This window comes from Bacillus rossius, chromosome 13, assembly GCF_032445375.1.
Source record: "Bacillus rossius redtenbacheri isolate Brsri chromosome 13, Brsri_v3, whole genome shotgun sequence".
Classification (NCBI taxonomy): domain Eukaryota; kingdom Metazoa; phylum Arthropoda; class Insecta; order Phasmatodea; family Bacillidae; genus Bacillus; species Bacillus rossius.
The window spans coordinates 31,622,235-32,078,008 of record NC_086340.1 but is presented as its reverse complement, the minus strand read 5'-3'; the positions used below and the strand labels follow the sequence as shown (position 1 = coordinate 32,078,008).

The window sequence follows — 455,774 nt, the reverse complement described above, 5'->3', positions numbered from 1 at the left end:
GGCAATCTTATAAACATTTAGCCCTGCATAGACGTGCAACGACTACTTCTTAGCTCCAACAGCTCCAAATGCTACAAATGCTCCAAATGCCCCAAATGCTCCAACAGATCCAAATGCTCTAAAGGCTCCAAAAGCTCCAACAACTCCAAATGCTCCAACAGCTCCAAATGCTCCAATAGCTCCAACAGCTCCAACAGCTCCAAATGCTCCAACTGTCTTTTCTTTCAACAGCTCCAATGAAATTGGGCTACAATGCTACGAGTCTAAGAGACTACGAGGCTACAAGGCTACGAGTCTAAAAGGATCTAGCTGGTTACGAGTTATACATGGCTTCGAGACTGCATGACTAAAAGACAGCATGGCTACGAAACTACATGTCTATGAAGCTACAAGGAAACAAGTCTACTCGGCTCCAAAAGCTCAAACAGCTCCAACACGCAATGTACGAAATGTACGCGCAATACATGCAATTTACGCGCAATAAATGTAATGATTACAAAGTACACACAGAAAACGAAATGAAGAAATAGTACACACACAGGAAAAAACGGAATGTTCACACAGTACACACAGTAAACGGAACGAACACACAGGAAACGGAATGATCACACATACAGTAGCGGCAACTCAGGCTTAGTTGGAAATCAGAATACAAAAAATAAAAACATTAAATTTTTACTTTCAATGTTTATTTTATTTCTCAACATTACACAAATACAAGTAAAAGAAGCCATTATTGTATGTAGCCAGCTTTCCTCAGTTCTTTGAATATGAAGGATATTTCTTTGATGCACGAATAGTTTCCTGCACAAAGCTAGTTATGTAGAAGTCTTAACCGGTCAACCAATATGTTTGCATCTTTCCATGATGTGTAATAAATTTCTTCTACCACCATCTTATTTGCTTGTTTATTATACATACTTTTAATATCACAATCGTCCCAGTGATCATAATAAGCATTATCAGATTTATTTATTATAACACGTCGTTTCCATCGTTTCGGTTTCAGGACACCGCCACATTCTTCGATCTTGTCAGCTTTAGGTGCTTCATCACAGTCTTTGCCTTTGTCAACAGCCTCAGAGTCACTGTAACAATCACTGTAGAAGACTTCCTCTTCATCCAGATTAACGTATGAATTCGATATCGATGATGTCGAAGTGTCTTTATCGTCTTTTTGCTTCCTTTTTAGGAGTCCATCATTTTTTACAAAGAATGGAGGATCTACTGAATATAGGCTTGAATGTATTCTCACTTTTCACGCTGTTGATACTTCCATTAGTTTCAGTCTTCCCGAAGCCATCAGCATTCTTCAATTTATGTTCTTCGTCACGATCGGGTAAGCTAATACCATCACGCTCAGGACAAGGATAATTATTGCCGTAATGCAGATAACTCTTCTTTAGTCTAGTGGATCCATCGATGTCCTCTTTGCTGTAAGTAGGCTAGGCTTTACATGTTATATCATGTCTGTTTAAGCTGTCAATTTGTGTTAACAACCTGCTACACCAATTACAGCTTAACATTTTGCGTAGTGGGTTTTTAGCACAATCATTCCTCTCATGACGTCTAGCATTCCTTCTCATGACAAAATTCTTGCCACAGTATCTACAGCGGATTCCTTCCGATTCAGCTGCAGATAACAAACCATGATCCATGATAGCTTCTGTGACTAATGTTAGATACAAATTGACAGTTTTCCAATTGGAACCATTTTTTAAATAGAATTTTTTAAATATTTCATCAGCGGGAGTTAAGTTATCTAATGCAAAGCAAATTGATGCAAGTAGTTCTTCTTGTCAACAACAGATGTCGACAAATTTTAGCTTGCAGGTAAATATTATTTATTTTATGTGGTATGCGGGATGCTCACTAATGATCGCAAAAGAAGGATGGCTTCGCTAGACATCAAGGAGAAGGAAGTTTGTCCTTCGTGATAGTGTTTCTCTTCCGTCTTATCAGATATTTTTGGACTGAAAAATGTTTTTTATTTTTTCAAATCCACCTTATAAAAAAATGTTGTCAGTTCTGATTTAGTACCAGAAATTAACATTTGCATCACAGGATAAAATGACATATCTCATTAAGTTGTACTAGAACTCTTACTTTACACAACAATGAAAAGTTCACAAGCTAGCAGAATCCTATGTACTTTTTCGTTTTTATTTTTATTTATTTATTTATTTTTTTCTGTAAATTCATGTCTTAGAAAAACTTGAGGTGGTTTTCTCCGTGTGCTTCCGATTACTCTTGTCAATATTATGGTGGTTTTCTCTGTGTGCTCCTGATTATTGTTGACAATATTTTGATGGTTTTCTATGTGTGCTACTGATTATTCTTGTCAATATAATGGTGGTTTTTACCTTGTGCTTCCGATTACTCTTGTCAATATTATGGTCGTTTTCTCCGTGTGCTCCTGATTATTCCTGACTAGACCTCTGATGGTTTTCTCCGAGCGCTTCTGGTTACAGATGAGAAATTGATCTCCGCATGAAGGACTTTTTACCTAATGAGTTATGTCATTTTATCCTGTGATGAAAATGTCAATTTCTGGTACTAAATCAGAACTGACAACAATTTTTTTATAAGGTGGATTTGAAAAAATAAAAAACATTACTCAGTCCAAAAATATCTGATAAGACGGAAGAGAAACACAATCACGAAGGACGAACTTCCTTCTCCTTGATGTCTAGCAAAGCCATCCTTCTTTTGCGATCATTAGTGAGCATCCCGCATACCACATAAAATAAATAACATTTACCTGCAAGCAAAAATTTGTCGACATCTGTTGTTGACAAGAAGAACTACTTGCATCAATTTGCTTTGCATTAGATAACTTAACTCCCGCTGATGAAATATTTAAAAAATTCTATTTAAAAAATGGTTCCAATTGGAAAACTGTCAATTTGTATCTAACATTAGTCACAGAAGCTATCATGGATCATGGTTTGTTATCTGCAGCTGAATCGGAAGGAATCCGCTGTAGATACTGTGGCAAGGATTTTGTCATGAGAAGGAATGCTAGACGTCATGAGAGGAATGATTGTGCTAAAAACCCACTACGCAAAATGTTAAGCTGTAATTGGTGTAGCAGGTTGTTAACACGAATTGACAGCTTAAACAGACATGATAGAACATGTAAGGCCTAGTCTACTTACAGCATAGAGGACATCGATGGATCCACTAGACTAAAGAAGAGTTATCTGCATTACGGCAATAATTATCCTTGTCCTGAGCGTGATGGTATTAGCTCACCCGATCGTGACGCAGAACATAAATTGAAGGATGCTGATGGCATCCGGAAAACTGAAACTAATGGAAGTATCAACACCGTGAAAAGTGAGAATACATTCAAGCCTATATTCAGTAGATCCTCCATTCTTTGTAAAAAATGATGGACTCCTAAAAAGGAAGCAAGAAGACGATAAAGACACTTCGACATCATCGATATCAAATTCATACGGTAATCTGGGTGAAGAGGAAGTCTTCTACAGTGATTGTTACAGTGACTCTGAGGCTGTTGACAAAGGCATAGACTGTGATGAAGCACCTAAAGCTGACAAGATCGAAGAATGTGGCGGTGTCCTGAGACCGAAACGATGGAAACGACGTGTTATAATAAATAAATCTGATAATGCTTATTATGATCACTGGGACGATTGTGATATTAAAAGTATTTTTAATAAACAAGCAAGTAAGATGGTGGTAGAAGAGATTGATTACACATCATGGAAAAATCCAAACATATTGGTTGACCAGCTAAGACTTCTACATGGCTAGCTTTGTGCAGGAAACTATTAGTGCATCAAATAATATCCTTCATACTCAAAGAACTGAGGAAAGCTGGCTACATACAATAATTGCTTCTTTTACTTGTATTTGTGTATTGTTGAGAAATAAATTAAATATTGAAAGTAAAAATTTAATGTTTTTATTTATTGTATTCTGAATTCCAACTAAGCCTGTGTTTCCGCTACTGTATGTGTGATTATTCCGTTTCCTGTGTGTTCGTTCCGTTTACTGTGTGTACTGTGTGAACATTCCGTTTTTTCCTGTGTGTGTACTATTTCTTCATTTCGTTTCCTGTGTGTACTTTGTAATCATTACATTTATTGCGCGTAAATTGCATGTATTGCGCGTACATTTCGTACATTGCGTGTTGGAGCTGTTTGAGCTTTTGGAGCCGAGTAGACTTGTTTCCTTGTAGCTTCATAGACATGTAGTTTCGTAGCCATGCGGTCTTTTAGTCATGCAGTCTCGCAACCATGTTTAACTCGTAACCGGCTAGATCCTTTTAGACACATAGCCTTGTAGCCTCGTAGTCTCTTAGACTCGTAGCATTGTAGCCCAATATCATTGGAGCTGTTGCAAGAAAAGACAGTTGGAGCATTTGGAGCTGATGGAGCTGTTGGAGCTGTTGGAGCATTTGGAGCTGTTGGAGCATTTGGAGCTGTTGGAGCATTTGGAGCCTTTGGAGCATTTGGATCTGTTGGAGCATTTGGGGCATTTGGAGCATTTGTAGCATTTGGAGCTGTTGGAGCTAAGAAGTAGTCGTTGCACGTCTATGCAGGGCTAAATGTTTATAAGATTGCGGGCTTTCGCAAGTGATCCTGTAGTAGTAGGATAGAAATTGTGTAATAAATATTATGTTTGTGAAAGAACTTGTGTTGTTTTATTTCTTGAACCTTACACTTTTCTGGTATTTAAATTAAATTTCTTTTAGCTTCATCCAGGATCGTGCCAAGGACCTTAGTCGACCTAATTAATCAGTATATTGTTTGCACATTTATTTAATTAATTTTGAACTTTTTCCTGAATTTCGAGGTTAATTATTACTAATTTTCCAAGATGTTGGTGTTGATGGCTTATAGGATAATGGTAGTAGAGGATTTAAAGTCTTTTTAAGAATTTTGAACATGGTTTATTGAAGTTATTATTTTTTTACATAAAATTAAATTTATTACATCGATCGAGTATCGAACCAAGGACAGGAGCGGATCGAATTAATCTGTAGAATGATTACCAATTTTTAAAATTAATTTTGGAATTTTTCCCGCATTTGTAACAAAATAATTACATTTTTTCAAGATGGCACCCAAATAATTAAGATTATGGGCACCTCAGTAATAATAAATGATTACTGCACTCTAGCGGGTAAAACGTAGGCTAGCATGATGGTAAGACAAGTACACGTACAAGATGGTGTCCTCTCCAGACGAAAACAAGATGGTGGCAATGACCACTAGCATGTGTTAGCTCCTGGTAGCATGTACTGAATGCAAAATGTCGGATCCATGATGGTCGTCAAAGTCAAAGTCGTAGATCAAGGTCAAGGTCAAAGTTCAAGGTCAAGGTCAAAATTCAAGGTCAATGACAAATTTCAAGGTCATGGTCAAAATTCAAGGACAAGTCAAAGTTCAAGGTCTAAGTTCAATGTCAACAGTTGAGGACAAGGTATGGTGACCAGATAATTATACTAACATGGTATCGGCACACTCTAGCGGACGAAAACATGATGGTGGTCTCCAGCGGATGAAGACAAGATGGTGGACATTTCGTCATACCAGCTGATGATATATGTATCTTGGTATTGGTGGTGGTAGATCAGTCTAGGTAGCTTTCATGGAGGAAGGATCGACCGTTTACTCTCGCCGGGAATCTAACCAAGGACGTAAATCGATCTAATCAAACAGAATTCAAATAAGTTAATTTTTTGATGAATTTTGGAATTTTTTTCATTAAAATTGGATAATAAAGATTTTCAAGATGGTGACCAAATTTCAAGAGGGCCGACATGACGTCATGCTTACTGGCGATATATGCTTTGAAACAAGTGGTGGGAGTCAGTCTGCCTGCAGCCACCATGGGGAAAGGATCGGTCGCCATTTTTTTATTTTTGTACTCGTCGGGTTCGAACCGAGGACTACGAGTTCCGTGTCATTAATTTGTTTTTTTTTAAATATTTTTATTAAAATTTTATTAATTGAATTTATTATAAAATTTTAATTTTTTTCAATTAAAATGGGATAATAATTAAAGATATTAAAGATGGCGACCGTAACGATAATTGCAATGGTCACGTCATAATTCAAAATGTCGGAAAACAAAATGCCAGAATCTTCTAGAAAACAAAATGACATCATCCAAAATGGCGGATCCAAGATGGCGGATCCAAAATGACCGTCGGGGTCAATGTCAAGGTCACGGTATTACTTGTCCCGTTACGCACAGTGTCCCATTACGCACAGTGTCCCGTTACATTGTTTACCGTTACACGGCGTCCCGTTACGCTCATCCAAGATGGCCGCCGTGTTGTCACAATCTAAGTTGGCGGACCGGCTCTCGGCTCTACCGCCTGGAGCCTGATCTAGTAGCCCCAGGGCTGCTGAGAGAGAATTTGTGGGCCCCTGGGCAGCTATGGTAGTAGGCCCCCTTCCTTTTTTTTTTTGCATACCACTACTACGCACTACGTACTACGTATACCATAAATATATATGGTATCGTAAAATTGCACCCTTCATTTGAACATACATAACGATTTCCTAGTTACGCAAAAAAAAAGAGCATGTGCATGTATTATCTCAGTGCACTTTTACATTCTTAATCCCATAAAAATACAAATAATAATTAATTTTGATGAATATATTGCAAAAAAAAAATTCTGGAATGGTAATCAGAAATTGCATTATTACATGAGTGTTTAAAATACATAAGTATAATAATTTATTCTGAATATAAATATTATTAAAATAATTTAAAGTAATAATAAATTTTATTATTTCGAAAACATCAAACACATTGTACCACGTTCATTACATTGAAAAATTTGTAATACATATTAATAATTTATACAAATTAATTTAATACCCTTAGTTCGATGCATAATCATAAATGTTATGCATTTTAAATAACAATGATACATATTTTACATCCTACTAAAACACAACAATTCAAATGTCATATACTATATAAAATTGTCTAAATTTATTAGCACGTAAAAATGTGTTACAAAAGAACAGTCATTACTTCATATCGAATGACTACATTCAAAATAATCATACACTGTAGTATATTATTTAAAATTTTAAACATATAATGCATTTAAAAGGATTATGCTACTCAATAATATTGATTTACAAACAATTAAATAGTTCAGAAGTAATCACAAAAAATCTGTTTTCCGTGCCTTTTTCAAAGACAAATCGTTAATTACATCGTCGTAGTTCAATGACCGAGCGAGATCAGGCTCTAGGGCAAGCAAGGTGAGCCCACTAATCCTTTCCTTAGACATGGTTGAGCGATGTAAATTTTTTATTTCCTTCATTTTGCTGAAGGAACTTTAGGCTTCGGCAACTGTCACGGGAATTGTGCAGAACACTCGAACAGCGATACACAGGTTTGGAAATAAACTATCCAATTTTAATCTCCGTATTGTGTTTAAAAGCTGGATTGGTTTCAACAGGTTTGGACCAATATTTGAAACATGAATTGATTTGAGATGTTTCATTTCATCATATATCTCCATGACACCCCCTAAAGCCAGGGCCCATAACCGCATTCTTTACTTGAGAAGGGCGAGTCTAAATGGCATTGACCCCAAGTGGAGGGATGTACGGGATCAAGCAAACCTATTGTGCTCATACCTGGCGTTCCCATTTCTGCTACTACGCAAGTATTTTGGTGTGAACTGAATGTTACAAGTACTGCTCGGTTAGGTTATTGGTTATTGACTGTAGTTTTACGAACACACAAAACATATATAGTACAATATATTTTAATAGCAGGGGAAAAATGTTTTTCCAGCAATTTATTTTCCACTTCCCAGCCGGGCGATCGGGCCCCTAAGGCTACCGGGCCCCTGGGAATTTGCCCCTTTTGCCCCCCCCCCCCTCTCGGCGGCCCTGAGTAGCCCCATTTACATACTACACTTCTCCTTGGAGTCTAGCGAATCCATCCTTCCTTTGCGATCGTTAGTGAGCATCCCGCATCCTGCATAAAATAAATAAATATTATTTACCTGCAAGCAACATGTGGCGTCATCTGTTGTTAAAAAGTAGAACTACTTGCAACAAGTACCTTTGCATGAGATAAATTAACTCTCGCTGACGAAATATTTAAAAAATTCTATTTAAGTAATGGTTTCAATTTAAAACTCTTAGTTTGCATCTAACATTAGTCACAGACGCTACCATGAATCATGGTTTGTTCTCTGCAGCTGAATAGGAAGGCAGCCGCTGTAGATACTGTAGCAAGGATTATGTCATGAGAAGGAATGCTAGAAGTCATGAGAAGAATGATTGTGTTAAAAAACCACGACGAAAAATGTTAAGCTGTAATCGGTGTAGCAGGTTGTTAACGCGAATTGACAGCTTAAAAAGACATGGTAGAACATGTAAAGCCATGCCTACTTACGACATAGAGGACATCGATGGACCTCCTAGACTGAAGAAGAGTGATCTGCATTACGACAATAATTTACCTTGTCCTGAGCGTGATGGTATTAGCTCATCCGATCGTGACAAAGAACATAAATTGAAGGATTCTGATGGTTTCGGGAAGACTGAAACTAATGGAAGTATAAACACCGTGAAAAGTGAGAATACATTCAAGCTTATATTTAGTAGATCATCCATACTTTGTAAAAATGATGGACTCTTAAAAAGAAAGCAAGAAGACGATAACGACACTTCGACATCAACGATATCGAATTCTTACGGTAATCTGGGTGAATACGATGCATTCTACGGTGATTGCTACAGTGACTCTGCAGCTGGCTACGTGAAAGAAGACTGTGCTGAAGCACCTAAAGCAGGCAAGATCGAGGACTGTGATGGTGTCCTGAGATCAAAACAATGGAAAATACGTGTTATATTAAATAAATCTGATCAAGCTTGTGATGATCACTGGCTCAGTGATGAAAGTGTCCTTGTGGTTGATGTTAAAATAGAAGACACCATAGATCATAATATTTATTATAAACGTGCAAGGAATATGGTGGCAGAAGAGATTGATTACACATCATGGAAAGATCCAAACATATTGGTGGACCAGCTAAGACTTCTACATGGTTCGCTTTGTGCAGGAAACTATTCGAGCATCAAATAAATATCCTTCATACTCAAAGAACTGAAGGAGGCTGGCTACATACAATAATGATTTGTTTTACCTGCATTTGTATAATGTTGAGAAATAAAATTAATAAATTATATTATAAAAATTTAATGTTTTATTTATTGTATTCTGATTTCCAACTAAGCCCGTGTTTACGCTACTGCTGTGTGTGTTCGTACCGTTTCTTGTGTGTACTGTGAGTATTGTGAGTTCATTTCGTTTCCTGTGTGTACAGTTTGTACATTCTGTTTTTCCTGTGTGTATATTCCGTTTTCCTGCGTGTACAGTCAGTTTTTTCCTGTGTATACAGAGTGTACATTCCGTTTTTTTCCTGTGTGTACATTCCGTTTTCCCTGTGTGTACATTCCGTTTTCCTGTGTGTACATTCAGTTTTTTCCTGTGTGTACAGAGTGTAACTTCCGTTTTTTTACTGTGTGTAATGTGTGTACATTCCGTTTTCTTGTGTGTATTGTGTTCATGGTCTATATGTCTGACATTGTTCATGACCCGGTCTCACGGTCCGAAGACGCTTGGTGTATATGTATGGATGGTTTTGTACATGAACATTTTAAAGATTATTCTAAGTATCAAAAACTAGTCTTTAATGTAAGGCATAGCGGCAACGTATTTCATTCGTAGAACATTGACGTATATTGTCTTGAGTTGTCTTTCGTAGATTGAATGATTGATAAACTCCTAGAAAGGTAATGGAAACCAAAATATAAAATTTATTTAATTTTTAGTTACACCTGTCACTGGTCAAGAATCAAACCGAGGACACGAATCCATCGATTCAATATGTAAATTTATAAGTGCATTTTTTCGGTGACTTGAAATTTTTCCCGAATCTCTAGCTAAATAATTACATGATTTCAATATGGTGCCCAAATTGCATGATGTCGGGGCACCTCAGTAATAATAAATTATTACTGCTTTCTAGTGGGTAAGAATACAACTAGCATGATTGTAATGTAATCTATAAGACGAGTACACACACAAGATTGAGTCTTCCAGCAGGCGAAATTAAGATGGTGGCTATGTCCTCTAGCAGATGGTAGCTCCTGGTAGCATGTACTGAACATAAAATGTTGGATCCATGATGGTCGTCAAGGACAAAGTCAAATTTCTATGTCAAGGGCAAATATTCAAGGTGAAGGACAATTTTTAAGGTCAATGTCAAAGTTCAAAGTCAAATTTCAAGGTTTAGGTCATATTTCAAGGTCAAGGTCAAATTTCAATCCCAAAAGTCGAGGTCAAAGGAATGGTGAACAGAAAATCATACTAGCATGTTGCCAGCACACTCTAGCAGACGAAAACATGATGGCGGCCTCCAGCAGACGAAGACAAGATGGTGGACATGACGACATACCAGTTGACCTTATATATATACCTTGGTATTGGTGGTGTGAGGTACGTCTAGGTAGCTTTCGTGGAGAAAGTATCGGCCATTTAATGTCACCGAATATCATGCCAAGGACGGGAATCGACCTAATCAATCAGTATTCTAATAAGTTAATTATTTGATGAATTTTGAACTTTTTCATTAAAATCGGATAGTAAATAAAGATTTTCAAGTTGGCGGCCGTAACGAAAAATATAACATTAATAGGATCCAATATGGCGGTCCTAACATAAAGTGTAACGATGGCATCGTACTCAACCAAGATGGCGGGCGTAACGAAATGTGCTACATTTATATAATTCAAGATGTCGACCATAATTATAAGTGCAACAGTGGTTTTTAAGGAATATTTTACTAAATTTTTATTAATCAATTCGATTGATTAATTTTTGTATTAATTATAGATAATTTCCCTGATTTTATAGCATTAAAATTACGGATTTTCAAGATGGCGGACATGACATCATACTAGGTGACGATATATACACTTTGACATAAGTGGTGGGGGGAGTCAGTCTGCCAGCAGCTTCCTTGGAGGAAGGATCGGTCTACATTTTAATTTTTATGCCCTCACCGGGTTCGAACCGAGGACTCTGCGCTCCATGGCGTAAGTGTGCATTAATTTTTTTTAAATATTTTTTTATTAAATTTTTATTAATTAAATTTTTTATATATTTTTAAAAATTTCCCGATATTCTAACATAAAAATTATGTTTTTTCAAGATGGCGACCGTTACAGGAATTGGTATGTTGGTGTCATAATCCAAGATGGCGGTCATGGTATTCTTATTCCTAGAAATAGCTTATCGAAGGCTTTAGACATGGATGATTAAGCCATTTTCTGGATTTTGAGTTCTTTCTTAGGCAAAACGACTTTTGAGGTTTTTCGAAATCCGAATTTTTGAATTTTTGTGGAGGAAAACGAGAAATTTATCCTCAAACCGAGAATTTTTGAGTCATTTTGGAGGAATTTTGGAGTCAAATATGGCAGCCATGACATAAAAATTAGAGATATGGCTCGGCACAAGGCACCGGACCCTGGACCCTGTCCCCGGAGGAACCAAATTTTACTACTAGTGTGAATAAACACATCTTTAAACTTAGTGCCATTATAATTGACCATTTAATGACATCGAAACATATTACATTAAATATTAAATCATCCATGCTTTTTGTATTTAATGTAGGTAAATCGGCATACATAAAAATTTTACTTTCTTATAAATTTAACTTTGCATCTGACTAAAAATATTTATAATAAATACTCGAGTAACTTCTACAGTATTATAAATGTACACTGGCTAATTATACACTACATCATATAAATTATTCTCTCAAAGCTAGTGTAATTCTTGCAATCATGCATACAATGTTAATTAGCATAAATAATATCGATGGTGATGGTAGTGATGATAATGATGATAACGATGATGGCGATGAAGAAAGTGAAAGCTTCCCCAAAGCTAGTTTTCAGACCTGACCTAGACAATTTTGCACTATTGGTGAATCTTGACTCCTCCAAATGAACTACAGAAGATATCCTGTGGTGATTTCCCGTTTCCTTAAGCAGAATGATAAAAATGTTAATGATGGTGATGACTATGATGATGATGATGATGATTATTATAATGGTGATAATAACAAGACATAGCACCCAGTAATGAGTCTCTAAGTAAATTTTTCAAACTTGAAAAACTCCGAGCCAGCTTAACTATCTAGCTGGACAATCAGGTGTTGCAACCGATGGCAACGTCCTTTAGCGAAAATAAAAGCACAGGGAAATATATGGAAAACTAAATTTGCATAAAATGCAATACACTTGTGTATTGATGTCATCCTGAATGCCTCAGCTAATGTAACGATAGGTTTTGCCCAGACACCAACTAGCGGGAGGTTGCATGAGCTAGTACCTACCCGATATTCTCCTCAAGAGTGGTCTCTGGCCATGTGGCTCGAGGCAGCAGGACAATATGTATCACACACACAGCCCTCGTACATGGTGCTATAACCGTGCTTATTCTGCCTCGAGCTGAGACCCGAAGCTCATCCTGGCACACTATAAATCGCTGGCTAGTGATTAATTAGTCAGAGCCTTAGATGAAGTGGCGGTCGTTGAGTGAAGTGACGGTTTTCATAGGCGGAACTGTGAGTCGCTACAGAGTCTGTGGTGGTGTAACTGTGGTGTGATGTATGTCCTGATCACAAATACAAAAGAATAATAATTGATGAATGTGATGCCAATCGCGGAATGACTGTGGTATTACTTAAGCGCATACTAAAATTACACAACTTTGATGTTTGATTACATGTTCAGCCATGGGAATATGTTACAGTACATTTTTCACAGTTACAAAGAACACACTAATCGCTGAACGTACAGCGCTTAGAGTCATGAAGATTAATACTGTTACTGGGTGGAGGGACCATGAAACAAACGTGCCATGTGGGCCCAGTAAATAACCACTGGCCAAGCTTCTGGGCGAATTAAACGTAGACAATGTCAAAAGTGCATGTTTGGCCCGTAGAACTAGAACAGCTTTTGACCGAGTCTGCATCACATGAACCCTGGATCACTCCTCAAGGCCAGGCGACGAAAGAATTACTGAGTACATAAAAACGTCTGGTGGGAGAGAGATGAATAATTTTTTGTGGCTGGTGGGTTAGAGCCAGATCGATCGGGGCCAGCTGCGGAGCCGATGCGAAAAGATGATAAAGCTACTTTAGTGATGACAAAAGACTGGAAGACTCCGCAGTTCACGAAAGCGTGTAGCCCCGGTGCATGGTTAAAGCTGTCTGGACGAGCACCTTATGGCCACCGGGCATCAATGGGTTGTCTCCGTGCATGAAGTGTGTAAGGAACTTTAGTCGAGCTAGGCCATGTTTGAAAATGTAGTCGTATAGTATATTGAACAATGTTTATTAATTATTTATGTTTAAAAATGTATAGATGATGTTTTATAGTCAGTATGTGGCTGTTTATATGTATTTAAAACACAAGCCCTGATCGACACTCGCGTGGGACGACTGAGGTCCCGCCAGTAGCGCGGCTCGTTCTTGATGTCGCACTGCGCTGCTCTGCGCTGCACTGCGCTACTCTGCGCCCGTTAAGATCACGCACTCCCGCACACGCCTTGGTAGGAACGAAAATGGGACATAACGGCCTGTGAGAGCCGAGGCAGCTCTGACGGGTGTCGTCAGTGAAACTCTAAACATTTTGGTGAAATCTCACTTCTTCAGGTGCCTGGGAAAGGTAGGTGAAATGAACCAATATGAGCAAATTGACAGAAGAGTTTTCTTTCGAAAATAAAATTAATGTTTTTATATACGAAGCTTTGAAAACTCTTTCTGGCTAAATGGCCTTGCATCAGCGAAGAGGTCGAACAACTCACTCACTGAACACATCTTCGCCCTTATGATCTGAGAGCACAGACCTGTAGCTCTTAATATACAGCTCTTGAAATGGTTTACGACAGTGAACTTGCAAACTTGCGAACTATCTTTGTAATTGAAACAGTCCACCGAAGAGTCTTGTCATTTTACATTTCGCAGTTAGATCTTGATTTTTCATACTACACAATTTGAAAAGTCAACCTTTGGCATTTCTTAAAATTGTTAAACCTCAAGCCAAAAATAAATTCTATAGGGGAAAGGCGAAGAAAATGACAATAGGCACACTCACTTTTCTCAGAAACCAAAGACAAATAATTTCCGAAAATGACGTGTAGATGGCCGTTTAGTTATCTGTCGCAACCTGTACTGTCGGCAGTCGCGTCCGTTCGGCCGTGTGAGGTGGACTCTTGTTTGTTTGATTTTTGCAATAACGAATATTACTCAGATGGATATTGTTTCTCCGTAAAAGTTTGTTTGTTTTCATTGACTTGAGTTTATGGTAACCTTACTAAATAACTCCGAAAAAGTGTTTAAATCTAAAAATTTCATATAATATTTTAAGAGTAGTATGTATTAGGGGCTACTGAAACAGGCGCTGGCGCGTGGTGTCGGTGCCGGTGTCCGCCATCTTGTATTTGTGACGTCACAGCTGCAAATATTCCTCAAAATTCCTCAAAAATGACTGTAATGACTCATATATTCCCGTTTTAAAAAAAGATTCCCGTTTTCGAGGAAAAAATTCCCGCTTCGAGAGAAAATTTCCCGTTTTAGTCCTGAAAAATACCAGCAGCTAGAAATATCCATATGTAGGCTTAAGCATCCATGTCAACAGCCGCCGATAAACCTATGACGTCATCATGGATAATGACGTCACCGTTGCAGTTTCCGTTATACCCGCTATCTTTAAATTTATTATCCGATTTTAATGGAAAAAAATTAAAATATATAAAAAAAATTCAATTAATAAAAAATTAATAAAAATATTTCAAAAACAAACTTTTACGGCACGGAGTTTAGAGTCATCGGTTCGAACCCGGTGAGGGCAAAAAAAAAAATAAAAATGGCGAACGATCCTTCCTCCACAGAAGCCACCTACAGACTGACCTACCACCAATAACAAGATATATATCATCAACTTGTATGACGTCAAGTCCGCCATCTTGAAATTTAGAAGCCATCTTGAAAATCTTTATTTATTATCCGATTTAATGAAAAAAAAACCAAAATTCATCAAAAAATTAACTGATACGAATTCTGATAGATTAGATCGATTTCCGTCCTTGGTTCGAAACCGCTAAGAGTAAAAAAACCCATCAGATCCTTCCTCCACAGAAGCCACCTACAGACTGACCTACCACCAATATCAAGGTATATATCGTCAGCTGGTATGACGTCATCTCCGCGATCTTCTCTTCGTCCGCTGGAGATTGTCATCTTGTTTTCGTCTGCTAGAGTTTGCTAACGACATGTTAGTATAATTTTCTGCTCACCATACATTTAACCTCGTCTGTTGGCATTGAACTTTGACTTTGAACTTTGACCTTGACCTTGAACTTTGACCTTGAACTTGAACATTGACCTTGACCTTGAATATGACCTTGATCGTTGACTTTGACCTTGACGTCCATCCGTCATTTTATGTTCAGTACATGCGACCAGGAGCTACCACCTGCTAGTAGTCATTGCCACCATCATGTTTTCATCTGCTGGAGGACACAATCTTGTGTGTACTAATCATATCATCATGCAAGTTTTATTCTAACCTGCACAAGGCAGTAATAATTTATTATTACTGAGGTGCCTGACATCTTGAAATTTTGGCGCCATCTTGAAATCATGTAATTATTTAGCTATAAATACGGGAAAAATTCCAAAAGTCTCCGAAAAAATAATTATTAATTTACAAATCGAATCGATGGATTCCTGTCCACGGTTAGATTCTTGACCAGTGAGAGTTGTAACTAAATATTAAACATATTTAATATTTTTTTTCCATTACCTTTCGTGGAATTTATTAATCATTCACTCTACGAAAAACAACTCAAGACAATATACCTGACCATCTAAATAAATACAGTGCCAATTATCCTATTATGAAAGTCTAATTTTTTAATCATCTGAATAACCTATAAACCGTTCATGTACAAAGCCACACATATAGACCAATTGTCTTCAGTCCATGAGACCGAGTCATGTCATTATCAGACGTATAGGCTAGTCATTTCAGGTCCGCAATACCTTCGTCGTTAGCTAATTATATTCAATTAATCCATCTTGACATTTTTTATACATACTAAAGGAAAAATAGACCTTAAAAAATATTTTAGTAAAACCAAGAGGTTTTAAACTAGTAAATATTCAATAACTACATTTAGTACTACGCGCAACACCAAAAAAAAAAGCACCGACAACGAAAAGGCAGCACATTTGGAAGCATCGACAACGAAAAGGCAGCACACTTGGAAGCAACGACACGAAAAGGTAGTACCGCCAACGAAAAGACAGCCCATTTGGAAGAACCGACAACGAAAAAGCAGCACTGCCAACGAAAAGGCAGCACATTTGGAAGAACCGACAACGAAAAGGCAGCACCGTAAACCAAAAGGCAGCACATTTGGAAGCACCGACAACGATAAGGCAGCACCACCAACGAAAAGGCAGCTCATTTGGAAGCACCGACAACGAAAAGGCAGCACCGCCAACGAAAATGCACCACATTTGGAAGCACCGACCACGAAAAGGCAGCACTACCAAAGAAAAGGCAGGTCATTTGGAAGCACAGATAACGAAAAGGCAGCACCGCCAATGAAAAAGCAGCACATTTGGAAGCACCGACAACGAAAAGGCAGCACCGCCAACGAAAAGGCAGCACATTTGGAAGCACCAACATCGAAAGGCAGCACCGCCAACGAAAAGGCAGCACATTTGGAAGCACCGACACCGAAAAGGCAGCACCGCCAACAAAAAGGCAGCACATTGGGAAGCACCGACAACGAAAAGGCAGCACCTCCAACGAAAAGGCAGCACATTTGGAAGTATCAACAACGAATAGGCAGCACCAAAAAACGAAAAGGCAGCTTAAATGGAAGCACCGACAGCGGAATGGCAGCACAGCCAACGAAAAGGCAGCACATATGGAAGCACCGTCAAAGAAAAGGTAGCACCGCCAACGAAAAGGCAGCACATTTGGAAGCAACGACAACGAAAAGGCAGCACCGCTGACGAAAAGACAGCACATTTGGGAGAACCGACAACGAAAAGGCAGCAACGCCAACGAAAAGGGAGCATATTTGGAAGCACCAACAAAAAAAAGGCAGCACCGAAAACGAAAAGACAGCAAATTAGGAAGCACCGAAAACGAAAAGGCAGAACCACCAACGAGCAGGCAGCTCATTTGGAAGCACCGAGCAAGAAAAGGCAGCACCACCAACGAAAATGCGGTTCATTTAGTAGCACCGGCAACGAAAAGGCAGCACCGCCATCGATAAGGCAGCTCATTTGGAAGCACCGAAAACGAAAAGGCAGCACTGCCAACGATAAGGCAGCACATAAGGAAGCACCGTCAAAGAAAAGGCAGCACCGCCAACGAAAAAGCAGCACATTTGGAAGCAACGTCAACGAAAAGGCAGCACCACAATCGAAAAGGCAGAACATTTGGAAGCACCGACAACGAATTGGCAACACCACAAACTAAAAGGCAGCTCACTTGTAATCACCGACAACGAAATGGCAGCACCGCAAACGGAAAGGCAGCACATTTGGAAGCAACGACAACGAAAAGGCAGCACCGCAAACGTAAAGGCAGCACATTTGGAAGAACCGTAAACGAAAAGGCAGCACCTCCAACGAAAAGGCAGCATATTTGGAAGCACCGACAAGGAAAGGCAGCACCACAAACAAAAAGGCAGAACATTTGGAAGCACAGACAACGTAAAGGCAGCACCACCAACGAAAATGCAGCTCATTTGGAAGCACCGAAAACGAAAAGGCAGCACATCTGGAAGCACCGAACACGAAAAGGCAGCACCGCCAACGAAAAGGCAGCACATATGGAAGCATCGTCAAAGAAAAGGTAGCACCCCCAACGAAAAGACAGCTCGTTTAGCAGCACCGACAACGAAAAGGCAGCACCGCTAACGAAAAGGCAGCACCGCTAACGAAAAGGCAGTACATTTGGAAGCATCAACAACGAAGAGGCAGCACCACAAACAAAAAGGCAGCTCTTTTGGAATCACCGACAACGATATGGCAGAACCGCCAATGAAAAGGCAGCACATTTGGAAACACCGATAACGAAAATGCAGCACCGCCAATGAAAATGCGGCTCATTTAGTAGCACCTTCAATGAAAAGGCAGCACCGCCAACGAAAAGGCAGCTCATTTGGAAGCACCGAAAACGAAAAGGCAGCACCGCCAAAGAAAAGGCAGCACCGCCAACGTAAAGGCAGCACATTTGGAAGCACCGCCAACGAAAAGGCAGCACATTTGAAAGCAACGACAACGAAAAGACAGCACCGCTAACGAAAAGACAGCACATTTGGGAGAACCGACAACGAAAAGGCAGCAACGCCAAAGAAAAGGGAGCATATTTGGAAGCACCAACAACGAAAATGCAGCACCGCAAACGAAAAGACAGCAAATTAGGAAGCACCGAAAACGAAAAGGCAGCACCGCCAACGTAAAGGAAGCACATTTAGAAGAACCTTCAACGATAAGGCAGCAACGCCAACGAAAAGGCAGCACATTTGGAAGCCCCGACAACGAAAAGGCAGCACCACCAACGAAAATGCAGCTCATTTGGAAGCACCGACAACGAAAAGGCAGCACATTTGGAAGCACCGACAACGAAAAGGCAGCATCACCAACGAAAAGGCAGCACATTTGGAAGCACCGACACCGAAAACGCAGCACCGCCAACAAAAAGGCAGCTCACTTGGAATCACCGACAACGAAATGGCAGCACCGCCAACGAAAAGGCAGCACATTTGGAAACACCGATAACGAAAATGCAGCACCACCAATGAAAATGGGGCTCATTTAGTAAGTAGCACCTTCAACGAAAAGGCAGCACCGCCAACGAAAAGGCAGCTCATTTGGAAGCACCGAAAACGAAAAGGCAGCACCGCCAACGAAAAGGCATCACATTTGGAAGCACTGGCAACGATAATACTGCACCGCCAACGAAAAGGCAGCACATTTGGAAGCACCGACACCGTAAAGACAGCACCTCCAACGAAAAGCGGCACATTTGGAAGCATCAACAACGAATAGGCAGCACCACCAACGAAAAGGCAGCTCACTTAGAGTCCCGACAACGAAATGGCAGCACCACCAACGAAAAGGCAGCACATTTGGAAGCACCGACAACGAAAAGGCAGCACCGCCAACGTAAAGGAAGCACATTTAGAAGAACCTTCAACGAAAAGGCAGCACATTTGGAAGCCCCGACAACGAAAAGGCAGCACCACCAACGAAAATGCAGCACATTTGGAAGCACCGACAACGAAAAGGCAGCACATTTGGAAGCACCGACAACGAAAAGACAGCACCTCCCACGAAAAGCGGCACATTTGGAAGCATCAACAACGAATAGGCAGCACCACCAACGAAAACGCAGCTCACTTAGAGTCCCGACAACGAAATGGCAGCACCACCAACGAAAAGGCAGCACATTTGGAAGCACCGACAGCGAAAAGGCTGCACCGCCAACAAAAAGGCAGCACATTTGGAAGCAACGAAAACTCAAAATGACTCAAAAATTCCCGTTTTAAGAAAAAAATTCACGTTTTCGAGGGAAAAATTCCCGTTTCGAAGAAAAATTTCCCGTTTTAGTCCGAAAAAATCCCAGCGGTTAGAAATGTCCTTAAAGAGGCTTAAGCACCTTTAACTTAAGCCTCAGTTAAGCCTCTATCAGGACTTGACCTTGACCCCGACGGCAATTTTGGATCCGCCATCTTGGATCCACCATTTTGGATGACGTCATTATGTTTTCTCGAACATTCCGGAGTTGTGTTTTCCGACATTTTGAATTATGATGTCACCGTTGCAATTTTTGTTATGGCTGCCATCTTTAAATTTACTATCCGATTTTAATGAAAAAATTAAAAATTGATAAAAAAATTAAATAATAAAAATGTAATAAATTTTTTATAAAAAACAAACATTTTCGACACGGAGTTATGAGTCCTCAATACGAACCCGGCGAGGGCAAAAAAAAATTAAAAAACGGCGACCGTTCCTTCCCCCGCGGTGGCTGCAGGCATACTGATTACCACCATTTTTTTTTCAAAGCATATATATCGTCAGGTAGTATGACGTCATGTCCGCCATCTTGTCTTCGATGCTGGAAGCCATCAGCATTGTACTGTCGGAAGAGTGCGCTTACGCCATGTTATTTTAATTCTTATCCGCTAGAGTGCAGTAATCATTTATTATTGCTGTGACACCCGCCATCTTGTCATTTGGCCGCCATCTTGAAAATCCGTAATTTTTATGCCAGAAATTCGGGAAAAATTTCTAAATGTGTTAAATAAATTGGCAATAAATATACAGATTGATACGATCGATTCCCGTCCTTGGTTCGATACCCGATCGATGCAATTATGTTTAATTTTATGTAAAAAGAAATAATAATTTCAATAAACCATTTTAAACTTTCGTAAAGAGACTTTAAATCCTCTACTACCATCATCCTATCAGACATCAAGACCACCATAATGGAAATTCGTAATTGTAATGCTAGAAATTCGTGAAAAATTCCAAAATTCATTAAATAAATTTGTAATCTATATACTGATTGATTAGGTCGACTAAGATCCTTGGTTCGATCCCTGGCCGATACAAAAAAAATTAAATATAACATCAATTTAACATAATAGTAACAGGTTCGAGAAATTAAACACCGCCAGTTCTTTTACAAACATAATATTTATTACACAATATCTATTCTACTACAGGATCAGTTGCGAAAGCCAGCAATCTTACAATCATTTAGTTCCGCAGCGGTGTGAAATGACTAATTCTTAGCTCCAATCGGTTTATACTAGACAGAGTCCAGCCAGAACCTTTACAGACATAGTCCTCCTCTTCTTGACAGAGTTTCTTGATACCATGTTTAACAGTTTGTTTAACATCGTCAGAACTGTAAATTACTGCAGCCGAAGTCTTGAAAGCACACTTCTTCACTTTGTCATCTAACGGATACGGCTTTCCATATAGACAGTCCAACCACAAGTTATATTTTAATGAACCGTTTGTTGCTACGTCATCAGTAAGCTGATTGATTATGTCCTGTCTGATATCATCAAGAAAAGTACAAATGTCTTTCGACTCACCTAACGTATTTAAATAATAGTAGTCCTTCAATGTTCCACGAAATGCAGACTGCGCCAAGTAGAAGCCATTATCGTTCACTTGTAATGCTCCGAACACAGTCTTAGGTATATTTTCCTGTTCAGACGTCATACCAATCGGTTGCTGCACATCGGTTTTCTTGCTTGTACGCTCACGAGCCTTCAACCTAAACCGAGGAGTCGAAATTTCTGCAGGTAGTTTATCAGTAGGCACACGGACTTCACCTTTACAGTTTTTCTCATGTCGTCGCAAATTATCAATTCGAGTAAACCATTCATGACAATCATCACAGCGAAACTTCATGCGAGATGGATTCTTCTTGCATTTGCTCCTCTCATGTCTTCGTGCATCATGAGCAAATGCGAACGTCATATCACAGTAGCTGCAAGCATACCGGGGTGATGTAGACGAACCTTTCAGACCCGATCCAGATACTGACGTTGCAACAGTAGTACCATTTCCAGGCATACTCTTATGAACATCGATGCATCGCTGTTGCACCGAAACCTTTACTTTCTGCCGCACAGCAGGACCTTTACATGTCTTCATGTGCGTTTTCATATTATCTTTTCTGGCCAACTGCTTATGACATTTCTCACAAACAAACATTTTACGATATAGGTTCTTGGCACATTCTCTCTTCTCATGCCGTCGAGCATTGCTGCTGTTTGAGAAAATCTTGTCACAGTAACAGCACCGATGTTCGTTAGTTGTCGATTAGGCATCCATTGAAGTCTCCATCGAGGGCGAAACGAAGTTCGTCGAGTTTTCCTGCACAGCCAACACTACCGGCATTAAAGTCTCTTCTGCTGGTGGTATCGCGTCTGATGAAGTCTCCTCCAGTGTTGTCGCCGTGGTTGTCAACGAAATCTGCTCCTTCTCCGTCGTAGCTGTCGTCAAGGTTCCCGTAGACCATGGTACAACCTACATCGAGTTCGTCGTTAAAGTCGGTAAAGATGCCATTGAGTTCGCAAGAACAGGTAATTACGTGATTAATGCACCAGAAGAAACAAACTAGGTGATCCTTACACCGTCGACGTCAGTAACAAACTGAGCGTCCTGCTGTCTAGGACTCGCTTATATACATGCACCGTATGGATTAATACGCTAGTCAAATCATGAACCAATTACAATAATACTAGAGTCAAAAACACATTAAAAATAGAAGGACCATCAACGAAAAGGCAGCACATTTAGAAGCACCGACAACGAAAAGGCCTCACATTTGGAAGCACCGACAACTAAAAGACAGCACATTTGGAAGCACCGACAACGAAAAGGCAGCACATTTGGAAGCACCGACAACGAAAAGGCAGCACATTTGGAAGCACCGACAACGAAAAGGCAGCACATTTGGAAGCACCGACAACGAAAATGCAGCACATTTGGAAGCACCGACAACAAAAAGGCAGCACATTTGGAAGCACCGACAACGAAAAGGCAGCACATTTGGAAGCACCACCAAACAAAGGCAGCACATTTTGGATGCACCATCATAAAGGCAGCACATTTTGGAAGCACCATCGAATAAGGAAGCACATTTGGAAGCTCCATCAAAAAAAAGGCAAAAAGGAAGCACAAGTTACGAGATCTAAGTCTTAGTTAGAAATTAGTATATAAGAAATAAAAACATTAAATTCTAATAATTTAAATTATTTATTTTATTTATTTACATTATACAAATGCAAGTAAAACAAACCATTATTGTATGTAGCCAGCTTTCCTCAGTTCCATGGATCTACGAAGCTTCTAGAACATAAGTCAACGAGACTGCGAGAATACAGGACTACAAGTCTACACGAGTACTTGACTACTTCTTAGCTCCAACAGCTCCAAATGGCTCCAACAGCTCCAAATGGCTCCAAATGCTCCAAACGGCCTCCAAATGGCTCCAACAGCTCCAACAGCCTCCAAATGCTTAACACAGCTCCAAATGGCTCCAAATGCTCCAAACGGCCTCCAAATGCTTGACAGCTCCAAATGTCTCCAGCAGCTCCAAATGCTCCAAATGGCTCCAACAGCTCCAACAGCTCCAAATGGCTCCAACAGCTCCAAATGGCTCCAAATGCTCTAAACGGCCTCCAAATGGCTCCAACAGCTCCAAATCGCTCCAAATGCTCCAAACGGCCTCCAAATTTTTGACAGCTCCAAATGTCTCCAGCAGCTCCAAATGCTCCAAATGGCTCCAACAGTTCCAACAGCCTCCAAATGCTTAACATAGCTCCAAATGGCTCCAAATGCTCCAAACGGCCTCCAAATGGCTCCAACAGCTCCAATTGGCTCCAAATGCTCCAAACGGCCTCCAAATGCTTGACAGCTCCAAATGTCTCCAGCAGCTCCAAATTCTCCAAATGGCTCCAACAGCTACAACAGCTCCAAATGACTCCAACATCTCCAAATGGCTCCAAATGCTCCAAACGGCCTCCAAATTTCTCCAACAGCTCCAACAGCCTCCAAATGCTTAACACAGCTCCAAATGGCTCCAAATGCTCCAAACGGCCTCCAAATGCTTGACAGCTCCAAATGCTCCAAATGGCTCCAACAGCTCCAAAAGGCTCCAAATGCTTCAAAAGGCTCCAAATGCTCCAACAGCTCCAAATGACTCCAACATCTCCAAATGGCTCCAAATGCTCCAAAAGGCCTCCAAAAGGCTCCAACAGTTCCAACAGCCTCCAAATGCTTAACACAGCTCCAAATGGCTCCAAATTCTCCAAACGGCCTCCAAATGTTTGACAGCTCCAAATGCTCCAAATGGCTCCAACAGCTCCAAAAGGCTCCAAATGCTTCAAAAGGCTCCAAATGCTCCAACAGCTCCAAATGGCTCCAACAGCTCCAACAGCTCCAACAGCATAGTTACATTTAATTAGTGAATTTCTGCTAATAAATTAACACTTGCAATAATTTTACCAGGTGGAATTAAAGAAATAAACAACCATTACTCAGTCAAATAATATTCCATGAGACATCAGCGAAGCATTAACATGTAAGACGAACTTCCTTCTCCTTGGTGTCTAGCGAAGCCCTCCTTTTGCGATCGTTAGTGAGCATCCCGCATCCCACATAAAATAACTAATTTATATTTACCTGCAAGCAACACGTGGCTACATCTGTTGATGACAGCCAGAACTACTTGCATCAATTTGCTTTGCATTAGATAACCTAACTCTCACCACTGAGTGGTGCTATTGTAACCAGTTAGAGTCATGTTTTATCGTAGCCATGTAGCCTCGTGTCCTGGAATCTCGTAGACCTGTAGCTACGTAGCAAAGTATCCATGGAATCATATAACATAATGCTGTTGGAGCAGTGGGAGCAAAAGAGAAAATGCCGACGAAGTAGGATGCGATAATTGGAGCCTTTTGAAGCATTTGGAGCCTTTTGGAGCTGTTGGAGCTATTTGGAGCATTTGGAGCTGTCAAGCATTTGGAGGCCGTTTGGTGCATTTAGAGCCATTTGGAGCTATGTTAAGCATTTCGAGGCTGTTGGAGCCATTTGGAGGCCGTTTGGAGCATTTGGAGCCATTTGGAGCTGTTGGAACCATTTGGTGGCCGTTTGTAGCATTTGGAGCCATTTGGAGCTGTTGGAGCCATTTGGAGCTGTTGGAGCTGTTGAAGCCATTTGGAGCATTTGGAGCTGCTGGAGACATTTGGGGCTGTCAAGCATTTGGAGGCCGTTTGGAGCATTTAGAGCCATTTGGAACTGTGTTAAGCATTTGGAGGCTGTTGGAGCTGTTGGAGCCATTTGGAGGCCGTTTGGAGCATTTGGAGCCATTTGGAGCTGTTGGAGCCATTTGGAGCTGTTGGAGCTAAGAAGTAGTCAAGTACTCGTGGTGACTTGTAGTCCTGTATTCTCGCAGTCTCGTAAACTTATGTTCTAGAAGCTTCGTAGATCCACGGAACTGAGGAAAGCTGGCTACATACAATAATGTTTTGTTTTACTTGCATTTGTATAATGTAAAGAAATAAAATAAATAATTTAAATTATAAGAATTTAATGTTTTTTTTCTTGTATTCTGATTTCTAACTAAGACTTAGATCTCGTAACTTGTGCTTCCTTTTTGCCTTTTTTTTTGATGAAGCTTCCAAATGTGCTTCCTTATTCGATGGTGCTTCTAAAATGTGCTGCCTTTATGATGGTGCATCCAAAATGTGCTGCCTTTTCGTTGGTGGTGCTTCCAAATGTGCTGCCTTTTCGTTGTCGGTACTTCCAAATGTGCTGCCTTTTTGTTGTCGGTGCTTCCAATTGTGCTGCCTTTTCGTTGTCGGTGCTTCCAAATGTGCTGCCTTTTCGTTGTCGGTGCTTCCAAATGTGCTGCCTTTTCGTTGTCGGTGCTTCCAAATGTGCTGTCATTCGTTGTCGGTGCTTCCAAATGTGTTGCCTTTTCGTTGTCGGTGCTTCTAAATGTGCTGCCTTTTCGTTGATGGTCCTTCTATTTTTAATGTTGTTTTGACTCTAGTATTATTGTAATTGGTTCATGATTTGACTAGCGTATTATTCCATACGGTGCATGTATATAAGCGAGTCCTAGACAGCAGGACGCCCAGTTTGTTACTGACGTTGACGGTGTAAGGATCACCTAGTTTGTTTCTTCTGGTGCATTAATCACGTAATTACCTGTTCTTGTGTACTCAATGGCATCTTTACCGACTTTAACGACGAACTCGATGGAGGTTGTACCATCGTCTACGGGAACCTTGACGACAGCTACGACGGAGAAGGAGCAGATTCCGTTGACAACCACGGCGACAACACTGGAGGAGACTTCATCAGACGCGATACCACCAGCAGAAGAGACTTTAATGCCGGTAGTGTTGGCTGTGCAGGAAAACTCGACGAACTTCGTTTCGCCCTCGATGGAGACTTCAATGGATGCCTAATCGACAACTAACGAACATCGGTGCTGTTACTGTGACAAGATTTTCTCAAACAGCAGCAATGCTCGACGGCATGAGAAGAGAGAATGTGCCAAGAACCTATATCGTAAAATGTTTGTTTGTGAGAAATGTCATAAGCAGTTGGCCAGAAAAGATAATATGAAAACGCACATGAAGACATGTAAAGGTCCTGCTGTGCGGCAGAAAGTAAAGGTTTCGGTGCAACAGCGATGCATCGATGTTCATAAGAGTATGCCTGGAAATGGTACTACTGTTGCAACGTCAGTATCTGGATCGGGTCTGAAAGGTTCGTCTACATCACCCCGGTATGCTTGCAGCTACTGTGATATGACGTTCGCATTTGCTCATGATGCACGAAGACATGAGAGGAGCAAATGCAAGAAGAATCCATCTCGCATGATGTTTCGCTGTGATGATTGTCATGAATGGTTTACTCGAATTGATAATTTGCGACGACATGCGAAAAACTGTAAAGGTGAAGTCCGTGTGCCTACTGATGAACTACCTGCAGAAATTTCGACTCCTCGGTTTAGGTTGAAGGCTCGTGAGCGTACAAGCAAGAAAACCGATGTGCAGCAACCGATTGGTATGACGTCTGAACAGGAAAATATACCTAAGACTGTGTTCGGAGCATTACAAGTGAACGATAATGGCTTCTACTTGGCGCAGTCTGCATTTCGTGGAACATTGAAGGACTACTATTATTTAAATACGTTAGGTGAGTCGAAAGACATTTGTACTTTTCTTGATGATATCAGACAGGACATAATCAATCAGCTTACTGATGACGTAGCAACAAACGGTTCATTAAAATATAACTTGTGGTTGGACTGTCTATATGGAAAGCCGTATCCGTTAGATGACAAAGTGAAGAAGTGTGCTTTCAAGACTTCGGCTGCAGTAATTTACAGTTCTGACGATGTTAAACAAACTGTTAAACATGGTATCAAGAAACTCTGTCAAGAAGAGGAGGACTATGTCTGTAAAGGTTCTGGCTGGACTCTGTCTAGTATAAACCGATTGGAGCTAAGAATTAGTCATTTCACACCGCTGCGGAACTAAATGATTGTAAGATTGCTGGCTTTCGCAACTGATCCTGTAGTAGAATAGATATTGTGTAATAAATATTATGTTTGTAAAAGAACTGGCGGTGTTTAATTCCTCGAACCTGTTACTATTATGTTAAATTGATGTTATATTTAATTTTTTTTGTATCGGCCAGGGATCGAACCAAGGATCTTAGTCGACCTAATCAATCAGTATATAGATTACAAATTTATTTAATGAATTTTGGAATTTTTCACGAATTTCTAGCATTACAATTACGAATTTCCATTATGGTGGTCTTGATGTCTGATAGGATGATGGTAGTAGATGATTTAAAGTCTCTTTACAAGTGTTTAACATGGTTTATTGTAATTATTATTTCTTTTTACATAAAATTATACATAATTGCATCGATCGGGTATCGAACCAAGGACGGGAATCGATCGTATCAATCTGTATATTTATTGCCAATTTATTTAACACATTTAGAAATTTTTCCCGAATTTCTGGCATAAAAATTACGGATTTTCAAGATGGCGGCCAAATGACAAGATGGCGGGTGTCACAGCAATAATAACAGATTACTGCACTCTAGCAGATAAGAACTAAACTAACTTGGCGTCAGCGCACTCTCGCCGACGGTACAATGATGATGGCTTCCAGCATCGAAGACAAGATGGCGGACATGACGTCATACTACCTGACGATATATATGCTTTAAAAAAAAGTGGTGGGAGTCAGTATGCCTGCAGCCACCGCGGGGGAAGGAACGGTCGCCGTGTTTAATTTTTTTTGCCCTCACCGTGTTCGAACCGAGGACTCCGAACTCCGTGTCGTAAATGTTTGTTTTTTATAAAAAATTTATTACATTTTTATTATTTAATTTTTTTATAAATTTTAAATTTTTTTTTCATTAAAATCGGATAGTAAATTTAAAGATGGCAGCCATAACAAAAATTGCAACGTTGACGTCATAATTCAAAATGTCGGAAAACACAACTCCGGAATGTTCGAGAAAACATAATGACGTCATCCAAAATGGTGGATCCAAGATGGCTGATCCAAAATTGCCATCGGGGTCATGGTCAAGTCCTGATAGAGGCTTAACTGAGGCATGAGTTAAGGATGCTTAAGCATCTTTAAGGACATTTCTAGCCGCTGGGAAATTTACGGACTAAAACGGGAAATTTTCCCTCGAAACGGGAATTTTTCCCTCGAAAACGGGAAATTTTTTCTTAAAACGGGAATTTTTGAGTCATTTTGAGTCATTTTTGAGGAATTTTGAGGAATTTTTGCCGCCGTGACGTCACAAATCCAAGATGGCGGACACCGCCACCGGCACCACATCCTGCATCCTGTTTCCGGACATACATTCCTATACTACTGTGGGATGCTCTCTATCGATCGCATAATAAGGATGGCTTCGATAGTCTCCAAGGAGAAGGAAGTTCGTCCTTCCTGCTAGTGCTTCTCAGATTTCTTACTCTCCGCCATCTTGAATTGCAACATCACGGCGGCCATCTTGGATGGGTGTGACCTTGACCTTTAACCGAAACCGCAGGAATGATTGCAAGCACACGGATTAACCATCAAAATATTGATAAGAATAATCAGGAGCACACGGAGAAAACCATCATAATATTGGCAAGAATAATCAAGAGCACACGGAGAAAACCACCATAATATTGACATGAATAATCAGAAGCACACGGAAAAAAACGACAGACGTTTTCTTTGATATCATAAAATTACAGGGAAAAAAAAATTTAAAATTAATAAAAAATTAAAAAAAAAGTACATTAACAGTTCTGCTAGCTTGTACTAGAACTTTATCTTTGCTCAAGAATGATAATTTTTAAAGCTAGCAGCATCTGTTTATGCACTTTTTTATTTTTTAAATTTTTTTCGATGGTGGTACTTCCAAATGTGGTTCCTTTTTTTGGCGCTGCTCCCTTTTTCGATGTCGGTGCTTCCAAATGAGCTGCCTTTTCGTTGGCGGTGCTACCTTTTCTTTGACGGTGCTTCCATATGTGCTGCCTTTTCGTTGGCGGTGCTGCCATTTCGTTGTCGGTGCTTCCAACTGAGCTGCCTTTTCGTTGGTGGTGCTGCCTATTCGTTGTTGATGCTTCCAAATGTGCTGCCTTTTCGTTGGAGGTGCTGCCTTTTCGTTGTCGGTGCTTCCAAATGTGCTGCCTTTTTGTTGGCGGTGCTGCCTTTTCGGTGTCGGTGCTTCCAAATGTGCTGCTTTTCGTTGGCGGTGCTGCCTTTTCGATGTTGGTGCTTCCAAATGTGCTGCCTTTTCGTTGGCGGTGCTGCCTTTTCGTTGTCGGTGCTTCCAAATGTGCTGCCTTTTCGTTAGCGGTGCTGCCTTTTCGTTGTGGGTGCTTCCAAATGAGCTGCCTTTTCGTTGGTGGTGCTGCCTTTTCGTTGTCGGTGCTTCCAAATGTGCTGCCTTTACGTTTGCGGTGCTGCCATTTCGATGTCGGTGCTTCCAAATGTGCTGCCTTTTCGTTGTCGGTTCTTCCAAATGTGCTGTCTTTTCGTTGGCTGTACTGCTTTTTCGTTGTCGTTGCTTCCAAGTGTGCTGCCTTTTCGTTGGCGGTGCTTCCTTTTCTTTGACGGTGCTTCCATATGTGCTGCCTTTTCGTTGGCGGTGCTGCCTTTTCGTTGTCGGTGCTTCCAAATGTGCTGCCTTTTCGTTGGAGGTGCTGCCTTTTCGTTGTCGATGCTTCCAAATGTGCTGCATTTTTGTTGGCGGTGCTGCCTTTTCGGTGTCGGTGCTTCCAAATTTGCTGCCTTTTCGTTGGTGGTGCTGCCTTTTCGTTGTCGGTGCTTCCAAATGTGCTGCCTTTTCATTGTCGGTTCTTTTTTTTTGTTGTTGCGCGTAGTACAAAATGTAGTGATTGAATATTTACTAGTTTAAAACCTCTTGGTTTTACTAAAATATTTTTCAAGGTCACTTTTTCCTTTAGTATGTATAAAAAATGTCAAGATGGAATAATTGAATATAATTAGCTAACGACGAAGGTCATGCGGACCTGAAATGACTAGCCTATACGTCTGATAATGACATGACTCGGTCTCATGGACTGAAGACAATTGGTCTATATGTGTGGCTTTGTACATGAACGGTTTATAGGTTATTCAGATGATTAAAAAATTAGACTTTCATAATAGGCTAATTGGCACTATATTTATTTAGATGGTCAGGTATATTGTCTTGAGTTGTTTTTCGTAGAGTGAATGATTAATAAATTCCACGAAAGGTAATGGAAAACAAAATATTAAATATGTTTAATATTAAGTTACAACTCTCACTGGTCAAGAATCTAACCGTGGACAGGAATCCATCGATTCGATTTGTAAATTAATAATTGATTTTTTCGGAGACTTTTGGAATTTTTCCCGTATTTATAGCTAAATGATTTCAAGATGGCGCCAAAATTTCAAAATGTCAGGCACCTCAGTAATAATAAATTATTACTGCACTGTAGCAGGTTAGAATAAAACTAGCATGATGATATGACTAGTACACACAAGATTGTGTCCTCCAGCAGATGAAAACATGATGGTGGCAATGACTACTAGCAGGTGGTAGCTCCTGGTCGCATGTACTGAACATAAATTGACGAATCCATGAAGGACGTCAAGGTCATAGTCAAAGATCAAGGTCAAATTTCAAGGTCTAGTTAAAGTTAAAGTTCAAGGTAAAAGTTCAAGGTCAAGGTCAAAGTTCAAAGACAAAGTTCAATGCCAACAGACGAGGTTAAATGTATGGTGAACAGAAAATTATACTAACATGTCGCCAGCACACTCTAGCAGACGAAAACAAGATGTCGGTCGTCAGCGGACGAAGAGAAGATGGCGGACATGACGTCATAGCAGCTGACGATATATACCTTGATATTGGTGTTAGGTCAGTTTGTAGGTGGCTTCTGTGGAGGAAGGATCTGATGGTTTTTTTACTCATAGCGGTTTCGAACCAAGGACGGAAATCGATCTAATCTATCAGAATTCGTATTAGTTAATTTTTTGATGAATTTTAGAATTTTTTCATTAAATAAATAAAGATTTTCAAGATGGCGTCTAAATTTCAAGATGGCGGACTTGACGTCATACAAGTTGATGATATATACCTTGTTATTGGTGGTAAGTCAGTCTGTAGGTGGCTTCTGTGGAGGAAGGATCGTTCGCCATTTTTATTTTTTTTTTTTTGCCCTCACCGGGTTCGAACCGATGACTCCGAACTCCGTGCCGTAAAAGTTTGTTTTTGAAATATTTTTATTAAATTTTTATTAATTGAATTTTTTTTTATAAATTTTAAATTTTTTTCCATTAAAATCGGTTTTAAATTATAGATGACGGGCGTAACGGAAACTGCAACGGTGACGTCATTATCAATGATGACGTTAGAGGCTTATCGGAGGCTGTGGACATGGATGCTTAAGCCTACATATGGACATTTCTAGCTGCTGGTATTTTTCAGGACTAAAACGGGAAATTTTCCCTCGAAACGAGAATTTTTCCCTCGAAAACGGGATTTTTTTTCTTAAAACGGGAATTTTTGAGTTATTTTGATTCAATTTGGAGGAATTTTGAGGAATTTTTGCCGCCGTGACGTCACAAATCCAAGATGGCGGACTCCGGCACCGGCACCACGCGCATAGCCTGTTTCAGTAGCCCCTATTACATACTACTTTTAAGTGTTTAAAGTCCCACAATTGACTCTAGAAGTCATGCACTGGAACAAAATAAGATATCAGCTCCAACAACAAAAGGCATGGGTATCTGCCTACTTAATATTTTCTAGACTTTCGTGGCTTGTTAGCATGATAAAAGCGCATTAAATCGCGTACCTTATTGTTCTAGGCATGGGTAGGTACAAGAGTGTTTTCACATATGAGATGGAGCGAGAGCTCATTGAACATATTAAGCTACTGTACACAAGGTTGTTTGGATATACAGGGAATGATGTTTTGAATTTGCCTACCAATTTTCAGACGTGAATAATATTCCTAATCATTTTAATGAAGAAAATAAAATTGCAGGCAAAGAATGGTTGGCTGGATTTCGACGCAGACACCTGGACATATCTTTAAGAAAACCAGAAGATACTTCAGCTGCGAGAGCCCAAGTCGTCAACAAGACGCAAGTAATACTGTTTTTTTTTTAATAACTACCAAGACATGATTCAGAGCAATAGCATTTCTCCGCATAAGCTCTACAACGTCGATTAGTCTGTTTTATCAGCAGTTCAGAGACCCCAAAAAGTTTTTCTACTACTGGGCGTAAGAAGGTTGGGGCTTTAACTAATGCTGAAAAGGTATCTCATGTAAGTTGTTTGTTGCATAAGTGCAAATGGCCATTTTATCCCGCCGTGCTTAATTTATCCAAGAAAAATCATGAAACAGGAGTTGATAGATGAAGCTCCAACCGGTAGTTTGGGCACTGCACAGGAATCAGGTTGGATGACAACAGCTGTATTTTATTAATGGTTGGTGCACTTTAAGTCGCATGTGCAGATGTGCCAAAACCGGCGAAGATATTTATTTGTGAGCTCTGTATATCGAAATAATTCCAGTATTATTTCCAGTACAAATATGGTATGCCATTTTGTCTCCACCACGTATGTCATTTTACCCGCCTAGGGTGGATAAAATGATTTTATCCAAGTTTTGAAAAATTATTCATATTTATTTTAATACTGATATGTAGATTGATCTCTATAAATTTTATTAATCATGAACCAAAGTATATAAAGCCGCATAAAGTTTTCAATATTAATAGTAAATAAACATTTTATGACTGATTTTACAACTAGTATGGCATTTTATACGCCCTTCCCCTACATCTATGTATACATATTTTTATTTATTACCAAGAAAACCTGTGCAAGATATCACAATTTAGGCTACATTGTTGTTTAATTCTAAAATTTGAAGAGCCTGTACTGAGAAACTCGATAGGCTTTCTTACCTAATAAACATCTATAGTTTAGGCACTTCAGTTATGCCAAATAATATTGAATTTTAAAAGTCAATAAGAAAATAATGGATATTATTTACCTTTGACAGTAAATAGTTGTCAGTTTGAGCTCCAAGATTTGATGGCTTTCCGGCCGCACACACTGGACCACAAGGACCATAAAATTCACCGAACCCAAGTCTCACGCCCCAAGAATAAGCGATCATGCATCTTCGATACTTTTATCTCGGTAGTAAAATAATAATAATTACTAATAATTATATTATTATAATAATAACATGAATCATAATTAACATATTTATTGCAGAGAGATCGTAACTTAAATGAAAGATTTGTTAAGTTAAGCCAATGACATTTTAAGTACCTAGGTACTCTATACTCGTGAAAACGTATTAATTCTCACCAAATGGTGTCTCTCCCACGTACCCCCTGTGACGTTGCACGAGCGAGCAGCGAATCTCCACGGACGAGACTGATCGGGGCTCGGTGAATGTCAGGCTTCCCACGGACAGTGGACAGCTTGCAGCAAAGCTACAGAGATGCGTGTGCCTGAAGCGCTTCCGCGTGCAGCCTCCAGCAGTCGCCCCTGGCCAGTGGAAGGCGAGGAGGAAACAAGTGACTATCGAGTGAGGGTTGCAATGGCCATCGCACGGTTGTGGTGAGCTGAGCCGATGGCTATCCGTCGCCACGCCCCTCTCCGACAAGCAATCGCGCGACCGATCTCGTTATGACGTGTCCGCGCAACCGCCACCTCATCGTTTTCATTCCAGAATGATGCATTATTAATTACAGGCAGAAACATGAACTCGTTCTTGGTATTGCGGCTCAATGGGGAGAGATAGGAACCGAAAAATGACATCTAGATATCACATTTTTACGCCATATTTTTTTTTTTTAAATATTCTAATTATCTAAATTTGGATTTGTGAGAGCATAGTATACATATATATTTAATGCAATGAATGAAGTTCATAATGAATGGCTATTACAAATACAATCAAGTCATTGAAATTTAGTATTGAAATCATTTATTGCGAATGACAAATCTAATACATACATAATGTCGATAAACACACTTTTTAATATATATTTTTTGAAGAAAAAAAATGCGAGCGAGTCTTTAAATACTCGGCAGTGATGTGTAACCTTCTAACCTCATTCACGAGAAAATTAATGTCTTCTCATTTTGTTAATGTTGTCAAGACATTTTAAAACTTATATAACACTAAGAATACATATGTATATTTGTTTTTGCTTAAACAAATGAAATTAGCATTTAAATACATCGTACAAACAAATTACTATATTGAGGTGATCCAACATTATTATTGTAATGTTTATTTATTTCTTCACTATATTACTACTAAATACATCACTACTACAATCATACACATTCACATTACTCTTGCTGACCCACATCAGCATCCCAGTCCGCCATGTTCATCTTTTCCACTGTCGCCAACCTTTACTATCTACACTACAATTATATAGTATTTTTATATAAAAATGTTATTGAAAAGTAAAAGAATATACATTTTCCCCACTGATGAGATTTGAACCATGCTCCTTGAGTTTGCCAAGCGCACCCTCTAGGATTTCAAGGAGAATTTGTATTATAATCTTTGTAACACCAGATTTTTTTAGGCTTCTTAAAATGTGTTATTGCTTTTTACTATGATTTTTTTAGTTTACCAAATATATTCCGGGATAATTGCACTATCAAAAAGTTTCATTTGGCTCACCAATACATCAGATATGTCTCATAATGTTTACTTAAGTGACTATATACAGGTTTATATTGCTACACATGGGTCCGCCATCTTTGTGTCACATTTCCGTTCACCGACTTCACTTACATTGTCATGAAATTACTCCTACAAAATGCCGTATACAGAGAGCTAAGATGTTTCACAAAACCTGTTATGGCATAAAATCGGTTGAAACAAATATGGCGTCTTTCAGTTTTCATCCATACTCCTTATGGGGATTGGTGCAGGGTAAAAAAAATCATAGATCAGAATAAACTTAAATTTGGCTTATCTGTTTCATAATTTCTTGGTTATAGTTAGCCAGATCGTCTATAAGCAAGCAGGTCTGATATCACAAGTGAGTCCATAACTATGACATGTCGAGGCAGCTCCGAAAGTCCTGTGTTTTAGTTTCAAGCTTACCTTGGCAGACTCGAACTTATAAGTGAACGAAGACTTCTTGTTTTCTGCAGAGGACGATTCTGCCCTCACCAGCAATCCTGAGCTCCAGGACTTTTACGAGCAGCCACATCTCTCGTAAAATTGAAGGGATCAACCAAACTGCTGCGAGCAAGTGAAATGTGCGCAATTCCAGACAAATGCGACACGCGCTGAAGGTTAACGGCGTGTTCTCGTCCGGCCCTTCTGCAACCTACGACCACGAAAACACGCATATTCTGCGGGTTTTCGTGCGAAACTCCAGTACAATGCGACAACTAGAGGAACGCTGCGGCTCCTGGCTGCCCGAACACTGCACCACGAGGCAGCCAGGCTGCCAACACAGCCCCAGTAGACATCATAGAAAAGAGAGAGGTCGACATCTCCTTGCAGCTCTACCAGGCAGTGCTCGCCTGCGAAGTCACCGAGGACGCTGCAGATGTGACGCCGACACCGATGGAACATGTTTGGCTACTTCTAGTAGATGTTTTTAACTTACACTTGAAAACATTTTCAAGTTGGGTATTTGATACAAAAATTGACCAAGGCATAGAAGTGCAAGGTTTAAGTGGAAATACATTAATAAATATCAGAGCAAAGTGAAGCCAAAGACAGCCGATCCAGCACACAGTACTGCAGGTCTCTCCCTCAACATCTGCAGGTGTATGCGTGGGAACAGGGCTGCTCAGCTGGGAGTGAGATGAGGCGATATCCCTACCTGTCCGAGCCCGCCACCGAAGCCACAACCTGCCGCCCAGCTCGGACGATCGCGAACCACAATATGCACATGGGCGTCACCATCGACATGGAGGTGTACTGCGGTGACTGCCGCCTGCCAAACACTACCAGCCACATTGTCGGCGAGTACCTACATTAGTACTGCATGTTTAATGTCCTGCACGTAAAAGTTTAACTTAGCTCAAGAGCCCCGTCAAGGAGATTTTTTTAGCTAAACCACTTTCGTGATTTTTCCATCTTTACATGTGTATTTATCATAGTTCTTGTAATAATGTACGGTAGCCACCTGTAGACTTATTTTTCTCAGAACTGGAGCATTGCTAATATGATGACGTACTGCCCTGAAAATAATTAAAGCCAGAGTCTCAGACCTGGCTGCTGCACCTTGGGCTGTCAGAGCACCACTAGGGTCAGAGGATAAAGTTGTGGTGTGTCAAAGTGTTAGCATATTAAGGTTGCCGTCGCCCGGGTTCTCGTGTTTGAGATCCGGCGTAGTTCCTAGCGGGAAGGCTGGTTTATTACGTGAAACGTGTCCGGGAGGGCACCAGGCTAACTCGGTGGTTAACCACGAGGTGGGTCGTTGGGTACGAATGCCCCTGCGTGGCCCACTAGGAACGGCGGCGGTGGTCGTGATGTTAGGGATCCCTAATTACTGATGCACTACTGGCCCTACACAGCATAGCACGCTGATCTCTAACTGGATTGGGGAGGTTTCACAAATAACATACACGAATCTGTTTTGCACTGTCGCATACACGTCGCGCACAGAGTGTGCGGAGTGGATGTTTAATTAATGTTGGCAATTACACTGGCAGTTACAGTTACACTATTTTCCCTACACAATTACATTACGTTTACAATGGGCGCTCTGACGTGCCGTCACTAAAATTAAGCCCTCACGCCAGTCGAGGTTGAGGGGGAGAGTTCAATTGGAGTCGGCCAATCCCGTAAATGGCGAACGTCGACGCTTGGGTCCACCTGTGTAGACCGCGGCTAGCTATTAAATTATTTAAAAGTCTTTAACTATATGTGGCCGGTGCCTGTGCACTGCAGCAATTAATGAAAGTTATGTTGTGGCGGGAGTCGGCCCGCGCCGTATGCTGCACTGCCCCGCGTAAAGCATGGTGCAGGGAGTTTTACGTTTAATCGGCTGGGATAGGCCCTACACCGTAAAAGGACCGGGCGCACACGGGGAGTTAATTAAAAAAGGTTTTGGTGCGTGACTATATTTACCAGAATGAATTCAGTGTTGAATATTGTTGATGGCTCCCCGTGGGACGCACGTCCGTCCCGGTCCGCGAGTCGCTCGGTACTGGCGTCTGGCCCTGCCGCGTGGGGAGGGGTGAGCATCCTCTCGCGCCAAGGTTTCTAAAGTTCTGTTATTCGTAAAATATTTTATTAATAACAAAATGTAAGTGGTTCTAAATTCACACATTAAAAATTAAGAACTAACCTCATACATATACATGTTTTGGAAATTAGATTTAACAAGTTTAAATGAAATAGGTTTGAATAATCTGAGTCACACTGGATACTGTTCGTCACTTGATGACTGCTCCAGTGGCGAATAATACATGAAAATTTGGGGCGGTTTTAATTAAGTCACACTCTACGTTATTGAAATTAGGCTGAAGGCCGCAAGGGGAGCACTCACTACTGTATTACTAAAAAACCACAAGTGAGTGACCCGGGCACTCCTACGTCGCACTTCATTTGCACGGGGTTGTTAATTAAAAGTGATGTGATCATTAATGTGTGTTGAATTTAAAATGTACGGGACTCGGGTTGTCTGGTCGATTAAGTCATGGGCTTTGATTCTACCTTTGCTCCGCGGCACTCACCTGACTCGGGTGGGCCATGGCTAGGGGCGCGTTCCATTAGCAGGGTCGGATACTGGCGGTTGCAGGTCGGGCTTTAGGGTGGCCTTCGGTCGGACGACGTCAAGGTTATTTGATAAAGGAAGACAAATGGTGTTAGAAAGGTATAAAAACTATGTATGTGCAGGCCACCTCAAGATATACTAACAGAGATATTGTTAAATTGAGTTATGTTTGACATTACTTCCTGCCATGTGTGCAAAAGTGGCATCCCTGGAGCAACGACTCAGTCCAGATCTGGTCGCTGTCAGGGGTGGATGCAGTCCAGTGGAGTTTCTGCTTTCTTGTTACAATCAAAGATTATTTAATGTCAATAGTTTATTTTGTCCGTAGACCATTTTTCTTGAAGCTTCACGAGTGTGTCAACATCTGGAGGAGGGGGAGGAGAACCTAATTCTCCCTCTCATACCACAGCCTCGCACCAAGTGGCACATGGCCTGACGTTTTACAGGTGGTACTGGTCTACTCTGGTATATCTTCTCGTACAAATAATTTCAGTGTGGACAAACATTTAGCGTTGTGTCAGGTAAATGGTACTAAATTTTCAGAGCTTTCATTGGGGAACTTCCATGTAGCCCACTTTTCAGTGCACCACCACAACAATTAAACTTGCAACTCTACCAACCGAGTCTTTTAGTGTGATTCTCTTCCAGGTAATTGTTGCGAAAGACGAGCGTAGCGTGCAGTAAATATAGGGGTGTGCTCACAGACCAAGCACGTGACCCATCTAGCAATGTTCTTCATTTACTGCCATCACTGTTTTCTGTGTGAAGGCATTCTGCCGAGGAAGGCACGGACCGAACGGTTCACATACCCTCCTCGCCAAGGTGGGCTGCTCTCGCAGGTCTGGCACCAGGTAACTGAACAATTACCACCTTTCAACTGGACTCGTCCATGTAGCCACGTCAAATAAGATATGTTTTATAAGTGGGGAGGGTAAAGAGTCTGTGTTTATACGAACTGTATTTTAATATTTACTTACAATCTCAAAATTTTTGTTTTCATGTAACCTTACACTATATAAGATACACATATATAGAGCAGAGAACAGTGTAGTACAAAAATTTTTTTTCATGTAAACTTACATTATAAAAGATACCCATCTACAGAGAAGTGTACCTAGTAGAAATTGTATTTTATGTTTACTTTAACAAAGTTAAATAATTAAGGTTTTGGCACTAAAGCATATTTTTAATTACATAGAATATCTACATTTAAGAAATTTGGTGACTCTTAAACATTAATTTTGAAGTCTTTGAACAAAGTAATAATTACTAGAATATAATGGTTTGTGATAGCTTGAAAGTGTAAAAATTTAAATTTAATATCCAAATGACTACATAAGAGGTCTGCATAAAATATGACACACTTTCCAATGATAAATTACGAATAACCTCCTATACGCCTAATAGTTACGTGCAGAACAATAGAACACGTTTACACTTGATGTGCATGATGGTATCACCTCTATTGACGTGTTTCTGTCCAGGTTACAAACATAGGTTGACAGACCCTTCAAGCAAAGTGACAAAAATATTTCTTCTCACCAGATCAGTCCCATTCCAGGTCAAGTACACCATTAAATGTGTTCACATATTAAGAGGATATAACATTAAAAAATTATTATTTTTTACCTATTGCATAATTAGCTGTCAAAGAAGCAATTGCAACAATTATGTGCTGTACCAATAAGTACAATTAAATGGATTACAGAACAAAAACTTTTAGGTTTAAATGCAATGATACTTGTTACTTTAAGATACAGTTTAAATTTTTTTCAGAATAAATTTATTTATAAATTCATTGAGTAGGTTGACTTAGGACTAGAAAAGGAGTTTTCATATTGCACTACCAACTACATTTCATGATTAATAATAATGGACACATTGTTTTGCTGTGGCAATGGGGTTGGAAAGAGTTACGCCGTTGTGATTGTCTACCGTATATGGGCGCCACCACGTGGTTTAAGGGCACGTGGACCCGGCTATCCCCTCTCAGGGCCGTGACGTAGCCCAAGTGAGACGAGGCTCGCAACCCCCTATAATACAGCAAATCTAACCTGTCAGCCTGCTCTAAGCGTCGGGCACGCTGTAATCTTACCGCAGGATGGTTGTCTGGGCTCTCCAGGCAACCCACACGCCTCAGTATCGGCGTAGAGAAGAACAAGTGTCACAGTTTGCACAGGTTTTATTGTCTCTGCACCCTACACCTGAATCACACTCTCGTCTCGAAATATCACAGTTACAAAATGCAGACGGCAAATAAATCAGCTTAAGGCGGGCCAGGACACCACAGTCCTGGCCTAGCAGTTATAATCATCGTCCGGTTAGAAATGTCCCCCTAGGAACTTAAATGATTAATAAAACAGTCTACCTCCTGGAATAGGCCCCGAAGCAAAATAAAAGGTTCCAGAATTAAATGATACCAGACGGATGTTAACGGATCAGAGATGCAACAGTTGAAGTCCACGAGGTTTAGCGACTACGTCCTACTCCGGATGGCGATCGGGAGGGACAGGGCTTTTGCCAGGTGTCGTTGCGGCAGGAAGCTTCCTCTTTACCGTTAGTAGCAGAATAATGTGTAAGAGAACACGTAACAGAACAAATCCTTTACAACTAGTTACCTAAAAATTATACAGGATACCCTGATAAAAAATTAATTAAAAAACTGCTTAATGAGAGAGGCCATGCCTTTCCGTCCTTACTTAAGATAAAATAAAACAAAACACTAGGGGTTATAATTACATAAGTAAATTTACAAATTATATTAATTAAAATATTATTTTACTCGCCTCTTGCACGGCGGACAAACACATACACACACACACACACTGGTTCCTGATGGCGGGAGGTTCATAACAGGGAGAAGATGGGAGGGGAGGGGCCGGTCGAGACCTGGGGCACATTGGGCTTAGGGAGGGCGTTGTCTCGGTCGACGTCAGTTTATTAGATGTTAAATTTACCAATTGATAATTTTACAAAATAGTTGCACAAGAAAATGGTTTCCTCCTTCCTAGTAAGAAAAATATTTTTTAGTCGAGTTTCAGAACCCCACAATCCTTTGACTTGGTACGTAAATGTGTTAAATATCTCAACGATGCAAGAACACTGGAAAATACTTAGACATATTGCTTGGTACTGCCAGAACATTTTCCTATGACAATAACTCAGGATGCAAGTTGAAGCCATGATGGTAGGAACAGTCAACAGCAGTCGACCATACACCAAGCATTCCAAAGATGTACAAGCAATCTGAGGATCCCACTTGACCACCTTCAAGCCAGGCATGTCTCTGTACAGGCCACAACACACAACCAAAGTATCAGATACTAGCAGCAAGCAGAAATTAAAACCTTCCATCATCGCCATAATCGTGAACAGTTTAAGTATAAGCACAGGCCTATCTACTTGTGTGACTTTCAACAAATTGACAGTACATTGTTTCTAAACATGAAAGCCACCATTGTGATTAGCTCAGTTAAGTTTATGAAAAAAGGAATATGATTGTTCATGTTTGGTCAAGAGAAGATGACAAAGTGTGTCTTGTGCACTGACCAATGCTTTTATAGCAGGAACTATAATAAAGTCTAATTCCTGTGATATTTTGTGTAATATCACATACTCAATTTCCAGATCAAACAGAGCTCTACAAAAAACAATTCTGAAAACACCCAATTCCTGCACTCAGTGTGCACCACAAATACCATATATTGAAATTTATTCCAGTTGGCAATTTGACTCAGCTTCATTTTACCATGCCTTCGCAGTAAAACCATGTTATCATGAGCTGGTCATTCACGCGTACAAAGAATTATTTCCTCTGAAGTCATCAATTTAACAATGGTTGTAAGCGGATAGATACAACTGCTGAAATCGACTTGGTTTAAAAAAATAAATTGCTGCCAGCACTAACAAAATACATACTGCTGTTGGACACATTGAGAGTTAATAACTAGAGCCAAGATTTTATGGTGTTATAAAAACACCAATTTTGTCATTAAAAATAGTGGTTTGTCATTGAAAATTAAAACACATGTAATAATTTGTACATATGATATCAAGCATAATTACATCGATAAGCTGCTTTAAATGTGCACATTAAATAAGTACTAGTACACACATTGATGAGATTAAGTTAAAAAAAAAATCTGCAACAAAAACATTCAATCATAAATGCAATTTCAGAAGCCCAAAATCATTATATGTGTACATTTTCTTGTAATGTTTCTCTACAGGTCTTTACCCATGACTGTATGGTATAAGCTATAGACTACTTTTCATTACCGTACTGTGAAAAAAACCATAGATAGAAAATTAATAATTTTTTTACTTCGTAGATAACATTTTAGCTTTTTAAATAAAAATCTTAACTAAAGAGTTATGAAATGAATTGTATATTTTAATAGCCATACTGAGGTAATAAGGGTGAATTTCGCTACATTTCGGTGTCATTTAGTGTTATTGATTTCCATTTCAGTGTTTGGCGGTGTATTGACTAATTTCAGTTTTGTTTCGATTTTATCGGTATTCACCATATAATCTTGCCTGATTTAATAACTTACTAAACTGTATGCAAAAACCTGAGCCAACTTACCCGCTTAAATAAACCACAACAGACCACCAAGGATAACCACAACCTAGCTCACAGACTGTGACTGCCCGTGGCCAAGCCCACACAGGCCTCGTGAATGTCCCACTCCTAGACCCAGCCAGAACACAACTGCTCGTTACCACCTCCTTCGGCGAACTGCCCCAGAGACACAGTTCAGTAACACAAGTGACTTCTTCTCTGTACGCCTCGCAAGCCTGCACAAAACTCTCCCTAACTCCGTGCTTGACCAGCACTGCCTAACAGCTCAACTTACACAAGACAATGCTAGATGAAAAGCTAAAAAAATTCCAAACTCCACACGCAGTGGCCAACTTAACACAATAAAAAAAGCACCAAAAAACAGCAATAGAGGGGAGAGCATCTAAAGATAAAAAAAAAACTACCACAGAAAAAAGGACACTACTCATGAAGCATTAAAAAAATTAACTCTATCTTTGTCTATAATATATTATTTTATTAATTAGCCATTATTCATTAATATCAAGCGATAATATTAAATTTGTGAACCACATGAGATAAGTAATATTAAACATTAAACTTTATTTTCACCAACATGAGAAGTACATCAATAACTTTTTAACATTTTTGCAACAATGCCTGACTATCTACTGTGCTTATTCATATTGTCACGGTCTGAAAATTTCATTACTTTTTTTTCTTAAATTTTATTTCACTTTTGTTTCTCGTCAGGTTTACGTGTTGGTGTACGTGCACGTTTCCAGGCTCGGCCGGTTGATTTCGACACGCGGGTATTGGAATATAGGTTGCTGCGACATTAGTTTACAGGCACCGCGGGCTTTTGCGAGGCTGCGTGGTTAGCTAATTCTCGCGGGTTGCTGGCCAGGGCCCGCTGAGAGGTTGCAACACGCCGTTCCAGAAAAACCCGCTGCGCTACGCTTGTCTCTTGTTTGTCGCGCGAGGCTTTTGAGTACGCGTTTCGAGGACTCTGTCCTGATTAGTGATGCCATCTTGCGTCCGAGTTTGGAAACGTAGACGGAAAATTAACAATCGAGCAGCGCAAGAGGGAGAGGGGGAAACTCGTTCGCGCCTGCGCAGAAGGAATAGCTGTCTTCACTTGTTTTCCAATTTTTCCTTGTGGGAAGGGAGGGGACCGCGAGTTGCCCTGTGGATAAGTTTCCCCGGTGTTCGTGTTTTTTTTTTTTTTCCGGCTTGGCCCAGTTTTGTAGTTAAAACCTCCTTCCAGGGAGGGGCCGAGGCTTTTTTGCCTGGGGACCTCTCTGGAAGCCGAGTCCACGTCGGTTTGAAACAACTTTGCTTCGCCTCAAGTCCGTAGGGTAAGTGGTTGGCCATGGCTCGTTCGCAACGATCATTTCTTGGACGATCTTCGTCTTAATCTTTTAAGTAATAATGTAGTATTGTTCCACCTCTATTATTTATTATTTGGTTTTGGGAAAAATTGACGTCGGGTTATAAGTATGTATGTAGTGGTAACTGGGAAGTGTTCTGTTCCTCAGCGGAGAGGCGACGTCGGCCATGTTGTAGAGATAATTGTTTGCCGGCTGACTTCACTTTAATGTGTATTTAATGTATTTAATTATTCGTTAATCCCATCCCATTGTTAAATGATTTATTATTAATTTGTTAATCAAATATTTGTTTGATTATTATTATTATTTTTATTATCCTAGTGAATAAAATCTGTGCTTGAATGAACTAATCATGTTTCTTTTCAGTACATAAATTATACCCTACACTTCCTGTATAGGGAGAAGACTTGATCTCGAGTACCATGCTTACCAATAGCTACCAACCCCCAAATGTTATAGGTTATTTATTGTTATGTGTATAGGAGTACGCGGGACGTCTGACGGAGTCACGTCACAAGTGGTGGAGGCGCCGGGTAATAGTCTCTTGTAGGGTTGTTTGTGCTTTATTTATTTATTTTTTTTCTCTTCTCTTTTTCTTTTGAATTTAATCATGTTTTATTATAGAGCAGTGCAAGCAGGGTCTTGTGGGAGCACGCGGCGGACGTGTTGCGTTGTGCTTCACGTATTTTTGTTAGTAATGTTACTGTTGTTTTGTTTAAATTTAATGAATAAAAAGTTTTTGGTTTAGTTAACCCTTAGCCGGAGACGTGAAAATATTTGACATATCTGGTGACGTGGTGCCCCTCAGACCCCAAAATAATTTGTAGAAATTAACTGATAAGAAATTATTTTTGTTCCATGTAAAATTATTTAATGCATTTTTTATACTTATTAATTAAATTAAAAAATAAATTAGTAAATAATTATTTACCAATTATAAAATACAATTTTTTCCATTGGTGCTTGCTCAAATAAATCTAAAAATGCCTATTTGTAATAATTGCTTTAAAAAAAAAAATAAGCAGATGGTAGCCTAAAAGTTTTATTTGCTATTCAATATAGATATAGTGACAAAACAAAATATAGAAAACTTCTATGAATAATAAGACTTTTTCATAAAATCTACAACAGATAAATTTTCCCAAAAAAAGAAATTACTTTTTTCCCCCCCAAAATTTTTTCCTTACATAACCAATGCTTAAACCACAACAAAATATATAATCTAGCCAACTAGAAAGCACATGCATACTTACATATTTTGAAAATGGCATTTTTACATAAAATATGTTAGTCGAACATTGTTTGAAAAAATTAAATTTGTACGAAAAGTCACTGTTTGCTCTTAATCATCACACATTGCTTTTCCACACACACTTTGATCACTTAAGTCACTAAAAATATAAAATATCTTTCAACCACTTAGAAATAGTTTCGTCATAATCTGGATCGCCCACACGTACACATGTTCGTTTAGAAGCCATTTTATCACTTCTGAGATAGAAACATAACTGGTGACGTGGTGCCACTACGACCCCAAGTTATCTTTGCGACCTGATATCTAGCGCCAGACAGCGTAAACAAATCTGACACTGCAGGAGGAGACAATGTGATATCCAAGCGAAAGGTAGATGGTGCCACAAGCAAGTGCCTTGAACTGCACATAGATGGCAGCAAGTTAAAGTTTTGCTGGGGTCACGGAGACCCCACGTCTCCGGATAAGGGTTAAGTTAGTCACTCAGTCAGTCAGTTAGTCAGTCATGAGTTTCTTTTTTTTTTTTTTGATCAGGTCACCTATCAAGGTTTATTAATTTTAATTACGTAAAATTTTTGCCGGTTTAATGAGTATTTAATTAATTTTGAAAATTATCATAATTAAATTTTGGTTAAGAATCTAAGAGTTTGTGTGGAGTTTTGGTTTAGGAACAATGTTAAAACTTGTGTTAAGTAATGTTATAGACAGTGCTTGTTGCGGACGTGGAAAGTCATGTGTCGTGGAGCGGTGACAAGCGGCGCGACGGTCAGCTGTGCACTGACCTTGAGCGGTTTCCGGCCTGGCGCGACACGGCTCGGCACGGCGCGGTAATGCTCGTTCCGGCCCGGTGTTTACCAGCCGGCTGGTCTTCCAAGGATACAGATAAGAGTTTCACAGTTATTTTTTTTTAATGATTAATTTTATGTGCGTCATTGAATACACCGTTTTTTTTATGAGTTAATTTAATGTTGAGAGTAATAATTTTAAAGTATTTATTTATTTTTCATTATAATTATTTTTGTTTTAATAATAATTAATTTTTTTTTTATTTGAATTTCAAAATTGTAGGAGGTACACAGTAGAATGGATTAGCTATGAGAAAAGTGTGAGGTTTGTTTATTTGTGTATGTTAAGGGAATGAACTCCAGGGGAACAGTAAGGCATTATTGTGTTGTTTTTGAGATGAGAGGGTTGTTGTTATTGTCCAGCCAGTGGAGCTGAGCTGGGACAATTTGAGGTGTCCCTGGGAGAGGAGGGACTGTAGCAGACCCATAGGAGATGGGCTGGCTACTGGTTAAGGGTCGGGAGAACCCTGAGATGTTAGTAGTTTGGGGAAGGAGTTCCCCATGGTAGTACCGGAAGTGGCTATCCCGTATGGGATAAGGGTACCACTTCAATTAATTTTATTGGTGGGGTTAGAGTCCCCTGTGTAGTGAGCCTATAGGAGATAGGCACTACAGCGAAATTTTTGGTTGTCCTGGAGGTAAATTCCCTGGGTTAAGTTAAAGAATTGTTCTTAAAGTTAGGAAGTAGGGAAATGTAAATCATTGCTGGAGAGTGAGTTAGTGTACCTGCCTACGTATTAAATTAAATTTTATTGAATCAATTTATGAGAAAGTTTATTGTGTTAATGATAATGGAAGTAAGTTAATTTTTTTTTTAATTTGTTTTTGAACTAAAGTATTTTAAGTAATAAAGTTAAATAATAGAGTGAGTGGGGACAGTTATGATTGAGTATTTTTGAATTTTATTTTGTTTATCATACTTGGAATGTAATGTTTTAATTTGTTCTCTCAACATAATTAAAATTTAAATAATTTTTTTTAAATACAGTGCCCCTTATCCATTTGTTGATACAAGTAATAAAGTATTTTTATTTATTTACAAGTTTATTTTAATTACACAAAAATTTGGATTTGGCTTTGTGATACAGAGAAAATTTTTTTTATGAAGTTGTTTTGTTTGTGCTTGATTCTTATCGGTTTTGTGAAAGTCGTGTTACAGTATTCAGTTCAGTGGTGACCTGTGACTGACGACTAAGAAGACTGAGCATGGTGTTGCTGGCTGCACATCAGAGTGAATCTGATGGCACCACCAGTAGCTGTTGTTTCGAGGTGTTGCTGTTTTCACCCGACGAGACCAACCAGCTGCTTGCTGCCTACAGCATAACAGATGTTAAGGTGAAAGTATTTTTATTTTTCTTATCATGTTCATTAATTTTTGTTAAATTTTTGTCTAGGATGTTTAATGCAATTTTTATTTCAGCTTTCGTGGTTTATTAATTACAGGCAGATTCTAAGTGAATAAAGAAAAGTATTTTTTTTGAGCAGTTTAATTTTATGATTGTTGATTCTGGAGTTTATTTTTTTTTTCTAAGAGAGCAAGTTAAATAGTAAATAATGGTTAAAAGTACATTACATAATTTTTGTTGATTTTGGCTATGGCCCTGGTTCGATTGAGTAGTTACTGTGTTAACAAAATTTATTTGTTGAAGATGCCATTTTAGGAAGTTAATGGAGTAATGTTGTACAGACCCTGGAGGAATGGGCTGTAGCGTGAGGGCATGGAGGCCCTGGTTGTGACTGGGTTCGCAGGGTAGGCGACCCTTAGTAAATGAGAAATGAGCATGGGGAATGTTGTGCTCTTTTGAAGTAGCAGTGGCTACCAGTGTAAGAGGCACGGAGGTGTAGAAGTGGTGGGCCAGGGAATTGGCACCACAGGGATGATTGGTCGAGCCAATCCTGCCACTGAGAATTTTTTTTTGTTGTTGTTGGGTTAGAGTCCCACAATGTGTGTCCACAGGAGGTGGATGTTAGGCATCTATTGGCTTTTGTTGTTTTGAAAAAAAAGTTAGAAGCATGTTGATAGTCATTGATTTCAGGTCGGAGTCATTTTTGAACCAGGTGCCAGAGGTAAGATCGTCAGAATAATTTAAAATTTGATTGATGAGATTATTGGTAAAATAATTTAGTTTTGGTATTGAGGTTTGTACCTGTGGGTATGTTTAATATTTTTTTTTATAAGACTTTTCAAATAGTTAACCTGTACCCATCTTTGTTTAGAATTGTTTAACTATTAGTGTTGCCCAAGTACAAAAGTATTTTCATTTGCCTATTTGTCGCTGTCACATTTATCAGGAGAACTTGTATGTCAAACTTAAGATACCTATTGTTCATGTTAATTCCAATTGGAAACTATTTCAGTTTGTTGCGGTACCTTTCCGCTGGAAAAATAACACTTGCCACTTGGAGCACGAGCCAAACTTTTTAGCCGTAAATAATGAGCAACTGGTGACCATTCAGGGTAGAAATTTGTTGGATTGTCGTCCCTTCAAAGACAGTTTATGTTTTGTTCCCAGATTTTCAGGTGATGCCATGGGAAGTTCTCTATGTCCTAAAGCTTTATTTCAGGGAGTGACTGCAGAGAAACTTGGTGAACTGTGTGCTTACAGATGCCATTCGGGAACCCCCCTCATGATTACGCAAGCTGGTCCTGAACGGTATTTTCTAACTAACCCTGTTGGTAAACTAGAAGTACAGTGTCTAGTAAATAAGAACCAAACCTTGTATTTAGCTGCTGCGGATCGACCTGGCGCTGTGGACATTGAGGTCCCTTGCGATTGTCGCTTGTACATGAATGATGAACTTAAAATTAATGAACTTTATCCGTGTGATTTTCTTTCTAAAGCCAAATTTCAAATGATTCACGTGATTCCAGCTGCTTGGTCAAAATTAAAAAAATTAAAGATTTTACCTTTAACAGCATCTTCACACACAGTTTTTCCTTTATTAGAAGATTGTTTAGACGAGGATTGGCCTTCTGTTATTCCTCACTTGAATTTGGTCGTTTCACGTTCCTTTGCGAGGCCCGAAGAATTACAGCTGCGAGACCCGGTGGAAGTTGTAAGCTTTTTGTTAAAACATTTACAAAGTATTTCTTTATTTGTGATTGGTGGTACTTTATTACTAATTGTTGTAAGAAACCCTTATCTAGTGGGGATTGGTACCTTCCCCCGCGTATCAGCTTTTAGTGAAAATGTCATGTTAACAATGGAGATAAGCATAACTGTATTTATACTTGGTGTCATAATGTGTATGATTCTTTTTCTGCTATGGAAATGGTTGTCACTCAAGTGGAAATTACGGAAAACTGAGGAAATCTCACCTACTGTACAGACTGATGTTACAAATGTTACAACTACATGTGAAACCTTTAACTTACGTGAGAAATTTTCTGAGAACTGTCGATTAAAATCTAAGTTGGTTAGTGAGTCAGGTGAGGAATTTCATGTTTACCTCACCCTGTGTGATTAATTTTATAGAACTGATGTTTATGTTTGATTTGTTTTCCCCATCAAGGGCACATAGTTGTTAAACACTTTTGTGGTTAGGATTTATAATGTTTTTGTAATTAACTGTTCAGTTCAGAGGTTTTACTTTTTGTTTAAAGAATAAAAAAAAAAGAGACAACAATCGAGGATGAATCTAGGGGTCAAAGCAATTATTAATCTAGGGTTAATTTTTTTTAAATTATTTGTTTACGCTTGACTTTGATTTAACCTGGGTAGGGATACCTTGTTCCTGGTCTATCCCCTCCCCTGTCCAAACCGGTGTGCACTCGTGCCTCTGAAGACAGTGTAATTCATTTTCCACAGACTCAAGTGAGGCAGAGTTGTTAGCAACAAGTGTTTACGTTTTCTTTTTCTTTCATGAAGAAGAGACAGTGCATCGATGTACCACATCCAGAGACTTCAACGATTACGTTACGTAAGTTATGTGAAGAACTTTCCTTCGCCATGTATGTCCTCCTGACTGAGGACCATGTGTTGTGCAGCCATTGAACTTGTGGGGGAGATGGACTACTGTTTCCTCCCCTGTTGTGTGGTGGGCTGCTTATAACTCATGAGGAGTTATACTGTGGAAGCCCCTTCCCAAATCGGTTGCTGTGTGTATGTGAACTTTCTGTCTTAAAAGAATGAAGAAACGGATCAGCATGGGGCTCGTTTTCGTCGACTTGTGCCGAACGAAGAAATCAGTTACTCTCGGCCAACCAGTGACAATGCTATTTTTTTTTTTTTTCTGTTCTGTAGCTAGTAGCTGCAGAGGCGTGTTATGAAGACCTTGGACTTCACCTAACCCTATGGACATTTCAGGTTCCTTTCCTGATGTTTATCCTTTGTTTTCCTGACTTGTATAGTTCATTCCTTTTCTCTTGGAGGCCAAGCTCCCATTTTAATTTAGCTGTGTTTGTTTCATTTTATTGACATATTTATGATCATCCTTGTTGTTGTTGTTGGAGAATAACATGCCCCTGGACTCATCCTTGGTTAGTTATGCTGTTTATGGAACTGATAAAGATTAAATGTAGGATGGATCTTTTTGTGTTAATCAGTCACTTTATAAAATGTAAACATTGTTTGCTAATTATTCAATAGGGTCACTTCACAGTTTTACTTGATGGAATAATTAACTTTTTTTGTTATCAACCTTGTATTAACATAATGTTTTGATATGACGTTAAAAATACCCCCCCCCCTAATTAACTTGCTTAAATAGGCTTGACAGTGTCGTGTATGTTCTTTGGTGAGATTTTGATACTGGTGTTGAAATGTTTGTTCAGTTTCACTGGGGAGACATCCCCGATGACATGCTGCGAGGAAGGCAGGCTGAGGGCAGAACTGCTCTGAAGGCTGGATCCTGGGTGTGAGCTGCAGATCACACTTCAAGGACTCTTCTCTCCAGCTTCAACTAGGGCTGATCTGTCCACGGTTCATGCCTCTCCTAGTCGTATGTCGTACGAGTATTTTTACAATGTGCCAGCCACCATCGATTCTTACAGGAAAGAATTGTTTCCTGGGCTATTTACTAAAATTGTATCCGGTATTGGTTCAACTTTTTCAGTTTAGACTTTGAATTTAATTGTTGTGGTAAAACCTAACCTTCGTGCGCTGTCTTGTTCGAGTAGGCATTTAACTTATGAATTTTTGCCCCTTGGTTTTGTTCATTGTTAGGAATTTTTATGGCTTGTGGGGCACAAGCCCTTGCAGACCGGGGTAATGTCACGGTCTGAAAATTTCATTACTTTTTTTTCTTAAATTTTATTTTACTTTTGTTTCTCGTCAGGTTTACGTGTTGGTGTACGTGCACGTTTCCAGGCTCGGCCGGTTGATTTCGACACGCGGGTATTGGAATATAGGTTGCTGCGACATTAGTTTACAAGCACCGCGGGCTTTTGCGAGGCTGCGTGGTTAGCTAATTCTCGCGGGTTGCTGGCCAGGGCCCGCTGAGAGGTTGCAACACGCCGTTCCAGAAAAACCCGCTGCGCTACGCTTGTCTCTTGTTTGTCGCGCGAGGCTTTTGAGTACGCGTTTCGAGGACTCTGTCCTGATTAGTGATGCCATCTTGCGTCCGAGTTTGGAAACGTAGACGGAAAATTAACAATCGAGCAGCGCAAGAGGGAGAGGGGGAAACTCGTTCGCGCCTGCGCAGAAGGAATAGCTGTCTTCACTTGTTTTCCAATTTTTCCTTGTGGGAAGGGAGGGGACCGCGAGTTGCCCTGTGGATAAGTTTCCCCGGTGTTCGTGTTTTTTTTTTTTTCCGGCTTGGCCCAGTTTTGTAGTTAAAACCTCCTTCCAGGGAGGGGCCGAGGCTTTTTTGCCTGGGGACCTCTCTGGAAGCCGAGTCCACGTCGGTTTGAAACAACTTTGCTTCGCCTCAAGTCCGTAGGGTAAGTGGTTGGCCATGGCTCGTTCGCAACGATCATTTCTTGGACGATCTTCGTCTTAATATTTTAAGTAATAATGTAGTATTGTTCCACCTCTATTATTTATTATTTGGTTTTGGGAAAAATTGACGTCGGGTTATAAGTATGTATGTAGTGGTAACTGGGAAGTGTTCTGTTCCTCAGCGGAGAGGCGACGTCGGCCATGTTGTAGAGATAATTGTTTGCCGGCTGACTTCACTTTAATGTGTATTTAATGTATTTAATTATTCGTTAATCCCATCCCATTGTTAAATGATTTATTATTAATTTGTTAATCAAATATTTGTTTGATTATTATTATTATTTTTATTATCCTAGTGAATAAAATCTGTGCTTGAATGAACTAATCATGTTTCTTTTCAGTACATAAATTATACCCTACACTTCCTGTATAGGGAGAAGACTTGATCTCGAGTACCATGCTTACCAATAGCTACCACCCCCCAAATGTTATAGGTTATTTATTGTTATGTGTATAGGAGTACGCGGGACGTCTGACGGAGTCACGTCACAATATACTTTAACCGAACCAAATAAGAATACTGCTACGTAATCTCAAATTCAGTCTTGTAACACCAATTTAATTGAAAGAATGTATCCACAAAAAAATTGTGTAATAATTTGATTAATATGGGAAAATTTTGTCTCATAAGTCCTTTTAATTAGCTTACATTTTTATCTAAATACATTCTCGTTAATTATGAATTCAACCAATGATGCACTAATTATCATTAACTGATTTTAGTATATTTTGAATACAAAGATATATCCTATATCAGATTAAGAATTCAATTTCAACTATAGAATACATTACACGATTTATTATAATTAGTATTAGTAAACAAAACAGCTTCATAATAGGTATTACAAAACTGGAGCCTTTCACTGGAAATAAAATTAAACAGAAAAATATTCTGAAATTCTTATAATGTTCGTTTTTATTTTTTTAATTAATTTTGGTAAATAATTTTGTATTTTCAGCATAATTTTTTTTTTGTCAAAACTAAAGTAAATTAATATTGGTTGTTGTTTTTAACTTGTAAATGTGTATCCATCTGTGTGTTACATTGTTATGCATATTGTCAGCGCATGCATCTGAATTTTGAATGTCTATGTAAACAGTGTTTTTTATGTACCTAATTGTAAGTATATTATGTAATTGTATGTTTTGTGTTTTTTATTTGCATATATCATTCTGTAAATAGCTCTTGGCTGTTGGATGGCAAAGAAAAAATTATATACAAAAATTGGTTGTCTGTAAAGTTGGTTTACGGACGATAGTTTAACGTGACAACGTAAAATATTGATGAAATGATTGATCCAGAGGAAAAGGAAATATATTCGGCCTGAGACTGAGCCGTAATAGGTTTTTGCAACCAAACCAGTTAGGCATTAAAAATATTATATATTTTTTGAGGAAGAAATTATTTTTAACTTTTCTATCTTTTTTATGATAAAATCTACCTCTGCATACTTTTATGAATAAAATTGAATCACTTTTATTAAATTATCACTATTTTGTATGGATATAAAGGAGTGAAATAAAATGTACAATTTAATTAATAAATTTACTTTTATTTGTATTCATTAATTCAAATATATTTATTACTTTTGAAATGTTGCGTGCACCGTATTTATTTTTACAAGTACAAAACATTTTTTGCAACGGCCGAGAATCGAACCGACAACCTTCGGCTTGGATAAAATTACAATTAATAAGTTTTTATTTTTATTTTTTGTCATGGTACATGGTTTTGCAGGTTTGTACAAACATGCCAGCAGTTTCCTGCTCTTTTGTCAACTTTTTACATATGATCACTTAATTATTTACATTGCACTAGGAGTATTAACATATTATAAAAGGAAAATTTAAAAAACCTTTTGTTATTGTTTTTGGAGCCTTCGGCTCAATGTCTTTTGCTTTGGGTTTGTAAGCATTATTTCATTTAGCATTATTTACAGAAACTATATTAAAGAAATTAACTAATTATAATTACAAATAAGTATTGCAAGAAAACTAAATATAAAGGACTTAAAACTAAGTTAAACAAACAAACAATGCGCTATGGTTGGCGTCCATTTATGGCTTCACCTGTATGGCACTGTGGTTGGCGTCCATACTATGTACATATATACACTATAAGCACAGCACTGGCATTTTGGTTGGTGTCCTAGTGGAGATTTCAAGGCCACCCAGTCTGGGTGGTCTGCCGGGGTGGTAGTCTATAATGAGTTTGTGTGGATGAGGTCTGGTGATGTTGTGTTTACCAATGTTATGTATGAGTGTGGACGGGTGTTGTGCAGCTTTGTGGAAAAATTTGTCTGTGTATTGGGTGACTAGAGATCTCGGTGATTGAGTGTTTGCAAGGGCATGTAGCTGTATGTTGGTTACGTGTTTGTATTTCCCGAGTGTTGCTCTGAGTAGTTTATTGAAACACGTATTTAGTTGGTGGAAACGGATGTCGGGTACATGGGCAAATATTACTGATGCATACAGTAAGATGGGTACTATGTACGCCTTGAAGAGGCGCACACGGTCCTGAGCTGGCAGGGGGCTGTGGGGGCGGAGAATGGAGGATAGCGAGTTGAATGCGCGATAGGCCCGGGCAGTGGCAGACGAGAAGTGCGGTGAGAAGCGCAGTATGCGATCCAGTGTCACACCGAGGTATTTCACTGAATCGCTCCATTTGATCACTGCGCCTTCCACAAACAATGCTGGGGGGGGAGACGGGGGCGTCGTCTGGTAAAGAAAATGGCTTCAGTTTTGGAGGGGTTTGGGAGTATGCCCCAGGATGTAAAATAGGTTGTAACTGAGCGGATGGCCGAGGTCAGCTTGGCTTTGATTTGAATAGGGTCATGATATGTTACCATCAGCGCGGTATCATCCGCGTACATGACAATCGTGCATTCTGGGGGCATAGAAATGTCATGAGTGTAAAGGGAGAATAAGAGTGGGGAGAGCGTAGACCATTGTGGGACCCCTGCCGTGATGGTTCTATTAGATGAGATGGACCCTTCCACCCGCACGTGGAATGTGCGGGCTTCTAGGAAAGAGTGAAGGATGCAACGAAGGGCAGGGTTAAATCCCAGAAAGGCTAGCTTGAGGATAAGGGCTTGGTGATGGACAGTATCGAATGCACGACTAAGGTCTAGCAACACCATCCCGGTATGGGTTCTTTGGGTGAAGTTGAGGGTGATCTGGTCGGTGACATGAGCCAGGGCGTGCTGCGTTGACAGTTTGCGCCTGAAACCAAACTGGAACTCCGGCAGTGGTTGGAGGCGGTCCACTTCCGCCTCAAACCTGGCCAGGACTATGCGTTCCGCTACCTTAGATGTCACAGATAGCAGAGATATGGGGGGGTACGACGCCGGCCAGCTGGCGGTGCCCTTCCCCTTGAATATGGGGACGACCGTGGCCTCACGCCATGATTGTGGGTAATGACCTGTGATGAGGATGCTGTTGATGATGTTGGTGAGGTAGATGAGAGCTTTGCGGGAGATGGATTTGAGTAGGCATGGGGTGACTTCGTCTGGGCCAGGGGCAGCACTGCTGCGCACACGATCTAACTCCTTCCTCACCTGCCTGGGTGTGGCTAGCTTGAGGGAGCCAGGCAGGGGGGAAGGAGGAGGTGGGTAGTGGGTTGGTAGCTTTGACAGGTGAGGTGGTATGGGTGCTGGGGTGAATGAGTTGGCAAAATGGTCAGCCAGGCACTCAGCCCTGTCAGTCGCCGACTTCACTACTCCATCGTCCGCCTCTAGTGGCGGGATCGCTGGCCTGGTGGAGCGGAGCCCGCGAGCAAAGCGCCACACCGAGCCATTCGCGAATGACAGTGCCTGGAGCTTTTTGACCTCGCCCGCCATCATCCATTCAGCAACAGCCACTCTGCACTGCCTGAACAGCGCATTGTAGCCGTCCCTGTCCGGCTGCAGGCGGGTACGTAGCCATCGGCTCCTGGCCTTATTGAAATTAGTAACTCTGACCGCGCGGCCACGAGGCCATTCTTAATAAGTAATAGTTTTAGATGATATATATATTTATAAAATGTTTGTTCACGGTAGGGGAATAATATTATTTTGATTTTATAACACGATTTTATAACAAATACGCATCCCAAATACACCAAACTTATTTATAATGTGTTACAATATTTTTTAAAACATTGTGCAAACGATCCCGGGTGTAATTTGAATTATTATGTGTAACTGTAAAACACCATTGTTGGTTCAAAACGTATTTGAATATTCATCATTACTTTTAAATAACCGTACCGATTGTGCTGAAAATCGGTGGACGATCGTTAAATTACATAATATTAATAATTCAAACGACGAAAATATGATTTTAAAAAGTCAAATCGATGGTTGTTTTAATCGAGTAGAAGAGAGATGCCACGCATGCGTAGTTGCGTACAATGAGCATGAAGAGAGATGCCACGCATGCGTACAATTAGCGAACAGGACACATCCGTAGTGGGACATCCGTAGCGGGACACTTTTTTGTGCGTGCAACCGGCGTTCATCGATTTATTAAACGTTGTCATGTCAAAAATTAACAAATAGTTTTGTGGTTGTACTATTCCAAATTGCTTTTATTTGCTGTTTCAAGCGAAATAAATGGGGTCACTGATAAAATTAAATTTTAAAATAATATTTGTAAAGGTATTTTGCATGTTCATTATTTACAAACCATATAGGGCTTTATGTGATTCATTCAAAAGAACAAGAGAAGACTTTAAAATTCAAATAAAGCACTTTAATGTGGAATTATCGGCAGTGGCGGACCCAATCCTTGAATTCTGGGACTGGAGAGTTTTGGGTGAAGCAAAATATGTCCCATTTAAACAGGAATACCAAAAGCTACTCATTTTGTTATTTTAATGCATTTCTGAAGCCTTGTAAAGTGTAATAAAAAAAACAATCCTTTACAGTTCAGAAGAACTAAATATATATGTATAACTACATATTTTTTCAATAAAAAATTGAACTTAAAGCAAATTCAGTTGTTGTTTTGAGTATTTATTTTTGTTGTTAAAGTTCTAGCTAGATTTTAAATATTATAATTTTTTTGGTACAGGGAGGGGAATAATGGTTAGGAGTGGGGGGGGGGGGGGGGGCAATTGCACTAATCACCCTCCCATTTGACTACTAATAATTATCAGGATATCAGCAGTGTCTGATAAGCAATTTTGATAGTTTATTGAATGCCAATACCAAAGATTAGTAATATGCATAGAAAATATACAATTCAAAACAAGTGGTTGAAGAATAAGCTACTTTATGGTAAAATAAAATATAATTTAGAGTTAGGTACTGTTTTAAAATGTCTCTAATATCACATAAGTTTAAACAAAACCAACTTTCGCACATATATACCTGAAAAAAATTATAACTGGATTGCCTTCATTAATGTCAAAATATGCCTTAATGAAGAATGCGAGCATTTACAAACAAACAAACAAAGCATTTACTGTTATGTTATGTACTTTCTAGTTTACATTTACACCAGAGGGATGTTCTCTTACATTTATCTCTGTTGAATACTAAATTTTTTATTTACTAAATGACAAAACACAACATTCACACTTTGCATTCCTTTTTATATGTTTATTCAGATAATTTAAATTTCTGACTATATTATTTAATACACACTTGAAGCATTCCATAACTATGTCTTCTTCTATGCTTTAAACATATTTATGATTGACAAATAAAAGTTTTCACTGGTTTGTGTTCTGCCATGTCCTCCTCAGTCGGTTAGGTTAACCTTGTGGGGCGGACACAACAGGGAAGCTCCAGGACCTTAGGCTCAATGGCACTGCTTTGTATGTGTAGAGGTATACAAGTAGAGAGAATACGCAGACTGGCTCATCGCGTGGCTCTTACAACCAACAGAACGCCACAAATATTTATTAAATTAACTTACGAAAGGAACTGATTTTACATGAAATAATACCTTTTTTATTTCGGTTCAGGCTATTTATTCTTATTTAAATAATTTAAATAATATCATGCACATACCTAACATACAAAGATATGAGTATTCAGTTTCACAAAACATTAAATTATTAAAACTGCAAGCTTGGTGCCCTGTACTATTAGGTACAACACATTAAAAGACAATAAAGGCCCTGTCACACTGTCAAATATATTGTATCCAATAAATTGGACAACAAAATTTGAAGGGTGATTTTGGATGAAATACGTCTTCAAATATATTGTATTCAATATTATTTGACGAGCAATGTAAAATATATTTGAAGTCATTTCACACTATCAATTTTCTTTGAGTGAGCTCGTTTTACCAAACATTCTGTAGAGAACTGTAAATGACAGTATTTAGAATCAAAAACAAATTTTGGGTCAAGGAACGCGGGCTTTTTTAAGTAGGTTATATTATTCCAATTTAGGTATATTGTGATCATACACAGTTTAAAATTTACGTTTTCCAGGTGTTTGCAATGCCTGCATTAAGAGCATCAAAGTGTTTCAAAAGCTGTAGCTGTAATTGCAATTGTAGCAAGTCTCAGTAAACTAGAAGAGAAATCTAAGAAAAGGAAACGCAGATGGTGGACGAGACAGTGGATACTTTCCCGGCAAACAAATGGTGTTTTACCCCTTTTTGTCATGAACTTCGATACGAAGATGCCGATTCATTTCCGAACTATTTAATGGATTCTGAAAGTTTTGATCTTCTTCTTTCAATTGTGGAGTCTCGCATTGCAAAGAAGGATACTCATTTGTGCCAGTCTATACCAGCAAAGCAGAGGCTGGCAGTTACATTAAGATTTTTGGCGACAGGGGAATCATTTAAGTCCCTTATGTTCTCTACAAGTATTCCACACAACACCATCTCAAAATTTTTACCTGAAATTTGTAGTGCAATTTATAGTGCTCTTCAAAAACAATATTTAAAGGTATGTTTAGTAAGAATAAAACATATAATTAAATGTAAATCTGCAAGTAGGCATATCCCTTCTCATTCCCGCTTATTTTCTCACCCAACTAGCTGCTGTTGTATGGACACTTTCACTTGTATTTCATCAAAATTGTTCCTATACTTTAAAGTGAATGTGTTAATTTTTGCTGTGTTTAGAAATTGGCAATTTTGTTTTATTTTGAATTAAGTGTATTTACTGTTACAAACCTCAACCTGAGCCTTTAAGCTAACTTCACCTCAGTCACATTATCTCTTTAAAATAATTTTTTAACGAGATATTAGACCAGGTATGCTTGTTTCGTACAGCCTGGGAAGTATAGGCTTACTGACAAGGATCTGCTACACAAATATTTACATTCACGAAAAATGGTATTACTTTCAAAACTTAAATAATAATAATTGAACACGTAGGCAGAATTTATTCTCAGGAAATTATGAGTCTATATTCCAGACAATTCCAGTCAATACTTACAGAGTAGCAGCTATTGTGAAATAAGGAGAACAATGACTTATAAGAAAGATTGATTGGGTCAGCCAAAATAATTTTAGTTACATTAAGTCTCTGAATTGAAATATTTTAAAATTTATTTTAGGTGTTATTAATTTGGATTTGTAGGTAAAAGTTCCCAAATGCATATCCTAGTTTTGATACCTCATTCCTGATGGCACATTTTGTACGCAATGCTTGCTGATTTAATTTAGTGTATCAACAATACCTGAACATAAGCAAAACTGGTATAGCAATCAAATAATGATCGTAAGTTGAATAGAAGATGTTTTCTGGTTTAAGGACCATAATATTCCAAAACTACAGTAACTTCTTTTAGTCAAATATATTAACCTGCACTTCCGTACATACAGATTCAATTGGAGGAAAATATACAATAACAATTACATATTCCAGCAGGAAATAAAATAGTATTAATTCAATTACTGCATTTATTTCCCATTCGCCATTGCTGATATTTAAACTATTACACTTCGGAAACGGAAACAAAAGCGGCCGCTTTATTATAGATAACTCTGATTGGCTGATCCCATCCAACATCCAACATATTTTAGAACCAGTCCTATACGTAAAATATTTGAAGGAAACACTAGACATTCAATCTCTCAAATAAACATGGCTGCGATAGTGACGTTTAACGTGACGTCACAACCCTCAAAGATATTGGAACCAACATATTGGAAGGTGTTGGAAGCTAAAATTTGACAGTGTGACAGGGCCTTAAGCACATGGCTGGTTACACCAGTGGCAATTACAATAACAGAAAATATTTTTGAGGTTAATAAATAAAATGTACTTTATTCATTTAACAAAACGACGGAAAGTTCCTTTCACTGGATTATTTTTCTACGCGATTTATTTATTTATTTAATTAAATTTCTCTGTTGACCCCTATACATGTAGGTATGTCATACAATTGGGGTATAGAGAACGTCAATAATTGCACATATAAATAAATTATAACATAGATTACAAATAGATAAAAACAAATATGACATATAAACAAATTATAATAACGATACAAACATGATACAAAAAATACAACATACCACTCTATATTGAATAACAACTACCTAAATAAATTATAAATAAGTTTTAAAAGAACTACATGAGTTAACTTATTCATTGCCACTAAATTCTACAACATTTTCTAATGCCACACACATGAATGTGAGTACTTTCCTTGTGTAAATACTGTGCAATCTGTTCTTAAAAATGTGTATTTTCGCCATGTGCTCGTTTCACAACATGGCCGCCGCCTTCCCTGTCGCTAGACAGCAGTGTTAGTGGCAGGAACGCAATTAAGTGAAGCATCGCACTACCGACCTCGGGCGCCATGTTGGTTTCACTCGCGAATTAAATAATAACATTAAATAATTCCTGAACACAGTTTTTCTTTTTCGTGGTGCCTGTAAATTAGTTCTAATTTGTTCTAGAGTGTTTTTTCATATATAGTGCTTAATTAATAGTGTTCAGTCTATTATTACCAGTTCAATTACAGCAAAATTAATTTAATTTCATTTAACTTCTAATTTCCTTGGATCTTCTCAATTATTTTGGCTGTTTAATTTATTTATTCTGTCTGTTTAACTTAAATTCAGTTTAATTTAATTTCAGTTTAAATTAATTTCAAAAGTTTTATCAGTTTTTATATTGTAAATATTTTAGTTTGTGACTTAACCAACAATGGCGGACGTAATTCACTTAACAAATAAAATAATGTAATATATTGCAAACAATAATTTATAAGTGATGGACAGAAACGTCCTTGACTGGGAAACTTTCCCCTCACTGCCACAATTAATGAACACACACCCCAAAAAGACCTATGGACGGCCCAAGCCTGCCACAACCAGCAATGACAGACCAACTGAAGGAGAACAGCTACCGCAACACCAACTTGAGGACTGCTCGCGCCCACAAACACTAGTCAACGCCAATGCCAAGCCCCAAACCGCTTGTGTAAAAGTGTCAGAGCTGCGCCGCCTTGACGGGCTTATCCCGGCAACAAGCCTACCCACAACAGCCACCACCACTACCATCACGACCAGCTCATGTAGCGCACCAATGATGAGCCACACAGCCATCCCATCATTGTTTGACCTCCCCCGACCCTCCACTCCCCCTAGCAACCAGGGAACCCAACAAGCCGCACCCGGAACACAACCTTCAATCACCAAAACACCACCAACCACCACAACACCACCAACCACAACCACCATGCACCCACCCAGCACCAGGGCGGCCCCCAGCGCCGCCCCCACCGCCATGGACCTGTCCGACGGGTTCCAGCCCGTGCGGAAGAAGAATACCGTGAAATGCCGCCGCACCACCTCCACAGCATAGGACCACTCCATCATCACCACCAGCAACCGCTTCGCTTCCACCCTGACGCTTGACGACACGGACGATGACGACGCCACCCCGACACCACCGACGCAGACCAAGCCCAGACCCAAGAAAAATGGACAACTGTGCCGCTTGACCACCAGCAACCATCCACCTCCCGTGCACCCCCTCCCCCTCCAACCTCCACCACAACCACTCCCAAGATGCCCCCCATCTTCTGCATCGTCTCCTCCACCAACCAGCCCTTCCTGACAGCTGCAAAGCTGCAGAAATAACTCACTGGCCCCCTCACCATCTCCTCCATCAGAGACAAAACATCTTTTTACACTACAAATGCACGCGACCACGACTACCTCTTCCAGAAGCTCGCCGCAGGGGGCTTCCAACCATTCACCCGCCTCCGCCAAGAAGAACGACAAGACCGGGTGGTCATCAAGAGACTACCCCTATCGACGACACCGGACGAGCTACAAACACAACTACTACTTGATGGCTACCCGGTAGCATCTGTCCTCCCCCTGCGGATGCCCCCCGACGCTGACACCAGGCCGTTCCTGATGACGACAAACCACCTGGGCGAGGCACCACAATTTCTCAACATCAGGAACCTCGGCGGCTGGGTCGTCAAGGTCGAGCGGTACCACGGGTCCGGAAGGGTCCCGCAGTGCTACCGCTGCCAGACGCCCGGCCACCACTCCGTCAAGTGCAAATGTGCCCTCCGCTGCTTCAAGTGCGCGGGGGGCACTGGTCGCGAGACTGCACCGCCACCCCCGACAAGAGGAAGTGCTGTCTCTGTAAGAGCATCACCCACATTGCCACCTCACCTGAATGCCCAACCCTCATCGCATACCAACGCCGCCACCCCCCACACCAACCTGCCACCACACCCACCACCACCTCCGCCTCCTCACCACCTGATGTCACCTCCCAGCGCACCTTCCCTGCCATGAAGGGCAATACATGGGCCCAACCTCCCTCCATTATACACCCCACCCCCGCACCCAACCAGCCCAGCAAACCCACCCCACCATCCAACACCACCAACCCAACCCCTACTCGAGAACCTGAAACCGCCTCCCTTGCCGACACCATCCGTGACATCATCACTGCCTTCCGCACCTACGTCCCCCTTATCCAGCGCACCATGGCAGCGCTCTCCCGCGCCCGCACTTTAGCCGAGAAGATAGAGATCCTCATCCAATCTGTCCTGTCTCTCTTCGAATGAACCCACACCCTCCCCTGAAGATCCTCATCAGGAACTCCTTCTCCCTCCTTCCCAAGCTCCCTGACCTCCTCCACCTGATCCAAACTCACTCCCCCGATGCCGTGTTCCTCTCCGAAACCTGGCTAACCCCCAACGACCAACTCCACATCCCAGGATATGCCGCCCACCGTGCCGACCGCGATGGCAGGGGTGGTGGAGTGGCACTCCTGCTCCGCTCCTGCATCTCCCACCACCGCCGCAACGTCCAGCTCTCCCCTGCGACTGAGGCTGTTACCGTGAGGCTGCACGGTGGCCCCTACTCCCTCACTCTCGTCTCCCTATACCTCCCCCCACAAAATCCCTTCCCCACTGCCGACGTTGTGGCCCTCGGCCGGCTCGATGCTCACGTCGTGCTGGCTGGGGACTTCAACGCCACCCATCCATACTGGGGGTGCGCCACCGCCAACCGGCATGGTAGCTCCCTCCGCCAACTCCTCAGGACCTCCCATCTCACCCTCCATGCCCCCCACCCCCACTCTCTTCCTAGCTCAAAGGAACCGCCATCCCAGCATCATCGACTTCACCCTCTCCTCGCAACTCCCTGTCATCACCGACCTCCGAACCATCACCACGGGAACCTCTGACCACGTTCCCGTCATAGGCCACCTTCACTACCTCCCTCACACAAACCCCCACCCCCCCCGCTTCGACTTCCCTACAGCCGACTGGCATGCCTTCCAGGATGCCCTCTCTGACTCCCTGGACCTGTCCACTCACCTCCACTCCCCAGCAGACATCGATGCTCACACCACCATCCTCACTCAAGCCATCACTTTAGCTGCCCAAGCCCACATCCCCCTGACTGCCCCCCGCACTGCCATCACCCCCTTCCCCCAACCTCTACGTGATGCCCTTTCCCTGCGGAACCGCTTCCGAGCTCGCTGGCAGGCTGACCAGTCCCCGCTGCGCAGGAGAGTTTACCTTGTGCTGCGGGGCTGGTGCCGCCGGCTGGTGAGGGAGTAGAATGCCCAGCGGGAGACTCGGCGCCTCGCTTCCCTTTCTGCCAACACCGGATCACTCTGGTCCTACCTCCGCCGCCTCAAGTCTGCCCCCACCACAATTTCCCCAATCACAACTCCCAACGGAGTCGCGGAGACTGTCGCGGAGAGATCCGAGGCCGTGGCCGCGTACCTCCACTCCACCTTCGCCCCCGTTGCTAACACCACCCTATCCTCAGACTCCTCAGATGAGGAGGTCTCCTGCCCCTCCCTACATACCACACTACCCCTTCTCCCTCCCACACCCACATTCTCACTCGTCACACCCAAAGAAATCCGGTCCATCATCTCCCATCTCCGCATCTCGGCCGCTCCTGGCTCCGACTCCATCCCTGCGCCCCTACTTCTATACCTCCCCCGCAAAGCCATTGTCCTCCTCACCAAGATCCTCAACGCCATGCTCCTCCACTGCCACTTCCCCTCTCCCTGGAAGACAGCCATAGTCTGCCCCATCCCCAAGCCCGGAAAACCACCCACTCTCCCCTCATCCTATCGTCCCATCTCACTCCTGCCCATCATGTCCAAGATCGCTGAGCGCACCATCCTCCAGCGCCTCCTGCCATCAGTCATTACCCACAACCTGCTCCCCAATCACCAATTTGGATTCTGCCCACATCATTCCACTTCCCACGCCATCGCCCGTGTCGAGCTCCTGGTGGTCCAAGGATTCTCCAGGCGGCAACACACGGGGATGGTACTCCTCGATCTAGCCAGAGCATTTGATTCCGTCCTGCACGCCCAGCTCATTCACCGCCTCTCAGCCACCGACATCCCTCCCCACCTGATCCGCATCCTCTGCTCCTTCCTGGAGGACAGGTCCTTCCGGGTCAGAGTAGAGGGGACACTTTCCCAGCCCCGTCCCATCCTCGCTGGCGTCCCACAGGGCGCCATCCTCAGTTCCCTCCTATTCGCACTCCATATCGCCGACCTCACAGCACCCCCAGGCACCTACCTTGTCCAATACGCGGACGACACCTGCATCCTCGCCTCCTCAGTGTCCGAGCAGATGCTCGCGGGCCGCCTCAGTCGCGCACTCAACTCCTTCCAAACGCAATTCCTTGCACACTGCATCGCTATCAACCCAACCAAAACCTCCTCCGTCCTCTTCTTTCGGCACCACCCCACCCCAGATCACCCACCCAGAATCAGGAACCACATCATCCCATGGTCTCCTACCGTGCGCTACCTCGGCGTAACTCTTGACTCCAACTTCACTCTCCTTCCACACCTCGACTCCATCAAATCCAGAACCCGTGCTGTCATGGGGAAACTGGCCCCCATCCTCCGCCCAGCATCCGGCACCTCCCTACCCAACCGTATAACAGTATACCGGTCCCATGTCATGCCCCACTTCACCTACGCCTGCCCCACCTGGGCACACTCCTCCCTCTACAACCTCCGCCCCATCATCCGCACCTTCTTCCTCGGAACACGCCTTATCCTCGGCCTCCCACGTGCCACCCTCAGACAACACCTCCTCGACCTAACTGGACTCCCCACCATTCAAGACACCATATCCCACATCACCCAAAGGTTCCTCAAGAAATGCTCCACCAGTCTAAACCCCCTTATCAGACTCCTTGCAGAACCTCCCCCGGAATCTCCACAGCCCACCTCCTCCTGGGTGACGCCGTCAACGTAGATGCGGCCGCCGATGTCGGGGGAGCCAACGGATGACACCGGCGTCCAGCACCTCTACCAGTAGCACTGCGGACGTAATACCACCACCCGCCCACCAACCGGACCCGTACCGCCGACGACCTCAAACCCGGCCGCCGAACACCAGGCGGGGCCTAGCCAAGGGCTCCCCCTCACCATCAGCGCATCTGAACCTTCACCATCACGAAAACAACTTCACCACATAACACCACCAGCCTCCAAGGACTTTAATAGTTGGACGAGGCCTCCTCCGGGCAAACCAGTGTATGTAATGTATATAACTGTAAATGTTTTCCTAGTATGTATCAAGTGTCCCCCTCCATGTGTATATTTTACCAACTGCTCCTAATAAAGGACGGGAATTTTTTGGCAGGGTGGACCCCCTGGGGGGGGTCCCCCATTTAAAAAAAAAAAAAAAAAAACTTTATATTGGTTAGGTAAAGAATTAAAATTTTTTGCCAGAGACACAAAGGGACCTTTCAGAACAACTGATAATGATACCGAAGGTAAATGAATGATATCGATGGTTGAAAGCCAGATTGTTGTAAGCGCCACTTTGAGCTATTTTGTGTTTTTGTGCTTGTTCGATGACACACACTTGAATGCACATCCCAGCAGAATGTAGTATGTTTTCTATGGAAAATTCTTTTTCTATTTCAGAAAAAAGATTGTTGTATTCACCAACAGTTGTATATCTTGTAAGGCAGAATGTTGTATGTTTTTAGAAGTGCATGGCAAATTGTTGTAAGTGCCTATTGGCGGAAAAAAACATGAAATACAGATTGTTGTAAGTAACAAGGTGAGCTAAATATTCGTTTAGGATTTCTGGTTTTTTGACTGGGTTTGAGGCTTGTTAACAATTAATCGGCTATATTCAGCGTTTATAATGCATACGTAAATTGGAAAATATATTTCAGCAATTAGTTAAATTTTTTCATGTACTATTCCGGGACTGCCAAAAGTTGTGTAATGGTAGCTTCATTGTGCAGTTAGGTTGTTTACATAAGTAAACAATGTCTGAGCGGGCTAGGAGAATATTGGAGTTAGCCCTGACTAATAATACAGCACTAGATGAAGGAAGAAATGTTAACTGTGCACTGCTAAGGGATCAAAATAGGATTCCTAATGATTACAAAGAATCCTCGCCAGTGGATAGTACCATTTGTGCTACATTGCATCTTTCGAAAGATAGGGTTATTAGTGAAACAACAGGGCATATCTATGAAAATAATGTTCACATGATCACAGAGTGTTTGCACCAAGATATTGAAAATTGTTGTCAGTCTTTATCTACAGATACATTAACTACAGTGGAACTACAAAGTGATCTTCATTCCTGTAGTTCTCGAACCAACCCTGAAGTGTTGAAATCATATTTCGATGAAACTACAAATAATACTACAGAAGTTATACAAATAGCAGCAGAGAATGCCATCCCAAACATTGATTCTGAAATTGTGATTGTGAACACCAGTAATGAAATATTTTCTTGGGAAGACATATTCAGGGTGAATTGTAGTTCTGAGCAACCCAAACTACAACATGAACATAGTTTGATTGACACACCTATAGAATCTAGTGAAGCAGCAGTTGCATCATGTTTCACAGAATTGCAACAACCTTGTGGTGCACATCGGAAAGATTGTGTTAGAATCACTGATCATTGTGAGTGTGAATGTGACAGTGACAAAAAAGCAAAAATGTTACCAAGTACTGATGTTGTTTATGAAACTGGCCAAAATTCCAAGTATAGACTTGACTGTGATGTACAAACAGAAATTTTAGTAGGTACTGATGTTATTGGTGAAACAGACAAACATTCTAAGTGTGGACATAACAGTGATGTACAAACAGATGTTTTCGCAAGTACCAATGGTTTTGGTGAAAGCCATCAACCTTTCGAGTGTGGAAGAGACAATGATGCACAAGCAGGCACAAATGAATTTGCCGAAAGCAGTGTCGGAGATGGTGGATTAAGAAAGAAACGAGGAAGATCAAAAAAAGAAAATAGGAAGCTGGAGGTCAGGAAAGGGAAGAAAAAGAAGTTGAAGCCTAATCCATGTGTAGAAGGAAAATGCAAGAACAAATGCTTTTGTATCTCGGAAGCTGAACGTCTTGAACTATTTCAAAGTTATTGGGAAATTAAAACTAATGAAGAAAGAAAGAACTGGTTGCTGTCATGTGTAGAAGATGGCATTGTGAAAAGGAGGAGAGTACCAGGAGACAGTAAACGGACAAAGACATGTATATATTTCATAACAATGAACGAAGTAAAAAAAAGGTATGTCTACAATTCCTTCTGAAAACTTTAGACATTTCTCACCGCATGTTATCTTACACAAAGCAAAACTGCACAAACATTAATACAGCAAAGAGAGATAACCGTGGAAGACATGCTCCTGCCAACAAGACATCTCATGAAAAAAGAACAGCTGCCATAATGTTTATAAAAAAATTACCTGCAGTGCAGTCGCATTACTGTCGTCGTGACTCATCAAGAAGATATCTTCCATCAGAATTAAGAAACCTCTCTAATTTGTACAGAGTGTACAAATATGAAGTTGGCAAGGAACTCTGTGTAAAAGAGAGGGTTTTTCGTAACATCTTTAACAAAGAGTTTAATATTGGATTTCATGCGCCCAAAAAAGACAAGTGCATGTTATGTGAAAAGAATAAACTCAAAGGTATGAATAATCTGTCTCAAGAAGAAAGTATTCAATTTTCTGAACACTTGCAGTTGAAGGAGTCTGCGAAAACCACTTTTGACTCTGCTCAAAAGAGAGCAGCGATAGAGCCCACATACTTGTGCACGTCGTTTGATTTACAAAAGGTACTGAACATACCTAAATGAGAGAGTATGTTGCTGTATTATTCACGGAAATATTCAGTATATAACCTGACACTCTATGAAAGCAACACCAAAGAAGGATTTTGTTATGTATGGGGTGAAACGGATGGGCAGAGAGGAGCGAATGAAATATGTACCATCGTGCATAGATATCTGTCTATGGTTGACAGCAAGGGTCATATAAAAGAAATTGATTTGTTTTGCGACAGCTGCCCAGGGCAGAGTAAGAATAAGCACATGTTATCTATGGTTTATGTTTTCTTGCAAACATCACAAAATATAGAATCCATTAGAATAACATACCTACTTCCTGGGCATACATACATGCCAGTGGATTCTATGCATGGCACAATCGAGAACTTCACGAAGAAGAGACACATTTGGGCTCCATCTGAGTGGCCAACAACGATTGCCAACTCTCGTGTGAATCCAAAACCATACAACACCGAAGTAATGAAGCACCATGATTTTGTTGATTGGAAAGTGGTAACAAGTAAGGTTTTCCCACGTAACTTAACATGTTCTAGTGATGGTTCGAAAGTACACTTCAGTGCCATGAAAAGTTGCATGTTTCAAAAAGGGGAACGTGAAGTAATGCTCAGAGTAGTATGTGAATGTATGTCCGAGATCAGGCTTCAGGCTGTGGAGCCGAGAGCCGGCTCCGCCATCTTGGATTTGTGACGTCACGGCGGCAAAAATTCCTCAAAATTCCTCAAAAATGACTCAAAATGACTCAAAATTTCCCGTTTTAAGAAAAAATTTCCCGTTTTCGAGGGAAAAATTCCCGTTTCGAGGAAAAATTTCCCGATTTAGTCCTTAAAAATCCCAACAGCTAGAAATGTCCTGATAGAGGCTTAAGCATCCTTAACTCAAGCCTCAGTTAAGCCTCTATCAGGATGTGACCTTGACCTTTGACCTTGACCCCGACGGCCATCTTGGATCCACCATCTTGGATGACGTAATTTCGTTTTCTCGAACATTCCGGCATTGTGTTATCGGCCATTTTGAATTATGACGTCACCGTAGCAATTTACGTTACGGCCGCCATCTTTAAATTTATTATCCGATTTTAATAAAAAAAAATTAAAAATTATAAAAAAAAATTAAATAATAAAATTTTTAATAAAATATTTAAAAAACAAACATTTACAACACGGAGCTCGGAGTTCTCGGTTCAAACCCGACGAGTGCAAAAAAATAAAAATGGCGACCGATCCTTCCCCCGAGGTGGCTGCAGGCATACTGACTCCCTCCACTTTTTTTTCAAAGCACATATATATCGTCAGGTAGTATGACATCATGTCCGCCATCTTGTCTTCATCCACTGGAGACCACCATCTTGTTTTCGTCTGCTAGAGTGTGCCGATATCATGTAGTATAATTATCTGGTCACCACACCTTTGACCTTGACCTTGAACTTTGACCTAGACCTTGAAATTTGACCTTGACCTTGAACTTTGACCTTGACCTTGAAATTTGACCTTGACCTTGAAATTTGACCTTGACCTTGAAATTTGACCTTGACCTTGAAATTTGACCTTGACCTTGAACTTTGACCTTGACCTTGAAATATGACCTTGACCTAGAAATTTGACTTTGACCTTGAAATTTTACTTTGTCCTTGAAATTTGACTTTGTCCTTGATGTCCATCACGGATTCATCATTTTATGTTCAGTACATGCTACCAGGAGCGACCACCTGCTGGAGTACACCATCTTGTGCGTGTACTCGTATTACCATCATGCTAGTTTTATTCTAACATGCTACAGTGCAGTAATCATTTATTATTACTGAGGTACCCACCATCTTGAAATTTGACCGCCATCTTGAAATCATGTAATTATTTAGCTAGAAATGCGGGAAAAATTCCAATAGTTTCCGAAAAAATCATTTATTAATTTACAAATCGAATCTATTGATCCCTGTCCACGGTTCGATTCTTGACCAGAGACAGTTGTAACTAATTATTAAATAAATGTTAGGTTCTGTTTTCCATTACCTTTCGCGGAGTTTATTAATCATTCACTCTACGAAAATCAACTCAAGACAATATACCGGACCAACGAATTAAATCAGTGCCGATTAGCCTATAATGAAAGTCTAATTTTTCAATAATCTGAATAACATATAAGCCGTTCATGTACAAAGCCACACATATAGATCAATTGCCTTCAGTCCATGAGACCGAGTCATGTCATTATCAGACGTATAGGCTAGTCATTTCAGGACCACATGACCTTCATAAACCATCGTGACATTTTTATACATTCTAAAGGACCAAGTAACCTTGTAAAATATTGTAGTAACACCAAGAGGTGATAAACTAGTAAATATTCAATCACTACATTTTGTACTACGCGCAATCAACAAAAAAGGAAGCACCAACAACGAAAAGACAGCACCACCAACGAAAAGGCAGCACATTTGGAAGCACCGACTACGAAAAGGCAGCACATTTGGAAGCACCGACAACGAAAAGGCAGCACATTTGGAAGCACCGACAACGAAAAGGCAGCACATTTGGAAGCACCGACAACGAAAAGGCAGCACATTTGGTAGCACCGACTACGAAAAGGCAGCACATTTGGAAGCACCGACTACGAAAAGGCAGCACATTTGGAAGCACCGACAACGAAAAGGCAGCACATTTGGAAGCACCGACAACGAAAAGGCAGCACATTTGGAAGCACCGACAACGAAAAGGCAGCACATTTGGAAGCACCGACTACGAAAAGGCAGCACATTTGGAAGCACCGACTACGAAAAGGCAGTACATTTGGAAGCACCGACAACGAAAAGGCAGCACATTTGGGAGCACCGACAACGAAAAGGCAGCACATTTGGAAGCACCGACAACGAAAAGGCAGCACATTTGGAAGCACCGACTACGAAAAGGCAGCACATTTGGAAGCACCGACAACGAAAAGGCAGCACATTTGGAAGCACCGACAACGAAAAGGCAGCACATTTGGAAGCACCGACAACGAAAAGGCAGCACATTTGGAAGCACCGACAACGAAAAGGCAGCACATTTGGAAGCACCGACAACGAAAAGGCAGCACATTGGAAGCACCGAAAACGAAAAGGCAGCACATTTGGAAGCACCGACAACGAAAAGGCAGCACATTTGGAAGACCCGACAACGAAAAGGCAGCACATTTGGAAGCACCGTCATCGAAAAGGCAGCACATTTGGAAGCACCGACAACGAAAAGGGAGCACATTTGGAAGCACCGACAACGAAAAGGCAGCACATTTGGAAGCACCGACAACGAAAAGGCAGCACATTTGGAATCACCGACTACGAAAAGGCAACACATTTGGAAGCACTGACAACGAAAAGGCAGCACATTTGGAAGCACCGACAACGAAAAGGCAGCAAATTTGGAAGCACCGACAACGAAAAGGCAGCACATTTGGAAGCACCGACAACGAAAAGGCAGCACATTTGGAAGCACCGACAACGTAAAGGCAGCACATTGGAAGCACCGACAACGAAAAGGCAGCACATTTGGAAGCACCGCCAACGAAAAGGCAGCACATTTTGGATGCATCATCGAATAAGGAAGCACATTTGGAAGCTCCATCAACTAAAAAAGGCAAAAACGAAGCACAAGTTACGAGATCTAAGTTTTAGTAAGAAATCATAATACAAGAAATAAAAACATTACATTCTTATAATTTAAATTATTTATTTTATTGCTTTACATTATACAAATGCAAGTAAAACAAGTCAATATTGTATGTAGCCAGCATTCCTCAGTTCCTTGAGTATGAAGGATATTTCTTTGATGCACGAATAGTTTCCTGCACAAAGCGAACCATGTAGAAGTTTTAGCCGGTCAACCAATATGTTTGGATCTTTCCATGATGTGTAATCATTCTCTTCTACCACCATCTTCCTTGCACCTTTATAATAAATATTATGATCTCTGGTGTCTTCCGTTTTACCACCAACCTCAGAGTAACTTTCATGTTTGAGACGGTGATCATAACAAGCTTGATCAGATTTATTTAATATATCACGTCGTTTCCATCGTTTCGGTCTCAGGACACCGCCACATTCTTCGATCTTGGCAGCTTTAGGTGCTTCATCATAGTCTATGTCTTTGTCAACAGCCTCAGAGTCACTGTAACAATCACCGTAGAAGGAATCGTCTTCACCCAATTTACCGTAATAATTCAATGTTGATGATGTTGAAGTGTCTTCATAGTCTTCGTGCTTCCTTTTTAGGAGTCCATCATTTTTACAAAGTAGAAAAGATCTACTTGAATTCGGCTGGAATATATTCTCACTTTTCACGTTAAGGATTCTTCCATTGTCTTCATTATTCCGTAAATCATCAACCTTCTTCAATTTAAGTTCTTTGTCGAGATCGGAAGAGCCAAGAAAATTATTGTCGTAATGCAGATCACTCTTCCTTAGGCTAGTAGATTCATCGTTGTCCTCTAGCTTGTACGCAGGCTTGGCGCTACAAGTTCTGCCATGTCTTTTTAGGCTCTCTCTCCGAGTAAACGACTTGCTACATCGAACACAACTTATCATATTGCGCAGTGGATTTTTAACACAGTCATTCTTCTCGTGTTGTCTTTTATTCTTTCTCAAGATAAACTCTTTACTGCAAAACTTACACCTATGTTCTTTCGATACAGCGTCAGATCCCAAATCGGAATTCATATTAGTTACTGAGACTAATGCCAGATACCAATTGAGTGTTTTAAATTAGATTCAATACTTAAATAGAAATTTTTTCATATTTCATCAGCGAGAATTAATATATCTCATGCAAAAGTACTTTATGCATGTAGTTCTGCTTTTCAACAACAGATGTCGCCACATGTTGCTTGCAGGTAAATAATATTTAGTTATTTTATGCGGGATGCGGGATGCTCACTAACGATCGCAAAAGAAGGATGGCTTCGTTAGACTCCAAGGAAAAGGAAGTTCGTCTTGCATGTTGGTGCTCCACAGATGTCTCATGGCGTAATATTAATTTGACTGAGTAATGATATTTGTTAATTCCACCTGATAAAAATATTGCAAGTTTTGATTTAGTAGCATAAATTATCGAATTAAATGTAACTCCAAATAAAATGACATGTCTCATTAGAACAAAAAAAAATCCATGCAGAGAGCGGTTTCTCAGAATAGTCAGAAACACTTGAAGAAACCACAGGAATGATTGCAAGAACACGGGAAAAACCATCAAAATATTGTCAAGAATAATCAGGAGCACACTGAGAAAACCACTATAATATTAACAATAATAATCGGAAGCACACGGAGAAAACAATCATAATATTGACCAGATTAATCGGAAGCACACAGAGAAAACCACCACATGTTTTCTTTGATATCATAAAATTACAAGAAAAAATATTTAAAAATAAAAATAAATTAATAAAAAATTAAAAAAAATGCATAAATTTCTGGCTTGTACAAGAACTCTATCTTTGCTCAACAATGATAAGTTTACAAGCCAGAAATTTATGCATTTTTTTTATTAATTTATTTTTATTTTTAAATATTTAATCCTGTAATTTTATGATATCAAAGAAAACATGTGGTGGTTTTCTCCGAGTACTTCTGATTAATCTGGTCAATATTATGATGGTTTTCTCCGTGTGCTCCTGATTATTTTTGTTAATATTATAGTGGTTTTCTCCGTGTGCTCCTGATTATTCTTGTCAGTATTTTGATGGTTTTTCCCGTGTGCTCCTGATTATTCTTGTCAGTATTTTGATGGTTTTTCCCGTGTTCTTGCAATCATTCCTGTGGTTTCTTCAAGTGTTTCTGACTATTCTGAGAAACCGCTGTCTGCATGGATTTTTTTTTTGACTAATGAGACATGTCATTTTATTTGGAGTTACATTTAATTCGATAATTTCTGCTACTAAATCAAAACTTGCAATATTTTTATCAGGTGGAATTAAAAAATATCATTACTCAGTCAAATTAATATTACGCCATGAGACATCTGTGGAGCACCAACATGCAAGACGAACTTCCTTTTCCTTGGAGTCTAGCGAAGCCATCCTTCTTTTGCGATCGTTAGTGAGCATCCCGCATCCCGCATAAAAGAACTAAATATTATTTACCTGCAAGCAACATGTGGCGACATCTGTTGTTGAAAAGCAGAACTACATGCATAAAGTACTATTGCATGAGATATATTAATTCTCGCTGATGAAATATGAAAATATCTCTATTTAAGTATTGCATCTAATTTAAAACACTCAATTGGTATCTGGCATTAGTCTCAGTAACTAATATGAATTCCGATTTGGGATCTGACGCTGTATCGAAAGAACATAGGTGTAAGTTTGCAGTAAAGAGTTTATCTTGAGAAAGAATAAAAGACAACACGAGAAGAATGACTGTGTTAAAAATCCACTGTGCAATATGATAAGTTGTGTTCGATGTAGCAAGTCGTTTACGCGGAGAGAGAGCCTAAAAAGACATGGCAGAACTTGTAGCGCCAAGCCTGCGTACAAGTTAGAGGACAACGATGAATCTACTAGCCTAAGGAAGAGTGATCTGCATTACGACAATAATTTTCTTGGCTCTTCCGATCTCGACAAAGAACTTAAATTGAAGAAGGTTGATGATTTACGGAAGAATGAAGACAATGGAAGAATCCTTAACGTGAAAAGTGAGAATATATTCCAGCCGAATTCAAGTAGATCTTTTCTACTTTGTAAAAATGATGGACTCCTAAAAAGGAAGCACGAAGACGATGAAGACACTTCAACATCATCAACATTGAATTATTACGGTAAATTGGGTGAAGACGATTCCTTCTACGGTGATTGTTACAGTGACTCTGAGGCTGTTGACAAAGACATAGACTATGATGAAGCACCTAAAGCTGCCAAGATCGAAGAATGTGGCGGTGTCCTGAGACCGAAACGATGGAAACGACGTGATATATTAAATAAATCTGATCAAGCTTGTGATGATCACCGTCTCAAACATGAAAGTTACTCTGAGGTTGGTGGTAAAACGAAAGACACCAGAGATCATAATATTTATTATAAAGGTGCAAGGAAGATGGTAGTAGAAGAGAATGATTACACATCATGGAAAGATCCAAACATATTGGTTGACCGGCTAAGAATTCTACATGGTTCGCTTTGTGCAGGAAACTATTCGTGCATCAAAGAAATATCCTTCATACTCAAGGAACTGAGGAATGCTGGCTACATACAATATTGACTTGTTTTACTTGCATTTGTATAATGTAAAGCAATAAAATAAATAATTTAAATTATAAGAATGTAATGTTTTTATTTCTTGTATTATGATTTCTTACTAAGACTTAGATCTCGTAACTTGTGCTTCCTTTTTGCCTTTTTTAGTTGATGGAGCTTACAAATGTGCTTCCTTATTCGATGATGCATCCAAAATTTGCTGCCTTTTGGTTGGCGGTGCTTCCAAATGTGCTGCCTTTTCGTTGTCGGTGCTTCCAATGTGCTGCCTTTACATTGTCGGTGCTTCCAAATGTGCTGCCTTTTCGTTGTCGGTGCTTCCAAATGTGCTGCCTTTTCGTTGTCGGTGCTTCCAAATGTGCTGCCTTTTCGTTGTCGGTGCTTCCAAATGTGCTGCCTTTTCGTTGTCGGTGCTTCCAAATGTGCTGCCTTTTCGTAGTCGGTGCTTCCAAATGTGCTGCCTTTTCGTAGTCGGTGCTTCCAAATGTGCTGCCTTTTCGTTGTCGGTGCTTCCAAATGTGCTGCCTTTTCGTTGTCGGTGCTTCCAAATGTGCTGCCTTTTTGTTGTCGGTGCTTCCAAATGTGCTGCCTTTTCGTTGTCGGTGCTTCCAAATTTGCTGCCTTTTCGTTGTCGGTGCTTCCAAATGTGCTGCCTTTTCGTTGTCGGTGCTTCCAAATGTGCTGCATTTACGTTGTCGGTGCTTCCAAATGTGCTGCCTTTTCGTTGTCGGTGCTTCCAAATGTGCTGCCTTTTCGTAGTCGGTGATTCCAAATGTGCTGCCTTTTCGTTGTCGGTGCTTCCAAATGTGCTGCCTTTTCGTTGTCGGTGCTTCCAAATGTGCTGCCTTTTCGTTGTCGGTGCTTCCAAATGTGCTGCCTTTTCGATGACGGTGCTTCCAAATGTGCTGCCTTTTCGTAGTCGGTGCTTCCAAATGTGCTGCCTTTTCGTTTTCGGTGCTTCCAATGCGCTGCCTTTTCGTTGTCGGTGCTTCCAAATGTGCTGCCTTTTCGTTGTCGGTGCTTCCAAATGTGCTGCCTTTTCGTTGTCGGTGCTTCCAAATGTGCTGCCTTTTCGTTGTCGGTGCTTCCAAATGTGCTGCCTTTTCGTTGTCGGTGCTTCCAAATGTGCTGCTTTTTCGTAGTCGGTGCTTCCAAATGTGCTGCCTTTTCGTTGTCGGTGCTTCCAAATGTGCTGCCTTTTCGCTGTCGGTGCTTCCAAATGTGCTGCCTTTTCGTTGTCGGTGCTTCCAAATGTGCTGCCTTTTCGTTGTCGGTGCTTCCAAATGTGCTGCCTTTTCGTAGTCGGTGCTTCCAAATTTGCTGCCTTTTCGTTGTCGGTGCTTCCAAATGTGCTGCCTTTTCGTTTTCGGTGCTTCCAAATGTGCTGCCTTTTCGTTGTTGGTGCTTCCAAATGTGCTGCCTTTTCGTAGTCGGTGCTTCCAAATGTGCTGCCTTTTCGTAGTCGGTGCTTCCAAATGTGCTGCCTTTTCGTTGTCGGTGCTTCCAAATGTGCTGCCTTTTCGTTGTCGGTGCTTCCAAATGTGCTGCCTTTTCGTTGTCGGTGCTTCCAAATGTGCTGCCTTTTCGTAGTCGGTGCTTCCAAATGTGCTGCCTTTTCGTTGGTGGTGCTGTCTTTTCGTTGTTGGTGCTTCCTTTTTTGTTGATTGCGCGTAGTACAAAATGTAGTGATTAAATATTTACTAGTTTATCACCTCTTGGTGTTACTAAAATATTTTACAAGGTTACTTGGTCCTTTAGAATGTATAAAAATGTCACGATGGTTTACGAAGGTCATGTGGTCCTGAAATGACTAGCCTATACGTCTGATAATGACATGACTCGGTCTCATGGACTGAAGGCAATTGATCTATATGTGTGGCTTTGTACATGAACGGCTTATATGTTATTCAGATTATTGAAAAATTAGACTTTCATTATAGGCTAATCGGCACTGATTTAATTCGTTGGTCCGGTATATTGTCTTGAGTTGATTTTCGTAGAGTGAATGATTAATAAACTCCGCGAAAGGTAATGGAAAACAGAACCTAACATTTATTTAATAATTAGTTACAACTGTCTCTGGTCAAGAATCGAACCGTGGACAGGGATCCATCGATTCGATTTGTAAATTAATAAATGATTTTTTCGGAGACTATTGGAATTTTTCCCGTATTTATAGCTAAATAATTACATGATTTTAAGATGGCGGTTAAATTTCAAGATGGTGGGTACCTCAGTAATAATAAATGATTACTGCACTGTAGCATGTTAGAATAAAACTAGCATGATGGTAATACGAGTACACGCACAAGATGGTGTACTCCAGCAGGTGGTCGCTCCTGGTAGCATGTACTGAACATAAAATGATGGATCCGTGATGGACATCAAGGTCAAGGTCAAATTTCAAGGTCAAGGTCAAATTTCAAGGTCAAGGTCAAATTTCAAGGTCAAGGTCAAAGTTCAAGGTCAAGGTCAAAGGTGTGGTGACCAGATAATTATACTACATGATATCGGCACACTCTAGCAGACGAAAACAAGATGGTGGTCTCCAGTGGATGAAGACAAGATGGCGGACATGATGTCATACTACCTGACGATATATATATATGCTTTGAAAAAAAAGTGGAGGGAGTCAGTATGCCTGCAGCCACCTCGGGGGAAGGATCGGTCGCCATTTTTATTTTTTTGCACTCGTCGGGTTTGAACCGAGGACTCCGAGCTCCGTGTTGTAAATGTTTGTTTTTTAAATATTTTATTAAAAATTTTATTATTTAATTTTTTTTATAATTTTTAATTTTTTTTTTCATTAAAATCGGATAATAAATTTAAAGATGGCGGCCGTAACGTAAATTACAACGGTGACGTCATAATTCAAAATGGCCGATAACACAATGCCGGAATGTTAGAGAAAACGAAATGACGTCATCCAAGATGGTGGATCCAAGATGGCCGTCGGGGTCAAGGTCAAAGGTCAAGGTCACATCCTGATAGAGGCTTAACTGAGGCTTGAGTTAAGGATGCTTAAGCCTACGGGAAATTTTTTCTTAAAACGGGAAATTTTGAGTCATTTTGAGTCATTTTTGAGGAATTTTGAGGAATTTTTGCCGCCGTGACGTCACAAATCCAAGATGGCGGAGCCGGCTCTCGGCTCCACAGCCTGAAGCCTGATCTCGGACATACATTCACATACTACTGCTCAGGTATACCTATAACAGTGATAATGAAGAACCAACTGCATTAGCGTTTGTTAGAAGACCCTCAAACCGAAATGTGCACTTGTCAGAAGAGGCACTGTACCAAACACGACTACCAGTGACGCAAACAAAATATAGGGACCTGTGTAATCTTTGTACAAAAGGAGTAATACCTGCAAGGTTTCATCATGAGTATCAGCAATTACCTCATAAGGGAAATGGAGTGGAAAGATTGCCAGAAACTGATGACGAAGATGAATACGACTTGTGAACCACATGACATGATGCCAGAAACCTTCTACTGTGACTTTTATTTGCTTCAGTGTAATTTTTTAAAATACATTTTTACCTACAGTGTTAAAATCTTTACCTAGACATGAAGTAAAAGTAGGGAATATCGAAACCTAAACTTTAACTACACAAGTGGTGATGTCAAGAAAGACAGTGTTGTTTATACTTTCTTGCCCTAGTGCTGGTCCTAAATGCACTCATTTTCACCAGCAGTTTTGCAATATCACTTTAAAACATTTTAAAATAATGATACAATTAAAGTGAAAAATTAATTGTTTTTTTCTTATATTTATGAAACAAAATGTGACATCAGCCACAATTTCGAAAATGTGACTTGGTAAAATGTTGCAAGTGCCTTACCTATAATGAATGGGTAAGAATTATTAGTGCGTGTTGTAAGAGACATTCTCATGTCTTAAGTGACCACCAAAATGTTGTAAGAGCCAAATAAATATGATTAACACATTTTTTTACTCTTTTAAACATATGGCAGTGTTGTATGATGAAATTAATGATTAAGGAATAAACTTCATCGCTGTGGCTTCCTAAATATACAAAATATAGGTTTTTTGTCTCTCCTGAAAAATTTGGTTTGTGGCGCTTACAACAATCTGGCTTTCAACCATCGATATATTATCATTATATTATATCTTGTATTATATTTGTGCACTTCATGATTCTATATAAAGAACCCCATGTTATCAATTATGTATGATAAGGCATTTTAAATGTATTTATTAGTCAGAGAGAAAATTCTTTCACTCTCAAATAAACCTCTACAAGAGTCTCTGGATCTTTTATTAAACAAAATTCTTAAGGCTCTTTTCTGAAGAATAAATTCTTTCTTAGATTCAACTGAATCACCCCAAAGCACTATTCCATAGGACAAAATAGAATGAAAGTAAGCATAATAAATTGATTTCAACATATCCTTAGAAACAAACTGCGAAAGACATCTTAGTGAGTAACAAGAAGCACTAAGTTTTTTACAGATAACATTAATATGATTTTTCCAATTTAACTTATCATCAATTTCTAATCCTAAAAACTTAACTGCAGAAACCTGTCGAATATTTATATTTAGATGCCTAATTTGTATTTTTGGTATTTCTTTATTCTTTACATAGAACATAACAAAATTAGTTTTATCAAAATTAAGGACTAGTTTATTGATTTTAAACCAATCTTTTAAAATGATAAATACTTTATTTGCCTTTAATTCGAGTTCAGTTTGCGATTTTGCATTAATAAGAATACTCGTATCATCTGCAAACAAAACTGATGAAGTACTATCATCCAGATATGCTGGTAAGTCATCTATATAAACAAAAAAAGTAATGGACCAAGAATAGATCCCTGAGGCAGTCCTTGTTTGATATCGCCAGAATTTGACTCTCTACCAGTCTGTGGATCATATATTAGTACTTTCTGTTTACGATCCAATATATATGGTTTAATCAACAACAATAAATTATTCTCTATACCGTATAATTGCAATTTCTTTAATAAAATATCATGGTTAACACAGTCAAAGGCCTTTGTCAAGTCACAAAAGATAGCTAAGGCATACTCTTTATTATTTAATATGTTTAATATATTAGTTAATAAGTGGTATGCAGCATTTACAGTAAACAAACCTTTTCTTAAGCCAAATTGGGAAGGAGAAAATATATTATTTAGTTCCAAATCTTTAATCAATCTTACATAAATAGCTTCCTCAAAAATTTTACTGAAAACTGAGAGAAGAGAAAAAGGTCTATAATTAACTTCTCTCTCTCTCTATCCCCCTTCTTATACAAGGGTTTAACAATGGCAGTCTTTAATCTATCGAGAAATATACCAGTGGCTATCATACAATTGCAAATTTCACTCAAGGGAAGGCTAATTATGTCGGCAGAATTTTTTAATATAATACTAGAAATACCATCAATACCATGTGAATGTTTTGGCTTAAGAGATTCGATAATATTATCAATTTCATATTTTGAGGTAGGTATGGATTGTATATCTGAAAAATCTCTATTTACACTGTCAAGGCCGATGATGCCGAAAGCAGATTAAACTTCAGCCGAAACATGCCGGAAGCCGAAAGATAAATAAGTAATCTTTCCTTAATTAGTAGGTTGCATCCTGGTGCCAATAGCGGAGAAGAAAAGGCTCACTCCCGTCCCGTACTTAGTGGACTACATCAAGCATGGCCCGGATGTCTCACGCCACTCACAAGGACCACCATAAGGCGGTAAGCGGCAATCAATTCACCACATAATCCAGCGGATTAAAACAGATATTTGAATAAAGATGATGGCTGACCGATTAGGAAGAAGAGGGACATAAATCATCTCTTTAAGAAGATACAACATAGATGACACAAGATGTCAAAATTATCACTAATACATCTCAAGTAAATGAAAAAGATTAAGGTAATTAAATATTAGTGTTAAGAAAAATTTATATTTTATAAAGTCCTTTAAATTAATGTTTTTCCTTTTGTTATATGAATATCTTGAAGCACTTTAGATTATAAATAGGTTTCACTTTTCTCACAATTTACATTTAGAATTGATTAAAATACAAAACTTAAATAACAAAGTAATTATTTTCAAAATTCACAAAATTGAGCCTACATTATGTCCAGTTTGCACAAAAAAGGAAATTAAAAAAAATTATAACAGGTTGAGTACATGCAACGTTACGGAGTACAAAGGCACATTTGACATATTTAAGGTCATTGTGACCCAGTTTCAGTAATTATATGTTTCCATCTCATCCGTCAGTTTACCCTTCCATCTAATTAAAAGGCCCGACAAATTCCATCCGCCTATCCTTCCATAAAAGCTTCTGAAGCGTTTAATTGACAAACATATGAAATTATAACCTACAAAATGTTAGCTAGGTATTTCCGGCATCTTTTCCATCATAAATGTGTTTGAAGTTGTTTGTTTATTTGTTTAGCTAACAACTTCTATTAAATGTTTTTTTCTTATGTTTGAATAAATTTTAAAATTTGATTTTTGATACAAAAATTGACAGAGAAAAAGAAGTGTAACCAATTACACATGGTAAAACTGTAAATATATTAATAAATATCAATGTGAAAAAAAAATGAATTGAATTAATTGCAAGAAATATCTTTTATGATCGTCAATATTATCTAGTACCTATACAAGATAAAATTTCTGGAGTTGCGTAGCTTCTGAGTTGTAGCCATGTCAAAGGCGAAGATTTCACCGATGTTAAGTCGACCTTGCAGTAGGTAACTGCGACCATGATGATGGAGACTGCTAGGTCAACCAAAACGTCTGTGAAATCTTCGTCTTCGACACGGCTACAACCCAGAAGCCAAGGAACTCCAGACAATGGCCGCGATAGCCTACAAACTTTATTAAGAGAAATTTTCACCAATATTTTAAGCCTTCTAGTCTGTGGGCAACATCAAGGTGAATAAGTAATTAATGAATGTGCGGATCATTCTGAATTTCTAAGCTTGTAGATGGACGTACCTAAGTGATAGATTTTCTTTTAGCTCGGGCTGCCCAACTGTATAGCTCTCAGTAACTTAAAATGGAGATTGTAGGTTTTAATTAACACACGCTTTAACAAAACTTAATTCCAGTAAATTTTATAAATTTTTAATAGATACCATTCATTATAAATTAAAACATAAAATTTAACATTACAATATCAAATACCATCTGCACTTACAGCGCCCAACAATTTCTAAATATCTTCATGTATGCACTGTAATGTAACAATGGGATAAATTTCAGAGGAACTGAACAGACTCCTTAAACACTTTGCACAATAAGAAATCTTAACTGTATAAAAATGAATGTGTTTAGTCATTTAATTTGATGCCTTCACTTTAAACTTATGTTAATTGTATACAATTTTTTATGTGTTTAATAGTTTACGTCACAAAAGAATATTTACTCTTTCAGCTTTGTCCAAAAAAAAGTACGAAATTGCGACAAACAAAAATAGTTATTCAATAAAAAAATTGTCAAATAATTCAATTATTATTTCAATTACACAAGTTACTGTAAATTTTCTATCTTAAGTTAATAAAATAATTCTATTATAACTAAAACAATGATTAAATAATATCACAATGATTTAAAAATATATATTTTTGTCATTTTTAAGTTTATTAAACATCTGAAAATATTGTACTTTACCAATAATATAAGCTGAGTACAGTAAAACCCCGCTGTTACGACCCCATTTATTACGTCCATCTGTCAATTACAATTCCACCATGAAAACTTTGTGTTCAAATGTTGAAAATCTTAACAAATTGGCCAAAAATTCATTTGGTAGTGCATTGTGTGCTTCTCTTGGCAAGCACTATACTGCACATGGGGCCGTAGACATACCCAATCCTGTTGGATCTTCTTCATCCTACTGTCATGTAACAGTTCCATGGAGCAAGGCTATTCGCTAGGCACCATTGTGATAGTGATATTGCTTGATATTGGACAAGCTGCCCTCTGATTGCTTCTGTTATTAAAATTTGAATTTACACAATTTTTTATCTCTCTTGTATTTTTTAACATTTTTTTATGATTGTTACACATTTTGTCACTCTATAATTTAATAACATTTTAGGTTTTATTTGGTGAATGATTCTAGGTGGACCATGCATTTTTGGACTACGATTTTGTTAATTTTTTGGCTCAATTTTGTGAATAGTCGTTGACAACTTCATATAATTTTTTTAATAGTGTATGGACTTCTGATTTGTGTAAAATGAGTGCAAAGTATGTCTGTGTGGGATAAGCAAGAATTATTTACCGTCAACCAGAAAAAAAATTATTCCAAAATTTTCAGTATATTTTGTGCGTTATTCCTGTGGAGATTTATATTTTTCACTACATTCAGCGGCATAACTTGAGAGAAAACTAATACAGAAAAGACCTATTATACATATAGACTGACGTGAACCGGGCCTGCGCCCCAGAAGCCTGGTCAGCCTCCGCCACCTTTCCCCTCACCAACCGTCACACTACCCGTACTGGCAGCCACTCAGTCTTGAGTACGTAGTCGGGTGGTTGTGTTTGAATAGCGCGCCACGGAAGTCAAGAGGGCGCTGTAGCAGCAGTGCACCACACCCCTTTAACTAGAGATAAACATTGTAATTCTTTTTTGCTTATTTTTCTCCAAGTGGCGTGTGACGGCAGATCAGCCGGGAGTGTTTTATGTACTTTAAGTAATTAATATTTAGTTAAGGCATAAACAACGAAAAGACGTACCGAACATGCACGAGGCGAACCGAAGTCCACCGAAGCCGGACTGGTTATCGTTTATAATAAATTATTGTAGTTTTAGTTAGTAGTTTTTATCATGCATTAGGTGTAATATAATTATTAAGAGTGTTTCATGTTTTCCTTGTGTAGCTTCTTGTGGCACGTAATCGTAAATAGGTATAACGGTAATTGGTTCGGCGCGAAGACGCCATGTTAGGCGAGCAGAGCCCTGAGCTAACCCCAGTCCTTCGCCAGCACCGACCGAGAGTAGACGCATCAGCACGCCGGGGACCTCACCGCTTGCCTGCACTGCTAAGTATTTCTGTTAAATCTTATTAATCTTAAATCTTACGTTCGTAATTCCTCGGGGCTTCTCTCGGTCGGGGGTGACTGTTTAAATAATTGTATGAGTGACCACTATGGTCCTTTTTATGGTAATTACCTAATTGTAGAGTGTGACCACGTGGTCAGGTCGCACCACGTGAACCGATTCGTGCCGCAGGCGTTGTGAGATATAAATAAAGGTGTAGGCAAAGTAGCAACTAATAAACCAGGGCATACGATTTTATTTGTATTTGTTTATTTCAACATCGTGAGTGTGAAGGCGTGTGGGGCGCAGTAAGAGCCCACTGCGTAGGTGAAGAGCGGACCCGACGCTGAGAGCGGACCAGTGGCGAGTACTAGGATTGGCTTTAGGGGGGTTAAAATCACGCCTCACATGGGCGACGTCACGGCCCTGAAAAAGAGTCTCTCCCGGGTCCGTGCCCCTTGCACGGTGGCGCCCACCAATTAATCTCAGCGCATGTATCGACGCGAACCCCCGCTTAGCATGCCAGTTAGGCTGCGGCCATGTCAAGACAACATCTGTGTGAAAGGCGTACCAACAAGAGAGTTAATAATATATTAGAACTGTCAGAAAAGTTATTAAAGTTTTATACCTGTCTGTAAAACAGCGCAAAAACTGTGCCCCCAGAAGGTTAGTTTTTTTTTTTAAATCGGCCAAGAAAACTTGTATAAATCTGCTTGTAAACATCCGGCTATAAACGCAAGACATGGCAGGATTATCCTGTCATGCTGCAATATTTTTTTTTGAGTAGGTAACATACATGGTGACCTGTCCAAATGCACGTCCACCCCTGCCACCTAAGCATTCTAACTGCCACCGCCATGCTTATCTTGACAGCTCAAGCAATCATCTTTTCCCCGAGAGTTTACAAAAAAAAATATCACAGCACAAAAAAAGTTTGTCCTTTTTACCCAAGAATGGCACACACTGTACAGTTGGCTCCCGTACACTCTCTCTCCAGCATTTCCATCCCCCCACCATTCGTAACATTCCTCGTCTCTCCCACTCTAGCCAGCGAAAACAAAGCAATGTCACAGCAGGTAACTCTCATAACTAATTAAAAAATTTTAAATAAAAATTGCTTTAATTTTCCTTATAAAATCAGTGTTAAATAGACTTAGAGCTCATTAAAAGATACAGTTGCAATGTTGTAATGCTCGTTTTGGTGGAAGCAGGTGGTCAAATATGCATTTCTTGAGTAGGTATCTTTTCTTTTTGGAAGATGTCTGATATTTAAATAAATTTACATTTATTATTCAAGTTGAAAATTTTTTGCCAAAGGTGACTGAATATGGACTTGCAGCAAAAAAAAAAAAGGCATACATTTACATATAGGGGTCACAGGTGAGTCAGTCAATCAAATAAGTTTATTACAACCCTATTCCCTGGGACCAAGAGGAGACATAAAAATGGCATTTTACTGAGGCATGGTAGTCTTTGAAGATATAAGGGCCCTATTCCACCTCAATGAGTTGGTATAACTGAGCTTGAACTGATAGTACGAGTAGCATAGTGCTATTTAAAATTATCCATATGCGCAATGACTTACTACACTGTTTATATTTGAAAGGTCGTTCCTCAGTGGGACATTATAAATGGTCAATAATATTACAAACTACGAAATTCAGACTTAAAAAGGCACACTTCTCAATGAAACTGACTGTGTTTAGCTAAATAACTCTTAAGATAGAATGTTTTACTACAATTCAAGCTTAAAGGGATGCTCTCCTAAATGAGATAGCAAGTGTGCAACTAATGAACTCTTTTTCATGAAAGATTTACCACACATTTCACAACTGAATGGACGCTCTCCTGTGTGTGATAACATGTGTGAAACTAATGAACTATTTTTCAGGAAAGATTTACCACACATTTCACACTTAAAGTGATACTCCCCTTTGTGAGATATCCTGTGTGAAACTAATGAAAGATTGTAATTTGAACTTTTTACTACACAATTCACACTTAAAGGGATGCTCTCCTAAATGAGATAGCAAGTGTGCAACTAATGAACTCTTTTTCATGAAAGATTTACCACACATTTCACAACTGAATGGATGCTCTCCTGTGTGTGATAACATGTGTGAAACTAATGAACTGTTTTTCATGAAAGATTTGCCACACATTTCACAATTGAATGGATGCTCTCCTGTGTGTGATAACATGTGTGAAACTAATGAACTATTTTTCAGGAAAGATTTACCACACATTTCACACTTAAAGTGATACTCCCCTGTGTGAGATATCCTGTGTGAAACTAATGAAAGATTGTAATTTGAACTTTTTACTACACAATTCACACTTAAAGGGATGCTCTCCTAAATGAGATAGCAAGTGTGCAACTAATGAACTCTTTTTCATGAAAGATTTACCACACATTTCACAACTGAATGGATGCTCTCCTGTGTGTGATAACATGTCTGAAACTAATGAAATCTTTTTAATGAAAGATTTACCACACATTTCACAATTGAATGGATGCTCTCCTGTGTGTGATAACATGTCTGAAACTAATGAACGATTGTATTTGAACTTTTTACTACACAATTCACACTTAAAGGGATGCTCTCCTGAGTGAGATAGTAAGTGTGGAACTAATGAACTCTTTCTCATGAAAGATTTACCACACATTTCACAATTGAATGGACGCTCTCCTGTGTGTGATAACATGTGTGAAACTAATGAACAATTTTTCAGGAAAGATTTACCACACATTTCACACTTAAAGTGATACTCCCCTTTGTGAGATATCCTGTGTGAAACTAATGAACGATTGTATTTGAACTTTTTACTACACAATTCACACATAAAGAGATGCTCTCTTGAGTGAGTTAGCCTGTGGGCAACTAATGAACACTTTCTAATAAAATGTTTACAACAAATTTCACAATTGAATGGATGCTCTCCTGTGTGAGATAACATGTGTGAAACTAATGACCTCTTTTACATGAAAGATTTACCACACATTTCACACTTAAAGGGATACTCCCCTGTGTGAGATAGCCTGTGTGTAACTAATGAACATTTTTGTTTAAATGTTTTACAACAAATTTCACACTTGAATGGATGCTCTCCTGTGTGATATAGCATGTGTGAAACTAATGAATCCTTTCTAAGGAATGTTTTACAACAAATTTCACACTTGAAGGGACGCTCTCCTGTATGAGATATCATATGGTTAACTAATAGGTGTTTGAAACTAAAGGATTTACTACACATTTCACACTTAAATGGACAATCCCCTGTGTGAGATCTTATGTATCGAACAAGTAAATATTTGTTTTTAAATGATCTTCTCTACAGTTTGCACCTGATGGGACTATGTTTCCTTACATGAATCACCACCTGATTAATACTATTTTGTGCCATGCTACATTTAGGGGACTTACTCTTGTGATGCTGAAAAGTACTATCTTCTATAGTTAAAGAATCGCCAAACACTTTTCCAGAAAGAGGATGAAACTGCTCTTGGATCCTGATTTGTGTTGTGATATTATGTTTTGGTTCGCATGATGTTTTTTCTTATCACAATTATAATTATTGTTGTACTTCACTGATTCTGAAACATTCAATTCTAAATTTTGTTTTATACCACATGCATTTTTATTATTATGTTTAACTGATAGCCAAAGACGGTGATCATAATGAGTGCACTTATCTGTTGCCACAATGTGACTACTACTCTCTAATATACTTGCAGCCAAATTTGTGTTTGATGTATTATTATCTTCAACACAATGTTTGCTTTCAACAAAACCACTTTCTTCCAAATAACCATTATTAACTCTCGTTCTAGATGTTTCAACCCAAGAGCCAGGGTCTGTTACAGAATAACTGAATTCCTGAAATGAAAAAAAAAACAGATTATTATGTTTTCTTAATAAAGGTAATAAGTTAACATTTATGATCTTTAAAGGAAGGTAATACCTACCTAACTTAAAAGCCTAATCGTTTGGCAAGCCTCTGCCTAGTATTATTGTATATAGTTTTGCATTTTGTAATATTTTGTGCTGAGTTTAGTATGTGCATTTGTTTACCACTTTTTAGACTTTAAATGAAGTGTGCCAAGAACTTAAGCTTGCGCTCAATGTTTGTCGTACGTGAAAAATGTGCAAGTGTACCAACTTTTGATATTAATGCCCATTATTTTAGTGTGTTGTACCCTGCATGCGAGAGGTGCATACGCATGCGTGAGTAAGCCGAACTGGAGAGTGCGGCTGCGAGCTTGAGGGGTATTCCTAGTCTGACCTGGTTGGGACAAAACCTAGTGGAGCGGGGTGCTTGACTTCTATGGCAGCTTGGTTTGTCATACCCCCGGACTTTGACATCACGAATACGAGTTGCAAAAACAAGCACCACGATGCCCACTGCAAGATCCACAGATTTTCATGTAAAACAATTTTTTTTAACTATAAGCAAGAAGAAAGATGCGACTGTGCGACAGAGCCTGTGAGCTTTCTTTATCTTTGTTCCTATAACTCGTGGCAGTTGTGTGTGGAGTTTGCAAGATTAGCATTTTTTACCATAGAAAGTGTGCAAGCAATTTAGTGTTTTGAGCGCAAGTAACTTTTTTTAGTAAAGCATTTTGGGTAACTCGCATTTCAACTGTCTTTTGCATAAATTTTGCCCACTAACTTTTCGAGTTAGTTGGAGTTGAACTTTGCTCGTCGTTTCATGCAAGGTAACCAAGTATTGAGTGGTTTGCGATACAGGGGCCAGAGACAAGGGCGCAAGTATTAGACACTGTGTGCAAGGCTCCCAGGATGCAGCTCTTGTGTGTGCGAACTGTGGCTTTGCTCGCTGACAGCCTCTCAAGGGTCAAAAATAAAAAAAGTGTTTCAGTTTGCATTTGAAACTCTGACTTAATGGAAATTTAAAAATTGATTACCTACAGTCATTAAACAAATGGAAGGAAACAGGGTATAAATTTTAAATAGGTGTGTTCGTGAAGCTAGAACTTTGTGAATTTTTGCTACTACCTCGATTCTGACCTTAAGCCGCATGTCATACCTGTCATTTCTACTGGGCATGAAGTTTGTTTAGGCACCTACTAGCAAAGAAAATACCTTTTGTGAATATTGCTAGGGCTCGAGAAGAAGAAAACAAGCGGGACAGTGAGTAAGAAACATTTAACATGTTAGGTTTAGTGTTTAAGTTTGTTAACTAACATTTTTAATTTGTTTTGAGACTCAATTAATTTTCGTAATAGGGAAATGAACATCTTTGAAGTCAAAATAAACTTCAGTTAAAAATAAAGGATTGAGGATGAAGTCGTAGGAAGGCCACTGTCTAGGTGATATTAAAAAAAAAAAACTTTTGCTAACTAACATTTTTAATTTGTTTAGAGACTCCATTTTTTTCGTAATAGGGAAATGAACATCTTTAAAGTCAAAATAAATTTCAGTTAAAACAAAAGGATTCAGGATCAAGTCGTAGGAAGGCCACTGTCCAGGTGAGATTTCAAAAAACTATCCCCCATTCCCACCTTTTTATCAGATCTTTGACACTACACTTTGCATTCTAGATAAGAGGGGAAATTATTGTATATAATTGATTTCTAAAAAAAAAAAAAGTCGAGTCACTGTATACATGAAGTCAAGAAACACCCATATTTCCTTTCCTACTCCCTAAAAACTGAATTTTTGTACTTTTTGATAAAATTTACTATACTTTGCATTTAAATTAAAGAAGAAATTACTGCCTTCAACTGATTTAGAGAAAAATGTCATTAACCAACCCCCTTCCCCACCTAAAGGCAGAAGTTTGGTACTTATTGATGAAAATTTGCACATATGACAATCAAAATAAAAAGAAAATTAATGTTCAACACATGATTTATAAAAATTTGTTAAGTTCACTGACCACATGAGATTTTGCAAAACAACTCCATCCCTTTTTTTTATACCTTAAAGCTTAATGTTGGTACGTATATGCTAAATGAATTTAAACACAATTAATGTTAAAACAAGAAGAAATTTATGGATTTATCTGATTTCAAAATAGCCACCCCAATGTTACTGTCTTCACGAGATTTCAAAAAACACCCCGTCCCCTAAAACAAGATATTGTTATTTATTTATTTATTATAATTCTGCAAACTTGGCCTTAAAATTAAGAGAAAGATAAAAGTTTAACTTTCCCAACACTTGAGTATAGTACTGGTACAACTTGATAACATCCTACACACTTAATGTTCAAAAAAGGAGAAATGTTACTGTCTACATCTTGTGACCGTCTGTGGTCACGATATGGTGATTTATGACCCTGCACCATAAAACATTTAAGGACATGAAGAAGCTTACCTTCCACGTTGACGTGTAGGAATAAACTGACCTCTTGTGACGTCACGACTCATAGATAGGCTACGGCTGTGTGCGGCAGAAGACAGTGCACTTTCAAACAAAATACCATAGACAAAGTAGAGACTTCATTCCTACACAACATCGAATTCAGTATTACCAACTCCGGATTTAGCAAGAAGAAGAATAAATCCCGGAAATTGGTTGTTTAATGATTATGTGAACTGGTATGAAGATCTTTCTGGAACATTCGAAAATTATCTCTATTAATACGGAGATTGGTGGGGCAATAGGAGGGAAGGGGGGGGGGGGTGAGAAATGGGTATATAAGCCCGGGATTTTGACCAGTTAGGCATGGAGCAGCAGGACCATCACCAACATCATCATGAGGCACGAGAGAGAGAGAGAGAGAGAGAGAGAGAGAGAGAGAGATTGACAGAAGGCAAGGTGTTTTGGAGAGCTAAGTATGAGTGTTGTAATTATTTGTTATGATATGGCTAGTAGAATTTAAAGTTTTGATAATGATGAAAATAACTTTGAGTAGTAACCATTGGACTTGTGTTTTGTGCGAATATGATGCACCTGTTTAAGCTTAGTGTTGCTTTAGGTGTTCATAATGTGGATTGGCACTTGGTCAATTTTGTTGCACCTCCTGTGCATTTTGCTTGTTGTTGGCGGCCATATTTCTTTCAATAATTAATTGATTTTAGCTCTCCAAAGACCTTTTTCTTGCGAGTTGATTAATGGTTTGTTTATTTTTGGTTTAAAGTCATTAAGCATTTAAATGTACCTTGTAATAAATGTTGGCTCTTCTAGCCTAGAGTTTTGAAACCAAAGAAAGTATTAAAGTCAGGAATATTTATTGTGTGTAAATTATAAAATATTTGTTATTTATGAGAAATCTCTAGTCAATTATAAAATATTTGTGATATGTTTATGAGATCTAACTATTTTTGTACTATTTGTGAGATTTAAAGATTAACAATAAACTTTGAAAATATATTAGATGTGTTCGGTCAATGTTTTTGCCACCTTACATTTTTCAGCATAGGTTATGCAGGTTAGGCCCCATCTGGGCAAGTATTTACCTTGTGGAAAGTAACAGGGATTTGTGCTTGCAGTGGGAGTTGGGACTCTGATGGGGCCCGGCCTCAATCTGATTTTCATAAAAAAGGTTTATTGAATTCCTACATAATTTTTCAAAACATAACCCCATCCCCCTTTGCCACCTTTAAGGAGAATTTTTCACTCCCTTGATGAAATATTCCACAATTCATTGAAAATAAAAATAAAATTACTGTTAAACCTACTTTTTTTTTTTTTTTTTTTTGCTATATGAAGTTTAGAAATAACTACACCCATTCCACCTTGCTACCTCTTGAAGCAGATTTTTGTTTCTGCTTGGTGAGATTTTGAACAGTTCACGTACAAAAAAGGGGAATTTATCGTCAACATCCAATTTAAGAAAAAGAAGCTCACTGAAAACATGAGATTACACTAAATCACCCCCAATTCCCTTTCCTACCCCTTAAAGCAGTTATTTGGCCCTCCTAGATAAAATTTTGCACACCTGACATTAAAAATAAGAACAACACTTGTGACATGTCATGGCTATAATGACGGACAACTGTTCCTTGCACATACATAAACACTTGAAAAAATTATTTACGGTTCCAGGGGTCAAAATATCTGTCTACAAATATTAAATGAGTCGAATCCATTAATGGTTGATCTCCAATAAGAGCTGAAATGACTTTGTAATTTTATTTTTCTCATGATGAAAAAAGTTATGATCTTTACAAAATAGGTCCGATAGAAAACACTCACTTGCGGTTGAGCAGTGCGAGACAATGTGCATGCGGTCAAGAAGATGGGGCTTGGCGTGTAAGGGAAAGGGAAACTGCCTTCTGATTGGCCAGCAAGGCAGGCCAGGAGCAAGGTCTGTAGAAGAGGAGGTTAGCCGTTGCCCCTAGCAACCAGCGGGCATTTTCACTCGGGGTGGGGGTTGTACGTCACAGTAGGACCCTTAGCTCGCTCGCGGTCGCTTGAAAGCGCGGGAAACGATGTTCGCCACGTGTTTTGTTCGTAGTACGGACGTTTATTATATTGTGTTATAGACTATGAATTTATCTCTTTGCAGTGTTACATTTGTAGTTCAAGTTAGTGCACTTTCACAGGGCGAGCTTCGTCGGGGACCGGGAGACTTAGGGCCAGAGGGACAACACAACTTTTAAGGTATCTGGTTGTAGCAATGCAGGTTACTGCCCTTCCCACTTAAATAATAGTTTAATTTACAATTTATTAGGTTATTTGTAGTAAATGCTAAGGTTATTTCTCTTTTAAATAATTTAATTAACAGCTTGTTATTCTTTTTAAGAAGTAATTATATGGTTACCAGTTGTTTTATAATTAGAATATATATATCTGATAATTTATTTAAATATGAAAAAATCTTTGAACTGGATTTTTACTTAGTTAGGCCTACTTATTTGCGTTTTTAGATGCTTTCATATAATTCTTTAGTATGGTTTATTTGTCTTTGTTCGTAAAATGTGCGATAACGTAATTTTCCATTGTCAATTATGCAGCATGGCCAGTTCTTTATGCGAGGGCAAGATGTTGGCTGATGCAATAGTTTCATAAGTATAGTCATCATAGTAGGGATATACATGGAAGGTGTGGGAGAAGGACAGAGACATGTGATTGAGAGAGGGGCAGTCTATAAAGAAGGGTTGTACTAAATAGTTACTGTAAGAATAAATGTTGTAGCCAATGGTAAAACAATTTTTCGGGAAAGTCCCCAGCTAAGAAGATTTTTGTGCAAGCATGGTGATGCGCTGAGTTTCGTCAGTCGTTGTCTGTACAAGGTTCCAATAGGCCACGTGTTGGACAGTGGCTCACAAAGTATAAGATTATGCGAGTTTAGAGAATATTTCATGGCTGTGTTCTGGGCACCACTGTGTAAGATCAACCTGTTTCTATCATTTGGACTTTGTAATTAAAATTTTCGACCACAGTCGTTGGTAATCGCACAAAAATATGTTATCACGGCTTTGTTCCGAGGACGTAGTCCTGCGGCTTCGTACTGTGAGATTGTGTGTAACCATGGAACATTAGTGCGAACAGTCTTGTAATGCAGGGGCGAATATTCTACGTAAGCATTGTAAGCAGTGCTTACAGTTTGAAAATGTCCTACATATGTGGTAATGCTTTCTGAAGTGGCATCTATCAATTATAAACGCTTGAATAGCTAACACACAGTCTGTTATCATACCGCCTCATTGACGCCTCGCTGTTTGTAATTGTTAGACAGTGGAAACCCCTCCTTAACCGAACGTCATCACTACAGGCTGGCTGAAGCCGTCCGAGCTGCCTACTCATCCTCTCCCCTCTGCGGCAGCGCGAAAAATGGCTATTTTCCTCGTCATTGACACCCTTTTGTAAGCACTTCTCCTTCTGAATACAGGCAGCTGTGAGCTCTTATTGGCCAGACCGTCACCCCCTACCTCGAATGTGCGTGCCAGAGGGAGGGCGGAGGTCCGCTCAGCTGGGCATCCCGTTATCATCATCCACCTGTAAGTTGACAACCCAGCCGTGCACGCTGTAAGCAGATTGTTTCCTGCTTGCAGCCACTATCAGCCGACTGGAAATTCAGACACCACTTCGTTTATCGAAGCGGGGAAAGGGGAAAATCTCCTCCATGGCGATCTTAGCACATGATTGGCCTGACAACAGCTTTATTGTTTTAATCATGTAACGTACAGCGATTATCATAATAGTTGAAATGTGGTTAAAGTGCGAGATATTATAAATGCATAATTTTTTTTATTTTATGTGGTGTTAAACATGCATTGAATGGGTAGAACAGTTTCAGCAATATCTTGAGAAACTACATGACAGTTTCGATGATTTCTGGTGCAAAATTGAGAATCAATTTGATAGCTTGACAGAAGTTAGTCAGCCGAAAAAAAAAAAAAAAACAGATAGATAACATTTCGGATGGCAAGAAGACTTTTACAGACGATTATATTTTGAAATCATAGACATAACTAAAGAAAAAGTAAGTCAAAGATTTGGTGATATTGGCAGTCTCTTCTTCAATGGTTTCCTCAATTTAATTGAGTTTTCTGTTTATTCACGATCATTTCCCGAAAAACTATTCTGTTCCTTAAAATTTTCTCATGGACAATGCTTCGATTTGGCCAGACTGAGAAGCGAACTTTCCGTGGTTTATTCTTCAAAGAATTTTACAAGAACAGCGTGGCCGAGTTACATAAATATTTATACTTGAATGATTTGCACGAAACTCTTACCGAAGCATGGAAACTTATTTGTTTGGTGTTGATGATTCCGACCACTAGTTAATCTGCAGACGATCCTTCTCTGTCCTGAAGAGAATAAAAACATATTTTCGTAACTCTCAAGGAAAATCCCGGGTATCAGAATTGTCTTTGTTATCAATTAAAAAAAAAGGTGTTGCAAGAACTAACAAAAAAAAAATCGTTTTACGACGATGTGATCAACATGATTCCGAAGCAGGGCCGTCGAATTTAGCTTATGTATAAGTAGTGACTGAAGACTTGGGTAACAATTAGTATTTTGAGAAATAAAATTTTAGTGCACAGCTTTCCTTTCATGACACAGAGAATTAAGTTCATGAGCGTCGTCCATCTTGGCGGAGCGAGTCACCACCAGTACCAGGCTCATCAAATCTGAGGGAGAGTTTACATCTACTAAGACAGGGATTTACATCCACTTGTGATGAACTAGTAAATAAACATTATAAAGGTTTTACTAAAACAAAATTTTCTATTCCTTATGCAGATTAGTTTTCTGAACTGTCTCCTAGTAGTTAGTTCGTAATGTTTTAGAAATTTAAGTTGACACGAGCCCCGCTACCTCTATTTGAATTTAAGTGACTTAAGTATTGTTCGGAATCTCAGGGTAGGTTCGGCCTTGTGGCTAGAGGCAGTGTTTCGACACAGTAGGGCCCCCCGAGCTGTTTCGGCCACTCGGGACGCCTGAAAAGAACAAGAAAATACCGGCTGATTTCTTATTAATTTATTCCGGCACAGCCCTTTACATAGTGCTGCCCGTCCTGGCCGTAACGGTTGTCCCGAAACAAATCGACACACGCGCGACCACTCACTTAGTGGCGGCTCATGATTTTACTACCCGGTAAGGTCATTCACTTTGGACACGATGCGATGATTACATAAACAAACTCTAACATAACACACTAGAATCCTGAGCAAGATTACACTTCACAATTATAATTACGTAGTACACTGGGCTAAGAACGCGTAGGCCCGTAACTCCGGCGACGCTACATGAATCTTAGGACTGTCCCAGAAATTGACGCGTTAGTAAGATTGTGTGTTACGTGTTGCCTACCGGCTGCCCCGTGCGGGCTGAAACTAATTAGCCGACTGGCTAGGATATCGTGTGAAGCGCCGACGTATCATCTCGCAGTTCGTACATAGTACTTACGTATCACATCGAATGCTAATCTTAGAGCACTGATAATTAGGTTACATACCACTCGGTAAGTTGGGGCCGACCACGGTACTGGAATAAAAGGTTTACGGAATTATACAACTATTGAAAACTACATAACAGTGAAAATAAGAAATGCTGGTCCCGTGTTGCACGGAGGATGCCGGCCTCTGTGAGCTCCGGAAGGATACTGCCGCACTCACCGCGCGCGACCCCCCTCCCCGCCAGCCCTCCCGCGCAAAACTTCTGTTCTGGCAAACTGCTTATGACATTTCTCACAAACAAACATTTTACGATATAGGTTCTTGGCACATTCGCTCTTCTCGTGTCGTCGAGCATTACTGTTATTTGAGAAAATCTTGTTACAGTACCGATATCGATTCTCGTTAGTTGTTGTCAAAACAGCTTCCATTGAAGTCTCCATCGAGGTCGAATCGTCGATCGTCGTGGTTTCCTGCACAGCCAGCTCTGTAGTCATTAAGCTCTCTTCTGCTGGTGGTACCACGACTGATGAAGTCTCCTCCAATGTTGACGTCGTCGTTGCCAACGCGATCTGCTCCACCATCGTCGTCACTGACATCAAGGTTCCCGTAGACGATGGTACAATGTCCATCGAGTTCGTCGTTTAAGTCGGTAAAGATGCCATCGAGTTCGCAAGTACAGGTAATTGACACGAAATATGCACCAGATGAAACAAACTAGGTGATCCTTACACCGTCGATGTCAGTAACAACCTGAGCGACCTGATGTCTAGGACTCGCTTATATACATGCACCTGATGGAATAATATGCTAGTCAAATCAAGAACAATTTACTATAATACTAGAGTCAAAAAAACATTATAAATAGAAGCACCATCAAAAAGGCAGCACATTTTGGACGCACCGTCAATAAAAAGGAAGCACATTCTACAAAACGAAAGCTCACTTACATTCAACTCGGTAGGATGCGATCGTCAGTGTTAAGTTAAGATATAACGTCTCCATCAGTCAATGAATCCATCAGTTTGTAGTTTTATAAGTCATTGGATCCAATAGTCATTGGCTCCAATAGTCATTGGTTCCAATATTCATTGGCTCCAATATTCATTGGCTCCAATATTCATTGGCATCAATATTCATTGGCTCCAATAGTCATTGACACCAACATTCTTTTGGCTCCAATAGTCATTGGCGCCAACAGTCTTTTTGCTCCAATAGTCATTGGCTCCAACAGTCTTTTAGCTCCAACAGTCTTTTGGCTCCAATAGTCATTGGCTCCAATATTCATTGGCTCCAATATTCATTGGCTCCAATATTCATTGGCTCCAATAGTCATTGACACCAACAGTCTTTTGGCTCCAATAGTGATTGGCTCCAATATTTATTGGCTCAAATAGTCATTGGCTCCAATAGTGATTGGCTCCAATATTTATTGGCTCCAATAGTCATTGGCTCCAATATTCATTGGCTTCAATATTCATTGGCTCCAATATTCATTGGCTCCAATATTCATTGGCTCCAATAGTCATTGGCTCCAATAGTGATTGGCTCCAATATTTATTGGCTCCAATAGTCATTGGCTCCAATATTTATTGGCTCCAATAGTCATTGGCTCCAATATTCATTGGCTCCAATATTCATTGACTCCAATATTCATTGGCTCCAATATTCATTGGCTCCAATATTCATTGGCTCCAATAGTCATTGGCACCAATAGTGATTGGCTCCAATATTTATTGGCTCCAATAGTCATTGGCTCAAAATTCTCCAAAAGGCTCCAAAAGGCTTCAGATGGCTCCAAATGCTCCAAATGCTCCAAAATGTTCGAAAATGCTCCAAATGCTCCAAAATGCTCCAAAAGTCATTGGCTCCTACAGTCTTTTTGGCTCCAACTGCCTTTTTTCTCATCAGCTCTAAATATATTTGGCTAGAATGCTACGAGTCTAAGAGACTATGAGGCCACAAGGCCACGAGTCTAAAAGGATCTAGCTGGTTACGAGTTATACATGGTTGCGAGACTGCATGGCTAAAAGACCGCGTGGCTACGAAACTACACGTCTTTAAAGCTACAAGGATACAAGTCTACTCGGTTCCAAATGACTGCAAGGCGACATGGTTACAAGACCACTTGGATACAAAGCTTTAATTCTACGAGTCTACAAGACTCCATCAACTACTTTCGAGTGTATAAAGCTCCAACTACTCCAGCAGCATTATGTTATAAGATTACATGACAACTTGTTTACGTAGCTACAAGTCTACGAGGCGACTTGGCTATGTAGCTACAATTCTACGAGGTCCCAAGACATAATGACTACGCGACTACGAACCATGAGAATACGAGACTACGTGACTACGAATCTTCAAGTTTACGAGACTGCGAGGCTACAGAGCTACGAAGCTTCTAGAACACAAGTTTATGTGACTGCGAGGATACAGGACTACAAGTCCGCATGAGTACTTGACTACGAAGCTACTCGTCTACAAGGCTCCAATTGCCGCATCTGTCTTCGACGGAATTTTCTCTTTTGCTCCAACTGCTCCATCAGCATTATGTTATATGATTACAAGGCTACTTGCTTACGTAGCTTCAAGTCAACGAGGCTCCAATGCATCATGACTACGAGACTACGAGCCATGAGGTTACGAGACTATGCGATTGCGAGTCTTCAAGGTTACGTGATCGCGAGGCTATAGGACTACGAAGCTTCCAGAACGCATGTTTACGAGACTATGACTAAAAGGTCGCGTGGCTACGAAACTTCATGACTCTAACTGACTACAATAGCAATAGCTTAAGCCTTTTTTTAGGAATTTTCGTGGTTTCTAAGGCAAAACGACTTTTGAGGTTATTCGAAATCCTAATTTTTGAATTGTGAAATGTTTTGAGAATTTTAGGCGGAATTTGTTTCCAAAAAAAATGGAAATTTTGGGATTATTTTGGCTTATTTTGGCTTATTTTGGCTAATTTTGGCTAATTTTGGCTAATTTGAAGGTCAAAGGTCAAGGTTACACCCATCCAAGATGGCCGCTGTGACGTCACAATCCAAGATGGCGGACTGACAATCATAATACACCACCTGATGCCTGTGCCAGCTCCGGCTATTACATACTACTCAGGGGGCTCACCTTGTTTGGGCCTCAAGCACGACCACCAGTTGAATTGTCTAGACCTCCCTCGGATACTGGACCTACCCAAGACTCAGAGATCTACCTTGTGTCAGCTTGGCCGGACATGACTGCACCGGATCTCCCACCTGATGCAGGTGCTTTTGGACATGTGTCTCCATCTCCGAATTACAAGCCTCTGATCATGTACCATGGCCCAGTGTCTTAGCTTTCCCACTAGCATAAGCACCATCACTCTCCCCCCTGGCTCCTTCCAGCTAGGGCGGTTTTCTCGAAAGTCCTGAGAGGAACACCCCCCAACCCTCCCTTGGAGTACATGACCCATTAGGCCTCAAAACTCCTACAAATGCCATATATTGCCTTTCTGTCCATTTAAAATATATCGTTTCCTCTTCGGCTTCTTCGGAGGGCAGCACTCTTGCTTACCCTGAAGGCTCTCGCCACAATCTACGATACTGTTGCTTCGTCAATAGCTTGGCAGAGAGCAGCCCTGTTCAGGATATACCCACATAAGCCCCAGGTTAAACGAAATGCATATGCTCGCGCTCTTGTGACGACCCCTGTGACTGAGCCCAGCTAGTCCTTTTGCTGTCCGACTGGGCGCTTCGCAGTGACTCGAACTACTTCGTAGTGTCTCCCCCAAACCCCTAGAAGTTAGATGTTCGGCATTACTCCCATCGCCTTTTATATTTTGTGTTTATAAACTTCCCTTCTTTCCGCCTCGGCCAGCCAATCAGAGGCTAGTTACACCACCTACTATGCCAACAAGTCCTGAGCGCGAGTTTTTAACTACATGGCACTCAAAAATTCTGGTGATTCGTCCTTCTGTCTTCGCCGTGGTCAATTCCTGTCTCGCGCATATCGTCCGCGAATTCTTTTGCGACTTAGGAGCTTGGTGATTGTAAGAATCAGTAAAGAGGATGTAATCCCACTGAACCCGAGAGTGTTCCCTAAATTTATACTTCGATTAATTATATAGTTTTATCTTTTGTTGTTAATATTTTAGATGGCTCGTACGTCGCTTCCGTGAGATATTTTTTGTCTCCAGATGGAGTGATATTCAACCATCAACCCCCAGAATGGTTAGTGATAAATTCTTCTACTTTCGCATATAGTTTGACCTTTGGACTAAATGTTTGTTCTTTGATATGACGACCCCTGTTTCGGATTTTCTGGTTTTCCTTTTTTTACCACTGGGGCCTTTTCGTTTTGTTCCAGTGGGGTCGAAGAGCTTGGGTTGCCCCCAACTATTCAGCCCATTTTTAAATTAATCTGCTACACTTCAATCTGTTGGACCGCGAGCCGATTATTCGGCAGCCGTAGCTCTTGCGCGCACTATGGCCGACTCACCTTCCAGCTGGCGCCAGCGAACAGTAATAAGACAGCAGGTTTAACTAGATTTATGGACTAATAAATGTGTACCAGAACTAATGTCTGCAAGCATGAAACTGTAAAAGAAAAAAACTAAAATTTCAAAGGTCACGTGGTTCATAAAAGTTTTAAAATAAGATGTCCTTTAAATTTGTCAAAGGAAATGATGTAATGTCAAATCTATATTTGAATCTATTTAATGTTATATATGAAGTGAAGAGTTTGCACGGCCGGGGCCCCAGTAAAATCATTGCAGTGTAATTAGTAACTGTTTTATTTCTAGAATTTAATATTTAACTATTTCATGATAACAGAGTCAGTTAGAAGAATGCTTATAATAAATACTGTCAAACCAAGTATGAACATGTGACTACCAAAATTAAATCAAAGAAAAATAATGCTAACAATTGAATAAAAGGGTATAGGCTACTTAAAAAAACACAGTTTTTTATTATTTAATTTTAACTAAGTCACCACTTGATCCTCTTTGTTCTTCTCCTTTGTGAGTAAATAAGTTATTGCAATGTTCATCCTCGTGTTCATCTCTAGTTTATTGGTGTTGATGTTCTTCCAGCCTGAGCTGCTTCTTGGGCTCTTCAGGGACTATTTAAGTAAGTCCCTAAAATGAACACGAGGACTCTAACACTGGCACACCCTAGAAACAAACACCAGAAAACAAGGTGACTCCAGCAGATGCAAACCAGAAGGCAGCCTTCTGTGCCCCAGATGGCGACCAGGATAAAAGGTTAATGACCATCGGAGGAAAGGTCACTAATCAAGCTCAAGGTCATCCAATATGGTGTTCATACACCACAATCCAGTTCCTTCGCCAGCATGACCAAAACCATACTACCGTCAAGTGACTTAATAACAGGGATTATTTATTTTATATCAGGGATACAAGTCACAATTATTCCCTAATGTCAAGTTATGAAAGTGTTTTTTTTTTTTTTTTTTTTTTTTTTAAGTTATGATAGCAACCCACGGCAAGCACGGGGATATTACACGTATTTTTGTTGTGGTTGAAATTTTAGGATTTGACATGTATTTTTGAAAATCCAGTTTTTACAGTATGTTAAAAACAATGTATTCTTTCCGTCCCTCAGATTTCTGTCCTATTTTTGTTCGCACCTCGAACCTCCCGCCCCTCAAAAACAGACGCTCTGGGTAAATACCCGGCTGGCCCGTTTGTAAATCGGAGGCGGACTATACTTCTGATAGAAGCCACAGGAATGCTGACTGTGCAGTAGTCAGTTTCAGAAACAGCAGAAGAGAAATAAAATGGTAATGAGGATTTCCCAACCTTCTGTATGTTCCAAAGAAGAATATGGATTTATAATTTAAATATAGGCCAGTATTAAAATAAAATACATGTTGAAGTTAAATAAATACAATTTTATAAATTATAAACTATGAAATTTTTTGTTTATTAGCCAGAGCAAATCTCATTGTTCCTACTGCCGATATTCCTGACCAGAGTTCCATGACATTGATCCCCACTGGCTAATGATGTTCCCAAGTAGTTTACTTCCTAAATTTGGCGTTACAAGCAGAAAAAGAAATACAACCTTTATACAACTATTGCATAACTGTTCTCTTGTCGTATCTCTGAAGCAATGAAAGCATTTTAGAGGATTTTCTTTTTTTTCCTAGCTTCACGTCAAACTAGGTTTTGCCAGCCATTACGACGATCGCGGAGAAAAATAACTTTTAACAGAAATATAGTTGACATAAAATGACCACGAATTCACAGAGTGATATGACTTGTTCCAGACTGACTGGACAGGTTTGCGGGAGTTGACCTTGGTTCTTCCACCCTTCTTTTTCGATCTTGCCAGAGCCAATATTAAGTCCAGAAACTTTCCAAGCTTAAACCCACATATGAGTTATAAAAAGGAAAATGACACAATTAATGAAACTACCAACTCAATGTTTCAACAACCTAAAATACAATGAAGTTACGTCTTAAATAATTCACGATGATCTTTTATTTCTGTGAAGTAAATAATTATTTACAACAGCTGGCACAATTACTTGGAACGCGTGAAAAGCCATATAAAGCATGGCGCATATATTTAACTTCCAAAAAGATGTTTCTGGATGGTAAACCTACATGAGGAATTAACTCAAAAATCCATCATTCCAAAAATTTTCCGCGAAAAAAAAAATCCGATTTTAAGGTGCCTGTCATTACGGACGCAAGCTGCTTGCAAGCACAGCAGGGACTGGCGCATGGCTGCGCCCGCGTTACTGTGCGGACGAACGTTCAAGCGGTTAGTAACGTGTGAAGTGCTTGAAAAACAACAATATTTATAAATTAATCAAGGAACTGAAAAAAGCAGTTTCAGGAGTTTACTTTTTATTTTGAGTGGCACCCTTAATAGTAAATGTTTCCTTAATTCCAATTTATAGTCTACAAAATCAGCTACTAGGTCTACAAGAACTGGGGACAATACTTAGAATATTAGCATGGATATAATTTCTTACGAAGAAATGTAAATACACCGATGTACATTGAAATCTGTGCACTGATTTTTTTTGTTGTAAATGGAACATTAAAATTCATGTAAAATTGAAGTTATTTGTAAATTTCTACATTTATTATGGTGGGCTTCGACCCACTTGGTATTCATGAATTTGTTTTATGACCAAGTTTTGAGATCGAACATAGGACCCTCGCGGCATAAGCATGCAATTGTGCCACCAATTAGTATTTTTGGCACAATTCTAAATTTAAATTTTTGAAAAATTCTGTCGCCAGTTTTTTTCCTGCAAGAACTTAAACTTTTTCCTGTACACTCCCATTTAATCTTTGTTAGGCCAGTATCCTCAATCTTTCCCAGCATAAATATAATTTTGCCAACCATCTAATGACCCAGCAAGTGCTATCGTCTTATCCCCACCTTGGTGCATGTCCGTCGCCTGTAATTCTCCTCCGAGCCGTGACAAGAAGTGCTATGTCCTGCAAGCTATTAGAGCAGCGAGGTTCTGAGAGCCAGCCTTACGCGAGCGATTTCAGGCACGAGCACGTGTCATTTTTCTCGAGCCCCCGACACGTCGCAGGCATCAGCAGAGTGTGTTTCCCACTGGCAGCAGCACATTTCCCAGGAAACCAGGCCCAGTTCAACGGCCGGCCAACAGTCCCAGCCTGTCTCAAGGCCGTAACACCTGTCTCGGAATGTATCGCATCCGCACTCTCGTGGCAGAGTTGCGATTTATTTCCCCTGGGTGTTTGAACGCTTGCTAAACGCCTATCCCCTGGCGCCTCACGCAACAAACAGTGCCCCGTAGTTCATTTCCAAGCCACCAGAGTGCTGCACTAGTCCCCTCCATAAGCCCAATGCTTTAGCAGTCACCTCGTGTGAGTCGATCTCTCCTTGTTTCGGACACCCCTCAGTAGGTCGCGCTGACATCGGCCAGTATTTCTCTACCACTCACTCGGAAATCTTCGGAACCTTTCGGTCCAGAAGCCGAAGATTCCCCCCCTTCCTTTTTAAAATTGAATTTATCTTTTTATTACGAGTCGCTGCTGCCCCAAACAGACTTAGCGTCGCGACAGCAGACTGACCACACCGCATCGTCGGCGAGCCGCACATCAAGACTACACTCCGGTCGTTGTTTAAAGATGTGATCAGCTAGGCATGGGATGTGATCCCTACAACTTTAGTAATTAGTCAGTCTGCATACCGTGTAGAAGTAGTCATGCTTCGTTAATAATACTTAATAATATTTTCTATCTTTTGAATCATGGAAACGTCCGCGACAACTGCGTGTTCGCGAGCAACGCACCCTGTCTGACGCTAGAAGCCATCTCCCTGTATGGTGAATTTTTGACAAACCTTATTCCCCAACCACTATCATCTTTGTTAGTAGGCATTTTATGTCTATTTTTCTAACTGTCTGTGATCATGTTCTGATCATGTTTGATTCGGACCTGTTCACAGACAGGGTCCAAGGGCCGGATGCGGACCTAGCAACACCACCCTCGAGCCCTTCCTCCAGCAATCAGGACGACTGAGGCGCCCTGACGCCTCGTTAGCAGCTCAACTTCGGCCAACGAACGTCGAACCTCCAGTCTTTCAGTTTTTTTTTTATATCTTCAGAATAACATTAAATCCGACGATGAAAATATAGGAACACCAGAAATTTTTCTTTCAGGTCTTTAATCGCTCTAAGCATACTTGAATTGTAAAAAACTTGACCTGTTTATTGTTTCTGATTCTATTTTAATTAGGTAAAATGATTAATGGTAATTTTATAATTAGGGCCGGACCATTCTTTAGATAATGTTATTTTAAACCCATGTTAATATAATTGAATAATTTTGATATTTGGTATACAGGATGTATCAAAATTCATGTTACAACGCTTGAGGGTAGAAAGCTCTTATTATTTGCAACCATTTTTTCCAGTAAACATGTTGCCGGAAACGCGTAGATAAGCCCCTGTAACCCCAGAAAGAGTCAGCGTAGGCAACACGTTGGGCTTTGTGCGAGACAGACGATGCTGTGGTGAATTACGTGTTTACGACGCCGGGCAACGCTCGAGAGGACTGTACGATGTCGAATGCTGATCTCCGCCCCTTTTTACTTCCGTTGGTGGCGCTCTCACCTCTTTTCTTCCGTTCGTGCCGTGCCATAGCACTGCGCAGCGTGACATCGCAGTGTCGCAGTTTGTTTTTATATCACTGGTGGTCTGTCGTTGACTGTTCTGTCGTACAAGCAAACTCGTGGTGACATTTCTTTCGCTGTGGTTCTGAAAAGGACGACGTTTTAGTGGAGCTCAATGGAGTACACGTTTAGTGAGTACACGGACATACTGCTTGTTTACGGGGAAGCTTGACAAAATAGACGAGCCGCCCGTCGTCTGTACGAAGAACGATTTCCGGGTCGTAGGATTCCAGCTCACACCATGTTTGCAAGACTTACTCAATGAATGCGTGATACTGGTACATGTGCCGTCACAAGACCCAATGCTGGTGCTCCACGCAGGGTTCGTACTCTCAGTTTGGAAGAAGAAGTACTTCAGAGGTTTGAGGAGAGTCCGGAAACAAGCACAAGGGCAGAAAGTTCCGATATGGACGCTGACAAAATGGCTGTTTGGCGAGTTATTCATGAGCAACTCTTTAACCCGTACCACCTTCAAAAAGTGCAACACATGGGTCCGGCATACTATCCTCTTCACATGAACTTTTCTCGTTGGTACATTCGAAGAGTATTGAGGAACCCCGAGTTAGCGCACAAGTCATGTTTGGAATGATGTCAATCCGCATGCAACGTGTGTTACAGCTCGCCAGGAACGTTAATGTGTGGGCCGGTATTGTTGACGGCGTACTCATCGGGCCCTTTTTTCTTCCGCCACTACTTACCGGCTCGGCGCCGGATACCTCCACTTCCTTCAGAATGAACTACCAGGTCTTCTTGAATAGGTTCCATTGCATGTCCGACGTGTGATGTGGTACCAACATGACGGGGCACCACCTCATTTGTCCCTGCAAGTGCGAGAGTATTTAAACCAAACATTTCAAAACCGATGGATTGGACGAGCGGGCCCTGTCGCATGGCCGCCAAGGTCACCGGACCTAACCCCGTTAGATTTCTTTCTGTGGGGTTACGTAAAAGGGCTTATCTACGTTACGCCAGTAGAAATGGTAGAAGAGCTTACACAACGAATCATTGAAGCGTTCGAAATCATAAGGTCGACTCCACACATGCTCCAGCGTATCTGTGAAAACATGATTCGCCGTTGCCACCTCTGTGTGGCTCAATGTGGGAGTGTTTTTGAGCCGTTGCTTTAGGCTGTCACGTTGTTAAAACGTATGCAACAAATTCAATGTTGTGAAACAAAGCCGAAGCTGTGATTGATTTCAGAGTGAAATTAAAATCTGTGCCATGATTAAAAAGGTTATTCTCTACTCGAACGCCCGCACATCCACAACATAACACTCTACAATGGGTTGCCTACGCTGACTCTTTCTGGGGCTACAGGGGCTTAACTACGCATTTCCGGCAACATGTTTATTGGCAAAAATGGTTACAAATAATAAGAGCTTTCTACCTTTCAGCGTTGTAACAAGAATTTTGATACACTCGGTATATGCCAATCAGTTTATCACATGTATTATTATATGTGAAATTAATCAAAAGTTAAATAAACATTGAGGTACTTATATCTAGACGAAATCATTATTTTATCTTTTGAAACTAAAATATCCACCAGTTACACAAGTAATCAAGAGAGAGTGAAGTGTAACAAAATAATAGCAGAGTTTATGTTTACTGTTTATTCTGTTATTACTATGTGTAAAATCATGCTAGCGATAACAGCCACTTTGAGTTTTTGAAATTGTCGTATGGACATGGAAATAATGATGTGTAAAATATAATTAAAAAACTGCAGGTTTCTTACACATTCCTGAACAAAATGAAAGAACACAGTGCTTTGTTAAAAGAAAGAAAGCAAAACACTTGTTATGTGAAAAAGACTGAAACTTGTTTTTTTTAAATATTGCACATAAAAATCTAAACCGTTACTAAGAAAAACTCAAAGTCATAATAGCATCTGCTTGAAACTGAGATTTTCATAACACGAAGTTTGTGTGTACACGTGGGTGCCCAGTCCTTCCCCTCCTCCCCAATTTTGGTGGCACATTCCCACCTCTTAAACCAACAATTCCCCCCCCCCCCCCCCCCCAAAAAAAAAGATACCTACCTAGGACTGTGAACTTGATAGTGTCCAACCAGGTGGTCAGAGGGCTCTAACCGAGAAAATAATTTTTTGTAATTAGTTATTCAAAATCGTTTTTTAATGCAAATATAGCACTAAATTATTAAGCGAAATATTGCACTTTAGGAACAATTTAGTGTAGATTGATAAAGGTTTTTAGATTTAGTGTTTATTTATTTTTTATTTCTCCCTACGTGTTGGGAATCCTCCCCATAAATGGTTTTCAAGAGCGCAGCTCGCACCAGATACCCCCCTTGTGGGCGGTCGTGGCCCTGCAAGTGTAGGGGAGACCGGGGTCGAAAATAACGAGGGTCGATTGTAACATCCATAGAAATCGTCGCAGAGTTACTTCAGAAAAATACAGCTAGATGGCAGTGAGTACCTCTTCAAGAACACTAATGCGTCACACGCACTCGAAGACCTAGCGCTTGTGGTGTGTTTGCTATTCAGCGCGGAAGATTGTTGACCAGGTAAGTAAATTTTAATCGTTGCTTTATTAATTTTATATAATTACGTGGTCAAATTATAAAGTTGTCATTTATATTTAATTTTGAACAGAACAGGTTTTACCTGGGTCACTTTAGTTAGCTTTTAGGCTAGGCAATCAAAGAGAAGTCAATGGCGCCAATCGCAGCCATAGCTAGCCAATAAACCCCAAATAAGCACACGATGCACGCGCCCTTGTTTTGCATGGTTAATACCCTGCATGGTAGAGTGTATAGGCTTCGGCCTGAGATACACCTAGGTACTCCACTAACCCGGACACCCTCCTCCCCCCCCTTCTCTCTTAGATTAACTTAGGATAGGAAAAAAAATCATCATGGATGCGAATTGTAAATTTTATTTTGTTCTTAAATGGTTTGGGGACGTTTGTAACACGTACTTTAGGGACGGTTGTTACATGTTACAATCGTCCTCATCGTACGCATTGTCTCAATGTGTTTTATTAAGATTATTCCAGTGGGGTAAAAAATGTCACAGTGTTAGAGACTTTTCATACTGGAATAAATCAATATGTAGAACTTAAATAGACTATAGGAGAATACATGATAATTTATTGGCGTATTATTAGTTATTTACAATCTTCTGAGTAGTTGTACCATTGAACATTGAATATTTCACATAATTTATTTTTACCAAAAATTTTATCGCATCTCTTTTAATAGTTTTTTTATGTTACGTCCCGATATTAGGCTATATCATTTATGTAATTTTTTTCATACAAATTAGCCTTGACAAAATATGAAGTAAATGCTTAGACCTATGATTTATATTTTACCATGTTGCAGAATGCCAAGGGTTCAAATCAAGACAACTAACCGAGGTATTCCTTAGGCTGTGATGGATGCAGCCTCTCATGTAGTAATCGAAAAAGGAAAATCAGTCAAGTCAGAAGCAAAGCAATTTGACATTTTCCGTGTAAGCCTGTACATATTTGTAAAAAAATTACGCGCTGCTTCGGAGAAACAATTGCCTAGACCGATAACTGGGTATAAACCACACAATTAGGTATTCACAGGCGAGCAAGAACAAACACTAAACAAAAGATCAGCACCATTTCTTATATATTTAATATATAAGAAATGGTGCTGATCTGTATTTTGGACTTACTCCTAGAGAAGTTAGGAAGCTAGCATATTAATGTGCCGTTAAGCATGACTTGATAGTTCCATCTAGTTGGACAGAAACAGGGTTAGCTGGGGTGGATTGGTTCACTAGTTACCTCAAGCGTAACAAAGATTTGAATATTCGCAAACCAGAGGCAACCAGCTTGGCAAGGGCTATGAATTTTAATAAAGCCAATTTGAAGTCATTTATGGATAAATATGTAAGTGTTCTTCAGAAATACAAATTTGAAGCTCAGCATGATTATAATATTGATGAAACGGGAATCACCACAGTACAAGCTCCAAATAAAATTGTGTTTGCTAAGAGAAAGAAAAAAAATTGGAGCAATAACTTCTGCAGAACGGGGTAGCCTCGTTACAATGTGTTTTTGTGTAAATGGTACGGGAAATTCAGTCCCGCCAATGTTTATATTTCCTCGCCTTATTTATCATGAATATTTTGTCAGAGGTGGCCACTGGTTGCATATGAACCGCCAATAAGTCTGGATGGATGCAAGGAAGTGATTTTCTATTATTCATGAAACATTTTGCAAACCATGTTCGCCCTACCATTGAAAGAATAGTGCTAGTGTTATTAGACAATCATGAGTCACATTTGTCTCTTCCAGTGATAGACTTCTGCAGAGATAACGAGATCGTTTCACTCTCATTTCCTACCCACTGTTTCCACAAGCTACAACCATTAGACCGTAGTATTAAAGGTCCACTGAAGAAATATTTATCCCGAGCTATGGACTCTTTTCTGAATTCTCATCCTGGGAAAAGAATTACAATTTATGACATTCCTGAAGTAGTTTTCTCTGCACTCCCTGAAGCTACATTTCATTAAAAATATTATAAGTGGCTTTCATGTTTTTGGAATTTGGCCTTTCAACAGAAGTGCTTTTTAAGATTCAGACTTTTCCCCAGCATCTGTTACAGATAAAAATTTACTTGAAGATGTGTATATCCACAATGTTTTGGAAAGAGGAATTGGAACCCCACAATCTTCTGTGGACCACCCACAGGCAACCACTCCTGAGCGGGAATCCCCCACACCCGAGCCAGGAACATCAGGATTGGGAACGGCCAAATTTTCACCAGAGAGCGTCCGCCCCTATCCGAAGGCACAACAGAGGCAAAAGAGTTCATCTTCCTGTGGTAGAAAAAGAGGTAGAAGTTCTATTCTTACTGATACGCCAGAAAAGAACATACTAGAGGAGATAGCCAAAATAAAGAAGACCAATGTGCCTGTATTGCGTAGAAGAGGTGTAAACAAAGAGATCAAATCAAGGAAAACTAGGACATGTGAAGATGAAAGTCGTAGGCCTATCCTGACCCGTAATAAAATTGACGAAGATGATTGTCTCTGCTTGGTGTGTGTGGAAAAGTTCAGCTACAGTCGTCCACAGGAAGAATGGATTCAATGTACAAGCTGCCACCTGTGGGAACACGTCGCATGCACTGATGACAATTCACCATTTTACGTGTGTAATGACTGTTATAATTGACATTCACACGTTTCTTTAGTTTTATTTTCTCAAGAATATTAATATTTAAGTTTTTAAAGATATTTTCTGAGAAATCTGTACATATTGCCTGATTCCATACTGATATAGTGTTTGTAATGTTAAATGTGCCAGTGTTACAATTGACCCGAGCCCTGTTACAATTGACCATATTATGAGGTCAATAGTACCAATACGTTTTTCAACTTGTTTAGTGTTTAATAATTGTTTCATGTAAAGGAGTAAACCTTGTTATATATATTTTTCCAGGTAACATGATGTCCAAACTTTCATATTTAGTACATACATATCTTGTATATGGTAATGTGTGGTATAAAACAATGCAAATGTGAAAAATGTTACTTTCGACCCCAGTTTACCCTACACTGCAGACACGTGGATAAACTCTGAACGTATGCGCCCCGCTGGTCGCCCCACTTCCCGCGCGACCGTTGTGCTCTTATGCGCGGGAAATTCATATCTGCGCGGGAAATTCAAATCTGTGCGCTAATGCTCGCACCTGTTACTTTGCAGGGCTGTGTTCCTTAACATTTATTCTTGTTTCAGGCATTCCCTGCCAATCATTAAATTTATGCCCAGCATTTTTGAACTTTCTGTGTGTGTCTGTCTATAGTCTATGTGTATAATTTTTGTTTTTTAGGACAGTCAATTATGTTTTTTTTGCCCGAATTCATCACAACTATTTGTAACTTTAGGTAAATGAGCTGTACTTGAAGTCATCCAATTATTTCAAGTTTATCTTAAACGTTTTCATTTCATCGGACATTCCTCTTGTGCCACTTATCTCCTTATTACCTCGCTTAGCTTGATTAATGTTCATTGGAAACACACTTACAAGGCGGTGGAAATTATATTTTGTTAATTTTGGTGTCAAATCTAGTTATATTTGTAGATAAATAAACAGTACCTCAGAAAATGAAAAAAAATGTAATTTTCTTAAACCTTCTATATATTATTGCAATTATTTATGTTGTTATAAATTACGTTTTTACACATACCTTCATTTCTTTACTTAATATTTTTTAACAAGTGTAGAGTACTGCGCCGTAAAACGCAGTCTTATTGCTCCATTTTAATTAATCAACTTCTTGCTATAATTCTTGGCGTGACAAAACCTACGATTTAAGTAATATATTAACGTTGTTAGAGAGTGGTATTGATAAGCAGGCTGCAGTGTTTAAACGCTGGCAATAAATACCTGATTATTTTACGTGAGTGTCTGGAGTTGTAACCAGTGGCGTAGCCAGGATTTGTGTATGGGGGGTGTTATGAAGCATGCGCCCCCCCCCCCCCCCCCCCCGTAATAAAGCGGGTGGTCCGGGGGTCCTCCCCCGGGGAAATTTGGATTTTAAGGTGTAAAATAGTGCTATTTTAGCAGTTTTCGGTACTTAAACTTAAATATTGTAATGGTAAAAATCTTATTAATTTTAATATGAAATTTGTTTGAGTGATGAATAAGAAATTAATTAAAGATTTGGTGCTAAAGGGTGGGGGGGTTTGAACCCCTAATCCCCCCCCCTGGCTATGCCCTTGGTTGTGACAATTATTGCTACGTCACGAATATTAACTTCAACACGCGTTCAAAGCTAGTTCGTGTGGTTTTGTCGAGGCATGAAATGAAATTAAATATTAAATGCAATTGCAAGGCATCAAATATGTAAACAAAAAATGATAAAGGGTGGCTTGTAAACCCTCTTAAAAATCTGAGCATAAACGTGAAACGTAAACAGGTCTTAAGTGAGTTAACATTCGGGCAGTGTGCTTCTCATCTGCTGTTGCGCAATAACAGTCGACACGACCGCACTTTAGAGTTACGTTTATCGCTAGGGACTGTTTATCCTACTCACCACATATGATTGCACCAGTGACACACATTTGGAAGTAGACCACCCCAAGCGCTCGTGTCGGAAAATGGGGTTAAAGTAGAGAGATAACGGCCCACTGGTTGACAATTTAGCCCATCAATGAAGACGTCTATTAATTTTGCGAGTATGTTTATTTGACTCTTTGCTAGACTTTGATACTCTGTGTTAATATTTTTTAAACGCATTGTCATAACTTATAAACACACAATTTAGAAACACATTACTTATAAAAACACGATATGTATAACTGTTCTAAGTTGTGTTTTCGAAGTTATAATAGTTTTAAGTTGTGAGTTACTAAGTTTTGACGTTTATAATTTTTGTGGTTTGGCATTTTTTTCTTAGTTAGGTGTTTTAGGTATATTTTGAGGAAAAAATACCTATTTTAGGCGTTACGATGTTGCAACTTCCAGAAATTTTTGACGTGACGTCTAATAAATTTATGAACGCCTGCTGCACGCACGAAAAAGTGTCCCGTAACGCACATTGTCCCACTACGGATGTCCCACTACGGATGTGTCCTGTTATGCTCATTGTACGCATGCGTGTCATCTCTCTTCCACTCGATTGGAACAACCATCGATATGACTTTTCAATCATATTTGCGTCGTTTGAATTACTATTATTATGTAATTTAACGATCGTCCACCGATTTTCAGCTCAATCGGTACGGTTATTTAAAAGTAATGTTGAATATTCAAATACGTTTTTAACGAACAATGGTATTTTACAGTTACACATAATAATTCAAATTACACCCGAGATCTTTTGCACAATGTTTTAAAAAATGTTGTAACACATTATAAATAATTTTGGTGTATTTGGGATGCGTATTTGTTATAAAATCGTGTTATAAAAACGGGCGGACTACATACGTTTTTTAAACTTCCACAACACAAAACAAAATTTTTATAAATATATACATATACATATATATATAACATCTGAAACGACTGCTTTTAATATGGCCTCGTTGCTGAGCAGTTAGCGTCGTTGACTATCAAAAGTTGACGGATCGAGGCCCGGCCGCTGCAATACTTTTTTTTTGTACTTGTAAAAATAAATACGGCGTGCGCGACACTGCAAAAGTAATAAATATATTTGAATTAATGAATGCAAATAAAAGTAAATTTATAAATTAAATTGTAGATTTCATTTCACTCCTTCTTTGTATCCATACAAAATAAGGATAATTCAATAAAAATGATTCAATTTTATTCATAAAAGTATGCAGAGGTAGATTTCATCATACAAAAGATAGAAAAATTTAAAAAAAAATTCTTCATATAAGAATATAATATTTTTAATGCCTAAATGGTTTGGTTGCAAAAACCAATTACGGCTCAGTCTCAGGCCGAATATGATATTTCATTTTCTTCTGGATCAATCATTTCATCAATGTTTTTTTATGACGTTGTCACGTTAAACTATCGTCCGTAAACCGACTTTACAGACAACCAATTTTTTTATATGTCTTTCGTTTCATGGTCTTTATAGGTATCTAATAACCATCGTAAAATCAAATTGTATGTATATATGTATATATCACAATTTTATGGACACGGCAACTAGTGTTATTTTGTACAAAACACTTTCATACTGATACATAAAAATATAGTGATTGGAAAATCTTGATCGAGTTCGTAAATGAGTAAAATTCTACCAAAATGGTAAAAAAAATGAAAGTTTATTGAATAATAGAATGATCGCCTTAGATCCCATAATGTGACAAATATCGCATACGTTTGAACATATTATAATTTGTATGAGAAATAGAAAATTTGGTCTAAATAAATTTTTGATGCAACTAACCATAACTGTCAGATGTGGGAAAAACAAGGGTTGGAGAATACAAATAATACATACCTCCCTTAGTATGCACACCATCGTATTTGTTCAGATGTTTTTAAATCTTATAATTTTTTATCTGAATATAATAATTTCTTTAAGACGAACCATTGCAGATAAGGGGAGAAAAAGAGGGTAGAATTAAAACAAAATTTATATGTAATTTCCTTACCACGAGCACTATCAAATCCGTTCTTATTTAATGTAAACAAAAACTTTTTTTTAGTAGGTATTCTACTAAAACTGTTATAATTTACCGTCATTTCCTAAACATTATCTAAAACATTTGGCTGAACAATTTATTGATGAAACGAACTATTACCGTAGAAACAGGGGTTGAAATAATAACATAATAGGATTTATTTCAAACCATATTGTTATCATCTAAACTCTTGGTCCAACGCAAATATTTATACTACCACAAGTAAGAAAAACTAGTGTTTGAAAGCTAAAAAAAAATAATTCATAACTACCTAGTAAGAATATTATAAAATTCGTTTTAGGCTTTTCAATGCTAGATCAATTCAATTAAAAAAAATTTGTGAAATATTTTTGCTGTATGGAATATGAGAATGTTTGATCGATCATTTTGGAATGTTGGAGAACATATAGGATGCCGTGTACATTAATGTCTTAAAATGTTCCAGAAATTTACAGAAGTTTCGAAAACCTTTCAAGACATAAATAGGTACTTCGAAATATACATACGCCTGTAGGCTGTGCCGGAAGGGATTAATTATTTAAGTTATTACAGATCTAAGTTGTGTATTTCGGAGTTGCGGTTTTTCCATGTTACGGGTTAATAAGTTATCTTTCTAACTCATGACAGTTATAAGCTAGGTTATGCAAACTATTTTTTTTAGAGAATTCTAAGATATGGCTGTTCTAAGTTGTGTTTACTAAGTTAAAAGTGAATCCCAATTTTTTTTTACAAAGTTTAATTTACCTTTGTTCGTCGAGACCAACGAATACAACGATTACTGTAGCGCCCAACGTCCACGCCCGGCCAGGAACATTATTCTACCAACCAGAACAGCAGAGGCGGGGCTACATTCGTAACAGCACGAGCGCAGCTCATGTGCATGGAGGTTGAGTGTACACAGACAAATCACAGTAAAATCACACACGCACAGGAAAACAACACACGCGGCCAGAGCCATAGAGAGATGGGAAAAAGAAGTTAGGAAGAAGGGGGAGGAGGGTATAAAATACCCTCGGCCCAAAAACTAGTTAAAGGAGGGGGGAGGGCTTTGAGGTTAGAGTTTATTTAATGCTTATTTTTACCTTCAAAGAACGAAATTTACATGTCTTTCTCTTAAATCCCCGAAAGTGTTTCACCGATTGCTGTGAAATTTTGACACAACGTTGCATTCGTATACGCGCGTTTTTTTTTTTTTACATATCTATGTCACATCTGTGACAGGTAAAAATATACATAAAAATAACGATAGATAAAAAAATACCTAAATTAATATTTGTGTGTTCATATTCTGTTTTGTAAAGATAAAGATATCGAAGGAAGATATAGACATAGATATGAGATAGGTATAGAGAGCTAGAGCGAAGGAGTTATACAGATTTAGAAAGTTAGAGCGATATATATATATATACACAAAGAGATGTAGAGAGTTAGAGATAGGGAGATGTATTGAGATACAGATGGAAACAAAGACACATAGAAATATATAGATATATTTATAAATATATATGTGTATATATGTATATATATATATATATATATATATATATATATATATATATATATATATATATATATAGATAAATTTTCTGTACGCGTAGCCACGTACAGAGTCTTGCCTCAAACCAATATTTAATTTCTATAATTATGTATGTTTCAGATTTTATTCTTGTGTTACCTCAATGGACAATTATTTGATTACTCTTTGGACACTAAAGTTTATTTTTGTTCATGTTGGCTATATGTTAATTTAATTTTATTGCTGTGCATAATGTTTACTAATATTTTGTTTGAAGGTTAATGTGGCGGACAAGTATTTTCAGAATTTTTATATATAAATTTAGTCAGATTGATAAAATTTGGTTAGGTATTAACGTATTTTTCATCAGATACCAATGTATCAGTCAAGTTGATTAATCCCAGCCATATTGTTTTTTTTAGGCTAACAATCAATGTTTAAATTTTATAACAATTAGAGAGTTGAATTTCGTATGAATGCAGGGAAGGATATGGAAGGAAAAAGTTGGGAAAAGCCATTGTTTAAATATGGCTGGATCGTATATTGAGTTCCACGAAAATGTGTTGTAACTTCAGAAAATGGTCTTAATATATCAAGAGTGGTAATTGATAATAATCCTGTGAAGTTTGGCCACAAGTGGAAGTATCAATTGTATTAATCAGTTTTGATTTAGCTGAGTTTTGGTCATTCTCAGTATTTACAATGTCTCAGGATTGATTTTTTTCAAGAAGAATTTAGGTAAGCCTGAACGATCTGATTATTTTGAAGTATCGAAAAAAACATTATTCTTTGGCACAGATTAAACTGATATGTTTGAAATATTCACAAGTTAAACTTTGCCGACAAGCTCAGAGGTAGAGGTGAGAATTTCGTGTGGAAACGATTGAAGCTAGTTTTGGGAAAATACTATCTATTATATGATTTTACATCCAGACTGTATTATAGCTACATAATATTTTGTTTTGTTATCAGATATAACTATTCGAGTAAGGTTTTTCGTTTATTCAACACAAATGAGGCAATATCACATGTAAGAGAAGGTGTGATGGAAGTATGTAATTTTATGGTTTCAATGATACATGTTAATTCGTTGGAAGTTATTTTGTCACATGAGATTAAATTTAATATCCTAGATAAAACCATGCCTATGTTGAACCATATTGGATGATTATCAATAAAGTTGTTTGAAACACTACAATCAGGCTATATCCCAGTCACTGGATATATATATATATAAATGTTTGTTCCAGTTAAATGTTATTTTTTTATGGATAATACTAGGAACATGGCGCCCATTTAAGTAGAAGAAATTATATTCACAGTAGTGGTCACCACAACGTGGGGCCGTACACATCGAAGAAGAAGGAGGTTGAGTTCACAGAAGTGGCTACCACACAACTTGGTGCGGTAGACAACAGAGTAGAACTTCGGTGCAGTCGACAGAAGTTGCGCAGCAACGTGGGGCCCGAGAAGACAAGGTAAACTTGTTCTACATATTGTGTAATTTTGGTCTGTGTCAGAAAACGTGCTAACATGGAGACAAGAGGAAGTTCAAAATACCACACGAAGGATAGGAGCAGAAGTAAATCCAGGGAAGTGGAGAACAGGTTGGGAGAACCAACTCTAGATACACACACAGAGTTTGAGGAAAACGAAATGCCTAACGTTAGGGTCCCAACACTGAACGAGGAAAACCCAACAGACAGACCAGATATAGGTACACAAGAGGAGGATGCTGTCAGTGTCACCTATGTTTTAGGAGATTATAACGCCTCACCACAGGAAAGTCCTGTATCACCACCCACATTAGGAACCGTCAACCTAATGTAAATGATGCAAAGTTTGGGCAAAATGATAAAAGATGTTCAGGAGAATATGCAAGTTAATTTGAAACAAAGTCAAGAGAATATGCAAGACAGTATCCGTCAGGACTTGTGTAGCATGCAGCAGAGGTTAGATAAAGTACAGGAGAATACGCAAGATAGTTTGAAACAAAATCAGGAGAATATGCAAGTTTGTTTGAAACAAAATCAGGAGAATATGCAAGAGGATATGTCAGGTATGGAGAGTAGGTTATCAGAAACCATAGAGTCCCAAGGTAAAGTGCTCTCAGACTTAACCGACCATGTACAGTCCATAACACAGTGTATGGAGAATCTGGAACTTAACACCACAACACAGCTGTCACAGGTACGAGAAGAATGTAAGGAGGTTAGGGGAGATTGTGAGAGGGCTGTACTAGCAGTTAACGAGAATCTGTCTACTCAGTTAACTACTCTAGGTGAGAGAACATTTCAATTAGAGAGCAATGTAGAAAACATACAAGTCACATGCCGCACCATTGCATTAGACGTAGTAGACCACCATGCCAATAATATTTAGAGACAGGTGGATGAAAAATGCAATACTCTAGAGAAGAAACAGCTAGATTTACAATATAAACTGAAGTAATGGGTGAGAAATAAGCAGACACCATGTGTTAGAGAACAACTGCCATCGACTACTCCTAATGACTCAATTGTTGAGGTACACTCAGGGAATGTACAGGGTGGAATATCCACACCATCATCAACGGTTACCTGTCAAGACACAGAAACATCTGCTGGCAGAATTTTACACCGAGATCAGACACCCGTCCTTGATCCAATTACCACCATGCACCATCCACTGAGGCAATGGGCCGAATCGATGCCCAAATTCTCAGCCAATAGTCACGAAAACCCAATGCGCTTTTTAAAAAGGTTTGAGGAATATGTCCAAACATTCCATCTGTCAGAGACTGAGAAGTTAAAGTGTCTGAATAACGCATTGAGAGACCACTCGTATTACTGGTGGGAGATGCAACAAAATTTGATCCAGACTTACGACGAGTTCCAAAACCGATTCAAGAGCCAGTTCTGGAACATGAAAATACAAGGTAATCTGAGGGCGCAACTGCATACCGAGAAGTACGATGCAAAACGGGGAAGATCGCTTGAGGCACACATGTCTCAGATGTTTGAAAAGACACGGTACCTTGATTTAGAGATGAGCGACGAGGAGTTTGTGGCAATGGTGTTGTCACAACTGCCTATTAAGTACCAAGTACATCTCACCGGAAGATCATTCCAAAACTTGACAGACTTCAGAGAGCAAGTGTTGGCCTTTAATCGTTTGGACCGCATCAACAGGAATTCTCCTAAAGAAGAAAGCGACCGGCCAGCTAACCATAAAAATCCACCATTATATCCAGGTTGGCAGAGAAATAACCAGCAGGATAACAGACAAGCCAACGTAAACACCATGTCGTGGAAGTTCGACAAAGGGAGCGGCCAGCGAGGGAGAAGTCATTCAGACGGCTACCAGCACCCAAGTAACTATTCCAATCGGAAGAATTTCCGGTACCAACCACAGAAATCCAGGTCGTGGTGGGGAAAGCACCACCAATCAGAAAACGACGCGGAAGATAAGTCCGACTATTACAGCGAGCTGCACGCCAAGAAAAACCAGCGCAGGGAGTCACCACAAGAACGGCCTCCCAGGTCATCTCTACACTGCTGTGACCAGTCTTCGAGTCATCAGGTAGAGAACCGACTGCCATCATCCCACAATCCTGTTGGATACGAGACCAGTCAACAGGAGCAATTTAGCCAACTGAGTCTGCCCAACACCAACATTTCACCGCCATACTACAAATCATCGAATCACAACCATCCTGAAAGTTATTTCAGTAGGCAGCAACCGCTACTACCTACATTTAACCCCAAGCAGCAGGGGAACCATAACTCAGCAAGTCAATACAACTGGAGAACTGAGAAGGCTGGTTTGGCTGATCAAGCCAAAGTAAGCTACAATCCTTCAAACTAGAATGGATTGGTGGAGAGTCACCCGACCATCGTTCCACACTCCAGTAGAGGCATGCATGGTTTGACACCCTACGAAGCGTTAGTACTGGAGCGGTCGGAGGCGATACCACACAAATACATACCGATTTGTCCAAGTAGACCCGCAGATACAGAGGAAACTGTTGTAAGTGCAGAGGAGATAGAAGAGTTGGTGAAGGAGCATCTGACGTTGGAAGCGAGGATACGCCAGCGTAGAAAACCAGCATCCAAGATCCACCATTTCCAAGTAGGAGACCTTGTGCTTAAGAAAACTGTACCTACCAGCAAGAAGGGGAGAAGATCACCAGAAAATTATTCTAACTTTACTCAGGACCATACGTGATAGCAAAGCAACCACACCCGAATTGCTACACCTTAGCAGAATGTGAGACAGGCAAAATCATAGGCAATTATAATATAAATCAGTTACGTGCATATAGAGCACCAGTTCTGTAACTACAGCATAGATAAGGAGATAACCAAAGAAGCTAAAGTATATCTACAGAACAGAAGGTGATCAGGAGATCAGATATGGTATCTCAACTGAATTTTCAGATGGTATGTGACATATGAGCCAACCAATGTTCTGGTTGTAGGTCAGTAATGGGCCAGGAATATGAATTCTTTGTCAGCTGATGTCTTTTGATATGTAATATTGTTGAATCAGCTGATGTCTACACAATGTAAGTTGCTAAGCACATTTCTTAGTATTGGGATACAGTATTTATTGTCATTATGTACTTTGAGCTAAAGTGCTCCTGAGTTGTTATACTCATTTTACTAGGGTGGTGTCCTAGAAGTGTTTATGTGTTAATGTGTATGTTGTACTGTATGATCCCTTAATACTGTAGACGACGAATGGTTTTTGGTTTGACTGAATACCAACTAGAATTTTAAGCTCATGTCATGTTGAGAATGTTTTGTAAGTAGTCAAATTGCATATTCAAGAATGTGAAATGTCCTGATCTGATATAGTTCTGTTAAGCTTAATGATAAAGTTTGAATCTTAAATAATAAACATGCTGATGCCTATAATGTCTCTGAATGTTGTATGAAAAGGAAATGGTTGTAATATGGTACCTGTTTGCAAAATGAGAAAGTTTTAGTATAGGTATAATGCACAATCTTATATAATGGATCTAATGTACTTACAGTTTTGTTCTTCAATATTTTGATTGCCAGTACTCAATTAGGTTAATCCTAAGTATCTAAGGTGACTGAAGTTATAATGAGACCAATATGTGTAATCTTGAGTCTGATTGGTACTACAGCTCTCTGTTAATGCAAAGGAGTGGCATATTTCTCACACACTATTGTGAAAACTTTATGAATGCCCATATAATGCAAACTTTATTCAAAGTTTGAAATACTATTTTAATCATTTCGCATATGTGATAAGGGATATTTGAATTTTTAATTGAATGTGTTTCAGGTAATATATCTGTGTTGTTTATGAAGAGATTTGACATGTACATAAGATTTTATGTTATAATTTAATGAAAATTTGTAAGATTATTATGTATGTGTTGATTGATCTATGTGACATAATGGTAATATGATGTTTGTAAATAATTTGTTTTAAACCAGATAAGTAATTGTGTGAATTTTAAATAATTTAATTCTTGTTTATAGTGAACGAAAGGTGTGCTAACATGTATGTTTTATTTGGGAGATATTTCATTATAATTTATAGTGCACATACAGAGAAATTTTATTGTCTTTTTGCAAAAAGTTCAAAATGATAATAAGTTATTGAAATATTGTGGTACATGAAACATTTAAAGATATATTTGTATAAAATAAAAATAAAAACAAGTGATTTTAAGTATGAAAAAAAATACCATGATCACAACTACCGACATAGGCGTTTTTAACGGAAATTCTGCATGCTTGTTTGTTCGGCTGATTGTTTTTAAAAATAAATAGTTAATAATTATATGAAAGTGCATCTAACGGTGACATTAAATATATGTTTTCTTTAAATGACGGTAGTTCAGTATTAGGCTATTTTATATATATGTAATGTTATTTCCAAAACTCTTTCAGAGTTAGATATCATAATCAAATTGGCTGATAGCACCAGTGGAACTCAAAGTTTAGCTTGGTTGTTTTCTATGTTTCACAATGCCAACAGATAGAGTACCTACCTAATTATAATAATGGCATGACTAAACTCGGAAGTGGCTAAGCACTTTGTGGAAAACTAAAAGTCAAACCAGGTAAAGCAAGAATGGAACCAACCACCAAAATCTTATTGCAAAATACTGAATACTTTTTATGCGTAGTAGAACCAACCGCCACGTGAACCGTGGTTGGTAGTATGTAAAGAGGGCTCCGGCGCTATGATAAAAATTGTGGTGTCGTGATGTCGGCCCGCCATCTCGGATAGTGACGTCAAAAAGTAAAAACATTCCGCAAAATTATTTAAAAAAACTCAAAAATTCTCAAAAAGACTAAAAATGTCCTTACAACGAGCAAAAATTCCCATTTGAAAATTCCCCATATTCTTAATATAGGGGCTATTTTTCTCAAAGTAGGGCAATTTTCTTTAGAGGTCATCTGAGGTCATGTCCTTGACCTGAAACACCAACTTAAAACTTTTTAATTATGACCAAATAATTCAGAAACAAATCCCAAAAGTAATAAATATTTATTCCAAATATTTAATTACTTAATCAATTTCGGTCCTCGGTTCGATTCCCCGTGGATGCACTAATAAGCAAAATCCACGGGCCCTTCTTAATTGATGACCTCAATCAGACTGACCTCCCACCACTATTACAAAGGCATATATTATCTCCATCATTATGACTACAAGGCGGCCATCTTGGTCCACCTTTTAGATTTCGACTGCGAGAGTTCACTGATCCATATTGTTTTTTTTTTACCCACTTAAGTCCAGTAGTGTTAATTACCAGATCGGCAGCTGTCTTAGCATCCGCCATCTTGTCGGCCATTATGGCTACAATCTTAAAAAGCTCCAATTATTTTCCTAAAAATTTGTGAACAAATACAATTGATATAATGATTGAGTCACTCGACCACTCTCCTACGATCGATCATTGGTCGATTAAAAAATAAATATTTCAGCTTAAATGTTTTAACATTTAAGTAAATATAACTTCAATTAAAATATTTACCATAAAAGTGTGTGTTCTCGGTACAAGAAGTCAAAATAATACATTTTTTAAAATTATAATTATTATTTGAAATCTATTCTACTTCTACATACTAGAACAGACAAAAAATAATAAAAAATATTTTTTCAATGAGCAGAGTCAGCTTGTTCTCAGTTACAATCTATCCACATGGCTAAGTGTCTATCCGCTAACTTTTCCTGGCATTATTTCACTTCATGACAGATTGTTTCAATGATGTAGTTAAACTCTACCATGTTGCTGCTCGGATAAAGAGCAGTATTCGTTGACTAAAATGGGATATTTCCCCTCAAAACGGGAACTTTTCCCTCCAAGTAGAGAAATCTTTTATTTTCAAAACTTTTAGAGATTTTTTGATGAATTTATTTCCATAAAAACAGGAAATTTTAGCAGATTTTGGCGAATATTGGGCAAATGTGAGCGAAATTTGAAGGTCAAGGCCATGGTCAATGTCAACAGTCAAGGTCAAATGTCAATTTAAAGGTCAATGACAAGGTTCAAAGTTAAGGTCAAGGTCAAATTAAAAGGTCAAGGTCAAGGCCAACAGTCAAGGTCAAAGGTCTAGTGGACAAAAATTAAACTAAAATGGTGGTAGCGCTTTCTAGCAGACGAAAACAAGATGGTGGACATGACGTCATACTAGCTGTCGATATATTCCTTGACATTAGTGGTGGGAGGTCAGTCTGTCGGTGGCTTCTGTGGAGGATGGATCTGTGGTAATTTTTTTGCCTCACCTGGTTCGAGCTAAGGACAGGAACTAATCGAATCAATCTGTGTATTAATTGCAAATTTATTTAATTAATTTTGGAAATTTTCCCGCATTTATAGCTAAATAATTACGAATTTCCAAGATGGTGCCCAAATGTCAAGATGGCAATAAATAATAATAATAATAAATGATAATTGTACTCTAGTGGATAAAAATTAAAAATTAAACTAACATGTCGGCATGGTACTTTAGCGGACGAAAACCAGATGGTGACCTCCAGCATACGAAAACAAGATAGCGGACATGATGTCATACTATCTGACGATAAATATACCTTGGCATAAGTGGTAGGAGGTCAATCTGCCGGCGGCTTCTGTGGAGGAAGCATTTGCCACCTTTTTTTTTTTTATTATTTTTGTGCTCTTCGGATTTGAATCAAGGATGTAAGTGCGTGTTTTAAATAATATTTATATTGAAATTTGCTTAATGAAAATTTTTCTATAAATTTTTAATTTTTTTCGAATTTTTATCATTAAAATAACGGATTTTAAAGATAGCGGTTGTGATGTCATAATTAAAGATGACGGAGTGTTTTAGTATAAATTTTTATTAAATTTTTATAAATTTTAATTTTTTTCCGAATTTATAGCATAAAAATTACGGATTTTCAAGATGGTGGCCATAACGATAATTGCAACATTCTAAAACCAAGATGACGGGCGTAACGAAGTCATACACATCCAAAATGACAGGCATAACGAAACATGCAACGTTTCTAGAATCCAAGATTTTTTTAAAATATTTTTTATTAAAATTTTATTAAATTAAATTTTTCCCCAATTTATAGCATAAAAAATACGGATTTTTAAAATAGCGGCCGTAAAGAAATTTCAACATTAGGGAGTTGGGCATTCGATTCCAAGATGGCGGAAAGTTTGAGAAAAATAAAATTGCAAAATTCAAAATGGCGGAAAGTTTCAGAAAACTAAATGAGGGATCCAAGATGACGGATCCAAGGTGGCCGACGGAGCCAAGGTAAAAGGTAAGGTCAAGGTCAAGGTCATCCAATATGGCCACCATGATGCCACAATCCACAGACTGAATCCAGGCACCGGCAACTCAAGCCGAAGCCAGTCTTCGAACTTGTAAGCTTCAGGTACGTTATCACAGTCTTTGTACGTGTCAGCCTCAGATGTATCATCATAGTCTTCAATCTTGTCAGCTTCAGATGTATCATCGCAGTTTTAGATCTTGTAAGCTTCAGAATGTTTTCCGTTCGCATTCTCGTGGAGGTGACTAGAATTTTGTGTGAACATCTTTTAATTTCCCATGAAAGTGCTACTTTCTTCGTTAGTTAAAAATTTTAAATTACTATCTAGATTTAGGGTAGTATTTTTAGCATTAAAATATTTACATTCTACGTAATCATTATAGTCGTCTAATATTTTGAATTCGTTCCACTTCCTCGGTGTTGTTGACCAGTCCTCGTTATCTTTAGTCAGCTTAGTTGTACTGGTCTTGCAATGTTTATTCTAGAAATACCATTTACCAAAGGATTTATGACACTGACTGCAACTCAATGGTTTTGGCAAGTACCCAAAATACACTCGCTTCTCCCATGATGTTCAGTCTTGTTTCTCCTTACCGCAGTATCTACAGCGATGCCTTTTAGATACAGCTACAGGCAACGAACCAGGATACATGTTATCTTCTGCGTCTAATGCCAGATGCAAACTGAGAGTTTTAAATTGGAAAAATTACATAAATATAATTTTTATAAGTGAGAGTTATTTACCTTATACAAGAAACATGTTGCAAGTAGTTCTGCTTTTCAATGCCATGTTTTGCGTAGTGGTAAATATTATTCGTTTTATGTGGGATGCGGGATGCACTCTCAACTGGCACTTTTTATAATTTAATAAAATGAAAATAATTTTTCATAAAACAGTATTACGCCTAATAAATTATTTCCCCGAATATATTTCCAATAAATTAATTAACTTATTTACTAATTAATGATTAATTTAATGTTTAAGTTTGGTTTATTGAAAAAGAGATGAGAAAATATTAAGTTAAAAACAGTAAGTACTCTAAAAATATTTAAATATTTAACTGTAAGGCGCATGCGCATAGTGCTCTCGCGCTAATATTCCCTGCTGATAATTTTTGTGTTTGGGGGTTGTTGGGTCATTAAAATTTGTCTGACCAATGAAATATAACTTAATAACAGTTACCTTAATAACATATTCAAAAGTCAGACATGTAAAAATAAATAATGTTAATTTTTTTTTTTTGAATTTTAAAGCGTCTGACCAAAGTTTTGGTCCATGGAAAGTGTCTGACACTTATGATACTACTTTAAAATAATATTCTATAAAACATATACAAAAATCAGCCATACAAATTTAAGTTAAGTTACCCTTATTTTTAGTTACCTGTCTCACCTGGTACCTGGATAGGTGCGCCACGGCGAGCTCCATAAACTCACAGGTATTCAAAGCACATGAGACACTACTGAGAACCTAAGGTTTTATCTATTCGAAAATAAGTTATGTCTGATCGCTCTGGGATCTTGGACTATCTCGATCGAAAAAGAAGGAGGTCTTAGCTAGACATCATGGAGAAGGAAGTTCGTCTTGCATGATAGTGTTTCTCTGTTGTTTTAAGACATAGCTATTGTCTGGTAATGAATACCTATCTTTTGTTTGAATTCCACAAAATATAAAAAATATATTGTAAGTGCTGATTTGGTACCAAGGAAAAGAAACTATGAATAAAATTGCTTATCTCATTAGAAAAAATGAACGCTGAAATTAATTTTTCTCAGGAATAAATAGAAAAACTTGGAGAATATCAGCAGAAGTTGTTTTGTATCGGCCAGGGATCGAACCAAGGACCTTAGTCGATCTAATCAATCATTACATTTATTGACAATTTATTTAATGAATTTTGGAACTTTTCCCGAATCTATAGCATTAAAATTACGAATTTTCAAGATGGCGGCCAAATTTCAAGATGGCGGGCACCTTAGTAATAAATGATTACTGCACTCTAGCGGGTAAGAATTAAACTAACATGGCGTCAGCGCACTCTCGCCGACGATACAATGATGATGGCTTCCAACATCGAAGACAAGATGGCGGACATGACGTCATGCTCACTGGCGATATATGTGCTATGAAAAAAAAAACTGGTGGGGGTAAGTCAGTCTGCCTGCAGCCACCGCGGGGGAAGGAGCCTGTCGCCATTTTTAATTTTTTTTTTACCTCGTTGGGTTCGAACCGAGGACTCCGAGCTCCGTGTCGTAAAAGTATATTTTTTATAAAAAATTTCTTAAAATTTTATGAAGTGATTTTTTTCATAAATTTTAATTTTTTTCTGTTAAAATCGGATTATAAATAAAAAAGTTAAAGATGGCGACCGTAACGAAAATTGCAACGGTGACGTCATAATTCGAAATTTCGGTCATGGTAACCTTATTCCTAGAAATGGCTTATAAGCGGCTAACTCTTAGGAGTTTTAAGCCAGTTTTAGGATTTTTCAGCCGCTGGGATTTCTAAGGATTAAAAACGGGAAATTTTCCCTCGAAACGGGAAATTTTTCCCTCGAAAAGAGAAATTTTTAATTTGTGGAATTTTTTGAGATTTTTTGGCGGAATTTTTTTCCACAAAAATTGAAATTTTGGCGATTTTTTAGGAATTTTGGGCAATTTTTGCCCAATTTTGGCAAGTTTTGAGGATCAGATTCATATCAAGGTCAAAGGTCAAGGTCAAGGTCATCCAAGATGGCCGCCGTGACGTCACAATCCAAGATGGCGGACAGACAATCCCAATCCAATCCTGCATCCTGGCGCAGGAAATACATTCGTATACTACTATTGTCAGTACCTGACTTTATATAGAGACCAGTCCTTGACTATAACAAGGAATCCTTGCTCATTTTTCCAACATAAAGAGCATATATCTTTGAATTCCTGGAAAGTCATGCCTCTATTTACGAGATCGTAATAAGCGTGACATAAATTATGTTCATCAATGTGAAAAAGTATTATGATTTTCGCGTTGTTACCGTAGCAGATGGTTTGGTATACGAATGTAGGTCTGACACATGTAAATGCAGTCCTTTGGTGTGTCTGCCCATGGAAAAGTACTCTTGTTCTCGCATACGACGTCTTCGAAAACTGGCTGTTGAAATGTCTTGGAATAGAAGTACACGTTTTCGAACCGAAAACCATATGATTAATTCAACAAACTTATTAGAATACATGTTTTGCCACTGCTAAACGGGCCCGATATTATGCATCGTACAGTAGATGTCATTAACGAGCCATGTCAGGATTCACGCGTACTAGCTTCGTCGTCTTGCATACGGGCACACTTATTGCTTGACGACTTGCATAATACCTTCGAAATTGTACAAAAGCACATTTATACTTTCGGCTTATTTGCGTAAAATGCTTTGGAGAGGTAAGAACAAAAAACACATCAGCGTAGGACTCGTAAACTGGCTGATAAACAATCTGCCTTTTGAGCTACAAATTCCAGTCTTCAGATTTTGTGGTCCAGGAACGAAAATGGCCAAACGACCAATTCGAGGCGACATGGGAATTAATTCTCTTGACGAGATGTTCAAGCAACACGATATTGCCTGTTCCCTTGGCCAGGATCTGGAATCAAGGCACCGAGCCGACGAGATATTGGCCAAGGAACCGAATATAGAAGTAGATCGCCAGAAATAGGACTCGGAGAGAAATTCACTGCATGGTGTGTATCCAAAATCATGAAGGCCAAAATCAAATCAGGAGTGGGTGCTTGTGGAATCAGTACTCGTAAGACCAAGCGTAAGACTGATGAAGGAATGCAAAAAAGACAAGTAAAAAAGGCAGACACTCAACAAGAAGATTACTGGTGGATTTCTACTCCTATTTTTATCTGCATTGGGCGTCCTCAGCAGCCTCATTGGTGCTACGACTGGTATAGTGCGGGCAGTAAACACTTTGAAGAATGAGCGCTAGTAGTTAGAAGAAGCACGAACCCACTATGCCAGCATGGAAGCCATTGTCATGGGTAAAAAAAAAGCACAGGTCTCCACTTACGACCTCACAAATTAGGTTGAGGCATGAGAAAGAAACGAGCGAAAAAATCCTCAGTTCTCTGCCGATACATCCGCTCACCAATATAGATTTAATTATGTATGCTCGAAAACTGGAAATGCATAACTTCCAAGGCCAGTTTATGGGGGACTATTTACTTAGGAAGCCAAAGACTCACGAGAGTGCCTTTATTAATTAAGATGCGTTAACAGACCATGACATGCACTGAGTAGCATTCATAGGAGTCTGGAAGAAAGGTTAAGTACTTCGACAGTTGCAGTAATTTAAGACCTTCGCCAGAACTATGTCAGAACCTGCGTGGTATAACGCTGTGCTACAATTATGAAACCGAACAGTCATTAACCAAATAAACTGCAAAAAACTTGTTCCTTAGATTTTTGTAAGTAAAAAAAAAATATTTGATTATAAAATAACTGTACAGGCATGAAAATAAGTCAGTCATGTCGATTACACTTACATTGACAGGTCATAGTTGGGAGCTGCGGGAGTTCCTTTCTTCGCCCATAGAGTTGGAAGTTGAATTGTGTATTGGACTCGCTGATTTTTCAACATATATTATGCCATACCGAATATAGACGAAGATAACTGCAAGATTTATTTCCTGAAAAGCGATGGGACCGCTAAAGAAATAGTTATCTGTTGGACTTAACGAAATTGACCACATTGCAAATTACATCAATGAAAAGTTACCATAAAATATACACTTTCAACTGCGTGTAAATCCAAACACCCATTAAAGCATTCTAACATGCAGTGAAAATGTTGATTTTACGAAACCTGGGACCATAGGCACGATACTTGAATTCGTACCAAAGATTTACATTGTTGGAAAAACGTACGAAACTACGTGAGCGGAAAAAAAATTGTCCGTGAAAGTCATAAGAATAAAATCAATTTGACAAGCGGAATGTATCCCAACAGAAGAATATGCTACACGTGTTCTCGCCAATGGTCCCGCCAGGATATAAACTGGTTGAACTGCTGCAAAGTACCATTTACATTCCAGTCGTCGTGAAGTGCGCATACGAAGTCGTCGTCAGAATGGTTGACCAACGAGGACGCGTGGTGAATTTTCAAGGCGATTTAATTACATTATGTCTGCACTTGAAGCGATGGGTATAAAGTTTGTGACACCGAGCAGTTACAAAAGAAATCGCATTGGTGTGCGAAAGACCAGTTTTCTACCAGACGTCGGTGCATTAACACCTAATAACGTAAAGTTTTGTTCTCAGTATTGGACAAGTGCCGAATAAATATGGAAGACAAAATCCTCAACATGGAACACCTGGTAGATGACAGCATTACGAAAATGGAACTGCACAAGTACCAGCCTTTTCTGCTCGGGCTGTATGCGCTAAATTCCTAAGTATACATTGCTGTACAGCACTAAGATATCTGTACAATACCTTCGCAGTCAATTATTCTTATAAGAGGTGTGTTGACAAATGCAATTGGCACACATCCGATAACGACTACAGTATGAAGTAATGGTATTCTTCACCTAATCGAGTGCATTACATATGTACTAAATGACATCGAGGTAGACCAGATGAGAGAAGTAGGCATAACATCCACTATGCTGCTGCTGCTAAGATGGCTGGCTGGGGCCTCGAGGATAAATACAAACTACCTGTTTATGCCTAAAGAAAATTCTAAGTTTGATTTTGCTGAAGACTACAAGCATATAATCATTATTAAAAACAAGAGCTCGTTCTGCTTCTACTCAACACGCACATTAATGCAATTGTCACTTCTGCAGAAAATCCACAGGATTTCTCGCTAACACTACAGTCTATAGAGTGGATGCTGCCTCACGTCCAAGTCAGCACAATCGAACGTATGAAGATGCTGATGAACGTAGAAAATGGCAATAACATTGACGTTACATTCCGATTCCGGAGCCTGGAAACATATCCTGGCTTGCCTCAAAGTGAATGTAATAACTGGATAGTAAAGACTAGCTTCACTATGGCAAAACTAAGAAACATCATCGTCGGGGTTCAGACTGGAAGACAGCTCAATGCAGGAATGAGCCGCTCTGTGTTCGATAACTGCCAAATACTTAATGTAAAATTTTTTTTGAACAGCGAAAGCCATGAACATGGACTTTGAAAACTGAAGATTTTTTCTTGCATATCGAATGCATGCCAAGTTTCAGCAAGCACACTATGGTAGCGGTCAGTCACCGATACTGAGTCCTGACAGTTTCAAGAACAAGGCTCCGTTAATGGTGTTTGACGTTTCTAAACAGAATGATCGAATAAATTAAAACATCATCGATATATTTACGAGTGTAAATATTTCACCAAACATTAATTTTTTTATAATACTTCACGAATGACTTTCCTCGTACAACTTCCGAGGCAAGCTTGTGAAAATTCTCTCATAATTAACGATGCATTTTGCGAGATTAATTTAGTAACGGCCGAGCATTCCTGGCATTAAGATGTACTGCAATCTACAAGGTTTCCAGAGCTCTGGATTAGTCCTCAAGGAAATCTCCATCACCTATGAGGACGACGACAGGACTCGAACGTGCACTTGCTGGCCTCAGTATCCTTACAATTACTGGATGATAAAAGTAAACATTAGAATGAAAGGTCATGAAAATATTATCATACCCTGGATTGGGACGAAGGTAAAATTCCATACCACAAGTGAAAAACACTCTAGATGGTTTGCTAATGCAGAATCATTTATTTCGCCTGACCTGAGTAGAAGAAATGGCTGAGAAAGTTTTGCGATGGAGTCACCGAAATCATAGACCGGCAGACCGTCTATGGCTGTTCTTCCCTGTGCAAGGTTAGTGCAATGTATGGCAAACAAATTAATTATTCGAATGAGTGTGTGCCTGTACAAACTCACAGCTAATGTGAAAATAGCACTCGCAGTGTGAGTAGAGTCTACATATATATATACACACACACACACACACACATATATATATATATATATATATATATATATATATATATATATAAAAGGCATGCAACGGTTCTCACCTTCATTTGCCGTCCAGTCTGCAAGAAGATGTTTTCGTTTCATCATGCCAATGTGTACATGAGCGTAACTTCAGCAGTGTCGAGTACAGCTACTGGATGGCGGATATCTGCATACATGTACGGAAACCTGAGTTTGAGGTGCTCAACACTGACAGTTTTCGCACTTTCCTGTGCCATACGAACCGACTCAGCAGCTGCTGGACTGCTGCGAACCTGGAAACTGTGCCGTCTATCCCATGAGACCACACACGATCTTTCCAGCCATCATCGAAGAGGTAGTCGCTTCGTCTGCAGTTGTAACACCAAACTTGGACTTGTTGCAACATGTTGCGACCTGTGATGCATTTATGCAAACGCCCAAACGACATGCAGCTTGTCGTAGTTCAGTCAGTGATCCTGTCCCAACAAGGACTGAGTCAAACCAAGCCGTAGCCATGATGGCAGACGTCGTCATCCATGTCTCGCCCAAACAGTCGCCGCCGAAGAAGATGACCAACCGGTTATCTGTGTTCCTGTGGCCGAGACCAGCGAACCAGTTAGAACCGGAACCCAGAGTCGACGAGGCAGTCAATGCCGCATTAAAGACTTTGCTTACGAAAATACTTAATGCTACTCTGATATGAATTTGTGTATTTTTCAAATAAATTTGTACAACTTTATCTATGTGTATTTTTATTTCTAGAGAATTATGTTACCTGCAATTTAATATATTAAAAATTAATTTACAAAATGTCATTATTTTGTCTCACGTAGTATACCAGCAGCCACAGGTATATAAGTGAGATCCATCCGACAGGACTCTCAGTCCACCTCTAGCTGTGGTGCGGTGTGGTTCGGCTAGTTTGGCCATAAGTCCGATATTCTGGAGAACTTGATCACGTCATTACACACTTTAACGATGGCCTCGATGGAATATGTACCATCGACGGAGACCTCAATGACAGTGCCGCCAACGGCAGTAGAGACCTCGATGGCAGCGACGCTGAAGGCGTCGGAGATCCCGATCTCATCTGTGATACCAGCTGCAGACGATGTATCGACAGGTGCTGTTCCATCGACTGAAGTTTCGCCAGCAAATTCGGAGACTTCATAGAATGACGGGCGTTTATCGCATCTGTGCTGATACTATGGTGTGTCATTCACTAAACTATCAAATACTCGCCGGCATGAAAGAAATGGGTACTCGAATAATGTCCTGCAAAAAATAATGTTTCGGTGCATCAATTGTAGTAAATTAATTTCACGACTACATATCTTACATCGATATTCGACATTACGAAATCTGTATAGGGTCTATTAAACGTAAGCAAGAACCTGTTTGAAAATACTGTGGCACAATCCTTATGTTAGCACAGCATGATTGACGGAATGAAGACTGGAACTGTCCAATGAACTTGTTGTTAAATTATTCACAAAACGAATGGTGTGGTGTGTTTTACTGAGTTCGTGACAATTTGGCGGTTCATTTGAAATACTGTGAAGGTAGAAATGGAAATTTTTATTGATTACAAAGTGCTACATGACTGTTGCGTATAATAATATAACTAACTTGCCTTGGGTGTGACTCTCAGTTCGTCTTTGTGTGACACTCTTTTGAGTGTCACATTTTGTTTGCTTAGGTTTTGTGTGTGATCGAGGCGCGGGCGCAGTCGTGCTTGCTATCTGTGTGCGAGCGCGTGCGGCGGTCTGGTTAGTTGCTGTTTTTGTCGTGCGGCGCTGCGATCTGGTGTGTGTTTGACGCGCGAGCGCTAGTGTTAGTGCAGTTGGCACGCGAGGGAATTTAGCGCTGGGGAGATGGAATTGGTAGTAGTGGCCGTGCGTTAGGCTTTTGTGTGAGACAGCTGGCCTGGGGAGTTGATGTGAGTCGCCTCGGGGAGTAATGTCGTACCTACTGGAGAGAAGAGTTGGAGCAGGAGTTAAAACGGGTTAACTGTTATAAGCCTACGCAAGAAATGACTAGCCATTTTAAAATGAAAATTCAGCTTCGCGCCCGAGACAACAGTACAACGGAAGAGAGGTTCAACTTTCATCGATTAGCTAACGAGAGTTATTAATTCAATCAGCATTAGTTTCACGAGGGGTTGTGATTATGAGTAAGCAAGTGGAGAAAAAAATGAAGCCGAACTGCGGCGGAGTATTGGACTGATCACGAGAATAAAACGTTTTGCTCCTATAAATCTACACGTCGGGGTACGAGAAGTTGCAATAATATTATTTGCCGAGGACAAGAGGGAAATCTACTGCAGAGAGTTTTTCACGGGGAATGAAGATACGAAGAGTTCTGCTACGAGGATACCGCTTTCTACCTGCTTGGATATTCAAGTAGAAGGCGGAGTCTACGAATAGAAGTTGACGTGTCCCGGCAACAGCGTCGGGTGATGGAGTGACATGAGGTGGGGCGACAGGCCCACTGGTAGGTGGGCAGCTGCTCCTTGACTCACAGATATTGGTCTAACCTGCCCTTTTGCTGGGCCAGGGGTAGAGGAGGGGTAGAGTCAGGTATAGTGCGAGGAAGTGGTGTTAGATGGAGCCTTAGAGCGAGCACCCGAAGGCCGCTCCAAAGGGGGAGGGGATGTGGGGCTCCTAGAGCGAGCACCCAAGGGCCGCTTCAGGGGAGGAGATCTAGAGCGAGCACCCAAGGGCCGCTCCTGAAGGAAGGGGGGATTTCTAGAGCGAGCACCCAAGGGCCGCTTCAGGGGAGGAGATCTAGAGCGAGCACCCAAGGGCCGCTCCTGAAGGAAGGGGGGATTTCTAGAGCGAGCACCCAAGGGCCGCTTCAGGGGAGGAGATCTAGAGCGAGCACCCAAGGGCCGCTCCTGAAGGAAGGGGGGATTTCTAGAGCGAGCACCCAAGGGCCGCTTCAGGGGAGGAGATCTAGAGCGAGCACCCAAGGGCCGCTCCTGAAGGAAGGGGGGATTTCTAGAGCGAGCACCCAAGGGCCGCTTCAGGGGAGGAGATCTAGAGCGAGCACCCAAGGGCCGCTCCTGAAGGAAGGGGGGATTTCTAGAGCGAGCACCCAAGGGCCGCTTCAGGGGAGGAGATCTAGAGCGAGCACCCAAGGGCCGCTCCTGAAGGAAGGGGGGATTTCTAGAGCGAGCACCCAAGGGCCGCTTCAGGGGAGGAGATCTAGAGCGAGCACCCAAGGGCCGCTCCTGAAGGAAGGGGGGATTTCTAGAGCGAGCACCCAAGGGCCGCTTCAGGGGAGGAGATCTAGAGCGAGCACCCAAGGGCTGCTCCAGAGGAAGGAGGAGGGGAGAGGAGAGCAGAAAGCAATAACTCAATTTCCAACTATCTGCTTTATTTTCCCCAGATTTCTCTGGGTAGGGATCTCTGGCTAGGCCGCCGCCGCCGCCGCCGCCGATCCATCATATTGCCATCCGGGGCAGTTAGTGTGTGCGAGACCAGAAACCGAAGTTTCTATAACTCGCTTAGTGCATTGTAAATCAGGTGCACCCCACACTTTTGTAGAATCACTTGGATCAACGGGCGGGGCGCGTGTCTTGAGGGATAAGTTTGGCACACGGGCCTGTGTGTGCGCTGGTAGGTTGTGTAATGCTAGAAAAAATTACGTGTACCTAATTCGGCGGGGGAGAGAAGCTCCCCACCAGCTAGTTCGGCTAACTGGCGTGATGTAGTGTCGTGTTGGTGTGCAATAGAGGCTTGTCGGTGTGCTGTAATTTCAAGTGACCTAGTTAAATTCGGGTGTGGCGTGTAGTGTAAAGCTGTGCAAGCCGCTCCTACGAACCCCTGGGAACACAGAAACATGCTAGGGTAGTTAGCCCATTATTGCATGTAACAAGGTAGTTCAGGCCGTCACTTCACACAGGCATATCATCGTGTGGTCGTGTTGGTGATACGGTAAAAGAAATTACATAGATTAGTAAACACCTGGCCGCCTTAAGGACCGAACTATTGCGTTCCAATATAGTTCGGTCAAAGTTAGGCTAAACCAGTATTGCTGTAGCTAGCCCCCTGGCTGTTGTCTTCTAAACCTGAAAAATAGAAAGTGAAATTAATAAATGAAGGTCGTCCTATTCTATTATTGTTCGAGCAGAGAGATGCCCTCGTCCAGTATTTTTTTTTTTTTATTTATTTAATTTTTTTTTGTTTTTAATTTTTATATATATTTTTTATTTTATTTTATTATTTTATAATTTTTTTTATTTTTATTTTATTTTTTATTTTTAAATCTAGACTTAAAGCTACTGTACAAGCCCCCAGAGCCCTGCCCTGACAGGCATGCATGCCTCTCGGCCCGGATCCCCATCGAGGGCTGGGGCAGCTCCCTCTGCCAGTTCACCTGCATGATTCTGCCTTGACAAGGTGCTACGACGTGTGTGTGGCTTGTCGCGCGTGTTGTAGTGGTGTGACTGTAAAATGTTACGTACCCCGGGGAAGGGAAAATTAATTAGGTGATGATGGATTTACGGAACTAGCTTTTTTAATTCAAAATCCCATGCCTTTCCGAAACGCGGCCGGCACTGGAGGTGAAGCCTGCCAGGCGGGTCTCGCCCTTCAGACATAGGGAGTCAGCCCTAACAACACAGGCAGTGAATCTCCCGGGAGCCAAAACCTACACCTGCGTGCTTCGGACCATTTTGAATTAGCTAGGAGAGAGAAAAATGCAGAGAATGTAAGAAATTTAATTTGCTATTATTAAGTGGTGAGCTAGAAGTGTATTTTATTGTTATGATTCAAAATCCCCTGCCTTTCCGAAACGCGGCCGGCATTGGAGGTGAAACCTACCAGGCGGACCGCGCCCTTCAGACACAAGGAGTCAGCCCTAACATCACAGGCAGTGAACCCGAGGGGGCCGCACATACCTGCGTGCTTTGGACCATTTTGAATCGAAAGAAGTGGAGTTAATGATGCTGAAGTTATTTTGTAGCTTGTATTTATTTATTTTTATTGTTGTTATTATATATAGAAATTATAATTGTTTCACAATTCAAAATCCCATGCCTTTCCGAAACGCGGCCGGCACTGGAGGTGAAGCCTGCCAGGCGGGTCTCGCCCTTCAGGCATAGGGAGTCAGCCCTAACAACACAGGCAGTGAATCTCCCGGGAGCCAAAACCTACACCTGCGTGCTTCGGACCATTTTGAATTGTATAGGCCGTGTAAACTTTAAACTTTAAACTGTAGGCTCTGCGCGGTGTGAACACGCCCGGAGCTGGAATGCGACTGCCTTGGTGTCGGGAGAAAAAAACAGTTTTGTTTGGGGGCCCCCAGCGCCCCGACCAATCAGAGAGCTTCTAGGCCTGTGATTGGCCGGGGCCCCGAAAGCCCCCGCACGAGGTGTTCGGAGAGCTATTTTATGTAATTTAAAATTTATTGAAGACTTTTTTTAAAAACTGAATCCATGTCGCTTTCGTTTTGTAATAATTATTGTTTTAATTTAATCGAGGTTTTTTATGTTTTCGTTGCTCGGACGGGTCGTAAATCGCTATTGAATTTATCAGTGCGTTTTCGTGCTGTGGTAAATCTAGGTACATTTTATTATTATTCTTTGATATTATTTCGCGGATGTACGGAATTTTAAGTGCGTTGTGAATAGTTTCGTTACTCGTAAATCTGTTACAGTCTAAAATGGCCCTTAGGAAATTATTCTGTTTAACTTGTAGCCGATTTATATGGTGATTTGCAGCATAGCCCCAGACCTCGCAACCATATAGCAACTGCGGGCGTACAATTTGAGTGTAAAGTTGGAGTTTTTTCCTGCGTGGTAAATTAGGTGCTTTTAACATTGGGTACAGGCTTCTTAAGGATCCTGTTGCAATGTTTGTTGCTCGAGTAATGTGTTTGCTCCATAGTAATGTCCTGTCTAGCGTGAGTCCTAGATATTTTGCCTGTGAAACATTAGGAATAGGTTGGTGAAAAATTTCTAGTTCCCTGTCTGGTCTGCCTCTACGTTTTGAAATTACAAGCGTGGTTGATTTAGCTGCATTAATTTTAATTCGCCACCGAGTGTAGTATTGCTCAAGTGCAGTTAGCTGCCTTTGGACGCATACCATGGCATATCTTAGGTTACCAGATTGTTTAATTATGGCTGTATCATCCGCATACATCTGTACGTAGGCGTTTGCATGCGGTATGTCGGCTGTGTAAATATTATAGAAGAAAGGAGAGAGTGGGGAGCCTTGTGGCACTCCAGCTGTAAGTTCGCGAGTAGTCGATTTAGCCCCGTCCAGAGCAACATAAAAGTTACGACGCCATAGATAGTGGGCCACCAGGTATATATATATGTCTGGAAAATTGAAGTTTATTAATTTTTGAATAAGACCCGGAATCCAGACTTTGTCGAATGCTTTTTCTGCGTCGAGCATTGTCATTACTGTGTAGGCTTTAGATGGGTTATTAAATCCGTCGGTAGCATCTTCAACGATTTTAATTAAGGGGTGGATTGTTGAGTGACCTTTCCTGAAACCAAACTGAATGTCTGGAATCACGTCGTGTTCCTCTGCGTGTGTTTGAAGGCGCGAGAGTAAGGCTTTTTCAAAAATTTTACTCATACTGTTTAGAAGACTTATAGGTCGCCTGTTTTCTGGGATGGCTGGGTTTTTCCCTGGTTTAGGAATTGTGATTATTTTTGCTAGTTTCCAGGAATCGGGGTAAGTTTTGTGTGTTAGTATTGCGTTGAATATCGCCAGTAAATATTCGAGTGCCTCGAGAGGGAGTTTTTTAAGTGTTTCGTAATTTATTGCGTCCGTGCCGCCTGATTTGTTGTTCGGACTGGCTTTAATTAGCTTTAAAAGTTCCCTTAATGTTATTAGTTCAGGGACAGATTGCGTGCCTGTTTGTAGAAAGTTATTTACCGCCTGTGTTGTTGTTAAAGTGAAATTTCTATCATTTACGTCTGTGTTCGGGGAGAATTGTTTCTCCAGTAGGTCTGCGACTGCGTTGGCCTTGTCTTCTGCGATGTATTTAGCCCCGGTGGCTGTTATAATAGCTGGGGTTGAAATAAATTTTTTGTTACCGCGGAGCCTGCGAGATAGTTTCCACATTTCCTGCGGTTTTGTGGCTACTTCGTTTATTAAGTTTCCGAATTGATTTATTTTTTCCTGTTTTAATTTGCGCTGTACGAGATTATTCAGTCTGTTGTATTCGTTTTTGGCTTCTGGTGTGCGGAGTCTTTGTGCCCTGTTTCTGGCTTGCCGCCTAAGAGAAATGTAATAATCCAGATCGGGGTAGTGTGTTCGAGTGAACTGCCTTTTTGTTTCAAAGCGAGAGTGTTTTTTAATGGCATTTTTTACTGTGTCTGTGAAAAGTTTTACGTGTGGATTTATTTCCTCAGGTGAATTTATTTCGGGGGGCTGATTTAGGGTGTCTATAAGTTCCTCCTTAAACCCGTCCCAATCTGTAATCTTTAGGTTATTATTAAAGAGTTGTATGTTGGATGTAGCATTAAAAGTTATTTGTGTTAGCACCGGTAAGTGATCGGAGTTTAGTTCATCTAATGTTTCTGTATTTAGCTGAGCGTTTGGAATGTTGGTTAGGGCTATGTCTAAAATTTCTGGGGTGCCACCATTTACTGGATAGCATGTCGGGGAGTCAGGCGCAATAATGATGTAGTTTCCTGCAACCGCGTGGCCGTGTAGAATGTTCCCGTTGGCGTTTGTTTGGGTGCAGCCCCAGTCAGTGTGTTTGCTGTTTAAGTCTCCTGCTATAAAAAATTGATCTTCGACTTCCATTAATTTATTGAGGTCCTGTGGTGTGAGTGGGTCTTGTGGCGTCTTGTATACCGCGGACATGCAAACATGCGAATTATTATTACGGACGTTTATGCTGGTGGCCTCAATGTGTTGTAGTCCATTTATTGTTATCGGGTGGTGGTGAATTCCGTGTTTTATTAGTATGGCTGTACCGCCGCCGTGGAGTGCGGGGCGGTCTGTTCTGTATATTGTGTAGCCGCATATGTACGCTCGCATGTGTGGTTTTAGAAAAGTTTCAGAGATGAAAGCGACATCGATTCCGTATACAAAAAGTAACTGTTCCAGTTCATATATTTTATTTTGGAGGCCGTGTGCATTGAAAATTAGGACCTGTAAAAGCTTCCCCGGGTTCTGTGCCATTTTAAGGTGTAGCGAGATTCAGGATTGCGGATAGTAAGATCATCTGTCGCTTCGATGCGTCTGTTTCAGCTCGGATGGCGGCGTAGTGTGGCGAGAGTGTAGCAATGAGCTGTGAGAAATTGCAGAGTTTCAGAATCTCTGCCAGCTCGAATAGATCACCGACGGTGTTACCTTCTACTCTGTTCTGCGCTGGAGTGTGTGTGGTGCGTGGTTCCTTCACGGCTTGCGAATATTTACGCTCCGATCGTGTCAGCTCGGTGGTTGTTGTTTGCGGCTGTGTCTGTGGCTTGTTGACCACCTGGGCGCGCGGCTGTGCGTGAGCGGGGCGGGTGGGGGGGAACTCCACCTGGCTGTGCGTGGCTGGCGGTTGTTGTTTTGTCTGCGCCTGTGTCTGCACGGATTGTCGCTGTGACCTACTCGTGACCATTTTCAAAAATACTGGACACTGCTTCCATGCTGCAGTGTGTCCCCGCACTTTACAGTTAAAGCAGAATTTATCTGCGTCGTCAGCTTTCGGGCAGTCCTTTCGGGTGTGATTTTCGCCACACCTGACGCATCGCGGTGGCTTACTGCAGCGAGTGTGGGTGTGATCAAATTCACCACAGCGCTTGCACTGGGCGATGTCTTGTGGGCGGGCCTGGTATTTTTGAATAGTCACTGTCGTATAGTGAAGTGTACGAACGGCGAGAATGTTGACGTCAGAGGCCGCGACTGTCGCGCAGAAAGTTCCCGACCTAAATCGTTGTTGCTGCCCTGTGGCGTCTGACCGGGTGACTTCGAAATTACGCACGTCATGAACTACGAATCCCTTCTCTGTCAGTTCCGCGGCAATGTCGGCCTCGACGACCTCCGGGTACAATCCCTTAATAACGACCTTTGTGTTGCGCTCGTCGGGATACGCAAACGTGTGGTGGTAGATGTTGTGGCCTTTCAGGTATGAGAGAGCTTGAGAGTAGCCCTCTCTGTTCTCAAATGTCAGTCGCAGCTCTCTCCTGCGCGTGATCGTGTTCCTGAACGCGATTCTGTGTGTGTTCAGGAAAGTTGCGATCTCCTTGAGCTTCGCAACTTCCCTGACCATTATCGGTACACCCCTGTACCGTGTGCCGGCCGCGGTTGTGGTCTGTGGTTGTGCACTTGTCTGTGGTTGTGTGTCGGCAGGCAAATTTGCCAGCACGCCGTAGCTGTTCTGCAGCGGGATTGCGGATGTCGCTGCTGTGTGTTGTTGTGCGGAGCCGCGCCTCGAAATCCGCGCGTCCTCACTGTTCGCCAGTACCGTCTCCCGACGCCTACCGAGTGATGTGCTCCGGTTTCCCCTCAAGGCCTTTTTACCCGAGACCTGTTGGAAGTCGATCTCATCGTCAGCGCGTTCGCGTTTGGCGTTAGCCTGTTGGGTTTCCATGGCCTGTTCGTGTGTTGTTGTACTCGTACTCGCCATGATCCCTGTCCCTGTCGCGGTTCCTATTCGCGGGCTATCCGACCCGCCGGGTCGCCTAATACCTGAAGCAGTGGTGGCTGACAAACACTGATATGAACAGCGAAGCTAGGCCTTAGAGAGACTGTCCTCTCTGCACCACTGCCTGGCTAGGCACATTTCGACCTAGCTTAAATACAGCTCCTTCAGACATTGGTCACTGACAAAGCGACAATCTTTCCCCAATACAGAAAAACAGGCCATCCTGTGCCCTCCCCAGTAATTCACACACTAGGATATTATTTACTTATAACATATATAGCACTGACACACATTTTATATTATACAGTCCTTAATAAATCCATATGCACTGCTATAAACGTTCAAAAAGATGCGTGCTGCCATCTATGATATGTTTGCGGCACCACTCGTAGCCTGTATCCCACGGCTGGTGTAGAGAAGCCTGTTGGGATACAGCTTTTCTTGTGAAGCGGCCATGTTGGTTGCAGAGAGAGGAGGCCGAGGGCAAATATAGGACACAACAAGTTTTAGTGCAGTGCAGCTGTGATGACGTCAGCGCGGCGACTTCAAGGCACGTCAGCGGCTCGAGAGAATGGGGCCGCTTCTCCAACTTCTGTAAATTGCTGGGGGCAATTTAATTTTTCTTCCTAGTTCAGTCTTCCTTCAAACTGTAAGTGTTGGCATTTTATTTCTGTGGATCTATCGAAGATTTATTGCTCACTTAATCAGGAGTCTAGGTATGTGTAGGCTTCCTCAGAATTAATTTTTTGTCTCGTGGAGTTGTGCTCTGAATTAATGTTACGTTGAGTCGCTGTTTCGTTGTTGTATTTTTTGCTGGCGACTCAGAATTCGGCTGTAGGCTAAATCTGGCGATTAGGTAGTGTTAAGGCTTAGACAGTTTTGCCACACAAATAGGATGAGTAGTTAGTAAAAAATCGCCTTTCCTGCTAAAGTAAAGTTGATTATATTCTGTTATCTTAATAGGTTGGCATTTAAATTATATTTATTATATTTATTGGTGCTCACCCTTTTTGAACTTTATAAAGTAAATTCGTAAAAGGAAATAGTGAACTGAGGAAACATTTGTTTCTTGGTTAGGTATAATTATAATACTTGTCAGGTGATTATTAATTTTCTAAATGTTCTGTGGCATTATATTGTGATTACAAAGTACATAGTAGGTATAGACTATATTGCCAGTCCAGCTTGAGGGAATTTATTTAAATTGGTGTTTTATTATAATTTGTTTTAGAACAAGTGCAGGTACATTTTCAAATACTCAGTAACTCTCTATCTTTTGGTGCTAAAAATATATTTAATAATGTGGAAAAGCCAGTGACCTAATGTGTATGATATTAATGTGTTTAATAGTACCTGAACAGAGTAATTTAAATATTGTTATATAGATTTTTTACACATTATATTTTGTTATTTATATATTATTTTTTATGAGATTTTTTAATGGGGTTAAGTGGTGTGGTGTAACCGGTGCACCGGATGGGGGCAGGTAGTTCAATAATTTGTGAGGCAGGAGGTTTTGTATTGGAGGGGAACGGCCTGTATGCCCTCTTTGCTTGAGACCTTGACCCCCATTGGTTATCCTAACTATGTTATTATGTGCCTTTATATGATCTTAAGACTGTTGGAGTCTGTGAATGAATTAATGCCTTTTCCTGATGTGGAATATTTACTTTTTATATTTTTCTTGTTTACCTGAATATTATAAACTAATACCATCGCCTGGGTTTTATTATTGTAATCCATCCTTCTGCTTGGTCCCTATAAGTGTTTGCTGGCCCGGCCAGGCAAAAGAGGGGGTTACATTTGTTTGAGGAAGATTTAGGACAGACTCTCCTGGCAGTTACTCAATAGTGTTAGTCGTACTTGAAAGTTAAAGACTTCGATGGCATCTCTGCCATCTTTAGAGCAGAACTCGATGACATCTGTATCATTATGGTTTGGTGGTTCTTCAGCCCAGTCTGACCTATCACCTACAACGCCGGTAATATCAACTCCTTCACCCACATCGGAGCCCCTCGCTGCAGCAATGCTGATGACGACGCAGACCCCGATGACAATAGTACAGACCTTGAAGAATTCTGTGCCTGGTGTTTCGCCAGGGTTGCAATGGTTGTCAACAGTGCCAGTGACATCGATAAAGAAATCAGCAACTGATAGTGTTGCTTCACCCGACTGTACATACTGTAACAACATCAAAAATTTGAAAATTCGTGATTACGTAATACACTATTGTAATAATAACTCTGAAAAAAATATGTATCAGTGCAACAGGTGTTGTAGCCATTTTATACACTACAGAAACCTGAAAAGGCACATCAGGATTTGTGACGGACTCATTAAACATTCATCAGAATACAACTGTGTTTCCTGCGGCAAGACACTTGAATGCATAAAACATGCAAGACATCATGAAATATATCACTGTCCTTTTAACTAAATTGAGAACTCTTATGTGTGAAAAAATGTGATAGTCAATTATCATGTGAAAAGACATGTCAAGACATGCAAAGGACTCGCTACGTACTCTAAGATGACTGTTTATATCGTGAAACTCTTTCAGTTTTTTTGTACTTGTAGAATAACTTTAGTAAATTTTTTATTTGTGTTTTGGTGGGGTTTTTATTTCTCAAAAATTGTATTTTTGATAATTATAATTAAACTATAGATTTTTACTTAAAATTTAACTTTATTGTATAATTAAAGGACCGAAACAACCATTGTAATCGATCAATCATTCACTAAATTTAATGGGTGAATTTTTTGATGATTTTTGGAAATTTACCCGAATTTAGAGGTCAATAATTACATATTTTCAAGATGGCGGCCAAATTTCAAGTTGGTGGATGCCACAGTAATTAATTAATACTGCACTCTAACGGGTAAAAATTAAACTAATATGGTGGTAGTACCCTCTAGCAGAACGAAAACAAGATGGTCGCCTTTGATGGTCTGCCGGTGGCTTCTGTGGAGGAAAGACACATCGCCATTTTTGATCAAATGACCTCGCCGGATTCAAACTGAAGACACCATGGTGTAAATATATTTTTAATTCAAATTAATTAATGTAATTATTTTTGTAAATTTAAATTTTTTCCATTAAAATAGGATGAATACAGATTTTCCATATGGCGGACAACTTAAAAAAGGCATAGATTTTTTATATTAAAATTTTATTAATAATTTTATTTATTAATTTTAAAAATTTTCACAATTTTTCTAATTAAAAAATAGATTTTTTAGACGGCGACCGTAACGAAAAGTGCGATGCTAGGGAGTAGGGAATTCGATTCCAAGATGGCGGAATATTCTAGAAAACAATATTGCTGAAAAAAATAGCGGATACAAAATGGCCGCCACGGTAGAGGTTAAGGTCAGAATTCAAGATCAAGGTCATCCAATATGGCCGCCGTGATGGCGTAAATAGGCACCTCACTCAAACTCCTGTAGAAGGACCTACATTTATATACTACTTAGGACGAAAATTACACGTCTATTGCCAATGTATTTCATTTGAAACCTTATAAGTTATTAGATATGCGCAGATACCTTAACTTTTAGCATATTTATATTTTTTTCTCCAAAATATTTTGGGGTTTGAAAAGTTGTTGAAGTTGTAATGCTCTGTTCGCATCCACTAGATCTTTCTTCAAAGACGCCGAATTGCGTCTACGACTCCGATTCGGAACACTCCACTAGAAATCGCGTCGCGAAGCGTATCTGTTAGTCCGCTGTTGTTGTTTTTTTTCTTTTTGAACTCAGGCACGTTTCCGAGCACGAGCGTGCCGATAGAAGTCTGGCCGGCCGGAACCCCTAGAATGGAAGAAGCGCCTATCTCCACTTCCTGACGCAACTCGAACTGTTCGAATGTGTGGGCCAAACTGTTCAAGTCAAGAGCATGTAAAAAGATAATACGTCATCGCCCAATCTTGCAGATGTTTAGTTACTATTCACTTACTTGGGAAGTAGTGCGGCAAGGTGTGCTACAAACTTCTGTACATATTTTATTTATGTAAAAATTACAGATGTATATAAATTTGTAAATTTACATGAAAACAATCTTATCACTACAAAATAGTGTTCGCAATAATACTGGGTTTGGTTTCGTACCTGGACATTAATGCCTTGTGTTGTCTCAGAACCTCCCGTTCCAGGTCATTATTTTATACTTACGTTTCACATAGTAAAACTTTTTGACTTCTCGTGTGGCTGAACCCTCACAAAATTTTAAAAAGTTTTTATCACAGGGATAATGAGAATTAAATTAAATATAAAATTGAAACTTTTTATGTTTAAATACAATTTTACTGGCTACTATGTAATTGGTTTAATTTCTTTTAGAAAAAAAATAATATTTTTCCAGGCCTTTTAAAATTTAGTATCGGAAATATATTATTTTAAAAGCTAAATAAAAATAAAACATTTTTTGAAGGATTTTAAAGCCATTACACACATTAGCCACCAGCATTGCCTTTAAACACAAACAAATTCAGTTATTTATTATTTGGTTCTCTCTCTCTCTCTCTCTCTCTATATATATATATATATATATATATATATATATATATATATATATATACTGCACAATCAAAAGTTTAAAACATTCAAGTTTGCCAGATAATCATGCATCAAGTATGTGATATATACACACACATTTCATTTTGTGAAAGCCCAGCCACTCAAGAATTCGTAAAGTTTAAACCACGTGGAACAAAAAATATGAAATGATGACCTGGAAGGGGACATACACCCTTAAGGACCAACTGCTCGAATGTCCAACTGCCAGACTCTTTAACGGCGGCGGTGGCGGAAGTCTTGTTATAGCGAACCCCGGAAGGGGAGGCTGGAGGTGCGAATGGGAGGGGTTGGAGGGAGGGCAAGTACTTCCCCTCCTCAACCTTCCCCCAACGAGGCCAGTGACTCCACGCGGCTCGACCGGCGAGGAGGTTGTGTGTGTGTGTGTGACAGCCTCCTCCGCACTGTTGACACAGGACCGCCCCACGCGTGTGCGCGTTGCGCGCGGGTCGTCAGTCGACCGCGAGCCAGCGGACCAGTCGGAGCACGCCGCCTCCGTCCGTGGACATATCGCGTGAGTCCCGCATGTAGGTGCCCAGGGTTTCCCCTGTGTCTGTGCAGGTTCTACCCGGGCCCAACTTATCTTGTTTCTAGTCTAGAATAGCCAGTGAGGGCAGTTAGTCACGGCGCCAATCGCTGCCATGTCTGGCCAATCCCCCTCCTAGCACATGATGCATGCTACCTATCCCGCATGGCTTACCACCTGCATGATTATACCGTATAGGCTTTGACGTGAGACGCATTTAAAGTCTCTCCCTAACACAGGCCCATCCCAAAAACACTTAGTTTTTGACGTGATAACGTCTTATAAATCGATGAACGCCGGCTGCACGCACGAAAAATTGTCACAATCCTCCTGAGCCGAGCGTGCAAGAACCGACCAACCACCGTGCGAGAAAATCTTCTATAACATCAAACAGGTTAAGGCGGGCTTTTTAACTAATTGTTCGTTTTTATATTTAAAAAAATTATTTAAGTTAAATTTGCAAAAAAAACTGTAAATAATATTTGAAAATTAAAAAGTATGCAATTTTTCATCAATATTTTCTTATGACGTTATCACGTAAAATTATCTTCCGTAAACCGATTTTACAGACAAACCCCCTTTTTTTTTAGTTAGATTATGAAAAAAAAAAAAAATACGTGAGTCCCTGCAGTGCCTTGGCGCGGACCCGGAAACGTCGCGGATTATTTCGCTCGCCAGCATAGACTGCAAACATCCATGCCTTAGCGTTGCTTTGAAGATATGTTCACAATGGTTGTTCCGACACTCTCCAGTCAACTACCAGCCAGCCAGTGGAGAGACCAAATCACATCGACCCTCTCAAAATGAGGGGAGTTTTTTACACGAGAAATCAGCCAATAGAGAAGCAAATGTTGACAGAGCATAAATAGGAATATGAATTTTAGCTTAGCGCCAAATGAATCAGCGAAATTTCCGGATCTCTGTTTCTGGAATATAGAATATATATAATTTTTTTTTCTCAGGACAGAAATATGATTATTATTACTAAAAGGTCTTGTCTTTGGAGGTTGAACCGCGTCAAATTGGTAAATTGTAACGACCTTTCACTATGCATTGCTGAAAGCATCTTTAGGGTTAAGAAATGAATTTTAATAGCCTGCAATTACTATTATTAATATTATTAGGTATAATAAATTGTGAATGGTGGCGAAAATGTTTTACTTCAAGAAAGCCAGAATCCAATGTTATATATAAACTCTTTAAAATCGGATTTTTTTTCGAAGAGTATTTAATTTTAACGAATCATGGGTGTTCTGGGCTTAAACTGTTTATACTTGGAAGTATCTTTTCGTTTTTGTCCTTACTTGTTTTGAATTTTGAGTGTTATTACAGCACACACTACATTTGTGTGTATATCTTTACCACAAACCAAAAGTGCTTGTTTCAAGAACTAAACCCATTTACGGTATGACACCACTTAAAATTACATTAAATTGCCATAAATTAGAGTGATTTAATTGTTTAAGGAAATAAGGTTTTGTAAATGGTATATTAATATAACGATAGCAAAAATTGGAGCAAATGGTGTACAAACAATTTTAGGTCTAAAGGTGTCTCTCATGTCCAACGCCTCTTAGAAGCTGGAGTTTCTAAGAGATAAAATGGCAAACGCACCTTAGAATACCTTTGCGTCTGTATGCATGCAGCATGGACGTATGTGTCAATTTTGGATAAACGTTATCAACTAAAATATTCTGAAAAAACAAAAAACAAACAAGATGTGTTTATTTTAAATCATTTAATCCTTTGCTAACTTCACTACTTTATTTATTTTTCCAAAAGACGTGTATTTTTTGAAGTGTTCAGCAAACCGCTCTGGCTAAGTTCAAGTTCGCAGACACTGTCAAGGAAACCCGTCTATGCTCCAGAGAGTTCCCGGGAAACCGCGTTGTCTGCATAGCGAGATTCGAACCCGGCTCCACAACGAGTTGAGGTTAAGTTCGTATACCACTGCGCCACTTGCGTGGCTGAGGAAACAACGTAGTGGGACTACTGCTATTCGTTGATCTCGTATGTAATAAAAGAAGTAATTATAGCCTATATACACCAAAAAATATTTTTTTTTTGTTTTTTAGTATATTCTAATATTGAGCTGTTGTGGTCAATATATTGCGTTTATAACTCCACTGCCCCTTAAATCCTAAGAATCCATAACAAAATATATCATTCCCACCCAAAAAAAAAAAAATAATTTTAAAAACAAACCGCAGGAAAAGAAGTTCTATTTTCCAATTCCCTCCACCCCCCCCCCCCCCCCCCCTTCTCCCGAAATTCTGTGTACGTGCTTGGTGTTTAAGAATTTTTCCAGATCTTTTACTAACAAAGAACCATATTTACTAAAGTCTGTCACGGGTGTAAATTATTAAAAGGTCGTATTAGTTGGTGTTTGGGTATACGCAGCTCTCCTGAATACACGATTATAAGAAACACATTCCAAGCAGAGAAGTGAATATTTCGAAACCAGTCTAACTCAAATACTTCATTAAGTTGATAACAACTGCATACTTCACTAAGTAAGTGTGTCATGCAGGGCTGTAGTAATGCTACAGCCCCCCCCCCCCCCAATTAAAAAAATCCGCGTTGATGTTGAATGGGTGAATATTTCTGTGTTCCATTTACAAAAAAAAATGAAATAAAATACAGTGCAGTTAATTTCACTTCACTACCTACAATCGCTGAATCGCCGCTTGGAGAGTACTAATGGCAGACAGGCATAATCTCTGTCAGAATGTTTTATGCATCGCACAGCGTGCTAAGACACGCGCTGCGATCATTTCCTGTTTCTTGAGGACAAAAGCGTCGCGACTTCAGCACGCCTCTGAGACGCAACTGTAGCAATTCGTTGCTATGCCAAGAGCATCCCTTACACAATGTAATTTTGTTTTGTAAATGTAACAGAAATATTCATGTAGGTAAAATTACAGGTAGTTGTAAATTTTCACATTTACATGAAAATAACTGTAAAACTAAAAAATAGTGTTCGCACAAATACAGGCTTCAGATTCTTACCCGGGCTATTTATCTTGTGTTGTCTCAGTACCTCCAATTAGGGATGAAACGATACTCCGGAGGTATCGATACTTTTACTCGATACTGTATTGGTCGTAAAAAATCGATACCTACTCGATATCGTATGAAAAGTATCGAGACTTACTTGTATCGGAAATATCGGTTGTTTTTTCAAACAAAATAGTAACAGCAGTTTTAATATTTTGTTTATTAATGAATGCATAAAAACTGGACAAAGAAAAAAAACTCTGCTTTAGATGTACTTCCCAAAAATAATAATTTTTCAAGGTGTTTTCCTGTTAAACGGTTTTTCGATGCAGTGATTGTCGCACCAGCTTTGGAAAACAATCTCTCGCATTACAAGGACGTCGCCATCCGATGGCCGAGGGGGGGGGGGGGGGGGGGGGGGGGCAAGTTGTGGGTAAAAAAAAGTATGTATTTTTTTTTTTTTGCATTTGGCTACATTATTTTATATCTCTAAGGCTCTAGGGGGGGTAGGGGGGGGCAACTGCCCCCTATCCCCCCCCCCTGGCGACGCCATTGTCTCGCAAGGTACAGAGGTACCGACAATGTGCAGATACATTCGCGTCTGTCTGTATAGCTTTGGAAACACAGATTTTAATTCTTCCCATTCTTCAAATGGGTTGGCTCTTAATGAGCAAACAGAATTAGCCAAATATATTGACACCTCGTCGGTTTTTGAGTTGGCACGTCACTGCTTTGGGCCTACTGCTAGTTGTTTATGGTGCAACCAAAAGTCAAAATATTCAGTCGAAGTTTCTTCTTCAGATACACTAGTTGATGTTGCCTGCTGTGAATCTTATTTAACAATGTTTCTTAACTTTTGTATTGCCCTTCCACGTGAATTTTCATCTTGGAAATTAAGATTTTTGAAGCGTGGGTCTAAAATTGTAGATAACGTCACAAGCGTATTAAATTCAATAAGACCAAATCTTTTTTTTACACTCAGCCAATAGTTTGTTTTGTAACTGAGTGACACATTCTATTGATGAGGAAAATGTCTTTAGCTACGATGTGAGGCAATTTATCATGGGTATGATTAAGAATACGGTGATGTAATTCTGGCCGGAAGATTCTCTGGTAACAAATTAGAACGGTTGTAACAACTGAACTACCTACTTCAATATTTCGATTTCCTGGCCCGTCACCAATTCAGGACTATCTGTAACATCGAGTAAAAGTTGCGAAGCAATTTTCGACATTTCCAAAAATCTATCAAGCATATAGTATAATGAATTCCATCATGTTTTAACATCTAGAATAATTTTTTTTGTACATCCTTCAGAAATTCCACTGTCGATCTGGATTTTTCTTAATTTGTCTGACTGTATTACACTGTTTTTTTTTTTTTTTAACCATTTCACAATATCTCTAACTTTTTTTAATAATATCATTAACTTAAATAGAAGTATTGCTTATTGAAAAATCAACCACCAAATTTATTGTAAGCGCAAAACATGGAAAATGTTTTGAATCACCAAGTGTCTTTTTCATTGCAGCAACCATATTAACGCCATTGTCAGTAACTGCGCAAGTGATTTTAGACAGTGGAATATCCCAATATTTAGAATATCAATAAAAACATTAGAAATATATTCTGCTGTGTGATTTGCTTTGAGTTACTTGATTGCTATATTAACGCTGGTAATAGCTATTTTCTCTAGAAAATGTACTGTAATACCCAAAAAAACATTTCTCGTTCATAGTTTCGGTCCATATATCGACAGTTACACATAATTCAGTTGAATTCGATATTCTCGAAGCAAATTCCATCTTCACGATATAGTATTTGTCACCGAGTAACTTTTTGAAATGTGTTGACGAAGGCACTTTGTAATAAGGTGCCAATTCCTTCATTAATTTCAAAAACCCTTCTCCTTCAACAACATTGAAGGGTCGCATATATTTGCATATAAAATATAATATGCACATATTTATATTGCTACATTTTATGCCACCTTCTTTTTGCGAAGCAATTTTTTCGAAGGCAGCTTTCAATGGATGAAGATCCGAGTGAGAAATTTTAAGCGTTGACTTCGATGTCGATGTTGAGGCTTCGGAAGAATCAGAAGGTATTTCACTTTTTGATTGTTTTTTCGTGATCTCTTCAATAGAAAAAATGCAACTGCTTGTGCCATCACTTTCAGTCTCCTTTTTTTTTCTATTTGAAATCATGTCATTGTTGGGTGCAGTGTAGTCCGGGTGGTATTTCAAGTGTTTATGCAGATTAGATGTATTCCCACAAAATCTCACGATCTTGAAACTTTTTTGCAGCTTGCTGTTTTATCGTCTTTTCTTGTGAAGTATTGCCACACATTTCTCCTTTGTGGCCCCATTTTAAGTCAAGTATTAAATATTACACTCACATGAAATATTACAAAACATCATAACTTATTGTTTCGCAACATAAACATAGACACAGCCAAACAAACAATGCTGCCAACTGTGTAAAACTAGGAAAGGATGTGTTCAGAAATTTAGAAATATACGAAACTTACATCAGGATCAAACCTCAGTATAGGATCGTGGATAAAGTATACACGCCTAGAAAACCAATTGAGAAACGCGAAAGTGTACGATTACACAGCCTTTGTATAAAGTATGTTCAACTTCAATATCGTTTGTCTACTGTCATCGAATTAATGCATCGTGGAAAACATTTATTTGAGCAAGTGTACATCTGTTATCTAATTACTGTCAGCATAAGTTAAAAAAACACAATAAAATATTTACATGTTGATCGTTTTTGTTTCACTTTATACTTGTCTTCTGACCCGACTAAATAAATCTCAGTTATTTTTGTTGTTGTATACCGGCTATCGATACCTACTGTCCGATACAAGTACTTTTGACCGATACCTACTTGGTATTTTATGCCAAGGTATCGATACCAAAAGTACTTGGTATCGAAAGGAAAGTTTCGAGTATGTACTCATATTTAATAGTATCGTTTCATCCCTACCTCCAATAGTTAAAGTTATTTGTAAATCGTTCCCTGAATAACTTTCCAGTATTAACTGCGTACATTAATAAGAATAATAAGATTACCAAATAAAGTCCAATGAATGAATATTCGATTTTCTTTTTCCATACTTGAATTAAGAATCAACTAATATATATATATATAATTATGCATACATTTTCTAAGATATTATCTATTATGCCGAATTTTTTTCATATTTGCCAAAATAATCATACATAGCCATGTGTTGTACATCGCTACAATATATTTATTGTAGTATTGCAAAATATTTCTTTGCAACTGACTTTCAAAGAAATGTTTGTAAAAGTACAGACAATTTTCTTTTTCTGTGTACACAGTGGTGGCAACAAAAATTTATTTCGTAAGGGTATTTGAAAAAAAAAACTGTGATAAAAAACTTACGTCAACAACAAGGGGTTTAGACCGTTACATTATCATTCTCAAAATGTGATTCCAGGTGTTGGAACAGTTTCAACTTGCATCATTTAAAATAAAACACTACCTTTGTTTTATAAGTTCAGAGGGGATATACCCTCCCGTCCCTCTACGTTCAGAAATATTGCACATTTATGATAAAAGTTTATTTATTAAGTCATTAATTAATAAAATTTATTACATGATATTCATTTCACATTGACTATAAGTAGGGAAATGAAATATTCGCGCGTTCAATGACCTCCAGGATAGACTCCACAGTATTCTATCATGGCCCACACATCCGAATACGGCCCTGGACCCTGGAGACGGGGGCCCCTCTATTTTAAAGTGGCGTGCTACATTATAATTGCATGGTTATCTCTTACTCATACTGTAATTTAATCTTAAAATACATCGTAAAATTGTGGTAACTATTTTATAAGTCCAAACTAAACTTGATTTATAAAATTATTTTACTTAAAATTGACCTCAGCGATAATACACATACAAAACACGGAATGACAATAACTACCAGCAGCAATTTTATTAAACGTTTATCATAAATATATATTTTAAAATTTAAGCTATAAATAGCTGTATAATCTTCTAATATTTCATTGGTTAAAAAATATTCAAAAAATGATTTTCTAGTTTGTATTAAGTTATAATAATTACAAAATTAAAAAAAATGCTTAGGCCTACCCCTCCCCCAGACTTCCCACTCGTAAGGACCATGTCCTCTATACACATACGCAAATATCACATTCTCATTGCCTGCTCACTCGTGAGAACGTATCAACTCGGTAGCTTGTGATTAGTCAATCTATTGGTTGAGGGTTTCTGATTGGCCCAGAGACTTCCAGACGAACTGTGAGCCGGTTTGAGGAGCAGCATTAAGTCATGTACGTTTGTATTCTAGCCTATCGCGAAATGAATCCGCTAATTTTTCTTGTCTCTTACTGTAGGTAGCATTTGCACGCATGACGATGGTGCTCGATGTTTGTACTATAGAATAGCAGCGTGTCCCCTGGGCTGAGACAGCGAAATAAAGTGTTTTACACATCTGGTATTGTGGCACTGATGAAACAATGAGTAGTGGTACGGAAATATCGCTGATTCATTTTGTCGCAAGTTAAAATGCAAACTTTCATATTCTTGCGCCTCAGTTTATTTGGACACGCCCCTCTGAGACCGTGCACCAACAATGTTCAGCAAGGAAAGGAAAGCGAATCAGATAGTGCCTATTTACATAGAAATCAGCCTATGGGAAAGCAAACGTTAGTAGAGCACACACAAGGCTTTGAATCTTAGCCTGACACAGAACTAATTCACTAAATTTCTGGGTCTCCGACCATGGCATGAATATAGGAGGAAATTACCTTGTGAGATTAAAATAACTTTGAGGTGCTTATCACTGAAAGTAAATTTTTAATTATCTTTTGTGACTTACTCAATGTTTTCCTCCCATACTAATAGCGATAATATTTTCTTATAGCTCTACGCGCAATGACATATTTAATTGGACAATGCAGTGCCTTACACATTGTTCAAAAAATAGCGTATATATAGATAGTGTTACGAACGTGAGCAACGCCACGTCACGCGCACGTGCAGAGCTAGCTGGGCTGCATCACATGCCGCCGTAACATGAGATGTGCAGTGCGCACCTGGGTCGCCGCTTTATCTCCCTCCAGCCCTCCGCTCCCCCACGCGGCACTGTTAGTGTGACATCCGAAACCTGCCAGCTGCGGAGTTACGCGAGCCGCCGACACGTTTTTCGAGAGATTTCTGCCGTCGCGTCGTGTCGGCGCGGAATGATGCGACTGGTCTCAGCCGCGCTCGTGAGTTCCAGAAATGACGGCTGATATATAAAAAAAGGACGTCGGCCTCAGGAGAGTTCAGAGTGGAGTCGGGAGTTTACCCGCGGCGGAGTTTCCGGGCGATAGAGTGGCGAAGTCCCTGGACGAACGTTCCAGGGCGAAGAGTTCAGTTCCGGGCGATAGTGTCGCGGGCGCGGCGGAGTTCCGAGTAAAGTTTCGAGCGAGGCGTCGAGTGGGATCTCGGCGAAGGCGAGTGCGTCGGCGGTGGCGAAGATCCACGAGGGGTGCTGTGGTGAGAGTTTAGCCAGAGGTGCGGCCCAGCGAAGTGTGCGATTTTTGAAAACGAGTGACTGAGGAAGCAACATTTTTAAGTACAATTGATTAATTGGCATTTTTAGATTATTTTCTGGTAATTTAAATAGTGGCAATAAATAACACTGTGTGTGTAATAAAATCTTTAATTGGGCTATCCTTTACGAACCCCGCGATCGTAACAATAGTATGATGTATTATAGTCTCTGTAGTAATGATATACATGAAGTTACAGCATTCATTTTCTAAAACCCATAGTAACATGTTAGGATGAATTACTTTGGTAACTTAGTTTCAAAAGAATTTCTCTAAAAAAAAATACACATAATTTTTCATGGTATAGCGGCCTTATACTATTCGTTGCGTGAGTGAAACACATAGTTACAAATTACAAAAGTGTTTCCTAGATGAGTAGGTGGTTTTCTCTGCGACGCACTACAGAATTACATTACTACAAGATAAGCTTTAGATATCATCGCTTTATTCAACATTCTCCCAAAATTCACTTTTTTTTCGAGTAAAAGTATTGTCGGGGGTTGACATTGAGTAAGCATATATACGTACATATGTTTGTAATCAACAATTGCGGTTTACTTCGCAATCGACAACAAAACCACATTTACGCTCGCTTTGATCGCGTTTTGTTCTATAAGTTCCATGAGTAAGTCCTATGTTCTATGTGTGAGTTCCAAAAAAAACACAGCACTATAAATGTTTTATTTTTCCTTTCCATAAGTGTGTCACTGGGCAATGTCCCACTTCCATGTTTCTTCCAATCAACTGTTGACTAGTCGAGATAAGATAGCAATACCACACGCTAGTCGCTTTGAGATTATTTTCCCTCAAATAACTTTAATTTCGACAATTTTTTTTAAAATTCTTACTTCAAAGTTATCTTTTCTTTGGTAAAAATTTTTTCTGAGTGATATTAATTAATAGTTAATTAAATTAATAATCATTGATTAGTAAAAAATAATAATAACTATTAATTAAATTAATAAAAAGCAAAATATTTAAAAATATTAAAGAATAAGCTCTTTGCCCACGATTATAATTATAAACTAATATTAATTTGTTGCATCACGATAGATAGTAGTTTTTTAGTTGATTTACTGTTCAGTTGTTTTCATCATTTACAACAAGATTATGAACGATAAACAGGAAATGGAAATTTTCTTGGGTTACAAGACCTACAGGATAGATTCCACAGTCCTCTATACACTAACGCAAATATCACATGCTTATTGACTGCTCACATGAGAAAACGTTTAATATGAATAGCTTGTGATTCGTCAATCTATTGGTTGAGGGTTTCTTATTGGCCCAGAGACTTCCAGACGAACTGTGAGCCAATTGCAGGAGCAGCACAAAATGATATATGTTTGGATTCTAGCCTATTACGAAATGAATCCGCGAATTTTTTTATGGTCAATAACGATAAAATCTAATTTTTTTGAAGATTAAATTTTTTTATTAGTTTCATTTTTCATCCCTAGTTTACATAAATACATTTTGGTGAGTCCTACGGTTTAATTTCTCACCCTCACCTAGTTGATTGTCATTGGTATGTAAAGGTGTTTCCGTCGCCTGGTGCTGGTGCCGGTGCCTGGTGGTTGTGGCGGTGTCTGTTGCCTTGAAACCTACATTTTTGATAACATCACGGCTGCCATCTTAGACATAAAATTCCTCCAAATTCATCAAAAATACTAAATATTACTATAAATTTCCCTGTTTTGAGTGTGCGTACAGTGTGTTTCAGTGTGTGTACTTGTGTCCATTGTGTGTCCTGTATGTGTATTGTGTGTTCATTGGATGGACTTTGTGTGTAATGTGTGTCCATTGTGTGTGTATTGTGTGATATTTTCTTTTTTTAATGTGTGTCATTTCGTTAAATGTGCGTAGTCGAATATGTAGTAGCCCTGAATATTTACTAGTTCAAAACATCTTGGTCTGGATAAAACTTTTTTTTCAGGGATTATTGGTCCTTTATTAATCATAAAATCTTTTCCTTTGGTCTAATGATTTGTAATGGTTTAACGATCGTTAAGGTCTGAGAGTTCTGAGACTTTCTTGACTGCCTAAAATATGTTATATTTGTTTAACGACGAAGAAGGCCTTGTGGTCCGGAGACGTCTGCTCTATAGCCTGACATTGAACATGGCCTATACTCGTGGTCCAAAGACACTTGGTCTATACACCTAACATAGTACAAGACCTGGTTGAAATGTATTCCATGTATCGAAAAATTAGACTTCCATGGCACATCGACAACATGTTTATTTAGACGAACAATTATCTTGTATGGAGACGTTTATCGTAGGGAGAAAGATTAATAAACTCTACGAAAGTTAATTGGAAACAGAATTTAAAATTAATTTGAGCTTTAGTTTCTCTTGCCACTGGCCGAGAATCAAACCAAGGACGGAAATTCATCGGTCAATCATTATTTTAATAAGTTAATTTTTGGATGAATTTTGGAATTCTTTTTCCGAATTTCTAGGTAAATTAATACAAATTTTCAGTATGGCGGCCAATTTGTAATCGGCTTACAGGAGGCTGGTAGCTAGGAACCCAAGCTGTTTTTATTGTTATTTTTATGTAAAATTAATCTTTTCATCTATCAAGTATCGAACCAAGGACAGGAACTGATGAATTCAATCAGTATATTTATTAAAGATTTTTACAATGGATTTTTGTATTTTTCTAGAATTTTTTAGCTAAATAATTACAAATTTCAAAGCTATCACCAAATTTCAAGGTGGCGGGCACCACAGTAATAAAAGATTATTGCACTCTAGCAGGTAAAAATTAAACTAATATGGCAGCAGCATATTCTAGCAGATGAAAGCAGGATGGCTGCTTCCAGCATACGAAAACAATATGGCGACATCCTGCAGATGAAAATAGGATGGTGGCACCCTACAGATGAAAACAAAAAGGTGGTCTCCAGCAGAAGAGTACAAGACGGCGGGCGTGACGTCATGCTAGCCATCGATATATATTATCTTAGCATTAGTGGTGGGAGGTCAGTCTGTCAGTGGCTTCCGTGAAGGACCATTTTTATGTTTGCCTTCACCAGAACTGAAGACTCCATGTTGCAAGTGCATTTTTAAAATAAAATGATATTAAAATTTGATTAATTACATTTTTTATAAATTCTAAAATTCTTTCCCGAGTTTTTGGGATAATAATTTAGGATTGGCAACATGGTGGCCGTAGCTTCATAATCCAAGGTGCCGGAATATTTAAAATTTAAACTTTATTAAATATTTTTACTAATATTAACATTTTTCCTGATTTTATAGCATAAAAATACGGATTTTCAGGATAGCGGCCGTAAAGAAAATTGTAGCGATTACGTAACGATTCAAAATGGCGGCCATGACATCATATTGGTTTAGGTCAAATATTCTCAGAGGTTATTGAATACACGTAGATGAGGACTTTAAGTCTCTTTGAGAAAATTTCAAGTCGTCATTTTTTGGGCCTAAAAACGGGAAAATTTTCCTCAAAACGGAAAATTTTCACAAAAAATAGGGAAATTTCTAGTAATTTTGTGTCATTTTGAGTATTTTTGAGGAATTTTTGGGAATTTTGGGTATAAGATAGCTGCCGTGATGTCATAAAATATGTAGGTTTCAAGGCAACCGACACCGCCACCACCACCAGGCACCAGCACCAGGCGCCGGAAATACATTTACATATTACTATTGTCTACGTGTCGACCTTCGTAGTTCAGTTGGGCGCAAGATGACCTTCGCTGCAAGTGATTCTGTCTGCTATTCCCGTGCAAGGCATGGCTGCAAATGTGTAACGCCTATATTACTAACAAAAACATATCTGAAAGTCAGTTAAAGTGTTAAATCGAACAAATAGGTGTCTCGTCTCTCTGATGATGAACATTACACTGTTAATATTTTTTTTTTGCACTTTTACAAGATTTGTCCTTAGAAACTCAATTGCCAACGATATCACCTGTAAAATTGCAAGGCAGATCTTTGTACCATTTGCAATTTTACAATGTTCTGCCTTGCAGTTTTACAGGTGATGTTGGCAACTGAGTCTCCAACGTTATTCCCTATAAAAAGTATTTTTTTTACACTTTACTAACGAGACGAGTCCGGAAAAATTTGCTGTTTCATTTAACGATAGGCTACAATTCAAACATATATAACTTTTTGCTGCTTCTGCAATTGGCTCACATTTCGTCTGGAAGTCTCTGGGCCAATAAGAAACCCTCAACCAATAGATTGGTAAAACACAAGCTACCCAGATGGTACGTTCTCACATGTGAACAGCCAATGAGCATGTGATATTTTCTTAAGTATATAGAGGACTGTGAAATATATCCTGGAGGTCACTATACCAGCGAAGTTTTCAAGTCCCTACTAAACAGCTATAGGCGAACATCATTTTTACTTAAGAAAGTGGTCAGACCTCTTCCCTCCTATAAAGATGATCTGTGTTTATTTTCCGGTGAGGTCAGCTTCCGATTTTTCTTCTTTTTCGCTAGTGGGGGATATGATGGAAGTTGCCTTGCACCGATGGATTTCCATCAGGGTGCTTCCGTCTGCTCTACCTTACCGTTGTTTCTTCATATCACCTTTGTATTAATTCCCCCGTCTCTCGCAACCTAGACATTGACGAGAAAATCAAACCCTGATTCGATTTTTTTTCAGGTCCAAGCAAATAATAAAAAAATCTTACATGCTGAAAAAAAAAATGAACAGAGGAAGAAACTGACAACGGAACAGTTCTGACACAAGATCACCTGTTAACATTAAATAAACTCCAGAACTAGCACCGGAATGATCGGCATAAAGAACGTTCTCAACATTTTTTGTACCAGTTCCAAGTCAAAAAGTCCCATAAAGGGAAGTCCGAAAATGCTTCGGTTCATTACTCGATTCGTTTCCGTTAACAGATACGATAGTCTTCATTGGATTCCGGTTGTGTGGAATGCTATATTTTTTCTCGCGTGCACGGTACACAACACAATGCAAGTTTGAATAAATGTCTCTTTTGCCGAAATAACATTATACGTAATAGGGATCCAGTGTACATTCTTGTACGCGACAATGAATCTTGATTTGAAGAGAAGCAGTTCAAAGTTTTGCTTGACCTTTATACTCGTATATTAAGCGGGAGGAGTGGAAACCGAATGACGCCATGTTGGTTTCAACATCTCGTAGGCCACTACAATCTATCATTTCATATTCATCACTTTAATGGAATGCCTGGCGACCGGCTGCTAAAAATAAGTTCCCCTGTAAAGTCATAGGAGTTATTTATTTAATTATTGTTTGTGAAAGACTATAACTGAAATACTACTGTAAAAAGACAATATGTTACGGATTCCATAAATCTCGTGAAGTTTGAACTCTGCCTTTATGAAGGCAAAACTTTCAATATTAAACAATAAACATATTGTTATGACTAAAAATCTGTTGAATCCAACATGGCCTGGTTTGGTCTCAATTCTCTCTTTTGAGTCTTGGTCTCACACGTCACGTAAATTTTTTAGATTTTCTTTTTCATCACTTATGTAAAGGATACATCTAAAATTTTAACTTGGTACCACCACTGAAGTTTTTTGATGAGCCAAAACATTTTTCAACATGTAGGTATTTCCTTCGTGGATGTGAACAGCCGCGCTTGTGAAGAGTGGGAGTCATTTCGGAACGCGCCCACCGAGGAACATCGCGAACGCGTGACTCCCTCGGGATCCACACCTAAATTAGAAACAAAACTTATAACAGTAATAACTTATAATTCTTGAAAATATCCAGATATGTTAGTACTTTCATAAGTTAGAAACACGTAACTTAGAAAATCATAGCTTAGAAAAACACAATTGAGGACTGTCATAACTTCGAAACACGTAACTTAAAAAAAATAATAATAACGCCGAATCACGTAGCTTAGAAACATCATAACTTAGAAACACGCAAATTAGAAAGGCATAACTTGTAATGTGTGTTTCTAAGTGGTGTGTTCCTAAGTGACGACAGCACTCCGACTCTCCACCAGAGGCTGGAGCGCTGACCTAGGCGAGCAGATAAGCCCTGGGGCCGCTCACAGCGAGTTCCGCGTCGACGGCGACGGGCGACCGAAATCCCCGGGAAGTGGCCCAAGGACACGGCGGGCGAGGCAGACAGTTTAGCGGCTCTAAACGTCCACCATTAAGCCTTGTTTGACTTTATCAAATCAATTTTAGGAACGACTGTTATTTACGCGAGTCAATCCACAGCACTAATTTGTTGCACTGTATTTTTTTTTGTTTTGTTTTTTGGAAAAAAGGAACAGAAATATTCATGTAAAATAGCAGCTTCAAAATTTTTATTTAATTTTTCAAGGTTTGGCTTAGCATATCGAAACCGGAAAAGTTGGCTCACTGCTGCCTATAGTGTCTCTAACCCCTGGGGCCGAGGTGATGTGTTTAAACATGCACTAGATCAATTGATTTCTGAAATAATTTCATTCACTATTTTTTTTTTATGTTTTAAATATTTACGAAATACGCATGCTTAGTTGTTAATATAGCAGCTGGACTAAGTTACTGGTAACTAGATATTAAGTGAATTGAGCCCAATTATTGGAAAATCGCTGAGCTGTTATTCTGTTGTAATTTTTGACGTGACAACGTCTAATAAATCGATGAACGCTGGCTGCACGCACGAAAAATTGTCCCAGTACGGATGTCTCACTACGGATGTCTCACTACGGATGTCCTACTACGGATGTGTCCTGTTTGCTCATTGTACGCATGCGTGGAATCTCTCTTCATGCTCATTGTACGCATGCGTGACATCTCTCTTCCACTCGATTGGAACAACCATCGATTTGACTTTTCAATCATATTTTCGTCGTTTAAATTATTATCATTATTATGTAATTTAACGGTCGTCCACAGATTTTCAGCACAATCGGTACGGTTAATTAAAAGTAATGTTGAATATTGAAATACGTTTTGAACCAACAATGGTGTTTTACAGTTACACATAATAATTTAAATTACACCAGGGATCTTTTGCACAATGTTTTAAAAAATATTGCAACACATTATAAATTAGATTGGTTTATTTGGGATGTGTATTTGTTATAAAATCGTGTTATAAAAACGTAATAATATTATTCCCCTACCGTGAACAAAATTTTTATTATATATATTATATATGAAACTAAAAAATTTAAAGTATTGCCTCGTGGCCACGCGGTTAACATTACTGATTTACAATTCTTAAGTTGCCGGTTCGAATACCGGTAGGTGCAAATTTTTTTTTTGTACTTATAAAATTAAATACGGCGCACGCAACATTTCAAAAGTAATAAATATATTTGAATTAATGAATGAAAATAAATGTAAAATTTATTAATTAATTTGTACATTTCATTTCACTCCTTTGTATCCTTACAAAATAGTGATAATTCTATAAACATGATTCAATTTTATTCATAAAAGTATGCAGAGGTAGATTTTATCATACAAATGATAGAAAAATTAAAAAAAAATTCTTCCTCAATGAATATAATATTTTTAATGCCTAAATGGTTCGGTTGCAAAAACCTATTACGGCTCAGTCTCAGGTCGAATATATTTATTTTTCTTCTGAATCAATCATTTCATCAATATTTTGTTATGACGTTGTCACGTTAAACTATCGTCCGTAATCCGAATTTACAGACAACCAATATTTTTTTTAGTTTTCTAACAACAATTTTAAATATAATATTAATGAAACTATTGATGGGTTAAAAAAACTTATTTAACTGTTAGCATTCGAACGTTTTTATGAGGGAGTTTCACTGTTTTATCGAGTCGCTTGTAGCACCCACGGCTCACTCAGACCACTAAATGCTAGTTTACGACTGAGAACTTCAGAATTAAAATCAGAAATCGATCATACACGCCACGTTGAATTTCTTTATCATCACCTTTATCAAGGGCTATTTCTAAAATTTTTACTCGGTACCTCTCTTGCACACGTTTTTCTACTGCTAATACTTTCAACATAAATATTAACTTCGTTTAATATCGTGGGCGTAAATCGACGCGCAAGGAAACGTAATTTTAATCACTTGCGTGACATTTTACACCCATGATATTACACTAAGTTGAAAGTTGAAAATATTTGTGACAGAACCACAAATGCAAGGGAGGCATCGAATTCCAATTTCAGAGATATACCTTAAGAGACATGCAAAATTCGCGGATTCATTTCGCGATAAGCTAGCATCAAAACAAATATACCTTCGTACCGCTTCTGCGATTGGCCCACATTTTATCCGGGAAACTGTGAGCCAATGGGAAACACTAAACCAAGAAAGTGTCAAATTACGGCCAGCCTAGTTAAGACGTCTCACGCGTCAGTAGTCAATGAACAGGTGTCATTTCCGCGAGTATTTAAAGGACTGTAGAGTCTATCCTAGAGGTCAATGAAATCGCGAATTTTACAGGTCTCTAGTCATGACGAAACAACGGAAGACCGACATGGCGTGTGATACAGTCTCGTGTTCATAACATACGACTCCAAGCATACTTAGGAAATTGTTTATGATTATTGTGCTTGAGTTTTGACGGATTGTGCATTTGACTTAAGAACTAACAAAAATGGATATTGGATATATTTTATATTTTTTCCTTAAAACATATTGGAAGCGCCAATCAGATCACAGTGGAATGCAATTTACTTGGCGAAATCATGTTATGGTATGATACGAAAGTAGGAGGAAATTAGGAATTATTAGCATGATGTTAAAAAACGATAAAATAATTAAACAGAATTTGAATCATTTTTATCAGAATTTTTATTCTTGTGTTCTGATTTAGAAAATTGGAAATTGTTTACTGTGACATTTCTGTTAATTTTTTTCGTTACCTACTAAACTAGACGGTGAAAATGTGTTCACTATATCGTAATGTATAATATTAGTAGTTCCTCTATTTGATAATCTTGTCGGCACGGAAAAAATGTTTCAGCATAACGTGTAGCTGAATTTGGATTTTAAGGTTAAATTTTAGTTGTAATGATTCTATAAGATTTCTATGTCACGAGCTGAGAATGCTGCAATTTTTTAGGTGTATGTCTGGTATTTCAAGTACATAACTGCTACATTAACAAATTATCAACTAACATAAGATTCCTAACCAGAATGCACATAATAATTTCAGACGATATATACGAACACAAAAATTACACATTTTTTATTTTTAACGCGACTGCATTCTCGCCTGTCTTGATTGGTCGGAATCAAAGACCCAAAACTTCCAAACTTAAACTAGAAATTCGCGGCAGTACTTAGCCGCGCTCACGTCGGCACACAGGTCAAGTTAATAATTATTGTCATGAAGAAGCTTGCTTGGCTTCTGGGTTGTAGCCGTGTCCTTCACGAATAATTCACCAACGTTTGGGTTGACATTGCAGTCGCCATCATCAGGGAGCAGTTACCTACTGAGTATTGAATAGGTTAACTGCTCCCTGATGATGGCGACTGCAATGTCGACCGAAAGAGCGGTGATATATTCGCCAAGGACACGGCCACAACCCAGAAGCCAAGCTACTTCAGACAATGGCCGTGAAAGCAAAGTCAAGTTTTTTTTTCAATCGCTAAACCCGCCTGGGACAAGCCACGCTCCGGCGAAGTGCGGGGAAACCCCGTCGTGCGTGGAAGTAACGGTCGCAGCTCGACACGACTTCACGCGACGGGCGACCCGGGCGTCGGCCTGCAGTTGCCTCCCGGCCGAAGCGAACACTCTGGGGCAATAGTTAGAGACTGGAAAAATTCGCGGTATCAATGACTTCTAGGATAGACTCCACGATCCTCTATGTACTAGGACAAATTGCACCTGCTCATTGGATAATGACTCGTGACACGCGTTACCTGGGATGCTTGTGATTTGATACTTATTTGTTGAAGGTTTTTCACTGGCTTAGAGTCCTTCAGGTAAACGGTGGTCCAATCATTGACTCAGAATGAAGGTGAACGATTTTGGAGTCTAGCCTACCGCGAAATGAATCTGCGAATTTTTCCCGTCTCCAGCGATAGTCCACACTATAACTACAAAACAGTGTTCGCAGTCGCTAACAACGAGTTCACTTTGTGTTGCCCCAGCACCTCCAGTAGTTAAAGTTGTTTATAAGCCGTCCCCTGAATAGCTACCCAGTATTAACTGCGCACTTTAATAAGCATTATAAAATAAAATAAAAATAAAGTCAAACTATTCAATATTCGATTATATTTTTCATGGTTTATATATATATGAATGAATGAAACATAATTTAAAATATAAAATTATGCCCCTTATTTCGTATGAAATACTCAGTAGGTAGTATCTCGAAACATGTATTTCAAATATGCAAAAATAACCGTAGAAATGAGTTGTAAAAAATTACAATATATTTTCTTGTAGTATTAAGAAAATGTTTCTTGGTAACTGGTTTCCAAAGGAATCGTTTGTAAAAGTGAAGAAAACATTTTTTTTTTGTGTAGAGCAGGGTTGTGAAACTAGCGGCCTGCGACTTAGTTTCGCACGGCCCGCCTGTTCAATCTTTCAAATTAAGAAATGTTATACTGTCGTGTCGCAAAAATGTAGAATAAAGCTGTCAGCTGACAGTGTTTAAAAGCCACAATATTTTTTTACAGAAATACTCAAAAATATTATTTATTTCCGTATAATCTAAATATTGTTCAACAATAATGATTTTTTTTTAAATCTTATTTTTAAAATACTCGTTTTTTGTGTCTTCATCACGTGCCAAATATTTTATTTATTAGTCACTGAACACGAATTATAAGACGCAACAAATTGTTGCAAAACTGCAATATCAGTAGGGGGATTTATTTTTCACGAAAAAATTTCGAAACTACCTTAGAGTTAAAACACCGTAGCATCGTCTGTGCTTCGTGATTGGGTGAGAGTATTTCAGGTACCTACAACATATAATGTAAGAACACCAATCACAGTGATTCAGTGCGGAAGCAAACGCATCCTGAATGGCCCGGTCAAACAAGTCAATGGCCTCTCTCGCATACAGCCGTCAATTACAAGGTAAACACCGGTGGGGCGGCATACCATATGACAGTGTAATGGGCGTTCAGTAATACTATAAGCCCATAGCCCTCAAGATAAACCACAGCTAATATAATAATCAACATATGTGTTTGAATTTAAGCCAATGTTGAAATGGATCCGCGAATTTTTTTCCCAATCTCTATATTTAGAGATACGGAACTTTTCGAATGCATTTGGTCACCAGTTAGACTGCAAACATCTAAATCTTTGATGATAGGTTCACAATTGTTCAATTTACGACTGCAGGCCAGTAAACTACCAGCTAACAGTGGACCCACTCAGAAGGTGAGGTTCTGCACTGGAATTCAGCTAACGGGAAAAGGAAATCAAGATTGATTGCCCGGGAACCAAACCCGTGACCTCCAACAGAGAAATCCTCGCTCGGTCGTTCCACGTCGAACTGACCTTCCTCCGGAAGGGCGAGAGAGAAGTGCGAGCGGCCGCAGCTCCGAGGTTCTTGGAGTGACATTCAGGAAGTCGCCGAGTTGCAAAAGCGGGAAAGAAGGTAAAAACAGACAGGCCATACCAGCGCGAGAGACGGATTCACATCCTTGACGGCTTGACGGCCCTCACAATTCTTCCCCAGAATGTTATGTTAATTTATTCGGAAGATTTAAGATAGTTTTTTTTGGCATACCATCGGCAGAGACCGGAAAAATTCGCGGATTCATTTCACGATATGCTATAGTCCACTCACAGTTTATCTGAAGGACTTTGAGCCAATGAAAAACCTTCAACCAAAAAAGTATCGAATCGTAAGCGTCCCAGTTTACAGGTGTCACGAGTCAATAGCCAATGAGCAGGTGGCATTCTCCTGAGTATGTAGGGGATTGTGGAGTCTATCCTAGAGGTCATCCAAAGCGCGAATTTTTCCAGTCTCTAACCATCGGTGTCCAGAGCCTCAGAAGAAACCACAATTTAAAAACCGCTCAAGATATCCGAGTTGGGACTGTTTACAAAAACATTTAAGAACATGCTGAGGACTGATGAGTCAAAACGTTCCTTTATTTTGTTTTGAAGCTGTATTTTTAGGAGTGTTAATACTTGCTAAAACGCTTGTTTTATGCAGAATTTGTAGACATTAAACGCCTGGTCCAGACTATTAAAAAAACTCTTAAAGGGACTTGCATCAGAACTTTATCTTTATTTCTCCACCAAACGATGTTATGGTTACCGCTCAGAATTCATAGTTGCCGGATGAACGACGAGAAGACTTGCGCTTAGAGGCGATACCGTGCTAGAAGCGCCAGCAAGCGTCGCACTTATCATCCCTCGTCAGGGCAAGCAAGGCAAGCAGTGCTTGCCCAGGCAGTTTCCAGACATTGTATTTTATAATATAAATATTTTATTCAGAATAGTATTTTACTTTGGCTCGTGCAGTTAGGTGTATGTACGAGTATTTTTTACACTATCTTCTTGGGACCCAATACTGTGCGCTGTGCGCTGTAAGAAAATAACCCTTTGACACACAGAACATGCTGTTTTAGAAGATTTGCTAGGTTTATAAGCGCTGGTAGGACCGCTTTCAGCAGGAAGGCTGCCGCAATAGTTTCCTTTCGGAAGAGGGGTGGCATGGTAAAAAGGTTCGAGGAGGGGGATTGGCTGTAAAAATACGTGGTAAAAGCTACGAAGGTAACCCTGTTGTTGCGCCCCTGCCGGTGACGGTTACCTATTTATAGAGACTGGAAAATTTCGCGGATTCAATGACCTCCAGGATAGACTCCACGATCCTGTGCATACTCGTGCAAACTTCACCTGTTCATTGGCTGCTGACTTGTGAGGCGTCTCAATTGGGGGACTCGTGATTCTATATTACTTTGACTGAGGGTCTATAATTGGCCCACAGTCCTCCATATTAACAGTGAACCAATAGCAGAAGTTGCATAAAAGTATAATTATCTGCATTTTAGCATATCGCGAAATGAATCCGCGAATTTTTCCGGTCTCTCACTATTGATCTTTCCGTGGGATTCATTGTTTGTAATTAGAGTTAATTCACGGACAAGTAAACAAATATTACTTCGTAGTTCTTGGTGACTGTTTATTCGTATAAAAACACACTTTTCCGCCTTCCAAGCGATGTGTTACATTGTAAACAAGGTAGACCTGCATGTGGAACGACAAAGAGCCTTACTGATGTAGACGTGACAAGTTTCATTTTTTTTTGGCAACACTCTAATGCGATTATTGTGAGTTCATATTTAAAGTAACCTCAATAGGTACTTGTGTACATTTACGAAGCTATCCGTAAGCTTATAAAGATCTGTGGTTTGTAACCAGTGATCTTCATACATTTTAAGGTGAACATTTTTAACATTGCAGAAACTGAAAGCGTCTCCATTCAACAAATGGCGTATGCATTGGGGACAGACATATTTCGCGGAAAAAAATCTGGAAACCCACTAGACTGCAATAAGGTATGCCTGCCCCAGAGATTTCTTCCTTATAATTGGCGGCCTCCTGCAAGAGTATCCATTGCCGTATTTAACCGGGCCGTTCATCACGCGTTTGCTTCCGCACTGTGCTGACGTTAGACATGTTACCTCAAAACACAATGGTGCAACCGGGAAAAATGTAGTCGAACCGCGATGAAACCAGTTATGGAAACGAGATCACGCCTGAACTATAATGGTGTAACTGGACTAAGTCACAGATTGGCCTTTAATATTTTAAAATTGATGGTCCCTCGAACTGAACCTTAATAGTCATATACATGTGGGGAGGAGGTTCTGTGCGACTCGGAATGGGGCCCGCAGAAATTTCTTTGGGAAGGGGGGAGGGCAGCCCGCGTGGCCCAAGAGTTTTGCGCCAGCAATTAACCTCACGTCATCTCTGGATACGGTGCTTGTATGTTGAACACTATCCATATTTTGCCCTTCATGCATGCAATAAGCAGATAAAATTAAAATATACAGAGTTTTCCATAAGTAGGGACTTGAAAAATCCGCGGGTTCAATGTCCTCCAGGCTAGACTCCACGATACTGTGCACACTCGGGCAAACGTCGCCTGTTTATTGGCTGCTGACTTGTGAGGCGTCTCAATTGGGAGACTCGTGATTCGATAGTGCTTTGACTGAGGGTCTATAATTGGCCCACAGTCCTCCAGGTTAACGGCGAACCAATGACAGAAGATGCATAAAAATACAATTATTTGCATTCTAGCATATCGCGAAATGAATCCGCGAATTTTTCCGGTCTTTATCCATAAGTAGGGACACGAAAAATTCGCGGGTTCATCGACCTCTAGGATAGACTCCAAAGACCTTTACATACTCAGGACAATGACAACTGTTCATTGGCCGCTGACTCGTGAGACGTCTCAACTATGTTGTCCATAATTCGGCACCTTCTTGGTTTGGGGTTTCCCATTGGCTCACAGTTCCCCAGGTAAAAGGTGGGCCAATCGCAGAGGCGGTACCTAGGCATACTTTTTAGGATGTTAGCTTATCTCGTAATGAATCCGCGAATTATTCCGGTCTCTATCCATAAGACATAGTTTTGGCATCAAACCCGTTTCAGTCATGCTTTTGCAAGTGCAGGCGGGTCCCTGTCCCCCCCCCCCCCCCCCCCCACGGATCGACGCCCATGGTACCCATACGTACAGCTTTTGATGAAAGGAAAGTTAAAAACAAGAATAAAAGTATTTAAGTAAATAAAATATATATCCCCGGAAGAGAAGCCGCGCTTGGACACAGAAGACGGTAAAGTCGAGGGCGAAGGAGTCGCTGCTTCCGGCACACACGCTCGACGAACTTGACCACGAAAAACCTGTTCCGAGACACGCCGTCGAATGGGGGTCAAGCTCACCGCCTGCAGGGTGAGGGGGCACCAGGGGGTGAGGTGTGAAGCCGTGAAGGGGGGAGGGGCGCACGTCGTCAGCGACCTACCGCTAGTTTTCCGGCTCGCGTGAAAGACTCGACCACGCCTCCGGCAGGCACGGAAAATATCTGGAAAACACAGGGAAACCTCTTGGGAATTAAAAAAAAATGTCTAAAAAGTCCGTAAAAAAGAGAAATTAACAAAATTTTAGTAGGGCCATGCATTTTTACACGACCAGTTTCGACACTAGTTACCAGTTAAAGCACTGTAGCATCGTCTGTGTCTCACAGTTGGCTGAGTTTATTTCAGGTACATGTCAGGGCTTACTGTCAGCTCACCAATCACAGTAGTTCAGTGCGGAAGCAAACGCGTCCTGAATGGCCCGGTCAAATAAGGCAATGGCTGCTCTTGTAGACGGCCGCCAATCACAAGGGAGAAACCGCTGGCGCGGGCTCAACTTATTGCATTCTAATGGACGTTCATAATTTTTTCCGCAAAGAATGTCTGCCCTTAAATATTAGTTGCCAAACTGGATGAGTTGGAACTGGAAAAGACCCTTGTTTAATGATCTCTCGGATGGAATCCAGAAGCCTGTACGTACTCGTAGAACCACCACATGCTCTTTGGCTACTGACTTGTGAGCCTTGTAATCAGAGTTCCTTGAGACTCGTTACTTCTTTCGTTGAGGATCCTAAATGGGCGCAGAGTCTTTCAGGTAAACTTGAGCCCAATCTCATAATCAGCGTTAAGGTAAACGTGTTTTGATTCCGTTCTGTATGAATTAGTAATTTTTAAAACTGATGTCTTACAACCAACTTATTTTAATAACAAGTTATTTATGTGAATTTGAAAACCGATCTTTATTTATCATTAACTAAACACAAGACAGACAAAATGTTTATTGATTCAATATTTGAAAGCACTATTAAATGTTGATAGTTGTTCACCCAGTCACAATCATAACGTATTGTTTCAGAATATTACAAACTGGCAATATTAATTGGAGGAAAACAGGTCCTTAAAGCCCAATTACCAACTCGTCCGCCACACACATAACACCGTCCCAAATTCTCCGGTCCCCGATGCTCTGATCGTCGCACGCGAAGCCTATCTCTTCGCCCGCTGTCGCTCACCAAAGGGTCACTCACCCTCTTCACTTTACTGCAGCTCGCAGGTCGATATTTCTTTTTAAACTGCCAGTTCGTACTGTGGAAATGTCACGTAGCACTCCGAAGCATCGCTTCTACTTTAATACTCGAAGCTACAAGAACAATTGCGTTCTAGTTACGCCACTTCATGCCGTAGACGGGGCTCTGGAAAGGTGTCGGATCCTCGATAGAGACAGAGAGGCGCCGCTGCTAATCGTATTTCCGTGTAACGGCAAGGGAGGGACGGGAGAAGGTGGAGCCTCCCCTGGATCACCCGCTAACCGGCGCGCCGGGCTGACTGACCTGCCTCGTCTCCAGAAGCCTCGCAACACTGACCTTGTCTCTGGCATCCTCGTAACAGTATCGATAGAAATCACGACAGCGCAAATAGTGTATACTGTGTAGTTTGATATATTTAATTACCTGGTGAGATTGATAAGATAGGAAAAAAATACATTTAATTCAACAAGGAAAACAGGGAAATCTAATGGAAATTGCTTAGAGTTAGAGTGAAGGAATTTACTATCAGTGCCAGACCAGGCGTGCTGTATTTTCTTTTTTGAGACAGAATAGGCTGAACCAATACACAACCCACAGCAGAAGAATAATGTAATCGCAAGCAATATGTATAAGAGATCTCACAAAACAATGACCAATGACCATAATAATTTTACCCGGGCATGTAGAAGATTTTTGAAGCTATCCTAGAGGTAACTGAAACCGCAGCTTTTTCCAGTCCCTAGCAATTTACCAATAGCAAATCCCATCTTTGAGGTAATGCCAAAACACAAGCTCCCCCATGATAATTAAATCAGCCAATGAACAGATGACATTGGCCCGAGCATATTAAGACATTTACAGTCCAACTGGCAGGGTATCAAACCCTGCGAAATTCTTTTAATCACTTCAGATTTTACAGTTTGGACACTGCTGAAGGCTTAACCTTAACTACCCAAGATGCAAAGTTCTGTTTTGGCTGATACCAGATTTATATGAACAAACCTTTCGAAAATGGAACTAAGAAATTAAAGTAATTTCCTAGCTGCGGTAAAAGTAAATAGGTGCGTGTACTGATATATGCGCGTTAGAAGTTATACTTACTTGGCATACTAAAAATCTAACTTTAATTTTGTAGTTAATAGAAATAAAATAATAAAAGGACTGATGTGATATAAATACGGTTGGTAAAGTGTAAATTAAAAAAAAATACTCAGTATTCAGTGTTAATATTAACACATGTATAAAATTAATTATTTATTTTAATAAAATAATATAGATAAATTTATTTTATAATGAAAATCAATATATATCCTGAATGTAATTTCTAATTTATTAATTTAAATTTTTTAGTAATAATTTAATAAATTATAAATTATAATGCAAACAAATTATACATAAGGAAGCACAATTTCTACCACTAATATTCACAATAAATAAATGTTTTTAGTTATACGGACCAGTATTCAACATCAATCACTAAAATTTATGATTTAAAAGAACATTTATATTTTTTATTTGTGAGAAGACTTTTTTCACCCAGTCAATTTTTGTTGCTTGCTGCGTTCAAATAATAATAAAAAAAAACATTCCTTCAAATGCTCAAAGACCTAAAATTTTTCGGATTCATTTCTTGTCATGTTAAAATTATTCTTCACGCACATATGCTTTACTCAGTAGCGGCCGGTATTAAAGAGCACAAGTGCACGTGCACACCCAGTTTTCTACAGAACATTTATTTATTTTGTAGAGTTAAAAGTTCCTTTTTATATACTTTTACTAGTGGCAGCTACCAGAGTTACACTCGTCGCTTTGTTTGCATCTGTCACGAACATCTGTTTTTATTTTTTCGATTGCGGCGATACGGCAACGCTGTAGTGTTCACAATGGATCTGTGCACGAAACGCGCTGCCTGCATGCCTGCCTCGGTCCTTTTGCGTATGCGCACGAAGGAATTACGTCACCTCCACGAGTGCACGACTCTGGTGTGCTCGTGATTGTCTCGTCGCTCATTGATGGAGTTCCAAATTTTAGCACGCACAGCAGCACTGATCAGAGAAGTAAGTCATAACTTATGAATCAGCCCGGTAGATGCCAGTATTGTCCACTCCAATACTATCACCCCTAACCAAACAAACTATACGTTTTCAGTTTTTTACGTCCAGTAGAAACAAGTATTTGCGTGTGGTTTAATGCGAGCGTAAATATCTTTAAATAATTATTGTGACTGTGCGTTTGTAAAATATTTTTCTGTGCCTTACGCAGGACAACATTTTTCTGAGGTATATTATAAAGTTTCCCTTTGTTGTAAGACTTTAACTGTGAAAATGTGACTGCGTTATTTGGAGCGTATAGCAAACATGTACAATTTTTAAAAATCACCATAATGAATTCCGTACAAACAATTTTAGCGAACAGAAAACTTACTACAAGGAAAAGTTAACAATTAAAAATTTAGGAACACAGTGTCAGAAGAAAGACTTACTGCTTTAGAAATGTTGTCAATAGAAAAAAGACTAACAAATAGCATGCATGATTTTAATCATAGAGTCATCAACAAGTTTGCTCAGCTGAATAACAGCAGAATGGATTTTTTTTTTACAAATAAATAATGGTGCCATAACTTTGTAGCATTAAAGTTTGTAAAATCATATTTTTTAGCTTCACATTGCTTTCAGGCGCAACACTTTGATAAGCTTAAGCCCAGCCACAAATTTGAAAAATCAAGAACATCAAACATAATTTTTTATTATTTATGTGAGGCTTGATCAGCGATCTACCATTTTGAATTACAATTTAAAATCTCTTAAAAAACAACTAGTCTGTTCAAGAAGCTTCGTTGTGTTAATTCGGGCTACAATTACAGACATAGGTTTGTGTAATAAACGAAATATATCTTTCACGACTCCAAGATAAGCAGTAACTCCTACGGTGCCGCACCAACACAGATAATCTGACACCAAAACAGGCTTCAAGAACGCAGTAAGGTAGGAGGTCTTTTTTTAATGAGTGCATATGTGTTAGCATGTGTGTATGTATGAGTGTGTGAACACCCATAATTTAACATCACCGGCCGCTACTGGCTTAACTATTTGCGAATTTGTACTGTAGGACTGCCACTTCTTCTGAGAGGTTCGATGTGAACCAGTCTCTCTACTGCTGGCTGGTAGCTGACTGGCCCACAGTCGTAGAGGGGAGTGGCAGGAGAATTGTGAAGCTATCATTACAGCCACGATTAATTCGCTGTATCGTTACACTCGCGGCTAGACTTGCCCTATACAATATGATCCCCCTTTTAACAAAACCCATTGGTCGATAATGAGGTCACATCCCTCGGCGGGTTCCACGGGATTGGGTAACCACTTCTCCTCCTTGTTTTTGCCTGTCTCAAGGGGCATCAAGGGCTTATCGAGGACACAGTAACCCCAATCACCAACATGAAAAAGATGTGCGTGTACTAGAAGTATACCCAGAAAAAAAAATCAGTTATTTTACAAAAGATTCCTTTCGAAACCGGTTGCCAATATATAGTTTGAGATACTACAAAAAAATACATATTGAAACTTTGTAAATTACATGGCCATGGTTATTTTCGCATATATGAAATACGTTTTCCAAAATAATACTGAGTATTTCTTAAGAAAATTGGCGCATAGATTTATATTTCAATTGATGTTTCATTCAAGCACAATTTTATTTGATCCATTGAAAATATAGTCGACCATTCAACTATTTTTTTTTGTGATGTTTCGTGATTATTATGCGCGTAGTTAATTCTTGAACGCTCTTTAGGGAATAGTTTTACAAATAACTTCTAACTATTGGAAGTACTGGGACAACGTAAAGTATAAATGTCCGGGTAAGACTGCGAACACTATTTTATAGTAAGACAGTTGTTCCCACATAAATGTAAAAATTTTCAAATATCTGTAATTTAACTTGAATATTACTGTTACATAAAAAAAAAAATTACAGTATACTTTGCTAACTAACACGGAATAATAATTATTGCTCTTATAATTATCAGAGCAAGTTAAGCTATAAATGTTTACTGTCTACGTTGCGTAATTAAAGGAGCTCCACTAATGAGTGATGAAAGCGCAACTATTCCAACAAAAAAATTATGCCTAAGTTCAGAAAAATATCAGCAAAAGTGTAGCATTTATCACTTGACTTAATTTGATAAGATGCTTGTAGAATAAACACGCAATATCTGAATCCGTCAGTTAAAAAAGTGAAATGATGATAGTTTAAAATTATCTTAACTAGTTGCTACTGATTTTTATAACATTGATTTCACTGTTAAGCTGTATTTAGTTTTGTAAAATTCACTGAAAATACATTAATTACCAGTGAACCCACGTAATGCAAAAGGCTGTAGCAATCCACAAAGTCAAGCGGAATACTTTCAACAGCGCTAAATTTGCACTGATTTGAGCAGCTTAAAGTATTTCCAATTTATAGCATATTTCATATTCAAAAATATTTTTAACTTGTTATGTGGGTTAAACGTAAACTCATCAGACTTACGTTCCAGCATCAGTTTGAAAGTTATATTGTCTTTTGAAACAAATTAAAGGCTAGGGTCGGCTTATTTCCTAGCCGTTTTACGCCACTGTCTGCTGCTTCTGTTAGAGTCTGTCATGCTGATTTTTTTTTTGCATTGGACAGTTCTCAAAAGTACTAGAAAGTCACTGTCATTCAGTCCGGGGTCCTTCACTAGACAGGGCCTACGATGCGCCTGTTGTACAATACGGATTCCGTCTACACCAGCATCAGTATGTCATTCACATTCAGAGCTAAAAAATAATTTTTAATAATTTGACCTTATAAATAAACTGTGATTTTGCTTTCTTAATATAATTATTTTGACTGGTACAGTATTTTGGTGTAAAGGAAATAACTAAACAATTTTTTTAATATAGGTGCGAATCAACAAATGTTTCACTGTCAGGTTGTATTCTTTGTTATTTTTAAATAACGATCTTTAAAAGATCGTTGTGTTTTGCACATGTCTGTCTAATACGTATATTAAAAATAATGTGTAGTGCCTAAATGTAAAGAAATTGAGAGACCTCGGTAAACTTTTATGTTTAAATACCAAAATTTATGTTAATTTATGTATGACCATATTTGTTTCAATGTATTATTAATTCTTGAAGGCACAAGTTAATTGTACATTCCTATTTGTCTATCTGCGGTGTTTGTAGCTACCACTGGAAATAAGTAGGTACCAAATTGTGTGTATTGCATTAGATGGGCATGTATGTAAATTAAAAAAGCTATTTTACGAGCCAAAGATAGTTATGTATTTTGAAAAACCTAGGTTAACCTAACATTGTTTTACACCACCACAAATCACCACGTTCCGTCTCTAATAATATCTTATAAAAATCTATAATTTTTATGACATGGATATCACGAAACAAAAATGCAAATATATGATATTTTATCAAAACGTATAAATGTATTAAAAAGACATAGATCCTGAACCCGAAAAATTCTAAATACCCTAGATCTAGATATCATTCGGAACAAAACTAAATTTCATTGGTTTTGTGCTGTGTGGTTGGTAGTCTGAGAATCATTAGTGACAGATTTCAGAGATAAAATTAGGGAATTATGTTTAACCTAAGAGAGAAATCTCTGTTTATTTCTGTACTCTTTGGTTCTGTCAACAGTGTGAACAAACATCGCACGAAGCTCTGCAAATGGCAGCTGGGAAATAGGTACGACTGGTAATACTTTTGAGTTCGGTCGAAATGCAGACACGGACATTAATTCTAGTCTCCTGCATTTGAGGCTCGGTTTTATCCGTTAGTTTGAATTTTTTTTCTAGTTAAAGATTTATGTGATGAAATATTTCGAAATCAAGTAAAAATCAATTTATGGCACGTGAATACACCGCGGAAACCCAAAACAAATCCACCTCTACTGAGTAATCACGGCGTGATTTGTCAGGCAAATATTCGTAATTAAAATTTATATCCGATGTCGTCACTTACCATAAGTACGTTTCCTAGATTTCCACATATGAAGAAAAAAAAAAAATTCAATTACGTTTTAGAAACATTTATTCATAAAACTTAGTAATCAAAAACAATTAAAGTTGGTGTATGAAGCCAAGCCTTCAGTGGGTTTAGCAGAGCGTGTAGCCTCGTACTTCGCCTACGAACGCCCAGCAGATTCTGGATGAAAAAGCACATCCCTAGCGCTCTCAGCTGCTGTCACTGACAGTGGGAAAGCGAGCCGCTGCCAGTGCTCTGCCTGCCTGGACACACATGCGGTGTGCAGAGTTCCAGAATAAAGATTGAATATTGCTCAATATTTACGAATGGGGTCTGTTTGCGAAAAGCATTTACGAATACGCTGAGGGCCCGCGTTTGTAAACAGTATTTTTATAAGTGTCAAAATGACTTAAACGCGTGTTTTAGGAATATATTTTAAGCATGAAACAACCAGTACAGAATATTTAAAACACCCAAGGGACTTACAATAAAAATTTATCTTCATTTATCCACCATATAATGTTAATGTCACCAATCAACTCTCATAGTTGTCCTATGCACGACGCGAAGACTGCGCGCCAGTTCAGAGCCAGCTGTGCCGTGACAACATCGCTAGCTGCGCCGCGACAAAACCGCCAACGACTGTGTTGCTTGTTTGTAGATTTTGCAAGATGGTGGTCACGAAAATCCGGCATAACGCAGCCTCGTCCAATCATGCGTCTGAATTCGACCAAAAATTTCGGCAGCCTGTTCTTCATGAAAAAATAATTTGAAAACAAAATACTGCTTTATAGCCGGTTTTGCTATTCAAGGCTGGTAAACGCCTTTGAAGTTGGACCTGAACAACATTTTTATTCAGAATAGTAGAGAAAGTATTTAAGATCTAACTCTAAGTGTCTGTATATTGTTTAATAAAAAAATTCTACAACCATCCACATTTGATCTCGCATGTTCCTTCAACGTGTTTTTACCCCCACTAATTTCAAAGAAATCATTTTGTCAAGGGACAAGTTTCTCGGAAATTATAGAACTTGGTATATATATATTGCCGCCTTTGAAGGCACTTTATAACTTGTCTTGTGTATTTTTTTATAACTTTTCGCTTGTGATTATACTACATCCTAATTTAGTCGGTCGAATTCAGACTTATTCTGTATATTCACTCTAAAGCACCTATCACACGATGGCAGTTTCCTTGGAAGATCTTCCATGGAAGAAGTAGACGTTTCTGTAATCAGCTGTATTAGAATTTCTGTGGAAGGTTTCGTGCAAGATGGAAATTTTACCCAATCAGAATGAAGTGACAGTGTGCTCCTTGTGTTAAAAATGGTAGGGGAGACCAGGGCAATATGATCCCCGGGGGCAAAACGATCACCCTTGGTTTTAAAACCTGTAGGTGCTGTTGTCTAGCTGCTAGCATACACACTATTTGTCTTTGATAGAGAAGCACTGTTGTGAGAATTTTCGTGCGTTCCGGATTAACCATGCATCTGTAGACAACAGAAACCCATTTTATTGGTGAGCTGATCTAAGGTAAGCACACAATTCAATAATTTTTTATTCTTAGCGTATTTGCTTAGTATTGCATTGATTTTTATTTTCAAAACATGCGGGGAATATACATTTAATAGACAATAGTATGAACAAAAAATCTGTGGCGGTTGGATGCAGATGTCGGAATGAAACAAAATGTCGCGCTCCGGGGCAAAACGATCCCGCAGTGGGATCGTTTTACCCCGCGGGGATTATTTTGCCCCTGACATTTAATAGGTGTTACTTGTGTATTGGTTATTTGTCTCTGTGTGTCTATAAAATGAATTACCTACACGTGAGCTACTTGAATATTTATACTTATTACCCATCTTAGAATTGAAATTATCTGTTGTTTTTTTATACAAAGGCTAAATAATTACTAAAAATAATTTACTGCATTTTTACGATTATAATTGTTAATTTTCAATATTTTAATTTGTTTTCGTATATTTTAGCATGTCTGCATCAAAGTTTTGTTGTAGTGAGTTAACAAACTGTAGACCAATGAAATTGTAGAACTAAAAATATGCACTGTTCTTAGAAAATTTAAAAAATAACCTTTAAAACGTCAGCCTATAACACTTTTATTACAACACAATTCCAAAATTGTCTTATTTTTTAATGTTTGGATATATTGCTAACACATTTATCATAGGATTATTATTATGTTTCATAATGTTTATTTTCAGGATTACAAAATGGTGCGTACCTACAAACGCAAAACTACTCGCCAAAGCTGGGAAAGTGAAAACATGTCAGTAGTATAGGAATGTATGTTCTAAAACAGGATGCAGGATGTGGAGCTGTGTGTCCTTTCCGCCATCTTGGATTTTGACGTCACGGCGGCCATCTTGGACGAGCGTAACGGGACACAGCGTAACGGGACATAACGTAACGGGACATAACGTAACGGGACAAGTAGATCACGGCAGCCATTTTGGATCCGCCATCTTGGATCCACCATCTTGGATGACGTCATTTTTTTATCGAACTTTCCGCCATTTTGTTTTCCGCCATTTTGAATTATGACGTGACCGTTGCAATTTCCGTTATGTCCGCCATCTTTAACTTTTTTATTTATTATCCGATTTTAATGAATTTTTTTTAAAATTTATAAAAACATTTAATTAATAAAATTTTAATAATTTTTTTTTAAAAAACGAATATTTGCGACACGGAGCTCGGAGTCCTCGGTTCGAACCCGATGGGTGCAAAAAAAAAATTAAAAATGGCGACAGGCTCCTTCCCCCTGTGGTGGCTGCTGACAGACTGGCCCCCACCACTTTTTTCAAAGCTTATATATCGACAGTGAGCATGACGTCATGTCCGCCATCTTGTCTTCGATGTTGGAAACCATCATCATTGTATCGGCGGCGAGAGTGCGATGGCGCCTAGTTAGTTTGATTCTTACCCGCTAGAGTGCAGTAATCATTTATTACTGTGACACCCGCCATCTTGAAATTTGGTCGCCATCTTGAAAATCCGTAATTTTAATGCTAGAGATTCGGGAAAAAGTTCAAAATCCATTAAATAAATTTTTAATCTAAATACTGATTGATTAGATCGACTAAGGTCCTTGGTTAAATCCCTGGCCGATAAAAAACAACTTTAATTAAAAAAATACCACAAAAGTGACAGGATTGAGAAAATAAAAAACACCGCAAGTACTTTTAAAAACTTTTATTACATAAATTCAATACACTACTACAAGTACAAAAAATAATACACAGACATAGAACTAAAGTCTTGTGGATTTCTCGATGTCTGCATCTGCCACCCACGAATTAAAGCGAGGTGGAAAGCCCCACCACTTGACGTAGGACAGTCCGTTTCTTCGTTTTATAATCTTCTCCACCAAGTACATATCAGGATACAACGTAGGCTGAATCTCTTCGACATAGAAGCCGCCACGGATAGGTTTGTGGTCCAAATCTTCGAGGTAGTAGGTCCTAGGCTCTGATTCACGAACATGTGTCACACGGAAAAGTTCGGGACTCCAGTTCGCAGTGAAACCTTTCTCGAAGATACCTTTCTGCTTGGAGATTCGCACAATGTCACCGACGTTAGCTTTACGCTTTCGTGGATCTTTCTTCTTCATGTTGGAAAACACTGTTCAAAGCAGGCGATTGTCCCTTACGTCCTTTGGCTTCATTTTCGTGGTAGAATGCACCGCGGAATTATACTCGTTTATTAGTTTCGGCAAGATGTCAAGCCACTTGTAATTTCCGTTAGCCGTGAACTGCCGCCACATCTTGGAACGCAAAGTTCTGTTAAACCTTTCGACAATGGAGGCTTTGACGTTACTAAATGTAGAGTAGTGTTTGATGCCATACTTCTTCATCAAAGCCTTGAAGGTTGCATTGTAGAATTCTTTCCCGAGGTCCGTTTGCAGGTGCGACGGTACACGTCCATCACACAAAATATTGTTCATGGCCTTGGCTACTTCAGTTGCAGTCTTTGATTTGACAGGTCTATCCCAAGCGAACTTGCTATAAACATCGATGACTGTCAACATGTACTTGAAACCTTTATTCAATCGGGAATACGGTATCATCTCAACAAGGTCCGCCTGGAATAAATCATCAATTCCACGAACTATGACTTTGCGACGAAGGTATTTTCGTCTAGCAGGAGCATGAAGTTCGTGAGCGATTCCGGTTCGACTCATTGTATGTAGCCGGCTTCCCTCAGTTCTTCAAGTATGGAGACTATTTCGTTGATGTGCGAATAGTTTCCTACGCTAAGCGAAGCATGTAGAATTCTAAGGCGATCAACTAATTCATTAGGATCGTCCCAATATACATAGTCAAATATCTGACCACTTTCTAGCTTTTTTAAACCTTCGCCATGTATTGTTAGTTCACTGAAGAGATTAGCGAGAATGTCGATTTTTTCATGATCTACGTCTTTATATACACCACTATATGGATCGTTATCGCGAAAATGTGCATTGGTTAGCTGTAGCAGTTTTTTGTACTCTTGTAAGTCTTTGTGAGAATATCCTTTAGGCTCCCTGCGAAACAGCAATTCGTACAGACCAGGAGTCCCGCGCGTTTTGAACTCTTCTACGCGAACGATATTTCCTGGTAGAAAGTCTATTTCTTTAGCACCGAGGAACCACTTATTATGTTTTCTGTACACTCCGTAGGTCGTGTCATTATTCCGACTCGTAAACGATATCAGGTATGGTCGGACCATTGCATTCACTTGATGTCCCTTTTTCGGTATTTTTTTCTTGTGCGTGGTCTCTGTACTTGTTAAGTCTTCTTCTTCTCGATCTGGTTCATACTTTCTCTTCTTTACAGTTGGCATTTCATCTTCAACTTCTGTCTTCACAATGATAGCTGGTTCTTCCATGTTTTTAAGTTCGTCGAGGCGACTAGTGATTGGTTTAAATATCTCCTCATTTTCCATCTCACGTGCAAGTCTGGTTCGTCTAGCAAGTAAATATTTTTCACGAACAGACTGTATAGCTCGATGAAGGTCACTGGCCAGGTTCGACATTGTACTGGCTGAAAACTTATTGCAAGACCTCCTTATATACTTTTTTATTCCTTCGCAGAAACTTCTTTCTTGTGTGTGGCAAAATCTGAATTTGTTGACAAGTGAGATAGTGATGCTTTCAGACTACTTTGAAAAGTCCTCAAATCGTCACGTCTTTGTGCATTCGATACTTCGATCATGTCGCGAATGCGAGAATCCGAGGCTTCCACACGCTGGTCGATGGCAACGAGATACTTAAGTAATTCCTTTTTCACACTGTCTACTTTTTGAGACAGTAGCGAAATGTATTTGCGGATATCAGAGTCGGGGCATACAGTATGTCTGCTGCTACGACCGAATTTCGAAATGCTATGACTCATGTTTGACGATAAACTGATCGAAACCTCGTCTGTACCTGCCCTTATATAGAGTCCAGTCCTTCACGATGACTATGAATCCGTGCTCGTCTTTCCAACACAAGGAACACATGTCTTTGAATTCCTGAAACGACATGTCGGTGTTTACGTGGTCGTCGTAGGCGTGACGTAAATTAAGTTCGTCCATGCGAAAAAGCACTATAACATTCGCATTATCTCGTAGGAGATGTTTGGGTATTCTACTGTACGTCTGACACAGGTATACGCAGTCTACCTTGGCGTGCCTGCCCATGGAAAAGTACTCTTGTATAATGCCCTGCTTCTCGCACATTACATCGTCGAACACAAACACGGAATTAGGCTTTGCTTCGTCGGTAGACACCACATCAGTATTATCGCTAAACGGAAAATATTCCAGTCCTTCCACCGAGCGTAGAACAGTTGCTAGGCGCTGGTACTTTGGCTGTTGCAACGACTTGGAATACAAGTAAACGTTCTCGAACCGAAGACCGTTTGGCTCCTCCAGTAAACTCAGTAGAACGCACGTCTTGCCACAGTTTGACGGTCCCGCCATTATGCATCGTACAGCAGAAGGCAACAGTAAGCCATGTCGTGATTCGCGACCGCTAGTTTCATCGTCTTGCGTAATGCGCACAGGCAAACAAACATCTTGCTTGACGACCTGCATTGTACTAAATAAATTGTATATAATCAAACACATTTATACTTTCTGGTCAGTTGCGCGTAATGACTCGAACAGGTAAGAACAAAAAACACAGCAATGCAGGACTCGTGAACTCGCTGATAAACAATCTGCCATTCGAGCTACACATTCCCGGATACAGATTTTGCGGCCCCGGCACCAAACTAGCGAAAAGGTTAGCTCGCGGTGACGTGGGCATTAATTCTCTCGACGAAAAGTGCAAGCAGCACGATATTGCGTATTCCCTCAGCAAGGATCTAGAATCCAGGCACCGGGCCGACGAGATATTGGCACAGGAAGCTGAAGATATTAGTAAATCGTCGCACGCGGGTCTAGGAGAAAAAATCGCGGCCTGGGGCGTATCTAAAATCATGAAGGCAAAGACCAAATTAGGACTGGGTGCTCGTCGACCCAGCTCCATCAAGTCAAAGACTAACTCACGCAAGACCAAACGCAAGACTGGAGCAGGCATACAAAAAGCCAAGCAAAAATTACAGACTCTCGACAAGAAGATTATAGGAGGATTTCTTCCTTTGCTTTTGCCTGCATTGGGTGCTCTCGGCGGTCTCATCGGTGCAACGAGCGGTATAGTGCGGGCAGTCAACACTTCGAAGAATGAGCGAAAGCAGTTAAAAGAAGCACAGCGACATAATGCAAGCATGGAAGCCATTGCCATAGGTAAAAAAAAACGGCGCAGGCCTGTACTTACGTCCTCACAAATCAGGCCGAGGCATGAAAAAGAAACGAAAATCCTAAGTTCTCTGCCGAAACGACCGCTCACCAACGTAGATTTAATAAAGTACGCTCGCAAATTGAAAATACCAAATTTCCGCGGCGTGTTTACGCGAGACACTTTACCCAGCAAACCAAAAACCATCGAACGCGCAATAATTAATTTAGACACGTCGGCAGGTCGCGGCACGCACTGGGTAGCGTATATAAAGTCTGGAAAAAAAGCTACTTACTACGACAGTTTCGGTAATTTGAGACCTCCGCCTGAACTTAGGCGGTACCTGGGCCGGACCACTACACTGTTCTACAATTACGAAACGGAACAGATGCCTAATCAAACAAACTGCGGACACTCGTGTCTTCGCTTTTTAACTAAAAAAAATTAGCTGACAAATAAAAATTGCTACTTAAAGGTTGTGCAGTGATGATAATTTATTAGTCATGTCGATAACACTTACATTGACAGGTCACGCATCTGAGCTGCGGGCGGTTCATTTCCCGCCTCTGGATTTAGACGGAGAATGGTGTATCGGACTCGTAGATTTTCAAACGTATAATGCCATACCGAATATCGACGAAGAAAACTGCAAGATCTGCTTCCTGAAAAGCGATGGGACCGCTCATGAAATACAGTTACCTGTTGGATCTTACGAAATTGACGACATTGCAAATTACATCAGGGATATGTTACCACAGGATGTAGACTTTCAACTGCGTGGAAATCCAAACACTCAAAAAAGCATTCTAACATGCAGTGAAATTGTCGACTTTACGAAACCTGGGACCATAGGTTCGATGTTAGGATTCGAATCAAAGGTGTATGATGCAGGAAGAACGTACGAATCTACGCGCGCAGTAAACATTTTGCCTGTGAATGTAATACGTGTAAACTGTAATTTGGCAAGTGGAACATACCTCAACGGAAGACTAAGCAACATGCTGCACGAATTTTCGCCGATGGTCCCGCCAGGATATAAACTGGTCGAAGTACCGCAAAGTATCATTTACGTTCCAGTCGTCGTGAAGTGCGCACACGAAGTCGTCGTCAGAATCGTTGACCAGCGAGGACGATTGGTGAATTTTCAAGACGAAGAAATTACATTACGGCTGCACTTGAAGCGATGGGCATAAAGTTCGTAACACCGAACAGTTATAAAAGAAGTCGTATTGACGTGAATAAGAACAGTTCTCTACCAGACATCGGTGCATTAACACCTGACAACATAAAGTATCTTCTTAGTATTGGTCAAGTGCCGAATAAATATGGAAGACGAAATCCTCAACGTGGAAGATCCGGTCATTTTTGATGACAGCATTACGAAAATGGAATTGCACGAGTACCAGCCTTTCCTGCTCGGACCGTACGCACTTCCATCGGAAGTACGCATTGCTGTACAGCACCAAGATATTTGTACTTTACCTTCACAGTCATTTCTACGTATAAGAGGCATGCTTACAAAGGCGGATGGTATGCATCCGACAACGACGTCAATATCCTGCAATGGTATTCTTCACCTAATCGAGCACATTACTTATGTACTCAATGGCGTCGAGGTAGACCAGACAAGAGATGTAGGCATAACATCTGCTATGAAAAATTACCTTTCGCTTACGCCAAATGAACTGACTGCTGCAAAGATGGCCGGTTGGGCTCTCGAGGATGAATATAAGCTTCCGGTTTATGCCGAAGGAAAGTTCGAAGTTTGTGTTCCTCTGTCCATGCTTCTTGGATTCGCTGAGGACTACAGGCATATAATCATTAATTCGAAACAAGAGCTCGTACTGCTTCTAGCCAACACGCACATTAATGCAATTAAAGTCGCTGCAGAAAACCCTCAAGATGTGTCGATAACACTACAGTCTATCGAGTGGATGCTGCCCCACATCCAAGTGAGCACCGTTGAACGAGTCAAGATGTTGAAGAACATAGAAAATGGCAAGAACTTCGATGTGCCATTCCGATACTGGAGCCTGGAAACTTATCCTGGCTTGCCTCATAGTCATCGTATCAATTGGATAGTAAAGTCCAGCTTCGCTACGGAAAAACCAAGATACATCATCGTCGGGCTTCAGACCGGAAGACAGCTCAATGCAGGAGTAAGTCGTTCCTTATTCGATAACTGTCAATTACGTAATGTAAAAATATTTTTAAACAGCGAAAGTTATCCGTACGTTGATATGAACATGGACTTTAAAAGTGGAAGATTTCTTCTCGCATATCAAATGTATGCCAAGTTTCAGCAAGCTTACTATGGGCGGAGACAGTCACCGATACTGAGTCCCGACAGTTTCAAGAACAAGGCTCCGTTAATGGTGTTTGACGTTTCCAAACAGGATGATCGATTAAATTCAAACATCATCGACTGTAGGATCGAGATAACGACTAGCGGAAATATTCCACCAAACACCTATGCTTTTTGTCTGATACTTCACGATCGGCTTGCATCATACAATTGTCGAGACAAACTTGTGAAAATTCTGACTTAAATACTGTTTCGTTTGCGATAATAATTCAGTTACGATCGAGCATTGCTAGCGACAAGATTTACTGCAACCTGCAAGGTTTCCAGAGTCAAAACGGCTTTGTTCTCAAAGAAATTGCCGTCACCTCCGGAGACAAGACTCGAACCCGCAGCTTCCGACCTCCGTATCCTTGGAAACTACTAGACGAAAAAAGTAAACGTTCGAACGAATGGCTATGCAAATATTATCACGGACTAGAGTGGGACGAAGGAAAAATCCCATACCACCAAGTGAAAAACACACTTCAAGATTTACTAGTTCAAAACGAAACAATATACGTTGCCGGACCTGAACAGAAAAAATGGCTGAGCAAGTTGTGTGACGACGGAGCAGCTGAAATTGTAGACTTACAGTCCGACTACGGCTGTCCTTCCCTGCGCAAGCTTAGTGCAATATACGACGTGCAGCCACGTGACAAGTTTGAACGTGTCTGTGCCTGTACAAACTCGCAGTTAATGCAGAAATGGCACGCACAGTGTTAGTAGGAGTCTGCATATATAAATGTCGTACCTACGTACGTGTCTTCAGTTGACGTTCGACCTGCAAGAAGATGTTTACGTTTCATCCTGCTAACGTGTACGTGAGCGCAAGACCTAGCTTCAGCAGTGTCGAGTACAGCTACTGGGATTCCGGGTATCTACGTACATATACAGAAACCTGTGATGGAGGTGCTCAGCATTGGTGGTTTGCGCACTTTCCTGTGTCCTACGAACCGACCCAGCAGCTATTAGACTGTTGCGAACCTGGAAACTGTGCCGTCTATCACACGAGACCGCACACAATCCTTCCTGCTAGCATCGCTGAGGTAGTCGCCTCGTCTGCACGTGTAACACCAAACATGAGCGTGTTGCAACCTGTTGCTACCAGTGATGCTTCTACGCAGACGTCCAAACGGTGTGCGTCTCGTCGTCGAAGTTCAGGCAGTGAATCTGTCCCAACTAGCACTGCAGTAGAGCCAAGGCGCAGATGTGGTCACAGACGTCATCGACCATGTCTCGCTCGAGATGACGACGTCGCAGAAGATGACCAGCTGGAAACCTGTGTTCCTGATCGCGTGACCGGCGAACCAGTTGGAACCGGAGTCAACGAACCAGTTGGAACCGGAGTCGACGAGTCAGTTCGTGCGGCATTAAAGACTTTGCTTGTGAAAATGCTTGATTCCTTAACCCTTATCCGGAGACGTGGGGTCTCCGTGACCCCAGCAAAACTTTAACTTGCTGCCATTTATGTGCAGTTCAAGGCACTTGCTTGTGGTACCATCTACCTTTCGCTTGGATATCACATAGTCTCCTCCTGTAGTGTCAGATTTGTTTACGCTGTCTGGAGCTAGATATCAGGTCGAAAAGATAACTTGGGGTCGTAGTGGCACCACGTCACCAGTTATGTTTCTATCTCAGAAGTGATAAAAAGGCTTCTAAACGAACATGTGTACGTGTGGGCGATCCAGATTATGACGAAACTATTTCTAAGTGGTTGAAAGATATTTTTAGTGACTTAAGTTATCAAAGTTTGTGTGGAAAAGCAATGTGTGATGATTGCAGAGCAAACAAATGTGACTTTTCGTACAAATTTAATTTTTTCAAACAATGTTCGGCTAATATATTTTATGTAAAAATGGCATTTTCAAAATATATAAGTATGCATGTGCTTTCTAGTTAGCTCGATTATATATATTGTTGTGGTTTAAGCATTGGTTATGCAAGGAAAATATTTGGAGGGGAAAAAAAGTAATTTATTTTTTTGGGAAAATTTATCTGTTGTAGATTTTATGAAAAAGTCTTATTATTCATAGAAGTTTTCTAGATTTTGTTTTGTCACTATATCTATATTGAATAGCAAATAAAACTTTTAGGCTACCATCTGCTTATTTTTTTTAAAAAAGCAATTATTACAAATAGGCATTTTTAGATTTATTTGAGCAAGCACCAAGGGAAAAAATTGTATTTTATAATTGGTAAATAATTATTTACTAATTTATTTTTTAATTTAATTAATAAGTATAAAAAATGGATTAAATAATTTTACATGGAACAAAAATAATTTCTGATCAGTTAACTTCTACAAAACATTTTGGGGTCTGAGGGGCACCACGTCACCAGATATGTCAAATATTTTCACGTCTCCGGCTAAGGGTTAACCTAATATGTATTTGTGTACTCTTTATAAATAAATGTGTAAAACTTGAACTCGTGTGTTTTTATTTCTACAATTTTTAGGTATGCATGTGCTTTCTAGTTAGCTCGATTATATATATTGTTGTGGTTTAAGCATTGGTTATGCAAGGAAAATATTTGGAGGGGAAAAAAAGTAATTTATTTTTTTGGGAAAATTTATCTGTTGTAGATTTTATGAAAAAGTCTTATTATTCATAGAAGTTTTCTAGATTTTGTTTTGTCACTATATCTATATTGAATAGCAAATAAAACTTTTAGGCTACCATCTGCTTATTTTTTTTAAAAAAGCAATTATTACAAATAGGCATTTTTAGATTTATTTGAGCAAGCACCAAGGGAAAAAATTGTATTTTATAATTGGTAAATAATTATTTACTAATTTATTTTTTAATTTAATTAATAAGTATAAAAAATGGATTAAATAATTTTACATGGAACAAAAATAATTTCTGATCAGTTAACTTCTACAAAACATTTTGGGGTCTGAGGGGCACCACGTCACCAGATATGTCAAATATTTTCACGTCTCCGGCTAAGGGTTAACCTAATATGTATTTGTGTACTCTTTATAAATAAATGTGTAAAACTTGAACTCGTGTGTTTTTATTTCTACAATTTTTAGGTACCTAATAAAAAAAATTTAAATACAGACAATATTTTGACTCATGTAGTATACCAGAAGACCACGGGTATATAAGCGAGGTTCAGACGACTGGACCCGCAGTTCACCTCTGGTCGCGGTGCAGTACGGACGTGCTCTCTCCATTAAGTTTCGTGAGATTTAGTTATGTCGACCGGGATAGACTGTTTACCGACAGCAGCAGGGACCTCAATGACAGCAACGATGGTGGAGTCGGAGATTCCGATACCGGATGCAGAGGATACCACGACAGCGGTGGAGATCCCGATACCGACTGCAGAGGAGACAACGATACGTGCTGTTCCATCATCAGCTGAAGTATCACCATCTGCATTCCAGACTTCAATTCATGAAGATCGTGCATCGCATCAATGCAAATATTGTGACGCGTCATTTACTAGAACTTCAAGCGCTCGCAGACATGAAAGAAGCAGTTGTCCGAATAATTTACTGAAACGAATACAATTTCAGTGCAATAAGTGTAAAAAACTAATTTCACGCCTCGACAGCTTACATTGTCATTATATAAAATGCTCCGAGAAAGTTAAGTGCAAGTATAATGAACATGGTTATTGTTTTGACTCATGTGTTGTACCAGCTGATGAGAATATATAAGTGAGACCCTGGTGATATGCACTTTAGTCCGTCTCTGGCTGCGGTGATGACTGAATCGGATATACATTTACGAACATGTAAAGGACTTAGTCCATACAATAAGAAGACTGTTTGAATCGAGAAATCCACAAGACTTTAGTTCTATGTCTGTGTATTATTTTTTGTACTTTTAGTAGTGTATTGAATTTATGTAATAAAAGTTTTTAAAAGTACTTGCGGTGTTTTTTATTTTCTCAATCCTGTCACTTTTGTGGTATTTTTTAAATTAAAGTTGTTTTGTATCGGCCAGGGATTTAACCAAGGACCTTAGTCGATCTAATCAATCAGTATTTAGATTACAAATTTATTTAATGGATTTTGAACTTTTTCCCGAATCTCTAGCATTAAAATTACGGATTTTCAAGATGGCGACCAAATTTCAAGATGGCGGGTGTCACAGTAATAAATGATTACTGCACTCTAGCGGGTAAGAATCAAACTAACTAGGCGCCATCGCACTCTCGCCGCCGATACAATGATGATGGTTTCCAACATCGAAGACAAGATGGCGGACATGACGTCATGCTCACTGTCGATATATAAGCTTTGAAAAAAGTGGTGGGGGCCAGTCTGTCAGCAGCCACCACAGGGGGAAGGAGCCTGTCGCCATTTTTAATTTTTTTTGCACCCATCGGGTTCGAACCGAGGACTCCGAGCTCCGTGTCGTAAATGTTCGTTTTTTAAAAAAAATTTATTAAAATTTTATTAATTAAATGTTTTTATAAATTTAAAAAAAAATTCATTAAAATCGGATAATAAATAAAAAAGTTAAAGATGGCGGACATAACGGAAATTGCAACGGTCACGTCATAATTCAAAATGGCGGAAAACAAAATGGCGGAAAGTTCGATAAAAAAAATGATGTCATCCAAGATGGTGGATCCAAGATGGCGGATCCAAAATGGCTGCCGTGATCTACTTGTCCCGTTACGTTATGTCCCGTTACGCTGTGTCCCGTTACGCTGTGTCCCGTTACGCTTGTCCAAGATGGCCGCCGTGACGTCAAAATCCAAGATGGCGAAAAGGACACACAGCTCCACATCCTGCATCCTGTTTTAGAACATACATTCCTATACTACTCATGTCAAGTGCCATTGAAGCTGTACGAAATGGCATGGCTGTAAAGATAGCAAGCAAGAGATTTGGTGTCCCCAGAATGTCACTGAAGCGCCGAATCACTGGTAAAAACATTGATGCAACATCAAATAAAAAAATGTTAGGTAGGTTTAGACAAGTTTTTAACGAAGAACAAGAACAAGAGTTGGTGAGTCACATACTTCAGATGGAAAACACAATGTATGGTCTAACTACTCGTTATGTGCGCAATATAGCATTTCAGTTGGCAGAAAGGAATTGCCTTGCACACCCTTTCAACCGTGAAGAGGGCCTTGCAGGAGAAGACTGGTTACTTGGTTTCCGACGTCGTCATCCAGAATTATCATTAAGGGTTCCTGAATTTACATCTGCTGCCAGAGCACGTGCTTTCAATCGGCCAGTTGTGGAGAAATTCTTTAAACTTCTTGGGGATGTGAACTCAAAGAGACCTTTTCCGCCACATAGAATTTTCAATGTTAATGAAACTTCTATTGGTACCATTCCAAGTAGAAATTCTGCAGTATTGGCTCAGAAAGGGAAGCATCAAGTTGGTAGGATTGTATCTGCTGAGAGGCGAGTCGTCTACAGCTGTTATGTGTGTGTCTGCTAGCAGTGCTCATATTCCCCCCATGATCATATTCCCTCGCCAACGAATGAAGGCGGAGCTGACTGATTTAGCTCCTCCATGTTCCGTATTTGCATGTAACAGCTCTGGGTGGATGAATTTGGATGTGTTTTCTTCTTGGTTTGATCATTTTGTTCACCATACCAAACCAACCTGTGATGATCCTGTTATTTTGATTCTGGATGGTCATTTGAGTCACACTAAGAACCTGGATGTCATAGAACTAGCGAGGAAATGTTATGTCACAATCATTTGCTTACCATCTCACTGTACACACAGGCTCCAACCCCTGGATGTTGCAGTAATGTTTCCACTGAGTGAGTACTACAATGTAGCCCTTCAGAAATGGCTGAACAATCATCCAGGCCGAGTTGTCACCCTATACCAGATAAGTAAATTGTTCGGCGAGGCAGTTTTGAGAGCATGTACTCCTGTCAATTTTATAAACGGTTTTCAGAAGTGTGGAATTTATCCATACGACACTGATGTGTTCCAAGACTGTGACTTTACACCTGCAGAAACAACAGATCAAACTGAACTTCAACCCTGTAATTCTTCTATGCCTACTTTACCTGTTTCTCGCCCTGAGACCTCTTCTGCAGGTTGTTCACAAGATCAGGACATTGCAAGTGCAAATACAGCAGCAGATGGGCTGCCTCATAATTTTGTTGATGTCCCTTCATGTAGACCTAATGTACGCTTAAGTGAAGATTGTGCTTTATTGTCGAAAGTGTCTTCTGTGGTTGACGTAGGTCAGCCAGGTTCAAGCAAGTGTCAGCATCCTTCAGAATTTACAAATTCACCTCCAGGGGACATCTGTCCACTTCCCAAAATCAGCGGCCCAAGGTGTAACACCACAATAAGAAGAAAACGTGAGCTACAGCAATACTGACAAGCAGTCCCTACAAAAATATGTTAGTGGAAGAAAAGAAGAAAAAAGAAGACGAGGAACAAAACCGAATGCTAAAAAAGGGCAGGCCTACCAAGTTTCAGACCAAATCAGTTCTCAAGAAGAAGAATAAGGGAGGCTGTTTACAAAACAGCATCCCTAGTCAGTTTAATGCGGATATGCCACACCAAGATATATATAATAGTGAGGATGACGATGATCCATTATGCATTTACTGCACTGAAGCATTTCTTCAATCTGTAGCAGGTGAGCCTTGGGTGAAGTGTCAGTCGTGCGAACAGTGGGCTCATGTAAATTGTGCAGGCGTTGAAGAAGATGATACAGTTTTCTGTTGTGATTATTGTCGCCATTAAAAAGGGAATGTGAGAAGGATTCGTTTAGTGGTTAAAAAATTATTTTGAAAATGGACTTAACTTTAAAAACCAATATGTCATGCCAGTTCTATGGTGAAAATATATTTTTCTTGATGTTTATCAACATAATTACAAATGTTGTAATATTACTTCATGTCTTTGTTATGCTGCATAATTTGTTAATTTATTTTGGTTTAAATTCACCTCTGTATGTGTAAATTAAGTTAAGGATCATTTTGCCCCATACCCCGGGGCAAAATGAGCTTTTTGCATAATAAGATTTAATCACTCTCAAGGATTTTAGTTTTCATGTCATAAATATTTAAAAAATTCGTAAGTGTTCATTGATTATGTCTTCATACACAAACAAATCCTCACATTGCTTCATGCACTGATAAATTGGGAATAATGCTTCAAAGCTTAAGGGGATCATATTGCCCTGGTCTCCCCTACCTTGTTTTGGAGGGTTTTAAGTTTTCTTGATTACTGATCGGAAACGCAGTGAGCATGTGGTCTATTGGAGTAGTTAACATAAATGTGCGTCAGTGATGAGAGGCCTCCATGTTTATACAATACAGAAAATATTTACTATCATAAAAACCAATCCTCTCAGACTAGGCATAAACCAGTCACAGTTCTACGTGTGATAGTTCCTTCTTTAGAAAAAGCCATACCTGCTACCATGGAGGCTTGGCTTGCAGTTTTATGAAGGCTTCTAGCGTAGCCTGTATGAAGCCTTCCATCGTGTGATACAGGCTTTAGTGATTTTTAAACCGCAGATAAGGAAACTAGTGTCACCGGTCAGACCTGATGTGTGGTATTTGTGCAGAGACCACCACGTGGTCACGCTTATGCACAGACTTGATTATGTATGCCTTTGTGGATATTATCATGTTATCAGGAAATAATGCCCACAATACTGTTTTTTTTACCAGTACCACCAATTAAAATAATTTCCAGGGAATTTCATTCGCATCCAGCTGTCGGACTTAGGCCGGCTTTATAAACTATGCCAGGAAAGGCAACGTCGCAACTATGAAACACGCAAACAACACGAGAAAATCACAGTCGTATATAAAACACGGTGCCACCAACCATATAACTTGAAGTTGTAAAACAGTGTAAAACAAATTTCTTCCCCTAGCTTCATTTGATTTATGTTTATCATAAATTTTTGTTTTCAATAATTTTATTTAAAACTGTCATCTTCCTTCATTGTGTGAAAATTTTATCAGCCTACATTGATGTAGTGGCCTATAATAAAAATAACATCGTGTGATAAATAGGCACATAAAGTCTATGTTTACAAAGTTTTTTCGGAGCACTTCTCTTTAAATATGGCCATCGGAAACGAAACAAACAAACACGCAAAAAACTTGGAAGTTAAGAAATACTTGCGTTTTTGAGTAGTTTATAAACTAGGCTTTAAATATTTTTATAACGCCATGCAGGGTTCTTCGCACTACGTTGAAAAAAAAATCCAGCCTCATCAAACGTAAACTTGAAAACATTAAAACACATCTTGGCGTTAATTAATTGCCAAAAAGTTCGTTCCCTTTTAACAAATTCAAGGTTATTGGCGAGGAAATTTTTATCTACTATAATGCCATATTTTGCAATTCAAATCAATCCAATGTAAAGCAACACACTACGACGAAAGAAAAATGTTCGAACAATTTTTTTGATTAATTTAATCTAACCTAACATTTAGTTTATGATAGTATGATGAGTGTAATTATTTTGTGTACGTTTGGTTTACCAAGATGTTATAATTTCTTTGAGGCAATAACACATAATTTTCTTTACTGAAATTGTGGCTTTGAAGCAGCATAACTTAGCAGTGTCTCGTGTCGAAGAATACTGTTACAGGGTTTTAATATAATGCTGGTAACATTTTGCGTCGACATGCATACTAGAAGATACACACATGGTATTGTACGTTACCTTCAATAAATTTCCATTACAAATTCATTAATTATATTTCTATCACTAATTGGCTCCCTTGTCTTAAGCCGGAGTCATAGTGCCACGACGGACACGACAGGACAGGCGCGACACGCTCAGTAGCCAATGACATACAAGGTCGCTATGACGTCAACACGACGAAATAAACGCCCCGACGGCCCGCAAGAAGAGCATTCTATTTCTAATTCTGTCGTGTCGTGCCGTACGACGGAGAGCCAAACGGACTCCCTCTCTAAACTACATAAACTTAAAAAAATATATACCTAATCAATAAATCCGTATGATAGAAAACGAAATTTCATTTTGCGTGCGGACACAATTTCAAATTTATAGCGTATGTTCATATGTTAATATAAACGGATATCATTGTGTTTATGTTCAATTATTACTATACATTGATCAAGATTTAATTGAATAATGGACGAGTTCAGCGAAGAACTCTTAATTTATAAAGTTCAGGATAACGGTATTGTTACAAGTGGGAAAAACGGGTTCGTAAGGATAGCCCTATTAATTTTTACATTACTAATTTACTTTACTAATAAAATCACCGCACGTAAAAATGCATGCTCACAAATGACTAAGTATCTGCCAAGTCCATAGTTCCACACTCCTCACTGGAGCTAGGCTCAAAAGTCCACACACACACAGTCTCGCGCCACTCGGTCACACTCGCACGGTCCCGTCGCTCCGCGTCGCGCCGCTCGCAAAGAGGAGTCTCTCGTCTTCCTCGCCGAACTCGCCCTTCACGCCACTCGCCTGTTGGAACTCCCGTGGTGGCCGGCGTCGCCGCTTTTATACTAGTAGGCCGTCTTTCTGGAATGGACTGGAATGGTTGAGACATGTCGCTTCATACTGGGCCGATGCGACGCCCGAAACATCCAGAAACGCGTCGGAGTCACGTCACTCCACGCCGTGGCCTCTGCATGCCCACGTAATTTCCAGGCCACAGGGCCGAGGAAGTTGGAGCGGGGGTAGGGGTGGCAAGACTGGGCCACCCTAATCCTCAAAGGTATGTGCGGGTGACGTCAGTGGCCATGCGGGGCCGTCAGGCTAGGTACATGGCAGGTTCCGTGGCCTTGCCTCCCGCGTTTGCAACACTGCCCCCATACTTAAACAATGTGCTTTTGTTGTCCATGCTGCGAATTCATCCTACGCATCTAGCTATTGTACTCGATATGGCCCACTTCTTGATAGATGCAAAATCGCGGTCGTTCTCCAACTCTTCGGGGCCATAAGTCTTCTTCGCCTTTACATTGAACCTCGCTATTCTGCATTTACTGTAGTGGCGTCTCCCTTCCCATCAGGTGGACCTGCTGGGTACGTTCCCGTTCCGGGAATCACATTGAACATGTCCTTGTACCTGACAGGCAAAACACTGTAGGTGACTTCCTGCTCCTCCTCCTTAATCAAACTGTCACATCACTGTAGTTCTTCCTTCGGTTTCCTCCCACGATTAGGACAGTCACTCTGGACATGCCCCTTTTCACGAAATGCGAAGCACCGTGGGTGACATGTTGTTCTTCCAACCGTAAACTCTTCTCCTGTCCAATCTTGTTATCACTGTATTGTAATTCTATTGAAACTCCTACCCCGATTCGGGCAGTGCGCCTGATGTGGCCTAATTCTCTGCAGACGGAGCAACGCCGGCGTCCTCTTGTTCTTCGAAACTGTGAATCATTGAATGGCTTTCTTAATGACTTGAGGATAATTTCTTCGTCAGTAATCGAGCTGCCATTCACTTTGTGGTAAGGTTCTATGAACATCCTGCCTTGACCTGAAGCTTATGCTTTTCAAGACAATGTAGGCATTTTTAATTTCCAAAGCGAACAAGAGCATCGCGGATATAATTGTGGCGGTCCAAAGGAAGGGTTTGTTGAATCCTCTAATATTTGAGTCCTTCTATAAACCCACTTTTGACTACCTGCAAGCGGAACTCAGTTGGTGCTTCTGGGTTGTCAAGGTGCACGAGTTGCTCAATGTCAGATTTCGAATTTCAGAATATTTCCAAGGATCTCTGTTGCCATGACTCGCGGGCTGTTCTATTCACCTCACTCATGTGTCGGTCGCCATAACTCAGCTCAAGAGCTTCTACTAGTACGGCATAGCCTTTCTGGTCCGGAACTGGTATTACCTGCAGCAGCTCTAGTGGAGATCCTCGCAGGGCCAGGACAAGGGCTGTAGCCTTCTCTTCATCGTCCCAGCCATTCACTTCAGCAGCTGTCTTTAACTGTCGCCTGTAGACAGCCCACGACGATTGGTCATTTAAGGTGGGTAGCTTGAATTTTGGGTGAACGTTTGCAGAGCCTTCCACTTTTACTTCCCGGAAGAACTCCTCCGTTTCGTAGCAACTGAACCTTCCTTGATTATTCGTCAGCATTCTTCAGTTACATATGATACTCGCTGTTCAGTGGCCTGCTCTAGCTGTTGTGCCACCAGTTCTTCATGTTCAGCTATATAGGGGAGGACGGGGCAAGTTGGCGATGTTAAGAGTTCGTCATTTTTTATCATTTTAATTTTGGAAATACAATTTCCTTCTTTCCACACACGATTAGAATAGTCTTTTGTCGTGGTGTAACTACATGTAAAAATCTATATTTCTATATAATCTCCAAAATACTGCCCTTTTAAAAATATAATGCAAATTTGCCATCTTGCCCCGTTACCGGGGCAAGATGACTTTGACTACGGGGTAAGATGACATTTCTGCACAAGTTTAAACATATTTATTCTTAGAATGCAAACTAATGTAAATTAAATAATTTTACATTGTAACATGCTTTTTTTTTACATATATGGCATATTATTAAATGCTTGGTTTGTTGAAAATTACAATTAATAGTTAACTTACATAACTAATTCAGAGTTGGTGTTTTTATAAACAATAATCGCAAACAAATTTTCCTTCTTCAAAGTACGAGCAGTCCTCATGCCACCATATGTGGCATTTGCAACACTCGATCCAATCTTCTGATGGAGGGTCGACATAAATATCATCACACACAAGACACTGCACTTCGGATATTTGAGCTGAAGTCATGCCTGGCGAAAGTTGGAGCTTCTTGGATTTTTCTCGAGAATCTAACTTCAGTTTCTTAGTAACAGTTCCTTTTTTGCATCTCGAGACTCGTGTCTTTATTGCTTCAAACGTTCTTGTTCTATCCTCTGAGCTTTTCTCTGAACCAGCATCGCTTTCATGGGTGAGCTTGTGATGATACTTGCACATTGCTTATGACTTATCCTTTTTCTCACATATGATCTTTCTTTAGGCAATGGTTTGAAATCGAAAACACTTCGGCACAGTTTTGGCTCAACAGGAGTATTTCTTATAGGCCCTATCTTAATAAGAGTAGCATTTCTTGAAAGTCCTGGCTCAACGGGAGTAGAATTTCTTGAAGGTCCTGGCTCAATGGAAGCTGCGGGAGAAGTATTTATTGAAGGTCCTGGCTCAATCGGAGAAATATTTCTTGAAGATCCTGGTTTAATGGAAATGTCATTTCTTGAAGGTCCTGGCTCAATGGGAGTATCATTTCTTAATGGTCCTGGCTCAATGGAAGTAGCATTTCTTGAAGGTCCTGGTTCTTCAGTTTTCTTTGCCTGATGTTCATTAACTGCTTTTTCCATAGCAAGATCATGATCGGTGGGGTTCGCTGCAGCTAAATCATGCTCAGTAAACACAAGGGGATCATAAGGCTCAATTCCACATTCTCGGAACCCATTGAGTGCATTACCGACTGTAGCTGCTTTTCAATAAGCAGTGCTCAGTAGCTCACCAATTTTTTTTTGTCAGTTATGGCTTGCCCTGGATTAGTGACCATTAAGTTGTCACAAGCTTGACTGTAATAGGTTTTTAATGGGCCAAAAAAGGAAACATCCAGCATTTGAAGACGATGGGTAGTGTGGGGAGGAAATCCGACCATAACGATGTGATTTTCCCGGCAAAAGTTTATAGCCTCCAGTGTTACGTGTGTTTTATGGTTGTCAACAAGCAACAGCACGTTAAATTCACTGGTTGGTTTCACATGTAGTTCGAAATGTTTCAAAAACAACACAAATATTTCTCCATTGCTCCAACCATTATCACTGCAATGTCCAACGGTTCCCGGAGGGGCTCTTTCCACAAGTTCAGGTCGCATCCGTTTTCTTGCGAAAACCAAGAAAGGGGGCAGGTAATATCCGCAAGCATTAATGCAACAAATAATAGTAACATTTCTTCCTCTCTCTGCCGAAACGATCTTGGAAACACTCTTACTTCCTGTGGGTGAAATAACCTTTGGTAGCCTATTAGATACAGTGGAAAGTGCAGATTCATCTGCATTGTAAATGGCAGAAGCTGGAAATCTATGTTTTTCCCGCACTTATTTCAAAATTAAGAAAAACTTGTCAACATTTGGCTTGTTAAAGCCCATTGCTCTGGCAATAAATGTTTCCTCTGGTCTCCGAAAACTGAACTTACATTTTTTCATAAAACTAGCCAACCAATCCTCGCCTGCCATCCTGGTCTCCACATTGAATGGATGCAAAATTCCACTATATTCTGCAAATTAAAACACAAGTTTTCTACATTGCTGCTTTGTCATCCCAAAAAACATGTTATCCATTGCTGTCGAGTAGTTCCTTAAATATTCTAGCTGCTCTTCAGTGAAAACTTCTCGAAATCTTCCACCATGAATAGGCATTTCCTAGGAAGAAAATACAATTAGGTAGGCTAAATACTTTTTAATTAGAATTTTTGTTTAATGAAAGCCTGTAGGGCATGAACAATTAAAAAACAACTGTAAAAAAGCACTTGGGGCAAGATGACGAGTCGTCATCTTGCCCCAGTCAACTTGCCCCGATCAGCAATGTTATTAGTATTGGATTTTTCGCTAAGAAAAAAAATAAAAGGTTAACAATATATAGTGGTTTAGAAAAGTATATTGTCTAAGGTAATAATGTGTGGCATTGAATAACCAAATATCTTACCTGTTTGTCCATGAGATATTACTTCGAAGTTCTTGAAAATTACAATACGTCAGACCAAATGTAAGAACATCATCTAACAAACAACTAAATGGTGGCAGCGGCTTCACTGTGCGATTCTTTAGTGCCCACCAGTGTGGAGCGCTAGTAGTGTCTGATAGGTGGTGCTATCTAGTAACATGACGTGGAACTAAGTCATTCGTCGTCTTGCCCCACTCGTCAACTTGCCCCGTCCTCCCCTACTGCTTTCAACACTACACCTTGCCTTTGAGTTGAATACTGTATTCTTACAACTTCTTCATTTCCTCTTGAACAGACACCAGTTCACTCCACATGTCTTCTTGTGCCACCACCAGCTCTTTCCACGTATCTTATTTTGCTTATTTAATGTCCTGTTCACCCATCTTTATTTCTTCAATTTCGCTCTTCATGGCATTCTTAACCTCTTCTTGTCTGTTTCTTATTTCACTCTTTATTTCGTTTTTCATCTCCCCAGGGCCACTCTTCATCTCTTCTTGGGTATTATCACATTTTTTCTTCATCCCTTCCTGGCCACTCTCATCTCCTCCAGGCTACTCACAATTTTCTCATGGTTTCTATCCATTTTATTCTTCATTTCCTTCATATCATTTTTCAAATCAGCTAAGAAAGCCATTACACTTATAAGTTCGTCGGCAGCCATGTTTTCTTGTCCAAATATACTATCGGTCTATCACTATCGCAACTGTACTATGAAATACACTATAATTTCACCTATGAGCTAACCTAATCTTCTGTTCAAAACTTACACTAACTGTACTATAACTACACTCAAAACTAATTACAGCTCTAACACTAATTTCAATCTCAAAAATCTAAATTCTAATTTTTTATGAGTTTATTATCATTACTTTTTTCAATTCACTGTGAATTTATCATAAATCTCTAAATAAGGGCTACTCAAAAATTCTGACCCCAAATGTCATGGGTGCGGAAAACAGGTTCATGTGGAAAGCCCAATTAATTGTTATGCAGTTTTATTTGCTACTGATATTTACACTACTAATTAGATCATCGCACTTTAAAATGTATGTTCTCTAATTACTAAATATCTGTCAAGTGCACAGTTCACACTCCTCACTGGAGCTAGGCTGAACAGTGGTTCGTCAATAATAACGAATTTACAAGAATGCGTTAAATATGTCATCATCGGCTTACTGGTTCGAGAATTAAAAATGGAAGAAAATAAAAATGGCGGAATCCAATATGGCGGATCTAAAATGGCCTCCATCGTCGCGGTAAACGGTCAAGGTCACGATCTTTCAAGATGGCCGCCGTGACGTCACAATCCAATATAGCGGACGTGACGTCAGAGGTCGGTCTGCACCACGCACCACGAACCGGAACCAGCCGCCGGACCCTCTAATATATTTTACTTTCTATAAAAAGGTTACGAGTAGAGGCCACGAATATTTCGTGAATTCTTAAGTTAGCAAATTAGACTTGAAGAACATATGCAACTATGTTACTTCTATGATTGACCTGCAGTTGTCTTGGCACTACTCAGAGTGGCGATGTACAAGAAGAAAATATTTTTTTTGAGGCAACTATCTAAATACTCCAAAGAGTGTGGCCTTGTTATTGGCCAATTATCCCTAGTAATATTATATTATTGATTACGTAAGCCATTTCGTCTAGTGGCTTGCGTGTCCGACATGTGGGCCAAGGGGCCTGGGATCTATTCCCGGCCGCGAGAGGATTTTTAAAACCTCTACCTGGGTTCAGGACTGTTGGTCTGTGTGTTTGTGATGTCCCTTTCACCTTCACCACGCGCAAGGCAGAGGCGAACCATCGTGGTATCATCCTGCAAAGGGGCGTCACGCCGGTAACCTGTCACCTGTCTGTGCTCACAACACCAAGTAATGCTGGGCTATAAGCACAGTGGGAAAATAAAACAAACTGATTCAAACTGCTATGGAATAGAAGGTACATCGGATACCACATTGCAGGCGCAAAACGAAATTTGTAAAGAAACTTAAAAGAATGTTGATTGTTTTATAAAGGCTTCAATAGAGTTAATTGCCGCATTCCCATACTTTTTTCTTCCTTTTATGGCTCTTATCAGTAACTCAGCTAATGATAATACACATACTGCAAAACCGAATATATATGATAAACCCAAAAAAAATGTTTTGGTGGCTTACATTTTTAAGTATGTCCTATAGTATAAAATTTTTAAAATAATTTTTCTGGTTGACTTAAGTTTATTATATGCCCTTTCATTGTTAAAATAACACCAACATATCCAAACAAAAGATTTTCTCCTATTTCTCTCTCTCAATCTAAACTTTTGACATTTTAGCAAAAAAAAAAAAAAAAACGCAGCACGTTAGTTATTTTTTCCAACGTGGGAAGCTTCTGTTGTTTTGCTGCTCCGCATGCCGTGTTACAGTTCTCACACCTTTCAACCTCGAAAAAAACCACCACGAGCTCGTTTTTTTTTTTTGCGAAAGGTTCTCAAATGTTCAAGGTTACAGTCAAATTATGTCAATAAAATTCCCGTGTCCTTTAGAGATATGACACTTCAATGCGCTGGTATCACAATTTCAACAAGCTTTCAAGGTGATGGTGAATTATAGACACATGGAAATTTCGCCAACTCTTAATACCTTTGAATGTATAGATCCGCCACTCCCCTCTAGACTGTGCACCAGTCAGATACCAGCCAGCAGTAGAGAGACCGAATCACGTAGACCCACTCCAAAAAAAAAGATAGTTTCTGCAGAAAATATCAGCAATAGAAAAGGATATGTGTTTAGAGTATATTTAAGATTGTAAATTTTAGCCTGACACCACCGGATGCCTGAAATTTTTGGGTTTCTAATAATTCATCGCAAGAAAATTTTCACGCACAGACGAGAAAAATTCGTGGGTTAGTTTCGCAATAGGCTAGAATCCAAACATATATAACTTTGTTCTGCTCCTGCAATTGGCTCACAGTTCGTCTGGAAGTCTCTGGGCCCATCAGGAACCCTCAACCAATAGAGTGACGAATAACAAGCTACCCAGTTGATGTGAGCAGTCAATGAGCATGTGATATTTGCGTAAGTGTAAAGAGGACTGTGGAGTTCATCCGGGTCTGGAGGTCATTGAACCCGCCCATTTTTTCTGTCCCCAAACATAGCAACTTAGTTTTCGTTGGTCTAACCAATAGTACTGAACGAGGTTCTCCCGCCAGTTAGAGCCAGTCAGAAAAAGGAATACTGCAGACGTGGTCAAAGCCTATCAGTCTAATCATCCTTAGAGATACGCGAAAGATAACTGCATGGGATTTGATAGTCAGGAATTTTTATTATTATTTTTTTTTATTTGAAGAAAGTGGAACAACTCATGTATCAGGGGCATGCAGTTTTCACGAAAATTTTTTGGGTCTAGCTGGGAGTTAAAACACTGTAGCATCGTCTGTGTTTCGTGATTGGTCGAGTTTCTTCCAAGTACATGTCTAATGCAAGGACACATATATCACAGTAATTCAGTACGGGCGTCCTGTATGGCTCCGTCGAATAAGGCAATGGCTTCTCTCGCAGACGGCCGCCAACCACAAGAAAGATACCGCTGGTGTGGGTGTACCTTGTTGCAGTCTAATCGGCGTTCAGATACGTTCCCCGACTCATGTTGCATCGGTAAAAGTGGACTTCCCATACGACAACAACAATGTTTACGATGTCTATTATTTTAATGAAACGGTAGAAGGAAATCGTGTGTAATTAGTCTGATAGTAAAGGAACTAATATGCTGCATGTAAAGGAAGGTCGTAGAGGAATTGGTGTTGTTGGGGTTCTTCTCAAGGACTGCTTGGACCAGCACTGGTACTGGTCAGACAAGTTCGCGGTACCGGATTTCTGCATGTAGGCAAGTCGACATCGGCTTCAACATTTTCCCCGTCCGCCAGTTGGCGCCCGCCCTCGCTCGTGTGACGTTAGAAGCGAGGGACCTAACGGCCACTGTTGGAGACAGCGCCGACGGAAACAACTTCAGGTGAGGCGCCCGCGGGCTGTGATTGTAGTGTTTTCTCAGCTGGGACGTCAAGACGCACAGATGTCTTCAAAAGTGCACCATCTTGGTTTACCAGTTGTTATATAAGATTCAATTTTTGACGCACAACATCTTAGTACTCGCGATACGACATTTCGTGAATGGAGGAATGGGAGTAGCATGGATCGGAAATATGTGACCACGGTGCTGACATCTGTGGTGGATGGCACGAACCAAAGTTTACATATTTGAGGGGAATTTCTATAATCTTTCCTGTTTAATGAATTTGATTAATATGAGCAATATTTAATAAATTTACTTTGAAAAAAATCAGGTCCAAATCCTGGGTTTGGTATTTTTTCAAGTCTCTCTCGCTTTTATCGGAGTCGTTTCATTATAAAGTTTAAATTTTCGGTCTGCAAATGGAATGATTCGATAGTCGGCGTAGCTGCTACTGCAGTGGGTACGGAAACTACGTGTGATTCAAGTCAATAAATTTATTTTAAAACACAATTTGCGTATTTTTATCACTCTCGGCATTATTTTAAAGAATTCTACGTTAAATTTCGTATTTGATTTTCGTATTATAAGTGTATTTGCAACATAAGAACTCATTATATTGCTCGTTCTCGAGGTTAGATTACCTGCGAGCACTAAAATACTCGCTCAAAGAAATACTACCTATTGTAGCCGATACTATGGGGCGACTTCCGGAAATTTTTTATATAATTTTTGTTTCATGTTCCATAGACCCCAAAACCTTTGACAACTCAAAAGTTTAAAAATATCACAATTTTGTGGACACGATAACTGCCGCAATTTTTCACAAATCACTTCCAAACTGATAAATAAACTCAAGTATGGGATAATCTCGGTCGAGTTCGTTTATAAGCAATATTTGATTAAAAGGGTAGAAATGGGGAAGGTTTTTTGAAAAACAGAAAAAACAGCTTTAACGCACATTATATGGAAAATATCACATCCGTATACAAGGATTATAACTCATATGAGTAATAAAAATAATCTTTTGTCTGAATAAGTTTTTAACTGATTAAACCATAACTTCAAGGAGTTGAGAAAATGAGAGGTAGATTTAAAAAAAAGCATTCATAACTACCTTAGTAGGAACAGTAGCAAGTCCGTTTCAATTGTTTGGAAATATTATAATTTTTATCTAAAACTATTGTCTGAAACAATTTTTGATAAAACGAAGCATTACTTAGACTACTGCAAGGGGTTGAAAATATCCGGGGTTGAAATAAGAAAATAAATAAATCTTCCCTGCCATGGTCTCTATTGAATTATTGTTTTTTTTTTTTTTAACGTTTTAAATATTGTTGAAAAATTATGTCTAATGTAAATTTATATCACAAATCATTACTGCGAAGGGTGGAAATAACATGGGAAGAATGAACAAAACGTTATTACTTTTTTAAATGATTTACTATAAAATCCATTATATTTTATTGTAAAACTCCTACACTTTATCTTAAACCTTTGGCTGAAATAATTTTTGATTAAACGAACTATTGACGAAAAACAGGTTTGAAATTAAAAGAACATTAATACTTTCTTAGCATCAATTTCTTCCTAATTTATAAGTAACCATATTAATATTACCTTAAAACTTTGTCCAAAAAATAGAGTGCAAGGGATGAAATATAGTGATTGTAGGTCCAAAATAAATGCATAATTACCTGAAAAGGCATAATAACAAGTTCGTTGATTTAATTCTGGACTTATTAATTTATAAAAATTGAAAATAATTTCATTGCTTGTAAAATGAGAAAATATTAAATCGATATTTTTGAATATTGTCTAACATATAAGAGGCTATGTAAGTTTCATTAAGTTCTTAAAATGTTCCAGGAGTTTATAGAAGTTTCCAAAATATTTCCAAAAGAAATAGTTTTTTGAAATCTACCTACCTCTGTAGGCTGTGCTGAAAGGGATTTTTTTTTTGCAGTTTACTTTCAAAAATTTATCTTTAGTAAAGCAGAGAGCTTTGAAAAATAAATATTCTTAGGGAAGTAAGAGATTATTGGGGACCTGAAAATTTTGTATTATTATAGAGGACATGTTATATCTTAAATATTTGTACAGTTTAACGTGGCTAGTCATAGAATTACGGCTTATTTTAAATTCAGTGAACGACTAGAACCCAATGAATAGAGACCGAAAAAAATCGCGGAAACATTTCGTGATAGGCTAACATCTAAACAAGTATACCTTTGTATCGCTTCTGCGATTGGCCTATAATTTATATGGAGAACTGTGAGCCAATTGAAAACCCTAAACCAAGACAGTGCCGAATGACGGTTAAGCTATATGAGACGTCTCTTGAGATAGCAGCCAATGAACAGGCGTCAATTTCCCGAGTATGTAAAAGACTGTTGAGTCCATCCTAGAGGTCAATGAACCCGCAAAATTTTCCGGTCCCTACCAATTAATAGAAATACAGAAATATTGCACATTCATTTAGACGCAAGTTAGAATGCAAACATTCACACTCTCGCACTGTGTTTATGATTGGAACGTTGTTATTTGAACACGCCCCTCTACGTACGACCGTGAGCCAATGATGCCCAGTCAGGAGAGAAGTAAGTGGTTCAGATAGTGCCAATCAACAAGGATAAAAATTGTTCTCGCTAAGTAATCAACCAATTTGAAAGCAAACATATGTTGAGCACAGCAATGACTTTGAATTCTACCCTAAGGCCACACAAATGCGCTAAATTTCCGTGCGTCTACCAATGAAAAACACCTAGCGAAGCATTCGACATAATGGTGTGCGACCCGGAAAGAAGGTAAGACGGATGCAACCAATGGACACGCGACATCAACTTGATTTCGCACACGTTTGTGGAGTTAAGCGTGGTTTCAGAAGACAGCGCGAATTTCGCAGTTCTCTGGTGATTATTGATTATATTACTATAGGTGTAGTTAAAATTATAAAGAAAATTCAATACTGGACGCTATAAAATTCAGGCATTATTAGGGGCAGGCGTTTTTCGCGAAAAAATCTGAATGTCTATTAGACTGCAACAAGTTATACACGCACCAGCTGTTTCTGCCTTGTGATTGGCGGCCGTCTGCGAGAGAAGTCGTTGCCTTGTTTGACCGAGCCACTCAGGACGCGTTTGCTTCCGCACTGAATCACTGTGATTGGTGTTATTACAATCGATATGTACCTGGGAGAAACAAACCCAATCACGAAACACAGACGATGGTACAGTGTTTTAACTTCCATCAAGTCTCCAAATCGTTTCGCGAAATCTGCATGCCCCTAGGCATTATCTAAGATCATTTGCCACGTATTAAAGACAACCTATTTTTTAATGATGAGTGATAAAATATTGTTATGAACGAAAAACCTGTTGAATTAAAGATGGCGTCTTTGGTACTCGCAGTCAGAACAGTGGGCTAGACGAAGAAAAGAATTCTTCTGATAGACTTCTTCGCTAATAATCAATGTTTACTCGGAAACAATAAGATATTTAATAGTATTCACCTGAAACTAAGCATATATGAAAGAGACAACGTATTAATGAAATTAGATCTTCAACCTATTATTTGAGACCGGTACATTTTTTCACTTTTTTTTTCCATCGCCATGTTAGCATCCATCTTCTTGTACAAGATAAAGACGGTGTCATTTCTCCCGACGCAGAAATTGTAAAAATTCGTACTGCCCCATTCCCCCGCTTACATCACAATCAGATATAATTTCTTTTCATTCGTTTACATTGTATGTAGGGTTGCCAACTTTCCCGATTTAATCGGGATGTCCCGATTTGAGGCGTGGCGTGGCGTACAAGGTAGCAAGTACCTACCAACAATGTGTACTCTATGCCTTGCGTGGTAGCCAATGTAGCAAGTACCTACCAACAGCATGTACTCTTTGCCTGGCGTGGCGACCAAGGTAGCAAGTACCTACCAACAGCACGTTCTCTATGTCTGGCGTTTCGGCCAAGGTATCAAGTACCTACCAACAGCATGTACTCTATGCCTGGCGTGGTGGCCAAGGTAGCAAGTACCTACCAACAGCTCGTTCTCTATGCCTGGCGTTGCGGCCAAGGTATCAAGTATATACCAACACTATGTACTCTATGCCTGGCGTGGCGGAGTGGGAGACGCGCGAGCGAACGAGCGAATCAAAGCGCGTTTTGGTTTGTGTTGTTATTCTGTCAGAGACGCCAGTCATCACGTCGTAAGTGTTATTCATTTCTTACCTATTTCCGCCTCGTAATATTTATCAAACTGTCTGGTGATAGTGACAGTGAAACGAATGAATAAAAAAGCAAAGTGTATGTGTGTTTACAAAATGGAGTGGGAACAACAATATCACTGGTTTCAAAAAGATAACAATAATGTTCATAAATCACATTGTATTTTGTGCAACATATTTTTTTGATTGCTCATAGTGGATTGAATGAAGTTAAAAACACATTTAATTATCAGAACATTAGAAAAACGAGCATTCCGATAAGAAAAATCAAACCACCTGCAAGTTTTTCAAAGGTGACTTTGTAAGTTCCGTCGAGGAAAAGAAGATAGCTGCCGAGTTTGTCAAAGTTTATCATGCCTTAATCAAGTTATTTAATTTCTTTTACTAAATAAGGTGCAGAAAATATGTATTTTATAACAAAACCATTTCAAGAATGATATTTTTTTAGTGGTTACGGATAGGCTTTTTAAATTTTAGTATTGATTAATAGTTTCTGTTTTTAAAACTTCGGTTATACAGTGTTCAAGGATATATTTTACCTTGATGAAATCAAACTTACCTCCTTTTTATTTAATGAGGTAAACAATTTAAAAATCGTTTAACACGCACCTATTTAATTTTAAATAAGATAATGCCATCGTTTACACTGATTCTTTCCTTTACTATGGTAAATGCTATGCTTATAATAATTACATAAATTTTCCTTATTATAAATGCCTTCCGTTATTTATGGCTATTTGACACAACCGTATCTTTATTTGAATTGTAGAGTACAGATATCAAATTTATTTTTCCAATATATTAGTTGGTTCTTAGTTTTCTTAGTATTACTGAAACAAAATCCCCAATTATTTTCACTGTTTTCTTTTCCCATATAATGACAATGTAAAAATGCAGAAGTATGTAAATATGGCAATATCCTTTAACCAAACAAAAAACCAAACTAATACCGTTTATTTCTTTCAATCGTAGATGCGAACTACAAAATAACTTTAATGAACTTATATTTATATTGAGTTTAAATTTATATTTCAATACTGATTTAATGGATTCCATAACTTTTTATTTTAAAAAATAATTTTAAACTCTTTTACAACTTAAGACGTGGTATTTCAGCAAAGTTTTAATGAGATAAGGTAGCTTAAGATATGATTATTTGTCATTTATAATATGTTAAATAAGAAAAGAACACATAATACATGCAATAAACATTCAATGAACTGTAAATACACACACAGGAAATGCAATGGACACACTACCCACACACTGGTCATGCAATGAAAACACAGTACACACACAGTACACGCAATGGACACACAGCACATACACAATACACACAATACAAATATAGTTCTGGCCATGGATTCGTAGTACACATATAGTACACAAAATACACTACCAGAACACGCAATGGATTCGAAATACACACACCGAACACGCAAAAAAACATACAATACACACACTTAACACACACTTAACACAAAATATACACATTAAATACACAGTCGCGAGAATTCTGTCTTAGTTAGAAATCAGATTTCGTGAAATAAAACAAACATTTCCGAAAAACAAACATTTTGTAAGACAAAATATAATTAATTTTTTTAATTTTATTCAAATCATTGTAAAAAAAGTATTTTTTATGTAGACATCAAAAAAATTGCAAATTAGAAAAAGAAATTAAAAATATAAACAAATTACAAAATGCTAGGACTCTATCCTTGCTGAACAAAGGGGAGATTCATAAGCTAGCAGAAGCTATTTTTGTAAGTTTTTAGGATTTCGTATCTTTGATGTAATTTTTGTCATTTTTGATTTCTTAAAATTTTTATTCACTGATATTTATTTAGGATAACATGCGTTAATTTCTCCTTTTGCTCCTGATTATTTATCTCAATATTTTGTTGGTTTTCTCCATGTGCTCCTGATTATTCCTGCCAATATTTTCTTGTTTTCTCCAAATTCTTCTGGTCATTCATGTCAACGCTTCTGCTGGTTTTCTCTTTGTGCTCCTGGTTATTCCTGGCAAGGCTTCTGCTGATGTTCTCGGAGGGCTTCTGTTTATTTTGGAAAAATAAATCTCTGTTGAAATTTTTTTACTTAATAGGACATGAAATTTTATCTAGAGTTACATTTAATGAGAGAGTTAATGTTTCTAAATCAGCAATTATAATTTTTTTCAGGTGAATTCAAACAAAAAGCAATTAATCAGTCAAATAATATGCCTAAGATAGCTGAGAATTAGTATCATGCAAGACCAACTTCCTTCTCCTTGGTGTATACCGAAGCCCTCCTTCTCTTGCGGCCGTGAGTGAGCAACCTGCATCCCAAATGCAAAATAAATTATATTTGCCTCTACGTAACATGTGGCAACATCTGTTGTTGAAAAGCAGAACTACTTGGCCACGAGTCCTTCAAAATTGCAAATTAACTCTCGCTGATTGATTATTCAAACATCATGTTTAAGTATCTGTTCCTAATTAAAAATCTCAGTTTGCATCTATCATTAGTCGTTGCCTGCAGAAGTATCGGAAGGACACTGCTGTAGATACTGCAGCAAGAAATTTGCCCTGAGAAGGAATACTATACGTCACGAAAAGCATTATTGTGTTAAGAACCCACAACGCAAAATGTTAAGCTGTGATCGGTGTAGCAGGTTGTTTACACAAATTGATAGCTTAAAAATATGGAAGAATTAGTAAAGCCAAGTCCACTTAATTAAGTGATAGATCACATCGATAAAGCCACTGCACTAAGGAAGAATGTGCTGCATGACGAAAATAATTTTCCTTATTTTGAACATGATGATGTTCATAGCAATACTGATCTCGGCAAAGAACTTAACTCAAAGGACGCTCACGGTTTAAGAAAGACAGAAACCGACAGAAGTATCAAACAGAATACATTACAGCCCATATTTAGTAGATCCTCCATATTTTGGAATAATGATGGACGCTTAAAAAATAAGTTTTAGATCATTAAGAAGCTTCGACGTCAACAATTTCGGATTCTCACAGTAGTCCACGTTTGAATATGTATGTTATTTTTTGTATATCTTAATTAATTCTCAGTCTGGTAAATGTATTGATGGCCGTGCGGTCAAAAACGTATGTTTTTCAGCCCAGAAATATGAGCTGTCATGTTTAGAATCATTGCGCTTACAATGTGTTTTGTAAAAAAAAATTAACATTATTTTGTTATAAGGACCACATCAACATTAGCAGGTAATGGAACATTTATCTTACATTATATGCATAGGGCAGCGCGATGCTGGCGCTCTTTAGGAACAAACACGAAAAACAAAGATGACGGAATCCAATATGGCGGTCTCCTGCAAAACCGAAATAAACGAAATGATGGCCATGACATCTTACAAGATGGCGGCTTCCAGCTGTGACATCAGAATCTAAAAAAAGTGGTTAACATCAGATTTTAGATGGCGGAAATGTTAACAGAATTCAAGATGGCGACTATAACGAAAATTGCAATATTCGGGGATTGAGGCGCTCGATGACAAGATGGCGGAACATTAGATTACTATTGAGGTCGAAGGTCAAGGCCATACTTCAAGGTCTATATCAAGGAAAAGTTCAAGAACAAAGTTAAATTCAAGGTAAAATTTCACGGTCAAGGTCAAAGTTGAAGTTCAGGTTCATAGTTCAAGGTCAAATTCAAATCTCAAGTTCCTATGTCAAAGGTCAATGTCATCAAAGATGTCCGCCGTGACATTAGAATTTAATATGGTGGCCTAAACGAAAATTGTATTGAAGACGTCATCATTCAAGATGGCCGTTGTGACGTCAGGGCAGTCGGTGTTTGACCCCCTCCTGGGGCTCATGATCCTTGAAACTGCGCCAGTATCCCTAAAATTATAATACTGTAGTTGTACTAGTATAATGTTTTACTTTTAAATAACTACCTGTGGTATAAATTCTGCGATGTTCACGAAAGCAATATATACGGTTGAATCACGCGTGTTCACCATCTTATAGAGATTTTTGAGACTTCTACTGATGGCAGCACCGTGATTAACAATTGCCGTTACGTTCAATTTACAAAATTGTTCCTACCAAATGCGGTAAACCGAGAGCTAATATGTTTACACATCAAAAACATAAAATATATTTCTACAATCAACGAAAATAACAAAGAAAATGTGTCATAATTAGGCACTGAAAAAAAATTCGCGATTTCGATGACTTCTAGGCTAAAATTCACCGTCATCTGCATATTCGGGCCAACGCCACCCGCTCACCTACTCGTGCTACCCGTCTACTGTGTTGCTTATCATTCGTAAATTCTTTTGCATATGGTTTGTCCATGGCTCAGACTCCTTCAGATAAACTGTTGGTTAATCACTGAAGCAATATGAAGGCAGTATGAAGATATTTTGATTCTAGCATATCTTGCAATCAATCCATGAATTTTTTTCATGCCTTTATAAATAGGTAGTCCCAAAAATTCGCAGGTTTCAGTGACATCTGCGATTGACTGCACAGTCCTCATGCACACACGGGGATTTTCAACTAGTCGTGGGACGCCTCAATTAGTTATATAGCCTGTAATTCGACACTGATGTGGTTGAAGTGGTTCCTTATTGGTCCACATTCGTCCAGGTAAAATGAGAATAAAGAGCCGTAGCAGAGGAAAGCTATAAGTATAAGGATTTTAGCCAACCTTGAAATAAACTGACGAATGTTTCTGGTCTCTACTTCTGAAATAAATGAAAAATATATATAAAAAAAATATTATTAGTGTCGACGACGTAGTCCGTCTCCACGGAAACGAAGAAACAGTTAATTTAATACAATTTCTTTAACATACATGATTGCAGTTTTGCACTGTTTGTCATGAAAAAAAATCAAGAACATAAATTAAGAAATAAAAATTAAAACATAAACCCATAGCTTGTTCTCTGTTGGTTTATGGTTTCATTCTTATTTTTTTTAAATTTATGTTCTTGAATTTTTTTCATGACAAACATTGCAAACTACAATTTCGTTTGTCCAATAAAATGTATTAAATCAAAACTCCCAATTGCACGAATCATATAAATAACGGAAGAAACAGTTGTTTTTGCAGATTATAAATATAATAAAATGCCGCATTCTATAAAAAAAATTTTAAAAAAATCTTTTGTCAATATTACTTAATTAAAATAAAGATAAATTCACTTGTTATACCGAAATTTTTAAACCACACTCCCTAAAGTGTGCAGTTACTCGGCTTGTGTTCCAAGTAATGATAAGATGGCGAATGGTACTCGTTAAGAGATGCCGTGTAAAACCATGCAGCCTTCAAGTGTTCCGAGCAACTGGAAAATTCTGCTTGTAAATGTTCTGCACATTAGTTATGTAATTGACTATGGTGGGGCAGAATTAATTTTCCTCAGTTGACCGGCCCAATGATAACAAGGTTGTTAATACATTCAAAGTCCAATAGTCTACGATTAGCACGAATTCAGCAAACGATGTTAAAAGAAACATTCTTTCTAACAAAAGCTATATAAAAAATACAGTGATTTGCGAAAAATCTTGTAATACACCATTTTTATGAAATACAGGTGTGCCTCTTTATTTAGCTGTGAGCAGTTGAATATGAAATGTTACAACATAAATATGAGTCATGAAAATTTATCCCCGCCAGTAGGCTACAACAAAAGTTGTTGTTTTTTTTTTTTCAGACATCGGCTAAATTTGGTGCAAAAATTTCCGGAAATATCAAATAATTTGTAGGAACAGGATAAATTTGCAGGTTAGGTTCGTTGACCTTTAGGATAGACACCAAAGTCCTTTACATACTCGGGAAAATGCCACCTGTTCATTGGCCGATGAATCGTGATATGTCTAAAATAGATTGTCCGCATTTTGGCACTTTCTTGGTTAGGGTTTCCCATTGGCTCACAATTCCCCAGATAAAATGTAGGCCAACGGAAGAAGCGATATGGAATTATACTTGTTTGCATGTTAGCCTGCCGCGAAATGAATCCGAGAATTTTTTGTGAAACATACATAAATCCTGCAATAACGTAAAAATCACTAACCTAACTTAGAGGGTGCATCAGAGTCGTAAGTGCTGCATCGGCTTTCGCCTGAAATGGTAAGACAACTGCTGAGGGAAATTTATTGTCAGAGCAGGTGGTCAAAACATAACTCATGTCTTTCAGACAGGTCTCAGATGGTCCTCGTGATAGGGACTGAAAAAATTAGCGGGTTCAATGTCCTTCAGGATAGATCCACAGTCTCCTACACACTCGAGAAAATGTCACTAGTTCATTGTGAGACCTATTCGCCAGTTAGTCGCTGATTCATTATTTTTCTGGGTGAGGGTTCCTCACAATGGTATAAGTATTTCACTTTTAGACCATAGAGAAATTAATATGCACAATTTTCCCCTTCTTTATCTCGTGATCCACAAAGCGAGAGGATCTTCCATGCCAGCGGATTCACACTCTCCCAATCACTGTAGGAGGCGTGAATACGGTTGCCTAGACCCTGTGCGTTGCTCGTAAACTGGCCAGCTAGTTAGTGTGCCTGCGGACAGGTTTCCCAGTTGCCAGACCTTTACACTTTCTCAAGGTCAACGACAGGAAGTGCGTTCGTCGTCTCACGGAAAAGATGGCAGTGATTTGGCTTCGAGGTGAGCAACTCCTTCGATACCACGCTCCTTTGAATCTGATTTGTGACCTTTCACGTACAAGGAAAATTTGGTATTCCGAGTCCTCAAAATATTCAACAGTACATTTTATATTTCTCTTTTCTTTCCAAACAGCAATGAGACTTGGATAACTAATAATTAGAGACAGGAAAAATTTGCGGATACACTTCGCATCCAAAATGTTTAACTTCATGCTCCTACAGTGATTGGGCCACAGTTTATCTGAATGACCCCAAGCCAATGGAAAATTTTCAACACAATGTGTGTCAAATCATAAGCATCCCAATTAACAGGTGTCACGAGTTAGTAGCCAATGAGGAGGAGGCACTTGCCATAAGTACTTAAAGTTTCGTGTAGTCTATCCAAGAGGTAAATGAAACCGCTACTTTTCTAGTCCCTAATTATATGTCTTCGTCATCGGTTCCTGCCTTACAATTAGCGGCCGTTTTTTTATTTAACACGAGGTCATGGCCAAAACAACGTTCACTACTCAAATACAAAATCCCTCCTTAGGAAATCTCTACAAAAATTCAAACCTCAAATTTAGGTTATGGTCAAAGCCAATTTCAAACGTACTATCTGATACCGTGAATGTACTGGACGTTTATGATGAAACAGAAAGCCTGATAGTGCTCCGTTGTACAGGGGTACAGTCGCGTGAAAATGATCCCTGCCATTAAAAATGTTTAGCCACGACTCTGAGATTACAGTTCGAGGGTTGAAAAATATTTTTGTTATTGTTAACAGCTGCGAGGCAATGAGGGTTGTGAATGTAATTTTTACTCGTAGGCTATTAGATAAACTAATGAGTCCACCATTCCTATTTTCGTGATGACTTAGCTAATAAATAACTATTGGTCACCTTTAATATTATTCTACACGAGGGTTTTACTAAAATAATATCGGAAATACGTTTGAAATTTTTTTTATAAATTTTGTTGAATCCTTTTAGCATTTTTTTGTGAAGGTATATGTTTTATTGCCATAGTTCAGAAGTCAATTTAATATCCCACTAAATAAATGCTACTTTACATAAAAACTTAACGATACTGTTTGTTAAAATAAATGTAAGTAATTAATACATTTAGTACTTAGTAAGGCTCTCTAGCTGAGGCAAGCTGTTGTTGGAGACATTCTCGATTCAGTCTTGAAAACCTACAGATAAAAAATAAGCGATTGTCGTTAAGATTTATTAGCGAAAATTGCTTACCCCTAGTTATCAGTGAAACGATTAGATATAATATTGTGTTTGTATGCTTTTACAGAAGAAAAGTGGAAGGATTAAAAGTAATTTTTTTTTTTTCAATTTCCATCTTTGTTTAGGTACTTTGCAATCGGTCACAAGTTTCACTGATATCTGTTTCATAACTTCGTATCGATTCATATTTATTTGTTGGTTTTTAACTGAAATTTGTGACAAAAACAATCGACCGATTTTTCGCTTGTCTTATTATTTATTTTTAACCTGAAAAATCAACGTTAAGCATTAAGGCAGTGCATTGATACTTCACCGTATCGATGAAGTTTTATCGATGCCACTCAAGAGCACAGTATCGATACTTTTCATTCGCTACTATGCCCATAAGTGTGGGTATGGTACCGAGCTGTCAGCGCGATGGAGTGGAGTGTGAGGGTTAAACCGCACAGAAGGGAAAGCAGAGGGAATATGTATCATTGGGGCTTGGTCAAGGAGGTTGGAAAATATCCTCGGGCGCGGTATTTTTCTCAGAGTTCCGTACCCTTTCCAAATACTTGACCTTGTCGTCTTTACCGAGGGATACTCAGATAAATGCATCCAGCGTCATAACCAGAGACCCGGAAATTTCGCAGATACAAGGTGAACCGTGAAAACAAATTGTATCTTGGCATTGCTTTGATTGTTGGATCAGAACACCGCCCCTTATTTGGAAAGGGTCCATGTGATTTGGTCTCATTAATGCTAGTTGTTTATTGACTGGCCCACAGCTGCAAAGGTAAAAGGCGGTACAATTTTGAACCTATCATTAGAGACTGGAAAAATTCGCAGTTTCAATGACCTCTAGGATAGACTCCACGATCCTCCATGTACTAGGACAAATTGCACCTGCTCATTGGATAATGACTCGTGACATGCGTTACCTGGGATGCTTGTGATTTGATACTTCTTTTGTTGAAGGATTTTCATTGGCTTAGAGTCCTTCAGGTAAACGGTGGTCCAATCACTGACTCAGTATAAATGTGTACGAGTTTGGAGTCTAGCCTACCGCGAAATGAATTCTCGAATTTTTCCGGTCTCTACCTATCATCAAAGCAATGCCAAAGTATGGGTGTTTGTAGTTTTAGTATTCACTGAAAGAATCCGTTAAATTTTCCGGAGCATGTACTTTCCGCTAAAATATTTATAGATTAAATGATTTTAAAATACATTTTAGCATCATCTATGTTTCGTGATTGGTTGAGTTTCACTCTGGGACATGTTTTATTTCGGCATACCGATTTTGTGCATAAGCAAACGCGTCTTGAATGGCCCAGCCAAATAACTTAATGGCTTCCCATTCTGATGGCCACCAATGACAAGGAATATATCGTTGGCGTGGGCATAATTCATTGCAGTCTAACAAGCGTTCAGATTGATTAACGAAAAATAGCTGCCCCTACCTGGAGAAAGCTTAAAGCGACTCAGATATGTGTTTACTAAATACCTATAGACCTGGTAATGTTGTGGATTTACCTGGCCTCAGGGTAGAATTCAAAACATTTGGTGTGCTCAACCCATGTTTGCTTTAACATTGGTTGACTTACTAGTGAGAACAATTTATTCTTGTTAATTGGCACTACCTCATTCGCTTACTTCTCTCCTAGCTTGGTGTCATTGGCTCACGATCGTAGAGAGTCATGTACAAATAACTGCGATCCAATCATAAACACATTGCAATAGTGTGAAGGTTTGCATTCTAACTTGCGACTTAATAAATGCGCGAAATTTCCGTGTTTCTGGTAATACTTCCAAGAAAGAAGCAGTGAGTTTCTAATGACTACCTATGAAACGAAATACGTTGATCATAATACTCAACAGTAGATCCCTTTACTAAAATATTGTTTTATCAATTAGTTAAAAATAGAGACCGGAAAAATCCGCGAATTCATTTCGCGGTAGGCTAGACTCCAAACTCGTTCACCTTCATTCTGAGTCAGTGATTGGACCACCGTTTATCTGAAGGAATCTAAGCCAGTGAAAAACCTTCAACAAAAGAAGTATCAAATTACAAGAATCCCAGGTAACACGTGTCACGAGTCATTATCCAATGAGCAGGTGCAATTTGTCCTAGTACATAGAGAATCGTGAAGTCTATCCTACAGGTCATTGAAAACGCGAATTTTTCCAGTCTCTAGTTATAAATAGAGACTGGAAAAATTCGCGAATTCATTTCACGATAGGCTAAAATACAAATCGTTATACCTCAGTGCTGACTCTGCTATTGGTTAACAACTCACCTGGATGACTCCGGGCCAATGATAAACACCCAAGCAAAGCTTTATCGAATCAGAGGCTGCTACACTGGAACGTCTCACAAAACAGCAGCCAATGAGTGGGTGGCATTTGACCGAGTGTACGTAGAACTATGGAGTTCATCCTACAGGTCATTTAACCCGCGAATTTTTCCGGTCCCTAGTTATAAATAGTGATCTGCAAATTTGTGTTGTATCCTGAGGTCATATTAGAGTCCACAATCGTATGCATAATAGAATCGAAGCCACGTGCACATTGTATTCTTGCATATTTCACCTTTTTTCTTGGTCACCCGTGATGTGATCACTTTCCTGCGTGTCTAAAATTTTCTTCTAGTTCTTCAGGGTGAGTCAAATAACTAGAGAATGGAAAAAAAAAAAATTGTCATTTCGTGACAGGATAAAATTGAAAAACTTACACCAATGTGCTGAGTCTGTTTTTGACTCACAGTTTTTTCAACGTAATGTTGGCCAATGAGAAATCCTCAATCTAAAAATTGTCAGATCAAATACTAAGTATTGAAGACATCACACAAGTCCTAGCCAATGAGAAGGTGACTTTCGTCCGAATTTGCAATGGAAGAAACCGAACACGCGAATTTTTATGCTCCGTACACGTAACCTCTGAATGTTAAAATGTACCAACATTTTAATTCTAGACTGTCTCTAAATAATTATGCGCTTTTTGAGAGGCCTATAGTCAAAAATTAGTATATTGTTACGAACGCAAACAAGACCGCGATGCGCGCCAGGTTCGGAGCCGGCTGGCGGCCCCGCACGACCACTGACGTCACGCGCCGTCCACTGACGTAAGGTATTCCACGCGTGCCTGGCCGGATTACAAGGGTCCTCGCTACCCCACACCTCCCACCCCACACCAAGAATCGTGCTGCCTTGGGCTATACGCCTTTAGTGGCCTGGGGATTCCGGGCACACAGAGGTCACCGCTTGGAGTGGCGTAAAAAAGCGTCGCTCTTCTTGATGTTTCGGGCGTCGGGTCAGCCCGGGATGACGCGACACATCACAGTTGCTCTTGTTCCCTTGAGAAGGGCGCCATGGGTATTTAAACAGCGACGCCAGCCTCCACACGAGTTCCGAGAGTTCGGAAGGTTCCACGAGTGAAGGGAAGTGCGACATCAGCGAATAGGGTAACAGACCCCCTCGACAGTGGCGCGACGCAGAGCGATAGAATCAAGAGAGTGGGGCGAGACTGTGTGTGTGAACAGGCGCGAGGTAAGAGGCGAATTTTGAGCCTAGCTACAGTGAGGAGTGCGAACTGTGGAACTTGACAGAAATTGAGTGCTGATTTGTGAATAAACATTTTTAAGTGCCAGTGATTAGTGATCAGACATTTTTAAGTACAATTATTTATTAGTAATGTCAATATTAGTAATTAATAAAATTGTAGTAAAACTTAATTGAGCTATCTCTTACAAAGCCAGTTCTCCCCCTTATTATATACCTACATAAAATATTGTTGTCAGAAGTGGGATAGCTAGGGATCGGAAAAATTCGCGGGTTCAATGACCTGTAGGATAAACTCCATAGTTCTACGTACACTCGGTAAAATGTCACCCACTCATTGGTTGCTGTCTTGTGAGACGTCCCAACGTAGCAGCCTGTGATTCGATACAGTTTTGGTTGGGTGTTTCTCATTGGCTCAGAGTCATCCAGATGAGTTGTGAGCCAATAGCAGAGGCAGCACTGAGGTATAACTAATTGTATTTTAGCCTATCGCGAAATGAACTCGCGAATTTTTCCGGTCTCTAGGGATAGCACTAATTAATATATTTAGGATTCAGTTACATAATTAAATAAAAGTAAAACATAAATAAAATTTAGTTTTTCTAGAATAAAGTTAGTGTTAAGTTCTTTAGTGACTTTCTAATGTTATAAAATTAGTTTGAGTGTCATGTAGTTAGTGTTATTTGTTAATGTAATAGAGTTCTTGCAACTTATGATTAGAGGTTTAGGCTAGATCTTTTAAAATTAAGAACACTAATATAAATAAATAATTGTTTGGCTTATTTGATTATGAAAGCAGTAGAGAGATATGGCTGTTGAGGAGGTTTGTGTTCACGAAATCAAGAAGATAAGGGTTGCTCTAGAAGATATTTTAAATGACATGAGGGAAATGAGAACCAGTATGAAGAACTTCGCGAAAGAAGTGAAGAGTGAAATGAAGGAGAGTTAGAACCACCATGAATAAATGAAGAGTGAAACAAATAATAGCCTAGAGGAGATGAAGGTTGGCCAGGAAGAGATGATTAACGAAGAGGCCATTTAGAATGACATTAATAGCGAAATAATGGACCACCAAGAAGAGGCTAGTATGGCCATGAAGAGAAAATGCAACCAAAAAGAGGGGAAGAATGAAATGAAGAATGAAAAGAAAAGCTCAAAAGAGGAGTTGGAGAATACAATGTTGCTCAAAATTAATGAAGTGAAGATAAGCCAAAAGGAGAATAGTAGCAAAGAAGAGAACAGCCAAGAGGAGAAGAACAGCGAGGAAAATAATATCAAAGAAGAGCTGAAGATAGGTGAAGAAAAGCTGAAGAAGAGCTCAGAAGTGATGAAGATGGTTTACATAGCGATGCAGTTCAAAGAAGAAGAAATGAAGACAGACCAAGGAGAGTCGAAGACAGACAAAAGAGAGAGGAAAAATGCCAAGAAGAGTTGGACAAAATTTGAGAAGTGATGAATGTGAGTCAAGATGAAATGGGGAAATGCAAAGAGGTGAAGCAAGACCAAGAAGAAATGAGGAACCAAGAATATACGAAAAAGACACGAAAATAAATGTTGTATGCACAAGTAGTTGCGAAAGAAGGAATAGAGAGAAACCGGGAAGAAATAAACAAAATGTTGGAAGGTAAAGAGCGATACTCTCAAGAGTAAAGAGACCCGCCCAAGGCAACGGTCGGCCCGGCTCGGGCAGCTGGCTGAACGACATGGGGCATCTGCGACACAGAAGGGTCGCCGGGTGACGAGAGAGGCTACATCTGCAGCGAGAGAGGGATATCTGGTGAGTCTGTACAGTCCGTGATTGAGAAAAGGCAGGGGACAACCAGGAGTTGCTTTACCTGTTTGGGACGAACAGGTTTAAGGAGGGGCCAGTGTTAAGAACGCAGACAGGATCGCGATGCGCGTCAGGTACGGAGCGGGCTAGTGGCCTCGCATTGCCACTGACGTCACGTGCGATCCATTGACGTAAAGCAAGTCACGTGTGCCTGTCCGGATTACAAGGGTCGTCGAGACCACCCTCCCTCCACTGCACCCCTCGCATCGTCCTACATCGAGCTATTATCACCTTTAGCGGCCTGGGAATAACGGGCTTACAGAGACTGCCGCGTGCAGTGGCGTGCAAAAGCGTCGCTATTCTCGATGTTTCGAGTATCGGGTTGGCCTGGGATGACGCGACACGTCATAATCACTCTCGTCCCATTCAGAAGGACGCCACAGGTATTTAAGCAGCGACGCCTGTCTCCGCACGAGTTCGAGAGAGTTCCGAAATTTCTGAGAGTTCGGAAAGTTCCTCGAGTGAAGGGAAGTGCCACATCAGCTAAGAGGGTGAGAGACCCCCTCGAGAGTGGCGCGACGCGAAGTGGTGGGAGCGAGAGAGTGCGACTGAGTGGCGCGAGACTGTGTGACCTTCTGGAATGCATTCATTATGTTATAAATAGAGACCGGAAAAATTCGCGGATTCATTTCGCGGTAGGCTAGACTCCAAACTCGCTACCCTTCATTCTGAGTCAGTGATTGGACCACCGTTTACCTGAAGGACTCTAAGAAAGTGAAAAACCTTCAACAAAAGAAGTATCAAAACACAAGCATCCCAGGTAACGCGTGTCACGAGTCATTATCCAATGAGCATGTGCAATTTGTCCTAGTACATAGAGGATCGTGGAGTCTATCCTAGAGGTCATTGAAACCGTCAATTTTTCCAGTATCTAGTTATAAGAACAAGGGTCTTATTTTTGAAAATGGTTCATTAGTTTAAAAGTTTGCTTCATTAAAAAAACCTAGACACTGTCGTAATAAAATTAGTATAGATTTCACCATTTTTAACTTAAATGTATTAGGTTCAATTTTTAAAACGTAATCAAATTCAATTTAATATTGACCTTGTCTTCTTTGTGTTTTCCGGATAATTTTAACACTTATTTATTTGAAAACCTTTTATTTAATAGTAGTAAATAAATGTATTACCACCTGCACGTTTGGAACGTACCCGCGAAATGGAATATATACGAGTTAATGGCGCCAGACGTGGGTCAGTCATCTGGACGTACTCAACGAAAACAAGAGCTCTGCGCTTGCGCGGAATTTTTAAGCAACAGATAGGTCACGGAGAGGACACCAAAATACGTTCCCTAAAAAAAATGGACTGGCCGTTTCCTATCGTGCACTAGGAATATGGTTAGGGTACCTACAAGTGTAGCATATTCAACGCCTAAACCCTTATTTTTATGTCTTGGAATACAAGCCTTAGAAAGACCATACACATTTTCTTCACGTTGATGACTGGACTACAGTGATCTTTACACGCCCTTGGTGTCCCTCATCCAGGTATAAACAAGGCGGTTACCCAATCAAGTGTAACCCACCCAAGTATGTGACTTTGTTATTCATAAATGAGCATTATAAAAAGGGTTTACTGTGTATAAGTAGAGACTGAAAAAATTCGCGCTTTGGATGACCTCTAGGATAGACTCCACAATCCCCTACATACTCAGGCAAATGCCACCTGCTCATTGGTTACCGACTCATGACACCTGTCAACTGGGACGCTTGAGATTCGATACTTTTTTGGTTAAAGGTTTTTCATTGGCTCAAAGTCCTTCAGATAAACTGTGAGCCAATCAGAGAAGCAATATAAAGGTACAGTTGCTTAGATTCTATCATATCGTGAAATGAATCCGCGAATTTTTCCGGTCTCTTTGTATAAGCGATTCATTTATTCATTCCCGTTTTCTAAAAAAAATAACAGGACAGTTAATATTTTTAGATAAGTGTTAACATTTTTTAAAAATAAATCGACAAAACCGTGATTATAAGCGCTTTCGATGCGTCATGTATAACTTAAAACTATAGGCATTGAGCACAAAATTTTGAAACTACCACACTATTCTTTAGTGTGTTGCGATGAAAATGCGCGCTTGAAAACCCTCTCTTTAATGGTCAGTGCCGGACGTCATCGCGTAAGACCGGAAGTTCTGAACTCACGGGTCACAAATAAATTTAAGGATGAGCTCAGTGGAAGCGTGCAAGGTCAGTTGTTCGGTCGTCATACCCTTCGAACAAGGTCTTGCGGCACTCCCGTTAACTCGCAAGTAGGGGGCACGTATTTCAGCGAAAATATTTCGAGAATAGCTGAGATTTAAAACACTGTAACGTCGACTGTGTTTCTTGATTGGGTGAGTTTCTGTCAGGTTCAAGTCTACCGTCAGTACACCAATCACATAAATTCAGTGCGGAAGCGAACGCGTCCTGAATGGCTCGATAAAATAAGGCAAAGGCGTCTCTTTCAGACGGCCATAAATCACAAAGAAGAAACAGCTGGCGCGGTTATACCTTATTGCAGTCTAATGGTCGCTCAGAATTTTTCACTAAAAATGTATGATCTGAAGTATAAGTAGAGACTCGGAAATTTCGCGGATTGTATACTTTATCCATTTATACCTTATACATTTATACCTTAGCGTTGCTTTGATGATAACTGATAATATATTTGAAAGATTTGTGCAATGGGAGTGCATGACTTCATGTAAGCTTTTGGACATACGCCATTGATAAGCACATGTATGTCTGTAGAAGAAAACTACAAAAAAACACAAATAACAAAAACACAAATTAAGCAAAAAATTTCTGTTGTCAGGATATAAACACCACACAATACTCCAAAACAGGAATATGGTCAAAAAACAAAGAAAACAAAGAAAAATGGACTAACAGAACTGTTAGTCCATTTTTTTGTTATCTTTGTTTTTTGACCATATTCCTGTTTTGGAGTATTGTGTGGTGTTTATATCCTGACAACAGCAATTTTTTGCTTAATTTGTGTTTTTGTCATTTGTGTTTTTTTTTTTTTTTAGTTTTCTTCTACAGACATACATGTGCTTAGCAATGGCGTATGTCCAAACTTATAACTGATAAGTCCACAATTATTCCACCCCTTCCCAATACCCTGTACTAGCCAACTACCAGTCAGCAGTAAAGACACCGAACAAGGGGAGTTTCTAAACAAGAAATCAGCCAATAGTGAAGCATATACGAGTAAAGTATACGCAAGCATGTGAATTTTAGCGGGATACCAAGTAACGCCACAAAATTTCCTGGCAGCTATTCCTAAGACTCTTAAGTCTTGGCTTAAGGTCCCATATTTAGTCATTGCATTTTAATATCCTTACTGGAGTCCGGAAAAAATCGGGTGTTCATTTCGCATCAGGCTAGAATCCAAACATTTTACTACTTCATGCCACTAGAGTGATAGGACCATAGTTTATCTGAAGATCACTGTTACATTTAAAAAAACTTCAGCAAAAGAAGCATTTAATTACAATCATCTCAGTTATCAGCTGTCACGAGTTTGTAGCCAATGAGCAGATATAATTGGCCCGATTAAGCATAGGTCACTGAATCCCCGAATTTTTCCAATCATTACTTTAATTCATAGGTAGAGAATGGAAAATCTGCGGATTCATTTCGCTATAGGCTAAAATTGAAATATTTGTACCATTGTGTTGGGTACTATAGGGTCACAGTTTATGTGGACCATCTTGGCCAGTGAGGAACTCTCACACAGAGAAGCGTCGAATCAGAGACTAACAGGTGAAGAGGTATCACAAGTCACCATCCAGTGAACTAGTGACATTTTCTCTAGTGTGCAGAAGATTGTGGAGTCTATCCTAAAGGTCACTAATTCCGCGAATTTTTTCATTCCTATTCATAGGTAAAAATTCTTCTGGAGTTCCACTAAATAAAATGTCTTATAATTTAATGTCAAGCCAAGGATTGTAGTTGATAGGTCTATTTACTTTTTTCTGAATAAAAAACAATGTAAAAATTGAATTGTTGTATATACTTACGTAAGCACGTTAGAAGTTATAATTACTTGGCGCAAGGAAAAAAAACTAACTTTAATTTAGCATGCAAATAATTAATAAAAATAAAATAATAAAAGGACTAGAGTGATATTATAAGTACTTTAAAAAATACGGATAATCAAGATGGCAGCCGTAACGAAAGTAGCAACGTTGTAACATCCAAGATGGCGGGTGCAACGTAAGCAAGGATTTTTTTCTAATTTTAATGAAATTGTTTCTAAATTTTCTCAATTTCTTGTTAATAAATCACATGTTTACTATAGCCGGGAATCGAACCGAGTACCGAAATCGATTAGATAACTAAACATTTGAAGGAAGCTATTTTTTCATATATATATATATATATATATATATATTTTTTTTTTTAAATTTTTCGGAATTTGTTCGGTGAAAATTAAAGATTTCATGTTAACGGTCAAGGTCACGGTCATGACCTCTGATGGGGCTTTTGTGGAATATTTTCTCTCTAGAGGGACTATTTCCCCTCTCGATGTAAAATTGTCCCATCTCGATGGAAATATTGCCTGTCTGGATTTTTTTTTGCAGGAAAAATGGAAATTTTCCCCTAAAAACGGGAATCTTCCCCTCGAATTAGGGTAATTTCTGGTATTTTTGGGCAATTTTTAAGTCAATGTTATTCAAGATGGCCGCCGTGAGGTCAGGGTGTTCGGTTTTGACCCGCTCTTAGCTCCTACCACCGGCATTAGCGCTGACTCTGTGTAGAAAAAAAATTCACAAAAGAAGTATCTAATCACAGGAATCTCGGTTAAAAAGTCTCATAAGTTAGTAGCCACAGAGCAAATGTACTTTTCCCAAGTAAAAATATGATTATAGAGTCTATCCTAAAGGTAATAAAAAGCACGAATTTTCCACTCTTATGTTATAGGTAGGGACCGGAAAAATTCGCGGGTTCAATGACTTGCAGGATGAACTCCATAGTTCTACGTACACTCGATCAAATGCCACCCACTCATTGGCTGCTGTCTTGTAAGACGTCTCAACGTAGCAGCCTGTGATTCGATTAAGCTTTGGTCTGGCGTTTCTCATTGGCCCAGAGTCATCCAGGTGAGTTTTGAGCCAATGGCAGAGGTAGCACTGAAGTATAACTATTTGTATTTTAGCCTATCGCGAAATGAATACGCGAATTTTTCCGGTCTCTAGTTATAGGCACTTTTTAAATTATTAAAACTGCCCACCTTGCGCCAAATATTTATAAACTGGATACTAAACATTTTGGCTACGTTAACATAAAAAATGCTACTATTAATAACAGTTCAAAATGAAATCAAACATATCATACTTTTGGGAAAAACAGTAACCTTTGCTCTACTTAAGCGACATTTTTTTAATTGTGTAAAAAAATAGGCCTACTTCGTAAGTAAGCAAGTTATTTGATTAAATTAACCATATTTTCATATAAGGTGCTTTCTTTGCAGAGTATTTTTATACAGAATGAATCGTCAAATTTACACGATTAAAAATATTTGGCAACATAAGTCTTCCAACTAATTTTTCTCTCTAAAAGTAATTAATGTTTTATTTTATTTTGACTTATTATTGATATCAGGGTTGTTTATGATTGCGTAGCAAAAATGTTTAGTCACAGAATCTAATAATTCGGTGGAGAGTGGAGTGGACTTTAAACACTTAAGAAAAAATGCCTGTAGCTCGAAATCTACGATATTTTTAAAGTTTCTTTTTTTTATTCAGAACCGTAATTAATTGCCTCATTAACTTTTTTTGGCTTGACGTTTAGCTATGGAAAATTTTATGTTTGCTCTATATTTTGTCCACAGATTTGTCATTATTGTAAACATATTTTTGTAAAAAGTGAAGTAATTATTCTTAGTTTAAGATATTGCCTGATTAATTGTATCGTGGTCAAGTTTTTACAGCTGTAAAACAAAAAATATCGCTTCTTTCGTATTATTACAATGAAGTTGTCATGAAACAACAAAACACCTATTATTTCATACCAGCATCGGTGGTTCGCTACTGCTGTCGACCGGCAGAGAACTGCTCATTAACCATGCCATGCCCATCATCGTCAGTACTCTACTGCCGCACCTCAAACAGTGAAAAAAACTTAATAAAATTTTTAAAGTTAACTTTTCAAACAAAAATAACTTTTAGAACTAAGACAAGCTAAAAGCAATATAAACCAAAGACGCCATCATAGATTCAACAATTTTCAAAAGACTTCAAATTAGCATTTATGTAAACAATTTTGTGTCATTATCATGACAAAAGATGATTACAGAAAAGTTGTATTAAGATTCTAAAGTGAATAAGTTATCAATAAATATGCAATAGACGTTGCCTGGTGACGAAGAATGCATCCACAATACAAAAACAGCCGTTTCAGTGGAGATGATAAAAATTATATGGTTTATTCAAATTTGCAAAAAATCTCTTCGAGGTGCAAATCTAACGACTATTATTTTTTTCCTGCAGAATCCACGTACCAAATTTCATTGCTCTAATGCCTCACTGTCTCTGGGATACTCGAAATACAGACAGGCATAAATACAGACAAAATGTCTCCTTTATTAATACAGAAGGTTCAGTGAAACCATTGCAATGAGAGTAAGATGGAATACGGGTCTAGCCGTAGTACTTAGCCTGTTAGCTGAAATACACGTTGTTAAGGAAAGCTATTCGGTTTTTAAAATTTACTGGTGTATTTGGACATCCAATCCTTCACACATACGTGCGAAGAAACATAAATATTCATGATACTTCAGAAGCACTTTCGAAGCACGTCCTCGAAACGTAACTCCCATGACCGCGTTAGGAATTGAAACTTGTAACCTCGAATGTGTAGGTAGGCGCGTTGTGTTACCTACAACTGAGTCCAGGCATACTGAAGGTGGCTTACAAGACAAACTTACCAATTATTTTACTGTTGGAAAGCAAACGTATCTATGACAAACGGGTTTGCCAGAATATATGACTTACCAGAATACTAACGTGTGGAGGTCACTCTAGAAGTAGAAACCCGGAGATTTCGCGGATTCGTCTAGCTTCAGGATAGAATTCAAAGTCATAGGGGTGTTCAACTCATTGGTTGATTTATTAGCGAGAACCTTTTTATCGTTGTTATTTGGAGCTACCTGATTTGTTTACTTCTCTCCTGCCTGGACATTGTAGGTTCATGGTCGTAGAAGAGCGTGACAAGATAAGTGCGGTCCAATCATGAACACAGTGTGAGGATATGAAGGTTTGCATTCTAACTTGTAACATAATGAATTTGTGAAATTTCCATATTTCTATCTATAAGTTTTCTGGAGAATGAAATTATTACTTTATAATTATGGCATGGTTTTGCTGACATCTGTTTTCTATTGAGTGTTGAACTTATAGACAGAATTACAGCTAGTTTCTTTGTCATATTTCCCTTAAGAACCGTATTTTAAGGAAATAGAAATTTCCACAATGATGTAAATAAATTTAGCAAATTTTTTGCTCACAAGTTAGATTGCAAACACCTCTACGACAGTTGGCCAGTCAGCTACAAGCCAGCAGTAGAGAGACCGAATCACATCAAACCACTCGGAAGAAATGGAGGGGCTAGCTGAGAAAAATCAGCCAATAGGGAACAATATGAGGGTAAAGTATACAGAGGACTGTAAATTATAGCCTGGCACCAAATGAATTCACCAAATTTTTCAGTCTCATTAAATAAACCGTCAGTTATGGCGGTTGCCAAAGATTAATGCGGCCTATAAGAAACCTTTGTTTTGTCAGAAAAGAAACAAATTAATATTAAAACATTCTTTCGCCTTCAAATCATGTTCAAGAGAATATTTTCCGCGTATGAAACATTCATTTTTCGCGAAACGCTTTTGAAACTAGCTGCGTGTTTGAACAGGCCAGTTGATTTTTGTTTTGGGTTCATGTCTACTGTTGGCACACGAATAACAGTTATTGTGTGCGGAAGCAAACGCGTCCTTCACGGCCCGGCCAAATGGAATGGGGTAATGGCTTCACAAGTACCCCGAATAACAGGTGTCATGATTTAGTAGCCAATAAGCAGTTGTTATTTGCCCAAGTACGTATAGGATCGTGAAGTTTTATCCTAGATGTCTTTGAAAACGCGAAATTGTTCCAGTCCCTAGTGCATTATAGTTGCTTGATGTAGGAGTCCCTGGTCAGCCATTGCTAAGGACCGGAAAAATTCACGGTTTCAATAGCCTTCAGGATAGACTGCACATTCCCCTGTACACTTGGGCAAATAACGCCCGTTCATTGGCTGCTGACTTGTGAGTCGTCTCAGCTGGTTTGTCTGTGATTCGATCCTTCTTTGTTTGAGGGTTTATAATTGGTTGAGATTCGTACAGATGAACAGTGAGCCAATAGAAAAATCATCTAAAAGGTATATGTATTTGACTTCTAGCCTATCGCCGAATGAATCAGCGAATTTTTCCGGTCTCTAGCCATTGCTGGCCATGACAGCCGCTGGGCTATCATTTCAGCTGTTGCGGACCTCCAGGCCGATGTCAGACTCCAATGTCATCGCTAAGGCCCCTTCTACAATGGCACGGAAACGTAGACGTATCTCCCTGAACACTTCACCATCGCGTCTGCATCTACCACAATGCACGGAAACGTATCAAATGGCTACCAATGAGACTGCATGTCAAAGCTATTGAATAAGAGTTAAATTTAAAAAAAAATACATAGTTTATAATGTTCGCAGGCTTTCACGGCCATTGTCTCAAGTAGCTTGGCTTCTGGGTTGTAGCCGTGTCCTTGGCGAATAATCCGCCGACGTTTCGGTCGACGTTGCAGTCGCAATCGTCAGGGAACAATTACCTACTGAGTAGGTAACTGCTCACTGCTGATGGTGACTGCAATTTCGACCGAAACGTCGGTGAATTATTCGCCAAGGACACGGCTACAACCCAGAAGCCAAGCTACTTCAATAAATAATATATTTCTATATCATAGCACGGGCAGAGCTTACATAGGTAAAAAAAAAATTATGAACCACCAAGTAATAATAGCACACTAGATATCCTTGTACTTGAAACGATTTCTAAGGTTTTTGGAACGTAGACAAGCATGGCTACCACCAAATGTCCACGTACTCGGCTGCTGAAGAGACGAGCTCAGCGTGCTGCTGCAGGAACTGTGTGGGGCCACTGTGCAGCGGGCATAACCTCGCGGCTTGTCGCCTCGGCGGGGACTGTTTGCCCCGAGAGTGGAGACGCCCTGGCGAGGCCGCCGGCCGGAGAACAAACAGACCGGCGCTGCCTCCGCCTCCCGAAGGCCGGCGGTTAGCGCCACGCGGGGGCCGACCTCTTACCACGGGACGACGTTCATCCGCAGACACGCCACGACCGGGATGCCCCGAACCATCCAAGAACTCTCTCTCACACACACGGAACCAAGGAAACACTTCATTTATGTATCAATATTATAATTTATACGTGTTTGACATGATAACGTCTTATTAATAGAGACCGGAAAAATTCGCGAGTTCAATGACCTATGATCCTCCATGTACGCGGGAAAATTACATTTGCTCATTGGCTACTGACTCGAGACACCTGTTAACTGGGACGCTTTAGTGATTCGATACTTCTTTTGTTTAAGGTTCTTAATTGGCCAAGTGTCATTCAGTTAAACTGTGGCCCAATCACTAATGCAGTAAAAAGGCAAACGTTTTTGGATTCTAGTCTGTCACGAAATGAATCCGCGAATTTTTCCGGTCTCTGCTTATAAATCGATGAACACCGGCTGGATAAATCATGACCCATTTGTCACGTTCCACCTGAGCCGAGCGTGCAAGAACCGGCCAACCACCGTGCGAGAAAATATTCCATGATTTCAATCAGGTTAAGGCGGGCTTTTTAAAAGCAGCAATTAAAAAAATTGATTTATTTGTCCAATTCTATCATTTCAAATTAACAATTTATTTACATTGATTTGATTTAAGTTTATTTATATAACTAGTTGTTTGTGTCTATATTTAAACAAATTATTTTGATTAAATTTGCAAAAAACTGTAAATAATATTTGAAAATTAAAAAGTATGCAATTTTTCATCAATGTTATCTTATGACTTGATCACGTAAAATTATCGTCCGTAAACCGACTTTACAGATAACCCCCTTTTTTTGTTTATACATTATATTGAATTTTAATTAATTTTTCTTTTTAACTTTCATATTTATAAAAAAAATTGTAAGGTTTCTTAGGTTATATTTTATATATTTATTTCTCAGTTATTATGCATTTACAAATGTTTAAAATCGTCAAAATACCGCATGTAATTTGAAGTGACTAGATGCACTCACATACAAACTTGCTTTACTGAGTGCTAAATTTCCTGGTTAATTAAGTGAATATTGCTAACAATTGGTTAAAAAATGGGAAATAAATTATTATAATATTATTATTACTTAAGGGAGAATGCATGTTTCGCGAAATGATTCCGAGACCAGTTGAAAGTATAAAGGTTGTAGCATCGGCTTGTGTTATGAGCCAATGAAAAACCCTCAAAGAAAAAACGCATGGAATCATAGAATCAAGATTATAAGTCTCACTAGACATCCGCCAATGAGCAGGTGGCATTTGCTCGAGTACTTAAGAGGATAATGGAGACTCTCCTAGAGGTCATTAACCACGCTTATTATTTTTTTACGGTACCTATTCATAGGTATAACCCCAAATGTTTCGATTATTCTTAGGGACATGCAGATTTCGCGACAATATTTCGAGACTAGATGAAAGTTAAAATACTATAGCATCGTCTGTGTTTTTTTTGGGTGAGTTTCTTCCAGGTAGGGGCTACATATCGATTGTTACAACACCAATCACGGTGATTCAGTGTGGAAGTAAACGCGTCCTGAGTGGCTCAGTCAAATAAGGCAACGACTTCTTTCGCAGACGGCCGCTAATCTTAAGGAAGAAACCACAGGTGCGGATATACCTTGTTGCAGTCTAATAAGTGTTCAGATTTTTTTCGCGAAAGTGCCACATCTTTTGATGGGTTACACGTTACTGGGTAACCACTTCTTCACCTTGATACTGCTAACTGGTAGTTGACTGGTGCTCAGTCCAAGAGGCGAGCGGGGGGAAATAATTAGGAGAAGGGACTGAGATAATTAGCGGTTCCAATGACCTCTATGGTAGACTCTACAATCATCTATGTATTCGGGAAAATCACACCTGTTCATTGGCTACTGCCTCTTAGTACCTGTTAACTGCGATGTTTTTTAATTGGATACTTATTTCATTGGAGGTTTATTAATTAGCTCAGAGCCTTCGGACAAACTGAGGCCCAATCAGTGAAATATAAAAAAGGTTCAAAAGTATTTGGATTATAACCTATCACGAAATAAATCCGCGAAATGTTCCGATATCCAATGAGTATTGTGAGTTTATCAATATGGCCATTCATTTTTCTAGAAAAGATTTCAAGACTAGCTAAGAGTTAAAACACTGTAGTATCGCATCGTTTGTATTTCGGGATTGGTCGAATCTTGAAAGTAACGGCGATGCACATGTGTATGCTTTGCTACCAAAATTATCCGCAAAATCTTTGTATTTCTAACAATAATGGTAACAACAAAGTTTAACGCGACGAATTACAAAAATTAGTTACTTACTTATTTTCAATACAGTCAAATGAGGAAACTCCAGTTTTGCGGAACCATGGATACTTAATGTAAATAATGACAAAACGTAAGTTATTGTATCTAGATGCGACAGCATTTTTTGGATTAAAGTTTTTAATAAATTTAAATAATCTAAGTTATGATGTTCTCGTGTTCACTTACGTTAGAACTTAATTACAGTTTCATGCACGTCAACATTTATAAATATAAAACGTTATGAAACTAATAAAAATTACTACTTAAAGCATTTGCCAGAATAGTCAAGTTAATAGGGACTACTTAGTGGTTGCTTGGAAAATAATATATTTACTTTTACAACTATAACATTATTTTCACGCTGTATTTTGTGTACAAAATGTTTCAACTTATTTTTTAACACAATTTAGGAGTAAGTACTCAATCGAACTTTATTAATTGTTCAACATAAAACAATTCCTTGTAAGAAAAGTAACCATAGAATATATCACAAATAATTTTAACAACATTTACGTACAAATTTTCTCCACAAATTTATTTGCTAAAGTTGTGTAAAAATATATATATTTCTTATTTTTTTTCTTTGGAATGTTTATTTTCACTCTAAAAAATCTAAATTGTAAAATTTTTTTCAGTGTCAGTTTAAAAAGTCTATGTGTTTTCTTAGCACTAACTAAAATATACTTCTAAAATTCATTGATGACATAATAATTAGGATCTTGATTTTTATTTCGTAAAAGTTTTTTTACGAATTTTCTTTTTATTCTACTATTTGCTTAGACAAACTTTCTACGAGGTTTGCTGTTTGTTCACTCTTTTCCTGCCTTAAAAACTGCCAGCGTAACGACTTATTTTACCAGCACTCCTGTTAAAACACCTTCTTTTTTCCCCTTTTAAGGATGGCGAACAAAAAAAAAAGGAGCTGGATTAAGAAAACAAAATTAAACGATTATTCTTGAAATATGGTAGAATTGATGACATCAGAAAGACTTAGCTGAGTGGAGGGGACTGGTACTCCTCCTCCCCTCTGACCCCTCCAGCAAATCTCTTTCTTCATGTCCACTCCAACGCTCAGGGAGAGAGGGGAGTCAGTCGGTAGCCGAAACCCGGAACGTGACTGCTCGCGGCGTTCCTCAACTGAACCCCAGGTAGGCGTCCCTAACCACCAGCGACCCGGAACAATTCGCGCATTATTTTGGCAGCCAGCTAGACTGCGAACAGCCATACCTTAGCATTGCTTTGATGATAGGTTCACAATTCTCTAACCACTCCCTTCTGCGCCCGTCAACTACCAGCTAGCGGTAGAGAGAGACCGAATGATATAAACCCTCTTTAAATAAGGGGAGGTTACATGATTATAAATCAATAAATACGAAGCATACGTGGATAGAGTATACACAGAACTGTGTTTAACCTTTTTTCTGCATCAATGTTGAGATTATAGTTTAACTGGATGACTCTCATCCGGAAACAACCCTCAGTAGTTTATAAAAATATTTCCTGGGCCAGGATTAGGAGTGTGGTGTCGGTGGTGGTGTCCGCCATCTTGGGTTGTGACGACATGACGGCCATTTTGGATTATCTTGACCTTAGACCTTGACCTTCAAAATTAGCCAACATTACCAGACTAAAAAAAAGTGCCAAAAATGGGCCAAATGATAAAATCAGGCAAAAAATCATAAGAAATAATGACAAAATTAAAATTTGCCTATTTTAAAGAAAGTATTCCCTTCTTGAAAGATAATTTCCCATTTTAGTCCTAAAAAAATGTCAACGGCTTGAAAATTCCAAAAAAAGATAGGCTTAAGTAAGACTCCTAAAAGCAACCCGCCATAAGCCGCCGAGGTAATGACATCGACCATTAAAATGTGATGGCTGCCATTTTTAATTAAGATATCATCGTTGAAATTTTCGTTACAGCCACCGTCTTGGAAATCCGTAATTGTCATGCTAGAAAATTGGAACAAATTTTGAAAATAATAAAAAATTAATTAATAACATTTTAATAAAAATTGTTTCAAAATTTTGAAATTATGACATCATGTCTGCCTTTTTTGAAACTATTAATTATATAGCTAGAAAGTCGGTAAAATTTTTAAAATTTATAACAAAATATTTATATACTTTTTAAAATAAAATTTATTAAAAAATGCACATTCAGTATGGAGCTTGGAGTCCTCAGTTCAAGCCCGTGAAGACAAATAAATGGCGATGGTTTCTTTCTCCACGGAGGCCACCGAAAGACTGACCTGCCACCACAAATGACAAGGAATATATCACGGCAGCTAGTATGACATCACGTCCGCCATCTTAATTCCGTCTGCTGGAGGCTGCCATCTCGGATTATGACATCTCAGCCGCAATAAGGTTTTCGTATGCTGGAGGCCACCATCTTAGAACTTCCATCATGTTTTCATCTGCTGGATGCCGCCATCTTGGACATAAATATTGTTTTCATCTGCTAAAGTGCACTGTCACCATATTAGTTTATTTTTTAACCACCAGAGTGCAGGAATCATTTATTGCCAAGGTGCCCACCATCTTGAAATTTGTACACCATCTTAAAAATTAGTATTTATTCAGCTATATATTCTGGAAAATTAAAAAAAAAAAACATAAAAAACAGCTTGTTAAAATAATGATTGTTCGATCTCAATGCAAACAAGGTAATTATTTAAAATACCATAAAAGTGGCAGGTTCAAGAAATAAAACAACATAATTTAAACAAAAAATATATTACATAAATTATACACTGCTCAGGAACACTTGCGAAAGCTAGCAGTCTAATAAACATTTGGTTCTGCATTGGATTGAATTGACTAATTCTCAGCTCCAAACAGTTTACTAAAGGCAGAGATTAGTCAGGTCCTTTTCCTACAAAGTCTTTTTCTTCCCTTCAGAGTTTCTCGATACTGTGTTTCATATAGTCGGTATTCTAAATGAGAGTATTCACTGTCTTGACTGCGCCATTCTTCACTGTATCCTTGAACAGATACGGTTTACCATATACATATTCCAGCCACAAGTTATTTTTTAAACATCGGTATGTTGCTACTTCATCAGTGAGCTGATTTAAAATGTTCTGCTCGATATCGTCAAGAAAAGTACAAATGTCTTTCGACTCACTAAACATACTAAGATAATAGTTTTCAAAAATTCCACGAAATGCAGATTGCGCCAAGTGGAATCCATTCTAATTTACCTGTTATGTACCGATCACAGTCTTGTGTTTAGTATAATGTCCAGATTTCATCGCAATCGGTTGCGGCACATCTGCTTGTGTTCTTGTACTCACATGTACTCTCCAAACTAAACCAAGTAATCGAAATGTCTGCAAGTAGTTCCACAGTAGGCACACGGATATCACCTTTACAGTTTTTTGCGTGTCTTCTCAAACTGTCATTACGAGTAGATCATACATGATACTCATCACAGTGAAACTTCATACAAGAAGGATTCTTCGTACATTTACTTCTCTTGTGTCTTCGTGCATCATGGGAAGATGACAAATCGCAGTAGCTGCATGGATGTCTAGTTGATGAAGTCGAACCTTTCAGACCAAACCAGATGCTGATGTTGCTGCAGTTGTACCAATTCTCTGTGTACTCTTATGTACATTGATGTATCGTTGTTGACAAAAAGGAGTTAATTTTACAAAAGGGAACTACATTCGGAAGCACATTTGACAAAAAAAGGAAGCATATTTGAGTTCACATTATAATAAAGGAAGTGCATTTGGAAGCACATTAAAAAAAGGAAGCACTTTTGGAAGACCATCGACACAAAACTATATGTCTATGAGACTACAAGGTTGCAAGGCTATATGGCTACAAGACCACGAGGCTACGAGACTACATGGCGCTATTTGTCTTTCACTCCATTCAGCTGCAAGAGTTAATTTATCTCATGCAAAATAACTTGTTGCGAATAGTCCCGATTCTTGTCAAACAGATGTCGCCACGTGTTGCGTTGAAGTAATTTTTTTTGTGGGGTGTGGGTTGCTTACTTACGATCACAAGAGAATGTGGGCTTCGCTAGACATCAAGTAGAAGGAAGTTTGTCCCAGTGTTTCTCAGCTGTCTCAAGACCTAGTAATAGAAGTAGTGATACATATTTTTGTCTCAATTACGCATGTTAAAAAATATTGTTAGTGATATTTTGGCAGCAGAAATTCATCTACACTAATGTTATAAAGAGGAAAGATTTGTTTGTTTATTTGTATTGAATAGGCTCCGAAACTACTGGAACGATTTGAATAATTATTTGTCCATTAGAAGACTACATTATCCATGATGAACATAGGCTACATTTTACCGCGTTATTTATTAACTACATTATTTAAGCAACATATTTTAATTTTTCTATCTTTGTAATTCAGTAACTAGCAACTGTCCGTCGTCGTCGTGTCTCTCTTGACGTTCGCGTTCCCACCACCGCCTGCCACTGCTCCCGCGCCCCGCCCACACCCCGCTCGACTAGCTAGGCAGCAGCATTTCACCTAAGCGTCACTGCGGTGCGGGAGAGGAGTCAATGTCACAAAATAAAATGCCGCGCGGCTCACTCGTGCGGTCGGCTCCCTACGCAGCGGTTGTGTGCGATTTCGTATATTTTTCCTTGAAAATATTTTTAATATTTTATAATTTTTCAATCACCACTTCATATACAGGCTAGTTCCTGTTCAACACTTCGTCTGTTTTTGTTGTATAAGTGCGCACACATGAGACAATTTATTTAAATATAAAATATATACATATATATATATATATATAGAGTGAGATAGAGACAGAGATAAGTTGAGATAGAGTGAGGTATAGAGAACGAAATGGGTTAGATAAAGAGATATATAGATGTATAGAGCTATATAGAGATTTATATATAGAAGAGATAGAGATAGTGTGAGGTATATTAGGTACATATGTAGATATAAAGAGATAAATATCGATAGAGAGATAAATAGATATATAAAGATGTAGATAGAGATAAATATATGTTTTGAGAGATGGATAGATGATTTGTATATGTGAAACTACTTCAAACATATGACAAAACAAAACTGACTGAGGCATTGCATTGCATGCCGAGCATTAGCTAGATAATGGAATCTTTTCAGTATTGGTAATCTCTTATTTTTGAGCATTTTTCTATAGTGCTTTATAGAGTATAGATTACATACAGACCACCAATTTATATATATATATATTTACACACAGGTAAATAATTATACTCTGGCAGAACAACGTCTGTCGGGATCTGAAAGTGATATAAATTATTTTGCACACTTGACATTCAAATTAAGAAGACAATTACTAACTACATCTGATTTCGAAGAAGGTCCCCTTCACCATGTGTTCAGCCGGGCAACGTCGGGTACTGCAGCTAGTAATTAATAAAAATTCGGAATAAATTTATTTGTATAGTTACTAAAAAAACCCGCATGGATATTTTGTCAGGAATAACCAGAAACACTCATAGAATATCAGTAGAAGTGTCGCCAGAAATAACGAGGAGCACACGGAGAAATCCTACTAAATATTGATAGAAATAACCAAGGGCACTCAGAGAATACCTACTAACTTTCGGGGGTTTCCTAAAATCAAGATCAGTGAGACAGCTGAGAAACACTGACATGCAAGAAGAACTTCCTTCTTCTTGATGTCTAGCGACGCTCTCCTCTTGCGATCATGAGTGAGTATCCCGCAACACACATCAAAAATAAATAATATTTACCTCAACACAGCTCGTGGTGAAATCTGTTGGCAAGACCCGGGACCACTTGCAACATGTTCTTTTGCATGAGATATATTAACCCTCGCAGCTAAATGAGTCAAAGACAGTTAGAAAATGTAGTCTCTTAGCCTGTAGCCTCGTAGCCAGTTGAAGCAGTGTAGAATTTTAGCCTCGTGATCACGTAGTCTCCTAGTCTCTTATCCTTGCGTTCTTGTAGTATCATATACATGTATCTTCGTGGTCTTGTAGCCTGGTAGTCGTGTAATCTTGTAGTTTCGTAGACTCGTAGTCTTGTAACACCGCATACTTGTAGCTTCGTTGCCAAGTAGCATGTAGCCATGTAGCTGTACCCATGTAGCCTGTAGCCTTGGAGTCTTGTATTCTCGTAGCCATGTAGCCTTGTATTCTTGTAGCCAAATGTCATTGGTGTAGTTCGAGTCAAAATATAGTTGCAGCCATATACTTTCGTATCCTGTGATCGATCATATCCTTTTGACTGGGTGGTATTCTACTGAGTTTAATGTTTGTGTACATAAACGTCCTTTTCATTAAATGTGCGTAGTCAAGTCTGTAGTATCGTGTACTACTGATGGGATCGTATCCTACCAAGTTCAATATTCGTCTAAATGTGCGTCCTTTCGTTAAATGTTTCTTTTTTGTCGACTGTGTTTCCCAATGTGCTTCCTTTTCGTTAACTGTTCTTCCTTTTGGTCGATGGTGCTTCCAAATGTGCTTCCTCTTTTAATGTGCTTCGAAATGTGTTTTTTATCGAATGTGCTTCCAAATGCGCTCCCTTTTTTTTTGTCGAATGTGTTTCCATTTTGTCAACTGTCCTTCCATTTTGTCGAATGTGCTTCCAAATGAGCTAGATTTATGTCAAAAATTTGCTTTCTTTTTTTAAAGTTATTCCTTTTTGTTCAATGTGCTTCCTTTTTGTAAAATTTGCTTTTTTTTAGTTGAATGTAATTCCTAATGTGCTTCCTTTCAGTCGAATTTGCTTCCGAATGTGCTTCAGTAGTATGTAAATGTCGGTCCGGAAACTGGTTTCAAGGCTTTGGATTGTGTGGATTGTGTCCAACATCTTAGATTGTGATGTAATAGCGGCCATCTTGAATGACCTTGACATTTGACCTTGACCCCGGTGACCATCTTAGATCTGCCTTTTAGTTTTTTTCACCATTTTGGATCCGCTGTCTTGGTTTTTAGAATATTCTGCCATATTGAGTTCTAGAACTTTCCACCATCTAATGCTCCACTCCCTAGTGTTGCAATTTTCTTTATGGCCACCATCTTGAAAATCTGTATTTTTTTATAATATTTTAATGGGAACGATTTAAAATTCATAAAAAAATAATAAAATTGTAATACAAAGAACTTCTGTCAAATTGAAAATAGTACGCCATATTAAAATTCCATAATTATTATATGATTTTAATAGTAACATTTTAGAATTTTTAAATAATTACAAATTTAGAATATATAAAGTAGTAAAAATTTATCTTGGAGTCCTGATTCGAACCTGGTGAGAAAAATAAATATGGTGACAGATCCTTCCTCCACGAAAGCCACCGGCAGACTGACCGCCCACCACGAATTCCAAGGAAGAAAATTACATCAGCCAATATGATGTCATGGTAGCCATCTTGTTTTCGCTTGTTGGAGGTAGCCATTTTCTTTTTGTATGCTAGATGGCACTGCCACCATATTAGTTTAATTTTTACCTACTATAATGCAGTATTAATTTATTACTGTGGTGCCCACCATCTTGTAATTTGACCGCCGTCTTGGAAATATGTAATTTTGAAGCTAGAAAAAAAAAATTAAAAATCACCTGTTAAAATTAGTATTGATTTTTAGCCTTGTTTCGATACTTCACTCAAGCAAAAAGAGATAATTTAATTAAAATTACAAAAAAAAAAAACAGAATAGAGAAATAAAACCCAACAATTTTTACAAATAAACATTTTTAATACATAATTTTTACAAGTACAAAAATCAAACAAAACACTAGCATTTCTTGATTTCAGTTTGTATATTTACAATATTAGGAATGGACTACCAAATTGTCACGAAATTACAAGTGGCTGGGTATCTTGCTGAATATAATACGCTAATACAATTCCACGGTTCATTCTACCACTAAAATGAAGCCAAAAAAGGAAGGATGATCACCTCCTTCAAATGGTGTTTTCCAACACTAGAAGAAATATCCGCGAAAGCCTAAAGCTAACGTCGGTGACATTGTGCATATCTCCAAGCTGAAAGGTATCTTCGAGAAAGGTTTCACTACTAATTGTATTCCCGAACTTTTCCGTGTGACCCACGTTCGTGAATCGGAGCCTAGGACCTACTACCTCGAGGATATGAGCCACAAGCCTATTCGTGGCAGCTTCTGTGCCGAAGAGTTCAGCCTACGATGTATCCCGATACATACTTGATGGAGAAGATTCTCAAACGAAGAAATGGTGAGCCTATCTCAAGTGGTGTGGCTTCCCACCTCGCAGATGCAGAAATAGAGAAACGCTAGTAATTTCATTATTTTTGTAGTAGAGGAGAAAATATATGATACATTTTTTATTTGTAATTTTGTATGTTTTTTTAATATCAAAAAACTGTAATTCATTTTAATATTAAAAAATGTAAATCATTTCGCAAAACATGCATGCCCCTAGTTATAAATCAATAAATAAGATGCATATGTGGGTAGAGTATACACAGGACTGTGAATTTCAGCCTGATGCCAAATTTATGCGCGAAATTTCCGGGTCTCTATTTATACGTGTATGATTGTCTTCAACGGCGTGTTCAGAGCACTGTCATCAAATCATCAACGGGAAGCAGATGTATACTTTGCTCTTCGGTGAATCCGCGAAAACATCCTGGCTCTAGTAGGCATGTTTGTTTTTTTGCAGATCCATCACCTGCGAGGATAGCCTTGAACGGCAACATGTCAGACTTCTCAGACTTTCTGAAGCTGTCCATCGGCGCACCCATCGACATCGTGTTCGAGAACATCACCTTCGAGGTCAAGCAGCTCAAGTCAAGGAGTGAGTACCCTGAGACTCTGCTTTTCTTGTCAACGGGGGCAAGAATCTGTCATTTGTCGCGAAAAGATTTCGAGACAAGCCGAGAGTTAAAGCACTGTAGCGTCGTCTGTGTTTCGTGATTGGTGGAGTTTCTTTTTAGGCAAATGTCAACTATTGGTCCAAAAAATCACAGGAATTTAGTGTGGAAGCAAACACTTGCTGAATGGCCGGGTCAAATAATTGTGTCCCTTGCAGACTGAAACCAATTTCAAGGAAGAAACCGCTGGCTGGCTATAACTTATTACAGTCTGAAAAGCGTTCAGATTTTTTTCTCGAAAAATGCATGACCCTGCTTATAAGTAGAAAAATTCAAAGATTCTTTTGTGATTGGGTAAAGTCACATAGGTTTACCATTTTCCTGTTTCTGCGAATGAACCACAAATGATTAGAAGGATACTGAGCCAGTTGAAAACTCTCACTATAGAATTATCGAGTAAGAAGAAAAACTATATTTTAAGTCTCACAAGTCAGTAACTTTGAGCAGGTGGTGTTTATCCGAGTACGTATAAGATTGCGGAGTCTATCCTTGAAGTTAGTGAAACCACGAATTTGATCAGTCCATACTGACACCGGCTTGCGTGGTTGTGATTTGAGATAAAGTACCTATTTCACAATTTGATTAACCTGCAAACTATTTGCTTAGATTTTACCTACCTGACTGCAAGCTGCCCTGACGCTTCTTGGCTGGTGGTCTTTATCTGCGTCCGAAGTTTATATTTCACGAACGTTTCGGTCGACATTGAAATTGCAGTAATCAGGGTAACAGTCACCTGATGAGAGTCTTGCCAATTAAAGACATGGCTTAAATATACACGCTTAAAAACCTCAGACAATTTTCGCGGATGGTTATTATTTAGGGTATAGAAAAATCATTAGTTTCAGTTACCTATATTAAATACTCCACCACCCTCTACCTTCTCTGGCAAAGACCACCTGCTCATTGTGTTCCGACTCGCGACTCCAACCAGAGGAGGATTTCATCAAAAAAATTAGCTTCAGCGAAAACGTTAGCAAAACAAAATATTTAACGTGTCCTAGAATTTGCAAAAAAAGAAAGTCACGTCAAACCATTAATAAACATTTACCAGGCTCAAAAGAGTGTTGCCTTTACACACCAGTATGGCAATCCCTGGTATGACTGAATAATTAGGGTACACTATGTTAATAGTGCAGCAGCACGACAAAATTGTAACATCTAATCTAGGCTCCATCACTGTTACTGACCAAAAGACATCGACAATACTTAAGGGCTATTTAAAATAGGAGACCAAGAAAAATAATTTAAAAATAATTACATGTATGTACATATTTATATACTAAGAACAAATAGTTGACATTAACGGTATATGAGTTTTAAAATAGTTAAATTCAGTCTGTTAAAGCCCTGGAGGAAATAAATATAACAGTCTTAAAATTTATACAAAATATTGGGCCTGTGGATTAACAACAAAATAAGTCTATTAAAGGTTCACTATAATGTTTATAGCCACCGAGACTGTATTTGCGGCGGGATAATTAAAAAAAGAACATTTCTGTGCTGAAAAGCACTCGGTACGCAAGTCACCTAGGCTGGTAATGAAGAAACCAGTTGCTTTATGGGCCTCGTCGATTGTGTGGGTAGCGAAGGTACACCATAAACTCCAACAGCTGAGTGTGCACGCCACGTCACACTCCCTCATTGGTGCGGCCGAGCTACCTATAGCCCGCCCACTTCGCTTTGTTAACAAGGCGGTTTCTCCAACTGTCTTACAGCGACCAATGAAAGTGACACTTGGCAATCTCACTAGCTGAGGAATATTAGACATCAAAGGCATGTGTTCATTTGCCCCAGTATAGTTCCTAAAGGCCAAAAAGGTTGAAATTCATGTCCGAACTTCCAAGCTATAGCTTGCTCAATCAGAAGGTCAGTACTGGGCGTAAAGAAAAGAAAACTGTCCAGCAATGCACTCGTTACTTAAAACTGAACAGCAGCCCATGCTCGTAATTAAACAAGTCTTTTAAGCACCCAAAGTTCCAGTGTAACAGTCCAAACAAAACGAGCGTTAGCGCATGACGTTAATTGGGGCGTCATACAGATAGGTAAATTTTATATTTAATGTTTGACCAAAAACTGAATATTTACAAAAAGGGTGTGTGTGCACAAATTTATGGTGTGCCATACAAAGTTAAAATGCCTTTTGGCGCACCACACACGCATTTAACTCGGCTGAAGTGGACCTAGCACAAGGCTTACTTTTAAAGATGAAAGCTTGGGAAAATTCTGCTGAAGTCAAGAAGTCCATGGCCGACGGGAACTGCAGAGCACCAGACCGACAGCCGCCTGTCCCGCAGAGCCCAGCACAAGCAACTCCACAAGTGCCACCTTAACTCCGGGCTCTTCCAGCGGCGATGGTGGCGCGGTGCAGCGAGACGGAAAAGAACCAGAACGAACGTCCGATAATTTCGGTACACACAGGCAACAGTTACACTGCCAATAACAGCGCATGAACGCGTGAGAAAACAGGGCTAAAACAAATAATATATACAGCTGAAGTTAAACCAATTTAGATTTAAAGGAAAATAATTAAGCATCTATTAAATAAATATGTGATAAACACCAAATTTAAATTAATACAGTAAAAGGCTCTACGGAAAATACTGAGACGTACTGTTAAATTGGTTGCTTGTGTTTTGTTATGTATTGTGTTAAAGGATTTCCATTGGCTCAGAGTTTTTAAGATAATTTATGGTCAAATCACTGAAACAGCAAAAAAGGTAAATTGCCCATAGTTTCTAGTCCATTGTGAGTCTCACATAAGATAATTCTAGATCAAGTTTATAAAATAGAATTAAAAAGGTTTGGCAAACGCTTGGTTTAAAAGTTATTTGGAGGGCAGGTCTCAGAGAGTAAAAGTAAATAATGAATTAGGAGAATACCCTAAATATAAATATAGGAGGCCCTCAGGACAGTTTTCTTATGCCAATTATGTTATGATACGTATATATGATTTGTGAAACATCAGTTTCTTTTGCAGATGATGCTGCAATTTTCTTTTGTTTTGATTATTGGCCTTCTGTTTTTGAAACTGTTATTAATAAAAAAAAAAACGTAGAACGAAAATTCTAGGGACGAGATTTGAACCACACCTCTTGAAATTACTAGCGCGCGCTCTGCCGCTGTGCTTCTAAGCCTTTTGAGAATTTATAAGGAGAATATGTATTATAATTATAGTAATGACAATTTTCTTAGGTATTTTATAACTTCTGATTACTTTCTACTATGAATATTTTAGTTTACCAAACATATTTTATGGTAGTTTCACTATCATGAAGTTTCATCTAGCAAACCAATACGTTTGGTGTAAATTTTTACCAAAGTGACGTTTTATGGGTTTATTTTGCTACACATGGTTCCGCCATCTTTGTGACACATTTCCGTTCATCGACTTCCGTTCAATTTTCATGAATTTACCAAATACCGTATAACATGAGCGAAGATGTTTACACATAAAAATGGAGAAAGTAGTAACCTACACCCAGAAGCCAAGAAAATGCAGACCATGGCCGTGAAAGCCTGCTGTCTTTCTTAAATTTTTAGTGTCTCAAATATGGAAAATATTTGTCGTTGATGCAGAACGATTTCATTGAAATAATTGGCGGCAGAAAGAGGGCACAAAAATTTATGGTTAATAAAGAGCGTTAGTTTTGATGGAAACTGTTGACAGTACAACTTTTCAAACTTACATGGAAGCGCTGGTTAATATTTAATTTGACCTTATTCCTTGGAATGCAGCGAGTCATGCCAAATACGCGTCATTATCTGGTAACAGAGTAGACTCCACAGACATACGCATAACCAGTTGATTGGCTGGTGCTCTTTTTCCACATTGTCTTAGGGCCGCACATTATTCAATTATAAGATTTTATTTTTATTTTTAGGTTGTTGTAATTTGCATCTAGTTTTTTTTCCTGCATGTGTTAAATAACCTATGAACCAATAAAAAGTATCAACCAAGCGTACAAACATTTGCATTGTGGATCGTCGACAGGAAATAACATACACGAGTTTTACAGGTTTATAATGATAGCGCCTCTAGAAATAAGCAGTTAGATACCGAAGCCATTATTAGAGAACAGCTATTTCGTAGAATGACTTGGTATAAAATTACACTTTAACCACATGTACGTATGCTTCACTTTGATGATTGGACTTCAGTGCTCTTGACTTCTCCTTGGGGACTCTGAGCCAATTATGAACCAGAATTATAGGTAGTTACCCAATCGCGTATAACCTGGTTAATATGATGTGATTTTGTATCGACCAATTAATAGAGAGCGAAAAAATTCGCAGATTCATTTTTGCGGAATGTTAGAATCCAAACACGTTCACATTCATGCTGCTTTAGTGATTTGGCCAAAATTTACCCGAAAGACTCTGAGCCAATGAAAAAACCTCAACAAAAGAAGTACCAAATCACAACCATCCCGGTTAACAGGTGTCATGAGTCAGTAGCCAATGAACAGATGTTATTTGCCCAAGTACGTATATAGAGTCTATCCTAGAGGTAATTTAAAACGCGAATTTTTTCATTACTTATCCATGAGCATTCTTAAAAGAATTGGTTTAATATAGACAAGTTAAGTCTAGCCTGGAAAAAATAAATTCACGACATACTTAAGAATCAATAAATAGCATTTTGATGCAACGATCCAATTGTAGGGACAGTAAATATTCGTAATTTCAGTGTCTTTTAGGATATACTGCACAGCCCTCTGCACACTCGAGTTGCGAGACGTCTCTTGATTCGTCTCTTCTCTGGATATTGGTTTCTAATTGGCCCAGGGTTTTCCACATGAACTCATAACCAATAGAAGAAGCAGAATGCTGTACAATATTTCAACTTTAGCCTGTCGTGAAATGATACCGCAAGATTTTCTATCCCTAGCAGTAAAGTATATTTTTTTTCTTCTGTGCATTTGGCTAGAATGTTATTTTTAATTTCAGTGACTAAATTTGGGAGAGTCTCTAGGCCATTTTTGACAATACTGTTTGTTTATAAAAGAGAAATAATGTACCCAAGCGAACTGTGTGTTGTATATATGAGCCGCTAACCGCAAAAAGGGAACAAATCCGTAAAGTAAAATTTTTTTCAGGAGATTAAAAATCTGTAAAAAAAAGTCATGATAACAATATGATATCTTACCATTTTTTCCCTGGTTTTTAAAGGGAACCTATAAGAAAATAGTTTACATTTTATCTAGGTATAATTAGAATTAAATTTAATTTGTAGATATGTTTAATTTTTGTAAAAAATGGATTTACCAAAATTAAAAAATATACATAATGTATTGAAATTAAAATTATGACAATTTAATAACAAACTGAGTCTAAAGGCCTAATTATGATAATATTTGCAAAATTTTAGTAGTCTCTGTCAGGGTTTCCGTTATGCGTTGTAGGCCATGTGATGATTTGGTTCCAAAAATCCATCTTGTCTTCTGGAACGTACACCTTTGCCTTTTTTATATATTGCATTTTTAGTTGATTGATGGGCACCTTTACCATGTAGGCATTTGTATGGGTAGGTCAATGTTTCCATGTGAATTACTCAACAAAAACGAAGATTCGGGAAAACCTGTCATTCTTTCTCTATAGACAACTTATGAAGGGTTAGAGGTTATATGATATTTTGAGATACCAAAAACAATTTTCTTATCCTTGGGGCAACTTTTTCCGTATGAATATTTGATCAAGCAGGTTTTTGTAGCACTTTGGATACCAGTTATTAAAGTCGAATATTTGGTTGGAAAGCACCTCAACAACGTCAATTTTTTTTCTTATTTTAGATTATGTTTTTATAAAGTTAACAACTTCGGGCATAGTGTAGTATCGCTCTTATTTTCTTTATTTTCGCCGTATTATGCTGAAAACTCTGTCTGAAGGCAAAAAAGAAAGCCCTCTCATTGGAAATATTAAAAATATTCTGTCAAATATTTTCAGTTCACATAGCGATGCAATAACGAACAAGTGCGTTGTTCTTATTTTGGCCTGAACAATTGTCACCAGAAATGTACATATTATTGATTTGGGGAATTACTTTACTTTCGATGTACCATATTAACCTGTAGACAAGCAATTTGTTTTATGCTACAAAAATCATGGACCCCAAAAACATTGACAGTGAGTTGTCTGAGGTGGTACAAATCTTGCACTGGTATAGTTGGCAGAGAAATAATCACCATGTAGTCCATACAATACCCAGCTGTGACAAAACTGGTCTTGTCGCGTTATGAATTAATATATTTAGACACATATTTAATGATTTTGTAGAACTGCTTTGACCGGCGTTTGTGGACCATTAGCTCTGAGGCAGCATCATGCTTCGCTACGTCATTCAAGAATGGACTTTTAATTTTGTTATTTAATTAATAGCAAGTAACACATGCATATTTTACTGGACGTCTAAATCCTAAATTGTAATTTTCTTTGAAGTATTGCCAGAAATACTTGTGTGAAAGACGATTCTCATTTTTTTAATATTTCTGACAAGGAAAGGCATTCTTTGACGTGATGTCTTATAAATCGATGAACGTCGGCTGCACGCACGAAAAAGCATGACTCATTGTCATGTTCCGCCTGAGCCTAGCGTGCAAGCGAGAGCGCGGAACAAGCGATAGAGAGGTACGATCGGCCTAAGCGTTCGGCTTGTGACGCATCTATCTCTATTCCACTCCATCGGCCGATGCGTCCGAGTAGAAGAGAGACAGCGGCAGCACACAACCTACACGTGAACTGTTTTGTCAACTGTTTATAAAGTGAAGTGAAAAGTTAATATGGTTTCCATTGTTTATTACAACAACAATTGCGGCAAAAAAGGTAATTAATTCTTGCATTTTAAGAATTTGATTAGCGATATAATCTCATATATTTGTTCTTTGATTATTAAAAAAAAGTAGCACCGGTCGTTGAGTGCAGTAATAATAGGTTATGTTACAGTTTTGACTAAAAAATTATTATCTCATACAAACGATCGTATAAAAGTCAAATGCTTTTATTTTGTATTCAATGCAAAAATTGGTTGTCTGTAAAGTCGGTTTACGGAAGATGTAACGTGACAACGTCATAACAAAACATTCATGAAATTATTGATCCAGAATAAAAAGAAATATCATATTCGGCCTGAGACTGAGCCGTAATAGGTTTTTGCAACCAAACCATTTAGGCATTAAAAATATTATATTCTGTGAGGAAGAAAATTTTTTTAATTTTCTATCTTTTGTATGATAAAATCTACCTTGCATACTTTTATGAATAAAATTGAATATTTTTTTTGGAATTATCATTATTATGTATGGATACAAAGAAGGAGTGAAATGAAATATACAATTTAATCAATAAATTTACTTTTATTTGCATTCATTAATTCAAATATATTTATTACTTTCGAATTTTTGCGTGCGCCGTATTTATTTTTACAAGTACAAAATAAAATTCTCAGCTGCCGGGATTCGAACAGACAACCTTTGAATTGGAAGTTAAAATTCATTCAATTAAAAACATTTTTATTCTACATGTTTACACTTTACAGTTATTTGTTAATGATTTATAAGACACGCCAGCACGCAGTGCTCTTTTGTCTAAAGTACAGGATTTTTAAATACAAGTTACACTTTGCTGATATATACAAAATTAACAGAAGCTAACAAATATATAAGAGGTATTAGTCAAAGGAAAAAGTTTAAAAACCTTTGGTTTTGTCTGGAGCCCCGGGGCTCTATGTTTGCGGTATGGAAGTTTTTACTTTACTCATATACATTATATACATTAATTAGTTTTGAGAAAAGCGAGGTAAAGAAAAAACCTACAGGTAGACAAAAAACTCAATATATATACACGTAATTTTTTGCAATGTCGTTATGGGAGGGGGGGGGGGGGTGCGATCATTGGTAGTGCGTCGCACCGGCACTGTGGTGGGCGTCCGTTGCACTGCACTGATCTTCTTGACCGGTGTTACTTTTCTTGATACTGCCCAGTCAGGGTGGCCTGCCTGGGTGGTATTCTGTGATGAGTTTATGAGGGTGAGGTCCTGGTTATGTTGTGTTTGCCGATGTTTTGTACAAATGTTGACGGGTGTTGTGCTGCTTTCTTAAAGAATCTGCCTGTGTATTGTATTACAAGTAAGCGTGGTGGTTGTGTGTCCGCGAGGGCATGGAGCTGTGTGTTGGTTACATATTTGTATTTCCCGAGTGTTGCTCTGAGTAATTTATTGAAGCATGTTTGTATTTGGTTTAAACGGATGTCGGGTACATGTGCAAATATTACTGAGGAGTATAGCAAAATAGGTAGAATGTACGCCTTGAAGAGGCGCACTCTGTCCATGTCTGGTAAGGGGCTGTGGGGGCGGATAATGGCGGACAGCGAGTTATATGCGCGGTAGGCCCGGGCAGTGGCAGACGAGAAGTGTGGTGAGAAGCGCAGTGTGCGATCCAGTGTCACACCTAGGTATTTCACTGAATCGCTCCACTTGATCACTACGCCTCCCACAAACAGTGCTGGGGGCAGACGGGGGGTCGTCTAGTGAAAAAGATGGCTTCAGTTTTGGTAGGGTTAGGGAGAATGCCCCAGGAAATAAAATAGTTATTGACTGTGTTAATGGCCGCGGTCAGCCTGGCTTTAATTAATACGGGATCATAATGGCGAACCATCATCGCGGTATCGTCCGCGTACATGACAATCGTGCATTCAGGGGGCTTAGGAATATCATGTGTATATAGGGAAAATAACAGAGGGGAAAGCGGAGACCCTTGAGGGACTCCTGCGGTGATCTGCCTAGACGATGATGTGGACCTGTCCACCCGCACGTGGAACGTACGGGCTTCCAGGAAAGAATTGAGGATGCAGCGAAGTGCAGGGTTCATTCCCAGAAAGGCTAGCTTTAGGATTAGGGCATGATGGACTGTATCGAATGCACGACTCAGGTCTAGCAACACCATGCCGGTATGGGTCCTTTGGGTGAAGCTGAGGGTGATTTGGTCGGTGACGTGAGCCAATGCGTGCTGCATAGAAAGTTGACGTCTGAAACCAAACTGGAATTTTGGCAGTGGTTGCAGTCGTGCTACTTTCGCTTCCAACCTGGCCAGGACAATGCGCTCCTCTACCTTACATATCACAGAGAGCAGCGATATGGGACAGTACGAGGCTGGCCGTTTGGCCGAGCCTTTCCCCTTGAAAATTGGCACTACCGTGGCCTCGCACCATGAGAGTGGGTAGTGTCCTGTGATGAGGATGCTGTTGATGATGTTGGTGAGGTAAATGAGTGCTTTGCATTAGATGGATTTGAGAAGGCGTGGGGTGACTTCATCTGGGCCAGGGGCAGCATTGCTGCGCACACGGTTGATTTCCTTCCTCACCTGCCTGGGCGTGCCCAGTTTGAGAGCACCAGGTGCAGGGGGAGGTTGAGGGTGGTAGTGGGTGGGGAGTTTGGAGAGTTGTGGAAGTACTTCTGCTGGGGTGAATGAGTTCGCAAACTGGTCGGCCAGGCATTCAGCTCTGTCAGTCGCCGACTCCGCCATGCCACCGTCCGCCTTTAGAGGCGGGATCGTTGACTGGTGGAGCGGAGACTGCGTGCAAATCGCCATACCGAGCCATTCGCTAGTGACAGTGCTTGGAACTTCTTGACCTCGTTCGTCGTCATCCATTCCGCAACAGCCACTCTGCACTGTCGGAACAGCGCTTTGTAGACGCCCCGGTCCGGTTGCAGGCGGGTACGTTGCCAACGGCTCCTAGCCTTGTTGCGGGATGTAATGAGTGTCCTAATGTAACCAGGAAGTGGGAGCCCAAGTGGGTGTGGTTTGATTGTGGGGATATGCTGTGAGGCTGAGGTGATGATGGTGTCAGCAAAGTGAAGAACATGTTGGTCAAGTTCTTCCTTTGTGCGGGCTTTGCGCTGCAGGTCGAGCTGCTGGTCCATAGCTGTTCGGAACTGTTTCCAGTCAGCTAGTTTGTAATTAAAGATGAGGCTGGTGGCAGTGGGGGTGACTGTTGTGTCTATGGTACCCATGACAGGGTAGTGGTCAGATGTCAGATCGGTGCAGACAGTGAGGGGGTTGACTCGTGGGTAGGTTTGTGCCTATCTCCAGGTCCAGTACACTGGGGCTGCCAGTATGGGAGTGGGGGTAGTATAAATGTGTCAGGGGCATGGAGTGTTAAGGGGGTTTCAATTAGGTACTTGCGGAGGGCAATACCGCTATAGTTATTACGGAGGCAGCCCCTGGAGGTGTGTCTGGCATTGAAGTCACCCGCCAGGATGACATGTGAGTCGAGTCGGTAAAGGCTGGTGAGGTCCTCTGCTGGGAATGGGGGTGGGTGGTGGAATGTAGAGGGCCACGGCAGTGAAGGGCGTGGGGTTCGTGTGCAGCCGAACTGCCACCGCTTCCACATGCTGCAGTTGAGGTGTTTGCCACCTATGGTGTGACAAAGATTGGCGCACAAGAAGGGCCACGCACCCCTGTGCCCCATCCAACTGGTCAGCTCGATGCATCACATATCCTGGCACTGTAAAAGGAATGCCAGTCCTAAGCCAGGTTTCAGCCAAGAACACCAGGTCTGGTTTGTTGGATGAAATAAAATGATTGAACTCGGCAGCCTTGTTGGCTATGCTGCTGCTATTCCAGACTACAATTTTAAGGGAAGGCATTGGCAAATGCACTCAGTATGGAGAAAATCACTGTGCACTTCTCGTCCTGTGTCTGCGATGATTTGAATTTCCTGATGGCATCTAGGAAGAAAGGAACCCATTTGATTAAGTTAAGTTCTTTAATTAGTTTTATCAATTCAGTGAATTCGCTAAAAACATTGGGTTCTGTATTTAGAGTTTGATTTTTAGGTGGGGGCTAGCTTTGATTGAGGTGACGAGGCATGGAGTAAGGTGGTGTGCGGGTGTCGCGAGAGGGGCCGTGTGGTGCTTGTGTTGGCGTGGTTTGGGGCAGTGGTGCAGTGGGTGCTTGTGAGAGGAAATATTTCAGTTGATTTGCGAAAGTGTTTCTGGGTGGCTTCAGTGCGGGAAAGTTGGATGTGTTGTTTGGTGCGGGTTGTGTGGGCTGTGATGTTGGTTTTACCTTGCTGTTGAGCATGGCCAGCCGAACTGGGCAGTTTCTGGATGCAGCATGGAGAGCTGTGTCCTGGAGCTTGTGGTCGACGCAGTTGACGCATGTGGGCTGGTCGTCTGGTGTCCTGGTGCACGCCGTGGAAGGATGGTCCCCTGGGCACCTCACGCACCTGGGCTTCATGTCGCAGGTGAAGATGGATTGGTTCCAGCGCTGGCATTGCACACAGCTCTGGATCTCGCGCTGCCGCCTATAGGCTTCGAAGCGGACCTCCACGTGGTCCAGGTACTGCGTGCACAGTATGCTGGACAGTTTGAGTCGTGCCCTTCAGGGACACCAGGAACTGTGGCACAGTGATGATGTCACCAGCCTGTAAGCATCTGTCCATACACTTTAAGCTGTCGACCTCTAAGCCGAAGGAGCAGATCTGCTCTGTGAGGTCTGCAATGTCATAGTCGGTGTCCAAACCTCTGATCCAACGTGGGGCGCCATTTTCTCTATACTAACGTTAGGATCTTCATTGTGGATAAAAATTTTCTCTGTGAGTGTGTGTGCATGTATAATATTCTGTGTTATAATTACAAAATAAAAATAAAAAATTACTTTTAGGCTAATCCTCAATACTGGAATACAGATTCTACACAATAAATAAAGCTCAAACAATATGGTTAGCTTAAATATGTGATGGTATATGGAAAATTATAATTAAGGATGTAAAATTATGAACAAATAAACCATTTGTGTCAGCTCAAATGTTTGTTAAACGACTGGAAGTTAGGTTGGGCACATCACTTAAAAAACAAAAGTTATTGTCAACATTATAATTGGGTTCCAACATTAATGCACACCACGATATAGTTTATATTATGTTTTAATATTAAATCCCGGCCAACTGTTGTCAATGGTAGAGAACGAAATTCATACCTTAGGACTTCTGAAATTCCGACGAGTACTCAGTATTAGTCAACAGACTCGATTATATTTAATTAATTTCTTCACTCTTAAAATATAATCTCATACGATTATCACTTCAAAAGGAAAAAAACACGGCCTTCGTATTTCTTTTTTTATTTCCTTTTCGAGCATATCAATTCTTCCATTCATTTTAAAACTCCTCTCTAAGCATAGAGTAATGTACATACAATATGACAATTCCAATACCATAGCACATACTTCAATATATCAAACAAACTTGGCACTGAAAACTAAATATATATCGATTCACAAAACCAATGCAAAAAGTTCATCTGTAACAATGTTTCGTTACACAATAGTCTTGAATGTAAGAGTTAGTTATCTTTGTTGAATCATAATTATAATTAGCTATACTGATGTGGAAATAAATTTCGTTCCAAATATTAAACCTTAGATATAACTATTTCTTGTAGTTGAACTTTTTTAATTTACAGTAAACATTTGGTTTTACGCTGTGACCACCCTAATTATGTTAATTATGATAAGGGACCATAAAAATTCGCGGCTTCATTGACCTCTATGATGGACTCCAAAGAAAAAATTACACCTGTTTATTGGCTGCCGACTCGTGAGACGTCTCAACTAGTTTGTCCGATATTCGCCACCTTCATAGTTTAGTGTTTCCCATTGGCTCACAGTTCCTCAGATAAAATTTTAGCCAATTACAGAAGCGGTGCCAAAGTATACTTGTTTGGATATTAGGCTATCGCGAAATAAACCCACGATTTTTTCTTGTCTATAATTATGATATATAGAGACCCGAAAATTTCGTGGTTTCTTATGGTCACCAGATAGACTGGAAACATCTATACCTTAGCATTGCTTTGATGATTGGATCACAATTCACTCGCCACTCCCCCCTAAAACTGTGGACCAGGAATCTACCGGCCAGTAGGAGAATGACCAAATCACATCAACCCTCTCCCAAAAAAAGGGAAGGTTCTACACTAAAGATATCAGCGAATAGGAAAGCTTTTGAGGGTACAGTATACACATGACTGTTAATTTCAGTTTGACGCCAAATGAATCCGTGAAAATTTTCGGGCCTCTTAGTGATATACCTAACGATATATTTAACGTAAGTGTGGTGTTAAACAAAAATATATATATTTGTCTGCTTTCGTTATTACGAAATTGATATGCGTTGTTTTTAGATGTATGTTTGTCTTATTGATAGAGACCTGTAAAATTCGCGATTTCAAATCCCTAAAGGATAGACTCAATGATCCTCTATGCACTCGTGCAAATTACATCTGCTGTTTGGTTACCGACTCGTAACACCTGTTGACTGGAATGATCGTGATTCGCTAATTCTTCTGTTAAATATTTTTTATTGGCCCAGAGTCCTTCAGATAAACTGTGGCCCAATCACTTAAGCAAAATAATGTCAAAAGTATTTGGACTCTATCCTATCGCGAAATTTATCCGCGAATTTTATAGGTCTCTACTTATTGATAAAGTGCTTACGCAGTATTTATGTGTACTGATATTATACATTTGAAATTAAATATGAAAGTGTGTTTGAATCTGAAGAAACACTTAAAGCAGTCCCGTGGTCGCTCCGTGGTCGTGAACTCTGACGGCGACTGAAGGGCGCTCGCGGGCGTGTAACGGAACTCCGCGCGCTTGCGTAAGCCACGCGCCGGTTGAGCGCCCTGACACGACGGCATAACTTACACACTACTGACATACATATAGCTAGAGACTGGAAAAATTCGCGATTTCAATTACCTCTAGGATAGACTCCACGATCGTCTATGTACTAGGACAAATTGCACCTGCTCATTGGATAATGACTCGTGACACGCGTTACCTGGGATGCTTGTGATTTGATTCTTCTTTTGTTGAAGGTTTTTCACTGGCTTAGAGACCTTCAGGTAAACGTTGGTCCAATCACTGACTCAGAATGTAGGTGAACGAGTTTGGAGTCTAGCCTACCGCGAAATGAATCAGCGAATTTTTCCGGTCTCTACATATAGCGTGGAAACACATAACTTAGAAACACGACTTAGAAACATATAAATTATAAACAAACAAGATAGAAACATTTAACTTAGAAACACACAAGATAGAAACATTTAACTTTGGAACACACAACTTAAAAACCTATAAATTAGAAACAAACAAGATAGAAACATATATCTGGGAAACACGTAACTTAGAAACATAAATAAGAAAAAAATACAGGATAGAAAAATAACTTAGTAACACACAATTTAGAAACATATAACTTAGATACACACAATTAGGGACATGTAACATAAAACACAAAACTTAGAAATATATAACTTCGAAATACCCAACATAGAAACATATAACTTAGAAATTAACAATTGAGAAACATATAACTTAGAAACAAAAAACTTTTAAAAATATAACTAAGAAACACACAAGAGAGAATTTTTTTACGTCGTGCCCAGGGGCATGTAATTTTAGCGAAACAATTCAGATACCAGCTATGTGTTAAAACACTGTAGCATCCATTGTCTGTGTCTCGTGATTGGACAATTGAATTTCAGGTTCACACCCACTATCAGAAATCGAACCACAGCAATCCTGTGCGAAGCAAACGCGTTCTGAATGGTCTCGACAAAAAAAAGGCACAGCTTCTCTTGCAGACAGCCACCAATCATAAGGAAGAACCCGCTGGCGAGGGCATATTTTGTTTTCAGTATCGTGAGCATTCTGATTTTGTCGCGAAAAATACCTGTCCTTATTCATGCCTGTCCTAAGTTATGTGTTTCTCAGTTACATGTGACGAAGTTATGACCGTTTTAAGTTGTGTGTTTATCAGCTGTGATAGTTCCAAGTATTGATTTTCTAAGTTACAACGATTCTAAGTTGTGTGTTTCGGCGTTGTGTTTTTCTACGTTATGTGTTTCTAGGTTATGTATGATCTTTTTAACTTATGGCAGTTCTAAGTTATGTTGATTGTTTCGATAATTCTAAGTAATAAATTTTCTAAGTTGGGTTGTTTTTAAGTTATGTGTGTTCCCGCAATGTCAAACCCCCTCTTTGAAAAATTTCGCGAATTAATTTCACGGTCGGTTAAAACTGAAACACTAATACCAAAGTTCTGTTTCTTCTACTGGTTGAGACAAAGTTAAGAAAAATATTGTGAAGTTACAACGCATTTTTTAAATACAAGATAAAATATGTATATTTTTTTAGCATATATTGGAAAATACATAGAAAATGCTGCATTTATTCTAAGGTGTTTGAAAGCTCTGCAAGCAATGGCTTGTAATATCAGCAGAAGGTCGCTCCCATGACGTCATATATCAGCAGTAAGTACAACTTCCCGTGTCCACTGACATAGAACGGGCGTTTACAGAAATTTTGTATGGATGCAATTTTTATTGTAATACTACGGTTACTATTTTTTTTTGAAACTGTACAGAAGACACCGGATTGCAAATATAAAAAACACACCTTTGTTCTTTTAACAAAGTATACTTCAGTTCGAATTACACAAATTATTTTTAATGTGCAGTTTATGTGGAAGACCTGGACCAACGAGAAATTCTCAGCTAGAGACGTACCTGAGAGATAATCAATCACGAAACGTAGACAACGTAACATTGTTTTAACAGACAGCAATAGTCACGATATCTTTCCGCAAAAAATGCATTTCCCCTACTAATTACAAATTTATAAATATATGCATTTATAACCGATTTTAGTGTTATATGGTGAGGAGGTGAAATCGTATGATCAGCCAATGAACAAATGACATATACTTAGTTCTGTACACGTTGTGTGGTCTAATATGTCATTAGAGTGTAATGCAAATACAGAAGGTCTGTACCTATAATCTCGCTGGATGTAGCCTCCACATTCATGTAGATACTCGGGAAGGGCTCATTCTATTATTGGCTGCCTCTCTTGTATATAATCAGATCGGTATATGTATTATTTTTTTTGTTTATAGCTGCTTTCACACTACACACTCCGTCTCACGCTGGAATAAAAATAACGCGACAACGCGAAGCGTCAGCAAAATATCGCGTAATTGTGAACATACGGTTTCTACCCGCCAGACAACAAAAAATAAAGGATCGCACATATAATATTTCTTGCTGTTACGTACGCACCAAACATACGACATCCATTGATGCTAGGAGGTCCTTTTTAAAATAGATATGTTTGAGAGAGTAACTTGTTTAAATTAAATTTCACATTTATTTTATAATAATCACCGTGCACAAACACATATCGATTAGAAACACCTGGCCTGCGACGGGATGAATAGAAAAATATTTCTAATAGGAAGTTCTGTCACGTTTAGACACGTTTGTCACGCTGACTTCATAGATGTGTCGAACGTGATTGGTTAGAAATCTTCGCTGTCGCCGCTGTAGCGCTGTTGTGATTCCAGCATCAGTTTCTTGCGACCAGCGGGTGGCAACTCAAACAGCCGGTGTGTACCCAAGTAGTGTTTCAAATTGACATGACTATAGACAGCGCTAATATAGCTAGCTAGTTATTTTGTAAATTCATAGAGATCGTTAAAAATTATGATTAAAATTAATTGAAATATTAATGATGGGATTAAATGTATGAATTAAATAATAAATAATAGCATAAAATAAAATGTTATTAAATAATACTATTTTAAAATGTGGGATTTTTACGGTAATGTTTTTAAATCTGATAGATTCTACCATTACTGAAGAAATTGAAATTAGCAGATATAGGCTAATAGAAAACGTAATGTAAAGAAGTACCTACTGTTGTTATAAAGAAAAAAAATTTTTTATTGCGTTCGGAAATTTTATTGAATATCCTGGAATAAGAAAGCGTCGAAGTGTTTATTATGATTAATAATAATGTACTATGCGAGATTATCTAGTGCCACTGTTCGAGATTATTTAAACCAAAGACAATCGATTGTTTCGATACATGTCGATACCTACATTCGATTACGTCACTTCAGGTGTAAATTCATGGATGGCAGTGTAGTCGGTGGTTGTATGCGGGTTCAGAAAAAAACAACGTCGAGTCCCCGGTGTTTCAGACGTGTGTGGTCGTTGCTCGCGACCGAGTCACACACTGTTCCCGGTCACGCGCGCGTCGGCGCGCGCCACGCGAGACTAAACAACATCGACTCCCGACCGCAGGCCGGGTCGCCGGGTCGGGTCTCCGGGTCGCCGGGTCGCCGGGTCGCCGGGTCGCCGGGTCGGGTCGCCCGCGCCGGACCTCGCAACGAGACCCACCGCCTGCTTCCTGGACGCGCCTCTTATCTCCGACAACACCGCGCGGCCGTCGCATCCTAGCGCTCGGTACACGGCAACTGGTCATGAACTCATGAGTAGAAACCTGAAAAATTCGCGGGTTCATTTCGTGTTATGCTAAAATTCAACTAACTATACCTTAGAGCTGCTTCTGCCATTGGTCCACTGTTAATCTGGAGGACTGAGGGCCAATTAGAGACCCTCACTCATAGAAGTGTCGAATCACAGGCCACCCAGTCGAGACGACTCAAGGGTCAGCAGCCAATGAACAGGTGGCATTTGCCATAGTGTGTAAGGGATATTGGAGTCTACCCTGAAGGTCATTAAACCCGAGAATTTTTCCGGTCTCTAGTCATGAGTAATTCTCGCGAGTGTGACCGAGGTCGATTGAACGGAAATAACGTAACCGCGGTGCTGCCACCTGTGGCGGATAGCGCGAAACAAAAGTTCACAAAAGCCAAATGGAAACTCCATAGTCTTAACTATTTAATGAAGTCGAACAAGATCTTTTTAACAGTATTTTTTAATATATTATTTTGTAAAAAAATCTGGTTCATAGTATTTTTAGAAGTGTTTTTAGCTTTTATTGGAGTCGTTTTATTGAAAAATTTATATTTTCAGTCTACAAATATAATTATTCGAGAGTCGACGTAGATGCTCCGGCAAAGAATTACAGCAGCAGGTGCGAAAGAAACTACGTTAAGAAACGTAACATTAAAACACATTTGGCATTTTTTATCACTTTCGGCATTATTTTTTTTTTAGATTTATACATTGAATTCCGTGTCTGAGGCCCCAATTTCGTATTATAAGTGTATTTGCAACATTATAACACATAAATTTGCTCGTTGCCGAGTACTGAATTACTCCATAATTTTTTCGGATTATTTTTATTTCTATCTACTATCATTTAAGTTACTCATTCCTATAGCATAAAATAACGAACGATTATAACCATAAACCATAAAAATTGCTCAAATGAAACAAATCTATTTAAGTAAGAAAATTTTTTTTTGGGGGGGGGGGGGAACCCAATATTTTAATGGTCAGATCACTATCTTTCACCATCCCCCCTATTTTTTAAAGGTATAAAAGGATTTTCTACTAGTGGAGAATCTTGGTGGACGTCGCCGTGAACCAATAGGTTTTTTGGTCGTACTCCGGTTTCCTCTCTCTCTCATACTCGAAATTCATTCCACCACTCCTTCATCCTCATCTCATCGTCTTTCATCATCTCTAGCAACCACCACTCACGTCAACGAGATATAAAGCTCTTGGCCGGAACTGGAAATATTCGCCGTTTCATTGCCTCTAGGATAGACTCCAAGATCTTCTATGCATTTGGCAACATTGCACCTATTCATTGGCTGCTGATACTTGACAGCTGTTAACTGCGATGTTTGTAATTAGACACGTCTTTTATTGAATGTTATTACTTAGCTCAGAGTCCTTCAGACAAACTGTGGTCCAATCACTGAAAAAGCTAAAGTTAAACGATTTTGGATTCTAGCCTATTGCGAAATGAACCTACGAAATTTTCCTGTCTCTATACATTAGATTCCCAGACGATACCAAGTTCGAAACATACAATGTGGACTCCTGTGTGTGATCTCAGCACAACGTATTGCGACTTCTTCCTTTAAATAGCCCACCTAGTCAAGTTAAGTGAGGCGGGATGATAAGGGCGACGCTCGCTGGTGCTTCTATAGCGGTACGACCTCTAATTGCAACGCTGCGGACTGGCGCGTAGTCTTCTCGTCGTACGTAGGGCAGCCATGAGGCACTAGTGGTAACCCAAAACATTATATGGCGGAGAAATAAAGATAAAGGTGAAATGCAATAACCCTTAAATGCTTTCCAGAATTTGTAGCGGATGTATCGAGCCTAAAACTTATTCTGGAAACACGTTTTAGCCATTTTCAATCGTTTCAAAATACAGTTTGAACACGAAATACAAATAAATAACTACTCATCCGTCCACAGCATAGTCTTTAATGCTATTCTTAAAGAGACACAACTTGTATATCTTGAGCAGTTTTCAATTCGCGTGGTTTTTATTCTGAAGCTCATCACACCGTGTGTATGCTCAGGTAGGCGGAGGTCTTAAAAGGGGCCCGCTTCGTCAGGGGTGTATGTGTGTTAGTGAGGCGGGATGGTAAGCGCGACGCTCGATGGTATTTCAAGCGCGGTATAGCCTCTAAGCGCAAGGCTCTGAACTGGCGCGCAGTCTTCTCGTCGTCAATGGATAACTGTGAAATTTGAGCGGTGATCATAACATTATATTGCGGGGAAATAAAGATAAAGGTGTAATGCAAGACCCTTAAGTGCTTTCAAGAATCTGTACCGCTTGTTTTACGCCTAAAAATTACTCTGAAAACATGCGTTTTAGCCATTTTACCTCTTCTAAAAATACAGTTTAAAAACTTAATCCAAAGTCAAAAGTACTTTTTGGCTCTCAACGAACTCTTAAATGCTTTTCGTAAGCAGACCCCACTCGGATATTTTGAGTAGTTTTTAAATCGCGTTGTTTTTCCTGAAGCTCTGCACACCGTGTGTGTGCCCAGGTAGGCGGGGCCCTTAACCAAGAAACGACCGAAATAAAGTTTTCAATTTGCCTTCCACGTGGTTGCCGTGCGGATCAAGGAATAAAATGGATGGGTGGTTATTGAGAGGTTGGGTAAGGAAACGTTTTGCGTCTTTTTTTTTTTCTAATCCGGAACGGCGCTCACCTTGAAAATACTGCCGCGAAAAGCGACCACACTGGTTTCAGCTGCGGCGGTCACGGTAGCCACGAGTAAAAAAAAGAAAGAAAAGATAAAACACGTCCTCGACTCAGAATACTAGTTTGAGTTATAGCTTCCCTCGCAGACTAGGAGAAGGTTATTGCGCTTGCATAGTCAAGTGTATATTTACTACTCTAGCGCGGTATTGCCTCTAAGCGCCTAGCGCGCAGTCTTATCGTCGTACATAGGGCAGCTATAAGATTTGAGCGGTAACCCAAAACATTATAATGACGGAGATATGAAGATAAGGGCGAAATTAAAGTCCCTTGAATGCTTTCAAGAATCTATACCGGGTGATTAGTGTCCAAAAATTATTCTTAAAACACGAGTTTTAACAATTTCCAAACTTAAAAACAGAATAGTTTGAACACGAAACACTGAAAAAGAACAACTCATCCACGCCTCAGCTTTTCGTAAACCGACATCATGTGATATCCTGAAAACCCATTAAAACGTGTGGTTATTCCCTAAGCATTGCACGCCGCATGTGTTTCTACGTAGGCGGGACCCTTAAGTAAGGTCCCTGATGGTAATATGGCCATTTGGCTGCCGTTGACGTAGTTCGCGCGGATACCGATAGAGAGTGCTGGCATGTTCTTCGGAACACCATTGTCGAGAGCTCACAGAGTTGCCGGGTCCGGGCAGCACGCACACCACCTGGGAGACGCCATTTTCATAGGTTTTTGCTGCGAGCAGAGATCTCTTCTTATTTTACTCCGGTAAGTTTATATTTTGTTTTAATAGTGTACTACTATATATTGTCAGAAATTTGATGTCTCAGTGCGTAGAATTCTGTGCTTATTTAAAGGTAATTTAAAACGATTTATTATCTTCAACCATTTAAAAACTATAATTGACTTTTTGAAATGTCACACAGGTTGTTGAAATGGCCAACCATGTGGCCATAATAGCTGCAGTTGGCCATATTAGCAACTTTTTGTGAATGAAATGGTTTATGCATACTGTGTGACCCCTCGTAGGTAAATTGTTATTAGTGTATGTGATTTTATTATTTATTACAAGTTTATTTATTACTGTGGTTAATATATACCTTCACAAAGACAATTAATAAAAAATTACAGAAAAATGTGAACCTCACACAGGATACGAACCTAAAATGACAACTTAAAAAAAACACTTGAGATGCCATCATTGCGTATATTTAAATGGTTGTTGTCTGTGCATTTTTTGTAGGAAAATATTTATTTAAATTCACAATGGAAAACATATTTTTTATAATAATATGTAAAAATGTAATGAAATGAAAATATCGTGAAACTTTTTTTGCAGGAAAATATTTATTGAAAGAGCACACTGAATATTATATTTTAATAATTCTATATAAAAATTAATTAATTACATAAAAAATCACGATACAATATTCTAGCGCCAAAAATAATAACTTATAATTCAAATGTAACTCATGTTAATACTTTGTTTTTTGTTTCAGAAATGAATCCCTTCGACCCACAAAAGAAGCGGGGTAGTTGGACACAAGATGGACTCAGCAAGGCAGTAGATGCTGTAAGACTTGGCAACCTATCTGTTAATGCAGCAAGTAAAAGGTATGTCGTGCCTAGGCAAACCCTTCGCCGTTATCTTTCCAATAACCAAATTGTTAAATCAAAATTGGGTTGTAAGGCAACACTCAAAACTGAGGAAGAGAGGGAACTTAGCAGGAGAATAATTCGTCTAGCAGATGTTGGTTATCCACTCACATCAAAGATGCTCAAGTTAAATGTTTTTAAATACTGCCGTGAAAATGGGATAACTCACCGGTTCACTAAAAAAACTGCAGGTCACTACTGGTTGAAGGGCTTTTTGGCCAGAAATCCTGAAATTAGCAAACGAAAAGCTCAAAGGCTAAATCCTGCCCGAGCTCAAAAGCTTAACAAATTCATAGTTGGAAACCATTTTGAAAAATTAAAAAATGTCCTTGCTGAGAACAAGTTTTTAAACTTCCCTGAAAAAATATTCAACATGGATGAGAAGGGTTGTAGGTTACAACTGCACAAAGATCCAGAGGTTTTGGCGAAAAAGGGGTCAAAGCGCGTCCATATTGTTGCAAAGGAACGTGGCGAGAGTGTTACTGTTGTAGCCTGTGGAAATGCTACTGGAAATGTCATTCCCCCAATAATCCTATTCCCTGGATTAAAAAAAAAAAATCCAGCTTGGGAAAAAAATTTACCTACAGGTTCAATAACAATAATGACTCGAAAAGGTAGCATGACAACTGAATCTTTTGTGTCCTTCCTGAATCACTTCTCTAGGTTTAAGCCAAGTGGGCCTTGTCTTCTGATATTTGATGGGGCTAAGTCACATTTAGACTACAGTATATGTGAAGTTGCAGAACAGAATGAAATTATTTTGTACTGTCTTCCGTCAAACACGACTCATGAGTTACAGCCTTTAGACAAATGTTGTTTCCGAAGTTATGAGATTTTTTGGGATCAGCATACACTTCTTTATTTTTATATGAACAAAGAACAGCAAGACATTTCCAAATTGAACTTTGCTGATGTTTTTACACCAACATGGGAAAAGTCTTTGACACAAGCAAACATGAAAAGTGGATTTAGGGCTACTGGCATTTTCTCCTTCAATCCGTTCGTGATTCCAGAAGAGGCCTTTGCACCCAGCATAGCTACTGAGCTTCCGCCACCTAACACAAATATGGCAGACGAAACTGTAACAGCTTCTGCGTTGCAGGAACAACATAATGCCAATGACGCCCATTCATTGGCAGGTCCGTCTGGTCTACCGACAAACGTTAGCCAGCTTGGTTCTAGACACCGCACCAGTTCATCATCTGATTCAGATATCACAGGAGACTTGGCACAACCTTTAAGTTCTTCAGATAACTCCGATAGTTTGCATATTCCCGAAAGTATTGCAAATCTGTCCAGGCGTGGTTCCATTGGAGAAATGCTACCTACACCAAACAAAAAAAGGAAAACCACACGGGTTACGAAACCTGCTATAAACAACAGGGGTGTTGTACTCAATAGATCTTTATTTGAAGATATAAAGGATGTAAAGTTAGATAGCAGCAAGAACAGTGAAAACAGCAAAAAATATAAAACAAAGTCTGTTCGCAAGATGACTGCTTCAAAGAAGTCTGAGAGCTGGTACTGTGCAATTTGTTGCAATGACGAAGTGAAGGATATGAGACTGTGCGGAGTTTGTGGAATATATGTCCATGAAAATGTGTTGGCCTCACCAAAGAAGACAAAGAGTTTTTTATTTGCCCGAAATGTTTATTATAGTGTGAATATATTTAGAGACACCAATATGTTCCTTGTTATTTTCATATTTTATCTACAATATGACTTTCATTATCAAAAAATAATAAAACTGTATTTTTTATGTTTTAAAAATATATTTGCTGTTTATTCGTATGTATGTATAAATAAATATTAGTTAATATTCATCAGAAATTCAATTTCTTAATGATTTGTCCTAATAATCTTCCATTTTCAGCTTCCTATATAACACTGGCCATATTAACATCACATGCTTTTAATATGGCACAAATACATGTATTTATTATTTTGCAGTTATTTTACAATGGCATGTATTAAAAAAATGTTCTGTTAATGGTTTTTGACAAGAAAAACCCTAGATATTATGTCCATCAAACACTTTTGGGAATTTCCCGAAAACGAGATCAAAAAAAAATAAACAAACTTAACATGGCCATATTACCATCAGTGACCTTACATTTTATTTACAAAAAAAAATTCAAAACAATAACAAATTTAAATACATATTTTCTTTTAAAAATAATTTGATTTTCTAAACATGAATATGTTTAAGTAATAATTTTATTGTATTAATTTATAATTTTTTTTTATAATTATGAACCATAATTTTCTTATTTATACATCAATGGTATTTTAAAACCTGGTATGATATTGGTTGGCAACCTTAAATTTTATTTTTATAGTGTAAATGATTTATTAAATATAAATAAATTTTTTGGAAATCTTTAGCTATCCTTCAAAATAACTCATTGTGAATAACATATCGTAATGATTATCGTGATGGATTGTTTATGATAAAGTGCGGCTCGCAACACTTTTGATGATTTAAAGAAAAAAACAGAAGACAATTAGTCTACACTTTTGAAGACGTCCTGATATGGATCGAGGTGCTGACCATTAATACACATAATTGTGCTGACGCAGTAATACAGACAGAGGCGCTTACGCAGTAATACATATCGAGGTTCTGACGCAGTAATACATATCGAGGTTCTGACGCAGTAATAAACACAGAGGTGCAGACGCAGTAATACAGATCGAGGTGCTGACGCAGTGGTGACAAACTGGCATCGCTTGCAGGAAGACTTCTATAGTTTCCCGAAATCACCCCAGACGAAAGCTGGGGCGGCTACTTATCATCGCAAGGCCTTGATTCGATCCCCTCCCAGATCTCCTAGCATTGACACTGTATACCGTGTTTCCGTGTTTCACAACCTTGATGCCGACAAGACGTACTGGGAGCGGACTGGACTCATACAGGAGGGGGTGTTCGTCCTTGAGGTGTTGTGGCTGTTGCCAGCTTCCATCGAGTTGTATGTCTTGTCAACAGTTCAACAGTTCTTCGACAACAAGTTTCCTAAACGTGCCTAATTTGTGCGTATACACCGGTGTCACAGGCTACTAAGAGCCATAGGGAGATCGATGTGCCATTTCACCATTTTGTTATGACGAGTTCTCTCCTAAGGAGAGCCTTATTACCTTCTCTCTCTGATGGGGCTTGAAGGGAATAAGGGGTTATAAAATAAGGTCTCGACATTAAATTCAGTTCCACTTCAATTTACTACTAACTATTAAAATTGTCAACGCCGTCACCTGTTGAGTTAAATCTATAAAATATACTTAAGTGCCTCGCTATCACACCTGTAAGTCTCTTACCTCCGCTCTCCTGTGTCGCGCTCGCGGCAGAACTCTCGGCGAGGCGGGAAGCGGCGACTAGTCACGCGACTCCGTCTCGGAACGGCCACCCCCACCGAGCGTGGCTGCCGTGTTTGAGACCTTGGGTCCGCGCAGGTGCGCGCCAGGGAGGGTGGTTTAGGGGTTCTAACCCCCCCCCCCCCTTACCAAAATTATTTTTTCCTAACTGAAAACAGGTTTAGCTAAAAGCCTGGGTGCCTTTCTGCTATCACCGGCCACTGCACTGGAGGGGAAGAGTAAGCAAGCGAGCCCTACCGATTCTCCTTCCCTTCCCCTACCCCTGTCGCGAGCAGAAGCTATAAGGTTGTGACGCCGTGACGGGTCCCAAGCTTTCAAATATCTTACACCTACTGTTTTTAACCAGCGCGGTAATTATAAGCAGGTGTTGACTGGGCTTTCAAAAGTGTAAGGATCGCTGTGTGTGTACAGAATTGAGATGACGACATGGTGTCATGTAACTCTTTAAGCTAAAGCTAATTGTTTCCAGGAATAGATCAGTTCTGCCGAAACCCAACCCTTTTTATTCCTCTTTTTTTTTGTATTGTCGAGCTTTGAGCATGATTTATGATTTCGAGTGGACGTAAAGAATGCACTTGGATCGATAAAAATATATATAATTAATTTCTTCATCACTCAAACAATTTTTTTATTAAAAAATTAATAACATTTTTACCATTACAATATTTAATGTTAAGTACCGAAAACTGCTAAAATAGCACTATTTTACACTTTAAAATCCAATTTTTTTTTCCGGGGGTGGACCCCCGGATTCCCCCGTTTTAAAAGGGGGGGGGGGACCATGCTTCTTAACCCCCCCCCCCCCCCATACACTAATCCAGGCTACGCCACTGGGTCCGCGGCATCACTCGTACCCCCTCTCGACCCCGTTCGCTCTCCGCAGCGGCGGCCAGCCTCGCTCCGGAGCGCTGACGCCGCTGTGGCCGCAACGAGGCCGAGGCGCACGTCGCTGCAGGTGTGTCGTAACAATGTCCATTAGATAAATTATGTGCTCTCTGTGAGTCACTTACTGTCAACATTTTTTTAAAAAATCCCCACTTTACCTTAGGTCTATTGAAAGTAATTTTGATGAAATAAAATCGTTATTAAGTCAATAAACTAAAATAACGACCATGTAAATTCTTAAAATATGTGTATTTCATGTTGTAAGTGGATGTAAGACTAAAAAGGAAGTATTTATCATAAATGTATTATAAGTTTTCTGAAATTTTGTAAAATATTGTTTGTACTTACGCATAAAGTCTTTCCGCATAAAGTCTGTAAAAATTCTGGACATGTCTGCTCACGCAGTGTCGATACGAGGCCAGTGTCCATGAACCAACATTGCTGTCGTTTCAACTCGGAAGTTCTCAGTGATCTTTGTTCAGCGCTCAAAACACAATGGTTAAACTTAAAATGTGGCCAAACCATGATCAAACCAGTTCACGCTTGTAATCCAATGGTGCTACTGGCCGTAAGAGTCGAATTTTTTTTAGACTACAGCCCCTCCACGCGGAAGTCAGTCTTACACAGCCGAAGTGTTTGAGAGCCCTGCTAACCAATGGGAATGATTTGACTGAGGAAAATGATGCGTGCCAGATGGGACCTATAGCCTACGCGTAATTATATAATATGTAAAACTTCCATTGCTCTGTTCCCTCTCCTGGGAGGGGGAAGCAGTCATCTTGCCTTTAAATACTTTCGCTTGGGAGTCGAGTGTTCCCTGATTGGCTGCAGCTGTAGGCCAATCAGACACTTGTTTCTTTCTGTTTGGCCGGTTGGTTTGGCCAATCGAGGTTGATCTTCTGTGATTGGTTGGCGCCTGCTGGTCAATCGGTGGCCTCGTCTCGTCTGGTTGGCTGGGCTCCAGGTAGTCGACTCTGCAGGCAGACGGGCTACTTAAAGTTGGCCTCTTGTGACTAAACACTTCCTGCCAATGTTCGTGGTGGCTGCGTTCATGATCTGTAAACCGGTCTGAAGCCATCAGAGCCGAACCTCGGAGAATCCTGTACTGAAATTACAGGAAAAGTTGCACACCGATAAAAATAGCACTTACGATTGCAGGGAAAAAAAATATCTCAGCTAGTCTTTCAGTACTCAACCAGAGATAAGTAACATTTGAACTCGGTAACGAGAAAATTCATGTGTTATCATGTTGCAAATACACTTATATATGAAACTCAAACACGAAATTTAGAGTACAATTCTTTAAAATAATACCGAGTTTGATAAATATACGAAAATTGTGTTTTCAACCAAATTTCTGGACTCGGAGCATACTAATTTTCCGCACCCGCCGCTAGAATCCAACCAACCAAAATTTTAAAATATTTAATGAAATGGCTTCGAGAAAAGTAAAGAAACAAAAAATACTGAACCCTGGATTTGGACCTGATTTTCGTTAAAGATATCTATTAAAATAATCTCATCATGTTTAGCGGCAACGCCACAGATGATAGCACCGTAGTTACACATTTCCGTTCCATGCGACTTAGTTTCATTCACGAAATTACTCCTACTAAATGGCGTAGGTATACCGTTAACTAAGATGCTACACATCAAAACTAGTAGCTAATATTACCACGCTCTCTTCGTGAATTCACAGATTAATATTGTAAAGGTAGAGTAGAGTAATGAGTAGGTAATGAGAAGAGAGACCTGCAAACTGCATTTTTTGGCGTCAGGCAACAATTCACAGACACGTGTTTGATGAAGAGGCTGTCACGTGTTCATTGGCTGGTGACTCACACCACATTCTTACCGAGCCGCACATGATTCAGCAGTTTTCCTAGATGTACGTCATTGGCTTCTAGCCCTTAGGGACGTTTCGAACAACCTGTGATCCGACAGGGAGGACCATTCAACTGTACAGACATTTAGTAATCCAAACGGTCACGATATAATAATAACGGGAGTTCCGTAGGTGAATAAAAATTATTTTATGTTGATTTCAACGCAAGCATACATCAAAACAAAACTTTTATTTTATTTTATTGTACCTTAAACAATTAAAATGTCTGTATAATAAAAAAAACTTGAGTTTTTTTTTTGTTTAATGTCATCATTTAATTTTATTAGCCTACACCGGAAAACCGCTTTCATTATTCTAGTTGTGAAAACTAGATAACCTTTGATTGTTATTTTTATCGCAATGTGTTTGTGCACACGAAAAACATTATATTTTTGAAATCGACGAGAATTTCTGTGATTAATTCTCTTAAAATATGATTTTGTGCGTAGGCGAATGTAATGGCTTAAGACATTCATAAAAAATTCCACTCGTATTGACAGAGAGTCTATTTGACTTTAATAAAAGGGCTGATTATATATTTTTATATTTTCCTGGAATCTGCTTGAAAATTATAATTTTTTAAACAAATAAAATTTTTATATATTGTATTTCACTTTTCGTCTCTCATTGACAGCGGTGTCATTAGGGAAACCAATATACAGCAGCTCAAATAAAGGATATTGGTTTATATATATCTATAAACTATTTTATTATACAAGCATTTGGCTGGATACATTTCAGAAATATCATTGAAAAACCGAATACAATTAGGCCGGCCCGAGAAACGACTTCAGATCCTCCGAATGCCAGTTTAATGTCTTGCCACTACGTTAATTAGTTCCTCCGTAAACTAGGTTCAGGGTGAAGAGCCATCTTGTATTGTGACGTCATGGTGGCCAACTTGGATTATATTTACCTTGATCTTTGAACTTTACCTTGAACCTGACCTTCAAAATTAGACAAAATGGCCAAAAATGACTCAGAATTCCTCAGAATTTGCCCAAAATTTGCAAACAATCAGCCAAATATATCCAGTTTTTATAGAGGGAAAAAACCGCCAAAAAATCTCAGACAAACAAAAAAATAAAAGTTTCCCTATATCGAGGGGAAAATTCCAGTTTTAAGGGAAAATTTTCCGTTTTAGTCCTATAAAAAGCCAGTGGCTTAGAAGTTGTACCGTAGTCTACGGGAGCCCTGACGGCAGCGATGATGACGGCTGCGCTGATGCTGTTGGCATCGTCCACGACAACCACGGAGACCTTGATGGAAGCTGTACCATCGACTGCAGAGATCTCGTCAGTGACGACGCATACACCGATGGGTGGCGTGACATCGTCACCAACGACAATAGAACAGACTTCAACTGGAGTGGTTCCATCAGCAGAAGAGACTTTAATGCCTACAGTGCTGGCTGCAGAGGAAACCACGATGAACCACGTTTCACTCTCGATCAAGACTTCGATGTCTGGTGATTCGTCAATAACTATCGAGCATCGATGTCGTTACTGTGACGAGATATTCTCGAACAACAGTAATGCTCGATGACACAAGAAAAAATTATTTGCTTATAATCTTTCACGTAAAGAGTTAAGCTGTAAAAAGTGTCGTAAGCAATTTACAATAAATGATACGTTGAAAATACACTTGAATATAAGTATATAAATGTCATGCTGCGTGGCAGAAAGTAAAGGTGACGTAACAACAGCGATTGCTTGATTCGCTTAAGAGTTTCTTGTAATTCCCGATCAGACTTCTGTTGGTTTTCTACGTGTGCTCTTGATTATTGGTGTCAATATTTTATTGGATTTCTCCGTATGCTCCTGTTTATTTCTAGCGAGACGTCTGCTGATATTCTCCGAGAGTTTCTGGTTATTTCTGAGAAATATGTCCCTACAGGTATATTTTTCGTATTATTAGAAATAATTTATATGGAATTTCGTTTATTTACTGAATTTCTGCTACCAAATCATCACTAACAATATTTTTATCAGGTGGAATACAGACAAAAATTAATTATTACTCAGTCTATTCCTATGCCTTGACACAGCTGAGGAACACTGACATGCAAGACGAACTTCCTTCTACTTGAAGTCTAACGATGAATTTCTTCTCTTGCGATCGTGAGTGAGCACCCACAGCCTACATAAAAAATAAATAATATTTAATTTAACATAACAAATGACGACATCTGTTGGCAACTATCTGGACTACTTGCAACAAGTTCTTTTGCTTGAGATAAATTAACTCTCGCAACTGAATGGACTCAAAAACAGTTAGAACAAGGTAATATTGTAGCCTTGCAGACTTGTATTAATGTAGCTTCGTAGTCTTGTAGCTTCGTAGCCAAGTCGCCTTGTAGCTAATTCTTTCTTTAGCAGTTAGGCATAAGACAGTGTAGCCAAAAACAGCTGGAGTTAACCCTTTATAAGGCAGTACTATGAAATGTTATATTTAGACAGTTTTATTACTTTATTTACAATACAGTGGAAATAGTATCATACACAAAACCCTTATATAACGATGTTTTGCGTTAGTTTTTTCAAAATAGCATGGGAAATTATTTCCCATGGCCTGCTCAAATATTTAACAAGTGGGAATAATATTCCCATGGCCTACAAAAAGACACAAATCTTAACTGCTTTTTTCATGTTACAGCAAAATTCTTCACTTTGTATGAAATGTCTTAAAGCACGGGACACTACAGAGTGGTACATCACACTGACTGCAACCAACTCTTGTCCTTTTTTCGTGTTTACTGGAGGAACACAGTCTGCATCTTCTGAATGATGCCAATTCAACTGGTAGATGTACACCAACATTTGAAAACCTAGTTTCTAAAGGAACTCCAAGGGGTTTGCCATCTTTATGGAAGCGTTTTTTCAAATAGTTGGCAGAAATAGGACCTTTCCGTTTTCGAGAAGAAAAATTACCAATCAAATGCTTTGCAACACTGATATGATAGTCAAGATGTTTGCATGAAATTTGACCTCTGTCACCAGAAAGTGTGTACAAAATGAACGAATTCACAAGTGCAGCATCTACCAGAAAATAAAAAATTCGGTGCCACCACTTTCTGGAACGACGTGACACAGTGTATGTTGCACGTATCTGGTCAAAACGATCTACACCTCTCATATACATAGTGTAATCTCTTACTGCTTTTGGGCATTTGACTAAAGTTCTTGTACCATCATTCTGTGTACGTTTCACTTCGACAATATCTTGAGGATTATGTGCAGATGATAGGATGTTTACATGCCTGTTGTCTTTCCACTGAGTAAACATGCTCTCCTTTTGCTAACTTGTTCTTCTTCTTTAGTAGTGGTGGTAAGTCTCGTCTGTTTTGCCTAACAGTGCCCACAGCTGAGAGATTCTTCTGATACAGTATCTCCAGTAATTCTACAGAAGTAAAAAAATTATCGAATACAATCAGAGTAGGTTGTTGGCTGCCAAACAAACTGGAACAGAGCTTAGTAACTACTCTTGAACCAAGTGTTGAACCTAATGCCTGTTCATGTACTTCAGTTCCCTTACCTGTGTAGAAATCAAAATCGCTCATGAAACCAGTTAGTGGATCACATCTCGCCCACACTTTGTACCCACGTTTGATTGGTTTTAGCGGCATATATTGTTTCATACAAGACCGCCCTTTGAAGAGTATCATGCACTCATCAATTGAGTGACATGATGAAGGAGTATACAGTGCCACAAATTTAGATCGAAGAACAGAAAATACAGGCCGTATTTTGTACAGTTTATCATACCCTTCTTCTCCACGCTTTTTGGCCTTTGTGTTATCATTACAGTGCAATGCTTCTAAGATTTTTTAAAATCTTTTACAAGTCATCGTCTGACAAATTGATTCAACTCTGAAGAGTGGGTCTGAAGACCAATAATGGTCTAATGATGGTAACACATGAACAGCCATTAGCAACAACACGCCAAACACCGCTTTCATTTCCTCAACACAACATGGTGTCCAGTGGACCAACTGTTTTTGCCTTTCATTTATTTTTTGTTGTTGCTGGACAAAACCTCTTGTTTGAGGCGTATGCGTATAAGTTCCTGGGTCACAGACACTCGAAGAAGATGGAGATTGTTGTGCTTCATTTCTAGTTGCTACTGGAACAAAAGGTTCATCTTCATCTGAAGTGTCACCATCTTCTTCAGATTCACTTGCATTTTCAGGCAAAGAAAAATATAGGGCTAATGCTTCTTCTGAAGTTAGTTTCTTAGATGCCATGATCTGAAACCATAATTGGTCAGCATTTATTCCAACTGTCAAATCAATCGATTTTTTTTACAGGTATAGCAGCTAATATTCTGTGTATTTGCATATTTTAAACAGTTTACATTTAGAAATTAGTTCGGTGAGCTTTATTTATTTTGCAGAAATGCATTGTTTACTACATTCTAAAAAAATTTGGTTCTACATGTGTGTGCTGGGAAATATTTTCCCACATCCATACAACAAATAAATATATTGTATCTTACATAATCTTAAAATTTCTTCACTTGTAGCTCGGTTCATAAAACCGGTAAAGTATAAATAATTATCATATTATAACTTTAAAAGTCATGTAGATATCTACTGCAATATTATTTACCTTCAAATATCAGCTATCCATTTCCACAACACTACTGTAGTCGCCATAGAACAATGTATACATCAACAATAGAAGGTATATATGCGCGCTTTCCTAATGTTACACTGGTTTGTCTGGACACCATAAGATAGCAGCACAATGCACAACTGGGAATAATATTTCCTTGGCCTGTTACACGATTAATTATTGAATGGGAAGATATTTCCCTCTGCCTTAAATTGGCGATCGTCTTCTACTAAGTTGAATGTTCGTGAAAATGTGTGACCTTTTCGTTAAATGTACGTAGTGAAGTCTGTATTATAGTATCATACTGATTTGATTGTATCCCTATGACGAGGTCGTATCCATGTGGCGAGGACGTATCCTGTGATGAGAACGAATCCCTGCGATCATAGTATCACTGCGATGATCGTATCCCTTTACTGTATCCCTGCTTCAAGATCGTATCCCTGTAACCAGATAGTATCCTGTGACAAGAACGTATCCCTGTGACGAGGATGTATCCCTGACGAGAGATCGTATCCCTATGACGAATCTTATTCCTATGGCGACTTGTATTTTATCTCTGTTTTTATGGCCTTTGGCGTCTATTACATATTTAGTAAAAAAGATAATAATTTACCTTGGAAGTAGCTGTGATTTATAAAAGAAACAAGCTAATAAAACATGGAACCTCAGAGGCGACAACAAATGCCCAAAAAAAAAAATTATAATGCCTTCGTGAAAATACTGTGGAGATTGTGGATCTGTAACTTTAAATTAATAAATAGAAATGCAGTTTCGTTTATAGGCGTGCTTCAATTAATTTTGTTTCATACGTCTGAACTGTTACAAAATGAAACAAATATTATTTTGATAATTGAATAATAGAAATATGTGGTTAACTGAATAGTAATGATAATAATAATTTAAGTTTATAATAAGGTAAATTTGTAATAATAATAATTTCAATTTTGTAATAAGGTAACTTTATAATAATAACAATAATAATAAGTTCAATTTTGTAATAGGACCGGATCGAAAATTATTAAACAAATGCCTTTAACCATAGTTAAAAATAAACTTAATACAATATGTAAATCATATAGCCAATTTACACACTGGTATTGTTATTGATAATGCCAGAAATGTATTTATTATGATGGGGTTCACTTTAAGTCAGTTCTGAATGGGCAGGTCATGTCTATAGACAAGCAATTATACTAATTTAGAGTTCACATATTAGGTCGACTTGCTAACATCCTAAAATCTTGAAGAAATGGCACACTGTGGGTGTCACAAAACAAAAAGGGGTTCTGAGGCGTCGTGGAGAATTTGAAAGTAGTCCTGTGGGTCTGGAGTGATTATTTATTATGGTGCTAGAAGACTATTGCCACAATCTCGGCTCCAGTTCTTGCACCCTGTCTGCGAACAAGCCAAATCCAAAAGAATTGGACCTGCTTCACAGACATCGGTCATTAAATAGTCACAAATGCCCGAAAAAGGGGGAATCATCTGGAAACAGAATGGGTATCGACAACTCACCAAAACAGGGAGTTGCTCATTGAAATCAGGAGGTGTGACGCTGAGGTGCCCACGAAACTCGGGCCTTGACAAGAGCGGTGGTCGCGGAAGCGCTCATGATTAAAAAATTAACAAACTATGAACTATTAACACTGACTGTCTTATTACAAAAAGTAACTTAATGCGATATTTGGGAAACCATCCTTTAACGAGGCCACTACATCTTAATGTAAATGTCGGAGGCGAATCTCGCTAAGCTCTGACCTCTGAAGGAGGAAATGGCCGAGAAGGATAGTCAGTCGGAAGTCGCGCCAATAAGTCCCTGGTATGGCTCCTGTGGCGCTTAATTAAACCCGGTGCTTCGCCTTGAAAGAAGGAGGGGATACTTTGGCTTCAGGGCCGAAAGGTTCCGAAGACCTCCGAGGGAAGGGTCGAGAAGTACAGGATTCGAGAGCTCGACACTGTTGTCGGCACCCGATCGCAGCGCTATCTGCTGTGTAGTGGCTGAAACAGATACGAAGTCGATTCGCATCTCGGACAAGATTACTTCAAAGGCAAGGGGGCTTATGCCATGGCTTTGAAGTTTTCTTATATCCGATATGTTATTTGATGTGCAACATCTAAGTAATTTCGTGAATGGAACGGAAGTGTCATGGAACATAAATGTGTTACAACGGTGCTGCTATCTGTGGTGGATGGCGCAAACCTAAGTTCACAAAGCCGAAGATTTTTTTTTTTTTTTTTTTTAGAATTTAACTGCTTAGTGAATTTTAACAAGATGGGCAGTATTTCAGCAAAATATATTGTCAAAAATCAAGGACAGATCCAGGGTTGAGTACGTTTTCAAATCTTTTTCGCTTTAATAGGATCCGTTTCGTTACATTATTAAACCTTTCACTTTGCATATCGAATGATTCAATAGTTGACGTAGCTTCTCCGCGAATTATATTGGCGTGTGCAGGAACTACGTGTGATTCGCATAAACAATAAATAGTAAGTGAAAACCTAATTTTCGTATATTTATCTCGCTCGGAATTATTCTTAAGAATTTTACTTTACATTTAGTGTTCAAGTTTCGTATTAAAAGCGTATTTTCAACATGAGAACACTGGAGTTTGCTCGTTAGCGAGATTAGATGTTACACATACTGAAAGATTCGCTCACCTTCTTTAATCTTATCATTTATTGTCTTATTCTATGCTTCTTTGTTTTTGCAGTGAATGATTTATAAATATGTACATTAAACTTTGAATATATTTATTTAGGTTCTGATGAGCATTATATATATATATATAGTCTAAGCCTGGCGTTTACCATGTTTATAAAAAAATAATTTGTTAATTCTAATGATTTCACTATTTCATTTTATACTGTTTTGCTGGGGTGTTCAGTGCTATGCACTACAAATTTACATATTAAAATATAGAGTGGCCGTACTAAATGCTCTTTGAATATTTTTTGTTGCATATGTGTTGGATGGTTGATAAAAAAGTAATTCGTTATTTTAACTAAATAATGGTTGTTTATTGAACTGCTTAATTTCTCTGTCTTGTGACTGAATATTTCCCGACACTACCCATGTTCGTCTATAAACTGTCAAAGATACGTTTGACAGAAACCAAATATTTCGTGGGTTCCACAATTTATCTTACACGATAAAACATCCAGTATTTTGTCACAAAATCACGCTTACATTGCAATTATTTCTGTTGCATATCAGTCGCAAACTCGATGATTCCAGTCAAAACAAACAACAACTCTTCCATCTCAATCGTCTTCGCTAATGTTGTCACTAATTATTTTTTTTTAAAAAATTTCATGCTCACGAAGCATTTGATAAGATAAGAAAAATTCTGTCAATGTTCAGCGCTTGTGGAAGCTTGTTAGGAACTTTGATCGCAAGCAAGATCTCCTTGCCTATAAGAGCTCATACATTAAGTTTCCAAGCATGTTTCTGCAACTCATTTGCTTATTCTGATAACCGCCTTACAATGCATAATGTCCTTTATTGTTTACAACAGGAATAACTATGGATTGCTTTGGTAATGTGAACACTATACCCAGCTGATTATAACCAACTATGTTTCATAAAATGTGTCACTGCATATACAGATGAAAGTTTATTTTTAAATATAATTTTTAATCATTGACAGTCATCTTTTAAATTATAGTATTCATTTTCACATTATTTCTCTCTGCAAATAGTGTTCTGTAGTTTGTTGTAATATTTCAGTGACAGATTATATTTTTATACTATACTGAATAGTCAACAAGCTTAGTTTTGTCTGTGACAAAATATGTCTATAATTAAATAAATATGAAATAATTCCACCTAATGTTTCATTTTCTCGTGAAGTTCAATGTTTAAATCGAAATTTTTTGCTCTTTACAGTAAATACTGTAATTGTTTTACAAACTTGACATACAGGTTAATACATCTGAATATTTAACAAAGTCTTAATTTTCTTGTTGTTTTCATTGTTTGCATACATTTAGTTCGGTGACATAACGTCGTAGGCCTTTTCTTATCTAAATGTTGGGCTTTGTATTGACATGTAACAATATTTATAGCTCAATTTAAGATTCATTTTATTTTATTATTTTAACCAATGTAATATTTTTTCTTCGTAAATTTAAAAAAATATATGTTTTCGGAAACGTGTACTTTTTGCCTAAAATTGTTATGCCTGAAGGCGTTTCTTGGCTTCCTTAAAATGACAAATGTGCTAATCATCGTGGTGTACTTGGTTCAAGGACAACTTCGGTACGAAAGGTGATGTATTTAAATCTCCGTTAAGTTTTGAGCAGTAGAGGATACAAGAAAAAAACAAATCACATTTATCGTCCCAAAGGGCGGTGTCCGTTTCAGGTCATTATTTTATATTTTTGGGACGTAAATATAAAATGTCGGTTAACTCACAGACATATTGAGGGGCAGAACTTTCACGAAGTTATATATATATGTATGTGTCGCATTCTTTTTGCATAATTAACTCGAAAAGTAGATTTTTTTTAATCAATTTTTGTGCAGTAGAGATAAGGAGAATAAAATTGATTATATGGACCTTTGTTAAGATTTAAAGACAGTTTTACAGACTGCTATGAGATACGGCTTAATTAATTTTAGAAAAGATGAATTAAATTTTACCTTCCTTTTAAAATCATCAGAATTTTTATAATTTTTAAATGCTGGATAACATTGAATACAATTTTCTAACATAATTTTAAATCATACAACGCAGTAGCTACCAGCATTGCACTTAAAGTGATAAAAATCTCATTTATTCAAAGAGTGCGTGATATATACACATTTTTCCATTTCTATAAGTTCGCCACTCAAAGAGTATACAAGTTTAACCGTGTTAAACGTAAAGATAAAATAAATACCTGCAAAAGGAAACACGCTCTTGATGACCCCAACTTACACCGGGTTCAATAAAATTCGCACGGAAGTGTGAGAGGGGACGGAAATAATATAAAGATAATTAACTTCTGAAAACCACTGACCTTTCTCCTCCTTCCTACTCCCCTCCCACTCCCCCCCCCCCCCAAAAAAAAAACAACAAATATAGCACTGTACAAGCTTCTGAAACGGCTATCATGTATGTGTGTCGTTTTTGATATTAATATAACGATTTTTTAAAAAAAGAAATTGTAAACCGTGCAATTGATACCTTTATAAGCCTACTGGTATTTATGTTACCAGTGCATAAGCTAAATAGAAAAAATTACGTACGAAATTGATCATATACTAATTTCATCTGTCACAAATTAAGCGCATCACAGTAGTATATAAATGTTACTCCTGGCCCTAGCTTTTGGCTGTGGAGCCGAGAGCGGGTGAATGGCCGACCTCTCTGACATCACGGCGGCCATTTTTGGTATCAAATTAGCTCAAAATTCCTCAAAAATGATTCAAATTTACCAAATTTCCTAAACATTTCCTTTTTTCCGTTTTCAAGGAAAATTTAACGTTTTATTCCACAAAAATTTTAAAATTAAGAAATTAAATAACGTCAAAAGTCTTTTGCTACGAAAGAAAACTAATTTCTAAAAATGGCATAAGAGTCCTAAGAGCAAGCATCCAAAAGCCGCTAATATGAGGACCTAGACCTTGAACTTGAATACATAATTCAAATTATTTAATTTTTGACCAAAAAATACTAAAAAAATAAAAAAAGGAAAAATTGCCTACTTCAAATTTAATATAATTTGGAATTTTTTCCGAATTTCTAGCTAAATAATTACGGATTTCCAAGATGGCGTGCAAATTTCAAGATGGTGTACGCCGCAGTAAATAAAAATTAAACTAACATTGCGGTAGTGCACTCTAGCAGACTTAAACAAGAGGAACGCCTCAAGCAGACGAAACAAGGTGGCGGATGTGACGTCATACTAGATGGCGATATATATACCTTGGCATTAGTGGTGGGAGGTCGGTCTGTTGGTGGCTTCCGTGTAGGAAGGATTAGTCGTCATTTTTTTATTTTGCCCTTACTGGGATTGAACGGTTAACTTCATGATGTAAGTGTTTTTTATAATAATTTATTAAAATTAGATAAATTAATTTTATTTATAAACTTTTATATACGTTTTCCATTAAAATCTTATAGTAATTACAGATTTTCATGATGGTGGCCATGATATAATCATCCAAGATGGCGGATTGTTTTTATTTAATTTTTAGTTATTTTAAAAAAATTTAAAATTTTATCTGAATTTTTTTTATAATTATTACGGAATTTTTAAGATAGCGTCAACACATCCAAGATGACGGGTGTAACGAAATGTGCATCGTTTCTAGAACCCAAGATTGCGAATGTAACGATATGTGCAAACGGTGTTTTTTTAAATATTATTTTATTAAAATCTGATTTTTTTTATGAATTCTAATTTGTTTCAGAATTTCTAGCATAAAAATTAGGGATATTGAAGATGGCGGTCGTAAATATAATTTAAGCAGTTAGGCCAAAATTGAAGATGGCGAGTGTGATGCAAGAATTTTTTTTATTATTTTTAAAAATTTTGATAAAGAATATTTAAATATATTGTTACGATTTACCGCAAGTTCGTATAGGATAGCCCAATTAATAATTTTATTACACTACACAGTTTTATTTATTACCACTACTTATGTTACAAAAATCTTCTAAAATGGCAAATAATTAATTACACTTAAAGAAAGGTCTATTCCCCAGTCACTCGTCCCACACACCTGGCTGGGCTGCACCTCTGGAGCAACTCTCGCCGCAGCGCCCCTCGTGGGTCTTCGCAGCACTCCGCCGCCCCCGACGCACTTCCCCTTCGCCGAGGATCCGCTCGACGCCTCGCTCGCAACATCGCTCGGGACTCCGCCGCGCCCGCGGCACTATCGCCCGGAAGCTCCACCGCGGGAGAACTCCCGACTGAACACTCTGAACTGACCCCCTGCCCTGACGTCCTCGGGCATATATATAGGCCCCGGCGCAATTCCAGAACTCACGAGAGCGGCCGGGGCCAGTCGCGTCATCGCGAGCCGTCCCGACGGCAGAAATCTCTCGAAAACATGTGTCGGCGGCTCGCGCAACTCCCAGCTGTCCGGTGTCAGTTACGTGTCAAAGGCAGGGCGCCGTGCGGGGAGTGCGGAGGGCTGGAGGGAGATAAAGCGGCGACCCAGGTGCGCACGGCACATCTCATGTTACGGCGTGCACCTGCGCGTGACGTGGCCCTGCTAACGTTCGTAACAATATTATTAATAAATTACTTGTTTATTCTCCCCGGATATTGAACCAAGGACCGAAATCGATTATGTAACAAAACTATTAAATTAGGCAATTTTGAAAATATATTTTGGGATTTTTTTTTGAAAATTTTTGTTCAAAAATTAAAGAAATTAAATTTTTATGGCCTAGGTCAAGGTCAAGGTCCTGATATCAGTGGCTTATCGAGATTTCTCTTAGGAATTTTAAGCTATTTTAAGGAATTTGTGTTCTTTCTTAAGCAAAAGTGTTTTAGTTTTTGAATTCCTAATTATTAATTTTTTAATGAATAAAACTTTAAATTTTCCTTAAAACCGGGAATTTTTCCCTTGTAATAGGAATTTTTTTTAAGGATTTTTGGTAAATTTCCAGACATTTTTGACTAATTTTGAGCAAATTTGACACAAAAATGGCCGTTGTGATGTCAGAGAGGTCGGTCATTCACCCGCTCTCGGCTCCACAGCCAGAAGCCAGGGCGAGGAGTAACGTTTATATACTACTGTCATGCGCTTAAAGACTTCTAGAATAAGATAATCATACTTAATGTTTGTCTTAATATACTGTAATGGTCACTGGGTACAGACACGATTAAATTTCCGCTTTATTTCACTCCAGGCCAAAATCAACATAGCTATAAACAATATATGGAAATATATAATTATGCCTTCATTATAATGTTCGTTGGTAATATCAAGGTCACATTCTTTGGCGGGTCACACGATTATAACTTTGTATAACGTTGTTTATAACTGGCTCAGACACGTCAAGGGCGTGTCAGGAGCATTGCAGTCTAATCACCATGCTAAAGTATTTGTATATGTGTGTCAAGTCTACTGCGCTACCAATGAATCAGCGAGATGACCGTGGATATTTCGATAAAAATATAAACGACAATTTGTTTGATGTTGAACATCTTAGCTATCGGGATATGGAATTTGGTTAGAGTAATTTCGAGAATGGAATGGAAGTCGCATGGGACGGAAAAGTGAAACAGACGGTGTCTCCATCTGTTTGCGGATGACGCGAACTGTTGTTCACTAAGCCAAAATGAAACTTTATATTATAAATCGTTGAATGAATTTTAACAAGATAGACAGTATTTTGATGAAATTCCTTGCAGAAAATCAGGTCCAAATCCAGGGGTTTGTCTTTAAAAGAAGTCTTTTCGCTTTTATCGAAGCTGTTTAATTATTTAGTTTAAAATTTTATCCTTGCATATAGAATGATTCGATTGTCAACGTAGCTTCCCCGGCAGTGAATTCTAGCGGCGGGTGCTGAAACTACGTGCGATTCGCTACAAGAAATGTATTTCGAAACACAATTCGCGTATATTTATCAGGCTCAGGATTATTTAAAATGTTGTTTCTAGGTTTCGTGTTGTAAGTGTATTTGCAACATGAGAATACACGAATTTGCTCGTTACCGAGGTTCGATCTTACACATATTTGGAGAGTACTGAAAGACAAGTTCACTTTTATTTTACATTAATCAATGCAAGTTAAGTATTTTTAATGGCCATGCATGTAGTATAAATATTAATATAAATGACGTCATGAAGCGTATACTTCTTCTTGTTTCTTTCGACAAAAGAATCACTTCTTTAGCTAAGTGCATGTTCATCGAAGGAAAAAAAAAACAGTAAACCATCTTCAATGCTAAGAGGATCTCTGTATGAATAAGTTAAAAGCAAAGGCCATTAAAATAATTTTTAACACATGTACAGAAATCGCGTCGCTCACGTGTGTTGTAATATGCAGTATTTTTTTGGTAACATGATAACATTTTTTTTTTCCTTCGTACAAAATCTTTCATTTCATCGAGACACAGAAGAAACATTTTCTATAATTTTACAAAAGATTATTTTGAAGACTATTATTTTTAATATATGGTTTTAATACCTCAAGAAAGATATTGTAATTTTTATACAACAGATGGCTACGGTTATTTTTTTCATATCTGAAATACGTGTTTCGAGATAATACTGAGTATCGTTTACATGAAAACAACGGTATCATTACAAAATAGTGTTCGCAGTTATACTGGGTTCGGATTCTTACCCGGGCATGTATGCTTTGTGTTTTCCCATTATCTCCAGTCTCTATTCCCTGAATAGCTTTCCAGTATAATAATAAGTACGATACAATAAAATAAACTCAAATTGCTGAATATGCGATTATATTTTCCATTGTTTAAAAAATGTGCCTGAATGAAAATCAATTAAATTATAAAATTCACCAATTTCCATAAGAAATACTCAGTATTATATTGGAAAACGTATTTCATATACCTATGCACCAATAATCATATCCACTTGTTGCACAAAGGTACAATACCTTTCTTGTAGTACTACAAACTATTTTTGGGCAACTGGTTTCCAAAGGAATCTATTGTATAAGTACAGAAAAAATGCACACGGCTGTAAGCGATTACTGTAGTGGCGTGCGGGATATGTTTAGGCGCAGTCCTTAGGTGAACTATGTCCTTACCATCTCCACATGAAAAATACATTTATAAAAAGGTGAGTTTAATATCTTTCCTCTTAAATTATACTTAATGGCCCACGAGAGACGTTTTCACGAAAAAATAAATAAATAAAACTAGTGTTTCGATACTACCCACCCAGTTTTTTAGGTAAATATCTTAAATAAATGCTACCTATTGTAGCAGTTACCATGGTGCGACTTCCGGAAATGTTTTTTTTTCGTTACTTGGTCCATATACAATAAAACCAACTCAATAAATCAACTCAAAAGAGTATATATATATCACAATTTCGTGGAGACGATAACTGTCGCAATTTTTTACGAATCACTTCCAAACTCATACATAAAATCTAGTACCTAGTGGAAAATCTCGGTCGATTTCGTTAATGGGCAATATTCAACCAAAGGAGTAGAAAATGGGAACGGTTTTTGAAAAAAAAAAAAAAAGCTGAAACTTCCATAATATGGAACATATCACATCCGTTTGGACGTATGTATTATAACTCGTAGGAATAATAAAAAAAACATTGTCTGCTGAAAAAGTATTTGATACGATCAACCATAACTGCAAGGGTTTGCAAATCCAAGGGTTGGAGGCCAAAAAAAAATAATAACTTCCTTCGTAGGAACAACATCGAATTCGTACGAATTATGTATTAACCTTATAATTTTTATCGAAACGTTTGTGTAAAAACAAAATTTGATAAAACGAACCATTTTTCAGGGGGTAGAAAAAATAGAGGGAGAGGATTTTAAAAAAATTCATAATTTACGTAACATGAACACTATTAAATCCGTTCTGTTTGGTTGTAAAAACTGAAATTATTATCTACAACTAGTGTCTGAAATAATGTTTTATACTACCAACCATTCCTGCAATAAAAAAGTGGGGAATAAACGAGGGTTAAAGGACAAAAAAATAGCATAATTCTCTTTGTAGGCACACTATCAAATTAGTTCGAAATGGTTTTGTAATAATTATAATTTTTTACTAAAACTTTTGTCTCAAACAAATTTTAATTAGACGAACCATTGCTGCAAGGGATTGAAAAAATGAGGGGTTAGAATACAATAAGAATAAGGTGTCAATCGATTTGTTATTATGGCCCGGGTAACATTGGCTACATTTTAACCGACTTCAACAATAGGAAGAGTCCATTTAACCTTGTAAACCCCGATTTTAACCGCTTTCATTCCTTTCTTTTGTTTGTGTGTTTCTTAACTTTAATTGCATTTTTCCGTTGTTGGGTTACAGTATTTTAAACTATTTTTTTATTTAGCATTAGTTCTACAACCAATGCTCTGTTAAACTGGTTCTCTTTTCTATGTGTCTAAATCTCTAAATGGATAACAATTAGCGTCTTTCAAAATTTTAAAAATAAGTTCTTTTTTCACTTTTGAGTGTTATCGATCCCAAAGGTCGAATCATGGTGAAAAATGTGCCCGGTAGAAGGGTAAGGCCCCTAAATTTCGAAAATTTTAAAAATATATTCTTTTCGAATTGAAGTGTTTCCGAGGTTTGGTTATGGTGGAAAATGTGCCCGGGTTCCGACTTTCTCACCCTCGGAGGTGGGAGGGGTTAATGACCCTAAATTTCGAAAATTGAAAAAAAAGTATTCCTTTTTGGTTTGAAGTGTTTCCGATCAAATAGGTCGGGTTATGGCGATAAATGTGCTGGGGGAGGGGTTAAAGTCCTAAGATCTTTAACGCTCCCGTAACCCACCTTGGAGGCGGATTTTAGGAAAACCCCAATTTCAGTTAATGTGTATGTAATATAAAGAATATCCCTGCCAAGTTTCAAGCCTGTAGATATATACTTGAAAGACGGCCAAGAGCTTTCATTTTACCTAGAACTCAGAAAGTTATATCAGTCTTCGTTTAAATTAGTTTTTCTCAAAACCATAAACGTATGTTATTTAATTTTATAATAATTTTTTACTAGCAAGCTAATACCATTGACGTTTTAATTTGTAATAATTAATTAATGTCTGCAGTTCTGTGATAGTGCTGTAGGGCTAATGTGCTGTGGTAAACAATGAAGTACACAATGGGTAATGAAGCTGTATCAAACATGGCGACATTTTATTTTGATACTATAAAGAATAAAATAAACTATAGGTGAAAAAATAAAAAAAAACAGCTTTTATCGTTGAACGAATTAAAATTAAATAATAATATTTAATTTTAAGTTTTTTGTCCAACAGCCAAATAATGCACCACGAATCTGTATAACTAAAAACGTAAGGTTCTTGATATAATTTGTCTTAAATTTTCTATCACTATTTTAAGGATGTAGTTATTACAAAAACAAATATATTAAATTAATAACAATAAGAAAATTAAAAACGTCATGGGGTGTTTGATATATTTTCCCCTAAAATGTTTTTATCAGTAATAACAAAATAATTTGTAATAGATTTTCTATCACTAATTTTAGGAAATAGTCAATCCGAAAATTGTAGGATATAGACATTTTAAAAGTTTTAGGATATAGTCATTACAAAAATTACTAAAAAACTTAATAAAAATAATGAACTAATAATTACTAATGGGTGCTTGATATCACTTGCCTTACTTTCAATATTACTAATTTTAGGATATAGTCATTACGAAAATATTTGGTAAAAGTCATTATGAAAATTTAATTAGAGTGCATCCCACGCTTTTAGTTATACGGAGTTGTGGTTGTGGCTGTTGGACGAGAAATTTAATTTTAAATTTCATTACCAAGCTTTTATTATCTTCACCTGTATATATGTATGAATAGATAATGTAATAAAATATTTCCAATCAAATTTTACCCACATTTTGACGTCCGAATATGTGGTAATTTGCACACATATAAAGAAATTCTCACAAGACAATATTTTTATAACTTAAGACATTAGAGGTAAGGACCAGTGGGGGTTCAGAAGGTAAAAAAAAAAACACGAATTTCGATATATGAGTAATAACCTGGCGTTTTGAGTGTCCATGAGGTCGGGGCATGGTGGGAATTGGCCTCGGGGTTGACTTATACCCTAGGGGGGGGGGGGGGGTTAAAGACCCATTATTTCGAGAGAGATTAGTTGAGATAGAGCGAGGTATAGATAATGAAGTGGGTTAGATAAAGAGATATATAGATGTAAAGAGCTATATAGAGATTTATATATTGAAGAGATATAGAGATAGTGGGAAGTATATATGTAGATATAAAGAGATAAATAGATAGAGAGATACATATGAGATAGAGATAAATATATATATTAAGAGGGATAGATGATTTGTATATTTGTAACTACTTCAAACATATTACAAAAGAAAACTGAATAAGGCATTGCAACGCATGCCGAGCATTAGCTAGATAATGGAATCTTTTGAATATTAGTATTCTCTTATTTTTCAGCTTTTTATATAGTGCTTTATATAGTCTAGATTACATACAGACCACCAATTTTTATATCTATATACAGGTAAATAACTATACACTAGCAGAACAACGTCTGTCGGGATATGAAAGTGATATAAATTATTTTAATAAGATTCCCTTCACCCTGTGTTCAGCCCGGGAAACGCCGGGTACTGCAGCTAGTTATATATATATATATATATATATATATATATATAAGTTTGGCTCGCTGGTAAATTTCCTCACCAACGAGCCAGTGGCTCCAACCTTTCAAAAATTCATCGGAATTGATTGCTGTGACTCTAAAATGTTGTTATTTAAGAAGTATTAAAACGTTTTAGAGTTAAAAATGTTTTAACTTAGCTTTGATATTGCTGCCATTTTAGATATGGTAATGTCTAGAAGGTAGTCAGTCAGCTACCACATCGTCTGAATAGGATGTCCACAGTTACAATTGTAATATCTGCAGCGACCCTGTTCTTCAGGTTTTGGATGTTCGTTATCTCCTTAGCGTACACGATGTTTTTAACGCATCCGCCCCTACGATAAAGTGGAAAGTTTTCGTGGGACGTTGTGTGAGAGCTTTTCCTGAAACATTGCATGCGCCGGTAACATGAGTGAGGCTGCGAGACTAATTATTTTTGAGGTTTTGGATAATTGGAAGTTAGTGGAAAATTACGTGGTTTAAATTATCAACAGTTCTCTTCTTGATTAAGAAGATTCTAGCTGTTCATTAAGTCAGGTAATGATTTTACATTTACGTTAAACACTGTGCAAGGTGTAGAGTTAATAAGTGGATTTTCTTTCACAAAATAAAATAAAATGTACATTTTATACTTTTTGCATAATTAGCTGCCAAATTTACACATTTGGCATTATAATGCGTACAAGTAAGGAAATAAAACAAATTGAAAAATTGAAAATTTTAGTTTTAAGGTTTAAATTAATGGCTACCTAAATAGTTGTTATAAATTTCTTACCAAAAAATATAAATAAATATATAAATATATATATATAGTTTTACTTGGCTGTTAAGGATTCACAAATATGAGAAATTTTAATGTCTGGGAAAATTAAATAAATTATTTTGGAAGGAATTAAAATCCTTTTCGTGAAGTATCCAGTAAAATAGTTTTTGAATGTAAAAAGTTTCACTTCTTTTATCCATTCAATTCTCCGTATTTGCACGCCGCAAAACGTTAAAAAAAATGAAGCTTGAGCAGGAAATAATGCAAAAGATTTTCAACATACAGTTATTAATTTTCATGAAAAATAAGCCACACAACAGGTAAACCAGTTAATGTTTAACGTAAATCATATATATACTTACGATGATCACTGACTTAATTATCGCATAACGTTGTAGGCTATATAATTTTTATTGCTCTTTGCTAACCTGTACCTCCTGTACTTCCGCCGTGGCGCAATTCTGTTTTGCTGCGCTTACAGTGTAACTTTTTCATTGCTCTGGGCTAACCTTTTCCTCCTTGCATTGCTGCCGAGTCCGTGGCGCAACGATATGTTGACTACATCTTGGTGTAGGGTAAGCCATTTTCCTGCACATCATCGGAGAGTTAAGTATCTTAAATAGGTATATGATTATGAGTGTTAGTTGATTTATATAATTCTGTGTGTTAATGATTATGTGTTCGACCATTATCTTCCCATATACATGACCATTATCTTTCCATATGTATGCCCATTATCTTCCCTTATGTCGTTCTGTGTTTGAATGATTAGTTCATAAGGTAGAGGAATGGTCCTTCCTTTTCTGTTGGTATCACTTTAATATGCAATGAAAAATTAAACACACATTTTATTGTTCAGTATATCTTTCATGATCAAAAGTTAAAGGTCAATGGAAAGTGTAGGCATATTGAATCAATCAAAAGCAAGAAAGATGATTGAATAACTAGAGACAATTAATGCGTAATTTAATTGTTCAAGAGGTCTTCACTAAAAAAAATATGAATTTTTTTTTAAATTATTTTATTGATAATTTTTCATATAAAAATTAATTGAATTCTTATTATGTTTATTAAATTAAAGAATTTGTTGTATTCATCATTTTTGAACATGTGCTTTAGGCGGCCTACAGTAAGGAATTAAATATTAAATTAAAATTTAATGAAATGTTTTTTGAAGTTACACTTCTTTGGGCGCGTTTTGGAAAAATGTTGAGTGTGAATTTTTAAAATGCGCGCGCAGAATGAAAAAAAATGACAGGATGGAAACAGGCTAGATACAAATTATACATAAGTGAAGTTATGTTATAATTCTTTAGGCACGTTAAGAAGAAAAAAATGACAGTGAGTTTATACGATGCACGTGCAGCATGCAAAGAATAATTGATAAGATAAAAAAACTACATACAAATAAAAAAAATAAATGTGCTTTTAAAATCATATACCTATTTTAGTGAATGATATTGAATACATTTATTTATTGTGAATATTAGTTATAGAAATTGTGTTTGTAAATTTTTTTCAAGTGCATTTTTAAATGTATTTATATAATTGAGGTTATGTTCTTGTAAGTATTATTTATTTGCATTACAAATTATAATTTATTACATTATCATTTAAATTCATTGTGTTTATTGATTTTCATTGATAATTAAAGTTTTTCTTGATTATTTCACTAAATTTAACAAATTATTTTATACAAAAATTGATATTTATATTTAATACTGTGTATTTAATGAAATTTTTTAATTTGATTAAATTTAAACTTCACCAACCCTAATTATAATATCACTCCAGTCATTTTATTAATTTATTTATATTAATTATTTGCATGCAGAATTAAAGTTAGATTTTTATCATTTTTTATTCGGAGCGTATAAGCCAAGAAGTATGGACAGTGGCGTACCCACGAGGAAGGGCAGTGGCGTACCCACGAGGAGGAGCAGAGGTGGAATAAAGTAGCGAAGCGGTCACTCACTGACTTGTCACTAAATTATAATAAACATTCTGAATATCGATTTATTTACATTATTAATGAAAATTAATCTAGATTGTTTTACTAAACCAAATCATTAATTTTATACACGTGTTTATATTCATCACTACATAGTATAAAACAAAGTCGCTTCCCGCTGTCTGTCTGTCCCTATGTATGCTTAGATCTTTAAAACTACGCAACGGATTTTGATGCGGTTTCTTTAATAGATAGAGTGATTCAAGAGGAAGGTTTATATGTATAATACATGCATAATATAGTAGAGAAACACTGATAATTTTAGAGGTTTATAATGTGATGTCGTAAATAAACACATTTTTTTTTGCGCTTATATTGCAAACGCTGGCTGAACCCTACGAGATAGATCAAAATAATATGCTACAGTATTGTACACCTTAAAAATGACTACAAAAAAGGTCCGCGATGGTGTATGTCTATCTCTTAGGGATAACTCACAATAAACATGTTTTATCCTTTACTTTTTACGAGGTATAATGTGGTACCGGAGAAATTGTTTGATTCCCCAAATTCCTCCGATACCATCGGATTAACCGTTCCAATTTAAACGCCTACAATTTCCGGTAAAGATATATTTTGCAATGACCATTAATAAATCGCAGGGTCAAACTTTCAACGTTGCAGGCTTAGATTTCAGCGTTGAGTGTTTTTCACATGGCCAATTATATGACGCTCTTTAAAGAGTAGCCTCTAAAGAAACATGTTTGTATTGTCTAATGACAAAAAAGCTGTGAACGTTGTATATAAAGACATTCTGTAGTATATTTAGTATCAGCATTGCACCCGTGCGAAGCCGGGGCGGGTCGCTAGTCCTATATATATTTATGCTGATCACTTACTCACTGACTCTGTAACGCCAAAGAGATGATAACCTTGGAGACAAGCGTATCATGAAGCACAAATATTAGCCTACTCCATAGAGATGTGTATAAAATAGAAAATGGAAGCGTAACAATACAGTAACATTTTAAATGCAGTTACATAAGTGGAACACGCCTTATTTATTAAATTAAACTGTTTGTTATATTCATAATTTTTCAATGGGCGCCTTAGGCGCCTTACGAACATATATGTTTATAATTACTAAAAAGGCTTGTATATTAGAAAGTTTAGCGCTAAATGAAAAACGGTAAAATATTTATTTTTGTTTGTAAATTGAAGTTGGCGTCACTGGGAAAATTTTGATGATATTTTGTATTTTGTACTTATGTTCTTTCTAAATCTTTGGTTTAATTTTTAAATTTCTATATATTTGAAATTTATAATTGTATTTAATAAACCGTTGGTATTTTTGTTTTTATATAAATATATATTGTTTTGGCAGATTTGCTTTTTTTGTAGTTACGCCCTTTTGAATTTTTATATTATATTCTTCTTTTGTGGTCATATAATTTCTTGCTACTAAAATTATCGGTAAATAGCACAGATGCACTTGATATACGTATTTTTTCAATTATTTTTTATAATTCATATATATTGTTTAGATTTTTTTTTTAAAAAGTAAACGTTGTGGGAAGAACTGGGTTCGTATAGGTTTAGCCCAATTATTTATTTGTTTTTGTACATTTTTATTTACTGCTAATATTTAGAACATTAATACATAATCTTACTTAAAATAAATATTAATCAATTACTCGCACTCAATGTCTCAAGTTCTTACACACCTCACACCTCGCTGGGCCGCACACCTCTTGCAAATCTCGCAGCAGCACCCCTCATGGACCTCCGTCGCCGCCGTCGCACCACTCCTCGCCGAAGAACTCACTACATTTTGCCGAGCAACTCCCGCGGAGGCCGGCGTCCAGGCTTATATAGACCCTGGCGCCTTTCTAGAAGTGACGAGCTCTGCTGGGGCCAGTCGCGTCATCGTATGCCGACCCGACGCCCGAAGCATCGAGAAGGGCATCCATCGGCAGCTCGCGCGAGGCATGATGTCGCGCGGGGAGTTGGGGGGGGGGGGGGGTTAAAAGGTAGGGCGTAGATACGACCCTTGTAATCCAGGTAGGCACACGTGCCATGTCTTACGTCAATAGATGGCACTTGACGTTAGTGACTGAGCGGGGCCGCCAGCCAGCTCCGAACCTGGCATCTCAGTCTTGTATCTCGCGGCGTTCGTAACAATATAAAATAATTTTCTTTTACAGAATATTAATAGATTATGAAATTTAATAAAAGAATATTGTATTCTTCATTTTGCAATGGGCGCCTTAGGTGTCTTACAACCTCCTAGTATAAAATATTGGCATGCAACGGGAAGAACACCTTTAATGCTCACATGATATACAGCTTAACAATTATTCTGTTTACAGTTTTATACTTTATTTTAACTGAGGGTTTCCTAGTGTCTCACAATTATTCTCACTAAGTGTGAGCCAATCGTAGAAGTAATACAAAGGTATAACTATTACAATTAACCCTATCGCAAAATTTAACGTCCCAGTGTGACTGATATCGTATTATTTTTGATGTGTAACATATTTGATTTTGGTATACGGCGTTTTGTAGGAGTAATTTAGTGACTTAAATGGAAGCTACATGGAAAGGAGATGTGTAACCACGGTGCTGTTATCTGTGTCGGATGACGTGAAAAAAATTTCACAAATTGAAACGGAAAATTTATACTTTTAATTAATTTTAACAAGATAAGCAGTAGTAGCCTATAATAAAATTCCTTATCGAAAATCAGGCCCAAAGCCGGGGTTTAGCATTTTCGCTTTTATAGGAATCGTTTCATTAGAACTTAAGTTTGCGACTCAAATGGTTCGATAGTCGATGGTAACGAATTCTAGCGACAGTTGCGGAAAATACGTGTAATACGCGTGGAGAAATGTGTTTGAAAACACAATCTGTGTATAACCTATATTTAACGCACTCGGCATTATTTGAAGAATTATACGTTCAGTTTGGTATTCGAGTTACTATTATAAGCAGAGGCAGGCATTTTCCACGGAAAAAAATATCAGAATGCCTATTAGATTGCAACAAGATACCTGTATACCCGTTGTAATTGATGGCATTCTGCGATAGAAGAGCCACTCAGGAAGAGTTTGCTTCAGCACTGAATTACTGTGATAGGTACTGTAAAAATCGACACGTACCTGAAACAAACTCACGCAATCACCAAACATAGACGATTCCACAGCGTTGTAACTTTCAGAAAGTCTCGGAATCTTTTCGGGAACTATGCATAGAGATAGGAAAAATTCGTATGTTCAGTGACCTCCAGGATAGACTCCAAAGTCTTCTCCACGTTTGAGCAAATGTTACACGTTAATTTGCTGGTATTTTGTGAGACGTCTTTACGGGTTAATCTCTGATTCGGCACTTCTTGAGAATTCCTGATTGGTCCACAGAACTCCGCATAAACTTTTAGCCAATAGCAGACGAAGCACAATTGTAGCTTTTAATGAATCTGCGAATTTTTCCGATCTCCAAATATGCATGGCCCTAATTATAAGTGTATTTACAACAAGAAGTTTGCTCGTTAACGAGTTAGAAGTTACACATCACTGGGCGAGTACTGAAAGACTCGCTCACAGGTTTTTTTTGTGTTGCAGATAAGAAGACAGTTCTCCATGGAGTAAGCGGCAAGTTCCTGTCTGGAGAACTGACTGCGATAATGGGGCCTTCTGGGGCGGGGAAATCTTCCTTGCTGAACATTCTGACGGGATTCAGGTAACCACAATCGTCATTTGTCTCGAATGTCCTATCACTTTGACCGGGTGAAATAAGTAGAAACATACTGAAGGATTCATAATATTTTTTTTTAGATTATCGAAGAAAAAATAAACTTTCCCATTTTCTACCCTTTTGGAACAATTTTACCCATTATTTTATTTATTTATTTTTACATTTGTATCATGCCCACCAACAGACGGAGGCCTTTTCGATGGGCACGACACATAAATATGGACACGGCATATACATACAGATAAACAGGTGACAAGTGACAAGTGACGAATGGGAAGTGACAGGTGACAAGTGGAAAGTGAGGATAGTGGTCATTGCCAAATCTGAGGACATTCCCCCCACCCCGACGGCACCAATAGCGAACAGGCACAGGTGCGAGCGCAGATGGCCAATATACGAGGGTGAGGAGGCCAAAAATCTGTAGCGACCCAAATCAAGACATTACGTACACAAGCATAAGAATGAACCATAAAAATTACCTTTGTAGTTGCCATATAGAGATAAACAAACGTTTGTATGTGACAATTATATAGTAAAAATTATATGTGCAATAGTTAATGAAGACAAATTTAACAACAATTTAGATTAAATTTGCTTGAGTAAGAGATTATTCTATAAATACAATCGTTAACTGTACACCGTGTTTTTGTTAAGCGGCTACTGAACTGGGGCACTATAAAGCCGGTAATGTCTAACACAAATTTTCATTTATAAACAAATAGAACAGCTAAATAAGCTCTCCGTTCACAAAGTAAAGTTAAATAAGGTTGCGAAAAATGTTTTAAAGTTACAATTAAAATAATAATTTTATTTTGTATGTCCTCAGTTTCATTTCTATCAGTAGTGTTAACGTTATTCCAGATAACAAAGCAAAATTCTAACTTTGTTCTGATTCATGCAACATAAAGGGAAAGGACGGAATCAATGTTAGTACTGTTACGATCGCGGGTTCGTAAAGGATGGCCCAATTAAAGATTTTACTACCACACAGTTTTATTTATTGCCACTATTTACTTCACTAACACTTAATCTAAAAATGCCAAATAATCAATTGCACTTAAAAATGTTGCTTCCCCAGTCACTCGTTTTTACACACCGCACACCTCGCTGGGCCGCACCTCTGGCGCAGCTCTCACCGCAGAACCCCTCGCGGACCCCCGTCCAGAACTCCGTCGCACCTCCCTTTGCCGAGGACCCACTCGACGCCTTCATCCAGGACTTCGCCTCTCTATCGCCCGGAAACTCCGCCGCGGGAGAACTCCCGACTGAACTCTTACTGACTCTGAGGCCGGCGTCCTCGGCTTATATATCATCCCAGGCGTCCTTCGAGAACTCACGAGCGCGGCTGGGGCCAGTCGCGTCATTCGCGCCGACCCTATGCCGACTGCAGAAATCTCTCGAAACACGTCGGCAGCTACCGGGTGGCGCGCGGGACTCCCCAGCTGCGAGGTGTCAGGTGTCTAACTATCAGCACCACGCGGAGAGCGGAGGGCTGGAGGGGGATAAAGGGGCGACCCAGGTGCGCGCGGCACATCTCATGTTACGGCAGCATGTGATGTCAGCCCAGCTAGCTCTGCACCTGCGCGTGAAGAGGCCTTGCTCACGTTCGTAACAGTACCATGAAAGGTGGTGTAATTAATTAGGGCCAGTGTTCTGCGGGAGTTAAGGGTCAGATAATCCACATGGTGATGACAGTTTAATTTATTAATCTAATAGTAAAACAAGATGTTTGATAGTTGTAATTTTAGAGATTAGATTATTGTCTAATTTATAGTTATAAATTATAGGTTTGTATTTCCTTGTACAATATATGAGTTAAGATTTTTGAATTATTAAGCATTACCAAATTACGCTCGCACCATAAGTTAATTTTTTAAATATACCGTTTTTAAGTAGCAAACAGTCCTCATGTTTAGTTATTATTTTGTAAATTTTTAAATGATACAAAAAGAGAACACCTATGTTGTGGGACAAAACATTAAATATTTTGTTAGTAAAAATGTTAAAAATTAAAGGTGGGAAAGTTCCTACTTTAGGAACACCTGAAATGGCTTTATGTAAGGAGGATTGTATAGTGTTAATTGAAACAAAGAAGGATCAGTTATTTAAGTAGATAGAAAATCATTTAACTATATTCTCATTTATACCTCAGGCAGATAATTTATCAAGCCAAAAGCTTTGGCAAGATCAAAATAGCAAGCATCAGCCTGCCCTCTATTAGTTATTACATTATACATTGTATTAATGAAAGTTATTAAGTAGGTGGAAGTAGTCATTCCTGCTGTGAATGCATGTTAATTATTGTCGGATAGGTTATTGTTTACTTGAAAATTTATAATTTAAAAAATAACTTTTTCAAAGATATTCGAAAAACCATTTAGTAAGGTTATGGGTCGGTAATTGGAGACATTTAATTTAGAACAATTTAATGGATGGGAATTACTTAACCTATTTTCCATTGATCTGGAAAAAAATTGAGAATTTAAGTTGGAATTAAATAAATGTTTTAGAAGAGGTACAAGTAGATATATAAAAACAGCCTTTTATAAAAAAAATTGTGTATGCCATCTGGACCGGTTGACTTAAGACGATTTGAGAACCTTAATACTGTTACGAACGTAAGCAAGGCCGCGTCAAGCGCAGGTGCACGCCGTAACATGAGATGTGCCGTGCGCACCTGGGTCGCCGCTTTATCTCCCTCCAGCCCTCCGCTCCCCTCGCGCGGCACTGTTAGTGTGACATCCGAAACCTGCCAGCTGCGGAGTTACGCGAGCCGACGACACGTGTTTTCGAGAAATTTTTGCCGTCGGGACGGCTCGCGATGACGCGACTGGCCCCGGCCGCTCTCGTGAGTTCTGGAATTGCGCCGGGGCCTATATATATGCCCGAGGACGTCAGGGAATAGAGTCAGTTCAGAGTGTTCAGTCGGAAGCTCTCCCACGGCGGAGTTTCCGGGCGATAGTGCCGCGGGTGCGGCAGAGTGGCGAAGTCCTTGGACAAAGGTTCCAGGTCAGGGAGGGAGGGAGTGAGTGAGTGAGTGGAGTCGGAGTCGGGAGTTTTCCCGCGGTGGAGTTTCCGGGCGATAAAGTCGCGGGCGCGGCGGAGTCCCGAGCGAAGTTGCGAGCGAGGCGTCAAGCGGATCCTCGGCGAAGGGTAAGTGCGTCGGCGGCGACGAAGTGTGGCGACCGAGTCCCGCGGTGGAGACCCACGAGGGGTGCTGCGGCGAGAGTTGCGCCAGAGGTGCGGCCCAGCGAGGTGTGTGGAACGAGTGACTGAGGAATTTTCTTTAAGTGTAAATAATTATTTCCCATTTTATAAAAATTTTTGTAAGTGACATAAGTAGTGGAAATAAATAAAACTGTGTAGTGTAATAAAATCTTTAATTGGGCTATCCTTTACGAACACGCGGTAAATCGTAACAATACCCAAAGAACAAGGCTTTCATAAACAGGAAATATTGATATTGTATCACTGTTAATATTGGTGTGTGGTACTTGGGGGTGGTGACTAGATTGTACATATACACTTGAAAAATACTCAGCATAATCATTAGATAAAACCACAAGATCATTAGTAACATCATTAATTTTTAAAGAAATGTCTTCATAATTATAATTTTTCATTATTTTTACATAACGCCAGACTTTTTTTGGGGGTGTTTTTGATATTGTTGTTTATTGATCATGGTTTTCAATATTTATATTTGGAGACATGTATTTTTCACGAAAATGTTTTGAGACTAGCTTAAAGTTAAAACATTGAAGCATCATCTGTGTTTCGTGATTGGTCGAGTTTCTTTCGTGCATACGAATCACAGTAATGCAGTGCAATAGCAAACGCGGTCAAACAGGTCAATGGCTTATCTTGCAGACGGCCGCCAATTACAAGGAAGGAACTGCTGGCATAGGCATTCCATATTGCAGTTCAATAGGACTTAAAATTTCCGCAAAAAAATAAACCCTGCCCGAATGTATGACCTATTTTATGAATCAGACTGGAAGTAATTTGTGCAAAAAAAGGGGGCAGTTACAGGGTCCATAAAATGAGATAATTTATAATTAAAGATTGATTTTTAGTTATGAGGACTATAAAATTAAAATCTAGAGACATTTTCCGGAAGTCGTACCATGGTTACAACTGCAATAGGTAGTCTTTCTATCAAATCTATCTTGAATTGTATTAGTATTACATAGTACTAAAATAAAATTGTTAGGTTCTCATTCTTACGTCTCTAAGTACACATTTCTATATAGCCTAATTGTATCCTCCTTACTTTATTGTGCATGATTTTAGGGTGGGGGGAGAGAGAGAAAACAAATGTTTTTAATACATGAAACGACATTATGAAAATACCAAAAGGAATATTCTTGTGATTGTCAAAGTTTTACTACGTGCGAAATTTGTATTACTTGACATAAAGTTATTATTTTACACAATCGTTTTCATAAATACAATATTTATTGAACAAGCGTACTGTGTAAAAGGCAAAGTTCGTTTTTCGTCTTAACAGACTTTCCAGAGGGCCGTCTTTGTCTGAAATTGTTCTTTCTTATGGAAAAATGGAAATGTAGGTTCAGCTATAACAATCATAATTGGTTTAAAAGTATTGGTTGAACCATTAAAAGAGCTTTCTCTTCATAAATAATTGAATTGGTTCTCTATTCGAAGGCTGTGCGATTAAACCCAAATTAATGAACTAATTATTTACGTATAAGATGGTCCTGAAAATTAACATATTTCACTCACCATGTCGGGCAATATTTTTCTTCTTATGAAGCGAAAGTTAAAGTCTAATTGAAGATTTATTTTAACAGAAACTTCAACATTATATTTTTCTTATCATGGTTCTCGTCATCACACCAAGATATTAGGTAATACGGATTACGCAACAGTGCAAGCTTTTTTTTTTATTTAAAAAACTCAAGGTTTGACTTTAATACACGTTTCCCCAATTTTAAAAAAGGGAAATATTTTTCTTCAGTATAAATGTTTTCCTTCTACTCTTGTCAAACGTATTCAAAACAAGTTTTTAAACAGGTTTTAAATGGCCGTCACTAAGACGCAATAGTCATGGTTCAGTCTGATATGCGGACATTTATTATATATGAAAATCTGTGCGGTGCGCTAGAAGTTTGGAGCTTACTTTAATCTAAGAGCAGACTCATTAGACCTAGTAATTAGGGATAATAGTTTGAGTGTCTATAATCTGCAAATACATGGAACCAATTCTTCGGCTATATAAAATCATCATCTCTGCTATTCTTTGCAAAAACTAGATCTCAGTCCATTCTTTTAGTAAGCTATTTCGTGTTCGATTCTCAGAGAGGAAAAAACCTGTAATTTCTGAAAGTGGGAAAATTAGTGGATTTTGCCATAAAACAGTAGGTTCGTTTTAGGGTAATCCCGACTTATCAACATTTACATTCCGTCGGTACTCCATCCTCACCTCATCATCCCTAATGTCTACAATGTAGGTAAGTTATATCACATTTGGTCAAAACAATTCATTTTCACTGTTATTCAAGTAAAGGTAGTATCACATTAGCAGATTATACTTTTGGGGAAAAAATTATTTCAGGACTTCTGGGGGAAAATACTTTTCGGTTAACTTTGACTATTCACACTGTAAAAAATATATACTAACTTAGCAAGTTAATTTAAAAGATGTTTATTTAAGCAAATAACTTTCTAGCTATCATAGTAATTTTTTACGGTATGAATAGTGAAAACTACTTACTTGCAAATCATTTGAACCGCATAAGTCTTGCCAATTTCCCCCCTCAAAATTATATAATGTTTTATTTTATTTTGAATTGTTATCAATAGTAGGGTAATTTATAATTGCATGATACCAATTTGAAGTCACATTATCTATTATGTTAGTGCCGAGGACTATGGAGTCTTTCTTGTATATCGTTGGAATATAGTCTCTGTAATAATGTGTACCCATATTTCGCGAAAATATACCGAGACCAGCCGAAAGTAAAAAAGGTTAAAACGCCAAAGCATCGTCTTTGTTCCGTGATGGGGTGAGTTTCTTTCAGGTACATGTAGATTGTTAGATTGTTACAGATTGTTCTGACCTACGGCCGGCATTCTCACGGTCCCTTCCAAATATACGCCCTATCAGGGTAGAGTGGAAAAAATTCGAGTCCTTTTTTTTTTTTACATTTTAGAGCTATATAAATTAAACAGAACTGCTAGGGATCACTCCCTCTTTTTTTGATCGGGAAGGTATTAGAGCTTCGGCAATGACCAGTGGCTGGGGCCACCAACCCAGCATAGTCACCGCCTCAGCCCCGTACCTCACTCAGCTGACCAGACAGTTGGCAGTGTCCTGAGCCCCAAGACTTTATCAGCACTACTGGCACCTAGGCCAATTGCGGTAATTCAGTGCGGAAACAAACGCGTCCTGAGCGGCTTGGTCAAATAAGGCAACGACTTCTACACAGACGGCCGCCAATCAAAAGGAAGACACCTCTGGTGTACCTTGTTGCAGTTTAAAAGGCTTTCAGATCTTTTCGCGAAAAATACCTGCTCCTACTAATCATCGGTGCGAACGTGTTCTGCATGTTATACTTCCGTAGCGAAACACGGTATAAATTGGCAGAAGTAAAATTAGAAATTATTTTATCTAGGGAAACCATTTTGTATTATTATTTTGGGGCAGGCAAAAGTTCACAGTTAAATTTATACTGTACCCTTATTTGCTTCTCTATTGGTTGGTTTCTTAAACTAGAACCTTTAATTCTCTTGAAGGGGTCTATGTAATTCGGTCTCTCTACTGACAACTGGTAGTTTACTGGCCCACAGTCTTAAAGGTAAGTGTCGAAACAATTGTGAACTTATCTTAAAGCAATTCAAAGGTATATATTTTTTTCAGTCCAACCGGTGACCAAAAGTATCCAAGAAATTTCTGGGTCTCAATTGACAGATAATCACTATGGACGGGAAAAATTCGCGATTAAGATAATTTTGAGAATGGTCTTCACAATGCTTTATGCTCTCGGGAAAATCCACCTTCTCATTGGCTGCTGTCTCGCGAGACGTGTTAAACTGGGATGATTGTGATTAGATACGTCTTTTGTTAGAAGGTTTTTCATCGGCTCAGAGTCCTACAGGTAAACTGTGGTTAAAACATTCAATCAGGATGAAATAAAACATGTTCTGATTCTAGCCTATCGCGAAATTAACCCAGGAAATTTCCTGTCTGTAGAGTCACCGTGCGCGCCACTCTGACGGCCAACGTGGTAACTAACTGCAGGACGACAGGAATCGACACACTGCGTCTTGTCAGACATTAGGGGAAATGTTCAAATGATTAGCAAAATAAACGGTTATCAAGCGAAAAGGTAAAGCAAATTGCTGTGTGGTTGAGTGCAGTAATGCTTACAGAAATACATAATAAGATATTGTGTTTTATTTATTCCCAAAGCGGAAAACTGAAGAGGAACAAACTTAAATTTGTGGATTGAAGCTTTATGCTTACACTGCTTATAAAGTAAAATAAAGTTTAAAAATAACATTAACACTTTTAGGAAGTCTGTTAATTGACGCTCAAAATATGTGGATATTATGTAACTGGCAAGGAAATAATATATTTTACTTAAATTGGTGCCTAATTTCTTTGCTGAGATAGTAAAAAGAAAACGTGAAAACTAACTGTATATACAATCTGAATATTAAGTAAGAGAACTTATGCATTTCCGTAGTGTAACAAACATATAAGTTATATAAATTATACGAATATATATATATATATATATATATATATATATATATATATATATATATATATATATATAAAATAATACAAGTATTTGAGTTTATGGATGTCACATCCCGTTTTTCATAATTTTTACATATGGTCCGTGAACTTACAGAAAAAGTTTGCCATCACGAGTTCTTCATTTCAAGGAAGAGATTTCTAACAGTGTAATAAGATTTTATTTTAATAATAAGTTTAAAAAATACTATTCATAAATGGATTGCTGATGTATTACATTAGATCCCTAAATGTTTTTTTTCCAGTCTAGGTGCTCACTTAGGTAACAACCGTGACAAAAATATACAGCGGGTGTTCATTTATTTGGAAACAAAGGTCAGACAACCCAGAAATCCTGAATAGGTTCGTCCCCAGTGTGTTTCCAAACGAATATAAAAAGGTTGCCTCATCGCACGCTTTCGAGAGGTGTCAAAGAGCCGCTAAAAGATTAAAAACAATATATTTAATGTATATGTATATTTATATCATATATATATGATATATATCATGAAAGTTCTAGTAGTGATTTTATTTCGAAAAACTAAGTTGCGATGTCAATTAAAACCTTGGTTGTAATTTTTTGAATGCTTAGGAGGAAGATAAGTGACACATTCATTACATATGATTGCTGATTATTAAATATTAGAACGAGGCGATGAGGTCATGGCTGTCAGAGGTTTTCAGGAACTAACAAAACAACAAAAGGGTCATTGTTGTAACCCACTGTGTCTTCACGATGGAAAATTAACAGCTGAAAAAATGAAAACTAAGACTCTCAGTACTGCCAGTGTTCGAATTCTTGTGGACAGGTGCATTCAATGAATTAAAATCTTTAAAATCTTTAACGTTTTACATAAACTATAAACTTAACTACTTCCATATGTCGTTTTAAGTAAATTTGCAGTCTCCTATTATAAAAAAAAAATTGCATGAAAATGTTTTCGACAATTTAAAAATTCTAATGTAATACATGTATTAAATAAATATTATGTTGTGAATATAAGTTAGAAAAAAGGAGAAAACAAAGCATAACGAAAACAGATAAACGCAAGTGACATACAAACTGCGATGAATTTTATTTTTTATAATTATAATGTTTCTTTGATTATTTTATATTAACTGAAACAAATTTAGATAAAGAGTTAGTGAAATAAAATATTTTTATTTCATCAATGCAGTTCTCAAAATACGTTGTCCTTTTCTAATGTTGAGCAATGAAAAGGTAGCCTTTTTTTAGAGTAGGCACGTGACTGTGGAGAAGAGCCGTAGCCAGGATCTTGTGAAGGAGGAGGTCCGGTTTGACCACTTTGTGGAGTATGTTCTCTTTACCGAAATTAAATATGAACTACTCGGAAATACAATTTCTGCAGCTTTTGTGTTTGTAAGGCATGATGTCGGACTATAATGGGGAGGAAATAAATTATTGTAGCCCACTAAGTATAAAAAATACATCTTTCGAAAATATTATCTCTTGAACTTTATATAGCTGGGATGCTACAATTGTGATAATTAGGGGCATGCATATTTCGCGAAAAGTTTCCGAGACCAGCTGAAAGTCAAAACACTGTAACGTCGTCTGTGTTTCGTGATTGGGTGAGTTTCTTTCAGGTACATGTCAATTGTTACAACACCAATCACAGGCTTTTAGTGCGGAAGCAAACGCGAACTGAGTGGCTCTGTCAAATAAGGCTACGACTTTTCTCACAGACGGCCGCCAATCACAAGGAAGAAGACGGTGGTGCGGGTATACCTTGTTGCAGTCTAATCGGCGTTCAGAGTTATTCGCGAAAAATGCCTGCCCCTAGTGATAATCCGTCTTAGCTTATTATTTTTATAATTAATCCTGGAAGGTAGAGGTCCGGACCGCATCAACCTCCCACTGGCTAGGTACGTCCCTGAGGGGAGTCCATCTTAGAGGTCAATGAAAGTGCGAATTTTTCCAGTCCCTGAATGATGGTACACGGAATATGACTTCTAATTTGAACAGCCCGGGTAGTATCGACGTGTCAGCAGGGTTCGCCGCTCACTGCACACTGCGATCCGACGATTGCAATTTCAGCGCATTTCGGCCGCTCCCGCCACGAGGCACAGCAGGTACCGTCCAGGATGTGTCCTTGAGCGCTGACCTCCGCGGAGGTAAAAAAAAAAAAACCGGTCTCCGAACCAACCTGCCACAAGTCGAGCTGGGTTCAGCTTCGAGGATTCCGGACTGGTTAATCAGGTTCCAGCTGCTTTTTTTATATCTCCCAGCGGTCCCAGTTTCGCGAGTGTTTCCTTCTTTCCCGCCCGAACCTGCTTGTGCAGTACACTGAAAAAAAAAATGCGAGTGAGTCTTTCAGTAGCTAGTCGCCAGAGATGTGTAAACATCTAACCTCAGTAACGAACAAATTCACGTGATTTCATGTTGCAAATACACTTATAATACTAAACTCGGACATGAAATTTAACGTAGAATTCTTTTAAAATATTGCACGGGTGAATCACAGGTAGTTTCCGCACCCGCCGCTAGAATTCCTTGCACGAGTATCTATATTGACTGTCGAATCGTTCGATATGTAGAGCGAAAGGTTAAACTAAATAATGCAACGACTCCAATAAAAGCGAAAAGTCTTGAAAAAATATATACTATATGTACTTAGGCTATGGACCTGATTTTAGAAAAAAATAATTTTATGAAAGTATTGTCCATCTTGTTAAAACTCATTAAACATTTAATACTATAAAGTTTCCCATTGGGAATTTTTGGTTCGAGCCATCCGCCACAGGTGGCAACACCGTGGTTACACATTTCCGTTCCATATTCACGAAATTAAGCATACAAAATGCCGTAAACCGAGAGATAAGTTGTTTAAACATCAAAGATTGTGTATTTTTACTCAAAATATATTAAACAGCTAAGTCAATATTTAAGATAATGTAATTTTACATAATTTTACATAATTTGTATATACATATTATGTATGTATCGATGTAATTTTATTCTAGAGTTCAATTAAAAATTATATCAAAAGTGTAAAAGTAAAGTTGCAATAGTTTGGTACATGTCATTGTTATATGGTGTTTTTTACTCTACGGTGTCTAAATTTCCATATGCATTCATGTGCAAATTCGCCACAACTCTCAGTTACTTTTATGACATTATTGAGTGCATTTGCATAAAAAATGAACATGTTTATTTGTACTACAAAATATTTTTGTAGTTTTCACCTGTTAATGATAAAGGTGTACTTTCGGGTTATTATGAATTTAACCAATGTAAATTCATGTAGTAAACACTTCTAACAATCTATGTGAATTACTAGATTATCGAATGAACGAAAATTTAGTTGTTAGTATATGTAGGCTACGTCCTAACCCCTTGACTATCGCGCACACTAATACGTTCTTAACTAATGATGGGAATATCTTTTACGTAAACTATAATTAATGGCATGCATTTTTCGCGGAAAAAATCAGACCACTCGTTAGACTGCAAAAAGGTACGGCTGCGCTGGCGATTTTCCCCTTATTATTGGCGGCCGTATGCAAGAGAAGCCCTTGCGCTATTTGGTCGGGCCATTCTTGACACAATTGCTTCCGCGCTGGTTGGCTAAGATTCGTGTGCTGACAGTACACATGTACCTGAAAAAAGCCATGCAAACCACGAGACACAGACAATACTACAACGTTTTAACAAACAGTTTGGCTGGAAATATTTTACTTATTGTAAATTTTTTTAGCAGCAACTGCTGCCGCTACATCTAGGGTAGTTCCGGGAGAGATGGACCACCGGGAGAGACGGACCACTGCTAATAGTTCATAAACCAGCCTCTAGAATGCAGCTGTACCCAGTTTGTTCGATGATGGTGGACGCGTAATTGTTGTGATTAAGTTTTTGGAATGTTTTGTAGCCCAGTTTACAAGTTAAACGTGCCTATTGTAACGAGGTAGGTGAAAAACTTTTTAATGCATTTAGTTCTTTTAATGTGTTGACTATTTTAATGCATGATTTTATTATATTCACATTTTTAAGGGTATATTTTAACTTTCTGCTTTACTGTAAGCTTACGTGGAGCTTTGTTTTCCAAAGAATATCGTAGTTTTTGACTGGTCCATCTCTCCCATAGTTTTGGGATAGATGGACCAGACACATTTAGGGATAGACGGACCACTTATTTTAGTGGTGTACATGGTATACTCGTATACGTGTAGTGTGAACAGGGTATTTTGAAGGAAGAGTAGCCTAAATAAAATAATCGGTAGATAAAGATTTTAAAATTATTGTTGAAGCCTGTTGCGGCAGAAAATTTTTGTATATAAAATAACTGGCCTATATACATAAAATCAAAATAACAATTAAATATATGCTATTTTAATAATTCATAACTTATTTTGAAAAAAAATACACTTTTGATTCTCCGGCAAACATTTTACTCTTTTAATTATAATAACAATGAATACAGTAATTTAACACGTTTGTCAGAAAATTATACACACAGATATAGATACTTGTGATACTTAGGGTACCGTGGTTTGTTTTCCTTAATATTGTTACAGTAGCTAGGCGCATCGCTTCGGAAATTGTACACTAATAAACCCTTATGTGATAATTTTAATAATTTTTTTTTTTAACTAAGTGTTCTTAAAACTATGAGACATGCTGTTTTTACTAATTTTATCAGTAGACTATAGTAGTTAATTTATTGGGTCCTTTTCCCCCCAGGAAAATGCCAACATTTTACCAGCGTAAAGGCATTTCAACTCGAGGCCTATGGACAGAGGAGAGTCTACATAGAGCGGTTGATGCTGTTGGTAAAAAGCTGATGGGTGTAAATGAGGCTGCCAGAAATTTTGGTATACCCAAAACAACGCTAAAACGAAGACTGCGATCCAATAATGTTACGAAGAGAAGTCTTTGTCCCTCATCTATATTAGGTGAAAAAAATGAAAGAAAAATGGCTGAGCACATTAAAAAACTTCAAAAGCATGGATTTGCACCAACAAGAAACAGTGTTCGATCAATGGCCTTTCACTTGGCAGAACGGTTGGATATTAGCCACAAATTTGACAGAGAAAAACAAATGGCAGGATATGACTGGCTAAAATCATTTTTATATCGGCATTCAGATCTCACTGTCAGAAAAGCTGAAGGAGTGTCAGTAGCTAGAGCTTTGGGAATGAATAAAGTTTCTGTGACGGAGTATTTTGATTTGCTTCAAGAGTTAATGTCAGAATACCACTTGATTGGTAAGCCCGGGCATATATTCAATATGGACGAAACGGGTCTGCCACTAAACAATAAGCCTGGAGAAGTTATCGCAGAAAAAGGTTCTCGAAATATATCTTTGATCACATCAGGTGAAAAGGGTGAAACCATATCAATTCTGGCATGTGTGAATGGAGAAGGTTCATTTATTCCTCCATATTGTATTTTCAAGGGCAAGAACTCTAAAGACGAGTACACAGATGGAATGCCTCCGGGATCTGTGGTTAAGATGTCACAAAAATCAGCCTATGTAAATTCTGAAATTTTTTTTGATTGGCTTCGAAACCATTTCACCCCAAGAAAACCACAAGGATATGTTCTACTAATAGTGGATGGCCATACATCACACACTAGCAACACAGAAATGCTTGAATTTGCAGAGAGCAACGGAATAATTTTGTTGAGTCTCCCAAGCCACACAACACATTGGCTCCAACCATTAGACCGGGTATTTTTTAAGTCTCTGAAGTCATACTACTTTAAGGCATGCAACAACTTCATGGCAAACAATCCTTCAAGAAAACTAACAAGGCTACAGTTCGGAGAAATGCTGAGTGCTGCCTGGAACAAGTCAGCATCAGTTGAAAATGGCATCTCTGCATTTAGAGCTACTGGAATTATACCTTTCAACCCTAATGTAATCCCATAATATGCTTTTCTTACAAACACCAATGGGCAGAACCTAACTTCAGATGGGACTGAACATGTTGATACGCCGACTGAACAAAGTGTCATTAGTTCTAGAACATGTTTTGTAGTAAATTCAGGAGAGAATTTTTCGTCTTTCCAAGTTCCAACTTCTCAAAGTTCTCTTCCAGGATCTTTGACAGAGAACCTCTCCTATTTGCCTGTGACTTCTCAAACTTCTCTTCCAGGGACCTCAACAGAGAACATTTCACCGTCCCTTAGGATTTCCGATAGTGAGACAGCTTACGTAAAAAGATGCAATGTTGCTACACGTGAAAAGATACCACAAAACATTTCGTCGAAAGACTTAACACCCAGTAAAATGCTGTGTGATATTTCTCCAGTGCCCTTGGTAACGAAAGCTAAATTAGTACGACGAAGTGGTAAACCAGCACATCTAACCAAAATTCTCAACTCTCCTGAAAACCTAGCAGTGTTAAAGGAGAAGAAAAAAAACACGAAAAGAAGAGCAAGAAAAGAAATTGAACAAAAGAGCGGAACGAGAAAAATGCAAAAAAGTAAAAGAACAAAAACAAAAAGAGAACAAAAACAGGCCAAATTTCACATCAGGAGGACACATCATGCAAAAGAAGAGGAAAATCAATTTTTCTACGAGAAGAGGAAGAAGAAATAAAGGAAATTCAAGTCTGCCTCATTCATCGGAAAGTGAAGACAGTTCTAAATGATGAAAGTGAGGATGGTCTACCAGAAGAGTGGAATGAAAATGAATGTGTTGGTTGCGGAGAAGATTATAACGAAACACAAAAGTGCGACGAGTGGTTTTAGTGCGTAATGTGTCATTATTGGCTTCATGAAGGCTGCAGTCAATATGAAAATGTGTGTCACGAATGTGGAAAAAATTTACCAAAAGGAAGGCGTAGGGCAGAGTGAATATTTTATTTGGAAACATAATATTTTAATATTTAGATTTTAGTTTGATTGATAGTTAACTGTAATTTTAAATGGAGTTTTCCTTTTCAGCTGAAATTTGTTACTAAAATAATATTTTTACTATTGTTTTAAAATCATATTTAATATTTTGTTACTGTCCCTAGCAATGCCTTTATTGTATTAAAAAAGTTTAAAAAGTGAAGTTTTGTATTTAGCAAACTATGATTTTCTAATAATATTTTATAATTCCTGGTCCATCTATCCCATACCACGTGGACCATCTCACCCATAGGACTGTGGGATAGATGGACCATGCAACCTTTTTTTTTTTAAACGGGTTAAAGTTATACAAAATATTCAGATTCAACAAATTTATGTCCCAAAACGTAAAGGAAACTTCACTGCGCTTCATTTGGACTAATAATATATGTCGTTGAACACAAATATTCAGAATAATATATAAAACAAAAAACATGGTCCATCTCTCCCGGAACTACCCTATTTGAAGTAAGAAGCCTAATAATAACCTTATCCATTGAGGTATCCAGTGTAAAATTAAGAGCAAGTTGTGACTTGTCAGTCGGCTTCCAGAGCTGGAAGAATGAGGTCATGTTTACCGTGTCTGTCGCGCATCATGGATAGAGACCCGGAAAATTCGCGGATTTGTCTGCTCTCAGGGTAGAATTGAACCATATGTGTGCTCAAACCAAGTTTGCTTTCCCACTGGTTGTATTTTTAGTAAAAAAAAAATTCTATCTTTGTTAATTTGAACTACCTAATTGGCTTACTTCTCTCCTAGCTGGAAATCGTTGGCTCACGGCCGTGGAGGGGCGAGTCCAAAAAAAACTGCTGTCAATAATGAACACAGTGCGAGAGTGTGAAGGTTTACATTCTAACTTGCGACTTAACAAATGCGCGAAATTTCTGTATCTCTAATATGTAAGGACTAGAGACCTGTAAAATTCGTGATTTCAAATACCTAAATGATAGACTCCATGATCCCCTATGCACTCGTGCAAATTACATCTACTGATTGGTTACCGACTCGTAACACATGTGGACTGGAATGATCGTGATTCGCTAATTCTTCTGTTAAAGATTTTTCATTGGCCCAGAGTCCTTTAGATAAACTGTGGCCCAATCACTGAAGCAAAATAATGTTCAAAAGTATTTGGACTCTTTCCTATCGCGAAATGAATCCGCGAATTTTACAGGTCTCTAGTAAGGACATGTATTTTTCGTGAAACATCTGAGTGCTCTTTAGATTGCACTTTAGATTACCCGCGCCAGCCGTTTTTTCCTTGTAACTGGCAGCCGTGTGCGAGAGAAGCCATTGCCACCTCTGACCAGGCCAGTCAGGACGAGTTTGCCTCCGCACAAAATGGCCGCGATCAGTATGCCGACAGAGGACCTGCGAAAAACTCGACGAATTACGAAACACAGACGATGGATGATACAATGTTTCGACACACAGCTTCTCTCGAAATCTTTTCGTGAAAAATACATGGCCCTACAAATAATTGATTTCTAACAACACGTTAACATTAAGATTTGGTTGAGAAGAGTTGACCAGAGAAATGGGTCCATGACTTCCTCCTTCATCACGACAACGCGCCGTGCCACAAATCTCTTCTGAGCGGCGAGTGTTTGGCCGGCCACATCCAGAAATGTTTCCAATCATGAATCAACATTAGGATAGGTGCGCAGAGACTATTTTGAGTGAGATTAGTTCAAATATGATGTTATTATTTTTTTATATCTCGAAAATACAAAATACGTTTTTTTAGCAGTTCCTTAATAGTAAATTTACTGTGACAAATATTTTGCACTTTTACTTTAACGATTGTGTGTACCTACAAATACAGTATACCAAAGGGGGAAAACAGGAAACTGATAAATTTAACACTTGATGTACGTGTGATTTCTTCTATAGAACCAATGTAAAATTTAACACGTTAGCTCTTGTAATAGCAATTGTACATTTGCGTATTTTTACCGATGCCTGTATAGCACAATTTCGTTTTCTAGAAACATTAGTGTAAAATTTTACTTCTTTTGAAAAAAAATTGTAAAATTATTAAATATTTGTATATGTATTTTAAGGATTTTTTTGCAGTGTAGCAAGTCGCATTCGTTATTACATACGTCACTTCATGTGCACCTGTTTTATCGCGGTTCGCACATACATCGCTTCGCTTAGCGCGTGTTCTTTTCAACAACATTCTCATTAGGCAAACAGCCACTTCTTCCTTCTGCACGGTTCTTGGGCACGCAGACGTCTGTTTTCGTGACAGTACGTCTAAATTGTCCAAATACTGTAAAAATTATAGTTTACAAATGCAATCGTTAAGAAAATTTACGTTTTAGTCGTGTGGTTTTGTAAAACAAAGTACACATTATACATATTTACACAAAAATCAAGGGCACTAAACTAGAATACATGCTTCCGTTAAACTACATGATTCTTCACCTTACATTGCAATAAAAACGCGGAAAATAAAAATACTAAATATGTTACATTATTAAGTGTATTATTTTTATCATAATACTCTGTAGTTTTTCAAACTAACCTAATTGTAAAATATCTTCAATTCACACAAAGTAAATTTACTATAACCAAGTATCTGCAAAAATACAAATTCATATTGACAAAATCGCACTAAATTGACATATGTAGGCCTATTTATGAATTGTTCATAAAGCTATAGCCACAAAATCGGAGAAGAGATATTCTTGGAGGAAGTACAATTTTACCCATTCCTACGTTGTGTGAATTTACTGTATATTCTTTGAAAAATTACGTGGCTTAATTTACGATAGGCTAGAATAGAAAAAAAACTTTTTGCTGCTTTAGTGACTGGACTAAAGTTTGTCTGGAGGACTCTGAGCCAATGACTTACCTTCAAATAAGGTGTGGCGTATACAAGCATCGCAGTTAACAGGTACCACGAGTCAGTAGCCAATGAACATGTGTATTTTTCCCGATTGCGTAGAGGATCGCGAAATCTATCCTAGAGGTCACTGAGACAGCGAATTTTCAGTCCGCAGCCACTAGTGGTATCTTTGCACTTGTATTAGGTATATAAATTTGTATACCACGGAGTAATAATACATCAAGAGCGATGACATATTCAATAAATCATTGCAATTGTATGTTTAAAACGTAACTAACATCATTGGAGACACTGCTATATATATTTTATGTGTAAAAATAGACTATTATTTTTACACTGAAGTCAAACTAACCGATAATTGACTGAAAGTGGTTTTTTTCCTGAAAATATTTGTTCTAGCTCAGATAAATATTATCTGTAACTACTAAAATTTTATTTCACACAGAAAATATGGCCACCAAACGTAGGGCCAATTTAATTCAAAGAAAACATTTTTTACATCGTCAAATTTATAAGTTTATTCAAATTCATAATTTATCAGGATTTCTAGCCACGAGAATGGTTTTGTCTAATAGTCTTATTGCTGCAGTCAGGAGAGATTTACTGGTGTTGCTTATCTCCGAGTCAGACAACACGGGATGATTTTGGACTTAAGGTAAAAATTCATGATACAAAATTGATTTTCCGCAAGTGGGGAAACGTGACGGACTTTGGAAGGTGGGTATTCTCGGGGTTTTCCTGTTTCCCGAATTCGCATCGATTCACTACCCGTAGTACCCGATCACGTCGATGGCAACGATATATTTACATAATTCATATGCAGAAGCCAATGCGCACGTTACATTTGCACGCACGAACTGAGGATTGTGCAGTGTATCCCTTAGGTCATTGAACCCGTGAAATATGCTGCCAACTTCTAGGACCACCCACCAGCAATTGTATATTTTATGCTTCCAATAAAAAACAGCAAACATATACTCCACGTAATAATTATCACACTCGTGCAATAATGAGCTAATCGAACCACAAAATTGTTTAAACATCACACGGGTTTAACACCAAGTTAATATTTATTGAAAAACAAAATAATTATAAGGATTTATATTCATGGCTGAATTAACAGCCAACCGTCTATATGCGCGAATATTTATCGTTCGAAACGTTAATAAGAGACGCGTCATTTCAAGGTTCTCTGTTCCGTAATAAATACGTAGCAATAAATTATTTCGTATTTTTTGAGGGGTAATGAATACAAAAATAAACGTGATACTTCGCACTAGTTTCTTTAGACATAAAGAGTAGGCTACTATTAGTTTGCAGTATAATTACTGGCGCCTATTGTTTTGCTAGATTATTATTATCAGGCAGTTAGCAATAAATTTTTATTTTGTGCACCACCGTTAATTTTAATAAAGTTTATAGTAATATGTGAATGGGGCTCCTCCTACTGGCTTGTGGTTGTGGTGTCAGTTGTGTCGACCGCCATCCTGGATTGTAACGTCACGGTGGCCATTTTAATGTCAAAATACCTCAAAATTTCCTAAAAATTGCTCAAAATTCCTAGATGTTTCGTTTTTTATGTAAAAATTCCCGTTTTGAAGGAAACTTTCCCGTTTTATTCCTCAACGAATCAAAAATTTGGAATTCGAAAAATCTCAAAAGCCATTTGCCTTAAAAAACAAAAAGAAAATTTCCAATTGAGACTTAAATTTCCCATGGGCAAGCCTCCAATAAGCCTCTGGCGGGGAGCTTTTGACCTTGACCATAAACTTGAAATCTTTCATTTTTAACCAAAGAATTCCGAAAAATTTTACAAAACATATAATATACTTTCTTACGTCACACCCACCATTTTGTATTCCTGAAACACTCTTGGCTACTGACTGGATGTGTTTGGCCACCTACTGGACATGCATTCCTGGCCACTAAATAGACTTGGCTGACAACCGACTAGGCGTATCTTCCCATTAACTTGATATGTTAGCCTTTCCAACCAGCTGGTCATGCGTGTATGGCCAACTGATTGATGTGCACGATCACTGACTGGACGTAGCTTGTTAATCGACTTACATGTTGAAATATGCTGTAAACAAATTTAAAATCATGCAAAGAACTCGCTTTGTTTTCTAAGAAGACTGCAGACATCGAGAAACTTTAGTACTTTGTTTGTTTTTTGTACTTGTAGAATTTCTGTGACAATTTTATTTGTAATTTTGTTGTTTATTATTGAACCTGGCATGCCAAGATGGTGTACAACACGGTAATAATTGAATACTGCACTCTAACGGGTAAAAATTGAACTAATATGTCTATAGCACACTCTAGCAGAACTAAAAAACATGAGTCGGATTCAAGATGGTGGCCTCCAGCAGACGAAAACAATATGGCTGTTATGACTTCATACAGGCTGACGGAATATCTGCCTTTGCATTAGTGGCGGGGGGAGGTCTATCTGCCAGTGGCTTCCGTGGAGGAAGGATCCATCTCAATTTTTAATCATACGCCCCTGATGGGTTCAAACCAAGGACTCTATGGTGCAAGTAGGTTTTATTAATCAAAAAGTTTTATCAAATTAATTTGTAAAAAAGTAATAAAATAAAAAAATCGCACTTACGTCATGAATCTTAGAGTCTTCGGTTCAAACCAGTAGAAAGCAAAAATAAATAATCCTTCCTCCACGCAGGCTACCAGCAGGCTAACTAACGGTCCACAGGCCATTTCTGTCCCCCCGTAACCGGACAGTGCGGAAAATACCAACCAACCAGTGGCATAGCCAGGATTTGTGGAAGAGGTGAGCCGAAGGAAGCTATAAAAGTATTTTTTAATAGGCCTGTTTTCTTTGATCCTCGAGAAGATGGGAAGGTGGGGGTTAGTACTGGTAGTGTGGAATATTCCTCGATAAGAAATCCTTCTCCAGAATTTTTTTTTTTTTAAATAAGAAGCTTTAAAGCTACTCTCTAATTTTGCATATGCATTGCCCATAAATTTCAATCTGGTTTATGAGTTGCATTATCAATACTAATATTATAAATGCGAAAGTAACTCTGTCTGTCTGTCTGTTTGTTACCTTTTTCCGGCTGAACGGCTGAACGGATCGTAATGAAATTTGGCAAGGAGATAGATTATATCCTGGGGATGGACATAGGCTATATTTTGTCTAAAAAAATAATCTTTAAACGGGTTAAAAAAAATATATATCTTAATTTTATGTAATGTGTGTCATAGATATACAAACTGTTAGTGTCATTCCTCTATGCCTGCCGTGCAATAGCTTTCAAGCCATTACGTTACGTTTTTATATTGTAAGGAACTAAGTAGAGAGAAAGAAAAAAATAAAGATCTTGACAGTTTGTAGTGTCGCCATATTTGTTTCAATTTTCAATACCGTTTTTGTATATTACAATTTAAATTGCAGAAAAAAATCATGTTTCATAAACACATAAATAGTGAGTGTGCGTCATTTCTCTATGTCCACGAGGTCTCGCCGCGTCAATTTTCTCCTTGGAGCGAACCCGTCCGCTTAATTAAATAAACAGCATTTATCGTTGAATAGATTTCATGATTTATTTCATGAAAATCTGCTCTCATAAAAAAGTAAGTTTTATAGACATTCAATAGGTCTCTCTCTCTCTCTCTCTCTCTCTCTCTCTCTCTGAAGATCAATCTATGAATCGTTACAAATTTATTTCCTCTATTTTTTTTTAGTTTGATTTGATACAATATGATATCACTAAAAATCAATTTCTACCCCTTCCTATTTTCATATCCACATTACGAAGTTTCACTTCTTCCGCGCGGTGGGACTCCACGCAATATTTTTGCATGCAATTAAAAACTATTTTTTAATGATGCCAAAGAAGTATAACTTCTCATGCGCGTACCTAAGTACACGCACCCATTTTTTTTATTTAATTTCTTCTATATATATTTTTTTCTCTCTACCTAGGGCACTCATAATTCTTTTAAATTTCACGCTTATGTTTTCAATGTCATTCTAGATGTACAATTTTTTTTTGTCACATTGGTCATTATTTATACTTTGTTTAGTTTTGTAAACATACGTAATTTAGGTATTATGACAAATAATAAAATTAGTTACACTAACATTCTTAGGTTTTTATTGTGTGGATAGTTTGAAGTTTAATATTATGTAGGTATGTAAATTCTTAAACTTATAAATTTCTTCGAAATTTATTCATAGGTTGGCAGGGCCTACTAATATTTTCTATTTGTCAATATTGTAATTTTTTTACAGTACCTACTTATTTGCAAGGAGTTTGGTGTAGTGTTTATAATTTATCTGCTGAGCGTCAAGAGTCTTAGGGCTGCCGAGACCGAAGACCAGAAATATTTATCAATTATGGAATACATTGTTGAAAAATTTGAATTTTACTATTTCAGGAAAGTTAATTTTTATTAATTAGAATAGTTACGTGTAATTGCCATCTTCCTTTATTTCATATTAAACATTATGTTTGGTTGAGTGTGAGATAGTTTTATTTATGTATGTTTTAATTTCATTTAATTTCTTATATATATTCTTACCTACCTACTTCTATTAAATTTCAGGCGGATGTTAACATTGTCATTCCAGTTGTATAAACGTTTTTGTCAAATTAGTTGTTATTTATACTTTTTGTTTCATTTTGGACTATGTTTTTTTTACTTAATACAAAGATTTGTGGTGTGCACCTGCAGGGAGTGATATCTCTATTAATTTCTATACTCCTTTGGATAAGCGGAATATTGCCACCACAGTTTTACATATAAACAAATCCTACAAATGTTTTAAACATTATGACAAATAGAAAATAGTTTCAAAAACATCTTTTTTTTGTGTGTATAGTTTGAAGTTTAATATTATGTATGTACGTAAATTCTTAAACATAGAGTTATTTATTAATTTATTAATAAATTATTCATAGGTAGGTAATAAGTTTTTCTATTTGTCAATATTGTTATTATGGTAGATAGGAGTACAGTAAATGCCTACATTCTTATATTCCTTTATATCTCTTTCGATTTGGAGTGTTTCCGAGCCATTCGGGGTCCTCAACAATACCCCCTCCCCCCCGCCAAAACCCCCCCCCCCCCCCCAACCCAGGTGGTTAAAGCCCCAAAATTTCGAAGTTTAAATTTTTTTTAAATCTTTCTCTTTCGATTTTAAGTGTTTTCGAGTCATTCAGGGTCCTCGAACCTCCCGCTCCCCCCCCCCCCCCCTCTCTAGGAAAAAGCCCCAAAATTTCGATAATTTTAGGAATTTCAAATATCTATTCTTTCGAGATGGAGTGCTTCGAAACATTCGAGGTCTTGAACCTCCAACCACCCCATCCTCCCTTCCACAAAAGTGAAAGCCACAAAATTTCGAAAAATTGGAGGAAATTGTATTAAAATTAAGTCATTACGAACTAAAGTGTCAGGGGCATGGTGGAACTTTTACCCAAAGTCGACTTCCCACCCAATTTTGAGGGAGGGGGGAAATGCAAAACCCCAAAATTTCGAAAAATTTCTTAAATTTAAGTATACTTTTTTACTATTTGGAGTGTTTCCGAGCCATTCGGGGTCCTCAAACTACCCTCCCCCCACAAGGAGTCAAAGACCCAATAATAAAAAAATTTCCCAAAATTTCTAAAACCTATTCTCTTTCGATTCGGAGTGTTTACGAGCCATTCGGGGTCCTCAACATCACTTCCCCCCCCCCCCCCCCTTCACAGGGGTCAAAGCCCCAAAATTTAGAAAATTTCAAAAATCATTCTCTTTCGATTTTTAGTGTTTCCCTGCTATTCAGGGTCCTCAAACTAACCCCTCCCCCTCTGGGGACAAAGCCCCAAAATCTCGAAAATTTCAGGAATTTAAATACTTATCATTTCTTTCGAGATGGAGTGTTCCGAACCATTCGAGGTCCTGAACCTCCACCACCCCCCCCCCCTCCTCCATTTTCTCAAAAGAGAAAGCCACAAAATTTCGAAAAATTGGAGGAAATTGTATTAAAAATAAGTCATTACGAACTAAATTGTCCGGGGGATGGCGGAACGTTTACCCAAAGACGTCTTCTCCAACAAATTTTTGGTAAGGGGATTGGGGGAATGCAAAACCCCAAAATTTCGAAAAATTTCTTAAACTTAAGAATACTTTTTTACTATTTGGAGTGTTTCCAAGCCATTCGGGGTCCTCAAACTACCCTCCCCCTACAAGGAGTCAAAGACCCAATAATTAAAAAATTTCCCAAAATTTCCAAAAACCTATTCTCTTTCGATTTGGAGTGTTTCCGAGCCATTCGGGGTCCTCAACACACCCACCCCCCTCAGGGGTCAAAACCCTAAAATTTAAAAAATTTCAAATATCATTCTCTTTCGATTTTTATTGTTTCCCAGACATTCAGGGTCCTCAAAATCACCACTCCCCCTCTGGGGACAAAGCCCCAAAATTTCGACAATTTCAGGAATTTAAAATATCATTTCTTTCGAGATGGAGTGTTCCAAACCATTCGAGGTCCTGAACATCCACTTTCCGCAAAAGTAAAAGCCCTAAAATTTTGAAATATAAGAATATATATAATTGGATGTTGGCATGTATGACGTCGATAAACTCTTACACCGTTTGACCGATCGCCATGAAATTTGGCACATCGAAGTGTTTTTATCATGATGAAGGTTTTTATGCTATCCATTTTTTTGTAACTCGCCGCTAGATGGCGCTGTAGCGCATCAACTTCTAAACCTTTCAACCGATCACCATGGGTAAACAGAAAATCATAGGTCACAAATACACAAACAGTAATCATGTGTCATTTCTTAATGTCCAACACACTGGACATATCGCTATCCATTTTGCTGTAACTCGCGGACAATATATCACCCGGTGTTCAGCCCGGGCAAAGCCGGGTACTGCAGCTAGTTATTTATAAAAGAAAACTTCAAGAAAAGGGGAAGGGGGGTCTTTGGCCCCTTTCTGCTCCTCCCTGCCTACGTCCTTGCAACCGACTGCTGAATTAAATTAAATAACACAAGTCTGCCAATTGTTTCAAAATTTATATTTTGTAAAAAACACTTTCCAGCTTCTACAGATAAAATATACGTTTAACTAACTAGCAACAAAACCGACTTCACTCGGATGCGATCTTCTAATGTGGCACCATTTATATTTAATGAGTAAGTAGTTATAAGTATGAAATTCGCGTAAGTGTCCGTTATTTTCAAAAACGATATGCCCATAACTAAAGAATTTCTTTGTAAACAATGTCGACAGCTTTTTATTTTCTCATAAGAGAACAACAACAACACCAAAATTGTTTAGAAGTAACACGTGAAATGGCTACATGTAGCTAGCTGTCCATGTGAAAAGCACTAAACGCTCAAACCTATTCATGGTTTCTGTGGGTCATCCATAGAAGATAGACATATGCCATCACCTACTTTTCTGTAAGCCTTTTTAAGACCCACAATTCTGAAACACAATAATTTGGTGTATAATTCATATTTAAGTCAGCGTAAGTCATATAAGCGCCCTAACGGCATCATTTCACGAAATCTTTGAAAAATATTTGAATGTATTATTAAGACGAAATATTCATATTCTCGTAAATTATAACGGATACCACATCAAAATACATTGTGTATTTTAGAAGAAGTGAACAAACATGCAGAAGAGGATAGCGACTTTCTACTTAGTTTAATATGGTTTAGAGATGAAATACTCAGTTTCTTTATCCTATGTTCTATCATGAACAAAAATGACGTACCGTAAATTCCGTAGTTTGTTGATACAGTTAATGCTATACATGATACAAATGCCACTTTAGCTAACCTTTTCCCAGCTAATGATATCCTGGTATCTATATAGAGAAATAAGATTGGTCCAAGGTACGTATGTAAGCTTGGGAGGATGTGATTATCACGCGTACTGTAATGCCGAAAATTTGAATAAATCTTTGTAAAAATCCACATGTTGGATACTAATATTCTGTAAGAAGGTGCTAATAATTTTCGCGAAGAAATAAGAACTCCCTTTAGACTGCAAACCATCACGAAACACACAGGATGGAACAGTGTTTCTAACACACCTCTAGACTCTATTTTTTATTTTTTTTTTTTTGCGAAAAACACAAGCTCTTGGTCTTAAGACCCCAACCCCCCCTCCCCCCCATAGAATCTCTTTTGTGCGTGGCCTCTATGTGCATTGTTGTAGTTCTAGGTCAGCTCACTAAAGCTACTGTTGCTTCTATTTGTATTTTGGACAATTAAAAAAAATTGATTGAATATGATACATAAATACACGACTCAAGAGGCTTCAATGTTAGTGATAGTACGGTGCAGTTACATTTTTGTATACATAAGTTACATGTTTAACTGTTTAAAAATTTATATAAACCTGGAATTTCAGTTTCTGATAGTCAAGAGGCTTCAGAATAAAGCGAGTAGGAATGCTCAATTGACGTATCGCAGGCATGTGGCCTCGCCATAACCGATTGTTTGGCGTCGTCATAGAAGTGCAAGTAGAACAAATATAGCGCTAAATATTAATGTAGCTACGCCACTCTCTTCTTCATTATTACACATTTCGTAACGTTCTAAGCGTAACCCTTTTTTCATACGCTAATTTTCGTTACGCTCTGAACACGCAATCGCATCGACTTAATCCAGCAGCTGTTAAAAGTTTCACTTTCAAAAATTCAGTTTTTGTTAGTGACCGGAAAAAATACGCGGATTCATTGAGCGATAGGCTAGAAGCTAAAATAGTTTACCTTCATGCTGCTTCAGTGATAACGCCAACGTTTACCTAAAGGAGTGTGAGAAAATTAAAATTCCTTAACGAAAGCGTAATGGAATCACAAGAATCCTTGTTAATGCCTTCGTCTTCCCGGGCACGCACACGGTGCGCAAAGCTTCAGAGAAAAAACCACAAGATTTGTAAAACTGCTCTCCGAGTTAGGTCTGTTTACGAAAAGCATTTAAGAATGTGCTGAGGGTTGGTGAGTGGTTCTCTTTCCAGATTTTTTTTAAAACTGTATTTTTGATGAGTGAGAATGGCTAATTCGCGTATTTTCAAAATAATTTTTAGCCATGAAACACCCGGTACAGATTCTTGAAAGCAACCAAGGGACTTGCGATACAGCTTTATCTTCATTTCTCTGCCAAATTATGTTTTGGTTACCACTCAATTCTAATGCATAACGAGAAAACTATGCGACAGTCAGACCCTTGCGCTTAGAGGCGATGCCGCGCTTGAAGTACCAGCGAGCTTCGCTCTTATCAATTACACCTCACTAACACAAATATAACTCTGACAGGTGACAAGAGTCAGTAGCCAAGGAGCTGGTGTATTTTTTTGCCGAGTACGTAGAGGATTGCGAAGTCTTTTCTAGATGTCTTCGAAACCTTTCTAATTTTTTTTCGTGTAAACATATTGGCTCTCGGTATACAGAATAAGTAGAAGTAATTTCTAGAATGTAACTGAAGCCGACTGGAACAGAACTGTGTAAACTCGGTGCTGCCATTTGTGGGAGTCTCAGGAATTGAAAAAAATGGCTGATCCGCGTGATTCATACGTATGTATTAACTTCCGCGAACACCGGGGGATGTACTGGCGTATTGGTGAGCCAAAACAATCTTAAAAATAGTACAACCATACTTTAATATTTTAATATTTAAGGTCACGAAAAAAATACAACTTAATTAAAATTGGTTGTCTGCAAAGTCGGTTTACGGACGATAGTTTAACGTGACAACGTCATAACAAAATATTGATGAAATGATTGCATACTTTTATAAATAAAATTGAATCATTTTTATTGAATTATCACTATTTTGTATGGATACAAAGAATGAGTGAAATGAAATCTAGAATTTAATTGATAAATTTACTTTTATTTGCACTCATTAATTCAAATATGATTATTACTTTAACGAAGAGATTATTTTAACTATAACTTTTATACATGTTTGCTATTTAACTTCTTCCAATCTCTGTTATTCTGTTAAGGATAGGACGATGATAGGAAAAGTAGGAAACGAATAAGAGTGTTTCAAGTTTAATGTACCTCGAAAAAATCGATGGTTGTTCCAATCGAGTGGAAGAGAGATAGATGCGGCGCAAGCGTACAATGAGTGTAACGGGACACAACGTAACGGGACAATGTGCGTAACGAGACCTTTTTCGTGCGTGCAGTCGGCGTTCATCGATTTATTAGACGTCACGTCCAAATACGCAATATAATTTTAAAAATCCTTATTTAACACTGAAATGTTTAGATAGCGCAGTGTTAGTCATACTGTAGAGACACAACAAATTGTTACCCTACATATATTTGACGGCATGAAAAATAAAATAATTTCGTTATGAAATGTTTACTGTTAAATCTTAAATGTTGACTCAGCTAAATAAGGTTAAGGTTTGTTCATAGAAATTTATTTCATACTGATTTCTGTTGTTTAAGCAAATACAAATATGCATACATATTCAGTATTATAATATGTGTTTAAAACAATTTAGGTTAATTTGGTTTTAATATTTTGATTCGACTGCAACAATTATTTTGAGAAATACTTAAAAGATAGTGCCGCTTTCGTAATGCCATAGAGAACCAACAAAATTAATTCTTCATATATTTGCGTTATGATTTTTACAAACACAGTTTTTCTGGCTAATAAATTATATATATTTTTCATGTTGCGATTATACATTGTTATGGCTATTAAAGTTTACAAAATGTATTTCAGAATAGTTTCGCTACCATAAGGTTTCCTTAGGCAGACCAATACAGCATAGAAAATCACCTGATGTTCAAGAAAGTTAATATATTCGGGTGCATGTTAACATACGTGGGTCCGCCATCTTGAAGAGTTCGTCTCGTGGCTATAGAAATTTGTCTTTGGACTTTCAACCTGTTCAAGTTCCGTTGTGTAATGCGTGCTTATTTTATTGCATTTCTCAACGCACCTTAAATAGAAAAATAGGTTTTCCGTAATGTCTGTTTACGGACGATAGTTTAGCGTGACAAAGTCATAACAAAACATTGATGAAATGATTGCATACTTTTATGGATAAAATTGAATCATTTTTATTGAATTATCACTATTTTGTATGGATACAAAGAAGGAGTGAAATGAAATGTTCTATTTTTATTGATAAATTTACTTTTATTTGCACTCATTAATTCAAATATGTTTATTACTTAAACGAAGAGATTATTTTAACTATAACTTTATACATGTTTGCTATTTAACTTCTTCCAATGATAGGAAAAGTAGGAAACGAATGGGAGTGTTTCCAGTTTAATGTGTCTCGAAAAAGTCAAATCGATGGTTGTTCCAACCGAGTGGAAGAGAGATAGATACGACGCAAGCGTACAATGAGCGTAACGGGACACAGTGTAACGGGACAATGCGCGTAACGGGACACTTTTTCATGCGTGCAGTAGGCGTTCATCGATTTATTAGACGTCACGTCAATAACCTTAAAAACGCAAGCAATATTGGTTCCAGTCTATGGGGAAATGTTACAGTGTTCAGCGTTGAGGTATTCACATGTAACGCGTTCGGTACGCCTGTTGTTCGGCCAGCCCTGAGGAATCAATAGTACAATCTTGTTGAACACAGTATAGTAAGTTTTAAAAAGGGGAAAATGTTTTACTGTTTTCCCTTAAAATGATTAATGGTCGTATATTTATCACGCTCGACATTGATTTAAAGAATTCTACTTTTAATTTGGTGTTCGCGTTTCGTATATTCAGTTTATTTGCAACATGGGAACACATGATTTGGCTCCTAACCCAGGTTAAATGCACTGTTAGAAATTACAGTTAATTTACGGTCATTTCAATTCTTCATAATTTCAAATAATTGAATCTTCATAGAAACTACGTCGTACATAATTATTTTTCTGAATTCTGCGTTTCGTTCTAAACAAAGGTAAACACAAATATGGAAAAAGTAAGAGTATTTTAACTTTGGACTTAACCAGTTTTTTTTATGTTTTGTAACTATTCTAAGAATATAATTTTGGATTCATGTTCAAAGTAAGTGAAATCATTGCCAGCATATTTACCAAGATAGCCGTAAATTGACGAAGATCCCAGGATAATTTGTAACCAACGTTCTTCGTGAATCAAAGGTCCAAATTTTTAACAGTATGTTTACCCATCTCTGGCGATTTCTGAAAGATATTATTTCGTCGTAACTCACAATGTCGCAAAGAACCCGCATCCGATTCAGGTCTAGCGATCTTGATTGATGTTTTCCATGATTTACAAGTATCAGTTCCAACAAATAATCCAATGGCTCCTTTCAATATCCATGGTCCGTGCTGTCGTGTGTTACGGTATCTATGGCTGATGTCTCTATCGACAATAAGTTTAACAAAAACCTGTATGAGTAGCTCGGAGGCAAAAGACACTATGTCCACTTTTGGACAAAATGCACTACTAACCATAAACTCGACCATCGATTGACCAGAGACGTAGCCGGGGGTGAGTTCCGTGTGGTCCAGATAACTCCCTCCCAGGACCAAAAACAAAACAAAAAACAAAAAAAAAACAAAGATAGAATACAATTATTAAACAAGTTTAACAAAGATTATTTTAGAAGGATGATATTAATCCAACACATTAATTTCATCCCTCCTCAATATGGCCAGTCGAATTTGTGTGTATAATCAGTACCTGTGACAGAAGTGAAACTTATTTGGCAATTCAAACCTCAACACGTAAGTATATCGTAAGGGTTAAAACGGCAGAGAGAGAGAGAGAGAAAGAAGCAAATTTTCTAAATAAACATGGATAACAAAATTACTACTCACTTCAAAATAACTACTCAGGATATAAATAATAATTTATCAATCATTATTTGTAGAGTGGAAATGATAATAGAGCTAAGTGCCAAAAAGTTGTTTTTAAGATATTTAATAAAAACTGTCCCTACATCCCATTTATGTTTTAATTCATTTCAAAAATAGTATAGCATATCTTAGTCCACACATTGTTATACTGAACAAGTTAACAACGCATTGGTATTGCATAGTTTAGAGAAATACACCTACAAATTATGTTAAATTGGAAAAGAGCTAAGCACCACAACAAGGGCCCTGCAAATGGTGCTATGTGCCACAAGTTGTCTGTAAAAATAATGACCGAAATTAGACTAATAGTTTACAGATTATTGTTTCGAAATATATTTTTTATTTATAATAGTATACCCAGCCCATACATAAACACGATAATGTGCACATAAAATACTTACAAACACTAATGTTAAATTACACATGTTTAAATATTGGCAAAGAGCTAAGTGCCACAACACTTTTCCTACCAAAGGTGTTATGTACATAAGCTAAATGAGCTAAGTGCCACAGTAATGTTTCTTTATTGTTGACAGCAGATTACACTATGAATAAAGACATATACATTATCACAAATAAATTCAAGTAAAAGGATTTATGTTCGTAGATTTTAGATTGTAGTACTGTGCAAAAAATAAACCATTTGAATGTAACATCTCAGAGGTGGCAAAACTCTTATTATAGATTGTGTTATACACCAACATGTTTACTGAAGTGAAACCCTGGCTGTACATCACACTGTAAATGTTTATGAACAAACACTGCGATAAAAGTCTTTGTTTTCTTCATCGACATAGTGAATCATAGTCAGAAAGTCCCGTTTTTTAGCTTCAGGCAGTGACACACTCGCTGGTAAGCTGGTGAATTCGGTGGATACAATGTCTGCAACTGAAACACCTCTGTTTACAACGCGGCAGGTTTCCCACCCTTCGATGTCACCAAAGTTTGTTTTATACTTTACAATTGCAGCATTGTCTTTTGTTACACGTAGCCAAGCCGCCTTAGATATCTTTAGTTGCGAAGTGTTTATGCATTTCTTAGCAGCTTCGTTGAAATCAAGAAACTTTCCCTCCATATTCAGCACACGAAATGGTCTGGATGGTCTTGCTGTCCGTATAACATTTACAACATCCTTCACGGTCTGTGCCTTCGAACACTTCCACCGTTTTTCTATAAGTGCAAAATCCCTGTCTGAAGCAGAAAAACTGTGCCCCACCATAAGAAACTTGTGATCTATACAGTCAAAATGTCCTGCAGCAACCAGAAAAATATACAGAAACAGTAGCATTCGGTTTTAAATTTGACCGCAGCAATTGTCACTCCAAACACATAACTTTTTTTTTGTACATTTGAAGAGCTCAGGGTCATTTATAGTACGCAAGAGACAAGACGCCATCTGATTCCCTCCCCGCGATGATTGGCCTTCATGCCATACACACATTATCCCATCTGAGGTATCAGCTATATGTATGCCAAAGTTATAACAACCTAACTGACGCGAACAGTACATGTTAGAGTGGGTTAGCTTAGGAATTTGAAAAACTTTTTATAAGTCCATTAAGAGTGTACATGTTTCGCTACCAGGTAATGTGCTGCTGATGAAGTCATTCTTCATAGTCATGAAAGCCTTTTCACTCTTACGATGATGTAATTCCAGTTGTGTTTTCGCTGTCACCGCATCAGCTTTGTCTTTGACTTTCATTATCGCATTCAGCCTATCACACGTTTTACAAGTATCTACACGAGGTTGCCTAAAACATACACTCGGGAAGTCTTTTAAGAAAACCTTGCGATAAAATTTATAGGTCACATGACTGTCAGGATGTTGTATTTTAAATGAAGTGAACAATCTGTTTACATTCAAATCGCCACTTATGTACTCCTTGTCAGACTTTTTTCTGTTGTAATGACTTTGTTCTCTGGGTATACGATTAATGTGTTCTCTAACCATAACCCTATCTTGAAAGGTGAATTTACAGGTTCTTGAGCCACCACGTTTGTCTTTGTAAACAGAAACGCCTTCCTTTTTCTTTCTTACTAATGTCGCAATCTTTTGTGACGAAACACCAAAAATGTTCATAAAGTTGCTTTTACACATTCTACCATGGCTTCCTTTTCCATCAGGAATAGTGAAACTCACTGTTGTTTGTCTTCGACTCTCACATTCATAGTTGTACTTACCATGCCGGCGTCTTTGTACCGGCAGTATATCTATTAATCCCATTAAGTAGTTGCCTTGTTCGTTCATGTTTAATGCATGGTAGCCTTCAAACAACCTGGTTTTCATATCCACCAGTTGTTTGCATTCATAACGACATTTACACATCACCTGAAAATTAAAGCAACAGTATAAGCTTCGATATTATTCACATAATATAACCTGCAACAGAAACATAACATTTTTGCTTTAGCTGTGACATCACCAATATAAAACTGAATAATGTTAAGTAATACTATTGTTAGTGCCATGCGCAAGAGGGGTTAACTCCCCCCCCCCCTTTTTACAAGCTTTTATTTAGCTTCACCTGTCCCGTTGTCTGTAATCAAATCTTGCAAGTTAAATTTGATCCACTTCCCGGTTTCTGATTGAGTTGAAATTTTGCATACATATGTAAATCGTGTGACAATGCAATATTATAATGAAGATAAAGCATAAGACTTTAAGCTAATTTTTTTTTAATATAGCACCCATATTGTAAAGTTGTTTTGTATATCTTCATAAAAACACACAAACAGTACACAATAGTAACACAAGATGCCACAAACATTGTACGAAAATAGTGCTTAGAACATTACTTACAACATTGCCAGGTGGACTCTTTGCTGGCATTTCCTTCTTATTTTTTGTAACGTAAGACATTCCACGTATACGTGCAGCATGTTGCTTTGCTTTCCACGCCCCTGGTTCTTGTTCTACTGCAGTAAACACACTAACATTTACATTGTTTTCTTCTTCCGCCTCCATTTTAACATACACATAAACAAACTCTCACTGCACAAATGGCTGCATCACCTTGTGTAATGGTAAAAAAAGGCACTTAGCACATTTAGCTGTACCACTGGGCTTGACATACCACCCATGCCATATATGGCTGTCAACTGCAACTACTAGGAGTATGATAGGCACTTAGTTCATTTAGCTGGGCACTGGCCTTGGCAGTTAGTTTACATAGCCACGAAAGAACAACTTTTTCAGTTTTGGGCACTTAGCTCTATTAGCATTTCCACTCTACATTTATTGATTAACAATAAATATTTCTCACTGTTAAATACACCATAAAGAATTTTTTGACGTGACAACGTCTAATAAAGCGATGAACGCCGGCTGCACGCACGAAAAAGTGTCCCGTAACGCACATTGTCCCACTACGGATGTCCCACTACGGATGTGTCCTGTTATGCTCATTGTACGCATGCGGGGCATCTCTCTTCCACTCGATTGGAACAACCATCGATTTGACTTTTCAATCATATTTTCGTCGTTTGAATGATTAATATTATGTAATTTAACGATCGTCCACCGATTTTCAGCACAATCGGTATGATTATTTAAAAGTAATGTTGAATATTCAAATACGTTTTTAACGAACAATGATGTTTTACAGTTACACATAATAATTCAAATTACACCCGGGATCTTTAGCACAATGTTTTAAAAAATATTGTAACACATTATAAATAAGTTTGGTGTATTTGGGATGCGTATTTGTTATAAAATCGTGTTATAAAAACGAAGTTGAATTTAGTATAAACATGGCAGCCTACTAGCAGCCGACAATATATTTTTAATTTCCCGCCTACCACTATAAGAAATAAACATGGCGAACTACATACATTTTTAAAACTTCCACACACAAAACAAAATTTTTATAAACATATATATAACATCTAAAGTGTTGTTTCCAAAATTGCCTCGTGCCATGCGATTAGCATTGCTAACTACCAATTCAAAGGTTGACGGATCGAATCCAGGCCGCTGCGATACCTTCATTTTTGTACTTGTAAAAATTAATACGGCTCGCGCGACATTACAGAAGTAATAAATATATTTGAATTAATGAATGCAAATAAAAGTAAATTTATCAATTAAATTGTAGATCTCATTTCACTCTTTCTTTGTATCCATACAAACTAGTGATAATTAAATAAAAATGATTCAATATAATTCATAAAAGTATGCAGAGGTAGATTTTATCATACAAAAGATAGAAAAATTTCTTCCTCAAAGAATATATTATTTTTAATGCCTAAATGGTTTGGTTGCAAAAACCTATTAGGGCTCAGTCTCAGGCCGAATATGATATTTCATTTTCTTCTGGATCAATCATTTCAATAATGTCATCAATGTTTTGTTATGACGTCACTTTAAACTATCGTCCGTAAACCGGCTTTACAGACAACCAATTATTTTTAGTAAATATGAAAGCTAGTATTGATTATAATAAATTATTTTTAATTTAATTTTATATTATGTCTAGGTTAGATGTGATAGAGCATCCTATTGGACTGATTTTGTAGTTATCATTGAGTTAAAGTGCAACAGATTCTACCAATAGGCTATGAAGGCATGCTGTAATGCTTTCATAGGCATTGATTATGTTCTGATACCGAATGAACGAACAATGAGTAACATGTCCGCTTCTCCGCGATGTGTAAACTAAACGGCACGGACTTACATCACGGTAATTCTTTACATTATAACTATATTGTTACAAAGTGAAAATAAAAAAAATAATCATACCACTGAAGGGATTTGATTAATCAATTATTAACTATCATATACTTAGTTGGACTTAACATATTTACAAACTCGTGGGCTCATAATTATAATACGGTGTGTGATTTAGTTATTCAACTAACAATTCGTGACAAATAATTACCCTGTCACTAAACCGTGAAAAGTATCATATCAGAAAAATAAAATATTTAGTTACACAGATAAAACTACACTCAAATAACTCTGTTTAACAATAATGAATTACACAAGTGATTAAAATAATACGTACTTGATAGAACACCATTTCCTTGCGGCTATGGCCCGTGGCACGGTGCACAACAATAAGCTCAATCCCCCTTTGTGTAGACCTCTGCCAAAATACTCCCTTACTAGATGCCAGCAAGTCTGGTGGCGTTAGGCGCAGGCGGGTCCCTACCGCCGCGACCCGCCTATCCCTGCAGCATGGCGGGGTTCAACCTGAGCCGGACGCCGCCACGTGGAGCGAGTTCTCTGCACCGTCCGCAACCTATTAGCGTCAGACATCGTTTAACAACAATGTTTGACGGAAACGTTGCATTAAAAATTCTGTCTTGATATTTTACTCCCATCGCGCCAAAAAAAAAAAAGGTTTCACGTCTCAATTTATATAGTGTGTCCTATTCTACAATCCCAACTCCCTTTTTCACAAAATCTGGCTACAGCCCTGGTCCTTTTAAAGTGGCACACAACACTTCAGATCTACGATATGTCATAAATACACTATTTTCGATAGTTGTTTTAATAAGTGAGTTACTCTGGGGCAGCCTTCTTTTCACAGACGAGAGAGCCAAAACCCGAAGTTTCCCGAATTTCATGTTTTTTTCCGCATCTTAAATTTAGCTATCCTAACAAAATCAACCGTCCACAATGTTTTAAAGTATTTATAATGTAGCTAACCTAACCTAATTGACAATTAGTATCCTTTTATCAACACCGCCATATTTATTTACAATGAACAAAAAAAACCGAAGATGCACGATCGGTAGAGATCGGAAAAATTCGCGGATTCATTCGGCGATAGGCTAGAAGTAAAATACATATACCTTTTAGATGATTTTGCTATTTGCTTTCTGTTCATCTGTACGAATCTCAACCAATTATAAACCCTCAACCAAAGAAGGATCGAATCACAGACAAACCATCTGAGACGACTCACAAGTCAGCAGCCAATGAACTGGCGTTATTTTCCCGAGTGTACAGGGGAATGTGCAGTCTATCCTGAAGGCTAATGAAACCGCGAATTTTTCCGGTCCCTAACGACCGGGCGGTTGTCTCTCTCGTCTGCGAAAAGAAGGCTGCGTGGAGGCATGGTGGAGGCGTGCTGGAGGTGCCTGGTCTGTCCCCGGCGGAGCAGGAAGACCGGGGTGCGCGGCTCCGTGGCCAAGGTCCTGGCGTGCCGGAGGGAGGCGGCGGCTGCCGGGAGGCTGGCCCGCTACATCACACAGGACGACGACCTGTGGCCGCTCTTCAGCGTGCAGGAGATCATGCACCTCGCCGCCAACTTCAAGCTCGGCTACAGGACGTCGCACAAGGTCCGCCAGATACTGGTCAGTGCGCCCGCCAACTGTACATCTCGCCAACCTTTGCATAAAAGTCATGAGGACTACCGACAGAAGCGAAAACTTTTTCGCAATATTTACGAATTTTTTTTTAATTTTTTTCACAAAACAAATGTGTTCTATCACGTTACTAAAATAACTCCTAAATTACTACTCAGTTTTCTTCGTTACTCAAACTATATATATGAGAATATTAATATATTTTATATATATATATACACATACACACACATAAACGTCACGTGCCCATGTTGATAACGACTTACATGAATTTACTCCCTAGAAGTTTTTTCTTCACCAATTTACAAGATTTTGATGTGTTAAAGACTTAGCTCTCGTGGGCACAGCATTTGGTGGAAGTAATATCGTGAACGCCATGCGAGTCGAGGAACGGAAATGAAACATGATGTTTCCATGTGTGGCGGATGGCGCGAAACAAAATTCACAAAGACAAAGAGAACCTTTATAGTATTAACTGTTTAATGAATTTTAACAAAACGAGAAGGCCCAAAGTCGGGGATTAGTATTTAATTTAAGTCCTTAACCGTCCTAAATATATATATAATCTATGCAATAACGCTTTCCTCTTAGCTGATTTCTTACTGTAGAACATACCTTTTTTCTAAGTAAGTCGATGTGATTCGGTCTCTCGACTGCCGGCTGGTAGTCATAGAGAGGAGTGCGCGGAACTAATGTGACACAACCATCAAAGCAACGCAAAGTTATACATGTTTGCAGTCTACCTTGCAACCAAAATAATCCGCGAAATTTCAGAGTCTCCACCTAAAAACATTTATGGGACGTTTCCCATGAAATCATGTCATTTCTCCTAAATGTGGTTAGGAAAAAGTCAAATTTATAGGAAATCAAGCGTTTTTTTTCTTCGGCAAATTGCTCTTACAATTGTGTAGGTTCATAGATTCTGTTACATTTTTATGAATATAAGTAAATATTTCTTACAGCGTGAGGATGCTAGAACAATGATTTGATGTAGAATCAGTGGTTACCAACCTTGAGAATCCTGCGATTCATCTAACTGTCAATAGGTTTTACCAAGGCCCATTGGCGTAAACAAGAAAAGAACACAAACAAACATGAAAAAAACAGAAACGTACATTACTAGCTGTGTTACCCGTTTCCACACTGGATGGTAAGATTTTTAACAGAGAATGTTTTATTTAAATTAGAAGCATGAAATTTTGCATAGTAGTTTCTTTATAACGTAGGTGAGCATTAAGAATTTTTTTAAAACTCATTCTCTAAGGGGGTTAAATAGGGGATGCAAGTTTATATGGAAGTTTGTCGTTTTTGAAGTTATAAATATAGACATTTAGGTTTCTGTTTATAAAAATAGTTGTATCAGTTTTTTTGATAATTTATCAAAAAAGAGGTTGAAATAATTTCCCATCGAGCAAAAGGCGACAAATTATGGTCAGTATAACAGAAAATAGAAACAATGACTTGACAACGTAGGCCATTGTCGTATAATTGGATTAAACTATTTTAAAAAGGAAAATAATTCACAGCCGCAATGAGTGAAGCGAATTAAAGCAGAGTAAACGGTGAAAATATATTACCAAATAAATAGGAACAGGGAAAACTTCACGACTTTTCAGGGCAAAAAATAATGTATACGCAATAAAAAAAAACATTTAAGTGGGTCCTGCTTGATTTTAAATTATTAGCAGACGCCATTAACGAGTTGAATAAATTGAGAACTTGTTTTTCCTCGTTTCGAGAGCAAAGCTACAGAAACTTTCAATACTTTAAAACCAAATTGGAACCTGCTTCGCAATGTGTGAGAAAGAAAAATAATATTGCATTTTATAGCTTGTTTTGCTAAACGTCAGAATTGAAGCGGATTTTATCTGTTTAACGTTGAATGTCATGGATACACAAGTGCTTCAAGTTGTTTACGTAAATGTTAAAAGTTATAAATACAAAAAGGCTACACGTTTTCTCAAATCTCAGACATGGTGGCATAAATTTAAAAATCATCAAAAAATTTGCTCACGAATCTATTCTCTTAAATTTTCTTTGACTGCAAGCAACATAAAAAAATCCTTATTTAACAAATCTTACAGTAAACAGTAGTTTCACTGATAAAAACTGGGCAAGTGGATTTTAAAAAAGTTGTTCTAGATATATAATTATAAATGCTCATCTGAGAATAAGCTTCATGGTGCGTGTAATTAACGCATATAAATTGGCAGACCTTTCAACTTTTGCAGGAAGGATACTCTTTCAGTTCAAACGGAATGTTCATAAATGCAACTATATTGGCTCTCTACAGTGAAAACTGATTTTCACAATGATAACCAGACAAACATTGCGCCTCGTGATTTCTCGTAATTGACCTAACATAAAACAGTATCTGCTCTTCATTAAGTGTTTCACATTCAACAAAAAATAAATCCCCACACATTATTAAACCATGATCTACAGGAAATAATAATACTAAAGGTAGCCTGTGTACTTTATATAGTGTGGGTGGTTTATTTTTTAATTTGTAAAAACGTTCTATTAAAAAACACAAAAACTTGAATAAACATATGAAAATAAAAATTAAATTTAAAAAGTTTTAAATATGCTATCAGCGAAAAAAAACACTGGTTAATTTAATATCTCATCACCGTTTAACTATCCAACCAAAAGCCTGGTAAAGTTTCTGTTTATTTTAGTTTTTAAGTTTTAGGCCAATTACCAATATGGACTGGTCAATACTTTTACGGATGGCGGGACAAAGTGCAGGCGGTTGTAATTTTTTTTTTTTGTAAATGGACATGAATATTCATGAAAAATTCACGAAGTTTGTAAATTATTACATTTACTAGAAAAAAAAATGTTTCACAACAAAACAGTATTCGCAGTAATACTGGTCTCAGATTTTTACCCGGAAATTTATGCTTCGTGTTGTACCAGTACCTCCAATAGTTAAAGTTACTTGCAAACCCCTGAATAGCTGTCAGTATTAACAACAAAATAAAGTCGAATTGTTGAATGTTTGATTAAGTTTTTCATGTGTTAAAAATATGTTTAAATTAAACATCAATTAAAAAATAAACTTATGTGCCAATTTTCGAAATATATACTCAGTATTTTATCGAAAAACGTATTTCATATATGCAAAAATAGCCATTGCATTGTGTTTTACAAAGATACAATAGAATCTGGTGGTATTAGAAACTATTTCTTGGCAACTCGTTTTACAATGAATCTTTTGTAAATGTTAAGACAATTTTATTTCGTTGCACATACTTCCTTTTGTGATTTAGATATTTTTCTGTATAACAAATACTTACAGAGGCTTGGTTTATAAACCACGCAAAAAACCCAAGAAAACAACAAACTCAAGACGCAATAAATAAAAAAATAGATGCTTCCAAAAACGCAACTCAAGTATTGGCCGACTTTAAACTTTTTGCGGTTCAGCTTTGTTTTTGTCTTCTATATTTGAAGTAAATTTTCTGAAAAAGGTTTATTGAAGTCAGTTTTTTTTTGCCACGCATCACTTTTTTCCACTAAAGTGGAGAAAAAATCATTATTTATGAAAAAAATCCCTTAAAGAAAATTTTTTTCTACTATTTACAGTTGCATGTGGTTATGTTAGTGACATCTTACGACTTGAGTTTTATAAAAACTACTGCATTTTTTTTGCGTTGATTGCGTGTGGGGTTTTTGTGCCTTCCGCGGTTCTTGCGAAGTTTATAAACACAACCAAATTCACTCACGGACCCCTTTGAGGTTAGCATTTTCTTATCAATATTTTTTATATCCCAGAGCATTTCTTGTTCTTTACCACCCTCCCCAGCATGTGTCTTTGAATGCCACCGTCTCTAATGACATCGTCGTGGATGAAGCTTTACGTTCGCCTCAGACCAAAATTTAAATCAAATGATGGCCGTTGCTATAAATTCAAACCTTTTGTTTAAAATCAAATAATATATTTTTAAATTTAACATTTAAATTTGAGATCAGCTAATTTTGCCCTTTTCTCATTGTGATTATGTATTAATAACCGTAGTCCATTCTTCTCCATTGCTAGAATTATTTAAATAATATATCATTCGATGTTTGCGGACACCGTAAAGTGTGTCATTTTACTTATGCAATGAATCATTGTAGTGAAGTAGCTTGGCTTCTGGGTTGTAGCCGTGTCCTTGGAAAATAATTCACGAACGTTTCGGTCGACAGTGCAGTCGCCATCACCATGTCGACCAAAACTATGGCGAATTATTTGCCAAGTTTTTGTCGACATGGTGATGGCGACTGCAATGTCGACCGAAACGTTCGTTAATTATTTGCCAAGGACACGGCTACAACCCAGAAGCCAAGCTACTTCAGACAGTGGCCGTGAAAGCCTGCGAACTTTATGAATCATTGTAGTATTTACATGTCACATAGCTGAAGGATATCTTAATCAAGTTGAGACAGTACAAATGCCTGTAAGAGTTTGTAATGTTGCCTGTCGATAGCGCATGGTTTCCTCGCAGATCGACGACGTGCTCAAGGTGATAGGGCTGGACCACGTAAAGGACACCAACACGGAGAGGCTGTCCGGAGGACAGAAGAAGAGGCTGTCCATCGCGCAAGAGCTGCTGGACAACCCGCAGGTCATATTCCTCGACGAGCCGACCACGTGAGTTCATCTCTCAGGAACACTTAACACGTAGAGTCTCGATTATTTCTCGGCCAGCGAAGTAGACTTGAAGCAAATACACATAACACATAATGAGTCTGAATTCGACCGAAACATTTCAGCTGCAGGTTCCTCACGTCAAAAATAAGTCGAAAAAATTCGACATGACTTACAGTCCAAAACGCTTCCTAAGGTTTGTATAAAAGTCTTTGAAGTTGCCGCTGAACAACATTTTAATTGTGAATAACAGAAAAAAAGTACTTAAGATGGAGCACTGAGCGTCTGTATTATGTTTAATCGAATCAGTTCTACAAGTGCCGCTAATTTTGGGCCGAATTTTGTCCATCTAATTCTGACTCACTCTTGTATTTCACGTTGATGATGGACTATACGGAGCTCATGACACTGTCTTGACAATTTCGAGTCAGTAATAAACAAGCAGAAGTAGTGGTTACCCAAAGTATATGACCTTGTTACCGACCATTGAGAAATATAAAATAGATACTGGAATACGAAGAGGCAAGTTTAGTCCATTATGGAGTGAAGTGAATGTGCGTAATAAACGTACGTACCTTTATTTTGAAGCCTGCATAGTCAAAGGTAAATGTTAATTCTAACACTAGGAATCTCATTAAAGTTACATTTAAATTTTCAGGCAAAAAAAACGTTAAAATAAATTAAGAGTACTTTTTTAGTTCCAGTCATCGCGATTTTTGTAGAAATGACGCCCTGATTCATTCTTCCGTGTTCTGTGTTCTGTTGTAAACAGGGTAATCATACACGTGGAAGGACTAATAGTTTTCTTTCGTTTTGCTGTAAACCTAAAAAAAAAAGTTTGTTAATACTCAAAGTTAATGTGTAACATACGTAAACTTAGTAACCGTAAATTTAAGACTTTTCATGGATGTTTTGAAAGCCGCAAGCTCCAAAAATTTAAGTCGACATTTTTCTAGATTTAATAAAGAGATCAATATTTGCGATTCTAAATTAAAGGCTTAGTGGTAGGTAATTCTTCGTCATAGGTCATAAGCTCAAATTATGATGATTTTTTTTCTTTTAAAGTACATATTAATTCTTTAAGTACGAACCAAAAAAGTAAAACGTATGCTATTTTCCATTTCATGCCTCTAAACTTACTTTTTAACTCTTTGTTTGAAAGCAATAACTTATCAAGTAAATTCATTGCCCTATGGAATGAAATGCTTAATTGCAATCTCTGTTCATTTTAATACAAAACCTTTGCAGGAATCACGGTTAAAGTTAATAAAAAACATAATGACATTTATTGATCCCATGTTAGTCTCGAAAATAAGACGTTATTTTTAGATCCTTAGCGTCTAGTCTCCACCGAGGTTATAACAGACGGTACCACTCGTATACACAGAACAGGAATATTGGTACAGCAATCGACCATGGCCTGAATAAAGAAAGGAACCAACCAAACATTTGCCTGGGGATAGTCTACAGTTCACAGGGATGAAAGCCACAAACACAAACCGAACAGTTCCAATGTTTACCTAAGTAAAAGGTTAGGTTCGGTTCGGTCAGTGTAAGCTCTACTTAATATAATAAATACAAAAGTGTGTGTGTCTGTTTGTCCTTGTTTCACGCAGCAACGGAACAACGGATCGACATGATTTTTTGAATGTCGATAGTTTTTGGGCAGGAGAGTGATGTAGACTACATATTATTATGAAATCCCATCCCTAAGTAATCTAAAAAGGTGTAAATTCAGTTAATTAATATAAATTCGTTAGAGGTGGGTCATAGACACACCGATAGTGATTTTGAGTCATTTATCTATGTCCACCACACGGTCATTTAGTAAGGTCTGGCAACTTCCTATTATTCTTTTTGGTGAAACTCATCCGCTTAGTGAATCTCGCGGTGACCAGCGAACTTAAGTTGCTTAACTGTTTAGTCTAGAATTTTGTCCATACATGGCGTTGCCTTGAATTCGTAACGCGCTATCGATTGATGCGTCCGTCACTCTTGCCTAGAGTTTACCTGCCTTCCCACAAAATGAAGCTGTAGTTTGGCGTCCCGGTTTTGCTGATGGTAGCCTTGATGCACCGAGATTGTTCAATCAATGGTACTTTAAAATCAAAATTTCCCGTTTTTCCATTATATGCCTTACAGCCTTGAAACTTGGGAGTGATATTCCTTATATTATGATGTGTTCAGCCCGAGCAACCCCGGGTACTTCAGCTAGTAAATAATAATTTCTTTTTTTTCGGAAGTGTAGTTTGGAATCTAATTTTATTTAGCTTTATACTGTAACCTGCAATTGGCTCACAGTTGTACAAAATGACAATCCAGTACGGTTCGATGGATCTTAACACAAAACAAGAAAATTTGCCGCAAAATTTACATGAGCGGGGTCTGGTAAAGCATACGATAACCTGGATTAACAAGTACATATTAGCTACTATCCGCGTGCCACGCTACTGAACGCAAGATGTTAAGTAGCGGGACAAAATCCGTGATCACAAACGCAGAGACAGGTATGAATACAAATATTGAACAAATGTCATAAAGTCAAGAAGAGTTTCAATAGGAAATAAGGCTCCGATCGAGCACTAAACGCAACACAAGTAGTCTAAATTTAAGATGGACTAGATTGAATAGCTTGGCGATCCAAGGATTTATCACATGCATTTGAACAGCTGATAACTCAAAATCATGGCAAGAACTGACTTGCTAATGTAATCCCTGTAAACCTGCAGAGATAATTTATCCCGGAAAGGGAGAATCAGAATGGGAACAAAACATAAGCGGGTCTATGGGTGCCGGTCTTGTGTACAGAACTACATAAGTCATACGAAGTTAAAGACTCGACAAAACAATGCGCAAAGTACATTACACACAACAAGAATTTGAAAAGTGTCTACCAAAAGTCAATTTCGAAAATTTGACATAATTTACTTAAGTCGCCTGGTATCGCCACTGGATACTACGATGACACAAACATTATAATAAGTGCTTACATCATCTACGATCGGCCCATACGTAACTGTCGTCCCTAACAAGTTAGCACGATCAAGGACAAACAATAAAGAGAGGGAAGACCACGTTGCGAGGGATTGAATCGGGAGTTCAACCCGACGCCTGGAGATTGTGGGGAGGGGGCGATTCAAAGAGAACTAAGTCGGTGGAGGGGCGACAGGAAACAAGGAGGAAGTGACACGAGCGCCACCGCCGAAGTTTCGCAGTCCTCGCCGAAGCTGAGATGAGAGAGCTACAGGGTCCTTGAACCGGGGCAGTTTACATCTTTGTCTTGATTGTGCCAAAAGCACATCTCCTCTGCCTTAAATAATAGTTTTCTTACTCCATATTACTGCATTACACTCTTGGCCTAATGTTTAGGGAATACAGTCCCAGAGAGCTAGAATCACGTGGTTATCAATCTCCAGGGCGAGGGGTTTTGCGGAGCCCGGGTCAAATGGTTGGTCAGCAAATCCTCCCCAAGAAATAAGCTGGCAGGGAGGGAGGAGGTAAGAGTGATGACATTGCTGTCCATCACTCTCTTTACGTGTGTAGGTGGGCCGTGTCGTACACAATGACCTCGCGGCTTGTACATGCCACGCAAATTTAAAACCATGTCTGAATGCTTAGAAAAATTTAAAATTTTCGGAATCCCTTGCATACATTTTGAAATATGCATTTTAAAAAAAAATTACCATCCTTCATGAACGATGTAACATTTCTGGAGGAACTTTGTCTTAACTTCATTATCATATTAAAAGCATGTAATAGTTTGTCAACATCGATTTCATAGTTTATGCGAGATGGAGTCGGGGCTTCTTTATATATTTTTTTATTTTATATAGACTTGCCAAAATTGGCTTTAGTATTCAAGACGGTCTAGACCGCAAATATGTGTACATTCGACTGACATATTGTCATTGGATAGTGGGTTATTTGATACGTTCAGAAGGACTGTAAGCCAATGACCAACAACTTAAAAAAACACCTCTAACCGAATTACGCGTGACTTGGAGAGAAGTTGAACGTGTTGGTGGAGCTAGAAATATATTCCGCTCACAGATACCGCTCCGTTGCAGATGTATTACTTGCGTAGATGACGGAACGGAAACGCACGCTCTGCAAGTGCTCGTCACGTGAGGTCCGCAGAGAGCATTGAGTATTCCTAGAAGACTCACACGGCCACGAGGGAAACCTTGGTTCCAAGCGACGCCGGCATGACTTCAAGGAACACGTGGAAAAACACCAATAGAGCGCAGCGCTTCAAAACAGCGGCGTCACTTGTCCCGGGCGAGGCGTAGAAAAAAAAATACGCTGCCCATGAGGAAATGGCGGTGGAAGGGGAAGGAGGGATTAAATATATATATATACTTCACGGTGATAAACAGATTCCATTCATGCACTTAACCGTGTAAACAGCACTCGATTTTCCGTCCTTCCACTTAGCTCTTTTCTCTGTGCAAACATAGTGTACAAACTGAAGTCTCGAAAAAAAAAAAAAAAAAGACACGCGTATTTTTATTGTCTCTCGGTAATGCAAAATAAAAATTTTAAAAATTTAATACTCGTCTTCAGCCAATATTTAGGATTTTTCCCTTCCTTTTCCCGGACCTTGATGGAAAAAAGTTATAAAATGTGAATTAAAAATTTTCAGCAGCATTATGCTAGCTTCTGGTAGAACGTAAAAAATATGTTCAATGCTCATACAGCCTTGTTAAATTGCTATAAAACAAAAGTGATGAAGTAAAAATACAATATCTAAAACTTAGGGTGATGACAAGCATCAAGTCTGTTGAGCAGCGTGTTGTATTGTATATACAGGGCTGTGTGGATGTCGACATGTCAAGACCAATATTGACGTTAAAAGGTGGGTATTTGGCCCGTTCGATATTACTTTAGACATGCCGTGGGCAACATCTGGAGATCAACATATCAAAAGGCAATATTTCGATCTCATGCCGACGGCTACATGTTACATAACCGACACAAAATGTGTCTCGAATAAAACAATGAAGAGGAATTTCATATGTGGCTGCCATTAATATTTAAAAAAGTGATGAAAAAATATTTTTAACCTCATTAACATAATTATGTAAATATTTGTGTTTAATTAAATGTTTTATACGTTATAAAATAATTAGTTAAGTATAACGTTTTGACTTGAACATCAAAAGCTTAAAAGCCAAATCTTACATTACGATATCGTGAATATGTTGAGGAATACGAGTTAAAGGAGACAAATCAAGTTCGATATTTTGAGACCAACGAGTCGTGATACGTCGAGATACCGATAATTCGAGTTTAAGGTCAAGATTTTTGAAATCATCAGTAAAACATGCCGATATCCATCGACATGTTAAACATTACAGCGTTCGGCTTCGAGTTTTACAATTCACACATCCTAAGTGGTTAAGAATACTCACCACACGAGCCACATACAGTTGCACAGCACAGCACATAAGTCGAAGCTACATTCGTATACAAGAGGTTCATAATATTAAAAATGTTTATTTCTTTCAATTACTTCTGTCAAAACTTTCCGTTTAAATTTTTTGAATTATTTTACATATTATTTTATGAAGCCTTTGTTAGCCTGAACACAAGTATTTTTCTCTATTTAGTTTTAAAATATTAAATTACAAATATTTGCTTTGCAGACAAATACCATATTGAAAAGAGTTTCGCTTTTAATCTTGGAAAAGCACGTATAAAAAATCACTAGCTGCTCTGTTTGGCCATGAACATAAATAGGCTCACGGCACAGAGAAAAGTTCAAAGCTCGAAAAGTTTATGTAAGCTTAGGTGTGCTGTTTTCCTGTGCGTTTGCTATTTCCCTATTATAGCAGCTACTATCTGTTAGTGTGCATTCAACTTGCGTACGTAAGTCCTGATGTTAATGTAGCCAGACCTTCAGGTCCGTTCTACAATGACGTGGAAACGTAACAAATGGCAACCAATGAGATTGAATTTCACAGTTACGAAAAATTAAAAAAAAAAAACATTAAAAGTACAAAAGACGACCATGGTTTACATATATAATAAAAATAAACCACAAGTAATTATCTGACAGTATATATTCTTGTACTTAAATAAGTTTTTAACGTATTTAAAAGTAAATCAAATAGCATGGGAAATGTCGAGCTAATCCGTACGAGTCTGTATCTGCAAACTTGCCATTGTAGACACTCCTTTCCGTGCGATCCGTAACCGTTTACGTGATCTATCTGCACTTCCGTGTCATTGTAGTACGGGCTGATTCACCGAGAAATATTTGACCATTTGCAAAGCCCAACTATGTACCAATGTCAGAACAAATAGCGGTGTTTAAACAGGTAGTCTTGTCACTCTGTTGGAACACCTGACATGAATAATTTATCATCATCGAAGCTGGCTTTTCTAGCGGAAGTTTATCCATGTTGACAACTATATGTAGGCATATGATTACGACATGAGTTACGGAGTTTATTTCAAATTGTTACAAAATATGTTGTCTGTCTGTTTCATATGCGTTCATAATGTGTCAAAGCTCATGAAAAGTTTATGTGTAATATTAAATAAATTTTAAAAAAAATATTTCATTACCCTTTGAAGTACACTGTAACGCACACAAAATATTATAGTCTAGGGGAATGTAGTTTAGATAAATATGAATGCAATAAAAAATAAGTAATTTGAAGAGAATATTTCAGCACAAATAAATTTTGATGTGTGCAAGGTACACGACATTTGCTAGGGGTAATTTCGTAAATGGGAGGAAGACAAGGAACGAAAATGTGTAACCACGGTGCTGCAATCAGTGGCGGATGGCGGGAACAAAAAAATCACAAAACCAAACGTAAACTTTATAGTCTAAACGGTTTAATATATTTTAAAAATATTGGCAGTATTTGAATAATATACCATTTCATAAATGAGGTTCAAAGTTGGGGCCCTATTAATGCTTTCATACTGGACATCCAGAGACCACGGGGATGCTTGGACACCCAGTCATCCAGAGAGACAACGGAGATGCTCGGAGACCTGGACATCCAGAGAGACTTCGGAGACCCTGGGAGATCTGGTCATCCAGAGAGACCTCAGAGACCCTCGGAGATCTGGTCATCCAGAAAGACCTCGGAGACCTGGACATACAAACACTAAATATAATTTTGCTTTTAAAGTTTTTTTTAATGTTTTCACAAGCCTATACTTTTATAATTAAGTTAGAGTTAATACATTTAGAGGACTTTAAAAAAATGTTGCTTTATTGAGAAGAAAGATTTTGTCATATGTTCTAGAATAGATTGTTTACAGCTCGTATTGATTGCAGTGTTAATGATTGTTTGCCATTATTTATAGGGATGTGTCTTAAATTGCATAGTTAAAGCTAGCTAACTTAGCACACCTTAGTTATGCATTGCAATTCACTTATACGAGATAAATCAGTTTGTGTATTTTATTTACCCATTTCTACTGCTGCATTAGTTGCGTATGGCTATCTTTTTTAAGGTATTTTTTTTCCCGGTCAAACCAGCCAACCATAAGCAAACATAGGAGATATGTAGATACCAGAAATAAATCGCGGTTTCATTTCACGGTAGGCTAGAATCTAAATGCGTTTAACTATTTGCAGCTTCAGTGATTGGACAGCATTTTGTCTGAAGGACTCAACGAAATAAGTATCGAATTAAAAACTTCGCCACTAGCCAATGAACAAGTGTAATTTTCCTGAATGCATAGAGGATAGCGGATTCTTTCATAGAGGTCATTACACAGCGTTTTTTTCCAGTCCCTAGAGATATGTCATACTGAATGAATTGCAAAACGTGTTTTATTTGAATGATAAATAACCTTGATCAGAATATGTTCAGAATACACGCCACTAGTAGCTGAGTCACAACTTATGCCAATGAAGCAGTTAAAAGTGCCATGCGACTGAAAACATTTAAAAGACAAACGTTCATCCACGCGTGAGAAGAAAAAAAACTTCTCTTTACTTGAAAAATACTCTTTTAAGTTCCTAATCGCCAGAAGACCTTCTCCATAACATACGCCGATGAAGATCAGCTGTAGATCTATGTGTTCTTGCGAAAGGGAGAGAGATATCAGAACCAGAAAAAAAACCTATAATCTCGGATGACTAAAGACGTTGCACCACACCTTACCTCCCTTCATAAATTTTTAGGTTATGAACAGAGGCAGGCGGATGCCGAAAGCTCGTGGACCAAGGCTCATGAAGTGTTTTGGTGTGCGGAGAGGTTAGTTAGAGTATCAACAGGGCTGACTGGTCATGCACACTCACAATACACCATCACAGTATTACTTAATGATTAAAAAAAAAGGAATATTTCAGATAAATTATTTATTTATATAAATTATTTTAAATTGCACCTTGACTCTAATATCAATTGGATTTTTAATTCTTTCGTTAACATAATACTGATTTTATTATATTTAAGTTTTATCTTATCTGGGGCCCCTTAAAAAAAAAAAAATTCTTACAATTATTACATGATGAATTTCTTACAAAACATTTTTTTTTTTTATCAAAATATCTTTAGTCCATGTTACATTGTTTCGTTGTTTGAAAATTATATATTAATTAAAACGTTGCGTTGGTTCAAATAAATTTCATTAAAATAGAAGAGAAGACAAGTTTGACGAGAAGTCCGATGAGGTTAAGTCCACGAAATTTTCACATAGGTAGTGTTGATAAAAAAAAAGGTTAGTAATTCATGCCAAAAATAATAAAATAGCCGTCGGCTTTCCTGAATTAGGTGCGGTCACTTCATTATGCTTCCGGGCTGCCGAGGACAGGCCCCCAACACCACAGCACAAGTTGGTTCAAGTTTACCGCATGGCCGGTATCGTGGAACCGCTAATTAACATAAAAATAACAAAGAATATTAACACGCCCGGTGCTACAAACATTTCCCTACGTTCTTAAGAAATAATACAACAAAACTTACCACTATACAGCATGTTCAAAACGGACAAAAACAGGCAAAAATAAATTTTTCTTCTTCATTCTGCGACGGCATAGGAGTTACTAAAACAGTTGTACAAATCCATTTGAATAAGTGTTTTATAATTATCGGAATTCCATCACCACAAGCATTAAAATGTTGCTTGAAAGCTTGAAATCTGGTATCGAAAACTGTCACTAGCAGCGTTGAACACAGTGGTATTCATTATTTTCAGAGAGTGTTCCCTATTGACCTGTACAGGCTAGTATTTGAGAAAATTAGTCTGGCACAAAATGTTTTGTTTTGTGATGTGCTCTCTCCTAGGTAAAACAGGGCATATTTGGAAAATAAGTATGCCACCATACTTAAAGTAGTTGTAACTCCAATTATGTTATAATATGCTGTCTTATGAAAATGATATGAAATTTATATTAACAAATATAAAACCATCACGTAGTATGCGAACCTACAATACGTTTAAGTGTGTTCGTAACGTAATGATTCCTCAAACATTTACACAGTGACGGTGATGGCAAGGTGACGAAGCCACTTATTCTTAGCAACACTACGTCACTGTTGAGACAAAACTTCAAATAGTGTACGTTTCTTACCTGTGTAAAGTATTTAACATTGAACACTTAGTTAATAGGTAACATTTAATCAAACAAAGTTTATCCAAATACTTGTCTTTTAAGTAAAATAATATCCTTGAAGTGGACGGTGGTATGAACATTATTAATCAAACATTCGTAACGTATTTCTACCCATAATCGAAATTATTTCCAAGAAATAGCTACACTCCTTGTGCAACATCTTAAAAAAAAGTCTATAATATTTGTAAAAAAAAAGGTTATTTAGTCCCAAAAAAGACTTATATAAAGGTTGACAAGCACTTTAGACATTAGATTTTAAAAATTATTTTTTAAACTTCATTTATTGCGCTGAAACGTCAGCCAAAGTTTTTCGGTCGATTCATGACTTATCCTGTACAGAAATAAAATTGTCTGTACTTTAACAAAAGATTCCTTTGTAAACTAGTTGATAAGACATTGTTTGTAATAACACAAGGAATATATTGCAACTTTGTTCAATCGGGTATTTTCAATGACTATTTAGGTAAGAAAAATTTTAATCACAGTATTTTAAGTGGTAGAGGGACGCGCTGGAAGACTTTATTTTTAATATTGCAGCATAAAATTAGATACTCACCTCTTAAAGTCCCTTAGAGATGTGTTACCGGCGACAAGACTGCACACAAGTTCGGTTCCTGGCGCGTAGAGGCCAAGAGGATTGTGATGCGCGGTTCAGTGTCGCCCTTAAAGTCCTGTCACACTGTCAAGATTTCGCTTCCAATACCTTTCAATGTGTATTGTGAAATAAAGTTGGCGGGTTATGACGTCACCGGAAACTTCACTAGTGCAGCCATATGTGTTCGACAAGTTGGAAGACTTTAGCTTCCAATAAATAAATATTTTGCATGCAGGAAGAGTTACAATATATGTCGGACGCAGTCGGCCAATAAAAATTCTGCCTATCGAAACAGAAATTACGTCGGTTTCCGCCTCAAAAAATCTTTAAAATGGTGAAGAACTCGTGCGCGATAAAATATGTTATAAAGGAAAAATAATAATATATTGTTAATATATGATTGTCGTATTGAAAATTATTTTATATGTTAAACGCAAATGATTTGTCTAACTTCTAAAAAACACTCAAAATTAATTTTCTTTCGTAACAAGAAATAACATGAGTAAATTTATATAAAAAAAGAATGAAAATTTCAAAACCTCCACACAACACTATGATGCAGTATTACAGGCCTAAAATAACCTTTGATATTGATACATGATTTAAAACATTTTTGAGGTTATATGTCCAACTTTATATGCTGTAAAAAATCGGAAGCTATTTTTCTTCCCATGTAACTGTTCCAACTCTATTAACAAGTATAGCTGGAGAGACAAAGTATACTGTGTTAGTCTGTGCTGTTTTATTTTTTTATGACTAAATTTCTTTCACGGAACTCTTGTGCTGTCTGATATTTAAGTATGAATTTGTTTGTCTGTGCTGTGGTCGTGGTGTTGTCCGTAATACCTACATGTTTAGGTACATGGTTGGGTTTATCTGTTTGACATAGCTGATTCAGGCTTGCTCTCTGTGGGTTTATGTTTTCCTTTTGATTTATTAAGTTGCGTTCTTGAATTGTTTCAATTACAAACAGTGCATAACTGCAATAGCGTATGTCCAGGAAACTGTATTAACCTCTTGTGGCCTGAGTTATGAAATAGTTATGAAAAAAAATTATTTGCAAAAATAGTGTTTTATTGCTTATAGTAATGTATTATAATAATCATAATAATAATAATAGTAAAGGTTGGAACAAATTTGTGTTAGTGTTGCAAAAATGCAACATCAGGTCATGATGTAAACTGAGGACCAATTCTGCATTGTTGTATTATAAACTGGAAAAAGGTAAAGATAAAACTTATTTCCTGAAAACAAAAACGATAAGTGTGTCTTATGTGATGAAGTGATCACCCAAGAATACAGAGACCTGCAAACCAGGTTGCCAGGGGCAAGGCGCAACCAGCAGTCAAAGTGTTGCTGCGTGAGATAGTCCAATCATGTCTGGATACTGGTAGAAAGCGTGGAGATTATTGGGGAAAAATAGTGGACTGAATGACATTGTTGCAGAGTTTGAAACTAATTTAGTTGCAGTGAACGCAGAGTACCATCGAAAGTGTTTAATAAACTTTTCCAGAATCACGGCTTCAGATAGTGCTGCCGGCCAAAAAAGGAGTCGCCCTCTAGATGATAACGTTGGTGCAGCCATGGCAATAATATACATCTCTTTGGAAAACAACAGTGACGAATCGCTGTATACCGAAAGCTAAGATGTATACATATAATGTATGTATATATATACACACACAAGGCTTGTGTTTACACACACACACACACACACACACACACATATATATATATATATATATATATAAAATTAACAAGGCTTGTGAACCCCAAGTTAGGGGCCCGCCTCGTCAGGGGTATATAGGTGTTAGTGAGGCGGGATGATAAGCGCGACGCTCGCTGGTATTTCTAGCGCGGTATAGCCTCTAAGCGCAAGGCTGTGAACTGACGCGCAGTCTTCTCGTCGTCACAGGACAACTGTGAAATTTGAGCGGTGACCGTAACATGATATGGCTGATAAATTAAGATAAAGGTGTAATGCAAGTCCATTAAGTGCTTTCGAGAATCTGTACTGGTTGTTTTACGCCTAAAAATTACTCTGAAAGCATGCGTTTTAGCCATTTTAACTCTTCTAAAAATACAGTTTAAAAAATTTAATCCGAAATCAAAAGTACTTTTCGGCCCTCAGCGAACCCTTAAATGCTTTTCTTAAACAGACCTCACTCGGATATCTTGAGTAGTTTTCAAATCGCGTTTTTTTTGACGTGGCAACGTCTAATAAATCTATGAACGCCGACTGCACGCACGAAAATATGTGTCCCATTACGCACATTGTTCCGTTACGCTGTGTTCCATTACGCTGTCGGCGAGTGCAGTAATAATAGGTTATGTTACAATTGACTGAAACATTATGGTGATTCATATAATTGATGATAGATATTTGATTACAGTTTTTTATATGAAAACTTGTTCATAATTATATTTAAACTTTATAGCTAAACGCCAATTTTTAAAATTTATAACACGTCATCTAAACGTAAACTGTTTCGTCGGCTGTTTATAAAGTGAAGTAAAAAGTTATTGTGGTTTTCATTGCTTATTACAACCACAATTTCGGCAATGAGGGTTAATTATTCTTGCATTTTAAAAATCTGATTACTAGTATAATTTCAAGTATTTATACTTTTATTATTAAAATAAAAATGATTCAATTTTATTCATAAAAGTATGCAATCATTTCATCAATGTTTTGTTATTACGTTGTCACGTTAAACTATCGTCCGTAAACCGACTTTACAGACAACCAAATTTTTTTCCCCCTGAAACTCTGCGCACCGCGTGTGTACCCGGGTAGGCGGAGCCCTTGAGTTGTACGCGTATATATCGAAGACACCGACGACCGGCCGGACGCCGCGTGACGTCGGCGTCTACCTGCGCGCTGTTCCCGCCGCGCTGTTCCCGCCGCGCTGTTCCCGCCGCGCAGTTCCCGCCGCGCTGTTCCCGCCGCGCTGTTCCCGCCGCGCAGTTCCCGCCGCGCTGTTCCCGCCGCGCTGTTCCCGCCGCGCTGTTCCCGCCGCGCTGTTCCCGCCGCGCTGTTCCCGCCGCGCAGTTCCCGCCGCGCTGTTCCCGCCGCGCTGTTCCCGCCGCGCTGTTCCCCCCGCGCAGTTCCCGCCGCGCTGTTCCCGCCGCGCAGTTCCCGCCGCGCTGTTCCCGCCGCGCTGTTCCCGCCGCGCTGTTCCCGCCGCGCAGTTCCCGCCGCGCTGTTCCCGCCGCGCTGTTCCCGCCGCGCAGTTCCCGCCGCGCTGTTCCCGCCGCGCTGTTCCCGCCGCGCTGTTCCCGCCGCGCTGTTCCCGCCGCGTTGTTCCCGCCGCGCTGTTCCCGCCGCGCTGTTCCCGCCGCGCAGTTCCCGCCGCGCTGTTCCCGCCGCGCTGTTCCCGCCGCGCTGTTCCCGCCGCGCTGTTCCCGCCGCGCTGTTCCCGCCGCGCAGTTCCCGCCGCGCTGTTCCCGCCGCGCTGTTCCCGCCGCGCAGTTCCCGCCGCGCTGTTCCCGCCGCGCAGTTCCCGCCGCGCAGTTCCCGCCGCGCTGTTCCCGCCGCGCTGTTCCCGCCGCGCAGTTCCCGCCGCGCAGTTCCCGCCGCGCAGTTCCCGCCGCGCTGTTCCCGCCGCGCTGTTCCCGCCGCGCTGTTCCCGCCGCGCTGTTCCCGCCGCGCTGTTCCCGCCGCGCTGTTCCCGCCGCGCTGTTCCCGCCGCGCTGTTCCCGCCGCGCAGTTCCCGCCGCGCTGTTCCCGCCGCGCTGTTCCCGCCGCGCTGTTCCCGCCGCGCTGTTCCCGCCGCGCAGTTCCCGCCGCGCAGTTCCCGCCGCGCTGTTCCCGCCGCGCTGTTCCCGCCGCGCTGTTCCCGCCGCGCTGTTCCCGCCGCGCTGTTCCCGCCGCGCAGTTCCCGCCGCGCTGTTCCCGCCGCGCAGTTCCCGCCGCGCTGTTCCCGCCGCGCAGTTCCCGCCGCGCTGTTCCCGCCGCGCTGTTCCCGCCGCGCTGTTCCCGCCGCGCTGTTCCCGCCGCGCAGTTCCCGCCGCGCTGTTCCCGCCGCGCTGTTCCCGCCGCGCTGTTCCCGCCGCGCAGTTCCCGCCGCGCAGTTCCCGCCGCGCTGTTCCCGCCGCGCTGTTCCCGCCGCGCAGTTCCCGCCGCGCTGTTCCCGCCGCGCAGTTCCCGCCGCGCTGTTCCCGCCGCGCTGTTCCCGCCGCGCTGTTCCCGCCGCGCAGTTCCCGCCGCGCTGTTCCCGCCGCGCTGTTCCCGCCGCGCTGTTCCCGCCGCGCTGTTCCCGCCGCGCTGTTCCCGCCGCGCTGTTCCCGCCGCGCTGTTCCCGCCGCGCTGTTCCCGCCGCGCAGTTCCCGCCGCGCTGTTCCCGCCGCGCAGTTCCCGCCGCGCTGTTCCCGCCGCGCTGTTCCCGCCGCGCTGTTCCCGCCGCGCTGTTCCCGCCGCGCAGTTCCCGCCGCGCTGTTCCCGCCGCGCTGTTCCCGCCGCGCTGTTCCCGCCGCGCTGTTCCCGCCGCGCTGTTCCCGCCGCGCTGTTCCCGCCGCGCGCGCTCCGACGTGACGCACGACGGCGCGGCTGGCGTCACCGCGCGCTGCAGTCTGCTCCGCTCCGGCCGGACTCGCAGTCGCGAAGCCAGGAAGTCACAGCGCCAACTCAGTGCTGCAAACTAACACTCTCTTGTTTTCCTTTGGAAGTCAGAGAACTGTGCGGGTTTTAAGGGTAATCCTGACAACCTTGAAAATCTTTAATTTCTCGAAAGTAAATGTTGGCAAACCTTGCTGGGAATGTTAACATTTTACGTTTAAGATTATTATTTATACGTCAAAAAAGGAAAAACAAAAAAACTATGTTAAAATTCTTAATATTTTGTTTTAGATATATAAAACTGCAAATCCGTAGGTAAAGTTTTAGAGCTTTAAATCATAAACTGAGTTACTATTGGGAAAAAATGCACACGAGCAAAAACAAAGCACACACAAGATTTGGTTTTGCAGCCATGATTATTTCATTGCTACCAAAATAATGTAACATAGACAAAAATTATTCCAAAGTGTTATGTTTTGCCATTATAATCAATACGCCACTCCATTAACACACCATTCCATAAAGTTTTTATGGATGTTATTATGTTTAAGAAATTAGTATGCTTTCCTCATATTTAACCCTTAATTATTTTATGTTGGCATTTCTCAAGCGCGCAGTTTCTTTAGTAGCCGTATTCCGCCTACACAGTTAGGTCCTCTTGCTTACAATGATCAGTTATAAGTTTAAAATTTGAAACAATAATTGTCTGAGATACAAAATAAATTAATAGTGCACGGTAACTCGGAAATATTTTATATAAATATTTTGTTTAATCATTTATAAGTGCTTAGCGTACACATAATCGTCAAAATGGTTAACCTTCACAAGATAAATTTCCTAGAAAATATAGGCCTTAATATTTGTTGGCAGCATCCAAGTAGGAAAATATTAAGAGGGACGGGCGGATTGTTGTTTATCGCCCGGCTTGGTGACGGACGGATGGGTGACGGATGGATTGTGGATGGACGGTCGAACTGACGGACGTTGGACGGACGGTGGACAGACGGGTGACGGACGGTGGACGGACGGATGGCGGACGGACGGGTGACGTATTCCTGGTGGACGGACGGGTGACGGGTGTTGGACGGACATATGGGTTACGGATGGCTGGTGGACGGACAGGTGACAGATAGCTGGTGGACGGTCGGGTGACGGATGGATGGTGGACGGACGGATGAATGGATGGTGGACGGACGGATGATGGACGGACGGACGGATGGCGGACGAACGCGACGTATCATTATGAGTCCAGATTCAGGTTGCAGCACAGAGCAAATGGCACCCACTGTTGCCAGTTTGATACTACCCAGCTTGTTCACATTAGCATTGTAGTTTTGAGTACTGTCGATAATAATGATCAGATTTAAAAATATTTAAAATTTTACCAATTTATTGAATTTTTGAGACCATAAAATAGTAAATGATGATAGTTACTAAAGTTGTATAAGTACATTACGAAAAAGAAAAATAAATAAATTTTATGCAATAATTATTACTTTACAAGATAAACTATTTGTGTCATTCGGTCACTATTATAAAGAAGAAATTATATTAATTAATTTTTATGGTGGAAAATATCTTAGGTTTTTTAATATTGAAAACTATTGAAAAATTTATGACATTTATTTTTGAAACCAATATGGCGTATATATGATAAATTTTCTTAGAAATAAATAAATTATTATTTGATGTCGCTCTTGACGAAATACAACAGGATACTTTTTTCCAATAATCGTATTCCAAATTTTAATCTAAAAAAAATAATTTTTCTCTAAAATATTAGAAAAATTTCTTTAATTATAAAGTTGGGTCTAAAAACTGTTTTGATGATTTGCATGCATCTGGCAACAGAGCACTCAGAAATAAGGACAGCGCTAATAATAACTGGTATTGTGCATTGGAAAGAGAGAGTAAATGGCCATTAAAATGCACACTGCAATGTGAGTATGAGACGGGCTATAGTGCCGCTCGTGACACTTCATTCTGCTTGGTCTTCTTGGAATACGGCGCCACCTTGGATTTTCAAATATTACGATACACAGCTTCCACTCACAGTTTAGTTCGTAAAAATTTTTGTTTTAAATATTACAAGATAAAATATTCTTTGTTTGTACAATACATACTATGGTTATTTTCGCATGTTTGCATGTTACGCTTTTAAAAATACTGAATATTTCTCCTCGCGGAAATTGATGCAGAGAATTAAAAAATGGCTCTTGTTATGCACAACCATTTTGTAATTGAATACAATTTGACGTTATTTTGTTTTATTATGCTGTTACCAAGCACGGTAACTGGGAGGGTTTCCCTAAACCTCGAAGCAATAGAGTTGATGCTATGTACAAGCACAAATTTATCTATTAATGAACGGAGGCTGTATTATATCACACATAATATAAAATAAAACTCTTCCTTCACAAATTTTTTATAGTTTCCGACTGTTTCCATTTGCTTGCACGCCAGCATATGTCAACAAAGATTTCACCATTAACGTATCTCTGATACTATAACAATATAATGAAACATTATATACATTGAATTTCAATTTGTTGCTGTGCACCAAAATTATTTGAAAATTAAGTATCAAAACTTTGCAGTAACAGCTTATAATTTTCAAAGATATCTGCCCAGCAATTACATTATCATACAGCCCAAAAAAAAAAATTAAGAAGCAGAATCAAGCTAGATATTTTACATATGACCACAAATGAAGCTATCAAACAAACAACAATAATTATTTATAAGTTAACCTTTTGTCAAATAAAATTAATAATATCACACTTAATAATAATGCAAATTCTTTAAGTAGTTTATCTTAGTAACAGTTAAGCTCAGAATATTGTTTGTGAAAGAACAAGATATGTGTGAACTGTCAGTAGGGACACCTGTATTTTGCGATTTCATTTCATGTCAAGGTATTTCACAAAACACTGTAGCTTTTTCTAAGAGTCATGAATAGGGACAGCTGTATTTCGTGAATACATTTCGTGTCAAGGTATTTCACAAAATACTGTATCTTTTCTCCTGTGGTTATTGGCTGAGGTCGGTGAGAGGTGTCGTCCCGCTCTTGACGGGGCCAATGAGAATGTGGTCATCGTACTGCTGCACCCTCACAATTTGCCATGACTCTTAGAAAAAGCTACAGTGTTTTGTGAAATACCTTGACATGAAATGAAATCGCCTAATACAGGTGTCCCTATCAGGCAACTGCCAATGACTACTGTAATGTCTCATAAAAGTATTGAAATAAAATTATTTTTAAACTATTACGAGCCAGGTTTCAAAACTCGCTAAAGTCACAAAACTGAAAGGCGAGTAAGGGTTAGCGCCACTAGTAATCAGCGGCTAGCAGTGACTATCGACGCTTGCCTCGCGGTCCGCGGCTTGCCGGGCGAGTTCAAGGGGCTGGCTCAGGGCGGACGATGCTACTCGCTCCTCCGTAAAGGCTCGCAGCGAGTGGGTAGCGAGTTGACGGTTCCTCCGAGAACTCGCTCGACACTCGTCCGGGGTCGTCCCGCCATGTCTTGCGTCTGGTGGGCTTAATTGAAGATATGTCATTAGCTATGGAGCTGGTTGCCTTGTTGTAATGCCGGCCAACCATACGCACATAGTTACTTCAGTGATAACAGGTTACAGTACATGTGTTTCCCTTGGGCGTGCCACGATACGTACTTACGTATCCAATCGTAAACACAAGTGTACGTTTTCGAATTTCACACCCAAAAAAAATATAATTTGCATATTTGCCCCTTCAGTGCAGTGGTATTTTCCAAAAACGTAACCGTAAGTGTGGTTACGTAGGCTACGTAAACCAACGTAGCGCCATTGTCTCCGCCGTGAAGAAAAAAAAAACTAAGTCCGAACAAGATTGGACACCACCAACAACCACATTGACCACACGACAAGCTCTTAAGACCAGACAACGCAATAGTAATCACAAGCCTTCCACAAACTTTCCTAACTCCCCCACGTAATTGCACATCATAATTTCACAAGTATCAAACGGCTCTTGTCCAGAGTTGAAATCCGTTCGGGACTTTGAATAATTTTTTTCAGCTATGGCTGCAGGATTATCACCTGAAAATATTGTATCACCAATTTGCTTTCCACGAAGGAAATCCCAAGTCCAGAATGGAGTTAGTTTCTGGCTGACATACCAAGTACGCAGCTAATTGACTGGTTAGCTAAGTGTGGTTAAGGGAGGGGGGTGTGTAGGTGGTGTCTAAGCTGGGATGGGTAGCCTGAGAATCTGGACACAGCTGGATCTCTCATGTTTCGAGTATACGGCGTATTCTGTATCCACGTCCTGGCCGGTAGGGCTCACACCAAGAGGGCTGGGTTAACAAGACAAGAAGGGGAGTAATCCTTTAAGCAGTCATACTGACATACCAAGTATCACGTGGTGGCGATGACGAGCAGGGTGACGCTCTTGGTGGTCGGAGCGTCGGGGCGGCGTCGCGACGCCCTCACGAAGAGATTGACTCCGGTCTTTTCCTTCTCCAGGCAGACTGCTCCCCTGTCTCTCAGGCGACCCCAAGTACTGCAAACCTCAAACAATATGGAATGCCTTCGCGACCGGCCAGAAAAGATGGCCGTCTTCCTATGACGTCACTTACTGCCATTTAAGGTTTTTTTTTATGCAGTGAAACACTTCTTTTGCCCCCGTACGTCGGGTTGCCTATACATCAAGCATTAACTGCTGAAAGTCTACCTCGCAGGCTTCGAAGATGCCAGACCGCATATCGCCGATACGGCGCCCGTCCACTTAAGATAAGTTAAGAGGGATGCACTTCACCCCATAGCAGTGCTTATTAATGTACGCAGTTAATACTGGAAAGCTTTTCAGGGAACGGTTTGCAAGAAACTTTCAATATGCTTTCACAAAGCATTAATTTCCGGGCAATAATTTGAAACCCGTATTAATGCAATTTTTGGGGGGATATAGCTGTTTGCATGTAAATATACAATAAAACAAATATTTTAAACTTTATATGAATATTTTAGTTACATTTACAAACAATTTTACAGTAGTTTTTTTTATATAATTTGGCTTGGCGCGGCCTTCGGGCGCTTATTCGTAGGTTGAGTAAATTAATACGATTTTGTAGCTGCAGGTGGTTACAGGCTGAAGAATGTTGTAGCCTGTGTAACGTAATTCCGGAATTTGAATATCCTGACGCCTCCTTACGGCATCCGTACATTCGTCAATCCTTCGACCGTAAGCTAGCTAAGCGATCTACAACATGACTTCACCCATCCGTAGGGGCAGGCATTTTTCGCGAAAAAAAATTTGAAAGCATGTTAGACTGAAACAAGGTATATACCCACACCACCGTCTTCTTCCTTGTGATTGGCGGCCGTCTGTGAGAAAAGTCGTAGCCTTATTTGACAGAGCCACTCAGCTCGCGTTTGCTTCAGCACTAAAAGCCTGTGATTGGTGTTGTAACAATTGACATGTACCTGAAAGAAACTCACCCAATCACGAAACACAGATGACGTTACAGTGTTTTGACTTTCAGCTAGTCTCGGAATCTTTTCGCGAAATATGCATGCCCCTACCCATTCGTCATAATATTTTCCCAAATCAGTTCCGCCAACAATCCATGTTTTCTCGCTCGGAGATTTATATCAGCGTTCTTCACCATCAACGTCATGTCCCCGTCGTAATGTGTAAGCAAATCGTTGGAAAAATTTAGTCATGATCGAATCTTTGGGACGTGAGATTTAACAGCGGCTATGTTACTATCCAGAAAACCTGAGCGAACAAACACAAACTCCACAGGTCTGAATTCTTGTGACCGTTGACTGGTGCAAAAAACCATAGATATAAATCATCCGTTCATTCGTCAAAAGTATGAGTGGAGCTGGACTCCCAGAGATCCGTCGCGTTTGTCACTCGTATGTCACGCGTCCGTCACTCGTCCGTCTGTCATCAACTCAAGCAACGCTGCCAACCAATTAAGGCTTATATTGTTGACGAAATTTATCTTGTAAGCGTTTACTAGTTTGACGTTGTACGTACACTTAGCCCTTACAAATGATAAAACAAACTCTATAATATTTATTTCAATATATTTTAGAGCTTCCCTGTATTATAAATTCCTTTTGTGTCACACACAATTTTTATTTCAAATATAAAACGTAATAAGTGTTCATAAGCAAGTTAAAAACATGGTGAGAAGGCAGCTTAACAAATGAACAGCCAAAAAAACTTTTAAAATAAAGATAACGCCATACAGTTGAATCCAGCTTTATCCTAACTTGGATGGGTGGACGGAATAAATTTTTAGGCCCTCTAATCAGCTACACGTCACGTGATCGACATACGTATTATGGATGGAAGAAGGTGACGGGGTTTGTAATTCAGCCTTAACTTATCTCAAACTTCACATTCCTCAAAATAGTAGTAGCAGTGAGACCCATTTCCTAAATGTCACTTGCTATGCAGTACATGATGTTTGTTTACCAGCACTAAAAAAAAATTCAATTGTTCACTGTTGACAGAACAACATTTGTAAGAGAATTAGTAGATCCTTAGTTGTTACTTTAGAAAACTGTCAAATTTTATGTGTCTCAAACTAATAGCAAGTTTTGATTATACTAACAAAGTACAGGAGCCTGGAAAGTTACGATTTGTTACGCTCTGTCGAGTAAGTAAGTTTACACGTAGCGAGGTTGTCGCAGTGATAAGACGCTGAACTCGGAATCCAGGGAAACCAGTCCAACCATTCTGGTTTTGGTCTGCCCAGGTTTTCCGAGATTACTCCACGGAAATGCTGTGATGCTTATTTAAAACAGGCCTTGGGATATTCTTTCCCCACCTTTGCTGCTCTGTGTCGTTGGGTTTTACCGTCTCTAATGAGCTCGCTGTTGAATTGTCTGTTCGTAGCAAAAATGTCTGGTGTTTTTTACATAATAAAACAGTGCATTAGTATGCTAAGAATTACATTCTTTAATAATGTTGCAATTTAAAATTTATTTCTGCTCTGTTGGGATCCTGCCAGGATTCAAGCGAGAGTTATATGTTGCAATTGCAATGTTGCAATGAAAAAATTATTTCTGCGCTGTTGGAATCGTGCCAAAGTACAGCAAGACTTAAAAGCGAACTTCCTTCGAGACTTAATTACACATCTTTCCTCTCCTCAGCCGGAATAATTCTGTGTGATCAGTTGGTATCCACTTTGAGTGAAATTCATTTATACGCAATATGTGACGTTCCAAAAAGTTTAGGTACTAGTTTTCTCTGACATTATTAAAGTTTTTGTGCAATGTAAGCATTAAAAATTACTTTTGAGGTTGATTTTTGAGCAGACATGTTCAACGCGTTACCTGATATTTGTTAAAGGTCGGATAAAAATCTTATATTTTTAATGTATCGTGTCGTAAACAAATAATCTTCTTTAAATAAGTTTTTTGCTCTTGGTTTTAGATAAAGTAATGACATAAAAAAATTATTTACAATTTTTTTAATCGATTTAATAAGTTGCTATAAAATAATCTAGTTTTTAGAAGCTTAATGCCATTACTAGCATTGGTTATCACAGATTTTGAATAAAACGTTTGTATGTGACTTTTGTCGAGAACCTTTTGTTAAGAATATTAACCACAAATCAACAAAAATTAGGCTTTGCAAAAAATAAAATTTAGGAGACAACAGAATTTCACGGTTTTGTGAAAATTTAATTTTTATTTATTTATTTGTTGATATATAACATCTGAGCTATTGGTATAAGGTATTTAATAGAAGTTATTTCATGAATGCGATGGAAATCAAGAAACTTTAAAGTGTAACATCCAAGGTGCTACCATTTGTGGGGGATGAAGCGTACCAAAGTTCACAAAGTCAAAGGGAATTTTTAAAGTATTATCCGTTTAATGAATTTTTAACAAGATGACCAGTATTTAAATATTATTCCTTGTAAAAAAATTAGGTCCAAAGCCAGGGATAAGTATTTTTGCAAGACATTTCGCTTTTATCCGGGCCGTTTCATTACATACTTTGAAATTTTGCTCTGAAAATTGAATGATTCTATAGTCGACGTAGCTGCTCCGGCAGAGAATTATAGCGGTGGGTGCGGAAACTAAGTGGGATTTGCGTTCAGAAATGTAGTTGATACATTATTTGCGTATATTTATCATGCTCGACAATATTTTAAAGAATAATTCATTAAAAATCGTGTCCGAGTTTCATATTATAAATGTATTTTAAAATGAAAACACATGAATTTTCTCGTTATCGAAGCTAGATGTTACACATCACTGGAGAGAACTGGGTGACTCGCTTTCGATTTTTATTTATAATTGTTATACCGTTAATAAACAGGTCACACATTCTAAATGCAAACTGGTAGTTAAAATTATTATCAAACACGCTTTAAGGCTCACAATTGATGCTGGGATTGAAAGGATTAATGTATGAATTATTGTTGTGGGTTTAAAAAGGATTATTGAGTTTAAAGTGCAATATATTAATAATCCTCTTTATTTATACATTAGAATCAATTTAAATAACAGAAAAGAATGCCGTGAGTCACATATGTAAAATATTTTAGTATTACATCCTATTAAACTGTTGAAAAAGATAAAGTTTATACTACAAAAATAATATGCTTCCACTGTATTTTGTTTTGTAAATGTAACAGAAATATTCATATGAAATTAAAGATATTTGTAAATTCGTACATTTACATGAAAACGACTGTATTACTACCTAATATGTTTGCAAAATTACAGGCTCAGATTCTTACACGGGCATTTATGCTTCGTGTTTTTCAGTACATTTAATAGTTAAAGTTATTTGTAAAATGTTCTCTGTATAGCTTTCCAGTATTAACTGCGCACATAATAAGCATTATACAACTAAATAAAATAAAAATTATTTAATATTCAATAATCTTTTTTTTGTGATTTAAATATATTTATTTAGAATAAACAATCAATTAAAAGAAGTATGTAAATTTATGTCCAGCGCCTGGATTCTGAGTGTGGAGCCGAAGCTGATGTCCATCATCCTGAACTGTGACGTCACTGTGGCCATCTTTGATTACCTTAAATTTAACCTTTGACCTTGAAAATAAAATGTGCCTAATATAGCAAAAATACTCAAAACCCCTCAAAATTTGCCCAAAATTCTCCAAAATCCACCAAAAAATCTCAACAACAAAAAAATAAAAAAAACCAAAAATTCCATATTTTGAGGGGAAAATTCCCATTTTGAGGTAAAATCTTCCTTTTAAGGCCTCAAAATGTCAACAGCTTGAAAACTACCCAAAGGGGCTTAAATTCCCCAAGAGCAAACCGCACTAAACCGCCGAGGTAATGACTTCGACCATTAGGATATCATGGCCGCCATTTTGAACTATTTATTTAACGATAATTACTAGTCCATTATTTTGGAAACATTATATCGAGGAAGTTACAGTTCATTTTGTGGCATTGAACCATCTAGAATGGAAAGTAGCCATGTATACTATTAATATGTTGCACTATTCATTATAAACCCATATTTATTATCCTTACATTTTGTGCTAGAAAACGGGAAAAAATTACAAATAAATTATAATTAAAACAAATTAACAAAAAATTGCCGACATTCACCATATTGATAATCCGCAATTATTTAGCTAGAAATTAAAGAAAATATTTTATTTTAATAAAAAATTACTTAAATACAATTTAAATAAAATTTTATTTAAAAAAAAACACACACACGTTGTGGAACTCGTAGTTTTCTGTTCCAACACGGCGCGAGCAAAATTAAAAATTGTGACAGATCCTTCCTCCACAGAAGCCACGGACAGACTGATATCGCCAGCTAGTATGATGTAAAAGTCTGTCATCTTGTTATCGTATGCTGTAGGACGCCATCTTGGTTTGTCATCTAGAGGGCACTACCACCATGTTAGTTTAATTTTTAACCGACTTCAAAAAAGGAGGAGGTTCTCAATTAGTCTGTATTTTTACAAGCTAGAGAGCAGTAATTGTTTATTGCCATAGCGCCGACCTTCTTGACATTTGACTGCCACCTTATTAATCTGTAATTTTTAAGCTGAAAATTCGGTACAAAATAAAAAAATCATCAAAACACAATTTATAAAAAATAATGGTTGATTCTATCGATTCCCATTATTGGTTCGTAACTTGATCGATGCAAAAGTATTTATTTTAGACAAAAACAACTTATATAAAAATCATGTTCAAAATCCTAAAAGCAGCTTAAGTTCCTCATCTACCAGACTACAGTAAGCCGAAATGGTCGCCATATTGGAAATTTGTATTTATTGATCAAGGAATTCAAGAAAAATTCCAAAATTCATCAAAAATATATATATCTTTAAAATAATAATTGATTCAATAAAAATCCGTTCTTGAATCGATTGTTGACCAGTGATAAGATTAACTAAAGCTTAAATTTAGATTAATTTCTGTTTTCTATTACACTACGCGTAGTTTATTAATCATTCTCACTACGAATAAAGACCCTATACAAGATACATGTCGGACGAATTTAATATGTTGCGCTGCGTAACACGTAACTCTATTTTTTGTTGTTGCTTGAAATGCGAAATACATTCCAACCAGTTCATCATGTACAATGAAATGTGTATGGGCCAAGCGTCCTCGGTCCAATAGACCAGGTTAAATACATGTCAAGCGTATAGTCCAGACGTCTCCCAGCCACAAGACCTTCTTCATCGATAGCTAATATAACATATTTCAAGAAGTCAAGACAAAGTTTTCGAACTGTCAGACCTAAAGTATCGATAAAATTAATTACAAGCAATTAGACCATTGGAAAATATTTTACGCTTACTAAAGGACAATGAATTTCTGAGAAACGTTTTATTAAGACCAAGAGTTTTTGAACCAGTAAATATTCAGAGCTACTGCAGATTTGACTACGCACATTTAACGAAACACATTCAACAAAATAAAATAAAACACAGTACATACAATGGACACACAGTACACACACATCACATGCAATGAACACACAATACACACTGAACACAAAATGGACACACAGTACACGGAATTGACTCACAGTACACACACAGGACACGCAATGGACACACAGTACACACATGACGCGCAATGGACACACAGTACATACACTGGACATGCAATTAACACACAGTATATAACACAATGAACAAACCCAGTACATGCAATGGACTCACAGTGCACACACAGGACACGCAATGAACACACCGAACACCCAATAATCACGTAATGCATACTTTGATCATGCAGTTGCGAGAGTTCAGGCTTATTTAGAAATTATATTTCCTGAAATTAAAAATAATCACTTTTAAATATTTTACTGAAGTTTTCAGAGTATTTCTGGTTATTTATGAGAAATTAATCCCTCCATGAAAATATTTTTACTTAACGAGGCATGCAATTTTATTCAGAGTTTCATATAAATTGCTGAATTCATGTTACTAATCAGCACTTACAATACAGTTTTTAAATCAGGTAGAATTTGAACAAATATATTAATTACTCAGTCGCATACTATGCTTTTAAAAACCTGAGAAAAATATCATGCAAGACGAACTTCCTTCTACTTGATCTTTAGCGAAGCCCTTCTTCTCTTGCGGTCGTGCGAGATCATCCCGCATTACTCATAAATAACTAAATTTTATTTACCTCAACACGAGGCTACTTATGTTGGCAGTAATAGGAACTACTTGCAACAAGTTTCTTGCATGAGTTAAATTAACTCCCACTGTCGAAATATTAAAAATTATATTTAAATAATAAGGGGGAAAATTGTGCAAATATTTCGAAGAGTTTTTCCCAAAAAAAAAAACTAGACATTTGGTGGATTTTGGACAGATCATGAGGAATTTTGTGTCTTATTGGCAATTTATGGCAAATTTTGAAGTTCATGGTCACGGTCAAAAGTCATGGTCAAGGTCATCTAAGATGGCCGCCCTGATCAGACAACCCAAGGTGGCGAACATAGTCTCCTGCTCCACAGCCAGAACTCAGCCGCCGGACGTACATTTATATCCCAAAAAAAGTATAACAAATTTATGCGCCGAGTTTCGTAAGAAATACTCAGTATTCTCTCGAAATACTTACTTCATACATGCAAAATAATTATCCACAGCCATTTGTCGTACAATAGTTACAATATCTTTCTTATCTTATTACAAGCTATTTCCTGGCAACTGTTTTCCTAAGAAATCTTTTGCAAGTGCACAGAATTTTATTTTCTGTGTGCAGCATATGCGGACTTGTAATGGTGGATTGGCATTTGTTTTGGCTTGGGCAGGTATTTAAGTACCAGGTGTAAACGGGGCTGAGTGGTCATTGCCTTTCACCAAAGTCGTCCGCGTTAGATTCCCGGCCGAGAACACCATATTTCCCACAAGCGGGAAACGGAGCGGACGTTGCGATGGGGATTTCTCGTGTTACTTTCGTCTCCTTCACCGGTGCAGCGCTATACCTCGCCGTTTCTCTCTTCATCCTTTTGTAATGGACGCAAAGTTAACGATGCGTATATACCTTAACCTAGTTTATAATTTTTTATACAGGTGCCTTAAATAAATACCTTATGTATAGATTATGTTTAATAATTGTCACAAAATGTCTGACTTTACATACATAAAATATTTAACGGGATATTCAGCCAACGCAAACTAATTGAAGAACAAACTTGTTGTTTTAAAAAATACCAAATGAATTAATGATTAACATGCTGACATCATGGTCATAAAATAATGAGACCAATGACTTTTAGCAAAAATAATACCTCTACAAAAATGTTTAATTTATTTTTTTGTTTTCTTTGGTCAAACGTAATTCTAAGCGGGAATAGCAAAAACACATTGCGTTGGCTGGAAATTGAACCTGAATGAACTGTGTAGCAGGGAATTATGCAGACCGTTACAACAAACGTTCTATGATAAACTATTTCAAATTATTTTTTAGGACTTGTGAGCATAGTATACGAATAACTGCTATCAGTTATCGGCGAAACGTTTGAATTTTTGTTGCATCGGTGAATAATCTAGTCAGAAAACATTTTTGAAAGAAAAAAAAAATATGTTTGGATGAAGTGAGTCATTAGTTTTTTGGCAATTTTATTCGTTACAAATTGCATAATAACCCTTTTGAATCTAGTTAAAACCATGATAGTGTCTTTCTATTACAATTCATTAGAAATAAAAAATTAACACTACCTTCCATATAAGTCAAAATACAACAGAAAACCCCATATTTAAAATTTTCATTCTGAATTTAATAAAAAAAGTAATATTTCAGATAAAATAAAAGATTTTCATTACATTACAAATTTCTGTCTAGAAATTGTTTGCTCTGTGGTGTGTAGTTGGCAACAGAGCACGCCGAGGACAGTGTTAGTAGCGTAAATCGTGCATTGAAAAGAGAGAGTAAATGTCCAATCAAATCCACACTGCAAACGGTTGAGACGTTCTAGAGAAAGGAAACCTCGCCGTCCACCTTCCCAGCAGAACTGCGCGTCGGGTTGCGTGAGTTGTAGGCGCTCATGTATTTCCGCAGTTGCGATAGCTAGCGCGTCACTCCAAGTCCAACCCATAAAGTATACGTCTATGTAGTAGTATCTGTTATAAATATTACGTCACTCTGGCTAGCAAAATATGCTGGCGCTGTACAAATGTATAAATGCTAATGCTGGAATTATGTTGAATATGGTTGGAGGAACTCGCTAAGAACAATCGTAAAAATGTCATCATGACGTGAGAATTGTTGAATTAATTGTTTTACAGCACATCAGCCATGAAAAAAATGTGTGCCTGTGTCATGGACACGGCCGTGTGTTGTACGTGAATGTGTACGTAATAGGTAATATTTTCTATACTGAATATAAAATACGATATTTTATGCATGTTATAATCATGATTGAACACTAAGAAGTCGCGTATAGGCCGACTATATTTATTTTTGATTATATATGTTTTTATTTTAACACCATATATATTCACTGTATCTGTTTTACACTAATTTTTTATACATGCAATCGATAGATTTTGATGAGAGCTGACAATTGAAACTCAAACAAACGTCGTAGCTTCTCCGAGTCAAAAGTTATACTAAATGGAAATATCGAATCGCAGCAAAATGACATCAAAATGGCGGCGCTTCCCCCTCCACCGCGCGCGATGCATCACAGTCCTCACTTAGCGTAACGAATTCTTAGATACTTTAGCTATCCAGTTGCTGCAACACCAAACTGAAACCCCCGATTTTGTTAACATTCGTTTTTTGAATTGCCTCCCACTATGAAAGCAATTTTAAAGACGTATTCAAGTCAAAAAGGTTGCATGTACTTCATTATAATCATAAGTGATTTGGCATCCACATGGGAAAGAGGAGTGGGTGATTTTCCTTATTTTGACTACTGAAATTATTAACATGGCAGATTTTGCACACATCCAATCCCTATCTTCTTATACATATTCCAACCATTGATTTAATTTAAAATTTAAGATCACTGAATCCAACTTGTATGAAGTCAGTGAGAGCCAGTATATTTTTTCTTCGTTATTAGGCTACATTTCTGTATATACTTTAAATAATACATTAAATCGATACAAAAAGTCATTCTGCTTACAACTCCATTGTTGATCATTGTTTTATGAAGTTATTTATAAACTCAATTTCAAAAATTCAGTATCCTTTAATTTATTTAATCCAAATGGGATGTAATTTTATATAATGTGTTATCTGGATTTTTGGGAGAGTTTTAGAAATTTTCCTCAAATCACAAGGAAACTGATAACTATGACCATGAAATCCTAAAAATTAATTTAACTGTATGAGTTATTGTGACTGTAGCTTTACCATTATTTGATACTTTGAGTTGAACTCAACAAAAAGCACGAGTGATACTGCATGATGCTAAAAAATAATGACACGCATTTGGAAGGACCTCAGTAAGCCATCTTGATTTCGGTTTCCCATTATTTATCGAAATCACATAATTCATATTGCGTGGATGTTTTTTTATCAAACGTTATTGCCTACTTCTTTCAAAATTCCCTTGAATACCTTTCGTGTTGTTTCCTTCGTTAATGACCTTGCACTACCAATTAAAGTTTCATAAAAAATCCCTTTCACCAAAACCTTCAAGCGTAAGTAGATTTCGAAGTACCTATTTCTTCTGGAAATGTTTTGAAAACTTCTATAAAATTCTGAAACGTGTTAAAAACTTATAAAACCCTATATGCTTTCCAATATTCTAAAATTATCGATTAAGGATGTTTTCATATTTGATGTAGCGAAAATATTTTGAATGTTTTGAACTCAATGCATCCGCATTTAATAGCTTAGAACGAATTTAATATTATGCCTACTAAGGTAGATACACCATTTCCTTTCCCTTCCGACACTATTTTCCATACATTACAATAATACGTGGACGTAAAAAATTTTCTTTGGACCTAGGTTTAAGACAATTTTAAGAGGGTTTTAAATCAATTTGAAGGAATATTATTCTAAGGAAGTTTTGAAGTTTGTTAAATTTTTAACCCTGTTTTTTAAGGTAATAGTTTGTTTCTTACAAAATTGTTTCAACAAAAGGTTTTAAATAAAAGTTATGATTTTTACATTAAATTATAACAATTTTGATTGCAATAATTTCATTTTTTAAACCATTGTTTTTTTTCCACATGCAGTAATGATTTGCTAAACAAAAATTATAAATTTATTTTTGTATTTGAGCCCCTCTTCATTCACCCGTTAGCAGAAATGGTTGATTGTTTCAAAAATAGTTTCAGTCAATAGTTCGAGATAATATTAATAAGGTTTATAACAATTTTAACGGATTTTATATTGTGCCTACTAAGGAAGTTATGAAATATTTTTTGTCACTAAAATCATGTTTATTCCACCCCATTCAGCAGTGGCTGATGGTATGAAAAATATTTTCAAAAAGTTTTAGATTTAATTTAATAATTGATTAAAGATTGTGTTCCTAATAGATAATAATCATATATAATAAATCAAAAATGATTTAACTGAACTGTGTACATGGTACGGAAATTATATAACAGATAATAATTATATATAATAAATAATAAATGATTTAACTGTGTACATGGTACGGAAATTATGACATTATTTTGATTCTGACCCTATTTAAAACCTATTTCGTCATCGTACCAGTGTAGGCGCAAGCGTTAGGTAACGGGTACAATAAATAGCATTTCTTCAAAATCTACTTAAAACCAGAGAAAATCACAGGTCGGGTCCGTACCGTAGATTTTTTTATAAAAACGTCAGGATAAAAACACATGAGATTAGTAAAAATATGTAATTGATTTATCAATCTATTTCATACAATGGTTACACAGAGTGGTACAGATATGATCTACCCATTTTTGGGCTGAACCATCCTTGACACATTGATATATATATATATATATATATATATATATATATATATATATTTCATTTCCTTTTCCACGCTGCCGTAACTGTTTGCTTGGCACTGAAATTTTAAAACTTTTTGGAATCCTTTCGACGTGATGTTTTCTCTGATTTGCGTTTTATATCATTTTAGCGTATTGACGAGTCTTATGAGACGAATTCTTCAATTATATTATAATTTTTAATTAAATACTTTATTTTCACTTATATTCCAGCAAATATTTTTATTGTTTCATTTTGTGTCCTAGTAGTGCTCCGCAAGCTCTTCACAATGACATCCAAATCAACGTCCTAACTAAACGCGTTTCCACGCTACACCAATTTTAAACTCTACTGAAAGCTAATTCCTAACAATCACGCGCATGCGTCTACATGAGTACGATGATGTCTCAGACAAAACAAATACTGCACGACATACATATGCACACACGATCTATCTGGCGTGGGCTCAACCATTGCTGACGCATTCTAAGTCTCGTAGTTTTTAGCGATTCAAATCTGACGGTATTTTTTCACACAAGAAAGTTTGACCGACTATCACTGTAACGAGCGACTAGACATTTTCACGTCAAAAATAAACTCTTCCAAACAGTGCCAAGTGTGTGTGACAAGACTCTTCTCTGTAGAAAGTACAGTGCGTTATAGAGTTAACGTCAGATGTGATTAAGTAAGATGGTTAGCTCACTATAACACATATTGCTTCTATTTTAGTAAGAGTTTGACTCATTATTTGATAAATTTAACTGTTAAAAATTTTTGAAAAATTCCTTAAATGGGTTAAGGACTGGGCTGTTGTGTTATCATTCACCTTCATGCTTCGGAAAGTAATTGTAAACGAACACAAAATCACGCAGAAATGGAATGAAGCAGAGTGGCGCAGTGTTAAAACATTAAACTCGAATTACAGTAATTTTGGTTCCAGTGCTTTCATTTTATCCCGACATCAAAGGCAAACGTTGGTATGGTTCGTTAGCACATAACATCAGTGAATCCTTTCCTAATACTCCTGTCTGTGCGCATTTGAGTATTTATGTCTCTAATGACCTGTCTGTTAATGAGGCCGTGAAAACCTCAGGAGTGTAGCAGCTTCCATCATTGCAGGAGCAAGCATGCTTGGAATCGATATATAGTGTATATTTAGAATCGATATATCGTTGTAACTTCTTAATGTTGTTGGTCTTATACCCATGCGTGACATCGCGTGCGTTAGGGACAATTATGGACCAACCCACTTGGAATTGGTAAATCATTATTAGAGACCTGCAAAATTCGCGGATTCATTCGGTGATAGGCTAGAATTCAAACACATATACCTCTTAAATAATTTTGCTATTGGCTTACTGATCATCTTGCGAATCTCAACCAATTATAAACCCTCAAGCAAAGAAGGATTGAATCACAGACAAACCAGTTGAGACGACTTACAAGTCAACAACCAATGAACTTGCGCTATTTTCCCAGTGTACAGGAGAATGTGCAGTCTATCCTGAAGGCCATCGAAACCGCGAATTTTGCAGGTCTCTAATCATTATATACTTGGAATTGACACATCGTGATATCCTCTTTAATATAGTTGGTTTTTATACTCATGCTTGACTTTGCATATTGTGCAAGGTTCTGGACCATCCCACTAGAAATCGGTAATTCGTTTTATATTCGGAATCGATATATCGTTGCATCCTCTTAATATTTTTGGTATTTTACTCATGGGTGACCTTGTGCATTCTGCAGGGATCTTATCATTCTACTTGGAATCTGAACTTCTTAATATCCTTAGAATAGATATATTGTGATATCTTCTTACCATTGTTGGTCTCATACCGATGCATGACCACACATGTTCTGCAAAGTCCTGTACCATCGAAGTTTGGAACGGTACTTCGTTGTATCCTTAGAATAGATAATGTCGTTACATCCTCTCACTATTGTTGGTCTTATAATCACGCGTGACCCTGTGTGCTCCTCAGCGGCCTGGACAGCTCGTCGACGGTGCAGGTGGTATCGGTGCTGAAGACTCTGGCCAGGGGAGGTCGCACCATCGTGTGCACCATCCACCAGCCGTGCGCCAAGACGCTCGGCATGTTCGACCACGTGTACGTCATCGCCGAGGGCCGCTGCGTCTACCAGGGCTCCAGCGACAACATCGTTCCCTACCTCGGCTCGCTGGGGCTGGACTGCCCGCAGTACCACAGTCCAGCAGACTTCAGTGAGTCCACTTCAGCACTTACCCGCGTGCCTTCCAGATATGTTGCTCATTAAGAGAGAGAGAGAGACGGAGAGGGATAGAAACCATAAAACACGATTTTGGTTTGAATGGTTTTAATGTGTTAACATTTTTTAAATTTTAATATTTTCTTTTCCACTTTAAGACATGTCACATTAGGCGCATTTTACAATCCATAACTTACTGTCTACTGGTGATATTAAGTATTTCAGTGGTCGTGAATACTAAACGTAAATAACTTCTGCATTCTAGTTAATTACATAGTGGCCAATTGTTAAAAGAAGTCAAATATTTGAAAATAAATAACAACTAGTTGTAGCGTAAAGACTCTTGAAATGAAGATGGCGTCTCTTTCTTGATATCTCGGCCTCTTGAGACCCCATGTTATGCCTGACAAATAAATGAGAAAATATTACTTTACTGTTTTGACAGAGTTTAATGCTCTTCATGTAATCGTAGTTGGGGTGGAATATAAACAAAAAAAAAGTAATCGTATGAATTATGACATCACTAATTGACAAGAAGTTTTGTCGGAGTGAATGAGTGAGAGTACCTCTAGAAACACATATTCCCACAGCAACGTCCACCACGTTTACCTCTTAAGACGTATCCGGTGGTATAAGAATAATATGGCTACTTTATCACCGTGGGCCTAGCAATTAGTAATCATGATATTCCAGTTTGGCAAAAAGGAACTGTTACCATTTAGTGATTATTATCAAGATGCACTTGTTGAAAAACATTTGGTTTACCATTTAGAAACCATTGAGACTGGGAAAGTCCATGTTTTAAATCAATATACTCTAGGTTTTTGGATTCCAAAGACATTCTATTTTGTTATCTGCAGGGAATCCTCATGCTGAAGTTTTTTTTTGGACTTTTCCCCACATTTTGTTCCTCAGGCGCGCAAAAGAAGCTTCCTGATTGACTTATGCTCCTATTCTATGCTGGCCAGTCAACATTTGCTTGCCTCCTGAATTACTTAGCTTATCATTTATCCAGTATATATTTTCTTGTCTGTTTAACGTGGTTTTCTCAGTTTGTGTTCCGAGGCACCCAAATTTAGGCATGGTTTATTATAATATGCCCTGTTCATGCTTACACGCAAATTTTACATACTTACACCACTCCTGACATATATACTCTCAGTTATGGAACTTAAATAGATCTTCCCTTGCTATTTGTACTTTAATTTACTGTTCTGCCTCCACGATAGTTGTATTGTTGTACATTTTCATCCTTTTACACAATGATGTCCTCTGTGATCCGAATCTTGCTGTCTCCGATTTTGTCCTATCCAAATATTGGCAGGCGATTCTGTGTACATATGCTGAATATGTTCTAAAACAGTTTTTTTCCTCTGATATAAGGAAAATTAAAATATAAAACTTATAGTTAAAAAACTAAAAAAAAATTATCATTGAATGAACTAAAAATTAAAAAATAAAATTTAAATATAATTTTTTTGTCGAACAGTCAAATAATGCATCACAACTCAAATAGCTTAGAATATTAATAAATGTACCTATATTCTCTTTTTTGCCGCATGTTTCGTTTAAGTTCATTCACCTTGAAAAGTCGCCATAAATGTGTAACTGACTTCATATGTTCAGGTTGATGAAAGCATGCACTTGATTTAATGCGTTTTCAATATTGCTGTTGGTCACGATCTTGATGTTGCTGCATATGTTTGCTTAGTGCTTTCAGATAATCTTCTCGAGCTAAAAAAAAAAAAAAAAAAAAAAAAAAAATCTTTTGCGTTATCAAACCCTTCTAGCAATTCAATTTCTGACCAATAAGTTATGTATTGAATTAGCAAGCTGTAACAAATGTTGCTATGAAGTATGGAACTCTTACAACTGCAGGAACATTTCTTACAGTCATTTTGCTGACATCTCTGAATGTGATTAGTTGACGATGGATTTTAGATAGATATTCATAAGCATCATCGTTTGCTTTTTTTATAGAAGGATTCGAACAACATCTGAAACTCTGTAAGACTCATATTTGAGAAATTATAATCAGTGTGTTCCAAAGGATGTTTTTCATACCTTTCAAATATGTTGCTATAGTATCGAGTGGCGTGCCCAGTCTTGTCAAATTGCAACACTCTATACCGCTGTTCTGGTTTTTAATTAATAAGAAACACACAACTTCACGAACTGTCACGTACATAAGTCTGACACAGACGATAAGAACACTCAGCAGCTGATACTTGTCGTTCATTAAAAATCTTCACACAAATCCTAAATAGTTTGCGTGAGATATCGGATTATTCAAGCTGTATTTGTTATTGGCTGCACTATTCCTGTGTCTACTCGGGTGGGCTCTGCTTTTGACAAGTTCTTGGCAATAGAGTAAGCAATTGCTTCGTTTGAACCGCATGTATGAATATCCATATTGCCATTCCTTATGTTCAATGGATATGGATGATAATTATTAACCAAAGCACCTTTCTTTCATCGTTTAAGTAAACATTACGAATAAAATCATCCGAAGAATGATAAACTGTGCGAGTCTCACAGCATTGTTGTCGTGGAAAGTTAAATCGACATATTAATGTAGTGTCATTTTTCGTACAAGTATGTGTATGACGATAGATTTGACATTTATTTAACAATTGATGTCGTTCTGGATATTCTTCTGCTGTAGGCATTTTACAGGAACAGTTACTATCGAGCAGATAAATACCTTCTTCTGTACTAAACTCTGGATTATTTTCTATCCAAACTACTATTAATGAAGGTGAGGACTGCCACGATTCTGGAATTCATTGGGTCACCAATGATATTTAAGTTTTCCGCCAAATGTTATTCCATGTATTATTTTTAATATATTTCATCAATGCATTAACTCTCATCATAATATGTCGACTTAAAATTACTGAATATTTTTTCTATGAGACATAGTGTTTCATAAATATTGAGAGTGCTAGGATCTATATCCAGTATATTATAAGCTAATAATAAAGCTTTCCGTTGATTTAACCAGTTAAGGTCATTTGAGCTAATAGTTACAAAATAAGTCGGTGTCCCTAAACACCTGATTACGGCAAGGAGTTAATTTAAAGTTGTCCTCCAGTAAGCCGTAGACACTCTCAAATTTTTCACATACAGATGAGTGTCTTCAATTGTTCTATCTTGATTCCCACCATCATTTTATCAGTCCGTGTTGATTTAGTTGGAATCTAGTATCACAACCTAAAATTCTGTATTGAAAGTAATCTCTCTGTGTACGTTACAAATAGTATATGGAAACAAAAGTTACCAAGCAAATTCTTCTGATTTTACCTCGTGAGCTTCATTTACAATAATGTCAGTTGTCTTACCAATGATTTCGTTAGGTTTTAGGGGAAGTTGCAAATCGTCTTCGACGTTATATTGCATAACATCAATAGGTGCCATTACCGATGTCTGCAGGGAAATTATTTGTTGTATCTGTTGCTGAAAAGTTTGTGCTGACTCAGTAACTTGGGGTTCCTGACACGTCCGTGTCCATGTTAATGGTATCGAATGTTTTATTTTGGTGCCATGATTCCAGATCGCAAAGTTGTAGTCGATATATCTTTTTGACGTTTGAGATTATATTATATGTAATTTATAGCATTAATTATTAATGTTGGTTGGTAAAATTTTCAAATGTTGGTTAGTAAAATAAATTTGTGGAAACATTGTAGTCACTTACTTTTGATTAAAATGTGACTTGTGAATGAGAAAAAAAGAATACATACAGCGTTTCATAAATTGAAAATCGTTTTGGCTAAGTTTTATTAGGTATTGAGTGATCCAATTTATTTGCTCTAATTCTAATTATTCATTATTGAATTTTTTTTGTGCTCTCTAAGTTTAATATGTTGGTTTTCACCTTTACTTTATGGTTTAAGATTGTTACCATTATAAAACTAAGAATTTATTTCAAAGATATATTTTTCTCTGTAGACTTAGAGAGAACATACCAACGTGTGAACCCAAACTTGAATTTACTTGATTGGAATGATAAGTGTTTGTTTGGAATTGATTTTAAAGCATTAATATAAGGTTTTATGTATTAGATGTTTAAATATTAGTATATTTTCGTACAAGAGTACTCATTTTAAATGCTAAATATGCACGATTGTTCTTAATAATAGGTACTGTTCATAACGAGGTGAACCAAATAACCCGTCATAAGGTGATGATGACCTCTCTGCCGTCTTTTCGCCTTCACCATAGCGAATTTAGTCATGTTAAAAAAACATACGTGTGACGCTTAGTGCTTAACCAAACTACCATGTTTTAGTGTTAGAAGTCGCTTCTGGAGAACACGGGGACTTCATCGAAGAACTCTCTAAAGCTGCGAAAGAATCCACCTGGAGACAACCATACTTCCGAGAATCAGGTAATAAAAATTATTATTTGTTACATGTAAAACAATGCTCGTGGATAAAAGAACATTTATTAGCCTATAAGTAATTTCTAATATATATTTATGGAAATTCTTTGTGCCAAACGTTTTGATAAGTAATATAAAATATCATGAATATAAAGCTATTTTAATTTAAAACCTAACAAAATCATTTAACTTCATGTAAAATTATTTGGTCGTGAGAAGTTCAGTTACTATAGGATAATATAGACATTAAACAAAATATAAGGTAAACACCTCAATCGAAATAGATAAAAAAGTTTTTAACAGTAAAGGAAACAATCGCATATATTTGTTTATGTAAAAAAAAAAAAGGCATGCGAAAAATTTGTAATCACACGAAACGTTTGACTTTGAATAATCATTTTATTCATATTTCTATTGAACCCATGTAAATGAGACTATCTTACTAACTTTAAAATTAACTATTCAAAAACGAAACATGCATCACTTCAAAGAAAAATTTCGAAATAATCTATACGTAGTTAGTGGATACATAAATTAAATAAAATTAATTGTTTGAATGGTACTGAATTGCAGTGGCCGTTTTTTAAACTGTAAAACGCTTTATAGATATTTAAAAAATAGTGCCTTTACACGAAACCGGCTGTTTCGATACAAAAATATTCACAGTAACACTGACTGGGCACTTTTGCTTTCTGTTGTCCCAGTAACTGCAATATTTAAGTTATTTGTAAACCATTCCATGGACAGCATTATAAGCATAATAAAACTTAATAAAGTACCATTTTTGAATATTCGATTACCTCATGGTTTAAATTTTAGGTTGTATAAAACAATAAAAATTTCAAAATTAAGCGCCAATTTTCGAAAGTGCGATAATAGATGCACAATCAACTATAGGAATTTGTTGTACAAATTAAAAATAATATATTTTTATTGTAGGATTGAAAAATATTTCTTGGTAACTAGTTACCAAAGGAATGTTTGTAAAAGTACAAAAAGAATAATTGTAAGATGAGTAGGTATTTAGGCACTATTTTGTTTAAACAGTGTAATAGAAGTGTGTGAAAGCATTTCTTGTAAACCCTTATCAATACGTCTTTGGTGTGTCCAAAACGTATTTCTGATATAAAACTTTTATTTTTATTTTTTTAGGCTCCGATATTGACGCTGAAATTTTCATCCATTCGGAATCACTTCGAGACAAAAACATCCTGGCTTGGCTGAACAAGAAGTCCGAGTTTTCGAAGTTTCCTATATTTCTACATCGCTTCTTCCTGCAGTTCCACAGAGACTGGGTAAGCAGACTGGAAAGTGAACATGTCGGTAGAGTGAATTGTATCTAGAGCGCATGAAATAATTTCCCGTTTACGTAAATTTGGTGGTTCATCATTGGGAAGTATGTTTATATGTAACAAGGATTACAAGTAAAGTGGCATAAACGTGAGAAACAACTTTATTCATCATCCTAAGGCGGAGATTTTTTCCATTTGAAAATAAATGTAACGAAATTTTTGCCTATAAACACAAAAACTCAACCGTAGCAAAGATACGCAAAAATTGGAAATAAAATGAATAAAACTACCAAACGTTTAGATGTTTTACAATAATTTTGTCAGTAAAAGTTTCTAAAACATTGTAACAGCTCAATTAAAAATAAATAAAATAATGTAGGCTATACATTTCCATTATAACTACAAGAGCGTCTGATAAGTAAAAAAAAAAATTTTATAAAATTTATACTGTTAAACTGTTTGCTTAAAAAAATATTTTCAAATAATATGCCCAAATAAATGTACGTGTACACTTATTTTTCATTTACTTTTTTTACTTGTCAATAGTTTCCTTAAACCACTACAAGAAATTAGTAAAACAAAATTTTCCTAACAAGGGTTACCATCAAAAGCGAACACAAAACTTTTCCTGAAGGGGAACAGAAAGGTTTGGTTTAGTAAAAAAGGTTTCCCACAGTTTCTTGTAAAACAAAAATTAATTCTATATTAGTTGAGTTCAACCCCACAATACTTCATTTCGCTTTACTCCCCCTGGATTTTCATTTTAATAAACTCTAAATATAAACTTACACAAAAACTTATTTTTCTGTACTTTTACAAAAGATTCCCTTGGAAACCGGTTGCCAAGAAATATTTTGTAAAACTATAAGAAAAATAATGTAAATATGTACCAAATATGGCTAAGAATATTTTTGTACTTATTAAATACTTTTTTTTTAAGATAATACTGATTATTTCTTACTAAAATTGGAACATAATTTTATATTTTGATTGACGTTTCTTTCAAGCATAATTTTTTTCAACCATAGAAAAGATAATTGCATATTCAATAATTAGACTTAATTTTGTTGTATCATTCTTATTATGCACGCAATTAATACTGGAAAGCTTTTCAGGGAATAGTTTACAAATAACTAGAGACCGGAAAAATTCGCGAGTTCATTTCGCGATAGGAAAAAATACAAATAGTTATACCTCAGTGCTGCCTCTGCTATTGGCTCACAACTCATCTGGATGACTCTGAGCCAATGAGAAACACCCAACCAAAGCAGTATCGAATCACAGGCAGCTACGTTGGGACGTCTCACAAGACAGCAACCAATGAGTGGGTGACATTTGACCGAGTGTACGTAGAACTATGGAGTTTATCCTACAGGTCATTGAACCCGCGAATTTTTCCGATCCCTACAAATAACTTAAGCTATTAGAGGAACGGAAAAACACGAAGTGTAAATGCCCGGGTAAGAATTTGAACCCAGTATTACTCTTAACTCTATTTTGTAGTGCTACAGTTGTTTTCATGCAAATGTACGAATTCACAAATGTCTGTAATTTTACGTTAATATTTCTGTTACATTTAAAACCAAAAATTACAGTTTGGGAATCTCCTTAAAATGTTCCAAAAATATTATAAATAAATTAAGTATTTCAGTAACATTTCATTGCGTAGTGTGGAGATTCCCAATTCGTGTCGTTGGCCTAGTGCCTTCCCTTTAAGAGAGTTTCAAGTAGACCATATCTGGGGCGGTCACTGGCATTTATATATTTAAACTTGCCATATAGTACTCTAAAATTCACATGTAAGACAGCATGAACATTCCTCTTAAAATATTTGGCACAACGTCCTGAAATAAAGGATTTCCTGTACTCTAAAACTATAAATAAAATTTAAAAAAAGCTACATGTAGGTATGTCCAGTTGTTTTTTTTTTTTTAAAAAATCTGGATATTTATCATATCTGGGACAAATGCAACGATATATTTGTCGGGAGAACACCAAAAAACGCTGAGCACATTTCTTGCGGCACACTGTTAGAAATTACAATAAATTTATGGACTTTTCAATGAAGATTTTAACTCAAATAAACGAGGAGTTATTCGTAATTTCAAATAACTGAATTTTCATAGAAACTACTCCGTACTTCAATTTCCAAATTATATATTTCGATTTAAAAAAAGGTAAACACAAACACTAACAAAATAAGATTGTTTTTACTATTGACTTAAACAATGTTTTAATGGTTTTTTTGATTAACCTAGAATAATCTTTTAGATTCATGTTAAAAGTAAGGAAATTCAAAGTCCTTAAATTTAAAAAAAGAAAGCAGTAACTATACGGTGACCCCTGGATAAATTGTAACCAGCGTTCTTCATATTGAAGGTGATTTTTTTTTAATACCAAAGATTTGTAAGATAAATTAAATTGCCAACTATTTTTCTCTTTATTGGCAGTAAAATTAACTTGTAGATGTTTCTGTTAACAACTTTTTCCAGTAACCGCAATATATTAGTCTTGTTAATGTTTACGTAAAGACCCAGAAATTTCGCGATTTCATTCGGTATCAGGCCAAATTTCCCAGTCCTATGAATAACTGTACCTTCATATGCTCCCCTATTGGCTGGTTTCTAGTGTAGTTACCTGCCTCTTATTTTTGTAAGTGAGTTGATTACCCGCAAATTATCTGGGTTTCTATGTTCCAATGATACGTTAAGTTTCCGAAGTGATTGCAGAGCCTCAGAAGGCTTTTAGTTCGCGAAATATTTGTGTGTCGCCGACTTTGGCAACGTCGTCGACGTCATCGTGTTATGTTGCTGCCTTACTCACTGCCTGGCTAGCCTCGCAACCCTGTCGTTATTACCCTCTTCTTACTACGGAGGTCTCTCGTGGGGGGATCAAAGACCTGGGGAAGGTTAAAAATTAATTACTACCAGATTTTGACTAGAGCGAATACACGAGTCCGTAGTAGTTACCCGGTCTAGTCACTATCCTAGCGAACGTACACTCAGAGAAATGTTTGTTTTCCTCAACAAAATATTTGTTTTTTATATGGCGAAATAAATATATTTTGTAAATTAAAACAAATATTTTGTCGTAGGAAATATTCTGTTGAACCAACAAAATTATTTCGTAACTCAAATGTATATTTGGTTAGGTGTAACAAATCATTTTTGTTACTTACCGAGTTTGGTTAAGCCAACAAAATATTTTGTTTCACCAAGTAAAAATTTGTTTCGCCACATATAAACAAATATTTGTTTGATTAAAACAAACCTTTTGACGTGACAACGTCTAATAAATCGATGAACGCCGGCTGCACGCACGAAAAAAATAGTCCCGTTACGGACATTGTCCCGTTACGCTGTGTCCCGTTACGCTCATTGCACGCTTGCGCCGCATCTATCTATCTTCCACTCGATTGGAAGAACCATCGATTTGACCTTTTCGAGGCACATTAAATTTGAAACACTCCCATTCGTTTCCCACTTTTCCTATCATCGTCCTATCCTTAACAGAATAACACAGATTGGAATAAGTTATACATGTATAAAAGTTATAGTTAAAATAATCTCTTCGTTAAAGTAATAAACATATTTGAATTAATGAGTGCAAATAAAAGTAAATTTATCAATTAAATTGTAGATTTCATTTCACTCCTTCTTTGTATCCATACAAAATAGTGATAATTCAATAAAAATAATTCAATTTTATTTATAAAAGTATGCAATCATTTCATCAATGTTTTGTTATGACGTTGTCACGTTAAAAAAACCGACTTTACAGACAACCAATGTTTTTTATCTGTGTAATTAAGAGAAAGCCTAATCCACTTGTTGAAGTCTCTCTCGCCTCCTCTGCCTCTGGTCGCGGTCGCGGGAGGCATCTCGACAAGGCGGTGAGATTCAACACGGCGCCCTTCGACTGTATCTCCCCTGGAGTCCCTTTACGGGCGTGGTCCGCGGCAGTGATGCCAAGTCTCGGGCACGAGGCTGACGCATGTGTGCGCGCTGTTCCCAGACGGCGGTGTACCTCAAGTGCATCCTGCACCTGCTGGTGGGCGGCGTGTTCAGCTTGTTCTTCAGGAACGTGGGCTTCGACGGCGGCCGCACCTTCACCAACGTGCTGTACCTGCTGTCCACCGTCGTCTACCTGTCCTTCACCACCGCCATGCCGTCGGCGCTCCGCTGTGAGTGCGTCCACGACGCGGAAAAGCGTGCACATCCCAACATCGCATTGCTTCTAATATTTCGTGGTTTTGCACATGGTTCTAAACTACTCGTGTTAAAGTCTTAGCTCTAGGTTTACGGAATTTTTTTCGGAATAATTTCATGAATGGTACGGAAGGCCATGGTGCTGCCTTCTGTGGCGAGTGGTGCAAACCAAAGTTCACAAAGCCAAGGGTGAATTTTTTATATTAACTATTAAATGAATTTTTAACAAGATGAGCAGTATTTTAAAAATATTACGTTGTCAAAAATCAGTTTCAAAGCAAGGGTTTATTAATATTATTTTTACATTAATATTTCGCTTTGCATCAAATGATTCGACAGTGGAAGTAGCTGCTCCGGTAGCGAACTACAGTAGTAAGTGCGGAAGCTACGTGTGATTCGTACAAGAAATGTGTTTGAAAACTCAATTTTCGTGTATTTATCTTCTCGCCATTATTTCAAACAATTTGACGTAAAGTTGTGTGTCCTAATATCGTATTTTAAGTGTATTTTCAACATTAGAATACATGAACTTTTCTTATACCTTGTTTAGATGTTATACATCTCCGGCGAGTACTGAAAGCCACGCTCACACTTTTATTCTCATGATCACTTCGTCTAGTTTTTATAGTTGGGTATTGTTCTAAATTTTAACACATTTTGTGTCGGTAATCGCTTATTTTTTTCAAACAATATTGTTCGTAAACTCTCGGAATTTGTTCTGCACTATCCAAACAAATATTATTGGTAAAACTACTATACTACATGGTACGGTTACACTGTCTGAAAATATCAAGAAAATCTGTGTGCGTCTGTACATCTTGTTACCTCATTCCATAACGTATTACTTAGAAATACGAAGTGAATTCCTGACTAAGGCATAAATACTTCGAACAAACTAACCTGAAATAAATAATCATCACAAATTATCCGTTTGGAAATTTTTTTTCCTGCAGAATTTACTTTCAACTAAAGTTCTTTTTTAACCAAAAAGAATCCCAGGTTCTTAAAATGCCACATATTTTAATAATCTTTTTTAAATTAATAAATTGATTCGGGAGGAAGTGAGAGGGCAAGGAGGCAAGTCAACTTCCGGTCCTGATAGTTGGGGAGATAATTTATTTTCCAATCTGTTGAACCATCAAATCATCTTGGAATCAATCTCTTAAGTATTTTTAGGCCAATATGATGGTTGATTCACAGAAAAAATGGTTGGACAAAGAAAGTTATTATTTTACGTAAAAAAGTAATGTACTGAATCCAATTTCTTTCATTTCTTCGAAATGACAAAAAATTTATGTAAATAACAAAATTTATTGCTGCTACCTGAAACTTACGTTCAGTTTTGTGTTTTTGCAGTATAATTTTTTTTATCAATCTTGTCTCAGAAATGTATGGTGTTATAAGCTAATATTGAAATTAGCGTGCAATAATTATATTTATTGCATTAATTATACCACAGTTCTTTCAAAATTGCCTTTACTTTATTTCAAAGTAAATGTTATTTAATATTATAATGTGTGAATAAAAACGTTTTTAATATGTTCATAATTTTAATGGTGTTTGAAGAGGAAAAATTCAAAATTTTTAATCTGGCTGGATAGTACGAAACGTATTGTTTGAGTTTTACTATAAAGTCAGCATTGTTTCGTCTCAAAAATGACGAATTTTTTCAGTACACAACCAATGGGTGATTGCTTATGGTTTTTGTTTAATAAATCATAAACCAAAGTTTTTAAATGTTAAACTGGATCTCTAAGCACAATGCGGTCGTTCACCGTCTTAATATGTTCAGTTCTTTAAATTTATCTGCTTACGTATATCTTTGTTTTAATTGACTGAGCGTAATACTTCTCACATCTTTCTTTGAATAACAAGGTAATGTTTTATTCTTCTTTTTTTTCAGTTCCAAGTGAGCTATCAAAGCTGAAAAAAGAAAAATTCAACAACTGGTACTACCTGCGAAGTTACTACATTTCGCTGATGATTACATGTGTACCTGTTCAGGTAATAACTGACACAATACGTATGTGTGTCCGTAAAGTCGTGGTGCACTTTCGACAGGTCACATGAAAGCAACGAAACAAGATAGATATAAACGTGAAATCTTCGCCATTTAAAATGTAAACTCCCCATAAAAAATAACACTGTATTATAGTAATAATAAAGAAAACTGGTATTTTTTAAATTCTCAGTAAAGTCTACATGACAGCTGGAAAGAATCATCTTACAACACACTTTCACAGAGAGCACAAACAGTAGTGAAACTTAAAAATGTTTTGAAAAAGGCAGTATTTGATCCCATATTTATCTGTTGAAGAAAAGACCATTAATACAGCGTTCAGTATATCTGACTGAAAGGCCTGGGTTCCATTCCAGACCGAACATAATCTCCTGAGTCAGGATTAAATGTAATAATTGTATTTTAAAATCAATCATGCGGTATATAAATGACACCCGCTCTAGAATCATTGTGCCTCATTCAGTCTCTAAGAATACCGAACCTTTCCATAATTACGATGGCATTTGGCAAAACATCCTCACATATTCTTCTTAATTATGAACATCCATCATTATACATCATCATGCGTCATCGTCTATCATCATTCCTCTCTTCCTGCAGCCATTAATCCTTCAATAACCATCACCTATTAATAATATATCAATCATCATTCGTTACCCAAAATATAACCTCCATCTATCAGTCATCCACAGTAAGTCAATATCTAATATCCATAAACAAAATATTTATTTATCATACAACAATCCGTCACCAATGAAGTAATGAAAATTCGGAGAGAGGCGGGAAAGCATACAATTACAATAATGTGTTGAGTTCTAACTGGACTATTGATAGATTTGATACGTTTCGAAGTCCAAAACCATAATAACCTCAATATAAATTTCAAATGACCCAACCACATGCAATTGAAAGGAAGGTGAAATTTTTCATCAACCAATGGACAACCGGCACCGAAAAATATGCTGTTTTCTTTTGGCTAGAAACCAAACATGTCTACCTTCTAGTTGCTTCCGTGATTGGAGTACAGTTTATCTCAACTAGTATAAGCCAATGATAAAACCTCAACGAGAGGAGTATAGAATCACAAGTATCCCAGTTAACAGTTGCCATAAGCAATTAGCCAATGAGCTGGAGTAATTTTTCGGAATACATAGAGTACCGCGGATTCTATCCTAAAAATATTGAAATTGCTAATTTTTCCAGTGCCTGTTTATTTGTGTCTGGGTGGTTCACCCTGGTGCCATAAAATAAAGTGGAGTATCAGGTATTTATTCATCAATAATTAGGGAATTGAAGATTTTGTAGTTTCAGTGACTTCCGGGAAATATTCCACAATACTCTTCATACTCGGCAAAAAGCCACCGGCTTATTGGATACTGACTTGTGAGACCTGAGAACTGGGAATATTGTTATTCGATACTTATTTGGTTGAAGTGTTTCCATTTCTCAGAATATGAATGTACATGTGTTTGGATTTCAGCATAGTGTTAAATTAATCCAAGAATTTTCCAAGTCTCTATCATTAATCAATCATCACTTCTTCATCTAAATCGTTTCCACCCTTTTTAACTATCACACAAAATATTTTTTTAGTGAGCGACTGCGCATTGCTCTTGTTGTAACCTCGTCTCTAACGACCCCGGTCTCAACGAGATGTTAATTATAATCAATTTATTTTCATACCTATGCGACCCATGTGGTGTAAATGGTTACATTATTGAACTAGCATTCCTTCCCAACAGAACCTTAGTAGCAGCACAGAATAAATAAGGACAGACACGATGGGGAATGTCGGTCTCTTGGATTTCAGTGAACACGCGCTCTGATTGGACATCAGCACTTTCTTTCTCCGCTTACAAAATAAAATCCACCAAAGGTAAACCAATTCGCTTCATCCCGCCAGACGACACAGAAGCCAAATTCGTGCCCTGATTGGACATAAATACATTCCCTTGTTTACAAAATGGCCGAAATAAAGGCAAACCAATTCGCTATATCCCGCCAGATGACACTTTTGTCCTTATTTATCATGTGGTAGCAGTCATCAGTGAAAAATCATGTTATTGTAAAAATAGGTCGGTGTTTCGATATCTGATAACACTTTTCCTCCCCCAGACAAACGCATCATTGAAACAACTGAATATCGAATCGTTAACCGAAGTGGTTGGGAGATTGCTATGATCATGGAGTCAGGAACCGTCAGAAGATGGCATGCTAATACACGTAGTTAAAGTCACTTGCTACAACCCCGTTACCATGTCAAAAAAAAAAAAACATTTCGGAAATGGCTCTTGACCACGCCAGACGATGTTTGATAAGAATGAATTAGAATTTCTGTCGTTAAACACAAAATTTTCCATAAAAATGTCCTTTGAAACATTTTTTCATACTATGAAAATATTACACTTCAACTAATGTTTCGTGCATCCCAGCCGAAAACATGGTGCAGATCATCATTAGACAAAGGTCACACCCTGAATTTAATCCCATGGGTGTCAATGCCTCCTTGGACATAAACTTCGTGGGACATTGTTGTTGGAGGTGTCGAGATGGGGTGCAAACACAGAAAAAATATTGTCTGTGTTTTTGCAAAAGATTCCTTCGGAAACCAGTTGCCAACAAATAGTTCATAAAACTGCAAGGAAAATTTTGTAACTGTGTGAAACACACGGCTATGGTGTAATTTTTAGCACATATTAAATACCTTTTTCGATATAATACCGAGTGTTTCTTGGAAAAATTTGAGCAAATTTCTATATTTTAAGTGAGGTTTCGTTCGAGCAAATTTTTTTTAAACCTTGGAAAAGATTATCAAATATTCAATAATTTGACTTTATTTTGTTTTATTTTGCTTATTAATGTGCAAAGTTATGTATGGAAAGCTATTTCAGGGACCGGTTTACCAATAACTTTAACTTTAGGAGGTACTGGGACAACACAAATCATAAATGTCCGGGTACGAAACTGAACACAGTATTACTGTGAACACTATTTTGTAGTTATATTTTTTCTGTGTTAATGAACAAATTTACAAATATCTGTAATTTACATAAAATATTTCTGTTCCATTAAAAAAAATAGTGTAAAAAGTGGGGATAATATGCGAGATCATGGCATGCATTATGTAAATGAACAAATTTAGAAATATCTATAATTTGCATGAATATTTCGGTTCCCTTTACATAAAAAACTCAGTGTAAAAAATTGGGGGTGGATATGCGCGATTAAAGTATGTCACTACCCATCCGTGCCACGACTCAGCAGGACCACGAGACTCTTATATTCATATGTACCAACTTTCCTTTTATCACTGGACACAGGAAAATTTCGCGGATTCCTTTCGCGATAGCTAGAAGCCAATTTCGCTTAGCTTCATGCTGCTTCTGTGATTGGACGACGATTTGACTGAAGGATCCTCAGACAGTTAAAAACCCTAAACTAGAAAAGCAAGAAACCCAGTTGCCAGGTCTCACGAGTCAGTAGTTGATGAGCATGTTGTGTTGGTCCGAATACACAGGGGATTGTGGAATACATCCTAGAGGTAATCGAAACCACGATTTTTTCCAGTCTCCACAGGGTGCGTCCCATAAGTAATGCGACCAATTTCGTAATGAATCATTTATTGAAAATATTCATACAATTAGTCAAAAATCCTTGAAATAGCACCCTCTGAAAACTTTGAAGGCATCCGGAAAGTCTTCTCCGGAATGTCCTTTAGAGCCGATATAATATGAGAAAATGTTTTCAATCATGTTCCAATGTTTCCCTTTCAGGGCTTCTTTTAAGCAAGTATGGGGGGGGGGGGGGGGAAGACAAGTCAGGACTGCTGGGAGGCTGGGTCACCATACGGATGTGCGTCTTGTACAAGAAATCATTGACAATGAAGACGCTTTGCTTAGCACATTGAAGTGATGAAGTTTCCATGCTTTCTTAGTGCCGCTTCGGCAGCGAATGACCCACCTTATAAATTATTTAATACTTCCAGGTGGAAAGCTACATTCACAGTGGTCCCGATTGGTAATAATTCTTGGTGGATAATGCGTCTGACATCAGAGAAGACAATACGACTGGTTTTGATCCCGGACTTGCTCATGTATGCCTTCATCGGGCGGTACGATGCTGGGACATGCCACTCTGAACTCTGGTTTTGTCTCTGGGTGGTACTCCAAAATCCACGATTCTCACCGGGGATGGTTGAGTTTACAAAATTAGGCTCATTTTCACACTTTTGTCTATTTTTAAGTCTGTCCAAACTTTTGGCACCAATTTGACACTCACATTTCTCATGTTCAAATTTTCGGTTACAGAGCGATAAACGGTTGTTTTCGTCATGTATAAAGTTTGTGCTATCAATTAAAGACACCACCATGAGTTAGAATTCAAACAATCATGCACATGCATCACATTTTCGTCGATTCAGGAGGTTGATATACATACGTTGCAGGGTTCGTTGGAGATCTCCTCTCGACCCTCCTTGAACAATTTGTGCCATCGGAAAACTTGTGATATGGACAAGCAATCCCTCCCAATGCCTGCTGAATTAATTGAAACGTTTTGGTGGCGGGCTTCCAAAGTTGAACTCAAAATTTTATAGCATAACATATCTCCAAAAAAAAAAAAAAAACATTGCACCGTGTTACATTAACTAAGAATTTGGTTCAAAGGAACCCTCTTCCTGACTTTCCGGTAGTTCGGAGGCGACTGAGACTGTGTGTATTTTGATGCTTTCACCCCCTTACACCCATCCCAGCAGGTTAGAACATGCTACAGTGTATCGTCGCATCAGAAATGTACCTTCTGCAGTATTAAATTGAAAGGGATGCCACAAAGACCAGTAATGGACATAGGCAGTAAAATAACTTCATAAGTGAAAAGTATTTTTATCCGGGAAGGAATCAAACATGGGAAGATTTGGGTCACAAGCTAAGAGCTTTACCAATTTTAATAATCCCTAGAGACTTGGAAATTTTGTGGATTAATTTTTATCAACCAATTTTATTGCAGAAAAAAATACATACAATAGCACTGCTTTGATGATTGAATCACAATCCTCCTGCCACTCTCCACGACGACTGTGAGCCAGTCAACTACCAGCCCGCAGTACAGATACCGAATCACATCTACCCACTCATGAAAAAAGGGAGAACCCACATCAGTAGAGGACAGAATATTTTGAATATTCATTTCGCAATAGGCTAACATCACAACAAGTATACATTTATACCACTTCTTCCATTGCCACACATTTTATTTCGGAATCTGTAAGCCAATGGGAAACCCTAGACCCAAGAACGTGCCGAATTAAGGACCACTTAGTTGAGATGTCTCAAAAGTCAGCAGTCAATGAACATGTGTCATTTCCCCGAGAATGTAAATGCCAGTGGAGTCTATTCTAGAGGTCAGTTAACTCACGAAGTTTTCCAGTCCCTAAATATCATAAATTAGCCAATGTAAAAGCTTAAAATGGTGCATTGTGCATAGAAACATTTATTTTAGCATCGAGACAAATAAATGCCCCATTCCCTAAGTATAATATATAATAAAAATAAAACTGTTCTGTTGTTGTGGTTGTAGATCTTGCTGTGCGTGCTACACACGTCACTGCCCTACTTCATGACGAACCAGCCCATGGAGTGGTGGCGGTTCGTGATGTTCCTGCTCGTGTGCGTGCTGGTCACCCTGCTGGGGGAGAGCCTTGGACTCTTCCTGGGGACTGTGTTCAATCCCGTGGTGAGTGGCGCTGGCTGGTCGGGTGCAGTGTCTGGCTGAGTGGGAGTGAGAATCGTGATGTTCCTGCTCGTGTGTGCGTGCTAGTCACCCTGCTGGTGGAGAGCCTTGGGCTCTTCCTGGGGACTGTGTTAAATCCCGTGGTGAGTGGCGCTGGCTGGTACCGAGTGCAGTGGCTGGCTGAGTGGGAGTGAGAATCGTGATGTTCCTGCTCGCGTGTGTGTGCTGGTCACCCTGCTGGTGGAGAGCCTTGTACTCTTCCTGGGGACTGTGTTCAATCCCGTGGTGAGTGGCGCTGGCTGGTCGGCTTCAGTGTCGGGCTGAGTGGGAGTGAGAATCGTGATGTTCCTGCTCGCGTGTGTGTGCTGGTCACCCTGCTGGTGGAGAGCCTTGGACTCTTTCTGGGGACTGTGTTCAATCCCGTGATGAGTGGCGCTGGCTGGTCGGCTGCATTGTCGGGCTGAGTGGGAGTGAGACACGTGATGTTCCTGCTCGTGTGTGCGTGCTAGTCACCTTGCTGGGGGAGAGCCTTGGGCTCTTCCTGGAGACTGTGTTCAATACCGTGGTGAGTGGCGCTGGCTGGTACCGAGTGCAGTGGCTGGCTGAGTGGGAGTGAGAATGGTGATGTTCCTGCTCGCGTGTTTGTGCTGGTCACCCTGCTGGTGGAGAGCCTTGGACTCTTCCTGGGGACTGTGTTCAATCCCGTGGTGAGTGGCGCTGGCTGGTCCTACAATGTCGTAATGAGTGGGAGTGAGAATCGTGATGTTCTGGCTCGCGTGTGTGTGCTGGTCACCCTGCTGGGGGAGAGCCTTGGGCTCTTCCTGGAGACTGTGTTCAATACCGTGGTGAGTGGCGCTGGCTGGTACCGAGTGCAGTGGCTGGCTGAGTGGGAGTGAGTATGGTGATGTTCCTGCTCGCGTGTGTGTCCTAGTTACCCTGCTGGTTGAAAGCCTTGGACTCTTCCTGGGGACTGTGTTCAATCCCGTGGTGAGTGGCGCTGGCTGGTCGGCTGCAATGTAGTAATGTGTGGGAGTGAGAATCGTGATGTTCTTGCTCGCGTGTGTGTGCTGGTCACCCTGCTGGGGGAGAGCCTTGGGCTCTTCCTGGAGACTGTGTTCAATACCGTGGTGAGTGGCGCTGGCTGGTACCGAGTGCAGTGGATGGCTGAGTGGGAGTGATAATGGTGATGTTCCTGCTCGCATGTGTGTGCTAGTTACCCTGCTGGTGGAGAGAGTTGGACTCTTCCTGGGGACTGTGTTCAATCCCATGGTGAGTGGCGCTGGCTGGCACCGAGTGCAGTGGCTGGCTGAGTGGGAGTGAGAATCGTGATGTTCCTGCTCGCGTGTGTGTGCTGGTAACGCTGCTGTTGGAGAGCCTTGTAATCTTCCTGGGGACTGTGTTCAATCCCGTGGTGAGTGGCGCTGGCTGGTCGGCTGCAGTGTCGGGCTGAGTGGGAGTGAGAATCGTGATGTTCCTGCTCGCGTGTGTGTGCTAATCACCCTGCTGGGGGAGAGCCTTGGGCTCTTCCTGGAAACTGTGTTCAATCCCTTGGTGAGTGGCACAGGCATGTTGGCTACAGTGTCGGGCTGAGTGGGAGTGAGACACGTGATGTTCCTGCTCGTGTGTGCGTGCTAGTCACTCTGTTTGGGGAGAGCCAAGGGCTCTTCCTGGATACTGTGTTCAATCCCGTAATGAGTGGCGCTGGCTGGTCGGCTGCAGTGTCGGGCTGAGTTAGAGTGAGAATCGTGATGTAACTGTCCGTGTGTGTGTGTGCTGGTCACCCTGCTGGTGGAGAGCCTTGGACTCTACCTAGGGACTGTGTTCAATACCGTGGTGAGTGGCGCTGGTTCGTCGGCTTTAGTGTCGGACTGAGTGGGAGTGAGACACGTGATGTTCCTGCTCGTGTGCATCCTAGTCACCCTGCTGGGGAGAGCCTTGGACTCTTCCTGGGGACTGTGTTCAATCCCGTGGTGAGTGGCGCTGGCTGGTCGGCTGCAGTGTCGGGCTAAGTGGGAGTGAGAATCGTGATGTTCCTGCTCGTGTGTGCGTGCTATTCACCCTGCTGGGGGAGAGCCTTGGGCTCTTCCTGGAGACTGTGTTCAATCCCGTGGCGAGTGGCGCTGGCTGGTCGGCTGCAGTGTCGGGCTGATTGGGAGTAAGAATCGTGATGTTCCTGCTCGTGTGTGTGTGCTAGTCACCCTGCTGGGGGAGAGCCTTGGGCTCTTCCTGGAGACTGTGATCAATCCCGTGGCGAGTGGCGCTGGCTGGTCGGCTGCAGTGTCGGGCTGAGTGGGAGTGAGAATCGTGATGTACCTGCTCGTGTGTGTGTGCTAGTCACCCTGCTGGGGGAGAGCCTTGGGCTCTTCCTGGAGACTGTGATCAATACCGTGGCGAGTGGCGCTGGCTGGTCGGCTGCAGTGTCGGGCTGAGTGGGAGTGAGAATCGTGATGTTCCTGCTCGTGTGTGTGTGCTATTCACCCTGCTGGGGGAGAGCCTTGGGCTCTTCCTAGAGACTGTGTTCAATCCCGTGGCGAGTGGCGCTGGCTGGTCGGCTGCAGTGTCGGGCTTAGTGGGAGTGAGAATCGTGATGTTCCTGCTCGTGTGTGCGTGCTATTCACCCTGCTGGGGGAGAGCCTTGGGCTCTTTCTGGAGACTGTGATCAATCCCGTGGCGAGTGGCGCTGGCTGGTCGGCTGCAGTGTCGGGCTGAGTGGGAGTGAGAATCGTGATGTTCTTGCTCGCGTGTGTGTGCTTGTCACCCTGCTGGGGGAGAGCCATGGGCTCTTCCTGGAGACTGTGTTCAATCCCGTGGCGAGTGGCGCTGGCTGGTCGGCTGCAGTGTCGGGCTGAGTGGGAGTGAGAATCGTGATGTTCCTGCTCGTGTGTGCGTGCTATTCACCCTGCTGGGGGAGAGCCTTGGGCTCTCCCTGGAGACTGTGTTCAATCCCGTGGCGAGTGGCGCTGGCTGGTCGGCTGCAGTGTTGGGCTGAGTGGGAGTGAGAATCGTGATGTTCTTGCTCGCGTAAGTGTGCTAGTCACCCTGCTGGGGGAGAGCCTTGGGCTCTTCCTGGAGACTGTGTTCAATCCCGTGGCGAGTGGCACTGGCTGGTCGGCTGCAGTGTCGGTCTGAGTGGGAGTGAGAATCGTGATGTTCCTGCTCGTGTGTGCGTGCTATTCACCCTGCTGGGGGAGACCCTTGGGCTCTTCCTGGAGACTGTGTTCAATCCCGTGGCGAGTGGCGCTGGCTGGTCGGCTGCAGTGTCGGGCTGAGTGGTAGTTAGAATCGTGATGTTCTTGCTCGCGTGTGTGTGCTAGTCACCCTGCTGAGGGAGAGCCTTGGGCTCTTCCTGGAGACTGTGATCAATCCCGTGGCGAGTGGCGCTGGCTGGTCGGCTGCAGTGTCGGGCTGAGTGGGAGTGAAAATCGTGATGTACCTGCTCGTGTGTGTGTGCTAGTCACCCTGCTGGGGGAGAGCCTTGGGCTCTTCCTGCAGACTGTGTTCAATCCCGTGGCGAGTGGCGCTGGCTGGTCGGCTGCAGTGTCGGGCTGAGTGGGAGTGAGAATCGTGATGTTCCTGCTAGTGTGTGCGTGCTATTCACCCTGCTGGGGGAGAGCCTTGGGCTCTTCCTGGAGACTGTGATCAATCCCGTGGCGAGTGGCGCTGGCTGGTCGGCTGCAGTGTCGGGCTGAGTGGGAGTGAGAATCGTGATGTTCCTGCTAGTGTGTGCGTGCTAGTCACCCTGCTGGGGGAGAGCCTTGGGCTCTTCCTGCAGACTGTGTTCAATCCCGTGGCGAGTGGCGCTGGCTGGTCGGCTGCAGTGTCGGTCTGAGTGGGAGTGAGAATCGTGATGTTCTTGCTTGCGTGTGTGTGCTAGTCACCCTGCTGGGGGAGAGCCTTGGGCTCTTCCTGGAGACTGTGATCAATCCCGTGGCGAGTGGCGCTGGCTGGTCGGCTGCAGTGTCGGGCTGAGTGGGAGTGAGAATCGTGATGTACCTGCTCGTGTGTGTGTGCTAGTCACCCTGCTGGGGGAGAGCCTTGGGCTCTTCCTGGAGACTGTGATCAATACCGTGGCGAGTGGCGCTGGCTGGTCGGCTGCAGTGTCGGGCTGAGTGGGAGTTAGAATCGTGATGTTCTTGCTCGCGTGTGTGTGCTAGTCACCCTGCTGAGGGAGAGCCTTGGGCTCTTCCTGGAGACTGTGATCAATCCCGTGGCGAGTGGCGCTGGCTGGTCGGCTGCAGTGTCGGGCTAAGTGGGAGTGAGAATCGTAATGTACCTGCTCGTGTGTGTGTGCTAGTCACCCTGCTGGGGGAAAGCCTTGGGCTCTTCCTGCAGACTGTGATCAATCCCGTGGCGAGTGGCGCTGGCTGGTCGGCTGCAGTGTCGGGCTGAGTGGGAGTGAGAATCGTGATGTACCTGCTCGTGTGTGCGTGCTATTCACCCTGCTGGGGGAGAGCCTTGGGCTCTTCCTGGAGACTGTGTTCAATCCCGTGGCGAGTGGCGCTGGCTGGTCGGCTGCAGTGTCGGGCAGAGTGGGAGTGAGAATCGTGATGTTCCTGCTCGTGTGTGCGTGCTATTCACCCTGCTGGGGGAGAGCCTTGGGCTCTTCCTGGAGACTGTGATCAATCCCGTGGCTAGTGGCGCTGGCTGGTCGGCTGCAGTGTCGGTCTGAGGGGGAGTGAGAATCGTGATGTTCTTGCTTGCGTGTGTGTGCTAGTCACCCTGCTGGGGGAGAGCCTTGGGCTCTTCCTGGAGACTGTGATCAATCCCGTGGCGAGTGGCGCTGGCTGGTCGGCTGCAGTGTCGGGCTGAGTGGGAGTGAGAATCGTGATGTACCTGCTCGCGTGTGTGTGCTTGTCACCCTGCTGGGGGAGAGCCATAGGCTCTTACTGGAGACTGTGTTCAATCCCGTGGCGAGTGGCGCTGGCTGGCCGGCTGCAGTGTCGGGCTGAGTGGGAGTGAGAATCGTGATGTTCCTGCTCGTGTGTGCGTGCTATTCACCCTGCTGGGGGAGAGCCTTGGGCTCTTCCTGGAGACTGTGTTCAATCCCGTGGCGAGTGGCGCTGGCTGGTCGGCTGCAGTGTCGGGCTTCGTGGGAGTGAGAATCGTGATGTTCCTGCTCGTGTGTGCGTGCTATTCACCCTGCTGGGGGAGAGCCTTGGGCTCTTCCTGGAGACTGTGATCAATCCCGTGGCTAGTGGCGCTGGCTGGTCGGCTGCAGTGTCGGTCTGAGTGGGAGTGAGAATCGTGATGTTCTTGCTTGCGTGTGTGTGCTAGTCACCCTGCTGGGGGAGAGCCTTGGGCTCTTCCTGGAGACTGTGATCAATCCCGTGGCGAGTGGCGCTGGCTGGTCGGCTGCAGTGTCGGGCTGAGTGGGAGTGAGAATCGTGATGTACCTGCTCGCGTGTGTGTGCTTGTCACCCTGCTGGGGGAGAGCCATGGGCTCTTCCTGGAGACTGTGTTCAATCCCGTGGCGAGTGGCGCTGGCTGGTCGGCTGCAGTGTCGGGCAGAGTGGGAGTGAGAATCGTGATGTTCCTGCTTGTGTGTGCGTGCTATTCACCCTGCTGGGGGAGACCCTTGGGCTCTTCCTGGAGACTGTGTTCAATCCCGTGGCGAGTGGCGCTGGCTGGTCGGCTGCAGTGTCGGGCTGAGTGGGAGTGAGAATCGTGATGTTCATGCTCGCGTGTGTGTGCTAGTCACCCTGCTGGGGGAGAGCCTTGGGCTCTTCCTGGAGACTGTGTTCAATCCCGTGGCGAGTGGCGCTGGCTGGTCGGCAGCAGTGTCGGTCTGAGTGGGAGTGAGAATCGTGATGTTCCTGCTCGTGTGTGCGTGATATTCACCCTGCTGGGGGAGAGCCTTGGGCTCTTCCTGGAGACTGTGATCAATCCCGTGGCGAGTGGCGCTGGCTGGTCGGATGCAGTGTCGGTCTGAGTGGGAGTGAGAATCGTGATGTTCTTGCTCGCGTGTGTGTGCTAGTCACCCTGCTGGGGGAGAGCCTTGGGCTCTTCCTGGAGACTGTGATCAATCCCGTGGCGAGTGGCGCTGGCTGGACGGCTGCAGTGTCGGGCTGAGTGGGAGTGAAAATCGTGATGTACCGGCTCGTGTGTGTAAGCTAGTCACCCTGCTGGGGGAGAGCCTTGGGCTCTTCCTGGAGACTGTGATCAATACCGTGGCAAATGGCGCTGGCTGGTCGGCTGCAGTGTCGGGCTGAGTGGGAGTGAGAATCGTGATGTTCCTGCTCGTGTGTGCGTGCTATTCACCCTGCTGGGGGAGAGCCTTGGGCTCTTCCTGGAGACTGTGTTCAATCCCGTGGCGAGTGGCGCTGACTGGTCGGCTGCAGTGTCGGGCTTAGTGGGAGTGAGAATCGTGATGTTCCTGCTCGCGTGTGTGTGCTAGTCACCCTGCTGGGGGAGAGCCTTCGGCACTTCCTGGAGACTGTGTTCAATCCCGTGGCGAGTGGCGCTGGCTGGTCGGCTGCAGTGTCGGGCTGAGTGGGAGTGAGAATCGTGATGTTCCTGCTCGTGTGTGCGTGCTATTCACCCTGCTGGGGGAGAGCCTTGGGCTCTTCCTGGAGACTGTGATCAATCCCGTGGCGAGTGGCGCTGGCTGGTCGGCTGCAGTGTCGGTCTGAGTGGGAGTGGGAATCGTGATGTTCTTGCTCGCGTGTGTGTGCTAGTCACCCTGCTGGGGGAGAGCCTTGGGCTCTTCCTGGTGACTGTGTATAATCCCGTGGCGAGTGGCGCTGGCTGGTCGGCTGCAGTGTCGGGCTGAGTGGGTGTGAGAATCGTGATGTTCCTGCTCCTGTGTGCGTGCTATTTACCCTGCTATGGGAGAGCCTTGCGCTCTTCCTGGAGACTGTGTTCAATCCCGTGGCGAGTGGCGCTGGCTGGTCGGCTACAGTGTCGGGCTGAGTGGGAGTGAGAATCGTGATGTTCTTGCTCGCGTGTGTGTGCTAGTCACCCTGCTGGGGGAGAGTATTGGTCTCTTCCTGGAGACTGTGTTCAATCCCGTGGCGAGTGGCGCTGGCTGGTCGGCTGCAGTGTCGGGCTGAGTGGGAGTGAGAATCGTGATGTTCCTGCTCGTGTGTGTGTGCTAGTCACCCTGCTGGGGGAGAGCCTTGGGCTCTTCCTGGAGACTGTGATCAATCCCGTGGCGAGTGGCGCTGGCAGGTCGGCTGCAGTGTCGGGCTGAGTGGGAGTGAGAATCGTGATGTTCCTGCTCGTGTGTGTGTGCTAGTCACCCTGCTGGGGGAGAGCCTTGGGCTCTTCCTGGAGACTGTGATCAATCCCGTGGCGAGTGGCGCTGGCTGATCGGCTGCAGTGTCGGGCTGAGTGGGAGTGAGAATCGTGATGTTCCTGCTCGTGTGTGCGTGCTATTCACCCTGCTGGGGGAGAGCCTTGGGCTCTTCCTGGAGACTGTGTTCAATCCCGTGGCGAGTGGCGCTGGGTGGTCGGCTGCAATGTCGGGCTGAGTGGGAGTGAGAGTCGTGATGTTCCTGCTCGTGTGTGCGTGCTATTCACCCTGCTGAGGGAGAGCCTTGGGCTCTTTCTGGAGACTGTAATCAATCCCGTGGCGAGTGGCGCTGGCTGGTCGGCTGCAGTGTCGGGCTAATTGGGAGTGAAAATCGTGATGTTCTTGCTCGCGTGTGTGTGCTAGTCACCCTGCTGGGGGAGAGCATTGGGCTCTTCCTGGAGACTGTATTCAATCCCGTGGCGAGTGGCGCTGGCTGGTAGGCTGCAGTGTCGGGCTGAGTGGGAGTGAGAATCGTGATGTTCCTGCTTGTGTGTGCGTGCTATTCACCCTGCTAGGGGAGAGCTTTGGGCTCTTTCTGGAGACTGTGTTCAATCCCGTGGCGCGTGGCGCTGGCTGGTCGGCTACAGTGTCGGGCTGAGTGGGAGTGAGAATCGTGATGTTCCTGCTCGCGTGTGTGTGCTAGTCACCCTGCTGGGGGAGAGCCTTCGGCACTTCCTGGAGACTGTGTTCAATCCCGTGGCGAGTGGCGCTGGCTGGTCGGCTGCAGTGTCGGGCTGAGTGGGAGTGAGAATCGTGATGTTCCTGCTCGTGTGTGCGTGCTATTCACCCTGCTGGGGGAGAGCCTTGGACTCTTTCTCGGGACTGTGTTCAATCCCGTGGCGAGTGGCGCTGGCTGGTCGGCTGCAGTGTCGGGCTGAGTGGGAGTGAGAATCGTGATGTTCCTGTTCGTGTGTGCGTACTAATCACCCTGCTGGGGGAGAGCCTTGGACTCTGTCTCGGGACTGTGTTCAATCCCATGGTGAGTGGCGCTGGCTGGTACCGAGTGCAGTGGCTGGCTGAGTGGGAGTGATAATCGTGATGTTCCTGCTCGCGTGTGTGTGCTGATTACCCTGCTGGTCGAGAGCCTTTGACTCTTTCTGGGGACTGTGTTCAATCCCGTGGTGAGTGGCGCTGGCTGGTCGGCTGCAGTGTCGGGCTAAGTGGGAGTGAGAATCGTGATGTTCCTGCTCGTGTGTGCGTGCTATTCACCCTGCTGGGGGAGAGCCTTGGGCTCTTCCTGGAGACTGTGATCAATCCCGTGGCGAGTGGCGCTGGCTGGTCGGCTGCAGTGTCGGGCTGAGTGGGAGTGAGAATCGTGATGTTCCTGCTCGTGTGTGCGTGCTATTCACCCTGCTGGGGGAGAGCCTTGGGCTCTTCCTGGAGACTGTGTTCAATCCCGTGGCGAGTGGCGCTGGCTGGTCGGTTGTAGTGTCGGGCTGAGTGGGAGTGAGAATCGTGATGTTCCTGCTCGTGTGTGCGTGCTATTCACCCTGCTGGGGAAGAGCCTTGGGCTCTTCCTGGAGACTGTGTTCAATCCCGTGGCGAGTGGCGCTGGCTGGTCGGCTGCAGTGTCGGGCTGAGTGGGAGTTAGAATCGTGATGTTCTTGCTCGCGTGTGTGTGCTAGTCACCCTGCTGGGGGAGAGCCTTGGGCTCTTCCTGGAGACTGTGTTTAATCCCGTGGCGAGTGGCGCTGGCTGGTCGGCTGCAGTGTTGGGCTGAGTGGGAGTGAGAATCGTGATGTTCCTGCTCGTGTTTGCGTGCTAGTCACCCTGCTAGGGGAGAGCCTTGGGCTCTTCCTGGAGACTGTGATCAATCCCGTGGCGAGTGGCGCTGGCTGGTCGGCTACAGTGTCGGGCTGAGTGGGAGTGAGAATCGTGATTTTCTTGCTCGCGTGTGTGTGCTAGTCACCCTGCTGGGGGAAAGCCTTGGGCTCTTCCTGGAGACTGTGTTCAATCCCGGGGCGAGTGGCGCTGGCTGGTCGGCTGCAGTGTCGGGCTGAGTGGGAGTGAGAATCGTGATGTTCCTGCTCGTGTGTGCGTGCTATTCACCCTGCTGGGGGAGAGCCTTGGGCTCTTCCTGGAGACTGTGATCAATCCCGTGGCGAATGGCGCTGGCTGGTCGGCTGCAGTGTTGGGCTGATTGGGAGTGAGAATCGTAATGTTCCTGCTCACGTGTGTGTGCTAGTTACCCTGCTGGTGGAGAGCCTTGGACTCTTCCTGGGGACTGTGTTCAATCCCGTGGTGAGTGGCGCTGGCTGGTACCGAGTGCAGTAGCTGGCTGAGTGGGAGTGAGAATCGTAATGTTCCTGCTCGCGTGTGTGTGCTAGTCACCCTGCTGGTGGAGAGCCTTGGACTCTTTCTGGGGACTGTGTTCAATCCCGTGGTGAGTGGCGCTGGTTAGTCGGCTACAGTGTCGGGCTGAGTGGGAGTGAGACACGTGATGTTCCTGCTCGTGTGTGCGTGCTAGTCACCCTGCTGGGGGAGAGCCTTGGGATATTCCTGGAGACTGTGTTCAATCCCGTGGTGAGTGGCGCTGGTTAGTCGGCTACAGTGTCGGGCTGAGTGGGAGTGAGACACGTGATGTTCCTGCTCGTGTGTGCGTGCTAGTCACCCTGCTGGGGGAGAGCCTTGGGCTTTTCCTGGAGACTGTGTTCAATCCCGTGGCGAGTGGCGCTGGCTGGTCGGCTGCAGTGTTGGGCTAAGTGGGAGTGAGAATCGTGATGTTCCTGCTCGTGTGTGCGTACTAATCACCCTGCTGGGGGAGAGCCTTGGACTCTTTCTCGGGACTGTGTTCAATCCCATGGTGAGTGGCGCTGGCTGGTACCGAGTGCAGTGGCTGGCTGAGTGGGAGTGATAATCGTGATGTACCTGCTCGCGTGTGTGTGCTGATTACCCTGCTGGTGGAGAGCCTTGGACTCTTTCTGGGGACAGTGTTCAATCCCGTGGTGAGTGGCGCTGGCTGGTCGGCTGCAGTGTCGGGCTAAGTGGGAGTGAGAATCGTGATGTTCCTGCTCGTGTGTGCGTGCTATTCACCCTGCTGGGGGAGAGCCTTGGGCTCTTCCTGGAGACTGTGATCAATACCGTGGCGAGTGGCGCTGGCTGGTCGGCTGCAGTGTCGGGCTGAGTGGGAGTGAGAATCGTGATGTTCCTGCTCGTGTGTGCGTGCTATTCACCCTGCTGGGGGAGAGCCTTGGGCTCTTCCTGGAGACTGTGTTCAATCCCGTGGCGAGTGGCGCTGGCTGGTCGGCTGCAGTGTCGGGCTGAGTGGGAGTGAGAATCGTGATGTTCCTGCTCGTGTGTGCGTTCTATTCACCCTGCTGGGGGAGAGCCTTGGGCTCTTCCTGGAGACTGTGTTCAATCCCGTGGCGAGTGGCGCTGGCTGGTCGGCTGCAGTGTCGGGCTGAGTGGGAGTTAGAATCGTGATGTTCTTGCACGCGTGTGTGTGCTAGTCACCCTGCTGGGGGAGAACCTTGGGCTCTTCCTGGAGACTGTGTTCAATCCCGTGGCGAGTGGCGCTGGCTGGTCGGCTGCAGTGTTGGGCTGAGTGGGAGTGAGAATCGTGATGTTCCTGCTCGTGTGTGTGTGCTAGTCACCCTGCTGGGGGAGAGCCTTGGGCTCTTCCTGGAGACTGTGATCAATCCCGTGGCGAGTGGCGCTGGCTGGTCGGCTGCAGTGTCGGGCTGAGTGGGAGTGAGAATCGTGATGTTCCTGCTTGTGTGTGCGTGCTATTCACCTGCTGGGGGAGAACCTTGGGCTCTTTCTGGAGACTGTGTTCAATCCCGTGGCGAGTGGCGCTGGCTGGTTGGCTGCAATGTCGGGCTGAGTGGGAGTGAGAGTCGTGATGATCCTGCTCGTGTGTGCGTGCTACTCACCCTGCTGAGGGAGAGCCTTGGGCTATTTCTGGAGACTGTGATCAATCCCGTGGCGAGTGGCGCTGGCTGGTCGGCTGCAGTGTCGGGCTAATTGGGAGTGAGAATCGTGATGTTCTTGCTTGCGTGTGTGTGCTAGTCACCCTGCTGGGGGAGAGCCTTGGGCTCTTCCTGGAGACTGTGTTCAATCCCGTGGTGAGTGGCGCTTGCTTGTACCGAGTGCATTGGCTGGCTGAGTGGGAGTGAGAATCGCGATGTTCCTGCTCGCGTGTGTGTGCTGGTCACCCTGCTGGTGGAGAGCCTTGGACTCTTTCTGGGGACTGTGTTCAATCCCGTGATGAGTGGCACTGGCTGGTCGGCTACAGTGTCGGGCTGAGTGGGATTGTGACACGTGATGTTCCTGCTCGTGTGTGCGTGCTAGTCACCCTGCTGGAGGAGAGCCTTGGGCACTTCCTGGAGACTGTGTTCAATCCCTTGGTGAGTGGCACTGGCTGGTCGGCTACAATGTCGGGATGAGTGGGAGTGAGAATCGTGATGTTCTTGCTCGCGTGTGTGTGCTGGTCACCCTGCTGGTGGAGAGCCTTGGAATCTTCCTGGGGACTGTGTTCAATCCCGTGGTGAGTGGCGCTGGCTGGTCGGCTGCAGTGTCGGGCTGAGTGTGATTGAGACACGTGATGTTCTTGCTCGCGTGTGTGTGCTAGTTACCCTGCTGGGGGAGAGCCTTGGGCTCTTCCTGGAGACTGTGTTCAATCCCGTGGCAAGTGGCGCTGGCTGGTCGGCTGCAGTGTCGGTCTGAGTGGGAGTGAGACACGTGATGTTCTTGCTCGTGTGTGCGTGCTAGTCACCCTGCTGGTGGAGAGCATTGGACTCTTCCTGGGGACTGTGTTCAATCCCGTGGCGAGTGGCGCTGGCTGGTCGGCTGCAGTGTCGGGCTGAGTGGGAGTGAGAATCGTGATGTTCCTGCTCGTGTGTGCGTACTAATCACCCTGCTGGGGGAGAGCCTTGGACTCTTTCTCGGGACTGTGTTCAATCCCATGGTGAGTGGCGCTGGCTGGTACCGAGTGCAGTGGCTGGCTGAGTGGGAGTGATAATCGTGATGTTCCTGCTCGCGTGTGTGTGCTGATTACCCTGCTGGTGGAGAGCCTTGGACTCTTTCTGGGGACTGTGTTCAATCCCGTGGTGAGTGGCGCTGGCTGGTCGGCTGCAGTGTCGGGCTAAGTGGGAGTGAGAATCGTGATGTTCCTGCTCGTGTGTGCGTGCTATTCACCCTGCTGGGGGAGAGCCTTGGGCTCTTCCTGGAGACTGTGATCAATCCCGTGGCGAGTGGCGCTGGCTGGTCGGCTGCAGTGTCGGGCTGAGTGGGAGTGAGAATCGTGATGTTCCTGCTCGTGTGTGCGTGCTATTCACCCTGCTGGGGGAGAGCCTTGGGCTCTTCCTGGAGACTGTGTTCAATCCCGTGGCGAGTGGCGCTGGCTGGTCGGCTGTAGTGTCGGGCAGAGTGGGAGTGAGAATCGTGATGTTCCTGCTCGTGTGTGCGTGCTATTCACTTTGCTGGGGGAGAGGCTTGGGCTCTTTCTGGAGACTGTGTTCAATCCCGTGGCGAGTGGCGCTGGCTGGTCGGCTGCAGTGTCGGGCTGAGTGGGAGTTAGAATCGTGATGTTCTTGCTCGCGTGTGTGTGCTAGTCACCCTGCTGGGGGAGAGACTTGGGCTCTTCCTGGAGACTGTGTTCAATCCCGTGGCGAGTGGCGCTGGCTGGTCGGCTGCAGTGTTGGGCTGAGTGGGAGTGATAATCGTGATGTTCCTGCTCGTGTTTGCGTGCTAGTCACCCTGCTGGGGGAGAGCCTTGGGCTCTTCCTGGAGACTGTGATCAATCCCGTGGCGAGTGGAGCTGGCTGGTCGGCTACAGTGTCGGGCTGAGTGGGAGTGAGAATCGTGATTTTCTTGCTCGCGTGTGTGTGCTAGTCACCCTGCTGGGGGAAAGCCTTGGGCTCTTCCTGGAGACTGTGTTCAATCCCGGGGCGAGTGGCACTGGCTGGTCGGCTGCAGTGTCGGGCTGAGTGGGAGTGAGAATCGTGATGTTCCTGCTCGTGTGTGCGTGCTATTCACCCTGCTGGGGGAGAGCCTTGGGCTCTTCCTGGAGACTGTGATCAATCCCGTGGCGAATGGCGCTGGCTGGTCGGCTACAGTGTCGGGCTGAGTGGGAGTGAGAATCGTGATTTTCTTGCTCGCGTGTGTGTGCTAGTCACCCTGCTGGGGGAAAGCCTTGGGCTCTTCCTGGAGACTGTGTTCAATCCCGGGGCGAGTGGCACTGGCTGGTCGGCTGCAGTGTCGGGCTGAGTGGGAGTGAGAATCGTGATGTTCCTGCTCACGTGTGTGTGCTAGTTACCTTGCTGGTGGAGAGCCTTGGACTCTTCCTGGGGACTGTGTTCAATCCCGTGGTAAGTGGCGCTGGCTGGTACCGAGTGCAGTAGCTGGCTGAGTGGGAGTGAGAATCGTAATGTTCCTGCGTTCGCGTGTGTGTGCTAGTCACCCTGCTGGTGGAGAGCTATGGACTCTTTCTGGGGACTGTGTTCAATCCCGTGGTGAGTGGCGCTGGCTGGTCGGCTACAGTGTCGGGCTGAGTGGGAGTGAGACACGTGATGTTCCTGCTCGTGTGTGCGTGCTAGTCACCCTGCTGGGGGAGAGCCTTGGGCTATTCCTGGAGACTGTAATCAATCCCGTGGCGAGTGGCGCTGGCTGGTCGGCTGCAGTGTCGGGCTGAGTGGGAGTGAGAATCGTGATGTTCTTGTTCGCGTGTGTGTGCTAGTCACCCTGCTGGGGGAGAGCCTTGGGCTTTTCCTGGAGACTGTGTTCAATCCCGTGGCGAGTGGCGCTGGCTGGTCGGCTGCAGTGTTGGGCTGAGTGGGAGTGAGAATCGTGATGTTCCTGCTCGTGTGTGCGTACTAATCACCCTGCTGGGGGAGAGCCTTGGACTCTTTCTCGGGACTGTGTTTAATCCCATGGTGAGTGGCGCTGGCTGGTACCGAGTGCAGTGGCTGGCTGAGTGGGAGTGATAATCGTGATGTTCCTGCTCGCGTGTGTGTGCTGATTACCCTGCTGGTGGAGAGCCTTGGACTCTTTCTGGGGACTGTGTTCAATCCCGTGGTGAGTGGCGCTGGCTGGTCGGCTGCAGTGTCGGGCTAAGTGGGAGTGAGAATCGTGATGTTCCTGCTCGTGTGTGCGTGCTATTCACCCTGCTGGGGGAGAGCCTTGGGCTCTTCCTGGAGACTGTGATCAATCCCGTGGCGAGTGGCGCTGGCTGGTCGGCTGCAGTGTCGGGCTGAGTGGGAGTGAGAATCGTGATGTTCCTGCTCGTGTGTGCGTGCTATTCACCCTGCTGGGGGAGAGCCTTGGGCTCTTCCTGGAGACTGTGTTCAATCCCGTGGCGAGTGGCGCTGGCTGGTCGGCTGCAGTGTCGGTCTGAGTGGGAGTGAGAATCGTGATGTTCCTGCTCGTGTGTGCGTTCTATTCACCCTGCTGGGGGAGAGCCTTGGGCTCTTCCTGGAGACTGTGTTCAATCCCGTGGCGATTGGCGCTGGCTGGTCGGCTGCAGTGTCCGGCTGAGTGGGAGTTAGAGTCGTGATGTTCTTGCACGCGTGTGTGTGCTAGTCACCCTGCTGGGGGAGAACCTTGGGCTCTTCCTGGAGACTGTGTTCAATCCCGTGGCGAGTGGCGCTGGCTGGTCGGCTGCAGTGTTGGGCTGAGTGGGTGTGAGAATCGTGATGTTCCTGCTCGTGTGTGTGTGCTAGTCACCCTGCTGGGGGAGAGCCTTGGGCTCTTCCTGGAGACTGTGATCAATCCCGTGGCGAGTGGCGCTGGCTGGTCGGCTGCAGTGTCGGGCTGAGTGGGAGTGAGAATCGTGATGTTCCTGCTCGTGTGTGCGTGCTATTCACCCTGCTGGGGGAGAGCCTTGGGCTCTTTCTGGAAACTGTGTTCAATCCCGTGGCGAGTGGCGCTGGCTGGTCGGCTGCAATGTCGGGCTGAGTGGGAGTGAGAGTCGTGATGTTCCTGCTCTTGTGTGCGTGCTATTCACCCTGCTGAGGGAGAGCCTTGGGCTATTTCTGGAGACTGTGATCAATCCCGTGGCGAGTGGCGCTGGCTGGTCGGCTGCAGTGTCGGGCTTATTGGGAGTGAGAATCGTGATGTTCTTGCTTGCGTGTGTGTGCTAGTCACCCTGCTGGGGGAGAGCCTTGGGCTCTTCCTGGAGACTGTGTTCAATCCCGTGGTGAGTGGCGCTTGCTGGTACCGAGTGCAGTGGCTGGCTGAGTGGGAGTGAGAATCGCGATGTTCCTGCTCGCGTGTGTGTGCTGGTCACCCTGCTGGTGGAGAGCCTTGGACTCTTTCTGGGGACTGTGTTCAATCCCGTGATGAGTGGCACTGGCTGGTCGGCTACAGTGTCGGGCTGAGTGGGATTGTGACACGTGATGTTCCTGCTCTTGTGTGCGTGCTAGTCACCCTGCTGGAGGAGAGCCTTCGGCTCTTCCTGGAGACTGTGTTCAATCCCTTGGTGAGTGGCACTGGCTGGTCGGCTACAATGTCGGGCTGAGTGTGATTGAGACACGTGATGTTCTTGCTCGCGTGTGTGTGCTAGTTACCCTGCTGGGGGAGAGCCTTGGGCTCTTCCTGGAGACTGTGTTCAATCCTGTGGCGAGTGGCGCTGGCTGGTCGGCTGCAGTGTCGGTCTGAGTTCGAGTGAGACACGTGATGTTCTTGCTCGTGTGTGCGTGCTAGTCACCCTGCTGGTGGAGAGCATTGGACTCTTCCTGGGGACTGTGTTCAATCCCGTGGTGAGTGGCGCTGGCTGGTCGGCTGCAGTGTCGGGCTGAGTGGGAGTGAGAATCGTGATGTTCCTGCTCGCGTGTGTGTGCTGGTCACCCTGCTGGTGGAGAGCCTTGTACTCTTCCTGGAGACTGTGTTCAATCCCGTGGTGAGTGGCGCTGGCTGGTCGGCTGCAGTGTCGGGCTGAGTGGGAGTGAGAATCGTGATGTTCTTGCTCGCGTGTGTGTGCTGGTCACCCTGCTGGTGGAGAGCCTTGGAATCTTCCTGGAGACTGTGTTCAATCCCGTGGTGAGTGGCGCTGGCTGGTCGGCTGCAGTGTCGGACTGAGTGGGAGTGAGAATCGTGATGTTCCTGCTCTCGTGTGTGTGCTGGTCACCCTGCTGGTGGAGAGCCTTGTACTCTTCCTGGAGACTGTGTTCAATCCCGTGGTGAGTGGCGCTGGCTGGTCGGCTGCAGTGTCGGGCTGAGTGGGAGTGAGAATCGTGATGTTCTTGCTCGCGTGTGTGTGCTGGTCACCCTGCTGGTGGAGAGCCTTGGAATCTTCCTGGAGACTGTGTTCAATCCCGTGGTAAGTGGCGCTGGCTGGTCGGCTGCAGTGTCGGGCTGAGTGGGAGTGAGTATCGTGATGTTCCTGCTCGTGTGTGCGTGCTAGTCACCCTGCTGGTGGAGAGCATTGGACTCTTCCTGGAGACTGTGTTCAATCCCGTGGTAAGTGGCGCTGGCTGGTCGGCTGCAGTGTCGGGCTGAGTGGGAGTGAGAATCGTGATGTTCCTGCTCGCGTGTGTGTGCTGGTCACCCTGCTTGTGGAGAGCCTTGTACTCTTCCTGGAGACTGTGTTCAATCCCGTGGTGAGTGGCGCTGGCTGGTCGGCTGCAGTGTCGGGCTGAGTGGGAGTGAGAATCGTGATGTTCTTGCTCGCGTGTGTGTGCTGGTCACCCTGCTGGTGGAGAGCCTTGGAATCTTCCTGGAGACTGTGTTCAATCCCGTGGTGAGTGGCGCTGGCTGGTCGGCTGCAGTGTCGGACTGAGTGGGAGTGAGAATCGTGATGTTCCTGCTCTCGTGTGTGTGCTGGTCACCCTGCTGGTGGAGAGCCTTGTACTCTTCCTGGAGACTGTGTTCAATCCCGTGGTGAGTGGCGCTGGCTGGTCGGCTGCAGTGTCGGGCTGAGTGGGAGTGAGAATCGTGATGTTCTTGCTCGCGTGTGTGTGCTGGTCACCCTGCTGGTGGAGAGCCTTGGAATCTTCCTGGAGACTGTGTTCAATCCCGTGGTAAGTGGCGCTGGCTGGTCGGCTGCAGTGTCGGGCTGAGTGGGAGTGAGTATCGTGATGTTCCTGCTCGTGTGTGCGTGCTAGTCACCCTGCTGTTGGAGAGCATTGGACTCTTCCTGGAGACTGTGTTCAATCCCGTGGTAAGTGGCGCTGGCTGGTCGGCTGCAGTGTCGGGCTGAGTGGGAGAGAGAATCGTGATGTTCCTGCTCGCGTGTGTGTGCTGGTCACCCTGCTGGTGGAGAGCCTTGGGCTCTTCCTGGAGACTGTGTTCAATCCCGTGGTAAGTGGCGCTGGCTGGTCGGCTGCAGTGTCGGGCTGAGTGGGAGTGAGAATCGTGATGTTCCTGCTCGCGTGTGTGTGCTGGTCACCCTGCTGGTGGAGAGCCTTGGACTCTTCCTGGGGACTGTGTTCAATCCCGTGGTGAGTGGCGCTGGCTGGTCGGCTGCAGTGTCGGGCTGAGTGGGAGTGAGAATCGTGATGTTCTTGCTCGCGTGTGTGTGCTGGTCACCCTGCTGGTGGAGATCCTTGGGCTCTTCCTGGAGACTGTGTTCAATCCCGTGGTGAGTGGCGCTGTCTGGTCGGCTGCAGTGTTGGGCTGAGTGGGAGTGAGAATCGTGATGTTCCTGCTCGCGTGTGTGTGCTGGTCACCCTGCTTGTGGAGAGCCTTGTACTCTTCCTGGGGACTGTGTTCAATCCCGTGGTGAGTGGCGCTGGCTGGTCGGCTGCAGTGTCGGGCTGAGTGGGAGTGAGAATCGTGATGTTCCTGCTCGCGTGTGCGTGCTAGTTACCCTGCTGGTTGAGAGCCTTGGACTTTTCCTGGAGACTGTGTTTAATCTCGTGGTGAGTGGCGCTGGTTGGTACCGAGAAGAGTGGCTGGCTGAGTGGGAGTGAGATTCGTGTGTCATAGTGAGGATTAAATTATATTACAAAATTTTATTTTAATATTTAAAATATCAGCATGTAATGTGAAACATAATCAGAATATAATTTATTATATGTAGATACCTGAATATTATCGCGGCTTTTGTTACCAGATATGCTAGAAGCCAAACAAATTTATTTTATCCATTCTTCTGTGTTTAGAGTACAGTTTATAATAAGGACTCCGAACCATTGAAAAACCATCGACTTAAGCAGTATCAAATAAAAAGTAACCCATATTTCAAGGCATTAAAAGTAAATACCAATAAGCAGGGGACTTTTATCGGAGTACGCACTGGTTTTCTGAAGTCTATCCTAGATGTCATTGAAACTGCGAAATTATTCAGTCCATAATTTATAAGTTAACTATGCCATTTTAGCAAAAATTTTGAAATATTACTTGTTTGGAAAAACCTAGGCATTAATTTTATGGGTTGCAGAGAATAGAAAAATTCTTATTTTTATTTTTTTAAGATACTAATTTTGGGAAGTTCAAACTTGCAGAGTTACATTAGCATGGAAATTTTAATTTCATTTGCATATAGGCGGTACTCTTGTGGCTCAGCCTTCCATATCGGATTGTCAATAACTCGTATTAATCGTGCTACAACCGAGTGCCAGTTGACGCCTGTTCGGCCACGAGATAAAGGAAATCTTCCTTGAAATGTAACGTCCTGACAGTTCTCCTCGCGCCGGCCTCCACACTCCATGGCATGAAACTCCAGTTGCACATAACTCCATGTCCCATAACTCAAAGTCAAGCCCAGAACAGTTGATAGGTCAGTAAATTATTCTTCGGAATCACAAAACCATAATTCAAAATGTTTCGTTGTTTTCTGATTATAGATATTTTTTATAAAATTTTTTAAATCCCCTCTTTAAGAAGACTAATGCAACAAAAAAAATTATTCGTTTAAATTTTATTATTCATACTATAATATTTTATTATTAAAATGGCTACTTTAAGGAAATAACTTGTTTTTTTTTAGCAAAGTAATTTTATTCACAGCGCAAAGAGTTAAATTTACCTGATTAAAATTTTTCTGTCATAAATAACATTTCCCTAAAAGTCAAAATATTTGTTTTATTTTAAATTGTTAATAGAAGGGTTATTTAAGATTGTGAAGCAAAACCCTTTAGTCACAGTATCTAACATTTAGATAATGGCTATGATTTTAAAATTTTGAAAAAATGCCTGCAACTCGAAAACCATGGAACTTTAAACAATTTATTATTATTTTTTTCAGAATCGTAATACCAGTCCATCAAATGTTTTCTTTTTGATTTTTAGTTACAGAACATCCAAATAATATTTTTCTTTAATATGTAAAAAAAAATATATTTTTACTAAAGACTGCAGTGTAGAGAATAAAATACTGTGTAATAGTACTATGTATATAAATACTTTTAAACATTTTGTTTCAAATTAATAGTGTGAAAACCATCTTAGATAATATCAAGAAAATGAACACAATTACATATTTATTTATTTTAATGTAATAATTCACTAACATGGTTGTTAAGTCGTACAATAAATGCTTAAATGTAACAATTTTCTATGAATATCGAAACCATCTACTGAATTCCAAACACTAATTGTTTATTATTATATAAGAGACAATTATCATTTCAAGAAAACTATTTTTTTATTACTTTTGTAGCAGAACCCGACAGACATTGTCCTGCCAGTGTTTATTTTTTATCTCTATATATCTAAAATCGATTAATGCAATATATAATCGTTTGAAATGGTATTCCATGTTAAACTCACTCACCAAAAACTTGTCACAGTTTCAATCACTATTTGTTAACATTGAGGATTAAGGACAGTAAAAATCACAATATACCCATTTTCATGGCGATCGGTTGAACGGTTTAGAAGTTGATGCGCTGCAGGGCCATCTCTTGGCGTATTACAATAAAAAAAAAGTATAGCATAAAATACTTCTCAATGAAATACATTTTGATGTGCCAACTTTTATGGCTATCGTTCAAACGGTGTCGGAGTTTATCACCGTCATACATACATACATACTAACATCCTTATACATATGTATAGATATTAAATCATTCAGTAAGTTTACTTCCATAGACTTCTTCATAACATATAATCGTTATTCTATTATCTTTGAAAGATTTGTGCAATGGGAGTGCATGACTTGATGTAAGCTTTTGGACATATGCCATTGCTAAGCACATGTATGTCTGTATAAGAAAACTACAAAAAACACAAAAGACAAAAACACAAATTAAGCAAAAAAATTCTGTTGTCAACCGTAATACGAGTCCATCAAATATTTTATTTTTGATTTTTAGTGACAGAACATCCAAATGATATTTTTCTAAAATATGTAAAAAATATAGGATATATATATATATATTATGTGGTGTTTATATCCTGTTGACAACAGCAATTTTTTCGCTTAGTTTGTGTTTTTTGTAGTTTTCTTCTACAGACATATACATGTGTTTAACAATGGCGTATGTCCAAAAGCTTACATCAAGTCAATCGTTATTCTGTAACTTTACCCACATAGTCGCTCGCACTTAGAAACAGCTGCGGCCCCAGGAAGAAAATATGCAGCGTGGTTGTCAGATCGGAGCTCGGAGACTGGCGTCAAAGTGCAGCGCATAGACCGTCATGTCATGGTGCTCACACCCGTAACAGGCGACACTGAGTAGTATGTACTGAAAGGTTAGGATGCTCGGATACGAAGAAGGACGGTGTCGCCCGATTGGCTGCGGCTGGCAGGCCCGCGCGCATCATCTGAAGTTTGATAGGTGGGTTGGGAGACGGGTAGTTCCCGTCTCTATGTTCAGAGAAAAAAAAATAAGGGGGTGCCTCCAATTTCAGTTCAAGATTTTTATATTTACAGTAATTACAGATAAACTTGTATACTTTCTCAGTTGTTTATCTTTCACGAAATGAAAAATGTATATAGCGCATACGTTTTGCATAATTAGCTCCCAAAATTACATTTTTAATATTTTTGGGTTGTACAAATAAGGAGAATTTAATTTGTTGCAGAACTGAAACTTTTTTGGTTTAACTACAATGCCACTGGCTACTTCAAGAAATGGTTTGAATTTATTTCAGAAAATATAAATTTATTTTACCTGGCATTTCAATAGTCTCAAATTTGTTACGATTTCTACAGCCAATAAACACGAAATGAGTTTTTGTGATAGAATTGCAAACCATATCATGAAGTAGCCAGTGACATTGCAGTTAAACCTAAAAAGTTTCAGTTCTGCAATAAATTAAATTCTCCTTAACCCCTACAGTTGTTGTAGTGCATATCACTAACTGCTTGAATGTTAAATTGTTTTATTGGAAGCAAATTTTATAAACAAATCACTCCGGCACTCACAAAAGCTATCACTCCGTAACTTCTGAAATTAATCACTCAAAATTAAGAGCCAAAAAAATATATATTCTTAGAACGTTTTTTACATTGTGGAAGAATTTTTAAAATATAATTTTGGAGCCACCTTATACTAGTTTACACCATATATCATTAAGAAAACCCAAAGAACCTTCAAACAATAATGACTACAAAAAATACGCAAAAAATAGCCCTAATCAGCAGATGTCAAATGTTAAATACACAAGACAACTTCTGATATAGGCTTGTTTATATATATTTTTTCATATTCATAATATTTTGTCCATTTTTAAAGTTTTCTCTATGGCATACAGCGAAAAACTAGCAATGGCGTACGTCAAAACATAATGTTTTGAATAAAATAAAAATATTATTGTATTAGCAACCAAATTGGGTACCAAAAAACAAATAGGCTGTTTATATAGGTTGCAAATGACGTGAAAAAGTTTCTAGAATAGACGAAAATCTTAAAAACTATAGTTTATAATGCTCTATGTATGTATAATTCTGTTTAATAAGTTTGTGTATATGTACTACAGAACTGTTATGTTCTCCTTCCACGGTGTAGCACTCCAGGCAACATCCTCTAATACCCTCGCCGTCACCAAGACGAGGTGCATAACGCCGTGTGTCGTGTGTTCCATGCGCAGAACGGCGTGTTCGTGGGCTCGGTGTTCCTGTGCTTCACCATCCTGTTCGCCGGCTGCCTCATCCTCTTCTCGCACATGCCGTTCGTGTTCTACTGCCTGTCCTTCCTCAGCATGTTCCGCTATGCCGCCATCGCCATGGTGCTCGCCATCTACGACTACGACCGCGACACGCTCGAGTGCCGCGACGAGACCTACTGCCACCTGCGGCACCCCAAGCAGCTCATCAAGCTGTACGGCGTGGGGGAAGGGGAGTACTGGTTCAACATCGCCATGCTGGTCACCATCCTCGTCATCTTCCGCGTGGCCACGTACTTCGCGCTGCGCTACAGCATCAAGAGCAGGTAGTATCTCGGGCGTCCCTCTCCTGCTTCCGAGGAATCTCCGGTGAACGTCGAAGAGTCTCCCAGCGAGAAGGATGCCCTTCTGGTGGTGTTAGGTAACCTACTTCGCGCTGCGCTACAACATCAAGAGCAGGTAGTCCAAAGGTACCCACCCTTCGGCATCCCACTTCTGCTGCAGAGGAATCTCCGGTGGACGTCGAAGAGTCTCCCAGCGAGAAGGATGCCCTTCTGGTGGTGTTAGGTAACCTACTTCGTGCTGCGCTACAACATCAAGAGCAGGTAGTTCAAAGGGACCCACCCTTCGGCATCCCACTTCTGCTGCAGAGGAATCTCCGGTGGACGTCGAAGAGTCTCCCAGCGAGAAGGATGCCCTTCTGGTGGTGTTAGGTAACCTACTTCGTGCTGCGCTACAACATCAAGAGCAGGTAGTTCAAAGGGACCCACCCTTCGGCATCCCACTTCTGCTGCAGAGGAATCTTCGGTGGACGTCGAAGAGTCTCCCAGCGAAAAGGATGCCCTTCTGGTGGTGTTAGGTAACCTACTTCGCGCTGCGCTACAACATCAAGAGCAGGTAGTCCAAAGGTACCCACCCTTCGGCATCCCACTTCTGCTGCAGAGGAATCTCCGGTGGACGTCGAAGAGTCTCCCAGCGAGAAGGATGCCCTTCTGTTGGTGTTAGGTAACCTACTTCGCGCTGCGCTACAACATCAAGAGCAGGTAGTCCAAAGGTACCCACCCTTCGGCATCCCACTTCTGCTGCAGAGGAATCTCCGGTGGACGTCGAAGAGTCTCCCAGCGAGAAGGATGCCCTTCTGGTGGTGTTAGGTAACCTACTTCGTGCTGCGCTACAACATCAAGAGCAGGTAGTTCAAAGGGACCCACCCTTCGGCATCCCACTTCTGCTGCAGAGGAATCTTCGGTGGACGTCGAAGAGTCTCCCAGCGAGAAGGATGCCCTTCTGGTGGTGTTAGGTAACCTACTTCGCGCTGCGCTACAACATCAAGAGCAGGTAGTTCAAAGGGACCCACCCTTCGGCATCCCACTTCTGCTGCAGAGGAATCTTCGGTGGACGTCGAAGAGTCTCCCAGCGAGAAGGATGCCCTTCTGGTGGTGTTAGGTAACCTACTTCGCGCTGCGCTACAACATCAAGAGCAGGTAGTCCAAAGGTACCCACCCTTCGGCATCCCACTTCTGCTGCAGAGGAATCTCCGGTGGACGTCGAAGAGTCTCCCAGCGAGAAGGATGCCCTTCTGGTGGTGTTAGGTAACCTACTTCGCGCTGCGCTACAACATCAAGAGCAGGTAGTCCAAAGGGACACACGCTTCGGCATCCCACTTCTGCTGCAGAGGAATCTTCGGTGGACGTCGAAGAGTCTCCCAGCGAGAAGGATGCCCTTCTGGTGGTGTTAGGTAACCTACTTCGCGCTGCGCTACAACATCAAGAGCAGGTAGTCCAAAGGGACACACGCTTCGGCATCCCACTTCTGCTGCAGAGGAATCTTCGGTGGACGTCGAAGAGTCTTTCAGCGAGAAGGATGCCCTTCTGGTGGTGTTAGGTAACCTACTTCGCGCTGCGCTACAATATCAAGAGCAGGTAGTTCAAACAGACCCACCCTTCGGCATCCCACTTCTGCTGCAGAGGAATCTTCGGTGGACGTCGAAGAGTCTCCCAGCGAGAAGGATGCCCTTCTGGTGGTGTTAGGTAACCTACTTCGTGCTGCGCTACAACATCAAGAGCAGGTAGTCCAAAGGTACCCACCCTTCGGCATCCCACTTCTGCTGCAGAGGAATCTCCGGTGGACGTCGAAGAGTCTCCCAGCGAGAAGGATGCCCTTCTGGTGGTGTTAGGTAACCTACTTCGCGCTGCGCTACAACATCAAGGGCAGGTAGTTCAAAGGGACCCACCCTTCGGCATCCCACTTCTGCTGCAGAGGAATCTTCGGTGGACGTCGAAGAGTCTCCCAGCGAGAAGGATGCCCTTCTGGTGGTGTTAGGTAACCTACTTCGCGCTGCGCTACAACATCAAGAGCAGGTAGTTCAAAGGGACCCACCCTTCGGCATCCCACTTCTGCTGCAGAGGAATCTTCGGTGGACGTCGAAGAGTCTCCCAGCGAGAAGGATGCCCTTCTGGTGGTGTTAGGTAACCTACTTCGCGCTGCGCTACAACATCAAGAGCAGGTAGTCCAAAGAGACACACGCTTCGGCATCCCACTTCTGCTGCAGAGGAATCTTCGGTGGACGTCGAAGAGTCTTTCAGCGAGAAGGATGCCCTTCTGGTGGTGTTAGGTAACCTACTTCGCGCTGCGCTACAATATCAAGAGCAGGTAGTTCAAACAGACCCACCCTTCGGCATCCCACTTCTGCTGCAGAGGAATCTTCGGTGGACGTCGAAGAGTCTCCCAGCGAGAAGGATGCCCTTCTGGTGGTGTTAGGTAACCTACTTCGTGCTGCGCTACAACATCAAGAGCAGGTAGTCCAAAGGTACCCACCCTTCGGCATCCCACTTCTGCTGCAGAGGAATCTCCGGTGGACGTCGAAGAGTCTCCCAGCGAGAAGGATGCCCTTCTGGTGGTGTTAGGTAACCTACTTCGCGCTGCGCTACAATATCAAGAGCAGGTAGTTCAAACAGACCCACCCTTCGGCATCCCACTTCTGCTGCAGAGGAATCTTCGGTGGACGTCGAAGAGTCTCCCAGCGAGAAGGATGCCCTTCTGGTGGTGTTAGGTAACCTACTTCGTGCTGCGCTACAACATCAAGAGCAGGTAGTCCAAAGGTACCCACCCTTCGGCATCCCACTTCTGCTGCAGAGGAATCTCCGGTGGACGTCGAAGAGTCTCCCAGCGAGAAGGATGCCCTTCTGGTGGTGTTAGGTAACCTACTTCGCGCTGCGCTACAACATCAAGGGCAGGTAGTTCAAAGGGACCCACCCTTCGGCATCCCACTTCTGCTGCAGAGGAATCTTCGGTGGACGTCGAAGAGTCTCCCAGCGAGAAGGATGCCCTTCTGGTGGTGTTAGGTAACCTACTTCGCGCTGCGCTACAATATCAAGAGCAGGTAGTTCAAAGGGACCCACCCTTCGGCATCCCACTTCTGCTGCAGAGGAATCTTCGGTGGACGTCGAAGAGTCTCCCAGCGAGAAGGATGCCCTTCTGGTGGTGTTAGGTAACCTACTTCGCGCTGCGCTACAACATCAAGAGCAGGTAGTCCAAAGGGACACACGCTTCGGCATCCCACTTCTGCTGCAGAGGAATCTTCGGTGGACGTCGAAGAGTCTTTCAGCGAGAAGGATGCCCTTCTGGTGGTGTTAGGTAACCTACTTCGCGCTGCGCTACAATATCAAGAGCAGGTAGTTCAAACAGACCCACCCTTCGGCATCCCACTTCTGCTGCAGAGGAATCTTCGGTAGACGTCGAAGAGTCTCCCAGCGAGAAGGATGCCCTTCTGGTGGTGTTAGGTAACCTACTTCGTGCTGCGCTACAACATCAAGAGCAGGTAGTCCAAAGGTACCCACCCTTCGGCATCCCACTTCTGCTGCAGAGGAATCTCCGGTGGACGTCGAAGAGTCTCCCAGCGAGAAGGATGCCCTTCTGGTGGTGTTAGGTAACCTACTTCGCGCTGCGCTACAACATCAAGAGCAGGTAGTCCAAAGGGACACACGCTTCGGCATCCCACTTCTGCTGCAGAGGAATCTCCGGTGGACGTCGAAGAGTCTCCCAGCGAGAAGGATGCCCTTCTGGTGGTGTTAGGTAACCTACTTCGTGCTGCGCTACAACATCAAGAGCAGGTAGTCCAAAGGTACCCACCCTTCGGCATCCCACTTCTGCTGCAGAGGAATCTCCGGTGGACGTCGAAGAGTCTCCCAGCGAGAAGGATGCCCTTCTGGTGGTGTTAGGTAACCTACTTCGCGCTGCGCTACAACATCAAGAGCAGGTAGTCCAAAGGGACACACGCTTCGGCATCCCACTTCTGCTGCAGAGGAATCTCCGGTGGACATCGAAGTTTCTCCCGGCTAGAAGGATGCAATTCTCGTGGTGCACGCCCGTTTAGGGCCAGGCATCAGCACTCTAGGTCCTGGACGTTTCGCTGACAGACACGTGTTGGGCAGGACTTTTCTACCTCAATGAACTTTCATTTTAGTGATTGGCGTGAGGTAATCGCAAGTTTTCGTTTGCGACATTCGTGTAACTATACACCAGTACTTAGATTCTCCTTAAGACTGCTTTACTGACGAATTTTGAGTGAGTTGTGACGCATTTATTCAATATTTGGTCACACTGTAAAACATCGAATGTTTAAATTTACTTTCAGAATCTTGTACTTTTAACTTTGAAACGTGTAAAAAACGAACTAATAAAATATCATAATGTAAATCTTTAGGTACCTGTGCCAGTTATAACTATCTTTAGTATTTTATAACAACCACCTACGGCTTACACGTTTTGGAAATAAGTACTCAGTTTGTACATCTTATCAAGTACTGATAGCAATCGCTTCAGATTACTTGAAGATTAAAATTTTTGTAAACAAAGACTGTTTTCTTTAGCTGAACACGGAGTTTTTTTTTAAGACATTGTGCATTGCTTTTTAATAAACTTATTTGTTTTGTAAATGTAGTAAACAAATATGTTCATTCAGTGGTTTTGCTTGGAAAGCTAGCTTTAATATTTGAATGTTATTTTTATTTATAATAATTGATTTTGTTGATGATTTGATTGTTCCTCAGATAAGGCTTCTTTGCTATATCACATAAAATAAAACGTACCGTCTTTTAGTACAAGGGTAAATATTGCAAATCGTACAAACAATAAATGTTACACCACTTAATCGGTATTGATTACACCACTTAAATTATATTATTATAAATTTAGTTTATTCGTAATTTTTTTAAGTGTACCGCCTGTTTAAAATTTAAAAAAAAAAGAGTCTATGCGCACTACCGTTATGCTTTAAGATCATTATGATTTAAAGCAATTTAATTCTGTTATTTTATTTTTATCAAGTAAATGTATACACGTGTTCTACAATATAAGCATTTCATGTGACGTTATTTAAATAGTTTTATGATCTGTTATGTCCTATATATTATCCGCTAGTTTTACTAAGTCAAAAAGTATTCGTCATTATAGAATATTACCGTTACCTAATGCATCATGCATAGAAGTTATTTTTTGAGTATCAAATGTTGGGAATCGCCTACCAGTTTACTCTAACAGTCCCATTTTTAAAATATTTCAATGCAAAATTTTTAATTGAAACATCAAATAATTTAGTGGTGGGTGAAACAGAACCTTAAAAAATTGTTCGCCTATAAGCGCAAGGTGTTAACGGTCTTTAGAGTCTATGAAAATTTAATGACATAATTCGTGGTTATAACAAATATTATTACGGTGTTCTACATTTTCCTGTGATACCTCAAATATTCATTAAAAAATTTTACGTATTTAAATTATATATTGAAAAAAATATCCCATTTAACTCCCGTTAAATTATTAAAAAGTAAGAATGCATTTTTAAAAACATTGAAGATTATTATCAACAAGATAAATGCGAGGTATTATTTCCGGAGATCTGCATACAGATGGCGAAACAATTAGTAAGATGATGATGAAGTACAAAAATGTCAGCTACTTTTTTGTGATTAATTATGTATATTATTTATAAATATTTATAGCTTATGAATAAGACCTTTGTTAACAAACATAATGTATCTAACCATTTATGAAGTTAAGAATATATATTATTAAAAATGTTACGAGAAATAGTTACACATCTAGTTTGCCGTGAAGGATATTAAAAATGTTAATAAATTTTATAAACAAGCATTTATTTTATTTTAACCCCTTAATATTAGGAAACAGATAAGTAAATCATACCAACCAGTTTCAAGCACTGCCAAATCATAAGTTATAAATATATATATATATATATATATGACGAACTACAACAATCAGTACCGATAACATGCACAGAATTTTTTTGCACTTTTGAAAAACAGTTGTCCAAATAGTTTATAATACTAAAAGGAACATATTGAAAATTCGTACAAAACATTGCTATGCTATATAAAATACTTTAGACGTGACAACGTCTAATAAATCGATGAACGCCGGCTGCACGCACGAAAAAGTGTCCCGTTACGCACATTGTCCCACTAAGATGTGTCCCGTTACGCTCATTGTCTTCCGCGGAAACCAGGCACTCGTTTACCTTTGTTTATCACGAGGGGCGTTATTATTAATGAATTATAAATAAAATACGTGCCCGGGGCCACAATTGCATATCTATTTGAACACTGGAAGACATAAAAACGTAAAATATTCTCGACGAATTTTAATCTCGGCCCCAGCGCACCACGAGCGTCTGGGTTAGAAATTAAAACCGAAATTCTTTCTTCAACTTACCTACTAATACTTTTTTATTAACTGCAAGGGAATTTTTATTAAATTCTACGTTTAATTTCACGACGAACAAATTTCGTCGTTAAATGTGTAATTGCGAAAAAGCGTAAAAAATTCTCAACGATCTTGAAGTTAGTATAAACATGGCGGCCAACTAGCAGCCGACAATATATTTTAAATTTCCCGCCTACCACTATAAGAAATAAACATGGCGGACTACATACGTTTTTAAAACTTCCACAACACAAAACAAATTTTTTATAAATATATATACAACATCTGAAACTATTATTTCCAATATGGCCTCGTGGCCGTGCGGTTATCATCGCTGATTTTATTATACAAAAAATTGAAAAATTTAAAAAAAAATTACTTTCTCTAAGAATAACATACTTTTAATGCCTAAATGGTTTGGCTGCAAAAACCTATTACGGCTCAGTCTCAGGCAGAATTGGATATTTCATTTTCTTCTGGATAAATCATTTCATCAATGTTTTGTTGTGACATCACGTTAAAGTATCGTCGGTAAACCGACTTTCCAGACAACCAATTTTTTTTTTAAACAATACTGATTATTTATAGTCAGTCACACGAAATTTGGTGCATAAATATAATTTTTTATTAATGTTTTAAGTAAGCAAAAATTTCTAAATAATGGAAATTAAAATCGAAAATTCAACAATTGGAACTTTACTTGGTTTTATTGTAATTATTATTATAATTAATATTATTATTATTCAAGGAAGGGTTCAAAAATAAGTTTAAGTACTCGGAAAATCCATAGCATAAATTTCCATGCAATAATTCGAACCAAGTATAACATAAAAAAGTTTTTCATTGTGGTTATACAGCTGTTTGCTTGTAAATGTACAAATTTACAAATATCTGCAATATTATATCATTATTAAATACCATTAACAAACAAATATGCAGTGTGAACTGTGCTTAGATGATGACCAAGACTTCTGGAGCAGTTGGTGGCGGCGCCGTGATTAAGGCAAAGAACCCACATTCCCTAGGGTCGGGTTTGAATTCCGATCAGACAAAAATTATTTCTGCTTACCAAGGTTCACCACTGGGAAGGTTACAGTCGTAACAACTGAAGCAAAAGACACGATGTAATGTCACATGCTATGAGATTACATTTATTTTAAAACCATTCAGGATTTGTAACAAATAAAGTGTTGCTGCCAAAGCACATGTTTATACTTAATATAAATTTAGTGTGCCGATTTCGTACCACCAATTTCAGTGTACTCGAAAATATAATCACACTGAACTACCTTTTTTTAAAAAAATCCATCATAAAACACGCGTCTATCTAATTCTAATGTAGATTAAAGAAATTTAATATTTTTACGTGCGTTAAATTGCTTATTTTCTGAGATTAGTTCAAATCCAACTTCTTCATTCATTCACTTATAAGAGATATTTTTTTAACATCTGTGAAACAATTACAGATAAATAAGATTTGTTAATGAAAATCGACATCTCTTTAACGGTTAGATATTTGGTACTAAGGAGATAAGAAAACATATTTCAGTAGGACTCTGGTAAAGAATGGTCAGAAAACGTCTCTGGTGCAGCACCTTCCCAATTTCCTACAAGTATAGTATCTTACAAAAACATTCGCTCGCTCCGTCCTTGGGTTGTATATGGCATATGGGTCTACGTAAGATTAAGTGGTTACGGGTGGAAGGTACGGGGGTCCGTTTGAGTTGAGATTTTTTTCTGAGTTTATCTTAAAAGTAGGACGAATAATACAAATATATTGTAAATAGAATTTACAGGTAAACCTCACAAGTTATGCGATAGGTGCAGATCAATTTGTACAGTTTCTGCAATGGTAACTTTAACAGTCCTTAGATTTTTTTTAACTGTGAGTTTTGTGAAGTTGTGAGTGAAGTGATGGATAGGGGGCCCGTCAAAATTATTTGCCCCTGGTCCCTTTGTTTCTCTCGCCAGGCCTGGTTGTATATTACTTAAAAATTATTTTAAAGTACTCTTTAATTTTTTTTCTTTTTTTATCTTAAATAAATCTAGATTTAAAATTAAACTGTTTTTTTTTTTTAATTGGATTCTTCACTTTGTAGACAGTGAAGCCAGTTGGTACAACGACAAATAAATACACAGAACAGGGATATTGGGAAAGAATCGGCCATCAACAAGCTGCCGAAATTGTTATTGGGCTTACACACTAAGCATAGTGGAATAAAATATATATGTATTAATGTTGACCACCTCATTTTGTGTAAAAGTTGTCTTCCAGTTTACACTCCAAAGAACCTTTCATCCACTTCAAACAAGAATAGATTGTCTGCACAATACTGTAACATTATTAATATTTAAGTTCACTCCAACTGAAGAGAGATTTTGGAAATATGCATATTTGTAATTATTTTATTACTAAACACAAATACTTTTATTGAGTCTTTACCTATTACAGGAGAGCTAACAGTATGCGATTTACCTCTATAAACAATGAATGACTAGTACCTTAGAGGTCCTACACATGGCATATAGAAAATTAATTTTAACTATGCTGATTAAAACTGTTTTCATTATTAATATATTTCTATAGTATACAACATATAAATGGCTATAAACATATAAACACTCCATACAACATAATATTTTAAACTATGCTTATATGCATGCATGGTCATATATAAGTATACATAGTATAATATGCCTATATATTTATAAATACCTTATCTATATAGGCATATGTGTAACACACAAAATTTATTATGCATGCTTCTAATGTACATTAGGAAATGTATTCTTGGGTGCACTATGCCTCTCCATCCAAGATGGCATCTTTTTCAATCCAAAATGGCAAGAGATTATTGGTGTGCTCGGTGCGAGTAAAGGAATGAGTCCTAGCAGGCATCAACAAGATAGTGGGGATATAGTATATTGCGTGGGCACACTGTGAGTATAAAGGAACAAGTACCATCAGATTACAAAGGGGCACCCTCTATTTTTTAATGTGGTGCACTCTGGGAGCCAGAGGTGGTATTAAAGATGGTGGAAATTATTTTTAAATGTGGCACCCCTGGGAGCCAGAGGTGAAATTAAAGATGGCACCCTCTATTTTTTAATGTGGTGCCCTCTGGTAGTAAGAGGTAGAATTAAAGATGGCAGGTTCTATTTATGAAATTAAGCATAGCTAGTACTATTGCTTTAAATACATAATTTATTATTTTATATTCCTTTTCAAAGATGGTGCCCTCTATTTCTAAAATTCAAACATAGCTAGTACTATTGCGTACATTAATATCTTATATTCCTTATTTATTTCATTACTCTTCAAACGACTTTGTAGTCTAGTGGCTAAGGTCTCTGCTTTCTAACCTCGACATATTCACATCTCACGGGATCGAACCCCCACCACCACCAAGTTTATTATATAAACCACTGGCGCCACCGACCTTCAAAACTAAATGGCGGACGTCAACATGCTGACGGCCATCAGCAGACGACAACAAGATGGCGGCCACCAGCAGACGACTTATTTGAATACCCACATGCCATCTCAACAGCACTATCCCCTCCCATACCCCACACAAGGGGTGCTCTATTTAACTTTGATGACCATTACCCGTCTCCTCCCGAACTAGCCCGATGTTCCAGAACTCCCCTGTTACCCCTACTAACAGATGCCAGTTTCCGAAACGTCGAAACTGTTTTTTCATAGGAAACCTACTGTGTTAGTTTTTGTTATCGTCGTTGTGTTGCACATAATATCAGTTTATCTTATTCGTCGTGTTCGTATATTTGCTGCATCTCCCATGTTTTGTAGTCCCTCTGCATTTATTGTTATTGTTGAAACTGTCTCGCTGCTGTTCGCCCACTGTGTTCCTCTGTGCTGTTATAATTTTGATAATGACTAAATATCTTTAACGGAATTTTGGAGCTGCCTGATATTTAAATATGAATGTGTTCGTCTGTGCTGTCGTTGAGTGGTTCATAATCCTGTTTAGGTTCATCGTTGGGTTTATCTGTTTGACATCAACTGATTTAAGTTGGTTTTCTATGTGTTTATGCTTTCATTTTTATTTCTAATTTTTCATTAATGGATTTTTTGCATGACAAACAGTGGAAAACTGCAATGACGTTTGTCCAAGAAATTGTATTAAAAGATTTAAAAATTTGGACCACGAAACAGACAGGTGTGAACCTTAGGATTCTCTCACGAATGTGTTTCGGTTTGCAGTGTTTCCATGGCAAAACAGTTTTTATCTCTATACCAATATATTTACAACTTAATTTGAATGAAAATTGTTACACAGAATTTGACCAAAGGTTATTCCAGTTTTGTAGCATTTTTAATTATATAAATGCAAATGGATCAGGTTGTGTACTAAGATTAAATATCATTGTATCATATGCAATATTCCTACTAATATTATTAAAGTAAATGTTTGTGTGCATGTTCATTACTCCTTGATGCCTGAACCACTGAACGTATTTAAATGAGATTTGGCATAGAGCTAGCTCATAATCTGGATTAACAAATGGGCTACATATTACTATGATATTCCGTCCCTAATGGAGTGAAAAAATGGTCGGCTTGGGGGGACGGGGAGAAACCCAGCGCTTATCTACATCTCGCATTACTGTCTCGCTGCCTAGGCAGGGGGTAAAGGCCATGTGATCATGTGGACCAGGTAGGTGCTCCATAACAAATGGGCCTTGCGTGGCACTCAATATAGTGCAAGCTCACTCAGGAACCCAAGCAAACAAGAAACTGTCGCGTTGCGTCTGGACGAAGGATTTCGCACACAATCTACAGGCTGCCGGGTTTAGCGAGCACAGGAGCGAATTTAGATTTTTGGCTTGAGGATGTTGAGCAGAGGGGTAGGGTAAGTTGTAAAAATTATCTCTCTTCCAGAAAATTAATTATGGTATATGATTTGTTAGTGGGAAACCAAAAATTAGGTTTGTTGTTATTTATATATTTAGTGACTAACAATTCAAAGGAATTATTTTTACCAGTGATAAAAAAATAGCTAACGAAAATAAAATGAAAATGTCCAAAAGAAGGGGGAACATCCCAAAAAATAAGCCCCGGCTCCGGCAGCTACAGCTAAATTATGTATTGCTTTCTTTTAATGTTGAAAATAGGGTTCACGGCGTCGTTGCTGAGACCTCATTCCATAGCAATTCTCGATGAAAATACGTTATAAAATGTATAAAATCAAATTTTAAAAAAAATTGTAACTTACTATGAAGAATAAAGTAAATTTTATTATTTTTAAAATAAATTTTTTCATTCTTTCAGAGCAATTAAACATAAATTTATTTTTATAGAAAGTCGTTCATTACTGTAATTGGGCTTACAATTGTTTGCTTGGATTACGTCTTATTTCTTAATATACTAATAAATTGATGCAGTTTTCTCGAGTAAGTTATAGTTAAAATTTTCTCTCAAATTAATGGTTTTACTCTGCAGCTATCATTGTGTAAGTACTACTAAAATATTTGTAAACCAGAATTCAAATACCATAAGAAAGATGTATATGTTTTCTGATATTTTTTTTTACACTTACCATAATATAACTGAAGCAATGAAACGAACACTGCATTATTAACTATTTTTTGAATAAAAATTTATTCATAACAATTCCACATTGTACAAAAAATTATTTAAAAATTCCTGCATTTAAAATTAGTAAATTTTTAACACGTGCATATGTTAAGCTGCCAGTATCTACAAACCATGAGCAAAGTCACGTGAGGAAGAGCGACCAGTGGTATTGCCTCTCGCTGGAATTGGAATGTCTGCAGTCTGTCCCAGTGAGAAGAGTATCACTCGAAGACTGACATTGTGTCTGTTTCATATTTAAAAAAACTGGAGATATTGACTTTGCTAAGAGTTGCGATTTTTTTTTTACTCGTGCTCGGCCAGTTCTGTGAAGATCTGCGTTTTTTTTCTCTCGAAGAGAGTGCACTGTCATTACTGCTAGCGCTGCTAATGCCATCTAAATTTACTATTGCTTTGTCTGTCCTGAAATCAAAATACATATCTGAGTTGTGAAAGTCATCAAGGTATTAGTTTTTAAAGTTTAAAAGCATGTTAATGCGTCTTTCAGCCCGAGTGCATATAAACAAAAGACTGCAACTTAGCAACAAAGTAACATTTTTAACTTATTGTTTTAAGCTAATGCTAATGACTACGTACTAGTACGCTAGTAATAAAACGGCAATTCCAATTATTACCCACACAATTAAATATAACTTTTAGATGAAATATTTTCTATTCGGGAATTTTCTTTCAGAACATAAAAAAAAGTTCAAAGTGAGACTTTAACCATTTTTTAGAATTTTTAAGCTCAGGAATTCAGTCGAAGTTTGGAAAGGGCGGAGGGAAGAACATTGCACACATGTGTCCCCCCCCCCCCCCGCCCCAAAAAAAAAATCACTCAAATCCAGAAACAGCGTCTGAGGAGGAATTTTTGTGCATAATTCTATATTAGTTTCTAAACTTAATGTTTTTCGTAGGTTTTTTCGATAAAATATTCTACAGGCTGTTCCTTAACTCAAAGTTAAGCCGAGAACAGTTGATAGGCCAGCAAAATGATCCCTGATGATCACGTCGGTGAATTAATCGCCAAGGACACGGCTACAACCCAGGAGCCAAGCTACTACAGACAATGGCCGTGAAACCCTGCGAACATTAGTTGGTATTTTCGTCTTTATATATATTATGTTATATATATTATATGTTATGTATATATGTTATATATATTATATTTTATTATATTATATATATTATACGAGGTTTTTTTTTCAACCTCCGATCGGCTGTAATAAAAAAACGGGAATGAATTGGGAAATTATTTTAATGTCAAAAAAAACGTTCATCTTTACTCTATTTTTCCACATAGTCTCCGTGCAGATTGAGGCATTTGTCGTACCGATGCACCAGCTTTCCAATACCCTCTGCATAAAATGATGCCTCCTGCCTATTCAGCCACGTTTTAACAGTGCTCATTCGGCGATGGATTTCTGCTGCAGTGTGCCCTTCTGCCTGTAAGAAACGGATGACTCCACGCAGCTCGCATTTCGCCGTACAGTTTATCGTTGCAGCCATGTTGACATTCCCATAACCAAGCTTCAACTGAGGTGTGAGTTGGCCGCTCCACATGGTTGGTGGAAGGGGGTATACACTACGAGACGTGCCGATTCGTGTACGAGCGATTAGGGTATCGATTAATGGGCATGCCATGGAGAAATGAAACTGCAATCACACTGCAGGGCACTGTTAAAACGAGGCTGAATAGGCAGGAGGCATCATTTTATGCAGAGGGTATTGGAAAGCTGGTGCATCAATACGACAAATGCCTCAATCTGCACGGTGATTATGTGGAAAAATAGAGTAAAGATGTACGTTTATTTTGACATTAAAATAATTTCCCAATTCAATCACTTTTTTTTTATTACAGCAGATCGGAGGTTGAAAAAAAAAAACCTCGTATTATATTTATTATGTTTGTATGCTAGAAAGTATTTTTGGCACATTTACTTTTTATGTAGCCACGCCCTTCGGAATTTTTATATTATATTATTCTTTTGTGGTATCTTAATTTCTTGCTGTTAAAATTATCAGTAAATAGCACAGAAGCACTATTTTCATTTGCACAATATTAAAAGAAATTTAATTTTAATGAAAATGTTATGTATATTAAATTAAAGTGTTGAATACATTCATCATTTTTCAACGGGCGTTTTAGGTATCCTCCTAGTTCTGTATAAAATCATACTTAGCTTCGTTATATACACAACAACAGTGTCACCTCTATCCCTACATTTAAGAGATTCTTTTTTCGTAATTTTGTAATAAAGGATGTGGTTATAAATAATTGGCCTGTCTTTAAGAACGCATGGAAGATTGTAACACGCTCGACGTGACTGCCGTTGAAGTATAATGTAGATTCAAGTGCAGATCTCCTTGCCGACAAGACGCCACAAACTCACACCAATTATCCGTCTGTTGTAATGCTAAGTGTGCGAAAGCATGGTCTAGCCACGTGACTTTCCCTCTACATTCAAGGTTGAAATGCCCGTTTTGCGTGTGCAAATTAAGTTATCGTCTTGTGCGCAACCATTTAAAGGACAGCTACTTGAAAATGAGCGTAATTGAGGTTTGAATAAATCTTACTTATTGTTTGTACTCTACTTCACAATTTGTAGTTAAATTCTACATACCTGTTTTTAAAAACGAGCATTAGTTTGGTGGGTATTTTCATTAGGTACCGAATAAAATCTGCGTGTTACCTATCGTTGAATTCTTTTATCGCAAAAAAAAAAAAAGTGTAACCTTAAGATAATTTTCTGACGCTTATTTTTGTTGTCACATTTCAAAATCATTTAACACGGGTCAGTACAAGTGCCACATTAATTATTTTACCAAAACTTCGAATAATAAGTCTTCAAAAAGTGCTCAGAGATACGGTGAAATGCCAGCTAATGTACGTCTGTTTTAATTTCGGCAAAGTGTTTTCTTTCAGACAAGAATGTTCTACGTATGTACCTACTACGACCTCAAATACGCTTTTAGTTGGTACAGGCGGGAGTTGAGATATTTGGTACAGACATTGACAGAAATGGCGATCAGAATTCGATTCCAAAAATTTCAGACTACCTGGGATGCACCACAAGTCCTACGTTCTGTCGAGGCAAACAAATGAAATACCATAATGTGTAGCTCAGACATTTAAAACATACAAAATGGCAAAATAATACTAACGTGAAGTTGATATTTCTGAATTTTATTTATTAAATACTTAAAAAAATATAATCTCCTAATGGTTTTTGGACTCAATACTATCATGAGAATTTTTTTAGAAGCTAGTTCTCGCAAGGAAAAATTATTATGCTAGGTAATGGATCACGAATATTTGAAATTTTGAGCGAAAATAATTTAAGTTATAGAGATATAAAATTACATACCTTAAAGAGGAAAGTCCAACCTATTTTACGCGATATAGTTGGACGGAATACAATTTCTACAAAATTTAATAAAAATGTTTGAAATCAGACATTTTTAAAAATTTAGTTCCTTCAGGATTAACGAGTATCTTCGTGAAAATAAAGTAAACAATAAGTGCGTTTAATTTCTAACATATCTTCAGTAATTTCACCACCGGCCTGTCTAGTTAAACTTATGATTATTTTGATAGTTAATTTTAAAGAAAAATTTTAATATGTGATATTAAAATTTACTAGTAAAAATAATTGTTTTAAGACTTTTTTATGTATATATTTAAACAATTGTGTTGTAACCTAAGGAATAAAATGTAATCTCTTGACTTTGGTGTGACAACAATTTAAATCAGAATCAGACCAATAAACGCGCTAAATAAGCGAAAAGAAATGTGTCCTCGTATACTACAAAATTAACGGATTGTTGTCAGTAGCGCCAACAGAACGCAAAGAAATGCTCGCCGGCGCGCTCGAGTACAACGATGCAACGTTATCGATAATCTGTAGTTTGAAATCGCTCTTATATAAGTGGTGACAAATTGCGCGCAATTTGTACGATTATTCGCAGTGGGCATGAGAAAAAGTTCTTGACGCAGTAGTAAGTGAAATTAAGATCATTGTATCGAATTATTCATACCAGACCGTTCAGAAAACGAATGATATTTCTGCAAAAATTGTCAATAGCAGAAAAACACCCAAATACACAAGAAACTATACTACAGAGAATTTCACCACAGTGAACTACTTCTATTAGGTACCGTAAATGGAGTTAATTTAATAACGGTGAACACATGTATCAATTTTTTCTCTAATGATTGTTATTTATTTGGCTACCTCATGCAATTAGTTCCGTAACGAGTAAATAGTATTATAATAAAGCCGGGGGTACACGTCCCTTTGAAACCACCGTGAGCTGTGGTTGTCCTTGCTATGCTTTATGCTCATGTCATAAGAACATATTACCTATTGGTAAAAATTCTCGCTCAATCCTTTCAATGGTATCAACGGAGTATCCAGCTCATTCAACGACTTTGATTGGGGGAGGGTCCATGGTGTCATTCAATAATAAACAAAAAAATTCATCAAAAATTTTTTTTGTAAACAATAGTGTTTGATGATTACTTACTCATTTTCTCTAACTTAGGCTCCTTTCTTCTTGTATTATTTTTTCTCCCATTTATTGAGGATGGAAAAGGGGGGGGGGACTGCAAAGCCCATTTACGTCCCCACCCCACCTGGATACTCCGTTGACGGTTGCGATACCTAATTTACGAGCATCGAGCTAGTTTTCAGGTGTTTCATAGGCAACCATAACTTTGTATTCGCATAATTATAGAATGTCAGGCAATATGAGATGTTGCGAGCCTGTACATAATGTAGCTACGTTTTGTGATTTACCCTTATAAAGTGTGACGTATTCTGTTTCCCTTATTATTTTTTAAGTAAGCAATTTTTGTTGAAATAGTACTTTTTCCAGAAAATTTTAACTAGTTTGATATTGAAATGTTCCGCAAATAATAATAGCATGGATAGGAACAAAACATGTTGAATAAAAATCACACCAGCTGTCGTGGTACTTTGAAACTATTGCCAATATATTTTGAGACTTGTACCGTGATTGTTTTCTTTGTTTGGATGGGTAATTTATAATAATGGTGTATGTCAATAAAAATCATATCCTGGGAGAAACAATTTTAATCTTGTGAAGGTTTTACACCCTTGACGCCTTTATTCCTCCTTCGTTCGCTCGTGGTGGATGGTTTATCGAGTTTCAACACCTCCCCTCCTTTTCCTTCTTTAAAACCTACTGTCCAAGGCAAGTAATTTGTCTCTAACTTGATAACCAAGAAAAAATATTTTAATATATTATTTTTCTTACGAATATGTACATAAAAATCAAATACCGAAATATGTAAAACGTAGTGGTCTCAGAAAATGTTATATTTGAAGTTAAATACGTTTATAATCAGACATTTATAATGGACTTCAAGAAATTGTCATAATTCAGAAAAGATTATCCTTTTAAAGAAAATACCAACAAGACGTTATCGCTAAAGAGCAAGCTATGTCAGTTTTATCATATTCAGATATTTTAAATATAACAACAAAAATTAAAGCTCTCAAGTTTGTAATGACTGATGCGAAACAAGATTGGTTCGTTGAAACAATTAAGAGGAATGATGTTTTTTTTGGAAAAATATAAAGCTGACTAGCTCATGCGTTTCTATAAAGAGTGTTTGGTATCAAAAATTATTGATAAACGAGTAGTTAGAAGAGAGCAAGCGAGAGAGCCAGAGTACATTTCAAAGACAAAATGGAAAATGCTTGCATGTAAATGTATGAACATAATTTATTTTGAGCTTTAGTTATCCTTATCACTGACCGAGAATCAAACCAAGGATGGAAATCTATCGTGCCAATCATCATATTAATAATTGAACTTTTTGATGAAATTTGGAATTTTCCCGAATTTCTAGGTCAATAAATACAAATTTCCAAGATGGCTTACATAACGACATACTAAAGCCTGGCATACTAGGAACCTAATTTACTTTTAGGATTTTGAACATAATTTATTAAATAAGTATGTTTTTACATATAATTAAAATATTTGTATCGGTCAAGTATCGACACAAGAACAGAAATCATCAATCTAATCAGTAAATTAAAGAGTGATTTTTTTGATGAATTTTGAACTTTTCCCCGATATTCTAGGTTAATTATTACGAATTTTCAAGATGGTGGACATATCGGCTTATAGGAGGCTTGTTGGCTAGAAAACCAAGCTTCTTTTAGGACTTACCACCATATTTTATAGAATAAGAGTATTTTTACTTAAAATTATTATTTTTTGCATCGCCCAGGGGTCGTACCAAGGAAAGGAAATAATTAAATAAATCGGTATATTAACTAAAAATATTTTTAATGAATTTTGGAATTTTTCTCGAAATTATAGTTAAATAATTACGAATTTACAAGATGGCACCCAAAAGTCAAGATGGCGGGCACTACAGTAATATTAAATTATTACTGCACTCTAGCAGGTAACAATTAAATTAATATGATGGTAACACACTAGCAGATGGCATGTGAACTACATAACACTAGTGCTCCTTGTAACGATTACTGAAAACAAGATGGCGACAGCACTCTAGCAGACATCATGTGTGTTATCTAGCGCTCCTGGTAGCAAGTACTGATAAGAAGATGGCGGTTCTGTTTGTATCAGATGATGATATTATTCCTTCAAATTAAAATACAAGTCCGAATATGTGTGTTATTTTTATATGCCTTATTTTATTCTCAGCCTGTTAAATGTCACGATGGCCGTGCGGTTGTAGGCGCATGTTTTACAACCTAGAGGTCAGAGCTGCGATGGTTCGAATAACAGTGCTTCCAATGTATTTTGTAAAAAAAAAAAAAAAAATTATTATTGCGATAAGGATCATAACAGCTCTGGTAGGTAATGGAACATCGACCTTATGTGATTAGACAGAGCGACGCTGGCGCTCTCTAGGATTAAACAGCAGAAACAATGATGTTGGTCTCCAAGATGGCAGCCTCCATCAAAACAGAAAAAAACCAAGATGGTGGACATGTTGTCATCCAAGATGGTGGCCTTCAGCAGACGAAAACAAAATCGTGGATATGGTGTCAGAATAGAAAAAAAATTATAGTGAAATTAAATCCAAGATGGCGGACATGTTATTAGAATTCAAGATGGTGGCCATAACGAAAATTGCAATGGTGACATCATACATGTCCAAGATAGCGGGCGTAACGAAAAGTGCAAACTTAGTGAGCGGGGTGCTCGATTTAAAGATGGCCACCGGAGTCAAATGTCAAAGTCATCCAAGATGGCCACCATGACATCAGAATTCAAGATGGCGGTGGCTCCTCCAGCTCCTCCTGCGAAACCTGTCCCTGGACATACATTTGTACAGTACTCTAAATGTTTGGTATATTTTGTGGGTTTTATTTTAAAAGGAAATTTTGACGGATTTTGGCGAATTTCGGGCAACTTTTGGCAACTTTGGAATCGATTTGGCTAAATTTTCGAAGGTCAAGGTCAAAGTTCAAGGTCATCCAATATGGCCGCCGTGACGTCACAATCCAAAATATACATTAATATACCAACTGCTTTAACTGACATTACAGACATTTTTATTTTTATTTTAAAGATTTATAAATTCATCGAAAGGCGTCTGCCAAAATTACGTTCGTAAAAGCTACAAAACATCAAACTTGTTATATTTGGTGCAGAGTTACTAATGCCATAGAAATGTTTCTGTAAGGTGCATAGTTAATGACATAACCTTTAAAAATGTACTTTTGCAATATATTTACACATGTACATAAATTGCTACAAAAATAAAATATTAAGAAAGTTTATAATCTTACGTTAATTTACTGTACTTTTTTGCAAGTTAAGTGTTGTGCACTGTAAAACACTTGTTAATAGTGTTAATTTATGTGAGGAAAAATTCAGTTATTCAAAACTTTTGAAGTAAAAATCATTCAACTTTGTAATTATTTTAATTTTCAAACCTTTTTATTTTTTTTTATTTTTCTTAAATCAAACTAACATTCCATCTTTATAAATCACATTTATTAATGTATATTTTATTTGTGTACAAGTGGTTAGAAGTAACACTAACGGTATTTTATTTTCGTTAGTGTAGGCATCTGCATAACTCGCGTCACTTACTCGTACAGGTTTATTAACAAAAAAATTAATAAATTACTTTAGTTACAGATCCAGATAGATGGTTACGTAACTTTAAATATACATAAGCATGTTATACTTTTATCACTAGAAAATATCTGTGTATTAATGTTCTTTCAATTCTTAAACATGAAAGTCGCATATTGGCCCTTATGCTTTCATATTCATATTGTGTTATTAGAAGAATTAGGTTGACCTAATATTTTTCTTTATATAGTTTGTAAACTCCAGTACTCTAGTTATCAGCACGAGCTCGTTTATCAACGCTTTAAATTATTGGTCGCTATTATAACAGCTGGACAACGTATTTTTGACTAATGTTAAAGTTATACATTTCTCTAATACAACAAAGTAACACACCGTCAAGTAATAAATATCGATCCAGATGCACGTTGTCAGGCTAAATAAATTATAAAGAAAACAGATGTGTTTAATATTAAAATGTTTGTCTTTATATGTATTTTTAACTTTGCGATATGAAAAAATTAAAACGAACTTGTTTAATCTAAACATTCCTGATTGAAGTTATTATAAAAATATTACAATTATATTAAAATAGAAGTAGAGATTGCATGTCATCGTTTGTAAATTTTTATCATTTCTCCCATTCCCTTTCTCCATAATTATCAGATGCAAAAACAAAAATCCCTACACATAGCCGACAAATAACAGTAACAACTAACGATACATAATGCTCGAAATTCTATAAAATTTTGATGAAATAATTATATTGTTGCCTGCGTATTGGCAGACCATCTACACTTAGGAATTTTCATGAAGGTTATAAGGATGAACCTGAAGTGTGGGGTTTGCAACTCTTTATTTTTATGAACTGAAGGAAAAAAGGTATCAAGGTGTGAAAAATTCTTAGTAAAAATGTATTCACAAACATTCTCATTCACTGTTCGCATTACAAATAGCTTAAAGCCACCCATGTGAACAGAGCTCTGTGAACTTGAAGAGGTTGTCCCCCGACAACAAGACACTTGGTTTCGATGGCTCATAGGCTCGGTCACACGAGGCGCTGAAACGGGATAAATATTGCTATTTAAATTCATTTTGCGTAAAAATTGCGTGTACCTATTCCTAAGGGATCCTTTCAAAAATGAATATTTTACAAACAAAATTATGTGCGGTGACATACTAAAATCTTAAATTTATGTGTCGCCTTCATCCCTACACATTCTGCGTAGCGAATAGGTGTAATAATATAATGTTTAGTACAAACTGTGCAAACAGATTAACGGGCTCAACACTTACTTCACAACAAAGCCTCGTTTGTTTATTTAAAGTTACGTTACAGAAAATGTGGCTGGCACAAAAATTCATTTACAATTAAAAAGTTATTTACAGTATTTACTTCAACGTATAGTTTCTTCCCGTACTGTCAAAGTTATTTTCTTTAACTGTAAATTTAATTTCTTATATATGACTCGTTTACGTAAAACCCCGCTGGTGTTTGCGGGCGGGCACTCGTCGTCACTTGCCTTGTGTTGCCGCGGCAGTCCTTCCCGCGCCACGCCGCCACTGATGACGTCGTCGTCCCTGGTTCAGTCTCAGGTCGCTGCTTGGAGCTCGAGCGACTCGCCCCTGGTGTCGCAGGGACTCCAGCTGCTCCCTCCTGGACTCCGGAGGAGTTCGTTGTCCAGAGACCCCAAGTGGTACCTCTTGAGCTGGGTGGCTGCAGTACACTCGTTAGCCGGCGTCCCTCTTCGGAAGGAGCTGTTGCCGCCGCTGGTTGCCTCGTGCTCGCCGGCGACTGCTTCTGACTCGTCACAGGGATTGGATCCTCGTATCCTGGTGTTTCCGTCAAACTTTTCCGAGTGCCAGTTATGCTTGTGGCACCTCTTTACACGTTCTGATGTCACCAGGTGTTTTTTAGTGCCGCTCAGTCAAGTGCCGATGATTTCTTCCCCGTCAGATAGAGACACCAAACAGCCCGCTGACGCTATTACTCTCTGGTGTTACGTCTTGCGTCACTACATAATCTTCTTAACGTCTCTCGTTCCTGGCGTCTGACTGATCCGTGCTAACTTCTGCGTAAATCTCCTAATGTGTCTTCCGCTTCCGTGTGAAACCGCGCTTTGTTAAGTCTGGTTCTGTCTGTCTCGTTCGGGTGTCTTGGCTCGCTTGTTTCTGCAGAGACTCGGAGTCGCCGACTTGTGTCGTCTTCTGCTGCCGCGGCCCTGTTTATACAGGTTGCATGCGGACGGCTGTGCCACGATGCGTCAAAACCAAATCAGAACGTCTTATTCAAAAATATCTGCATGGAAGATATTTATTTGTGTGGCTGGTTGCATAACTCCTAGGCGTTCCACCGGGAACTCCTGCGCTGGTTGCCTATCCATCAGGGATGTCGCTCGCTCGCCACTAGGGGTCTGTGAACTGGCTGCGGGTGTGGTGCTGCTGGTCACACCACAACAATATGAAATTCATTATGAAGAGTTTTGTTTTGAATGTATACACATTCTGTTTGTACGAGACAGTAGTAGGTGTTTAGTGGGACCGCAAGTCGCGTGCCGAGCAGACTCCCACTCCGCTGCTGTGTAGAGCCTGCGAGGGGCGAGGGGAGAACCAGTACAATTGGCAACGCTGTCACTCAAAAAGGTGGGTGAGCTGAGGAAGTAGGAGGTTTTAAAACGCGCGTTTGTCCCAGAGATTGGAGCGATACACCCTCCTCTCTGAAAGGCCCCACGCAACTGACCGCTTCCTATAGCCAACGCAGTCTATATACAGACGAGCTGATTGGTGGGGGATGTAGAGTTAGACACCCTCTACCAGAATACATCAACGAAATTAAGATTTTTTTGACGATTTTCGGTGAATCAACCATCCATTTAAAAAAAATTAAACGACAAAAATGTAAACAAAGTGTAAAAGGTTCAAACGATCAGTTACGTCACACTTATAAAGAAATAGCGATCTAGTATCTAACTAAGCTTGCTAAATTATTCCAAACTAAACACCAAATAGTTCACTAAATTTGAAAACCATTCTAATAGTTGTAACCTAAATTTTAAAGGCCGTATATTAGCGTGTCGGTTTTACTAATTCGTTGTAAAAAGTACGAAAAACAATACTATTTGACTTAATTTTGTGTTACAATTGCCAACCATATATATTTTTGTGTTAGAATAATTTATTTTATCTGTAACAAATAAATAGTAGCAAATTCTTACACGCACTTAAAAAATATATTATTAAAACATCTATCAAACAAATTTATAGATATTATAACTTTTCGTAGACGAAATTAACAGTAACTAACAGCAGATACTAGCTCTTTTAAACTCCAAATTATAACATATACTCTCTTTGCTCTATACAGTAGTTCACAGAGCACTCGAAACTACACCTAACGTCTATAAGATTACACATACTTTGTTGGAACACCCCGTACTAAAAATCCCAAACCAAGTAAACAAAAATAATAATAATTGAAACTGAAGTAGTTTTGTTATACTACAAATATTAAAAAATATATATATTTTCTTTAAAATATGCCTTCTGTACAATTACATGAACAGTAACAGTAAAATTACAAAAAAAAAATGGTTTTAATACAGAACTTCAAGAACTCATACTATGGTCAATGGACTCCATATGTTGCATCCAATCCCGATAGATGGCACTCACGTTAAATACGATCCAGACAATTGTATTGTAATTCGTTGTGCTCGCCGCTAAACAGCCAATCCCAGTGTAATCTCCCTGGACTTAGTACGTAGATTAGAGAGTGATCAAATACTTCGCGGATTATATAATTACAATAAATAAATATTTGAAAGTAACAAATAGCGCATTCGACTTTCGACAAGAGTGTTGCTTCTAAGAGGGAGGGTATTCACTTATTGCAAGCTATTTCTTGATACATTGTAAAACTTTTAGGGTAGAGTGGGGGAATTCCGATCACTTAAGCAAGATTGTCCATATTAAGACAATTTGTTACGGAAAGGAGGTGTAAAACAGAATACATATTCTCCTATATTATGACTTGACTTTTAGGTATTAGAAATAAAGAAATTGTTATTGGTTTGGGAAAAAAAATGTTTTTAATAAGTCATATGTTTGGTCGGAATTACCCCGACATTTGGGTAATTCCGATCATTTATATTCACCAATATATTAAAATTATTTTGGACATATGGCTGTTACTTAACTAATACTAAAATCAAAAATAAATGCATAGCACACTACAAGCAAATAAATTAAATTATTTTGTGTGAAAAAAAAATTTTTGAGACAAAATAAAAATTATGTAAATTATAGCTGATAAAATCAACTCTTAAGTGCATGAGCCCACTCTGAACACGAAGTGCACCTATACCAAAGTTCATTGTCATGTCCTTTATCTCCACAAAGATCGCAACAGTCTTTGGCATTGCTTATTAGTTGGTTCTATGTCATCACAAGGATCAGCAACTGCATCATCTTCTGAGGAACTAACTGGAAGTATCTTCTTACAACATTGGTTCTTTTTTGGCCCGGAATCTGGGCCTAAGTCTCCATGAAGTCCTTTCTTCTTTCTTATTTGAACTTCTTTATTATTCTTTTTTTCAACAGCCCTTTTTACCTAGCATCTTCAAGACATTTCTTTTGCGGAGTTGAAGTTAGGATCTGAGAATACATTTTTCTTCTAGGCCTTGTCTTTGACTCTATTGCGACCCGAGAAATTATTTTTGGCACTGGAGCCACATCCTGGAAAGAACACGAAGAACCAGCACAACTGGAATGTGTAACATCCATATTGGGCGAGACAATTCTGTTCCCAGTAGTTGAACTTGAAATAACAGGAGAAATGACAGTGGTTACATTTTCAATTCCTCCTTCTATGATAGACCTATCCACCTCTTGCAGGTTACTGGGAAAGATTTCCTCTTCAGAAAAAATATCTGGATCTAGAGGGCAAATTCCAGTTTTCCGAAAACCATTGACTGCCTTCTCAATTGTTGCTACCTTCATAAACGCAATGTTAAAGAGTCCTGAAAGTTCATCTGGACTGAGTTTTTCGTGGGGATGATTTACCATCCATCTTCTGCATGCTTCGTGATAGGCCTTCTTCAGCGGTGCATAGAAAGCAACATCGAAAGGCTGCATTATATGGGATGTGTGTGGAGGAAGAGACAGCATGATTATTCCATTGTGACGACAAAATTCATATGACTCGAGAGATATGTGGCTGGAATGGTTGTCCAGAACAAGCAAAACTGGAGTGTTAGGATCTGGTTTACAAAAGGCACTGAAATGTTGTAGCCATGCTAAAAAGTTTCTCATTTATCCAGCCTGACTTGGAACACTGATACAAAGAACCTGGGGGACCATCTGTCTTCATAATCTTGCTCAGCCTTTGACGTGGGTAGATAAACATTGGTGGTGCGAAAGAACCGCTGGCACTCATTGCACATACAACCGTCAAATTTTGTCCCCATTTCCCAAGTGACTGCTGTTCCAACTCTCTCTCCCCCTTTTTGACGAGTATCTTGCCTGGATTTTGGACAGTACTTATGCCAGTCTCGTCTACGTTGAAGATCCTGTCATGTGAAAATTTTTGCTTCAATATTACGTCTTCCAAATTATCATAAAACAATTTGACTTCTAACTTTATTGAACACTGTAATCCTATTGATGCTGGTTGCTTGTGGTTGTCAGAGTGATATGCTGGGATGTCAACTCATGAAACCTTCCAGCCATTCCCTTCAGCCAATTTACTTTCCATGCAGAAATTGTGTGGAATCTAGATATTCTCAGCAAAAGAAAAAGCTAGCTTTCTGAGGTCTGTCATTGTGATCCCATAAAATAATTTTGACAGAAGAATTACATGTTCTGCAATATCATTTTCCTGTGCAGTGTTAAATATTGGTGGTCGTCCTAAAATAACTTTTGAAAGATACCTGATTTTAGTCGGTCATGAAGTGTTGCATATGGAATTCCATAGCATTTAGCTGCTTTCCGAATTCTTTCCTTTTTTTTCTCTATGGCTGTAACAGCTGCAGTCAGTGATTCATCATTCCATGATGCTTTTTGTGTTGTTCGTACTCTATGTCGAAGCATCAGTGAACAGTGTATTACATAATTGTTATTAAAATATTTTATATTATTAAAATTTATTGATTAAATCCTATATGGGGTTATTCCGATTATTCGGGGGAATTCCGATCAGCACTGATCGGAATTACCCCAATTACCATGTGTAAACAAACTCGCATCTTCTGTAACTCACGGTAAGTTAAAAAAATTTGTAAGTTCATTATTATTCATATTAATCCTGTTTACTTATGTATAAATAATTGCAGATTTTACTTATGGCTAGTTTATTACCTACCTTACATAATATGAACCAAATTTCTTACACGAATGATCGACGAAATAAACAAAATACTCTTGCGGCTGTCATTACGCAGGCATAATCGTGCCAACTATCTAAACGTGCTTCATTTATCCTCCGCAAGAGCGTAGCATCGTACAACCGACTCAAATAAATCGATATTTCAGAGATTGATAGTGGTCGGAATTACCCCGATGATTGGAATTCCCCCACTCTACCCTACTGTTACATTGTAAGCAATAAGTTGCAAAATTAAAAAAAAAATAGTGCGGAGCATATTTTACTGCGTATTTTCTCATAAATATGCTTTAGAATTCACAGCGTTTCTCTTGTACTTTTACAAAAACCTTCTTTGTAACGTTAATTTCTGTTTACTGTGCACGGGAATGAGACGAGTTAAAAAAAGAATGTTGAAACTGGTCATCGACGTCACTGAGGATCACGAGCAGTTATTTTTGTGACGTAGAAGTCTGACGGGGCCTTCGGTACATCTCCATAATAACAGAGTTGACCGGCAATTTTCGGGACCTCCTCGATTTTTTTTGTTTTGTTTCACTGGCATATTATTACCATAATGACCAGTCTCTGCTGACCTCAGAGCGCGTGAAGGGTTAGTCTAAAACTCCTCGACAGTGCCACAACATTATGATCACTGTAGAATTCCACATTTTCAAAGCGGTTGTTAATATATTAACAGTCAGTCATGTATATGCGTATATAGTGCACTCCATTGAATCCAAAGTGGCAAAACCATTTCTCGTGCCAAGCATTTTCGCTGTCGCATTTATTATTCACAAATTCTCTCGAGAATTTTCAACTTACAGTCACTGCCGGAAAATCGTGAATTACACAACATCAGCATTTAGGGATAAGGGAGAAAAAGTTATGTATGGTTTTACATTATAGAAAAATTACATTACACATAAATACTTTGATAAATAAAAGAAGTTGAAATTAATAAAAAAAAATATTTCCGTGGCAGTTTTTAACATAGGTACTGCATTATTCAATATTTAAATTTTTGCACTTGGTTATTTTTTTTTACAATATAAATATTCCAAGATTGATTTAAGAATGGAAATTTCGTCGTACCCAATTTTTTCTTGAATCCTTAACTCTAATTCTAATCCCAAAGAGTAGGCTATCTCTAATCTACCTTTCTGATCAGAATGTTGGAGTGAAAAAAAAATTAACTAATGTAAAATAAATAAAATAAGTTAAGTATGTTGTTGAGAAATTCAGCGGATTATATGTTTATTTCACAATTTTCCACAATCAATACATATCGTAATATTATTTACATAATTAAATACTAAATGTAAGATATCTTGTGGATTTGAGTTAGGATGAATTTGAATAAAAATATACCTTAAACTTCTGAATTTTAAGTATGGAATTAATTCAAACTGTCTTCATTTTCTGGGAATCTCAAATCTTTCAAACACTAGAGATCTTAAGTTTTTACCAGGTACATTCCTAATATTAACGTGTTCAAGATATAAACAATTTATATTTATGTCCCTGAAAACAACCTTATGCCATAGAAGATTGTATCTAATTCAAGAATTTCTTTGATAGCCATTTAAGCGATGAATAATGTTGTCCTTTCTTCAATGCTAATATTTCAATATTTTTCTTAGGTATATTTTTATGAACGCAATAATTCGAATATTAATTATTTGATGACATTTTAGGTTTTGAGGATTATAAAAAAAAACATCCCTGTTTATTATAAATCATTGCAAGAAAAAAATTTATGTAAATGTAGAAGTAGCTTGGATTCTGGGTTGTAGCCGTGTCCTAGGCGAATAATTCACCGACGTTTCGGTCGACATTGCAGTCGCCATCATCAGGGAGCAACGGCAACAACCCAGAAGCCAAGCTACTTCAGAAAATGGCTGTGAAAGCCTGAGAACATTATTGAGTAATTGTATTTGTAAATGTCACTTCGTTTAAAGGGCTTCCGTTTATTATCAATCTGCAGTAAGTATTGTTACTCAAATAATTTAAATCCCATAGGGGAAAAAAAGTGATGAGTAAAAAAAATTGTTACTCCTTAATTTCCGCATTAGATACATAGTTGTACGGACTCAGTATTGGCCCAGACATGGTGGTAGTCGTCAGAGCTCGTGCGAGCGGCAGGTGAAGCGTGGCTCTCCTACACACCACCGTGTTGGTGACGACGCGTCTCCGGTACGACGGCTGAGTTACGACTGCCGCGTGGAAATGCGCGCACTGATCACATCGTCATAACTCTCTCGTCACTAAGGCGCCTGACCTAAGACGGCTCGGCATTCGATAATATGCAGAGGTTGGCAGTATATTTCCGATAAGGTCGTGTTTTTATACTGTTGGTGTAACTGATAGCAATTTACAGCCAATACAGCCGAAACGAACAAATAATTGTGGGCATTCATGAAATTTAGACATGATGTTTCTATATTAGTATACATTCCCCACAATTATATTAAATTTTTAATTCATTAAGAACTGTATACCCATGGGTTTTTTTTTCAGAAGTGTAAGTTTTGTAGACTTTTATTTGCTCCACAAAACACCCGTCTCGAATCGGACTCAGAATATAAAGGAATCATTTAACATTCGAAGTCGGTTATGATTATTAAATATAATTTAATATATATTTATAAATGTTTTAAAAAACTATTAATGTTTGTGGTTGTAAGTGTGACATTATTTGCGGTCGTGTGAAACGTTCTGTCGGTTTTTGTTCATTTTCTTTTCAATGGTCAGTTGTAACTTATGACCGTGTGATAAAACCAAAAAAATATAAACACTCTTGGTACTTGACGTGAATCATATTTTGGTTATTTTCGTTACCCTTTGAATTCAGCTTGCCGAATATAAAGTACCGAAACAACTCAAGGTGGTATACGTTCCATTAAAACTTTTTTAAAAATAGTGCCGTTTTATTAAATTAAATTAGATTAAGAATGGTTTAAAGCAGTTTTTTAGTACACTGAAAGTTTTATTAAAACAATTTGCACTCCAGCATACGTATCGGGAGAATGTGCTTATTATTATAATAATTTTGTTTTATGAAATATGGAAAAAGTAGAAACCGAAGTCGGCGTGTTAATTAAATACCGGAATACAATTTAAAGAACCTGTGGTAGATGTTATTGTAACTTTGTTCTATAAAATCAGACAATTATAGGAAAAAATACAGTTTTCTGAATGTTATTTTTTTTTTACAAATTTACAGTTTTAATATTAAAAGTAAATACGATACCTCTTAACCCGACTTGAAACACAATTTCTGAATTGTTTCTAATTAATCATACTTTAACGTATTTTGAGGAAGCCCACACGTATAAAATACGTGGCAATATGCGATACAGCAGGAGCAAATCTAGCCGCCTACGGAGGTGGGGAGTAAGCCTAACCTAAAAGTCACTAAAGCTCAGAAGGAAATTCTTTCTGTTTAAAATGTGATAAAGTAATGGTGTAAAATAACCAGTAGACTGCCAGGTATTTAAACAGCAGCATTCTTTAATTTTTTCTACCTAATTAATATACGTATTTTATTTTTACAAGCTTATTTTTTATCACGTAGGGAAAGCTAAAGGAAACCTTTGCTGTTTTTTATAAGTTATAAAAACCACACGCTTGCATGTGTTATTAACTTAACCTTTGTAAATAATAATTAACTAATTTGACGTCTATTGTTGAAATACTACGTGTTTTGGTCCTGATCTTTATTTTTTAAAACTTAATATGACAAACGTAGACAGATTGCCTGTGATGATTATTTTTTAAATAGGAAGTTGTATTGTAACTAATATCGGAGGCGAGAAATTTCGAAGTTTGTTCAGAGACCATGATAACCTTTTTTGTGTCACCACCCTGGTCTCGACAAACAAGACCAGGGCTGACAACCTTCCCCACACACTCGAACCAAGAGAGTCAAACTCTAGCGTTGCTTAAAAAAAAAAAAAAAAAAAAGCAAACACTAGAAATTAAAAAATTCACACTGTCAAATCCGCTTCTGACTCGTGGTGTGTGATAGCAAAACAATACAAAATTAATAATTTTGAAATATGAGAATTAGAAGTAAAAAGGGAAGACTATGAACATTAATTAATGTGCTCGAAATACAACACGTGATTGCTTTCATAATATAGGCCACCATAGACTATCAAAAAATAACCGCACAATAGTAGTATAGGAATGGGGCTACTGAAACTGGCTTCTGGCTGTGGTGCTTGGTGCCGAGCCACATCTCTGACGTCACGTCTATCTGTGACGTCACGTCGGCCATCTTGGACGAGCGTAACGGGACACAGCGTAACGGGACACGGTGTAACGGGACATAACGTAACGGGACAAGTAGATCACGGCGGCCATTTTGGATCCGCCATCTTGGATCCGCCATCTTGGATGACGTCATTTTTCTTCTCGAACTTTCCACCATTTTGTTTTCCGCCATCTTGGATTATGACGTCACCGTTGCAATTTCCGTTACGGCCGCCATCTTTAACTTTTTTATTTATTATCCGATTTTAATGAAATTTTTTTTAAAAAATTATAAAAAAATTTAAATAATATAAATTTAATAATATATTTATAAAAAACATATTTTTTAGACACGGAGTTCGGAGTCCTCGGTTCGAACCCGACGAGGTCAAAAAATTAAAAATGGCGACCGATCCTTCCCCCTGTGGTGGCTGCTGACAGACTGCCCCCCACCACTTTTTTCAAAGCATATATATCGACAGTGAGCATGACGTCATGTCCGCCATCTTGTCTTCGATGTTGGAAACCATCATCATTGTATCGGCGGCGAGAGTGCGCTGACGCCTAGTTAGTTTGATTCTTACCCGCTAGAGTGCAGTAATCATTTATTACTGTGACACCCGCCATCTTGAAATTTGGCCGCCATCTTGAAAATCCGTAATTTTAATGCTAGAGATTCGGGAAAAAGTTCAAAATCCATTAAATAAATTTGTAATCTATATACTGATTGATTAGTTCGACTAAGGTCCTTGGTTTGATCCCTGGCCGATACAAAACAACTTTAATTTAAAAAAAATACTAAAAAAGTGACAGGATTGAGAAAATAAAAAACACCGCAAGTACTTTTAAAAACTTTTATTACATAAATTCAATACACTACTACAAGCACAAAAAATAATACACAGACATAGAACTAAAGTCTTGTGGATTTCTCGATTCAAACAGTCTTCCTATTGTATGGACTAAGTCCTTTACATGTTCGTAAATGTCTATTCAGTCTATCAGGTCGACATATTGGTACACTACAATTTTCACACAAAACCGAATTATCGACTTCATTAAAAGGACAGTGATATATTTCATGTTGTTTAGCACTTCGAATAGTTGTAAATGTTTTGTTACAAAATATACAGCTTGATTCTGATGATTGTACAGCCAGTCTATTACAATTCTTGAGGTGTCGTTTTAATCTTCCATAGTGTATAAACTTGCTTAAACACCTGTTGCACTGATATTTAATACGTTCAGAGTTATTATTACAATTGTGTATTACATAATCACGTAATTTCAAGTTTTTGATCTTCTCACAGTACGTACAGTTGGGCGATGGAACACCGTTGGATGCTCCTTCCTTTATCAATGACACTGGAACTGTTGACAACCATTGTAACACTGCTGTCATGTTAACTTCGGAAGCCTTTGAGGTCTGCTCTGCAGAAGATGTTGCACGCGACGAAATCTCCTGCTGTGCTGAGAGAGCAGGTGTAGCTGTAGACGACGTAGTCATCGTGGTCTGCACTGATGATGGTAGACCTTCGATCCAGGTCGGTGTTGATACTGGTAAAGACACCATCGAGGTCTCAAGAACAGCTAGTTTTTGGTCTATTATTCAAGTCTAACTACCCGATGCGTTCATCACCGCAGCCAGAGACGGACTAAAGTTCATATCACCTGGGGTCTCACTTATATGTTCTCATCAGCTGGTACAACACATGAGTCAAAACAATAACCATGTTCATTATACTTGCACTTAACTGTCTCGGAGCATTTTATATAATGACGATGTAAGCTGTCGAGGCGTGAAATTAGTTTATTACACTTATTGCACTGAAATTGTATTGGTTTCAGTAAATTATTCGGACAACTGCTTCTTTCATGTCTGCGAGCGCTTGAAGTGCTAGTAAATGATGCGCCACAGTATTTGCACTGATGCGAAGTACGCTCTTCATTAATTGAAGTCTCCTCTGCAGTCGGTATCGGGATCTCCGCGACTGTCGACACCGCAGCCACTGAGCTCTCCGCTGTCGTGGTCTCCTCTGCATCTGGTATCGGAATCTCCGACTCCATCATCATTGCTGTCATCGAGGTCCCCGCTGCTGACGGTAAACAGTCTATCCCGGTCGACATTGGAGCAGTAACTAAATCTCACGAAATTGACTGAAGAGAGCAGGCCCGTACTGCACCGCGGCCAGAGGTATATTGAGGGTCCACTCGTCTGAACTTCGCTTATATACCCGCGGTCTACTGGAATACTACATTAGTCAAAATATTGTCTGTAATTAAAATTAATTTTTATTAGGTAGCTAAAAATTGTAGAAATAAAAAAGAAACTCAAGTTCAGGTTTTACACATTTATTTATAAAAAAATTACACAAATGCATGTTAGGTTAAGGAATTAAGCATTTTCGCAAGCAAAGTCTTTAATGCCGCACGAACTGCCTCTTCGACTCCGGTTCCAACTGGTTCGCAGGTCACGGGATCAGGAACACAGGTTTCCAGCTGGTCATCTTCTGCGATGTCGTCATCTCGAGCAAGACATGGTCTATGGCGTCTGTGACCACGTCTGCGCCTTGGCTCTACTGCAGTGCTTGTTGGGACAGATTCACTGCCTGAACTTCGACGACGTGACGCACGCCGTTTGGAAGTCTGCGTAGAAGCATCACAGGTAGCAAAAGGTTGCAACACGCTCATGTTTGGTGTTACACGTGCAGACGAGGCAACTACCTCAGCGATGCTAGCAGGAAGGATTGTGTGCGGTCTCATGTGATAGACGGCACAGTTTCCAGGTTCGCAACAATCTAATAGCTGCTGAGTCGGTTCGTAGGACACAGGAAAGTGAGAAAACCGCCAATGCTGAGCATCTCCATCACAGGTTTCTGTATATGTACGTAGATACCCGGAATCCCAGTAGCTGTACTCGACACTGCTGAAGCTAGGTCTTGCGCTCACGTACACGTTAGCAGGATGAAACGTAAACATCTTCTTGCAGGTTGAACGTCAACTGAAGGCATGTACGTAGGTACGTCATTTATATATGCAGGCTCCTACTAACACTGTGTGTGCCATTTCTGCATTAACTGCGAGTTTGTACAGGCACAGACACATTCAAACTTGTCACGTAGCTGCACGTCGTATATTGCACTAAGCTTGCGCAGGGAAGGACAGCCATAGTCGGTCTGTAAGTCTACAATTTCAACTGTTCCGTCGTCACATAGATCTCGTAGCCATTTTTTCTGTTCAGGTCCGGCAACGTATATTGTTTCGTTTTGAACTAGTAAATCTTGAAGTGTGTTTTTCACTTGGTGGTATGGGATTTTTCCTTCGTCCCACTCTAGTCCGTGATAATATTTGCATAGCCATTCGTTCGAGCGTTTACTTTTTTCGTCTAGTAGTTTCCAAGGATACGGAGGTCGGAAGCTGCGGGTTCGAGTCTTGTCTCCAGAGGTGACTGCAATTTCTTTGAGAACAAAGCCGTTTTGGCTCTGAAAACCTTGCAGGTTGCAGTACATCTTGTCGCTAGCAATGCTCGATCGTAACTGAATTATTATCGCAATCGAAACAGTATTTAAGTCAGAATTTTCACAAGTTTGTCTCGACAATTGTACGATGCAAGCCGATCGTGAAGTATCAGACAAAAAGCATAGGTGTTTGGTGGAATATTTCCGCTTGTCGTTATCTCGATCCTACAGTCGATGATGTTTGAATTTAATCGATCATCCTGTTTGGAAACGTCAAACACCATTAACGGAGCCTTGTTCTTGAAACTGTCGGGACTCAGTATCGGTGACTGTCTCCGTCCATAGTAAGCTTGCTGAAACTTGGCATACATTTGATATGCGAGAAGAAATCTTCCACTTTCAAAGTCCATGTTCATATCAACGTACGGATAACTTTCGCTGTTTAAAAATATTTTTACATTACGTAATTGACAGTTATCGAATAAGGAACGACATACTCCTGCATTGAGCTGTCTTCCGGTCTGAAGCCCGACGATGATGTATCTTGGTTTTTCCGTAGCGAAGCTGGACTTTACTATCCAATTGATACGCTGACTATGAGGCAAGCCAGGATAAGTTTCCAGGCTCCAGGATCGGAATGGCACATCGAAGTTCTTGCCATTTTCTATGTTCATCAACATCTTGACTCGTTCAACGGTGCTCACTTGGATGTGGGGCAGCATCCACTCGATAGACTGTAGTGTTAGCGAGACATCTTGAGGGTTTTCTGCAGCGACGACAATTGCATTAATGTGCGTGTTGGCTAGAAGCAGTACGAGCTCTTGTTTCGAATTAATGATTATATGCCTGTAGTCCTCAGCGAATCCAAGAAGCATGGACAGAGGAACACAAACTTCGAACTTTCCTTCGGCATAAATTGGAAGCTTATATTCATCCTCGAGAGCCCAACCGGCCATCTTTGCAGCAGTCAGTTCATTTGGCGTGAGCGAAAGGTAATTTTTCATAGCAGATGTTATGCCTACATCTCTTGTCTGGTCTACCTCGACGCCATTGAGTACATAAGTAATGCGCTCGATGAGGTGAAGAATACCATTGCAGGATATTGACGTCGTTGTCGGATGCGTACCATCCGCCTTTGTAAGCATGCCTCTTATACGTAGAAATGACTGTGAAGGTAAAGTACAAATATCTTGGTGCTGTACAGCAATGCGTACTTCCGATGGAAGTGCGTACGGTCCGAGCAGGAAAGGCTGGTACTCGTGCAATTCCATTTTCGTAATGCTGTCATCAAAAATTACCGGATCTTCCACGTTGAGGATTTCGTCTTCCATATTTATTCGGCACTTGTCCAATACTAAGAAGATACTTTATGTTGTCAGGTGTTAATGCACCGATGTCTGGTAGAGAACTGTTCTTATTCACGTCAATACGACTTCTTTTATAACTGTTCGGTGTTACGAACTTTATGCCCATCGCTTCAAGTGCAGCCGTAATGTAATTTCTTCGTATTGAAAATTCACCAATCGTCCTCGCTGGTCAACGATTCTGACGACGACTTCGTGTGCACACTTCACGACGACTGGAACGTAAATGATACTTTGCGGTACTTCGACCAGTTTATATCCTGGCGGGACCATCGGCGAAAATTCGTGCAGCATGTTGCTTAGTCTTCCGTTGAGATACGTTCCACTTGCCAAATTACAGTTTATTCTTATGACATTCACAGGCAAAATGTTTACTGCGCGCGTAGATTCGTACGTTCTTCCTGCATCATACACCTTTGATTCGAATCCTAACATCGAACCTATGGACCCAGGTTTCGTAAAGTCGATAATTTCACTGCATGTTAGAATGCTTTTTTGAGTGTTTGGATTTCCACGCAGTTGAAAGTCTACATCCTGTGGAAACATATCCCTGATGTAATTTGCAATGTCGTCAATTTCGTAAGATCCAACAGGTAACTGTATTTCATGAGCGGTCCCATCGCTTTTCAGGAAGCAGATCTTACAGTTTTCTTCGTCGATATTCGGTATGGCATTATACGTTTGAAAATCTACGAGTCCGATACACCATTCTCCGTCTAAATCCAGAGGCGGGAAATGAACCGCCCGCAGCTCAGATGCGTGACCTGTCAAGGTAAGTGTTATCGACATGACTAATAAATTATCATCACTGCACAACCTTTAAGTAGCAATTTTTATTTGTCAGCTAAATTATTTTTTTAGTTAAAAAGCGAAGACACAAGTGTCCGCAGTTTGTTTGATTAGGCCTCTGTTCCGTTTCGTAATTGTAGAACAGTGTAGTGGTCCGGCCCAGGTACCGCCTAAGTTCAGGCGGAGGTCTCAAATTACCGAAACTGTCGTAGTAAGTAGCTTTTTTTCCAGACTTTATATACGCTACCCAGTGCGTGCCGCGACCTGCAGTCGTGTCTAAATTAATTATGGCGCGTTCGTTGGTTTTTGGTTTGCTGGGTAAAGTGTCTCGCATAAACACGCCGCAGAAATTTGGTATTTTCAATTTGCGTGCGTACTTTATTAAATCTACGTTGGTGAGCGGTCGTTTCGGCAGAGAACTTAGGATTTTCGTTTCTTTTTCATGCCTCGGCCTGATTTGTGAGGACGTAAGTACAGTCCTGCGCCGTTTTTTTTACCGATGGCAATGGCTTCCATGCTTGCATTATGTCTACGTGCTTCTTTTAACTGCTTTCGCTCATTCTTCGAAGTGTTGACTGCCCGCACTATACCGCTCGTTGCACCGATGAGGCCGCCGAGAGCACCCAATGCAGGCAAAAGCAAAGGAAGAAATCCTCCTATAATCTTCTTGTCGAGAGTCTGTAATTTTTGCTTGGCTTTTTGTATGCCTGCTCCAGTCTTGCGTTTGGTCTTGCGTGAGTTAGTCTTTGACTTGATGGAGCTGGCTCGACGAGCACCCAGTCCTAATTTGGTCTTTGCCTTCATGATTTTAGATACGCCCCAGGCCGCGATTTTTTCTCCTAGACCCGCGTGCGACGATTTACTAATATTTTCAGCTTCCTGTGCCAATGTCTCGTCGGCCCGGTGCCTGGATTCCAGATCCTTGCTGAGGGAATACGCAATATCGTGCTGCTTGCACTTTTCGTCGAGAGAATTAATGCCCACGTCACCGCGAGCTAACCTTTTCGATAGTTTAGTGCCGGGGCCGCAAAATCTGTAGCCGGGAATGTGTAGCTCGAATGGTAGATTGTTTATCAGCGAGTTTACGAGTCCTGCACCGATGTGTTTATTGTTCTTACCTCTTCGAGTCATTACGCGCAACTGACCAGAAAGTATAAATGTGTTTGATTATATACAATTTATTTAGTACAATGCAGGTCGTCAAGCAAGATGTTTGTTTGCCCGTGCGCATTACGCAAAACGATGAAACTAGCGGTCGCGAATCGCGACATGGCTTACTGTTGCCTTCTGCTGTACGATGCATAATGGCGGGACCGTCAAACTGTGGCAAGACGTGCGTTCTACTGAGTTTACTGGAGGAGCCAAACGGTCTTCGGTTCGAGAACGTTTACTTGTATTCCAAGTCGTTGCAACAGCCAAAGTACCAGCGCCTAGCAACTGTTCTACGCTCGGTGGAAGGACTGGAGTATTTTCCGTTTAGCGATAATATCGATGTGGTGTCTACCGACGAAGCAAAGCCTAATTCCGTGTTTGTGTTCGACGATGTAATGTGCGAGAAGCAGGGTATTATACAAGAGTACTTTTCCATGGGCAGGCACGTCAAGGTAGACTGCGTATACCTGTGTCAGACGTACAGTAGAATACCCAAACATCTCCTACGAGATAATGCGAATGTTATAGTGCTTTTTCGCATGGACGAACTTAATTTACGTCACGCCTACGACGACCACGTAAACACCGACATGTCGTTTCAGGAATTCAAAGACATGTGTTCCTTGTGTTGGAAAGACGAGCACGGATTCATAGTCATCGTAAAGGACTGGCCTCTATATAAGGGCAGGTACAGACGAGGTTTCGATCAGTTTATCGTCAAACATGAGTCATAGCATTTCGAAATTCGGTCGTAGCAGCAGACATACTGTATGCCCCGACTCTGATATCCGCAAATACATTATACTACTGTCTCAAAAAGTAGAAAGTGTGAAAAACGAAATAATAGAGTATCTCGTTGCCATCGACCTGCGTGTGGAAGCCTCGGATTCTCGCATTCGCGACATGATCGAAGTATCGAATGCACAAAGACGTGACGATTTGAGGACTTTTCAAAGTAGTCTGAAAGCATCACTATCTCACTTGTCAACAAATTCAGATTTTGCCACACACAAGAAAGAAGTTTCTGCGAAGGAATAAAAAAGTATATAAGGAGGTCTTGCAATAAGTTTTCAGCCAGTACAATGTCGAACCTGGCCAGTGACCTTCATCGAGCTATACAGTCTGTTCGTGAAAAATATTTACTTGCTAGACGAACCAGACTTGCACGTGAGATGGAAAATGAGGAGATATTTAAACCAATCACTAGTCGCCTCGACGAACTTAAAAACATGGAAGAACCAGCTATCATTGTGAAGACAGAAGTTGAAGATGAAATGCCAACTGTAAAGAAGAGAAAGTATGAACCAGATCGAGAAGAAGAAGACTTAACAAGTACAGAGACCACGCACAAGAAAAAAATACCGAAAAAGGGACATCAAGTGAATGCAATGGTCCGACCATACCTGATATCGTTTACGAGTCGGAATAATGACACGACCTACGGAGTGTACAGAAAACATAATAAGTGGTTCCTCGGTGCTAAAGAAATAGACTTTCTACCAGGAAATATCGTTCGCGTAGAAGAGTTCAAAACGCGCGGGACTCCTGGTCTGTACGAATTGCTGTTTCGCAGGGAGCCTAAAGGATATTCTCACAAAGACTTACAAGAGTACAAAAAACTGCTACAGCTAACCAATGCACATTTTCGCGATAACGATCCATATAGTGGTGTATATAAAGACGTAGATCATGAAAAAATCGACATTCTCGCTAATCTCTTCAGTGAACTAACAATACATGGCGAAGGTTTAAAAAAGCTAGAAAGTGGTCAGATATTTGACTATGTATATTGGGACGATCCTAATGAATTAGTTGATCGCCTTAGAATTCTACATGCTTCGCTTAGCGTAGGAAACTATTCGCACATCAACGAAATAGTCTCCATACTTGAAGAACTGAGGGAAGCCGGCTACATACAATGAGTCGAACCGGAATCGCTCACGAACTTCATGCTCCTGCTAGACGAAAATACCTTCGTCGCAAAGTCATAGTTCGTGGAATTGATGATTTATTCCAGGCGGACCTTGTTGAGATGATACCGTATTCCCGAATGAATAAAGGTTTCAAGTACATGTTGACAGTCATCGATGTTTATAGCAAGTTCGCTTGGGCTAGACCTGTCAAATCAAAGACTGCAACTGAAGTAGCCAAGGCCATGAACAATATTTTGCGTGATGGACGTGTACCGTCGCACCTGCAAACGGACCTCGGGAAAGAATTCTACAATGCAACCTTCAAGGCTTTGATGAAGAAGTATGGCATCAAACACTACTCTACATTTAGTAACGTCAAAGCCTCCGTTGTCGAAAGGTTTAACAGAACTTTGCGTTCCAAGATGTGGCGGCAGTTCACGGCTAACGGAAATTACAAGTGGCTTGACATCTTGCCGAAACTAATAAACGAGTATAATTCCGCGGTGCATTCTACCACGAAAATGAAGCCAAAGGATGTAAGGGACAATCGCCTGCTTCGAACAGTGTTTTCCAACATGAAGAAGAAAGATCCACGAAAGCGTAAAGCTAACGTCGGTGACATTGTGCGAATCTCCAAGCAGAAAGGTATCTTCGAGAAAGGTTTCACTGCGAACTGGAGTCCCGAACTTTTCCGTGTGACACATGTTCGTGAATCAGAGCCTAGGACCTACTACCTCGAAGATTTGGACCACAAACCTATCCGTGGCGGCTTCTATGCCGAAGAGATTCAGCCTACGTTGTATCCTGATATGTACTTGGTGGAGAAGATTATAAAACGAAGAAAAGGACTGTCCTACGTCAAGTGGTGGGGCTTTCCACCTCGCTTTAATTCGTGGGTGGCAGATGCAGACATCGAGAAATCCACAAGACTTTAGTTCTATGTCTGTGTATTATTTTTTGTGCTTGTAGTAGTGTATTGAATTTATGTAATAAAAGTTTTTAAAAGTACTTGCGGTGTTTTTTATTTTCTCAATCCTGTCACTTTTTTAGTATTTTTTTTAAATTAAAGTTGTTTTGTATCGGCCAGGGATCAAACCAAGAACCTTAGTCGAACTAATCAATCAGTATATAGATTACAAATTTATTTAATGGATTTTGAACTTTTTCCCGAATCTCTAGCATTAAAATTACGGATTTTCAAGATGGCGGCCAAATATCAAGATGGCGGGTGTCACAGTAATAAATGATTACTGCACTCTAGCGGGTAAGAATCAAACTAACTAGGCGTCAGCGCACTCTCGCCGCCGATACAATGATGATGGTTTCCAACATCGAAGACAAGATGGCGGACATGACGTCATGCTCACTGTCGATATATATGCTTTGAAAAAAGTGGTGGGGGGCAGTCTGTCAGCAGCCACCACAGGGGGAAGGATCGGTCGCCATTTTTAATTTTTTGACCTCGTCGGGTTCGAACCGAGGACTCCGAACTCCGTGTCTAAAAAATATGTTTTTTATAAATATATTATTAAATTTATATTATTTAAATTTTTTTATAATTTTTTAAAAAAAATTTCATTAAAATCGGATAATAAATAAAAAAGTTAAAGATGGCGGCCGTAACGGAAATTGCAACGATGACGTCATAATCCAAGATGGCGGAAAACAAAATGGTGGAAAGTTCGAGAAGAAAAATGACGTCATCCAAGATGGCGGATCCAAGATGGCGGATCCAAAATGGCCGCCGTGATCTACTTGTCCCGTTACGTTATGTCCCGTTACACCGTGTCCCGTTACGCTGTGTCCCGTTACGCTCGTCCAAGATGGCCGACGTGACGTCACAGATAGACGTGACGTCAGAGATGTGGCTCGGCACCAAGCACCACAGCCAGAAGCCAGTTTCAGTAGCCCCATTCCTATACTACTCACAATAAATATAAATATTCATCATACATTTTACGTAAACCGGTAAAACTATTTTTCATCTCAATTACAAACCTAACTGCCTTATTACTTAACCAAAATTCACACAAAATATAAAAAAAAATTGAATAAGGATTATATAAATTTCCCCCCATAAAGGTACCCAAAACTAAAATGCTGACTGTACGAAACCAGTTCAAGGTTAAATAAGTTCAAGTCCGTTAAATGCGTATCATACTCATTAAGTCCAGGGTCCTTTAATGATATTCCCTACTCGCTTGCCTTAAAAATTCATCTTGAAAACACTTCCGACACAGTAGTGTCATACTTGGGGACGGAAATATCCTGTCCACATATTCACCACTTTTAGGTTTATGCTCTTAGATGCCATGGCTTTATTCACACCTATTGCTGCATAATATCGGCAAACTATATATCGCATGGGCGAGACCATTAAAGAAATTTGCAGGTGATATTACAAAAATTTTGCACCACAACAAAAAAGTAGGCCTAACGTTCTTAAGCACCACTAAACGCCCAAACGGTCAAACTTGGCCTGCTGGAGCATAATCAGTGTTGTTAGGGCGACTTCTCACTTTTCGTTGCGATGCTGGTGCCCCACTTGGTCATGGCGGTGACACGGGAGGTAGATAGCTGTCCGCGCCCGGACGCCGGGTGTCGATGCTCCGTGCTCTGCGGCGGTCGAAACGCTAGTACCAGCGGCGTCGAAGAGTCGTACGTCGCCTCGGTGTTCGGGTCCCGTCGTGGCTCGTTCCGAGAACACCCGAATGGCAACGAAAGGCACTCTACTGGCAAGCGAATCAACTTCCAAAGTCTTGACATAGCAAAACTTTACAGTTCTGAATACATATAGAAAGTTATATAAGGGAATTGCAGTTCTTTATAGCATATACCTACAAAAAAAGTACAAAAATATATTTAATAAAAACGATAAAAAAATAATTTACCTACTTGACCTAAAAGTAACTAAAAAAATATAACTATAAAGTTACTAGAACTGGTAACTTTGGATACATCGCATATTGCGTCTATATCATTGATGAGTAAATGGACGATAATATATTATTAAACTCGTTTGAAAGAATTTTTTTCCAATATTTAATAAAAGTAAGACATTTCGTCGGCTGTGTGACGGGGTTAAATGAATGGCATACGTACGACGGGCGTGTCTTGGTGACGATACTTCAAAGAAAGTCTTAATTCCAGTCCATACTCGCTTTAAGTGGCGAAGCGTCATACCGATGACGCGTCGTCCCTGCAATGGGCGGAAAACAAACATGATTGCCCTGCGGGCACTATCTCTGCCTTGCCTGGGCACAGTGGCGTAGCCAGGATATGTGTATGGGGGGTGTTAAGAAGCATGCCCCCCCCCCCCCCCCGTATTAAAGCGGAGGGGTCCTCCCCCGGGAAAATTTGGATTTTAAGGTGTAAAATAGTGCTATTTTAGCAGTTTTCGGTACTTAAATTTAAATACTGTAATTGTAAAAAATTAATTAATATTAGTATGAAATTTGTTTGAGTGATGAATAAGAAATTAATTAAATATTTGGAGCGCAGGGGGGGGGGGGGTTTAACCCCTAACCCCCCCCCCTGGCTTCGCCCCTGCCTGGGCAGAAAGCCCAAAATAAGCACCTGATGCATGGTTAAAACCCCTCTGCTTTGGTCCCTTGGTAAACCTGACTCCTGAGCACAATTAGATTAACTTAAGGTCATAGAAAAATTTATTAATTAATGGATATATTAGTCTACTTAGAACTACAGTAGTGAGAGAACTTTCTGGTCCCAGATACTGAGTTTAAGTAAAAGGTTACAGAAAAAAAAACCTTCGTGTTCTACTTTTTCAAAATAGCATGATGCAAAATAAATAATATAATAACCATATTTGCCTAATACGTATGCTGGAGTGTAAAAATCTTAGTGTTTAGAGCGAGCAGTTTAATATCATGTGTGCTTATATGTAGTTTTTTATGTAATAAATCTGAATAAAAGTGAAATTATAACTTAAGGTTGAAAGAGATCGAAAACAAAGCAAATTAATTTTCTGTATGTTGTATAACCTCAATATATCTTGACTTATAAACCACCAAACTGAAGATGAATGTTAACGAATATCTCTAAAACTTTAATCTAGGGTGAAAATAATCTAATGTAGCTAAATTTTTTCTGTAGATGCAAAATTTATTTTTTGTTTATTATAACTTTAATACATTCCATGCTTTGTAAGTTCTCAAAGTATATTTTATAATTGGGAGTAGAATGTGGATTGACACGCGAATGTACTAAGGAAAAAAAAAAACCTTTTTTAGATTTGTGAATTATAAAATTCTCTCTCACCAATGATTTCTCTATTAAAAACCAGAGATGTCATTTTTTTCATAAATTCCACAAGTTTTCATTTAATTGTGTAAAGACCTTTAAAGGCCAATTTATGTTTTAAACCAAACATAACTTGTGAGCAGTTTATCAAGTTTTTTTTTTTTAACATTTTTCTAGTTAATAATGTGCATATAGTCTTTTTTACTAACTCTATAGTATTAGCATATAACCAATTAAATTAAAATAATTATTATTTTTCCGAAATTATGAAGGCATAAGTTTCTCAGGGGATTAAAATAACAACTCTTTTTTATGTAGCTTTGTTTGTATATCCTATGACTTTAACTATGAATGACAAAGGATACATACGGATGGTAAATTTGAAAACTGTAAACAACATTAATACGTGTTTTTTTTTTTTTTTAGTTCATGCTAAGATTAAAATAAAAACTTTTTTTAAGGTTCTTGAAACATTTAAATAAACACGTATGAATTTAATAAAACCGTTGATAGATAGCTGAATGCAGATAATATTACGAATTGAATATAAATAACGTGAAAATACACAAAATCATGGAAGCCGAACAATTAGAAAATTACCTCCTCAAGCCTATTGAAATAAGTGTGACGTAAAACGCTAACCTTTAGTTTGTTCGGTGAGGAATGTCAGCCGGTACTTCTAATGTCGCCACTCGGTTCATCTCAGGTCGTTGCCGCAGCTATAAAAAGTCCACTGATGGGTGGTGTTGGGGTGGGGGGAAGAGGTTAACGAATTGACAAACGCCAGTCACTGCTCCTCGGATAATCCGCTAGATGTCGCAATGCCGGTTGGCAGACACACCCAGTCAATGCAGTTAGCAAAAACTTTAACTGTCAGAACTGTCATTGACAACAAACATAAAAAATTAAAAAAATAGTCCAACCATTTCTAAGCAATAATGTTCGCAGGCTTTCACGGCCATTGGTAACTGCTCTCTGATGATGGCGACTGCAATGTCGACCGAAACGTCGGTGAATTATTTGCCAAGGACACGGCTACAACCCAGAAGCCAAGCTACTTCAGTTCTTAGCAAGTTCATTAATAGATAATCCTAAATCTCGCTGATTCATTTGATGTCAGACTAAAATGCATGTTCGTAATATACCAACTTTTTCTTCTCTATTTGCTGATTCTCATTTAAAACCTTTTTCTTCTTTGGAGCAGGTCAATGTGCTAGCTGGTTGTCGACAGGCCAACAGTCGTAGAGGCGTTACTATTAAGAACCAACCATCAAGGCAATGCAAAGTTATAAATGTATGCGGGCCACCTTGAAACCTTCTCAACTGGGTAGCCTGTGGTGTTGACATTACCCTGGTTGAAGGTTTATCATTAGCCATGTTTGCCCCGCATAAACTGTGAACCAATAGCAGAAAAACAGCACATTGCTCTCCTTGGTAAAATTTTGAACAGTTCACGAAAACAGGAGGAATTAATCATAAACATACAATTGTAGAAAAAAAGTTCAATGAAAACATGAGATTACGAAAAACAACCCCCATTTCCGTTTCATGCCCCGTTAAGCAATGACTGCCCTTCTAGGTGAAATTTTGGACACTTGACGTTAAAAATAAAAACAATACTTTTAACATCCAACGTTAATTGAATACACGAGTTTTTGGTACGCTACTTTCCATCGGCTTTATCCCCTCTCTAAACATCTCAATATTATAACCCTTGAATCTGAATTTGGGCAACTCTTTATGAAATTTTGCACAACTGACGTTAAAATTAAGAATATATTTACTGTGTACACAAGATTTAAAAAAAATCCCCTTCACCCTGTGTTCAGCTCAAGCACCGCCGGGTACTGCAGATAGTAAGTAATAAATTAAATAAACATCTCTCTGACCTTACTACGTTCAATCGTTTACTGAATCTCAGCTCGCGACGGAGCCTCTACAGTCAAGAACACATAGCGTCAAGTCGCTTCACAAGTTAATTCCTTATTGACTGAAGGAAAAAATCGTGAGATAACTTGGAAATCTCTCAGCATTTATCTGAAGCATACTGTAGCCGTTCGGTATACTTGTTCACCGCGAACCGTAAGCTGCGCATGCCTCCAAAATGGCCGAACGAGTGAAGCCCATTAGCGCCTCCTGGGCAAGGCAATTCGTTGTTTGTCTGGTTTTCGGTGTACAATAACGACTTAAATCGGAAAATTTATAAATCTAATCGTCTTAAGGATGTAATTTTAAGTGCTGGTCAATAATTTTCGATCACAATTGAGTTTTCTTGATTTCATACGAAGACGCGATTTCGTCGGAATTTTATCGTTATTATTAATAAAACCAAACCGAGAATCGTTTATTACGAAACAATATCAAAGTCACTTAAGATAAATGAGTAAAACCATCGTTTAGTTATAAGATAAGTTTAAAATTACTGTTATAAATTTTTATTTTTAAAACTGTACAAGAGCTACTTCCAGAATATTAGGTTCCCGGAAAAGAAACACACAATGCCGTCACTGGGTGAAGGAACTAGGATTTTATTTCCGTCGACGTCAAGGTCTCTGGAGACGGGTTGGGGGAGGTGATTAGAGAAAGAGAGGATAGGAGAACGAGAAGGAAAGATAAATACCACACTTCGTCGTTTTTTTTTCTTTCTTTTCTCATGGTGAGATCTCACAAAACATGTTTATATTGTTTTCAATTTCTCGTAATTACTACTAATTAAAGGCCATTTACTTAAATTGAACACTAAGCATAGTTTTAATTTGCTGTCCTGTCACAAATATTTTCCACAGATATTTCGCAGATGTTATATAAAGTGTGTAAAAAGGCGTGCAAGTGTTTGTAATTGCTATCAATTGCGCCCCTTTTTACACTCATTATATAACATTAAGGAAAGTTGTGTGGAAATTATTTGTTCCAGAACAAATTCAAACTAGGTATAGTGTTAAATATACCTTTAACTAGTAGTAAGGACGAGAAAAGCAAAATTAAATCAAATGCCGTATGTGAGCCCACTTTTTCTACGTGTGTTTTGTCATTTCGTCTTTACATCACTTGAATAAGT

The 455,774-nt window shown here is 39.2% G+C and overlaps 1 protein-coding gene across 2 annotated transcripts; it reads left to right on the top strand.

Annotated features, from left to right (window-relative positions):
- The first annotated feature begins 146,632 nt into the window (after nt 1–146,632).
- Nucleotides 146,633–417,449, top strand: LOC134538430 (ATP-binding cassette sub-family G member 1-like). Of its 2 annotated transcripts, none has more exons than XM_063379754.1 (12): nt 146,633–146,806; nt 241,888–242,022; nt 294,140–294,257; nt 330,699–330,891; nt 335,397–335,542; nt 368,668–368,906; nt 373,203–373,301; nt 374,448–374,590; nt 378,602–378,770; nt 380,699–380,799; nt 386,390–386,545; nt 408,747–417,449. In XM_063379754.1, the coding sequence occupies exons 2-12, from the start codon at nt 241,923–241,925 to the stop codon at nt 409,089–409,091; spliced, it is 1,809 nt and encodes a 602-aa protein (XP_063235824.1). In that variant the 5' UTR covers nt 146,633–146,806; nt 241,888–241,922; the 3' UTR covers nt 409,092–417,449. The 2 variants fall into 2 exon arrangements, with proteins under 2 accessions (XP_063235824.1, XP_063235823.1); XM_063379753.1 differs by lacking the exon at nt 146,633–146,806 and adding an exon at nt 204,074–204,172.
- Nucleotides 417,450–455,774: the final 38,325 nt, after the last annotated feature.

What these genes read in the sequence shown, in the direction of transcription:
- LOC134538430 (XM_063379754.1), top strand. Translation starts at nt 241,923, where the DNA reads ATGTCAGACTTCTCAGACTTTCTGAAGCTGTCCATCGGCGCACCCATC. An exon ending in TGCAGTTCCACAGAGACTGG is followed by an intron (nt 374,591 to 378,601) that starts GTAAGCAGACTG and finishes CGCTGTTCCCAG; the next exon opens with ACGGCGGTGTACCTCAAGTG. An exon ending in CATGCCGTCGGCGCTCCGCT is followed by an intron (nt 378,771 to 380,698) that starts GTGAGTGCGTCC and finishes CTTTTTTTTCAG; the next exon opens with TTCCAAGTGAGCTATCAAAG.